Genomic DNA, 576,716 nt, shown 5'->3' with positions numbered 1-576,716 from the left:
GGGGGGAGGGGGGGGTGAAATAACAAGAGTCTTCAACCCAACACAGAACAGAGAGCAATGATGAGGAACAGTCCAACTGTGACCGAGTCTCCAGTAACTGAGGAGAGTTGAACAATGATGCACCCATTCGATATTGTACACAAGTCATTATACAAATTTATACAGACAGCGGTGTAATGTACAAGAACGAGAACGGACGAAATCTAAGGCATTATATGCTAGGGTTTTTAGCATTTCAAGGTTGCATCTTAGCTCTAAGAAATTGGCAGACAATACAAAAGGGCATTTAAAGTTCTTCAAAACCATAAGTTAAAGAGAAAAAATATTTCGTTTAGTGGGTCCAAAGCCTGGATATTTTTAAGGGGCAAAATCATTTCTTTGCACCTGTCCTCATTATAAATGCTAAAAAATGCATTGCTACCACATGGCTTTAAGTCTTCAAAATCTTGACAATCTTTGGAAATTTGCAAAGGGCTCTGAATCATTCTTTTAAAATGGCTCAAAAAAGGCTTGTTCTGCACGACTGTATTTTACAATCAAAACAGCATTTATCAAAGAAGAGTGATCTCCTGTAGGCCTACAGCAAAACAACTGCACCACATCTGCAGTGATGGCAACTGAAACAATAATGCAGACTTCCTTTGTCCCAAAGTTGACTTGCTACAGCTTCAAATTTCATTTAGAACAGATTTTTTTTTTTAAAGAAGCAACAATGGGCTACTTCCTCTGTAAATGCTGAGAAATGCATGGTGTAACTATGTTGACAGCAAACACCATCAGTCACATGCCTTTAATGACAATACATTCAGAATGATTCTTTTTCCTGTTTTATGCTGCAACATCTACATTAGACCCTGTTAAGTGACATCATCATAATATTTCTTGTTTTCTGTGGGCCTCAAAAGCGTGCTAACCAACAGCTCGCTTCTCACTAAGAAAATAAAAGCTGGTAGAATTCAGAAATCCAATTGAAAGGTGAGGATTATTTGGCTTTGCTCCAAGTCTGTCCTGGGTTAAATAGTTGCTATAAAAAGTTTTGTTTCTTTGAGGAAAATGTACTTTTGAGGTTAGAGAAGATGACTTGCTTTAGTTCTTGTCAAGGTCAAACCAAACCCCTACAGGGGCACAAGAATAGCATGTCATTACTGAACACTTTATAGTTGAACTAACTGCCTGAGGTCATAAAATATGGCTAAGTGTCTGTCAGAGCAGGTCTCATGAACCGTGCAGTCTTAACTCTGACCTCTGCTATAGAAGAATGGCTGGAGGCAGAGAGGGCATGTGTCAACAGGGGAGGTGGTGTCGGCGGGGGGGTGGTGGAGGGGGTCACAAACTACCTCCCTCTCCAGGCCTCAGCCAATGCTGCATAATCTAATAGGAACGCTGTGTGTGGATGTAGACTTTCTTGGTACAAACTGCAATAAAAAACTGTGTTTAATACTGCATCCAAACATGGAGCAAAAATGTGTCATTTATCTTCAGGAAACTGTACAAAAATTACAAAAACAAAAACACAAAAAACCCCCAAGAGATTCTCAAGTAATCGTTATTGCTTGTTTACATCACACCAGAACAGTTTGCACCTAGCAGCTTGTATGAAGCATTTTTCACTCCAGACAACATAGAAAGCACACTTCTGTTATTTTTTGAGTTATTGTATGGCTGTGTTCAATTTGTCCTGTTTTTTTTTTTTTTTTTTTTTCCATTTTTTGTGTTCTATGCTAAAGGCAGAGAAGCAAGCGATAATCTGTACACTGTATACACAGCACACCCCCTTCCCCTACTTCCCACCCCAACCCCTGTCTGCACCGTACCAGAACATCAGAACACGAAGGCTCCCGCTTCACTTCCCAAAAACAAAACAAAAAAAGAAAAAAAAAAAAGAAAAGAAAAACAAAAAACCTGCTCTGCTTCAAGAGGCAGTTGTGACCAGACAGGGGGAACCAAAACCATAAGGAATAAAATAAATAGGAAAGAAAATGTTTTACTTATTGGTATGTACAATCTCTGTAATTCATTTTAAACCATATTTGACTTTGACATCTTCTTCTGAAACTACAGGACCAAAGTATAATCCATTATTCAGGTTAATAGAAGAATCTTCTCAGAAAGAATACAACCATTACTGTTAAAATTATATATAAAAAAGTGCCTCTTTCACACTTTTAGAAATATTTTTTCTTGATGCTACCAGGATAAAGAATCATCTACAATAATTAAAATGAATCTATACAGAAAAATAAAACTTAATTTAATACACTATAGAAACCTCTTGACTAAAATTAGTCTAATCATACAAATCACCATTCCACTCAAACCATTCTTCTGCAGTGTTTTTCAAGATCATTTTTAACCATATCTTCAATCTACATCTTATTTCTCACAAGAAGAAAAAACCCTAAAATAAAATAATAATAATAATAAAATAAAGAACAGCAAAAAGGCAAAACCGGCTAAGTGTTTGAGCTCCATCCATAATTCTGAACATAACCTGGAGTCTTTGCTGCCATTTTGGAACTATGTGGAAATGTCACAAATATGTGAGAAAAGTAGGACATGAAAAAAAAATTAAAAAAATCAGTGTACGTCATTTTTGAGATGAGATTGTAAATGGCCGCTGTCCACTGAGAGGAATACATTCATCAGAACGAGGGATCCCACCCACTGCTGCCCCCTTAAGTCAGTGTCCCCCACCAGGAGGCCTACAGTAAGTCACACTACGGTGAATGCAGCTGGACAGGCAGACAGACTGGCTCATCATGAGGCTCTCCTCCAGGAGGGATAGGCATGTTGGACAGAGATCCACGATCCTTCCCCCAGCCCTCTTCACGCTTCCTGCGTCTGTTCGGGGTAAAGGAGGGAGGGAGGAGGGGGGATGCCGAAGAGGCCCAACTGGGGAAAGGCGGCGAATTTGGGTCAGGGGGGGGGTTCAGGACGTGGCCTGGCTGGTTCAAGGGGCCGTCGGTTGATTTACATGTTTGTACAATTTTTAAAGGGCCGACACGCTCCTTGCACCAGCTGATCACTGAGGTTCAGGTTAAGAACTCCATGAGGGTCAACAGTACTTCTGCAGAGAGATGACACATAATCAGAGCTGATAATAAATACACAACTCAACAGCACAGGTGATTGGTTAACTTGAACTTGCAGAACTTGAACTTGCAAATGACTATAAACAATTAGAAACCATCTTAGAACACCCCATCAACCCTAAAACAAGTCAGTAAATCACAAAAGCCTGCACTAATGGCCCAACGGTAAATAATTGAAATAATCTAAGTGCCAATATATTTCTATAATCCTGGAAGAGGGATAAATCAAGTGACAGATATACTGGTGTGTTACAACTGTCTGAAGTGCAGACAATCAAACTGCAGCACCGTGGTTAAATATTCATGGGCCTTTATTGGGCTTAAAAGCATCATGGACAACAACAGTGTATTCAACATACTGATGTAACAATACCAGGGAGACAAAGGAAGAAGGACTAACTTGGCTGACATTGAATGAATAATAATGACCAGAAATGGAGTGATGACAAAGAGGACATGTTTGTACAATTAGCCAAAGTATCAGTGAGTAACATCAGATGTCTGTGTGCAAATGAAAGTCTGATCCTCTCATCTTGCATTTTGCCATGCTTGTGTATGCATAGAGAGAGTATATGTTTGACAGCTGTAAGGAGTTAAGTTTTCCATGTGAAGTGAACCAGCTGATGAGTCCAGAGTCCAGACAGGCCAGCCCTTTGAACATCATATGGTAACATCTATATAGTCTAAATGGTCTGGCTCTAAAGTGCCTGCTGCTAATTACATCATTGTCCTCTAAGTTCAAGTCAAGTACCAGAACTCTGGCCGGAGGAGTTACGTAAACTACTGAGTAAATTATTCACTAGCATGGCTGTTCAATAAGTGTACCCAAACACTTAGGGTCTTACGATAAGACAAACACACACATAAGCAGCCTGGAGTGAAAAGAAAGAAAGATGAAGCTTTTAGTTTTTCTTGGTCCCCTGATCACTGTGTAAAACTGTAAGGGCTCCATTTTGTTAACCTCTACGGGTTAAAGTCTGAAAGTGTCTGAATTATATTACTACAAGGGGCTAATGTAAAGGGACACCCTCAGGATATAACTGGGCCATTTGAAAACCTCTAATTTGGTCTGGCCATACTGAGCCATGCCCAACTGAAAAACACATTTCTCTAAAACAAAATTTTGTGTGATTCTTCCTTTGTCCTGTTCTAAAAACGTCCTCATCTTTACCTCATTTTAAAGAATTTATGTGTCAGGACTGGTCTGGTGGTATTTACCTGTTCTTGCCCCATGGAGGGCAAACCGGGTGAGGGCCCTGAGGCCATGGACGTGACACTCATCTGTCCGGCCATCTGGCCCATGCTGCTCATGCTGCTGGTTGCCATGTTGGTGGCCATAGACACGTTGTTGAGGTTCATACCATTGCCATTGTACATGTTGCTGTTACTCTGCTGGGTGAACTGTGGTGATGCCTGCTGCTGTGAGAACATACTGGGGGAGAAGGTAGGTGTGTAAAAGAGGTGAGCTCAAACATTTATGTAGGAAAGAAGAAAAGGAATTTTAAGGCATATTTACCTGTTGCCACCTATGTTGCCCTGCGGCCAGCCATTCATGTCAGGGGAGCCCTGGAAAGTGGCGTTTCCTTGGCCCTGCTGCATCATCGGGGACTGCGTGTGGGCCATGCGGGGAGAAAGCAGGGGGCTCTGTGGTGTGCCGGGACCTCCAAAGCCTCCGTCTGCCTGTTGGCTCATACCTGTGGCAGATGCATTGAAGAAGGTCAACCAAACTGGACCCGCAGAGACTCAACTACAAATCAATGTACTGAGTGTAGCTAATGTTAGCATTCCGTGTAATTTACACAAACATGCCACATAAGGACAAACACAAATGCAGAGAATGAGCAAGTGTGATGATTAAGTGTCCATTCCGGTGTGCATTTGGGATTACTGACAGGCAGGTAATATGTCCTACATGCATGTAAGCAGGCAAGAAACTAGGAAGTAAAGGAATAAAGAGAAGGTTTAGGAGAGAAGGGAAAAAGAGAAGTAATGTCTAGCTGAATTTATTGATCTGTACGAACCCCCAGGACAGAGTCAGATTAAGGAGTGAAGGATAAATCAACCATGTCATTAGATAAATGAGTATTATACTAGATTACCAGATCAGACTGACAGGTACAGGCCTAATTATTGCTCTGCCTGGTCACAACCTCATGAGTCAGGTGGCAGTGTTTATGCAGAGTTCAGCTTTGATTATTGTGTCTTGCTGCCCTCTAGTGGTGAGAGAGAGTATAGCCAGGACACCATTTTGGACAGTGCACGGAATAAGTACAAGATAACACTTACTGATAAGTACTCATGTTATGAAATCGAAGAGTAAAATATGCAGCATGATTTGGATCACTCAATGGCAGCTGATTAATGCAGTCATCAGTGCATAACATTACAAATCAGATGATTTGCCCTATTATTAAAAAGCATGTGATGCTGTGCAACTGTAGTCACATCAACACACAGACACAATGGCGCATACACACACGCACGCACACACACAGGTTGTAGGGTAAGTCTGTGTGGTAGGCTGGGGTGTGGGAGCAGTACCTGAGTTGGGAAACTGAAAGGCACTGTGCTGCATTTGGGGGCTGAGTACGGCCCCGTACTGTCCGCCCATCATGTTTGTGTTTCCCATCATCATCTGTGAGGAGGAGGAGGAGGTGGAGGAAGAGGAGGAGGTGCCATGCAGGTGGAGCTGAGGGTTCGGGGGGAGAGAGGGCAGGCTGGGGGAGAGCGGGGAGGAGAAGGGGCTGGTAGGGGGAGGTGGCGAGGCCAGGCCTGTACTGGTACCGTAGCTGGGCGGGTAGGGGAACTGCTGGGGGTTGGCCTGGGGGATCCGGGGGTTACTCATGCCTCCAGCAGCGGCCATGTTGGGAGGCAGGTTGAGGCTCGGGCCCCTCATGGCCATGCTCCTTTGCTGCTGGACCTGCTGGGCCTGCTGGACCTGCTGCTGCTGCTGCCTCTGTCTCAGGTGATTACTCAGCATCTCCCGCTGACGCTGCGCCAACATCTGAGCATTGATGGTCCCCTGGAAGTGAGAGGAGAATGATGCAAGAATATCAGAACTGTATCAGATCTACATGAGGTGTATCTACCCTTAAATTTATACCAAGCAAACAACCAACCAGACATGACCTACTGTCATAGCGACATGTCTGTGCAGCAGCGACCTACCTGGTTTGGAGCATTGGCTCTAAGAGGTAGGTTCACATTTGACACACTACTCATCTGAGTCATCATTGGCTGACGGTTCTGCTGGGAGACAGAAGAAGTTAAAGGTTAAAGAGGCAGAATTTCACTGCAACGTGATGAATATTATTCCAGTAAATGCATCAAAAGACCAACAGGTGGAACCTAAATGCACCAACTATTTCCTGTGTGCATAGACAATCTGTCAAATTGTCAACTTCAAGGGTAATCACACAACTCCCACTGCTGTGTTTAATCATACGGCTGCTGACCAAACAGTGTGGTTACGTCATAAACAGTCAGTGGACAGTATGGCTTCCAGCAGTGTCAGAACAGTCTAGATGCAAGCACACCTGCTGTGACTGTAGCCGGTGCTGAAGCTGTAACCGTAGTGTGTTGGGTTGGTTGGGGACGACACCGGTGGGCCTGAGTCCGGGCCGTGCCTGCATCCTCATCATGGGGTAACCTGGCCGCGGACCCATCTGACCAGACATGGGGTGGAAGCCCGGCTCTTGCATGGGAGTGCCGGGGTAGCCCCTTTGGGCCATGTGGGATGGTGGGGGTCCGAATTGCTGGGTGTACATGGGGGGCTTCTGGTCTAACATCATGGAGGGGTCCTGGGGGAACTGGTCTGGCTCAATGGTTTGGTTCTGAAACAGGCAGGCAAAGAAACAGATCAAAAACATTGTAAAGCCATAAAAGATGATAAAGAAAAGCCACTTAAAACCAATAAAAATGTGTGTGACAGTGTTGACTGTGAAAGACTGATCTCACCTGTTCTACCAGAGCAGGGATCCCAAGGGCACGATCAATCTCCTCCAAACCATCAAAATCTTTTAGTGCTGTGTACAGTTGGGACATCAGAGCTCCCTCGTCTACTGCGCTGCCATCACCAGAGGCGAGCCCCGTGCTGCACAACAAGTCGTCCTGGGGAGCTGAGTGCACCGGCCTGGGCAGAGAGGAGATAGAGAAGGTACTAATTTACTCAATGAGAAAACTTTGGCCAGTATAAACCTACTAGACCAGCATACAAAATGACAATACTAAAAAAGGGAGGTTTGATGAGAATAGTAAGGTTTTGCTGCATTATTAATTAACGTGATGATAATTTACGAGTAAGTATCTTACCTGTTTACAAATGCTGTCTGGTCAATGGGCATCATGCTGTCTGGCCATGGGGCTGTTTGATTGGGTGGGGCTTGCTGCTGGGAGAAATGGTGGCTGACCATACCAATATCCATGTCAGGTTGGGCTAAACAGGAGGAAAAACAAAACTGATTAAGTTAAAATGGTAGACAGGCAACTCATTTAGGTTATTATGAGGAAAGGGAAAAAACAGGCAAGCTGCAAACATGTACTTTTTTTTTCCTAAAACCCAGGCAACAGATATTACTTTCATACATAAAGTGCTATACTATGGAGGGCCACAGGGTGGCACCCTATAAAATCTCAGGAGTTTGACTGTATACAGTATATGAGAGTACCACAGCACCACAGGTTTTAGATGTACAACAGCTGATCAGCTGAACTCATAAATTAACCTGGTTTCTACATTAACCTGCTTTAGAATCTGCTGTATTCTTAGGGTGACTGGCAATAATGTGTCTGGTCAACCTTAAACCTACTGTGTATTGTCACACTGTTCTCTAGTGTGATTTTCAAAACTAGCTAAGGTAACCTGTGTTTCTAGGCTAATCCTTGCTCTCACCATTGGCCATCATTGGGGACTGGAGCATCTGCCGGGGCCCTGGCTGGCTGTTGGGCCTCATGGGAGCACCGTTTGGCCCCATCCTGCCCTGCATGGCACCTTGCTGCCCAGGTCCAGATGCTCCCAGAGGAGGGGCAGAGGCTGAGCCCACCCAGCCCTCCTGCTGCTGCATGCCTGGCCGTGGACCACCTGGAGCCATGAGTCCTAGAGGAGCAAACATACACACACACACACACACACACAAGGACAGGAGGAACAGTGAGAAATGCCTCAGGTCAGAGCTTAGTGGATGTTCTCTGTCACCATGATACAATGGTAAAATATCATAGGAGAAGCCAACAATGTAGTGGTGGAGGATGTTTGAGGACTTCTAATATGTGGAAGTGACAGTGAGAGAAACTTTGTGCCAGTGTGGGTGACTATTTCCTGTCACAGGAAGTGAGTCACTGTGCCATTACAATGGCATATCACAGGCAGAGCGTGACATAGATTAAGGGAAAGAGGTCTTTCCTCAGAATCTGACAAACAGCTACATGTGTTAACAACAAATGATGTAATTGTTACAAAAATATTACGAACCGTCACTGTCACAACTGTCACACCTACCTGTGTTGACCATACCAGCCTGGTTAGCCATCATGCCATGATTTCCCACCATGCCTTGCTGCTGTTGCTGCTGCATAAGAGTGTATGGGCTTGTGGCCCTTATGGGGTACTGTAATGAGGCCTGCTGGGGGGACACATTCATGTCCAGAGACACGCTTCTCACAGGCAGACCCCTCCCTGGCTGGCCTGGTCGGACACCCCCGAAGTCTGAGGATAGGGATACATGAGTTTTTATCCATATGCATAACAATGGAGGAGTCAACAGTTTAATTTCACAGCTTTATATTTAGAACATTATGACAGGAGTATTTTCTACGGAGAGGGGGAAATCCCTGTGTGCACTTCCTTCCCGAGCAAGTATGAGACTCACTAGTTGGGCCCATGCCAGCGCTGATGCCCCTGTGCTGCTGCTGTGCCACTATGGCAGGATTTGTCTCGGACATCTGCAGGATATCATTGATGATGTTCTGTTTATCCATGGGACTGGGCAGCGAAACAGGCCGTGGCTCACAGAAAAGCTGTGGCTGAGCATTCTGCAGGTCATTCAGGATGTCATCCAGCTCTGATGACTGGAGAGAAACCAGAGAGAGAGAAAAAAAGGGGGGAGAAGGGTGAAAACAAGAAACAGATGAACCACTTAAACTTTCAATTTAGAGACCGATTGCTGCCTCACCTGCAGACACACAAACACAAATGTACATGTGACAGGCATAGACACTTACTGAGAGCAACAATGGTGTGTAAACACTACAATGCTTGCTGAGGAGTCTATCTGAGAGATGAGAACAGCAGGCTTGGCCTTGTTTATAATAACAGCAGTAACCCCGGGATAAAATGGACCTCTTTCCATCAAATCTAGGCCACACTTCACTTTAACTTAGCTTATCAGACTCACATACTCCTTACTTACCGGCTGGTGTTGTCAGACAAAAAACACAGCAACTGTTTCCCTTTTTATAGTCCACAATTTTTAAGCGAGTAATTAAGAATGCCATACTATTCTAAATATTATGTTTATACCCAGTAAGTTGAGGAAAGAGTAAAGATGGAAAACATGTGGCTACTGAAGCTGCTTTCTGCTGAGTAACATGGGAGAGCAGCATGAGGCAGCAGGCAGTTTGGCTGGTGCCAAAGTCTGAACTGCTCTCTGCCCCCCTACTGTAAACATCTGGACTGAGCCAGCCCAATACAGCCCAAGGCTGCATTCATATACAGCTGGGCTTTGGACTATCTGGACAGTTTTTGTTTAGTTTTTCACACAACTATCTTAAACAAAGACAAAGCCATGCTGGGATCTGGTTTCACTTGCTGAACTGAAGAATAGCTTGGACTATGAAAGATGAATCTCTTGGAAACAGATTTTGTTTTAGGACACTGGCAGCGTCTCTGTATTTCTCGTCCTTTCTATGACACAGAGTGCATGGACAAAATTACAGGAAGACCTAAAGAATGCTATCAAATACGTCACCCCAGCAATGTAAAGCCTCAAAAAAGTATCTTAGAATTGATAAATGTCACACAATTTCACGCACAGCAAAACCTAAAAGGCAACACAAACTGCAGCATTGTTGTATTGAATTTCATTTTACTGGCAGACGAAAAATGTAGGTTACAGTTGAACCTGAACTGCAACATCAACATAGGTGGTCAGTGCTTCCTAAAGGGGCCTGAGGGACTTTATGTAAATAAGTTGCACTGGCTGTAAGTGGCCACCAGAGTGCAGCACACTTGGAATCACTGACAACTCTGGATCGTGACATACAGTACTGTACAGCAGGAAAACAGCACACCAGCCACTGTCTCAGTGTTGTACTTCAATATTCTAAACAATGACATGTATCTTCAGTATGTAAATTCTACTGAAGATAATGAGGCTGACAAATATGCCTGACAGAACAGTTATCTGCTGTGGCCAAGGACTAGAGCCTTGGTCAAGCCTACACACACTTTTTATTGTTAGATATTTTGCTCCTCCAACCTTGGAAGATCCTGTTTAAAAAAACAAAAACAAAAAATGTCTCCATATACACAAAAGCAAACAAATGGCCACACAGTGCTGATCATTCTACACAGCAGACAAGCATATACAGGATATGTAGGAGAGCAAGAGAGAGTAGCAGAGTGAGGGGTGGGGGGTGGCAGTGGTGGGAGAGAGAAAAGCCCTAATGAGGTCAGGAATGATGTAATGCTCCTGTACGCTCTCTGTTTGCTCTCTTCCTCCTCCTCTCCATTCTCTCTCCTCCCACTTTCTGTTCTCTCGACTTCTCTAGTTGCTTTTACCCTTAATGGGTCCTATTTCTATCAATCCCTGTTACTCTCTGCTTTCAATGCATGTCCGTGCATGTAACACAATCCACATCCTTCTTTTCCTGCATCTCAGGCTGGGATACTGTATTTAATTAAAGCTACAAGGATTTTTAAGGCCAAATGACCATTATTAAATATTTAGTTTCAAGCCATGTCCCATTTACAGATCACAATTTAACATCTTGATGCCAGAACTCACTCTAGAAGAGAGTGAGAGTGTGAGGGCACATACATTACAAGATGCAGTCTGATGAAGGGTACACATGCATATTTAAAAATCCTGTATGTAATTTTTTCTTTTTTTCGCTTCAGTCGTGATCCGTTTATTTATCTCCATACCAAACACACAAATAGTCATTACTGCCTAGTTGAAAAACTGTGTGGTGATGAGGGAGAGAAACTGAAACTTAACATGTGGTTACTTGGTAAATTAAAAACATACAAAAAAACAAAAAACAGATAGAATCCTCAGCAACACTCAGGCAATAAGCAACTCAGATTTTACACACTTTTGACTCAGAAATGAACCATTCAGAGTAAAACTACTGACGACGTGTCATATATTTCAAGCGTGTTTGATACACAAGGCTCAGTTGCGTGCTTAGGAGCAGCAGAGGCCGGCCTTCTCTCAGCAGGGTGGCGATGAGGCCCTGCCAAATGTGTATTCTTAAAATTTGACTTGTGTCCCTCTGGGGCTCAACTTAAACCAGTGATGTCTGTAGACAAATTGCTCATAATCCAGCCATTTATTTCAAATCTGTCTATTTCATGTGCAGTATGTGCCCTAATGTCAACACAGAGCTCAGGGCAGTAGGACTTCTGTGTCTTTCTCCGTGTCATTTTATAGGAAAGGGAACTGAGAAACCGGGTGGGTAAAGCAGAAGTGCCACTGTCAAGTGATGAAAAAGGAAAAGTCAATTCACCCCAGAACTATGTTGGCTTTTTCGGAGTAAAAGAATTTAACAAAAACAACTTGCCAGAAATCTATTCACATTTTGAAAGAATTGGAATGGCAATAATTCAATTCACAAGGGCAGCAGCAACATTACTTGCAATCCTTATTTACTGTAATATTTGAAGGTTAACTCCCATGTTGGGAGTGTTACTCGTGAGTATTTTTTGTTCCCCCTTTTGCTGCTTGTATTTATTATAATAAATTACATAATTTGAATTATTTTGCAATAACTGATTTGGTTTCTGAGGGATTTGAACTAGAAAAAGCATCAGTAAAAAGGGAAGTTACTCAGCAAATCAACTTAAATCAACTGAAGTTGCAGTTCAATTGTAGTCTAATAACAATTTCTAGAAACCGGATTTTTGTATGTTCACATATTCACTAATCTATCCAGTATAACATGCTCTCAGTCATTTCTGATGGCAGTCTAATCTTCAAGTAATGACACAGGAGTAATTATTTGAATAATATTTGTGATAACTAGTGAAATACACCCTTCCATGTCCTTCAGGCTATTACTGGCTCAGCAGGTTTTGAAAACCCTTCTTGTATACTGTACAGAGACCCACATAATGTCCGGTACAGTGGGCATATTTTCCTGCGAGTGAGCACCTATAGAAATGACATGTCTTGGCATGTGGTTTGACATAATATTCTTTCTTATATCAAAAGAGGGAAGGAAAACTGAAGTACTAGGGCCAGCAGAAGCTACTGGAGGGCATAACACATAGTATCAGACTGTGTTGGCTCTTATGAATTCATTGATTTATTTATTTATTTTCTTTACCCACTCACTCATATGCAGGGTCAGCGAGGGGCTATGACTATTGTGACCTACATCTGTCATACTTTAAAAAAACAGTCAATACTGAGCTAAGCTGAAGTGATTTCAAATGCCATGGTGCCCAACTACATTAATTACATGGAAAATATGGATATCGCTGCAGTAGACAGTGTTTGCCACAGATAATCCCATCTCCCATAGGGCCATAGGACTAGAGAACCATACCTATAGTCTCTTCAGCCATCAGCTAAGCCACTACTACAGAGCTCCACTCTGATTTCTCATTTAGCCCTGCTCCAGCCATCAATAATTCAGCCCTCAAACAATCATGAGGAGGAGAGAGGCAGAGAGAGACACACAAGGCAAGAAAACAGTGGGTAGGTTAGTGGAGAGAAAAGATGAGTGGACGTTTTGACTAGTACAGTCAGCTTTCACACATGGCGAAGCAGTGTTTCACCAGTAAGGAAGAAAAACCCACTCACACACGTAATGGCTCTAATGAAGCCACAGCTTAGTTCACGTCAAACAAATGCCCTTCTCTACTTAGTAGAATCTGTCAGACTGGAATGAACCATCACCATCACTGAAGCTATGAACACTTTAATCACCATCTAAATGTGAAACCCAGAATTCACCAGTTTCATTTGTATTGTCAACACGAGAGAGAAATTAACAAATTCATGCTAATAAAACCCCCAAGCACCAAGACGTTCATATTAAACCTTTAATTCTCTCAGTTTCTATTTCCTTCTATTGTTTTTGCGTATGTTGCTTGCTCTACAAACACACCACTCCCTCTCCCCTCTATCTCCATGGTAGCAGAGAGGACATGCAAGAGCATATGGCTCATCATTTTCACTCTGCCTGCCGAGGCTGGGCTCTCCTGGGGGTATCTACACCTCTCTCATCTCTCTTTCTTTGTTCAGTTCAACAGCAGCTCTTATTATCCAACCAATCACCTTTTTCCTCTTCTTCGTATGTACCCAAGTGGCCAAGCACGTACTGTACATGCACTACCAGGTATAGCTAGTTGACATTCTGTACCACTACCCCTCTGTCTGACTGTAGTGTTTCTACAGAACGTGCCACAAAGAAGGAGGGAGACAATGAGACACAAATGTTTTTTTCCCCAATATCCTGATTAAACCTACACTGCTAAGAATTTCCAATAGGTCAATCAATACTTTGTGTATTCACACCTTTCTCCAGACCAGGATCAAGATGAGTTTGGGCACAGTTTTGCTGTTTAATAAAAACCTTAATTCAATGTTAGTGATTTAAATAGCATCTATGTAACCTAGATTACCTGACTAGTTGAAGAGGAGGAAGGTAATGCGGAAAATACAGACAGCAAAGAGTGGAAGGGGCATTGATGCAATTTTGTGTTATTCTATGTAATTCTGTGGTTTAGTGTGTGACAGAACTACATTCGCAGACTCGTGTCTTGGATGTGTGTTTAGTAGAGCGCGCCGTACACAGGTTTCCTGTATGAAAGGTTACCAGCCTCACCAAACACTGGTTTTCTTTCCTGCGTTAAAGAATCAGAAAGCTCAAACTCCTGCCTTCACAGAAATGTTGAGTTTTACCAGCGACACTCTCCCTGCTCGCTCCCTTTTTACTCTTTTCTCCTCTTCTCTCTTTCAGCGCCAGGTCTGACCTGAGCTCGATGCCAAACCTGAGGATTCTGGCCAAACGCAAACAGGATCAAATGGCTGGAGAACCACAGGGGCTCCTTCCAAATGTCACAGTTGTTTGAAGCTGGCGGATAGCTTCCCTCAGCTTGTGCTGCCAACACATAGGCAGTGAAAGGACCAGATGTGTTTATGTATGTGAATAAAAAACATGCATGCATGTCTTAAGCATGTATGACAAGACTACAACATCTGAATGTGACTATAGATAGGTCACTAATGCTGCCTGACCTCTACACAGCCAGACCATTTTTGTGTTTAGCTGTAACATCCTGTGTGGACATGGGACTTGGAGGAGCCAACATCTGCTACCTAACCCAGATTAACGCTCAGACAGAGAGAGGAGGCAAGTGGAGCAGTACAGGGCAAAAAGTTTTGGTTTTTGCGATGGGCTAAAGAGAAGGAGGTTACAAAATCACTTTTAGGGCAGCTGTAGAACCTTTCAGTAATACTAAATGTTTCTCAGTGAAGAGCAAAGTATGTTAAAAACTGACCTGCTCAGCCCGGTCGTATCCTGCGTCTTGTTTCTCTGCTTTAACATGGGTGCTTTTGCCCCCTTCGACCTTCACCTCCCCAGGCTCCAGCTTAGGGACCTTGTCCTTCAATACAGTGTCATCCTTATCCAGTAGGTAACGTAGCAGGGCATTGTCCTTCTTCTTGGGGCTCAAGGGCTCCTGCTTAGGAGTAATTTCTGCCCCAGGGGTTGTACTACCAGCACCCTGGGTTTGGTCTTGGCCCATCTCTTTGCCTGTGGCCTCTGCAGTGAGTTTGGCCAGGTCTACAGGAGACGTGCTGTTCTGTAGCAGTTGATGGAGGATCTTGTGTTTTTCTTTGAGGGATGTAGCATGTGTGTTTCCTCCTGTGTGGCCACCCCGGACCCCCGTACCGGCCTGGTCCTTGCCCTCACCTCCTGTGCCCGGGGACAGCGGTGTTTCTAAAGGCTCTGGCTTGGTGGTGAGCAGTTGCAGTAGCTTGGTGTGGCCCTTGTTGTCATGAAGACGACTGTGAGTGTCATGGCCATCAGGGGGCCCTTCTCTCTCCTCTTTGGGCTCAGACAGGTTGCTCTCTGTCTGGCCCTGGGTGTGCCCCTGGCCCACCTCCGTGTGAGGGCCAAATGAGTCTCCCGTACCACCAGCAGCACCACCCCCTCCACCAATTTTTGACATCAGGTGAGAGTTTACCCCTGACCCTGGTGTGACCCCAGCTGGGGAGCCTATCTTCCGGTCTGGGGACCCCAGTGTATGTGCATGAGGGGGCCCATGCCCGTGTCCTACACCATGGCACTCACTCAAGGCTTGTAGAGCTGACAGAGAACTGCTAGTGTAGCTGTTAGCATGGGCACTTGTCGTGCTACTACTGCCTGCTCCTCCAGGTCCTCCACCACACATCCCCACCGGAGATGGTGAATGCAGGCCTCCTGCTACGCGAGGGCTGCCTGCTCCCCCAGGACTACCACGGTGCCTGGGTGACAGCATAGAGTTCTGTTGGGGTGGATGGGGCCCTCCAGCCGGGCTGGGGCTAGCGCGAGAGGGGCTATTCATCCTCCAGTTTGGGCCCTGCTGTGGTGGCTGCATGCCCCCAGTGTGGTTGTGTGGAGGGGGACAGCCAAAACGGTAGCCCTGCATATGGCCCATGGCTGCTGGTTCTCTGGGGCCAGCAGGTCCTGGAGGGGAAAAAGGCGTACTGTTGCTGCTGATGGTAGTGTCTTGGCCCTGAGGCCCCGAACCTGGCAAACTGCCTGGGGTTGGAGGAGTCATGGAGGGAGTAGAGGAGTTCATTGGTTTTGGAGCCATCCCTGTAGCCTGATTGCCAGGACCCATATCCTGGCCCATTCCACATACTGTCTGCTCCCTAGAGTTAAAAACAAACACACAGATAACACAGCTGATTAATTCAAGGAGTTTGTTTTTTGCTTGTTTTTTTAAAAAGAATTTTCTGTACAAGAAAATAGAGAAAATTGGTCACTGCAAGGTCTTGGGGCTTATCTTGAGCAAGTGCAACATTGTTTTTGGAGAGGGACCTTGCTGCTGTTCTTTGAGAAATCTAGTTGTTTAAAATCTACATTGAATTAGTGGCAGAAGTTTCAAGTAGCAAATGGGCAAATACAGCCACAAATATCCGTATATACCACAAGGAAAAGGCAGGAAATAATGTTTTATTTTTCTTTTTTGGATAAACTTTCTCTCTGATTTCATTGAGACATTATCCTCTGAGACCCAGACCACAGACAAGCACGAATTTGCATGTTATCCCATCCACACACAACATATGAAGCCATCAGGTTGTGCTGCAGGGCACTGACAGGCTACAACTTGTCAGCATGTTCATGCTGCAGATTTGTCTCTCTGGTTCTGACACAGGTGTACATAGTGAGGCATACCTCTGTAGAATGTGCAGGGACATGTAGAGCTGGGGTTCGTTGGTGGCGGGCGAGCGCACCAGTTTGCTCTTGGTGTGGGCTGACACGATGGTCCCATCAGAGAGGGAGAACCTGTAGATGGGGCTGAACGCTTGGCCATGGCGGAGTACTGTGGACATATATGCACTTATTAGTAGATACACACACAAAATATTCTTATTTTGCTAATTAAGTTGTATAGTTGCAGGATAGCTGTTGCAGTGCACAGTATTACCTTCCTGCTGATGTCTCTTGGCAAAAGACATCTCTCCATCATTCTGTAGGTGAAACCTCTGAATGCAGCGCCTCACTAGATCCTCCCAGCCTGGTTTCATGGATGCCCGCAGCAGGCTGGTATCCAGGGACGTTATCTTACCTAAACACAGAGGACCAGATTTGGTAGGCCTTAGTCAGAAATGGTAGCAGGGATTTCTATACACATGCACAAACCCACACTGACAGAGCTGATGGGGATTTAATCTCTCTCTCAAACATAAATATGTAGAGCAGCTTGTTGACCAGAAGATGTTCTTCACTTGGCCACTCAGTAGCACAACAGCTTGCAATTTGGTTGAATACTAAGGATTTATTCTTTTTACATTTTAATCACAACTTGTCAAAGGCCCTAACTAGAAATGGTAGTGAGAAATTAAGTAAGATTGTCATTTACACACTTCATACAACAGGTAGAAGAATTGAGCCACATCAGGGCAGTTTAGGCTTAACTGTCTTTCAAAGTCGACAAATGCATTGTGTGTAAACACACATGCACACTCACTTGTAGCAGTGTGACAGTTCCTCACCGGATTGCAATTTAAATGGAGGCAGTGATGCGTTTAAAGGGCTGACAAGCAGACTGCTGCGTGAATGACAGCCAAGGGACTGAGTAAAGACTTGTCACACAAACAATCATAAGAAGCCTTTTATAGCGTTAAACTATATTCAGCACGCTCTCTCAGTCAAAAGACTGCAGAGGCAATATTGTTTTCCAAATAACTATGAGAGAAAAATTATACTCCCAATCTTGACCAAGAAAATTCTGATAACAATCTAGAATGGCATAAACAGACAGGCAAACAAACATAGGTATGCATACATGTACACCTACAGATGGGGTGTGGAGCTACAGTAAATTACTATATGTTAGTGAGTAACTATGTGTGTGCGTGTTGTGTCTGTGTGTATGCATGCCACACACGAAAAGTACAATCACATCAAAGAGCAGGTGAAACACAGACAACTGTCTGCATCTCTGCGCCACTGTTGAGACAGGTACTTTACCTCCCAGAGCGTAGACAGAGGTGGGAAATAGGTTCAGCTAAAAGACTCACTCCTAAGGACCTTTACCAAGGATATAATAATCTTTAAATACTTAGACTGTGGTGTCAGGTGATTTATGGGCTGGTGACATGGGATGAGGCGGTGCATGGGGCGGTGCCTTACTCTGAGCAATATATTATTTTTTGCAATGCTTTATTTAAACTACTGTGGGTGTGAAAATGATTGTAAACTGGTAGTAGGGAGGTCATAATCTTAAATGGTCACCATGATTGGCATAATCTATTAGCCCACTGGAGAAAGAAATCAGTTTGCTGTGTTTTTTTTCTTTAGATTAGTTTGCTCCTGGCTGTGTGACTGGTTTGTGTACCTTGCAGGTCCTGGCGCGTGGTGAAGCTCTCATGCGTGGGAAGCATGGGTCTTTCCTTCATGGGCACCCTGCGGGCCACACAGATCAGGCACGACTGAAAGTCTAAAAAAAAAAAAAAAGAAGAAAAACGGGAGAGAAAGAGATGGAGAACAGAGGAGCAGACAGAGGGAACATGTGGAGGAAAGAAATGATGTAGAGGATGTAACAAAAGGGACAGGACAGAGACATAAGGGATGACGGGGGATGGGAGAGGAGAGAGGAGGGGAGGATGGGGGCGTAAATGATAGAGACGGAGGGAGGGAAAGAAAATGAAATGCATGTTATTCCCAGGCAGCATAATTAATACAGTTATTAATGAGCATGGGGATCAGAGCTCCGCTCCTTTCATGAGGAGGAGCAGCTATTGCTGGCAAGGGAAATGATGAAGTGTGACCTTTGAAGGTGTGTGGGTATGTGTGTGTGAGTTCATGCGTGTGTATGTGCGCTCGCGTGCACGTGTCTCCGGCTGGTCTCACCTACAGTGCCATCTCACACTGATGACACCTCTCCTGGCCCAACATTAAAGATTGCCATCGCTCAATTATGACAGTTGCCTCTAATACACACATGGATGACAGTGCCAACACCAGGACTGGTGTGACCCCAAAAAGTCTGCCATCTAACTTTCCTGTGCCAGTAATACCCCACAATCCCACATGTTTCTGACTAAGAAATGCATGCCAGGGCTGACACACACACACACACACACACACACACACACACACACACACACACACACACACACACACACACACACACACACACAGATTCCTCATTTTGACTTGCAAACAGTGCCTCTTGGGTGGTCTAGCCGATAGATCTGTGAATCTCTCTCAATTCTCTTTCTCTCTCTCTCTCTCTATTCCTTCCGTGTCTCCATCTATGGCTGGACAAATTCCTGCAACTGTAACCACTGATCCTGCTTTACGACCCACACACATGCACACACACACAAACATTCACACACCTCTGGCCTGGGTCCTAGTTAGTCTATTTGCCAAAGTATGGCTGGCAAGCAGCTGGTGCACAAAGGAAGCCAGAGAGGGGAAAAGACAGGTTGAGACTAGACTTGGAGTGAAACATTTGCATTTTCCCTTATTGTTTTAATTAACCACAGAGTTGTAGTTTGGCAGGGGGGATTATGGTCTCTCATCAAAGCCAATGAGCAAATAGGATTTAGGTAGTTAAGATGCAGAATATCACATTTGTTTTGAGGGCATTACGCCTCTATGCTTTAGAGGGCTGGAAATATCTGGACAAAGGACAGTCACTTGTGATGGAAATTTACTCAAACTACAGGATCTCAAGTTCCTGTATAAAGCCATGAAAACCACTGGAAAAGCCCAGTGACCTCTCAGTGACTGAACCCTGAAAGGAGATCAGAGACAACATACAATTTAAATCATTTCCTAGGAAAGGCGAGCAGATGTTTATACTAGTTGCTACCAGAAATGCAGCTTCTTCTCTTCTCTACTTCCACATTCTCCTAAACATGCACAGAGTGTTCATATGCTGTTGTGTTGAAACCTATTTGAAGGGTTATCACAAGTCTGGTTCCCTGTTGCAATACACATGATTAAAACACATCCTTCCCTTGGAGTCATGAGCTCTGATTTGTGAGGAACGTATATGAATTATAGATGGGCTTTAATGACAGCTGCCCAGCCTCTCGTCTCCCTTGTGTCACTTAACTTTTCATGGATGTAAGCTGAGTGGCACCAGCACTACTCTTCATCAGTTGCTTATACCTCTTTTCACATACAATGCCAGTCATAAGGTTAAATCTCAATCTACTCATAACAGCTGTAACTTGAATTAATGTTTAAAACCATTCTCCATTCTGCAGCAGTCACGTCTTTCACCTCTTTACTCTCTTTTGTCTTAATCAAGGTTTAAGAATTCTTTCATTCCACCGCACACTGAAGGTGGCAACACTCAGTCTGATGTTACATGAGGGTAAAGACGCTTGTCTTCTGATTTTGTTGTTGATCTCGGTCTGCCAGACTACTTCAAGTTTTTCCTATTTTCTAGATGCCTTCTTATTATTATAATATACTTGAGTGTTCGATTATTTTAGGCTCTCTAAAGCAGCTTTTCATTCCTCAGTCATAATAGTTTGCCTTTTGTCTGTGTGTCTGCTGACTTTTGCCTCCCACAATGACTGCTGAGTGTTTTAGAAATTGTTCCATTGTATTTCAGGATATATTCATTTAGAGGGTCTGAGATCTTAATCGAACTCCAAAGTTTCTAACTTTTCTCAATTCACTTTTCATGATTCCATTCTTAAATTTCATTTGCAAAGGTATTGAGAACTCTCTGTATCAGGGATGGAGGCAATTCAGAGTTTCATCAGACCCCAAAACTAATCTTGTCTGAAGTTATTCTATAGGGTCACTACTTTAGTTCTCGATTCACTCTCTTTTCCCACGCTATCACCCCCTCTGCTTCCGTACCATCTCCTTCCTCCTTGATGGACTTGGGCTCCGAAACGGCAAAGCACTGCATGGTCTCATATTTCTGCTGCTGGGGCTCGTGCTCGTGTGGCTCGTCCTGGCTGTCGCTGTGGGGGTTGACCAGCATTCGGCAGTTGAACGTGTGGCTGTTCCTCCTCGGACCCTCGCTGGACCATGGGACGCCATTCACTGCAAGGAGAGCGAGAAGGGGATATTTTCAGTGTAGCCTCGTGGGGATTCGGTTTGACAGATTTTACTGGAGCTACAACAGAACAACAAAACATGGAAATCGGGAGCTGCGATGTAGCGAGCCAAGAGAGGCATAGCGAGAGCAAGATGGAGAGAATGGAGGTGGGGAAAGTGTAAAAAAGGAGAGAGCAGTTGCTGGGTAGAGATCAGTCATATTGAGCAGTCAGAACCCTGAGCCATCTATACACAGCTATGCCAGACTTCCATATGTATGTCCTCTAAAACATCACTGCCAATCTTTCTTCTTCTTTCCAACACTTTACTCAGGCGCAAGCAAACATGCATGTTCACACATGTACGAGCAAACGCACGCACACATACACAGAAAAAAGAAAAGAAAAAGAGACATGTACAGTCACACACACAACTCATTTCACTCTAGCAAACTCCATCACACTCCATCTGGTTTGTGATCTCATTCGGTGCATTGATAATCTCCCAGTATCTGGGACACAGCCCACTGATCGTTTCCAGGGTACTCGGCTCTGCGCTGCTCTCCCACCCAGATGGCTGGGCACTCAGACCTCAATCCGAAGCACCAGGAGAGAAGGGGAGAGGAAAGGGGAGAAGGGACTTAGAAAGAGCTCCTGATGGGGTACGCTGACATACATTACAGTCACCTGATGAGTGGAGGAGATGTGGAGGTAGGATGTTAAATGGGTGGGGGTATGAGAGAAGAAAAAGAAGATGGGGAGAAGGAGAGGGCAAAACTAAAAGACTTAAAGAAAAAGGAAATGTCTGTCATACAAAAATAAATGGCCTGTTTTCATGAAATGAGTAATGCTAGGATAAAGACAATGATTTTTGTGGGGGGTGTGTGTGTGTGTGTGTGTGTGTGTGTGTGTGTGTGTGTGTGTGTGTGTGTGTGTGTGTGTGTGTGTGTGTGTAAGAAATGGGAAAGTCAGAACATGAAAATGGGAACTCAGTGAGAGTGTGTGGCAGAGAAAGAGAATAACACACAACATGAAGAGAAGGGGGAAGGAAGGGCATGCAATGAGAATACAGGGAGAGATGCTGCTGACACGGGAGAGAAGCCAAAAAAGGAAGTTAATTAGGTGAAAAGAGAGGGAGGAAGAAGAGAAGAGGAATAGCAAATGTCTGGGTTGAGCATCAGCAAAAGAGGAAATGAAGAACCTATAGGTTTTATGCACCGTGCCAACCTTATGTAACACTTTGTTTTAGCCCGTTTTCCCACATCCTCTCCAAGGTTGTTTAACCATGAACGTTTTTAAGTGTTTTAATTAAACTGACACCACTATCAAATAGCCACCTACTAACAGGGCTTAATTTGTGCCAGATCCTGTTGGAGCAGGATCCAGCAACTCTTTTGTCACAATCAAAATCTGTAAATGTGTGAATACATTTTGTGTAATATTGAATGTTGGCTGTTTATTCTTTTATTTGCCATTGAAGTTACTGGTAAATCGCTTGTTTGCCTACTTTGGATGCATTTTAAATCTGACTAGGCAAAAAAAGAGAGAGATAGGAGCCTACTCAATCAGAGGAGAAGAGATCGATAGACAGACGCTCAGTTCGCTCAGTTTCTTAGCCTGCTTGCTTTTCGTGATTGTAACTGTAACTGAAGTACTGCAGATTTTCTGATGCGTTCTGGGCAAAATCAGAATGGCCATCAGGTAAACTGGGAGAAATTCTGGTGGGCTGTTGCATAGGTGGGCCAGTGGATAGTCAAAAAATCCATTAAGTTTTTACCAGCCCTGTTAGTCCCTCCCTGTGTGCCTGTTATTCAGCACGTATCCACCCCTGGGCCGGTCCGACTCTGTCATTTTTTCTTTCCCCTGACCCAGCAGAACAGCACCTTCTCTGTGTTCTGGGACCTCTTGATTTACAAATTAAGCACTGCCTACAACATACCTGCCTGAACAGGGAGAGGAAGAGAGGTGATTAAAAAAAAAAATTTTTTTTACAAGAGTTGAGCGCAGGGGTGTAAATGAGAGCAGAGGTAGGAATGATGCAACACAGAGGACATACATGCGGAATCAGGAAGAGAGAGAGATGCAGAACACAAATGACACAGCGAGACTGAAACTGACAGGTAGAAAAAGCTCGTGAGCAAAGCCAAACGCTGGCAGGGAAAATAAGCTCAAGGCTAACCGAGGGATTTGGGCAGCAGGTTCTTGATGAACTCGGCATGATCGCCGACGTGCAGCACGCTGTAGACACTGGTGTTCATCAGCTCCTCCTGGTTGTAGCGCAGGTACTGGGTCACATTCTCAGACACGAACACAATGTTACCCTCCATGTTCACTACAAAGAAGAAGCCGTCCAGGGCCTGGAAGGGAGAAAGAGAGTTCAGGAGTTTGTTTACGGAATTTTTCACCTTGATACAGAACAAATGTCTGAGAGTGAAATGGAAGCAGAAGTAGGAGAGTAAAATATGTTTGGGCACCTTTACCTCCTACTAGTACTCCCTCCTATTACAAATACTAATACTGCAGCTGAATAGGTAATTAAAAGCCTGGTCCTACCCTGATGTGCTTTTCCCTACTCTGTGCTGGTTTCAAAGTCTCATATTCAACACCGCCAGCTAAAATTCAGTTCACGAAAAGGATTTCCAGGGCTTTGTACGGAGCCAGAATAACAGTTACAGATGCAGAGGAAGCTGTAAGCTCTGCAGAGTTTTATGTGTATGTCTGTGGTCAACAGTAGCAAAAAAAAAAAAAAAAGTAGGACAAAACTATTCAAGCTGCACATCTGCATTGTGTCTGAAAAAGAGGTGATTAGTCCTCTTTGTGCTGGGTACATCCATCACCCCTGCAGATGCTCAACATCAGCGTGGCTGATATAAAGCAGGATAAAAGCATGTGCCTGCGGAGATTGGAGGATGTGAAGGAGGAGGAGCACTTAATTGAAAGAATACAGCCCCAGGTCAGCCATTACACACAAGATGGTGTCAATTAGGCCATCAAATCACCCAGAGCCCTTAAAAAGGAATTCTGGTGGTTGTAAAGCTGTAAAAGCTGGTGACAAGATAAGAGACAAGAGACTGCTGCCAAGGTGTCGTCTGCTCCTCACCTCTGCTTAAATAATCATTACCTACACACACGCCGCACGCACGCACACACATATATATATTTATAACAAATAATTTGCTGAGTCTGGTCTATAAAGCAATTAGCCTTATATATTTTGATAATACAAGGCATATTAACTGCATACTGACCTCTACTCAATTGCCTGTTTTTGTAACTGCATTACATACCTGGGATACATTTAGGGGTGAAGCAAACCCATGCACCCCAGGTTACACATAACCTCATGGGGTTATATGCTTTCCCCTGTACTGCATTAACACAGCATGAGCTGAAAATAAACTTAAGGAGATCTCATCTATCACTGCATGAAGTGGAATGGTTCCAAAATGCAACATGGTTGTGTAAGTCCACCCTGTGTGAAGGAAGGCCATGTACTGGACAAGTAGGGCAAACAGAAACAGAGCAAACACTCTCTAGTGCCAACTCTTGCCTTCTTCCAGACACTCTTGCATAATGCTGTTAGCCAATACCTTAATTTACAATGCCCTGATTAAAAATAAACTGTAGACATGACTAAAGCCTTTATAAATGAATATACTGTAAATAAATATACTCTGAGCCACCACACTCTCTGTGTACCTGTTCCATTTTGCGCCTGGCCCATTGTCTTGATATATGACTCTATTATGCTTATCCTCCCAGTATACAGCAGGTAGCGAACTGTTATAGTGAGAGGAGTAGGGGTCTGGCCAACTCCCCTCTCCTCCACAGGCGTTGCCATTATTTATGATGATTCTGTTGCTTTGCAAACCAGATCTCTCTTCACATACAGTCTTGCTAAACATGATATATTTTCAGCATGACAAAGCATTGCTATCCTGCTAGAAACAATTCAAACTGGTCTCTAGCAAAGCCCAGTATAGAAGCGTCTCACTTTTTTGGGACTGACCTAAAAGAAAAATCATGACCTTTGAAAGAAAAATCATACTTATCAAAAAAGGGATGATACTGGAATCTGTGAGGAAACTCTGTTATTATAGCTTTAAAAATTCAAAAGCCCTCCACTGATGTCGTCATAACACACAACAGCAACCATAAGGGGCGGTCTAACAGGAATGCAAACTATATGTCACAACAGTCATGTGACAGAACTAGACTTGTTCCCAGAAGGGTTAAAACAACATCACACTAATGTTTTTTTTTCCACGGCCTTCTTTGTCTCTCTGTGCTTGCATGAGTGTGGGCAGCGGAGAGCCTTGGAGGAGGGTCACGGGGCGCGTGGGTGCACTTCCTGCTGACAGCCATTCTCCTCAGAGCATCCTGTAATGAGCCCGGGCTGGCGGACGGGGTGGGGGTGGGGGGCATGGCTAGAGTGGAGCGGGTGTGAATGGCCGATCGCTGTGTTTTGGGGCTGCTGACAGATGGGAAAGCATGCAGGCTGCACTGGGCTATATTTAGCCGTGAGTTAGCATGTCGATTCAGTGACGCTGGACCAGGAGAGCTATAAATATTCCATGACAGGACAGATCTAGAGGCGAATGAAAAGAAGATGGGAGGGAGAGAGAGAAAAGAGAACTGAACAAGTAAGAGAGAGAGAGAAAGGGAGGGAGGAAGTGAGTGAGAGGACAGGCTCAATGGACTGATTCATTCGCCAGGCTGTTGCTTTCTTTCCCATTATACGTAAGCACTTCAGTGGCCCTCCGTGGGACAACGAGGCCATTGCTCTGTTCGGTGATTTACAGCCAATCCGGGGCAGATACAAGATGCTGGCAGCTTTTTACTCCACACAGCTACACTCACACACAACCACTACTGGCCCATTTGTGATTGTTCTCTGCGGATAGCACTCTTCATTATATACCAATCATGATTTAAAGAGGAGTGTATATCCTATGTGAGTGTTAGTATGAGTGTTTGGATGGGGTACTTCAGTTTGAGTGTTCGGTGTGTGGTATTTCATAACATTTCCTTCCCAGATATGACACTATGAATGAGCAAGAGAAGGCCCTCTACCCACCTCCAGCATCATTGGTCCCAAGGCATCTTTGTCAATCACACTTTGGCCTGTTGATGAGACATCAGCCTTCTGCACCTCCTCCTCATTTGCTGCGGCAGCTTTTTCTGTTGATGGAAAAGCCAGTGGCCAAGGTTTAGAGGCAAACAAACAATGAAAACAAATGGATTCAGCTGATTCAATATGGATATGATCTTTATGAATCTGATGTCAATGTCAGTTGCTGTAGTTCTAAGTTATTCTGTTATTATGGGAAACAAAACAGGACAGCAAAACATGACAGTCAGAAAGGAACTGAGAATTTTGCTTTCCCCATGTAATCAACCCACATACTTAAAAGAGGTCACTTTAACAAATATCTTTCTGGTTACAAAGCAAACACATTTTTTGCCTTTGTAAAAACATGTTGCCATGGCTCAAACTCAAGCACAGAGCAGCCAGCGCAGTGAAAGGTTATTGTAAATGAGTGTGTCAGGGCACGCAGCTGCCACGCTGGTGGCAGCCACTGGATGGATTGCATTGTTGTGAAAAAAAAAAAAAAAAGGCTATTATGGAAACACAGTGACAGTGTGTAAACAACTCTTGTTCCAAACAGAGTAGCATGTTGTTACTACACAGTCAAGCAGCAAGAGTAGAACTTTGTAGCTAAAAAAGTGACCATAAACATTTATCCCATTTTAATCAAGACAAATTATTAATTATCATTAATAATTCCAATTATTATCATTTGTTACAATAATCAGTCTTAATTTTGAGCTGTTCCTACAGAACCACCATTTTATATTTGGAAAGTACTTCAGTCTCCAGTCTCTTTTCATATGGACCGTCTTTCTCAAATAACTTTGCTACAGTGACGTCTTGTGAGCTCATATGCCGATTGGATTTCCAAGTATGGATGCAGACGCTATGACTTACATACTCAGATACACATACTTGTGATCTGTAATATTACCAAACTGGACCTGTGCATTACAAAAATCTAAATAATTTGACAGGTACATACTGATAATTAAAAATGATAAATGATTCCACAGCCTAATAAAATGCCATAAATCTTTAAATGTGAGGATTATGTGGTTGGTTGAATTAGAAGCGAAAATTTAGAGTATCCTTATCCATAGAGCTCCTGTACCTGCTCTGTGGCACTGTGCATTTGTCCATGTGAGTGACTGGGTTAATAACCATGCAGAGAAGCCTTATGTTCAGAGCGTAGGCTGCCCTACTTTTGGAGATGATGATGAGAGGCGGAATATGAGTGGGCTGTTGGGGGGACACATTTAACTGTCACACCACGCCAAGAAGAGGGCTGACCATATGGTGAGAAAATGTTGCGGTGAAAAGCAAACAAAAATCACGTCCTTCCTCTTTTTTTTGGACGTAGATGTGTGAAAGCTGACACAAATGCAGGTTTCCCCCTGCTCTGTGGGCCCACATTCATCTCTTTCAGCATTAATGATGTGTGCATCAGCAGGACCTCTCCAGGCCCAGCGGGGCCCAGTATACCAGCACAGCTGCCCTGGGTACAGACCCATCACTCAATGTCAGTGTGGCCCTCACTGGCTTTCTGCCTGTCTGCAGAACTGTGCCACAGATAGAGGGAGGAATTGATCACTTAGAAGGGTTGCATCTGGTAATAAATGTATTAATAACGGACAGCTGGGCTTTTACTTTGTTGGCAGGAGTGAGCACAGAGTGTAAAGAAAGCTGTAAAACTTGGCTATGCCATTATTTTATAGGCTCTATAAAGATATCATTATGCAACATATTGTCTGTTAATGTGAAACAAAATGGAAAAAAAATCATATGCTAGGCACACAACTCCACCATGATTTCAATAAAGAAAATGTAGGTAGACAGCAAGAGAGGAACAAACAGGGATAAAAGGTGGGAGGCCACTTTGCTGCACTTCTCTGCAGTGCTGTGACACCAATCAGTGAGTTATTATGTCACATTAGTGTAATTTATTCAGTAAAGTCACCATAAACTGAAGTTATCTTTTACACAGCAACAGTGCTGTCAGGCGGAAAATAATCTGAAACACATAGAAAAAGAGATGGACTACAAACAATCAAGTACAGGCCCAGAACATGACAATAAACAGATGAGAGAACAAATGGTGGTGGTAAAATCTACTTTGAGCATAAAGACATCTAAATGAGCTTTCAGCTCATTCCTGGTTCAACAGGAAGTACAAGAAGAAAAACGAATGGCTGCTGAAATTGCTGCCCCACTGGATCTCAGTAAGATGAGGTGCAGGAGCTTTCTATGTAAAGTATAAACATGTGTCTCTAGCTAGCCGGTAAGGTCTGGAGAACAAAGCAGAAAGGAAAGGACTGTTTAGCACTTCCCTTAGTGCTAGATGCACAAACACAATTATGGCTGGGGATGTCACTCTAGCCTAGTGTTAAAACACAAAAAAAGAGAGAGAGAGAGAGAGAAGAGGAAGGGTCGGGAACGAGGGAAGGGAGTACGGAATAAGACAGAAGAGTGGGGTGGGGGAGGGACGGACAGACGGTAGCCAGAGTTTGTGTGTGATTTTTGCATCACATTGTTCATCATTACATAACGTGTGGCTCTGTGAGTCACATAAAACAAGATGACATCATCAGCTGGTCTGATTCATGTATACCTCGAGTGAGCCACTCTTTGTCTACAAGTCACACTGCTGCTTTTCATGTACGTACGGACCCAGCTTATTCATAACCTAGTACTTGCTTTGAGTCTATCCTTTGGACCTGTAAGCGGGGGGGGGGGGGACTGGGACTTCATTGAGCTTGACCTGTTAAAACCAACATGAAAAAGTAAAAAGACAGACCTCAGGTAATTGCTACCGACTACTAAAAAGCAGAAGCTGGCAAATACAACCAAGCACACTGATCCATTTGCCTGATGTTCTGGATCAAAATGGAAGTGGGAAAGCGCTGCAGCCAACAAAAAACTGCTCTGGTTCATGCACATATGATAAAGTGATGGAGGGAACATTAAATCAATTGTGCTGCCCTTTAATAACAATATCAATTACTGAGTATGGACCAGATCCCAAACCATAATATTTATACCATCAAATCTGAGGTTTCTGCCAGCATAGTGCCACCTGTGTCACTTGTGGTTGTATTAAAACCACAAGAACTTAAAACCACAAGAACATCCAGAATATTTCTGATATTGCGACACCTTATTCACAGCATATATAAAAAGCCTGTGGATGAACAGATATTGTGAATTAAGCCAACCGAAGGGAAGCTCTTTTCATGCTGTAAAGAAAAAGTGTCGAAAATTTGCCACTTATACCTTGCTCCTTTATCTGTCTGATTTGTTTCACAGTTTCCTTCAGGATTGCACATTTGTCAGGCTTGACATTGAAGTTGTCGATGTCGTTGAAGTTGGCAAAGATCAGCTCGGCGAGCTCCTCGATGTATTTGTTCTCATGCTCGCGGTTACGCTTCTCGTTGCTCCGCTTGGGACTACAGAGACAAAGAGAACACTGGCTGTGAGGAAATGCAATAAAGACAGTAACAGCAGGGGAGATAAAGATGTATGATAAAGAGGTTCAAGTGTGCAGCAACTGCAATTCATTCACAATAAGAGAATAAATAGGTAGGAAGCACCCAGAGCAGGGAAGCAAAGAATATCACTCTAGAAAACTACACCAGTGTTGAGTGTTCATACACATCTCTGGACATGACTGAAGAGCCCTCTCATTTTCATAGTTGCCAAATGACAGTGCACAACATCTACTGCAGACCTTGGCATGGAGGAACGTCAGAAGAGGAATAAGGCTAGGGTCAATTATGCTCCATATGGCTTGAAATATAACTCTAGGCCTTTTCATTGTGCCAATATGGAACGCTACATCAATAAAGAAAACCTACATTCCTGGCCGCATGTCTGCAGATGAATTATGCAGATTTATTGTGCAGACTTCAACAGTGCTCCAGGCTTAGCTGCCACAATAGCATACTGCTATTGTTGGTAACTACTGGGTTGCTACTATACATACAATAGAAGTTGGAACTTGATTTTACAATCTTGCACTTGGTCAAAAGTGGTGCGGGAGGTTTTGAACCCGACATTTTGGCAAAGCAGTGGCCAGAGTTGCTGACATCTTACTTGTGGTGGAGTAGAAATGTCAAGACTACCTTATCCTTAAGAGGATGTTTCTGGGAATCTGTCCTTGTTTAGGTGTAAAAACCGTACCTGGGTCCTAGAAGTTCGGCAGAACATTCTTTGCGTTTTCGTGACTCTGCCCTTGCAGGGTCAGATGAGTTTTCACCGACTCCACTCATCCTCAATGCATATCAGCGTCTGGAAAACAAACACACAGAGGCAGAGACAGTGTTACATATGAAACAACGCATAGAGCATCTGATAGACTGATGTCAGCAACGAAAATATGTGAAACCCACACACACAGGTGTGTGGGCATGCCAGCACAGACATGTGCATATAACATATACACAATTCTGCGCTGGGGGCACAGGTTGATCCACTCAACCTGGAGAAATGAGTGAAAATGGAGCACAGAAAGAGATTCAATCATTTCTCTCTGATGGTGCGGCTCTCCCCAGAGAGCCTGAAATGAGAGCACGGCACTTTGCCCACAGCACCAGACTGCGCGCTCAGCCATGTACCAAGAAAAACCCATTCGTTACACGAAACCAAGCGAAGGCCAGCCTCACAGTAAGTTAGAGTGGCTTTACAATCACAACATGTGTCTGTGTTTACTGAGTGCCTCTAAGAATGATTTACCTGTATCAGCTTGTAGGGCTCACTTGAAATTTAAATGCGAGAATCGCATCTTGTCTGCTCTTTTTGAAGTCAAGCTACTGAGTGTAAGATCTCAGTGAGTAAGAATTGATGTTGTGACTGTTCTGTGCTATTCAAAGTGACAAGCTGGCTGAGGGCTGTTTCTGTTACTAACACCCCACATACTGCTATCTTTGGTTTCTCTGCAATTTAAGATAAAATACCATTAGGTTACGTCAAGATGCTTTGGAGGCTTGAGCTAGATTGCTCCTCTGCTAAGCATCCTCCACACCAACATATATCTTATTCTGCTCCTCTTCGTACCCTGCAAGTCAGCACAAGCTGAACTTCATGCCACTAAATGAAAGACAATCAATTATTGATCAAAGTAATGTCTTATTAATTACCACCATCATCTGCACCAAAATCTGATGGTGGCTAATGGACTTGGGATTTCAGGAGGATTTCTGCTGCACAGAAGATGTGAACACTTGCTGTCGTCCAAAACAAAAGGTGACATTTAAAAATATATGCATGATAATTATTTCCTCTTGGTTCATGCAAGATGGATGATCTGTAGCCCTTTGCTCTGGAAGAAAAGAAGAAGAAAGTCTGTCCCCAGAACGGTGCACAAGGTTGGGGCATGCTGTGTTGTGATACACTCTTAGCCACTCTAACCATGGAAACGGCTATGACACACACCGCTCAGTGCTCAGCCATTACATAAGGCTGATCAGAGTACAGCACGGTACAATGTAGAGCAGAGTGGAAGAGCATAGCTTAGCAGAAGCAGGGTAAACTAAAAAGGGAGCTAGTGACCATGCAAACTTGAGTCTGGCTCCCTCCTGGCCTGGAGTGACCTACTTTAAGCTAATGGTAGGGTCTGTGCTTAAATGGATGAAGTCAAAGCAGTGGTGACTGGCCGGAGAGGCAGAGGAGACTCTGAAGGGTAAAACACATTTCCACTGTTCTGTTGACAAGTGACTTGAGTACTACTGGCGGCCTGTACAGTGTATGGACAGATAATGATACACAAATGTCATCAGGCATGTGTCCTTGCATTATGCTCTTTTGACTGCCATTAGGGTGTCTTTATGCTGTGGCATTGTGCTGTCCACTGAAATTATAACAGTCTGTATAGCAGAGGTTATGTGCTTTTATTAATGACAACAGAAACAGGCCATTAAACTCTCATAGCTAAGTGGCACTCTCTGTTCCTATTGGTTGTGCCTGGGCTTTCCAGCGCAAGTTACCATGGGGATTCTAGACCTGATTGGTTGCGCCCGTCCCACTGGGCCAGATATGATTGGTTGCCTTCGTCTCCTTGACATGGCAGTAATGATGGGTCATTGTACGTTGAGACAAATAAGAGCGACTGGAAGTACCAGGCACGTTTCAATGACACCAACACAGACAGCCAGACAGTCCCGGCCCACAGGCTGGCAGGCCGTTTTTTGTTGCTGGGGGGTCCCAATTTCATATGGGCAGACTAGCGAGGGATTTCTAATCCTAGAGAATGCCCTGAATCCCTGAGCAGCTATAAACAGCTGGGCACTGGTGTTAGCACTTCCTGTACGGAGCTGTGTCACTCAGTTAATTATCAGTGCTGGCCGCTAGGAGAGAAAAGCAAGTGAATGGTGGCATGCTGCTTAATGTTTTTGTGTTTATGACATAAACTCTCATCTCAGTTCACAACCTGCTCTATAACACGTTTATTTAGCTATAATGTCCTATAAAACTGCAGATATGATGGGACAATAGACATTGTCTAATACACAAAAAAATCTGTACAGTACATTTCACTATGCAGCTGCTGATTACACATTCAAACACAACACACACAGAGGCATCAGTGATGTTCAGGATGATGATAATGGAGCTTTCCACAATAACACACACAATCATGTTTATGGCTCTGAATACAGGTAAGGCTATGAGCTTACTCCTTGATGATGCCTACTAATCTACTGTAAGTATAACACATACACATAAATTATTTACTCACACTTCAGTCAGTAAAGCATAACAATCAATTTCACCTCTATAAACTGCATAATTTATATGGAAATCAAAAGCAGCAAAATGCCAAATCTTAACACAACTAAGAAGCTGTGAAGACAACACAGCTTGTTGTCCTAAAAATGAAATAAAGGGTTAAATTATTTTAAACAAGTAGAGAAATTCTCAACTGATTTTCAGTATCTAAAGAGAATAACTGATATTTTATTGTAACATTAACTCAAGACTGAGCTAGCATTAGCTTTAGCTAACGTGGAAATGATGTAATGATCTCAAAGCAGTGATAACATGGCTGAGTATAGATTCATGCATGCATAAGAGACTGCCATCCATTGGTTCACCTGTGCTGTGTGCAGACATCATTGACCCAGTGCACAGTAGGGTAAGTGGGGGTGGGGTGAATAACCTCATTATGTATAGGACTGACTGGCATATTCTGGAGGGTGTCTACCAAGTTTACAGCTCACCAAGCTGTCAGCTCATTTAGTTCATTAGTAGTGTAATTTGAGACATATGGCCCATCAGTCACTGCAAGATGCCGTATGTTAGTTATAGACTGTATGAAATCAGTGTATGGTTAATTGGGGATCGTCAGGATTCACACACACAAGATGGATGAATTCAGCGCAGCATTCAAACAAATATTCTTCAGGACTGATAGCTTGGAAAGTGAAGGGTAGTCATATCATATTTCCATTATGGTGAGAAACAGCTAAAGGGAAAAAAGTGGCACCTGGTTTTACTTAGAACTCCCCCTGTATGAACACAGACAATGCATTCCTGTTAAATATCAAAATATCAAAGGAAGAGAAAAGATGACACCATTCTTCTGACAAACATTAGTCCAACAAGCTATGGAGGAAAAGGTCATCTGTAAATGGATGCCATACAGAAAAAAGGGAAGTGTTTTACACTTTAACTAGAAACTGCTATTTACAGTGAGTTTGGCCAACTGCTTGCTGTTGTTGGCAAAGCACTGGCATGCTGACGGTCACTAGGAAAGTATAAACTCAAGATCTGACTGGAAATGGTGCTGGGGTCATGAAGTTTATAGACGCACATACCCTTCCCATGCAGTTGTTTTGCTGCTTTGAAGGTGTAATGAACTTAGGTTTCCACTTACACAAGTGTAGTAAACACCTCTCCCCTCTTCCCATCTCTCTCACACAAAATGCACACCTATATGACAGCAAACATAATTGTATATTTGTGTGCTGACATTTCAGTCCTGCCAGTGTGAACTCGACACTTCTCACTTCATTACAGGTTTTCATATTCATCATGGTCTATCTGTGTGTCTGACTCACATGGCTAAATGAAGGGTTAGGTTACTAAACCACTGCAACTGCCACAACACTGCCTCAGCAACACAATGCTGATGATTTTCCAATATTCAAACATGCTTATTAAACTGATGCACCACAAATGGTTTTTATAATATCAGGACCACTGATATGCTAAGATATGTGATATATGAAATAATGTTTACTTTGAACTACATAAAGAAACACAGTAATGAAAGTTTTCTGACCAACAGGAAAAAGTTTTAAAAATCAATCGACTTTGAAAACACTACGTGCACTTCAGGGAGGTGATCATAGGTGAGTGTCATTGCTTATATCTTAGGTGTCACAAGAGCAGACTCTCTAGGACTGAGCTGGAGCCAACCAGTCTGGCCAGGGAAGAATGCAGAGACAACAAGGGGCTGCTGCTGCGGCTGCCGCTCAGAGACCTGGAGACAACAACATTTCCCCCTGTCAAACTCAGCTGGTACAACCTGTACATGACATGGTGTATCACACTACAGTGAACACCTCAAAAGCTCAACAAATTAAACCTTTAACTGCACCTGTGTGGCTGTCTGAATGACATGATGCATCTAACAGAGGACACACAGTGACAGGCAAATTTATGTTCCAACTGTTGAGTTGGGCTAAACAGGGCTGCTACACAGCACAGACTTAACATGGTGCTGTAGGCTGCACGATGGCTTAAAACCAGCCAGGATGGCAGTATGTTGCTTGTGTTCAAATATAGCAATTTCATGTCCAATGGTAGGACTGTGTTGCAATGTCATCTCCTGTTTGTCAGTTTTACGACATGCGAGGCAGAGACAAAAAAAATTTAGATCTTACTAGAATTTTGATTGTAAGAGAAAAACAGCTGCTGAGTGTGAAAGTTGTAATAGACTAGTTGTATAATCACTGATGCCAATAAATAAGCCAATTATATTTAACCTAAGTAATAAGTACTGAAAAAAAGAATATGTTGATATTTTGGGCTGCCTAGCAAAACTTCTTAGGTATCAATTAGTTAAATATTTGTGATATTTAATAATTTGACTGTATCATTTATTCATACCAAATTCATACCATAAAGATGCAATCATTTTTATCATTATGCAAATTTCTTTGGTCCAAATGAATGATTTCAAGTGGATTGTAATTAAAATCTAACTAAATCAGCTGCTCAAAATCAGCTATAGGTCGTTGTTAGTTGTTGTGTAATACTAAACTGCATTATATTGAAATAAAAAACATAACAAAAAACCTCTAGATAATGCAGTCCAGTTTGATAACACTGCAAACTATAAATTAATACCTCTTAGACAGTGTCAATCAAAACAGAACATTATTATCTTTCTGAAAGTAGAATCTATGGCTGAGCTGTTGTATTTAATTGCTTTTTAAAGGTCTACCTAATAAAGTACCCACTGAGTACTGGAGCTGAAAAATATATTCATTAATATTGTGCCACTGACTTTAGCTATAGCACCAAACCAAAGGCTATGAAAAAAATTCTTCAACATTAGATGCATCAAATTCTCAAAAACAAACACTATGACACAGCTTTCTAACAATCACATTTAACTACTACTACTTGACATTTTTCCTTTAATAACATTCAGCTGTCATAACCACACAAAGGGAGCCAGCCTGTAGCCATATCACCAGAGGGGGGGGCCTTCAAAAAACACTGAATCACCCATTGCAGTCATAGTATAATGGAGGGAAAAAACGGATGCAGGGAAAAAAAAAATCAGTGTCTGATTGCCAGGGGGAGAGGGCATGTGCCAGTGTGCCATTCCTGTAATCATGTGGGTTAGCAGGGCTTTGATTATAGAGACACACCCAGTGCTTCTGGAGCTCAGAGAGTGCTGGGCATGACTGTGCATTAAGCTGCATCAAAAGCTATTGGGGAAGTGTTTGAAGTCTCCTGCACTATAATAACGAGGGCCCTTCCGGAAAGTGCAAAACCACTGTGGGGCACTGAACAATGTCTCGCTAGTGTGTAATCTGTCCTCACATGGCTTCTTGGCACAACAGGCCCCGAGAGAGAAATGGAGAACAAGAGCACACCAATAAAGACTGCTTCTGGAGGGCTGCAACATGGGCCATTTATTTCCCCTCTGAACTGAAGAGGAAATCATGACAGGGGAGGGGCCCAGAGGACTCGTGTCTTCTCATTTTACGTCTCAATATTTGCAAGGGTGAGAAAAAGTGCTGATAGAGCCAAAACACACAGAAACACGTTGGAACCATGTCAGATGGTATTAAAGACTAAAATGTATTTAAAAACAATATCGATTTCAACAGAGCGCAACTTGGGTGGGGGTCTGTAGTGAACTTTAGCCTTGCTGACAGCTGCTGTTACCTTGAACCAGATGTTGTGATATTAGGTTTGGGTCAAGGGAGAGGCACAGGGAGATGGCAGGGAGGGAGAAATGTGATGATGGAGTGAAAGAGATAAAGAGCAGTTGGAATCATGAATCTTGGGTGAATTTAACAAGACTTGAGTGATAGGAATGTCACTCTGAACATACAAAGGAATCAGATCATTGACTGAAAGCTAGCTTGGGAGAAAATGAGAAAATTGAGTGCAGAGACAGGAAAGGAAGATGAGGAAACAAAGGGAGCAAAAATAGGTCACAGGCCTTTTTCACAGAGAAGGTTCACTGAGTATAGGAGGTGTGCCCAGTAGATCATGGGTGTCACTGTTCAGAAACTACAGTTCCATATAATAACATTTAAGTTAACATGCAGTTCTGGCCTCAAACTCAAATGCTGTCCAGTTTTCAGAGTCAGCTATATGACATTTAAAAAAAAAAAGCAAATCTACTTTATTCAAAATGATGTGTCCAAAAAAAATCTGACACAAACACACATAAACAGACCGGTGCTGTTAAGCAGACAGAGAGGTATGCACCATGCCTGCTACCAAGTCCCACTCAAGAGCTTGTCCACTCTTGAATCACTGCAAGGTAATGGCTCTAAAGCGCCAGAGTGCAACCAAGAGCCAGGCCCCCCCATTTACTGAAAGCTGATCACGCTCATGAATCTTTAACACAGGCAGTCACTTCAGGATGTCGCAGGATGGGAAGAGGAGGGCTTTCTGTATAATGAGCATGGATACAGAGTCCTGCATGGGGCCAATTTTGCACACCCGCACCCACAAAGCTATGGTATTGGAAACCATTCTGTTACCCACAATTATATCTAAATCAAATCCGGGCCAAGCTGTAACATTAATGAAACACAGACTACACAGTCGCTCACTTTAAAACTCATCCAGATTGTATTTAAGCAAGGAATGCAAGCTGGCTGGTCTGAGGTTATCTGCCGTTATGTATGATGTACTGTCCCATTCAGATGTGTAAAGCACTCCCTCTGTCAGCCCCCACTTGTTGTTGACATAATGCAAAGTGACAAAAAGATAACCAATTTTGCAGCAATCATCTGTCTGCATATCTAATGTGACTGCTCTGTTGCTATCAGCTGTCAGCTCCATCCTTGTGTAATGATGGGTGGTAATAATGATGAGAGGTTGAGTTGTAGGAATTCACAACAGATTTTAAAAAAATGGTGGCTAATTAGACTTGATAAAACTTTCTTTTTTTTAACTGTACTTTTATTTCATTTTGTTTTGTTTTTTCAAATGTTTATTTCTCCCACTGACACCCCACATTTAGTTCATTTAATAATATAATTATATTCTTATCCATTACACATAATTTTTGTGGGTTGCCAGTGCAGGAGTCTGGCACAGACTGCTGGGCTCTGGCTGTCAGAGAAACTCACTGAGAGGAGAGCTGGACTCAAGAGGGGGGAAGAGAGACAAAGACTCAAAGGATGGAAAAATTGATTAACTGGTATAAATAAGCACCTCTCCACAACAATCTAGTCAACAGTTCATCTGTGGCTGAGAGCACTGCCAGAGGGAAGATTCAGATGTCACTGTGGAAATCAGATTACTGTATAGGGTGAAATATAGGGACATCCTGAGCTGATCTCTCAGGGTTATTTGTTTTGATTGATCAGGATTGCAATATATCTATCTGTGACCCTTTGTTTATTGTAACCTATTGTGCTAACACCACGCTATACTCTGTTTAAACACTGGACACTATTCATAATTCACTGTGCCACTGTGGAGCGGCACAAACAACAAGCTAGCAGTTCCAATTAATGATACTGACATACTGACAGGGCATAGCTGCTTTAAGCAAAACTACATTTGCATTTTTCAGTTGCACTATTAAATGCTTCTGTTGGCATAAAAATGCATTTGAATGCCTGTATTTTGTTCATGACACTCACCTCTCATCAGATATTATATGAATCACTGCAGGACACTATAGGAAATTGAATTAGCTTTATCATTTTTACTGCAGGTCACCTTTAAACTACGCATGCACCGCATCAGCTGCTGTATATTACACAGGAAATGTAAACACTGGATTGAGACTCTGAACACAAACTATTAGATAGACTCATAGTGAGGGAAAGAAAATGTATTTTGTACTTGACCATGACAAAAGGTTCATACACAGTATTCTGATACACAACTAACTGCAACCAACCTCATGTCAGCCAATGCAAGCCATTATTTTGATGATAAATGTGCTGAATGTGGTGTTGTAAGAACTGCTGGCAAAACAGTAATCCTAAAAGACACATTCTAGCCAGCACTGTCTGAACTGTAACCTGTAAAGTAACACAACCTCACAGGAGGAATGACGGTTTCAAGAATCAAACTTTGTTCAAGCAAGATAGATGAATGCTGCAGACCAGCGGGACTATTGGGTGCAGCCCTCACTTTTACAAATCAGCTGGATCTGAAGACTACCAGGCGCAAAGAGAAAAGTCAAACAAGAACTGTGTGGATGTGGGGGGAGATAATTCACCAGGCTTCCATCTCACAGTATTATCTTTGCAAGTCAGGGAGATCCTTCAACTAAAACATGGTTAAAAACTAAATTCTGGTCTGTAAACAAAGTTCTAACTGTGTGGCTCATCTGATGGCGGAGGAAAAGTGCCTGGAGGTTTTCATATCAAAACCACCATCAATGGTCTTCTCTTATAACTACAGAAATCATCTGAAAAGCAGCTTGGAATATAAAGCATGTAGTGGGAGCATTCATCCCATTAAACAGCAAAGATGGGGATACAAGCCAACAAAACAAATGTTGCAGGAGGGGGAATGTGAGACTGTTTTCACTGACCCTCATAAGGTCAAGTCTCATCTTAAAAAGAAAAATAAACTTATAATAAAAACAAAGTTTTTTAGTTTAGATGTTTGCATCATCTGTGCAACTGGTCATTTTGTGTTTTGACAGGAGTACACAGTTGCCACACTACACAGTACAATTGCGTAAAAGGAGAGTTGGCTCTGGCTTTGCTTCTCACCTTGGTTTCAGTCCAGAGAGTCCCTCAGGCCATTGCTGCAAGACGGTAACGCTAGGAAACCTTTAAGCATCATCCACTTCTCCCTGCGGAAAGAAATGATAACAAAATTGGGATATACTGTGTATAGTGTGAATCAGCACAAACGTAGAACAGTGTATAGTGAGGGAATGCTCTAAGACTGTAGCTGCAATGAATTGTGCTATTTTTTACTGCAATAGTTACAATTGAGGATGTAATATCATTTTCATAATTGATTAACGTACTGATTATTTTCTCAATTTATCGATTCATTGTGTGAAATTTCTATGAAATTCCAATTTTAAAAAATGAAAAGATGTCTAATATAATTTCTTGAAGTGCAGAAAACACTCACAAGTAACAAGCTGGAACCTGATAATTTTTTACATGAAACATTACATTACTGATATGATTAATTGGTTACTGAAATAGTGGCAGATTACTTCTCTGTTCTCTGTTTCAACTGTAACTACTATTAAAGACAATATAGATGTTTTTTGTTCAGCCTTTTGTATAGCTTTTGTTCCCTGTTATGGCTTAACAATGCTTCGAAAGGTCTACATTTTGAAAACAATAACACCCCACAGTGATACTGCTCCTCACACTTCAACCTTCAACCCAGGACAGGGACAGCTCTTATTAAAATCTCATCAGAAAAACCAAGAGAAAACCTTGAAAGAACTACGCAGACAGGGATACAAGGGTGCTTGTGTGTTTTGTGGTGTCCTGATTGGGTAAAACAAGTCTGCCTCAAGTTCCACATTTAATCATGAATAAAAAACAACAAAATTACTGTCAGCTCCTACAGAGAAAGTTGCAAAAGATCTACACAGAAATGATAAAAACAAAGTAGTGCTATACTACAGCATGCATATGACAGATCACACTGCAAGCTCTCACAGCAAAGTAAGAGTGAGTAATGTTTACTGACTCATCAGTTTCAATACACAGCTGAAAAAGGGCTAACTGGAAAGAAAACTGGTATTTCAAAGCAAATGTTGTTGCTCTTTTGTGTTATGACTGTGCGTGTAATCCATCAGGGGGAATGCAAAGCCTGAGCACATAAGCCAAAATGTCAAACTCCTTCTCAACAAGCTAACTTTAGCAACTTTATTCGGTTAACTGTTAATGTGCTTCAAACTCACAACAAGTCTTCTTATCTAGTGCTAAGTGTTTGCATTAAGTTAGTATGGAGCTGCAAGTTAAGTGTCTACAGGGTCTTTTCACCTCCTTGGGGACCTCAAAGCCTATTACAGTGTGGAACACAGTGTGCTTTTTTAATCATGGCACACAATTAATTAGACAGGAGAAAAGTTTCAATTTTAAATCATATTCCCATTTGGATAATTAGAAAATGCAACTTTTAACTCAAAAAAGGACTATGTCAGGTTATTTGGCCGTGCTGAAAAGAAGCTCCCAGTGAAATGTTTCTGTGGCAGAGCTTGTCTTGTACTACATGTAGCCTGACGCAGGGAGAGCCACCCAGCCCCTCTTGGCCTGGGTGATTTCTTCCAAATACCTGCCAAGTGAGCCAGCTGAGGAATGCACTCACGTGATGTCATGTGCTGACATAACTAAGAGTAAACCGATTCCCCTTTTGAACCCTGCACAAGTCCATAGCTGGAAGCCATGTAGAAAGGTGATATTCAGTAATTCTCAACTGCTACACACACACACACACACACACACACACACACACACACACACACACACACACACACACACAAACAGCTGAAATCTGTGATGAGTCAAGGTTTAGAACAGAAGCTGACCAGATGTACAGTTTGTACACAAAGTCTTCTGCTTCTGTATACAACTAAACATCAAACACAGTAGAAACCATTAATAGCCTGATAGTCTTGAATGCTACAGTCAATCAAAACATTTTAACGTAATTTCAAAACCCCATATTTCTCAACTCCACCTTCCTCTTTTCCTTTTCCCTTTCCTGCATGGCTCTTAGTTCTCATCCCCTAGAGGAATTTCCTCTGGGCTTTAATGCTGTCACATGCTCAGTCTCAGTCCAGCCCTTGATCTGAGGACTGAGTGACAGAATAAGGCAGTGTGAAGGGGCTCTATTGAACTAGTTAAACAGTGATCATTTTTAAATGGCCAAACTGGATGAAAAAACTTGAGTGATTATTTTTCCAATGAGATGAGTCTGTTCTTTGTTTATAAAGACAATTGCTTAGAAGAGCTACATACTAATAGTGATTTCCTCTCAGATAACCAATTAGCAGCTACAATAGGAAGAAATTAATCAAGCAGAAAACTATTGTTCTACAAGCAATGCTGACATACTGGCATCCCAGGACACTAGTGCCTGTGCCATTGATTCACTTTTAAATCCTTTAATATCTGAGTTAAATGCCTCATGTTAGCCAGCATGGGTAATATTCACCGTCTAAGACTGTACCAAACCACCTCTCACATAGTAAGACCAGCTGAGCCATGCCAAATGCTTCCTGTGATATTAGGGGTGGGGACCCGCTGGTGCCATTAGTGGAGTGATCCAAGTCACACCAGAAATATGCATGCACAAATGCCTGCATGCAAGTGTGCAAATCATCTAGACACGCTGAAGCAGAGGATCTCATAAGGAGAGGGCCATGTTCCTCAGGGAGCTCTCTGTCCTCGAAGGGCTATTCTATTTGGCACAATAGCGCTGAATGACACATGGTGTAACCTAAACAAAACACACCACCCTGCCAAGCCTGTCACTGAGCTTTAGCAGCAACATTAATGGAGTTTCATGTTCCCCCTGAGTATTTGCATGACACAATCAGTAATGCCACGCAAGTTAAAAATGAGATCTGTTTTAAAAAAATAATAATAAAAAATTCAACACAAATATGCAAAGTCACAAACATTGATTAAGCCAAAGAAATATACATCAACACAGTAAAGCTCACACCTTCACCAAAAACTGATACTAGAGCATGGGAGTATCTCATTTGCCCAGTACACTCAGGGTCCAACCATCTGTTGGTATTTAAAGAGAGGTCAAAGCTCATCGGGTTAAAAGTTCAAGCTCCCCTTAAACAGACTGCAGCCAATTACACCATAACTGGTAATAGACGGTTTCATTACACTGTGCAAAACATATGTTGTGTGACAAAACAAAATGATACCAGTCAAATCAGAGTGAAACAACACCATTTGCAAACTGAAACTGAACAGAAAAAACCCCCCATAAACACTTAATAATTACAACAGATTTCATGTCCGAGTTCACACACTTTTGAGTTACTTCTCATCAAACAATATTTGTTTTGACACAGGCAGAATGAACATGGGAAGGGAACTGAAATGTCACCTAAAGCCTGACCTTAGGAGTAGTTGAAATCCTGTCTTTTTCTCAGAGTTGGCAACAGGCTCCTTCTGAGTGAAAGGCTTTGTCACCCAGGCTGGGCTAACAATGCTAATGACCCGGCTAATCAGGTTCAGATAGGACAAAGGGTAGATAGTTCATGTGCTAGAAATTGACCATGATGGCCAGGTCACAGAGGGGCTAAACACCAATGGAGCCCCTACTGGGTGCCTTCTGAATAGCCCACTGATGGCCCTCAATTCAATAAGAATCAAAGCTGATGGCTACCCTAATGAAAACACCTGCCCTTTTAGCTCTAGTCACACCAACCTTTGGTCAAAATCGCCCTCTTAACCAATAATCAATAGATTTTTGAAGGGGTGTTGGATTTAGGTGACATGTGTTAAATAACACAATTATTCAGCCAATTATGTAATCCTCATATGTAATCTGAAACAGGGTGACAAAAGCATATATGTTTCACTGCAAATGGAGCTTGTGACAGCTTAAAGGTTAAAAGGTGTTGTTTTACAAACACATAGCAGCAGGGTTTAAAAAATCTAAAACTTTAGCACCACAGTTATGTATTGGGATGCCCCCAAAACAAGGCACCTAACATTGTGGAGTTGTTCAATAGAAAACATTATGAGAATGTGATTGTGCTAGGTTCCTCTGGGGATATGTTTTACTGTACAGCTTGTATAACTGTAAAGGACAATGCATCTAGAAAGCACCAATAGGCAGGAAACCTGAATAGCTATTAAGAGTTAGACATGATCTAGTCATTATTTTTGTCAGACATTAAAACATAAACATCTCCTTGGCCTTGACACTTTCTTTCAACTGTAAAAGTACTGCTTAAGGGTTGCATTTTGTTGGACAGACAGCAAAATTAAGTACTGAACTCAGTCTACAAGATTTCTGTGTATAATAAGTTTTATAAATGGATTATTAAAAAGCACACATGAAGTATTTACACTTGGTTTTAGGGAATGTTTGATGCATGCCAAACCAATCATAAAAAATAAAGTAATGTCCAACCTAAACACAGTGCTCTTACTTGTGTTACTTATAGCATAATATGCACACATCCACAATTCACAATTTTAAAAGTACTCTTCCAAATACACTACTGAATAAAAAATAAAAAAAACCTAAAATTTCAGTTTTAATTTGAATGTCTTGGTGCAGCAAGAAGGATCAGCATATTCAGAGATCCTCACATAAAACATTACTATACAGTGTGTTACAATTTGGAGCCATGCCAGCAGATTTCAATGGGCCTCTTTGATGCAGATGTGTCTGTGCCAGGTGCCCTTACACCTGTTGCTCCAACAGCAACAGCCAGCTCCTTCAGCTGTGACCTCAGGGACAGTAAACACAAATGTGTAAGAACCATAATGAGACTGATAAGACGTGTTGTAAAAGGTGAGTCATAATGACAAGAGAAAGTAAATGTGTGTGTAGCTGAAACAGCCACATAAATGCAACATTAAGAGTGTGAGAAAGGGCGTGGGCAGAAAGAACAATTTGTATGCACAGCTGATTGTATCATGCTTTTGAGACAATCTGCAACTCATCTTGTGACTGGTCTGCATGTTAACTGCATATCTATTGTGCCTGTGTGTGTGTGTCCCCTCCATCTTTTATTGCCTGTCACAGTTTGTAAGGAATTAGTTCCCGTGGAGGCCTGAGGGTATACAGTGGAGGCAGGCTAAGGATAAGGAGGTGCCATGTTAGCTAGGAGGGGAGGGGAAGAGGAGATCAGCTGACACAACTATGTCACTTTATCAGCCAAAGACTGAGACTATGTGACAGGCCAGTCTCACAGAAAACACACACACACATACACACGAGTCTGACCAATCTGCAAGACACTCCCAAACAACAGTAGTTCAATTTAGGTTTAAATTAGGTAGAAGAAAGTAGATAGGACGCAGAAATAGGTTCTTAGCGTTTTTCTGCTCCACTGAACCAGAGTGTGAGCTGGGTAATAATCTGTGGAGCACGTTTAGGGGGATGACTTCAAACCCTGGCATTACCTGATTAAGAGCGCTGCTGCTCTGACAGTGGAACATGTAATTGGACCAGACAGAGCAAAGAGCAAAGTGAAGTAGCCTTCTCTCCCTGTCTCTCTCTCCTTATCATTCTCTCCATTTACACAGCCCCCTTCTGAAACACTTGGTGACAGCCAGGTCAGGTAGACCATACAACTAAGGTTATTTCAACTCTATTTAGCGAAGCAGGTCACTGACAGAGTCACTAATAGGAGGTAAAATGGTGCTTTGTTCAGGTGGAGGTTTCTGTGAAATAACTGATTATGTCACCACATGTTTGAATTAAATCTGATGGGATGTGGCTCTGATCTAAAATGTTGTATAAAATGACATAAATGTTCGTCACCTCCTTTATTTGCCAATGTAGTATATCATTTAAGAACTACACCCAAATCAGCCACTGTCCACTGATGAAACCCTGCCAAATCAATTAGGACTCAGGTCTTCATTTCAGGTGCAGGTGGACCATCTGGCTGAGTATCCTGCTTGCTATTAATACAAAAGTCAGATAACTTCAGAAAGCAATTTGTTATCTAAATATTTAGTTTTTTAAAGGACGACCACAGGAAGATGAAATACAGGGTCAAAGATCTCCAGCCCTACGATGTGTTCTCAAACTGTGATACTGTCAGTTGGCTCCTGTAGCAGGAGCATCGGTGTAACATCGCAGCTCTGCCTCTCCTATGTAATTCCCTCTCCAATGAGTGCCTTTGTTTTGTACTCCACAGCCAGATGAGATGGGAGGCGGTTTTGTTTTGACGGGCCACATCTTCAGGTGCCAAAACCACAAATCTCTGGAGTAAAAGGCACGAATAGAAGCACTTTAACATGCAAACAAACACATGCACGCTCACATAGTCCTTGAGGGACAAATATAGGCAATTTGGCAGTTCTGTAGAGGGGAAAAGTGTAATTAAATTATGTAGCATTTCAGTGCTTAGATATAAATTACAAACGCAATCGTTAAAAGTTTGAGATAGAATTAGTGGAATAAATATACAAACACAGAAATGAAAGAATTTTTTGAATGTCGCCCTTCTAAAAGCTCAGGAACTTAAGCACAGCAGGGATGCATTTTTCATCTTGTTATTAATGACAAAATGGCCTTTAGCTTACTAACATGGGGTGGGGGTTATACTCACAGCAACTTGATATCTAAAACATATGTAGTGCATGATCATTGCTAACTGTATACAGGAGAGATGGGGGGAGAGAATGCTTTCTTTCCTCTCTGCCGCACAATGAAAGGACATGACCTGCTTTATTTGATTTAATTACTATCCCATCAAATACTAACTCCAACAATAAGCTGAAAAAATATATGTATTTTTTCCCCCCAGTCATTTCTCTCAGCTTGCCAAAATACTGAGCACTGAAGCTGCATGTTTGCATTATGTGAGTGTCTTAAACATAAAATCTATAAAAATAAAACCTGGATTCTGTACAAATGGACCTGATGCCCCAGCAATCTAACTGTATCTCACACATTAATGAAGGAAAATTCTTGATGTGTGTATTTTGCTTGCAGGACCTTTACTTTACTTTGGTTCTGTTCAATGAGCATGTATGTATATTGCATGTTTGATAATGTTTTGACACTTGATTACCTCTCAGATTTTGCCTAGTCACCACCAAACCATAAGCCCTCTAGTGTGAATCTTTAATCACTACCTCTATTCCACACTCAATTTAAGAAAAGCATTCTATCAATTACAACAAAACTAAAAATTACGCCATTTATCATATGAAATTAGATCATTTGCTCATTATATCTTATCACATTAGGGAAATTAATTGTACACTCTGTTCTATTTTACTGTACCTTTTGTGTCAACCATCACGCAGAAGTAGTTTTATGATGTCACAGTGGTATTATAAAAACTTATTAATAAAAAAAAACCTGTTAGATACTGCTGCATGTCCATCAGGACTTAATGAAGAGCTAATTTACATGCACACCATGTTCACCTATTCACATTGCTTGTTTCAGTCACCATTTACAGTTCATTGTGGGAGTTAACGGGGCGTGATACAAAGCTCATGAACCTGTGCAACATTTTATGCTCTCTGTGATTAATAAAAGGAAAACAAGTACTTCAACTGATGGGTTTGTGCTTTATTTAGCCATAATATTAACCTACTATATACATCTCTGTGCAGTGTGGATCAGGTCAGCTAAGGAGATTCCCTTCCCCACTGAAAACAGTAAAGATAAAGCAAGCAAAACCATATTATAGGTCACTGAAGGAACACTGCTGAGTCAGCAGAGCAAGGGACAGAGAGAAAGCGAGATAGAGAGGGAAAGAGAAATCACGCTGGTCAGAATTTGACCCCCACAATGTGTACAGAAATGAAAAGCCTGAAACTGAATCTCCACATTCCTCTGGCTTTATGACAAGCGAGTGAGAAATGCTGCTGCTCTGTACGTCATTCCATACTACCTCAGCCCGCCCTGTGATGGAGACGAGCGGCTGCTGTTTACCTCCGCTCCCCCATTAAGGCTGCATACTAGATTTTCTCGGGACTGATTCACACTGCATATTTTTGGACCACCCACCCAACTCCAGCAGGCAGCTTGCTCAATCCAAGTTTTCTCTCCCTCCCTCTGTGCCAAGGATTCCACCCTGGGCAGTGGGAAAGGTGCCAACCACATGCTCGCACCCTCGCTAGCACCCGATGCCACAAACACATTGTAGCGGAGGGAAAAGCAATTCACCCACTCACACAAATTAAGAACTTCAAAGAACACTCCCTAAATGATATCTACAACTGCATCCTGTTGTGCATCAATTAGAGAATACAACCTCATATCTTTATGATGGACCTTTGTCATTTTTGAAGACTGCCTTTCCATAAAGCTGGATATCCCCAACATTCAGATATGTGCTATTTATATGGTTAGGTTTATTATCATTATGTTGCTTTGTGTTATTACACCTTTGATGACTGTGGAAAGAGCAAAGGAAGCTCAGCTCCTCTTAATGAAAATTAGCTACTTCCATGTTCAGAATAGTAACAGTTATTAGATGTACCATACTGTACAGCTAGGCAATACCAGGCACACAACGCAAGGGAAAACAGCTGCAGAAGCATCGTCACAAAGTCATGTGACCTCTGTTGTCTCCTCTGTTCAAGCCAAACAGGCTAAGGGCACCTTCTTAGCAATGAGCAGTAGACACCACAATATCATTTAGCTCGGGAGATCAATATGCACTTTGCTGTGGCTGACCTACATAAGTGGAGGAGTGTGGACTGTCGAAATCATTGGATTGCCTGCAAGCCTCAAGATCCTTGGAGCCCCGCTGGAGTCTCCATGGGAGTAGAGGATGAGGCAACCTATGGTGTGATGTTACAAATCTCAGTTTTAAAAACATTACCGATTCAAATAACTCTCAAATAACTAGGCATGTCATTCTCACACGAACTGACTGCCATAGGCGATTACCCCACCTGGAAAATGATCGCAGACAAGTCAAGGACACTTCAGCAGTGCATTTCTTTAGTGGCTCTTAAATGTCCTTACACATTTCTTTTGACAGGTGTACTCTACCATAGCCATTTTTCACATATTAGTCCTTTTAATGGCTAAACACTGGGCATATTTGGGCTCAATATCATCACCAAACAACCGTAATGTCACGAGAATCACTCCTCTTAATCCCAAGCAAACCCTGTAATTTAGCTGATACTTTTCTTCACTGATTAAATTATGTGCTGTACTTGGCTAATTTCTGTATAATGCACAGTATCAGTTAAACCAAAAAAGATCCTGTACAAGCTGCTGTTAACAAGACAGGATCTACTCAGCGCAGATAGATGGGATGGCTGATTTGAGGTCAGCTAAACAACACAACGACAACATGCCTCGAAGCAAAGAGGGAGTATATACTCCCTGCTCCTCCTCTTCCATGTCAAAGCCCTCTTGGCTTTCCATCAAACATCGCTGCCTCGCTTTAGACGTCTCTCCTCTGCCGTCCCCTCCACCCCCCTCGTCCTCCTCCTCGTCCTCCTCCTCCTCCTCTCTCCCTCTGCTGTAAAAACCTGGCCATTACCCCACAGCTCATCCCTCACGCCCACCCAGGACCTGTCACACTGCTGTTTCCATGACAACGCAAACGCAGAAACAGCAGGGTGAGATGCCCAGCGAGACAAGGCAAACAGATACCAGGGGGAGGGGTGCATCATGTCAAGAATACACTGTGGACCTCATACAGCATGTGATGGACAGATAATACAATGTTGGACGATTTGTTACAACTAAACTTGAGTGGAAGCCACATGGTTTCTTAGTCCAGTAATTAGTTTTTTGTACTTCAGCTCTATTACAACTTAAAATTTAATATAATTTTATGCATTGTAATTTAAGAAATTGTATGAGAAAATTTGAGAAAATTTGAGTCAAAAATGGTTTTGTCTGTCTTATCATGCAGCCAAAGTCTACTGCATCTTCCAGTTTGCACTAAAAAAAAAAAAAAAAATCAAAGATAGGGAAATAATTCCAAAGCCCTAGAAACTGTCTTTAAGTGGTCTGCCAGAGTAGACTTTGCCGAAAGCAAAGCAACAACTCCTTGAATGGAAGGTGAAGATTTGAGCGAGGACAGTAATACTTTGCAATATCCTTATGAAAACCCAGATTCCTAGTAGCCTCTCGGCACTGGATGTTGTCATTTGACACTGCTTTTAAAAATGGAGCCCGGGAGCACACATTAAAGAGCCCTGTGTGAGACTGAGGGGCATGGTGTTGTTCAGGAGCTGACCATACTAAGCGGTAGAGACAGGGATGTCATTTTCCAGCCTGGTTCAAATGAGTCAACTTAATGTTGTTAGCAAAGAAAAGTGTGTGGAAACAAGAGGAGCAGTGTAGTTCACTGGTAAAACGTGACATGTTTAAAAAGGGATTTATGTCATAATCTAAACAGAGGTGTCTCTTACATTGCTGAGGTGTAAGATTAAGCTGATACTGATTTTCTAAAAGTGAAGGGCCCTAACTTTGAGCCTTAATGTGAGTGTGTCCATTCTTCTAAATCTGATTATGATTTCAATGGGGCTTTGGTTGCAAGTACAGTTGTTTAAATAAACTCTGATGTCCTGTGAATTTGTGCTCAAAATGCAGTCAAATCTCAAGTATAACTTTAATTGAAGACTCAAAAAAAGAAGAAAAAGGAAAAAATGAGATGCCAATTCACAGAATTGAGATCACAGATGACCTCAGCAATTATTAATTATTTCAGGAATGTTAGGTATAGGGCCTAAACACTTAAAATGTCAGTTTACAATCACAGGTGAAGGTGGAACCAAAAAATTAAAATCATTAAAACCATTTTAGATTCAAATTTTCTCATACAATTTCTTGCATAAATTACAATGCATACAATTATATAAAATTTTAAGTTATAATAGAGCTGAAGTACAAAAAACTAATTACTGGACTAACATATTAGTCCACCAGTGACAGACAACAACCAAAGAACTGGCAGACCGTGCAGCAGAACAAGGGTCAGATGATTATAGTATCACTCAGGTGATGCAACAAAGCAACATATCACAGGGCAAAAGTCAGTGATTACAAGATGATAGGTTTGAGTCCAAGTGCACCGGAACGTACTGCTTTGTTTTATGGAATTATGAACATGATAGGCAGCCAAAAAGAGCTAACCAGCAATATAGAAAGATGGGGTTGTGTGAAGGAAACTACAGGGATTAGCGGAGCCCAGAGTGAGAGGAGGAGTTGGATGTAGAGGTTGTTTCCAAATGATGTGACAAGCTGGGCATTACTGTGTCACACACCTGTTGCTATAGCTGTAGTTGACAGTGTGTTCAGGCTGAGAACTACCTCTAGGTAATGCCCATTACACGAACTGTGTCAACTCAATGTGAGAAAACCACCAGCCAGTTATCCCTGTATAAACATCCACATACTTGCATACACGCTCTGATGGATTCCTGGACTTTCACATTCCCAACACAGTCATTCTTTTGCACTGTTATGGTGAAATAACATAAAACAAATTTCCAAGATGAGGAAAAGGTAACGGTCCTGTTATATGCTTTTTAATACTGTCAAGTATGTTTGTACCTTAAAAACAAACAACATATATACAAACATACAGCAAAGGCTTTGGCATCCAGCGGTCCTACATACTGTGAGAACACTTGCTTGCATCTGGACCAGACTGCATTCTTTGTAACTAGGAGACAGCTATCACAGGCTTCATCATATGCCTGCCCCATGTCCTCATCTAACACGCTCTCAAAATTTTAATCAGGTCAGTTTAGGAGGAATCCTTACTTTTTGACTTGTCCTTCATTCCAAGGACAAACAGTTTGATCTCTTACTATCCACAAAAAATACTTGTGGAGAGTGAGTTTTATTTCACTAATTACAAATTTAAAAAGTCAATAACTTCAGGCCCTATGCCTTGGAGATAAAACGCTTTTCAGGCTGGCAGGAACCGCGCTGTGGTTAACAGACAACACATGCACACATTTGAAAGGAATAAACATTTATCTTTAAACTCATCATTTTATATGCTCTGGGTTTTTTCAGTGTGTGGTTGATGAAAAAAATATTAACCACATGCCAATGTTGTTTCTTACAAACTTCTTGAGAGTTGACTTTGCATATGCCTACTGGCAGATCTGAGTGAAATCTATCACATCACATCTTCACAGAAGCCCTGAAATTGCAGCCAGAAGACAGCTGAACAACATATCATGTTAAATCCTATATCAGTGATGTGACATGAGTACCGTGCACCATCAGGTGGGCAGACTGATGCAACAGAAACTGCTCAACTGGTTCCACGGGATGCGTTCCTCTAGCATTACTGAGGGGAGCGTTGACAATCACTGAAATGGCACAAGCTGTCTGCCTGTATAAAGCAGTAGAGCCTTAAGAGGGAGTGCACTCTTAACACAGGCACAACAATGCAACACTCAAATCAACCCTCTAAGCTGCATTCCTCCATACTGCATTAGTGCCTTACATATTCACACAGCCTCTTCTGCATTCAATTAAGGGTCCTTCCTCTTCCTCTCCACAATGGAGTCTACGCGAGCCTCTATTAACTGTGTTGACACCTGATTATTTAAAGTTTTCTGACGTTTAAATAGAGCAATGCCACAGCAAGCTGCAAGCACCCTTCAGACTTTCCTCCTCCAGTCTTGAGCGTAGAGCCACAGTTTTTGGTTTCTGGTGTGTCGCTGACAACTTTCTGAATACTTTTAACAAACATATGAAACAAAGTGTCAAAGTGTTCGCGTTGTGGCTTGGCTGCTAACTAGCCTATTAGTAGAGCACCTCGACAATGCACAGTAACGCCAGTCAAACACAAGAGAAACATTAGTTCAGCAAAAAAATGAGAATGGTCCCTGCACCCTGAACAAATGCAGAAATTTCGTCAACTTACCTAACGTAGCAAGTAGCGAAGAGGCATGGTAAACACCACAGCAAACACGGTTTAGAGCCCGCTCAAACACATGGTGGTGAGAACTGTCCTGACTCACTCGTATATTCTGACAACGACGTCCAACCAGTCAGACTAGCCTGCAGCTAAACAGTTAGCATGCTAACTACGTTCCTGCTACACTGGCGAACTTCGCCCGGTGTTGTATGCACGGTCACTCGCTCACTCAGCACAAAAAACAATGACATATGAAAGTATTGTGCACGCTACATTTCAGTTTACATTAAACGTACACGTGACCGTGTCGCCGCCAAATAAAAAACGGCTCACAAACATTGCAATAACTCGCTTGAAACCTCGCTGTCGGAGCCGTCTAATTGAGTTTGCTGCAGAAAACACTATTGACACAGGCAGCGAGCTTAGCCAAGAAGCTAACGCTTGCTAATAAGCTAACGCCGAAGCGAGAGCCTGTGCCAGACAGACACACAACCGAGATTGAAGACCTCGCGCTGGATCATGGATTTCACAACCAAAACACCACGTCCCGTGTCTACTAGGAGCAACAACGCGTGTGGCTACTTACGATTTAATACTTTCGGCCGTGTCCTCGCTGTTAAATTCCGTTTATCAGAAGCAGCTCTGACCTTCGCGGTAGTGAAACAACATTTCTGCTGGCTAACTGTGCCGCCATGTTACTCCTGCTCTGCAAACCAATACTGAGTGTTTATCTGGCTGGTGCTATCCTCCCCCACACCAAACCACATCACGGGGCTCCAGCAGTATCAACTCAGTTACCGCCGGGGTTCGTAAGCAACCCCGCGGCGAATTACCTGTTGGGATGACAGTACCTGCAGATTGATTCAGCATTATCATATTTGTCGATATATAATTTGACAACCACTTTAAAACATCGCTGTATCACGAATGTCGGTAATGTTTTAAATGTGTGTTGTGGTTTAAAGTGTGGTTTAACTGTGACACCCCACCCCAACTATAGGTTTTGATCATAACAAATAAATAAATACAATAAAATAAAAACATATGAAGTGTTACACACGTTACACTAATTCATCCACACCAGTGTGAATACTGCTCACCGAGATGTGTGTAAATTTAAGGTCATAAAGATTTATGTCAGTCTATAAAATAATGGGTTGAAGCGTTGTGCCGCAAATAAAAAGGCTGGTAAAAAGAATGCAGTTAGGGTTTCCCTTTATCACACCACTAAAGTTCAGTTTCAGTCCAGTCTAGTTAATTTTAATATTACAGTTGCTATAACACTTGTCACTGGCAGTAACTAGTGTTGAGAAAAATGTGCAATGGGGGACAATATTTTTTAACAACAAACACGGTGTCAATTCGGTTTCTATTTTAAGAGGTGAAAAAGTATTAAAGCACGAACGGCAAGCAAACATTACAAGCTTAAACAAAAATACACATAACCGTGTCCCGCTTTTTCTGCTACCTTGATTTACTGTCTGGTCAAGTGCTGTATCTGTGGATCAAAACCTGATCAAAACGAGCAGCAAGCAGGCGTTTTCTCTACACCAAAACCTGTGCAACACCGCCACCATGCGGCGGAAAGCTGAACTAGCAGTACGATGGCGGTTTTGTGTGTTTTCATGTACCAGAGTAAAAAAAACAAAAAACACGTGAACTGTAAAGGAACCTCCATGTAGACACATTCAGCCACTCACCGCCGTCTGTGTAGGTTTTTCTCGCAGTTACTCCTGTTCTCTCACATATTTTCTCTTGTTTAATATTTGCCATGGTGGATTTAGCAGCCTGGGGGGAGGTTAAAATTCACATTAAAATTTACACAATGTGTGTATTCTAAAAGCTAATTTCTGTATTTTTAGATTCTATTTTATACCATATTTAAATTGGAGTGACCAGAGGAGAATGGATAAATAAAAAATAACATGAAAATATTTTCTTTCTTTTTTTTTCTTGTGAAAAAATTTCTGAGTGGCTGGGGGAACTAATGACTAAGTATTTCTAAAATCCTGAATATGGCTATGATGCATTTGAATTACATTTAATAATTTTCCCTTTTGGTTTTATTTTTAGCAATCCCCGTTTGAGAGCAACTGCACCGACAAGTCAAATCACCACCAGGCTTCCTCTTTCGTAACTTCTACAATTCTAAATGACCACACTTTTATTGTCCTTTATTTGTGGCATGTTTCTCAAGACAAAATATAAGCTGTGTAATGGACATATAACTACTAATACAGCCACATAATAAATCAGAAAACTCTTTTTTCAATAAAACATTTTATTCCTTTGAAGGATTGATGAACCCTTCGGACAGGCTGAGAAAACCACAACCACTTCTGATGTACTGCCAGAGGCAACCATGACTCAATGCTGTGTACCTAAAATAAGTAAATGGGTTTATTTTTTAGAATAAGCCAGTATTACTGTGGTGATTGATTCTTACAATACAGCTGTCTGCACTCTTTTGCTTTATCAATTCATTTTATGGCATGTAAGTAAGAAAGCATATTCCAACAGTCCAATCAGGCTCATTTGGCACAGTCAATTGTGGGTTAGGGTTAGAGCCAAACAAAATAGTTTTCTCATTCCCAGTCCATGCTTTTACAACAAATCATTCTCGTGGCATATTTTAAGGTAAGCAATAATATGCAAGTCCAAACAAATACTATAAACCCATTTCACTACAAATGAAGAGGGGCATACAGGGGTCAATCAAACAGACTAAAGGGATGTTTTGCCTGATTTTGTCCTTTCCATCTCTAACAAATGATCTTATATCACTCAAAACTAAAACATGTGCTGATATGCAGAACAGCAATAGATTCTGTTTCATTTCACAACAAGGAACTTGTTCTGTTGTGATTACAAAGCTGTTCTGAACTTTGATATTGAAATACTACATCTTTGTTGGAAAGCTTTGCACAATACTGAACTGTGAGTCTACTTGGAGTATTACAGGGTGATGTTTCCTGTTTTCCTAAATTGCTTTTATACACTCTCCCTTATTCTATCCATGAGTGCATGTTCGAAACTACTTCCATATTCTACCTTGCTTTCCATCTAAGGTGTGTTGGTGATTGACATGGTGAAAACAATGTCTTACTGGGTGGGTTTGAACAGTCTGTGGTGTGAACCCAGTCATATCTTAAAGATGGAGATTATAACAAGACTATGCAACCTCCAGTCATGGAGAAACAAGAGATATTACAAGGAAAACTCCATACAATGTTGGCAAAAAGAGGGACATGGTAGGGGGGAAGAAGAGCTGAGCTAGCAGTTATAAATACAAGAGGGAAAAAAAAAAAGAAAATAAAACACAAGCTGGAATACACGGTATTTAGGAAAAGCATGAAATGGCCTGACTTGGGAGAAACATTAAACACTGAAATCATCGTTCCTGAAATTTTAAAATTACACACCCTGTACAAAACAATCTGCATCAATAGGCACTTCTTAAATAAGGTCTTTTTTTTCATAGTTTATTTTTGAATTTGTTTTTTTCTTTTTTTTTCCATTCGAAATGGCACAGCAGAGCAATGATTCTCAAATCAAGGCGCGCTGGACGACTGGCGACAAAGCAAAAAAAAAAAAAAAAAAAAAAAAAAAAAGGCTAAATACGTTCTGGCCCTTGGGAAGTCCAGCTGGGAGGTCAGTCCTGTGTGGGAGCTGAAAAAACGCTTATCATGGTGGAGAAGTGAAGTGGAGGATCTGCTGGTAGGTTGGTTGGTCGGGCGCAGCCGCGGAGGCAGAGACGGTTCTTTGAGAAGGTAGGGCTGGGTGATAGGATGGGCTGATGGGAATGTGTTTATGAGGACTTCTCTTTTCTTGCTCTTGGTGAATCAGCTCCATGGGAGTTCACTCCATTTACTCCATTGGCTGAAAACAGAGAACTGAGTTAGTCCCTTGTAAAGCACGGATAGTATGCATTTAATGTGGTGACACATGAGAGGAAATGGAAGTATATAATGTATTTAGTTTCCTCCTTTTTTTAACTTCATGTTTGGCTTTTGTGTGTTACATGTGTGGTACTCTCCTCATAATAAGAAAGTAAACAAACTCCATCCTATGTCCTTGCTCCCTCACCTTTGTCTTTCTTTGATTTGCTCTTGGAAGGAACTTGTTTCTTTTTCAAGGTCTGAGCTTGGGCGTGCTCTCTCCACCGGCGCAGCTGAAAGTTGATAAATTTCCACATCATGAAGGCCTGAGTGAGGCAGATAGCAGCCAGGACAGTTATCCTAAATAGAAAGAGGAAACAGTCAGTAACTTAAAAAGCCATTAATAAATATGCGTGTTACACAATGATAAGTCCTGCTCTAAAATATTGCTCAAAATGGAGAACCATGCTCAAATACTCAATATGTTTCATTAAGTCCAGTGAAGCAGAAGCCTCAGTACGAACAACAGGGGGAGAATTCTCTCACTTGTCTTTGCGTCTGTTCTGTTTGCCACCAGATGCATTGTGGTCCGCATTTCATTCTAATTTACTGAAGCTGGTGCTTTTGAATAGCTCTCTTCCTCTTCTACAATGACTATTGAACCTCAAATACATGGTTACATGGTTACATGGATACATGGTGAGTTTAGAGAGTAGCGCTTGTTCCTTTATTCTGCTGTAAGTGGTTAATCTGATGTTGATGGATGATCTTCATAGTGGTGTGAAACACTCATTTAAGCTCTCAGTGTAATAATGCGATAAATATTTTGGAGCGGATGTTTTTTTTCGTGGGTCAGTGAACTATACATTCGAAAATGGTGGATGCTTGTAGATTTTCAGACAAGAACAAATTCATTTCAGTTCTATTAGTTGGTCCCATTTCTTTTCTCAGACACACTCACCGCACAAAAAGAATGTTAAAGTTTCCTGCAGTCAAATCAAAGCCTTGGTTCTCAGCTGTGGCGAGGCCAAAGCCCACGGTGAGGACAGACAAGGACAGGGTGAGCAGCCGTCCGAGGACGAACAGCACGGCCCATATGGTGAAACTGGAAGACAAGAGGATGAGCGCGGTGATGCATTTGATGCCTTTTACCATCAATAAAAAATGTGAGACTTATTTTACATGTGTACTAATGATTAGCACACCAGAAAAAAAAAAAAACTTTAAAGGAGGAAATGAGAACTCACCCCATCTGTCTGTTCTCATTGCTGAAGTAGACCAGGCGGGAGACGTGGAAGAGAAGCTCTACAAAGTAGTGCAACACAAGCAGGACCAGACACAGACGGTTCAGACTGAAAGATACAAGCAAGACACGATTCTCCTTTATTAAAACTGACAGGAACAACACAGAGGGACACCGCTAGAGAGCCTCCAGCTCCTGTTCCCCTGTTGCAAACAATGCTCCTTTGCTTGTTACTGTCTCCCGGGGAGAAATGTCACATGTTGAAGGCATAATTTCAGGCTCTCAGAAATAACAGCCCTTACTTCAGAATGTAGGCGCCTGCAATGTGGACCAGGTACAGGAAGATGTACACAAGCTGGCGTGGAATATCCTCCTAAACAGTAAACACAAAGGATGAGAGGTCAAAATATTTACAGCAGTGTGGCTCTGGATGTAGAATTAAGCAATAGGAGTAGGATTCTTTGAGACAATGCAGCATAACCAAGGAAGTCAAACAGGAAATTGCCTCAGTGTCCAATCAGAAGCTACAGCTCCAAAATGATGGGCCCACCACACACACACACACACATACACACTGACCTTCTTTGTCTTTTGGAAGTACAGCTCTGGGAGAGCATGTAACCAGTAGCCCAGCTGACAAATGAAGTAGAACTTCATCTGGAATCTGAATGAAAACAGTTACCAAATTAAGAGTCTTAAGTTACAGCCAAAATGCACATAACCTCCACACAACACTGCAGTTTACACAGAACATGTCTACTTACGGCATTAGTGTATGGGGATATCCCTCCCACAGGGAAACTGGATTGGATAGGAAATTTTCCTAAAAACAATGAAGCATGTAAATTACAATCACTGACGGGGTCTGGGGCTTATAACATTTGTGAACAAAAGAGCAATGCCAGCTTAGCTACGGTACGTACAGAGAGCAGGATGCTTGTGCCCCAGCCGAAGGAGAATAAGTAGAATGCACTGAGCTGGCCGGACTCGTTGAACTTGCTGTGCTTGGTTTTGGAGAAGTGCTTCTTCCTGTTGATTTTCTGCAAAGATGAACAACAATAAACAATGCAGAACTGTTCGCAGAGATTACAGAATGTGCAGTGAAGTGTTTCTCTGACTTACGTCCAGCACGTATTCCTGGATGATGGCGTGCATGATGATGGCCACCAGCATGTAGAAAAAGATAGTGGCCAGGTCCTTGATGCCGTGGTGGAAGTGGTTCACGGCCGTCTCCTCTGGGCCTTCTGCAGCGCGCGCACACACAAGGCATGCAGAGTCATTATGATGACCAGGATTTTTACAAAAACAGTTCATGCAAGTTTCTGATGCATAACATGAACTGTCATGCCATTTTAATTCAACCAAGCTAAGTGATTCACAGGTTTAATAACTTAAAGTCCTGAGGTGAGGTGTTTGGATTAGTCTGTCTCGACTGTGCAGTATTGCACCACAGTAAAAAACATGCCAGAGTCACAGACAGTATCAGCACAGTAACTGTCACATGCACAGCCTCTTCTGTCTTTCCAAAGTTGAAACACTGAATAATGCGATGAGTTGACAGACGACACACATGAACACAGTTCCCAGCAAACAGTTTGAGAAGGCATGTAGCTCATGGTTTATGCAACCACATAAAGAAATCTACCCAGTAGTTCAGTAAAGGTCAGCACAGATGAAGAAAAAAAACACATTATTCAATTTGTTTCACTGCAGAGAGATTCAGGTGCTGCATGTTGTTTGTTTTATTAGATACAGGCTGTAAATAAGTTACAGAGCCAGGTAAGTGCTGAGGTCTCTCAGATAAGAACAAGCTTGCAGCCTGCAAACCTCCAGCCTGCACAACAGAGTGTGAATGAGCTCTGAGGTTTTGCATTCTTTCAATGGTATCTAAAGTTGGCAAAGAAATTGTTAACCTTGAAATGAGAAGGACTTGAATTGAGAGGCCTATATTACACCTTAGCCCAAATTCGCCCGGCACAACCTTGCCACAAGAGAACTTTATAAATCAGGCAGACTAAATTTAGCTCCAAAGGGAGGAGAAAAAAAGGAGCTCTCAAATGGGTTTGTGTGAGGCCACGCAAGTACCGTTCTAGAATCCAAATGAGAGGCTTCCAGCAAGACAACTCTAAGAAAATGCTGCATTGTATGTTTAAGCCAAACCTTGCACTAACATTCACACATTATCTAAAAGCAACTATTCTCACCACACGTCTTATCCTCTCAATTTAATTCCATGACTTACCATTTGTTGATATGGTGACATTGTACTGGACCGTTATGAATAACACTGCAAACTTTGAGGTGACCTGTGGATGGAAAAACATACAAATCATAAGTGCATGCACATGTGCACATATGTGACACTTAAACAAGGATCGTACCTAATAGCATTTATCAACCTATAATGGAGTGACTGCAGCTGTGACTTACAGCAACATGTTGACTTTAAACTTTGAAGTCACAGACTATTTTTTGTTTGGAATATTATAGAGAAATTTTATGCTTTCAAATGTTGCATCTCTCGAAACTGAGAGGTTTTATGGTAATAATGCAATATTTTTGTAACAACAGAAAAGTTAAACATGATTAATCAGTGCCAACTCCTTTTTAAAGGCGTTTGTGGAATAGATTAATAGGAATCGAATGGAACAAATACAGGAATACATTACTTTTTTTTCTTAAAATACAGAGGTCATTTGATTGATATGTAATGGGTAATTAAATATGATCCGACCCAGTGAATGTATAGGCGGAGAGGGGGATATAGCTGCATCAGCACAGTCAAATGAGAGGTTAAAATGGGAAGTTGCACAGTCTTCCTTCAAAACAAAAGAGCTACGTGGGCAACAGGTTGACGTTAAATACTAATAACCGTCCACGGCAGCATTTAAAATTACTGAAACTAAGTTGCAACGTGAAATTCTGCCATTTTAAACTCCGCTATTGTGGCACTCCCCCACGTTGCAACAGCTGTTAGTAAACACGAATTTTACTTTGGAAAACAAAAACAGGAAGCAGTATTAATTGCGGCCAGCTCGACGCTAATGGCGCTGCTTTTCACTGAGGATGAAACACGCTTAAAATGAATAACAAATATGAGTGAAAGCAGACCAGCGCGCAGCACGGAGGTGGCCGGGCTGTGTGAGCGGGTCCCGGTCGTCAGGCCGCAGGGTCGAGTTGTTTTCGAGACGCTCTTTAGCTTCCAAGGATAACTTTCAGTTTTGGTGCAAGCGGGTCTCTGTGATGACAGCACTCTCAGTCGTTGTATGATTGCCACGTAACACATCTACGCATAAACTAAACCAAGTCCAGAGTATTGCACAATACGGTAACCAACAAGATCGATACAGGGTTGCAAACCTGCAACATACTGAGACACTCTGACTTAAACTGATGCACATAAGTAACTTTGTTTTTTATGATCAAACCGCGGGCCTGTGAACGAGTGCTTTGAAATATCGATTTCAACATGGGAAGCAGCCAGATGGAAAGTGGAAACTAGTTTCCACATCACTTCGATAAAAACAAAAATCTTAATGCCAGGCTACACGCAGGAGTTGATAATCTCGTAGATCTCGTAGGGAGGGGGAAGCAACAGCGAGGCCATCGCTCACAGAAAACTTTCGATCACGGGAGGAAGTAGTGTGAAGAATAGATCAGACAGCCATGTCAGTTTCCAGGAGAACAGATGGGGAGTAATCGGCGTCCTGTCTACCACAGGTCCGTCCGCTGTGCCGGCCGAGTACCCCCCCACACCCCGCAAGACCCGCGACTAAAACCCATTCAACATGTGGGTACGGTACTCACCTCAAACATCAGCCCGAGGAGGAACACCATAGCAACACAGGAAACAATATCTGCATGGTTCTGGATGACAAACTCATGGCTCAGCACCGGCGGATTCTTGTTGGTCTTTTTTCGGATCCCCATGTCGACGCGATCGGGCTCAACTTTTGCTTTACACGGCGCAGATGTAGTCGCTTTCTGTCTCTTAATATTTTTTATCTTTCTGTAACGAGAACGCTCCAAAGCTCCCTCCTGCTTCCGACAAGCACAGGGCCAGGCAGCAATTGAATGGCGTGTCACTCTTGTGTAGTGGGAGGGTCCACGGAGAGAGAGAGTCGCTGCGCCTGACCGACGAGAATCTTTAAGCACAGGAGAGAAACATCTGGGGCTCTCTATCGCCACCTAGAGGTTTGGAGTGTAAGGACTGTTGACTTTTTAAAATAAATAAAATAAAATACCTCATTATCTTGTGATACTAACTCATTTTTTTGAGATAGTTTCTTACTGTAATGATGATAATGTTTTTTCATCACATGAGCATAAATTGGCTTCCACTCAAAGATCTGGAGAGGCTTCTCTACACATAATACGCAAAATATTAGACTGGACAAAGCTGCATTGCATGGCAATGAAGTTATGGCAGTACTAAAGAACAATATAAACTCAAATAACAAACGTTTCCTGCATTATCACACATGTTCTGTCTATTATGGTTCCTGTAAAACCAAATTTAATACCTTTATTATTTTTTTTATTTTCAGCTGATACTTACCTGATACATGTTCACAAACAAATTTGAGTTTAAATGAATAATTTGACAATTTTGGAAACACTTATTTCTCATTATTTTTTAGCTGCATTAAGGGCCGCCTTGACTTATTTGAATACACATTAAAATATTAACCATGTATGAAAATTCAGAAGCCTATCTGTGTAACTTCTGCTGAACTGTGGTCAGACAGTTCAGTCACAGTTAAAGGATGGCGATGAGAAGAGTCAGTACTCATTGTCAGTTACAGCAATATCTAGATTAGCTGACATTAGGTACCATAAGCTACTGGTTTTACAAGACCACAGAAACCTGTAGCAGCTCCCTGAGAATGCTGAATTGAGTAATGATGGTTTTATTACTTATTGGTGAAACATACATAGTTTCACTTTAGACTTAATCACCAATGGTATGATATAAATATGTGTATTTATTTATTAGATTTTACAATGTTTGTCTTTTGAAAATAATAAAGTACACTACATGATTCCTGCTTTCAGATAAAACTGCTCCCATGCTTACTGGAAGTACTTCAATGGCAGGAAAACCACTGTGCAAGGTGTCACGTCACTCTCCCCACCCTGTGTTCACAGCAATTAAAAGATATACTTGTTATTCATTTGTAAAATGAATCAGTGTGTTCGGGGATACCCAGACATTTTATCACAGGCTGGCTGATGTTAAGTCATTCAAGAGAAAAAAAAAAGAATGCATCAGGAATGTGACAGGAAGTTTAAAATGTAAACTGTCACCTGGTCACACACACACACCTACATGCAGGCACAAGACCAATTGTGTACTTCCGGCTAAGTCACAGAGGTGGAGTTTGTCACGGGTTTCAAGGAAAGAGAAAGAGAACTGCCGTGTGCAGAGGTGTTCTGCTGTGACTGTATACAGCTGTCTGCCATGGGAAAAATATACTGGTAAGTTCCTTTGCTGTTTTTGAGTGTATGTGTGTATTTTACTGTAGCTGTGACCTTTGGTACACACTGACTTTGTGTGTAATTCAAGGCTGAATGTGATTATGATTTATATAGCATAATTACTTATAAAGAAACTTAATGAAAATAGAATAAATGAACACAACCATGGCCTAATTTATTGTAGTGAAGAGAATATGAATGTCATTTTGATAGTGTGATATCTTCAATCAGTTTGCCCTCAAATTTGCCTTCATCGCTAATCATTGTCATAAATGGCTTCTCATTAACCGTTTAAAGTTATGCTGAAGCTAAAGGATGTAAGGATACTTTATCTATAGTTATACTGTGATTCAGTAAGCTGGTCTTAGAATACCATTCTATAAGAGGTGTGAGGAAAAATACAGTATGGCTTATGTAAGAGTCCCGAATGCGCAAGACAAGATTTGATTTTATTATTCCTGCTGATAATCTCATTGATTTTTTATTGCTTATGTAAGTACGTCATTTATCAGGACAAGTGTTTATGACAGGGGTCAAAGGGCAGGAGAATATGACACAGCAGCTGACCACAGTCATGCTGCATTGCAAAACTTCAACTGTCTCATGCAAAGATTGATTTTACATTGTGGTAAATGTGCACAAGATGTTTGTGCATGACGCTTGTGGTTTTTGTCACATTGTATTTCTTTTATAGATCAACTACAATGGCACCTGTGCTGCTGGAGTCCGACGCCAAACCGTCCACAGAAGCTTTTCTCCAGGGACTTCAAAGCACAACAACTACAGTTCTACCTTCATCATAAAGTGAAGAAAAAATGCCTCAGTCAAACATTCAGTACACTAAACTGCGATGGCTACTAACCATCGCTGGACTCGTTTTGTATGTGGTGGACATTTGGACAGACATAGGACTGGCTCTGAAATATTTTCAAGAGAAACAATATGTCTGGACTGGGCTGACTCTAGTGTTTGTTTTGGCTGGACTGCTGGTGACCCAGATCTTCAGCTATGCCTGGTATCGGGACGACACGAATAATGTTGTGATGAACCCGGAGGGAAAAGAAACCATACTGGGCATGTCAAAAGGTGGACTTGTCACCCTGCACCTATTTGGTGTGGGTATCTTCACCAGGTATGGAATGAGTGATGATGACGCTGGAGGTTGACTGTGATGAGCTCTGTAGCTTAAAAAGCACAGACCCCTGCTATTATATCTGCAAAATAACACAGGCTGCTCCTGTAGCGTGCTGTGACTCAAAATGTGCGGAATGCTGATCATGCACAGTGGCACAGTATTATGGAATGCAAACTGGAATGGCCACATCTGTGCAGCAGGAAATAATGAATAAGTGGCAAAAACAATGTTAGGTGGCAACAACCTGTCTGACTTTGTTTTCCTTGTGTTTGACCTGTTGCTAGGTACTATCACCTGCTGAAAAAAGGCTTTAAAGTGGTTTGGACGACAACAAATTCTTATACACTGGAGCAGAGGAGGGAAGTGTACCACGATCTGTTTTGCCTGGCTACTGATCTGAGCATGCTCAAACTGTTTGAGGCTTTCCTGGAGAGTGTTCCCCAGCTACTTCTACAGCTATGCATAGTGCTGAGCCACAATGAGTGCTCAGTTCTGCAGTGTAAGTAAATGCAGAGTGAGATACAATATTCTGTATATTCATGAATTTACGGTAGTATTATTTATAGTATTTGTTCATGTCTTTCAGATTTTTCTATGGGTTTTTCCTTCTTTAATATTGCCTGGGCTCTGGTGGACTATCGCCGCTGCCTGCGCAGATCCCTCCCCCATGTCAGGGAGATGCCCTCTGGCCTCCCCACAACAATCTACCTCCTGTACAAACTCTGCACCATCACCAGCCGCATCCTCAGCTACAGCCTCCTCCTCATACTGAGCACTTACACCACAGTGGCCCTCACCGTCGTCTGGCTGCTGGCAACAACCTGGACACACTTGCTTAAAACCAACTTCTGCTCATCCAAAGGCCTCGAACTTATCTACCGGGCAGTCATAGGAGCCATCCTCACATTCACCTTTTTCAATGTCAAAGGACAGGACACAAAAGTAGCCATGAGCATCTATTACCTTTTACACAGTCTTATAAATATTATGGCTCCATTACTGCTAGCTTTGTTAAGGCCAGAGATGCAGACTGCCACATCTTTGCTGACCGTCAGCGGTTTAATCTTTGGAGGGTCAGTGCTGGGGCTGGTGAATCTCATGCTGTATTACCTCCTACTGCATCCCAAGGGGGGCAGGCGTGAGGCAGATGAGGTGGATGGCCTGGGATGGGAAACAGAGACCATGAGGAGAATGAGGAACTTTGTGCAACCTTTATGAAGCTGCTTTCATTCTGAGTCTCACAGAGGGATAAATACGTACTTGCTGTGAATTTGCACATAAGAAGTCTGTAAAGAGAGCAACCAGAATATCATCTACAACTTGTGCTCACTGGTCATTATATGTTCATGTTTCTGCAAGTTATCCCTATTCTGAGATGAAGTTTGATTTCTTATCATTGACATAAATAGCTAACTAAACATTCATGTGCAATATAGTTTATCGTTTCAATTAATATAGAAGCTTTATTTATTTGTGCTTTAATGAAAATTATTTGTAGATGACATATTTATTTTTTTATCATATCTAATAATGTAATTTATCCCATAATCCTACTGGATAGCCAAGTCATCTCCTTTCAGTGCTTGCAGTTATTATACAACATTGAGACATAAGCATGCAATTGATATTACATTGTAAGCAAATATAAAAATTTGTTCAACTTTTTGCACACTATCTCGTCAAGTCGTTGTATTTTCTGTCCTGCAAGTTGACAAAACTTTTACATCTCAGTCAAGTGTACTTGTGGTCCAGTAATTTCACCAGCTGAAAACTATTTTTTGGGGTATGGGCAGATATTTTCTCCAAGCCTGTAACACGCATAGTAAACACTGGGAGGCGTCATTGTCTAGGTTGACTTATCTAGGTAGCAGTGAGGTCCTATACTGCTCTTAGCCCACATTAACAAAACATAAGGAGTATACTTTTAGTCTGAAAACATGCAACAATAGTTCAGAGCCACAGCAAGCCTTTCTCATGTGTTGTCTCTTAATATTCCCAGTTGGATATAATCTCACAATAATTAAGCAGTTTTATTTTTAAATTCTAAACTGCAATAAGTTATGTTATTCCTTATTTCGATTTTTCAGTCTTTTGTTTGTTTCTATTTGTTTCTTACCCCAAGCAAGCATATTCTTGTTCTTTTTCTGCCTCCTTTCTCCCATTTTACCCCCTTGAATGTCTCTTTAATGATGATGAAAAATTAGAATAATCGTGATCCCTACAGATGAAAAGTGCAGTATCTTGTACACTTTAACAAGGATTCAAGCTCTTGCCTGCCAACATAGGCTTGAATGTATTATCTCCTCTTCAAAGTGGATGTCTTACTATGTCTTGAATTAAACTAGAAGTATCAGCTACTACAGCGATCTTTCTCGCCCTAATCCCTAGAAATCCTAGCGTTTCCCTCTCCTCAAAAATGATGAACACGGGGGCCACAGATGAGCTAACTAGAAATAACAAACCAGTGCTAATTTTGTTTTGACTACCAGCAAAATATTGTGTGAGTCAAGCCCAGAGAGCTGAGGACGCTATTTCTTCCTGGCTGGGACATTTGGGGTGGCGTGTGTGTGTGTGTTGGGAGGTGGGGGTGGGGGTGGGGGGTGACGGCCATGATCGACTGGCCCAGTGTGAGCTCACCTGGGAGGAACGCTGACAAACCGCAGGGTCCAGGGAGCACAATGTTTGTTGGCTCTCAAATAAACTCAAACCCCCTCCTTCTCTTCCTTTAATTCAGCCAAACTCAGAACTTTTTGACTTGTTTACTCCAAGGGGCCACTTTAACTTTCATCTGTCAGTTGTGCTCTGTCAGAGGCACTCCATAAAATGACAAATTTTAAGTGAGGAACTTGTGTTGGAGAGGAAATGAATCACTGCCAGGTAGTTACCACAGAGAATTCAGTTTTACTGTGGAGCTGCAGTGGACAGATTATGTGTATTCAGAGTAAGAAAAAGGTAGTTGCTCTATATAAATAGCTATAAATAGATGCACAATGTTAACGTAGGGTTTGACAGAATCCCAAAATGATCGCCTCCTGATAGCTTACCTTGGGAACCAAAACGAGGATATTGCACCTGTAGGTGGGACTCGTCATTAGGGATAAAATAAAATTACTTCATCCTGTGCATTTCATATGATGGATGCTCCCCTCTCTCCTCCACTCTATATTTCCTTGGGTTCAGTGGACTAATGCGATGTAAACCTGCCAAAGGGACTTTTATTGGGAGAAGATGCATGTGTCCTGGACTGGAGTCCTAAGCAGTGTCTCTCTTCTCTGTCTTCCTCCGCTTTTCTGTCGAGCTGTACATACTTTTGGCAGTGACTCACCACAGATAGAGCTGCCAGGGAGCAGTCACAAGCCATCGGGATGAAACGTGTTGAGTAAAGCATTACCTCGCTCTCTCTAAGAGAAAACAAGCAGAGAGAGAACTCTGGCGTTGACAAGCTCTCTGTAATTTCCACTTCTGGCACTGAGAGCTTAATACCCAGTAATCTCTCTCTCTGATCTCACTGTAATGCACCTCCAGAAGGGCTGGAGAGCATGGTGAGAATCTGAGAAACTAATAGTAAATCAAAGATGATGATATGTGACACTGCAAGATGAATCTCCTGTAAAAGTACAGGCCAAGGACAGAAAAGCTTGTGCTAAACGTTGTCCTCTGAGTGCATCACACACACAAGAGGACAAATGTGCAAACACAAAGCCGAGTAAACTCACACTGCCGTCACTGTCAGCAACTCAGTTTTGTCTGACTGAATGGCGCTCAGCGTCTACATAAACACTCTTGACCACTGACCTCTCCTTAACCAGCGCTAGACTTTTCACCAAATCTTATCTTTTTGTTTTCCATCACCACATCCTGTAACAGCCGGTCAGGAGGGGGGCAGTCCTGGCGTACGCCATCCCCACAATTTGTACAGACACAATAAACCCAGAGAGGCAGGCTGTTTTTCATTAGGGCTTCAAAGTCCATATAAACCATGATTAATGAAGCCCTGAGATGCTGTATGTCTTTAATTATTATGACTTGACTGCTGCACCAGCGCCTCAGATGCATTAGCAATGTTGGCGATCTGTACACGTCTGCCTGGCTCGTTCTGACATGGCAGCTTCGCCTCATTCTTGGAGAATTCCCCGAATGAGGAGGAAGGAGGGCGAGTGAGGAGGGAAGGGAGTGATAGAAGCCCCCCCCATTTTTTTCTTTGCAATGGCACAGAAGTTTCTTTAATCACTGTACATGCACACTTACAAATTAGTTTGGGCAGTGACAGATTGGAGAGCAGGCTGAGGATAATTACATGCAGTGGGCTGGTGTGTGTGATCAGAGCGTGGCATTGCGTTACCCAGAGGGTTCTGTAAATAAAGTCCTCATGCAATGAATGAGGATATTGTAAAGTGCATTATGCTGGGTACAATAGCCCGACCATTGTTATTATTTGGACTTCTGCTCCAGAGTTCGTTCTGGGTGTAGTATGACCAGAACTGAAACAGGGAAGTCAGTCTAGGCTACAGCAGAAAATACTGAGGATGAGGTCAGTTGTTACCATAAATCTGACATAAAGGCACCAATTACCTGCTGTAACTAGCCATAAACTATAGAGAATTAGCTTTAGGTGGACATTTTTAAAGTCTGAGTTAATTTAGAGCCCAAAGCACACAGGGGAAGTGATACTCTTGGATCATGGTCCAGTATTAGAGTGTCAGATTATTTTACCAATTCAATAAATACCTTTTGACAAAACATTACAAGGATTATTATTCTAATCTTTAATTACAGTATGCACGAATAGGCCTGAGCCACCATCAAATTAAATCTGGTTTTTCAAACAGGGATTTGTTACAATAATAACAAGAAGAGTCTACAGCAACACTAGCAGCTCTTTGAGGCGGAGATACAGTAGCACTTTCACCAAACTAAATGCTAATCATAGCATGCTAACATGCTTACAATGACAAGGCTAATATGCTGATATTTACCACACATTTACCACATTCACCACGTGAATGTGGTAAATGTGTCAGCATGCTAACGTTTACTAATTAACACAAAGTACAGCTGGGGCTGGTAGGAAAAACATTAATTTTACACGTATCAAACAGTGAGAATCACACCTTAAGTTATTTAGTTATTTATTTAAGTTACTGACAGATGATTTATCCTCTGGGAATAAAATGGATATCTGCAGTAAATTTCACAGCTATTCATTCAGTTGTTGATGAGACATTTCAGCTGGAAGCAGTGGACCTAGTGACCAATAGAGAAACTTGTATTGCCATCCACGGAGCCATTTAGAGTAGCTAAAAAGTGACAAATCCATAATTTACACACTGTGCTGTTGGATGAAAACATATATTGACTGGACCAGCCACTGCAGCAAAGATGCACCATATGTACACAGGTTTTTGTGATATGAATATTTATTACCTTTAAACTGAGTTAACTGAGAAATAACTTTCACACCTGTGAGCTGGCTGAAACAACCACAGTCTTATACTGCTGTCCTCTGAGCAGCTCCATTGGGGCAGTCAGTGTTTAGTGCTATTTGGGAATTTAATGATACTTGGAAAGTGTGGTAGTTAATCACCTCCTGCTTCCAGAAATTCCCAGCCAGGCCATGGATACAGCTTACCAGTCTATTTTTATAAGTGCATGATTGTTTGACACACTGTAAACGATTATTTTAGCAGCCAGATTAATTTGCAAACAGCTCTATATGGTTAAACTGGTATAAAATAAATGCTAAAAAAGAATGGCAAGTTGTAAGCCAGATGGGAGTTGCCTTAACAGGACTTCAAAGAATTGTGGGAGTAATGAAACAAAGTGTACACTCTACTTTGCATCTTGTCCAGAAACAAAGAGTATAAAGGAAGCTCATTTGTATAATCCTCATTTAGCGCAGGCGGTTTATGTTTCACAGTCATGGACAATCAGTGAGCACTAACATAATAGTGCTACCCATCCTAGCCCTCACACACGGTCTCTCTCTCTCACACAGATAGAAAACAGAAGCCATGTTTGTGTTGGGCACGCTCCCACGGCACACAGGATGATGGATTATAGAGTGTTCCTGTTTATTTATGCTGCGCTAGGTAGAGGAATATGGGCAAAGACCTCATGCATACGGCCTATGTATGGCAAATACAATCAGCCAGTAAAATAAGATTGCATATTATGAATGAGCAATGGGTTCACACATATACACACATACACAAAGTACTAGACTGCAATCAAACACACACACACACACACACACACACACACACACACACACACACACACACACACTCGTCTTTTTGCAGGGGAAGCTTGTCTTGATTAACCTGGCCGGGGGAACCCGACATGTTTTTCCTTTTACGTCATGGCCTGTTCCCTGAGTGGCTCAGTGGAAGCCATCAATTCTAGTTTGTCTGCAGTTTGTCTGTTTGAATTTTTAGCTAATCTGTATTATTCAATGATGTCCTGTTGGCCTTGTACAGGAAGTGCTGAGTGAAGACTGTTGCGGTATTTTTTTACTCAGACATCATACATCATGCTTTCTTTTTCTTTTACAAATAACTCAGCTGGACCACCTTCCTCTGCCCTCTGCCTTTAAGGATGGAAGTTTCTGGTATTTTGAAGTTATAGTTTTATTCTCTGCCGAACACTCTTTCCATAAGAGCTGGGGAAGGAGAGGATTATCAGCACGATCCATGAAAACAGCGGGGAGGTGCGCAAAGCATCTGTGACTGTGTGACTGTGGGGGACAAATGCTTTTCTCTCATACGGCCACTCTCTCAGCTACAGCTGATCACCCCCTTGACAATTTTCTGTTTCTCTCAGTATCAGAAGGCCCACAGATCTTGAGTGGAGGAAAAGATGCTATGCCTGATTATAACAAGAGGTCAGGTCTTTGATGCCGGTACGGTGAAATTTGTTATACGTTAAGCCAGTGCTAATGTGATTATGGACATTGATCCATTAAATCTACTGTAAAAACGCAGCCTGCACTAGTTTTGAACTCGATACTGAGGAGAAATGTGAGAGGTACTGTGAAACATTAAAGACGCTTTGATGTAATATTTAACCCATCTGCAGCGAACAGGGAGGTGGGGGTGAGGGGGGTGTCCATAAAACGTATTTCGGGCCCGAGTAAGAGGGACAGGCCGGTGTGAGAAATGGGATGTGTGATTTTCTCTCCGGTCTCTTGCAGTGCCGTTGGCAGCATGGGCATGAAAAGGGGCAACTGCCTGTCACGATTACCCTGGGGGACATTTTATCAGGGCAATAAAATTGAGCTCTGTGTGGCTAGAATACACTGTGGAACTCCCCCGCCCACATCAGCCTGTCACCTCACGCCTCCTCTGCCATGGACAATAAGGGTAAAGATTTATCCAAAGTTTGGCCTTCAAAAGCAAAGAGCAACAAAGCAGTGAAGCTGAGAAGAAAGTGTTTAAAGTTTTTAGGCTTGACAGACAAACTGCATGAAGGATAAACAGGGTACAATGGTTTTATTTATGCCTCTGCAATGGGGAAATGCATGTACACAGTAAACAGTTCACAGTGAAATGTAGCCTTGTAGCCTTGTTGTACATAATTGTAGCCTACACATGACAGCACAATGATTGTGCGCTAAGGTCATCACTTCATCTACTGAGGATGGAGAGTGTAACTGAGGACTTCAACTTCCATCTCTTCACCAGACCACGAGGAAATAACTTAATTCAATTGTGGGTTAGAAATAATTTCTAAGAGGGTACCCCACTTTTTTTCAAAGTGTGTCTTTCTCATTTTGTAATCGTAATTTGTCCAGTGCATCAGATCTGTTAACATATACTGCATGAGACCACCACAAATGTACTGTATGAGGTAGTCTTTAGTTTTATCTGATTATGCGAGTCTGCCATGAACAGTTAATGCTGCGTAACTGACTATAATGTTGCACTAACAATGCCATACTGTCTGTGATCAAGCATTTGATGATTTATTGAGAGTGAACCTGGTTTCAGATGTTTAACTAAGTCATCATCATTTTTTAAACTTATTTACTGGGATGTAAACTGATTATCATCCATCCTAGAAGACAGGAATACAACCATGGGCTCAGGTGAATGATGATGTCTGCCTATTTTTATTTGGGTGTCAAAAAGCCCGTCTCACTGAGACGTCCACAGTGCATGGCCTTTCATTCTGACCCATAATGCAACAAAGGTGTGGTGACTGAGTAATCTCCTTAAACAGGCTCCCTGGCAAAGCCACAGGTTCACTCCTGGACCCCCGAGTCTCTACCAGAAGGAACTAAACCCCCCTCAGATCCCAACTCAGATAAAGCACACTGATGACATCACCGTCTCCCCTATTAAAAAAAAAAAAAAAAAACACCCCAGTGGTCCTCCCTTATTAGCATGTGCAGTGTAGCGGGCAGCGGGAATAATAACGTGTTCTCCCTCTCACACCGACTGAACTATTTGGGGTTGAAACCACAAAGCCCCAGGCAGCAGCCAAGCTAAATAACAGTCAGGGGGAAGATGGTCAAAGCATCACAATTAGAGGCAGTTTATTTTGTATTCTGCCTATTGCCAGAGGGATCGCAGACTATAATTTGCGCCAAAGATGTTTGAGAGTTTATGTTGTTGGAGAAATCTGTGGAAAGTTTATGAAGGCTCGAGATAGAGGAGTGCGGTTGGAGGTGATGCTGGGTGAACGTCGACCAGTAAAGTGGAAATGATACAAGTGCTGTTTTATAGAAAAACCTTGACCGGAGTTGGACAAATTTCAAGTGAGTTTGTGTGAAGTTCAGGGAACATACAAAAGAGCAAAGAAGCAAGAATGAATAAGGTGCTTTGTTCTTAAAGGGGCAATGGGGAACTCAAACAAACACTCCCCTGCGTCCCAATATTAACAAATGATTCTGTGATAGGAGCTCTAACTTTGACTTATGATTATTATTGATCATTTTACGAACCATGTGAGGAAAAAGTATAGTTTATGCCACCCGAGGGTCCTGTCCAGGCAGCGCTCAACCATATATACCCAGAGAGGGCTCTGAGTTCAGGCAGGCACATGTGGGATTTCCCCACAACACACATACACAGTTTCAGCATTATTATAAAACTCTGTTTGGGATTTTTGTATAGTATGGCCCTTTGCTGCTCTCATGACCCACACAGGGTGAAGTGGGGCTGTCTGTGCAGATTACAAATGCAGAAGTAAAGGTCTAATTTCTAAGATTATGATCTGCCATATAGCTACAAATAGACCCCTCAGTGAAATTATCTACCAGTGTACCTGCTGTATTTTTTCCCTGGTTGAATCAGAAACAGAATACAGATTTTTTTAAGCACATTCTTCACACTGTTGTCTGATCAACTATTATATTAATAATTCATTTTCACTTCATTCCCTTACAGAAAAATACATATGTACAGTAAGCTAATATTTCTTTAGCATTTGGGAATATCTTAACCATTTTAACGTTCACATTTCAAAATTTGTGGCCAAAATGCTAGACTTGTACACATACATCTAACGTTGTGAGAGCACCTTAAAGTAGAATGCAGTCCAAACAGAAAAAATCTAAAACATTAAAACTTCTTTGCACAGTGTGTCGCAATGTGCATTTAAGTTTTTAAAAAGGGGCCTATTGTGTTCTGTTCTCACTGTGTACCAAAACAGTAGGAAAACTTCACTGTGTAAATGCGAAAAAAGCTTTGAGAGCCAGCGGTGCTGGCAACTGCAAGGTGAACACCTTGCCAGAAATAATACACTAGAAGTGTTTGTGGTAGTGACCACACACTCTGCCCATGAAAAGGGTATTTTATTTTGATAGGAGTGACTTTTTGCAACATGAGGTGCTTCATCAGGCCCATCATCATCAGAATTAATAAAAGATACTTCATATAATTTACACTTATTGTTTAAAACATGTCCACTATTGACACTTCTGAACATATTCCAAGGTACAGTACTGTATGTGTCTTTTTATAAAGTTAAGATACTGCTGTCAACTGCATATCACAGCCCGATATCTGCCCAGTAGATGGCGGTATATGTACACAGAAGTCCTCTCCATCCCCGGCGAGGCCCTTCGAGGGCTCCCAGTTGCTGGCTGCCCCTTGTCTGAGCAGAGGCCAGCGGTCAGAGAGAGACACCTGATCCAGCCTCATTACCCTCATCACCACTCTAATTAGCCGCACGGCCAACGCTTCACTTGGTCTCGAGCAAACTGTCCTTTGCCTAATTAAGTTTTTAATGAATACCTTTTAGTGCATGCACTGCTTTAAGACAATAAACCTCAAACTCATGTTACTGTGGATCGACAGCTATTCTTAAGCTTATTAGTATTCAGCTTTGTTTTACAGTGATGACGAGATTGGCAGAAAATTTGAATTAATTGCCTACAAATTACATTATATAATATTGTAAATAAAAACTGAAATCAAATTGGATCAAAATAGGTAGAGATAATAAGAATCAAAACTAAAACAAGAAATATAGAATTAATATTATTTATCATTACATCATTACTTGTCCTAGTTAAATTTATTAAATATAAAATAACACAATATAATTTTAATATATTCAATCAGCATCAGAATAATTCATACAATCTTATATTTACAAAATAACTGTAACTGTAACAGCATGCAACTGTATAATACAGACCTACAATTAAAGAGACTGTAAATTACACAAATTGCTATTCAGCATTTGTACTTACTAATTTAATTTACTAACTTATTTATTTCTGTTCCAATACTGTATGTGAATAATCAACTTTAGTTAATACACTACACACTGCTCTTACAATATTATTATTAGACTGTAAATTGGGTTACAGATCTAGATTATTCTTATTCTTATTATTTAAACATTACATTGTTGGCATGTCGAAGTGGTTGAATAATTTACCACAATATTATCTATTGATTGACTGTACAGAAAAGAAGTGATCCGCGCACAGCTCTCCGGTGTGCGGCAATATGGGCTACAGTAAATGTCTCACTCACAACAGCGAGTGATCAATAATCTCGGCCGTTTGGGGCAATGGGGGCGAGTCACATGACGGCAGATTCCATGAGAGAGGCAGCAGGACAGGGCCAACCTTGACACTAAAAGGACTATTGAGTTTCAAGACAGCGAGAAGTTCAAGTTTCATACCTAAAATGAAGTGGCCACAATTAATGAAACCGGAAAATCACAGTTGGTGGATGGATATCTAATCAAAGCTGGCCTATATAGGTTTTAAAATTGTAATTCATTTTTACAAGAGCTTTAAGTCTGCATTGTGGCATGTCTTGCATAGTATTTACATTAAAAATTAACCACTTTTTTGATGGTTAAAAAAAGGTAGTGCCTAAAAATTATGTTTAAATTCAAACCGAAAGCTCCACACGACTTAAAGCAAATAGAAAAACCATTAACGGCTGTAAATGACTTTTTCACTTTTGATTCAAGTCTGACACCAATACTGCCCTCCCTTCAATAATGTTCCCACCTGTCCTGGAAAGTGATAAAGCTCTTCATCTCGCTCACATGCTTTGCCAGGAAGTGACGGCCAAGTGCTCCTACTTAATGATTTCCACAGGATAGGCTGCGCATGACAGACGCCAGAGAATCAGCCCTCATCTCACACACACATACACACACGCGCACACACACACACCAACCAATACTATCTATCAGAGGGATACTACACTTGGTCCAGAGCGTCTCAGTCTTGCCTGTGTTTGTATAAGCTTGATTTTCACAACTGGAAAGTAATAGCCATCTGCCCAAGCAGGCTGCAGGGGTATCATGTGTGAGCAGGTAACCGATGGCTATTAAAATCACGCACACTTGGTCCCGGGTTCCTTCTCGCTCACCCTCTTCCTTTCTCTCTCTCGCACACTCACACTCACACACACACACACACACACAATTTCAAGTTGCTGCAAGAGACTAAAAGAGAAGGGGAGAGTGAGGAAGAGAGACAGATGAAATATAGTTCAGGCGCCGGTCTGTGAGAAACTCTAACACTGGCAGGACATACCAGGCAGGGGAACATGGCATTGATGATGATGATGATTTATAGGTGTAATATTTGATAAACCTACAGTACAAGAAGTTCCTTTCAGCTGCATTGAAGCAAACATCAAGGGGAAAAGCATATAGAAAGTACTTCAATATTCAATAAAGTGAAATATTTCATTTTTTAGAAATATATCACATTGCTGAGGTAGTTCTTTTTAGAGGCTGTAGTATTACACACTCGTGTGGATGGGGTAGAGCCAGCCAGACTGGCACACATAAATCCAGGACATGCTTACGTCCGGAGTGACAGGTGAGTGGAGTCAGTCAGCTCCAGGTTAGCTGCATTCCCAGGGCCTCGTCTCTCCAGGTAGTGTGGGAAGACGAACCCCCCCTCTCCTCCTCCTCCATTCCCTCGGCCCCTGCTCAAAGGGCGTGTGCGACCCCGTGATGACATATGACCTCTTCAGCGGCCCTCCCGAGCTGCATCTGTCATTTCCCACAATCCGGCTCCCATTTTCATTTCACAGTAAGCTGGAAATTACAGGAAAGAATGGTGGAAGCTTCCTCTTGCCACCAGACTATAACACAATCTGAGTCAAGTCATTCAGCACAGTGGATTTTTGATAGAAACAGCTATACCAGATTGTGAATATGCACTCTATTGGATATAAAGCAAACAAAAAATTAATTACATTTAATTTTTTGTTTTTTTTGTTTTTGGTGTAGTTTAGCACTTTATTCAGCATGTTGTCTATTTGTGTAATAATGTACTATAAGGGAACATTCCCAAATGCATTACTAATTCGAAAAAGTAGTTGCACATTTTAACATCTCATTTATTCAGAGGACATAGGGAGCGCTCATTTATTCCCTCGGCTATCTGTAATGGTCTAATTACCCTCTAAAAGCTTCTCCATTGGCGTCTGTGTAATGAGGCCCCTGTAGACTACAGGTTGACAGTAAGACTGCCTTCAGCTCAACCCCACTGCACCTTAACCCCCCCTTACTCTGCTCTTGCCCCACCTCCGCTAACCAGCCTGAAGGGCCCATATATCGGACGGGCCAGCAGTGGCCCATCTGCACAGGACAGGCCGAGCACAGACGGAAACCAGTGAGGTGGAACATACAGGAGAGGTCCTGACAAGATAAAGATATCAGGAGCAGACAAGGGCAAAGGAACATATTGATGGAGAGGGCCTCTCTCAGGGCACGCTGACACCAGATACCTGCTATTTAAAACAGTGGTTTCGCTTGCTCATGGATTTGTCCATGCTGCAGTGCCATAACCTAACTGGGAGGGCCACGAACTCTCCCTTTCTCTATTTCCCTTCCCCTCCTCCCCCTTTCATATCTTCATACTTTATGTCTTAACCCTCTTTTACACAGTGTCAAGCAGACAAACACAGTCACCCCTATAACTGCTAATGCTGCCGACATAAGGCTCCATCTTTGGCCCCCAATGAAATCGGAATATGTGTTATGGAGTTCTAAACTGGATCATATTAAAACGATCCTCCCCTCTCTCTCCCCCAGACTCTTCTTCACTCGCCCCAACTCAGAGTTAACCATTAGTGTTGCTCTAGTCTTTCAGTGCGACAGGGGCCCCAGCTCAGACTTGTCTGGCTGAGGGCCAATGCCCCTCTGAGGACGGATGCTGGGATCCAGTCTACCCATTGGCCATGCATTGTGTACGCGGAGCCAAGTGACAGTGAGTCTTGGGCAACAGCTGAAAGATGCTGGCAGTATGAGCCTATATGGGGGAAGGGTTCAGTCTGGTCTGGGCTCTGCCTAAATCTCACAAAAGTGGAAACAGTGTAACAGAAAAATGTAGCTGTTGTCTATAGCATAAGTAGGGTTTTTAGTTGCAGGAGCTGGGTATTTTGATGTTGGTTCCTTGTTGGCAAAATAATTCATTCATTAGGCCTCAAGTTCAGCAAATCTTCAGACAAATCTCTTATCCTCTCCCAGTTTTCTTAGCCAACAACAATGTATAAAAATCAAATAATTACTCTGCCTTATTTTTGCTCATCAAGGCTCTTGATCTTGATTAACTTTTGTTGGCTAAATTTGTTCAAGCAAAAACTATGTATACTCAATGGGAAATTCAAAAGGATTTGGATTTGAAAAGTGGATTTCATTCTGGAAGGAATGTCATTTTAATGATTCTTCAGTGATTTTTTGTATTACACACACACACACACACCACACCACACACACACACACACCTATTTCATTGTTTCATCTACCAACCAGACACCCCTCCCTCTCTCCCAGCCCATTAACCCTCTCCATCCCTCTACAGTACACTGGCCTTTCCTTTCCTCGTGCCCCTCCTGGCCCCTCCCATGTCCCAAAGCCCATTATAGCCCCTCAGTCCCTTTCCCCCCCATCACCAGTTCTAGTCTCCGCTCCTAACTCCCCCTTCTGTCACATACCCTTGCCCCTGCCTTGTCACATCCCTGCACTGATGGATGGTCGGGGTCAGTGGTTCAGCTGTGGAGTTCAAGCCTGCGGGCTCCATGGACTCCCCTCCTCCCTGCTCCAGTCCTTCTGCCTGTGCACCCCCACCCCTCCCCATCTCCACCACCTTTTACTTCTCCCTCCCTCTCGGATGAAAACAATGTCGGAAACCCAAAGCTGGGCGCTCAGCTGAGAAAACTCATAACTCTCCCCTCAGCGCCCACCTTCCCCAACACCCACTGTTAACACTTTCATTCCTCACTGGGCACTCAAATAGACCCGGCTAACTGGGGCCACATAAATCAATGGGAGGGTCAGACTGGGACTAGAGACAGGCCTCACCTCATGTTGAATGTGGAGAAGGGGGTCACTCACTGTCACTGCATGGTGAGTTATCTCTTTATAATGACGCCCTTTGGCTGTCTATGAATGTGTGTGTGTCTGCGAAAATGTGAATACACTCTCAATTTTTATTATTCATTTTTTTACAAGAACTCCTCAACTTTAATTTGGCCACTGAGTCAAATCATTACAACTGTTTCAGCTACTTTTGGCTGAGAGCTGCATTAGCTCACCATGTTCTTTATGGTGCTGTTTACTGTCTGATTGCTTGGTCTCACATCTGTGGAGCTCAGGCCATGTAGCGCCTGATCAACCCTGTCCTAACGACTCCACAACAGGGGTATCTGGAGAGTCTCAGATCCAAGACCTGAATCTGTACTGACACGCACTCTGCTCTTATGCTAATCACAATGTTTAGGAACATTGAACCGACAAGGGGGTCGGGACAGGGCCGGACAGAGTTGGGTGGGAGGCCCGACGAATTCCAGTAGTTTTGAAAGGTGGCAATTATCAGTATTAGCCTGCACTCCCGACCCAAACCACCAAAGTGAGCGGAAATGGCAGCAATCAGGCCCGATTTCCCTCAGAGACGCTGGATGGGCTGGACACACACATCCCAGAGACATGGGCCCTCAGTCAGGGAGGGAGAACAGTACCGGGGTCCTGCGAGCCCCTGACAGATGGGAGCTGAGTGGGGCAAGTCCTGGGGCTGACAGCAATGTTGCCAAAATTGCTCTTGGATTGACTAACAATTAAGATATCAAAAGAGATCACGGCAGCTCACTGACAGCTGCTTCAATTGTTTGCACCTGCTCCTCTGGTGTTCTGCACATGTCTGGCATGGATTAGGCCGACTCGTGCTGGCCACATTTCACCTTTCCACAAGTGATTTACTCCAGAATCATCCTCCCAACTCACTAGCTTGTTGAACGCACCCTGTAGCCAATCTCAAATTAGGAGGAGGGAGGGAAGGAAGGGAGGGCGGACGGGGTAATGGCACCATTATCATTCTCATTGTCATTAGCAGCGTTGTTATGTATCTCTCATCTCTTATTTTACTACCGTTTAACTGCTGCAGTGCTGCACATGCCTCTATGTATGTTCATTTTTAGCTTGAACTATACATAACACAAACATGAACTTGTACAACTTCTGTTTGCCAACTGTTTTTCTGTCTATTGTTTACCCATACAGTCTACCTCATATGTAACATATGTGCGAGGATGGTTTGTGAAATCCCAGGGGTGTTTTTTTCTTTGCACGAGTGGCTTTTCAGCACACTTGCAGAAGATCTTGATAAGCTTGTGAAAACCGAACTCTGGGTTTGAAGCCCTGTTGTGATAAAGAAAGTCTTTGTGTGGTGCACTCCTGCCTGACGGTACACTATCCCTCTGTTAGGGATGGATGGACAGATGGACGGATGAACAGACTGATGGGCAGATAGAAACAAATAAATCAATGCAGAACCTGCCCAGCTCACCAGACCTGTTTTTGTCTGATCAGCCCTTGCAAGTGAATAGAGCTTGGTGCACAAGTAGCACATATTTGGGTGGAGTTAGTTCATGTGCTGTTGTGATGATGTTGTGATGGTCAAGGACAGACATATGTTATACTGTCTCTTTCCCTGGTGAGCATTGCTGCCTTTTGTCCACACCTGTCTGTTTGTAGAGAGAGGCAGGTGAGGGATAAACAGTGAGGAGCACCTGGGAGGAATGGCACTGTCCTAAGAATACACACATACATCAATGGATGTACACACAGCTGTGCATTTGTATCTGTGTGCGTGTGGATATCTGATTATAATACACACAGTTCAAACATGGTAACTCTCTCCTATTATCTCTCCATCAGCTTTAGGCTCCATTAAAACTACGCTCCCCTCAGTGCACAATAATACCAGTATTCTCCTGTCTGTGTGCTGTCATTGTCCAGGCCCATAAGGCATGGGTGCCTTTTTTTTTTTTTACCTGACTAGCTTCCTCTGTATGTGCCTGCATATGTGTGTGCCACTGTATACCAACAGTACTGCTTATGGACTTGTAGACAAGCCAATTACCAAAGTATGCCCCCCCCAAAAAAAACAAGAACAGGAAGGAAGGATGTAGAGGTGGCAGCTGGTATAAACCCTCCCACAACCACCTTACACAACAGCACACACATACACCCACACACCCCACATCCCACTCCCACTCCCCTTGTCTGGCAGGGGGGAGATGAGGCCAGTTGTACCCAGTGCCAACCCCTCTGGAGCCAGGCCAGTCCCGCTGGACCCTCTGGATCGTATTCTGGTCTGGGCCGTTGTGGCTGGTTGGTCCCACTGTGTAACTCTAGCTTGGTCTCTGACACAGTACAGGTATGTCCCCTGTGGCCCAGATTACCAGGGGACTGTGTAAACAGCCCTGCTAATCTGAGGAAGTATCCTGTTGGCATATTTCTAAAGCCTGCCCCAGCGACAGGTTTGGTATTTCATTTGGAAAGCCACTGAGAGCATCATAAGACTGACAGTTGAGGAAGTATTCAACAAATACATTACATTTTTTTACTTCCCTGTTATAGTGTCACATGAGAACACTTGTGCTTTGTTGGACAAATGTCAATGTGTCATGTGCTAAAAATTCAATTCCACAAGATTTATCTCTTTGCATACGAACTTTCTACACTTAAAATTTGTCATAATTTCAGGTGAAATATAACTTTAACAGATAGAGATTAATAGCAACATTGTTTGTATTATTTGTTTTCTGTCGCTAAAACAACACACAACTCTTCAAACGACCTTAACAAAATCTCTGTATCACCCGCTTTACCTTTGTCATGGAGAATTCAGGTCCCTGCATCTCTAAGTCACTTTAATCTGCTAACAGCTTGGGCTTGGGCCATTCGGTCATTTCTTTGGCCCTCTTTCCATTGTCCTATATGTCATCTCCAGGCAGACACTGTTTAGATATTAATGGCTGCATGATGAGATGGCCTCCTTACAAGGCTGCCCTTACTGGATAATTGATCATGTAGTGAATGACATGATGTGGTTCAGGTTTAGGTCTAGCTGCTCCACCAAGGAGACATGATTAACTTTTTTTTCTTTACAGCACACCTTTTCTTTCAGGTAATAACTTTGTATTGTCAGATGGACAAATTAATGTCTATAAAACTTTATGTTGATATTACAAGATTTGATAAAAACTTATGGGAAATCTCATTCACACCCAATACACAAAACAGAGGAGGAGAGAACAGTCTTACCAAAAATGGAGAAAAAAAACAGAAGTTGCTGGAAAATCCTAAAAAACATAAATCACACATTTAAATAATAATTCTTACTGTGTAATACAAACAAGTTTAAAGAATCTCAGTGTGGTTTCTTTGATGACTTTTCTTTTGCAGTAACTAATCCCAGGACCAAATGAGAGAAGTAATGAGCATTCTTTTCTGACATGAGTGTGTTTATAAGAGCGCAACTCTAGCATGTAAAGAGAGATGCATGGAAGCACTTCTTTTCCTTGGAATAAAGTAATTAAGGATCTCTCTCCCCCATTTTTTTTCTTCCCGCTCTCAGCCAAAGAACGTAGCTTTCTGTATGTCAGTCGATCATCGCTGCAACTTGACATCCTGACCCGGACATTTAATTTATTGATCTTCATTTTATTCGGATGTAAGGACCCTTTGCTCTTTTAAATTAATCCAGGTTAATTTGGCCAGGCCCCCCTATCCCACCCAGCATGAATGGGCCCTCTGTTGGGCAGAGCTGGCCCTGGCCACCCAGTTTTATGGGAATCTGCAATGAATTAGAAAATCTGTCAATGCGAGAGGAGCTGTGCTGCGCGGATATGCCGTGTCACTCCACCTGTAAAAGAACTGCTCTTTGTCCATTATCTCCCAGGCTTACCTGAGGAGAGTTAACCTTGAGGTCAATAACATCTCCATGGTGTTTCATGACTGGCTGGGCCTGGGCCGGGGGTCTGAGGAGAGCCATTGTTAACACGGGGGCTGCAGACCCACACTTCCTCCCTCTTTGGCTCTCCCATCAAATACCTCTGGGAAACAGATCTGTAAAGAGCAGTGACGGGAGCCATAAAGATGTGATCACTTTCACAGGAAAGAGCAGCCACTGTACCGGTTTGTCTTCATTGTGGTTAATATAAACGGGTCATTTCTTTAAATGAAGTTACAGCATCGGGGCATATTCCCCCAGGATGTAATTTCTTGGCATCCTGTAGTACTTTTACCTGGCAACCATTTAAATTCAGCCTCATAATTACACATAATACACAACTCTACACTAATACTCCATCCATGAACCACTCTGTACCCCTGAAACCAAGGATGTGGAACTTTTGGCTGCATGCTCTGTTCCTCTTATTTCCCCCTTTCATATGATTCATGCTTCTCTGTAGCATGGTCTTTGTAGTTAAGCATGCTGGTATTCAAATCTAAGCATCCCAGATTGGACTATAATTTGCCTGTGCATATCTGTTGCTCTCCCCGTAATCATCCACATGGTAGAAATAATTGTAAGATTGTAGGAAAGTTTTAGGTAGTGTGCCAGACAAATAACAAGTATTTTGTCACAGCAGTGCAGCTTTATTTCTTTCAATCCCGCCCCTGTTGTGAGTAATAGGAAAGATATTTTTGTTTACAGCTGCCAGAAATAGATTTAAGATGATCAAGAAATGTCTTGTGTAAACTGTCTTGTGTATTAATTAAAAAACATATACATATATTGGCATTATAAACAATCAGAGATTGTTGTCTGCAGATCAATTAGATTATTTCAATTTTTGCATCTGTGGTGACTTTATACAAATTGACGCATAATCAAAAGTCAGTTGAGGGTGCCTGTTTTGAAATGCTCCTCTGTTTAGATGGAGACATTTGAATAGGATTTGACCTGCATGTAAATGGTGGGTTGGGAGAAGTTCACAGAAAGCAGGCAAACAGGTGCAGCGCACAGGGGAGTCCAGGTGTGCTGCTGCGGACAGTGACACAGATCCTCTGTGTTGCTGTTTGTCTTCCAACTAGAAACCAGAGGAATATATAATTTACTCTACTAGAAAACAACTTGGTTAAACTGAGTCTCATTTACCTTGCTTGTTGCAGTGATATTTTCAACTTTTTAGACTGTGCAACTCTCTGTTAGAGCACATGAGGAACAAAGGATTTGCCTAATTTGAGTGGATATTCTCAAGTCAGTCAAGCATTTGTCAACAAATGCCAACAAAGTGAGACAGACAGCTCCATGCTACACAAGCTGACAGCAAATTAAACAGTACTAGAGTGATTACATCTTGCTGTCCAGCATGGATTTATTTTATCAAACAAAAGCTGAGACAAATGTCTTTTATTGAGGTGCTCATGAGAAACATGTCCTTTTCCCATGTTAAACACAAGCATGCATGCCACAGTCCCGCGTCAGCTGTGATAATCAAGTATTGATCTGTCTTGTAGGATAGAGGGCCCTCTTTGCCTCTGCTCCTTTTCTTGGAAAACTATGTTGTCATTGCATTCACTAACAGCCCCAAGGGGGTGGTGTGGAGGCAAGGGAACATGTCAGGCCAAGTACATCACCTGTTCCTCAAACCAAAATAGGACACAACTTGAGATTCAATTTTAGCAGCCAGTGAAGCTAACCGACAGCAGCGACAGGGGTGTAACGACTGCTGATGACTGATGATCACAGGCCTTCACTCACAATCAGCAGTCCCCAGTGGCCTCATTTCACTATACCTGCCACTTACTGTGGCCTGTCATCAACTGTGGGCACTATTAATAACCCTGGATACTGGTTTTCTATTCAGGCCTTATTTGAAATTATTTACAGAACAGAGGAGACTATTTGTTTAGAAGAGGCGGTTTCTCTTTTATACCCCTTAAGTCTTTGAGAATCTAAAGAAGTTTGACCCATTTAAATCTGAGATTATCTAACTAGTAACAATGGAAATTAGACCGTAGCTGAAATGACAGAACAAGCTAAGTCAAGCAAACCCTTTGAGAAAGTCAAAAAAGGTCATGTTTCCTATGAAATCTGTATCTGAGTAACATGATCAAAAGATTAAAACTCAAATAATCAAACTGGGCAGTAATCAAAATCACAAATCTTCCTCAAAGGAAGATTAAGTCATGGGCTAGTCATGATTGTCAGAGAGACAGATCCTTCTCACTGATTTCAGCAGCTGCATCTTGCTTCTTCCTGCATTCAATTTGGGTCTCGTCTCGCTGCCATATTAAAACACAATAAACCACAAAACAAATATTTGTTTTTGTTTTCTCTCTGGAAGTAGAGGGCTTTGAAATCCAAACCAGCCGCCTCATAGCTCAAGCTGGTGCTGTGAAATCTAAAGTGACAAAGCATTTTTCTCTCTCCCTCCGAGCCTTAGCCCAGACTTTTTTAACCTGCTAAGAACTGCAGATGTTTCACTTTTTCATCATTTGGAAAATGTATACCTGCCTTTTTTCTGCTATTGTATATTTAATCCTTTGTGAAGGCTTGTGGTTATTTGCGGTCGTAATTAGGCTGTTTCCATTAAGGAATATTACTGCTAAATGGATCCATTACTCTGGACCCTACTTCGTCATAGGAAAATGCCCGACCACCACAGTGATTGGAAGGGGGCCCAGCCTGGATCTTGAAACAGAAAAGACTCACACCTGATAGAGACAGGGGCAAAACTAGAGTTTCATATTGTAGTCTGAATCCATCCTCTGATGCTTATCTGGGTCCAGGTTGAGGTGGCTATGGGGTAAACAAAGTAGCTGTAATGACATTTTTAATCCAACTCTTCATGGGAACCCTGAGATACTATCGGGCCAGTTTAGATATGCTGGTCCACCAGGGTATTTTTGCTTCGCTGGGAGGCATTTGAAGGCATTCTCATCAGATGCCTTGAACTATCTCTACTGCCTCCTTTCAATGCAAAGGATTAACAGTTAAGTCTAAGCTGCTGCCAGATATTAGAGTGGAGAGTGTCTAGTTTGGTGGTTTGGGGCAGCATCTCAGCTTTTTTTCACTGATGATGTAGTTCCGCTCACTTCATCTGGCCATAACCTCCCCTGTCAAGCATTGGGGTGGTTTGCAGCAGAGTGTGAAGCCCTTGGGGATGAGGGTCAGCACATCCAAGTCTGGACTTGCTCACAAGTGAGAGTAAGATCAATAGGCAGATTGGTGTGGGGTCCAGTGATGCAGTCATCGTTTCTGACTGTCATGGTGACAATGAAAGTGGGACTGAGGCTCTCAATTTACCAATCACTTTCCAACCCTCAAGGTCTCTGGATAGTGACCAAAAGAATTAGATCACGGATACATCATACCACTTTCAAGGACTAACAAAAAGCTTTAGATGTGCATTGAAAATACTGCTTTGTGCAAATTTGGTCCAAAAATAGTTTGGCCACTCTAACAATGCCCCTTCATAATATGTAAATGATGTTCTTCCCACAAAACAAAGCACTGGGAATAATGCAGTCGTCTCAACCATCATTTTAAAGGACAACCACATCCACAAACACATCCATTATCTGGTGAAAGAGGGCAACATTTAACTTAGTACAATAAGTGGGGCCTTATATAAGACGCATATTGTCTGCTTAAGGTCTGTGTTGAAAACTCTTTTCCTCCCTGTCAGAATCACGGCAGCATTGACAGAGCCCTACAGCCTGCAGCATTTTTTGTCACTGATACGGCTGAGCTGTCCCCTAAATGGGTGACACTGACGCTAGGATGTCACCTGGACTTTGTTTCTTAGCGTGCCTCCACCTCCCCACCCTCGCCCCTCAGGGTGATTCCCAGCCTCAGCTCCTCTCACTCCTCCCTTTGGTATTGAGACTCTAAACAATGCTTCCCCAAAGCCTCTAGGCTATTTTTACACCTCCTAGTTTTGTTGTCCTCAATCTTCTCGTGAAATGTACAAAATGACAGGGCCGATCAATTGCAAAAAAATATTTTGGGAACTTTGGAATAAATGCATGTGGCCCACAGGGATGTTCCACAAAAGACCGAAGGCCTTACTGTTGTTGTGTGCCATTATGGTGGCAGCCCATAGCGTGACAGCGCTTTGACAACAGTTCCTTTCAGATTTAATGCTGAGTGACGTATTGTTGATAATCATGAACAGATTGAGATCCTCCATGTTGCATGTATTAGTGAGTGCTGCAGTTGGCATACATTATATGGAAAAAACGTTGCTATTATGACTATCCTACAGTGTTTGATTTAGCTGATGGGAAGCACCCTCCTCAAAAATGAAGTATTACTGTCCATTTCAACCAGAATGAGCTTGTTTTTATAACTATGGTGGGAGCGGTTTTGGAAGGACTTTTACACTGTGTTGAGTTCAAATCAGTTTCCTAAAAAAACATACAACCGTGTCACAGTAAACCAAGAATCCTTTAGCTGATGAACTGTGTTTGACTATGGACCTCAAGTCATTAGAAAATAATGTACTTCCTTTAATTCTCCAGTGAATACAATAAATGCTACAGAAAAACATGCCAGTCCACAGTTTACTGGTTATGTGTCAGTGTATGAATTTGGCACTCGCTCTCTCTAACATTCTGCCCTGCCAGTGAAGCGTGCCCGTGGATCTTTTTCTTCATTGTTATTAAGTGCCTCGTATCCTTTCCCTAGTCTTAACCGTGATGACAATGCTTTCCAAATCCCAATCATTTAGAATTCTGTAAACAGACCACTGCTTTCATGTGAGCACAAACTACACAGTGAATACCCTCTAATAGCGCATATCAATTGCTATTAGGACCAGGGGAAAAAAGAGGAGGAAAAAAAGGAAAAAACAGGGGGGTCCGATTATCCCTGAGTCTCTAACAGGCCAAATAAATAGTACCATGTGAGTGATTTGGCCCAGATGGACACCCGAGTCCAGGGGAGTTAAGAGTTGTCCAAAAACCATCAGAGTTTAGGAGGGAAGTCAGGGTACCTGCCTTACCTCAGCATCCCTTCATCATTAAGGGCTTACTGTCCCAAATGGATTTTACAGTCACTGGTCTGGGACACACGCCGGCATGGAGGCTAGGAGCAGCTCTAGGCTGCGCAGCGCAATGAAAACCATTTGTGGAGTCAGTGGTTTTAACTTTTGAATGAAGGACAGTGATCACGGAGTATTATATCAATGCCATTTGAAAAAGTGGGCACTGCCACTTTGAAGGGTCAGTTCACTCAGAAAGCATATTTTCTCACTTACCCAAAAGAGTATCCAGCCATGAAGACAGTCTGGAATTTACTTGTGAAGGTTTTGAGATATCCGTCTTTGAGATCTCTGCTGCCCTCCTAATAGAGTAGGGTAACAATGCTGAACAAGACTTCGAGTCTACAGCCATGCTGGTTTTTCTGTGAAGCTGTACTATAAGTCATGGCAGTCACCATGTCACCATGCTAATTTGCTCACAATGGGAATGCTAACATACTGATGTTTAGCTGAAGATATTTACCATGTTCACATCAGCTTTGTGGGTTAGCATGCTAACTTGCTAAAACACAAAAACACAAAGTACAGCTGAGACTGATTGGAAAGTCATTCACTCAAATCCACAACCTCATGGTGGCGCCAGTCAGTGTGATTTTTCCTCTGGAGGTCATGGATATCTGTTCCAAATTTCATGGCAATCCAACTAATAGTTGTTGAGGTATTTAAGTCTGAACCAAAGTGGTGGACCAACTGACCGACATGCTGAAAGGCAGACCTTACTATTTCAAAAGTCACACCACTAGTATGGCCAAAAAATTTTAAATACAAAATGTCTTTCCAGTTTTCTTTGTAACTACTTTGGAAGAAATAGCCTCTATAAAGCTGTTGACAGTACAGTCTGTGGACTATCCTGAATAACAGGGAGGCTGTTTATGGAAGATTTTTCTCTGTCTGTTTGAGCTGCTTCTGGAAAAAGAGATTTTTTTCAAATAGAAATTTTCAGTTCTGTGAACACCACAAGTGAAATTCCATTTGAAATATCCACTGTATCGGGGTTGACACGAAAAATTGCAGGGGCAGATCATTCAAACTTTTCCAAATACATAAGAATAATGTCAGATCATCTCTTTTGCAAGTATTTAATAGGTGTATATAGTCAGATACTCCTAGTGGTAAGTGAGAAAAAAATTATTTTAAAATTTGAGTGATGTTCAGAAAAGACAGAGCATCCAACAGAATGACTGTCACACACAGATCCTGGCAATCTTCCCATCAGGCCAACGTCTGTTTCTACTGTCAGCCTCATTTGTGTGTGTAAATAAGCCTGAGCCTCGACTACACTGGCCTCTGGCTCAGACATCAGCAATGGAAATGAGCCACAGTGTGTCAACAGTCTCAGAGCAGTTTAGATCAACTTGCTCATCCTGCTTCATTTAGGATTTGCCGTGCCATGGTGACAATGTTGACTACATGACTTGATAGCTGCTTTTGTAACAAGTCTGTCAGCCTCTCTCTCTCTTAGATTGATGATTTCATTTTTGTTTATCTGTAACTTATTTTGCTTGCTTAAAACGTCTCTCGGAGAGACAGAATAAGGCAGTCGACATCTGTCTACCTGTCAGCCACAGTGACCTGCTGACATGAGATTTTGTAACTTAATATCACAGAGAAAATGTAGTGACATCATATAGCCACCAGCCTTCTGTCACAGTGTTGCGGGGGGTGTAGTGAAGCCAAGTGAGCCCAGGGAAACTGTGTCCTGCTTCCTAGTCATGGGCCCGTATGTCTAAATGCAGCAGCACATGGAAATGGTTGCAGTGTAGCTGACCCCGAGCTGCCCAGTCAGTCCTGTTTCTGAGAGATGGAGCCTGTCTTTTATCAGTCCCCATTAGAGGGGACAGGGGTCTAGTGTGAGTGTGTGCCTGTGTTTGTGTGTGTGTGTGTCTCTGTATGTGTGTCTTGCTTGAACGGCCACATTAATCTCCATGAGTGAGCACTAGCAGGTGTTAACCTATGTCAGTCCTAATCGCCATGGCAACAGAGTCATGGCACCTGGAGGTGTGAGGGTGTGTCATGTTTTCACCATCTCCCCCACCCCAATACATAATCTCTCTCTAACACACACACACACACACACACATATAGGTTCACTGTATATATTCTGTATATTCATATTGTACACAAGCATGATATGAAGAATATTGAAAAGAATAGTTTCACATTTTGGGAAATATGGTTACTCATATTTTTTCTGAGAGTTTTTTGAGATTATTCATATCAATCTCATGTGTGTATGGCAAATGTGAATCTACAGCCAGCAGCCTATTAGCTTAGTTTAGCAGGTAACAAAATCTGACTACAAGTATCTGTAAAGCACCAATTAACACATTAAACCTTACTGTATTGTATTGTATGTATTGTTGTTAACTAAAAAGTGTAAAAACAACTACTTTGGGTTTTACAGGCTGGACTATTTCTTAGCTAGGAGCAGTGACTTCCCTCTGTTTTTTTATGAAAGAAAGAAATAGGATCTAATGCTATAGCATGCTAATTAGTGAATTTCAGACGTGCTGATGTGTGGATTTTCATTAACTTTGGACAAAGCCAGGCTAGCTGTTCCCCCTGTGTCCAGTCTTTATGCTAAGCTAAGCTAACTGTCCCCAGGTTTCAGCTCTATGCTGAACAGACAGATGTTAGAGTAGCATCAGTCTTCTCGTCTAACTATATGCAAAAAAGCAAATGTGTATATTTTCCAAAATCTGAAAAGCTATTCCTTTAACATTTAACAGTGATTTGTTTCATTAGTCTATGTTTACTGATCATAAAGTAAGGAAGCTTTCTGAATGAATCAGACATCTCCTGAAATAATAAGCACCTAAATGCAAGAACAGCATCATTTTCTCCAAGGGCAGCATCAATTCATCCCCTATAGGCCTTTAAGCACATGATGAGACTATCTTTTGGGATCAACTTCAAAATATCTTCCTTACAGTGTAATCATTTCAGCTGAGGTCAAGTACTGATGGTTTTCGAGAGAGCTCTCTTAATGCACCCTTAAGTCCTCTGGCTCTTTGGCTACGTTCGTCTGGCAGACAGAAGTAAGCGATGGCTTGTGGAGGAAATGCTTGGGGAGGACTTCTGGCTGGAATGCGGCGCAGTGCGCTCCCAGAAGGCCGTGTCTGCAGAGGCCCCAGTGTGGCTGCCACACGCCGTGATTGCCAGGGGTCACTGCCCGAGCCCGGACCCTTCAGCTCCAGACTCGCTGCGAATGATTTGGGACTCACATGTCAGAATATTTCTCAGCTTGCTGACCAGCCCCCACATTGTTCTTCCACCCGTCATCCTTAGGGACCATAAAAAGTCGAGGGATGTGTGCAAGGGGGGAGGCCAAGTGTCAGATAAGCACACTCAGATCAGAGATAGAAAAAGAAAAATTAGGAAAGCAATAGAGTGTGACATAGCTAACAGTGAACTTGCAGAGAGCTAAGTTGCAGCAGTGTTGTTTATGCTCTGAAGAAGGTGATAGTGAAGCCAAATGCAGCCAGCTAATGCTGGGTGGCAGCTCTCTGAGGCCGGGCCCCCCCTGGGCTTTCTGTTGGCTGGGCCCAGCTGTCATCTTTCTAATGATTTCTTTATTTTGCAGGAAGAGCTTGTCGCCAGGGGAAACGCGCTACTTCCGGCATGGGGAAACCCGACGCTGGGCCAGGCTGATGCTGGGACCCGCTACGTCTGCAGCCACATCACAAGGGACCAACACACACTTTCATCCTGCTTGTGTTTCTTTGCTTTCTTTCTGCCTATATCCACACAGTCATCAGTATCACCCCTTCTTTTAGAGCTCCCACTTGTCCTCAGGGGGTTTAACTTTACTTCTCAGTAGTAATAGTTTTCTTTTGACTTCTAAATGATTATTTAGCATGCCATTTTCTAACACGCAACAGTTTCTCTGATTCTTTGATAGGATCTAATTACTCTCTAGTCTGTGTGCTATATAAGAGATGAACAGTAACTCTATTTTCCAGTATGCATGATGTCAGTCTCCTCCATAAATTTCTGACATTTGCTTTTTGAAAGTCAACACTAGAAAACTGATTAATAATAAACCTTTCTTTTTATTTTGCAGATGCAAAAGTTGAAAAGGAATATGTATGTCTCAACTCCAACCCATTATTAATCATGACTGAATTTTTTCCGCCCTTTTTGAAATGGTTGTTGTAACTTCATGGCGGATAAACATACCAATTTCTATCATAATCGGCCACAACAAAATGTTTTTTGACCACATTTGAACCTCGCAATTGATTCTGTAATGTATCTGAAATCCATTAGTGAGTTTGGCCCCGGCCAGTTGGAACGGGGTGAGCGGGGTTACAGGCCTGCAACGACTGATCTCACCCTGGTGAGGCTTCTCTCCGAGGGGCGAGCAGCTCGCGCATGTTCCCCAGAGCCCTTGCTTTTCTTCCAGCCCTCCATCAAAACTTTGAGAGGGCCTTGAAGAAAACTAACCCCCCCCGCTCCTTTCCTCCCTCCTCCTCTTTGCAGAGTCGAGCATAATCAGGCCCAGCCTCCCAATCATGAAACCCAAGTTGAGCGCAACTTACAGCCGTTCCCCGCATTTCTCTCCAGGCCCCTGCTGCTGATTGTTCCAGAAACAACAGATGGAAATTGTGAGCGTAAACATGTAAATATTGCAGGAGTCATGGATGAGAGCAGCGCGGAGCAGAGGTCCTCTCCGCCATCACGGGGAAGCTATTACGACATGAAACGGAGCAAAGCCTTCAGAAAACAACCACTTTGTGTCAGAAGTGATAGCTGTCAGGATCCAACACACAGAAGCACAAACACGCACATGCACACATAAACACATGCAGTCCAACCAAACTGACATAAAAGACGGACTGAAATCGAGCGCATGTGAATGATTCAGGCTGAGTCAGTTTTTGGTCAACATAATCTGATGAACAATGCTGCTAAGTAGATGATGATGCAACTTCGAAGTAAAACTATGGGATTAAATACTTCAAACAAGCAGAATGTAAAATTAAATTAAAATCATAATCAAGAGACAATTTTATGTTTAAAAAACTGCAGCATACAAACTCCATTATGCAGAGACACAAAGACAAAAGGTAACAAAGCGAATATGCTTGTGTGTGTGGTGTGTGTGTGTGTGTGTGTTCTGTATTTAAAATTGCTCGCGTTTTGATAGATCTTAATTGTGGTGAAGCAATCTATATAGGGGCACCTGAGAGTCAAAGCATGCAGCACAGTTGAAATGTAAACATTTTCAGAGACTGATTGGTATCTAAACCACAGGACCGTTACCTGTCAAGTCTGAGCAGCACTTACTAACTTGATGAGATGTGTGTGCATGAGTGTGTGCGTGTGTAAATCTGTGTGTATACGTACATGATTATGTATGATTGAAACCGAGGGCCTGCTTGAGACACTAAAAAAGCTCTGGTTAAAATCAGAGAGTCTGCTCCGCTCCAGACTGACAACGCCATCATGTAATCTAAATTCTGCTTCATTTGATTTCTGACAGCACAGGGGGGAGGAAAAAAAAAATATTTGCAGAGAAAATCAGCCTTGATGAACCAGACAAATGTTTTTTCAGGATGATATGATGGTCAAAACTTGGCAACTGACATTTGAAACAGATACAATAAATATATTCTAGCTGAACAAAAAGAAAAACGTGCATCGAAACATTCATGTACATGTTGATAAATCTCTTTTAAATAGATCTACATGTATGACTGATACAAAACCTATATGCATTTACAGTTCATACATTCCTAACCTCATTAACCACTAACACAAGGCAGCTGACAGAAAATAAATCAATAATTTTTTTAGTTATTGTTAAATTGGTTTTGAATTACATTTGTAAAATATAAAGATTTTCTGGTCTTCATTCCATAATTGAAGAAATAACTTTGATTTAGATTGTTGTAGACATTACTCATTATTTTTGACATTTTAAACTACAAACTGAATAAAAAGTTAGAATTAGAGATTCATTTGTAATTAAAATCACCACTGACACGATAAAAGTAGCCTTAAACATAACCTTTTTGTCTTTTGACTTCATATCTACATTTAGTCACCTATAAAATTAATTATGTGCAGAGGTTCAGAAAGATGTCTGTTATATAGTTAGCATTAAAGAGAGTACATCAATGAAATAATTCTAACCGTTATCAGAATTCAATTGAGGTTTTTATTTCAACTCCGCAGATTTAAATTCTTGAATTAATACTTGGGAGACTGCCAAAGGCCAGAGCCAAGCCAGAGGTTACAGTGTTATGCTGTGACTATATGTTGCTCACTACATAACATCGCATTGTGTTTGCATGTCTGTGAGCTCCACCATTAAAGCCCAGTGATTGACAACTGGGCCCGGCCTGGAAACTCTGCTGGGGGCTCAACACTACGGGGAGGCTGCCATTGATATCCGTTGTGTAATTTTCTATTGGCAGGTGGGTGATGGCTATGATTAAATCTGGGCTTTAGCCCCTGCCATCAGCATTATTGTGTCGGGATTCCCCAAGTCCCTGCTCTCCGGATCTTCTGTCACATTCTGTCATGCCAGCTTTTGGCCCTGCCAGCTGGCCCCGTGGCATGGCATAACACAGACTATGTTAGCCCCAAATGGGCCCCCGCCTATGCGATTCTCTCTCTCCCTCTAACACTCACATACACACACTCTCAGTCATGCCTTCTTGCTCTTTTGCCTCTTCTCCCCCTTTCCAACCGCCCTCCATCACCCACCATTTAAAGCCCCCTGCTGTCATCCAGCAGCACTGTTTTATTTATTTTAGTCCTCTGTCGTTCTTTCAAGCAATGCTTCTGTCCATCATGCTTTGCAGATCAGCTGGGCACAGCCACCGGTGGAGAGAGGGGGTCACACCGGGTTTACGATGTATTTTGTGCGGGGCAAGCTATGTGGGTGTTAGTGATTACTGCTAAACGTCTGGGACATGCAGGTCTGGTCTTGGTGGGCACAGCCTGGGACAGCGGCTAAAGGTCAGGCGTGCTAAAACAGAGACATTTCCTATTGATGTCTGACTGGTGTGTTTGTTTAAGAGCAAGGAGGCGAGGAGAGCCACGGCTGCTCTCATTGGCTTTGGCTGAGGCCACTTTACCTCACATGCATAATTGGGGAGGCTTCAGCATGAGTTTGAATCATCTCTGGGACGTCAACATCATAATTACCCCATTTACCCTCCAAACACTGACAAATTATTCTGAGGTAATCTGCCCTTCTCTGAAAGGACAAATACAGCAGATTCAGTGATGTTAAATTCTTACACTGACATAAAATAATAAATGCAAAATAGTATAGAAAAAAAAGATCTTGAATCCTTTAGTTAAGAACTATTATATGGTAGCAATCTCTCTAAATGAGTGTTTACATCTGCTAAGTGTATCAATTTAAAAATCAAAATATGAGAAAAATAATATTGTTGAATTTATTTTTTTTTTGGATGACAGCTTGCACCCCCCCTCCCCCCCAAAACAAACATGTGGTTTAGATGAAAATCTGTCAGCTGCAAATAAAGCATCTAATGTAATTTCTATTTTGTTCTCTTTTCCACTTTTCCACACAAAAACATGCCTTATCTCTAAAGTCAAATCTCAAATCTCATCTCAGACAGGATATGCAATATATAAAGTTGTGTTAAAACACACACACACACACACACACACACATCTAGTGCATGTTCAAATATGCCCCAAAAATATATTTATACATACTTTTTCTCAAGTATTTAATTATTATATGAATATGTTTAAAATACATATATTAACAAATGTATATGTTTCACTCATGCTTTTAATTGTTTAATAAAATTATACCGTATATTTCTAATATACACCAGTCTGCATGTTCATACTGTAAGTGTGTATGTGTGTGTTATCTCTTAAAGTTACATTAGAATATTGTATATCCGTAAGGCTCAGCTTTCCCTCGTTTTGTCTCATGACAGAAGTAGTTTGCCGATACAAAATTAGCCTGTGACATGTCAGGTGCGTACACTATATCATCAGCGCAGCGACCTCTTGAATAGCACACCTCATGCTGTGAATGTGTCAATATTATGAAGTGCTGTCATCTGATCTAATGGGGTCCATGTCAGTGGACAAGCTGTGACCTATGCCTGTACACACACACACACACACACACACACACACACACACACACACACACACACACACACACACATAGGGACAGAGCCTGTGTCACCGTGCCTATTCCTGGCCATTGTTTTAACAAAATGGTTTACCCACGTGCAATTTGTTCAATGTCGTATTTGTGACTGGAGATATATCTGATTACGTCTTTCCTGCCATAAGACCGCAGCTTACTTGGGCGCTCTCGCTCTGTTGACAGGAACATTTTCCTTCGTATTTGCAGATTTAGTGACAGCGTTCTTATTCTGTCAACTCAAAATCAAGCCCAGGCAGCAAAATGTATTACAGTCTATCCTTTGCCTGTCTTCTGAGCAACATGTAATGAAATGAGTGGTCTTGGAACACACCATCTCTAGACAAATTTGGGAATACTGGTCTAAAATCAAAATGTGTGTGTGTGTGTGCCTCCACAGCCTGTGTGACTATGTACGTTTTCATTTCTGTGTGCACATGTGTGGACACTGCTGTGATGCCTGTAAAAAGCAACAAATGCCAAAACACACAAGAGACATTGGATGTGTGCTCAAAGAGAGCCTGTCTACCTAATTTCAACATTTGCCGACACTTACAAAGACGTGGAAAAATAGATGTTGAAAATCATCAATATTACCGCATGTTTTCATTTCATCCGCAGCAGTACAGTATCTGCCATTGATGTTGCCTACTTTAAACTTTCTTTATTGTTTACCTTTAGTATCTATATCTGTTTACCTTGGGTGTGGGTGATTCCTCTGGGTGCTTAAAATGATTTAGCCGATGACCTCATCTAGTATACACACTTGTCAACTGAAGCGAACGTGGAATTGGTTCATACAGCACAAAAAGTGGATGTAAATGATATATTTTCTCACATAGTTGAATAGTCTGGGAGTCGGGAGGGTTGTCACAGAGGTAGCCAGCAGAGCTCAGCTGGCCCAGCCACTAGACATGCATACTGGCAGTGTGCTCATCACAGAAGGTAATACTGTCAAGTGGAAGGGTGTCTTAGTGCCACATGAGCATACCAAAGCTGTGACATACACGTGCACCCACAGACTTCTCTACAATTGACACCAATCCAAACACATGAGACAATCAGATTCACCATTACTGTGATGCATGAAATATTTCTGTATGATTCCTACAAACGCACACAGACTCACATACACCGGCTGTGTCTGAGTCCCAATGGTAAAAGCCACATTAAAGGTGAGTGTTGTTATTCTGCCTTCAGTCCTGCTAGACTCATCAGTTATCCTCTATGGCCTCCAGGATGTCTGCCATCCCCTCCCTCCCTCCCTCCCTCCTGTTTGTTTTAAGAAAAATCCCACTCTCAAAGTGGGAGTATGGAGTGGGTGCGTCTGACACAAAAGTAAAAACACATCTTTCATGTCTAAATAAATCTGACAAAGAAATGCTTTATGAACTGCCACCTGAAGGTAGTCCTAAAAGCCGCGGTGAGCAAAGTGGCCATAACGTTTAATCCAATTGGCTTCCTAGCTCCAAAACCGTCTTAGCAGATGGTAGGCTGTAATATGAAAGTTATTCACCCACTCACTACGGCAGTGCGTCTGTTATATCACCATGTCCTGTTATTCTTTATGGCTTCCATAGGCACTAAAGAGGAGAGAAGTTATTTTCTTTTCATTACTTCTCTCTCTTGGGGGACTGGGAGACTTGGTCCAGCTCTTCCCCTTCAGTCCAGAAATTCTTTTCAATTAAAGGCCTATCCTACCAGATGGTAGAGACATTAGGCCAGTGCTCTGTTGATGTGCTGCCCCTGCAACCGATGGACAGCCATTTCATTTACCAGGCAGTAAATCTTAAGGCACCTAATGCCCCGCGGCACAGGGCCCGCCAGCACCCGACAACACACACCAGCCCGGCCAAAGCGTCACGCTGAACTTTTTACCGTGCAATCCTCCGCGCTCTCTCAATCACACATGTATTGTCTTTGCCACGGATCAATTAAAAGGATGAGGTCTAAAAAAAGGGGCCATTTGTAAAATGGACGTCCTCTAAGAACCGAAACGGCAGCAGAGAGCATTGGAAGCGTGAATAATTTATCCCGAAACCCTATCACAGTGTTTGTATCAGTTTCCATCATAAAGCTTGGCCAGGGAGAAAGGAGGGGGGTGGTGGAGGCGAATACATCAGCCTGTGTGACAGGCTCTGCAGGGAGGGTACAGTAGAGGGTCTTCTGGGCAACCACATACACATAAATCCACTCACTGTCACAGGAGGAAGAGGCAGGGAGGAAATGGCACAGTGAGAGCGTGGCATAAGGACTTGTACTTTGAAAAAAATAACACTTTTAAGGAAAAATGTTGCTTTTTTATGGTGACAACAGTGGATCTTTGAAGCTGTAACACCCTTTGATGCACATGGTAAACATGGTTAACATTACAGACACCATTTGCAGCATGTGCAAGCACAAAAATGGCCATGTGATGCATATGATTTTAGCTTTTTAATGAAGTAGCTTTTTCACACAAATCATCTACTGCAGCTACTGCAAAAATATACAAGGTGAAATGAGAAGTCTCTGGAATCACAATTAATTTCTTCCTGTCTTAACCTAGACTTTGTTTAACAATGATTGGTATGCATCTGTGTCAAAACAGTTCATAGACACCACATACTTGTCTCAGTTTGGGGAACTGGGATGAACTTCTGAGTTGTGAGATACATGTAAGTGAGAACTAGGCCGTCTCTCATTGCGCTCCCTGTCCTCCTTTGTGTTTTCACTGACATGATGAAAAGATCACTTTGCGTTTGGGAGCCAATCTGCTCTCAAGTGATGTCTGATTCCATAATACAAATACCAGACACTGATTGCTTATCAAAGGAAATTGCCCCGCATGTTAAATTTTGCATATGTTTTTCTGTATTGTTTTAGCTTGGTTTGAAATATGAGCGTGTGATGAGAAGCAGAGGGCAAGGAGGCAGAGAGACAAGGAAGGCAAAATGCAGGAAAAAGATTAGGTTTGTTGTCTGATAACACACAAACACCGTTTCTTTCCTGACCTGCCAAATGCAGAACAAAAGGCAGACTAGAAACAGTTGTTGTGTGTAAAGAAAGGGAGAGATCTAGATGTAGATGTATACTGTTTCCTGCAGCCTGTACACCTGATTTTATGGTAATATGTGTGAAGGCCAGCTATTGTGTAAATACTGTCTCCACTGTTTCCAGAACATAAATGCAGATTTGGTATTTGATACCTGACAAATACAGGCAGCGTCTCTTATATGTTGATTTATACATCTTTATTATATGTCTGTTGTATATAGCTTGAAATTTAAGGATGGATATAATTATATGATATATTTAGCCTGGGAAAACAGAATTCTAATGTGGTGTGTTTTGATGAAGGACATCATAGCTCATTTGCTACTCATTTCCTGTCACGTTTGGAGGCTTGTAAAAACAGAGCTCCTGGTGAGTGAATGAAAAGCAGCGAGTCTGAGCTCACCTCGGCTCTGTCCTGGCCAGCAATCACAGCCCGTTAACTCCCACCGGTTCCCAGCTGCCAGGAGAAGAGGAGCTGGGGACTGACCGGCCCCCGCCGCTGCCAGCAAGGCTCGCCGCGATCCGCTTCTGAAGCCCCAGCCAAACCTCGCCTGTCCCAGCGGAAAGTGCCATTTTCTGCAAGAGTGAGTGAAAGCCTGGTTTCAGACGAGAAGGCAGCTTGTTAGGGCTGCTCTTTCTTTACCCACTCCTTGTTCAACGGGAGCGCTGGGATATTGGAGGAAATCCCACAGAGCTGAAAAGAGACTCAGTGAAAACAAAGGTTTCTGTACAGGCCAGAGCCCACAACCATTTTCACACATTGTTCTACCTGGTAAAGGTGTTTGCAGTCACTTTACTTATTACATATATGGGTGAAAAGGGAACTAAGTTAGTGTGATGTATTTTACATTGAAGGAAAAATTCCAGTTTAGTACAATGTGGGTCTTCCTTTGGTAGTTTTGGCCCATTGATTGACTGAACATTCTTATATCTAAGTATAAATCTACAGGAGGCTGAGCTTAGTTTAGCATTAAGACAGGAGGTGATTCATTTACTGCTTCCATGATGTACAGACATTTATAGCAATTCAAACTTTACCAGTGAAACATTCAAGGTAAAAAGACATCACACTACAAGGCCCATCTACAGAACTCACAAGAAATGTCACCAATATTGAAACAACACGTATGTTTTAGTTTCTACTTTTTTGTCCTCATAAAGAAATTTGACAGGATTGACTCTCTCTGTGGATATAGGGACGTCAGTGTTGTCACATCAGGCATGACTCCTGCTTGTCCATCTCTTGGCCTAATCTGTCCAGCATGTAACATATGAGAGTGGTCTCTGTCTTTTTTTTCCTTTCAGACAGAGGGGTTTGAGGGTGAAGTGTCATTTTACTCAGCATCCATAAATAGAACGTGCAAAGCATATCCCCCATGGAGGTGAATGCATATCATGTTAGCAGGGCTGAGTAGGTGCTAACCTGCTGCTGGCAACCTCCACACTAAACAATACTTGTTACAGAGAAACACAGAAATTGGATCACTGTTGTGTGAAAAGTGAACTAATGTTATGTGGAGTAAAACACAAGAAAGTGTAACACAATCTAAAGCTTATTGTTGACAAGTGCTGGTTCCCTTGACAGAATTACATTACAAGTAATTGAGTAACAACAAAGATGTCTTTAGGTTGTATAGTGAGATATGTCTGATTCAAAATTAGGTAAAATACTCAACCTGAATAAAGATAAAATCTAATTTAAAATGTTTTCCCACTCCAAATTAAAAAAAAAAAAATCAACTGAGCTAAGAGAATATTTTGAGCGCTTCCTGTTTTCATTTTCATCAGTGTTGGAGAGTTACCAAAGACATACGGTGAAGCTCAATTTCAGTTAGGGATGAAAACATGCAAATTCAACACACCATTCAAATTAGGTACAATTTGTGAGGCTGGCTTAGTTACAGTTATACAGGGAAATTCTGTTATTGGGCAACATTTTACACAGGAATGACTGTGACCTTAAAGGGAGACTATATAATTTATGCTGAACAATTGCCACTGCTAAATTGCTGCTGTTAACTATTGTTTTGTCAAATGCTGCTAATGCTGCTAAGGTAGATTAGCATTTTGTTAAGCATGTAGCTAAAATACTAAGCTACAATAACAGTAGGAGAAGTGAAGAGGAGTCATAAAATGAGTGAACCTCTCAGTGTAATGAATTGAGCAATAGTGTGTTTTCTTACTTATAATTCAACGTTTCAATTTTGTTTGACCATAGCTTTGTTTGAAATGAAAAGGTAAATGTCTCCCTGATACTATCTTAAAGTTTTACTAAAGTGTTGCCAAGGTTAAATCTGCAACAAATTATCTGATTCCATCTGTCCTTTACAGGCTTAATCATGCCAGCCCCTAAAATACAGGTTGGGCCTTGTGGTTAGGTGAGTAACAATGTGTAAAAATTACACACATTAAGACAGTGTCAATTACAGAAACCTCAACATTGCTATTAGCATAGAACAGACACGCCACCATTTTGAGCTTTGACACCATACACGCCCTGATATTTACCTGTGCTCATATTGGAAAGTCAGTCGCAAACCAAAAAATATCCCGGGGCATCGAACAAGCCGCCTGAGAAACCACTAACAAGCCTGCTTCCTTCCGAAACACCCTCCCCCGCCCAGTAAAAGTCTCCGAGCCATGCCAGCGAACATTAAGACATAAAGACGTGATAACTAATATAGTCTTGGCTACCTTAGTATGCCCTGCAGTCACAAGCCTATTGTTACCGTGCTCTTTTGAAGCCTGGGAAAAATATCAAAGTGTTGGAAGCTGACAGAGCTTTGAACAATTAGATTTTGGCTCAGTGACAGGAAAACCTTAGACAACAGGAGAAAAGAGATGGAGTGAAAAAGGTTGACAGATAGAGGGAGAACTGAATATGTGTGTGTGTGTGAGTGCATGTGATGTGATTTTAGCTTTCCCAATTTCTGAGTGATGGGGTGGGGGTGGGGGGGGGCTCAGATATTACTGGGCTGAAGCATGACAGCTTGACAAGGAAGCCTCCATTTGAAGCTTTACAGGAAGGAGCAGGTCGCTCACAAGCCCTGGCACATGAGTGAACTGCTGCAGATACATGCAAACATGCAATATGGACACACACCCACATGTCTATAGACATGCTCAGGAATGTGTGTCAGTCTGAAAAATTGTGTTACGAGATGGACCTACTGAACAGAAGAGGAGACAAGGCCGGGGTGGGTGCCAAAGACCTCCAATCATCCCATTTCAAATAGGAATGAGCCTGTCAAATTGTTATCCTCTATCTGACAGACATAGCAAGAGAGGAAGAGAAGGAATGGCAGAGGAAGAGAGCAAGAAAAGGAGAACGTCTGGTCTAGCTACAGCCTGTGCTGCTCCCCTGTTCCCAGCCAATGCAGGAAATGAAGAAATAGGATAACATTAAAATATGCAAGCCCTATCATCCTGAGCACACCTTTCCAAAGGCCACAGACAAGCCAACATAGGATTTAGGAGATTAACCTTTTGCCAGATGAAACAATTCTATGGAGTTTATTAAGAAATGTGTTTTAACAATGAGCAAAAATGTACTGAGGACTACAGTAAAATAAGCCAAACGTCTAGGGTAGTGAGTCTGCTACCTGCTGACCAATACAAAGGTCCCTAAAAAGAGATTTGTGAGGTGACAACTAAACAATCAAACAAAAAAAGAACAAGCACTTTCAGGTGAAAACACCAAATTATATCACTAGCTTATAGAACTATGAAAAAAATCAAAAACACACCAGCGAGCCATATCATCAGACAGAGTGACATGATTCTCCATTAAAATAAACTTAGGTGCTGTAGTTTCTTTAGAGTTGACATACACCCTTCTGCTGCAGAAAATACACCCTGTTGCATCAATTGTGTATTAATCCACAGTTGAAAATATTCCCCAGCTACTGCAAATATACTCCTATTTGAATAATGTTTACATAAAAATACAGTGCCAATGAGCCTTTATAAAAAAGAAGAAAAAAATTAAGTATATATTTGTGATCTCTTTTTATAAATTTATATCTTCAGTAGGAAAGAAAAGGGCTGGGACTGAGTGCCACAGACAGGGTAGAGAGAAAGAGTATGAGAGATGGTGGGTGGGCGGCTGAAGTGGGATGGTGCATGGCATAAATATATAACATAAGCAAAAGCTGTGAGAAGAGGAAGCTTGCATGCAATGGTTTTGGAGCAGGTGGGGCTGTTTCCCTCCTAGTGGGCAGTGATTACTGTTGGCTGAAGTCCACCCAGCCTGCAGCTAGCAAAACATTATCTATGGCTCAGTAAATTCCCTTTTATTTGATTTGATCTCTTTTTTTTTTTTCCAGGATGAGAGTTTCTGTGGATCCCGTGACAGAAGCCCATAACACATTCAGACTTTGAAGCCTGAAAGTTTAAAACATGCCTTCATAAATCCCACTTTAGTTTATAAGTTTGTGTGTATTGTATGATGTTAGGGAGGGGAAAGTACATTTGTGAAGTGTAAACATATGTGTCACAGTGTAGATCATCTGTGCTATAATCAGGGGAGCAAAACCCAGGCCCTTGATTAATTTACTGCTGGTTAACAAACACACACTGTTCACTGACTGAATATTATTGTGTGCAGACACACACACATGGAATATTTATCATGATTAATATGTGTTTTTTTTTTCTCACTGTAACATAAGCGTTAATTCTTAAGCAGCAATGTCCTAAATCTACTTTAATAGTACTTGTAAAAAAGATGAGTATTATTCTTTTTTATTACAGGCCTTTATAAACTGTGGATGTTTATGGGATACACTCTTAAAGGGTAAAAAGAAAAAAAACTCGCACATGGGTATCAGCTGGGTTTCATTCCTCTCTTTTTTCTCCTTTCCGTTACTCTCTTCATTGAGACATGGGGAGCTCATAAAGAGGCCGAGGGAGGGAGAGAGAGAGAGAGAGAGAGAGAGAGAGAGAGAGAGAGAGGATCCGGGTGATGTAATTTGCTCTTAGCGTCAGTGAGGAGCAGTCCGGTGATTTAGCAGGAGTGTGCTGAAGACATGACAGAGACTAATTGCTTTCATTAATCACGTTTTGTAGGGCCCATTCGGAGGTAAACTAATTGAAATCCTCTTACCTGTCAGGGCGCCAACCATTGTGCGCCTGGCAGGAGTCACGCAGAGAGGAGGGGCAGGAGGGGCGGGCGGGGGGGTGGGGGGTAAAGGTGCAGGGAGAGAGTGCAGGGGAAGGAACAGGCAGGAAATGAAGCTTTAACTACAAATAAACCATGTCTTTGTCTAGACAAATCTCTTTTCAAGCCGTAATGCTCTCTGAAATGTGTTAATGTCATGTAAAGTCTTTCAGGGGGCTGCGGAGCTGTGGAGAAGCCAAGCGCAAATGTGGCTTGGGAAGAAAGGCTCTTTTCCAGCATAAAATACCAAATCAAATTATTCCCCTGGCCCAGCTGCCAGTGGCGTCGGAGAGAGAAAGGCTTTAGGCCTTAATACCTTTGTGTGTGACAGGGGCCATTACTGAGGCCCCTTTATGGTGGAACACAACAGAGACATCAGAACAGCCTGGCCTCTGCAGACAGATGGAGGGAAAGACAGGCAGACAGGGCAGAGATAGAGGAGAGTGGATTCCCCACAAAGCATGTTAAGTATAAACTAGGAATCAATTACTTTACTATCATACATTGAGTACATGTACTCAAAACTGGAGTGGTGAAAAGGGAGGTAGCATGTTTGTAAAGCAGTGACTTTGTTGCAGGTGTTCATATTCAAAAATTATTAGGTATTTAGTGGAGGTTTGTAGATTTTGCACCAAAAAGTAACTCTCTTCTGTATTTTGTGCTAAATCTTGTTGGATAGTAGAAGACATACATGCCCTACATACAGTACATACAGGGAGGTCCTGTAAGTTTTGCTATGTAGCCAACATTAACATTAACAGCTGTTTACTTACCAGTGCAGAAGGAAATGTTGCAAGTTCAGCACCAAACTTTTCTCCTTTACTTGTCAAGAGTTGTCTCTTGCGGTGGAAAGAAATAACTCTTAACTCTTGTTTTGCTTCTAGTTCTGTCACTTCTTTTCCTCTACTGAGGTCAGCAAGCGAGCTAGCTAGCCTTGACCCGAAATTAGCATGCTAGCCAGCTAGCCCCGGCCCGTCTTAGTGACTAGATAGTGACTCGCCGTAGCGTCCAGACTCCCCGGAAGAAGTAGCGCCGCTCAGACGGCGTATTATAATCGTTTGTATTGTAAACGCAACAATGGTTGAGGCTTTCGGCAAGTCACCATCACCACCACCTGCCCAGACAACGTTGTGGCAGAGAAAACGTACATATAGCCTCATTAAATGTCTAATCACTTGACGAGTTAGGTGAATCACTGGCTCACCTTACTTTATGAATCGGAATGGGAAAACACACACTATGCTGCAATAATCAAATGAGCCATAGGTTTTCTAATAACAGTGCATTGTCTTTTTTTCAGAACATCAAAATCTAACCAGTCATGTCATAAGCCTACACATACCTGTCCCCCTCACATATATTTTACCTTGCTGCCAATCAACGAGGGAGGATTTAAAGAAGCGGTCACACCTGTATAAGCACACACACACACACCTTTTTGGCAGTGGTATTCTGGAGTTGCATAGAGGACAAATCCAAAAGTGATTGCCGTGTGAAAGGCCCTCCTCCTGCCTTGAGAGCACGTCTCCAGTTACGAGGTCACAGACAATTAGAGAGAGAGGATCAGACAGCCCCACTGTTGTCATGGTGCTGCAGAGTGACTCTCTCGCGCGCGCGAGCTCTTTACACACGCATACACCACACGCACACACACACTTTTACATACACACATGCACGCAAATAAATTCACAGATACCTTACATGAAACATGTACAGACATTCCCTCGCATGTTCTTCAATCACATACAAAACACTGACATTCATGTATGCAGTGCTGTAAACACTTGCACACACACACACACACACACATATATGTATATATATATACACACATTCACAAAGACAGTTTACTGCCTGGAACTGCTGTCAGCTAACACCTTGCACTTCCTCTTCCCTCCCCTCTCCCTCCGTCTCAGACAAACACTGCCTCAGGCTTTGAGAGCAGACATTTTTTTGAGAGGTGAAAATGTAATTTAAGGTTCAGGAATGAATTTATTTGCCAAAAAAATATTATCCGTTGATCTGCAGGGTGTTCACTGCTTCCTGAACACCTCTTGTCACCGCGCTGCCTTTCCCTGGTGGTGGTGTGGCGGTGAAGGGAGGAGGAGGAGGAGAAGGGCCTGCAGGGACACGGGCCGACTCCAGATCTTATCGCCGCTACCATCCCGTATTAGGTTACATCCATTTTTTAATTTAGCATACTGGGAGACAAGTCAGCATTCACAATGAAGCCTTTATGATCTGTGTCAACTCAGTGCCAGGGACGGGTATTTCTCTTCATCATAATGAACAGACAGCAGTCCAATTCCCTCATCTTTGACTAATGAGAACATTACAGTAGCCCTGCAAGAGACGCTATTTGAAGCTTATAATGTTACATTTAATGATGAGCATGCGTCAGTAGGGTGTTGATTTAACTGAGTGGTAATTTGCAAGGTTTTAGTTTGTGATCATGCTCATTATATAGAGCATTATATCTGTGTTTTCTGTAGAGAATTGGTGTTTATGTCAGATATTCACCTTTACTATCCAGTTCACCATACGCATAATCATACGTCAATCAAAAAAGTTACACACATTATTTATATATTTATTTATTTCCACACTGATCAGCCACAACATTAAAACTAGTTATTTGACTCCGTCCACCACTGATGAAGGTGAGAGTGGCTATTGCCAAGGTTCTGGTGATTCAATAAAGGACTCTGGGTTTCACAAATAGAACTGACTCTCCTAAAGTTTACAGACATCCAGGGTCAAGCATGCAGTAATAATCTTACATGTATGGATCATTATAAACTGCTTGCACAGACGACCTGTGGGCTGGTTTTCTACAGGAGGACAGTCATGGAGATATCTGAAGCTTGACAGACCTGCTGTGGTTAGCAACAGTTGCTACGATATGATCAGACAATCACTGCAATACTCCTCCAAACGCTCTCTCATTCTCCCACGCTAACCTTTACAGCGTAACAGTAATAGGCCTAGCAGCTTTTTGTCAGGAATAATATCCTTCTAGTACGCTAAGTGCTGAAGTGAATGTTCAGCTGTGTGCCTGACCAGTCCTGAACTAACTGAAACAATTAACATAGTGAACTCTGTCAATGCTCTAATTCTCTGGGCTGGAAGTTCAGAGAAAGAATCATGAATTATGGATGGAGGTTCACCCCCCCCCAATTTTATTTGGCCTATGGGATGCGGGCCTTTGGATTATGCATGGCAAGCTTTCATACCTGAGCTGAGTGACGACTGCTGTTGGCGGAGGCATACGTCAAATGTTCCCTTTGATTTGAAAGTGAGATCATACGGCCGCACAGTTGCAGAACTCAACCTCTGATATGGGGAGAAAGGCAGCAGGACAAGCCAATGTCCCCTTGTCAACCTTAGTAGCTCTGTTGTGTGTGTGTGTGTGTGTGTGTTTCAAATGGCATACTGTACAACATGCCTATTCAAGGTAGAGGTATGAGTGATCAGAGGGTAGAGAGTGAGCAGGAGGTGGCGTAGAATAGAGGGCATAGCGGGGGGTGAATGTTGGGTGTGTGTGTGTGTGTGTTGGGGGGGTGGGCAGCTGGGGGCACAGGGGAAGGGGGAACGGGTGAGGTGTGGGGATGGAGGGAAGGCGGAGGGGGTGAGCCTTGGTTTCCTGTTCCCCGAATTCCCAGCTCCTGTCTGCGGAGCAGGTACACAAAGCCTCCCTTGAAGGTTTTGGAGAGGGGCGGCAGGATGAAATGCAGCCACTGATGGTTAACAGATCTGTCCCCCTGGACACCCCCCCCTCCCTTCCCTTCCCTTCTTTCCCCCCTCCCGCGCTGCTAGCCAGCGCCGCGTTTGTTTACACTCTCCCAAGCCTTTTTAGCATTTTCTGGCCAGGCCAGGAGACTTGGCGGGGCTCCACGCTGCTGATTGCCATATTCCCAGACCAGAAATGTCACTTACCACTTTGCTCTCCTTCATCCGCCAGTTAAACCCTTTGTAATCCCCCCAGAAGAGCGGAGTCACCCAGGATATAGAATATTTTCTCCTGTACCAGTGGCTCCTTGCCCCGCGCTGCCCCTCCATCCCCTCTGTGTCCCCTGCCCAGATAGAGGCAGAGCTCAGAAAGCATTTCAGCCAACTGGAATGAGACATTAACATTCCTACTGGGGCAGTATGGGCTCAAGAGAGAGAGATTTAGACCAAAGAGAAGCTACCAAGAGAGGAGGAGAAATGCAGCATAAAACAACTCTCATGTGGCCCTTTTCCTTTTATAAGATCAGTGTCCCTCTTGTATCTTATATTTTACGAAAAGACATATTTTCTTGGTATCTAAGCATGCAAACAGTTTTGGTTTTAAGGTTTTGAGATATCCATCTCTGTCACTGTAAAACAATGGAGGTAAATGGCCTAATAGTCTGTATGATGCCTGTTGATACCGTGTCCTGTGGCTTATCCAGTTTTACAGGGACACTGCCTTTGGAAAGACATGATACTGTTGATTTTTTTTAAAATCTAACATTTTTAATGCTGTGAGCACCACTCGCCGGATTTTTATTCACTCCTGTCGAATTAGGGGTGGCAGCAAAAATCTCAAATGTACAACTGTGGGTTATGTGAGATCAGCATTGGGCAGGCTCACAGAAAAAGTAATGACATTACCTTACTAAGTAGGCATTTCGGTTTAACGAAAATATTACACGGGCAAAACCTCAGGCATCAGAGAACATCATACTTGCATTTGAAGAAAAGAGCACATCCCTGGTGGCAAGACATTTCACGGATTATGGACTTAAACTGAAGAGTGAGTCAGCGGGTGGTGACACTATTACTGAAAAGAGAAAACTACCAGATATATATCCTTAAAACTTTACACCCTAGTGGCCTGAAAAGGGAATACAATTCAGTTGTGTTTCTGTAAAAGATTTTGTTGCTTCTAATTCTCATATTGCATTTTGTTCTTTGAGTTTGGTTATAGATATGTAGGAAAAACTCTTCACTGTAGTGTTTCAGGACATAAAATGGGAACAGGACAGAGTTTCAGGGCTAAGGGAAAAGAATATTGAATGAGCAGGAACATGCGTACGAAACAGGGTTCACCTTTTCTTCATTTCTACTTAAAGAAAAAATATGAGAGGAGAAAGAAAACATCACCCGTGACTTATCGAGCAAAAACAAGCCAATGTGGGACTGCGAGGTATACCGGATGACATTGAGTTTATTAAACCGGCCGAGAGGCTCCTTCTCTTTGCCAGACGAGAGGGAGCTTGGCCCGGGTCCGACACCTAACTGGAGAGAGCTGGTCCAATTAACACCAGAGAGGGAGGTCCTTGCACACACACATATATGTGGATACACATTTCTGAACGCACACATACACGTAAACACCCGCGAGCATGCTCACGCAGAGCATACAGGGAGGTCTGAGGGGGCCTGCGGCAGCCAAATAAACCTTTGGGGACCTGGTAGCTCATAGCTTCAAGTTAGCTAAGAAGTCATGCACGTGCACTCACACTCACAGTTGTAGGGTGGCCTTAGCTTGCCATATAAATCTCTGCCACTCACCTTCAAATGGACTGGTGCAGCGGGCCCAGTAAATAGGGAGTGTGTATGTGTGTGTGTGTGTGTGTGTGTGTGTGACTGCAGATGCAGGTGGAGCTGCGGCGTGTGGTCGGGGCAGACGGTTGAACATCGTTCCAGCTCCTGGCCGGGCCCCTGGCAGCGCCACTCACACTACAGCCCTACAGTGGTTATGAGCCGTGGTGAGAGGTTATGTTGAAAGTGTGCTGAATTTGCTCAGTGAATGAACCTCAGTACCAACAACTGTTGTACAAGTAATTAAAAATATATATATATATTATTAGTTAGTGTTTCAACCTCTAAAGAAGAAGTTAGAAAGTAAAAAAAACAAAAAAACATTTGCAATCAGCACACAAAAAGACTAATACAGCAGCTAAATGAGTGGCAGAGTTCAGTTTCATCATGTTTCTGCTTTATGCTATTTAATCAAGAATGCATTGCAACTACTGCTGAGCTAGTGTAGGATAGATACACGATGAGAGACTCCTACAATGGCTTCCACTGTGTCTCAATGCTTTATTGAAACAGTATGGGCTTTGTCAAAACAACTATGTCTGGTTAGATTACACATAATTTGCAATTGTTGATTCCAGAAAACCCTAATACAATACATTACAAACACAATCAACCCTTTTCTCATCTTGTGGGTACCTGAGTGTGTATATGTAAGTGTATGTAGCTAACCCTCTCTGACCTCTACATGGCTCAACCTACTCTGCAAGACCAAACAGACTCAGTCCGCTCCACCAATGTGCATTAATAGCATTGTCACAGTCTAGACCCACTTGGGAATGCCTCCTCTGTGTGGGACAGGCATAGCTGTGGATGCTGTGTCCCCTTCGGAGTTGACACTCCTGGCCGGGATCCCTGGCATCTGCGAGCTTCCTGATTACCAGCTGTCCTCTGCCCCAGCTCTGCCTGTCAAATCCCAGTAACTGAGAAATAAACAAACAGTAAACAAAAGGGAGCCTAGTTTAGCACCGATGCCTGGCCACCGCATGACAACAGGTTTGTCACTCTCGCCGCCCTGCCAGGAGGGGGGCTGACCGGGCCTCTGCGCTCTCCTGCGGAGGGGAGTGAGGACCCTTTTTCTTCAACTTAAAACCACTGGAGGAGGAGCTGCAATCAGCGATGGCGGGTTTGTCTGTCCTCGCCTCAAGACAAACAGTATCAGCCAAACCAAGAGTAAAGGAACGCAGGCTGAAACGACCTAATGCCTTGTCATTCTGGTTCTTAGATTGAGCAGAAACTCCTTGCAGCTCAGCTAAAAATGGAGGCTTTGCGTCTAATACACCCCCTCACCCCCACACACACCCCTCAACCCACCCCCACACCACCACCCGTCTTTTTCTTATTGTCTCAATCTGTAGACATCTGCTCTGCTACAAAGACAAATTCCCCTAACTTGAGACACACTAGCCACCAAGAGGAGAACACAGGCCTATTAATAGGCTTCCTGCTCGTAAAAAGAGATGTGGCAGATCAGGTTTTTTGGGGGGGAGTTTGATATGCATGTAATACAATATTAGTTCAATTGTGATGCACCGTCAGAGGCCCCCCTCTATGGAAATCTGCATGAAATCACTGTCTGGGCAAAGTCGTAAATCACCAATGGCGTTGTTTATTATTGCAGTACCGTTTTATGGAGGGAGGGCGCTTTGCTGGGACGTCCCGGAGAGGAATACCCAACAGAGGACCTGCGAGGTAATGGACCCTTTATTTCCACGATGGGGGTTGATGGGAGTTCAGTGAAGATCAGGCCTCTTGAGAATAACACAGTCACCGTATAGCCTGATTAAAGCACAGGAACGCGTATATCGAACAAAAGCAAGCACAAGACAAGCAGCCACCGGAACTACAGCACAAAAAAGGACAATAAATCTCGCTAGGAATCAAAGTGCTAGTGGAGGATTGTGGGTCAGGTACATGACACAAGCCAAACAGACACAATCTAGCTCTTATTTTTATTCCCGTCTGTTTTGTGAGAACAGCCAGTGCAGCTGGCCCGACATGCAACCAACACCCACTTTTTCTTTCTCAAAACGTCTGGTCTGGTTGTGTCTGACTTTTTCTGCCAGGTCCCTGAGCATCGGGAAAACTTATCAAAGAGAACAGACCTTTATTCTGTGCTGCACATAGAGAGAGGAGAGGAGGAGAGGAGAGAGAGAGAGCAGTACTCCTCAGACGCTACTCAGTCTTTCAGCTGTTCGGAAGTGGGGGGAAAAAAAGAAAAATGTTGGGGTCATTGTTAGCTGGTGCATTCCCGTGGCAGCAGCCTGACCTGCTATGTCCAGTCTGGCAGACACACACCCACATACACCCACACACACACACAGTCTGGACATCACTCCCACTCCATATGAAAACATAATTGATCTGGATATTAAACAGCTCTAAATAAAATTCCGTGCATGCTTACTTCTCCGACGTGGTTTTGGAGGCCGGACACTTTCTTCCCTGTCCGGGCTAGTGTTACATGCTGGACTGTCTTAGCTGTGGCCACCTCATAAAATCAGCCTCATAAATATTTTTCATGTGTTATTCAAACTAACCCAGCTCTCTATGACTTGGAGTGGTTTGATATATGTAAATTATGCATGGAGGCTCCTGCAGACAATATGCTATAAGGCAAGAACTATTACAACTTCAGGAGCCTCAAGAATGTATGAGACGTTATACATTACTGTGGCTATAAAGAAGAACTAGCATTGCGTCATGGGAATTGAAAAAAAGCACAGAAATATAAAAAGCCATTACAAACAGAAGTCACAAAGTATGCCTGTAATTCAGATGTAGCCTTGATGTTAAAAAAGTATTTTACAGCAGCTATTGTGTGGATTTAACGGATGTGACAAGCATGTGGGTGTGTGATGTTGTTTGGTCTAGACTCACAGCAGCTCCAGTTTCTATTTGCTTCCTGGTAGGATTAGTGGCTGAGGCCTGCGACACCAGTGTCAGTCTTTGGACACTGGTGGCAGATAGTAATGTCATTCCAGTAATATTAATACACAATGGAGAGAAGTGGAATGGAAAAAATATGGTTCTTAATCATGCTTTAACACTGCTGTACATGGACAATAAGTCTTTTTAATACCTGTGTTATATTGTTATTTTTTAAATTATAGTTTTGAATTAGAAGAAAAAATGAGAGCGCAATATGGAACAGTTCACAAATCAGTTTTATTAATTTAAACACAATCAAATAATAATGTCAAAAACATCTGTACACATATTTTGCAGACACAACAATCTTTTGCGTTTCACAATGAGGCCCATGTAGTGTAAAGTATTTCCAGTTTGCATTTATGATTGCAACATAATAAAAAAAAGCGTGCTGTATGAATCTATAAAACATTTCCTCTATTTACCTACCATTACCTTGATCTAGCAGCAATATGTAGATACCCCAGAGCATGGGGAGGCTGGGGGAGTTGTTTTGAGTAGTGGGAGGAAGGGGGGAGGGGGTTGGGGGGGAAAGAGGGAATCCAAATTGAAATGTAAAAGTCCAGCAGTGATCATGTGCAAAGGAGGGAAAAAAAATTAGAAACGCAACGACTCGGTCTCTGTTTAAGAAATTCACAGTCAATAGCACATGTCCTGTGTGTTTCACGAACCCCTCGAAGTTAGTGGCTTTTCTCTAAATGTTAATTATGGTTTCCCCCATCCACAGATGTAGGAGCACTATGGAGAGAGCTCTGTGTAATTCAGCTACTTCAAAGAGGGACACAGAATGTATTTCCAACGTCGAAATAAAAACACTACATCATACAAAATTACGCTCGCTGTACAAGAGTTGTTATAGCGCTTGTATAAAAGATAATAAAACCTATCCAAGCCTGCTTCTTTTTAAATATCAGATTTATTCAAATTTGTTGTTAAAATGGCTCTCATGAAATCGCCATATGCCATATCCAAAACCCTCATCAGGTTAAGTTTGCTTCCAAATATATGGGGTCAGGGCTGCAAGCTGGTGAAATGCCGTAAGGACACAAGTTGTGAGCTACCTTTCTGAATAACGAAAAAAAAAAGAAAGAAAGAAAAAGTACCTCTTTCCCTTTGAAATGAGACTAAAAAGAACTTGCAGTAGAGGAGACCTGTTATGCTATATAAAGATGTGAATGGAGTTTCCTGTAAGGACGAGAAACATCACAGACTCAGATGAAAGGTCATTGACACTTGACATCCATGCTTTTGGTCTTGACAAAAAAAAACAAAAAAAAAAAAACAACAACAACAACGAAAAAAAAAAAACAATTGATTTTATCACAAAATCCCATTATCTACATATTTGTTTACTGAACAAAACTCGAACACATCAACACTTTCAGGCGTCGCACAAGCTTATATGCGATGGGATGCCTTTCTTTCTTTTTCTTTTTTTTTTTTTTACTTCAATGAAAAAGCATTGCCGCCTTTCGAGAGCACGTACCTAAATGAATATAGGAAGGAATAGTCCAGTGATTACAAACTTACACACACAAAAAAGATTTCCTCTGTACACGATTGTCTCAGCATTGTAAATAAAGTTTTTTGTTATTTTCTTAAATTATTAGAAAACCCCATTATTTTTTTGTTTCTTCCATAAACGTCTTCCTCTTGCTGCGGTGGAAATCAATAGTACTTTGTAAAAGGCACGAGTCTTTTGTCGTCGAGGTACCTTCTCAGTGGCACGGCAGCCACTCACAAAGTCTCCGTTCATAAATAAGAAGCACAGGACTCCCAGGCCGACGGTTAACAGAGGAGCAGTCGCTTTGTCTGTCTGTCCCATGAAGGGGTGGGGGGTGGGGGGGGGGGAGTAGACAGAAAAGGAACAGAAAGAAGACAGGTGAAGAGCAGAAGAGGGGGTGAGGTGTGGGGGGGGGCTATAGAGGAACAGAGAAATGTCACCACCAGTAGTTGTGGGCCTGTGGTTTTTTTACCATAGCTGAGTTCTGTGGCGAGGTGAGGTGAGGCAAGGCGAGGCGGGCGAGGCCATCAGTAGCTCTGCTCTCCTCACAGGTGTGAACCCTGACAAGAGTCCCGGCACAAACAGGGGAGGGCCGTAAAACATTTTGACAGCTTCAGAAAGCGGCCGATTCACAGTAACCAGGGCAAGCAGCTGCAGCGCCGTAAATTTCACCTCTCTCCTTCGCTTCCAGAAAAAAAAAAAAGTTTAGGGTTAAGACGAAGTGTGACCGTATGTCAGCACATTAACCGTGTGCTCAGCCTTCTTTGTTTCCACTCTCCTCTTCTCTTCTTCCTGTGAAGTGGAAGACAGACGCCAGGCAGCGCAGGGGGGCTTTTTTTTCTTATTTTTTTTCTCTGAGCTGCAGGGGTCTGTTGCGGCAAGCGTGGGACGAGGACGTGGGGCTCGAGGGGGCTGGAGGGCGAAGGTGAAAGGGTCGCAGGGTGTGCTGAGGTGGAGAGCAGGGTGTACCATGGTGGTGGTGGTAGTGCTACAAGTACTCCAGGTCTAGAGCGTGGTGGAGGGCCATGAGGTCTGAATGGCTGGAGATCCTCCAGAAGGGCATGTTGTGCTGTGGAGGGAACAAAAGCATCATAAAGTTTAATTTAAAACATTTAAAAAATTCAAAATTCCACATATTTTTAAGGCTGAAACAATTAGTCATTGAACTGATTGGTCAAAAGACAGAAAATTATGTGCTTTCCAAAAAAAAAATGCTAAGAAATCTCTAGGTGCAGCCTCATAACTGTGTGGACTTTTTTGGACGGTTGGTCAGAACTATGATGAGCATTTTTCACTGTTTCTCCAGCATCAAAAAGTAATAAAAAATAAAATCATTATTGAAAATATTGTTTATTTGCAGCCTTTCTGAACACTCCTGAGAATAATAGGACAATTTTAGGCTTTACACTCCAGCTAATACATTCAATGAGTAAAGCAAGACTGGTTCATTCACCAGGAAAAGCAATCATATCAATAACACACCCCGACTGCTCCTCTTGCTCCCTTGTGCATACGTCTGTGCGGCCAAATAGCACATCTGTACCTCTAACTAATTTCTCTGCTGCATCAACGTGTAGTTTTATACCACCAGACTAATCCAGTAGCTGTCTTCAGCCTGGACAGAAATGAACTCCCCACAGAGTCTTTTGAACGCGCCTCCTGCCTGCTGGTGTGTGTTTAGGACAGTGCAAATGAGCTGTTGTTCCCAAGCAGAGGACTGGGGGCGAAACCTGAGTCGCAGAGAATGAAAGGAGCTTGTCAGGTAGAGTCCTCAGCTCCTCAGTGTGTGGAGCCCATTACCCTCCCCTTATCAAAGGTATGGCCTCTCCCAGGCATATGTTCCGCTTAGGAGAGCCTGCACTGACCCTTAAAAAGCTCTTTGCTTTTTGTTTTGTAAATTGTCTTTGCTTTTAAGTTTAAAAGCTGGAGATGTTATCTCTGCCTCCTCTCTCTCCCAGGCAATGGTAATAACTGAAGGTGGAATTGTTTCAGGGATTTTTTTTTTTTTTTTTTGGGGGGGGGGGTTAGGTAGGTGAAGGAATGAGGGCCAAGAGAACTTTTCTACATTTGCTTTTGTAGTTCCATGCACTGTCACGTCTGATATGCGCCTCCTGACGGGTGAAACTGTTGTGTTATTTCACGTCCTCTCTGATGTTGACACAGAAACCTTTTACCGCATGGCGTGTCGTGGGACTCACACCACTCAGACGAGGGGAGGAGAAAAAAAGTCTTATCCTTCCATCAATGTCACAATCCAACAACTCAAGACTGAGTAAAAATATTTGCATCTTTTTCCACAATCATCCCTCAAGACCATATTCCCAGGGCGTGATCGCTTTTCATAATACAGAGCTATTGCTTTACACACTTATCCGGGGTAAAGGTTGCTACTTCTTCCTAATCACTGCCTAATCACTCTTCATCTGTCCTCACGCTCCTGCTCATTGTTTTCTGAGAAACAGGTGAAAAAGGAGCTGGAGGCTTTTCAAAGGGAAACTCCATGTCTTCGCCCTGACACCGCGGCTCACCGTAACTGTCAGTGAAATATGCTCCTGGGCCCGCTGATTAATTTGCTAATGAATGTGTCTTTTGCTGTGTGCGGCTTGTGTGTGGCGTTTGGTTTACATCCAAACTTGGCAGAAACGCTGAATACACAAACTGCAGAGCAAGAGCCAACAGGTAACGTGAAAAGGGCAAGTCGGATCCATCTGAACAGACACCCGTCGCGTTTCCTGAAAAGGGAACGCGGGCGATGTCGGCTTTGAGGCGTTTCTTGATCCCGTCTCGTGCTAACGTGCTTGTCGTTGCAGTAAATATTCTAATTTCATCAACAATGATTTAAGTCTCCTTTATGCGTGCTCTATTTACGACGTGTCTTCAACATGCCTGAAAGGGCCTGTCTAGCATTACACATACAGCATTCACGCTGCTCAGGGCACCGAGCAGGAATATATAATTATGCCATCTCTCCCCTCCCCTGCTCTGTAAACCTGAGATGGCGGAGGAAGAGCGCTGATTACACACTACAGACCTTCTCTCTTGTACTTGGATGCACTATAAGAGGATAAAGGCATAAGAAGTAAAGGAAGACGGAGAGCTGGAGTGCTGATTCCTTTCTTTGGGAAGGTATGGCAGGTATGTTTTGTGTTCTGTAGGCTTTCATAATGAACTCTCGACCTTTTCGGAAAGTAGTCCAAACATTATCTTTTCTCCTATCCTTTATGTTTGTCTGATACATTTTCAGCTGATGACACCATTGCTGTATGTGCTACTTGTTATTCCTTACCTTTTTTGAGCCTTGCTCCTCTTCCACACCATCTCCAACGACAATGTAAACAACTTTCCTCCCAAACCTCTGAATTACTCTCTCAAAGCAGCTCTCCTTCCCTGCGGAGGAGTCGACAGAAGGATGTTAGCGGTGCGTTGCGTGGATGCAAACAGATGCACAGTTATACACACACACACATGTGCAAGCACTTGCAAAGCCTCATTGCTGAAAACCATCAAGTTGATTCAGAGGCACAGGGTGACAAGAGCCCCCTTTAAAAACACCACACGTACAAAATAGGGCCGAGTGTAAACACTTTGAGCTCAGTGAGGAGATGTGATAAGATCGGCCTGCAGATAGAGACAGTCTGAAAAGCATTAACTCACTCACTCCTCCTCCTCAAACATGGGACAAATGGACTTAAATCAGCTAAAGCAGCAGAAAGCTGCAGACTCTGGTCAGGACGACCGGTGCTCTCTTAATGCTCTCTGAGCCGCACTCTGCTCTAACTCCGCACTGATGGGCCTGAAAATGGCGCGGGAGTGAAGCTTGATGTTTATTTTGCATTTGAAACAGTGAAGAAGGGGAAGGACTGGTGGAGAGGAAAGGGGGGTAGATGGGTGAAGGAGAGCGGGGAGAGGGGGGGGGTCTTGTTGCTGTGGAATGACATAAATGTGCAGAAGTGGTTTCATATGCAGAGACTGAGCAGGAGAGGCCTGGGGAGGCCCAGCGCAGGCCCAGCTCCAGGAAAATAATCCCAGGCTGATTAGGCTGATTCCTTCATAGAAGAACATCAACCCTCTCCGGTGACTGAATATCCCACCCTGTCCATGCCTTAGTCCTGTCACTTAGGTAGCATGTGTGTCTTAACTGTTTACACTCACTCAGCTAAAATAATAAGCATTCATGTCCTGAAGTGATAGATTGATCATAGAGGAGAGGGAAGAGAACTCAAATCACACACTTCATAATATTTACCTATTTTGGTTGCACTATAAATATTCTCAATAGGAAAGACTATTCCCAAGCCATAGAGCAAGACCTTAGCCAGGGCAGGGATGAGCTGCGTGGTGGTCACCAGGATATTCACACAGTTTGACCTGGATTAGAGAGACGGAGGAGGAGAGAGAAGGGATGACATCATTTTAAATCACTCTAAGGGAGGACAAAAGAAAAACACTGTGTGCTGAAAATAAAGACAAAGTAATGTATCAATTGTTTGAACATGTCCTCCAAAGAAGGATTGGATCTTGACTCCTTTTTCAAGTCGGATCTCTTAGCACACTTATTTTTCAAAATCCGAGGACAGAGCCTGTCTTGAAGACAAATTTGGAGCGTTGGTGTTTTCTTTAATAGCTTGGGAGTATGGCGTTGACTTATTTACACCACATGCGAGTTTATATATGTGCGGTATGGGACTGGGTACAATTTTCCTCACTGGAGTCCTACCTTGAGTGGATTAATGTTAGTGCTTTCAGTGCCAGTGTTAACCAGGAGTCCGTCAAGGCTTCAATTTCTGCTCGCAATTGCAACCAGGCTTCCCTTTTGGCTGGGCCCAGCAGACCTGAAACGCAGGGTAACATTGTTTGGGTTGGACTGGCCCTCCGAATACCACTGAAATTTTCAAAATTTACCCTGACCAAGTGGTGTGTGGCATGTGCGCTTTTAGAACACACGCATGGACACGCGCAGATACTCACACAAACACACACACACACAAAAAAAAAAAACGCCCACGCAACAAGGGCACGTACATCTGCAAACTCATTTCTACTTGACAGATCTGTGCAAAGCAGTGTTGCTTGTTGGGGATTACCTCCAACGTTATTTTTGTAGGTGGTGTAGATTTCTTTTACTCGTCTGTAGCGGAAGGCCAGCTTTCTCATCCAGTCCACGCCTCCTCGCACGCCTGTGGCCAGACATAGGTTGGCACTGGTCGCTGCTGCGTGGAAACCGTCAGCGCTGAAGTTATATGTACTGAGGTTAAGACAAAGAAAGAATTTGTTAGCACAAGCTGCTTCATCATTGATGTTAGCTTAGCATATGACACATTTTATGTTAAGTGCAGTAATGTTCTACCTTAGATCCTGGCCATTGTCATCAGAGGACACATCGTCAATATGCACCTGGTCACATTCCTGCAATACACAAATCACACTTTGAGTAATGTGGGATTTCACATACCCTTGCAGAAATAGAATTTAGAAAGGTTTCTTTCTTGGGAAAGGACACTCCCCACATGTTCCAGGTCACACAAAAAAATATATTTATTCAGGAATTTGTGCTTTGGCTGGACACCTCTGTCTTAATCCCATCTCGCCTTGACTTTCTTATTATATCCTTTTGGGTCAGCTCTCTACATTTTTCTTTCCCTGTGCCCTCACCAGCTCTGTCCAAACAAAAACTAACCTCATCATCAGTCTGAATGGACTGCTACCACTAGAGGGGTCTAAAGATATGCACACCCACAGACATAACCAATTAAGTCTCAATCCAGCAACTCTAAACACTCCCCAGTTTGGCATTTGAACAGCTATGTCTGAGCATATAGATATATATACATACAGTAAAAGGGTGCATGTAGGCTAGCTGAATATATAAAGAGCTTTGGCACTAATGGTCTGTGCATGTCTGTGTATGTGTGTGTGTGTGTGTGTGTGTGTGTGTGTGTGTGTGTGTGCATCTCCAAACATGTGTGCGCACTCCTCTTCCCCTTTGGGGGGTAGCCTGGCTCCTCTTGGAAAGGTAGAAGGATTCTGCAGCTCTGCACTGATTCTACCGGTACACAGTAACACAATCCAGACTTTCTGGTAAATGTAACCTACTAGAAAAATTGAACCTGATGCTAACCGCCAATGAAATTATGACCTCTGATTGCTGCTGCGCCACACACCAACACAGCCCCGGGGCTAGTCAGCCAGCCAGCCGGCAAAAGAGTGCAGGAGAAAGCAGACTAAAAATCTGTTATTAGTTTTCCATTTATAGGAACGCTCTGGTGCCTCCCCCTTCCTCCACTCTCCCTCTCTCTCTTCACCTCCCCCCCTGCAGCCAGCTTGAAATGTGAGGGAGCCCTGCCTTGGCATTCAGATCAACACATTTCACATGGTGCAGGAGCAGGGAGAGACAAGCTGAGTTGCTTTTTGCTAAAACCTGGGATGTCTAGCAATTTTGCCAACAGGAGATTGAGCAATAGCCTTGTTATGAGCAAAAGGCTTTGAAATGAATGTGACATCAACCTTTCAATTTGTTTCAGTCAGCTCTAATATAGAATGAATAACAGAGAGACTATTCGATATCTCTATGAAGTAACTTAAAGAATTTCTCTGGAAAGCTACAGGTTTTAAATTGGTTGCCAAAAAAGTTTGTCTCACCTGTTTAAAGTTATGTGAGAAATAATAATTGAAACTTGAGAGAGAGAATTCCTCCAGTCTCAAGTATGAAAAATCCCTCCCGATTTTGTAAGCTTTTTAATTAAGTTTCATCCGGCTGTTAAGACACCCAAACACAGAAAAGGACTTCCTTGTTTTAAGTCAATCTAACTGAGGCCAAATGCTGACGTTATTGCATTCCTCTCTAATGCTAGAGCAGGGTAAGGGTAAGGGCTTTGGACCGTAAACCTTTTTTATTTTACTGGTTCCCCTCTGAACAAATTTTTCATCTCCCTGGATTTGTGGGGAGAGGGAGGGGAGAGCGACGTGAGGAGAAACTCAAACCAGCTGTTCTTTAACAGAATTAAAATCTTGACCCCCCAACCCCAGCTCTAATGCAGCCATTCTCTCGCCAAGCCTCTCCCAGCAAGCCCCAAGATCCAAAGAGGAAAAGACTTTGACCCCGCGACCCCTCTCTCCCCTCCTCTCCGGGGCTCCGGCACCCCGATAAGGGGGCGGAGAGGTGGATGTGGAGGAGAGCAGCGGGTAAATGCTGGGGGAAGAGAGAGAGGGTCCAAAGTGACCTCACATGGAGCGAGCTCTGAGCCCCGCGTTCCAGAAGATGGACTGCCAATTGGAGATGGGGTGCAGGCGGGGGCTCTTAGCTCTGTTGGCCTAATCTGTTTCCAGACACTCACCAGCAGATCTTTAATAGTCGAAGAAAGCAGCAATTTGTCCCAGCTTGATGATCTGCTGCCAGCAAACTTGCGGATAATTTATGCTCACAAATTATCCCAAAATTTTTCTCAGAACAGAACTTGAGCCAGGAGTATTGATGTGCTTAATTCCTTAAGTAGTGTAGGCATGTCTGTTTGTTTAGGAAAACAAAAACAGCACCCTGGGTTAAGCACCACATAAAGCCTCCTTTTGAAGCCGTCCCATTCTGGTGCAAGTGACTGGAATGCTCCTATTATCCAGTAATTACCTGCTGATGAATCAGACACAATCAGCCAACTGCACAAGCTCCTGCCACCTCTTTTTCTTAGGTATCGGACCATTCAGTCCCACTCATTTGGTGTATGATTGCCTAATTGGATGCTGTCTCCTGGTACCTCACTCGATGACAATAGCTCCTCATATTTATTTTTCCTGTGTAATGTGTTTCTTTCAGAGTCTGACAGCCAGCATGGATCAAAACAGATATCTGAGAGCAATATTACTCAGCGTGTTAATTATGGGCCTAGTTTAGGTGCCAGAGCCGAAACTTCAACATGACCTGATATACATAAATATGTCTCAGTAATTAGGCCTAACTGTAGCCGTTATGACTGCGGCCTGATTATGAATGATTTTTCATGGACTTTTCCAAATCCTTAAAGCTAATAAACACGTCAGACCTCAACAACTGTAAAGTGTTAAAAATTTGAGAAGCCAAGAAAAACACAGCGGCTTGGGTTTTACAGTTTGAATGCCTGTGTCATTTTCATTTCATTGTTCCTGCATGTTTACATTGTGTTTTAATTCTGTAGATATTACAATGTGTAATAAACAGTGAACAAGGCTCGAAACCTACAGATAGAAGTTTGTCTCCGTGTGTGTGCTGTTAATAAAAAAGGGAGGGGGGCAGGGGGGTTGCTGGAAAAATGCGCAGACTCCAACAATTACTGTTCCCAGCTGGGGCTGGCATAAACCTCTGCACTGGCTCCCTGGGAGGACTGGGAAAGCTAATAGAGGAGGTGGCTGTGGGTAATGTTGTACAGTAACCCTTACACATACTCATTAGGAGCCACTTCTGAAGGTCTCGTAAACACCACAGAGCCATGGATGGTGCAGGTTCAAGTCAGTTAAGTACACAGTCGTATAGTCGAAGTGGTATGGAAAAAAACACTAACTAATAGAGTCACTGAAGGTCGTAACTGCAATCTAGCATTGTCAGATGGATAGATTGTGAAATGCCAAATAAATGGAGCACATCCAAAAAATGCATACTGAGCATACAGAATGCAAACGAGAGCAAATAATGGTGATGGCTGCCTGTCACTGACTCAGTGGAAGGCTTAAAATAACAGCCTGCTATTATTTTGCTTGTATTACACTGACAATAGAATGACAGGCCTTCAAGATGGTGCCACATTGAGGGGCAGTCTAAGAATTTCTTAGAACCTTTTGAACATCTCTTTTCAATCGAATCCCCCCGTTCTCCTCTCACCAAGCAAACAGTGGTCTCTCTAAAACCTACAATCACCACTAACTCACACCAGATGTTCCTACTGTACTCAGGAGTGAAGACCCTCCACCAGAAGCCATTGCAATTACCCCTTACGCAAACACTATGTCTTTCTGTTAAATTCATCAGCGACATTCTTTTTCTTTTATCTGGATTCATTCAGCTACTTTATCTGTTACAGGAGAAGACAAAAACCACCCAAAAAATTCTTCTGCTTCTATCTCAGGATGAGTTCATCGCTACATCATTCACTCTCTCTTCCTTTCGCTGTCTCGCCACTAGTCTGCTGACAACTTTTCACAGGGGAGGAAGTTATCAGAGCCCTCTTTGTTCCCTTGGCATCTGTCATTAGGCAATCAGCAATGATGGCCTGAGTCTTCCTGTAGCCCTGGAAAGAGCTCAGAGTGGTGACTGCAGCAGTCAGAGCCAGGCAGAAGAAAGAAACTCAGCAACGCGTGTTACCAAAACACAGGAAGGACCATGCTATCTAAACTTTAAACTGCTTTTCCCATAGAGGTCTAGGTCAATGCCATACAGGCAGTGTCCACTTTTTGGACACAAGCTGCCCCCAGCTGCCCCGTCTCTCTCATCTTCTCTCTCAGGTGAGCTGTTGGGGTGGGGGTGGGTGGTCAAAACCACAGTGTGAGCGATAACAGCCGTCATCACAGCATTCTTTGTGACCCTACAGGCTAATGCCATGTGAAAAAGGCTCATCCATGGTTCGCAGGTTCTCAATACTGCCACTCCACCGGCAAAGGCTGTCATCCCCACCCCCCCGTGGTCTGTGACCCCCAGCAACTTCCTTCTCTGTTCCCACCACAGGCACCCCTGTCTGAGAGGAGAGGAGGAGGGTGCAGAAGAGGTGGGGGGGTTGTGATTACCTGGGGGTCAAACACAGGATGTGGGTAACAAAGGAAGAGTTCTTCGAACCCACTTCATTCCAATCCACAATCTGTGCTTGAACAGTCACGGAATTCAAACAGCGGCGCCAAACAAAGCACAGGTATAGAGGAGTCTATGCTTGTTTTACAAAAATTCACATAAGTCAGGATCCAGAGGGAGCGCAAGAACACAGACACAGACTGAATTTTAACAGAATGGTCTGTGAAGTGCTGTTGTAATGACTGGAAATCTTGGAAAAGACAGGAACACCCCACAGGTAGGCAGTGAAAAGTATGAATTAGTTATGTGTGATGGATGAGCTGCGTCTCATTATTTCCTATTTTTGGCATTTTAAGTCCAAACCACACCTCAAAGGAGAGCAGCATTAAATGCAATATCAAATCTCAGTTATTTCAGCATTTTCCCCTTGCAACAAACGTAGCCACAGAGAAAGAGTTTATTCCTGCCAAGTGGACTGTTGTTTGGACAAATCTGAGCAAGTTTCTGTTCTCCTCCTCCATGGACCATACTGGGCAGGTGTTGTGCCTCCCTTTTTAATTCAAGACAAAAAATCTATTCTTAAATATCATCATTTGTCACCAGACAGCAATGTTATATTTTCCACGTACCCTCAACCCCTATTTGGTGCATGAATCTGCTATGTTAGGATAGTGGGTAGAGGGAGGGGGGTGAGGTGGAGCTCTGTGGAGCAAAGACTGACAGAGTGGCTTTGAAACCTCCACTTTCCCTCTGTAGTCTTTCCAAAACACATCAGTGGCCCCGCCTTGAGACTTGATGGAGGTCTGTCGAGGGGCAAGACAGAACTGCCGCATCAGTGGCCAGGCAAATGATGAAATACCCACATCAGTGTGTACAGACCTCACGAGGACCATCTGACAAAATATACCATGTATGAAAATGGCTTAGTTTACTGTTGCAGTTTGGTCTCAACAGCATATTTTATAGTAAAAAAGGAATATGAACTCTTAATCCCTGGTTTCTTATGGGTTGCTATTCTGCTATGATGGTGGTAGGCATTTGAAATATAAACACAAAAATCAGTGCCACAGAGCCACAGTGTTAATTGGTGGCCAATCAGCTGAATGACCTAATGCCATGATTCAATGAAAAGCATTATGTTCCTGCTTCTTGGGAATAACATCATGAAAAAAATCAACTATCAAGGAAAACACCATAAAGCTACCAATCATATGGAAGGGTGAGTACAGGATCTGACTCTCTACCGTGAGACATAAAACCAACAGAAATGCCTGCGCACTAAGAGGCTCTGGAGGGCCATTTCAGCCATAGGAAAAGGTAACTGTGCATTTCACAGCATCTCTCATTAACAGGCAGCCCCTGGGTGAGAGTGACAGAGGAGGTTTAAAACCTGTGAGTGCAGGGTGGGAGCTATAAAAGGCAGTCAGCTCACAGTGTCACAGGGTTGCTCTGCAGGTATGTGTGTGTGTTCGCACAGGATGTATGCGTTTGCCTGTATGCGTGTATATTAAGTCATTGCAGCACAACATGTTCAGAGGGCATGAGTGTGTGAGAGAGTGCTGCACACAGCATGGAGGCATCAGTGGACTAATTTAAAATGTTCCCACCTTTAGAGACCTCTCCCCCTCTCTCTCCCTGTGAGTGGTTTGCCCCCATGCCCTTTTTCCTCCAGACGGGGAGGGTTGTTTTCTCACCCAGTGAGGGAGGGGAGACGGCTGCCCCCGTACCCCACTGAGAAGGGAACGCAGGGGGCTTGGCCGGCGAGAGAGAGGCCCCTGGTTCCCACATACTGCTTGGTGTTAGCGTTTGGGCTGCAGCAGCGCACCTACAGTAAACTCACACCCTGAGTCACAGCAGAGCTGTCAGTCTTCCCCGAGAGCTCGGCCTCAGTGGGCTTCATTATACACATCACTTTAGACCATCAATTAACTCCATATTCAACCCCACACCACAGCACTAGCAAACAGCATTCAGTAAAGCAAATATAAGATACATAAACATCAAATTTTAATTTACTTCTAAGTATAATATTTTGAATTTATTTTTAAAAAAGATTATTATTTGCTTTGTCCTTGTAATTCTGAAAATAAAATAAAGTTAATGAATGAAATTACGGATTACCAGACCAATGTGATGTTGCTGTTAATTAACAAACTACAAAAATGAAAAGATTTTGTATCAGATTTTGTATCAGGTTTTGTATCAGATTAATCCAGAATATAACACTGATTATATGTTTATCTCTATAGCTATTGAAATACAACTTCTTCTACAAGGAAAATTAATACAGTGGAGATCACATCAATAGGGATCATATTGCCATGAATTACTTTCCGAATACTTCCTTCAGTGAGAGCATTTTTGATGATAAAAACAGATTGTGCTGTTCATACAATACTACACCCGTCCTTTAAAGGCCTGAGCAGCAAATGGTTTGTGCGGGACAATCGATAGATTTGTGTGTGTGTGTGTATGTGTGTGTGGGGAGGGGAAATCTTTTGGGGAGGTGCAGAATTCCTGGGACCCACTATCTAACAGTGAATGAAAAAAAAAGAGCGCTGATCCAGAAAAAGGTTAGAAGAGAGAGAGGGAGAGAGAAATTGAGAGAGAGACATAAGGGTGAAACTGATCCCTGTTGACCCCTTCGGCATGCCCTCTTTCTTTTTATGACTTTCCTCTGAATCGTCACTCACCAGCTCTATCAACGCGGCCCAGCCTCCATTCACACACACTCTCGCACACACACTTGAACGCACATAATACACAGGATTAGAGCTTTAGCTGCACCTGAGCACTATTATGCTTAATTTGGATGTTTATGGGGCTGTAAACAAGCCTTATGAGTTTCAAATGTTTAAAACTGATTAATGAATTACATTTTGAATGCAAGCAATTGTGAAGTTTTAAGGAAGCAGAGTCCATATTTAATGTTCCTGTGCAGAGGCTGGCTGGACAACAGTGTTAAGACTTAGATGGACCACTCACACACACCGTTAGGCCACTAACTCTGCACCTGTGTTTCTGCACAGCCTCTGGGGTCTCCCTTTATGGCTTAGACTAAATTAGATGGACCATATGCATTTCTGCACATGCTTAAATACATAACTGCTGCTGGCTGCGGTATTTATAGCTGGACTCTATTTAGCTCTATCTGAGATGGAGGACTGTAAATCAGCGTAGAGGAAACACAACTGGTTAGGCATTGCTGAGAACTGGCACTTAACACTCAGGCTGGCCCAGCTCAGTTTAAGAGGAGAAACCTATATGCCTTCAAGAGAATGTCACTCCTCCTCTGCTGTGATTGTTAATGACAATCAGTGTCTGCAGAGAAGTCTTTACACTGCACAATTTAAAAAGGCTTTCTTGCAGGAGACCACAGAAAGCTACTTGAGTCATGGTGGAAAAAAATCTGAAGCTTTTAAGTGTCATAACAAAATCTAATAATTTGGTTACTGAGATAGAGCAGAAGAAATAGATGCATTGCATTTTTAAATAATTTTATAAGCAGTCTGAGCTGCCAATTCATCTGTGAACAGTTTCATCACACATGAAAAGAAATCAAAACACAGGACAGATGTTGAGCAAAACCACATTTAAGCGTTGTCACAAACTGCCATTTTTTCAAATGATTGGGGCACATCTATTAAATAAAGTGCAGCTAGAATGGATTCTACGTGGCAAGGGCATAAGGAAATATTTAACCAGCCAATTGCAGCCAATTAACTTTGATCACGATGACTGCGTTTGGAATCTCAGTCACTCGTCTGTCTGGGGGAGTATGAACATTTTCTCTGTGTGTGTCTGTCTCTCCCTCTCTCTCTCTCTCCCCCAGTTTTTTCCTCTTTCTTGGGTTTGCTTCATGTAACAAAGCCGAACATGGTGGTGAGTAATGAGACTTGGCAGACTGGCCGCAGATCTCTTCACACTTAAGTATCAAACAAAACATTTCCTCTACTGTGAGGTCAACATAAAGCAGGACACTGAGGAAAAGCACTGAGTCGGTGGGATCGGATTCAATGGGAGAAAGAGGCTGAGAGGAAGAGGCAGGGACAAAAATCAAGGAAATAAAAACTCAGTAAAATCACAGAAAAGGATTTGGACAGAGCAACTGCCGAGGGAAATAACATGAAGATGTTTATTGCTAAAATGTGATGAGCACAGACAGTTAGCTGGGTTTGACATCTGGATCTGGACAGAGGGTAGTGGGTGCATTTCATGTCTGTCTGTGTATAAATAAATGTGGCTCACACTTTTCTGTACATACAATCTGAGCCTATAGGCATCCCTGACCGTATGGTATTTGCTTCACTGCTCCTCAGAGTGAAGCAGACACTCAGACACCCCACCACATGCACATACACACACACACCTCCCTACCCCTAATCCCTGTATTCCTGTGCCCCAGGGGCAGATTTTACACTAGCCGTACATGAATCAGGGGGGTAAAGAGGTGTGGGAGGGGAGATGGCGGGGGATTTCGTGCTGTGACAGAGGGGTCTGTGGTGTAGGTGGACAGCGACACCAAGTACACAGCATGACACACAGACAGACAGAGCGGCCGCAGAAACACTAGAGCCTGACAAATTGTGCTAGCCGCTATGGGAGGGGGAAGGAGGTGGGGGTGGGGGCAGGACTGGTGACCCAGGAACGACAGAGACTGACAGCACATGTAAAATTCATGGTATCCCTTGGGCTCTGAGGTAATACTTCACCACTGTGGGACTGATGACTTAGAAACAGGCTCCACTCTATGAAGCAGTTGTTGCTGATTTGCTAAAATCGTAATGGATTGTTCTTAAGCTCCTGTTGGAATATATGCACTCATCTGACTACTGGAATCACCACGAGGTGAACACAAGGCATTTGTTCAGAAAAGTAACATCGCAATGTAGCAAAGACAGCTTAAAGAAAGGAGTAAAAACACAAAAATACACCCACCTCTAAGTCGTTAAAGAATAAGTGTGTGTCGGCCAAGTTGAAGATCATTTCTTCCATCCTCAGGCCTAATGATACAGATGTCGGTGGGTCCTGAAAAATAGAAGGAAGAAATTAAATAAATATATATAAATGAAAATATTTTTTGTGAATATTGAAGTATTGTTTTATCTAATTATAAGTAGTTAATGTAATAGTAAATAACTCTGCTCGCTGTAAGTCACTCAATTAACATAGAATCCCTCTAAATTCCTCAGCGGACTATTCCCATAAAAGAAGACATTAGCTGCACTTGAAAGTTTCAGCCTCTGTTTACGATCCTCTGAAAGGGACCAGAATAGTCATCAGAAATGCCACAGACTTGAATGAATGCAGTAAAAGCATGTCTCTTCTCAGGAGGGGTGGTCGATTTAGAAGAGTTGGGGTCACAGCCTCATCGTAAATAGCCCATTCTCCACATACTTGTGCTGATGCATCATCTGATTACTCTCCAGGTGATATAAGACAATTTCCCCCTAAGTTTCCAAAGATTATCAACAACCACATTAACTGGTTTCTAAATATTAAAAATAATTCAACTGTAAAATAAATACTGATTGTGCACAACTGTAATTTTTCCTTAAATCTTGATCTCAGTCAGTAATGTGACACGTGCTGTAATGGTGATATGGTTGCACTGTCTGTAAGATAATACCTAGAGAGGAGTGAACTACACTGTAAATACTTGATGAGCTGGTGACAATGTGTGCGATTTTTCCCTTTAAAAAGATAATGAATAGGCAAAATGTCTTTGGTGCATTTTCACATAAATATTTATAAAGATATGAGCCTTGTGTAATTACTTTTCACACATTAACAAAATTGCTTAAACACATTTACTTGCTCTACTGTTAAGTTTTAGTTCAGGAATAAAACAACATACAAAAAATATCATAATTAATTAATTAACTGAGGACAAGTGCTTTATTTCTTTTTTCCTCCACAAATTGGTTTTCTTTTATTCTTGAATATCTAATCACCAAATTGTCTTCAGCAAAGGATGAAGACAAGACAATAGCAGGCTGTAGAGGAGGATTTTCTGCAGCTGCAGGAGACTACATTAAAGACAGGCCAGGCAGGACCAGGAGCAGGGATTACAGAGTTAAACCACCTCAAGACACACCTGAGCTTTCTACTGATTAGCTGTCACACCCCACAATGCTTATGTTTTCACTAAAATGACAGAGGACAAACCACACAAGTAGAGCTCAATCCCCACTTCTGGAGGCTTTCTCCGTCCTCTTAACCTCCCAGTTCGAATCAATCTTTCAGTCAGAATTCATCAAAAATAATTAGCCCTCCCACATCAGCAGGCTACCAGCTCCCCCACTCAAACCTCTGGCGCTGTTGGATGATTTAGCGTTACAGGGCTGCTTAGTGTGGGAAAAGGCAAGTCCTCTCTGGCCCAAGTGAATCCTTTCCAATTAAATCTAAACAATCAGTCAGTGAGGGAGTTAAGAATACAAGCAGGCCAGAAGGCCAAAGTGCTGCTGCTGTCATTGCTCCAGCACCACCTGTCCCGAGATGTCAGTGCCATCCACAGGGGCGCCAAGTACCCCCACCCCCTGCCCCCTACCAATAACACCCTCAACCCCACCATCCCCACCCACTTTAAGCTCCAGCTCTGGCCAGCCCAATAGCAGCACAGCTGGCCTTAGCCATCAGATTTATGGGGGTGAGCTGCCTTGATGCCAATTAAAAGAGCTGATAAGAACAGCAGTGTGTTTATGTGTGTATGAGGGAGAGAGAGAGGGAAAAAACAGAGTCGGGGAGAGAGAGAGAGGGTGGGAGGTCACAGTAAGAGAGAGAAAGTGTGGATGTACATTCACTCAGATACACATCTATTTATAGTAAGCTCAAAGCAGCTAAGAGGGAAAACTGTTTTGTAACTTTTTTGGTTTATGCCACTAAGATAGGGATGACATGAATGACAGACAGGAGGGAGGAGAAGGCAGAGAGATGGGGTGGTGGTTGTGGTGGATGGGCAGATGTGGGGGAAGCTGGTCTTTGCAGGTAGGTAGTTTACAGATCTGCATTTCTGATAGGCTTTAAGGTAGCATGCTCTGTGGTTTCTGTGTATAAGCAAGTCTGCCGCTTATAATGTTGCTTCTGTGATAATGTCAGTAGGTTGGAGCATGAGAGAAAGAAAAAAAAGGTAAAAAAAAAAGAGGTTGAAATGGGCAGCAGGGGAGAAAAACAGAGAACAAAAGAGAAAACAGAGTGAGAGTGACTCTAGCGGCTGTCACATCCTATAGCTGAGCTCTGATGGAATGGGCCCTTATGGAGTCAGGAGTGTTTCCTGTTTCAGAGGAGCACACTGGAGACTGTGTATGTGTGTGTGTCTGTTCATGTGTGTGTGTGTGTGTGTGTGTGTGTGGTTGAAGAGTCCCTCATCATGGAACCACAGCTCCCTAAGCCTTAGTTCTCTCTTTACCCAGCATGCAGGGCTGTGAATAAAGTAAATAAACAGTAAAGGGTCGTGGGGCAGACCCTCTTTCACCCCCAAAACAAAACAGTGCCCCCATCAAACACCCCCTCATACCAGAACAAAGGCACAGAGCATGGGCCGCAGACACTAAGCTCTGTGACATATGAGGAGCAATATGTCATTTTCAACTTCAAAACCAGACACTTCCATAGCCAAAACAACTGGTGATTAGAAATGCTGCACTTCAGCAAAATAAAACAAAATGTAGATTAATCTAAAGTCTTAAAAATCCTGGAGTTACGATGAATTGATGTTAATCATCTACGCCCATTTTATTCATGTGTACTATATCTAAATGGGAAAAGCAGAGAGGATGATGCACTTAGGAAGCTATATAGAACCAATGACCCCAACAAAACCATGAGAATAGGATTCTGCTGTATTTCCCAAATTGTTTGTTTTGAAAGTTTAAATTTAGAGAAGCAATTTACATGGAACAACAAATAGCAAAGTCTGGAGCAGCAAACACAGTGACATGGGATAGAAATGACCTTTCAGCATAATAATAATAATATATATTTGTTAAGATATATATATGTATATGTATTTATGTACACACACACACATACATATATATATATATATATATATATATATATATATATATATATACTTTTTTATTTTTTGAACATTAATTAAAACAGGTTTAAGGGAATCTTTGTGTCTAGTTTGAGTTTTGACTGAATTACATTTGGTGGACTATCTCTCCTGCCAGGGTCTCCAGGGAGATCCTTGCCTGAAAGGGATGGATTGAGAAGCACTTAATTAAACTAACAATGTGGCATTTCTGAAGGAGAAAGGAACACTTAAGATGTGTCAATAGACATCCAGAGTGCAACTGTTGTGAGCCCCTACAGCCGAGCCCCGACCAGCCATGCATAACTCCAACAGCTGCAAAGAGCAGTCAAATACTTGCCAAGCCTTATTGGACCTATTAAAAAAAGAAATAATTATCCGTACACTGAGTTCTGCCATATCTTCTCACTATGGACTTAAAGTACAGTGAAATCTATCCTCTGGTCAATGGCCATTTCCCTCCTCTGATCCCTTTTTTTCTCCTTTTAATATTTATGTGTTTTACTGATAAAGTGCACCGCTACTGCCACAGTCTGATGTCACTCACCCGTCCATATCTGTTGGCATAAGAACCCGTAAGCAAGGAATGGAAAACGATGATTGTTTCATCCAGGTCCCAGATGAAAACTCGCTGGAGAGATGGGGGAGGTGGGGGGGCAGAGGGGGAGGAAAGAAACAAAGAAAAACAGAGAGAAAAGAGGCAAAATCAATGGTGCACTCTGTAGGACTGCAAGGTGATCCTCCTGGTCAATAGGCCAGGAGCGTGTATTTGTGCGCCACAGGGACCGGGATCCATTTGCTTGGGTTGGTCACCGCAACACTCCTCCTATCACCCCACCACACGCTTTCCAGCCTTTGCCCTTTACATTAGAGTAATCAATAGTGACAAACTAATTAACTAGATATGTTAACATGCCATGATGTCAGAGCTATAATGGGTGCTATTAACATCGTTCAAATTCATATCATATTAATGAAGAGCCCTCTGAATTACCAGGAGTTTATTTTGACATATGGTCAGTATCAAAGTGTTTTATGCCTGGTGCAGTAGTGCCATTGTTAGTCACAGCCAGTGTCCAGTCTTTGATGACAAGAATACATATATATATATATATATATATATATATATATATATATATATATATATTATTCACTTCAGTCATGACTCACTTAATCACATGCACTTATTTATTTATAAGGTATACATGAGAACTTTATATAAGATATGTGTTCAGTGATGTCATATATTCCACAATACATTAATAATGCATTTATAGTTGAATAATCAAATCTTTAAGTATTAATGCCCATCAAGTGTTAAAGCTGGTGTGGCGGCCATATAGTAAGTGGATTAGTGTCCATGTGCCTCAGACAGGGCGAGGCTGTCTGTCGCCAAGGTAGCGGGCTCACCCTACCTCAAGGTCGGAGTCGGGCGGCGGTGATGGGTTGTTGTTCCTTCTTCCCCGGCCACGTGACTTTCCATCCGAGGCCCGGCGCAATCGATCCGAATCTGAATCTTTAATGGGGGTTGATGGACTGTGGATGGTACTGTACTCTCCTGAAAGGAAGGAAAGAAGGAAGAAGGAGAGTATAAAAAAGAGCGTATCAAAGATGAGCTATTATTTGCTTTTAGCAAAAATGTTTGCATGACAATTTGTCTTCATGCAGGACAGACAGCTTCCTGGGACATTATTTAGTGATTGCACAGCCTACAGGTAACAAACATTTCATAAATCAGTTGCAGAACATGCACTAAAAGCTATTGTGCTCCATACTGATTTAATAAACAAGAGGTAACAGAGTACATGTCAACTAGAAAAAGCAAAGATGTCATTTATTTAAATTGGATGAGTCTGTATGAAATTATTTTTAGTTAAAGCCTGATGTATTTGGTGTTGATTGATGACAATTTCAAATGCAAGATCCGATCAGTGCTCAAGTGCCAGATGATGCATTAATGTCACATGAAATTATGGGAAATTCTTCAGCTGCTTTCAGTCTATTTTTTTTCTTGCTTGCCACGTTGCAGTACACTAAATACGATGAAAACACTACTTCTTTTTGCATCTGAGTTCGGAAAAACAAAGATTTTTGGTGTTTAGCTTGAGTGCAACTTCAAGTCAATAAGGAGGAGGGAGTTTAGTGGGTTTCAAAAAGAAACATGGCTCTAACAGGGATCAAACTCCTGATATTCAGGTTACACAAGGAAACTCGGCTGCCTGCAGTTTGATTCCTACCTGCAGAGTTGTCTGTGAGAGCCTGGCTGGTGACGCCAGCGGGTGGCTCCTGGAGAGTGTAGGTGGTGGTGGTGGAGGGCGTGCTAGGGCTGGTGTTGTTACTTGTCATGTAAGGTGAAGTGTAGGGCGAGCTGTTGTAATACTGAGCATACTGGCCCTGGCCAAAAGCTGGATAACTGGGGTAGTCCTGTGGAGAGAGACAGACAGTGTTGGGAAATTGCGGGGGTGTTACATTTGTATAAAGATAAGGAAAGAGGAGAAAAAAAATCAGAGATAAAAAAAAGATAGGTACAGAGTGGTGTAGGCAGAGAGACAAAAGGTAGCAGAGTTGAGGAGAAGTAGGAGGTTTGGCAGAGTAACGTGAGATATGCCCTGCACCAGTGTTGCTACTTTACAGTGCAGATTCCAAAACATAAATGCAAACACATGTCTGTTCTGTCCTACATCTGGACAACGATCTGTCTTGTTTTTTTTCTTCTTCCTTTCCTCTGTGGCATAATACATATGTGTTGGAGGAGGTACAGTAGATAATCCTGCGTACAAAGCTTTTGACATCCTGAGTGATTTATGTCTGAATGTGTCACGGATGAAATGTAACACATTGAGTGTGCATGTTTCATAAAGATTTCCAGGCCGGGAAGAAGTCTGCAATTCAAACCTATAGAAACCGATAGCTCTTTATCTCTGATCTGGTATCAGTATGTAGCTAAGAGGAATAGGTGCACAGATACCTGTTGTGTGCTGTTGAAGCCAGTTGAATTTGTCAGGGAGTTGTTTCCTGCATACAATCCCGAAGTTGTTGTAAAAGTACCACCTTTGGGAACAAAAATAATAGAACTTTGAGTTATGTATACACCATATTATATTAAAAGACATTATGAAATCTGTGAAACTGCAAAGCAGTGCAGTGACAGAGATGAAATGGAACATTGTTGGGAAAAAAAAGATTAGTCTTTGGGAAACATGTATTTGAGGTGGTGAACAGAGGAAGGCCTGAGGGAGCTCCCAACAGTGACCTTATCTTTCTCCTCTTCCTTCCTTATCAGTGATTGGATCAGGCCTGATGAATGATTGGGGGGGGGGGGGGACCTCAACCTGCTTCCAAAGCTTGCACAATGTGAGGAACACAAGAGACTGTTGTGTGTGAGCTACCAAAGGGTGGTGTTGGGAAAGGGAGGGGGGTGGAAATGGTGGATGGTTTGGTGGGCTGGGGGGGTCTATGGGCAGAGAAACAGAGATGCATACGAGAAGGAGGGTTGAGGTCAGAGTGAGTTGCACTGGAGGGGTGGCTGCTGACATCCAATGAATATGTATGTTCCTCTTTTCACTTGCTCAAAGGATGGTCCTCCTGGGTAATTAAATCATTCAAAGGGGTTGATAGCATCTAATGGCTTAATAATATACACAGCATGAGTTATAGAGGAGAGGAGCAGTGGCAGGCCCCCAGGGGCATGACTTCTCACTTCAATAGCCTTCCACCTGTACTGTCATGTCAGAGCAGAGAACAGCAGGCAGAGCAGCTTACAGGGGATCACAGACTGGTACAAAGACAGTAGGATGATAGGGGAAGCATGCAGAAAACATTTTAATTTGACAAAAAAACCCTTTATCTTCACATCTTTATTTGTATATTACAGACATAAAAATATCTGGTATTGGTCAGAGAACTAAACTGTGATTAGGGAGCACTTGATTTGATGTGTAGAGTGACAGAAAAATTTTGGGGATTGTTGACTTTCTCTACCTAGAATAGTAACTTGAGTTTTCATTACAAATAATGTATTAAAAAAATATTTGTGTCATAGCAGCTCTATCAGCCTTTACAAATACGACCCCTGGGCTTTATTGCTTGGTTCTGTCAATGCACAAACATATTGCTACTCCATACACCCACCAGGGACGTTAATGAGCGCTACCACTGCATTCTTTAAACAGCTTCTTCACTTTTCACCACAGTCATCCTCCCATAGCTAAAAGCAATCCCGTCACTTCAGTGAAAACGGAGGGGGGAGATAAATTTACTGTTCCTAAATGGGGGCGTAATTACACCTTTGTTCCCAGAGACAAACGGAGTGAGTTCCTTTCATCCTCTGGTCATTGGCCCCATCAGGAGGGCCCTCCCACACCGTGACAAACGTGAAGCAGCTTTCAGAATGGGGGGTAGATCAGGGGGATGGTGGTGGTGGGGTGGGCATGAAGGGTACCGTATGGAAGAAAAGCACGAACAAAAGAAGACGTAGTGTGGTGTTTAACCTTGTCAGTTAGCTAAGTATAAAGCACTGTGGCTAAAAAAGAGGAACAAATTCTTCCTGAGCTCCCAAGATTACCAGGATCCATTAATTATTTGTGCAGTTTCTCACTCTCTGCTTCCAGCAATGACACACAGCAGATTTTCTCCATGTTTTCCAACCTGGCCTCAGAACTGTTCTCTCTCTTTGTTGTTTTGTTTGATATTTCAAGGCCTGCAGGGGGAATTTTTGAAACTTTTGTGTTCTCCACAGAAAGTTCAACATCAAGTGAAAGTCCAGCAGAACAAAAAGCCAGAGAAAGAGGAGGAGTAATGCTGCAAAGGACAACAAATTAGCCTAATGCACAGTTCAAACAGTCATAAAAGCTCTCACTGGCAGGGTTTGAGGGTTGCTCTGTGGAGAACAAGGAGCCACATAAAAGCCGAGGGGACCCCTGCTAGCCCAGTGAGAATGAGCCCGTGCTGTTGGGAGTGGTGGTGTTGGTTATAGTAAGGGGGGAGAAAGAAGGGGTCTTGTGGTTCCCCCGGGGGGGCATGTTTTCTCTCCCTCCCCCTGTCCTGCTCCAGTTAGTTCACTCACTCAAGACCAGACATCATCCCTCCCTCCTCTCCTCCTTCCCTCCTGCCTTCTGGCTCCACAATTGGAAGTCCATTTGCTTTGCTTGATCAGTCCCCTTGCCATGGGCTATGTCTATCATCAGTGCACAATATTTGTAGCAGAAGTTTGTATGCCCCACTTGGGAATAGGCTATCAAGTCCAGATGGGGCTCTCCTTTAAAGAGGCAACCAAGGCTTCAGCTTCTTCAGCTTGCACTGCCACTGGGGCAGAATGCTGGAATCCAATTATTCACCTAATTAGCATCTGCTCAGTTCAACCATCAGCACTATCTCTAAGTTTCTTTGCACACTGATCTTTTAGGCTTTTCCTGACAATCAGTGAGATGCACTACATAGACTGCTACAAGTTATCGCAAAACTGAGGGGCACAAAAACGCCTTTGTCCCCTTTATGTGTTGGTGCCACAACTTTAGCACCCACACAAAGCTCCATGGCATCGGACATGAAAGTAAGGAGCAAAAACATTAATCTAATCGTCCTTCGCCTTGACAGCTGGCCACAGGCTGGTGGCAGGGACACTGACAAGGAGGGGAGGGAGGGGTATCAGATGTAGAGAAAAGAGTCTTTGGTTGGGACACCCAGGCCTGAGGCACCTCGCCCAGGCAGATCAATAGGCCAGAGAGAGTAATGATGATGGTGTGGCAGAGGGCCAGAGCCACAGTTAGAGAACCCAGAGCCAGAATAGTGGTCAATCTGTCATCTAACATGGCTGTCAATTACTAACGCACTTAACGCTACGTGGGGCATCTGATAGCCAGAGATAGCAGGAGAGAGTGAGGGAGAGACAGAGGTAGACGGAGGGAAAGAGAAAGACAGAGTAAGAGCATAATACTTAGAAGATGAATGGGCACATAATACTGTCATCGTGAGTTAAACCACTAAGGGCAGGATAGCAGCTTGTGCATTCTGCCGCACATGCTCTGTCTCTTGTTGCCTTTCTCTCTCTCTCTCTCTCTGCCCTCTCCTTTTTCAGGCGCTCGGATGCTCGCTGCAAAACTCTGGCTGCGGCCGCCTGTATTTGGTTAAGAGGCGTGGAAAAGAGGCTTCCCCGCGCCACATCTGCTGCTGAGCTGGCGTTATTTATTGTGAGATGCTCTGGAGGCTTTTCAACAACATGTGGAGATGTTTCTACTCTCACACATTAGATATTACAGGAGGGAACACAAAGACAACGCTAGCTGTTAGCTAACTGTCCTTGCCTGGTGCAGGTGCTGCCGGGGAACAGAGTGTTTTCTCTGAACCAATACAAAGAGAATGATAGAAACGCTACATGGCAGGAGGCCTGATGTGCATTTAAACTGGCTGAAAGACTGGATAGAAAGAGCAAAGGAGGGGGAGTGCAGGCGCAACAACTCATTTTTATCGGTCTCAAGGCCATAAATCTCTATGGTCTCAGCTCTTAAACAAATACAAATATGATCACAGGGAGAGAAAAAACAAAGGCTGGGGAGTGGGGACATGGCTGGTGCCTCCTAAGTGCCTGCCATTTTTCCATCTGCGTTGATTCTTTTAAGAGGAGAGGAGAGGCAGGCAGCCGTTGTGGCTGCACATAACGACTGCTGGGATGCGACCATCTTCTGGGGTGAGGGCGAGGGCCTTGTTGTGAATCAGTCTGGCTCTGAATGCTATTAAATCAGGGACAGAAACCTATTCTCTCTAATCTTTTCTAAAGAGTAGAATAAACTTTTGGGTTAGCAGAGGGAACACATGGTAGACATAATGAAATTAGACATAGTAATAGGTAAGTAAGGGCAGAGTAGATGAGTAGTTTGACAATGAGGTTCAAAGGACAAAAATAGATATGCAGAGAGAGGCGGGTCTCAGTGAAAGAAAAAACACAAACAAAACAGGAAAAAACACAGTAGCAACCAGATTCCCACCAAAGCTATGTATTTTTAGATCCCTGCTGAATCAAAATCTGCTTTGTAGCATTGTAGACGAATCATGGTGCTAGCCTGGGGCATGCTGTCAAGTTTTATGAAATAGTGATGGCATCTCACGTCGCACTTTGACTGACTTGAGAGAATGCACAGAGCAGAAAAATGATAAAGGATTCACAAAGATGTCCTCACCCTGCATCTGGTAGCTGTAAGGGGCCTGTCCTGTCTGCGGCGTGGTGAAGCCAGAACCATAGCTTAGGAAGCCCGTCTGTCCCGGGGATTGGGACTGGCTCAGACCCCCCTCCGTCTTTATGCCTGCCCACAATGGACCTAAATCAGTTAGTGACACCAGATCGGTTTGATGCACAGACAACAGTCAACACACAGGTTTAAATTACACTGGACACTGCAAAAGAGACACAGTCCTCTGTCTGTTAGCATAACACACTGATCACAAAGGACAAACGCTGATTATCTGATTAAAGATTTTTACTATCATCAGTTGTTTAGAAATGTTATCATGCACTGGGTGCTGTCATGCTGCAAAGGAGCTGACTGTAAAATCAAAAAGTATGTTTGGACTATGATTGTTTGATTTTGTGTTATCATAATTATTATTATTATTATTGTCATGTAAGATAAGTCATCTGTGCAAAGATGCACAAGTAATTAAACATTTTGCTTGTGTTTGTGAATCAAACTGTCCACTGCTTATATTGAATCAGTCATGATGCAGTTTCTGTGCAACAGTAGGTTGCAGGGCTCCATTCAAATAAACAGTGTAAATTCCTCCACATATTGGAGAGTCTTTTGGGGTCAAAACACTCCGAAGACTTTGGACAAATAAAGCCTACAGTGAGCCATGTACTCCGTGTGCTTTCTCTTGCAGTGCCAGAGGAAACCAGTTTTTGTTTTCAGATTTATATCACTAATCTTTCAGATCTATCTGAACAGCTTGACAAGCAAATTCCATTTTATTGCAGTGCAGGAGAATATGCAGGCACTAAACAAGGACTCAGCATCTCTCCTGCCCTTGCTTTAGTGGAGGAATTATGGGAACATGGTTTGTCATGAGCAAGGCCTTGGTCCTGACCTTCAGGAAGGAAAAATATTTAGTAGTGAATTTCTCTTTGTATGCATGCATACTGACATTATTAGCAGGCATCTAAAGCAAGACAAGAGGAGGTTATGATTTGGGTTCTTACCATAAGCTGGGATGCCATACGGCTGGCCAGGCTGGGGGTAGCTAGCATAAGCTGCGGCCTGCTGCATTCCTGTGGTGTACTGCGTCTGCCCATACGCAGCCATATTTTGGGATGAAGGGGTAGGAAGAATATGTGGATATGTTCTGCTATTTGAGAAAAGAAACAAAAGACAAAAGTGAGAAAGGAAACACAAACTCTTCTAACTGACAAATTCCTTGTCATTGTGCTACTTCATTCTTAACACTGAGCCAAGCTGTAAGACAGATATTATCACGCAGCTCATATACATGGTGAAAGAACAATAAATGGCAAAGGAAATTTCTTAAAGATAATAATTACAACAGATTTCAGAGCGCACAAGCTGCAGACATCCCGGCAAACAAAGCCACTTGAGAACCCCTGATCTAGCAGAAGGATCTAATTAAAGATCCAAATGAAGTTGGATGCTGCTTATTTTTTAAAGAAAAATAAAAGAAGCCTTACTTGGAAGGATAAATCTGTGGAGAGAACTGGTGAGTTTGTCTTGGGCTGAAGCCACTGGTTCCAATAGCTGAGGAGAGTTAAAAAGAAAAGAGGCAAGCACATATTTAAACATTAAGAAATAAGGTAAATATTATCTTTTGCCAACAGAACTTCTGGAATCCAAGGAAACAGTAATTACATTGCATTACTCTATTTATTTCGGTAACCTTATTTAAGGTTGAAAAACCAGAGAGCAATAATGAAGTAAAATAATCAGGTAAGAACATCAGGTTTTCCTGCTGACCCACGTATCTCTGAGATACTTCTGGGCTGCTATGACGACCGCCGGTGTAAACACACACAGGATGGTCTGAATCAGTCTCAGGCCTGTGGCTTTAGTTGCCTTGGGCTTCTCAAGCCACAACCACATTGAAAGTGACATCACTGATTGCAGGTAATGAGTGCTACTGCATAATCATTCCTTCATTAAATGTACGACTGTGTGGTTCCATGGTGCTGTTGACTTGTGAAAGTTCAGCCACAAATAACTCACAGTAGTACACTTGCTTTGAATCATAGCATAGCAGTAAAGGTCATGTAACAAACACAAAGGGCATTTTCAAACATAATTTTTTTGGTAATAAAAGTAAAATCTCAAATTAAGTCTTATTAATAAGAAAATGTAAATTTATATCAGTGTTATCTGCAGGCTCAGTTCCAAAATTTGAAGTAAGAATTTTGGAAAATAGTCAAATAAATAAAATCTAAACAAAAGAGATCCAGCCTGCAAGACCTCAGCAACCAACCTGACGCTTGTATCTAAAAAGTACTATTATGGATTTTCATTTAATGAATCCTTTTGAAAGACTGCGCACAATTTAATTCAAATAATGTCTAAATGTGCCATAAAACATAACCAACATAAGCCTAAATGTGAATGTTTTATGTTTGATAAGACATCTAGATTTTATCAAGAAAATTCACATTTAATTATAAACCAGAACAATTCAGACAGGCAACAATCAGTTCTTGCATTTAACTGCATGGCACAGTTCTGAAACATCTGTCTAATTGGGCATGACATGTAAAATATGGGATTTGGTTGCGGGGGAGCGCTAACTGTATGTAACTGTACGCTGTAACCCCTCACACACGTTATTAATATTGAACACTTTTCCCACATCAGCAGCACCTGCCACTGGACAAAACCTGCTCTTCTGAGCAGAGCTTTGGGTTTCCCCGTGGAGGATGTGGGGTATAAGATTACTAAATTTCATTAATACTGTCACAGACAAAAGTCATACCAGTGATTTATGCACTTCTAGTGTTAAAGTATCAAGTACTTAGTTAAACAGTTAAGAAAAAACAGGAAAATTAGCAGCAAGATAATACCATGCACAGTTGGTTGCAATGCTATTAATAAAGGTTTATAGAAAACCTAACATAGAGCTGCAGGTTGACATAGATATCACTCAGGGTGGAAAAAAGAAATAAGCAAAAAAATTATCACATTAGTGATTATTTCTTTTACAATTCTTACAATGCTCATTATACTCAGAGGGCACAGTTTTATTTAATGGCAGTGCCAGTGTGTGTGTTTATGTGTGTGTGTGTGTGTGTGTGTGTATCTGTCTGATGTTCCCGTGCTGAGAGGAGGGTGTGAAAACCCTGGCTCTGACAGGGTGATAGGGTAACAGCCCGTGGAGAGCGAGGGCCACTGGGACGCCATGTCACTCCACTGGACAGACAGGCTCAGTGCATTACAGGTCATAATTCAGTCCTCACTGGCATGGGAACCAGCAGCATTAACACACACACACGTGCAAGCAAGCACAGCATATATATGTGCTGACAAAGGTAAGGTAGAGTCTCTTGTTCTTAAACACACACACAGACACACACACACTATACTGGCGTTTTCGCTGCAGGGACACTTCCTGAGGCCCGGCTTATCAGTCACCCATCTCTAGGCTCATCTCTCACTAATCAGTTCTGCAGCTGTATGTGTGTGGGTGTGGGTGTGTGTGTGTGTGTGTGTGTGTGTGTATGTGTGTGAGAGAGAGAAGCAACACACACACACACACATATATGCACACAAAAAGCAGTCCTCCCCACTCACCTGATCCTGAGAAGCTGTCTAGAGAGGTGTCTGCTACCGAGGAGGCGATTTCGCTGCTGCTCATTGGCTCGGTTTTAACTGCAAACAAAGAAGCCACAGTGTCACCAAATGCACCAAATCAATGTCTGGAAAAAAAAGGAAAAGAAATATATAAAAAGATCAGATTAATGTTTAACTATATCAGTCTTTTGGATTTTCACATCCACAAAATTAAGTTTTGAAAACAAATCAAAAACTTACTCTGTCTCAAATAAAAAGAAAAATGCACCAGTGGAAGGACGTAGTCGGACAACTTTTCAACAATAAATTTATATGCATAATATTATATATTACATTTGTATTAGTTCCAATGGCTTCTATATATTTCCTTTTTTTATTATCTTTCTTTATCTGATGGTTCAAGAGACTACACTTTATCACTGATCCTTATCTGTCAGCCTGGAGACATTTTCCCATTTAAGCTTAGTTATTTACTATAAAGATGCATTTTAACTATTTTGCAAACTAGAGCTTAATTTGACAGTGCATTCTAATCAAAAAAACTACTGGTTTTACACTATCTTTTTATTTACTGATGAATTACGGGCATACTAGCACTTTAATGCAGCATGAAATAAAAAATTGTAACTGTAGATGTTAAGAGTCGATGATAAAAAATCCAAGTACAATTGAAATGTCAAAGAAATGTATGGCGTATAAAATCTTTTCAAGAGTGTAGCGAACGCTGTTTGACCTTGACTCCATTATACAGCTCAGCGATAGATCTGCAAAGACGATTTCACAGCTATCTGACAGCTCAGGAATCTTTGAAATCAATCCATTTCACTTCAGGCGGGCTGGAGGGTTTTTTTTTTCTTCCTTTTTTTCTTTTTTTGGCAAAACAAACTGACAATGTGGGCAAGGGAGTCATGCTCAGTGGAATCCCTCATGGAAGAAGAAGCCATTTGCTGTCATGTTTTACATGTTTCCGCTATGCTCGTTCAGTGCAGAAACATATGTTGACGAGGGGGGCAATTCTTTTGAACAACACGCTGATGAAAAAATAGCGGTAAGGTGCATGCATAAACTAGCACACACTCAGGTTCACAGAGCACACAATAACCACTGTATTCAGGAGACAGCATGGAACGCTCAAATGAAAACAAAATGCACAGTATGCAAGTTCACAATCTGAACATTCATTAACAATGGACTCAAAATCCAGTCGTGTCAAACCATGCTTGGAACAGAATACCACAACAATTACAGCAAATACCAAAGAGTTTCTGAATGAAAGGCACAATAGTTGAGGCGACTTTAGAATTTTGCAGCTGATAAATAGTGTATTTTTAGGACTTTAGGAAAAAAATTTAAAATTTCTTCATGAGAGAGGTAGGTGGTTCAAAAATGTGAACTACAAAGACCTCCTTTCATTCTTGCTCTAAGTAGAGTTGGGGAAAACACCAAGTATTGTCCTTTCATTGTGTCACCAAGAGTAGACAAACCTGCAGCGGACTGTGAGTTAGAACCTAACAACCAGTCTGCAGTGGTAAGCATTGTGATGTTATCACCTATGGGAAAGAAAGAATGGCAGAGGGACACATGACAGTCTGCACCACGTCTACGGGCCCTGTGTCATAAATATACAAATAAATGAACCCTGAGCTGGGAGCACAGACTAACCTGGAGATTACGTGACAGTGGGGGATGTTTTTAATAACTTGTTGGTTTGTGACATGGGCACGACTGCTTCACTAAACAAAGGCTCAGATTTAAAGCACAGGTGAATCACCTGAGTAAATAACTATGTACAGTACAAACCTCATGCAAAACGCCATCATTTCCATGCTGTAGGCTTTGAATAATTACATGGTTGCTTAAATAAACAGCTAATAGTCACTGGAAAAACAACTAACAGAGGCACTGAAATGTTTAAGCTAAAAATGCTGGGGCAGCAAATTGTCTGTAAACTTAAATAAGCTACACTCCGATCTAGCAAATACTAAGTGCACTCTCTCCATTGTTTTACTGTATTAAAGCAAAAAAGTATTAGTAATTCACTCTAAAAAAAAATCACTTAAAATTTTGATGCAACAACACTGTATCACAGCTTTACTGACTTTATTAAAAAATCAGTTTTACATTGAATGTTTCAACTTAGTTTCTATCACCATTCTCAGCTTTTTTTTATATTTATAGTAGTACACAAAACACAGAGAACAACTAAAGTGTAACAGCACCACACACATACCTTCAGTGCCATTGGGTGTCATGGAATTGTTATTGATGTGCGAGTTGTCGAGGTTGGGACCATTAGGAGATTCACTGCTTCCACTTACTCGGCTGTGAGGACTGGCTAGATCCTGCATTTCCATAGACCTGACGAGACACACACACATACACACACACATGCACACACCAAATCAAATTACACACATCGCTCTGGTTTCAGGGAAGCACACAGCTCTGATACGCAACGCTGTGCACGATACACTGCTTATAATACAGCAGTCAAGATTTAGATGAATAAAATGGTGATGATATTACAGAGTAAAAAACACCTCAAGTGTCACAGAGGAGTTGCGGGGTAAAAATATTCTATTACAGCTGCATTCAAAATATAAAATTCAATGCAATTTTACAAATGCTATCTTTGTGATATCTTCAGTTCAATTTTTAAAATTTTACCTGATGCCAAATGATACAGAAAAAAATGTACTTGTGAAAATGAAAAATTGTTTACATGGCATGTGACACACACTCACGAATGCACAAAAAAAACCTGTGGGATCCCAAACTATGAAATGAATAGTAAACATTTTTGACAAGATAGTTTTTGATCTGTCTTATTACAGCAATCTCACAACAAGTTACTGTTTTACATGATGTGAACACAAAGTGTTTACCACCAATTTACTCTGGTGTATCTTGAAGCAGAAATGGCCTTAAGTGTATATCATTTTGTGTGGCATCGAAGACTGTTAACAGATGTTTGCTGGTTTGAGGCAATGGTTAATGTGCCTGTTAAAAGTGCAGCACTCTGCTTGATTATAAGAGCCCATGCCTCAGTGATGGGCAGATGAGAAGCTCATGAGGCATGTGTTTGCTCTGGCAAGCTCCTTAATTGTTTCTGTGTTTATACAAAAGACCACGCCACTGAAAACATTATTCTATCTTCTCATTTGTGCGCTCAAAGGATTTGATCGAATGTAGACAATGGAGTAGGAAGAAGGCACGAGTGATTTGAAAAGTACAGCCACAAACTCTAGACCCCCATTTGTCTCTGCCACCGTTCCCATTGCAGCAGTGAGTTAATGAAATTAGGACAAAATGTTTTGTACATTATACTGCCATTTCCAATTATATTCCAGGGTTCTGGGTATCTCTGCTATCGATAAACATTGGCCTTTTACACAAGGCCACAAAGATAAATGCTCAAGTAACTGTAAGTAGTCTGAGTGCTATCAGATGGCACAAAAGAAACCAGAATTATGAGATAAAAAGATTAAATTATGATATGCATTTACTGTATTTAAGATTATATTATAATGTTATGATATTATGATACTTTGCAGCATAGTTTGGCAAATACAGTCCTTTCTTGCGGTTCAAGTGCAATTTAATTATTAATGGAAAATATATATTTTTCAGCATTAAATTGCAAACAAAAAAGACAAAGATAGTAAGTAGCAAAGTATGTTATATATATTTAAAAAAAACAATAATGCAAAAGGTCAATTCAATCCTCTTCACACATACTCTAATAATGGAAGCTGCATTATCCCTTTCCCAAAGGTATATTAATTTACTTCTCCCCTAAAAATATCACACCCTCCAAGCATACAACAACACAGAGGTGCAAATATAAGCACTTAAGGACCATCCAGAATAAACTAACCTCATTTCTACATCTCACACTCACGACTTAATCCTGTTTTCTCCTCCTTGCCCAAACTTTTTTCTCATTAGCTGACGCCTAAAAAGCCTTCACTATCTCCAATCAGACAACACAGTAGACTGAGAGAAGTTGACAGTTGTTTAGCAGAGTGCGATGCCACGCACAGAGCTACATGTCTCTGATGCTGCTGGCACTGGCTCAACTGCGCTCTTACCTGGACCTAGATGGCTTTGAGTCCTCTCAAACCACACTCTCTTTCTTTATCCTGCCTCCACCTGCCCCCGGCAGAAACAATGTCACTCCTTGTTATTGCAGCTCGATGTCACAGTCCAGAGCCATCCATGACACAAAAAGGCTTGTCTGAGAAAACATTATTGTTATTCTGGAGCAGAATGGGAAGAGAGGGCTAGCGGGGGGAACAGAGGCGCACATTGTCTCTCTCCGAGCCGCAGCCCTGCTCCACTGTTGTTTCCTCCTCCAGGTCCTCCCTCCTCCCTCCTCCCTGAGCAAGGGGAGCACGGCCAAATGACGGAAAGGTGATTCATCATTGGTCTACGACAGCTGCAAACTGGATTAGCCCTCCCCCAATCAACATGCAAAGCTGCTTAGCCAAGGTAAGCAGGAAGGGTGGGGTGGGGGTGGGGGTGGGGGGTTGTGGGGGTGAAGGTAGGCAGAGGGGTGAGGGGTTGGGGATAGCAGGGGGCTGAGGGGCGGCAGAGGGTGGGAGAGCCTGCCCGCTTTCCTGCTTGAGGTAGTCTGCTGCTGGAAGGGAGATGGGACTTGTTGAGGAGAGACAAGTCAAGCGTGACACCCCTAGCATCTTCAGCAGATCTTTCATCTGCAATTGACACTATCTGAAATTTATCAGCACTCCCCATCCCAGCATACTGACAGGTCCTAATGACCGTCAGGGCTGCTTTTCCGTGGGCCTGCCCCAGCCTGGGGCCATGGCACAGCAAAGAAATACACAACTTCCTACTTCACAGTCTATTCACAATGGACAGAAAAGCCAAAAGAGAGTAATACACAATCTCACACAGACATTATATAAATCTTTACTTTCTCTGTGGCAACACGAAAAATTCATACTTATGTCTTTTTCTTTAGCACACAGAGACACATAACTCATGCCTGTATGTCTGCATGTGTACACACACTCATGCACAGGGCACTTCAGAGGCCCCCACATCAGTGGTGCAAACGCATACACACACACACACACATGCAGGGCACTTTAGAGGCCCCCAGATCAGTGGTGCATCTCAGACAATGAAGGAGACTGGAAACAAGAACACGGAGAGCATATGGAGCCACATATGTTTCCTATGACGCTACGAATGCCTCTATTACTCTCCTTTAGCTGACAGTTACATTTTGCTGTCCACTCCCGCTCTGCTCGTCTCTCTCCAAACATCAAGCAGAGCAATATACTTGCACGACTATAACACTATATTAGACCTGACTCAAGCCCACCATGGGAATACAGGGTCCAAAAAGGGTCAAAGGTATTCAACTGGTCAGGAGAAAGGAAAAAGACATATAAAGTCTTTTTTCAAAAATCCTGGCATGATTTTTTAATGGCTGACTGTTTACATGAGCCAGGGTAACCTGAGCTACATGCATGGTCTTAAGTCTTTTTTTTCCTTCTTTTTTTCAGCAGGCTTTGCTCTTCACACCAAGGCAAAGCCTTCATGAATACCATTCCAGCTTTACAATTTGCCTTCTCTCCCACTGCTTATGGTACAGCCATCTTTGCAAAAATAACCATTATATCTCATTCTCACTTTAGAGGCCACAGATAACAGCAGTGCCTCCTCCTGGAATTTCCCAAAATTGAAATATGCAAAGGGGATGTAAAAAATACAAAAATATCAATGGAAAAGAAAGTCCACAGAGGTAAAAGCCATAAAGACGAAAGAGAAACACATTTTGCCACAGCACATTAACAGCGATCACAGAGTTGGGGGAAGTTGTAGCGAGAGTGCTGTGGTGGGTTGATGTGGTGTGTGTGTGTGTGTGTGTGTGTGTATGGTGGTTGGTTTCTCTGTTCAGCAGTGCAGGCCAGTGAAGCCATTACCACGCTGGTGTCTCAGCCATTGCCAGCAGGTGAAACCAGCCAGGTGAAGAGGGAGAGAAGGGGGGGGCAAGGAAGACGGGAGAAAGGAGAAGAGCAGGAGCGGGGGGATCAGGGATTTAAAAGCAAAAACAAGCCTTTCTTCTGCCATGCTAAATATTCATTGTTTAAAAAAAAGGGCTGAATTTGGCATCTTTGATGTGCTTCTTAGTTCAACCTGAACTGCCAGGTCTTTGAAGCTAACGAGAACAAAGCCCAGCTAGATGAAGCGCTGGAAGTGTCATCAAGAGAAAGAAAAAAAGAAGAAGTAGTGCCACAACATGCTTCGCTCATGGTTGTTTGCAGGCCCTTTTGTTTCGCTTTCCTTATTTCATGACCTGCGTTTCCAAAGGTAAACACAGCAGCCAAGCTTTTAGCATAGATCATCTCAGCATGCAGGCTGTCTGACCTGGCACAAATCATTTTCTTCTCCTTTGCTGCATGTACCTGTGTCACTATACAGGCAAGGGTTACCTGTTCATATGGAAGGTGTTACATCAACTGCAAAATTTAATGTTTGCTTTGAAACTATTTTCACATATTAAACAACAATTATCAAACAGAAGATTTAACTGAAAAATAAATGTGAATATGCGTTGTTTATTTCCACTGTCCACTCCCTGTATCATCTTTAACAGATATTAATTTTATAGGGCAAAGTCCATAGTCCTTTGAATTTTAAAGACTATGTAAGCCATGTGTTGTGAGTTACAACTTTTGAAAAACAATGCTTTAATCAAAATCTAACTTTAAAACAACTAATCCCCACTTAAGCTGGTCAGCTGAATCCACATGGTGGCCCAGGAAAAATAAATCCACTCGCAAAGAATGTAGATGCAGACAACAATTGGACACAGATGTGAGTGGAATTAGGCACAGTTTACAAAATGCTACACTTCACTTGTGTCTCTATACGTGGCTGAAAAAATGAGGGTTGCCAACAAATGCAAGATTAAACAGCTTGGTGTGTTTCCCACCCCAAAAGTGAAGTATTTTAGATAGATGACTGCTCTACATTTGAAAAAAAAAAAAATGATGTGAAATTACATGCTGGTGTAACTCTGAACAATGGCAGCACTTTTCTGAACACTGGCTTCTGAGGGAAAAATTATATGTTTGCTTAAATTTATTGTCACTTTAGTGCTAAAACACTTACAATAACTTTAAATAAAAACATAAAACATTGCTTTTGATTTTTTATACCCCATGTACTGCATATTTATTTGTACTGATATACTGTTGTGGGATATTCAACACTTTTAAGCGCAGCAAACAAATGAGACTGACGGCGACAAATTATAAAAGCACCCAGTGCTTCACACGCAATTTAAAATTTTGTACTTGTCCATAATTAAAAAGCATAATTATTAACAGATGCGTTGTGTGTTGATGTGCAATTTGTCTCTCTCATTTGGTTCAATCTGACACGGTGCTCCGGCAATTCACTCAATAGCTACATTAAATCTGTTAATACTGTGCTCTTCAACCTCCAAAATTATTTCCAGAAGGCCAGCTCGCCTTTGAGGGGCCATCAAACAAGATTTAAGGTGCACGTTTTATCACAACCTGCCTACCACCGTGACCACCACAGAATGATAGAGGCTTTACAGCACAAAGATGAAAGAGAGTCCAGTGAGAAATCTTAACGACGAGATCACTTTAATACTTGTTATTCTAATTCTCTCAAATCTGAGACAGTGATCTGTTACATGAATGAAGCTATTATCGCTGTAGGACAGGGAGCAAAGCAAATTCTAAAATTGCTTAGTTTATATTAACACTGCAGAAGGTAGTAAAATAGATGCATTTTAAAAAGTAAAAATGTATATGATCTGTGTAGAGGGACGCTGTACTACAGGCACATTTGCAATACAATGCAGTCTATTTGAAAACAATTGCTGTTTAGACTAATAACTGAGCAATTTCCTTATTATCCTGCACTACGTAAACATTTTGCCATTTACAAACAAACACACAAGTGGGTATTAGTGATTGAGGGCCTGTAATGACAATCAACAAAAATCTTTAAAGCTCATTTCCTGCTCTTTCAGCCCCATATTCCAGAACCAAGCAGTGGTGTGTTAACAAAATAACACCCCACAGTATTTAGTAAACAACCCTTAATTGCCCAGTATGGGCTACTTAATAGGAGGTCCCCTATTTCCTTCTTCTTTCTCTCGCGCTCTTTCTCCCCCTCTCTCCCCGTATTCCTCACTAATAGCCGAGTGAGGCAGGATCAATTAGCCCTCTATGTCTTTCACCGTTTTCAATCTCCTCTCTGAGAGAAGAGAGGGGTTTGGCCGGCTAGACATCCATACGGAAGGCATCAGGCCTTGGGCAAACAATGCCACCGTCACTGCCGATCACTCTTGTCTTGTACACACTGCTGCTACACATGCATGAAGCTCCGCAGCCAGGCAGAGAGACCCTGATCTCTCCCTGTGTAAAGCAAATACACAGTGTAAACAGCCCCAAATCAGCCTGCTCATTATCTGTTAATTGGATAAATAAGGTTATTGTGTGAGTGAATGGTTGCAGCAGGCGGTCACACACACTGTCATGTTTGTCTACACGGAGCGGAGGCCACTCTGCAAGCAGTCTGGCTCACAAGCCTATCCTCCTAACCTCTCTATTTCCTCTCTTTTCATCTACTAACACACACCTTTCCAAACACCGAACAGGGCAGGCGTTTTGAAAATGACAGGAACTAGAAGATGAAAAAGGACAGAGGGAAAATATCACAATTTCAGAGAGATGAAGTGCCCTTCAAACACACACACACCACACAATAATTCCCTGACTTGTGATGTAAGCCTGTGATCATGCACACAACATTAAACCCAGAACATCCTTCAATTAGAGAGGCTAGTGATTACAGCAGCTGAGTCATCTTCACTACACGTGAAACACTGGCGAGCAGAGACGCAGCACGGCCGGGGAGCCGAGGCCTGTTGTCTTGGTCAGAGACGCTCGAGAGCCTCTCAGGTCTCCTCGCGGCATTCCTGGCCTCAGCAGATGGCATTGGATGTCAACTGCTTTAACTGTGTTTGGTTTTGTTTGTTCTGCCAGTCGAGGGGAGACTCCTGCAGGGACCAGCATGTTTTCCTTTGCTTGATCAAAAATGTAAACTGGGCCGAACAGAAGAGGATCCCATAAATTTTTTGCACTGATGATATTATTTTCAATGCTAATCAAGATGACTTTTCGGCAGTTTAAAAATGTATTTTTAATTACAAGTGGGAGAAATTCTGAGGTCATTATTTTAAAAATGCAAATTCCAAATAGTAGGATTTTTTTTGCAATTACAAATGAATATTTTGTAGGCAAACTGTACTGTAAATTTATGAACTGCTTGCATTATAAAAATAGAGCTTATTGTATAATTTTTAGTAAATATCAAACATAAAGCTCTTGATTGTTATTTAAATGACATCATATTACATTTTTAAATTTACTTCTTTATCAGGATGTGGGTTATATTTACTTTGACTTAAATTAAAACCAAACATTCACCCAGAGCAATTGTTTTTTCAGCTATTTATCTATCACCATCAATGACTTAAAACTGCCATGTGAGGATTAAACCCTTCCTGTTTTTGTTGATATTATTTCCTTTATTATAAATTTGTGTGTAGCTCTACAGTATTACATTTCTTGCAAAAATAAAGATGTAGTACTGTTTTCAATCCCTAACAATTGATGACAATATTAGTCAAGAAAATAATCTGTTACTCCAAACTGCTTTGTTGGCATTACAGCTGTAATTTGGAATTATATCTTGAATTAATTGTAGATGCAAATCTATGAAATGAAATATTTACACACACATACTCACACACACAAACACACTGACATACTCACAATTTAGATAAATTAAGACAAGACAACCAACAGATCACACATAACATAGAAATTTAAATTATACTCACTACAATTATGGTTGAATCCCTGTGTGTTTATCCCTTCTTACGTCTTCTTTTTAAAAAAATCTTCTACAAACAGATCGTTCAGTCCAGCAGCAACGGACAGCAAACTTTCTGAAAACAGTTCTTCAGGCGTTGGTAGAATCTGTAGCACAGTGAATGTACACTACAAGACTACTTTTTCTTTTTCATTTTAGGTGTTGGAACCCATGGAGCCCCGCGCGGTATCTCAGGAGACCCAGTCCTGGTGAGAAAGAGAGTTGTCCGATTACTGCTTCAGGCAGTGACTAGTGAGTGTCTGAGGAAGAGGGAAAAAAAGAGAGAGAGTGAGAGAGCGGCCGGAGAGGGAGGGAGGGAGGGAAGAAGGCAGTGAATGAGGGGAGGGAGAGGGAGGCTGCTGCTGTTTGAAAAAGCAGAAAAGTTGCTCCGTGCTCTCTCACAGGAAGACTTTGGGGCTGGAGGAGGCACGCGGGAGTTGTGCCTCACACCAGCTCCCCATATGTCATTCACTCACAGCTTTAAGCAATAGAGCCCTCTCCAGATCATATCAGTGGAGACTAAGACAATGAAATGCCAGATCTCTCCCCCGGCCTGCCTGTCCACTGGAACACCAGGCTCTGCTCACACACCCCGAGGGCCCACGCTTTTCTTCTCCCCCCCTTTCTCTCTTGTTTTTGTTATGCTCCTTTTTTTCACCACAAACCACTTTTTTTTGCTCTCTCTTGCGAGTCTTAGGTCGCTGCTGGATTTCTCTCTGTCACAGAGGGACTTGAGAGGGTAAACAAGGGTGCGGGTCATTAGCTTTAGGTGATGGGGAGCCGGAGGTTTAGCAGCGGCCGAGTGTCTCAGCTCTATCCGTCTCCACACAGCAGTCTAGTGGAAGTCCTCCGTCAACACATAGACGCCGCGTCTGTGTGCAAGGTAATGACTGCCTTCTGTCTGCTCCAGGTTATTATTTCAACTGCGCGAAGCTGCTACACACAAGGCCGTGCTGCTACTGATGAGCTCAAACTGGTGATTTATTTAAGCTGGTGATGAGGCTTGTACAACTCTTGCTTTAACATGTCATGCCTTTTTTTTTTCAAGAATATCAATTCTGCGTAATGAATTGCTGCAAGGGCAATGGACCATTTAAAAATTGTTTAAATTTCACATAATAAAACTGAGGGTTAAATACCAACTGTAATACTGAAAAATGATTTTCAAGGAAGAGGAAACCATACATTTACTATAGTAAAGAGGTGCTGAGAGAAAAAGAACACCCACGGCTAAAGAATAGTATACTGTGTTAGTGGCTGGCCTCTGTACGCACTGCTTGTATGTCTCTGTTACTTCCTTTTCAGTGAGTGATGATAAGAAATACAAATTTGTCATGTGTGTCACTAAAAGAGCACAATCAAACCTGTTTTTTTTTTTTTAAAGAAAAGGAACTGATAAATTAGCCAGTTTCTACTTGATCAGCTGTAAAGTTCACAACCCATACTGAAAGCAGGTCAACACCAACCAACCTCTGTATAGCAGTAGTCAACAAGGAGCTGACAGAAATAGATCAGAGCTGCAGTGTTCCTGATTTAAATACACTGCAGTAATGATGGGGACGTGCTGGAAATGCAAGTGCTACCTCCTTTTCCAAACCATCTACCCACAGGTAAATGCACAGGCTTACATTTCAATATCAGAGCATGAAGTATATTGCGCATTCAACAGGTTTTTGATAACTTAATTGACTAATAGATGCTTGGGGACTCTTAAGTAACTATTTCTAATAGTGACGGGGGTACACATGCCAATTGAGTTACTGCATTTACTCTGTTGCTCTCTATTTCAATAAGCAGCTGTATAAAATTAGCTCGAGATGTAATTTTGCAAGTGAGTTATTTTCAAATTGCACAGTATCATTATCCAGAGTTGTTTATGTCTCAACGACTAAACTCAGATTTTCCTCGTACTCTGCTGCATGTAGTGCTGTATGGTATGTTTTGAATCAAGGCTCCAATCAACCTGGCAGCTTTACTGGGGATGATTACTTTACTATTTTCATGTTAGACAGTATTAAATGCCAGGCAGGTTAAACAATCTTATGTAGATAGTTTAATTTTTTGTTAACTCCTGATGAAAAATATTCACATAGATATAAAATATTTCAGTTTAAGAGGCACTAAGACATATTCAATAAAAGAAAACCTCATTAGAGGCATAAATTAGAACAATAAAATAATCTTTTCTACAACTGTAAAAACTTAGAGCCCTCTACATGTGCCAAATGGAGGCTTAACAAAAGATGCACTGATACTGTCCAACTGACATCAGCACTAAAACACCACTTGCCAAAAACTATATCAAGTAAGAAATTTGAGAAGTGAGCTAAGATTAAATGTGAAGCCGTTCTTTATTAAGGATTATCTTGATGGGACTCAATGGTCTTCATGTGGGGTTGCAAGGATGCCTGCCTGCAATTTAGAGTGAAGAGAGATCTGCACTGTCCTCCACTGCCAACAGGTTATCCACTCAGCTTCTCACACACATGAAAATAGACTCACTTCCAAATGGCTGATGCCGTTTTTGAGATAAAGGACGGAGGGTTAATGTACATCTACCTGGAATCCTAGAACTTGGAAAGTTGTGGTGATTTTTTTCCTCCCCTGTTGTTCCACAAAAGGAGGACATCTCGGTAAAGTGAGTTTACTTATCTTGACAAAGACTATATAAACAGTGTGAAAGGAGCAGGAACGGCGTGACAAGGAATCAAATGGCACGGATGAAACAAAATGCTAACACCCCGGTGACACAGTTGCAATATTTTCATATGCATATGCTGCAAATTTGTTTGGGTAGAGCTACTACAGTGTTTATACAATGTCACACACTGGGGGGATCAAGTTCCTTTTTTGACATAAGTCTCAGCAGAGCATTATACTCAAAACCTTCCTCCAAGAAGGGAAATCTGAACTTGGGATAACTTTGGATAAAATAACAGTTTTTATATATTTATTCAGGCATTACCAGGTGAAGTGTTCACCTATTGACTAAGGAGGGAAAAAAGTTCTTAACAACACAAACCTCCCACCCTCCAGCCTTGCCCCTGACACAAGTGGGACATTAAGTTTGCTGCGTGGCAATTTGTCAAAGAGCACTGTAAGTGCTAGGTACTGGATATTCCTGAGTTATTCAATGTGCATAGTTTCCTGTTGAAAATAACCGAGTGCCACAGAGTGACATACGGTTGGTAAAGCAAAACAGCACTGATGAACAAGGGAAATACAAGATCATTTTCAATACTATTCCATTCCTCTTCCATTCCAACTGCTTGTGTTTTCATGTGAACTCTGACTAAAAAGCAACCTGCATATCAACAATGACAGCTACAATGATGAAAGCAAAAACAAAAAGCAACCAACGTCATTTTAAAGCCCCAAAAAACATGTTACTTTAAATTTTAGATGTCTTTCTGTATGCAGTATTCAAGTTTATACAATTTAACATTAACCCATCTATCTACCAGGCTTTCATTAAACTCTAAAGAAAATCTTTGATGATGACAAGTTGTCGCCACAAAAAAGATCTTGACAGTGTAGACAGATAATTTCGAGGTCCCTCAAGGTAAATTAGTAGCAAGTCAAGTGCTTTCATGTGGTGAATGAAAGTTCCAAGTGAAGCCTGAATTCCTTATAAACAAACATCAGGTTGGCCCGCCTCGCCAAGGAACAGTGATAAAAGTAAACACGGCATACCTCGACATGAAAATACATCGGAGCTTTCCTCTGCAGAGAGCGAGGAACAAAGGAAATGGTTAACCTCAGTGGACGTCACAAACTTAAATGAACAGAGTGACCTTACTGTTGCAGCCATGTTGGTTCCAAACAAAACAAGAAGAACATGTTTTGAGTTAAGTGAAATATCCATTCGTCTTATGAATTATATAAAATATACCGAGCAAACTTTAGCGCAGACACTCTCTTACAAAGAATTTACAAAAGTTATCTCTAAATGTTGTATTTGTCGAGTTAAAAATCACAGTACATGCTGACTGGTATTTAGTTACAGAATACTCAGTAGACACATTTATCCATGAATATACCATGAGAGACAAGTTGTACTTTATGACCAGGGAGGCACACCTGGGGAAAGCCTATGAGGACCCCAAAAATCCTCAGACAGACACTTTATTGCTCTCCAATGGCCCCAAAAAAACCAAACAAGCACACTTTAGAGACCTATTACTCAGAATGAGACATCACTATGACTGGAAGTACCACTGCGGGCGTTATGCTTAGAATATATAGGTTGTTAAAAGATAAAGAGAATAAGAGGAGTAAATTTGGATTAATAAGTCACATAAATATGTTTTGTTATATATGTTGAGATTCATATCTTCCTTAGAATCTGACTTTAGTTATCAATGTGATTTTTCACACACTTTCCTTGTTAAACTAGGCTCAATATGCATGTGTGTGAGGTAGACATCATTTTTAAGTAGATGGATGACAGCTTCTTCTTACACATGAGTGAAGGAGCACATCACTTGCTGTCACTGATTTTTGCTTGCAACTTGGCAAACTGAAGAAACATTGGAATGTAAGGTTTGGAAGGTTTTAAAAATGACTATATTCATGTACACTATCTACTATTTACACTAACTGTCACTTAAACACCTAGTGATTCTCACTAGGTAAAGGTGAAATTTGAGCTTGCATGGCTTTATGAGGAAATTGTTTACATTTTTTAAATTCTCTATGAAGGCCATATTTGAGCTAAACTAAATTTCATCACCATCGTTATACTAACAGCACACTTAAATATGGACAAATGAATTTGGCTTGTTTTAAAATTTGCTACAAGGCAGTGATCTCAGACTAAATATCTATGATTAAATTGTGGGGGTTTTTTGTGTTTAGATTTTAAACAATGTTTAGATTTGTTCCATTATTATTATGAATAGATACATTTTTCCCATTCTTCTTGAAGTTGTTCCTCATTTTAAAAATTTGGAAACAAGCACAAAACATTTGCAATTAATTCCTGTAAACTGAAGCAAGCCTTCCCTAAGTTCAAAGCTGCAAAATTAAAGTTTACTTTGATTGTAAATACATCTGTTGAGAATTCTGATATTGTGACTTTGTAGGCCGAGCAGATATCACTAATTCTTACCAAAGAAAGTGGCGTAGGGGCAGTAAATAGATGGAATGTAGAAGTTCTCTATTTAGGTTTAAAGACACAACCTCAACCAGCAATGCCACTAAATCTGAATTAGCTGCGCCCTAAAATACCAATATGTTTGGTAATAAATTTTCAGCACCCCTCTAATGGCAGCATTTGTCAGGACTGCCCCAACTGTCTGGGGCTGGCTTCTGACTTGCGCAACCCAGGCGGCCAGAAATGTGGCACTCCCCGTCTCCTCCACAGCTGCCTGCCCAGTTGGGCCCAGGTCAGCAGAGCGCTGGGGGCCATGCTGCTGATCACCAGGCTTGCAGTGGGTCTGGCCCGTGGGGGTGTGTTGAGGTGGTGGGGGGTGGTCATCACAGGATGGGGAACTTATGTTCACCACTCCAATTCCCAGTGGGTTAGAGCACAAAATGCAGAGGTTATAGACATAACTGCTGCCTCGCAACCCCACCCCCTCAGGCTGACTCCCTGTTCCTGAACCCCCTCCACCTCCCAACCCCCTGAGTCACTAACCAAACCCCCACTAGTCCAGCCACTGTGACATTTGTGAAGCCAGGAGTCCACATAACAAAAACACATTAGGCAAATGTCTGGGGTCAAACGTCTGTTTGAATTGGACAGATGAAAGCCACTTAGATTGGGTCTGTGCCATTCTGCTTAGTGACTAAATACAGTTACAAAAGAGGCAGTCCTGTGCGAGCCAGTGGTTTGTCTCACTGACAGAATATGCTTCCACATTCAAGTTATGGCACTGCATTTGCCAAGGGACGATACAAGAGCACAGACAAAGCTATTTAAGCCTGGGGTATTACCAATCAGCTATCTATCCTACATAAATAAAACAGAAATACTACAGACCGGAAAATAACTTATATTTAACCTACATCCACAGTTGTTAAGAAGCAAGTGTAGGCAAACACAGCAGGGGTATTTGCAGTGATGAATGGGCACTGCCATTGGACACCAGTTTTCAGTAATTTTTAACTCCTGGACAGACTTAACAGCTGGGCTTATCTGTCCACCCAGCTTCCTTACGCGTGTGAACCTAAAAAAGCTGAAGCTCGGATTATCTCAGCACCAAATGTCACTCATTTTATAGAACAGCAGGAAACATGCTGAGCTACACAATTTTTCACAGCCTTGAGGACAGTGTGAACTATTAGCGGCTTGCCAAGCTAGTAGGTCCCTCCAATCATTCTGGTGTCAGAGGGACATAAGGCCTGACAAGAGGTTCCAAAATAACCAATGGGATAATCGTGGTTTAAGACTATGCAAGAAGCACGCTGATGTATATGCAAATACCTTAACGCAAAGTACCTCATGGTGACTTCTGTGCATGTGTCTGGTACTTGTCGCTGCAGTCATCATGACTAAGGGAGACAGCCTTTCATTTATTGTTTTTACTAGAGCACTACTGCTGCGCTATCAATATCCAGTGAACAGGAAGAGCTGTCCAAGTTACTTTACATATGAAAAAAGAAAGGCATCAACGCATCATCCAAGTGAGGAGACCACTAAGAGTGGGTAGTAACAGTAACAGTAATTCATTAGAAGTAAACATCAATTTTCTCTGTCCAGTCCAGTCGCTATAATGCTTGTCCACTTTCTTGAGATCTCAGACTTTCTAATGCAGTTCTTTTAGGACAAACATATCATTGTGAAAGACATCAATAGAACCGACTGGACTCAATGATATGCCAACTTTCCATGTTTGTTTCCTCTTGATGTGTTCGGAACAGCAGTGGCCCTGTTAAAAGGTGACTTCCTCTATGAGGAAATGGAATTTGCAATGCACTCCTTACAGCACACTCTCCCTTTGTGCTGTGTGAAAATATGTTCTATCTCATCTAGCTAGGACTGCTTACAGTCTCATATTTTGCTGTTTTCTCTCTCTTTATTCTCTATATTGGTACAGTGTACTTCTTAGTTTCACTGTCTATTACTTTATGCCATGGTTAACACTATACTTTTATAATGACAGATTAATCATGGTGTTCAATGCAGCGTAAGTACAAGAAAAATGCTTCCCTGGGTTGTTTTCATAAATTAGTTCACTACTACAAGTTTTTCCTGTAAACTTCTACATTTTTACTATTGTAGAATTGAATTTGTTGTAAAGCAGCCTTACTGGAATCCAACAGTGATCACAAGGAAGACCATACAGTAAAAGTTGCATTTCAAGGGGGAAGTAACAAACGGACTATGGCAGACGAGTAACCACAACAATGGTGTTAAGAGTGGGCATGAAGCTGAAAATGTATTGACAGGTTAAATCTATGTGCATTAAAATGCTTTAAAGACAGAAATGATTTATTGTTAGTTAAGTTAATGTATCTAGTCCATAAACTAAATGGATTCCTATTGATATCTCACCTCTTTTAAAAGTCCATCTCATTCCATCTGTTGTGTAGCCTCTTTAAATTGTATTTGAGGACTCAAACCTTTCTTACTGTATCTTTATTGGTTATCAAGAGGCAGTAATGCTTTACTTTTTTAATTTGGGAATACTTTCAGGTCTAAAACTGAGCTTTGAAAAAATGTAGGAACAACATTAAACAATTACAGCAACAGGTAAAAAGCTATCAACTGTGGAACAGACAGTGAATAGAACTAAAAGTTAGAGACAGATTTTGAAACTGGAGTTAAGTTGGCTGCAGCTGCCAACTGCCTTAAGGGAGATCTCTTCATGAACTCTGTAATTGACACCTTTGATAATTAATACACCTTTTCAACCCTGTGAATCAGAGATAAATTATCACTTTAATATAGAGGGTTCTCTGATTAACCTTTTGATAGCGGTGCACACAGTGAGGGGAGATGTGATGAACTGCCAGGGACCTCTGATGATGAACATATGATTCATCAATACCAGCAGCTCTGGACGTCTTTGCTAAAAACACAAACGAAAACCACAACAAAGAAATTCCGGTCATCCGGGGCATTGCCTCTGACTCCAAAATAAACATTACGTTTTGTTACAAGGATCCGCTTCAGCGTTGAGGGGGGAAAAGCAGACAGTGGGAAAAGAGGGGTGGGGGGGTGTGAAGCTTTCTTCCTCTTGACTTTGTGACTCAATTGCTGAAGACCCAGGTGTTTTTTGTTCTCAAAACATCCAGTCAACTCTCTGGTCGACTCTCAGTCTATCAAAAGCACCAGAGATTTTCTTTCTTTTAAATAAATGAATAAAATTGTTAGCAATGCTTTCTGTGCCTACTAGTACCAGCTAGATAGACCTATAAATAGCTCACCAGCCTGCCATGGAAACAAACAACCGCCTAGCCTCGGATCAGTTACAGAAGTAGCAACTTTTTATAGGTCACAAAAACTTCCAGTTGCCTAGGAAACAATGTGGAAGAATAGTGCACTTTTGGAACAGGTAATACTGGTCAGGGCAATTAGAGGGCCCATTTTGTTGAATGGGAGTTATCAGAGAGCTGGCCTGGGGTAATTGAGGGGTTTGCTCATTCACTGGCCACAGACTGTTCTGCTAATGCTGCACCTGGGCCAAGGAACCCTGAACAACTCACAATGGAAAGAAATGCCTGTTTGTTTTCTGTAAGCCAGGGGAAGTTATCTGTCAAAGGACGGGACTGGTGGTGTAACAAAAAGCCACTATCTGAATATTGATTTCCATTTTGACTTGGGTAATATTGTTCATTCTGTAGCCAAGCTAAAGTGGAGAGCAATGTATCTGTTCTAGCTTCAACTGTATCCAGAGAACTAAGCTCGAAACACGTTGCCTTTCTGTATGTTATATAATGGCAGTTTACCGTATGTCCATCTCTTGTTCTTTGTCTGCTTCAGATTATTTACATGAATCAGAATATTTTGTTCTTTGGCGAGCAAGGTGCTTCCAACTGTCCTTACTGTACATTGTTTCTCTCCAAGCTTTACTGGAACCCTTTGTTCCTGTGCTCCATTTGTTGTGGATACGGGAAGACAATGCTTCCACAACTGGATTAAACTCTTGCTCTACCTGTTCCCATAGGCCAACCTACATTCACAGCTGTGACTCTCAGAGAGGCCTGGCCCATCCTTTGCATGATGACTATGCAATTTACAAAATTACAAGCTAGCTGAAACCCTGCCCCAAAGAAGCCCCAGACTCTGCCTGAATTATTAATCGACTATTGATGAGAGCTTGATAAATGCACTCAGCTCACCATCCCAATGACATTCTTGTCTCCTGCCCTGAGCCACTTCTTCTGCTCTGCCTGCCTGTATATGTTTCTGTCAACTGACAGAACAACTGACAAAAGTTACAAAGACATGAAATGTGCTCATATAAATCACAAAAGGTAATTGTTTTCAACAATGTATCAGCTTACAGATCTCAACTGTACCACTATCTTTCCTGCCTGGGAACTCAAATAAGCACACTTCCATGCCAGCTAATTACAGTTTCACACTGTGTGACAGTCGACAATCTTCCTCTATTCTGTTGGCCAGCCACCAAAGTCTTCTAATGTGCTCACACAAGGGGAATCAACATGCCAACCTGATGGAGGTGTACAAACATCAGCAGAGAATTACAGGCATAATTTTGATTACTTCTCTGCCTTTAGGTATTAATCTAAAATCCATCACATTCTGTGGATGAATCTTCTAAAAAAAAAAGAAGCATGAATTCATTTATATGAACACACCAAGGGAGTGCATACGACCACATATGGGTATGTTAATTTATCAATATCAAATGACATACACGCGCTTCAGTACCTCTTCTGACTGACCTCTGGGCCTGGTCGTCCATATCTCCACCACTATCACCTCTAGCAGCTGCAGAGCACTTAATAAATTGCACCTTTAACAAAAGGAAAAGGTGATGAATTGAAAAATGTTTAGCCAGTTCATGCATTATTAATGCAGTCTCTCCCTCAAATGGCCGCTGATAAATAATTAAAATTAATCTCATTATGGGAGTTTTCATTATAGGATAATTTAATTAAATGGAATCCCAAGGACCTCTGAAGGCCTGGAGTCACTGGGGCCCCATGCCCTACTCCTCTAATGGGTCAGGACAGGAGAGTGCACTGGTAATGCACAGGAGCCCATACATTATTTAATGGATCCCACTAAGTAAGGACAGATCAATGATAACTTGTCATCTCATCAATGTGTTGAAAGCATTCCAGAGCCCACTGCAAGACAAATCCCAAAACTGGCACAGAAAAATATCTGCACGCACACACTGACAACCCACACGCACGCAAGCGCACACACATTTACTGTACACTGAGCAATGTCACTAACTGTCATTTGAGGATGCAGCTATGAATATTCTTTGTTTGTGCATATTGAAATGCAACACCAAACAGAGGATGCCTGTGCATTCTACTGATGGGAAAGCAGCAGAGGTTGGAGGATGAAGGGAAAAGACTTGACGCCTGTTGCCTACATTACACTTCAGGTCAGATGTGCTTCAGTGTAAACGGTGAAGGGTACAAAGTGTACATCTGATACCAAACAATAAATGATATCAGAGTCAAATGGGAGCCATTAAAGACCTTCTTGGTGAATGAGATGAGGGGCTGAAGAGGAAGAGGGTATCTGAGTTTGTCTTGTCTCCAAGAGCACTTAAGCACCACTCTAATTATCACACCACAGTGAAGGTGCACACATCTAGCTCACATTGAGATGACTTAAGCTGCTTTCCCGCCACACATGGATAGAGTTCTCGGCTATTCACACAAGCACCAAAATAAATAGCGGCTTAAAGTTTTGATGACAATAATAACTAAAATGTATTGGGTGAAAAAATGTCATAAATTCTCAAAAGCTATTTGTTTAGTTCATCCTTCTCAATATTTAGAATATTGTACATTGGGTGTGTAATGAGCTAAGACTTTGTTGCAGTAAAGTTCTAATGGCATCAATGGAACATAAATGTCCATACAGTTCAAAGGCCAGCTATTATGTTCAACCAAGTGCCCATTATTTCAACATCCTTTATGCTGGTTTACAGATACTGTTCCAAATTATTTATACCATTAGGCCTGGCCACAGTCAAAACCACCATCTCTTTTCCTGATAGAAAACATGATGTCACTTTTAAAATTACACAAAAGAATGATGGAGAACAAAAATGTGGATTTTAAAGAAGTATGCCTTTATCTTACCCTTTTTGTCAAAGCCAGACTAATATGTCTTCTTAACAAAGAGACCGAAATCTTTTTTGATCAAATAATATTGATGAATTTTATGTATATTTGAATTAAAAGGATAATGGTCAATTTGTTTTGATCTTGTTTCAACCGCATAATTGGTCCATTGTATGGGCTATTGAATAGTTTTGTGCATACCACAAACTGAGGCTCATTTTGGTTTCCACAGTTACCATAGGACCTCTCCCTAAAGTAGATTTTCAAAATAAGCAAAAGGACCAAATAATTTTGATCAAGACCCAAATTTGACCCAAAGGCCAGGTTTGACGAATCATATTATAATTCTTCAAAGTCTATCTGCCACACTATGTGTTCTTGCTCAGACTTTATTGTTATTGCCAGACCTCTACAAATTAAATGAATGCAATTACTATGCTTAAAACATAGTGGGAAGTGTGCGATAATGAATAACATATGTGACAGACTACATTAAAATGTACGAAATTTCACATTATGTATATGCACATCAGGCCTGCATTTCAAAGAGGAAATCTTTAACATAAACATTAGCATTTTGTGAAAACAACTGAGTAATTAGTTTAGGGCATAATAAGCTGGGGTAGGCACACAATGAAAGAAAGCATTCTGGCTTTAAAATGAATAAAAATTGATTGTGTCCCAATAAAAAACGAATTGGCGGAGTGTTAACTGGATTCCACATAAACGTCTGTAGCAGTCCCTGGCCGCTTTATTGTGTGCTAATGCAATAGAGAACACTTAGCAATAAATGCTCCTCTCTGATGAGCTCACAGAGGCTTTCCAAGATGGCCTGATGAAATTGTAAAAATTAGATTTGAGCTAGCTGCTAATGACTCCTAAAACAAAGGAAAATCTCTAAATAGAATTAGCCTGCCCTCTTCTTCTCTAAATACATCATATGTAAATTACTGTCATTTGGAGAAATATGCTTGCCTGGAAGGTAAAGCCTTCATTAGAGATCTCAGTAGGTTTGGGACTCGAACAAGAACTCCTCCAGGACATTTAAAAAGTTTGAGCACTGAGAGAAGGTAAAGGTATTGTTCACTCATGGTAGTAGATCAGAGATAAGACTAAGAAATCTATTTCTGATTATTTTAGTTGAACCAGATGGATTTTGTTCCAAAGCTGCTATGAGAACAAATACTGTGTGTGTATTTTAATCCATATTTGTATTTAATTTGAAATGAAGTTGTGCTCAATATGCTTCAGCCAAGTCAATGTACAATATCTCTAAAAATAGCATACTCACTTATAATGTCTTCAGTAACTCAGTTCATAAATGCAGCACCGCAGACACCAATATAGTGTCTCTGTGAAAGTTATTCAATACAGTTAATTAAATGAATGAAAGTCTGATACATTACAGCGGTCACTTTGAGCATTAAGTGCATACAATTTTTATTTTAAGCTTTTAACATGTTCCGTCATTACTAACATGTGACAACTGAACCTACAGAATACTGAGAGTTTGATTAGTGCTGACCAACAGCATTCAATTCAGCTTTTACAAACCAAGAATTATTAACTTAGTGCTATTAGTGCCAGTTATTTCTCAAATTTCTCCAATTTCTCCAAAGACTGTGTCACTATATACTATATCTATTGCAAAGTAAATCACAGTTTTTGAGGTAATGAACCTGAAAAGATTTTTTTTTTCATCAATTGAAGTTTTAAACAAGGCTTAACTAACTTGAGGCTAAAATAAAACATGAGATTTTAATTTATAAGTGTTTTTACAACCCAACTGAAGAGAGTTTGCATTTGTTTTCAGTGTTATATTAGCTAACCAAATTGCATTCAAGTTGTGCAAGATAATTTTCTTATCCATAATACGCTTAATGTCTAATCTAATTATAATATGTTTATTGACTCATTAGGTGGTCTTAATTTGCCAGGATATCAATCTTCAAATAAAATAAAATAGTCTTGTTAAACGGGTACCTTGTTGTTGCCGTGTAGGTGGGTGCGTTCATCAGGAGCTGTTTTTACAACCAGTGAGCCATTAGTGAAACACTGGTCAAGTTGACCACCAAATTAGTTTGCTGACTTGGAGCAAATAGGCTGGCTAAGTACAATTTTACAATTCAAACATCATCAATATCAGACAGGACTAGAATAAATAACTGTCTTGATATACCAGTGTAACACAGTCACTGAGATGAACAATACAACTTTGTCAACTAAGGGTTCAGATGTGTTTACACAAGTCCTGCCAACAATTATTTGCCTCCACTTAACCACTCAATGGCCATTCACACTACCCTCTACTGTTTGTATAGGCCAGGAAAAACAAGACATATATGACAACTTTGCAGGAATTATGCACCAATTAAACGGGATAAGTTGTGTTTGCAGGAGCTGTTCAACTGTTTCCTAATACAAACAGGGGGCCTGGCAGTTGCCTAGCTTCAGGACACAGCCCTTGTGTGTTCCTACCAGGTAGGTAATTCACTTATCTGGGCATTGTTCTCAGTTCATCCCTGTTGAATCACATGGCTTTGCCATTAGATTTACCCAGCTTTAGATAAAACCTCCACCAAATATAAGCACAGACCTCACAGGGTTTCCCAAATAAAACCACACAGAATATTTAGTGTTACCAGGAAAGTTACATGTGATCCTACATGCCAATAATAATTTGAACTGTTTAAAAAGAAAGGCATTGTCTGCACCATGACTTTCATTCCACAACTGCATGGCAAGCAGGAATGGGTTGTCAAGAATGTTTTATACTAATCTAATTGTGAGAAAAGGCAGAACATGTGTAGATTCATTGTGAACCCAGTATGTTTGTAGGACACATGTCTGCATGGCTGCAATTGAGACTAAGTCTGAATGGTAGTGAAGTTTGAGTGTTTTCTGAGGGTCTGACATGAGGATCACATATGGAGCAACAGCCAGACTGCAGCTGTGGGGTATTTCCACTGTCCATAAGCACCTACCTATTAACAGGCTTAAAGAAACTCATAATAACTCAAATCTGTCTGTTACAGTTACTGCACTGTTATTGACTCTTAGGTGCAACAATTTCTTAAGAAATCAAAGGCAGGCTAATATTCTACATGTTATTTCCTTTTTCCTTGCTTTCCTATACAGTATGTGCTTTGGGTGAGGATCTCAAGCCAAGAGTAATTTCTTAATCATTTTTAATATATTTCCAAAGTAAAACCCTTGTTGGACACTTTATAGATACAAACAAAAATATACTATTTTTATGTCAAAAATAAAGTCATGTCCATTTATGATATGTACTGTAAGTGTCACATCAGATGTATCCGAATAGTGAATCAGCCCTGATGTTCTTGAAGGAGTCAAACAGCGGATTACAGTAATTGAAAGCCCATACTGCGACAGAAATAACTGTTCTCACACAGGGGCTAGACCCACTGGTGCCTTTTGCTGTCTGTTGGCGAGAACTAAATATATTTTCTGCATTCTGAATGGCATTCCACTCTAACGCATACGTGCCAGTAGTTAACAGTGTATGAGAATAAATAGCTTTCTCAGCCAAGCCTTGAGACATGTCAAAGATGGGCGCACATGTGTGTGATTTGTTTGTTTGTAGACACATTTTCTAAGTGTATAAACAGCTGTAAATAAGTGTTCATGTCACTATCTTAATTTTGTCTTTCCATTTTTATCAGTTTACATTAGTAACAAGTCAGATAAATTCATGCTTATACATATTGACAGAGTAATAACCCTTCTGGCAGAGCAATAGGGCCTAATTTCTAAGGATCTTAACCATGAGCCAGAATTATGTCACTCTGACCACCTGTTCCTCTGAAAAACGTCATTGGCCTTAAGTAGTTCCGGCACGCATCCAAAATGTGAACTTCTGAACCGGAGTGCTTACTTTCTCATTTGTGTAGAAGCAGGAGGCGGCGGTGTGTAGCAACAGCCACTCTAATTTCGTGGTGGTAGAGGAAGGGTTTACATAAGGGATGTGCTGTCCTGTGCCTGTCACTCAATCTGCCTCTGATTGGCAAATGCAGGATTGAGGCTGATGCTGTTTCATGTCACCTAAAGGCTAATGACAGATTAAACATCAGTAGCAGAAATACTAAATATTGTTCCAGTAGTCGCACAAGCAGTTAACACTTGCATCTGTGGAAATAACCTAGGGAACATTTTCTTATTATTCAAGCATTTTCTTTATTGTGTTATAAAAGCTTCTAGTCAAATTAAAAAGAAACAATGATGCATGTGATAACTGCGCATGTGATAAGTGATGTTCGCTTACATTGTCAAAAATAGAAAATACAATCATCTCAGATAGAAAGTCAGGCTTTATATATTAATGCTTGCTCATATATTAGTTTTGACACAGCGTCAGAAATAATAGCTGTGCTCAACAAAAGTAATCCTTTCTCTGTCAAGGGAAAAAGCTAAATGTCCTGCTGCTTACTCTGTCTGTCTTCAAGACCCAAGTTGCATTGCAGGTGTAGCACAAATACACAGTATATGTCTTTTAAGATGGGAGCTCTAAAATAGCTGCGCAAGCACCAGCAGACCACACACAGCTGTTAGTAGTGTGGTGCTGCTTACATCATTGGAGTTTATGCCAATTAGCTTTTCTCCCTATTTGCAGGGTGTTTGTCATGGATGGAAATAGAAGGACGTGCCTCCACAGCCATGCAGTGCTGAGCTTGCTCTGACTGGTAATAAAAGCATAAACATTACAGTATATGTTTAAAAGATGATATAATAATGATAGACTAGCAATTTATTTCGGATTTACATTTTTTTCAAAGCAAAACAACTTAAAATTTTGCGTTTCTGTGTCTGACCAAGAGGTCAAGTCAAACACCTATCAGGAGCTCCACAGGAAGACACTGCATTGGCTGCACAAGACATGTTCCTGTTAAATCAAACAGGCTTGCTGAGGAAACCAGCCCAGCAGTGGTCCGTCACAGGGAGCGAGGGGCAACCACCGACTGTACTGTGGTGGCCTTGATGAAATCAGCTCCCACTAAGACCAATGTGCTGACAGTGGGGATCAAGGCAGTCAGAGTTATTCCAGAGGTCCTGCCACTCTGCAACCCAAAGGCTGACCTGTACAAGGGGCTGATAAGCCACAGGCACAGGGTGCCAGTCTCCACACCGTAAACTACAGCAAAACCTACAGTAATGTTTCAATCTGTGGGCAAGCAGACAGACAGACAGGCAGGCAGAAGAGGGCAGTGTTTTTCTTCAGTGTTACAAACAGTACAGCACAATGATAAATGTCTTATCTAATAAACCTTATTGAAATGCCTTTAGAAAGCATCAAAAGTTGTGTTACAATATAGTCTAAAAAGAGATGATGCTCTAGTATATTATTTCAAGGTGAATCCTCTGATTACCAAAAACAAGACAAATTAACATTTCAGAATAATCTAATCTATTCAGTTAAATATGTGCATTCAAGGGTGATAATGGACTTAATGTAAGAATGTGTGCACTTCTTATCAAGGCAGCCAGTCTGCTACAGTAAAGAGAAGTAGCCACATACCCCACTCCATTTGCTCCATGTGTTAAGGTGTCTATCATGTGTGAAACAAGCTATTTTTCTTCAGCCGTGCCTTTTTGACTCTGATGACATAATGCTAGAGAGAGGAGCGGGTGCTGGGGGGTGGAGGGAACTTTCCCCACTCTTACTTTTATACACCTATTTAAGAACAGCAGCCTTTCACACCAAGTTCAGCAGGAAGACGTAGTAAAATGAAATGGGCAAGACCTACAGTATTTCATAATTAATAGGTAGCAGCGAGAGGAGAGTGCTGCACACTGACGTAAAAAGATCAACAACGTATAAAAGTGATCATTCATTCTGCAGAAAATTACGGATAAAAAAAAACCCAGTGCCATATGTTATTCCTTTCACAAAAACAAAATCATAACAAATCTGAAATATGTGTCAAGCTTTTTATAAACTTTGATTGGTTTGCTTTATTTGGAAGTCCTATAGAGCTGCTACTCTGCTCGCCTATACGATCTAATTTGTTACTGAGGTGGTCCCCAGCTCATACCAGGTCACCACCTGCAAGCAGTACTGTAAATTACTTGGTGGGCCTAATTGCCCATGTCCGCTGTATTACTATAAAGCCACTAGTGCTGTGCTAACTCTATTGTCAGGTACTTAATCAAGGCCACCAGATTTATTTCCTTGCACTAACTCTGGGGACAACCACAAGCAGAGGCCTGAGTAATTGGATCTTTTTTGCATCTAAAATTAACCACCTATTCTTAGTGAGAGCTGGGGTTTGGAAATGATAACAATAATGATATCAAGCAATACCATATGAGGCCTTGCCTTTCACACTGGGAGTTGCATAATGCATGATAGGCCCAGATGTTGCTCGGAATGACCTTACCTGGGGGGGTACGGTGCCATTATGCCAATCAAACACTGTAACACTTGATCAGTCACAGGCCTAGAGCAGACTGAAGAAACTCAATTATTCAGTCTCTTACCTCACACATACACAGGAGAAGCAACAGGCATTAAGGTCGGCCCAGTCCCTCCCGCATGGATCTAATGCAGGAAACGACAGAAAGTGAAATTAATAAATTCAACTTAGGACAGTTCCAACAAAAAACATACTGTGTTCACAGCTATTTTCACATCTACATTATTTTTACATTTTACAAACTACTAACAAAGAAGTAAGAAAGAGAGAGTGATAAATTAATTCTGTAAAAGAATCATTTTTCATATAAAAACTGTATGCAGAGAGAGTTAGGGTCATTTGTCAGTTAAGTAATTTATCACATCACATTTGGAGGAGTTGCAAAATGAGATAACACCTATTTGAAAAACAAACATTTTTCCCCAACACTTTGTTTCTTGGCAAAATACACCTAAGCAACAAAATTATACCAAATATGAATTTAATATGTAATAATTCCATATTAACACATTTTCCATTTCATTCCCTTTCATTAAATGACTACATATACAGTAGTACTTTGTAATATAATTCCTTTTTGTCGGTGCGGTGGGTGAAGCAGTGCGGAGTGAGAGGAGAGTGAGCACTGAGCATGCAGAGGGGATGTGGTCTGTGTAGGGATGTCAGAAGCATAATGGCCAGCTGAGTCATAGGTTATAAAAAGCTGTCATTAGGGATTTCTGTCCTCAGCAGCTCATCACACAGGACCTGTGAATTATTTATTACGCTGGAAACTCAAGTGGCCCCGTTACTCAAGACCGCCTGGTTTCCTGCACTTCCCTTTCCTTAGTCTTGTTTAATAAAAGCACAGCATTTAGCTGTTGTAATAAAAGTCTTTGAAGAGGATCCAATGTATAAATAGAAATTAATTTTATTAATGTAACTACTTCTGCTGATTTTTTCATTGTGGATATAATGAATTATACACCAACAGTGTGCACCTAATGAGGGCATTTATACAATGAAAGTGTATAATCAACGTGTTTGCACTATTAGAATAGACCTTGTATTTGCTTTGCCCACAGTCCAAATGACCACCTAATTAGAACTCCAACTATATTAATGAAGGGATTTTTATTATATGGCTGGATTAAAATAAAGATAAACCAAAGACAAATCCTCATAACGATGATTTGGAAAGTCTTCAGAAATCTCAGCATGTGTGGCATTGTGACATCAACATAGTTAGTTTTTTAGAGTAGACTGCTGATTTTTTAAGCAGATAGGGATTATATGTCATGACCAACATATTCCACAAATCAGCAAAAAAAGAAAACTTCAGCTCCCCTAAATCAGTTTCACTTCATTTTTCCCCCCTTCAGTTTTTGATAGCAAAGTCGATGCAAATCAGCTCAGGCATTTTCCTCACTTTGTTTTGTTCTCAGTATATGAAAATGGTTAAAAATCCCATGGGTCAGTGAAAATGATCCTTCCACTCCAGTCGCCTGCTCTAAGTCAGCCAAAACATTCCAGACTTCAAAAGGCAGCTTTGCCTACCAGGGCCATTTCAGTGTCCCAACCTCCATGGCCCAGGAGGACTTGGTTATTTGGATAAATTAATTTCTGGAGTCTGCCTGAGTTGCAAAAACAACCTCCTGCCTGACAGCAAATTAGTCTAACTGAAAAAGCTAGAAAACGCATGAGGTTAAAGAAAACACCTCCTTTTTTTAACACAAAATTGATTATCTGTTTATTGGCTGCTCAGCTGTGTTTCAGATTTTATATATTTTTGGTAAGTTTAATATGAGAATAGAAAATATTGTGGAATACGTCTATAAACCTATCAGCTGGCAGGTGATGTGTTTCAATAGGCAACTTCAGCGCACAGGCTGTAAAACACACAGACTGTGTACAGTACACAGCTGACAGGCTGTATACCATAAAACAGGGCAGATGTAAAATTTTTAACAGCCGTCGGTGGTATTGAAAAATGATATAAAACTGAAATCTCTTGAAGACTCAAGCATTTATAAAAGAGAAAAAAATAAATAAACCTGAGAGCATGGACTGTGAAAATGGGGGAGGAAAATGGTTACGGAGGGAAAATTATGCAAACAGATGAAGACAATCCAGAATTAATGGTCCGCAACATTTTCAGGCACTCCAAGAGCTGTCCAAGGACACCATAGGGGAGACTGCATGGCCCCAGTAATTGGAGGAGCATGTAACTTCAAAAGTAAGGAGAACAGACTGGAGAACTTTCCTCTGAAGTCGAGTCTTAAAGAAAACGTGAAGCACATGTACGGTACAGTAGGGAATCTGGTACATGTGTGAATGAAAATTGTCCTTTTCATTGCTGTAGACATGATACACTGCAGTATTCCTGCTGCGCTACCACACTTTTAAAAAGTGAATGAATTCGCTTCTCGAATCTTTAGGTCACAGCTGTTCCATCTCAGGTCAACGACTGGAAATACAGAATGCAGCGAAAATGAAAAGTGGGTCAAAACAAAACAAGAGTATTCCACAATGTCAATAAAGACATCCATAAAATATATCATTCAGAGGATGTGAGATCACCTTAAGAGAAAGAAAAGCTTTAAAATGTAATGACCATAAGTCACAGTAAATGTGTCATTTACGATGTTGAGGATTTTGACTATGTTCCCTATCTTCAATAAAATGGATGATATTTCTGCAAGCCAGTCCATGAACAGGATCATGAAACTATTGCCTTGTCAGATGATGATTCAATCACAATATGTGAGGCGTATTACAATATTAGCAGCAGTGGTTTAAGTCATTTTTCAAGCAAAATGCCAAACATTCCCTTGGTACAGTCTTTTAAAATGTGAGGATTTGCTGTTTTTCTTTGTCTTATGTGACCATAAACTGAATATCTTTGACTTCTGGATTGTTGGTAAGTTAAAACAAGGAATGTGAGGATGCCACCATGGACCAGCAAATGATTAATCGAGAAAATAATCGACATTGAAAATAACAGCCCTAAATATTTTACAAAAAACATTAATACCAAGTGGAGATAAGACCAACTTTGTAGATAACCCTGTCCTCTGATCATGCATGTTGCATGTCTGTACACCAAAGGCTAAAATGTAATACACAATATACAATACACCTAACAGGCTGGTAGTACGCCTCGACCAATATTTGAGATAAGATTTTAAAAAATGGAGACAGGATGAGACAAATATCATCTCTGTACTCTGTTCTACTTTTCTACCACTGTAACTGCAGCACCACACTTGTGCACTTCCAGTATGACCTCTAGTCAGAAACGAGCCAATACTCAGCAGTAACCTCATCATAACATTTGACCAGGTGCATAAATATGTGGCTTCTTGAGCTGACACTTAGACCCTGAAGGACTACTGATATTTGACAATTTTGTTCTGCAAGACAAAGAAAAACATCCAATCAGGGAACCACCATCTTTACACAGCTGATTCAGTGAGACTCTTATGCAGTACTGCTGGACTAGCAGAAGGCCTGCTTCTGCAACCTAGACTGTTATCGTGATGGCATAACTTTGACATAACCTACACTTCTGTCTTGATGATGTGCCTCAGCTATATATCATGAAAATGAGTCCAAGTCAGGAGAAAATGAAGACAAACTGTATCACGTTGGAATGGGAAAAGCAGAGGGGAACACAATCTTTCCAAGGTCCTTTGGTCTGAGGGAAGAACACCATGCATGCTTGAGTCAATCCAACATACACTAACTGAGGAGAAAATGTCCATTTTTAACCTGTTATCCATCACTGTCAAATGTGGTGCACAGTAAAAAAGGAAATAATTAGACAGAAAAATGACTGCAGCCTGGGGCAGAATGAATGAGAGTAAAACCTGGGTACAACTGCTGTTAACTTAAGGCAAATAATATTTTGATAAATGTTCTGCATGCAGCTTGTACTACCTGCATTGCCCTATTTCTGCATGGAGTGGAAGCATGTTATTCTTACAATACAGTATATACCACTGAGGGAAAATGTGAGACAATACATGTAACATAATACAAAGCAACTGCACTCATAGGTCTACTGTATGATACACACAGAGACTTGTTTTAACAGGAACTGCATTACAACAGTACAAAAATCAATGAAACAGTGATTACTTTTTGAGACTAAGGTAATGCACACACACTTAAAACTAAAATAAGTATTTTCTAAATTAATTACAGTTATTAGTTAATATATATATTAAAACAAAAAAAATAACTGAAATAAATAAATTGAGTTACTGTTGCTGTATAAAAGCCTCAGTTTACCGTGCTTTCATTTATTACTGCGCACTAGTCTTTCTGCCTCAGCTAATACTACAGCTCTGATTCATTGAGCTGTAGCTGTTCTTCCCAAAGTAACTGCTGCTGCTGTCTCCGCCCATATTGGAAATAGCTCAATAACACGCTGTCAATTCACCACACAAGTCAAACAAATAGGTAACTCTTGGTAGCTGCGAAGACATGGCTGACAGTAAAGTAACAGAGAAGTAGAGTTACTGCAAATGGAGTCGTGTCAAAGATACCTAGCTTACCGTGCGTCTACCACCGCTGTCACCACATGCAACAAGTCTCACTATCGATAAACATGAATTTTACGTCTTCGGACCCGTCAGCGACAAACTTCTTTCACCGCTGTCTTGGAAAATGTGTCCGTAACAAGTGAATGCGTGAGGGTGAAAACCCCACACAAAACGCGTATCGTTGCCCGACGTGTGTAAAAGCTAAAACTTTTCACCGCGGTGGAGTCGGACGGTTCCAGTGAATTGACATGATAAGTCCGCAGGCGTCTCCGCGCGCGCTGCCCACTGGTATCAAATGTAGCACGAGGGAATGTAGGCATGAGGAAAACATAATACACAGTGTTACAGTTCACTTTTGTCGCTAACAGCAGGATATTTTTGCTTGTCAGTGCTGTATAATTTTCTAATATTCTTTGACTATAATAATATGGGTAAGTATGGACAAAGCTGTAATTTATACTTGCAAATTTGAAGATATACTGTAGTTTTATTATGTATTTGAATAAAATTCCACTTATAAGTCTTTGATAATCGCCACATAATAAAAGTGGACTTTGCTGTGGTAAACCATATTATGATGGTCTATACAGGACATCTCCATCTCTCTCTGGATATGAACTAGAGCGCCACCCATAGGTCTCTATGCAGCCATCAAGACTGTTTAATTCTTTTCACTGAGTCCAGTCCTCCCCTCTGAGTATCTAGTCCAGCAGGAATCTATCAAAATATCAGAGATGTGATGCTTTAATTTAGTGGTTTCCACCTGGTCAGGATCCTATTGGGGCCATGAAGTAATTTCCTAGGTAGGAAATAATAAAAAAAAAATAAAAAATCAAATGCACAAATTCTGTTTATTTCACAGACTTTTATCCAGTTTTTGCTTACTTCTTGTGAGATAATGCAGTTTTTCCTTTCCAAAAATTCAAATGAAGCATTCCATGAGAGGAAAACTGACTTTGAATTGCTCACAACTTATACGCATGATACCTATGATGAGGAGTCACACATAAAAATAGTTGGGAACTGCTGAGTTAATTATTATATAAACTAACCATTGGAGTAGGGGTTTCTGGCACAACTTCACCATCTTTCAGGGTGCACGGAGAGGGGGAATAATCTAAAGAGGTCAAAACTCCACTGACACAGTAACATCAATAAAATTAATCTTTATTCTATGAGTGTTTCTGGAGTTTTGACCCTTTTAAAATCCTCTATTATGCAGAGTAGACACCAAAGCCCACCACAGGATACACCTACAAAATTAAGTATTTTCAACATTGTAAAACAGTTTCTGTGTAGCTTTTAGAATAAATCACAGTTGAATGAATGCAACATTCATGCTTATGTGAATAGCTTCCATATAGTAAGGCAATCTACTCCTTCATCAACTCATTGGACTAGATGGTTGAATGGACAGTCCTTTAACAGCCTTCAGCAATACATCACAAGACAATTCAGATAATTTGTTGCATCAATTGACTGTTCACATAATCACATTTGGGTTTGAAAATGCACTCATCCAAAGGTTCCAGTCCAAGCCTTCATTTCAGCACAGCAGCCCACACACCTTCAGATAAAGGGATGCGAGTGGATGGAGAGTGCCACATATCCTTGAGAGCATTTTTTAATTTCTTGGTGCTCCATCTGTTGAAATGATAAAGTGCAGCCATAATGGAGTGCAACAAGATTAAATTAATCAGGTTTGTCCATTATACCGCCGCAGGCTCTTCACAGATGATTGCAATTTTCTCTGTCAGGCCCATTATTGTAAGATCTGTTTAGCGGGTTGATGCAATTAAAATGGACTTAATGTAAATTTAACAATACAAATAACACTTCTGTCTGTGTATGTTTAAGAGGGGTGCGGCTGGAGGGTCCTGAAGTGCAACGGTAAACACCCACTGTAACCATTTTTAACTTCAAACAAACCAGGGTGCTATTTGATTAGTGTGGACTCTGTGATCAATAACTATGTTTCATGTTTTCATGTTCTCTGTGATGTCAAAGGATCCGGTTGCACAGACCACCCTTGTCTGGACGTTCGCTGTAAGGAACACAACACCTTCCACAAGCGTATCATGATGCCCATAGATCATTTGAACCTGGAGAAGGGGGGAGTTTAATGGAGTCGCTCTGATGAAAGCATATAAAGTGCACGCCTTCACTCTTGTGTATGAAGCTCATGGTTCAGTACAGTAGGTGATGCAGACTTGAGAGAATTTTATTAATTTTTTCCCGGAGCTGATCTAATATCTCTCTCATTGGTTGCTTCCTCCTGCTGGATCAGGTCACTGCCAGGGGACAAAGCCTACAGGATGTGCGCTTAACAGGAGGAGATCTCGGCCTAGCGCCACAAAGCTCCCACCACCACTTAAACGCGGGAACGGCGGAACTGTCACGCTAAAAATGTCAGGCGATTTTGTATTCTCACCACCTCTATAATTCTTGATTTATGCTATACAGTAAAATATAACAATGCACCAATGCTTTTCTCTGCATGAAGATACTCCTATGCACTTGAGGATCCGATTTGGTGGTACCGCTGCCGTGAGACACATTTTTCATAGATATATCTGGAACCTCAGACCCACATCTGTTTTAAGTGATTTTACTGGATTTGAGGCAGCTGAGCTTAAGGTTATTGTGGCTAAATGAAGAATTACCATAACCAATCAGACAATACAGTTTATTACATTATATGCTACATTTCATTTTGAGGTCAGGTGTTTTGTATTAGTGTCCTATCACATTACGAGCAAAGTGAAATAACCCACACCTGGGGAAGAAGTACATATTTTCTTTGATATATAAATAGGGAGGAGGCAATGTTTTTATTCAAATGTTGTTGTTTTTTTCTTCTTCTTTGCCCTTTTTCTTAAATCACGCAATGAGATTTATAATACCTGGTGTGCAGTCCACACAGGTAACCCGAGGAGGTATGCACCAGTATGTTTGTTGGAGGCAAATTTCACACGAGGCACATTCCAGTGGTCATGGCAGGCCAACAACAAGTCAATCAATCACATTCTGTACACCAGTAATTTAGTAGGTGTCATCCTATCTCTTTTGTCAGCCACAGGACAGCGGCATGAGTCAGAGAAGGAAGCAAGACAACAAAATGCTTTCCAAACAGCTGAGGACAGATAAAAAGCAACCCTCTCACCACCACCCCTCCCCATCCTCCAGAAAATAGATGATTATGCATTTATATGAATCACTGATGCACTACTTAATTCAATCACACTGAGTTTAAGAGAGTAACATATCTTTTATGCATTGCAACTAAAAACAGGAATTTGATCCATCTTTTCTATGATTACAATGTGATAATTTTTTGAACACTGTAGAAAAACTTTAATAAAGTTTTGTGTACCATATTCAAGAAGTTAAAGCTATAAAGTGGCTGATTGTTCATCCTGGTGAATAATCAGATGGCTTTATGCTAGTTATAGCAACATGAAGCACCTTGAAGGTCAGTCTGTCAATTAAAGGTCCAATTTGTAATTCAGAGTTTTAAAATTCTAAAAATAAATAAATAAGATATGGGCTGTTTCACTTTTTTATGTTATGGGTTTAAAATGAGTGTTTGTGTATGAGTGAATTTTGGTGGGGCAGTACCCTTTGGTTTACATTTGGATACCAACCATTTGAACATTTAACATTTCACAACCCTGAAAAACTACTCCTCAGTGATACCGTGGAAAAGAAACAACATATACAGTATGTTATATATAAGAAATCTAAAATGTATGTAAAAGTATATTTGCAGTGTAGATCTTGTTATGAGGATTTAATAAACTTCAAAAAATATTTATTTACTTAATATCATACAATACACCCTGGTGTGTCCTTTGGTAATTAATTGCCATTGGTGGGCATTTATATGTTTAACTTGCAAGACATCCAAACATGCATCTACAGTAACAATCAAAATACTTTGATTCATTGCCCCGGTGGTATATGGCCTTGAGGTGAAAGCTGTCCACTTGCCAAATCAAATACCCCTGCAGGTATGTGAAACCATGAAAAATGCAGCCCAATCTGTCCTCTATCAGCGGTTATATTGGAGAGGAAGTATGGCCAATGTTTGAGAGCGGAGCGCAAAATAATGAGCCGCCCAGTTCCAAAAAATGTTTAATACAAACATACAAGCACCGGCATCAAATGCCAAAATCTCCCACAAAAAGAGCTTATGAAGCCTCGGTCCAGTGGGATAGCATAAAGTATGGGAAATTTGTAGTGGGGAGAAGTCCTCCAAAACTGCTCAGTACAATTACTTGGTATGTGTGGATTCTTTTTAATATGTCATGAAGAAAGCTGGCACTGAACGCAAGACCTCCTCTTCCCCTTTTACTCAGTCATGATGGTTTTATGGGACATCAGTTTTTGAATAAAACAGGCATTTTCTAAAACTTTGCCAAAGTTGGCTCCATTTTTATCATATGTAGCCTTTTTCTACTTCAGGCAGATATGTTACATTTTAAAATTATCACCAGAATCTTTTTGGCTCCTGAAAGCAAATCACTTTTGGAGGAAATAAAGTGTGCGAAGGTAAAAATGTCCAACAGAATACCAGAGACGGATTACCTTATTGACTCTTTTTGGATATGATTCCACTTGATGTGCCATCTGCACCCTAATTCTTAAATCTCACTCCTTTCTCTCATACTTGCTCTATTTTCTACCACATTATATGTCTGTGGTTTTATATAATAATACAATAACTAGTAGATATTCAAGCTAAGAGAACTTCCTAATAAAAATGTTATATATTTAAAAATGGTGCCAGCAGACTTGCTTTAAAAGCATTTATATGCACATTGTCACTTACAGGTGCTGCCATGGCAATTTCTATCAGACAGTTATATTTCATGATGATGTTATAATTCTAAAAGACTTATTAGATTTGTAAAGCACCCACCCCACTGTTTTATAATGCCATAAAAACAGGCCACAACCCATATGCTGTAACTGACTTAATCATAACGCATACATGTATACCTTCACTAGGACTTGAATGTACTGAAGATATCAATATCCCTAAAGCGAGAAACATGCATTGAATGAAAATGTTTTTGCCTCAAAGCAATAGGTCAGCAATAGGTGTGGTTGAGTCTGCAGACGGATAGTGATCATGTGGATTAAACTGCATTTAGCCACACTTGTCTCATGGGATTTTCCTTGGCTACATGCGAGCAGACACTGAGCCAAAGCCCAGCTCAGTATTTTGACAGCAGAGCCAGAAAAAACAAAAGTGTTTTGCTTTTCCGTTAAAAAAAAAAAAAAAAAAGCGAGAGAGAAAGAAATGAAGATGTAGTGGAGAGAAACGGTAGTCCCTCAGCCACTGCCTTACTCAATCCATATGCGAGGCTTAGAGGCAGGAAATACCCACAATTCAGTGTAATCAGGGTAGAGGCCGCCTACCCCATTGGAACGGACCTGGTGGAACTGATTGGGCACCATTAGGGCAAAGCAAGAGCTAAATATGCAGCACACTCAAAATGTTACATTTTCATACGGCCCGAGACACAGTCAGAGTAATGGAAGGGAACAAGTTCTATCTCCCATGAAAATTTAAGTAGAAATGGATTTGTGCAGTATTTACTGCATGATTTTTAGGTTCACCTCTGACCTAACAGCTTCAGTCTGCTGCCAAATTTATGCGAGCCCTATCGGCCCACACTTCCCTTAGTTTAAAATGACACGTTTCTAAGTTACAAATGTTTGATCACAACGAGAGCACATTATGTAGAAATCTCCCAGACCCTCACTGCTGCATATTCTCAGATCACTTTGAATCACAAAGGAGCGTTTGTATTTTGGTTCAGTTGCATTGCTAATTCACAAACTGACTCTTTTCTGCGGTACCAACACTCGACCACAAGTAAGACTTCAACAGAGCAAATGACAATGTGCTTCCCTAAGAAGGCAACAGTTGTTTGACAGGCTGGTGGGTTTGTTTCATGATGAGGGAGAACTGCTGGCATGTTAAACCATAATAACACCCCACCACCACCTCCCCACCTCCCAAACTAGCGTGCTAGCTGTAGCCCTGCTTCAAGAACCAGAGAGGGGTTTCCCAGATATACAAACAGAGGCTGGCTGGCTTGTTGTCTGTGCAGCTTGACGTTTATGGAATTTGAGGAGTCTGCATGTTTACTGATAGTTGGTTTTGGTTTGTCCCTTTTTGAGAAATAATTGGGGAGGCTGGAGGAAACAAGGGGAGCGACAGCTGATGTGGTTTGGTCAAAGGGAATGAACATCTGCCTTTGATTTAATGTGTGGCCCAATAAAGACCCATGGCACTGGTGCAATATCTGTCTGTCTCTCTGTCTCCGTCTATTGCGAGATCTGTCTGTCTCTCACATTGTCTCTCACACAATTCAAAATGGATCATCCTCACCGCACAGCTCTGTACTGTGAGATTGCTTTCTTCTTTTCTTCTCTAAATTGCAGCAAGCAATTTGCGCGCCCATCAAACACTATAGGCTACATTTTGAGTAGGAGAGAAGGCTGGAGTAGTTAAATCCTTGATTTGTACCTCTCGAAACTCTCACAAGTCCCCCGTGCCCCTCCACCCCCGCTCTCCACCTCCCACACAATTCCCAGGTCAACAGAGCTCTCAATATGAGGCACGTCTGGTCTACTGTGACAGCATATGGTTATCCACTCAAGGTGTCCAGAGACACTCGTTCCTCATACATTTCCAATAAACAATAGAGCAAGGAGCTTATTCAATCAAAGTGGGTACTACTTTGAAGAGGCAAAGAACTTGCCTGCCTTAGCAAAATGCAAAAAATCTCATCGATAATATGACATTTTAAAAGTTATATTTCCTCAATACTCAAATGCTAAACTAATATAGTAAATTGGATTTCAACGATTTCAGTCTCTCCCTCTGTCTCTCTATTTTTTTCTCTTTCTGCAATCAAAGTATCTGCTTTTTTTCAGTTAAACGTCTGGCAGAAAGCAGAAAGCAGCCGTACTGTACGCGAGCTAAGAGTAAACACACTAAATTAGACTCTGATTACATCATATTTTGGATTGGGGGTGGGATGAGGGGGCTAGAATGGCATCACATGAAGTTTTATGAGCACTGTCAGTTACCTTTTAAATAATACACTCACCATGGAGATGATGTTTACTTTAAGAAAACAAGTGTACGTTTTGCCTGTTAGAGGCACAATTCCTTAAGTGCTCGGCAGCTCCATGCAGCTGTTTGTACTGTAAACATATAGTGAATATTAGAATGATGTAAACCCAGAGGGTCTGCAGCCTATTACCACCTCTACTACTTTGCCTCTCTTTATTTATAATGTTCAAGATTAGCAATAAAGCTAATTTTATTCTATCATAATGTGTCCTCTCCCTCTCCAATAGACTTGACTTGTATATAGTGTGATTGGATGATAGACAGATGCTGCCTGTCTTAGAGTTTGTGTGTTCCAGTTGCATGGCAACAGTTTGGCAGGCATGATGGAGACGTGTGCTCGGATTGATAGCATCTCTGAAAGGCAGCTCCCCCTGGGTTAATGAGGGAGTTATCCTATTAGAGCCCCTCCTCTGCTCCACTCCTCCTGTTTCTACAGGAGAGCACCCATCACTGCCTGGGCTCTCCCTGCAAAGGGGAAGAGGCTAATGGCCTCAGCTGCACACAGTGCAGTCCTCTCCTCCTTTTCTGTATCAGTCCTCTGCCCAGACTGGCCTCCTCGTCCCACTCTTTGTATGCACTCTCCACCGCTTTGTCCTGATTTCCAGGATCGATAATTGAAGTCTCCCTCGCCCCTTCCCTCTCAACATGTTGGGGCCATAAATCACTGCCCCCATTCGCAGGGCAGGAAGGATGCCTCAGCTAGAAAACATCTCAAGCAAGCGCAGGTCAGGCGGAAAGGTGAGGACAGCTTAACGGACTGTCCCCAATAGCGTGACCTCCTCTATTGCTTCTACAAAAGGGTTTTTTTTTTTTCTTTCGTCCTGACTCAAGAGATGGGTGGGGAAATAAATTAGGAAGGCACATTAAGCTGTCACCCAGGACTTTGAACAACACAAACTGGCTTTTCACATGTGATCATGTTTTTCAGAAACCACACACAGCAACCGCTCCAGCTTGAAGCCATATTCATAAATAAAAAGCATTAAGTCAAAAAAATAACGGAAGCACTGAATTTTTAAGACTGTTTACTAATCCTGAGGTTTTTTCCTGTTTTTTTAAGGATGTGGAAGTTCATTCATTTTCAACTGAATAACAGCCACAGCCTGAGAAAATGTTTGACTTTAATGTGATGTTTTTGTCATTGCCCAATTACATATTGTTCTGCTCAAATCAACCGCAGCCACTGGAGAGACTGCACCACAGGAAACAACAAAACCACCCTCTTTTAACATCACCACCGGCTTATTCCAAGAAAACTTCGCCGCTTTGTAAATCACACTGTCTCCAAGTCTTCCTTGCAGATATGACCATCATATAAAGCATTCTTATAGCACATATGTTTGATAGTGAAAGTCAGAGGGAGAGATCTTTGAAGATTTTGGGAGAGTGCGCCTGGGGTCCTCGCAGACTGTTCACTCCTTCCACACGAGCTGCCGGTTATTTCCCCTACGGCTCCTGAAGGCAACACAAAGACGTTGACCTAGGCCTCTGTAATGGCCCCTCGGCGGCTATCCTGTCCATCTTCAGCGTAGTTGAGCTCTGAGGTGCGTGACATTTTTACACCATAACATATGCAACCACATCGGCCAGGGTGCACTTGCAAGATGTTACCAAAACGGAAGTGAGGAGAACGCCATAAAAAACATTGGGGGGATTAAAACAATCTTATAGATCACAGTCAACTGAGGCCTGCATGCGGCTGTGCTATCCACACAGTAATTACAAATTGTGCTCCGGGAGCTTCAGGACATCAAAGGTGGTATGGGTGAGGTGACTCACCCTCAGCAGGGGAAGGCTGATATATGGTATGAGGAGGGAGATGCTATGAGGCTTGTCGAGGGGCTCGTGAGAAAACCTCTTGGACAAAACTCTAACTGCACCGCATTTGCTCTTGTGATCCATGTTCCTGACAGCATTTAGTCAGGACCGGAGAAATATTATTGCTCTGTCTATACAGAGTCCTCAGACGCTATAGTCAGAACAATACAGTCAGGCAAAGGCAGTGGGCTTACTGTAAGCATGAGGGATAGAAAACATTAGAGAGAATCATATTCATCTTTCAGTTTTCCACTGTTTCAACCACATATTTAAAAAGTTATCATTTTCAATGAGGCGTGCTCTTCTTGGGTCTCAAATCAACTCCTCTGCTCTTTTATTTCTTCAGGATATGAACAGTGGCACAGTGGAGAGAAAAACACACAAACAGTTTCGAAGAGTGGGATGAGGTTTTTCGGCTAAAAATTTACGATTCTGAGTCAAAGGTATTTCCAGAGGAGGCCAGTGTTTTTCCCACTAGACTATAATTATGCTGATTTACACCAAGAAACACTTAATATCACCTCCTCGCTTCAGCATTAAACTTTGTCCTTTACTGCAGCACAGACAGACCATTATATCTCTGCATTACGATAAAGAATACACAGATAAGTGGAGACTGGTACCAGACAATGGCTTTTCTATTGCAAGTGTGGGTAATCGTCTCATGGAGGGAGTCACTGTGTTTTGGCAAATTGTGCCAGATTCATCTGGCTATAGGCATCCTCTTTCCTGCTCTCTCCTCAGGTTTCCTCCGCCCCATCACAGCAGCGGGGGCCTTATCTCGCTGCTGCCCGCTCTCTCAATAGGCAGGGCCCCGACGCTAAGATTTCAGATGCTGGCCAACCTCTCTGAGGGGGAACAGGTGTCCCCTCTGTCTGCCTGCGGTCGAGGTCCCGCGGTGGAAGCATGGGAAAGGGCAGCCACCGCAGAGGTTCTACCCCAGCGGACAGGTAACAGTGCGCCTTTCAACTCGGCCTGAATTCAGCTAAATTGGCATGCTTTTAGGAACCACGGGAAGCAGTTGGAAGTGGAAAATAAAGAGCGGAAATTCGCCCAATGATTCCCTGTTGGCTTGAGGAGTATGGTGTTCTCACAATGGGAAAGGAGAGAAACTATTTTGATGTGTAAATGAGATAAGAAAAAGGGGCTCTGGCCTGGATAGAACAGACCTGACTACAGTATAGCAATAATGTAGTCAGTGCATTTAAATAAATTAATAATTCATTTTTTCCCTTGTTGTGTTATGAGTTTCTGAGTGTCATCTCCTGAGGACAAACTTCTTTTCTTTTTTTTTTCCAAACTGACATGAGACAAGAGGGATTTGGGGGGGCTTGTGGTGAGCAGGGTCATCTTGAGATCAAAAGATCAGTGGTGTCAGCCCTGAAGCACCCAGCCCATCAGTGAGGCCTGTGATCAATGGCACAGGTGTGGAGCAGGTAAATATCTCAGAGGCTAACACCTTTAACTCCTCATTAGGCACAAATTTGCACAAACTTTGACACATGGGAGTATCATAAACTTCCCTTAAAACCTGAATGTGGAGTCCAGAGAAGGGTTTAGGTCAGGAAAACGCTGATTAATGTTGAAGTAATGAAAGGTAATTAATATTTTTAGAGCTGCAACAGTTATTAATGTTAACTCTCACTGAGGATACACCTCCCTGTGATCTCCCCCATTCATAAATGTAGCCCAACATAAACAGTTAAATCATCAAAGTCAACCATAGCCTGGAGGAGGCTCTGGGGTTGAAGGAACAAAGACATTTGCAAATGTCATGTGTGACCTCTACACTCGAATCCAGCGGAGTGATAATATATCGATGGGAATGCCATTAAAAACAGTTTCAAGCTCCTCCTGGATTCATTTGCGCTGACCCAGAATGCAGTATTTTCTTAACACAAGCAGCAGGCCGCTTTGATGTTATCTCCCTATCCAAACAGTGGAGGGCCGGCTGCCCCTGCCCCCGCCTGTGGCCGCGGAGGACGGCGTCGATTAATCACCAGTGAAGCCTGCGAGAGCGCGCCCATAAATCGCCTCGCCGCTCCTTAAACAGGAGAGTCCCAGGGCGCAGCGCCGTCATTTATCAACACTCTCTCCCTCTCCCTCCCCCCTCTTCCTCCTCCTCCGGATGAGGAGTAAATAAAACTCTGAATATGTATCGGAGGGGAGCGGAGAGGGCGGTGTCCAGGGATGGTGAGCATATCCAGTGGTGTAATGGTAAATAAAGACGTGCCTGAACTCTGACCTCCAAGCAGTCATCAATTTAGTTTATTTATTCACTAAATATTTAGTGAATCACACACGTGTCTGAATACTTCATATCAGCTTGGTGTTATTACACAAAATTATGTCACATCAAAACTAAACTTAGTTGAACAATGGCCTCATTTAAAGAGCAACAGACAAACATTTGACTGTGTCACTTTTAATCATCTTACTGGGGCGTATTTTGAATGCATTTTTCCATAGGCTCATACAACAGTCTCTGTATGTCATATTTTGTCCAATATGAACTAAATTAAAGCTCTATTAAGGAAATATAGAGCAGATTTTTTTAAACTTTATTTTTTACTTTTTGATCCATATCACTGGGCAGAAAAGTCATTAGCATGTATTTTAACAAATAATTCATGGTTTAAGTAATTTTTCAAGCCAGAATGGCAAACATTACTATCTCAGAATTCTAAATTAAGATTAAAGACATTTTGCTTTCTTTGTCTTATGTGATTATTTTTGGCTTCAGCTGCTGCTCAGAATGAACTTCTTCGAAAAATTATTTACAAGTATGGGATTTTTTAAATCCTGCAACAGTGTTTTCTCATTAGACGTCTTTACTCCAAGCTGTGTCATGGGAAGACAAATAGGTGCTGTATCTGCATAATGTTTCCCTCAAGTGGAGATTAAGAAAAATGCATTAGTCTCAAGCATTAGCTCTTCGTGAGTAACTATATATGCACTAGATGGGACAGTATGCTATTATATTAGACAAAAGAAGTTAGCATAGAGCATGTCAGCAGACCAAGTTGTAGTGATTTCTATTAGATAAGGAATGAGGAACAAAATTGAGTGAACTCATTAAACTGTGTCTGTGTGACAGATTATTACAACAGTTTGAACTACGACAGTTTATTAGTCCAGCTTAATGCTTCATGAAGTTTTTATTTTGTAGAGAAAACACAAAAAGGTCATATATATCATACAGTACAGATGCTCCCACACATACATACATGTGGGGGTCACACAAGGGCCACATGTCTATGGACTCCGGATTCCAACTGTGGATTGTGGTGTGGATTGTCCCACTTTAGTGACATAACCATCATATGATGATTCAACACCATGACTAAGGGATAACATATGACAACATAATGTAGATAATCATTTAACTTTTCAACAAGACATACTTGTGAATCCATCCCAAAACACAACATCAGCCGCAGAAGTAAAAAGTTAAAATGAAAACAACCAGGCATGAAGACCAGTAAAAGATTCTCCCAGGATTTCTCTTTGGGACTGGTCGGGGATGTAAACATTGCTCCTTGTGTCCGGCAACACTGGAGTCCTGTGAGAGTCTGGGAGAAGCAGCAGCAGAAAGCACTATCTCCATCATCGGTGCTCACCAGGCCTGTCCTCACACTGGCAACCCCACAAAGCCTGCCCGGAGACAGATGACAGCGCCACAAAGACAACACAGGTGGCTGGCTGCAGACCACCTGGAGCAGAAAAGCTTGGTCACACTAAGACCTCTGGGAGACACCACAGAGGAGAGTTTGGAAATGGAGGGAAGAGAGGGAGAAAATTATGAAGGGGGTGAGGGATTTAGACAGGGCTTAAGAGTCAGAGGAGGAAACAGATAAACAAACAAAAGGAATTATGGTACTGAATGAGGGAAAACTTTTAGGAAACTTCTTGGCTATTCTTAGCTAGTTACTTCAAAGCTTTAAGGAAATGGTAAGACATTTTGGTAAATGCACTTACTTTGCATTTTTGCCAGATGAAATGATTGGTACTACTGTCATATCTTTACAGTAAATATGAAGGTACAGCTAGTCTAGCGACCACTTAGCTTAGCTTAGCACAAAGACTAGAAACAGGGCTACCACTAGCCTGGCTCTGTCTAAAGATAACAAAATCTACTTAACAGCACCTGTAAAGCTCACCAATTACAATTACAATAACATTATATTTTGTTTGTTTTATCTGTACAAAATCCAAACTATAAAAATGAGAATTTTTGATTTTACGGAGGTTTATGTGCAGGACTATTTCTTGGCCAGGTGCCGTGACTTCCAGCTGGTGTTTTTACACTTCAGTGTTTGCATGGATTAAAAGACAAGCATCTTTTAAAATGCTGACAGGCAGCTGTTTTTTTTTTAACTTCCAAATAAAGCTAGGCTAGCTGTCTCTCCCACTTTCCAGTCTGTGTGCTAAGCTAACCAGCTGCTGGCTGTTACTCAAAAGAGTGGTATTATTCTTCTCATCTAGCTCTGCAAGACACTATAGCTTTAAGAAACATTTTTCCATTTTTTTCCATGCAAATCCAGAGTTTTAACAGATGACTCACACATTCCTAGATAATGACACATGCAAAAAAGTTTTAATTATATTAAAGTTGGATTATTTTTAATTTTCTTTTTACAGTAGTTTACATTTTACAGCAGAGTAGAGCAAATCACTGGTCACACATGTATATAATATAAGTAATGTCAGCATAAATTATATAAAATACTTTTCCCCATGTACCAAATGACATGTACTTCCATGGTATAATTTATAGTGATGAATAAGCTCATCAAAGCTAACCCTATATCTATGACCAGCATCAGAGAAGGACTCATCTCAAATGTCACAATAAGGCAGCTTACATCAGATTTGACCTCTCTCTCCAATTTCCTTTAACAATACCATTTAATAACGATATGGTTCGTCACGCTCTATAGTGCGATTACATGCCCTACTTTCAAGAGGTTTTCTGTCCTGACCAAGATGAATCTCTCCTCAAGACTCACATTCATGCCCACCTTTGAACTGAGGGAGATGCTTTAGTGCCGTGACCTCGATCAATTCCCCCTTTACAGAGCCCAGTGAACTTTTATCCAGACAGCACAATCCCCTGGATCAAATTCTTCAGCGTGATGGAGAATTTCTGGAGCCAGTGGGTCTTTAAAGCAAAAAAAAAAAAAAAAAAATGGACTTCCAGCAAGGTAGAGTGGACTTCATAACCTTTTTAGACCTCGGATCGGGTTTTCCTGTGCTGGACATGACCAGCGGTTAGTCTTTGCAGAGATGTGGAAGAAGGTGAAAGACACAGAGAGAATAAAAATAAGTCAGACAGAGCACTGGAGCAGAACTGATTAGAAATACAGGAGAGGCCCATACTCCCAGCGGTTGCCAGGTTCAATTTTTGACCTCCTGCTATTGTCGGTGCTTTTACATGGCTGTAATAGCAGATATGACCTTACCTGCTGCTGGAGGAGCAGCGTTGGAACATCATCAAGGCAGATTGATAAGCCTCCATTCTGTCACTGTGTTGAAAGCCACCCACAAGAGGTTTCCTTGAAAAAATACAGAGTCAAGGGTCTGTTATTCTTCCATAATCTATGCTAGCTTTGGAAAATAACCATTCTCCTTCCATTCTGCCTAACTCTTCCCTTGCAATGCAACCCTTTTTTTCCTTTTCAGTATCTTCGTCTCCTTCTGTCCTTGTTGTCATCAGTGTGTTTTTTTCCTCCCTCCCTTGTCAGCATCACTTCTCCATCTCACGCACTTCTTTTTTCAGCCTCTTTATCCCAATATTTTCCCCCTTCTTTATGCCCCGATCTCACCTCATCAGTAGCGCTTCCCTACTCGCGCTGCAGTCTCCCGTGTATCTGCATGTCTTCCATCTGGGTCCAGGACCCGCTTTGGTGGGAGGCCTTCACCCCCAGCGCAAGGCCTGCCTGTCTGCGAGCCACCTCAACAGCTGTCATGAAAACCAAACAGACACTCTTAATTGGTGTTCCAGACTCAAGGAAACTGGACTAAAATATTTGCATAATTTCACAGAGGACGGAGGAAATTGTAAAAACATGTGAGCCCGGGCCCCGGCTGATGTAACCCTACCCGCCGGGCCGAGTGGCTCTTGGGTGCCACCCAGCGCCAACGGTGCCAGGAGGGAATGGGTGTGGGGTGGTGGTGGTGGTGGGGAGTTGACAAGGGTGAGGGGAGGGCAGTCGAGGAGAGAGAGGCGAGGAGTGAAAAGGTCATTCTGGCTGATCCTATCGGAGTGTCTCACCTTCTCATACTGCTCAGAGCCAGAGAAGACCTGACACAGGCAGAGCCCAGCCTGTAGTATCATATGAACACAGCATTGGGTGGTTCTTGTTAAGGAAAACATTTTTTTTCCTGAAATATCTCCTGTTACTCTTACATGTATATGCATAGGTGTTTGTATGTACCAAATTTGAAACAGAAATCGTGATTTTTAGCAAATAAAGCAGTAAATCACAGCATTAGGTTGCCAGTCTTTTAGTTGCTTTTTCTGTATTGCTGTGTGTGTGGTCACATCAGAGTTGCACAAAACAGAATCAGTGGTTCCTAATCTATGGCTCAAGACCCACTACAGGGGTCACAAAATAAATCTTAGGGGTCACCAGATGATTAACAAGTTAGGATAGAAGAAATAAAACATTTGTATTGCTTTATAAAATGGTTTCCTTTCAGGATTTTTATCTTTGCTCTTCTCTTTTGCAAAATACTGGGTAGTTTTACCTTTTCAGGGCCCCCAAAGTTTTCGAATTAAGCAATCTGAGCACTGCAGATCAATGAACCTGTATATATGATGTATTCCAGATAACAATTCATAATTCAGTGCCTGATCCAAAGATTTCCATTCTTCTCAGTGTTGAGTTTTGGAGGAAATTGGGAATGTAGCTATTGGTTTGTAGGTGATGTTACAGATGTGTTACTACAAAAACATAGAACATAACACAAAAGTTATGACATTATGTAAATATTTGTATCCATGTGCGCCTATGATTATGCATATGTATCTTTATGTATATGTGTGTGTACTATATATGGAAGAAGGTGTGTGTCTATGTATGCAAGACAAGAAAAAAGTTGTTTCGTGTGTAAAACTGCCTCTTATTTAAAACCAGGCAGGTGACCTCCACATTGCATGTATGAATGGAGATACGTGTATATGTTTATTTAAAATAAAATAGAATAGAACACGCCATTACTCTTAATTTTGTATCTCTGTTCTTTTAACATTAAACGTATTACTACTAACATATTACATATCCTAATTTCAACATATTAGTATCATGCAGTATTGCTGTAGACCTTGTCCTCCTCCGTCCTGGTTCCCACATAGCGAACCAGAGTGGTGGGCGTTCACAGTCACAGCTGAGGCAGGGCAGGGTAATTAAACTAGTCTGGGCCATGTGGAAAAGACATAGAGATTTAAATGCCCTCACTGGAGATAACATGAGCGCCATGCAGATAGATCACATGGGAGCCCCCCGTTTACTGGGGATGCCAGCTGCACTGAGACACTGCGGCGAGCTTTGTCACCTTGTAAACGAAAGAGGAGAGACAGAGAAGTGTGGGGAAGTCAATGAGCGGTGCTACAGTATGTCTTTTTGCTGCACACCAGAGGCAGAGGGAGCAGAGAGGGGGGGAACAGAGGGGCTGAAATTGCACGGTGCTTAATAAAAACGCGGGGGAGGCTGGTGTGAGACGCATGAAGTAGCTCAAACAAGCATCAGGTGTCTCTGGGATTTCAAAGGAAATTTCATGTTGCAAAAGTATATTTTATGGTCCTCAGCTAAGAGGGACTGTGAAATACAAGCCCATGATTGTTGACATTAGATATTATTTAGTTTTCTTTTTTTGCAATATAGATGCAAATTAGCCATCACAATTCCTACACTTGAGTGTAGAGGAAGGAGCTACAAGTAATTATAAAATAAATAAATAAATAAATATGCTGTATTACAGAGGAGTGATTAGATCTAATCAAGTGGAGATAAAGTGCATAAACAGATCATTAAACATCAGCTCCTTTTGAATACAACATAATTATTAAGTGATTACGGTGATTACACACCCACCAGGGTTTGTGGCGTATCTTCATTATCGTACAGATTAATCAATGCCACAGGGTCAGGCAGCAGGAGGTTGGAATATTCACAGAGCAAGAAAGATGCATTGTGAGATTAAAAAATGCTAACATGATCATAGATTAATAAATAACTATTAAGAAAATGAACAGCTTATATCAGTTAATACCCAACTCACATCTTTAATGCTCCAAGGATACAGTGTACTATATTTATTACAGATAATTTGCTTTTCAGTGTCTGACTATTGTACTCAAAACCTAAAAAAATACACAAATTTGAATTAAATGTATAGATTATTTGGTAAAGTTAACTTGCAAATCACTTTTAGGGAAATTATAATTGTGCTGTTAGACTACGTTTAGTTTTAATCAGAGAGTTAGAATATGAGATATGAGAGAGTTAATGTATTCTTTATGTCTTTTAATGCTTTTCCACTGCATCACAATGTATAAACAACTGCAGAAGAGTTTTCCCTGGTATTACTTCAGTCTCCATTAAACAGCACAAATTAATCAGTGTCAGAGGCCCAGACAGCGGGAGAAGGATGATGGATGAAAAATGTCTGCATGGCAACCATGTGACACAAAAAGAGGAAGAGAGAAAGGCACTGAAAGAGACTAAGTGTGTGTGTGTGAGCATCTGTGATGTAGCGATAGAGGAGGAGAGAGAGTGTGTGTCTCTGTGATGCAGAGAGGGAGGAAGAGCCAGTGAGAGAAACACAGTGTGTGTGTCTTTTCAAGTGAGTGTTTGAGTATGTCTTTCTGTGATGACAGAACAAACGACCTCCTCTGTCATGCATGGCCTTGAGAAACCTCCACGGATTTAGGCCTCCATCAGCCCCGCAGGGGCTCACCGGCCCGTCCTTGGAGCTGCCTGTTTGTCTCTTTCCACACCGCCGACTAGCCAAACAGCAGGGTCCTCCGCCTCTCCCACGGGTCAGGTCCCTCTCAACCCCCGGCAAGCTTTGATCTGACGGACAGAAGAAGGGGGTCTGAGAGGGCTTTGGGAACTCTAAGCTCTGTGTGTGTGTGTGTAAGATGAGGTAGCAGACAGAAAGGCATGGGGGGGGGTGGTCCGGGTCAGGTGGGGTCAAAGGCCGGTGTCCATCTTGACTGTCCTCCTGTTTGTTGGCTACAGAAGAACTACTACTGCACACTCATGCAAACACACACACTTTGACAAACACACACTTCAACACATATGAAGATACACAAGGACACAGAGAGTTTAAAGCTGCTATAACTGACATTTTAAAGCAGTAGTCGATTATTTTACAATTTTACAAAAACAATTCATCTAATTACTATGTCCAATGTTAAAGGTGTTGCATATAGTGAAGAACCCTCAGGGAGTTGTCAGCTGACTGAAGCTTCCACTGTACATTACATACCCAGTATCAAACAGCAAACAGACAAAATTAGCAGCTAGCTGGTGAACACAGTGTTGGTGTGGAGATCAAAGCAGAGCTAAAAGGAGAGTGAATATTGGACTACTGAAAAATTACTCCAAATATATAACGTATGTTGGATGTGTTCACCAGATCAACTTAAAATAATAATATGTTAATGCGGGGTTTATAGATTGTTTCTGCCGCCCCCAAGTGGTTAGAAACATTAGATATTTGTTCATTAAGTACAATGATACTTTAAATTTATTTAAATCTTGACTGAACTTAATTTTTTTATTATATGCTGATTGTGCCACTAATAGCCTATGCCATATCCTAACAGAAATAATGTATAGAAAAATATACAGGGAAAGAGTGGCAATTTTTTTTTTATGATGATCTGATTGCTCACCTGTGTGATTGGTTGCATATCTGTGTGATCTCTGTGTATGCATAGAGCTCCACATGTGCCCCCTCTCATCTCTATGCCTTTTCCCCACGGGCAGCCTCTCTGACCACCACACAGCCATCAGCCCTCTGCTCACTTCTACCCAGGACAGCCCCCTTTTGAAGGCTGAGTAATTAACGTGCCATCTGATACACCATCCAGCCATAGAGGCTCTCCAGGGTGACACGCACGCGCACACATGGACACACATACATCACACACACACACACACACAAACCTGCGTGCACACTTGCACGCTTATACCCACAGGTGATCCATCAAACAGCGTTAACTGGCCGAGTGTCGCTGTCAGCTGTGTCTTGGTGTATGATGGTGACCCCTGAGGTTAGCCCAAAGAGACCATCATGTGCCATAATGACAATCCCCACTTCAGCAATTTGGAATTGGATGCACCATAAAACTAAGATATAATGTCTGATTGAAGATCTCTGACAATTACCCTAAAGGGATGGTTTGGTTTGGGAGAATTTTTTCATAGTTTTACTACTTACCCAGAGCCAGGTAAAAACGTGGACACCTTGTTTTACTCCATTGTGTGTAGTTAGAAGATATGTTAAGCTTAGCCTAATTTTGCTGGACGTCTGTCTACATGCTCCACGGTTAAGGGAGGGTCATGTTCATTTTTTGTGGAAATGTGAATCCATGTTAACATGAGGGAGATTTATTTATATAATTCAACTTTTGCGTTAACAATTAAAACATCAGTGAAGCTAAAAAAAAGACTTCTATCACCCACAAACAAAGCATCACACTGAGTGAGTAGAAATAAAGGAAAAAAAGTGATATATTGGGCAGAAACATCCTCTAAATTGATTTAATGGTGATTTAATACAGTATGTGGATGTTTGTGGATGCTGTGTATGAGATGTGTGTATCCTGACAATTCAGCGTTTGAGTAGTGTTGTTAAGTTATTCATACTGCTTTGTAAATCAGACATGAAGGGTCACCTGTGTTACAAAACTCCACTTTAAATCTCACACAAAAGTCCAGTGACATTAAAATGAGTAATGGAGGGGTGAGTAAGTTTTTACTGTCATGTAAGAAGTTTGATACAGGGAGGCAGAAATATTATGAAGACAAAGTCTTTGTAAAGCAATTAATTACAAGCAACAATCAGTATCTACATTAACAGAAAATTCAGTTATTTATGTATCACTTCTTTTTTAAAAGACCCACATTTGTTGTTGCACCTGTGCAGACTATACCGTCTTCAGAGGCAATAAACAAGAAAAGTGACCACATCTCAATAAATTTCTCCCTTCCACTGAAATTTTTTAGGACATCACGTTCTACATGATAACCATGAAATCACTTTGATTTCTGATGTGGTCATGCAAAGTTCAAGCCTCTTAGAGAAATGGTTGGATTTGGGATTTAGTTGCTCGGATGTAGCCATCAGAGAAACCTTGACAGAATATTTTCTCCACAAGGTTAAAGGTGATGCAGGAGGTTGTCAAAATAAGACTGATGCCTAGAAAAACTAGCCCTCCTGACATTTATTTGGACTTGTAAAAACATTCAATAGGAGTAATTGATTTTTTTCAACATTTCAGAATAAAAGTACCCTGAATAAAAATATCTTTTGTCCTAGATAATCATCTGCACACCTACCAAATCGCCACAATGAAAAGACAATTAAAAAAAAGTCCATCATTGCTCTGGGTGTTGCCCAGCAAAGCCTGTTTTTGTCTGAAAAACCACTTTTGATGTGGCCAACACTGCCATGGGCAATGTGTCAGAAAAGAAAGAGAAAAAGACAAGAGAGAAGAAAAAGAGGGTAAAAAAAAAGTTCTAATCCATAGTCACAGGTGTGTTACACTTTTGTTGCCCCAGCAGAAGTTCACAACAGAGTTGATGACAAAGGGCCGGGCCCCATGCAAGCCTATTGTGGCCTGGAGAACAATATGGAGGCTGTGAATGGCTAATCCCTCTGGACCGCTGACAGGTTGGGCCTTCAAGCAACCTAGGGGACTCATTTCTCCACTGGGCTGGGCCGCTGTCTGACAGGGATGGGAAAACCCGGGCTACTTACAGCAACTGAGCCTTTGCCCAGAGCAGAGACTGGGAGCCATTGTGAAGAGAAAATATTATCTCCATTGTGAGGTTGTAGCTGTCTTTGTAATGTCAGAAGATGAACTTGGGGGAGAATGTGTCACCGGAGGGGGACTGGAACAGCACTGGAACCAGTTCAGGCTGTGTGAACGCTATTCATCCAGGTTAAGAGGTTTTATAGTCTGAAACCTTGTCTCAGAACAAATTCTTCTGACCTCATTAGGGTTACACATAAAAACCAGTGTCCAAATGTATTGATTTGTATTGATATTATCATTGATTTTATTGGTATTCCTTTGTGTGTATACATAAGGTATGTGTTCGCATACCTGTAATTGCAGACCTTTCATATCCAGAAATTCAGAGACAAAAGGGAAATATGCAGTCAGTGTGTATGTAAAACAAACCCAATGAAAGTACCTGGTGGTGTAAATGTCTTTGTGAGAGAGACAGAAAGGCGAGAACAAGATAATAGGCCAGGGGGCACCGCCCAGTCCTCGTAAACAGGGCCGGGATAGCTCCACATGCCCCGAGAGCAAACACAAATATCTGTTTCTCCTGAGCTCCCCTTGGCAGCAATAATTGGAACTGGAACCAGGACCAGTTAGGGAGACAAAGGAGGATGAGGCTGAGAGAAGGCCAGGAGGGTTGTGTTGATGTTGTTTTGTCAACCCCCCCCTCCAGCGCCCTCCTTAACCGTCCACGCCAATTTATGCATCTTCCCTCCCGTCTTCTCCTCTTCTGCTCCCTGTCTCTGTTTGGCTCGACCTTCCCTTTCAGAGTGTCCAGTTCATCCTGCCACAAAGAGCCTCCATTCTCTCCCGAGAGGAGGCTGCCAGTCCCGCACTGTAACCCAATCACCTATCTAACAGAAGAGTGTGTCATCTCCACAGAGTAACAGGAAGTCTTGCGCGCAAGACAGATCTCCGTCTCTCTGCCTCCGTCTTTCTCTCATTCACACTTATGCGCCAGAGGGCATAAATCCCACTTTGAAACATAAATGACCAATATCATGGACAAAACAGCATGACATTATCATTATGGGGTCTTTTTTATACTTGACTTGGAGGTTTCCATTGTAATGATTGTGCTTTTTAAAGGACACTTGTGATAATATTCAATATTTTTCTTATTTGTCAGACCAAAAAAACAAAAAAATAATAGCTTATTCCCCTGTGCCATAGGCCTCTACTGTTGTACCAAATCTATTACAAGAATGTTCCTTCATTACAATAAATATGGGCACTGTGGTTTATTTTGAATCAGTCCCACATACACAGTCCTGCTGCTGGAAATACTAGGGCACCAGTTCTCAAACTGAAAATTGCTCTGATCAAACACACTATTTACTCCTGTCTGATTAATGTTCATCAAAAACTACATTGCCCGCCTATTTTTGGAAGTCATTAAAAATATATATTTTTTAATGAATGTTTATTTATAAGATGTATATGCCTATGAGGATGATTGGGCTTTGGGCTGAGTGCCACAGACTGGCTTGGGAAGTCAAAAAGTACTGAGAGACGCACGCACAAACTGCTAGTTTTGGTAATTTCATCTGGCTTGTTGATAATAGAAAACATTCTTTTCCTCTAAATCTGCTTAAGTCACATAATTTAGTATATAGTATCAGTGAGATGCCAATGGAGGAAAAACATTTTTCTTATCCAGTTACAGCAAAAGTTCAAATATTCATATCTCAGTAAATGTAACATTTACAGATTCTCTGTGCTTGAAACAAAGTGAAAGAAAAATGTGTATAAATGCTTACACAGATGCACTTGCATACACACACACACACAAATGTGTGAGTATCATTCAGTGACCTTCAGCAAGACAAAACATTTTCTCCCACTGCTTCTGCCAATCCAAGCCCAGATTTGGATCTCTTACAAGGATCCTGAAACTGAGTTCATGGGTACATTCCTGGAGATGTTCCATTTCAGCAACACTGAGTTCACAAAGTAAGTGCGATTAGGGCTGGTTATCAAAAAACAACATCCACATCCGTGTTGCACTACTATCCCATTGCAATAATCATAATAACAGCAATTTTTAGAAAAGAAATAGCCCGACTGTTACCTTAAATTTCGGTTTTAGGATGACAGCTCGAGGTTCAAGGGTCAACATTTTCATACCTGGAAAGAATGTATATTCTAAACAAAGCCTGGACACAGGAGGGGAACTAATCTCCCCATGAGGAAGTGTATACATTAGGCGAACGTGATTGAAATAGTTTGGGATTTACATATCCCTTTTCTCATTAGTGGTATTGAGTGACTGGATATTGAATAACAAACATGCTGAAAGTGGGTTTGGGAAGCTCAAAGCGTCCAAGCTAGATTTTTGCAGGCTGTAAGGCCTAAAGTCAGTGCTTTTGGGTCAGCTACAAAGGCAGTCTCGCTGAACCCCCCAATGTTGGCTTTGGACCTATAGTTCCTTCCTGTTCATGGAAATTCTTCCACAAATTAATGAAAAATGTTTCAGTTGTGCAGGAAAAAAAACTTGGATTGTGCTGAGCTTTGATGGCTGACGATGCAATTTTATATCAAAGCAATGTGTTCAGCCGGAATTAATTTCATATCTGAAAACATTGGTTCCAAAAGGCGATGAAAAAGGAATAATGATAATTTAAAAAGACAATATTTCTGTGAGAAAAGCACACAGGGAGCAAAAGGGCAGATATACTGATGTTGGATTATCATATAAACACTGGTGTATTTGTTAGAAAAGGGTTTGTGGAACAAGTGACGTTTGGTGACCATGTATAGAGGAAAAAATGAAGGAGAAGGGATTTAATGCTGAGGTTTCCCAAATCCAAATAAACCTTATAATGCCTGGGAAGCAATGAGTGCCTCACGTTGTTATGACCATGTTGACCATTGTCCATTGTGAACATATGGTGACCTCTGGTGGACACGAGGGTACATGGTTCTTGAAAATCAAGATGAAGGATATTAGAGGCCATGAATTGTGATCCTGTGTCCTTCAGTAGACTTGTGTTTTCTGTCCCTTCTATTTCTCCAACTCCTGCTTGTTTGAAATTTTCTAAACCTACAAATAAATCTTCATATTGTCCTCATCCAGTGGCAGGCCTCAGCACTTTGTAACTCAAAAAATGTAAAAAACTAAATCCACAGACCCTTTCCACAGTGGCAATTCTGACTTGTAACAGTCAGAAGTTGTATGTGATACTACAAGAAATTATAATCATAATAATCCAGGAGCCTAAAACTGAAACAGCTTCATTCAGCCATCATTATAATATTTTTTGGACCTGTGCTTTTCCTACTGTGACACATCAAAATGTCCTCCGATTTCTCAACCTATAGTATCTCATTCTACCGGTCATGCTGTTCCATTAAAGCAAAAAGTCTAATTTCTCTCAAAACAAGTGCAAATTCTGCCCTTTGTGTGAGATCATACCAGAGCTGCCAATGTAGTTTGTAGACTGCTGTGTTAGTATCAAGAAAATGCAACTTAGAGAGGAACCTTAATGAAAACACTGTCATTTCAATAAATGTGCATACTTTTAAAAACTTGTTTAAGGCAAAATTATAATAAAAATTATCATTACAATAACTCTAGGGCCTTTACTTTGTGTTTCATTGGCTTCACTGAGTATCATAAACAATGATACTGATTTGCTTATATACAGGAGGTACTGCACAGACAGGGCTGTAGGTGTAACTCAGTAAGAAAGGTAAGTGGATTTTCACCACAAGATTCAAATTATCTTTAATTTAATCTTTAATTTCTCCATAAAATGATTGTACTCGTTACCCACCCAGCAAAGTGGGACACAAAGCGATATATATATAATGTTAAGGTCTTTGCTCTGCTCAGCTAAATGTGAAGCATACCATGGGTTTGCTGCCCTTCCTTCACCACTAGATGCCACTCATGTAACATTACCAACTGCACGAGCTGAAACAACTTGCTCCACCAGCACTGTGTGATCTTTAGCTGTAGTGTCTTTGTTGCTCCACCCAGCTTTGCCACACAGTGGCACAAACTTTGCTGTTTCATTTGTGAATCACAAAAGTTTCCCTCCCAGAGAACTGAGATGAGCTCACTGTGGGAAAACCAGTCCCAAACATCATCATTTTGTTGACATGCCACATCTTTAATTAATGGCTCCTCATTTTCAGAGCAGTCAAGATGCACATCGGACATTTGCGAGCAGCTTTCCCTATGGGTGAAACATTTGAAGTGTATAACACAAGAAAGGAGGTAGGCCGAGTGTGAGAAGGCAGCTCATTAGCTGTCCGGGTCCAGCAGAGTGGCTGCCTTGTCCCAGGAGAGCAGTTCAGAGTTCTGGGAAACTCAGCAATGCGCCAACAGCTGCAGCTCAACATGGACCTGATGAAAACTCTTCCTCTCCTCTCTTTGTCTGTTTCTTCATCTAAAGTACTTTGTTAGTCCGTCCCATCAGGCTGCCCAGGCGTGGACCTCCATCCATCTGTACTCACATCATTTTTTGGGGTTTAACTCAATGAAAGGACTGCTAGATCAAGAGATCACTGTCAGCCAGTCAGCCTGTGTCTCTGTGGAAATGTTTATGAGTGTTTGATTGCGCAAGTTTGTGTGTGTGATAAGTGGGACGGGCTGTAAGTGAACTTCACTTTATCCCAGAGGTTTTGAGATTTGTGTGGAGATCTCCAGACTCTTGCTGGTGTATAAGAATGTGTAATGATTTAGTACAACTCTAAATGTAGATTTTCACTGGTTGTTTTTACAACCTATGAAGATCTCTGTATCTCATTAAATTAATCAATTTTCCTTCACAATTGAATATCATGATGGTGTGCGAGGTGGGTATAGTAGCTGTCCACTGAATGAGCTTTATAGCAAACATACAGTAGCATCTGCGTTGTATCAGAGTTAATGTTTCAGCAAAGAAAGATCGATATAAGATGTTCAGTGTGGAATAAGAGGAATAAAACAGAGATCTGACGCCTTCAAAATGCACACATGGAGTTGGGTTACATGCACTAATGACACAAATCAGATCTTTTTATTGGCTTTTTAGCAGCATATGAATGCTGCGGCTGCTGGCCACATCTATTTTAAACCATCCAGGTTCATGGAGCTGCTTACAGCACATTTTATATCACACGACAACCTGGGTTCTGCAACTTAGACTTAGCCTGATTTATGAATGAAGTTAACACATAATGACATGCTGCTAAATCAATGTAATAGTAATGATTTTAAATTTAACACCAGGAAACAAAGATAAATGTTACCAAATTTTTATATGAAATGCAAACATTTTCAAGCACAAACATACCACAAACACAATAAATAGATCTATATTATAGAGTATTCCTGCTGCACATGTGGCGCCTTATGATGCTCTGATATATTCAAGTTTAAGTAGTAAAACAGATCACACTTAACTGCACTCTAATACCTGTCAAAAGTACCTGAATACACACAGATAATAATACTATACAGACTGTTACTGTAGATTAGACAAAGGCTTGAGCTCACAAAACCAAATTGTACATCAATAAGATTGAAGAAGTTTGCAAAAACCCAAATTCATAATTGTAAAATCAAATATAAACGAGGACAAGAGGTTACACTCAGTGTAAACATGCCATCATATTGTCTTCAGCAAACATGCACACACAACAAAATATAGTTAGGAGTTCAAAAGTCATTGTCTAGGACACAGGGGCCACAGGGTTTCTGTGCCATCTTCTCTCATTGTCTTCAGGTTCCAGTAGAGGAACTGGAGCTGCTGTGTTCCTATGCTGTGGCTCCACAAAGTCTTACAGTGGTTGAGATGTCTTGGTCCTCTGATCGGCCTGTCATCATGAAGGGCCAGGTCTGTTAAAGCAGGAGACAACAGGTTCATCAGCACAGACACACATCCAACACACACAGTAGTCTAAATGTCCATTTTTGTGAATGGTACTGCAGGAATATTACTTGTTTTCTTTAAAACATGTTAGAATGTTTGCATGCATCCTTCCTGTGTTGAGAATTCTAAATAAGTAAACTAAGTAAACAAAAGTAGACAAAGTTCTTCATACCAGACTGACTGGGTGCGCAAAGCTGTTCTCGAATCGGTCATCCTGCAAAAGCTGTCTCAGGTGAGATATGTAGCTCGAGGCGAGTCGAAGCGTGTCCAGTTTGGACAGCTTGGTGTCCGCCGGCACCCAGGGCAGGCTCGTTTTAAGTCTGGAGAAAGCCTTGCTCAGCACTCTCATCCGCGCCCTCTCCCTGGCGTTGGCCGCGTTCCTCTGCTGACTGCCGCGCTTCCTTCTGGTGCGCCCTGGGGAGTCTGCGCTCGTGCTTGACCCTCTCGTCCTCGGGCTCCTCGTCCGAGTACGGGTTAGGGTTGTAGCAGGTGGTTTTCTGCGCTGTCCTCTCCAGAGGGTTTGCAGTCCTTCTGTAGCACGTCTCGTAGTCCTCGGCGTCGCTTGCTGCGGAGCCGGTGGACATGGCTGCTCCACCTGTGCCTCGGAGGCGGACAGGAGTGGCACTTTTTGTTGGGGAGGGGGCGTGAGGTGGGGTGGGGTGGGGTGGGGGGCACAGCTGTGACTGAAAAACGAGGTTCTCAGCTTGATTTTAGTAAACTGCAAAAGCTTTGATTCCAGCAAAATATTCCCATTTGGTAAACCAACAACTTATTTCAGCCTGAAGCCCTAAAATGTCACCACTTGACAGGAGTACAATACCAACTGCATGAGGTCAAGCCTGAAAATTGCAGCTCTCTCTAAAACTCAAACATGCCTCCTTGCTTAGCTACCCCTCTAATTTAAGTGTCCTGGACTTGGCATCTGTACAGAGTTTTTTTGGAAACATTTCTCCTCCCCTTTTTTCTCCAAGCCACCATGACCTCAGTAAGACCACAACTCTGTCTCCCTGTGTAAACTGTTAAAGACTTAACCTGCTCATCTGCAGTCTGATAATGACATTAAGCCCTGTAAATAAATGTCTTATTATTGGTGAATCTATCTGGGGGGGGCAGTGGAATTGCACAGTGACTTTAAGGATGTGCGAGGACTGATTATACCAAACTGGGATAAACCCTCTAATGTTGCACTACAGGGGGCCATAACTTCCCTTCCCATAATAATACACACAAGCCACTGCAATATTTTAGAAATGCACAAAAAGAGTAAACATTTCCCAGGTTTGTCGGCCCCACAGATGTGTTTTGGTAATAGAAATGTCTTGAGGACCTTATCAAAAGTGTCTAATCCTTCGCTGGTTTCACAGAGGGATTGGGTTTCTGCAGATGGAGCAGCCTTTCACACGCAGCCCGGGCGCACCAGCCCCAGCTGTTATCGGTTCCCATGACATCTGGAGAGATGGCATGACAAGGGTGTGGCAGGGGCGAGGAGGCACCATCTTCATTTCCCATAGTTTTGCAGTATCTGTTTTTCACTGCTCTCATCTCCTGCATTTGTTTTGTGTCCTCCAAACTTTTCTGGGACCTATAGCGATGAGACAGGGTGGCATATTTTACTGTGGATTGAGATCAAGAGCTTAAAGAGTGGAGGAGAGAAGAGGCTGAGATTGCCTAAGGCCTCAGAATTGCAAAATGTGTTTGCAGAGAAATACCGTGCTGTGGTTTCAGAGAAGGAAATACTGCATTCTCTGCTCCAAACTCTTCCCCTTCTGACAGAATATCTGCTGTAGTCTGTCAGATCTGTAAACATCACAGAGTAAAATACAGCATACCACACTCAACAACGCAAGTTGAGCTGTGGGGAGAGGCAGAATGAGTGTGGAGGTTTGGGTGCACAGTTCCTTAGAATGAATGTAAAGTTCTGTGTGTCCATACAGCCCCTTACAGGAACTCCTCCTCTACTTTCTCAAGATATTCCCAGAAAATCCCAGGTCCCTGTTAGCTATTACTCCATATAATATGTGTGAAATTTAGATTTTTTTTATGACAATAGCAAGACTCTGCCAAGGATTACCTAACTGCAGCTGAGATGCATGCTTGATTTTTTGGTAGCCGGCCATGCCAGGGTCACTAGAGGGAGGAATTACTGTACTCAGCACTGGACTGAATGCTGTACTGTACTCCAAAAGTTCCCAGGGTGGTGTGTAATTTAAAGCAGCACACTAGCTTGAATCTCTATTAAGCTGCTAGTGTGTTCAGTCTTTAAACACTTGTTTATCACTGCTTTATAATAAAGTTCCAGTTCTGTTTTTCAGCTCTCTGTGGTTTTTCTGTCCAGTGTTCCCTCGCTCCCAGACCAGGAATGCTCCTTAATCCAAGGACGCATTCCCCATGCTTCCCACAATCCGTGCAGTCTTCACAAAACCCCAACATCAGCTGGACCGCCGAGGGATTCCTGCTCCCGACTTAGCCTCGGATGTGTCACGGAGTTGAGCTGTTGAGTTCCACTCGCGCAGGTAAGATAGTCAGGAGCTTCAGGCAGGCTGCCATCTCATCTCCTGTCACCGCATCAGTCAGCGAGGTGAACGGCCTGACTGACACGCTTGAAGGTGCAAGCTAAGGGATTCTGCTGTCGGATTTACCCCTCCATTGATAAACTGTCGGTTTTTTTTTTTTTTAACATAACATGAAAAGGTATTGGCTACGTGACACATATTTCAACCTGCTGCTTCATTCACTGTCAACAAGAAGCAGGTCGACATAAAACACTCTGCTCATTAGTCATTCTATGGATATAGCTCCTCAAGTAAAAGCAAAAAATATTGTCCAAAACGTCAGTGTAATTGATGGTTACATGGTTATTGTATTTGCCCTGGGAATAATTAAATTCAGGGCCAACAGTCATAAATATCACTTGAAACTTGACTTGAAGGGAGAGCTAGCGTTTGTCCATCAGCAAAGACTTTCAGGGGGTCATGACCTCTACTGGGGCCCTATGATAGAGAAGCAGAGGGACAGGTGCAGGCTCATGATGTCAGAAGCCTTTCTCTGTTTCTCTCCCAGCTTCTTATGATTCCCATGATCGCCAGTGCAATACGCAACAATAAGCTGGTGTGTGACGCTGGTGAGGAACACAGTGTAATACAGTATATCTGAAAAACTGAATTTCAAGTTCAGACATTTATTGAGAAAGTGCATGTATACATGTAGATGTCATATACACTCGGTAACATCATAAGTTTCTTAGTTGTAAATAACATGCCACATAAACTCATCGATACATGGGAGATTTCCTTTAAGCTCTTAATGCAGCTATAAATTCCATCTGTATCCCAAGCATGTCTCAACTAACAAACTGAAATTTAATAAAAACTGATACACAGCCTCAGTTTTATGTGTATAAATGTAAAACCACACATTACTTGCTCACATTTAAACATATGTTTAATGATAAGGTGGAGGGGTCACATGTCATATTTGATAGATACAACACTGTATACGCACACAGACATTTATTTATCAGTGGGTCACAGGTGCCATACTGGACAAGAAATGTTACAGTTTCAGCCAAATATTAAACATTTTACAGTAATACCACTAATACTATAAGGTTAAATCTGAATGCCACAGTATACAGTCTTCAAAACTACACAAAAGCTACATAAATAACTGCACTTATAATTGAAGTAAACTACTTAAATATATATGTAAATAGTAGATACATTTAAGCATTACCCATTAGAAAGACAAACCAACCTCTTTCTTTAATGAATTGCATTGTGCTTCAGTCATATGATAATGCTATTAGTACATTTGCTTGTGTAATACGGAGATAGTTCACTTTGTAAAATCACATAATTGTTGCTACGTGTTGTTCATCTCATCCTCCTCATTTGCGTTTGGACTCGATGGCCTTCATCAGCGGGACCCACCGAGACGCACTGTGTCCTCTTGGCTTAATCTGACTCGGGCGCGGCCAATTAATGCCTTTGAGGTTCACGGGGCCGTCGTACTCGTCGGCCTCGGAGGTGATTTCCATCTTCTGGATGATGAGCTTCAGAAGACCGTGCTGCTTCTCCAGCATGTTTGACATTTCTTTCATCCTGGAGAGGAAAACATCAGCTCAGTGGCAGACCTTCATTTGAGAAGACTTATAATCAAGCTTTGTGAGGGTAATGCTAGATGATTCTATTAAATTATTACAGAGAGAGATACAGTGAGTCATATCTTTCTTTGACCTGGTTATGGTCATGGTTTCACTCTATCCACTAGGGGCTGCTCATGCATCAAAAACAACTATCAAATTGTTCTTCACCTCTGACTTTCCTCACTGTTTAGTGTGCACTATGCATGAAATCATAGAGCATTTTTGTTGCATACCTCATGATAATTGATTGTATTTATTGTTTATAATCTCAAAGGTAATTCTGCTGTCTTTTACACGTTAGAAAACAGACTCTCACCATGTATACCATTGTGTGCTTTACCTGCTCTTCTGCTTGATTAGTTCGTTCTCTACCAGAGTGCAGCTCTGTGATTTGGCCTGCACACGACTCCAGACTTCATTTATTTCATCATCGCCTGTGAATAAATTCCTTATATACTGCTGTAAAAAAGATTATAGGCTTAATTAAGGGCAAATATCTTACTGACAGAAGTTACAAAGACAGATCAATATAGTGTACAATATCAGTTTTAGCAAGTATTGAGCATACCGTGGAACACTTGCGATTGGGGTAGACAGTTATGGAGGGCTTGTCGACTCGTTTCATAAACCAGTAAGGCAGCTTATCTTCCAGAGCGGTGTGGAGGTCAATCTGGGGTCAATAAGTGAGATTTTCAGTCATGTTATGATTGGATCTCATTAGACTGTCTGTGCATCAAGTCTATCTGTTGTGTTTTAGACTCTTCATTCATTTTCCACAGCAGACCAAGCGAGTGCAGAGAAAGCAGGATAAAAGCTGTAATGTCATCTATGTTTTGCAAAGGCAACATATATTATACTTAAGGCACCTATATACTGGTTACATACATACCTGCATGGCTATTCTTTTTAGGGCAGCATTTCTTTGTACTTCAGCAATGTCTCCAACTGCTAAACCAATCTACAACACAACCAAACATAAGAGCCATCTCATGAACAGATCTAAGATATAAAATAGTGGCATTTACATGACAAGTAGATGACCAGGAGCTGATGAAAATGAACTCAAAGAGCTGAGACTGATTTCCCTAATACCTTCTAGAGATGATACAAACAAACATACCAGGCTACATTAATTACTGTGAAATGTAAGTGGGGATTCTCAGGGCATGCTTACCATCAGGTTCACCAGCAGTATTGGCATGAGCAGCACAAAGTTCACAAAAATGAGGTAAGTCAGGAGGCCAAAAGGAAGCTTGTTTTTCAGATAAGCATCCAGGAAGTTATTCTGGTAGTTCAGTTCCCCAACCATCATCACAAAGGTCTGCATTACTGAGAGTGGCACACTGTCAAACTCATCCTATGGGTGAGAAAGAATATCAAATTTATCGATCCTAGTTAAATGCTGTAACACTTTTTCAACAGAGGTATATGGCATTTGCATTGGCTTAATACTTATGACTTATGACCAATATTTGTTATTAGTAATTCCAAGGAGGAGAATTTCTATGAATTATTTCCTTCCACTTCTTTTTACTCTATTATTGCTTTCTTCTCATACCTGGTTGAGCATCAAAGCATGGAACGCCAATCCGAACGCTAACATCAGGTAAATAAACAGCATTACAATACGGACCAGGGTCCTCATGATCTCTCCAAACATCACAACATAGATGCCAACACCCTCAAACCTGAAGAAAGAGGAGATCACACCAGTTACTGTCTTTTGCATCATTAAAACACATGGCATTGAAACAGGTGTCAGAGTAAACACTACCTCTGGAGATAGAGGAGAAATCCAACCCAGGAGTTTAAAACTGCTATTGCCCCTGCTTGCCAATGTAAAGAACCGTCTACATTGAGCATGATAGGGATGATGAATAGGAGAGAGGTGATGGCTGAAAACCAGTCAATTTGGTTGGAATAATCCTTGAAGTAATTCCAGCGCTTCCAGCCAGGAAAATAAAAATCAGCAAAAATACAAAATAATTAGACATTAGACATTTTTTAGACATCTGACAGAATTTTTCACCCAAATATTCCTTGACCTGAGTAGTCACTGCAGTATTTCATTTAAACAATTTAACATTTCCGCTGTATATTACTGAACATGTAACGTGATGTGGCAGTGTTTCTTACAGCTCTAATCAAAATGACTAATGTAAAGTGTGGAGGTGACATTCTGACTGTGGTCATCCTACAAATCTAAATCAGAGCGAGCTCATCCGTCACACCTGATCGCTAATGTGTCCACGCAGGCCTGGTACCGGCCAGATTTATGAGCACATGCGTCATGTGAGGTAATGACACTTGTGTAACAGTACCTGTTGTGATATCTGCACCATCTCCTTCGCTATGCAATAGACGTTCATGACCAAAACCATCACCATGCAGAAGGACAAGGACAGACTTTGCTGTAAAATGACAAAATTGAGATTATCTGAGAAGACTGCATCACAATCTCACATGTTTACTGTAGTGAATCTTGGGCATTCCACTATATAGACACATTAATTTATCCTAGACATAACTTCCACATATGCTAAGGCAGAGCTTTTTTTTCAATGCCGCTGATCACCACTGTCAGAAGTACCTCTCTGAAAGATATGGGCACCATGGTGATAGTGTGCTCGCCTGTGTCAGTGTTGTTCATCGTGGGCCTGAGTTCCATTATCAGGTGAGTCAGGGGCAGCAGGCCTAACAGGTACAAAAACATGTTGAGCACATGAGCCTTGCTCCCATATGCAACCCTGCAAATTGAAACAAAGATGATATTAGAAGACTGATATTCAAAGTAAATAATGCATTTTGTGGTCACATCATATCAGAATAAAAAGTACCACTCTCAGGTGTTAAATCACACTGAATACACACCACTTCATTGCCAGATACTTTTTGCAGACAGGGTGGTTGAGGAGCTCAATGCGGTTGTACTGCACCATCGCCTGCAAAAGGAAGAACAGAAAAATAGCCCACTGTTAATAGCACATTTTCTACAAGCAGGAAAGAACAGCCTGACAGCTAAAGCCTATTAGGTTTGAAAGTATGTCCATGTTATTGATCTCCACAGGAATAATGTGGGATTACGTCAGCAGGCAGAAACATGCAATCAAGTGTTTCTAACAATGGGTGGAAATGAGATTGTTTATATCTAATGTGTCAAATAATACAGGGCAACTCTTTAGTCACTCAGCAAAGGATTTGCATGCAGATTGATCCCAGTTTTGTGGAATAAGAATTTACTGTCTCATATGAATTTACATCTGAATGAGTTAATTTTGAAATGTTGGTGGGCTCATTAAGTGATAACTTTGCTTACATCTTTGCCCTCTGAGCTGCCACTTTCCAACTGCAACAATGGCCAAAAACAAAATTGCCTGTCACACACGGCGATTAGTAAATGATGAGTTGACATTGCAGCCGTGCCTCCTCTTCCCATGAACTGTCCCCTGATGTATCCACTGCTGACAACAGCAGCGTATGTTAAGAGGTGCTGACTGAGGTGACAAACCGCAATGGGAGAACTCAGAACAGCTTGTCTATAAACATGTATAGACATAGTGATGAGCAGCAGCTTGAACTCACAGCTTATTCCCACCTGGTCCCATGCTGTGGTCAGAGAGGCCAGATAGAAGCACTGACCCATGGTCTGCACCAAGCAGTGGGCTTTCCTTTTTGTCAAGTTCACTCAAAGCATCCTAAGCAAATATGTTTATATATCTGCCTCTAAACTATACAGCAAGTTTGGCTGCCAACATTAACTGCTCCACTTTCCACGCTTGATATTGCTAACCTGCTGTTACTTCTGTAACCTAGTCATAACTTTTAAAGACAGCTAGGAAGGAATAGGATTCTGAGGATACACTGAAGTCAGATTTAGCTTTGACAAAGTCATATTTGTCATCAGCTGTCAGCAGGTGTAACACAGGGGCAGGACTTGGGAGAGCCACACCATTACACCTCACGAACCAGTGCAGGGAAAGCAAAATCACATGACAAAGCCATAAGCTTTGGCTACAAAGTTATCACTGTCACAACAGAAAAGTACACAGGGCAAAGTGTCACCACTACTCCTGTGCAAAATCTGAGCCCATGGTTACATGAAGGTGAGTAGTTAAGTCTGCAGAGCCTCATTAGAGAGCAATACGTGACTACAATGATACTTTTCTACTTATCAGTCACAGAGGAGCAGATTATTTGCATTTTGCTGCGCCAAAATTATACTCTAGAAAAAAAAGTTGCTTACATTCAGTGCAGCAAGTGGCTGATACCTCATGGTGTTGTTAGCTGACTTCTTTGCTGTGAGGGGAGCTTGGAGCCATTTGAAATTGTATTCAATCTACAACACATAAAGACACAAAATATACATTTTTGCCTGATAGATACAGTACATTATATAATATGTATATACTGTAGATGTGTTATAGATTGTTGTGATGCAAGCTGAATTACATGATAGTCAGGACTGTTGAGGTCATGATCAGATTCCCTAACACAACGGTCCAATAGGTGCTATTGAAGAAAATAGATAAACAGTGAGAGACATTGTGTATTGTATAAAGTGTAAACAACAGTATAGTAAAGAAAGAGATGAGTTACGATGACTACAGTGCAGATTTATGATATGAATGGTTTTTTTTTCTATGTTAGCGGCAAACCTTGTAGGTCTCAGGCAGAAACTCAATCATGTCGAGTATTGGACATCGCTGGCCTGAGTCAGGTATGAACAGTCCCAAGGCCTCAACACATCTGGATGAAGAAATACACAAAAGAATCTTAAAACCCTACCAATACATGTAGAAATTTGAACCTATGGAAAACTACTACTCCCAGAATCTGAATGACAGTATGGTCACATTAAACCTCCAGACACAGTGGATTGAAAAGCTGTTCATGTCCAGTGAAAACCATGTAACTTCAAATTTGGTGATTTTGATTTGACAACTGAGGGATTATGCGTTCTTTTATGGGTTAAGAAACTTGTACCACTTCATACACTGAATAAACAATTTAAAAGCAGATTATTTGGGGAAAAAATTGCATTGATGTTTATGAGATACATGACATGCTGGATAAATACATTGTTTACAAATGCAGCAAATAAAAACATAGCCTAAAAGTTGGTATAGGCTCAGACTTTTACTGCTCTACAGAACAGACACCTGTATTAACAACATACCTGTCACTATCAATTATAGCATTGACCACATCTTTTTTCCCGTTTTGCAGAGCTTCATGGAGGAACGATGTGTCATTCTTATTTAAGACGAGATCTGCCCCCCGAGCCAGAATGAGCTTGACTGCAGCCACATGTCCCTCTCTTGCTGCGATGTGGAGTGCAGTGTTCTGATACACCAATACATAACAAGATTCAGTGCTGTGCATTTAATATTAACACTGATGTCTGTATTATTCAATGCTACTTGTACTTATTAGTGCCCTGGTGGTTTCCCCACCCCCATATTCATGAACTGCAAAAAAACACCGCAGTCTCAACATGGTCATCACAAATAGGTGTAAAATTAATTATGGGTTTGGACAAAGCAGAACTTTCTGAAATAGTAGAAATTCATACCCCATCCTCATCTGTTTTATCCAGTAACTTTGGATTGGCTGACAGGAGAATGTCCATAGTTTGTGTGTAGCCTTCAGATGCTGCATGGTGCAGACAACTCCAGCCCCTATAATCACTGTATGCAAGACAGATCCAAATGTACACAAACTGCATTGCATGTATAGTATATGTGTTTTTTTTTTTGTTTGTGCATGCATATATTTTCTGTGTCTGGATTTACCTGTGAAAGAGAGCTCCTTTGCGCAGCAGCAGCTGTACCACCTTGGTGTGCCCTCCTCTTGAAGCCAAATGAAGTGGCGTAAGGCCTCGCTCATCGCCTTCGTTTAGCAAACGAGAGTCTGTGATGCTCTCAAGTAATCGGTGACATGTGTTGATTCGCCCATACCTTCGAGAGAAGACAGACAAGGTTGTAAATGAATAGCAAAGCCAGAGATTGGACAGCAGTTATGGTACAGTTCCTCTTGGTGACTTAGTATCTCACTTAAACATACACCTAAGATTGCTGTTACAGGGCTTGAACCTGTAGGTAAAATATTGGTAAAAAGTTTTGGGAGTGTTAGTGACTAATGGTGCTGCAAGCTACGAGAAGACAGCAGTGACATACTAGCTTGCACTATGATCCTTCTTCGTCTCCCATCCTTTTAAGAAGGTCAGCAGCACTGTGTCAGTGCGGTGAGACAGGTGGAGAGCAGGGAATGAGGTGTCTACAAGAGTTAAAGTATGATATCATAGTGTGGCCTTCATTTGCCCCCTAGCTCTAATGAAATGGGTGTACATGATAGAAAAATCAATAACAATAATGTAGAACGTTCACTCATCTGAAACTATTAGTAACATTTCTTCACATGTGCCTGGCTAATTGAATTCTATTCTTGTCGCAATTCCTTTAGGTCACCGTATAATAGGTATGTCATGGTGATTAATCTTTGAAAAGAGGGGGAGAACTTTTGAGTACAGAAATTTCTCACTGGATTAAAACAACTGAGCAGTGAGGTAACAGTTTCAAATGCAGTTACAATGCACATTTTTCATCTGACCACTGTTGTTCGATTACAGAGATATACCCTGGCTGAAGGAAGATCGTATGTCCTGTCAGGAGCCATTTTTGATAAATGTTTTATACTCTTGTGATATCATTGATCAATACACAACATTTGTCACAGAGTAATGTCAAAATGTGATCTTAATCTGCAGAAGAAATGCTAATGTTAAAGGATCCAGTAATAGAACGCAACAGAAACAATTTAAAGGAACAGTATATGTATCCCAAACTGGTCAGTGGCAACAGCAGTGACATTGCTGGTAATTCTTTGATCAAATTTACAAAGTTTAAGCAACTTTGAGGAAAAATCAGGTCAAATCAGTATTCTTTAGTTCAGTGGTATTTAAAGCTGTGCCCTTGGGGACCAATCGAACTCACTGAGCAGCAAAGTGCAAGGCAGACTTCTTGTCCTTGGACTTGCATGCGAGGCCGACTTGCCCCGAGAGGCCCAGCATGTTCTTCACTGAGTCATGGATACCCAGCCTGCAAGCATAGTGGAGTGGGGTGCAGCCCTCATTATCCTCGCAGCTCAGCAGCGCCTTCACATTGTTATCCTGAAATTAAACACATTATAGACACATTGTAGTGACGCAATATAATGTCCATTGTGTAGTATTAAACAATGCACAAATGCAAAGGCTTGACTACTTTGCAGCAGCCATGCAGCATAAATGTCACATATTATATAACTTATACCAAGGCTACAGTACACAAACACACACACATATAATGTACTGACATTAATAATGCTTGACAATAATCATGCATTGTAATAATACACTAGAGTTATAGAGAGATCCCTTTCACACACTGTCTGTAAACAACTATTAAATGTAAATATATCAGCCCTCCTCTGTGGCTCAGTTTGAAAGCTATGACATAATTGTAGCTTAAGGTAAAGCTTACACTGTTTTATGGGACTATCATCTGGCTTAGTGAGAGTGTAATGAACCTCATCAGCTGGCCTTGAATACATGCAGCCAAGGCTCTGGGCAAATTGATCAAGGACAGCACAGCAATTAGATTCCAATTTCTTGATTGTCTAAGCAGCATCCAGTGAATTTGATAAGCTACAAACAGGCTACGCTGATTGACAGTTACCTGCAGTACTTCCTGTGGGAGATTCTTCAGACCCTTGGGCTGCAGAATGGCCAGGTGGAGGAAGTTACAACCGCATCTGTCTTTCACGTTTATATTTGCCCCTAAAACAATGTAAACGTACGCATGAAAGTGCACAGCCTGCATTATTAGGTTTTCTTACAGATTGAATGAGCTTCGCTTGTGGTGGATTACAATACTGTAACTCACCCTTTGACAGTAGCAGAGACACAGTTCTCCATGCTCCACAGCTCGTAGCCAGCAGCAAGGGTGAGTTTCCTTTGCAATCAATGCTGTTAAGGTCTGCACCCTGAGTAGAGAACATACTAAATCCTTAACATTACCTCATTAATTTTAACACACACAGCTGTAAGTATTGTAGACAAATGATACCATGGTAAAATGGGTAAAATGAAAAATTACCGTATTACCACTGCATAATGTTAGAAGTGTAATGTACTGATAATGAAGTGAAATGGACTTAAGATACATTTTGATTTTGAAGATTTTTTCAAGAAGGTAATGGTGCCGACGGACCTAAACCCCTCCCCTAAAGAGAACTTGTCCAAACATAGCTTGTTCTTGGCATACCTAAGATACCAGGACAATAGAATGGTGCAGGAATGGGTCCTAAAACGCGGAAGTAAGACTTTACAATGTTAATGTCAAGTCAATGGGGTTTTTTTTGAGTCGGTGTTTGGTTTAATGTCTTAAATAAGGTCTGTGGTTAGCACAGGCTCAAGACATTTTCACATTTTATTCTACGACATAAAATACGTCAGAAATTAGCTCACGTGTGATTTTTATTGCTTTTACGTTTCTTTAAAAAGGTGGTGGCTAACAAGTGGCTAAGTAAGACTACAGAGGTTGTCGACGTCATAAAACCACATACGAAAACCGATCAGTCCGCATTTACAGCCTCGTTGTGTTTATACAGATACTCTTACAAACTATTACTAACTTTATAAGAAGAAAGGCTTTTTGTGGAAGAGGTGAGAGCTAAATAAAATTAAAGTTAGAAGCTTAGTGGTGGTGACGTTGACATTATGTGACCGTGTTGTAGTTCGTTTGTAGCCTAACGTTACCTTTTTACTTCTGGCAATTAGGTTTAAACATTAAAGTGATGTTCGTTTGTTAAGATTATGTTGCTGAACAAAACGTATCATACACTTTTGTAGATTACGGAGGTTACTTTCTGTAATAATCCATACACCAATGGAAAAAATCCCATTGGCTTTTTATCGATCGTGCTAACTTCCGGGTTGGCTCACTAAAATACGTTATCTCTGCACCACTCTGTTGGCAGAAACGCGCAATCAATTCACTGCTAGCAGCTAACTTGTCCCTTTGCGTGTTGTATTTATGACAAGTGAACATGGTGGATAGCTGTTGTGCCCCGGGATGTCAGTATAGTCGCTGACAAGCAATGGGGAGAGGATTTTATCGGATTTCCAAAGATCCTGAAAGACGACGGAACTGGATTACTGCCATAAAACGTGCTAGTGGCGAGCGGAAGAAAAAGGAGCGATGGAAACACAGGCGCCACGGATTCCGCTTAATTGGTGATCACCTTATATCAGGTACAGAATCCAACGCTCCCTAACTATAATATAATGTTTATTTTACGTGCTTTATTGTGTTCTATTTTCATAAAAGGCATTTTAGACCTATGCAGCAAATAAGCAGTGAACGGCTTGTTTCCTGTTGCAGTGTTTGCTAACAGAATGAGTTGATAGGAGATAAACTTGGACCCCAGTTTTTTTCTTAGCAACACAGTCCTGTTTAAATGGTTTGTAGAATGCAACAGGTGGTGACAGATGGTCTGAAAGCAATGGGCTGCACTATTACTAATAGGTGGCCTTGAAATTGCAAATATTGTTTAGTGGTGGCAATGAGAACACACATAGTAAAGTTTAATGAAATACAAGGATCAGTGAGGACAGTCCTCAGCTCTGAAGCAAAAGTTGTTGGCTTTCCAGTGATTTGAAGAATGCAGTCCTGTCTTTGATGCAATTTCTTTCACTTAAGGGGAACGATTAATAACACAGACCCCCATATTATTGTTGGGAATGTTCTGTGCTTAACAGCTGTAGGGTGTGTTTGTGTGTATTTGTGTGTGTGTGTGTGTGTGTGTGTGCCTTATTTACCAAAGAAATTAGGTACTCTGCCAGCTCTGCATGGTCAAATATGGTAGCCCTGGAAAGGTAAACACAGTTGTTGTAAACCAGCCACACAACACATGACTTTGTGAGTCAAGGTCTTAGTAATGCTATCAGATGTCAGATAAGGACAATCTAATTCTAATTCTGCCACGTCAAAGCATGATATAACAACCAGATTTCCCTTTGTGGTTACGTCTTTTATCTCTAGGATAGTAATGGCTCACTTCAATGACGCACTTTAATAACTAGTTCCTGGTATTATGGTGACATTCTGCATCAAGAGAGAGACTTAAGTAGAGGAAAGATGATTTCCACAACAGACCATTCAGACATCTGAATAATGCTGTTTTGTTTTAGACTTCCTCGACATAATACCAGCCATTAGTCCGTTTGGTATGAGTATTCAGAGCACATTATAGCAATGATATCTGAAAAAACACAGGATAAAGACTTTTGTTTCCAGATCTGAAAAACAGGGAAAACATCATTATGCTCACAATGATCTGTCCCCTTGTCCTTATCAGGTCTTACTCAGCTGCTGCCTGTGCCAACACAAATCGCTTTTAGATAAAATCATTGTGGGAAGCGTATGTTTATTATGTATTCATATCATTATTAATGTCCCCAATTAAAGCTCATTATTGTGCTAGCCATACCCAAGGTTTTTTTTTTTTAAATTAAATCTGTGTTCCTCTTGTATGTCACAGTGTCTTAGTGCTGATATTATGTAGATGGTTTGATCTTTACATAACATGAGCAAGCAGTTGAGACAGCAACCATCAATATTATACATCTACATGGAGTAAATGCAGTGGTGTACATTTTAAAGGGGTTAGAATCGGTGCTCACCAAACAGTAGTTTAGTAATTGTACTTGATGTTAGCAGAAAGACTGGAAACAAGGGGAATCAGCTAGCCTGGCTCTGTCCAAAGGTAACAAGATGTGACCTGGAGCACCTCCAAAGCTCACTAATTAACAAGTTATATGGCTTTGTTTAATCCATGCCATAAGCATGATCCATTAACTACTCGCAGTATCAGGGTGGAGGGACAGGTTAAGCCCACCTGTGCAGAGGGGTCTGACATGCCCCATCAGTTAGGTTGATGATGTCTTCCACTTGTTCAAAGGAGGAGAGCATCAGTTTGACTACCTCCGTAGCCCCCTGCGTGCAGGCCAAATGGAGCGGTGTGGACTTGTCATTCTGGGCAGCAACAAAAACGGACCATTATGAGTAATGAATTACAGAGACATGGTGACCTCCTGACATAGTCAGAGCAGAACACACAGGAATTAGTATGCACAACAGACTCTCACATGTACTCTTCCCCAGTGTAACATTAGCAAAGTATCTCCCAGACTTGCTGGCTGAACACTCAGGGCTGTAACACAAGCCTTTAATGAGATAACCAGGACTGGCAGGAGGAGGCCAGTGATCGCTTCACTCAGCTCCACAGTGTAAATGGAGGTAATTTGTATCAATTTAGCCAACCGAAGCTATTACTGTACTCACTATTCCTGCTGTAGCTCTGGCCACTGGCCCAGGGCTGGACATAACCATCATTCCCAGATGGGCATGATAAGACTGACGTGCTCTAACAGTACAAAGACTGAGACCCCTTTGCCAGGGAAATGATCTACAGGTGTAGGCAAATGAGCTCTAGATTGCAAAACAATGCAAATCTGACACAGCATGGAATGGACAGACGAAAGGTGAAGAGCAGCAGCTGTAATCTGTAGCTTGCAGGTGTTATGTTTATGAATATATGATGCCGAGCAGTATGAAAAACAGCCAGCACTTTGATAACCAAATTAATGTCTGCCTCTCTTGACAGCCAGATAGTAGGTTTATGAGAAAGCGCAGATTCATGCAAGTGTAAACCAACATAGATTTACATTTGTTGTGTGCTGTCAGTACCTGTTGCTGGTCAACTTTGGCCCCAGTGGCAACGCAGAGGCGGATGGCTTCGATATTCCCGCCACGGACAGCCAGATGGAGGGGACTGCTCCTGGACTTATCTATATAATTGATGTGGTTTACAGCCGAGTGGCCTAACTCCTCTCCTGCAGAGAATAAATAAACTGTTTCTTAGTTGGATAAATATGCTGAATTCATGTAAGGCTCATAATGAAGATTCTTAGTTAATGCTTGTTGTTATAAGCTTATTTGTTTTTACTGCTGACAAGCTTTCAGTGGAATTTCAGTTGCTGGGCCTCCATTTTATACCTTCCTTATTTGACTTTAATATGTAGTTTCTTTGTTTTTTTTAGTGAAAGGAAGTAATGAGTAATTGTGTCCAGTCATGGTGGGCTGTCTGTGTAAATCTCCGAACAGCACAAGAAGCCATTAATTTCCGTGCTGAGCAATCACAAATATATCATAAATATTTTGTGCTCTGACTAAACCTTTTTCCAACAACACAAGATTTACTAAGCAGACCTCCCACTGTGGATAAACACGCTGTCAGTCTGTGGCATCTGGCCTGTGGACAAAGTGGCACGAGCATTTTTCTGCAAAATGTCCCTGGAGGGGGGTGGGGGCTGAGATGAACTCCCTTGTTATCTATCAGCTTAATGTGCTGTTTGGCCTTGTAAAAACTTTTCTATTATTGTCAGCACTTTCAATTTTTGATGATAGATCATTCCTGTTCGGCATACCGGTCTTCAGGATCACTTCCATGGCTTTGTTGGCACCTGCGAAGGCAGCTGCGTGGATGGGGAAATGGCCGAGCTTGTTCTGTTTGCAGAACCGTGCTCCATGCTTCAACTTTGACAGATTGGAGAATGGATGGAGAGGAAGACAAACAAAGACGATTTGTTGTCAGAGACGAGGCTGCAGTGGGCTGTCAGTTTAAAGCAAAGCTACATAATCTGTCCTATATGGATGGACAGGTATCCTTTACAGGCCTGTGCAGGTACACACTATGACTTAATATATACATCAGTCTGAAAGCTTTGTACATACCAATATGCTGAGAGCCTCACAGTTATTGATAGAGCATGCCAGTATCACTGGGCTGTTCCCAAGGTCTCCCTCCAGATCACAGTCTGTGGCACTGTAAGACAGCAGCAGCTGTAGAGGGCAGAGATAAAAACTTAACAGTGAGCTCCAGCCTGTCCTCACTGTCCTCAAGTCTGCTACCTATACGCCTGCGTCCTTTACCTTCCACCATACTTCCACTTTGTCAGTTTGTGGACGACAGCCAAACACTATAGAGATGACAAAAGAAGGTCTTTCCAAGTGGACCGTTGAGTCAGGTTTTGTCAGACACTGTATGTAAACAGTTGTCAGGTGACTTTAGAATGAAGTGGCTGCTCACAGTGGTGTAAAAGATATTAAGCCTACCATATTTCTCCTAGTGAATTGAGTTTGGGGGGAGTCTAACACTACATTGAGCTGCCTTTTGGCATAATGGGTCTATCAGAACTGCTGATAGAGAAAGTAATTCAATGAAAAAAATATTCAAATCCATAACATTAGCAATATCACAATGTAAATTGACAGTTGAAAATTATATTTTCATTACATTCCTCTTATGTTTTCTTTGGACCCTCTCATTCTCTTAAAAAATCCTAAAAGCTTAAAATAAAACATTGATGGTGAACATGAAATGACAAAAAACACTATTCGATCTGTTTTTATATAATAAATCCCACTAATATTAAATATTAATATATGAAATATAATAGAAATGTGGGGTAAGGACAAAATAAAACATGCTCCCCTGCTCTCCTAGAAAAAGTTAGACCAGACTAAATCTAGCAGCTCTGCAGTGCCCTTGTCCCCACTGAGAAAACCCAAGAATACAGGAGGAAACACACTTCACATAAATTGTTATTTTCAGCTGGGCACTTTCAGCCTCCTGCTCACCTCCACCAGGTCGTTGTGTCCACGGTTGACAGCCAGGTGCAGAGGGGACAGGAGGGCTGTGTTGAGGATGTTGGGGTTTGCCCCCAGGTCCATAAGAGCCCTGCAGCTCTCCGCCTTGTTCCTCTCTACTGCCCAGTGCAGGGGCACGTTGCCCTGCTCATCACAGCTGTTCAGCTCTGTGAGAGGGCATGAGAACAGATGCAAATACACACACACAAATCTAAATACAGAAAAATGCATGTATTGCCACCTCTTATGTGTGCCATACAATATATAAAAATCAAAATACATGCTGTTCCATACAGTAACTAAAAGACAGAATTATGGTGATTTACAGTACACATATTTTACCTGTGCTGGAGTGCATCTTATGATCGATGACTGAGGCGTGCTTACCCTGTGAGTCTATGACAGTGGTGATGTATTGGATGAGGGTGACGTGCCCCCCTGCGGCGGCGTGATGAAGGGGACCAGCTCCACATTCATCTCTCTCACTCAGGACCTCTGGGCTTTTCCTCACCAGGTTCTCCAGGAGAGCCAGGTCACCCTTCTCGGTCAACTATAGACAGCAACATAGAATATAACAGGGGAGAGAAGAGGAGACGTCGATGTCATGTCCATCTAGACTGCAGTTTTTTTAAATGTCTGATTTCATCACAGATTATGTGATGGGGAGAACAACACTTGGAATGCTGCCAATCATCTTTGAGTGGTTTCTGATGTAATGCCTGAAATATGATATAACACATCTTTGTCAATTTTTTAGGCTGCTGGTCATTATAATCCAAATTGCAATTTGAATTAAATACCGCAACACACGTAACATTATTATACAATACGTGAGCTGTCGTCAGGTCTCTGTTCTGCTCTTCACAATGACTTTCTTTGATATTACACAGGCTCTGGATTAGTGATGGGGTGTTACATAAACACTCCTCATATTGTAAATACTTGTAGAGGAAAGAAATCATGTCTTAAAATACCTTTTATAGACATCTGTGGTAAAAACACATCTTTGTCCTATGGAACTTTGTTTGTTTTTCATACAGTTCAGTGTCAGCTTCACCTCGAATACATTTAGGCTTGCCAGGGCTGGATCTTCATCTTCTATCACGTATGTATAACAGCTGGTCTGTCGGGCCACCTCCCTGCTGAAGTTCATCACTTAACAGTGGAGACGAGCGCTCATGAAGAGCGACGGCAATGACACGTCTAGATATGGATGAAACATGGATGAACACATATGTATGACAGCAACAGAGAGGTGCTAAAACAGAAAACAAATCTACCATAGATTCAATCAAGTGATGTAACTGAGCATGTAAAGCCTGCTTTGCAAGCTGGAAAAACATAGAGTGTTCTGTGGTGGAGAGAGGGCAGATATCGCCTTAAGCCATAGGCTCCTCTTGCCATGAGGGGATATGGGCACAGATGACTTTGTCTTTACCCAGAAGGGCATTCAGATCTGCCAAGCATTTGGGGGTTGAAGCCCTTCTGTTGAAGAAAGCAATTATGTTCTTCACAGCTGGGGGGGCAGCTTGTCTGAATCTTGTCCCAGGTGTCCTTGAATGATCCAGGGTGAGCAAGATTTAGAAAGACCTTGTAATTGTATTGCGCGAAGGCCTCTCAGTCACATCAAAAGGCCAAACAACAAATGACATTTTTTTTGGTGGGCAAATTACTATGGAGAATTCTCCATGGAAATCCCCTCGACCTTATGCAGTAGTATTCCTTTGGTGTAAACTGTGACTGATTGAAGTTGTTTCTCAGGTCAAATCACTCGGTCAAATTTTTACCTTGTGTGGATGGGAGTCATTTTGTTGCTCGCTTTATTTACAGTGCATTTCTGCACAGCTGCGCTTAAACATTTAACTGATATCGCACGAGTCAGTTCACCTGGATGGAGGTTCTAAATGCGACTCCACTGGCTCCTTTAAGGTGAGCAGAATGACTCTCTCCAGATGAGAGATCAATAATTAAAACTAACCCCTGTGAACTGTGGTTGCCATGGCAATCAATTTAATTCACTTCTCTTAAGGCAGCTCTGCAGATTAGTAATGGATTGTTCTGGCCAGTAAATGAAGAAAAAGAACTGTAAAGTAAAAGCGTAGCTCTTACCAGAGCATGTGGTGTTCAGATGACTTTATAAGGATTTACCTTGTTTGCAACAGTTGTGTGGTAGGTACACAGGTACAGTATTCCTGCTGAAGAAGACCCAATAATGCAATACAACATACAGTGGTTCACCAGAACACATGATCATAATTCCATTATGATCCATCCACATTTTAGTACTTATACTTGGATTGTGACCACAATGTAACATATACTATGACTCACAAAGCCTCTTCTCCACCAGTTGTCTGTCCATTATTTTACATCCTTTGTGGTCCAGATAGAGCTACACATTAAGATACAAAGTGAACAGTGTTACTTCATTTTCTTATAATTTGGTGGCTTTGATAATAACCCACACTGTATGTCATCCTCCCCATCATTTCCGAGCATTGGCTGTAAATTGGCTGTAAATAAGCGTTATTGGGTTTTTTGGATTTGGTGTCTGGCACTGATTTGTTTGCTGAAGCCAAGTGTGCAGGAAATGCACTAATGGGCAGTGACAAATACATTTCCCAAACAGCTGAAAAACAAGTAGAAGATAAAATTGCATTCATCCTTGCATGCAGGGGATTTGATTTCATATTTTATACATGCTTTAGCTTTACATCATTCACATCAAGTATCAGTATACAGTAGTGTTACTCATACACATGGGATACATGTTTGCTGCAGTGATTTGACTGAAAACCTTAATTACCTCAGAATACTCACAATGAGTCAGACAATGAGTCTGGCTGTCTGTCAGAGTTTAATAATAGATGAATTCTTAAATAAGGAAAGATTTTTGCAGCAAAATAACTATCTAACTAAAATCTAATTTAAGTGGCACAGCTGACTGTGAGATTCTAATCATATTTATGATCATGGAACATAAAAATTAAAGTGATTATAAACCTTGATGTAAAAACTGATGAAAAAATAATAAACTTGAATAAAGAACATAATTAATGAGGAAGTTTGTTGCTCAGTGCTCAGTGTGCACACTTGTTGGATGTCACTCACACTCTGTATCAAATATATTTAGTTAAATTAGCACCAGCTAAAACTTTAAACTGAAAAATATTTTTTCCACAATGAAAACATTTGTCAGCATCCACAATATCCCTAATATTTCCATCTAGCCTTTTTGCTTTTGATAAATAAGCAGCAAAGTAGAAACATTAAAGACATGGCGTACTTACTGTATTTGTGTGATGCTTCTGTTGGGCTGAGCAAACTGGATCTTCTCCACCGTAATAGGGCTTTAAATAGTGTGGTGAGCGAGCTATTTCCCAGTCTGTCTCCCAATGCAGGCAAGACGCTGCCCCCTGTGACCAAACGACTCTCATGATGTTTCACAGGGAAGAAGGCGAGTCCATGTTGAAATGTGATAGGTAATTTGGCTGGCAGCAATACATTAAGCAGCAAATACTGCTCACTGCTGTCTCCCTGGCAATAAGTTAATGTGCCTGGGTGCTTGATATGGTATTTAGGGGTAATGCAGTTTTTAATCTTTTATACAATAATGACGTTAAAGTGTTTTTTTTTTCATCATTTTGTGCTTAAGAACTTGTCTGTTTAAAGCAGGGGTTCATGTCCAAAACAGCTTTCTCCATCATTTCAAGTTTCCAGACAGGCCAGGCTTCCTGACTTTTTCAACAAACCATAGAAGCAACTTGACCACCCAGCTGCATAAAACACACATGTAATTTATCAAACTGTTACTCTCTGTCTGTTTGCTTTATCACCTGTGTTTGTGACAAGGCCTGACCTGCTGCATGTGCTCGTAAAGTGAGTGACTCTTGACAAGACAGAATGAAGACAACCTCTAAGACCTCCTTGTTGATCGTGGGGATTAAGGAATATTCCTCAGGGAATCTTTATCAGGCAGGATTATCAGATAAGGTATATCATTAACTAAGGATTACACTGGCATTTCTACCAGCCTTATCATCAAGGGAATGAGTATCGTCTGAGACATAAAATGTATATTCTTGCTGCCTTGCTGGTAGTACTTCATTTTAAATCCTAATTTTTAAGAGTGAGTTAAAATCATGTATATATTGTACGCGCCACAGTAACAGTGGATCTGGGGATAGTAATGTTGGCTTGTCTGGTGCTTGGACCACCCACTTTGGTCCAGACTGAAATGTATCATCAGCTACTGAATGAATAATGGTGGAACTGTATAGTACAGTTTTTAGCTATTTGTCCTTTATTTGAGTATTTCTACTTCATGCTGCTTCATGAGTCTGCTCCACTGCACCTCAAAGGCAAATATTTATACTTTTTACTCCTCTACATTTATCTGAAATCTTAAGTTACAAGTATGATTTTAAAAACAAAACATATGATTAAATCCTAACATATGATACATTGTTATAGATTAAACTACCCAGCTGTATATAAAGTAGATAGTACCTTCATCATATGGAGGTAAATATGTTAACTTTTACACTTGATGTGAGAACTTGTAAAGCAAAAATTTCTGTTGAGCTAATCAGAAATGAGAAGACAAGGTGCTCTTTCACTCTGCTGTCCTCCATGTTTGTGAAGTTAGACCCACCATGGCACCCCAAGATCTAGTGAGTTTCTTCCAAAAGTTTTGTCTTGGTAAATGAGCACTGTGATTAGAGAGTAAATAAACACACCAAAACCTCATGTTCCTCATAACGTGTAGTAGGAAAATGAGAATAAATGCGCATGTTGGCTGTTGTTTACTAAACTTTAGAAACGTCACAAAACTATAGAATATTCATATTCTATCATATATTTTCTGGTTGACAACATACCTGACTTAACCTCTGAAATGAAATGCTGAAAATTAATTGCAGCCATGACATGAGAACACCGATTTATATCAGCTTTGTTGTAATTAATTAACCAATAACTCCACTAACAAACAATTTTCAGTTTTTATTAAAGATCTTTAAGCTCTAATTTGCTGCCGAACAACAAAGTACAAAACTATCCATCACAATAAATGTCGCCTGTTAGTTAATTCAGAATCAGCGTCTAGATCTGCCACATGTCTAATGGCTCAAAACTAATATTTGCCCGGTTATTGTTCTCACAGCTTATCTTTGAGATGTGTTTTTGTCCAAGCAATATTTGCGAAAAAGTCGCACATGCTGCAGGGGCGAAGCACAAAGCGAGTATTATCTCTCCAGCTGAGCTTGATGAATTGCCCAGATCAGGCTCCATTACATAAATAAACATGAGTAATACCTGCAGAACAATATGGTTATGTTTGTCTTGGAAATTTGCAGTGGGGACTAATTTAATGCATGAGGTGGAGATGGAAGTGAAGCTAAGGAAGGTCAAGTGACGAGCATGCATGTGTTTTGACTGAATTGGTTTCAGGGACTGACTCTAAGTGTGACTATATGATTTGTATATTCTGTCATTTAGACAGAGGAAATGTTTATTTAGCAAGTGCACTGATGCCTGTGTCAGGATGCTCTGCTTCATATGTCCTGATGTAAATGTTCTGTTGCTAGAGGTGCTACTGGGGATTAAATTATACATTCCTACCATTATGCAGAGGGCTTACTGCACACTGTAAAAATCACCACTGCACAGAAAATGCAATTTCTTACATTCCCCATATGCTCACCCATGCATTTGATACCACTATTAGTAATACATGTAAAAACTTCTGTGATTTGCATATTGAGCATTCTGTTGGCAACAGTACATCCTCAGGCCACATAGGGGAATATTTGTGAGCCATGTCATCCCCAAAAGAGCGATTTAAAGTGCCTTGCTTGCAGTAGGAAAGCCTATTATTGGTTTACAGCGTGTAAAAAGGACAGGTTAACTTGTTGCCGCACACAAAAGTGGCTGAGAGCAGCGATATGCAGAGTGCATTAACTGCTGAGCTGTCAATCAGAAGTTCACAACAACCTAAGTGGTGTTATGTGTGTGTGGGGTAACATGTGGCACTGCGTTGGTGTTCCATCACTTATAAATGAGGTTACCTCTTAAGAGCGGTGGTGTCCTTGGGGACCATGCGGCAGCAGGGCCAGCTGCCAGACTCCCTTTTTTTTGACACTTTATTTGTCCCCCTGCTGAAAAGGCACCCAGCGTGCTTGACTTTTTACATGTACCATCACTGAATTCTAATCAAACCAATGTCACTTCCCCATCAATCGAACCAACACGAACCAGCGAAAACTTTTGTAATGGCAACGCTCGTCGTGCTGATTCTCCTGCCTGACAGTGACAAGCCTCTGAGACAGTGTAAAATCACTTGGAAAGGGGGATGCAAATTTCAATATAACTATGTTTGCACAGGGAATCTCTTTAGTCATACGGGATTAGATTCTTTCTAAGCATGTAATTAAGAGCTCAAAGGCATGCTTTTCAGGCTTTACTGAGATATGGAGTTATGCCAGAGAGACATATTTGAATGCCTTCGTCTCATGAAAGGAAAAAAATGTGTGATGCTTGTATTTCTCCGTGTACTTCCTCAGGGCTATTAAGACATTCTCAAATCTTATAACAATAACAATAGTAATAACAATAGTGCAAATGTAGGATTATTGTTCTTCAGACTATTCCCTCATGACACTGAATGAATTCGGAATGTCTGTGATTTAAATGTGACGCCGTGGGTGTCCAAAAAAGGCAGTACACAGCAGGGATTGTTTAGTATGCGTTTTACATTTTTGCTTCGGTGTAAGTAAACACCATGAAAAATAACTTATTCTTAACAAATTCTCCTCTTTTGCTCCGCTGGGTTTTTGGATTTGCAGGTTGAGAGTGTCAGTACTGAGCTCTGCTTTACACACAGATTTTTATTCCAGGCAAATTTTGTATTCAGTGTAAAGCAGCACTTTTTCAGGGGCCTGTTATTATTACTTTTTGCTTGCTGCAAAGTTATGAAAAGTTTATAAGAACCCTTTCTCCTTTACTGACAGGTGATGAAAGGTGACAAGGTAAAAAAAAATAATAAAAAAATAAATAAATTAAAGCAGAGGAGGGAAAAGAGAAAATCATTCATTCTGTACTGTAAATTTTACATAACACATATATAACAATATTACGTATGTGCTATATTATAGTTCCATATTTATTTGCTGATTCATTTCAGTTATTAATTACTTAATTATTTATCTCTTTTTGTCTTGTTTTGGCCTTTCTGGATGACAATTATGGTTAAAGGCAAGAAAACAACAATTCAACAGTGGTAGGTGAGTTTGACTGCAAACAAGGGCCTTTAACAGGACACTATGTTACTGTTTGGGAGAAGGTTTCATAGTTTGGTTTTAAACTTTGATCCTTGTTTCCTGTTAAGAAAGAAAATTTGTTTCATTTTTGAGCCTAGCCTTTTGAAATGTTTCCCCCTGTGAGGCAAAAATGTGGTTTTGACGGTGCCACAGAATAATGTTAAAATTTGTGACAATGGTCCCCATCTCCAGGAGACATTAAAGTGCTGTACTGTAGCTTCTGTTTATATCACTCTCTCTTTCTCTCTCTCCCCTCTTTCTCTCCTCCTCTCAGGCCCTTTGTTGTTTTCTGTCTCTCCAAGCCCCAGCTGGTCTGAGCTAAGCTGAGGTGAGCTCGACTGCATTGTCTTGAGACTACAGTGAGCATTACAACTGCTGGAACCCCCCCCTGAGGTCTAAATCCTTGATCCCGGTGCCTGTGATTATCTGCGTGGATTCGCACCGGTCAAATTGGAAAAACAATCATGAGCTACACAGGCTGCTGCTGCTGCTGCTGCTGCTCGTCAGGTCAGAGATGGTATCATTTCTATCCCATCCCAGCTACACCATCTGCTCAGTTTGTAAGGTCGCGGCATACACTTGTTAGTGGAGCACTGTATTTGTCAGTATTACAGTTTTTTCTCAGATTCTTTAAAGTTGTGGATATTTATTGTACTTGATTACCTGTGGTATGGCTCCAGCAGATTGCATTCATATAATTACGTATCACACATTCTGCAGTTGTTTGTGTGTTTCTTTTTGATCTTTTAAAGCTAAGTCAATGATTTGTTTTTAACTGATGACACCAGAGTAACTCTCTGTCCTTCACCAAATCATACTGATCAGCAATAATTCCCCACCAGGTCTGAGGAAGAGAGGGGTGTGTGTTGCAGCTGCTTCAAGAGAGAACGATCGATGCACGTCATGTGCCTCTCTCTGCTCCGTCCCCTCCTGTACCAGGAGGACCACCTCCCCCGAGCCAACCTTTAATCCTCTTTGAAAGTATTCTTCCATCTGTCAATGCTGTGCCCTGTGCCGATCATTAGCACCACATTTACACTTCAGCGACCAGCCTGTGGGAATCTTCTCATCCACATGATGTCAGCAACAGCAGTAAGTTTCAATTCTGAGATTACCAGTATTACAAGCAAACCTAAGTGTGAAACAGAGGGGTGCCCTGGATTGTGTTCATTTATTTAGTGTGTTCGAAGTGCAACAACAAACGTACAACAATAAAACATTTTTTGGTAGCATCTGTACTCCCAAGGTCCTATTTTTCCCCAGTTCAGTATTCTGGTAACACACATTAATCCTCCTGTTGTGTTTGGGTCAAATTTGACCCATTTAAAGTTTGAAAATTTCACAAATATTATTCTTTTTTTTAAATTGGAACAAGATTTCAAAGCAGATATAGAAACACAACAACCCTTATCCTAACCCATTTGATAAGTTCCTTTAAGTGTAGGCGTATTGTACTGAGAGCCATCAGCCACTCTGCTGGGGAACAAAAAACACTTTTGATGAGTTCCCACAATAGTCCATGTCATATTAAGCAGATACAGATCTGGGGAAAGTCTTTTTCAGGTCCCCATTATGTGCTATATAGAGCTGTGGAACATGGGACACTTTGTCATGTTCCCGTTATATGTCTTCTAAATCTGGGGAACATAGGACATTAGGAGCGTTAGATGCTAGGAACATAGGTCCCTGGGAACAGGAATGACTCTGTATAGTTGCTAGGAAACCTTTGGAGCACCATACAATCAAAAGCAATTAACTATGTAAATAGGAAGTCAGTGTACAATCACAAGCTGTAACATAACTACCAAAAGTAGCACTTCTATGGGACCTAGCATCTAAAAACTGATTATCCTTTGTAAAAGTGTAGATATTACTTAACTTCTTAACATCTATATAGGCTATACCTGCATATACATATATGAAGAAATATGTATGGCTTGGTGTAAGTAGTACTCATGCAGTTCAGAGTGGGTGGATAATGTCCTTTTATGCCAACCTAACAGATGCTCTTTACATTATTAGCATGTTTTAAAATTTGCTGTATATTGTGTTATTTTTGTGGAATGTAATTTAAAATGTTATATTTTTGTAGCATCTTAAAGTGAAAGTTGGTCTTAGTTTCTAAAGTTCAGACAAAGTTTATATGGTCACATACATGTGTTCAGTGCTCCTATTCTTGGACACTACGAATGCTGGTTGTGGATCAGTAAGCCGATCATGAGTCATGGTTAGTTCCACTTGCTTGGCCCAGACAAAGCTCATTAACCCTGACACCGAGGGGGTTATGCCCGGGTGATGTCTCCCACCACCAGGCGACTTGTCACTAGAGGCAGAAAAGCGGTTTACATATAATTGTATTGTGTAATCACAGTAGAGAATTCCAGGTTCAGAATATCAATAAGTGATTGATTTCTGATTTTGAAAAGAAGCGGTATGTGTAGAGAAACAGAGCAAGGTAGAGTTTAGCTGATGATAGAGAGTGAGGTTGAAATGCAGGGACAGAAGAAGAGATTAGGTTGGAAAGCTCAGTGGATAGAAAAAAGGACACTGAGGAGATAGAGATGAGAGTCACCACTCCAGGATGCCCTGTTTACTTGCCCTTATTTATAGATTGAGGATGTATGAGCTAGTGGACTGACAGGCATTGCGGGTAATGAACTGTCTCCACTGTAGTGCAACCATTATTTTGAAGGTCAATAGACGGGTCAAGACAGCCAGCTCTACGGACTGATACCTTCCAAACTGTGGTAATGAGTGGTTGGCTTCACTGTCTCACTTCAGTGAACTGCTCTCAGTTTTATACAGTCACACTTGGCACTTTACACAGGATAACAAAGGTCCACAGACTGTTTTAACTGACTGTAATGGCTGTAACAATAAAAAAGGACATGGACATTTATTCAAATCCTTTTCCTCTGATACACCAGAGTTAATTGCAGGTCTGCTTTACTCTATTTTACACTATTTCTTTCAGCTAGTGATGTAGATGTGGGAAAGAGAGAGGTAGTATCAGCCACTCAACTAAGAGAGCGATGGGCTGTGAAAATGAGCTGCAACATTCAGCTAATGAGCATGACACCACCTTGTGGAGACAATACAGACTTCTGACTGGAACACCCATGCTGAGGGACTTAGAGACGAACTGTTAGAACTCTTTCAGTATTTCAGACACACCACTCGGGAACATCATACTGTACTTAGACAGGCAAGCTGTTCAATTTTTAATTAGAGAGGAAATGCTTATCAGACAAATGCACTGTGGAGTGCAGTACCATCCTGAAAACTCAGGCACCTCTTATTAATCTTTTTTTTTACCTTGTGGCCACAGTCTATCCTACTTCTTTCCCCAGAAATGCTGTATCAAGGACATTAGTTGTGAAATGTGCTCCACTTCATTGTTTAAGAGGTAACACCAAATCAAATGAATCCAACCCCCCACCCCCACCTGCCCCCCAAAATCCAATCAAGGCTGATGAATTTGAAATTGATGGCAAATCTTTATGAGTGTAGGCACTTATGGGTGTGATGAGGGCAACTGAAAAAATGTGAAATGAGAGGAAGAAGAGGTGGAGGGAGCGACAGTGAGGTGGAGACAGCTCGGCAGAGAGAGAGGAAGAGGAAAGGAGAGGAGTGAGGATACACTGGGAGATTTATGACTTCTTGTTTAGAGCATACTGCTGAAACAGACTCATAAATGTTTTTGATGGTCCACAAATAAATAACTCCCAGCATGTCTGCTCAGCACACAATAAATAATCCTAAAAAGTTTAATCATTCTCAACACCCCCCCCACCCCTACCCCCCCGATTCATTTTGGGGATATTTATGTGAGCCTATATATACTGTAAAGTACATACAGCCAAGGCATAGGTTTTACACTATCTTTCTGTCTTACCCTATGTGTCACCTTCAAATCCGTTAGATTTTAGTGAAGTTGTATATTAAAGAAAAATGTTGTGCCAGCAAGATTGTGAGAAAGCAGCGCTGGAAAAGGATTTTGTTGCTGCATCTAAAATTCTATTGGCTGTCTCCTCTGTGCAGTAATTTCAGTGTATTTGCTGAGAGCCGTGTTCACCCTTGAACCTCCTCCTCTCCCACAGCAAACAGCTTCCCACATGCACAGGTCAAGAGACTCACTGTAAAGGTGCCCTTTGTATAACTCAGTATTCATTATAACACATTGGGCTCAGAGAAAGGACTGCATGTGTGCGTGCTTCTGCGCAAATGTCTCTGTTCTTTATAGCTGCATGGAGCATGCATGTGCAAAATTGTACAGTATGTGCTGCAAGTGCATGAGCATGCGCTCATAAGATGCACTTCTGTGTAGGAAGACATTTCCAGCGATGCCTGTGTTGGTGGGGTGCCTGTGATTGACCGGTGTGTGGGACTGCATTTGTGTGTGTGTGTGCGTTTGTGTGTGTTTGTGTGTGAGCTCATATGTGTTGGCGGAGGTTTCCCTGGAGAAGCCGAGCAACAGAGCTGACCTTGCAGTAAAAAAAAGACAATAATTTATTCATTGGCATTGCACAAATTTCTCTCTATCTTCTATTAGGTGTTCAGCTGTTATCTCAGCTGTTTTAAAGTGTCTCTTCCTGCACTCTGCGTAGTATTGATTTCTCCAAATACTCTGTCTTTAGTTTAGGACATAAAGATTGAGATCATAATTTATGATCTAATCAGCGTGCTTTCAGTAGCTTCTCCTTCATAGTTTGGAATCGGTTTTATACCGTTTCCGTTTTTAAAGGTCCACACTTACCAACCTCACTGCATTGTGTATTTTCAAACCCTGAAGCTTAACCTCGCTGTAAAAATGTCTCTTATCGGACAGGGTCCAGCTGGCAATGTCAAACAGATGGCTTTATACCCTCTAGGGTTTCCATTCAGAATAAATTAGATCAATAAAATACCAAGAGGGCACTTAGAGAGCAGACAATTAAACACCTTGCATAGAACGCAGTCCAGCTGTATTTCAAATAACTGAAAGCTTATACTGATGAATGCAGTCATTAAAAAAGACAGCATTCAATACCATCTCAACAATGGAAAGTAAACACAGCGCCAAACTTAAAGCAGAATAGGCCAGAATGAAGATAGGTTCAGAAATCACTGTTCTAATGTATATATGTGTATTTGTATTATTACTTAACACAGATGGAGAAATGGTGGTGTTTACTTTCGATTTAAATCAATCATCCTTTGACATGTTGAAAGCTCTCAATTTGTGTATAATGCATGACTGAAAAATGTGTCACCAGTATCCTTGACATCATAGTCACTGTGCTGTATAAACACTCTAATTCAGCACAGTAATGGGACCCATCTATCGTCAGCATGAAAGATGATGGCTTTTAAATTGCTTGGTTCAACTCAAATAGCTGCAGTTCTTTTTTAAGCTTAATTCAAAGATTTTGTAAAGCAGGCATAATAACCATCACAAAAACGCTACTTTAATGATTTTCATAGTGAGTGAAGAAAGACAATATATTTTCCAGATGAATTATCAAACAGATTACCCGGCTCCTCTCAAGTGACTTTTCTCTATACACATTAAATGGCCAAGTGGCTATGGGAGTGTCCATTACAGGAACCATGTCCAAACAACCATCCAGTGATACTAGTTGGTGGCATGACTATCTCACACTGCATTGCGCTGCCAGGAGCCACAGATAACAATGAAACATTCATCGAATTCTACTCAGCATAATTAAACTGTATTAACTTAATTACCTCTGCTTCTGTCACGGTAATCAAATGGATAGAGTTCAGCTGTGCGCTAACCTTTCCCTCAGGTGTGAGTTACAGCGCACCCGAGGGATAATATTACCACCGCTGCCAAGGGCCTGCCTGTCGTTTCTTTTGAGGGCTTCATTCATTTTTTTGTCTATCTGCCAGGCCCGGAAGGATTTTCTGCCACAGGAGCTCCTGAACGTGGGTCTCTTATCAGTGCCTTCCAAAAACCAAAAAAAGTATTCTTAGAACAATGACCCAACTGCCTTGTGAAAGTAAGCTTGCGTCTGATCCCTTCACAGGAAGGTTAATGTGGGTGCAATGATCCAAGGACCGCCATGTGTCCTCAGGGGTTCTGCTTTATGGTGACAGCAATAACTCATTTTGCTACTTCTCATCATGACTTCGCTTTTGGACAAGGGCTTGGACCCGTGTGTTGGGTAGAGGGCGTGTTGAGCCGCGCAGGGTTGCCAGGCGCACGGCATGATGGATGAGGGGAAACAAGCCGTAGTCCTGACAGGATACATTCAGCCTGCCTCGTCATTGGGGGATTTGGAAGTGCAGGACTCGTGTCAGATTTTTCAAGTGCAGTAAAAATCAATCTGGAAACTGCTCAGCCACAAAACTGTCTTAAAGGCAAGGTAATTTTGGCCCATACATGTACTTTTCTCAATGGGACTGAGATCACCTCTACCTTTTTAGATGTTGCTGAGAAACTGGGCCCAGTTCTTCACCCAACTGATACATACATGGCTCTTACCTCTTCATAGGAACAGAAAAGATTAATGTGCCTTTTATACTTCTAGAGTAATCCATCCAACACGGTCTTCCCATGACTCAACAGGGGTTTCCGGTGGTACAGGCACGATATGTCATGAGAGAAGGTGTGGCTTACTTTAGTTGCATTAAAAGATTTGCACACAGCAAATTTGCCCTTTTCTCCAACTGGACTTGTGCAGTCAAAGGAAAAAAAAGTAGGAGAGGAAACGCTTAAGTGGCCTGTCTCAGATTTACAGTGATAAGGAAAACCCTATTGATTTCCTCTGATGGCTAAGTGTATTGAAGTAAAAGGCCATAAAGAACCGTATGTAAAACTCATGACGTGTACCACACAAGCAGACCAAGTGATAAAGTACCCTAAAAGACAAATGCACATGTCAGCCTCACAGCACATGTACTGAATTACATAGCAAAAAGGCGTGTGTATCAGCATTGTGTGTTTGCAGACATAAGTCTGGTTGTCTGATCTATTTTTACATGAGTATTATGAAGATGACTTCATCAGATCAGTATTTTGAACTTCTGCTAGTGAGAGAACTGGATGTCAGGGAAATGAACTGCCTGGGAAAAACAAATGACACCTTTCCTTTCCAAAGCAGTTTTACTGTGTATGACCCTAAGGTGCTGATCCTCCAATGGTATGGAGCTGAACATTAAACTGCCAGAAGCCTGCGGTCATATTGGACTTTGAAGGCACGAGAATGTGTAAAAAAACAAATCCTTATCTCCCTGGGACTCATCCCATTACTGTGGAAAAAAATGTTTGGTAAGACTACATGGCAGCTTAATAAGTGTAAAAAGTTAATACAGCCTTTTCTTCCTCTATAAAGAAATAAAATCTTAGCCCTGTTCATACCTGGAATTAACATGTGTCTCGGGTGATCCAAACACAAGTGGACAGCTCTAAGTATGTCAGTTCACACCTGGCATTGCGTGCGTCTCGAGTGACCACATGTGATCTGATCTCAGTTCCCTGCTCTATATGCTAAAAAACATGCATAGATAGATCACATCTATTTGCAAAGACCAATCTGCTGGAAATTAAAAGAAGACTAGGTCTATTCCTTGGCATGTTTGGGAATATATGAAAGAGCACATGTAGGGTAATTCTGAATAATGTCTCGGATGGCCCCTCATAAGTACATACTTCTATGTATGCAGAGAATGTCAGTTGAGTAGGCGGTCCCTCAATGTCGCAGAGGACACGTTCATGTACACACTGCTAAAACGATGTGTCCACATGCAGCCCAGACCACCTGAATGTAGTTTGAGCGATCAAATCTCAAAGTGTCTTGGATGCATTTACATCTGTAATGAGAGCTGTCCACTTGTGATTGGATCACCCAAGACACATGTCAGTGCCAGGTATGAACAGGGCCCTTGCTCTAATGTCAGCTCCTTAAATATATTCAGGCTAACTTACTGACTACTTCTTCTGCCCTCCTAGTCTGAGTCCCAACAGTGGTATTCAGAAATAATAGAGGGTGAATATATGCACCATGATCCAACAGCCTGAACTTGAAAGAATCTTTGTGTGTGTTTGTTTGCAGTGTTTTGTGTGTAGCGAGTTAGACAGAGAAAGAGGAGGGCAGAGAAAGAAACACAGAGAGGACAGGCGCAATTTATCTATTTCAAAGAAGAAAGCAAAGGGATTCCCTAGACTGTGCCATTTGGAGTAAGAGAGTACTTGTGCAGACGGTACAAAGTGTACAAAAAAAGGTGAAGGGGAGGAAACTGACAATGGCAGAATCAGTTGATGCAACTGAAGTAATGGCTTTTAGAATAACTGTTCATCGGGGACAATGCCCAAAGTGATGGTTTTCCTTTTTAAGGAGTTTTATCATAGCGCCCCAAGGCAAAAATAAACCCTTGCTCCCCTGACTTTCTGTGCAATGGGTACAGTTTTCTATAAACACTGGAATACTGCCTAACTTTAATTTTTTGTAAGAAATCTTGGGATTATGCAACATAAAAACAAAACCCCCTAGATTTTCCCAATAAATTTTCAATTAAATTGAGGCCCCTGGGTTTTCCAGGTTGGTTAATCCATGCATGGTTGCCAGTCCCACATGTTCCATCTTCCTATACCATGACACTAGTCTAGGTCAATCACTGGGACCCACTCAAGGGATCACCTACAGTCAAGGACAGGAATTGAGATCAGTACCAGTGACCTCTTCTATAGACGGATTTAAATTGGAAGGTACTTCCAGCATGTACCAGGGTCCATCAAGAGCCTTGACATCTCCAGCAGTTAGCATTATCTTTAAAGTCCAATATGTGTAACCTTGAGGGACATGAGTGAGATGAAATGATTATCATAGCACCACTGGATTCTGATAGTGATGAAACATATCAATTGTGTTTATTGGATTGCTGCACATCTAGTGACTTGAGCAATTGGTTAATGCAAATATCCGAGGTTATTGCTCACTCATGCACACACACACACACACACACACACACACACACAAACACATACACACAAGTCCAGTTGGCTGAGGGGACAGGGGGATTGGATGTCAGTGCAATACCATCTCCCATACTTAAGGCCTAGAAACGGCTCACTGTTGCCCAATCTCCTCAACGTGACCGCGGTCTCACGTCAGCAGGTAAACAACAGCCTGGGATGAGGAAACAAGATCACCTGCTCCAGGTTGACCTCGACACATAGACAATGTATGTCAGCACACACTTATATTTAGCCCCATTTGTAAACATTTGTCACCTGGACACAAAATGCTGACATGAATACACAAATCAAGTAAATTAGGCATTGATCAAGCATGAGCAAAATAAATTAATGCAGGCAAGAAAAAGTTCCACAAAAACTCCCATGAGATTTTAATGTTGTTAATGCTGCTTTGCTCGGCAGGGAGATAAAGTCTTGTAACTTTGCTCTTTGTCATTAAACTAAACCTCAAAATGAGCACACAATATATTAAATGTTGTTTTCTGCAAGCCAAAGCAATTTAAGACAGTGTACTCCCTCACAAGAGTAGCTAATTGGACTTGCAACACATTAGTACTTAAGTACAGTATCAATATTACAGGGGGCTGTAACACCTCTCTCCGATACTTGGCTAGTGTCTTAACAAGCTGCTGTTCCTTTTCCCATTATTGCTTTTATGTTGGAAAATACCAAATTTTACTGTGATTTGGATTTTAAATTTCCCTAATAAAATTCAATCTCTCTGCCAGTTTTAAAGATGAGATAATTTGTTTTTTTTAAAAATAGATACAAATACCATCAGCATTACCCATGCATTTAAATAGACCTCCTTCCTCTTTCTTCTGTGTTCATTTGTGAGAGGAAAAAAAGAATTTCCCCATCACAATATCCCTCCCAGGAGTGGGCAAGTTTTGGTTTCCTGTCCAAATGATTAATCTTTCACATTATTTCTCAGAGGGACTCATAACACCATAGCACTACCTGTGGACCCAATTACACAACTGACAACAGTATCAATGCAACTCTCTGACTTATGGCAGCATAAACACTGAAACCTTTGTGCTACATCAGCATAAGTGATTTACAGCAATGATCTGCAAAGATTTACAGCCTGGGATGGATGCACAAGGATATATTTTGGTAATGTTAGCTTTTCCTGTTAGAGATGCAGTATAGACAAACAAAGTATATGCTCTCTGTTGTCAAACCTATTGTCTAAAATCTCTTTAACATCACAGATAGAGTGGTGTGTATTGGAAAAATTGAACATTAAATGGCACAATCAGGTGCACAAGTCAGGTGCAGACTGCACATACTAAATGGTTCACCTCAAGCTCAGCTAATCTGCCAGCTTCACCACAAGTGACTTCATTGCTATTCATACCATGGTCTGTCCTTCCTGTCTTTCACTCCAGTGTACAACACAGAGTGATCACTGGAACATGCTCCAGGTTCCACACCTGCCCTGATTACATAAATGCTTACTCTTATAATACGACTCTTGACAGTAGTATCGGGTCAAATTGCCAGCCTTGGTGTTTTCACAGCAATTAGACCAAGTGCATTATATTCACATTATCATGCTGCCACAAGCACTTTGGGTTTAGGTGCAGCACTGAGCGTCTTGTCTACCCTGCAAGGCAGGATTATTCACGCTGACGAATGCTGATGAGTATGGCGCAAACTCCTGAAATTTGGAGGTTACACAGAAGCTGTGCTGCAAAGGATGTGGCATTCTCTACTTAGTAAACAGTGATGCTGAAGTGTAGAGTCAAAGCAGAGTAAAGCATCTCTGCATGTGTTTCTTTCTGTCTGCCTGTGTGCAGTGTGCATGCTTTGTCATGCTGGACAACACGATTGTGAGAGAAATTGACCAACAGTTGCAGCAGAGATCCCAATAAAAATATTAAATAAACTCACCACCCATTCAGTTAGTGATCCATGGCCCTGGATGTATTATGCAAACATAACCAGCAGGATGGAGTAGTAATCAATCATGTTTGTTTGTCCCCTGCTAACAGCAGCATTAGTCAGAATACTGTAGCCACAGCAGCGCCATGGACAAACACATTTAAAAAAAAAGTATATTTTCTAAAAAGATTGTTTTTAGGTCATTGTTGCCTCACTTTGATTGATGACAGAAGGGAGTGACAATAAACATGAGGTGATAGAGAGGGAGATGCCGTATTGCAAAGTACTTGGGTGAATTTGAACCAGGATTTAATAGTTGGGATACATGTCCCAGGGACTTATCCGTCTCTGGGACACTCCACGTACTACAGTTCTATTCTACGCAACCAAATACCAAAGCATGTTCATTGTGTTGTGTGTATTTTTGACACTGATAGGTGTTGTTGGCAGCATCAGAGGTGAACAGGTGTGTTTTGCGGGATGAATGAAAAGATGACATAGATTAATGACTCTGGTCTGCGGCAGACCATTATATTGAAGGCCACTGCTGCCCACTGTGGGTGGGTGGTTGTGTGGACCTTGACATGGCCAACAGCTAAAAATAGCCAAAGAGAATAAACAGGCTGCTGCTATGGCGTGTTTCCTCCCTCTTATTGACAAAGAGACACACACACAGGCGCACACAAATGCAGCCACACACACACACACACACATTTGTACATACTGTACTGGTATCACAGCGCACTTACAAAATCTTCAGCAGGTGGCCACACATCGAGCCAGTCGTGGACCTTCCATAACTTTGAATTTCACAGAATAATAAATAACACCTTTGAAAATTACATTATACCCAAGCCCTCAGAATATCATGCACCGGGAGCAGGCAGCAGAGAAATAAAGTGCGAGAGAAAGCATGGATCCATTTTTTAACCTTGTCCACCCATGCAGTCTTTTTTTTTCTTTACAAGTATTCAAATCTGCTGCAGCTTTCTATTAATAGAAAGGTGTCACACATTGATTGAATGTTTATTATTGTAATTTAACTGACTGCGACTTTTGCTCTCTCCCTCCTGCAGAAGAGTGCAGTAAATTACAGCCATCTGCATTTCCTTTTTTCTCTCTCTATCTCTTCCACTGCACACAGGCCCATTTTACATGCAAGGCAACATGGCCTGTTAGTTTAAATCAGCCTTTGCTGAAGAAGAACATGTTTAGGAGTGTCTTTATCATGCACTCCAGTACTTTAAGAGCCTAATACAGCAGAATATTCTTTCTCTTAGCAAATACATTCAGCTGCTTATAGGGAAGCTCAGGATGTTCTGTACATTGCTCCTTAGTGTGTCTCTCTAATGAGTGTGTTATGAGCAGATGATGATGTGTCTGTCTCTTATGTGCTGACAGCGTCAGAAGCAGGAGCTGTGGGGTGCAAGTGTGTCCACGGTGTTGTTTGGATGATGGAGTGGACACATTTTATGACAAATTGGAAAGGGAAAATACAGCAGGCAGTGACGGCTCAGGGATGAGGCAGTCGGAGCAGTCAGTCAACTCTTTTTGGTCTGGAGATTGATGAGAATATACGCGTACAAAAGGAGAACCTGGAGGTGGATGCCATACCAAACAGCAGTGGGCTCCTCACCTTTGAGTTCTTCCTCATAACTTACTTTCCGTTTTCTTCATGTTGATAATATACTGGAAAAAAAACCTCTGCATAGCATTCAGTCTCCATTACCACATCACATTATCACTGTCAGAATGTGTAATATATTCAGATAAATACAGACACCAAAGGTTAATTGCGCAAACAGCTGATTCAATCACTGTCACAAAGAGCAGCCACGCTAGCTCGCAAGTCTATCTGGCTCCGAGTGTTTCTTCAGCATGATGCTACAATTTGGGTTGCTATGGCAACAGCCCACACAAGCACAAATGCCCACATTGTACACAGGAATTAAAAAAAAAAACACATGCACAACCTCATCTCTACTAAGAGGAAAAAAAACCTTTGTAGTCTTTATAACCTGCAGTGCATCGACACATCTCTATGTGATAAGTTAGTGATTACAGATATCAAGCTGGTAACTAGAGTCATTCCGCCCACATGGTGGGACGAGGGCCGGCTCCAACTCCCCGGAGTACCCATGCATGCAGGTGGTGTTAGTATAGAGCTGGAAGCATCTTTTGCACAAAGTGTTACATTACTCCACACGGCGCATTCGCTTGCTGTGGAGGAGCTGTGGCTCACAATCCTGCTGTGCTGATTATTTTGTATCAACATCACTGCTACCTCATACACATCTCTGATTTGCAGGGATAGCTGATTGGCTGCCAGTTTGATAATAATTAATGAAAGGGGACACAGTCAATTGCCCTTAATCATTTCTCTGTACCCCTAAGTAATTAACAATTGCGGCATCAGCAGTTTTGTTGTCCTCAAGAGAATAATTTACGTCAGTCAATTTGGGGTCAGGGGCATGCTTCACGGCTCTAGACCTGAGTTCTGCCAGGTTAATGTCATCACAGTGTCAAGGTTTCAAGGAAAAAAAAATCTGCAAACCATGTCTTTATCTCAGTGGTAAAGACTGTATTGTTGGGGGAAACTTGTCGGGGAAAGACACAGAGGCAGCCAGAGAGCTGAGGTCACATTCAAATAATGAATTAGATTGGCATGAACATGCTGTGGGAATGTACATAATCTATTTGTCTTGATCTACATGTGTCATCTAGACATCACCAAAGCCTTTGACCTTCAAACAAACTGTGTCCACGCAGTGAAGACACAGTACAGTCGCACACAAAGCCCCCCCCCCCCCGTTTAGTCAATGCAGCACTATTGATCACTTGCCACTGGAAGGAAGGAACATGGCAGGGAAATCAATTACACATATGCAGTGTATAATCAAATTTCTGGAAAAGCGCTTGGCTAAGGGGAAATGTTCAACTGACACATAAGCTCTAAGGGAGAGATATCATTGCTGTATTGAACACCATTCATATGAACTGAGTGAGGGTGAGGGATAGGGAGAGGAAAGGTGGGGAGGAGAGCGAGAGAACACTCAAGCAGTGTGGGTAACGATCTGAGGGATAATAAGGGATACATAATTTAATATCTCTATTTATTCATTAGACAGGAGTAGAGAGATCATTATATATTGATAGCTAATAGGGAAGATGGGTTTTGATTACTTGGAGGTGTATCGGCCCGGGTTTATCACCGACTCACTGCTGACTGCTCTCTCAAGTGGTCACATAAAAAGGGTCAGGCCATCTTCTTGCTTTGGGCGGATCAGGTTGCTTACTTGTGGGTCAAATGGAGCATCTCAAATGTTTGGTTAGTTGTTGTTACCTTTGAGGTATTGGCTGTTTTGGGTGTGTGTGTGTGTGTGTGAGGAGGCAATTTGTTGTGCTTATGCTCTAAAAAGAAGCGTATTTTCAGTCAGTTTTAGAGGGGAATCTTTGCAGAGCTGAGGCATGTACTGTCATGGCAGCACAACACTTCACGGTCATTTCACTAAAAGTCGCCTGTGGCAAAAGTGTGCACCTAATATCATTTCCTTCAACACTTTAAACCAGCCTTTCAGGCGCAATTGACACTGAACTCTCCCCTGATTTCATTTCTAAGATATTACATGAAGGTTATGATCTGTGTGTGACTTCCGTCTATACTATAATGCCTGAAGGAATAATAAGAAATCTAAAATCAACTCTCTTTGCTCCTACAGTTCCCAGCCACAAGGCTCGGAAGTAAACGAGCTGCTTTCCTCTCAGAAATAGCCTCTAATGTGCTGCCCAGTTGCATTTAGGTTTCCACCTCTAGGATGTGGTGCAGCCCGAGTGCCCCTCTGCTCCGCTCCTCCTTATGTAGTGTAGAGCGGGACACTCCGCAGTTCGCTTTATCCCGTTCCTTCCCCCCCTTCTTGCCTTTTTACGCGCACGACGTCTGCAGCCACAGTGATTCAGTGAGCCGGCCGCGTCTTCTCCGCACGCTTCAAGCTTCTCTGTGTGTGTATATATATATATATATTTTTTTCTTTTTTGGATGAAGGCAGGACTCTTTTCCCAATGTTCCGATGGCGAAACAGCGCTGGTTTCTCTCCCGCTGAACATTATTAGAGGAAGATATTCACGCTTTTTCTCCTTTTTTTCTCTTTTTTCCCCCTCGACTCATTTTCAACACACACGCACAAAAAAAAAGAAAGAAAATGTGGGACGCGCGTTCTCTGCGCAGCGTCCGCGGAGTGCTCTATCCAGTTGTGGCCGCTTGACTAAAGGGGGATCCCGGCTCCCTTTTCATCCTCTGCTCCCTTAGGAACAAGAGGAGTTTGCATGCAAAAGGTGGTTTATCTCGGCAAGGTGAGACCTGACTATTTTTCTGCGATATTACACCGCTCATTTTAACACTACTTTGGACTGAGTAGAGAACAGAATCTGTGCGTTGCCAGCACAGATTGTATAGACTGATTTATATTGGATGTGCGGGAATATGAAGGCTTCAAAACCTAAGTGAGCTCACAAATACGTTGTAGCGTAACAGGTACGAATTTATTGAACTGCAGAGCAAGTGCAGACCTATAGATTATCAGTGTGATGCCCCTTTACATCCCTTCCTACACACATCTACTCATGTTATTCCATTTACAATAATAAAATGACTAATTTGTGGTCAAAGTAATCGGGCAGTGCTGAATGTAAATTTAAACTGTTGCATTCAGGAACAGTCTCTTATCTCGCTTCTCTACACGGAAATTAGAGCTTTGTTCCTAATTAAAATGATTAAAGATTCTAATATTTGCAACTTTCTTGTATTTTTTTTAGGACTTATCAAAGTGTAAAGAGCACTTCAGTGTCTGTGTTAAATTATAACTTCTGTGCAGTGGCTGCTTTCATGTGCAGGGATTTAAATTTGTCAGAAAATGTGACTGTGATGATTAAATCCTGCATGTGACAAGGTATTTTGGTAATGAGGAGTTAAATAAGACTCCAGAAATTGCTGTCACACACGCCTCCTCCATCCAGAATAGCAATAACACATGAATGAATTTTCAAGGCTCCTCTCAGTTCATTTGTTTCCTGACCCACCGCTGAGTCCCATTTTGACCGATGAGGGCTGCATAGAAAGTAGTGCTCCAGCAGGAGTTCATTGCCTCACTACAGCCATAATAGTGCTGGCGTGGAGAGCAAAGCAAAGCAGCCATATTGACTGTTGAAACAAAGTCATTGATTCTGCCTAACACTTTCTTAGAAATGTGATGAAAGGATCAATAACGCTGTGCAGCTGTTACTATTTTTGACTGACAATATGGAGTAACAGGTGACTGCTCTCTGCTGCTTGAAGAGAGCTGATTAATGGTTCAATTTTGGAAATGTGCAGATGCATAATATTCTAATATATATCCTTTTTGATGCTGAAATTGATTCAACTGATGTGTTGTCAGTCATTCAGTCATCTAACAAACTGTCTCTTTTTGTTTTCTCAGCCATGGAGGGACTTGCCTAAAGAGGATCCGACATAATTCTCGATTTTTAGAGTTTTTTTTTTCCATTTTCTTTTTTTTTGTGTCATCGCAACATCTTCCCAGTGAGTCTCCTTCTCCATCACCATGGCAGAGAAGCTTGGACCAGCGGGGCTCAAGCCCGCCACCCCTAGAACTGCTGCTCCCTCGCTGCCCCCTGAGCCCATCGACATCATCCGCACCAAAGCCCGCTCCCGCAGGGTCCGCCTTAACGTCGGCGGTCTGAACCATGAGGTCCTGTGGCGGACCCTGGATCGGCTCCCCAGGACCCGGCTGGGCAAGCTTCGAGACTGCAACACCCACGAGTCCCTGATGGAAGTCTGTGACGACTACAGCCTGAACGAAAACGAGTACTTCTTTGACCGGCACCCGGGGGCCTTCACCTCTATTCTGAACTTTTACCGCACGGGCAAGTTGCACATGATGGAGGAGATGTGCGCCCTCTCGTTCGGTCAGGAGTTGGACTACTGGGGGATTGACGAGATCTACCTGGAGTCCTGCTGCCAGGCTCGTTACCACCAGAAGAAAGAGCAAATGAATGAGGAGCTGCGGCGCGAGGCAGAGACGTTGAGGGAGAGGGAAGGAGAGGGAGAGTTTGATAACACCTGCTGCCCAGACAAAAGGAAGAAGCTGTGGGATCTCCTGGAGAAGCCCAGCTCTTCAGTGGCTGCCAAGGTAGGGAGCCGAAACTGGAAGTGTGATTACACCACCCCCATCTCACATTTCCTGTTCGCATTCAAACACTCTTCCTGGATCATAACACATTACAGGCACACTTATTAGAGACCTACTCCCACCTGTAAAAGATAATCACGAGTTCATCAATTTGAGTCTTAAACAGCCGTGTACTGTACTCTCATCAGGTGCTTTCTTGCACCATCTGTCTGTTTTCCATCCCGGTAAGTAGGAACAGTTGTTAGGGATGAATTAAATATAGAGAAAGCTGCAGTCTTTGGGTAGCAATGTGTGTGGATGTGGTTGAAGAATAGAGGCAGAAAACGAGGAGTGGAAGTAGATGTGTGACATGCATGCAAACATAATGGCAAAGTCAAATTTAGAGTTCTACTAGTGGAATCACTGCAGGAGCTAGATTTACACTCTATTTGCTTTGACAAAGTAATTGGTAGGTGCATCAGCTTTCTTTGCTGGGATAAAGTATGTCAGCGTAGACCGGATCTGTCAGTGGCTTGTGACATGGTGCATCTCTTGGAGGCAGAGGTGCAAGTCTTTTTTTCTCATGCAGCGCTATTATGTATCAGTCTTTGTCGCTGATTGGATGCTTCTTTCTGGACGTGACCGTGAGTCAGCGAAATGACAGGATGATGTCAAAAGTTTGTAGCAGGTGTGCCCATGAATACAATTTCTTAAGCTGTTTACTATATTTATATTTGATCGCATTTATTCTGTGTTATTAAAGGCTGAGGTAGTCATGAGTGTTTTTCCCTTCCCACGCACCACATGTTTCGAAGACTGCTGCATCAGTCACATACAGTACAGTTATCATTTGTACATGATAAATCAGATGACAGCGTGGCAGTGTCAAGGCTGTCCCCTCTGACATCTCTCCCCCCACTCCTCCCCCACCACCTTCTCACCCCATCCCCACACTCTGACTCAGTCCTCAATTAGGTAGGTCAACCTTGGTGAAATCCAATCACTGGTAATTTACGTTGGGTCTCCAGTATCCTGATCTCATCATAGGGCAGTGCAGGGCAGGGCCAGGCTGGGATTATATTCCATGTCAGGGGATCATAAACACAGGGTCTTGCGTGTGTGTGTGTGTGTGTGTGTGTTTGTGACCAAAGCAACATCATCCCCCTCTGTGTGTAAGGAAAGTAGCTCCTGGTGCGCTGGTTGCTGCACGGTGCATTGTCGTGAGGTCTGTCCCCTTGAAGCTAAGGATGTTTCCCTTTGGCTGAGACGGTTTTGAAATCACGCTAGATTTAATTTCAGACGCCTGGTGCCTTGCGCTAAATTTATAGTGCAGTATTAAGATTTAAAAATGGTAAAAATATTGGGATGAAACTGAATATGTAGATCCTTTTATAGGGCTACTATTCATGTTTGTACTCCCTGTACTATTCCTGCGCGACTTGTTTTCCCAGAATCAACTAGTGATGTGTGATTGACAAGCATTACGTCTCAGCTTGATAACTGTGTTCAGCCTCTGCAGAGAAGCTGTATATCACATGAATCAATTATAAGGAGGCTGCCAATATCTAATCTAAGGCAAACTCAGGTGACGGCAGCGGGTTAATTTGATACGGTGTGTGATATTTAAAGTGATTTACCTCCTCTGCACGGTCCCTCAGTCTCCAGACACATCTCTGTTTTGCTGACCTGTTCACTATCGTAGTGGGGGGAAGCCTGCGAAACCTTAAAGGGGAAATCCCACCCTAATTCAAATTGCATTGACATTCCGCTGGAGTGCTCTAGGAGGAGAACTTGAATGTGACTCTAATGGCTCAGCCTTGTGATAGTAGCTAAGGTAATCCACCGCTTGAAAGTACATTTGGAAATAGACTGCTGGGGCTGCTCGGCTGTCAGATGGCGGCTCCCCGAGGTCAGGGAAGCCTTTTTACAGGATGTGCACCAAGCAGTGAGAACCCTTGAAAGCCCTTGACCATGGAATTGCCATTACTAGGCTGGTACATAACCGTGAGCTTTTATACAAAGCAACCTGAGCCCTTTGTCAAATGCAATCACAGTTTCCCCTGGCATACATATATTCTCTCTCCCTCTTTATGTCTCTTTTTCTCTCACCCCCTTTCTTTTTCTCTTTTGCAGCCTTAATCAGATATTAGAGCCCAGTGAGCTGCTTTATGGCACCTATGGCCCTCTCTGCCCTTAAATAAAGGTGAAGCATGAGAGGACTGACCTTTTCAGCAGGGTCAATCAAGCTAGGATTACATTCATCAGCAATAACAGCGGTACAGGTTTTTGGAGCCCTTTGCAAGAGTGGGAAATATGGAAATGAAGCAGACAGTGGAGCAAAAATCAGTTTGCAGAAAGAGCAGAGAGGTGTTCAGAGAGCGCCAGTGAAGGAAGAGAGGTGGCGGAAAAGGTAGAAGAAAGTCCTGAGAGAGAGAGAGTGTTGTAAGAGGCGTGGTCATGTAAGTTGTGCCTCAGGATGCTGAGCTGGATCTTTGCAAACCTTTCCCTATGAATAATGAATGAAATGGTCAAAACAAAGAGGACACGGGCTAATGCAGTGGCCTCTCCGTGTTACTGCGTGACTTTTGGTTTGAGTGCCGTGTCGAGAGAGCGAGTGAGCGAGTGAGGGAGGAGGAGGACGACGAGCGGAGAACTTCTGTATTTTGTGTCCAGCTCTGCCTGCTGCTCGGCTTGTCACAAGTGAACGTCCATGGGGGAAAAGTGAGATGTTCATGTCAAAATAAGATTTTACACTGTACACTATTATTTATTGAATTTCCATCATGCACAGATTTGGGATTTTTTTTATTGAAACTTGAATTATGAAAATTGCAGACATTTATCATCAAAAAAGATTAAAGTCATATTGAAATCATAAAGTGCTGCATCTATATTCTGTGTGAGTATCTGCACAGCTTGCAGCCACTGCTAAAAGACTGTAATGTGCTAGTAAATTATATAAGAACTGAGTGGCAGTCATGTTTAGAAAAAATATCGGATGGAGGTTTCCATTGTTTCCTCACTGTAGGCTATAATTTCTATTAATCCAGTAGAACGTGTCATCCTTGATATTGAGCCAGAAAGATTTGTGCTGCCCTGACCCTCTTTTGTTTACAATGAGTCACGGGTGTAGTCGTACAGCCAATGCACTTAGCACAAGCTCATACAAGGAAGCAATATCCAAATTACTGGAGTGCTTTAAGGAGTCTAAATTACGATGACTTTTGCTTTTGTGTTTCCCTGTGTAAATGTATTACTATTGCCGATCATCATTCCTGCGAAGGCTAATCTTGGCACATGTAACTTGTAAATGTAGTTTATAACCTGCCTATGTATTTCACTGGAAATGTTTTTCGTCAGTGTGCAGGGAAATGTGATTAGAAGCCTCAGATGTATCCCTTTCTGTGTTCACATAAACAGAACAGTATGCAGAAAGTGTGTAATAAATATCAGACCTCACCAAATGTTGCTACACAACAGTGATTTAGTGAGAGCTTCAACATTAACATATGAGTCAGGCTGCGTTCTTGGAATTATATATTAATGCTATTAGCTGTTCCATGGATGCCCACAGTGCTCGGTTTTAATATACACTGTGTATAGTATAGTTTGCAGGAGCAGCATCTTTTTCTTTTGATTTGTGTTTATGCAGAGCTCATAGATAAGCTTTTCAGAATATTAGCAGTGTAATATGAAATATCAAAGCTGTAATACATCAATCACCCCAGGACAGAAATTCCCCTTTCCCCTGTTTAGGTTTTCTTCACTTTAGAGTCCATTCAGTCTGTGCAGCTGCAGAAAATAATGGCCGAGGATTCAGAGCATTTTAAAGAGATCAATGTTTCTACTGGCCAGACATTTCAAGTTGGGTTTTCTATCCCCCTCCCCCTTCCCTGCATCAGCCATGTCCAGCCCCATGCTCTCTCTTAATGTGGATGTGCACCATTACTCTCTCCTTTATCTAATAAGCTAGTCTAGCTAGTGGGGAATGCTAAGCAATGGGCCTGCATGGGCGCAGACTTGTGCTGTTTGGTCCTCCCACGCTCGGAAGCAGCCAAAGTCAGTCCACCACAGACACTGCTGTCGATGATGATGATGATGACATAATGTGAGGAAGCTGTAGCATAATAAGATTCTGTAGCAGAGACCTCAAATGCCAGTCTTTTGCAAATGTCAGTGTTGTCACAATCATCTGTCTTAATGCAGTGAAGCAGCAAATGCACAATAAACACTGTTGATTTTGGGATCAGGGATATGTGAGACAGCAAAAATGCATGGCTTTAAATGTGACAGGAGCAAATTCAGTCAGCACCCTGTTGTGCTGTAACTCATGTAGCTCTTGGAGCTGCCTGTTGTTTCAGATCACTGCAAGGAGAGTCAGAGATGAAGAGGTGGGGATAGGAAAATGGGTGAGAGGCCTTTAGTCAGCATTAAGTCAAAAGTTCTGCACAGTGTGTTCCTCTGAGTGAAATTCAAGCAGTAGGTCCTCTACCTTGTGTTTCATTATCATCCTTTCTTCTCTGCATGAATTGTGGTCAGTCTCAGGGAGGTTAAATCGATGGACATTGGCATTTTGTGGAAGAAATGTTTTCAGCTTGTTGGGCAAATGGATTGTAGTTACTTTGTGCTGTGTAATTTGTGCTTATTTCACTGTTTTTCTAGTCGGTTATTCCTCGGCTAGTCCTCTGTGCATGAGGCACCGCATCAAGAGTGGCTTCAACCTGTAGGAGTTACTACATTATCTTATTTGGCCTTTAGGAAGTTATCAGGATGTGTTACAGGAGTAGAGTTTATCATTTAGGTAGAGCACACCTTCTCCCCTCCTGTAGTCTCCTAGTTACATAAGCCTTCCACCAGGCCTCTAATCAGTACAGCCTAGCATTTAGGCGCCAGCACCTAAATCCTCTTTACCCTGCAATCATAATCAGATAAGAGAGAACCTCCTAGATTATAGGTGGCATGAGTTCTTATAGTGCCTGCATGGGCAGAGACAGCAGCATTTATCATCTGGACATTCCCAGTCACACTAGTCCCCCTGTCCACCACTGTCTTCCTTTTCTCTCTATAAGTCACCTGTGATGTAAGGATTATCTTGAGTTTAAATCAGTTTTATAATGATTTGTTTCAGATCAGAAAGACATTGGGCTTGAAAGGATAATGAAAGCTTTGTAAGGGACTTACAAGCAGCACTTCTCCTGAACTAATTTTCACTCCTTCAAAATACACTCTGGCATCAGTTTCATCTACAGACAGCAGTGATAACCTGCTGTCACCACTTATACTCCAGCTTTTTCATTTGCTTAAAAAATGTATACCCATGCTTTCTGTTGTTTTCATGAAAAGTGGCTGATTCGTTGTATACACTGTGAATACTCACCAGTTTGTTCTGCTATTTACTCACTCTAAACATGAATTTCCACATATGGACAGCAAACTGCGCTAGTGTTGTAAGCAGTGGATAGAGCACTTTCCACTCTCCACGGTTTTGTTAGTGTTGTTGGAATTTATAGTTATGTTACTAAGCAGCAAATATCAACTTTCATAACAGTAGCAATGCACATTTATCAGGAGTAGGACAGTGGTCGGCAGGGTGATTTTACATGACTGTGAAATACTAAAATCAATTTAAAAGCTTTGAAATTATGTAGCTCAAGATGAAGCATTAGATCTGTTTACAATGTGAGTTTACACTCATGCTGCAGAGGCATTTGATTTCTGCTGATAATGGTGATGGACTGCTGTATGTACAAATAATAGAAATGTATGTTGCAAACAATACACAAGGGGAACATTAAATCAAGAGTTCATCTCACAAAAGCTATTTTTAATTTTAAATGCTCTGAAAATTGCACATGTGAGATTATCTCCGCTCTTAAGAGGCTGGCTGGATTTCATTTAGGTTTTACAGCAGAGGTATATAGGGTCACATTTAAAATGAGGAGGAAGTTAGGCCACTGCAGCCCTTTATTAATCTGAGTATCTGAGTTTCACCTGCAGGGTTGAAAGGGAACATTTGAAGTGAGGCAGAGGAAGCTGTTGAAGACAAAGCAAGCGAAAGCTCTCGATGCTGCTGACCTGTGAAATTGATCTGTTGAAATCACGCTGTTGTACATTTTTAATTATTACAGAAATACTCATTGATCAGTGTGTGGCATAATTGCAAAGCACACATCCATCCTTTTCTCTCTTTTTGCTTTGCTTTGCACAAATAACCCACTGCTGCTTTATTCCATTTTCATGATTACCAGTGGGAACTCGCATGCAGAGGAATTACAGTCTGGATGCAGCTCAGTGGTGGCGGTGTCCCAAAAGAGACCACTGGCTTGTCTAAGGGCTTATTGCACTTGACCATGCACACAGTGATTCATGAATGAAGACATCATTAAGTGAAACTCGTGAAGCACAACTAAGCACAACAGCACAACACTGTGTTATCTGCAGTTTAAGTAATAGAGAAGGCAGAGAACAACAGCAAATTTGGAACTTCATTGGAACAAGAAAAACTCACTTTTAACACAAGTCTAGTATAAACAACATGGCCAGTACAAGCCATAGCTAATGAGTGGCCAGATGGTGTGAGAGGCCTGATGGCTGAAGTCTCATTAGTAATTCTACTGTCATCCCCAGAATACACCCTCACAGTTTCTGTCTGAACAAACCTGTTATGACTATGGTTGAGAAGACAGGATTGTTTAAACATTGATTAATCCATCGATGACTTCAAATCATTTGACTTGAATCATTTAGGGTGTAAGAGGTTGGAAAATGGAAACTGGTAACAGCTGCTCGCAATTAGAAGAATTAGAACCCAAGATGATGTCCTCAGATTGCTTGTTTGGTCCAACCTACAGTTCAAACTGCAGATATTCAATTTACAACAAAATAGAATAGAGAAATTCAAATTTTCAAAATTGGGGAATGTTTGGCATTTTTTCACACCTTAAATGATTATGCCAATTGTTTCCTGTCACTCAACTAATAAATATACATATATGAAAGCTAAAGTTGACCTATCTGTAGCTTATATATCAACCAACCTGTAATTCCTATCATTTTTGCCTTTTGGAGGCAGTGGAAACAAGCTGTGAACATTCATATATTATCACATTATCACAAGCTGATATAGAGAAACATTAGCATTTCTTTGGAATTGTGTTTGTGTCCAGCTGATTATTTTATGTTTTATATATTCAGTATCTCCTTTTTTGGCTCTGCTTTGCTCCCCAATGCAATGAGGGAGTTATTTTCTATCTATTTTCTAAATGCTTCACTATGATTGTTCGCTAGCTGTTAACCTGACTGTCTGCCTTTTGGTGCTGGACAGGCAGCGTGCAGGAGGTTTTTAGAGCTTTTATTCTGAAAACAACTGCCTGCTGGGGCCAGAAATATTGCTATGAGAACAGTGAGATGGAACCAAAACAGTAAAGTTGTGTGGTGGCCAACTAAAACAGTGAGTAAAAAGATGCCAGAAGCTCAGTGGAGCTGAGCAAAAAAGCAGAGTCCCATAAAAGTTGTCCTGTGATCCATAGTTCATATTGAAATACGGACTGTAGCTGCTTTAAGTAACGATTATCAATTTTTTTGCCTGCAATTTCTTCTTCACACTTTCTATTGGTTGCACACATCATGCCTGTTCAGTCTGCAAAAAGTCCAGGAGATGTAAGCTGGCAAAAAGCCCCAGGTCTGAGTACCATCAAAGCGAGACATAAATCCCACTGAAGGATGGGAGTGGCTGTGGACCAGTAGCGAGCAGCAGCGCTGGCTGGCACTGCCAGCTTGAGTGACACTCTGGGTAAGAGGCTAATGTGCTCCTTCCTCCTCCTGCTTCCCTCATCCCCTCCCTGCCTCGGCCGCTGCCTCTTGTGAGGTTTGCTCCCCCTGTCTTTTGCTGTTTTTCTCGTCCCAGAAGGCATCAGAAACTAGGGCGAGATGGTGAGAGGACAGGGGCTGGAAGAGAGTCATCATTCTAAGTGCTACGAACACCAGGTCTCTATTACGTGCTTCAGTGATCCCCCTACACACACAAACACACACACTACGTACTCTCAGCTCACAGCCAGTCTTCCACACCTCTGCACATACATACAATAATACACACATTATGCCTTCAGTAGGTACGACACACAAGCAGGCGTACTCATAATGCAACACACACATTTACACACACCTCTTTAGCTGAAAACCTTCAAATACTGCTGAGCCAGCGTTCTGTGGGTGCCACAACACAGTCAGTGCCACGCTGTTGTCTCCCTTACTCTCTCCATGCCATCTCTTTTTCAATATCCTTCATCTCCTCCTTTCCTATTCCACCCCAGCTACTTTCACAGCCTCCGTGCACATTTTCTTTTTTATCACCATCATCCCACAATCCTCCATTTCCTCTTATAATTCCTACTTCCTGCACCCTTTCATCTCTCTGCTCTGTTTTCCCTGTCCCCTCCACATTTCTGTCTTTATTTCCTGGCGGGGGTGAAAGCTGAATTGTGATCCCACTCACCGTTCCATCTTGGAAATGGTGACATGCAAGTGCATTGGTATTCATTGTGGTGTTTTTTACATTTGACTCTATATTAATCATTTTTGTGATTTAGCATCAGTGGTCAGGAAACTACTTCTTCAGGTGTCTCCACTCCCTATGTGCTTCCAGAGCTGCAGCTCAGAGGTGCTCTGCTGCTTCTTGATACAACAGAAATGCGAGTGGATTTGTGTGCGAGTGGATTTTCATGCTATAAATACACAAACAATCCAGACACTGTGAAAAATGACTAGTGGAGAGACAAAACCCAAGCAATGCATACTGAGAATCCTCACAAACATGAAGGGATATCCTTCGGAGTCCTGACAGTCTTCTCAGACTAAGAAAAACCCTCCAAGGAGCTCTTGAAAGGGAAAAAAAAGAAATGTGTAATCAACTTCATTTTACTTGTTTCCTCTGAAATGCTGTGTTTGAGTAGTTTCCATGGTGACCATGGTGTGCCATGGTGACTTATTGACACCCAGGGAGCAATTCATCTCTATACAGGCTGTGTGAGAGGCAGAGCAGCTGGTACCTCAGCCCCCACAACCAAACCCTAATGCAAATGCTTGCCCTCACATTGCATGCATCTTCACCGGGATGCTTTTTGTCCTCCCTGATGATGTGTCTCTGGTAATTTTCTGTTTGTGTCATTTCTACCAAATCCTTTAATAGTTATCACTGACTGGGTGTTGTAAAATGACTTCACACAATCACATTCAGTGCAGTAGCTGCTGTGATATGATGAGCATAAAATGTTTTTAACTGTAATTGCACCAAACTGTAATAATCGGTTTTCCTCTGTTAGGAAATGTTGGAAGAAGAGCGCAGCAGGCAAAGTTGGGTTCATGTTTATATGGAAGAAAGAAGAAGAATAGAGTATCTGTCTTTCTTGTGGCCCTGCTCTCTGGGCCAATCACAGTGTCTCCAGAGCATCAGTAGCAGTACAGGGACTTGGATTTTGAAGGATAGAAGATATTAATTAAAACCTCTGCTCTATGAAGGAACCTCTGAGGACATATAAGAGAAAACTGAGACCGATAGTGCAGATCAGTGGTAGACTGAAAGGGGTTGAAGCCACTTGTTAGCCATTGCCTCATGGATACTGGGTGACGACGTAGAAGCTATTGTGATTGGGCGAACGCGTTTCATCACCACCACCGCCTCCTTGTTCTCCTCCTCCCTCGTCTTTAGCTTTTCCTGTCTTTTTCCTATTTTAGGCTCCTCCGTTGGAAAGCCTCCATTTTCATACGCCGTCTTCCCCTCTTTCTCGCTTTGCTTTTCTCTGGTGTCATCATGCCGTTGGCGTCACTGTGGGCTGTGCTGCCAGCTGTTTGCTGTCTCCCAGCACCCCAGGAAGTGACAGAAAAAATTATTATATCTCCTGCTCTTTGTTGTGTGTGTGTGTGTGTGTGGGCCTCCCGCGTCCTGCTGAGCCACAGGAGTTCCTCACTGCTGACCACAGTAACTCTGCCATGCTACAAAGGCTTTAATGCACTTTAATTTTAGTTTCCTTTATCTGACGTTCATTCTGCAATAAGTTCTCATATTCTTATATTCAGTAAAAAAGTTTAACCACAATATTTTAACAATTTTTTAGCACTGGCAGGAGATATTTCTGCTTATTTCAAGAGTTAGAGTTTTTTTTATTTGAATTTTCTTGAGATATGTCCCAGCCTTGGTTGGTCCACCAGACTAAAATATCTCAACAACTACAAATGCTGAGAGGATGAACTGTATTAACACTGGTGAGCGCCACCAGTGGGTCAGAATTTCATTTATCCAGATGCTTGTGAAACTAATGACATTCCCATCAGCCTCGGCTGTGCTTTGCACTAAGTGCTTTTTAGTAAAAATTAGTAGGCTAACACACCAAACTAAGCTGAGAACATAATTAGCATGTTAGCATGCTGACATTAGTGTTCAGCCCAAAACACCAGTCTGCTGAGGAACAGCTTCACAGAGCTGCTAGTGTAGTTGTGACCTCTTAGTCTTGTTGAGAAAAGAAGCTAAATATGCCTTAACTAAGTATTAACAAAATAATATTCATTTCAAGAAAGTTTTCAGTTATTCTCTTGCTAAAACAAGTGAAAACAACCATATTGCTTCACACCAAATTGTTGATTTTACTTATAAATACACTTATTTACAATGGCTCCTAAAACATCTCTGTAACCCAAAGGTCATAGCTTTAACCCACAAAACAGATAATGTGAGAGATAAAAAATGAATCGCTTTGTATGTTTTATTCATCCCAGTCTTCTCATGTCACTCAGTTTCCAAAGCCATTCATGAAATTAGTCAGTCAAACACATCACTAAATGTCCCCGCAGCCGGAACTGTCCATCTGTGTGTCTAGTCAGGCGAGGTGACAAGAGGCATTGATACAGTCCTTTAGCTCCCTAGTATGATTGTAATCAGCTTACTGCCAATTGGAGGCAAGGACCCAGCCAGCCTGAGGGCACACAGGGACTGAAGCACACAGTCCCAACCATGTGACCTGTGTCAGTGTCAGGAAGCCAAGCTGTGGGCCAAAAGAGCAGCGTCTGACACACCTGAAAGGTCACACTGACTTCCAGTTCTCTCTGGTGTATGTGTGCAGATGTAGATCTGGTCAACTGTGTGCAGCCAAACATTTAAAATAAGTGTGAGTGTACGTGATTTGAGAGTTTAAGAAACTACGGTAACTCTGGAAATCTTTTGAAGTGTTGTCACACACTTCACAGCACAAAATTTCTTTGTGGTTTTATGGGGTACTGCCAGCTCAAGAAAGATCAGTCCTCCATCACCGCAGGATCAGGGATGATTTGGGTCTGTTGGGTGTTGACATTTTGTTGAGGCCTTGCCAATCGATAGGATGACTCTCAGGTATTGACCAGTGTGCTGAAAGGCCCACCTGTCTCATTCTATTGCACGGTACAAGTTGTGCTGTATGTACAGTGCAAGTGTCAAACATCAGTGACTGTGCACGCTGTGGCTGTGCTGGTGCTTTTACACTCTTGCATGTTTCTGATATTTGCTGTTTCACTCCCTCGGCTGCAGCACATATTGCGTATTTATGTCTGGGTTCTTTTATTTATTTTCCTGACTTTGGTGCTACTTTTACAGCCCCTTAGCTCTTTTCTTTATGTTTGTTTGTGACTCACCTCCAGTGACTCACTGTTAAGTTGATTCTCTTTATACCCATCTTTGATTATCCACATCTCTTTTGTGAAATCTGCTTGTTCGCCTCTTCTTCTCTGCCCTTCGTTTTACCTTAGTGTCCTCCAACTAATCACCCTTGCTCCCAAATCACTTGTTTCCTCTTCAGTGTCCTCTCGTCCTCCTTTCCTTATACTCTCTCATACAAAACTAGTATTCATTTATAGGATTTCTCCAACAATTTTGTGTATGCAGCTGTAAGGATCCACCTGCCAAACCTACTGTAAGTGCGAGTCCTGCCCTGAATCTGGATTTACCAGCGCTGCCGTTTCTGGCAAAAACCCAGCTAAAGATTTTTAAAGTATACTTGTTTTGCAATAAATCCCCCTTAAGTAGCGTGACAGTATCTAAGGCCACCTAGCACTCTTAAGCATCCCTAGTTTTCGCCTCCCGTTCCAACATAATGAATAAGGTGTCTGAAAGCGAAATAACAATACTAATGTTGATGGATGACTGTTGATACAAGGCAAAGTAGCACCGGCCTTTGCCACATTTCCAGTTTTGCTATTCTCGCCTTTTTGAGTGGTTGCTTTCCCCCGCCTTATTGAAAGTGGTCCCGCTCTAATACCACTCTAAAACTGCATTAATGTTGCTATAAAAGTCATCTTATAGATAGACATCATAAAGCTTAGTATTTAAAATACCTAAGTCTTGCAGCACTTAGGGGCAGATGTGAAGGAGAGCTCACCTCTAAAAATACCCACAAGGCGGCTGCTGCCACCACATCACAACACATTAAGAGAGAGTAAACAACGATATGTAATCATGCCCACAATAAAACATGGAAATCTAGATTTTCTCTTCTCTGGTGAGTCTTGGGGAATACGGAGAGAGATTAAGAGGTCTCATTAAACATAAAGCTGCATTGTGAATGGGTAAAGGCTAATGCGGATTATAATGTGAAGCATTAAATCGGTTAAGGCAGTGATTCATCCAACCTTGAATGCATGATTCATCTCCTCTGTTATTACTTCAATATGTATTTATTCCCTTTCGTCACATGTTGCAGCTGATGAAACCGTGGCCTTTAATCTTTGTTAAATTCAGCCAGGACAACATGGAATTTATAAAGTGACCTTTTTGCCTCAGTATGCCTCTGTATGTATGGCCATTTATGTCTCAGAAGACGTATTAATTGAATTTTTAAGTCGTCCCAAGCATATACAGGAGTGCATATACACACAGACACCGACTGAAGATTAGTCAAAAAAGATAACATGGCGTCAGTTTCATTGCCATTCCACAGACAACAGTTTTGTTTGACTTGAAAGATCACCTCACACTCGGGCAGCTGAAGAATAATACGGGGAAGTATTCATCAAAAGATTAACATTTATCTGTATTTTGTTTGACGTGGCAATTTATTTGACACATAAACTTATTTATTTATTGTTTTAGTCTCATTTGTCCACTTGAGAGTCACTCCTTCACTTTCCTCTTATATCTGAGTTTACCCTCAGATTTACAGGTTTACACAGCTGATGGATCTCCTCAGAGGAATGTGTCTGGAGAAACAGCACACACTTTGGCAGTGGAAAGTTGTGGCAGAGGAATGCTGTTTATGTTTAATAGTTTAAAAGTTTAATAAATATTAATTTTAAAATGTTTACCATTTTGGCATGTTTAAGAGGTGCGCCGATTTAATCACAGCAGTGTAATTTGTCTTGCTGAACACGAAAAAATTCCACAAATTACTCATTCCTAATTGAAAGCCCAAGTCTGTCTTCTTGCGAGGATTAACGCTGGTGTAGAGATGTATAAATCCAGCCTCCTGTCTGACTGACTGACAGGCAGACACACCCCCAACCTGATGTGCTGTTCCCCTAATCCCCTCTGACGACACTACAGAGTCTAAGGACAGAAAGTAACAGCCTTGTTACATAGTGTCAACTGCGACTTCCTGCCTGCCCGCCTGCCTCACGCGCCCATGATGATGGTGAATCAATTAGCATTGCTGGCATATATCAGATTAAGGCTAAACAGGGCCAAAGGCGGGCTCATTAAGACAGTTGTCTGTTTGGCTTGTCTAATAGAATGGCAGGCAGAGGCTTAATGGGGGAAGGGTTGGTGTTACTAAAGGACACTGTGGATTGCCGGGGTTCACAGCCTAATCTGTGTGTTTGACAGTGTTTGACTTCTCTTCTGACCAGTCAGGGAAGGGGAGGGGGCACAGGTAGAGGCGGACATAAAAAAGAAATGCTTTTGTTTAAGTTTAAAGCTGCTCCAATCAATGTTTATGTATTACCAAAATCACTGTGTATAACATGAAAGGCATCACTCGCAGTGAAAAACCCACAGAGAATTATCAGCTCTGTAGTTTCTCTCAACTCCACTGTTTTGGTTCTTTGGCTCACAGCAGTTGTTTTGGTTCACTCTCACAGCTTCCATCAGCACTGTTTTTCCGCAGGACTCAGCTGTTTCAGTGAAAAGGCTCTAAAACCCACTATACCTTACCTGCCCAGTGCAAAAAAGCAGAGAGCAGTTGGCGGAGACCAAAAACAGAGCCAAGACAGTGAATACTGAACTTCATCTAAAACATGACTTCCAGGTACAGCAGTGCTAAATTTCATCTCTACATGCTAGATGTGTAAATAGACAATTATTTGATAACACATTAGCCATATTAGCTGTCATCCTGGGGAGCAGTAAGTTTGCATCCCATCACAATGTTTTTCCCCCAAACATAACCATCTGTCCTTAAGGTTAAGCAAGTGTTTGAGTGCATCATGCTTAACCATCATCTTAAACATACCTCATTTACCATGACCACAATCTCTCCCCTACCATATTGTATTTGCCATGCAAGAATATTTCAGAAATCTATCAGACATCAAATACACACGTTTGAGATGTGTGCATAAATGTATGCCCATTTATATTTGAGTATGTGTGTGTCTATGTGATAACGTGTTCGTTAACATGCATGTGTGCCCCCATCTCTGCCTGGTTTCAGGTAGGATACCTTGCATGCCTGCAGAAACCCACAATGTATGCCTTCCCATTGGTCCCCACAGGGTCCTGTACTGAAGGACGCAGTGCACACAGCCTGCAGATTACATTAGTGCACACTGCATACATGTGTGTATAGCACGTGTATATTTGTGCATGTATATGTAGGAGTGCAAATGCAGCACACTGTGGCCAGCCATGTAGAACACTGCATAGACAGCATCATGCAAAAGCAATTCAAGTGCACTGCAGTAAGCGTGGCGTTCCATTCATAAGAATATATTAAATACAGTCTCAATAATAAATGTCAAACAAATTTCCCTTCGGTTCTTTGTGCTTTGGATTAAACACGAGCTCTGGATGAGCTAACATTTTGCTGAGATGGTTTTTTTCTCTGAACCTGAATAGTACGATAATGAAATCTCCAATCTTATCAGCTGCAGATATCTGCTCTGTTCTCTGACAAAGCACTCATTCATATCTGGTAGCGCCAGTGAAGTGCTATTCTAAAGGAGGAGCTAGTAAGGAGATGTACTTTGATATGAAATATTGATAGCCTGGACATTTACTTGAATTGCAACAAAGTGCTTGCAGACAGAAACAGGGAGTTTTGGCTAAAAAGAAAAAAAAAGAAAGATAGAGCAAGGACAGGGAAATACCATAGGCAGAGTGTGAGAGGTGAGGTACAGTGTGTCAGAGTAATAGACTGCAGCAGTTGGAGGGATAAAAACCTATTATGTAGAAGTGCGGTAGACACAGATTCACAGGGATGGCGCTTTGGTTAAGGTTGTGACTCTGTGACCATAACAGAGAGGTGGCTCCTATCCACAAGATTTTACCGATAGCTCCAGGGCTTGTCTCCTCTCCTCTCCTCCTGCTTGCAACTGCAGCCAGGCTGCCTCTGAGAGTGTTTGTTGCTAGGCCACATAGAAGACTGAACATGGAAGAAAAACACGCCACTGAAGTCCAATCAATAGTTCCTAAATAATTTCCTAGCTCTATGTATTTGATGTTTGGTTCCAAGAGTTTCATCAATATTGCTGTCAAATGAGTAATGTTGGTGATGTTAGCTGGCGACTCCCCCCTCTTTCTTTGGTGGCTGCAGATTGAGGTAAATGTTTAATGACCATGTGCATACCGTGAAGTGTACCTCTCTTTGCATTGCACATGTTCCACTATGCAATAGAAAGCCTGCTGCTTTCCCCAGCCATGAGTGACTGTACTGTAATCTCCCATCATATGCATCTCCCCTTCTTTACCTTAGGTTCAAACCTTAGGTTGTACTTCATAGATCTGTTATATGAAAATATAGATATGTCATTTAGCTGACTAGGCAGAAAGTGTGACAGGACGGTAACAGATCCACAAAGCTAAGTCAAGGTGTTGGGTTCAGTTTTGGGACTGGGACACTGAAGGGAATATGTAATCTGGAGTGTGGGGCAGTGATTTACTGTACCTGCACCTGAACTATCACTTTATTGATGCCATAAAACTACAAAACATTGATTGTTTACATCCCCTTTTTATTCCCCTCATTCACGTTCTTCGTTTCCTTCCAGCCTGATACTTTTTCTTTCTTTCTCTTCTTTTTCTGCCCTTGGTGCCAATCCCTTTTTCTGGCCTCTATTTGCTTCCACCCACATGCCCACCTACCATCCTCTGCTCCCCTATCCAGCAGAGAAAACCACCCTGCGTTTTACTTCTCCCCTGTGAAGGACACTGCACGTAACATTTCATCATCTCGAATAATGTCTTTCGTACTTAATTAATATTTCATGAAATTGTATCCCAACCATTTTTCTCAACGATTTCAGGAACCTGTATTTGTTGTTCTTTTAAAAATGTGACCCTGTTTGTGTGTGTGTGTGTGTGTGGTGTGTGTGTGGTGTGTGTGTGTGTGTGTGTGTGAGTGCATCCTCTGCCCCTGAGTGAACTCTAAATAGGCCCGTGCATTAAGAGTGCAAGTCATCACACCACCTAATCTGACAGTACTGCGTAAGACAACTTAGGCAAATTAGCAAGTGAGCCGTGCATGTGCCGGTACTAATCTGGCATAAACATAGAGAGGGCTATTTAAAGTTCAGTTTCCACTGCGACAAGTCAAATTTAGCACAGCTACAGAAGTGTATGGATATCACTTTATCATCCTGATAACTTAATCCCTTCGTTGTGTAGTCATGCAAGAGGCAGAGATGGAGGGGATGGAGTTGGAGGTTGGATGGGTGTGGGCGTGTATTAATAAGCTCATGGAACTCAAGTCGGAGCAGGGCGAAAGGAAAATGCCTGCGTTCTTCTGGAGATACAAGAAGGTGACGGAGGGGGAATGACCGAAAATGAGCTTTGATAGTGATGGACGGCAACTTGTGTTTATGCTTCTGGTTAAAACAGAAGAGTTTTTCAAAAAATGTTCAGAGAGAATGTGAAACTTGTCTGGGGTTAAAGTTGAAGCAGCTTCAAAGGAGGCAGCGGGAGTGCTCGCCTCAGATAGTGGGGTGTTTAAACACACGCACTCCCACACAACTGCTTCCAAGAAACTGAACAACCCAGTGAAAGTGATGTTTACTTTACTCTCTCAGGCTACGGGGGATATGTGTATGAGTTTATGTCTGTGTGTGAGTGCGTGTGTACTCATTTCTAAGCCCTATCAGTACTCCCAGTGCCAGTGATTAGCATTTAATCAAGACTTCTTTGCTGCAGTTTTCATTTGACTTAAATATAATTATGTTTATATCCTCATGCAGGGCCACATCATTGACGAGTGGAGCGTATTTATCGTAGTAAAGAAAAGGTGGCGTGGTGGGATATGGGAAAAACTGATGAACTGTAGCACAGAAAACAAAATGTAAATGTGGGGATGTAAGATAGAACTGAAGAGAGGCGTAGAAAGAGAGAGAGAGAGATATCAGAGAAAGCAGCAGGAAGTGAAAGAGATGAGAGAAGGAAACGAGAGATGGTGGGATGGGGGGGTGGTGGGGGGGACTAATGTGTCCTTCATGGGGTGAGGCTGGACAGAAATGGCTCAGCGTGGAGCTAAATTGACTCCATTACAGGAGCAGCTGCACCGGAAAGCATCAGTGACATCACCCGCCCATCCCAGACAGGCAGTTACAACTCTCAGAGGGAATGGATGGGGATGGGAGCAGCCTATCTGCAGGATGCAGCAGCCGCTGTGGTTTAGGCGTGTTTACTGCTGCTTTGCATGCTTTACACGTGAGACTGGGGGAGGACAACATGTAATGTGGTTTGCTGCATGCTTGCGAGCCAACAGACACAAGTATCTCAACAACAAATATAAGTGGTGACTATGGAGGAGCGCACCCATGAGTGTAATTTCACCTGTGTGCATGCAGGTGTAGTTTCACTTGGAGTGAAAAATGCAGGAACATGTGGATATTTTATGTTTCAGATGCAAGTAGTGTATGTGTACGGCACTACATGACCACAGTAGACTTTGTGCACTTGTATGTGTGTGCGCTCAGATTGAAAATCTTGAAAAGGAAATACCTTTGGTGGGTCATAGCTATTTGCAAATATTCAAATTCAGTAAATCAGTGTGACATCAGTATGTGTGCTGGGTTGTATATCAATTATTCAGTTATTCAAAGTCATTTAACAACTTTCTTTGTAGTATTTCTGATGATTTTGAGGCCGCAACTAACAATTATTTTCTCGATCAATCAAATATTTTTCACCGACAAACCAAAAACCAAAAATATCCAGTTTATACACATAGAAAATACCAATTAATTAAAGAATCAATCAATCAATAAAGTGACTGATTGTTGCAGCTCTAAGATGATATGATCATGTCATGTTATTTTTATACCAAATTAAAGGTACCAGGAAAATTGTAATTGAAAGCGAAGTTGTTTTTTCTGGTATAGTGACACAGTTTGCGTGATTTGACATAAATTGCCTCTATAAAATATAATAAGTCTTAATATTGGATAAATAATCGCACTTGTATTGTAATACGGACTTGAACCACATCTATAAGCCTGTAAGATGGACTACCTCGTGCGCAACTGTGTCTTCGTGTCACCTTGTCACCTCATCTGAACTAACATGCAGTATATACTGTAGCTGCTGAACCCTTCTGTATGTTTCAGAGAAAACAGGTGCTAGTTTCTGTTCAACACATTCAACCATCAACACCTACACTAAAAGCAGAGGGACTAAATACAAAATGCAGTTAAAATTCTGAGCTAAATCCTACCTGCCAGCTCGGATCAACAGCAACACACTGGAATCCGTATCGGCTCCGTTCCAGTGTCAGGATTGCTCATGCACTGGCTTAAGAGAAGGTCATGCTACCACAAGTATGGGAATCACATGCCATTGTGTCATGTTGCTTTGTGTATTTGCGCGCCAATACACTATTTGTTTATGTTCATTAAATAAGCCTCATTATTGATACGGTGACAGATTGTATGGTTTAAATTAATCTCTCCTGTCCCACCTCGCCTCCTAAACTGGATCAATACAGTTTACAAGATGATGTTCATCATACCTGGTTTCATATTTTACATTCTGCCATTCATTTTTGCTACATGATGCTTCCCACTGTGTTCCAACTGTTGACTCATACCAACGGGGGCTTCCTCTGAGTTCAGACCCCTCCGTGTTATTTATAGAGGCAGAAAAGACAAGAAGGAAGATGTAACCAAGACAACAGTGGATACTTTCACACTTTGCACTGGATTGGGCTGAATGGAAAAGAAAGCATACAATTATGTCTCTTCCCTTACTGTGATACAGCTGCCTGATTATAGAGACACAGTCAGCTGGTGAACACATCCAAACAGAAGCGACTGTGGAACAGAGTGTGCAGCATGTAAACACCTTTCAGACAATAACATCTCGTAAAATAATTCCACTGGCGTTTGTCTCGGACTCAAAACTGCTCGTGTATCGACTTTGTGCCAAACTCGTCTGAGGCAGCGTAGCCACTGGCTTTGGCCCGCGCTCTCCATGTCCAAAACAGCTGACGCTGAGTGGTCTGTTGGTTTTGCATTAGGAGGAGCAACAGTCAGGTAATGAACAATGAACAAGGGTAGAAAAATATGGTATGCACCAGCGAGCGACTGATTAGGGGAGGTTAGAGGAGTAATTATGCGGCTGTATGGAGTAGTTAATTAAAAAGAGCACTTGGCAGATCAAGCGTGTTAGACACACAGAACATAAGATGGAGGCGCCTTGCCGCATCCTTGGCCAGGACAGTGGGAATTGTGCAGCTGCATCCTTTCTGGCCAGTGGCCCAGGCCTTCGTTAGTGCCCGTGGCCTCTCCTCCATCCACCCCACCCACCCCGGCTCTTCTACGAAGCCAGAGCACCTGCTGTCCGTTCCAAACCGGATTGATTTCCATCTGTTCTTTTTTTTTTTGAATTTCCTATGAAAAGTAAGCTGGGGAAGACAAAGAAGGGAGACCCTCTCATGGTTAATGCAACAGAACTACGTTGTCTACTCGTCTCATCTCTCTGGCCCTTTCCATTATTGATGGCTTTTTCCAGAGGAATTGCACGGCTACTGACTTCAGCCAGCTGGTCTTGATCCATGAGTGACAGTCATAGATCATAGGTCTCCTTTAGAGGGAAAGCTTTGCACAAGAGGTCCAACTATCCTTGACAGCAGAAGGCAGTGCATGTCCTGTATATCATATTTCAAATTTCATCCAGCCGACAGTGAAATATTCCCTTGTATCTTTTGTTTCTGCATGACATTTGATATCTCTAAACAGATCCCAATCCTCATGTTTTGTGTCGCTGTCTTGTTTTGTGTTGGAGAGAGCAATGACAATTGACTTTATGATATGCTTTTGTGTTTGTTATGGTGAGCCATAATTAGTGCATTGGAAGAATACAAGGGGACGTTCTGGTCTTTACAATTCACTTAACCCCTATTATCTTCACTGATTTGATCTGGTCCCCCCTTACTCTCATTAGCAGGGTAATTATCAAACAGAGCCCCAAGACACAGAAGTGGAGCACAACATTTGCTAGAGCAGGATAGCTCTGTTATCATACCTCTATTAATTAGACACATCCTGACTCAGCATTTGTTATCCGCTCTGATGTTCTCCATCTCTCATGTGGGATCAGAAACGTCTCACACCTGCAGCGCCGACTCTCTGTTCCCTGCGCCATCAGTGCCCCTGCATCTCCTCATTTGCTAATAACATAGTGACCCCGCTGCAAGAGTGATTCCTGTGGCCCCTATCATCACAGGACGGCACTCCATCACCACAATTAAAGCTTTATGTTTCAGGTCGCTAGGTCTCCCGCTCTGGAGGAGGTGAAATGAAAGACACTGCATGTTGAAGGGGGCTCATGGGAAAGTGGGCAGTGAGGGTGAAATGGAGGGAGGGTGGTGCTTTGAAAGGGTAGGGGGATTATCTGTCCTTGCATTTATGCTAATAAAGAAGTTTCCTACTTCACAGTATTTGACAGAGAGGGGAAGGGGTTATATTTCACCAGTGGTGAAAAAAAAAACTGGCTGATGAAGGGAAAAGGGAATAGAGGGAGAGAAGTTATGTCTCAGACAATAGAAAGTTAGGGAGGGAAGAAAGGAGAAAGAGTGGCAATGAAAGGCAAAGGAAAGGACAGAGGCCTTTTGATGTAGAGTTGGTCTGGCTCTGATGAGAGGCCCACCTTTATTGTTCAGGTGCACTTTGCCCAGATCTGAAACGGGCTGACTCGGACGGCTCTTTGGAGTTCTCCGGGGCTTATTTCCTTATCAAAGAGTGCTACCTCTTAGAAACCATGACTGCAGGGCTGGCTTACTGTCAGTTTATTTAAATGAATCCAGCTTTTATGCAAGCTAGTCAGAGAACAGGGCAGGCATTTCATACATTTCCATTTCTGTCTTAGCAATGGAGGAGTGCCTTGCTCTGCTCTGGGTGATTTGTTGATATGCCTGGCACTGAGGCTTTTTTTTTTCTTTGTTTGCATTCAGAATTCACTTACCTAGCTAAACACCCTTTTTAAAGTTACAGTAGACTCTAAGACTTTCATGAAATCAGATATGGTTTGAAATATCATTTTTGGTCATCATTTCTCAGTAATAGCCTTTAAATATAATTTCATTCATTAATTATCTCTCTGTGTACAAGTTTTCATGGTTAGAGGTGGAGTCCACCATGTCTGTGTTTCAAATCTAGCATCCTGTTTTTAATTTTATCTCACTGATATCATCTTTACTGTTCATTCTCTACAGCCGTATAATAGCTGTATTAAGTTACTGCTAATGTACACCCAACATTTCCTTCTGCTGCTAGTTCACATTTAAAGCATTTGACTTGTGAAACACTGAAATGTAATATATTTGTCACCGTAGTTGGCAACGACAGGAATTGTTAATCAAAAATGTGACTGCAAAACAAGATGATAGGCACTTTATGCATTTTTTGATCAGTGTTAAATATTGCAGGAAGTTTTAAATATGGCATATATGGACAATAATAATAAAATAAAATAATAGGACAATAAAGAGTAGTCATAGTGAGCTGTGAAGAGATGCAGGCCAGCAATTGAGCGTGCTGTCAAATCAATCAAGGCTCAAATCTGAAGGATGATATTTAAGATATGGATTTTATAAAAAGCTGAGGTCTCTCACCTTATTGATGTCTATCCCTACTCTGTATTCAGTGCCTGAATACTTCATTAAGCTAATTATAAGATTGCATTTTTGTCCAGAGCATTTTGTCTTGTGTTTGTTTGGTCAACCATTCATAGTTTAAAGCAGAAATATAAGGAGAAAAATGAAAAAGCCTGTTTGGTCTAAATATATCCAGTTGGAGGTTAAGTGTATTCTAAGGTGGAAACAGACAAGGCTGTCCCAGTGGGCGCTCTGTCCCAGGCTTTATTTTTATGTCTCGACAGCAGGGCTGACTTTCCTGTGCTCTACCTGTCCTATGAATGTGGCAGACTCCCCCTCATCCTTCTGTGATCCCGCCCACACAACAGCAAGCCGACATGGCCGTTGGCAAAGTTAGCGTTTCCGCATCCATAAGAGAATGTACACATGCACAAAAAAAAAGGCAGGGAGAGAAGGAGAGCGAGACAATGTAGCGAAAATGAACGACATGAACCATAACCTGCAAGATTAATAAAAGAGAAAGACAAAAGAAAGAAAGCATGAAGGCAAAAGGAAAGAAGCTAAGTGGTTGAACAAATATACGGGAGAGAGAAGAAAGAAAGTAAAGAAAGGAAGGAAGAGATGAGATGATAGAATACAGTAGAGACAGCTGAGTCACTTAGCTTCTGTCTGAATAATCAGATGTTGTTATTCATGTGGAGCAAGCTGCTCCACACTGCCACGGGCCATGTGCAAAAGCTGAATGACTGTAAAGAAAGCGAATGACAAGCTAATGGACTTCTGTGGGAGTGCGAGGAAGCACTCTGAGGGAAGCTGTGTAGATGTGCACACTGTTTACTTGGTGACATTTGCAACATCATCGTAGCTCATTATTGGGTTGTTTTCCTTTTCTTTTCTCTTCTTTTCTTTTTTTTTGCATGCAGATCAGTGAGCCTGTCCAAATAACACAGAAACAATGACAGAGAAAAAGAAACGGGACCCTATGTTTTTCTTATATACTCTGCCTGGCTGGGGGTATTAATGTGTTTTCACTGAGATGGTGTTTGCCGTTTGAAAAGCAATCTCTCTTAGATTATTCCCCTCTCTGGTATTTACTTCACAGAGAACAATAACTCTGTATTACATGACCAGACCAAAGCTGGGGCACACATACACACAATAACACACACAGACCCACACAGAGATCTACACATATATACACCCACACTTCATGTAGAAACACATGAAAGCTCCCACAATATGCTCCGCAGAGAATCATAGATATATTTAAGTAGATCATATAAGTGTACTCTATGCATAGTATGCACATGCCCCTATTACCTTTAGTCTTTTTCTTTTATGTTCATATACCAAGGCAAACACACACACACACACACACACACATATGTCCTCACCTCATCAAACCTCATAATATCCTGACATTTTATCTAAAACCCCCATGAAGGGCAGAACCAGGTGCTGTGAACTGTGTGTATGTGAAGCTACAGTAATATCTCTCACTTTCTCATCCAATACAAAGTCCAGCCTGTGCACTGTCTCTCTCTCTCTCTCTCCTCTCCTCTCTCTCTCTCCTCTCACCCACCACCTCTCCGTGATGTTAGCTCATGTAATGTACCACTCCAAACACAATGAATGCTCCATCCTCATGTTTTAACCAAACAATGAGACGGTATTGTATGCTCCACTTCAAGTCCCCCAATGCCGCAGACCATCAATTATGAACAAAGGCAGGGGTTTGATGTGGTGCTAAACAGCTGGATATGATACGAGGAGAGGAGTGTTGGCAAATTTGTTATTCTTTTTGTAGTGTGAATGAATGGCTTCTCCCCAGTCCCCTCTGAATTTCTTGCGTCACGTCGTGCAGGTAGACGAGGGCCAAATAATAGACTTTGTCTGTAAGAGTGCACTCACTCATGATATACACTTTATACATATAAAGAATAAAAAATGGATAGTTAAATTGCTTTTCTTTCTCATCCCAGCTCAGTTGAAGGGACTTTCAGACAAATCCAGATTCTCCATACCCACACATATTTAAAATTTAACATATGTAGAAATAGAAAATGAGGATAGCTGTAGGCTAGCTGCTTGTTAAAAATGACAGTTTTGCAAGCAGCTAATCTACAGTTTAAAAGTATTTACATTAACTCTATTAGCTTGTACTCCAGGGGTCCTGTCCTCACAGTTAAGCTGCCTGGTTCACACAACCTCCAACTCTGAACAAAACCAGGTAATTCTGAAGGTGTGCTTATGTGTCAAATGTTGGCTGGGCACCTAAGAATACACAGTATGTAAATAAAACAAGTTTGGAGTTGGTGGGTGCATGTCTCATTAGTGGGAGTTTTGTTTTTCCTCTTAATTTGCTAGAAGCTAAGTGCTTCAGCCCCTGCACCAAGCTAACAGGAACAGGACTCTTCAAAGAGACCAAATTCATATCAACCCTCCATCAAACTCTTGGTAAGATAGTAAACAAGCCAACCAGCATGTTGTTGAAGTAAGTGAGTGTTGCTGGAATTAATGATTGTAATCTTATATAATGTAAAATCACAGACACAGCAACATGTTGCTAAGTAGGCTAATACATTACTGCCTCTATTCATACTGGTGTGGTCACATGTGGCTTGGCCCAAATGTAATTTCAGATGGTTGAAGTGTAAAGGAGATATTATGCTGGATTACATAGAAACATCTTTTTGAAAAATAAAAGACAATTTTTTTTAAACATTAATATTTTTCACCGTTCCCTCAAAGGCAAAAGTTCAGAGGAAGAGCAAGTTATCAGCTGGCTGATCTGGTCTTGTTGGGTTTTAGACTTCCAGTATTTAAAAGCAGCCCTTACTTTTGTGTGGATTTTTTTTGTTTGTTTCTTGCCTAAGGGCATAACATCATTAACGCTGAGATCCAACGTGTATCTCCTGAGACTTCTCCCAACTCAGTGAATAGCAATGAAATGAAGTACAACCTGCCTCTTTGCTGTAATAGTTTTACGTCACAGGCTTCTCTGTAAAAGCCAGGTGCATGTGATAAGTGATTTGTTATCATCATTACACTCAACAATTTACTCTGTGTCTGGGGAGCAAACACAGTCATCAGTGAAGGCTGAAAATTGCAGGAGAAGATTGGCAAATAAGTTTGTATAAATTCTGCCACACATGTGATGCCGTTGTCTGATCCATTAAGAAGGACCCATGTGGCAGAGGGTTGTGCAGACTCCAAGTAGACTCCTATAGCTGGTTTTAATTTGATATCTGGGTATGAAAGAAGGGTGGTTGAAAGTCGTTACAGTATGAGGGGGCTGTGCTATCCCATATTTTCCTCCTCACAGAAACCATTATTCTGTTTCATTTGTCACATGAGGCGTGCAGGACGGCCCTGTGATTAATGGGCGCTTTATGTGGGTGTGCACATCTCCTTCTCTTCCCCCTTATGTCCCCGTCTTCATTTCATCCCTCCGCTCTCCCCCATTTCCATACCTCCTCACACTCTGCTTGTTCTGTGTGACAGAGACAGCAGAGCATTTGGTGAATGATGTGTCTTTCCCTCTTTTTTGAAATGACACGTAATAGACATAATGCTTGAAAAATTTGTGATTGATACGAGTCAAGAGTGGGTGTTAGCAGATGGCTGTCAGTCACCTTGAGAAACATAGATAGATAGATAAATAGATAGATAAGTTCAAAGCTGTCTGATATATTGTGCATGATGTACAGATGGGCAAATAAATTATGTGCTATTCCCCCTTTTGGACCTATCAGTGTAATTTATCAGTGTAATTCGACATATTGGGAACGTTGTAGTGCCCAAGGTTTGGCAAAATCCTAATGCAATATATTACAGTTGTCAGTTGTCAGGCTGATCCATAGTCTGCCCTCCAATTTCACTCCGTGGGATGATGAAAAGAGTCAGTTTGCCTTCTCTAAAACTCTTCGGCCTTTAACTTTGTTGTTTTACAGAAGAACCTCCTCTTGAGAGATAACATTGACTGCCTTTACTGACTGGCCCTGACCCTCCCACCCCACCCCCTCTCGTGGCCTCACATCTCTGGGGGATGAGAGCATGGGTGATAGTAATTAGCCACCCTGTTGAGATCGGGGTGACATTAGCCTTGGTCTAATTTAACGCGAGCTGATTATATGACACGGTGACACACCTGAAGGGTTTCATCACCAGATAAAAGCAGACGTGAGTGGAATTTGCGGGATCTGCCCATGGCTTGGTTCTAATGAAAGCATTGACTCTTTTATGGCAAATACCCGTAAACAGTTTCCGAGGTCCAGTGCCATTAGCAATCTTGTCAGTGGATGAAAGGTGGGGAGATTTAATGACATTCAATGTGGAGCCTGATATATCCAATGCATTACAGAGCCTTCCCCAAACCCTCATCCCATCAAACTGTTGGCTGTTAAGAGAGGTAACATCCTCTATGTGGTTGTTTCTCAATGATGGGAGTTAAATGTGTGAGATGTGTGTTTGGCAGGCTTACTAATGGTCAAGAGGCCCCGCTGTGATCTCCTATTACTATTGAATGTTGTAATTTGCTGTACTCTACATGAAAGCCGTCATTAACGTGAGGAGCTGAATGATGCTTTGTTGCTGATTGCAGGAAGCAGTGAGGGATCTGTTGTATTGCATCACAGTTGGGATGCTTTTTATAGATTCACATGCAATTACATAAAGCATGTTCATTAGGTTATTATCATACAGGATTATCACATTACACAGACAGACACATGGTCAGAACCACACATACAAAGACGCAGATTGCGAGGATAATGTGCGAGTACATAATGAGGCCCATCCCTGTCCCAGCAGTGTGTCCCAGGAAATATTGACTTTATTACTGCACCACTGACGGCTCCGCCCACTGATAACCATCAGCTGCATCAGCCGCTGGTCTCAAGCACGTCTCACTTCATTAACAAGGCCATTATCACTGACGAGGCTTATCAGGATGGGACGGACACTGAGCATGGATGTGTGCGTGAAGGTCTATAGGGAAAATTATTTTTGCAGCTGTCAAGGACTTGATGACTTTCCTCTTATCCAGTTCTGAGGGGTCTAACATGCGTGCGTGTGTGTGGGTTTTTTTTTTTTTTTTTGTTTTGTGTGTGTGTGTGTGTGTGTGTGTGTGTGTGTGTGTGTGTGCACAGTCCTGTCGTGGTCTGACATATAGGATGCGCCAGCCCATTCAGCACACGGCGCAGCAGGTGTGACATTGCACGAAAGGATCTGTTAACTGAGACAGAGGGTTTGTCTGTGTCCTATGATGAAACCCATTTTCAGGAAGTTAGAGAAGCAAGCCATCTTCATAACGCCACACCATTGTCCATCTCCGCTGCAATTTGCAGATCCAGTCTGGTAGCCAGCACCAGCGCGTGACTCAGTGCAAGCCAATTGTGATTTATCCGTGGCTTTTGCCATGTGAAAATGATTCATGGCTCTTCTTTATCCAAACCCATGCAGCGTGCAGTCTGGCACACTTGCCGTAACTGCCTGCATTTATAAATCATGTTCTGAATATGTATTGATTTGCCTTTATGGTGGAACTTCACATTGTTTGAACATCACACAATATAGTGTAGCATGTGCACCACCATATACCAGGAGTGATACAGATTTTTTGTGGCATATCATATTGGTAAGTATTTATGTACTTACAGAATTTATGTTTGGGTTTGTGTCAAGACATAATGCCATGTTAGGGCATGTAACGTAAAAACGTGCATTAGCATCAAGTTATACACAGTGGCCAGCCAAAAATGTTTTTGTGGACATTAATGATACACTCTGGTATCATTGCGAGGAAGCTGCTAATTGTCAATGTTAGATACCAGAGCTCCCTAAAGTGTGTTCTGGGAAATGGAGATCGTAAAAGCTCTTAGAAATCACTGCAATCACAGGGGAAAACTTTCCTGTCACATGCAGCCCTCTTCACTAGCCCGTATGACTCCACAGTGTGTTCTTCTGTCAAAGAGCTAAATACATTTGCTGGAAGATATGCACAGAGGACAACAGAGTAGTGTTTGGAAGGAATTCATTTAGAGAACATGTGATAAGACTAAATTCTGAATTAAAACTTATGTCCATTATTGTTTGATTGATACATAATAATTTTAAAAGGAAAAAAAATGGTAAAAAAATGTTTCCAGAGCGCAGAGATAATGTAGAAAAGATAATGGAAGTATCGATGCAATGACCAGCAGAGGTGGACAAGGCTGTTTCCCTGTTTTTATTTAATTATAAAAATTTAAACCTAATATTAATGAGATTCTCATATTCTCAAGATGTTACCTGGTTAGTATGCTGTTATTTCTGTGCTGTTATACAAAGCACTGCCAAGCCCTTGGTCTATGAGCTCATCTGTTAATCGACTGATTGTTTCAGAAACACTTTAGAGGTTACGTTTTTCCTCTTTCAGCAATGCTTTTTACAGTTTATAGAAGAAAATGTGATGACGTACTTTCTTTTTTTTTACGGGCGCACAAGACCCTCAGACTCAACAGTTGAGGCAGGGGCAGTGAAGCGTGCTGTCTCCAAGTTCATCATGTCTTTTATGTGTACTGTCAGAGTGCCCTCCTGGAAAAGACAACAATGACATTTAATAAGAGGATGGCTGTTGGCATCCGGCCTCCCTGTCACTTTCCTGGGGCTTGATGTAAACATACGAACACAGCGTGACAAAGTCATCCAGCCGCGTACTGTATAGTATTTAACTCACTAACATTTATACAAGTACGCAAAAAAAACATTCAAGTATGCACATATATACTGTACAGATGTGCACATAGGCATGTGTCAAATAAAATGTCTAATATGTAAACTTACTGAAGAAAGCTTTGCCACTATTGGTCTGAGATATGACACATCAGTTGGCACTGCGCTGCCTTTTCCACCTTCACTACAGACAATGGCGCAGAACATCCATAATTCATAACATCATTACACATGTACAGAGGGATACTCACTTTGATTTCTCTCTCCACATGTGTGTGTGTCTGGTGTGTGTCTGTGTATACAAGAGGGCGAGTTGGGTCATGTTTAACAGGCAGCATGGTCAGAGTTGCTGCACAGCCTGTCTGAGTCAGTGTTGCATGTTCACTAAGCATTTGAGTGAGGTTAATCTAGTTAAAGGGGATTGCACCACGCAGTGTGTACTGTGTATGTGTATGTTTTGCTTATGGCGGTGTTTGTTGCATCACTGCTTGGTAGAAAAGTTCTCAAAGAAATTAGGGGATAGTGAGAGACTGGCAAATGTGTTTGACAGGCAGTGGGCAATTTGAGGGGGAATAGGGAGGGTGCCAGCTCCTTGTTAGCAAAATGAACAAAATGCACCCCCCTTGTTAACCTGCCATCCCCCATGGAAATGCACACTCATGGCCATAGGTCACTGAGGTTTGGACTGGGGTCATTTTTCTGAGGTGTATATAATATAAAATGTGATATAATTGTTTAAAATAATTTTATTTTGGTGCTGCAAAGATATTGTACATGACTTTGTCACCAGTGAACTATCTTGTCGTCAGTACAAAATTTTTACTCAACATGGCAGTTCTCTGAACTGATAACATGCAGTGTACAGTGTAGGCCTGATTACCATAGAGATATATGGTAATTACAGTGGAACCTACAGACTCATTTTAATAATATTATTGAAATATAAATTACTGTATAAAACACATTTTGGTCAAACAGTGGTTTTTGTTGGTTTCTGGAGCCAACATATGAATGACAAGTGTGTAATTGGGTGCTCTCACACTTTCTAACACTCATTAAATGGAACCTCCCTGGTTTAGCAGCTTCATCCATTAAAAAGGTCTGCTTCTCCCTCCTTCTGTGGAAAAACACCTCAGATGAGACTGTCTCCAATTATAGAAGCCAAACATCACTGAGGGGGATTGAGCTCAGGTGTCTCTCAGACCTCGCCAGCAGCAGCAGCTATGCTTTGTCGGTAAGCGGCAAAGCGCTTCTTGGCGCAGACTTTGATACCTAACCGCTTCTTCTAGATTTGCAGAATGCTTCAGCTCACTGAGCTGGAAGTGTCATTGCCGCTATGACATTCTGCCACCTAATAAACCTTCTCGTATGACAACCAAGTATGACCTGTGAACTATGAACTATAACGAGCAAACAAGTCCGACCTCTGCGACAACCACCTCTGTTTCACACTCAGCACTCCTCACTAGTCACTCTATGATTCTCCATTACAAACAGCTTTTTGTGGGAGTTAGAGGTGGGTTACATTTAACTCTTGTGAACATGCAGTTAACCCTAACCCTAACTATAAATGGAAATTAACAGTAAATCATTATAGATAGTTCCATAAATCAAAACATAGGCCTGAAAAGTGAAGCTCTTCTGAAGAGCAAAAGCAGGAGCAAAAAAGCAAAAGAGAGAGGAGGATCATTATGACCTTTATGAGTGCAAAGAAAAAAAAATAAAAATAAAAAAAGGCTTCTGCTTCCTCTTAAACTTGGAGCTTTTTCTCACTGTCTGCCTGTCTCTCTCCTTCTCTTCCCATGCCTTGGAGCTCTTACACAACACAACCCTAATCTTGTGTTCCGATGGGGATTAGCCCAAAATTCAGACTGTTCTTAAACCTTGGCATTGCTGTCTTGCCTCAGCAGGCGGCACCACGCACATTATGTTTCAAGATTAAGATGTGACCTATATGCTTTATTCTTACAGCCGTCTAAGCCCAAAACCCAATTCAATTAAAGAACAATTGCAACCCTAATTGCATTCTAATTGCCATTGCATCACTTGCTTGTTGGCAGAGTTACTAAGATGTCTTGTTGTGTTTTCCGGAAAGCTGCCCACCCGCATAACAAGGAGAAATTGTACCGGAAGTTTTGAGTGGATAGAGAAAGACCCACTCGGATTGAATTACTTCGCCATTACTGACCACTTAACAGTGGAGGCTTTGTCCCCCCACCCCACACCCAAACACACACACACACAGTAGCATCTACATTATGAAAATCTAGATGGTAGGCACTCTATTTCATCCACTTCCCAGAGACAGAGGTTGGAGACAGAAAACTAAGAAATACACATCAAGCTGCCAATGTCTACTGTTGGGACTTGAAACTCTCTAATGTAACATAAAAGTCAGAACTGCGGGAAACATTGCATTGGAAACTATTGAGGTTTGATTCATATTCAGACTTAATTGCACTTGAAAGCGGCATTAGGAGGCAGCAGAGCTGTGGCTTGTGGTTGATGAATGGTTAAAGGAAAGTGATGGGTGTCATTATGTGATATCTGTCTGTCAGTTCAACCTTAATGTCTTGATGGCTATAACCCACAAATCAAGAAAGAACAATATATCTGCTAATCGAGAACAGTTGCTGCAGTGTGCAGCATGTCCACATCAAAGTACGCCCATTAAAGTGCTTGTTTTTGCCACAGACAGGCTTAGATTGTTATCATAAGTGGACTACAGTAGTAGATTTTTTTTAGAGTAAGATGTGTAAGAGTAAGAACCTTTTTGTTTAAACCTTTTTGCGACCAGACTCCACTGACAAAAACAGTAATTTCACCTCTTAGAACACGGGAGTTGCTGGGTTGATTAGTTTGTTTGTGTCACTGTGTGATACTGTGTTTGAATACCTTCTCCACCACTGAAAGTTATTATCAGTTATTCTTTAATCACCTTGCCAGTGATGCCATAAAACTCATCATTTTCTGCTCTAGCAATGACTGATTTGTGCTAAGGAGAGTGTAATTTACTTTATCAAGACCAAATATAATACCCCTTTCAATGAGCTAGTGATTTTTCATCAGCAGGAGTGATTTGCAGAGAAAAGTGTCTGCAGGTTACATGTTGGCGTGTCTGGCCAGCGTTTGCGCCCTGAATGAGTGTTTTTCTGCTGAGATGACAATGCCGTACAGGTCGTATCCTTGAGAACAACTGAGGTCAATTGATAAATAACAAAGATGTTCAGTGGTGTCCGCTGATAAGACTAGTTACCATGGCAACCAAATGTAATGGCCCCTGAGTTGTAAAGAGCTGAATACTTGATGAGTCCCACCATTGTTGTACTGACTGGGATGGTGATAAGATTAAATCTGTTGCAGCGCTATATTGTTAAACGGACAAGGCTGGAAAATATACTTTTTGATATTTTAAAAGCACCATCTAGTAAGCACTGAGTTCTGGATTTGGAGGTCAAACAGGGTCTAGATATCTATGTTAAAAACAGGCTCAGTTTGAAAAGTAATCACCCTCTATCTGACAAAAAGCCAATTTGGTTTTGAAATGTGCTTCTAATGTGATTTTTAAAAAAAGAAAGAGGGGAGAAGAAAAGAAGAGAAGTTTTAAAGGGGGCAGATAAAAGTGTCCTTTGGGAGGTGGGATTGAAAGTTTGAAAAATGCTAATTAAAAAAAAAAAAACTTTAAGATTATTTGTAACCATTTTAAAGAATGGTGAGGACTTGCTGTACATTGAAATATAGTCTTTAAAAAACTTTTGAAATACTGATTGTAGAGCGTCCTAGTGGTCAAAAAATGCTCCCAAAAATACCACAAAAAGACATATTGGTTAAATGTAACCTAGATGCCTAAAAAACAAAATTTGGCCTGGTTTATAAGATACCCTGCAGAGTTTTTGACCACTAATGGCAAAGATGTTTAGACCTTAAATATGCATGCAATGACTTTTGGTGAACAACACTACTATTAACTTTTTGAGAAAGAAATGGTCTGTAACAGAGCACACATACACCTCACCTGTAAGAAGAAAACAACTCTCTCTTCCCTTTATCCTTTTCATTTATTTAGAGCTGTTTTACTCTCATTACCAAAGCAAATAAAGGCAACCTGGGCGTCGCTGTGTTTGCCCATTTCTCGCTTTCATGAACTGAGCCTCCCACTTTTTTCTCTGCAGTGATTTATTCATTAATTAGCTGCAACAGAGCACTCGAGAGGCAAGAATATCATCTATTCTGAGTGGGCCAGTGCTGCTGACCCTTTGCTTGCTGTACAGATGATTGTTTGCTCTTCTCTTGGTGTAACACATTGTTCTGTTCAGTCAGGTCAGCACGGAGACACACTTGTTGTATTGGTTATATAAGTGCTGGTTTTGGAGAATGAATATTTGATTGGGGCCCTTAATGCAGAGTGAGCGTTCAGATGAGGAGGCGGTCAGTAGGCGGAGAGCAGCGAGCTGCATCTCTGTCCAGGGGCTGGCAGTATGCCAACATGGAGAGCTTTTACTGTACCCACTCTTCTACTCTTCTCTCTACTCTCCAGTGTTCTTTGCCACTTCTCTCTTCCTCTCCTCTCCTTTCCTTTCCTCTCTTCCTTTCCTTTCCTCTCCTCTCCTTTCCTTTCATTTCTTTGCCCATTATCTTTCTTTGCGCTTTAGCTGCCAGGTTTCACTCCTCTTTGCCTTTAGATTTCTCTTTATTGCTGATTTGTGTCTTCGTTACCTGCTCTCAAGCCAGAGCGCATTTGACTGTTTTCCAAAACAATGAGGAGGGAAAAAAAAGAGAGAGAGAGGGTGTGAAATCTGTGCGGTGGGCTGTGGGATGTGTGTACGGGTATGACTGCACATGGCTAGGCAAGTGCTCATGTTTATGTATTTGACTACATGTGCATCACAGCTCAAGAAAGATGAGGGGGAGTTCAGTCACATGTACAACTAGTGAGGGTTTACACATTTAAGGTTGTCCATAATAAGCTGAAGCTTGGTTACAGTGACTTAATATACCTGTACCTGGGCAGCTAACAAGCTAATATCAGAAATCCACCAATACTAAAGTAATAAAACTGAGGAGAATTAAGATTAACAGCAGAAGGAAATCCCTGTAGACCAGAGCCTCCTCTGAGAAAATAACAGCAAAGGGGTGACAAAGGAAACCTTTCTCCTGTAATTATCTTTTGATGCTGTTCAAATCCTGCCCAAATAATAGAGGGGTGAGCCATGCGGAGAAGGAAAATGAGCCTCAGGGCCACATTCAGTTGTAGAATAGTAAGTAACTTCCTGCCTGGTCCTGACAAAAAGCCTTGCACTTTCAGGTACCCACTATATTGTCAGAGATTCGAGCTGAACCTGCACTATCATGGTCACAGTGCTGAAACAATCAGGTGATTAATAGCTAAAGCAGTGAAGTTTAGTTTCAAGACAAATATTTGCTGGTTTCAGCTTCTCAAATGGGATCATATCATTTTTAATTGAATATCTTTTGGTTCTTGACAGCTGCTTGTGATCAGACAAAGCAAACAATGTGAAGGTGTCACCTTGGGCTCAGGAACACTGAGATGGCTCTCATCAGAGTAAATGATCAAAAAATAATCACAGCAGCAGTTTAATAATGAAAGCAGAAACTTATTTGGATTAAATCAAGTTAGTAGTGGGGGACAAATATTTAAATTTCCTATTGGAATTATCTAAAGCCCACCAGTTTATATCAGTTTATGTTGCTGCATCTGTCAAGTGCAGCCTCCCAGCATGCACCGGGGTAACTGGCTCATGGACATAAGTCTTGTGTATGTGTGTGCCTGCATTGTTACTTTTTACTACATTGTGCTCTACAGAGTTTCCACATTTCTATTGTTGTTATACAGTTAGTTATTACTGTAAAACTGAATGTGGTTAGAGTGACGAGTGGCTGATGATTGGTTACGTGCTGTCTTATCTGGATGCACATGGTAGAGTGAGGTTTAAAACTAGTTGGTGACAAAAACCCTAGCTCTTCCTGTTCTCCTACTACTCTTGATGAGCAGATGAACTTAAGAGGCACAGATAAATGAAGCTACAATACAATACTGCACTCTTTATGTGTGGTTACATATTAAGAGGAAATGACCTATTACAGTTTTTATAAGTAGTTTGCAGAGCTCTGGTAAAATGGATTGCCTGGACCATTGGCCTTGATGGTTTGCCAGTGAAATGAATGGAAGTTATGTTGAAGTTTAATGCATTTAGTGTGAATAGTTACTTCTTTTTTTCATTTTACAAAGTAATGTAAATGATTCAGTAGTAAGCTAGAGTAAAGAAGGAGGGCTCACATAAGGATTTTCAATTCATTTTCATCTTGTATGGTTTTGTTTTTCTGTCAGTTTATGGCTTAGCTAAAACCAGAATGCTTGAGAGTAAGGATATAAACAGCATGGACTGTTTATAAAAAGCACAGTCAGCCAGGTTAGGCTGTGGTCAGGTTTTCTGTGGTGGTGTATACTCACAGAGAAGCGAGGTCAGATAGTCTGGGGCTTCTGTGAATTATTTCACCCGCTTGTCATACCTTCTCACCTTCCACTCCGGATACGCTTGGACAACTGGACAGTGTCACGCAGCAAACTCTCTCCCTCTCTCTTTCCAGCCAACTTCTCCTCTCTGTTCAACCTGGGTGTTCTTTAGAGGTTACAGCCTTTGAGGAAGGGGTGCAGCTGTGCGCTGGCAATTTTTCAGCTCTCCTCTCGCCACTCTCTCCTGGCTCAACCCGCCTTCCCCACGGGGGAGGTCATGGAGAGAGAGGTGGTTTGGCTCACCAGCCTAATGCCTCCCTAATTGTTGCTCCCAGGTGGGTGAACGAAAGATAGGGAGGCGGAGAGGAGGGTGGGATATGATTGGGGGACAGAGGGATACAAGGGTCAGTTCTCACACAAAGGCACTGGCTAATGATAGAAGCATGGACGCACAAGGAGAGCCAGGTACACGGCTGGGTGCCCACCTGGTCTGCTCATGCCTGGATGAGAGATGGGGCGGGTCCAAAAGCACCAGCCACGGTCGCATGGACCTTCACTGAGCATCCCACTGAGCAGACAGCAACCGGCCATATGGGGAGACAATGTAACAATGGATAAACACACATGAAAAAGAAAGATGTAGGAACAGAGAGGGCAGAAGAGAAAGAGAAATTGACAGATGGTGAAAAGCATCAATGCTTACATGGATTTATGGCTTTCATAACGCAGCCGTTTACAATATGTGTTATTGTTTTGTCCTGAATATTCAATATTACTTCAAAGATGGTTTCTCCAACATTTGCATTACTTTCCCATGGCTTCAAATTGGAGTTAGACTCACCCAGCACCTGTCTTTGTCACATGATGAAGCCTTCCAAATCGATTTCCTCCAATTTGTTAAAGACAGCTAAAAAGAACACTGGTGTTTGTTTTATTCCTCTGGAGATATGAGGTACTTTATTTGAATATTCTTTTGACATTTAGTTGGATTTGTGGTGTGAGTTCCCAGTGGGTAAAATGTGCTCCACTTGTGCTGTGGCATTTAGCCGTTGCCATGGTCGTGTACCATATTTACCGACTGCAGGCCACAGTGAGTTCTTGACAGCTGTGTGTGTGTGTGTGTGTGTGTGTGTGTGTGTGTGTCTGTGTCTGTCTGTGTAATATACAGTAAGTCCAGGGTTGGGATTGCTTACGTACACCCTCATGTTCAGCATTGAACTTCTCACAAACAATTTAAGATGTGTGTGGAATCAAGTTGTCAGAGTGTTGTGATGACTTTGATCCATAAATGAAGCTTTCCTTTTGCCCTTTACACTCTGTGCAACCGGCCCACCTCCTTCAAAAATCAGAATTTTTACATAAAGTTAAGGAGTCAAATTACTTTCTGATATCGTAATTAGGTGTGATTGATTCTCTGCATTATTGTTATTAATTTTGTTGTAAAGGGATCATTATGCAAATTGAGAGGACTGCATTTCATTAAAATTAACTGTCAGCATGAGAGCAGAGACTCATTAACTGGAACTGCAGAGGTTTCTTGTGAATGATTTTTCTCTAGCCCTTGCTCCAAAATCGAGTTATTCTTAGCTTTGGTAGCTCCAGGCAACTGTTGCCATGCATACATATCCATAGATACGCTTGGTGGCGCAGGCTTCTCTCTTTTTTTTTCCTTTCCTTTTTTTCAGCAGTGGGGAGACGCAGTGGTAAGGACGGCGAAAAGAAGGTGATTGGTGGAATGAACCCAGGGGATCATTGATTTCCGAAGAGTGGAAGATATAGCAGTTTGTTTCCACAGTATAGGCTATGGAGCCATGAAACGTCCATTGTTTAACAGTAATGCTTGGGTTGTCGCTTGGTCGATGGAAGGGGTCCCTGGTGGGGCGTGAAGCCATGAAATAAAGTTGGAAATAAAAATAGCAAACACGGCAAAAGATTTACAATAGTGGTTGTAGATGGCGCAAGCGGTGCATTTGTGCATGAGTGTGTACCTGCACTTGTGTTAGTGCTCATCCGTGCGCATGTGTGCACTCACATGTGAGTACATCAAGCAGCGGCTTAATTGTTCCTCCTGGCCTGGTGTGGGCAGATGTTTGTGGAAAGCTTCCCAGAAAAGAAAGCTCTCTCATGTAAACATTTCAACAATACCTTAAGCTTCTTATAGACTTATATGTCATAGCTGTGTTTGACCCGCATGGCTTTAATTTACTTTTATTCATCTGCTATTCGAAACTTGCATCATCTCAGTAGTGGTCTTTCACATTTCATCAATGGGGAAACGCACACACAGGATGAGATTTGTGTGTGAAACAAATTCCTCCCTGCGTTTACATTTCCTGTGTGTTAGATTTCGTAGTCCGTATCCTTTTCGATCTGAAACTGACCTCGGAAATGAAACTGAACGCTTGACAGGTATCATTTCTCGTCATCAAGTTTCAGGAACCCAGTTTGAATAAATTTTTTTTCTTTAGGGTTAGTGGACAACCGGAGAAACCCTGTGACTACATGATCCACCTCTGTATTCCAAACTTCCTCAGCTGACTGTATTCTTGCAAGTGAAAATCGATGTTGGACTTGTTGACTTCTGACAACATGGGACTTACATAAGACCTCACTATTCAGCTGACCTTGAGTGTGCTTCACCCTCTTGAAACTATAATACTATTATTACTATTAGAGAGATGATGTAGAGTAGTGTTTCCAGTGTAAGCCAGTACGTTTTAGGCACTTTTTTGGTCAGTCGTTCTCCCTCAATAATCAGAGTGAACTTGATGGATGGAAGCTGTATTGGCTAAACCCTCCAGTGTCCGATGGACAGTGATCACAAATGAAAAGGGGAGGAGAGGAAAGCCTGTGGGTTAGCCTTGGCGGCAAAGGTTAGGACAACAGATTGAATTTCCTCAGCTTTGCTTCATCTATACATGGATTTATTCCAAGCGAGCCTTAAGCTGGCATTCTTACCTCATTAATTCTGGTCTGGAAGTTGTGTGTGTGTGTGTGCGCGCCAGCGCTTGCTGTGGACATGACGCTCACATTGCTTCTTAACGTCAAAGCACAGGAGCAGAGTCTGATAGGACATGACAGTGTGGGAAGCAAAGATAACTTGTCTCTGCCAACTTTCAAACTCATTGATTGGCTCTTCATCAATGTAATTATTTATCTTTCAATTTCATGGGGTGTGAGCTAAGAGAAGACACAAGGCTGTCTGCTTTAGGAAGTTAGGAGGAAGGTGTCATTTCCTTTCCTTACATGTGTTGCTGGTTATGCATTGCACCACTGGAAAAGCACTGAGAAATAAACCAAACTATTTTCAAATTTTGAAGAAACAAATGAGTAAATGTGTTGTAATGTTTGTTTTTTACTTAATTTCTGTATGCACCGAGAGGAGACAGCTGTTTGATCAGAGTCTCATGGGATGCCGCTTGGAAGTTCAGCGAGCACAAAGCAGGAGTGACAGTAGCTGCATTCGACTGTTAATTGAATCACATACATGAGAGGCTGTAATGTGACCGCGTAAAAGCTGTGTTGTGGCGGAAGGAATGTGCTGGGTGTCACAGCAGATTACAGTTCATTTTTGTCAGGTGCTTTCTGGTTGTGCATTTTGCAGTTTATGGAGTTTAGACAAAATAGAGAGGCAGAGATGATGCACTGCAACATTAAATTAACATTTGTCAAAAGGAGATTCAGACTTAAGGCCTTTAAGTCTGAATCCTATGTGCGTGTACAGCCTATATTAGCAAGCTTCTGATGCCAGGGAGCACTCTTCCCTCATCAATAACTCTTTATTGAATGAAATCATGTACAGTTCTCAGAACATAGTGCCAAGGGGAGTAAGGGACCCAACACAGAGAAAATAAAAACAAGCTCGGGGTGCTCACCAGCTACAGATGAATTTTGCTCTGACTTTTTATCAGAAAGAAACTTTTTGAGGAGAAATACACTCATTCTGTTCCATATTTTTCTCCACATTCTTACTGGACTAAAACATTCATTTCCTCCTGGTAATTCACCTTGGGTACAGAAGCTACCATAATTTTTCATTAACCATACCTCTTCCCACTTTGTCCCAAGATATTCACCTTTACTCTTCACCTCCACACTGTTCTCACCTAAACACTCCCAACTTGCACAGTTCAATTCATCCTTATCCTTCTCTCATTTCCATATTGCTGACTGTATCTCTTTAATCACTACCCTGCGGTCATGTCCCTGACAATCTGACCCGCCTCGACCTCCTATCTTGTCATGTAGTCTTTGGCCTGAGGGCAGATATCACCTCTGAGTTACTCTACTACCATCTGCCTTCCTGTAGTCTCCTTTTTTTCTGAACCTGTAACTGACTTCCACATGCGGTGGCTACATCTTTCTGATCATTTTTTTCAGTGAACACCAATAAACTGTACACAACACAAACTGCAGTTTGTTCCAAAGACAGGCAAGGCACCAGCAGGCTTTTCTTTTTCTTTGTATTCAACACCCACAACCTGGAGAGAAAAAAGAAATGCCTCTTCTGCTTATTTCCATGCAACTTCAACATTATGTTTTGAACTAGAGTTGTGTTTTCCTCAGAACTAATGTTAATCTTCTTTTCATGTTTCAAGCTGCTTTTGACAAGCTTATCGTCATAAAACAAGACAGTTTTATGCAGCATTTTATGCAAATCAAGCTGGCATGAAGAGTCATAGCTGTGTCTACTCATTCTATTTATATTACTGGTTGGGTTCGTAATATTTATAACCTATCACTTTTGATTTAAACTGAAACAACACAGTGACAAATGGAGAGATACAATGTTATGTAAAGCATGAAGACCTCTCAGCATAAACAGCAAGACCACTTTGAGTGCTTTGTTTTGCTGCATGGTGCCTCATGAGTTAAACACTGATCCAGATATAAGCAGGTGATAAAAGCACTATCTGGGGAAGTAACTAACTGTGATGCTACAAATCTGTATTTATGGCTGTTATCATTACAGTATAATATTATGATCTTCTGGTGCTGAGGTTTGAGGGTTGAGTTGTGTTTGTCCAGTCTGTCCATCTGCTCTAATATTAACAAAACCTGGAAGGATGATGTATCTTGGCAATGTGCTGTGATATTTAAAGCTGCAGTAAGCTATATTTCTGAATCAACATTGAATCAAATGACTCCCTGTAAAAATCAACAAACCAAGTCAATGCCAGTTCCTATAAAGCTCAGGGCAGCAGCTCATATAAACTGGTTGAACATCACCTAAGCTGATGGAGTGTATAAGGGTTATACCTCGGAGTTTGTGTAATCTTTATGACCATAGTTATTAAAAAATTGCTTGATACAGCTTTAAAATTTATACTTGACAGAGTCATGATGACATCATTGTTATTTCAGAAAACTCGAATCTGGCTTTTACCAAAACTGATGAGAGTAATACTGCAAGATCAAATTTGCAAAATTTAAAAGGCCATTACTTAGGACTGGACAGTAATACAACACTACCAGTTATTGTATTTTAGTAGAATTGTATCATGATGATATGATCATATCTTGTTGCCATTTTACAAAAATGTGTTGTCTAATTTAATGGCACCAAGGAAACTGATTAAAGGGCCACTCAAGCAATCTAGTATTGAACTTACATAAAATTTGGAGACTGAAACTGATTTTAATAAAGAATAATCAAACCTCAAACTCAACATCAATAATAACAATAATGATAATCAGAGCTTTAATTGGTCCTTGAGTCAGGATTGTTTCTGCTCCAGAACGATTTTGATTTCTAGAATACATATTGCATGTTACATTTTATGTTCCATATTACGTATTATCCTATTTCCTATCAACATTAGAATGTAGGACAAAGGATGTGATGTCACCTTCTTCTGGACTAAAGTTAGGTTTGATATGTGTGGTGAATAAAGCTCAATGGGCCAAGCAGAATGGAGGGCTGCCACACCCTGAGCTAGTAACCACTCCAGTAATCCAGTGAGTGGATCACCCTGCTCAGCCAGAAGACACCTCAAACTAGAGTTGACATATTTTACTTTTACTCCGTTGTGTTGAATTGAAAAGAGGTAAGAGCACGTGGGAGGAAAGCACCCAACCTTTCAGCCTGATATTAGAGTAGATTACCTCATAGTCACAGATACCGTGCCAGCAGCATGATATAGGAAAAGGCAATAGAAGGTTGGCCATATAAAGAAATATGACTGTCACAGCCCATATTCTAGATACTTGGTCATTGTTATAGGCTGTAATGCCAGACCATAGCCACCAGTTCATGAGGTACAATAGATTGTACTGCTCTACTATGGACACCTTATCCATCCTCTCACACTGCGGACTGGAGGAAACCGTAACCATGGTCACCTCATTAAAGGAGCAGAGGAAGAGAAAAGAAAATCATAGAGACAGCCTTATAGCTCCACAAAATACCACACACACTTGCACATACTCACATGTACACACCTACACAATCACAAGCACTCAGAGTTCATAAATGGCTGCCACACTATTAAATGTGAGTTATTTTAAGTAAGTAGTTACAGGTATTGAAAGTGGTGATGTCAGCGCTGTGTAACGTTGTGAGACTTCAGGTCAGGGATATATCCTCTGTTAATTGAATGCCTTTGAACAGATATATTAGATCTGCAACAGGTGCAGTTTGCCATTATTAGAAACGAGCTTACAGGAGCAGTCGTGTCTCTCTGAAGCTTTTCTCTTTTAAAGGCATATCAAAGGAAAGGCTTGTTGGAATGTTCCTGGGAAACACTTTGGTTTTTTCTCCAATAGTATCAACTGTCTCGGACCAAAATGTGGAAAATTCAATACACCCACTTTGTCATTGTTCCTGGAATAGCTGTGGCAGTATCGATCATGGTATTCTTCAGTTTTTGGCAAGGAGTACTGGCCTCTTACTCTGGAGGACAGGGCACTCAAAAAGTGTTCCCCCAAAATATACCATCCTTCAGCCTTCACCCTCTCAACTGGACTGCAGTCAAATGATTCAAATCATTCCACTTTGGGGGTTTTGATATTAGTAATGGATGGAAACCTTATTATCTGAATCATATTAGCACTGTGTTGTTTAGGTAATTGTTCAATTTGTCGTGATAGGTTAACTTCTCTTGTGATGTTTCTTTGCATCACCTGAGAGCTTCAAAAGTAACTAAGGTTACTGATGTATGTTAATGAAAACATGCTTTATATAAGTCCAACATTTTATGCTTCACAGATACTCTTCAAACGATGAATAATTGAAAGGGTCTGGAAAATCAAGATGGATGAAAGTTGAAGGAATGCCTATATTTCCCACCGCTGTTAGATCCAATTAAAGTTTAATTAACCCCTCAGGGGAAAGTAGGAAATGGAAAACTTGTAACTTTTCTGCAAAATTTGTTAAAAAAAAAAAAAAAATCCTAATGAATTGGGAACTAAGTGGTGAAGACTTTTATATAATGTATCTGCAATACATTCTAACCATGTTATAAATATATAACAGCTGTATCATTTACTTTTACAAGGTCTTCAATACCTAAAGTACTCCAGTGGCACTGCAGTTTGCACATGTATAGTTATTATGTAGTATATTGTCACTGCCCAGTAAAACCATGAATCTCTAATATCCATATCTCTATTGTGGAACGGTTAAGGCTTGGTTATGTTAAGGCAGAAAAACTACATGAACACACCCTTAAAAGCCTATAAGAGGCACTGACCCTTTTTCTTAGTTGCTGAGAAGTTGAACAATAATGTGGAGTTGCATTAACCTTGATGTCTTTGGGATTTTACAGAAGAACAAAATTTTATTCATAGGTTGAAGACAAAAGGATTCAGCAGTTCCCCTCAAACACAAAACACACAATGTATATTATATATGTATATACATTATATACAGTATTAGCATAGTACAATCTCTAAAATCTCTCAAAGCTCCCACTGGCAGCACATGTACTTTATCACTTCAGACCCCTGACAAAATGTTGTCTCCCGATGACCCCTCAGATCTTTCCTATCCTCAGGAAGGATTACAAAGCGACGCAGATCTAAACCCCTGTCAGAGCATAGGTCATGGAGAGAGAGATACCTCTTTTCCCCATATTTCCTTTCATCTGGAAATGGGCTGTGTCAGTCAGAAGAGATGCTTGGATAAATACCACAAGTGAGATTATATTTATTTCTATCTGTGATTCGGTTTTTCCTGCTTCTCTGGTACCTGACATTGAATTTATTTGAGGTGACATGCACAGCAACAATTTGAATGAAAGGCCGCTGGTTGAATAAGTGGAAACATCTTGTTCCACACTGATTCTGTACCTCACAGTGTGGGAGAGGAACAAGATTGCTTTGCAGGAGTGATAAATTCAAAATGTATGCATAAGCCATATGGTCATTTGGAAGTACAAGGGAGGAGGGTGCAAAGCAAAAATGCGGAGCCTTCCTGCAGTAGCACGCTAATGATACTACATTATGCTGTTTGTTGTACAAGGATGTTATATGGACAAACTGTTCAGCCCAGGCTGTGCATGATGTTAGGGCAGGCACGGCGCTGTGTTGGGATGATGCTGAATGTTCAAACAGCATGTGTATAGTATTTCTGTGCGTGTAATGACTGCTGGATGCTTGCAGCATGCAGCTTCAGACCTGTTGTTAGTATTTTTAACACACACAGCCATAATTTATGATCTCCCATGCACACCTGTTGTAACTGCTGGTATAAAAGGAATAGTTTGACATTTTGGGATATACACTTGCTAGCTTTATTGTTGAGAGTTATGAGAAAATAGTGTCTAAATGTCGAACTACGGCCAGCTTAGCTTAGCATAAAGACTGGGAGCATAAATATTTCTTGGCTGGGAACAGTGACTTCTTAGAGTCTTGCCCTTACCGTGAGGTTGCCAGGCAACCAGCAGCGACATTAGGATGGTAAACTTTGGTGTCTGTGTGGATAAAATAAAACCAGACATAACTTTTGAAATAGTGAAATTTAGGAGCACTTGTATGGACAATATCCTCCTGCCTTCAGTCTTTATGCTAAGCTAAGTTCATAGTCTCCTGGCTTTAGCTTCTAATGTAGCCTACAAAACACACATGTACAGTAGTTTGCAGTATGCAGTTTTATAGTATTTTCTCTGTGTTACACCTGCTCAACCTTTTTTAAGTCCTAGTTAAATGCTTGTGACATACGTGTGCATGCACACAGAGAAATCCTGGAACACACACTTATCTCTCCACCCATACAACTAATTGTAGCAGGCTGGACATTGAGGCAGTAAAGTGAAGGTCACCTTGTGTTTGGCCCCAGCTGATAAGCTGTTATATTGTCTTTTATGTGATGCCACGCTCTCCAAGGACCCTCTGCGGCTTACACTGCCTGATCAATACACTAAATCAGACAGTCTCATTATGGTACCCATGGGCATGTGTGTGTACATTCATGTGTGAGTCTATACATGTGCCCAATGCAGGATTTCATTTTGTATAGGATGTACTTTACTGTATATGTATAAGAGCATTTTGCGTTGTATTACTTGAGGTTTGTGCATTTTTGTGTGTCTATGATTGTACATGCATGCTGATATCTCACTTTGGTTATTCAATTATTTGCTCAGTCATTAGCTCAAATAGAACATATCAAATTAAGGCAGTTTAAGGTTGCTGAGTCAGATTTGTCTCAGTTGACATTTCAAGATATACACTGCTGTTAATATGGTATGAAATTAGGATTTTCAGGCAAAATGTCATTTTTATAAGCCATAACATTTGACATTTTTTGAGACCATTCTTCAGTTCATCAGAAATTTTTAGTCTAAGCCCCTCTAATGTTGAATGAATGACAATCAATTGCCTCAGAAACGGTAGCAAGCAAAATGACCTTTTCATGGAAAGTGGAAAGTTTGTGCGTTTGTGAGATTTTGTTTTTGTGTGTATGTGTCTACATGTGCGTGCACGTGTGTAGTCTACGTGCACTTGTGTTTGTGTGTGTGTGTTTTATATGTGTGTGAACATGCAGTATTACGTGTGAGCTGGAAGAATAGAGTTCAGCCAAGTGCCCAGAGCCAGTAATAGCTACCTTGAAGGTTCACCTTCAAAACTCCAGATTACAAGTTGTACCTACCTCTTCCCTCTCCTATGATTTCCTCAGCTCTCTTTATTCCCCTGTTCCCCAGTTTTTCCATCTACCTCTGTTGTAATTCATGCATGTCCTCAAAACCCATCACCTTGCTGTCTGGGAATATCACAGCAATAAAAGCAGGAAATGCTCCCTAAGAATTGCGTCCTTCAGTCTCACTGCACATTGTGTACGTGTGAAATACTGGAGATATAGATGTAGATAGATATGAATGGTGTCATTGTTTTGCAATCTCAATATCACTGCTCTGTAACAGAATCAGTGATGCTATTGTATAAAATCTCATTGGCACATTAGCAATGTAAGAAACTAGCATTTCATTGCACTGTGGGGACATAAGGATTGATCATAAGTTTATGTCCCTGATGACTGATATTTTTTATTTAGCTCATTGTGTCCTCATCTCACACACCCAGACACACAGGCCTGTAATTTTTCCTGCCAGCTTGTTTTTATCTCCTCTATAAACGATAAACATAATTCTCCACTCCTAGCACGAGGCAGAGGAGGGCTTCCAAATCTGCAGCGGGATATGTTGCTATAAACAATCCTCTGACAGTATTTTTGGGTTTTTCTTCATCTCAGTCTGAGCAGTGATACGTGTAGCTGGAGGAGGTGGAGGGGGCCGTGTGAGAAAAGGTCGAGCGATTGTGAGCAGGGTGGGGTGGGAGAAAGTCTTGGAGTTAGCCAAGCTAAATGAAGAGAAATCCAAATCTTTCAATTAATCTGCTTTAGCTCCCCTGTGGGCAGATGTTAGAGAGACTGCAGCAGGGCACAGGTCAGAGAAATAAATAGACAAGGGGAATAAAGAGTGAAAAAAAGAAATCAGAACTTCATTGCTACCCCAGAGTTGTTACATACCCACTACATAATCTTCTTTGCCCTTCCAGCCACCTTGTCAAAATCTTTTCTTCTATTTCTTTTTTTTTCTATCCACACCAACCATCTGGGTTCTGGGGGGCACAAATAACTCACTAGTGATGCCAGCAATGCTCAGAGTCTGTCTCAGTGTCCTAGAAAATTACTCATCCTTGACTGCTCATAGTCTGTTGACCAGTGATCACTGGATGTGCCAAATAATTGTGTAACATAACTTACTATACTATCCCATGGAGCTGAGCAATACATCACTACACTAAAATTATTATTACATAAGACTCAGTGTCATTTTTATCTGGTTGTTTTTGTCATTTTGATCTGTTGATTTTTTTTTCTGGAGTTAAAGTCTCACAGTTTTCATTCAGACTCACTCTATTTCTGATTTTCTGAACCTGTTCTAGCACAGTTTAATCACAAGTGAATCATTTTTCATGTTTTTTGTTTCCTAAGGCAATAATTTTGTTATACTCTATATCACAGTATTTTATATAAAGTATCACAATATTTGAGTTTCTGTATCATCTAGGTAGATTTGTAGCCCTGTCTCCTAAAATTACATTTTATATTGCTAATTTGAAACTGAAAATACTCATACATACTCAAACACTAAATACATTTTGAGAGAAACCTGATGGATGAGTTCAACTGTTGAATTTTACAGTACCTGCAGCAAATAAAAAGGAAAAAGGTCCTTCCTTTCTTCCTCCTTCTCTGTAACCAAGAGATCCCGAGGCGTACTCAGCCTTCCAATTAACCAAAGAGCACAGACAAAGAAGCAGAGCCCATTTCCTCACCTAGCAGAGATCATGTCAGACTATAATCAGCAATAGGAAACTAAAAGTGGACATGTAATGATGAATACCAGATGATTAGCTGCGCTGCGTGTCGAAGTGGGAAACTCCTATCCTCATTATTCTCCAATGCGCAGTGTAATTTAACAAACAGCAGTAGTCTCTCATATTTCTAGGAACCCCCTTCTTCTCAGGCAGGGGGTATGGCCATAATCTACAGCTCAATTTGTGTTCCTGAAGAATAGAGATTGTTCAGCAGAGCTTTAATCAACACTGACACACTCTCCACTATCTGATAAACTGGCGAACTTTATTTCAGGTGGACAGTGTTGACAGGGATATCAGATAGAGAGGGAGGGAGGACAGGAAGGAGAAGTGGGTGGGATGAAGGGTGGCAAGAAGAATAGACAATCAAAGCTTATATTCAGAGAGCATATAGACTGTGAGAACACAGAGGAATTGCATGAATACCCTTTTTTTTTTTTTTTTTTACTTTAATGGGACTTGTGAATTATAGTAATTGAGTTATTTCAACCAATAAGCTGAGTTTTGTTTTAACGAATTGCTCTATACATCCCAGTTAAGATTCCCCTTTGTGAATTTTGCTCATCTCCCTAATAACAAGGTGAATTGAGCTGCACAAACATTGTTGCTTTTGCTCAATCGAGCACACAGGAGCTTTCCTAATACCTCAGTCTACAGTAAAGGATTTTAGTTCTTTTTTCATAAGCAATAAAATTGTGATAGGTGTATGAAATGGCTTTTCCTAAGGCATATATCTGCTGAGAGCTCACCGTATATGGATTATCTCTTTCTGAATACACTGAAGTAATACCCCTTTGATAACGTGCCTCTGTGAGGCGGCCTAGGTGTGACATTGGGATTGCTTCTGCTGGAAATGCTCATAGATCTGTTTTCATGGTGAACAAACTATACTGAGGGTGTAGAAAGAGTAGAAAGAGCTTACAACTCTAAAGAGAGATAGATTAAACCTGTATTTTTCTCCTCATTGCAAACAGAAATGATTGATCTTGGCTATTATATCTTATTGAAAATAAAATTATGTTTTTTCTTCTCCAGACTTTGGAAAATTCTCCTGTTAGGGTTCCCATTAACATTGTCTGGTTTCATCCGGCCTGTGTGCTGCATTCTCATTAAGGATCATTGTATGGATTAGAGAAAATCTCAGCATGCATAAATCTTTTTATCAAGGCTTTCCTTTCTGTGTCACTATATAATCTTAATTCAAGTATGTCAACCATATACATACTTCATCCGCATATCACTATTATTATTTCCTATTCTGACTTGCTTTTTATGTGAAATCCCAGTGGGGTATCCAATATATCACACTAGTTTTTTTTTTTGCCACATTTGCATGAAAGACTCATCCTTTATCACTGATTCAATTCTGGCTACATCAGCACCACATGCTTGTTATGATAAGACCTTTGTAAACCCACTGTGACTAGTAGAGGCTGCTGCAGATTTAGCGTCTTGCCATGTGAGAAAGAAGGCGTTCTCATAACAAGAACAAGAGTCTGCAGCTATGCTAGCTGTTTTGTGAGGCTGTACTTAGTAGTGCTCTGAGCTAAATGTTCATGTCAGCATGATTATATCCCCAGAATGACAATGATAACATGCTAACATACAAATGTCGTGGCGACCCATCCAGTAGTTGTTGAGATATTTCAGTCTACGCCACTAGCAAGGCTAAAAACTGCATGGCACCTCCTCAAATCCTAGCCTCCCAGCCTACCTATCTATCAGCCAGCAGCAGCTACATCTGGTCCCTCCACTCTGTGTGTAGCCATGTTGTGCTTGCTAGCACCACAGCTTGCAGCCTTATTAGCACCAACAAATTTGTTCTTGACACTAATTACAGCTTCACAGTAAGCTGTGCAGTGGGCTAGACAAATGAAAGGCAGCAATCTCCCCATCACCGAGACCTTTTTGTAAGCACGAACAGTGACAGGTGTGGGGGAAGAGGGAGGAAAACAATGGATCCTCTTCTCGTTGCTGGGTTAAAGGTGGCCTCTTCAAAGGAAGGGGAAGGAGGAGTAGGGGATGGGAGGGTAACAGTGGCGAGGTCATTCAGAGGGGATTTCTTTTTGTCTTTATTGAGGGATGAGGGAAGTTAAGAGGAGGTTCCCTGGGCTTTGCTGCTCCATGCATCACTGGAGAGGCAATATGTCTATGTCTGGATCTCTCCTCCTCCAGCTGCAGCACTATATAGGTTCTCCCTTTCATTTCATGTTTTCCATCTAACAGGCTTTTATAACTCACAGCAACAAGAGCTCACCATCTCCGGATGGTTTTCATTGCTGTTGTGTGAGAACAGTCTGCATTTCCCGTTACAGTTTTCAGTTCCAATCTATATAGGTGTATCCCCATGTGAAATGATAGTTCACTCAGTACATCCCGAGGAGCAGCAATGGCCTGTGACTATGCAAGTATCTAAAAATGGAACAGTTCCCCTGATGTCAAGTTACTCTCAACCCTCCAAACATCCACTGTGAAGGCTTACGGTGGCAAAATGTTGGCATCGGTAATGGGCTCACTCACAGGACTTACTACTTTAGAGGAGTCAGGATGCAACTGATGATGAGGAAGGTGTGTAGGCGGCCCCACCAACGCTGCTGCAGATCAGTGGAGAGAGCAGCAGGCAGAAGGAGCTGCAGTATACACACACACACACACGCACAAATACAGATACTAACTTGTGCTCCTACACTCAGCTATTGCTCTGAAGAAAAAAAAAACAGTGAGAGAGACAGTGTGTGTCTTAGGGAGTGTAGATCATAAAGTAGATACCAGGGATTGAATTTGTTTCTGGTCAGGGATCATAAGACGGACTACAGTACGTCTGGAGCATACTTAAAGCAGCTGGGAGGACTTTGGCTCTCTCAGGGGGCCAGCACACTGGCCTCTTATTTACTGCTGAAGGTGGTTTAATGTCACACAAGGGTTGTTATGGTTTGTTTGAGCTGACTTTGTTGTATTTTAGGTGCCAAATGGGCTGGATGTCTCAGATAGGCACCCAGCACCAGTCTGAGTTGCAGAAAGTGTAGGCAATCCCTGGAAAGTATTTCAAATCTGGCACACATCAGGCACATCAAAATAGTGCTGATACCGTAAATGCCAACCTTCGGGGCAGTCCAAGCAGAGTAAAACAAACACTAGAAATTATTTGGAAAGGCTTTTTATCCAAGGTCCACTGGATGTACACACTGTACTTTGAAACTTGGCTTGACTGACAGCGATTACTCTGAAGCACCAAATATGGCGTGGATGCGGCACAGACTCTTGGGGAGATTCCGTGGTCCTCCCACATGTACTCCCATCTGCAGTATTTTGCTGTAATGTGTGACTCCCCACTCCTCCAAACCGGCACACACACACAATTGTGTACGTGAGTGCATGCACATATGCCAGCAGCACAGCACAGTGTAAAGCATCCAAACTTTCACGCCTTGTAATATTTGGTCATGTAGATGGACTCCCTGGAATTTACAAAGGAAATGAATCTGAAATGAGAGACTGGGCATATTTGCTTAAAAAGTAGTGCCTATTTTTGTCAATGTATATGTGCGTGTGGTGTGTGTGTGTGCTCGCAGCTTATAAGTCATGAAAAAAGGAGTTGCCAAGGATATTTTTACTCATTTCCTCAGACAGTCATACACGTGACCTCTACTCTGCTCTTTTCTCCCCTTCTCTTTTCTCACATCTTTCTTTGATTCACTCTCTTGATACTCTACTTCCCATTCTTTTCCACCCTTATCTGTCTTTCCCTCTTCATCGTTCTATCTTATTCACAGAAGCACTCAAGAGGTTAGAAATGATTTACTCGCTTTGAGCAAATCATTTCGTTCTTCATTCATAAATCAATGCACTGTCACTCATAAACTGAATAAAAAGATGAAATGCAAACTCATCTAAATGTATCCCGCCTTTAAAATATATCTCCATTGTGGTTTTTCGGTAAACGGCTAATGGTCAGTTTGTGTGTTAGTCCCCCCACCATCCACCAGATCCACCATCCACCTTTCACAGCCTCCCTTTGGGACCCGTGACAAGTCTTTGAACATTTACACTCCCGTAAATAGCCCACCTGCTCAAAGTGCTGACCCAGAACAGGCAGCTCCAAATAAAGATAAAGCCAGTGGAGGGTATTTCTAACATTTCCTTACAGAGGGATCAGCATTATATGTCTGTGTATCCATTAAGGCCAAAGTAATGGCACACTTGGGATGCAAAAAGAGAAAGCTGCATCTGTTTCTTCTCAAATTAATAATTGAGAGAGATTGATTATTGAGTTCAGTGTTGAGTTCACCAATCTGTGTCATACAATCTATTTTAATTGGTCATTTGTCTTTGATAAGCAGTGTCTGGTCCTCTAAAGGTCCTAAGGGTTAACTTCCAATCATTATATGTAAGATGGAATAGAGTAAATTAGCTATTAGATAGAACTCAGCAGTAGAAATGAATGTTTCAGCACATTTATGGTGTTACTGTGTCTTGCGTGTGTTCATGCTTGCATGTGTGTTCTTGCACCCGCATGCAGTATATAGGCATTCAAGTGCCTAAAATGCGGCAGCCCTGTGTGCCCCAAAGGCATCCACATGTTCTGTGTTCTCTGGCTTGCCTCATTTCCCAGCGTAGCCTCGCACATCATCACACAGACATGAAAAAAGAGTATTGCTTGTTTATCCAGCAGCCCACAGTGAAGCCACATGCTCAGGCGCAATGCAGCATATGAGCGATGCCACTTACTATCATCAATATCTGCCTTGTTTGTGTTAACAAACTTTGACTGTGCCACACAGAACCATTAGGGGGGTTTGCTTGTCAGGCAGGATTACTCTCAATCCTCCTGCAGATGGCTTCAGCCACCCGTCTCTTTTCTTGTCCTGAGCAGAGACGTCAGAGAAAACAAAGACTGTATCACACTGTGTTGATTCCTCATCAGTCAGTCAGTCAGTCAGTCACAAGTGATGATGTGTTAGTTGGATGCAAGACAGCGCTGTCAGGAGTTGGACTGAAATGAGGACATGAATCGGGAGGAAAAGTGGGAGGAGAGGAATCAGAGGAAAAGATGGCAATGATCAGAATTAATAGGGGAATGCCTATTACGTGATATCCAAAGCATAACTATATTAAGCTTATTATAGTTATGCTTTAGGCATCTTCACTGATCACACCAAGTTGGATCAAGTCTGTTCCAGTCTGTGCCAGTTGGTGTTGATAGGAGATAAAATGTGAGTCTTATTTGCTTTTCTGATAGTGTTGCTGCCAGTTGTCCTTAGTAAGATTATTTAAAATATGCTTTATTTTTACAACTGGAACAGCCTGAGAGTGGGAGACATTATTATTTAACTGAAACTGTCCAAAATAATAATGTTTTAATGCGATCCACAGCTCAACTAAAGTTCACCTCACTCTTAAGAAGTTGATGTACAGACCGACATCTCTCTGTATGTAGCCCCGTGTCCCAGAAATTACATCCATATTTAATCATTCTGCATCTCATAATTTACGCTGTGGTAGATGGACATGTTGCCCTTTCAGGCACGCATTCTGTCTCAGACCCAACTTCAAAATTAACATCTGCTTTTTCCCTTTTCCAAAAACTGTAGTTGCCATGTGCAGATATTATAAAAAAAAACAAATTACCAAGAGATGTTGGCATTAGGATTAAGGCAAAGTGTTTTGATGGAAATCAAAACAGGATTTCAAGGGGTCATCTAGCACTGCAAATTTAATCATAGTCTACCTCTTGTCCAATGCATTGCTCTGTCTTTGCTCAGTCACCACATATTTGTGATCCTTTCTGACTGACCATCAGTTATATGATTTAAACAGTTTTCTATGGCTTCATGGTTTGACTAAGTCAAAAAAATGCACACAGATGAGCCACAACATTAAAACAAGTAACTGGCTTTAATGTTGTGGTTGATCTGTGTATTTGCCTAGGATTTCCTAGAAAGCAGTACTAATACAGAGTGGAATATCCTGGTGGGGAAAAAAGGCCTGTTACCAGCTTGTGTTAAGACACAAAAAGACATAGGGTAGATTAAGTAGAGTTTCTCACAAAGGTTGTGACATGAGAGCTGAATGAGACAGGGAAAGCGAGGGGATAGTTTGCAGAGAATGCAGTGATGGAATGCAATGTAATCTGGGTGCCAAGGTTAAAGCCACTGTTGTCCATGTGGCAACTGTTCTTTAGACCCCTAGTGACATCAGAGTGTGGTCTGCTGTCCCCAGGCCTAATTTAGCCACAGGGCCTGGCAGCCCTGGGATCCACTGTTCCTGTTTGTCAAGCAGGAACCACTGATGCCAGCAATGACATCATCATTCAGCTGCACAGGAAAGCTTTTAAACCAAAGACATGCACACCCGCACATATACACTAGTACACAGGCATTCAGGATCCCTACAGGAATATCATCTTTACAAGTGCAGTCGATGTTATTTGTGTTACACTGGTGTCATGTCACAGTCCAGTCTGTGTTTCTTCTTCAGTGGAGGGAAAGGCAGTGTAGACATAAACTGAGGGAAACAAAGAGATCATTAATTTGCTTTGCAAGAAAGTCATTCTAACGAGGGATTAAACTGTGTTTGTGGAATGAAAAGAAATCTAACCAGTAATCCCTGTAGTACACCTGAGCTTTCATTCCACTGTTCCAAATCCATCATTACAAACATACACCTCGCAGTTTACCCGGCCACATTCCTCTACAAACCAATCCCCATTAATTGTGCTGAAAATTTCAAATGGGATTTTTAGTGTAAAAGCTGCACGCTGGGAGGGCTTGTGACTGGACTTAATGAAAAAGAATCAATGTTTGACATTGATTGTGGGATTTTCTGAAAGTATGGTGCGCCTCGATGGGCTGTTATAGTAGCATACATTTAGTATTTTGAAGCTGAGCAGCCAGCGGAGGTCAACCCAGGAAGTAAGAGGCTACTAATGTTGCTCATTGGTACTGATTGTTAATGGGCCGATCGCTAAGAGCTCTGTGATTTACAGCAGGGTTTTCACTGTCATTCACACACATTCCCTAACACAATTCTATATACACTTATATAATGTTGGTCCAGTTGATGTAGCTCAGCTCTAACTGATGTACTTGAAATGTTGTACAATGAAGTCAGATTCAAAGAGCATCACATCCTATAACAAATATCCTGTAACAATATTTGTTACGTTACCATGACTGCAATAATTTGGGAGTTCTTTCACTGTGCTGTTTCTCATAATGAAATGTGAATGTATTCAACCTTGTAAGCCAGGGGCAGAGGTTTACTCTCATTATATTGTACATTACTCAGATTTTGTGTGTGTTTGTGTCTACGAGAGAGAGAGTGCCTTCTGTTTCCTAAGACTTGCCCCAAGCATATCAATCGTGTTAAGCTAAGTGTTGTGGAGAGTGGTTATGTTTGTTTGCTCAGCGAAGAATCACTTTGTGGGGTGTTAGCTCGTTGTGCATCACTAGCAGGGCGAGACAGAGGGGACTTGTTCTTGTATCCTGGCTTAAATTATGAAGACGAAGAGCTCCCCTGCTGTTAGGTGGGCCACCATAATAAATTGTTTACCTGCTGTTACATAGCCGGGGCAACATAGCGGAAAAAAAGGAAAGGATCAGTGACACCAGAAGAGACATGGCCAATTATTTTGACCTTGAGTTTCTTCAGCCAAGGCAGCATCACAGTGTGAAGTGTTCAACTGTTTTCCAGATTTGCAGAGCTGGGGCAAATAAGTAAAAAGTAGAAGTTCAAAAAGCAGGCCAATTACTGCAAGCCAGAAAGTTTGAAAACTCCTGCTAATAATTCTCAACTTTTTCACATGCTCAGGAAGAACTGAAACCACAGTTATAAATTATACATACCGAGCTTAACCATTAAACTTTTCATGAGAGCACAAAGATTTCTGCCTTTTAAAAGAATGACTAACTCGGGTTTCACAGTGCCCTTGCCTTTGTCATTACAGTTTAATATGGTAAATATATTTATTTTTGCTGGTAGCTGTTTGTTACATCAGAAACAAACCGTACAAAGACGTCATTGGTTTATGACGCGAGTTAGGAGCAAGGTCTGAAATATCAAAATGCTTGCTACTATTTGGAATAACTTATATGGCTGTTTGAGATGGACTGTTTTCAAAGTTGCTTACAGATTTAAAAGGGAAGATTAGGTTGCCAGAGAGGGTCTTTATTTTACAACCTTTATGCAAGCCAGAGAAGAACTGCTCTCTGCTCCTTCTTAATCAAGATATAATTTACCCCTGATTCCACATTAGCCTGTTTTATGGTGTTTTCTCTCCGTTAGTACATAGGAATTATTAGACTTTTAAAAATGTAATAGTTCCCTACAAGGTGGCAGTGTTTGGTTTTTATTAGTCTCTGTAATAAAAATGATTAATAGACACTTAAAACGCTGGCAGTGCATTGTAACATCAACAAAATCTATTATCATTGGGCAGTGATAAAAGATTTGTGCTTGCTTATCATGATACCACAAGCCTTTAAACTCTTTAAAAAAAGGCATGTTAGCAGATCTCTGACTCTTTGCTGACATGTTTTGATGAACAAAAAAGGAGCGATACAGACTTGAAAGAACTGCTGATTCACAGAATGTTAAGAAGATTTTAAGAGTTTTGACAAGAAGATCTCCTCTGTAACCATGACGATCTGAAAGTAGCAGACAGCCTGGTACTGCCATCCTTCAAGGCCATTTGGGGTCAGTACCAGGGTCATACTGATTCCTGATACCATTAGGTTCTCAGGAGCTGCCTGGCAGCATTAGAAGTAGCTTCAGTAGAGTTGGCTGCTTTTATTTTCTCAACATGAGCTATAGGCCATATTGTCTCTTCTCTGTCTCTGTCCTAACTCTTAAGCATGATCTTGAGTCACTGACAGAACTGTGCAACAGATGTTATTTCGAATGTTAATATCACCTTTGTCTCACCGCTGACCCACTTCACAGTACACTAATGTGGCACAGCAGTTCTCCCAGTAATAGGATTACACATCCAGGAATATCAGTGTGTAAAGGTTTAATTGTTTGTTCACTCTTCATTGGATGTAGGTGTGAGCACAAATTGCCACCCATCCTCCTCCTGTGTCATCCCAGCAGCATAAGCAATCATCATTATTTATTCTGTTTCTACATTATTTTGTGCTAAACAGTTTTTATCCTGCATTCTGCTCTGCAGTGTCTTGTAATCAGTAAATAAAATACCTGTGGTGCTGCAGTGGGAAAGAAATCCATTACTGTAGAAGGGCTGCAACTAACAAGTGGTTTCATTATTGATTCTGCTTTTTTAAATCTGATTAGATCTGATCAGTTTACAAAATGTCAGCAAATAGTGAAATATTTCAGTTCTTCTTTCTTCCAATAAACAGTTCAAACATTTTTCAAAAAGAAACTGATAGAAAATTGAAAAAAATATGATTAATTGATGGTCCACATTATTTCTGTCAATCAACTAATTGATTAATGGGCTTTGGACATTTAGTGTACATGTGTAAGTTAGTGCTTTCATCTGCTGAGTTTAGGGCTCGGTTGGGGATTTCCTGTTGATTTATTACTCCACAGCGTAAGAGAGACACAAGAGATACTATTAGTACTAATACCAGTACTTCCCTCCACAGGGAGTGCAGAGAAGTGCAACGAGGTCGTGGTCAACCACAGAGTTTGTTGGAATGTGGTGTCTTGCATATTCAGCAGCACAGGTGCTTGTCAATGTGTGGGCTTAATATGGCTCTTCTCCATGGAGGGCAGTATCTCTTCTCACCAAACCACTTCATACCCCCACATGTGAATTTTTTATGTGTTCTGATTCACGCATCTGCAAGCGAATCAGCCCCAGGGCATGATGACTATATTATTATCAGCAAACGTTCAGCTGTAATTTTTGTCTTGCTGTGTCTGCTCATGTATGTTCAACCCTGCAATTCTCTCATCTATCACCCTCAGCCCACACACTCGGCTGTAATAACAGTGCAGCAGTGTACTTAACCCATGTTGAGCAAAGGAAACATCTCAAGTGCTGAGATGTGTGTTGGTGCAACACCAGAGCGTCTCCTTTCCCTCCTCCTCGACCTCTGGCAGGGACCTGCGGTTTTCGGGTCTTGAATCTGTAGGGGCAATCATACCATTCAATCTGAGGGTGATTCAGGATAATTATAATAGGATTTGAAGTCTATCTTTAGTAAGGATATGACGAGAGTTGTAACCAGTTACTCACTCTTTCCCTCACATGAGGGGTAATAGATAAATAATCTGATAGCTCACCTAGCCTTTCATTTTAAGCTGCATGCCCCCCACCTGCATGGAAACACGCTTGGTGTTTGTGGAAATGTTGTGGGAGCTTATCGTCTTATACACACAGATTTGTTAATCCTATACCTGCTCTGATGCAGCTGTGCTGATTACCTGATCTGACTGGGCCATAAGCTGGATGGCCACACTGACACACATCTCACTGAAATGTTTGCCAGGACAAGTGACACAAGCCAGCACACAAATATACAAACAGAATAAGTCATTTTAAAATGAGAAATTCATTCAGTACTATTAAAGTGATAAATCTGATGGGGGAAAGTGAAAGATATTTTTCTTCATGAGACACCATGTTTTTGACATGTTTTGAAGGACAGCTTGTTTAGTCATGCTAGCTGCAACTGTTGGTTGGGTTGCCATGACATTTCAGACAGATGTTCATGGTTCCCAGAGGATGTATCCTAACAATTTTGGTGATCCCTGACTTTTCCTGTAGCTCTGTCAACTAAAGAAATTATTTGTCCAATGCTTCAGTTTGTGACTTAATATCTGTAAAATTACTGTCATTCCTATCGACCTCGGCTGTGCATTATGTTCTGTTCATCTAAGCATGCTTAACCCTCCCGTTGCCCTTCGTATTCCGTATACTTTTTTCTTCTTACTATTATTCAAAAACAAAAGATAACTGCTTCAGAATCACAAATGTCATGCACAACAACAAATCCTACTACACACACACACACACACGCACACACACAAAGGCACATTGTCGGCCACCGGGTCACTTTGACCCAGAGGACGACACGATGGTTAAGATGGTAGAGGTGTTAAATATTACGTACTAAACACCAGCATGTTAGTCATTGGGAGTAGCATGCTGATTTTAGCATTTAACTCAAAGCACATGTACAGTCTCATAGAGCTGCTAGGATGGCTGTAAAGTCTATAAAATCCGTTCTCACAGTCCTACACTTTCATCCTCTCCCTCACTACTGTGGTGATGATTGCTTGCAGTCATCTTTGTGTGTGTGTGTGTGTGTGTGTGTGTGTGTGTGTGTGTGTGTGTGTTTTTGTGTGTGTGCCTGTGTGAATTGCAAGTGTGTCCTCATTTGGATTAATTAAAGGAAATCTCCCGTGAAGAGTGGGGGCGTCCCAATCTGGCCTTCTCAAGGACAGACAACCTATCGATAATACCCCAGCCTCCACCCCAACCTACACACACTGCCACCACCCACTCAGATGTACACATCCAGACACACACACACACACACACACACACACAGGCATCACCTCATTCGAACGCCATGGAAACAGTCACCCAGCGCCGCTCCCAAGCCTGGTGATCATCACTCTCATTTGCTGTTGAACAAAGGCTGTGAAATTCGGTCTGTTATTACAGCTCCCTTATCAGCCTTCCCTGCTTGCCTCTGCCATGAAGCAGCACTCAGCTCAATTGCTCAGTCATTCATACAGCTTCTTTTTTTTTCAAAGTCACATTTCTATTGTGGTGTGTTGGCTGTTCTTTTGTTGCTGACGACCACTGAGTATGATCCAGCATGAGTCATTACTAAAGTAAACATCATGGCACATTGCGAGGGAGAGAGCAGCATGTGTTGCCTCTGCGTAAGGGGTTGCCCCCGCTAAGATAATTGGAGAAATCACTCAGCTGATGCATGGCTTTATTAAAACTCCTAGGTGCAGTGTGTGATTGTGTGTGCATATGCATGATTTTAAGAGTATATTATAAGCTTTTAGCAGCAAAATAACAGCATAGGCACAAAATCTCTTCTAATGCAGTTTTTCCTGTGATGACGGCTGCCTTTCAGACATGAAAACCGGGGGATTCCATTCAAGTTTCTATGGTTACGGAGGCAAGCGTCAATATGTTGTTGACACCATGGTCGCTAAGCTTCTCTCTTTCCCCAGCAGCAGACACCAATGTCAAGGTGTTGTTTGGTAATTGGGATCAAGGCAACCAAACAAATTGTTAGAAAGTAGAACTGAGATGGTGTATTGGGAAAGTTAGAGACGGGAAGCAACTGCAGTCATGTAGAGGCTTTGAATTACCACATGTAGCAGGATGACATAGTTTCATCAAAAGATGAGGTTTTGTGTCTTTTTGTATTTCCTAATTAGTTTCTTTATTGGCTTACTTTTTTATTTGTTGGTCTTGCTTGTCTGTTGTTTGGCTCTTGTGCCTGTCTTGTTTCTCCTCCTGCGTCGGTCTCACTCATGAATATATTCATGCAAAAATCATCAGGGTGAATCTCATTAGAGAGCCAACCATGTTGTCAGTTGGGTGTGTTTTCTCCTGGTAAACAGAGTTCGGTTCATATGCACCCCAGTTCCCCAGAAGGAGAGGCAGAAAAAAATATTCCAAAAAATCAGGGAGTACGAAAAAAGTATGAGCATGTGTGTGTATGAGTTTGTGACTTTGTGTTTGCATGGTATTTGTGTGTGTGAAGAGTTAAAGACAGGCAGTGATTGAGGCACAGGTCTGTCCTTGAAGTGAAGCAGAATAACAATAAATCAGCCAAGCCACGATTGAGCCACGTTTTGCACTGCCAGCACATAACTTGAAAGAGACTTTGTGAGAGGTACAATTGAGATTGACACAATGTGCACATTTGAAGCCAATAGTCACATACTCCACATTTTGGAGTGTTGGTGTTGGGGTGGACGCTGGATGCTGATGTCGCGGGGAATATAAATGAGAAGTGCCACTCGGGGACTCAGGGATGTGCTTTCTTCTTTATTCTTTATACTTGATTAGGATTAGCTGCTCCTTGGTGACCACTAGTCCTCCTGCAGTCCCAACAGAGAGACAGTGAAGGAGACAGTGAGGGAGAACAGAGTTTTTCATTCTCTGCATGAAGGATAGAGGGAATAGTCAAGGGATTATCTCAACCCTTCCTTTGCGCCTCAAAGCTTAGCTTGAAACTTCAACCAAAGGAAAAAGGAATGACAAATTCACAAAAATACTTTTGCACTAGTTGAATTCAGCTTCAGGGGGAGGAGGAGCTCCCTCTTGTGGGCACAGGCACTCTTGAGTCATTTCTCACTGAAGTACTCCCCCCCCTCAATGTATCTGAGGTCATTTACAGCACAGTGACTGACCACTGGAGTACTGCTGGGCTTCTCTTCGGCTTGTGACATCCTAAAATGTTCCTACTTGTAAGCACTGTAAGCCACTTCAAACAAAAGTTTCCTCTAAATGGCAAATGTTACCTCATATTGTTGGAATTCATGGTAGCATTCGTTGAGGCTGACAGTTTTTGCTTTGAATTCCAATGCGCCGAGTAACCTCTCTTTACCCTGAAATCTGCCTCCGTCATCCCGCCGCTCAAAGGGCTTCTGCGGATCGCTCGGCTAAACGGTAAAGGCTCTGCATCACAGGAAAAAACAATGTTTAAGTCACAAAGCTGCTCTCTGCTCAACTTGCGTTAGTAGTGCTGGGAGACATCTCCATGGTTACACAGTTTGACTCAGACAGCAAGGTGACGCGTAGTCATTGAGGATAACAGATAGAGGTACGAGAGGAGAGGGGAGGGGGAGAGAGCGGGAGGGTGGGTGAGGGGGCATGGGGATTCTCTTTTTCATGTGAGGGTGTCGTGCCAAGATGCCAAGAGCTATAGGAGCCTGCTGAGTGTAGCTGAATGTGACTGTGTGTGTTTTGGAAAGAGAAGCGAGGGGGGGTGTTTGTGTGTGTGTGTGCATATGTGTGTGGGAGGTGAAGGGAAGAGTTGACTTTTTCCTGGGAGGTTTTCCTGGTCTTATCTGTGAAGGGAAAGCGCCCAGGAGAGGTGACAGGAGGGTAATTCTTATTCTGAGTACATTTCTAGAAAGCACTGAACACACATACACGCACGCACACATGCGCATCTTCACCACTTCTACCCCACCTTCCCATGATCCCTCAGGCTCCGAGCTGAGATGGATGATGTTATCAGGAGACTCAGGAGTAGAGGGGAGCGGGGAGCTTGTAAGAGATCCTTCCCGAGTTGTTATCTGCATACGTACAGGGGAGCTGTGGAGCAGCCAAGCGCCCTGCGAGTTATTTGCAGCACTCAGCACGTCATGAATATTAACTGTTACATGGTCCACGGGTGCGTGTTTGTTTCTCCTTCCTCCCTCTGGTCTGTGGCTTGAGGAAGTGTTGATTATGGTGCCTTGGCCGGGTGATTAACACAGTGATCGCTACTCAGGCGCAGGGGCTAGCACACTTAGCAGTAATTACACTTAGCCCTGTTGACTGTTCTCTGCGGCACTTTCTCTGTCACACATGAAGACACACACTCCTGTGGGAACACAGAGCTGCACAGCTGAAATTTACTCAAAACATGAGCAAGTTATCTACTGCAGTTATGTAGTTTTACGTCAGTATTGGAGCTTTTGTTCCTTTTTAAAAGATTAATCTTTTGCACATGCAGATAAAGTACAGTATAAGAAGCACGTGTCGATGTATAATATGCACATATATTCTCATACTGGAAAAGCCCTCGTGTGTGTGCATGTGCCTCAGTGTGTGAGTGATTTGGAGGGTACTGGCTGTATCCCTGCTCTGCCTGCTGTTCTCTTCTCTCAGGGGGGTGATGTCAGAGGCATATAGGTTAATAATGTTGTCACGCCATAAGGGCCGAAGGCTTGCTCTCCCCAGAAACGCACACACGAATACAGAAACACATCCACACACGCCATACGCACAGAAACATGCGCATGCACACAGGCTTTTTCCATGTTCACCACCATTTGTTCTGCCTGTGCAAGGACATGGAAGAAGGACATTGCTTCTAATGTAAATATATATATATAAATATATCTGGAGCATCATCAGAGAGATTTATTGTCACGTAACACACCAACAAAGTAATGTTAACAGGAGACAAAGGCATAGAAACAAGCAAACCTTCAGCTCTGGCTGTCTCATTGCTCATGGCAAGTTCTTACATATTTTACCAGTACAGGAATTAGTTTTATTGGATTTTCTTCCTCTAGGAGTAGTGTCTTTTGTTTATTACTGCAGGTTTTAAACTTATAAATTAGTTTTATTCCAGAAATGAATTTTGCTCCTGTATCTTTGGAATTTTAAAGTACAGTCCTGTGTCAGTACAACCTGCTCTCCTCTGCACCACCAGGTCTGCCCGTAATCCCCTCTCTCTCTTTGTTTTTCCCTGACATTTGAGTTGTGAAAGTCACAAGTCCTGATTGGCTGCAAGGTGGTTACGAGGGCAATAGTGATGGACAGATTACAGAGGAAGGACAGAGAGGACCAGATAAAGAGCGCAACAAAGATTCATGTGATTAGAAGTTTGCCAAAAGTTAGAGGTTTAAGTGTTGATCTCGCTAAGACTAAACAAGACCTTGTCTTAAATCTCAGTTTGGTCTTTGCATTAAACGCTTTGTGGCGCAGTGTGCATGACTTTCCTCACTGCCCTTCCTGTGGAAGGAGGCTTGGTCTCAGCGGGAAACCACTTTTACATCCAACGCTTAATTCACAAAAGTGCTGAGTCGTGCACAGAAATAGCATCACCACACTGTGGGATATCTATTTTTTAATACACTGATGAAGTATTGTTGAGCTGCAATCGTATCTGTCCTGAAGACTATACTGGGTGTAGAAATCTGATAACAGACACAGAGGCCCTATTACAGGATATACAGTTGGATGGACCAAGCATTAGGTATCTATTTCAGTCAGCGGATGGCTCAAGGATCCTATCAGAGCTTTAAATAAATTCATCAATACACTTGATTGAGAAGAAGAGTTGCTGAATTCCTCTCAAGGTTGAGTCCAGAAATGTCCTTGCTATAGCTCGTGATGTAGAGTTTAGCATTTAAAGCATTGCCATTGTGATTGGGACTGAATTTATTGTCTGTCAGCTTGCTCATAAATGCTTAAGTTTACCTGAGTGCTGCTGTGCTGTGCTGCATTGTAGCTTTAAAAAGCTACACCAGTCAGCATTGCTGGATGTCGGTCAGACGTGGTCTGGTCTTCCTGTTTACTTATTTTGATAAGATTCACATCTCTTGACCCTAACTCCTGTTATCAGTAGTATTCAACTGGGCATTCTCAGTATTTTTACATTTATTAAAAATGTATAGATTTACTGTATATTTTAAATGAAATTAATAAAGTAGTAAGGGATATGCTTAAGGGTTTGAAGGATCGTGTTTTTATCCTTATAGTCATCAGCTAGAAATGAGAAGCCTTCTTTTCTTTGCTTCTTTGTAAAACTGAAGATCAACTGTTTTAGAAATAGCTGTAAATTCCATCATCTCCCTCTCTTGTCCAGAAAATGAAAATCGTTGCTGCAGCTGGACTGTTCAGCATTCAGCTGGTGTTTACCTGACAGGATAGAAAAAAAGGATGGACAAACAGTGCATTGTATTGATTTTGCTGAACTTTACAACCTCTGCTTTGTATTTCATTTAGTCCCATGTGACTCCAGTTTAAATAAAACTTTGGATAATTCATCTTTTTTCTCCAAGTTGCAAGTTTGCACTGTCTACCAGTATCATTCTCCTTGAAAACATCATATTTTGGGCATTCTGTCTGCTCTGTGTCACCACAATGAAGCTCTAGCATCACAAATGAAGTCAGACTTCTTTATGCTCGTTGAAAATTCTCAGAGCTCATACACTGGCGTACAGTGTGTCAGCTATAATACATTATTTTCTATGTATGATATTTCAATCTGCTAATCATACCCAGACTCCTCTGACCTGTAATGAATTGTGCCACATGCTGACAAACACACACGCTGTGTTGCCTGTTCTGTGCAGGCGTGTTTGTGCCACTGCTGGTCCGACGGATGAACACACTCTATAAATATTTCATATTAGCCCACTTTCCTCCCTGGTTCTACAAAAAAAAGAAGAAAGTAACACACAAACAAATATCACTCCAGAATAAATCAAGCCTGGAATGGAGTGAAAGGGCTTTGAGGGGGAGGGTGAAAAGCACATGAACAATGTGTTTACAAGAATGGGAAGGAAGAGGAACACAGTGAAGTTTGGTGAAGAGTACAGTGGGGAATAGACTCTAGTAGCAGAGGAAGAATGTGGGGATGGTGAAGGGATATTCCTTAATAAAATAGAGCTTCATTTAACTTTTTATTTTTGATTTATTTATCGGTTCTTCAATTTCATCCCCTTAAATATTGTGGCTAAAAATGAACTGCAAGCAAATGAGAATTGGTTATTTATTAAGGCTTCTCTCGTACGCTGTCAGCCCACTCAACCAGTTTTTGTGCTGCTGGGCGAACCTCACACCCTCAGCTTACAGTATAACATTGGCTGAAACCCTAAGGACCCCTGCTGTTGCATGCCTCCAGCAAGGATGATATGAAAGTGATAGAGAGAGAGAGAGTTCTGCCTCTCTTGTGAAAAAAAAAATATTCGACAAGAAAAATAATTTATATGCAGAGTTTGTCTCTCACACTGATTGTAAAGGCACCTCACTGAGATTGACCCTGAAATTGTGACTTTAATCACATCATGCCAATACTCCTGAAAAAGGCTGCCAAGCACAGAGGGACACATAATATAGTCTGCACTGACTGATGACAAATTAAATTGTAAGTGACACAGTATGGCGATGCCGCGTTATGCCAAGACAAATGGGTTATATCCACTGCAATTATTGACTGCACTGAGAGCTGTCAAAGGTGTATGAACAGCTCAATAGTTTTTCTTGAAATAATAAGCCTTCATTATTATGCACTAAACTCCCACTGGAGTTGCCAGAGATAGTTAACCAGATGGACACTGGAGTGATTTTCTTTTATCTGATTTTGTTGCAAAGTTGTAAAAAAAAAAAAAAAAAAAAAAGGTTTGGGACATATTTCAATTCGGATACATATTGTACCAGTTTCAAGGGATTCAACTGAATCAGTTTTGTCTCCGGTGCTTTGTGAACTCATTTATCTTGTCCAAGGACTAATGGCTTTAGAATAGAGGCCCACATCATAATGACTGTGGCATTCCTCCAAACTTTTCTGAACCTCGGAGGAGCTGCAGGACAAAACAGTGGACGGCCACCAAATATCACAATCCTTCTCCGTGTTTCTCGTTCTCTCGCTGTGAAGCGTTTGGACACCGGCCATAGAAAAGGCACTCGACCAGCAGAATCTTGACAAAGTGGGAGGGAAGACGTCTCTCTCCCTTTGTTGATTAATATTGAGTCTCTCTAAGGGTGCATGTATCCAAGTCATACCCTAACTATCCATGCTGTATAAATCTCTCTTAAAGTATCTGAGCCAGGTTCCTTAATAATGCCATATTTGCTTGGTGCCATCATTAATTGCTGGTAATGGCTCACTAACAGGATTTGAGCACATTTAGGAGTCAAACCTTGCTATTTGGGTCTTCCTAAACCCGCTTCCAGCATATGGAGCCATTGGGCTGAATAATGAACACTTAGTACAGTCATTCATTAAATTAACAAATTACACTTTGTTCTAATACTTGCACAAAGCAGTTTAACCATGTGACACCCAACACTCGTGCACGCTTTGACGGGGTCGTCGCGCTAAAGAGATACAGTCCCAGAAGATGAAACACCACACAAGTGCTGGGATCAATCCACATTACCATAGCCATAATCGCCTGGATTGATTCCACAGCAAAAAATTATCATACCTGAGGAATGGCTCAATTTGTCCAGCACACAAATTGATGACACAAGTGGGGGAGGGGTAGAGGGTCAGCGGGGACCTCTGAGGTGGATCATGGTCCATAAGAGCTCCGAGCAGGGAGATCAATAGAGGCTCGCTGGTCCTGGCTCAGTGTCCATAACGTGATGTGTACACAATCAATAGCCTCCCCCAAGGCGGCAGATGGGCCACTGGTGTGATACAGGGTTATTTTTCTTCCCCCAGCAGCATCTCTCCTCCCTCAACGTAAGGAATGATGGGAGACGATGCAAGAAGTGGGGTTTAACTGTGCAACCACAGGCCTGTCACTGATGACAGAACATTTAGAAAGGAGTTAGTGCCCCTATTGACTGCTTCCTGTGGGAACTAAAAGAGGACAGGGGAAAAGGCCGGTCTCACAATTTGAAGAGCAGCAGTTGAGATGACAGGCGGTTGAAGATGGCAAATCAAGAGAGGCTCAAGAGAGCTCTTAACTCAGTGGCTGCCACGTCTTCTCTCCTCTGGATCAACTCCACACTTCCTGCTCGGGTCTCCCAGAGGATCTAATGCTACCCTTAAAGAGCTGTGAAATGAAATTGTGAGGGATGGGAGTTTGTAGCTAGAGCACACTCGCTCCCTTGATAGACAAGAGATATTCACCTGAACTGCTGCCTAAACCATCGCTGGCACTGCTTTTTAAGCTCTCCCTTGAGGAAGTAAGCCAGCTGGTTTTTGTTTTTGTGAGGACATTTGTCAAGTGATTTATTTTTTCATAATGTGTTTTATAATGTGCTCAGGAGTTAGTGCAAAGTATTAAAGGGAATCCTCAGAGTATTGTATAAAAATAAAAGTCATGTGACATTCAATAACTCTCTCTCTCTTTCCATCTGTCTGTCAGCTGATTTTAAATCTCAAAGTGAGGCAGCTCCATAGTGTTTCTGTGGCAGAGTTTGTGCAGGGACAGTGAAAGAGCCAGAATAGCCACAGACAACTAAGGCATGCCACACATTGCCTAATCATCGGAAGACATTACCCCTCTTGTCTGAGCCAATCAGATCTCACGGCTTGGACTGTCCGTGACCTGACTGTGGCATCCTGAGGTCAGAACCTTTACAGCAACAGGGACACGGAGAGGGAGAGGTGAGAGAAAGTGGTTATATACAGCAAAACTTTTAAACAACTTTTAAATACATACCAAAGAAATCACAGTTGATTGTTGCTTGCTAGCTTAGGTAATGTATGTATGTAGGCAGCTTGGTCCGCGTATAGTATTGATTAGTTCAGTAAATTGATCAGGGTACTAGTGACACTTTAATCACATTCATCTAACTCTTTGAACTCCTCTTCAAAAAAGAAATATTCACTTCCTTTCTCTGCTAGCTTTCTTTCACTGGGTCACTTCCAGGTCAGCTGGTGTGGCTGTACTCGTTTCCGTTTTCTAATCCGCCACTCACAGCATTTGATGCTATACTTAATGCCGCCACACATGCAAATCAGGGGCAAAGAAGACTGAGTCCAAGTAATTGAGCTTCTTAACTACTCCCACTCAATTACAGTAGGTTAATGCAAGCCACCCCAGAATTGCTCATCCTCGCGCTCAAATGCCATTCGCTGGTGTCCGTGAGCAAAGGGTGCATGGGTGTGTAGGAAGGTGAGATCGCATGGGTGTGGATCAGCGAAAACATTAATCACTTTCTCTCTCTGTCTGTGTGTGTGTGAGTGTGTTTGTATGCGTGCCCACACGTCCATTCAATCAGCTGTTCATAGTGTAGTTTTAAAGGGCTCTCTTGCTCCAAAGTGCAGAACAGTAGAAGATTAACTGTCTCCTCTGAGGCAGTTAATGTGAATCTAAATAAAGAATAGTTGACCTCCAAAGAATGAGTTACCTTTTGGCTGTATTTCTACTGTATCTATCATAGTTATTCTTGTAGTGCAGCTGCAAAATCAGCTGCATAAGCTACACATTTCACTGCCAGTAAGCCTATAAACTGAGCAAAATCATTATCTCATGTTCTAATCTGCTCTTCTACCTTTGGAGCTGACTCTGTGCCAAGGTGTTCAGCAACAGGGACACAAGCAAAGGTCCTCTGATCGAGTAACTTGGCACCAGAGGGTGAGCCTCAAATGAGCTTGCCAAAAAGTTCAGCGGTATGGAAGCAATCTGCGTCCTTAACTGTGACTCCACAGTCTTTCAGCTCAGTGCCAGGCCTGCCCAGGTTGCCTCACTTAGCTGCTAATAGGTTTAACCTAATCAGCACCAGCATTCATTTAGTGATAACACTTCCTCTGCTGAGCCATGACACCCCTCCCCTTGTCTCTATTTCGCTCTCTATCTCCCTTTTCCCCCCTCACTTAATAGCAGGAATTTCCTTTCTTCAAAAGCATTTTTCACAACCACATTTATGTTTTTCTGTTTCAGGTAATGTCACTAGCCTGTTAGCCACTTTTTTTTCTCAGAGCTATTTACAGGCTAATGGATAAACCATAGAAATGACTGACCCCTGAACACTGCAAAATCCCTGAACTCCATCTCTACATGATAAAATGTGATATTTGCTAAATTAATGAAGTCACAGAGGAGATACAGTGAGTGTCTCAGGAGTGCACTGTGTAAATTTGCGTGAGATAATCAGTGTGTCTGCACTTAGTGTGGTTTGTGATTAGTATTCTGTGTGCCTTGTTTTCCTATCTTGACTGAGACTCTTCAGTCTTTGCTCATTAGATTTTAATAGGTTTTATATTGGTCAGGTCATAGAGGACTTCACACAAAAGAATGCTTTTTTTTCCCTCTGCGCTAGATTTCAGTCGGTTGTTGAGGTTATGCTGCAGCACTGTAGAGTGTGGGACAGAGACTTTTCACCTGTGTGGGTTGAGACACAGAGTTGAGCAGTGGAAAAAAGGACATCAACTAATCCCAGCAGCATTGTAAGGAGTTGTATATGTAGTTCTGGTGCAAGCCAGAGGCAGAGATAAAATATTGAGAGGTACTATCGAGGGAAGAGTAAAAGGGCGAATGACGAGTGAGCCAGATAATACTTCTCCCTCTGGATCAGCAACACACACATATTCAACGCATAACATGATGTGACATTCAAACATACTCTTCCCCTCAGCATATATTGCTCATACACTTTCATTTTTATAAATGCCAAAGCTCTGTCAGGACATCTAAGGGCAGATTTAATCTACTGAGGTCAATCAATCCTGGTCAAGGAAAAGAGCTACAGTTGAAACGCAGCCTCATGCTGTGCTGACCTCATAGGATTATGCAGGATGTTCTTACCCATCCCTTTACTGAACAGAAGGCACAGGAAACAGTATCAAAGCATTTTATTTCCATTGTAAATTTCACAAGAGTAAATAATTGTTTTCAAAAACTTTAGTGCCGTAACTTTTTCCCTGTATACTGACAGCAATAAATTATTAATTGAAGAGAGGGAGAGGAAATTTTAGACTTTTGCCAACAGGTGGAGCCAAAATCCTTTTATCTATTGTAGAGGAGATCACTCACAAACACACGCCTCTACAGTATTTCCAAAATAGATGTCTGGCCTAGTTATTTTTCCCTTTTTTATATTTCCTTCTTATTTAATAATCTCTCCCCAACACTACATTAATTTAAAGATTGAATTACTCATTTCAGTTTGAAACCCTGTTTTTTGGTCACGTTGCATTACCATGCTACCACCCTTTGTACAGTAAATAATACTGTGACCTGTTTCTTATTCCTAAAATGCAAAATTCCTGAAATTTTCATTCATGAACACTCCCATAGATCATTTTAAGCAAAGGCAGACATCTTACTCTACACCTTTTAGCCTTTACTTATGAATCTTTTTCTATCCCTAACTCAAATCAGACACGATTATTCAGAGTGTATTCAGTATCTGCCGCAAACAACTGAGACACAATGTTGACTGAGAGAGACAAAGTGATAGATGACTGAGCCTTACTGTATGTCTTGAATCAATGTTTTATTGCTTATGCATTTATACAGTATTTATCCTCTTTTTCAGTGTATATATTGTGACAGTAAAAGGTTTTCATGTGTGCAATGATACATTTTTTGGTACCCTGCTAAAATGTCATTCCTTTCTGTGCTCTCTTTTCAGATCCTAGCCATCATATCAATCCTCTTCATCGTCCTCTCCACCATTGCCCTGTCCCTCAACACCTTACCAGAGCTCCAGGTCACAGACGAGTATGGCCAGGCCAGCGACAACCCCCAGTTGGCCCACGTGGAAGCTGTGTGCATTGCCTGGTTCACCATGGAGTATCTCCTTCGCTTCCTCTCCTCTCCTAATAAGTGGAAGTTCTTTAAAGGCCCGCTGAATGTCATTGACTTGCTGGCCATCCTGCCCTACTATGTCACCATCTTCCTAACGGAGTCCAATAAGAGCGTGCTCCAGTTCCAAAATGTGCGCCGCGTGGTGCAGATATTCAGGATCATGAGAATACTGAGGATCCTGAAGTTAGCCAGGCACTCCACAGGGCTCCAGTCTCTAGGGTTTACTCTGAGAAGGAGCTACAATGAACTGGGCCTGCTTATTCTATTTCTTGCCATGGGCATCATGATATTTTCCAGCTTGGTGTTCTTTGCTGAGAAAGATGAAGATGCCACCAAATTCACCAGTATCCCTGCCTCATTCTGGTGGGCAACTATTACAATGACCACAGTGGGCTATGGTGACATTTACCCGCAGACTTTGCTTGGGAAGATTGTGGGTGGGCTCTGCTGCATTGCAGGAGTGCTGGTAATTGCCCTACCCATTCCTATTATTGTCAACAACTTCTCTGAGTTCTATAAGGAACAGAAGAGGCAGGAGAAGGCTATCAAGAGGAGGGAGGCACTGGAGAGAGCCAAGAGGAATGGCAGCATTGTGTCAATGAACCTAAAAGATGCCTTTGCCCGAAGTATGGAACTGATGGATGTGGTGGTGGAGAAAGGAGAGGACAAAACCTCCCTTGACAACCACCTTTCACCTAGCCGCTGGGGTGGCTCAACCAGGCACGCCTCCTCTGAAATCAACCTGAAGTCACCCGATAAAAGAAACTCAGACTCTCTGCCGCAGAGCTCCCCTCACCGTATAACCATCACCACCACTGGAAGTCCGCAGCAGACAAACAGGACCCCGCAACACCTTAACGTTCAGAAACTGGAGGAGATGTACAACCAGATGACCAAGTCGCAGTCCTTCACTAACCTCAACACTACAAGCTCCATGAGCACCCTGAGCACAACAATGACTGCCCCCGTCTCACCGAAGAAATCTCACAGCCCTGAATTTACATTAAAAGAGGAGGTGGAGCTGGAGATGAAGGAAGTCCCACCCTCCTCGACAGATAACTTTGCCAGCTGCTCAGCGGACCTTAGAAAACAGGGCTCCAACTCAGGTGAGGAAGATGCTGGGCCGTGTCAAATCCGACACCCCAGGGCGCCACCGTCTCTTGATCTTAGTCACATTAGGGCCATCGATGACGATAGCTCTCCCGGTACCATACTCTACGAATCCGTCAACCCAGCCGACGGATCAGAGCTCCACATAGAGGAAGGGGAGAGTTTTAACAGTGCTGTGGAGAATATCCAGAGCTCTCCAAGAGGGAATAACCCTCTGAAAATAAAAGGGTTAAAGGTCAACTTTACCAAAACCTCTGCTGAAGGCCCGCTAACACCGCCCAGCACTACCTCTCCTGGAGACATCAGCTCCAGCATTCTGGAAGACGAGTCCCCAGAGGGAGAGACGTCACCACTCATCCCCAGTTCAGAAGAGCTGCTCCCCATTACAGAGGAGGAGACCTGCCCCTTGTCCCCAAAGAGGCTGGTGGTAGACACCCCGCCCGGTGATGAAGACCAGTCCACAGAGAACCACGAGGAGAAGCATCTGATGGAGGTGGCGGGCGCTGCGGTGGCGCCCTTGTCACCCAAGACGGCAGCACAAAATTGCACCCAAGGCGTGGTAGGGGCAGGTGAGGAGGTCAAGGCTGACAGCAACCAAAGTGGACACAAAGTAGAGAACCACATGTTTACATCCGATATCCACCTGATACCTGGGGATGGCAGCCTTTCTCCAACCTGTGAAACCAGCATGTGACTGTAAGGGAAGCATTTAGGGGACAATAGACCCACTGCAACCTCAGGATGGTGTGCGGGAGGGAGAGCAGCAAGAAAAGACAAGGGTGCAGTTGTAGTGAAAGATATTTTTGCATGGCATGACAAGTCCCTTTTACTTGTGTTGTTATGTATTGCTGAAAAAGAAACTGCAGTATTTTGTGCAGATCTGAGAATGACTTTGGGACTAACAGTGGGCTCAAAGAGGAGGCTCTTTAAAAACAGAGGGAATTCGTCAACTAATGTTAGACATTATGGTCCTCCCAATGTACATAATGACAGTCTCCTTTTTCTAGCAAAAGAAGGAAATGCACAGAGGGACTTATCTGTAAAAAGCATGCATTTAAAAAAGACAGATATTTTACGGTGCTTAGTTTGCTGAAAGCGCTCCACTGTAAATACTAGGACATATAAGGCAATGACAATGCACAGGATGGCAAAGGAAAACTGTCACTGAAGGTACAAATATTTGTAATGTGAAAAGGGGAAGGGAGGAGGGGTTGATTCGAGAGCCCTCAGACCGGTGTTGCATCGTAGCGACCTATAAAAAAAAAAACATATCATTACCTTTTGTGGAAATACAAAGTGTTCCCATGACGACCCTGTAATGTTTTTTCGTGTGACAAATGGTGTACGAAACTGTAACGTTGACATTGTTGCTTTTGGTTTTCATAATGACTGTTGAACTTTCAGTTTGAGCATCTGCTATTCGTGGGCGAGAAGGACAAAAAAAACACCTTGATTCCTCTTAAGCGCATACACCTGTAGTTGCCAAATACCTATCTATGTAACCAGTAAGGACAGGAACTATCAGATACTACTGCAATTGAAAATATTTATTATGCGGTTTCAGAAGTTAGGACAAGGTTTACTACTTGTTTAGCCTTTTGATTCCATCCAAATCACAGAAATAAATCTTATTTACTCACTCTGACATCAGATATATACATCTAAATGTAGTTTTAAGAATAAAATATGAATTAAGTAGGTCTAGATTGGTTGTAGAAAAAATTCTACAGTAGGTAAGTGAGATTCCATAAAACAGAGTTAAGACTATTTATTAATTCAGCACAGTAGACCTGGTCATTAATACACATATATGCTTTACACTATAATTATCTATTTTGGCAATTCAAAAGGGATAGACTATCACAAAAAATGACAATATTCCTTCCTTGTGATATCAATGGACCAAATCAAGCACACTGACAAGCTTTCATCTATCTCAGCTGCATAATAACATATATGGTAATAACATGTATTATGAAAGTAGTTATGTTTTTTTGTTTTCCTTATGGTTTGTTTACCTGCATTGTGTTCATTTTCCTATATCCTCAGCGCCCTGATGTCGTTGTTGACACTTGTTCATACTACTGCAAGTTTATCTGATCCTGCTGACAAGTTTAAGGCATCTTTTGTTTTTCTTTTTTGTATATCCGTAGTGTCTTTGACTATAATTTATTGTGTTTTATTGTGAACAAAACTATTTTCAGTCAAACTTAAACCCAAAGGAGTTTGTTTTGTTTTTTTCTCTCGTCTTCTTTTCTCGCTTTTGTTTTACACTGACTGAAAATATCTGTTGTATGTTGCCTTTGATTCCAATTTTATTGCTGGAATATTTGTTTCTTGTTTCAGCATGACACTTGGCTGAGTGTGTTAGTAGTGTGTTTGCGAAAGCCACACAAACCAGAATGGTACTGACAGGAAGTACGTGGGTGAATTTCTTTGTTGTTTGTTTTACTGTTTTCTTTCTTTCTTTTTCTTCTTCGTATTATTATCATGTTTTTTGGTTCTTACAGAGAGGTGTGGAATGTGCAATACCGCATACTGCAATCTATGCAGGCCAAGAATTGTGGCACTTTATTTTCTGTCTATGGGAATTTGTAAGTGTACAGGCAGAAATTACTTGTATTTTTCAAATGTTATATCTTTAATATGAGGCAAAACAGTATTACAACTACCAGAATCTCACTAACAATGCAAATGAGAATTTGACTTTTACTTTTTCATATTATATGGCTGGCATAATGCTGTAAAGCACCTTAATGTCAGGTATCAATGGACCTCAAATTTGATTATCTGTGGGAAGAGGGATCTAAATTGACCACTTTGGGCCTTTTATATTGCTGTTAGATTTACGCATAAATCTAACAAGTGTCTGTGGGAGATATTAAGATAATCTAATTTCAATGGCCACACACAAAGGATTTTATGTTTTTTGTGAATTAACGTTGAGAATGATTCTATTTTTTCTAAACCAAAATGGAGCACGACCACAATTTCCTGCCATACGGTGGTTGAAATGATGCGTGCCTTTTCATAACACTGCTGTTTATGAGAAGGTAGCAAGTCATTTTGCTTTGTTCATATAGCACTGTACAGAAAATTCTAATTTTATAGGAGAAATCAGGTCTTTATGTAATAGATACAAGTAATGTTATTGAGTTCTCAGGTTTTCTATAACTCTCTGATGTTCCGATTGGATAGATTCTCTGTTTTTTCTTTAACAGCTAATGTCAACTAGTTACTTCTGTACTTTTTGAAAAGGTGATGTTGTCAAATCCACATTAATGTCTTGGCTCCCGGAGTAAGGAGCGGCAATATTTCTCCCTCCTCCTGGGTAATCTGTGCACCACATTCAGTATCCACCCCCATCAGTCTTCAGTGAGGCAGGAAGGAGCACAAACAGAGGGACAGAAGCTGGACCGTTAAGAGCTTAAGAGCTGAGAAATAGACAGAAGGAGAGTCTAACTAACCACAGTCAGGCAGGAAGAGATCCCTACTGTCACTGAGCTGATCCATCTGATTATTTCCCATGCTGACACCACTGAATGCACTAGTCCCCAACAGCTTCAGAGGCTCTAACCCCATGGCATGCCCTCAGGAACAGTGATCAATGGGTGACAGGAAAGCTAGGATAAGGGAATACTGTGAGAGCTAAGAGTAGAGAAGAAAACGTGTCCTCCCAAATGGTTACATCGCATCAGTTGTGGTCCATATTTCCTTTTGTCTGCGTTCATACTGTTTGCCCAGACCAACATAATTTGACTCAATCAAGAGATTCATGTAAGAGTTATCTTTGTGAAATGACCGATCCCTTGTTGGAAACTCATATTCTTTGGTACTCTCCAAAGTAAAATGCAGAGTCAGTGGTGGTTGTGGTTGTTTGGGGTTTTCATTTGTCTTTTTTTCCTTATGAAAGAAGGTTAGATGATAACCCTATTGTTAAAGTTCTTTTTTTTCTGTACCTGTATGTTCTTTTTTTTCCCCATCCATTGTTTGTAGTAATCATGTCTCCGTGTTAGCCTCAAGTAATCCTTCATTTTGACAGGTAGGGTAGAAAAACAAGGGATTTGGATTGATCAGCTATATCCCCTTGGGATGATGTTTGTGTGGATACTGAAATTAATTCTGTGAGCTGACAGCAAAAGGACCGTGCTCTGTCTTACTGTCTCACAATGGCATTATCATCTGTGATACTGTACAGAGTGGAAAGGTTGTGTCTTTATTTTCTCTGAGAGAATGGGTATTGTCTGTGTCATTCATGCGTGCTTACCAAACCTTGCTCCCTAAAATCCATAAAGCTATAATGTTTCTTCTTATGTCTCTGTGTATTCTGCCTCTTACATTTTTTGTTTTGGTTTTTTTTTCTCTGTTCAGCTTTGGAGAACATTATCATTAGACACATTCTGAGCTACAGACTGTTTCTGTACAAAGCAACATCTTTGTATGCATGTAGTAGTCCGAACAATTATGTGACCACAGAACACTTTGTTATGGTACATGTATGTCAACATTTCTGTAGAGCATTGTTCCCCATTACGTCTATTAGCATATGCAGAATAACAATAAATGTGTATATAACTCGTGTGTGTGTTTGAGTGAGTGTGTGGTGTTCTCTGCTCTACAAATAAGATGATGTTTATAGGCCACATCTGCATTTTCTGGATTTGTATTTAGCATATTAAGGATCATTACATAATATAATACAGATATATGAGTTTATAAATCATCTCTACATAGCATTAATTAAACTTGATATTGCATTTGCTGCAAGAAGGTATGCAAAGTTGTTTTTCATATCTAAAAGTGCAGACTACTCAGCAATCTGGCGTGACATGCTGATAAATGATTTATCACTGGAGGGAAATGTATTCCATTCCATTAGATGCAATTAATGGATCTCCACTTTTCTGTTGTGAACTGCTGCCAAACAGTGATACTGAACATAAACAGCTCTCCCAAACCTCAGAACCAGAAGATCTGGTATGTAATGTCTTTAATATGAAAAAACTGAAGGAACCTATGCACTCTAAGAGAAAGGAAAGAGGTTAATAATGCATTATACTAATGTATTTCACTTGGGGACTATAATGACAGTATCTATTACATCCATTGTGTCAGAGGATTATAATTACAGTGTCTATTGCATAATAAATTTCAGTACAATAGTTGTGCTAGGATGTCTGCATTCTGTTTCTGTAATGTGCAAAATGTGTCTCAAGTGTAAACTTTTAGCTCAATATAAGACTAAACCCATACTAGGCAAAAACAGTTGGGTTTTGAGCCCACACACCCCACATAATTTAGATTTAAGTGAAATGAGCTCGTGTCATTAACATGTAATCACATTTTTAAAAAAAAACTTTAATTAAGTTTATTACTTAATTGCTTAATTAATTAAGTAATTGGGGTTGCATTCCAGTATTAGGAGACAGTGACATGTCTGTCGCTGTAATGCAGTTCAATAAAACAATACGACTCTATGAGTCATTTTTGCAAGTTAACTCTGTTCACAACGACGTTTCTGAAGACACTTCAACATATTACGATAATTAAGTGGGACGCAGCTAGAAACATGAAGTTACTCTGTACATGATGATGCCATAAAGGATGCGATCAATCGCTATCACAGGAACACAGGCTAACAAAATACCCGTGCTTTGCGGCGTTCACGGAGTACCAAAAGTTGTTATTAAGGAGGAAGCCACTTCGTGAAAGGTAACGTAAATTATGTGGCTACGTTGCTAGCTGTTTCGTTAAGCTATTAATTTACTGTAGCGGTGTTGGAGTGTGTACCCTTAGCAACGATACGCTTATCTTAACGCTTAGCAACTTACGGGGTGCAACTTTGTCACTTGAAGCCATGTTTTCTCCTTAATAATTGATTTATTTACATTGTTTGTGTTGCACCTCCTTACTGTTTGAGGGAACTCTAAGAACATACTTGATGGTGCAGAGGCCATGCTGGATCTCCATGAGATGTTACACAATCGAAAAGGTAAATCAACTGTATTAGTGTAGCCACTAGCTAGTGTGTGAGATTATAGTTAGATAAGGTAGACGTGATTCTGACAGCAAATAATTTGATTTGTGAGATAAAGTATTTTACATTTAATTATAATTATGCTATGTTTGATGTTTGACATATAAATTCATAATTCCACTTTAATGTAAAGACAGAAAACATTTAAACTACGGAAAAATATTGGCGTAAATATTTGTTTACATGATTAGTTCACTGACGTCTTTAAGAGGTGTTTTTTTTTTTACCTGTTCCAACTACCAAGTGTACAGTCTTCATCAGAAATGTTGCTGAAGCTTCCTGTCAGCTGTGTATTGTAATGGAGTATTTTTATATGATTGTATTGCTATTTGCTATTTAACAAATACAATTCAATTACCTTGTTGAGTGTGTACATCTCTGGCTGGAGTGTCTGTGAGTCTTTGTTGATCGTCTCTGGACTGGACTGGAGTCTCGTAGACGTGTTTCTTTAACTGCTGCATCACTCTTCTCAGTTTCCTCTGTGAAGAAAATAAATACAGGGTCAGTTGTTATTTAGACATCTGGAGATGATTCTGACCTATAAACGGTGTGACAATATAGTTCACAAGCAATGTGATCTGAGGCCTGCACTACGAAGGGAGTATCTCTCAGATGAAGAGCGCACGTTAATTCTGTCGGTTTACGATGAATTCAAAGAGACTCAATGGACACAATGTAAAACCACGTATGTCAACAAAGACAGGGAGACTTGTCACGTGTTCTGTGGGTTCTTAATCTGTAATATTAATATATATATGTTATATTATTACTGCATGTTTAGGCCTGTAGTCTACAATTACAACAGCCTGTCGCATTATATTGTCTTTCGCGACAATAACGCAGCCCACCCCCATTTATGGGATTATTGAAATCGATAATATGCAACACCAATGATGCTAAAGTCTACTGCTTGACTGAGAAAAAATTACAAATTAAAATAACTGAAACTGAAAATAGAAAATGCGGAGCATTAAAAAGAGCATTTAAGGGCGCCCTCATAGCCGAATGGTTAGGGCGCGTACCATGTGGGCCCTAGTGGTCTGAGCAGGCGGACTCTCGATCCGGCCGGACATTTACTGCATGTCATTCCCCCACTCTCTCCCTGTTTCCTGTCTCTCTCTCACTGTACTATGAATAAAGGCAAAAAAGCTCCAAAAAATACTTTTAAAAAAGACCATTTATTGGTCCACATACCTCTACCATCCAATACATTTTTTTGTTGTTTTTTTTTTTTGGGGGTTGGGGTCGGGGGTGGGGGGGGACTGACGGTCTTTAGACAACCCCCGTCCTACGGAGTCAGCCTCTCTCAGTCTCTCAGGAAGTTACACCTGACATCACCAAGTTACTCCTGAAGTTACTCTGATAAGCCAGTAACCTCGCTTCGTACAGTAGTACAGGCCTCTGGTGTTGCATAATATCTTTGCTGCACCAAAGAGTTGTCAGAAAAAAGAACGTGTAAACAATCGACGTTTAAACTGCAGTCATCACACATGTTGCTGAAGCTTCCTGCCTGCTGACAGTTGCTGAGAGCTTCAGAGCAGAACTAAACTTCTCAAACAGCTAAATGTTCAAATGATCTATGCAAGACTAACGTGTAATGCTATTTTAATGCTGAGTGTAGCTACTTATTTAACAAATACAATTCAGTTACCTTGTCCATTGCATGTCTGGACCCTGTCACTGTCACACAAAAGTAACAAATCGGTATAAACTCTATTTATTATTATTATTATTATATTAATAATAATAATAATAATAATAATAATAATAATAATATGGCGATCAATGCGCACATTAACACAATATATCCGTACAATCCTGCTTCAATATGATATTTTGGAACACACAGTGTAACTGCATTAGTTACACATTTTAATGAATCAGCTGTTCGTCCCGACAGTGACTACATCTATCATCATTCCAGGTAAAACTCCGCGAGAGTATCCTCGCGATATTTTGTATTCTCGGAGAACATCCACTTGTTATGAACTGGACTTGTTACTTTTGTTGCTTTAGACTTGTTACTTCCCTCCCGCGTTAGTTTCAACCCGGTTCTCCCCTTCAAGGTCCAATACAACGAAATACAAAGAAAAAACAGTAACCTAACAAAATAGCCAAAGGAAACAGTTAGCAGTCTTAGCTACATAAACGTTACCTTTATGGAAGTCGGTCACTACACAAACGCAGCATCAGGCCTATCCGACTCCGTTCCTCCCAGCTACGGAAAAAATGAAAAAAAAATATATATATAAAAATATAAGCCATTCACTGTGAACTCGATAAAAGTTTCCCATGAATTCTCCGCTTGATCGATTTGAATAACTGGAAACAACGCAAACCGGTAGTACCTGGTAGTACTTCCCAGGTAAATAATCACTTCCTGTTCACGAACTCACCCATGTTATTATATTTTGTGAAATGTGAAATGTTTTAGTGTTTCCTTGAAAGTTGTATTGAGATTTTGTTTGTTTTATTGTTCTAATTTTTACTTTAATAAGTAATTAAACACTATGATGATACTGATGACTACTGATGACTACTTATATAATAGACAACAACATTAGTCCACTACAAGACTACTATAATATTAGACTAGATTACTACTACAATTAACAATATCAGGTGAGATGAAACTGCTTGAGATGGACCTGTGCACAATCTGTGTGTCTCTGTGATTTGTCTCTGGACCTCTTCATAGACACAATGCATCATGGCTCATCTCTCAACTGTAGGTCAGAGAACAAACCATAATTAATAATAATAATTAACCATAACACTTTTAGCAATATGGTTGTGTTGCACCCACAGATCAGCATCTTCTCTTTCTTAAAATCTGTTCATCCTGAATGAACAGATGTTTTCACATATTTGCAGTGTAGCAGTAAAATAAATAAGGTAACAATAATCATAGTATCTATAATCATAGTTGTTCGTCAATGGCTGATTAAAAAGTCGCAGAACTTCTTCAGCCAGATTTTTCCCCTCATTATTAACATCAGCTTGTGATAGGTTTGGTCGATTTGAGCAACCTTAAACAACGAGCCTGTGTTACTGTGAGAGGTCATAATACATCCATGGTCTCAGGAGAGCAGGAGAAACTGTCGCATTTCGCTGACGTCAAGAAGTGTTGTCCCACTCTCTCCGTAACATGAAATGTTTTGAGAAATGTTGCTGTTGCTATGTTTTCCAAAATGTTTCAGTATTTAGTGAAATGTTGATGTAAATGTTGACATATTGTTTCCTTAAATGTTTAGTGTCGTGAAATGTTGTGATTTGACAATCAGGGCCAAAAAGCTTTATTTGTAGTTACTCCTAAACGGCAGAGGGCGCTGCAGTTTTTTCAAGTGACACCACACCAGCACAAAGTACTAAAGCGCGCGGAAATCAAACTAATTCCACACCAGAAGAAGAAGAGCGGAAACTGCAAACATAAACATGGAGCACAAGATTAACAATAAAACTGCTACAGAGGCAAATTATATCGATGAAAGTGCCAGTTTCCCTCATGTTACAGCTGTTGCTACAGGGTGGATGCTGGACTTCCTGTTTGTAAGTCTGTGTCGTCGTTTCAAGGAAGGCAAGCTTGATGAATTCAACGAAACGCTTTCGGCTTTCGAGGGTAAGTTACTCACTGCTAACAAAACATTAGCTAGTCACCAACAATTCAGTGTCCTTGTTAACTACTCGAACAACTACCCATCAGTACCACCGAGGAAGGAAAACACTTTAGTTACATGAATATAAAGAGCCACTTTGTTCACGCCTTAGTAAAGTTTCTGGTTCTAAAGTCCTAGTGGCTAACACGATTTTTGTGATTTTATTCCAGCCATTTCTCAGAGTCCATGGCTTAAAGAAGACCTCTATAGTGAGAAAACGATGATATGTGCATTCCTTGCAAGAGTCATGCATGGAAAGCAGTTGGGTAAGTTGTTGCAGTCAGCTGACTTCCTCTTTGTTTCTTTCAACATCTTTACAAGTTGTCTGTCAAAGTTATTTTGAATTGCTGCTTATGAGTGAAAGTTAGCGTTATAGTCAGAACTTCTAGCAACAAGGCGCTGTAAAAATGCATACATATAAAAGTCATTGTGTCAATTTTCTGATGACCTGTTTTGTTACAAAAAGCCAGACAATTTCAAGCAGAATTTGTGGTTTTAAAATATCCGTTCTCTGCATATACACATAATTACAAATGTACATACTCTCACCTCGCCTGTTTTTAGTATGTAATACTCTTGTTTTTCTCCAGATGTCCAGTTTGAGGAGGACGACCATGTGATGCCCCTGATGTCTGCTGCCGAAATATGGTCAAAACTAAAAGACACAGTGGAGGATGAAAGCATGTTCAAAAACATCGAGATTCTTTTGCTTGTCCAGGTAATCCAACAGTAAATAAAGGGTGTGTGTTATTTTTCTACTGTACTCTGACAAACTGGATTATAACACCAGCAAGATCTGGTTTGAGAATATCCAGACATGGTTCTTAATGTGTCCTGGTGTTATTGAATGATTTAAATGTAATTCTGGTGAAAGCTACAGTCCACTGGCTATAATGGATAGCTATCAACAGTTGAGGGAATAAGCATGGTTAAAGTCCTGCTATTACTCAGAGATGCTTTGTCCTCATTCTGAGTGTTAAGTGTCTTAATGCATTTGTCCTGTTCCTAGACTGTAGCTGTGTGTCTGGAGAAAGGCAAAAGATCTTCTGCCTCCTCTGCCCTTCAAGTGGCTGGAGAATAACCATGACTTCCCACAGGTCTGTGTCCATTATTGTTTCTTATCAAAAGCACGAAATGAGTATTTGGTGGCCACATTATAAAATTGATTTTAATGCTTTACAACTATCATTTTTTTTCAACAGAACCTGGGAGTCAAGCTGAAAACAATAGTGACACAGAGGGAAACTTACCACCCATTCCTCATGAGCTTCAGCTTTAGCCGCCTGCAGGAGACCATCCAGTCCTACTTGGATGCTTACCTGGAGAAGAATCCCTCTGACTATCTTCTAAAGGTACACAACCTTACCCAGGTCTTTATAGGCCTCTGTCAGAATCACACAAGGTCACACCTTCCACGCTCACCACTGCCTGGAGCTAGAAAATGTAGTATTAAAGGGCTTTTCATTTTAATTTAGTGAACACTACAGAAACCCTATTTAAATAATAAGGTTCTTCAAAAGTAGTCAAAAAGATACGATTGGTTGTAATTGTATGTTAGGTTCATTGGAGTGCAGAAGATTTCTGGTGCAGAAAGGTAAAGCACAAGTTCCTACACTGTTACTTAAAAAAAAATATACAGCTGGTCCTGCAGGACTAATCCTAGTGTAAAATTAAAGATCAAGCTTTGTATGGCTTAAAAATATAAGGACAAGGAAAGAATAATTTTGTCTTTTGTCTTTGTGCAAGACATCAACCAAGTGGATTAGCCCCTCCTCGCTTGCAAACAATGCAGTGTTGTATTTGATGCTTGAAAACTCACCTGATCAGAATTCACACCAACACATCACAAATTAATCTGAACTTATAACAGCTGAGGTGTGAAAAGAACTGCAAGGTTTTTGCTGCTCAGCTGTTTGTGAGGTGGAGATTTTACACATGATTTAACTGGCAAATACATAAGATGTCCAATGTCTTGCTTCAGCTAACAGTAAGGATTAACAAATACATTTTTAGCAGCCAATAAATTTTCTAGATCTTGGGTCCAGACTTGATCAGCTCCAGCTCGTGATCTGAGTAATGGCGCCCTGACCGGCTGAAGGTTCCAATGTGACTTATCAGTCACAGTTAATTGACAATTTGTCATCAAATTAGTTGGAAGGACAAACTGCAAAATTCAGCAGAGCCCTCCTCAGGGTCTAATACTTACTTATTCATGAAGGTTTCAGGAATGATTTACATAGAGGCCACTGACCAAGGTCAAACTTAGAAGGGTATTATAATGACAGGCCTCATTAGTTTTACAGTAGTGCAATACCTCCATCCAAAAATTAATTATTTTTAGAAGATTATGAAAAAGTAACATTATTTATAGAAATATAATTTAGAGTCTATGTGTTTATGTCTACCTCTCCATCTATCAGGCAGCCACTAAGAAGGTCCTGTCATCTCAGAACACTGAGGGTTTGGAGGATGTGGTGACACATGACAACTCTCACTCAGAGACAGCCAACAAACCTGAAGCCAACGAAGCAAAGAAGCATCAAAAGTAGGAAATAACCTTCTACACCTGCTATATTTAATGAAACTTGCGTATGATCCACTTCTGTTCTGTACTGAATAATATACATTTATGTCCTTCCAGTAAAAAGGAGGGTACTGCAGGTTTGAGGTCAGTAGACAAGAGTGTTTAAATGTGCCTTTCCATAAGAAATAGATTTTTTGGCTTTTGCAAAGGTAGAAATTCAGTAAGCTGCTCTAACACTAAATAAAAGGAATTATGGGGGATAGCAGATAATCGAGTCACACTTTATTGCACTTCCACAGGAGAAAACGGAAGAAACTACTCTTAACTAAAATTACTGATGTATGGAAACCTGATTCATGCAAGAAGCCCTGTGTCTCTGTCAGAAGACTTTCCCCAAATGGTAAGGGTTTTTTTCCCCCGTGCCTTTGATTTTCTGTCAAAAACAAAGTGTATCTCTCTTTTATCTGGTGTTACAATATTTTCATTCTCTATAACATATTGTAGTATTTATGTATTTCATTCATATTTCTGAGAATGAACAAAAGCTAAAGCAAATGTTAAACCACCCACCATCAGAGATATCTCCGATAACGTCTGAGGAGCCAAAGGACAACAGAAACACCCAAAAAAGAAGAAAACCACCTGAGGTAAGTTGAACCGCACTGCTCATTCAGCACTGTCCAGTTAATCCCAAATCATGTAATTCTAAGCAAGCATCACTCAAACGCTGCCATTTGTTTGGGGAAAATTACTGAAATTCCCAAAACTATGTTTTACTTTGTTTAGAAATGGACACCACAACTGGACAAATACCTCAAGGACGGTGTTAAACGTCACGGCATCGGGAAATGGTCTCTCATATTGATGGATTATGACTTTCAAGGACGCACTGGAACCATGCTCAAAGACCGCTGGAGAGTTTTAGTGAGGGGATATCAAGTCGGCTAAAGACAGAGAAGTCCCTCCCCCCACCCCACCTCACCTCAACTTGTACAATGTAGCAATTTTCCCTGTAAATAAAATAATTTGTTTATCTGTCCCACTTTAATTACTGAAAATGTTCCCTTATGTCAGTGGCATGTTATACTATGCTGCTGCTATTTGCACAAATAAAATGTACCACTAGAGGGCACTCAACACAGAACAGTAAACTGGGCTATTTGCATTGCTTTCTGTGCAAAATCTGTAACCGCCTCTTTAACTTGTTTAAAACATGGGATTACATAGTTCACTCAATTTAATATTTTCAGCTGATTGTGTGATATATTTTACTGCTGCTTTGTTTTAGAAAATAATAATAAGAATGCACTGTTGTGTCCTCTATGATGGGGAAAATTTCATGCTATTTTTTCCCTTTTTTAAATAAATGCATCATTAAGTCACAATGTAACATTTTTTTCTTATTTTAAGTTAAATAGTTTTGTCAAAATTGTAACAAAAATGATTACAACAGTGGCTTATTACAATAAAAATGAACAAAATCAACTGATTGGTGATTAATGTGTACAAGAAAAAGGTGAAATACTGTACTACAGTGTCTTTACACAGTATGCTACAAAATTATACAGAACAATGAAAGGTGCATGGTGATTTGAAAATGCTTTTATATCAATGTGTGGCATCTTTATTCGAGACATACCGGTAATTGCGTTGGACCACCATCAAGTGTTAAGTCTCTTCTTAGTATTGGAAGCCTGCAGTATCCAGGCATCTGATGTGAATGATCTGATGAGAGGGAGCTTGGCTGTGAAATGTTTTTGCGGACATCAGATCAGAGTGCCGTTCTGGTTCCGGTGCTTGGTTTGGATCAGATGAAGACGAAGCTGTGCTGTGGTGGACAGTCGCACTGCTGTGTTCTCTGGATCTTCTTCCACGTCCCACGGCACTGAGGGTTCCCCACCGCCTGCCAGTGGAGCAAAGCTTCTCTGCAACACAACACCAGACATTCACAGTTTTCACTTCACAATCTGCACACATTGTGTGACAATATTTTACTGATTTGGCACCTTTTTAAGAGCACAAGTGTAGTTGTAGGTGGTGGGAACTTATCCTGCTCAGATTCATCTTCAGAGTCACATATTTTCTACATGTATTCAAAAAAACCTCTTGAGTAAAGGTTCATAACTTCATACTTGTCTGACTCCTGGCCGTCTCCTTGGCAGCTGCCGCTATTGTTTCGCATGGCAGGAGGTTCACACGCCACACACACTTTAAAGCCTTCTGTTATGTAGCGCATCCAGTGTGTGTGTGGCCGGTTCTCCACAGTACAGTGGGGCGTCCGGGACTCCAGTGAAAATTCCATGCAGAACCTGAGGGGAGCAGGGGCAGGGTCATTTGAGGGGGTCACACAGTCATTCCTTTGATATTAGGAGGATGAGGATGGAGGACTAAAGTAAACACTTGATTCGGCGTAACATGGACACACATTTTATGGAATGAAATAACAATTCAGCCTATACTCTGAGCTGCTCACAATGCCTCACCTTCTGTCATCCAAACCTTTTGTGCATGTGCTTTTCATGCGATAGTCCTCATAAAAGTCTGAGTATTTAATATCAAAGGGTTTTGGGCAGTCCCTCAGCACTGCCATATTTAATAGTCTGTGGACAGATGGACAGGTGAGCAAACACCTACTGCTGGCTGCTGCAGATGGAGAAAAAGTTGGCCTGTTATCTTTTTTTTTTTTTTTTCAAAATGGTTACTGTTACACAGCATTAACACTAAAATGTGATTAACCTCTGGCAGCATTAGTGAACTTTTCAACTCTTGAATTTAGAGATACCTGAGGTCATGTGCGGTTTCACAGTACTTAGGGAGCCTTTGTGGGAGCATGATATGAAACCTACCCAGGGGCTAGGGGGTTTCCATAGCTGTCATGCTTGGGCCTTCCCTTGCCAAACTCCATGCTGGTGATGAATGCAGGGCCTGAGGAGAAACAAATTCAGTGTTTCAATTTAGCTCAAGTTTAGCCTTTGAAGAGGACTTTTACAAATGAAAAATGCATATAAAATCAAATAAAAACAACAAACTGCAACTGTGGATGTAGTAAATCTTTGGAATGTCTGTGTGTATTTGTACACCTGAGTTGAGTCCACAGTGGTTGCCCTGGTGGTCTCTGTACTCCCTGCATCCGGCTCGTTGCTCCAGGCTGGGACAGGGCTCTCCGCCGTTGCTGGGCTGCCTCTCTATGTGCCGGACGCGGACCCGCACAGAGGGCTGGCAGGGTTTGGCACAGCCGCTCCAAAAACTCCAGTCTCCCACAGCGCAGTCCTGAGCTAGGTGTTACCACCCGTATTTTGGGGAGAGGGGGGCATTATTACAGGATATCCTCTGTAGTGGCAAACAATCAAACAGCTGTGAAAGTCAGAGATGTTGGGCCTAACATTAACTGACTCCTTCAGATTAAAGTGGGCACAGAGGTGATTGTTGCCCAACAGTAAAAGCTTGCAGCAGTCTTGCAGGCTGCATAATTCTAATTTTCCTGTGTAACACTGTAACTGAGCTAAGTATCCAGGAAATAACTTTAGATCGACGAAGCATTGATTGTGGCTTGTAGAATTAGTGTTTCCTGCTCTAATACAAGTGGTTTGAGAGCATGCCAAGTGAGCAACCCATTCAATCACCAAATCCTGTGATTTTTCTTTTCAGTTACTCGCTCTCTTTCTCTTGATCATCAAGCTTTGATATATTAAGCATGCAGATTTACTTACTACCGACCTATAACACATATTAGGTACGCTCGGCTTGTTTGACCGGAACTGTAATTGCTTCAACTGATTGACAGAATCACATTCTTGAAATATTTGGACTAATTCTGTTATGTGGGCCAGTCCACTGAAATGAGGTTAGACACAAAGCTGCCTGGGTTATTTGGTGTGCTGATTGTTTTTGTGATGCAGCAACCATTGCATTAGGATCACTACACAAGTTAGAGGACAGAGAACACAGAACAGCCATGAAGATAAATATGCACAAATAATCTCACATGTATAGAAAACTTTGGAACGTATACACCCTGCCTTCTGTCTGATAAAAACATTCAGAGGATAATCTATCTTTAGCCAGAGTTCAGGTTATCTCACACTGGTGTCATAAAGTTAAGGCGTGTGCAAAAAAAAAAAAAAAAAAAAAAAAAAAAAAAAACACAGTATCTCCTCTTGTGATTCATTCACACCCACAGCGGCCCCTTCATTCATCCCCTCACCTGGGCACTCTGTGAAGTAGTCAAAGCAGCAGTCCTTGGTCCTGATGCAGCCCATGTCGCAGTAGCACGTCCCATACACCCGGTCCATCCTCCAGTCAGTGGTCAAACAGCTCAAGTCTCTGCTCCGGCAGCATTTGCCCGCACAGCCACCAGACGCCAAGTGGTTCCTTCCCAGTGTAGAAACCATCAGCAACAAACAGGCAAACTCCACAGAGGATCCCATCATGATGGCGGCGGGGGTGGGGGGGCGACCCCTGACTCAAAACACTAGCTTCCTGGTTTCAACCACACTGCTCTCCTCTTCTAAATATGTTTATTCTCACTCTGGTTCCTACACTACCCCTGTCATGCTCATGACTGTGAGAGCGAGAGGTTGGAATACCAGCCCAGCCCAACTCAGCCAAGACTGTGCTGTGCCACAGGAACCCTTGTGACCTGGAATTCCTGTGTCGGTCTCCTGTGTCCAGCCCCTCTTGTTTCTCCTCCAGAAACAGGTCTGCAGAGCAACCTACAGAACAGAACACCCCATTCCAGCTCTGATCAGAGTCCAGTGTCTCTCATGTTGTGTGTGTATATGAGTGTGTGCGTCCTCTCCCTCAGAGCTCCCTCTCCCTGTTCCCAGCTGAACACCTCCCTCTCAGTCGATCACACACACGGGAGGAGACAATGAGGGCAAGGGAGGGGTAAAAGCTGGTGGGTTTGGTGAGTGTTTTCCCTCCTGCTCCTGTCCTCTCCCTTTTCCTTACCTCTTTCTCACCTGTCGCATTCTTGTTTACCTTTTTCTTTCTTACCATGTCCGCGTAGAGTTGCCGTGACCCCGGCATCGGCCTTGCCCAGCCGCTCTCGGCCACACCAGACCTCCAGTCCCAAAAAGAAAGGGAGGAATGTGAGCAGCTGGCAGGTCTCCAGTCAATTGTGCCAGGGGGCCCGCTGAGCGTTGTAAAGCCACCCTTTGGTTCTCACCTCTCTCCCTTCTTCTCTTTCTCTTTCAGGTTACTGTAATCCAGCAGAGATCGCAACACTTCAGGCATGAATTTAGCTGCTATACAGTATATTTTTTCAAATATGAATTTATCAAATATTTTCCTAGTTTAAAGGAAAAGTTCAACATTTCGGGGAATACACCTATTTGCTATTTTTGCACATAGTTGGATGAGAATATCAATACCACTCTTAAATAGAACCTGCACTCTGGCACTGTTTTCACCTCCATGCTACACTCCTGCACCACTTTAACACCGAGCCTTACTCACAGTTCATCTACTAGAAGCAAAATATGAATAAATTTGTGCCAAAACTTTTTATCCAAAATTCAACCAGCTCTGCTTTCACCCAGTGTTTGTTGGACACATCGCTTTGGCCAAATTTATTATAGATTATTTCAGTCTGTGTTCAGGAGCTGGATGGCTTGTACCACTGTTTGTGGTGTTGTGTCGCTTTGCGGCGCAGACACGAGTCTTTGCATACTAATTGTTCTTGCTTAACATCACTCGCCCTAAATCCCCAATGACTTACAAACAAAGGATGATGATTTCAGCCAGCTCTTCACCTTCTGCTCCAAACATTTGACTTTTGTTTGGCCCACCTGCTCTCAGCTGTCACTCCTTCACTCTGAACTGCTGCTGCCAGGTGCGCGCGCAGCCGCAGTAAGTGGCTTTTAGTTTAAAGGAGCGCTTGATTTGATATGCAGCGGAGTTTTCTGTGAGCGGAGTCCGCATTTTTATTTCGCAAATGATCGTGTTTATTTAACTGTGGGAAGCCGAAATTGCGATCAATATTCGATTAATTGTGCTTTCCCAGCTCAAAGGTGACAGAATCGACCTTATAACACCTCTGAAACTATTTGTGTCTTGTTTGGTATAAAAACAGTTGCAAATTGCTGCCTCACAATCTCATGGTGACAACAAACCTCAGGATGTCACTTCACCCAGCCAGGAAATAGTCTGGCACATACTTAATTTCATTAGGATGGGCCTAGTCTCTGACACTTGATTGATTGAAATCAATTGATTGATTGAAATTACGACTTGCCAAAGGGAGTGAGTAGTTTGGTCAAGATTTAACATACAAAGGCTGATAGCATCACATGTTACTTTTTTAAAACTCTTAATTGCCTGTGGTGCAAAAAGAAATGGTCCAGATCACTGCAAAACCTAATGTTCAGATGAAAGCTTTCCAGTAACTGATGAATAGTCATGCATAAGAATTACAGGAAAAATTAGACACATAATTTTGCAAGGCACTGGCAAAAAGCATTTTTCACTGTAATGTGTTTGCTCAAGGAGCCTGAATGTCTGAAGATGCTGTGAACTCCAAAGAGGGTCAGCTTTTATTTGAGCAGTTCCTCCTCCATCTCATGGGAAACAAATGAGGCCTCTGCAGGGAGCAATATTGCAGAATGAGGCCTCCCTATGTCTACTGCTATAGGAGGAACAGATATTTGTAATAATCTGGATACTTCTGCCTCCACTGTCTCGAAAAACAAGCTGGCGGAGAGCAGAGGGGGGTCTCTTTGGGTCCTTTGATTATTCTTCTTGCAATGGAGCAGGTCGGTCAAGCGACAGTAATAGCCTTCATCTTCACCAGCAGCGGCATCACTGAGGAGCATGTGTCTGAATCAGTGTATATTAAAGTTTGAGGAGGTTGAACCCAGACTGACCTGAGGAGTAAAGCCACTGCACTGTGCTTTAGTAATGTTCATCAACAAATATTCAATATGACATATATTTAAATGATAAATAATCCTGCCTATGAAATATTATTTTACCACATACTGTCCCTTAAAAAATTAAACATAACCCAGATGTCTGAGTCCCAAGTGGTGGATATCTCATTTTGTAAGTCTAAGTCTAGTAATATTTTGTGTAAAACAAAGGGGATGCCCCTGAAATGTCACTCAGGCTAACACACACACATTTAGTGCATTTTCAGTGCTGATTTGATCTGTCCACTGATGCGAGACGTACAGCTGCATCAGTTTGCTATGGCTTCAGCACGTTGGAAGTGCACATCAAAGCATGTGTGTTTTACATCTGACAGGCCCCCAACCCTGGACCTCCTGCCCTCACCGCGCACTTGTCAAAGACAATCAGCCTTCCTGCAGAAACACACCCTGCTCAGAGTTTTCTTAGCGTGCGTGAGCAGAGAGGAAAGGGGATTAAGCCAATGTTAAAGTCTTAAGACAGTGTTTATGGTCTTCAAACTCTGTCACAAGCTGCCATGTCAAAGACTGAATTCATGACAATCACATGCACACACGCTGACACTACTTAGTTTATTTGACAAACACAAGAGCAGAGATAACAGGATATGCAAAGAGAGAATGATTGGATTTAGTCAGGAATGAGAGCATACGTGCCTCTGCCCCTTATGCTGGTTGTTAAGGAGACAGGCAGGGTGAATCCTAGCTGCATCTCACCTATATGGGGAATGCAAACTGCGGCTGTCCCCATGGTAACACCTGACCTGGGTTGCTATAGTTTCAAAACCTCTGTTGACAAATGCTCGAATCCGTCTTTTCATCTCGCCATGTGTTGTAAAGGTACGCTGATGATGTCACCTCTGACCAGGACAACGCCCTCTCTGTATCACCTACACACACAGGCATTTCTGCCTCGTGGGGATTTACACAGAATAGTGTCTTGAAAAACCTGAATGCACAGTAAGCCTCTATAGTGTGACGTTAACTAATGGCAATGCAAATATATGGTACGTGGTTGAGTCCACTTTAACTCTCAGTAATAAAATCTGCTCAAAATCCCCATCAAGAAAGCATAAAATCCTAAATGAGACATCAGCACAAAATAACAGAACCCTGAAAATATTTAACCTTAACCAAATATTTTCTTAAAGAGTGAGTCAGACTAATTAAGCTTATTTGTTTCCTCCTGATGAGAACACTCAGTTTCTGTCTCATGAATGGAAGCCTTTGTCCACTACCCTTTTAATTTATAGCTCAGCTGTCTCCAACTTCCTCCCTCCACGTGTACATTTGTACACTTGGGACATGTGTGTGTGTGTGTGTGTGTGTGTGTGTGTGTGTCTGTGCGGGAGTGTTCATACATTATCTGTTTATCAGTAAATGAGTTTCAGTACAGTTCCGTTCAGTCTGAGAGTCTTTTATCTTATTTCTTGTGAACGATGTACCCAGCTAGGACAAGCACAGTGAGTTGAGAAGGTGGATGTTTGACTTGGCCTGTGTTGTGAAATCACAGTAGTCGGGGGGTGGGGGTGGGGGGGTCAAGCTGGAAAAAAAAGTACGTTTGGCTTAACAGGTGAGCCCAGGTGAAAAATACAGAGATTTTCCTTAAAGAAAAACAGAACTAAAAACATCTATGTGGCAGTGGACTTACATCGCGGCTCTGAATGAGTCGCTTGCTCCTCACATCACACTTACATGAGTGTCTATTATGATGAGCCATCTAGTACATCCCACTAATGATGCTACATTCATTACAGGTCATTACTGTTTGATAGTTTATGGATGATAAGACTCTTCTCTGGGACCATGGCAGCAGAGAGGAGTGATGATACTCTGGTGATAGCTTTGCAAGCTGGCTGGCCTTGGAGCAGTGCCAATGTAATGACAACAAAGACAGTGATATTGATGAAAGTTTCTCTCTCGCCCGAACCTGACATCATCACTGATAATTGTCCCCTCATCAGTCACCTATCTTGGCATATAGTTCCATATGTATGTAAATCAATGCGGGCATTAGAAGCAGTGGTGGGCAGATGAGGCAAGATATGTGGGAGGGGAGTGGGACTGACCCCTGCCTCTGAGAGAGATGAAACTTCAAGTAATGATAATGACTGAGGGAGAGGGTACATCTATCATGGTGGATTTCATAAATCAGGTTGTGAAATGTCAGGGAGCAGTGGAAAGGTTAAGCCCCTAGACTTGTGAGTATGTATGTGTGTGTGTTGCTCTGCCAAGGGCAAAGTGTATAAATATCATAAAACGAAAAAGCTATACATCAAGGACTGGCACTGAAAATCATTTAGGAGAATTTCTCAGTCATGCTTTGACTTGTGTGTTGTTGGCAAACATGTCAAATTGCACTCATAGCTGGAAATAACAGACAGTTTTGAGGTTAGGAATTTAGAATAGTGGAAAAAAAACTCTACACCTGGCAGCTGTAAAACTTGTATGCAAACACTGTTACATGATAAAAAATAATCTTGGTTTTTTATTATCATGAGTTTCTAGACAAAGAGCAGAAGAAACAAGTGGATTTTTGCGGCACAGTAAGCTCTGTTGCCATAGATCTGACATAGTTTTGGGCTCTTCTCTGTTTATATGATGGCAAAGACAAAGATTTGACCTCTGAGTGCCCCAGTTGAATACACAGACACACAGATTGTTGTTGCTTGTTTGCTCTATCATTTGTTTTTGATCACTGTGTAACTATCTTTAGATCTTTTAACAAGCTTTTTTAGAGCCTCGACTGGTTTCACAACAGAGGAGGCAGAATGTATCAGTTGGAGAGTTATGGCTTTGATAAAGAAAGAATTTTTATTGGCTTTTATGTTAATTTCCCTGCAAATATGGGAATCTGATTCTTTGGATATGTTTTGAAACATCACCTGATAAACAATAGCAATGCTATGTCAATCAGTGTTAAAAGAATAGTTTTGAAAAGATTAATACCACTCCCATATCTGTCTGATACATAAAGGACTACAACTCACAGCCGGTCGACCTAGCTTTAGATAAACAGCTAGCTTGGCTTTGTCAGTGTGAAAAAATCCACATACCAGCAACAAAATCCAGTAACTCTAATACTCACTAAGGATTAGTGTAAAACAAAAGCGATATAATGTGTTTATTAGTTAGCTGTAACAGTGCTAGTGGGCACAGCCAAGCAAGCTACGCATCCCCCCTGTTTTCAGTGTTTGTGCTAAGCTAAGCCAACTAGCAGCTGATGATATGCAGATGTACTTTCGACTGAAGCAAAGCAATGCTCACGGTCTTCAGTCTACTGATATATCGCCAATTCTCTGCAGTCTCTGTCCTCAAATCTCAGTTTACATGCCAGACATCTTGGTGTTATCTCTGACTCAGCATTTAAATTTGACAAACAGATTCTGTCATCAGGAGTAGCCTTTTCCACATAAGGTCAATAGCAAAAATAAAACTTTTTCTTACTTTTATAGACCTGGAGACAGACTTACATGTTTTATTACCTCACATCTCGACTACTGTAACTTCCTTTATGTAGGAGTCAGTCAGTGTTTCCTGTCTTGTCTGCAGGTGTTTCAAAATGCAGCAGTGAGACGATAAAATATAATACTGATTCTTTATCTCAGACCATCAGCTGGCTCTTTTCCTCTCATACTGACCCAAACATATTTAGGGCATTTTTGATTTCAAGTGTTGGCAAAGTTATAATTTGGCAGACAGGCTACATTCCCTGATCCCTGCTGATGGAGTCAACTGGCACAATATCAAGTCAGGTGAAACAGTAACACAATCTGGCTATTCTTCACCATCGCACTGGTTAAGCAAATACTCTTCCTTCTCCTGCTGCCTTTTATAGAAAATCCTACATTTATAACGCAAGAGAAGTGGATGTTGATAGTGAAAATCACATGTACCTTGGAGGAATGATGAAATAAGTTTGCATTTTGCATCACTAGCTCAATATTCTGTTGAAATCGGCTGATTAAAACAAGTACTATACTCTCTCCCGGTTAACAGTTCTGTGGCCTTACAGTGAAACGATAAACCACTTGTTGGCAGGCCCCAGTACAGCTCTTATTAAAGACCTCATTGTTGACTGTTTGTTCCAGGTCATTTTGTTTCAGTACACTTGAAAAGGACAGTAAAAACCCTGCAAGAAGAGGGAGACCCGGCCTCCGTTTGAGCGTGAATACAGCCCCTTCACTTAGCATGAATAAGGGGACGGCTCTGTGTTTCTAGGTCACTGTGTGTCCCTGAAATGCACACCTCACAATTCACAGAGAGGGGAGGGAGGGATGCAAACACTGCCTGAAGTTTGACAACATCACATGTGTATTTAATAGGGAGCTCAGTGATACACTCCCTGAAATTAAACACAGTTGACAGCTCAGATTCAAAGTGGCACAGTGGCCAAAATCCAAAAATGATCTTGTGTGAATCCTGATGACTGTTTCTACTCTTTGTTGACTATCCTCAGTCTTTCCTATCTCCACTTTGTGTAATCAATTAGAAATGTCAGAAAAAATAATGAAACAAAAACCTTGATCTTTCACTTGAAAGCCTTTCAGATTATCAAGAAGCCTTGATGTGTCATTTTGAGGCCCATCAGCCCCCACTCTGAACGACCTCACTAACACACTGCAGGATACTATCATCCTTCAAATGACACTGATGTGGCCATCTTGGCTCTGTTTCTCCATGCCATACTGATTAGGACTGTGTAAAGCTGTGGATGACTGTGGTGGGAAGATAACACACAGCAGAGATAGGTGAAACAGCTGAAACAACTTCATTTTGGACATAATGAATTATCCTTTTTCTGTCTTTAATCTACTTTAAGGACTTGAAAATATTGGAGCAGCATAAAGGTCAAAGTTTGGAGGGGTGCAAGATTCTATCTTATCCTTTCAAATAAACAAACTTTTAACACTTAAGTCACACATAATGATTATTTTTGTGTAGTTTTCTTAATTTTTTTAAAGTGAAAATCTCATCCTCTCTTTCCCCTGGTGTTTGTGCAGTATTCCAGTTGGAGGATCCACTGCCTCAGGGAATGTCTGTGGCTGTGCTTGCTGCAGCTGTGGCATCTAGCTTCATACTTTGTGCCAATTATGATCTGTAATACACACTCACATGGCAGCAGGTGAATTTTTGCTCATTTGAGGTTTGTTTTATATCTGCAGTTATCTGCATGAATGACAGCTTAACTCATATACTGTAATCACGAATCTGACCTTTAGTCAGCTTAAGTTATTCAGGCTGTGGTTACAGGGATACGGTTCCCTTTTGTGCACAGTGAGTGTTTTTGGAGTTTCTGTTGTTTTAGAGAAGGGACAAGTTAAAAGAGTCAATGTAAGTCACTATCCAAATGATCAGAAATTGTAAAAAGAGCATAAATGATGACCCCAGCTCCTACATCTTCAGATAGTAGTGAATAATGAAGTCATCATTTCTCACTACACAAAAAGACAATTGCTCTGACTGGTGTCTTTGTCAAATACAATGAACAAGACTATTCAGAGACATGAGCTGCCCTCTATACAGCGGCAAAACAATGTGTTATGTGGGAAAGTACCACATTCTGGGATCTGGGGGCACAGTTTTGTGTCTGTTTTGTAGATATGGAATGCAGATAATATTTCACTGCAGTTCGTTTTCGCATTCTGATTACTGTACTGGTCGATATGTAGCGCATGTGCCAGAGAGAGGGCGAAGCTCCATTCAGTGGCCTGTATTCACTACAAAAATATGACTCACAAAATAGAAAAAGTTCTCGAGATATGAAAAATAAATTTGTTTAATTTCAGGAAGACGTTTTACAAGGCACAATAATAGTTTAACTAAACTATTTGATATGTACATAGATGTTCCACTTGCTGAACAAAGCCTGATTAGTATATAACGGCAATGTTTGAAACACTGTTGTAATGAGATCCAAGCCGGACAGCATCTGCAACATATTGATGATACAGCAAAAAAATATGGCAGTAATACATAACAGCCATTGCAAGCCATTAAAAAGGTAAAATAAATATGCAGATGTGCTATAATAGAAAATGTGTACTTTATTCAATATTCATCATTAGCATTTATTGTTGAGCAAATGCTGCAAGTTACCACAGTAAATTCTACATGTGGTCACTAAGAGAGAAGCTGCAGGTCAGGAATCCCAAAATGTGAAGACCAGCCATGTTAAGCAGCAAACTAATATCACTGAGGATAAACAAGCAGTCAGAACAAGCCACTGAAATGAACTTGGTGCCCTAAATGTTTTATTCCGTTCAGATGTCATTGGCACAGACTCGAAAGTTTTAATCCTCGACCAGTGTGACTGGGAAGAAGGTGATTGTCAGGATGGAGGTTTTTTAGGTTTCCGCATTTTCTTGAGCCTTTCTTGCCTCACTGTCTCGGCCTCCAAAGAGGACAGCTCAGATATCCTGTGGATAAAAGAGCGAGAGGCTCCGACCACTGGGTCTGGATAGGACTGGCCTGTATGGCAAGAGGCAAGGAAAAGAAAGAGAAAGGAACAGTCAGGGAAGAAAGCATGGAAGAGAGAGAGGATAACAGATGCCAGGATGAGATCTCTAATAAAATATAATATATAATACATTTTCACAATGGTGGTTAGCTCTGTTTGCACAATGCACAAACCATCTCTATGTATCGATTAAATAAGGAATATCAATCAGTGATAAAGTCTTGGATACTTTGTTCCGCCTCATCACAGTGTGCTTCATGTGCTTTCAGTGTAATAGAGTAAATCTGAAAGGAAATGTAGCACCAGTGAGGTGGTTAAAATAAAAGAGAAAGTGCTTCAAATACTAATACTGTTAGGACACTCCCTTTCTCCGTGTGACCCCTCGTCCCACTTTGTTATTGAACCACAACCAACAAGGTATCCTGAACAGACAATAATGAGGCCCGGGGATCTCTGCTTTTTGTTTGAAGAAGGAAAATCCATTAAAATGACATGTTTGCTGCCAGTAAATCAATGTCATTAACACCTGTACAGGTTGAAGGTTGGACTCTCCTTTTTCACTTGCAACACAGACAGGGTATTCTGACCTGACATGTTAAGACCATAACAAATACCTGAGTATGGAAAAACCATATACTTAAGTCTCACGGTCAAAGCGATGGATTAACTCACTCTTCTGATTGTCTTTAACAGTCAGTAGGTTGTAGGTTGGATAATTCACCTTAGGCCTGCAGAACAGGAGGACAACAGAAGATTCATAAGTCTGAGAAAATAATTGAGACAACTATTGATTGGTTTGGTCTGATTTAGTTGATAAGGCCAAAAGTACCTGCTGAGCTTGCAGTTTTCAACTGAGAAGGTGTTTCTGCCATTGAGGACTAAAGCGGAGGGAAAGAGGATGGCTGGACTTGTGTTCAGTTCATATCTCTCAGGGTAGCTGGAAGACGGAATTGAGGACATATTACAAAAATATGAAACAAAGTGCTGCACATATGGCTGCTGGGATAAATCCTTTGTATTTAATGCGTTTCAGCTTGGGTCTTAGTCCAATTTTATTTATATTTAGGCTTAACAAGACGCACCCACTTCATGTGAGAACACAAGGATAGGTACGTTCAGCAATATTTTATTAACTAGGTTGTGTACTATGTGAAAGCAAAGGCAGCTTTTTGTCAAGTGTCATCAAACTGAACAGTTCCCACAAATGTGTGACTAATAGTGATAAAAAATTGTGATCTCATGAGTTTGCCAAAAAAACTTAGCTTTAATCATGCACCCAATGTCACCGGAATATTAAATCACAAAAGCAATCAGCTTGAAATCCTCTGTTTGTGACAGACAAATTATGCGTGTCAAAACGTTAATTGCGTCTGTCTGCTGTTTTCTTTGTTCATATTCTTGTAATTTGTCATAAATGGAACAGTGGCTCAGTATAATTGGTGTAATCTGCGCAGCTGTCTCCAGAAATATGCAATGAAGAGTACAGCTACAACTAGGGGACTGAGTGACATTAATCTACTGGTTACCCCAGGGTGAAGGGCCGCCCTGCATGGCTGTGGGAAAGCTCCTTGGAGAGGCTGAAGGGATGCAGGTTGCCAGGTCTGTGCACATGGTAGTCTCTTGGCAGTGGAGGAATCACAGTTCTGGTCCTCTCTAAACTTGCACCTAAAAATAAGCACATTTATCCGTTCAGAGGACAATCATTTTCAAAAGGGATATTTAAATAGATATTGAAACAAAAAGAAATCAAGCAAATGTTTTGCTTTCATAAATACTGTTCTGACTGTAAGTTGTAATATCCAGAAGTTGCTCTTAGTATCTAATGTTACACTTGTGGTCAATGAAATAGGACCTGTGCTCATCATATATGATTACAACTCCACCTACTGGCTGTCAGGCTACAATCCACAAGCCTGCAACTCAATGCTATCTACTTTAAAAACCAATTCAGTTTTAGGTCAAAATTGATGAGTATATTTCTGAGTGAGAAAATATGAAGAATCCTCCAAATGTTCTCTCAGCTGTAACAATGAAGGAGCAACTCCTATTCTGCAATTCTTACATCTTTTATCAAAGAGAAAGTGCCTCCCACTGATGTCCTTCTCTGAGGCTTTATTCTCCAATTCCAGCTTGTCATCTTTGGCCAAGGTAGGTGACCTACACATGGATTGAAAAAAAGAGAAATAACTCATCAGCCATACCACCCAGAATACTGACACATAAAGTAAACAGTTTCTGTAGGTTACTATTCTTGGATCTTTTCAAGTGCAATACCATTAGGATATCATAAAAATAACTGAGTATTATGTGTATAATCACTCAACTACTTAATGCCATATCTTTTGCACAGTCTACTGTTGTGAGCAACCCATACTATATCTAGAAGCTAGCTGTAACAGCACTCTGGCACATCAAGCTTGGCCTCAGGAAACAAGCATTCAGGGAAATACAGAACAGGATAGATGGATATTTTTCTCCCAGATAGGGGAGTACTGGTAACGCAAAATCAGAGGCAATGCTGCCCACCAACTACCAAGTGTAGTGATGAAAACATTTACTGAATATAGTACAGCATTATTCTAGCTCTTGATAAAATGTTGACAGCTTACCCTCTGATTATGAAGCTGCTAACCAGGGCTTTCCCATCCCTGGACTCTGCAAGAGATGGACGGTGTTCAGCATTCATTAAACATATCGTTAAGCTAGCAGCATCTGAATGAATTTAGCACACATGTAGAGCACGCTTACTCACTGCTCAAGGGCTGTATAACAGGAAATTTTCTCCTTATATGATTATTTTGCCTGAAAGCTGTCCGTCCTCCTCCTGCTCCCATCCCGAAGTTCCTGTATGTTGGATATCCAGCCGCATCAGGGCCGCGCTGGCTGTAATTCGAGCTCCCCTCTGATATTAAAGCCTTTGCGGTAGGCAGAGATGCGTTGACCTGGAAAGTCATCATGTTGGAGCTGCCACAAAAACATCTATTTTAAACATAACCTCGTTATTAAGCGGAACTGCGGCACCTGGTAGATTTGTTCGAACCAGTCATCCCTGAGCAGCAACGGTAGGCTGCGGCTCCAGGTGGTAAACGCTACCGAGTCACCGCGTAACCATGGAAACAGGGTTCATAAAACAGCGGACTCAGAACCGTTATCTTAGCCGTTACTCCATCCAGGTCATTGTTTATATATCATATATAATATATACCATATTTGTGTTTTGTTATACGTTACGGAACATGAAGCAATTCTTTGGTCAACACAAAATCCTTGTCCCACTTGTTCGTTTGTCAAACAGGCTACAGCTAATAGCTAGTTTTAAGATAACACACATAGTCTATAATTAAACTGAAAACCAGGGGTTTTACTGCATTTAACGGATTATAAAACTAATTTTAACCCAATACAAGATGTCTGCCTACTCTGTCTTATGGGCTACAGTTGAAGGCAACTGGACTTTTGGCTTCAACTCTAGCACTTGAGACTACCATGACCTAGATGACTGAGTACCTACAGACATTTATTCTGAATTTCAGAAATATGCATTACAAATAACACCCTTTCAATTTGTCCTTTTATATATTTACATGCAATGCTGAACCAAAGCTTTATATGCATCTATATGGAAATTTTTATGTTGTTGCACCCCTATGAGTTTTATACTGTGGAGGATGATGAAAGGAACAGATATCACTGCTAAATGATAAATTCAAGTTGAGGAGGGGAAAGGATAACTAAATACCAAATTAAACATGCATGAAATGGCACAGTCACACATTAATGGTAAGACCAAGACAGGTTTTTTTTCCAAGTTTATTGTACACTTTGAGTCCTTTGAAAACCTGAAAAAAGAAAGAAAGAAAGAAAGAAAAAAAAAACAGTTATAGGACTATTTTGGAGAAACATGACTGATTTGTTACCAGACCCTTTTATTCGCTTTTATTAAGTCTTTTGGGATGAAATCACCACCACATTACTTAAAAGGGATCTAAGCTTTTGAGATTGTTTGAACCAAATTAGACTTGACCTTGCATTGCTTCATCCCTGTGCACAGAATAAACCATCTGCTGCTTAACTGGGTGATCTGACACTTAATGGCTAAGATGTGGTTTCAGACATTGTTGGCTTAATTTCAGCTGGTTTTCACCATAGTCGATAAGATGGGGAAAAAAGAATATGCATCATTAACCACATCTCATGACATATACCTATTTTAAAGACCTCATGTTCCTGCAACTCACCACAACTTTAGTTCATCCTCCTGATCAGTCTGTTGATCTGATCCTCCCTGTTGCCAGCGTCTCCTCCCTCCACAAAGTGTGTGGTCTTCTTGTTCATTCCACCACGGGGTGACGACAGCTTGAAGGGCCACAGGAAGTTGTTGGCGGGCTTGAAGTTCTTTCCAACTGTGTAAATCTCATGGATGAGGTCCTCAACACAGATGATGCCATATTTGCCTGCAGATGAAAAAGCAGTGTTTATACGTTTAGCTGCAAAACAGATTTTACACTCCTCTACATCTACTAGTGTATGTAGGGTACGAGAAGGGAAAGTTGACACAATACGTGAAGTCCCTAACTGTACATTTTGGCATGCAACATTTCATCTTGTGACACAAAGGTCCAATGAAGTTGAACTAAACAAGTCTGGTCAGCAATGATAAAAGTTAGAAAACTTAAAATATTCAATACATCCTAATAGTAAAGTCAGACTGGCTTGTGGTTTCAGACACAACTGGCTTAGTTTCAGTTCTCTCACCAAAGTCGATAAGACGGGGAAAAAAGTGTGCATCATTAACCACATGTAGCACTGCCTGATCTTTGTAGCAGAAATTACTAACACTAAATAATGTAACAATGTCCTGATCAGGACCATGTCTCATCTAAGATTAATAATACTCTAGTTAATTAAATTACATCAGATTTTCTTCACCTCATTTGTGCTCCTCAGCACTGAGATATATGTAGAACAATTTTTATTTAAAGTAAATCCTAAAATAATATCATACCAAGAGCCTTCTCCACCAGAGCGTTGTCTGTGAGGGCAATGCGCTGTTTCCTCATCCTGCCATGGCCACGTTTGTAGATGAGCTCACGCACAGACTTCAGGTTGGGGTATCTGGGGGAACAGTGGGTCACAAATGTATAATAAATAAAAAAAAAATTTAAATCAAGTCTGAGCAATGTAGCTCACAACAACATAAGATCAGCATATAGGTAATATGCTTCCACATTTATTAGAGAATTTATACTTTTATCTCTCATCTCCTCAAATTATATCATTTACTCCAGATTGAAACCACAGCTGTTCAGCAACTACAGACAATAGAGCACCTAGTATTGTATCTATGTGTTTCACTTAATACAAAAAGTAATTGAACGGTGATGTAAAATGAACATAGATATTTAATTTATGAAGTTACATGGTATTGGCATCCTCATACAGATGCAGACAGATGGGGAACGTATCCAACCAACTGCACTTTAGTGCTCATCACACTCAGAGATTGGAAATAATGATGTAAATCAGAGATAAAAGGCTTACAGTTAAACAAAAGTGAGGCACTTACTACGGCCATCTTGTACAATGTAATGTGCACAACTGCAGCACTATCAAGCTTTGTTTCTTCAGTAGAAGTCTGGTAATTTTATCTTTTACAGCACAACTGAGCAGAGTCTAATATCCAGATCAGAAACATTCACATTTAGCTTTTACTCCTAACGAGACATTAAACTCTACCTTTGTGTAGCCATGCTTTCAACAAGCATTTCATTTTATACATACCAGGTTGTAATATTCTCTAGAGGTTTGAAATAAGACATTTTTAACGCAGATAACATAAGGTGCCATCATTTTGAATTTATAAAACTAACGCTGCAGTCCTAATAAAAGCAGTTTTCTCCTAATCAAGGAATTCACACCACTAGATGCTTTCATGTATGAACCATAATCAACATCAGAGACTTAATACACATGTGTACATGCTGCAAACTGTCAAGTACTTATGTCATGGAATGTGGTTTCAGACAAAACTGGCTTAGTTTCAGTCAGTATTCACCATGGTCGATATGATGGGGAAAAAAGTTCAGCATCATTAACCACATTCCAGACAAGCATCAATTTAGATGTATAACTTAATGGTAATATCAGTGCACCTTAACCCAATTTGCTGTTTATGAACTCAAAATGTTCATCATGGACCAAAATGAAAATAAGAGCTACAAAAAATAACAGCCTTACCCCCAAGCGATGTAAGGCTCAGCAATCCTGAGCATGTTGATTGAGGCCTTGTTCAGCTTGACGAACACACCATTGAAGATCTGGCGCAGACGGAGCAGCTGCAGAACTTTGCGGACCTTGGGGCTAACACCGTTGATACTGGAAAAGAAATGAGGATTATGATTAGCATACAGTTTAACATCAGGGTCGAGCCTTTTTTCCCAAATTGCTGCATTATTTGTGGTTTCAGAATATAATTGGCTTAGTTTCACATCTGTTTCACCATAGTCGATAAGTCGGGGAAAGAGTGTGCATCATTAACCACGCAGCTAACAGAACATTTACAGGCCAAGGAAATTCAATGAAGCACAACATTTACATGGATTTCAGAGTTGCTTTATAAACACTCCCCAAAATTACCTGAATTTATAACACTATTAAATGCATTTTACACACAGTATCTAAGTTGCTATCAATTGATGCTGAACAATTCAAGTACTCATGTGCCAGTAAATACAGAGCAGTTTCAAATAGCCTTTACAATCCAGCATACACACAGTAGCAACAGAACTTTCACATAAATTTCACTTAGGATTGAACACTAAATTAAACCTGACTTAACATGGGGAGAAGTTTTCAATCTGTAACCAGGCAACACACGAGTAGGAACATGAGGAGCTGGCTCAGCAATCCATAAAGAACTTGATCATGTCTTACTGCAAATCTTGCAATCCATGTAAATGTTACTGACAATGTTGTGTCTGACAAGAGAGACAGTTCTTTTGATAATTAATGATCTCAACTCACCCTCTGATCCTGATGACAAAGGCCAGTTTGGGCTCAGCTGGCACATAGTAGTTTCCCACTTTGCGAGCAGTACGGGCCAGGCGGATTTCACGCCTGTACATCTGCCTGTACTCTTTGTGGTACTTCTCAGCCCTCTTGTAGATCAGTTTCCTGGTCACTTTGCGGGCCTGAGAACACAACAGGAATACATCATTAGTCAAGGCAACATCTCAAGATGACCAACTATGTTTAGTGTTACGCTGATAAACAACCACGAGTCAAACTTAAGCTCTATGAACGGGTCACTGCACAAGTTTGCAACTTACCTTTTTCTCAGCCAGCATCTTCTTGACGCGCATGGCCTTCATGGTGGCGAAGGCCTTTCGCCTTTTCAAAAGGCTCTCAGGGACAGCCGGAACCTTTTTTCTGTTGAAAAGATACAAAACTTAATTTAGCTTTGGTATGCTCACAGACAGTAGCGCTTAATCTCACAGTCAATTTTCTTAACTGAAACGTCTCATAATCGCCGGTGATGGTAGCCGTTAGCTAGCTAACCTGTCATTACCCGGCTTCCTAACAAGTTCCCTTACTCCTAAGAGTGTTCCCCTGCATGTCTAAGAAGCACCGACAGCAGCATTCAAGTGGACAACGTTTAAATTCCTAACTTTGTTCACATTATTAACACAGAAAAGGGCCACTTCTAGAGTGCATGGGCGCTAGAGAGACAGCCATGTTGTACTCTACTGTCTGGCGACACATAGTCGGCATTAAGTAGTCATAATAAGAATAATAATTACAATCCTTCACAATACTACTAGGTTTATGATGTACGCAAACTAAACAATCCATTCTAGACGTAAAATTAACAAAGACAGTTAGTATAACACTGGATGCGCTTAGATTTTATTACAGCGGCAAACACTCACTCTGCGTCCGCCATTGCGTCCACCGAGAAAGAGAAATTTTCTTGTGCGCATGTCCGCGTTAAAGGATTTAGGACCTCCATGGACTGCCCTTCCAGATGCCTGACTTGTCAGTGTCTCTAACATCAGTCCTAACCGTAATCAGCCAAGCCCAATTGCTATTATAAAGTGGAATGTTATCGTATTTTTACTAAAATAGCTGCTATAATGCTCTTCTCTATTGCCGTTGGTTAGATTGCTCGTAAAATTAGTGTCATATCTTAATAATTTTTAAGTTGTTTGATTTGTATATTTTTAGCCCATTGCGAATTCAACAACAATTAACGCCACGATACGTTTAAAATATTCATTCATTAGCATATTTTCCGCATAGATTTGGTATTATCGAATAAATAAAATAGGTTATTACACATTTGATACGTAAAGCTTTACAGTTTCGATGCCACAAGTGATGGTTATGCACTCGCTGACCCAGCAGAGGGAGCAAACGCCTCATTTTGCAGGTCAGGATCAAAGTTTTCTTTGCTGACCTCTCCGCTGAATCAAGTGGATCTCAGTTGAAAAAAGAACATCTTAACTAGGCTACTTTATGTTGTAAAACGCAGGCACTGTGATGCACAGCAAGGTAATAAAATGAATGTAGACTGTCTATAAAGGATATATTCAGTTTAAAGGCCATATACCTGTTTAAGATGCACATTTATTTTGAGTGAGGATCAAGGACAGATTTGCCATTCTTTTACTTTACTCGTGCATTTCTGCTTTTAGAGCTTACTTTTCTCTTCTTTTAACATTTTTGTGCAAATAGTTGTACATGCAAAAATCTAATATTTTGCATGTAAAGCATGAGCGTTTATAAATCTAAACAGAACTACACCACTCAGCTGGAGAACCATCAGTGATTGAATACTCTGAGGGAATTTTAGAATAAGTGGATATACTTTTGTTTTTAACATAGTTGTTGCTGTTAATACATTTGCATTTGAGGCAATATTTGAATACAATACTTTGACTGGGTGCAATATTCACATTTTGATATCAGTCTACATTGGTAAAGGATCTGAAAATTCCTCCAGCAGTGCTTTGCTCCCCTAGACACGCACTCCAAACATGGGGAAACACATGTCAAGGGCTGCTGCGAGACGCTGCGCAATTCACGCATTAATAAAAAAAACAAAACAAAAAAAAAAACCGGTGCAAACCGGTGAAAAATGCACTTCAGGTGCGTCACGTGTTCTTGTAGGAGTTTAAGTATTATAGTTACTTTCATTTAAGCAGAAAATCATTGTAGTCTGTTTGCACATATAGGTTACTATTGCGTCTGTGTGCGCGCGCAGCCAGCCTTTATCGCTCCACTTTAACCTTATGCAATATAAATAGCTGTAATATATCTTAGACTATAAAATCAGTAGATATGATAGAAAACGGTTTAACTGACAAAGCGAGATAATCTATATGGAAAAACTACGGTTTTGCTTGTTCCCTGTGTGGACGGACAATGACCTGGACTTAAAAGATGTGCCCTGATCTGTGGCTGTTTGAAACCTGCACTTCGTGTTTAAAAACCTTGGTATCAGTGTAATCGTCTAATTATTTTAAATGTTCCTGAAATCCTAGTCCCAATCCTAAAATAAGGATTAAGACACAATCAGTCATGAGATAAATAAATAAAATAAATAAAAAGAAATAGGATCTTTAATCTGACATTCTTCTTTATATATTTTCCTATTACAAATAACTTCGTTTTGAAAAGATGAAAAGCTAACACACAAAGAGGCAGCTGTCTTTAAAAGCTATGGAAGTCTAACCTTGGAGAAAAAAATCCCAACAGATTAGTGTTAGGTAAAATCTTTCAGGTTACATCACCTCTGAGTGTAGTGTATGGACCCGGCGCTTTATTCTAACAGGCGCTCAAGTCTCAGTCCTATTGGGTCCAGCGCTGATGGGTGGACTGAATAAATAGCGAGTGAGATGCGGCGGAGGATGAGATGTGTGGAGGAGCTGCAGAGGAAGTGGGAGGCACAGTTCATAGTAGCGGCTCATAACTCAACTGCAGTCGTGCGTTGTAGTGGCAACTGGACTCTGACTGAGCAGCATCTGAACTCACTCTTGAGTTGTGGTCCGTCCTCTTTGCGTTTTTTTTTCGCTTTTTTTTTTTTTACTTTTGTGCATGAGCGTTGTTAGCGTCTCCAGCCTGCACTGAGATCCAAGTTTCTCGGTTTAACTTCTCTGCTGCAAACAGGTTGCAAGAGGAGGAGGGGGAGATTCCCTGCGCGTCTTCTGCTTCTTTTTTAAAATCTCGGGTCAAGATGATGATAATAATCGCGGAGTTCTTCGTGGTGATTCTGAAAGTGCTCTGGGCTTTTGTCACCGCCGGGGCTAAGTGGGTTGTGCGGCCTAAGGAGAAGAGCGTGGCGGGACAGGTGTGCGTGATCACCGGGGCTGGAAGCGGCCTCGGGCGGCTCTTCGCCAAGGAGTTCGCCCGGAGACGAGCAGTACTGGTGTTATGGGACATAAACAGCCAAAGCAACGAGGAAACGGCGGAGATGGTGCGGCAGATTTACCACGAACTGGACACTCCCATAGCCAAAGACGGTAAGCCTGTTTTTATTTGCAGAAATTAGGATGTCACCAGGTTTTACGCATGGCCAGGGAGATCGTTTGTCTTTGGTCTCATAATTAAAAAGACACAGGCAAACAGTCTTATTCTGGGTCAATAAACATACTATGAATTTACCATGTGAAATATTTCACAACGCCTTAAATGCATCTTTGCACACTATCTCCCTGTTTCCAGTCTAAGTTCTTGTCTTCTTTATTATTTTCCAAAAACGTGCATTTCCCTTTAAAGAGCTTGAATAATTTATGTTACCAATATCTTAAAATATCCATCTAATTTTATTAATAATAATAATTCAGATGTATCACTTTCAATAACTTGCTTCTCATTGATCTTTCCCTCCCGTGCAGGGCCTGTTGGAGGGGTGGAGGAGGTCCCACCTTTTCAGCCGCAGGTCTACACCTACGTGTGTGACGTTGGGAAACGGGAGAGTGTGTATTCCACAGCTGAGAAGGTGCGCCGTGAGGTGGGAGAAGTGGACATACTGATCAACAACGCCGGCGTCGTCTCCGGCCATCACCTCCTGGAGTGCCCCGATGAGCTGATCGAGCGCACCATGGTGGTCAACTGCCACGCGCACTTCTGGGTGAGTCCACGCACGAGCCATTGAGCATATGCCAATTTAGCTGTGGGGAGTTTGAGTTGCATATGGATATTGGATATTAGGGGCTTACAGTGTGATGGTTTGATATGTCTGCCTGTGTTTCCATGAGCACAGTGTTATCAGATGTGTTTGCCAGGTTCACAGGAATGTTTCCAGTCTGACTTGCATGCCTATTCATAATCTGTCCTTCTGTGTGCCAAACTCAAGAATCAAAGGTGTGTGTATGTGTGCCTGTGTTCCCCCCCAAGGATGGAGAAAATATGACCATAAATAGTTGCCTTGCCTGTTCAGATTTCAGCTCCGCTTAGTTTAATTCTGCCAGGGGAAAGTCACGGGTCTGGTTTGCTTTCTAAGGCTTGCCTTCGCTGCTCTTTGGCAGCCAACAATCAGTGATGATCCCAATGGTATGTCAGCCCCTTCCTTCTCCTCTCTCTCTTTTGCCGCACAGATCTGCAGCAAATCTGACTTCCGTGATGGAAGCGGGGAGCTCTGTACGTGGGTTGGATCTGTCTTGGATCAGCTCGCCACATTTCATTGGCAGGAGGGGGGTGGGGTGGGGTGGGGTGATTTGTTGTGTATCAGATTTTTACTCTGGCTCTGTTCCCTGGGCCTCTTGGCGTGAATACTTATCTGAGAGGCTACGTGGACTTGATGGAGTGAATATGTTGCATTTTAGATAAGCATACGCTGCACTGTTAAACCAGGCCAGGTGCTATCACAGCTTTGTGTGTGTGTGTGTGTGTGTTAGGGGTGTGTGGGAAGACAATGGTTGCAGCCTGCCACAGCAATTAGAAATCTATTGAGGAGAGCAACCTCTCTGGTGGGATTGGGAGTTGGGTGTTTAGCATTTAGTCCACTCTTTTCCAATCTCAAATAAATCAGTAATGAGAATTGATTGCATTGGTTGGCTACGGCCACCCGTTTGGGACAATTGCAGTGATTGCACAAATTGGTTTAGAGGCCTGCTGTGGAGTAAATTGCAGGGATAGGGAATGTGTCCTTTGCCTAGCTGCACGGCTCTGAATTGACCATTTCATCTTTGATTGTGTTTGTCACGATATATTAAGCAACGTGTCAAGCGAAGCGGATGATGCTCATTTTGAGACTTTGGCCGCAGGCTTCTCTTTTTACAGGGGACTGCATTCTCTATGATACCATGAAACCACAGTGATTTAAAGCTCACTAATTGAGCATGAAAATCTCTTGTGTTGTCAGTCAGACAGGTTGTGTATTTCCTCCTTAATGGATGCTCCATTCAACTATTCATGTGCCTCTCTGCTGGCTATCTCCACGTTCTTTTACATCCAGGACTTGGAGTCAGGATCCAGTGTTTGGGTGGCAGATTTGGGATTCTTAATAGAGGTCTGAGTGTTTGTGTTCTCCAATATTCTGTGGAGGGGGTGGTTTCTTTAGGAGTGGAAGAGGAGGGGGTGGGGGGGGGGTCAGATGAAAGAGGTACTTAATGAATGGCGACAGCCAGTATGGAGGATGTGGTTCATTAAAGACACAAGCTAGATGAATAGAGCTTAGACTAACAGGGACCTGTCCACTCTCCTCTCTTACACAAACACACTACAGTTACCCACCACATGCAGGTGGTGTGCTACACAACAACAGGTCTGCAACAACAGGTCTTTAAATTGACTTCATGGTGGTTTATGACTCAACAAATACCCACAGTATTTGAAGTGGAATTTAAACCCTGTTTAGTGAATCTGATGCTTTCAAGGCTTCTTACAGAATGCTGACAGTAAAGGGATAGAGATTAAACTGGAGACTTACTCGGATCTTGTCATTTCAATTTACAGAATGAGGTCTGCAAGTTTGCTTGCTTCACTATTCTTCTTGCTGCTGTGAGGCTTTTCACTGCATGCTTCAGCAGTGGACATAAATAGCTTGGGATGCATTCTTTTTGGTGTGCTCATCTTTTTCAGCTTGTCCAGCATCACTATTTGGCAAAGCACTGTAATGATTCTGGCCATTCAGGGAGACATCAGAGAAGCACTGTCAACCCACAGAACCTCTCAGCCTCCTCGCCTTAATCCCAGCCAGTTATTGAGTTTTCCCAAACAACCACTTTCTCAAGAGCAACATGACGGCGAGTTCAAAGCTTCCGGCATTTAAAATGCACCACTGAGTTTTAAATAAGCGGAGGGAAAGCCAGAGTCCAGATGAGGAACGGGAAAAGGGTTTTTATGTTGTACGTTTTCATCTGTTGGACAGTGTAGTGGGAATAGGGCAGGGATGGAGACATGAGCAGGAAATGAATGGTAATCGAAGTGTGTGTGTGTGTGTGTGTGTGTGTGTGGCTGCCAGACCAGCCCAGCTCAGACCCCACACTTCTTCTGTCCTCCCTCCACAGGCCCCTCTGACTCCTCCCAACCTGATTTGGAGGCAGTGGGTGCAGCTGCATTGGAGTCATGGAGGCCAGCTCTGTTCATCCGGCTCTGCCACACACACAGACACACACACACACACACACACACACACACACACACACACAGACTAACAGCTATGATTCAGTCCCTCGCTCCCTTTAGGTTTTTATGAGGCAGGGGGTCATCACATTGAATTTGTCTGATGATGCTTTGATTAGTCCAGCTGGCAATTTGTGATGTTTGAGGCTCAGTTTTTAGTCACGCTGGGATGGGGAATGTGCGGTCATTTACACTAAGTGTCACCAGAGTTTGTGTTTGAGGATTGGTGTGTGTCTAGTGGAATGACATGAAAGGAAATCATCCTCAGCATCTTGAGCTGGTTATCCAACAGGTGGTTTATGAACACTGAGCAGTAGTCCCCCACCCCCCCTTTCTCTCGCGGAAATCCAACCTCTCTTGTGCGACGACATGAAAGCGCAGAGCGCTCGACAGTGACATGGCGGGAAAAGAGCAGAGGAAAGAAAAGAGGAAGGAAGGCAGTGCCGTCCCATCCACAGGCGAGGCGAGAGGGTAATGGTAAGCTGCTGCTGACCCACTTTATCTGACAATTGGTTTCTTGTCTGTGGATCAGCTTGACAAGATGCCAGGCGACAGGAGCCAAGTTCCGCAGGCCGCATTCCTGCTGTAGCCAGAGAAAGGAGGCAGCCAGGCAGAAGGGTCCTACTTGACTGGTTTTATATGGGCCCCTCCTCAGGCCTGGTGCACCTGTACCACTCAGCGGAGCTGGACAGGACTACTCCCATGTTGGGTCGCTTCCTCAACACATACCTGTTATAACTCAAGAGATGGGATTAGGGTGGCACCTACTTACATCATTATTATAATACAGTGAAACAGGCCCATTATCATTTTGCAGAACCCAAGTTGCTGTCTTATAAATGTCTTGTTTTATCTGACCAGCTGTTCAAAACCAACCATTCCATTTGAGGAATTGTTTCAACTCAGAATGGGACAGAAAATTTTAAAATTCATATGAAAATGGAGTCTTAAGTGACTAAAAACAAAGCTGCAGGTGTTAGCTGGTGTAATCTTTTCAGGTAAAACATTCACAAGCCTCAGTGACCAAGGTCTGATTGTGTGAGGACTTTAATCTGTGAGGCTTTTTTCAAAGCAAGTGGTCTGTAAAAAAAAAAAAAAAATATTGAGAGCTTGGTGAGCCATTTAGTTTTGACGACCATATTGGATCTTGGGACTTCTGGTATTTATAGTACAATGACACCACTTGCTCTGAGGTCTGTTGATGTTGCTTTCTAGGTAAATTGGATTCAAGTTGTATAACCAGTGGTCATTCCCTCTGACCACTAAACCAAACTCACTCAAACTCCATGATCTGTTGTAGGATCAGACGAGCTCTTGAGCTCCGGCGTTTTTTTTCTCTCTCCTTCATTCTCTTCTGTTGGGAGAAGTCAGCCCAATTAAATGGCCATCTGGTCCTACGCAAAGGCCAATATTTTGTTCATATTCCTGTTGGTCAGATTCTAGCACTAATACAGCCTGACACCCCAGCTGCAAGAAGCTTTGTGTGGCTTAAATGCTCCTGGGGGCACACACCAATTAGGGGGTGCAGCGGGCAGGGCACCCCCACATAGGCCAAGGCCCGGCTGTGTCAGCGGGTAATTTAGCGGAACAAGGGAGCGTTGAGACCCAATTACGGCGGCTCTGATGTAAGACACGAGCCCCTGGTTGCCTTCACACATTTTGTGTCTGAGAGGTCAGCAGGGGTCATAACCACATGCCAGAGCTGCCATGAGAAGCAGGACATCGCCAGAGGGTGGGAGAGAGACGGGACGGTTGGTCACGTTTAGCCCCGTCCTCCAGCGGAGGGAATCAGCCTTTTCCTCCATCGGTTCCAGTTATTTTTTAAACCACTCAGCAAAATTGTCTGGTTGTATCTGAGTGCTGGCTTTAGTCGTCGAGTGTTGTGCCAGATCAAGTCTTTCCCTTCTTTCTGAAAGTTGCTGTGGGAGTGGGAAACTTTGGCTCAAGTCAGGTAGGGGCATATCTTAAGTTAATGCTTCATTTGCACGCAACTCCCTCCCTCATCCCGCTGCCATTCTGGCTCACAGAAGCATCGTGTTCTTTCGCTCCCTCTCTTTGGGCCCCATCATTCGATGAGTTGAATATTGCTGCAACTTCAAAATTTATGTCCTGGAATAGAGCAGATGTTTGGAGCTGAGTCAGATCAGTTATACTGTACCTGACTATGGAATAAACTCCCAAAACGATGAAGTCATCTTCCTTGAACCAGCCTCTCTCTGCGTAGATTTGACTTACTTACTTCCACTTTTATTTATCTCACAAAACAAGGAGAAAGATGTAAAGCCTACCAGAGGTTGTGCTAGAAGTCAGTAGGCCTGATGCAGTTAATCTCTGGGTGCAGTTTTAATGAGGCTTTTCCTCCCCTGCCAGTGGTTTCATGGCTGTACTACCTGGTACCATGCTCTCTCTGGCTCTCTGCTCCCCTCGAGCAAATGTTTACAAAGGAGGCTGAATCATTTCTCTGGCTAGGTTTACACACTGTGCCAACCAATGAAACTGTTACCTTTCATTTATATAACACAAAATGATTGGAAACTAGGAGAGAAAGTGTCAAGAAATGCTAACCCCAATTTTCCAAAGCCCAAAGTGATGCCTTAAAGTTGCAGGGTACCACATTTTACATCAGTTAAAATTTGACATTGATGAATTCTCTGCCTACATACGATCATCAGTTTATCAACTAATACTTTCAGCACTGTTGGGAATCTCAGTGTATTGTAACCTCTGACATTTAAAGAGTGTTGCAGGCTGTATGTATTGTCCTTCACTATGGCAGCACACATCTGACTTGAATAGATGTAGCTCTGCTGCTAACAAAAGGCCTGCCGGTTGTTTGTAGACCTCCTGGTGGGAGAGTGATTGGTCAGTTCCTGTCATTGCCGTCACATGTCACACCTGCTGATTGGCTCATGCTGTGTCCAGGGGCAGCTCCAAAGCTCCAAGCAGACGGGCAGAATGAGGAATGGATCCATAGGTTAATCAACTGTAACCGCTAAGTCTAAGTCTTTCTCTCTGAATCTCCTCCCCGGTGTTGCTCTTCTCACCACCTCACTAACTCTCATTGGACAGGCCGGTGGAACCACTCAGGCTCTCACGTGGCACTCCGGTGAAACTCCTTTCATCTCACGGCTCATCTCAGGGCAGACTGTTCCGCTGACTGCCGGCCGGGCAGGAGCGCGAGGATGCGCGGGTTAGACGATAGGCTGAATTGTATTGTTGGAAGTGTTGAGTGAACGGAAGCCTGTGATTGGTGTTGTCACCAGCTCTTTAGAGCCTGGCCCAACGACGGGTACCAGATCTGTGTGGGAAAAGAACAGATTGTACAGCAGCGCACACACCACATACCTGCTTGTTCAGTGACTACCTGTACAGGGGGAAACCCGCATCCCTCTCTTTCCTCTTTTATTCACACCTGCCACAAAGAAAGGAAAAAAACTTAAATTGCTTTTATACATTTAAATGCTGCACCTCCAGTGTTCAGTCTTTTTTTTCCTTCTTTTTTTTGCTGCCTGTTATGAATTCTCATTCAGACGCCTCTCTCTGCATCACCATGGAGAAGAGGGAGAAACAGATAGAGAGGGGGAACGAGAGGGAGGCAGAGAGGATCAAAGGGCTTTGGCACAGACAAACTGCACAAGTGAACTAACCTTCCTCTTCTTTTTTTCTCTTTGCCCTTCTGTCTCTTCTGTCCTTCCCCCAGACCACCAAGGCGTTTCTCCCCAAGATGCTGGAGCTGAATCATGGTCACATTGTGACGGTTGCCAGCTCTCTGGGTTTATTCAGCACAGCTGGAGTGGAGGTTAGTATCATACACAACAACACATACACATCCCATCGTTCCCACCATCCGAAACCAGTGCTTTTCTCCAAGGCCGTCAGCATGCCAGCTAGCACACTGAGCTGGGGGAGGTTAGGCCCCCATTCTCTAGTTGTCCCTCCACCCGTTAAATTAAGGGACACAGATGAGCGTTGGGGAGCCTCTTATAGATTCCTCTATCTGCAGCAGTGGGGGTGTGGGGCCCCTATTGGGCTCTGGCCCCAGGGCCAGAATGAGCTGACAGCTCCCCAAGGGACAGAGACATCTTCATCACTGCTTTGTGAACAACTTGGTGCTCACTCAGTATTCAGCTCACAGCAGCTTTCATTGGATAAAGTTTTGGTTTTCTTTCCTATAGGTTTTTTTTTTTTTTTTAAATCTTCTATAGATTCTTTTAATGCATGTTAAAATATTTTGTGGGGTCATGTATCTCCATAACTGCAGAGGGAGTAAACTGGTAGCCCTCCTGGAAGGTTTTTATTTTGATATTTTCGAGAACAGAGTTCTCATTTAGCTCCTTAGCTGAGAACGGTGTCATTTTCAGAAAGTCTGTGGGGACTACTATTCCATTTGCCTTTGTTTTTATAGCTACACGTTTGCTTTTGTTGTAAAAGTATTCATCCATAATGATTAAGTTCCCCTTCAAAGGGACTGAAGTGTAGTCAGTTTTTGTTAACCTATTATACTTCCTGGAAATGCCTTGAATGGGATTTCAGACGTGAACATTAATTTCAGGGAACCAAAGACCTCGCTTGTCATGTGGGCACAGTCAAATCTCTTTATCCTGCCTGTGTTTATCGACATGCATCTGTGTTTGCTCAGGCCCTTTTTTTTCTTTCTTTTTTTTTTTTTTAAAAAAGATTATTTCCACAGCGAACCACATCAAAACCTTCCAACCAAGCCGAGCAGTCTCCTGATGCACAGGAGAAGAATGCTAATGAAACCGTAGAACAGCGGACAGGCTCGCTCAGGGTTTTTTTTCTTTTTTTTTTGTGGCTGTATCATTAACAGCAAGGAGGGACCTCTGCGCCCATGGGGCATGTTTGATAATGTTCCTGGGCGCGGGCAGGGGCAGAGTTTTACAGGACTAACCTGTTCTCTCTTTATTCCCTCAGGATTACTGCGCCAGTAAGTTTGGTGCCATTGGGTTCCACGAGTCACTGAGCCATGAGCTGAAGGCCTCGGAGAAGGATGGCATCAACATGACTCTGGTGTGCCCTTACCTGGTCGACACGGGAATGTTCAAAGGCTGCAGGATAAGGTTAGCCTCAATACACACGGCCCACTGTAATTGTGTGCCGTGTGCATGGTTCTCTTTTTAAAAGCCATCTTGCACCTGGGACGAGTTTGTCATCTGTAATTTTCACCATATAAAATTGCCTCACAAACACCTTTTGAACTTCAAAGCAGCAGCTGATGGTTTGTGTTTTGTTACCCGCATATTATCAAGTCACTTGTATTGCACTGGTCAGCGCTCTGCTTTAACAAAGAGGGCGACTTTCCCAGGGGAAAACCTCACCAACAGGTGCACCTGGGCTAAAATCCTATCCACACCCCCACCACCACCACCCTGGCTTCTCTAATAGTCCTCACTTTGTCTGACGGTTACGGTCAGCAGGTGGCATGTCCTTTGGCTTGACTGTCCCAGCACTTTGGAGCAATCATTTTTACTGCACACAAGAACTGCTCATGACCTTTTTAACCAGTATCACTGTATTCATAACTGACTAAAGCTAAATGTTATTCTCACTCTCTAAAATGTATTCCAGTGTCTTCAAATGAAATGCTCTTTAAATAGATTAACAAACTTTATAAATGAAAAATCTGTTTCAGTAAGTTTTAAGTTCTAAGTTCTGTTGTACTTTTCTCTCCAATCAGGAAGGAGATTGAGCCTTTTCTGCCTCCCTTGAAGCCAGAATTCTGTGTTAAACAGGCCATGAGGGCTATCCTCACTGATCAGCCCATGATCTGTACACCTCGCATTGTCTATATGGTCAACTTCATGAAAAGGTGAGCTTACTCTAGCATTCTCATGTCTTCTAATACATCCCCAGATTTCCGTTTTTTCTCTCTCCAGTCTCTCCATCAGCTTTCAGCAAAGTGCACAGGAGTATCTTGTGTCACTAATCTTATCTCTGCCCTGTCTCCGCAGCATCCTGCCGTTTGAGGCCATTGTGTGCATGTACCGGTTCCTAGGCGCCGACAAGTGCATGTACCCCTTCTTAGCTCAAAGAAAGGAGGCCATGAACAACAATGAGGCAAAGAATGGAATCTAGGGGGCGCTGTTTGCAACACAAACAGGGGGCACATGAGCGTGCAAGCATGAGGAAACAACCACTGAGGATGAAAATGGGGAAGAAGGAAGGAAGGAAGAAAAGACTGACTCTAGACTGGTGCACTTGCATTGAGCAAATGCAAAGGTTTACCATATTGTTCCGCTGGAACAAAGAAAGCTGTGTACTACACAAAGGATTTATTTGACTTTGTTTTGTCTTTTTTAAAAAAGTTTGTTTAAAGAAACCAACATCTATATACTATGTCACTAGTTTTGAAATCATACAGAAAAGATATCCAATAATTAACTATTTACGTAATGTAGTCACCAGCCTTATCTAGTGTCATTGTGGAAATATACAGTATGTTACTGTACAAACAGTAAAAATCTTTTTTTTTTTCACTTTTTATTTTATTTTTGTAGACATGCACTGTAATTTCTGATTTTTCTCTACACTGCCAGCATTCTCTGTGTAGGAAGGTTCAACACAGCAAGTCAAACTACCCAGCATCTCCCCACACAGAGGCTCTTTTTCAGTCCGTCAGGAAATTGGTCTGCAGCGTACACAGCTCTGAATATAGCTTGTGCCATTTAGATGAAATACATTTTTATTTCTCTAATTTGTCTTTATTTTCAAGATCTGTGGTGTTTATATTGTAAATTTATCTGTTACCAATATTATTTGTTTAAAAAAAAATAACCCGACAAAGGCTGTAACTCCAGGCGAACCGCTGTCCCAACACTGATGTGTGGTTGAGGGAAATGTATTAAGACACTAGCTTTCCATTATTCTTTCCAAAGTAACACTTTAACTCTCCTGTTCATTGTCCATCTTGTACAGTTAAAGTGAAATGTAAATGTTTAAATGTTGTGAATACCCCAGTATCCCAAAATGACTGTCTCTACCATATTTGATTTATGAATATTTTATATACATTTGGGACAAGAGTTTTTGATTTTCAAACACATTCCAATAGGCCTCATTCCTTCAGTCACAGTGATGAGCCTAAATTCTCTACCTCTTAATTTTTGCCATTTTTTTTTTTGACAGTATGACATAAGCCTCTTTTTTTGTAATTTTCTGAAGACTGCTCCATAGCAGAGCAAATGTGGTTCCAATGTTTAGTGTCTCTACCTAACTTAAATTAATAAAGTGATTTAGATTATTAAATGGTGTGTTGTTATTAATTGCTGTTTTCACACCTACACACACACACAAATTCTGATCACCCAAGCCTCAAAATGAAAGTTAGTTACCATTAGTCTGCAATTTCTAAACTCTAAACTGAAATGAAACAATTACGCAGCAGAAACACCTCTGTATTTGCTAAACTAAATTCTGTGAGTCACCACAATGAGTGACAGGAAAGAGGATCTGCTACAGTGCTGATGAATTTCTTGGACACAGCTTTCATTGTTACATTGACACCCGCCCAGCCCGCTCTCTGTACGACTACTCTTGTGACTAGTATCAGTATCACTGTCCTCCCACATTGTGCCACACCTGAGTCAGACAGCCTTTAGATATGGGTGTTGGCTAAAGAGGGCAAGAGCCATTTGCCTTTGCAAGTAAACATCATAGTGTATGTACACACAAGCAGACATGTGACATTTAAAAGAAAGCCTTGTCAAAGAGTCCAAAAATAATCATACAAGTTCTTTGAAAGTCGTACTGTATACCACTAAAAAGGAGAGAGGATACAAAAAGTTGTAATGTTGTGAGTTACAGAAAGGTTAGGGTCACACATAAAATAATAATTAGTGAAAATAATTGATTAAAATAAATGTCTTGCATTGTTGAGACGTCCACAACAACAAAATTCCTACAGTTTCTACTTCTGTAGCTAACCCTGACCTTTTACTTCCCCATAGAAATGAGAGAAAAAGTCAAAATGTCCTAATTGCTGTCAGCAATGTATCACATTAAGATGTCATGAGCTAGATTTGGACTCACATGCTCAGACTGCTGAGTTGTTTGTGCTTTGTGCAGGGCTGAAGCTGCCTTTGAGGTCACGTCCTTGCTATTTGTCAGTAGATTTGGGGATTTTAGTGACCTAAATTGCTGTTTATATTCTAAAATTAAAGGTCACGCTTGGGGTTGGGGGAAAAAAAAGAAATCTGGATAAAGTTGTTTTAAGCTTAATGAAAATTCATTTTTGACGCATTTCAGTAGGTTTTCTCAACCCACAGGGGAGCATGAAATCCTGGTGGTTTTAAAGTATTTGGTGTCCTTAACAGTACATACATCATGCTCAGTGACGGTCAAACAGGGAGTGACCAATAAGTAAAACACATTTTTGAGTAAAGGGGGCCTTTAAATTAGATTATTTTTATACCAAGATAATTAAAAAACAATAAAAAAAGATTCATATTTCTTCTCCAGAAATGTTACACTACTGCCTTTAAATGAATTATAGCATTCATTAAAAATATAATTAAATGAAAGAATTAAATGTGAAAAAACAGACAGTTTTCAGTTTTCAAGATCATGAGCCCAAGCCTGATGGTTTGAATCTGACCCTGATTCAAAGATCCCAAGAGAGACGTTTTTAATGACGTCTGAGACCTTTCCTCATCACTGCATTTTCTCCAACAGTCAGCTACCAGGTGATCAGTTCTAGATGAGTCATGAAAATGAACTCAGCTCACTGATAAAGCAATGTGATAATGGCTTAAAGGTTTTAAATGCAGTTCAGGTATGTGTCTTAACACCAAAAACAGCTGAAGCTGAAGCCCTACACTGAAAATATATCTGCCATTAAAAATGTCAGTATGGTTTAAAAACCAGGTCAAGAACAAAGTAGATTTCTTCATCTATCTAAAAATATTTAAGCTGTTGACTCCAAAACAGAGAACAGACTAGTCAGGGAGCTAAAGTGATCCTCCACACATCTGTCAGTGTGATAGCAGACACTCATCTTTCCACAGAACAGCCTGACCACTTAACTAGCAATGGAGAATACAAGCATCCTCCAGACACTCGCCGCGAGTTCCTCTCCAACCTCCTCGGCACGTTACACGGGAAGCGTGGGGATGTCAGAGCTTCAGCCCTCAGCACGCAGTGCTCCTCTGCCGTGACTAATCAGGGCTGGATAAAGTTGCTCAGCGGCAGATTAGTTCTAATATGAGGGAGAGTTGTACTGACAGTTTCGATCCCTCTGTGTACAGAAACAATCAGCACCAAGTGCAGCCACTTTCAGCTACTGTTAGGACTCCATGTAGCTCAAATAGGAGCTATTAAACAGGCCCTTTTTGTAGTCTGGTAAAGTACACACAAAAATCCCCTTTACTCATCCAAGAAAGAAGACTATTAGGATTTTGGCTTGAGTCGTTGCTTGGACATTGATCAACATCTATAGGATTCCTCTCGCTCTTTTATCCTCCTGTTAATACAGCTCTAATTTAGAGGACTTCAAGGGGGTTGATTGCACATAATTCAGATGGAAAAATCAATGACTCTGGCATTTGCTTTTGCATGGCACGGACAAAGCTCCACAGCCCCATTGATTTTGTTCTATTTTGGGCAGCAAGGTTCACTTCCCATATTGGCTGGTCAGAGCAAGGCAATTCATCTTGGGTCTAACATGGCCTCAAGCTGGTCTGCCACTACCTGAACAAGCTTCTGGAATAGAGATCTGCTGCTAATGTGTGTGAACAGCCTTGGCGCTCCTCAATGGCTAGCAGATGATGTAGCTGCCAGCTGAGTCCATTAGTCAGTGAAGTTGAATTAGACCGCCGCTGTCCCGTTTGCTCATTCATCTCGCTAATGAGAGAGAGAGGGAGGGAGGGAGGGGGAGAGAGAGAGAGAGAGAGAGAGCAGAGTGGGTTTGGTGATGCAGAGGCGGTCGGCGTGCTAAAGGACAGGCACAGGTGGTGGAGTCGCATGTAGGAAGTCAGTAAAGGTGATGGAATGATGCAACAGAAGAATGTCATAGATCAGGAGCGCACTATCTCTCCCTGTGCTATCAGCCCTGTTGAAAGTTAAAGATTAAGTATCTCTTATTTGGAAAACACAAGCAGCATTTTTCTTTTACTAGGTGACGACAACCATTGCAGTTTGTCTCCAGTATAAATTAACAGAATGTCATGACATTAGAAATGTTTTCATTCGTTGAGCTAGATCTTCAAACAGCACAGGTGAAGGACAACATGAAACATGCGTCTTTGTCCTGTGAAAGTGTTGGTGAACTAGCAGCTTGTCCTGAAAATGCAGGGAGACTTTTAAAGGATAAACTCAGTGATTTTCTGTTATATATTTACTGTCAACAAATCCCATGAAAACCAACAATTGTGTAGCCAAAGCCAGATGTAGTATATTCCTCTGCACCACAGGCTTCCATTGTTGTCAAAAAATTATTAAAACATACATCAATACGTCATGCCATTGCCATACCACTGGATGACATGTTCCTTCATAACCATACATGTGGGCACAAGTCAAATCACATTAGCCATCCTGCTGTCATAAATAGTCGCTAGCTGGTGTTAATCCACGGCTAAAAATAGTCCCCAACAAATGCAAGATTTGCTCTTGGTTGCTCAACATTTGAAAAGAAAGTCAAGTCACGTCAGTTTTATTTATATGCTACCAAATCACAACAGAAAGCAGGTTTAGACCATCCTCTTTATAATATTATTTATGGAGACCCAACAATTCCCACCATGAGCAAGCACCACTGGTGGCAGTGGCGAGGAAACCTTCCATTTAAGAAGTAGAAACCTCGAGCAGAACCAGGCTCAGGGTGGGTGGCCATCTGCTTTGACCGGTTGAGTTGGGTTGGGTTGAGAGAGAGAGAGAGAGAGAGAGAGAGGAAAGGGAACCTAGCACAATGCAAGTTCCACATAGAGATGTAAGGTAATTGTGAAAACAATAATACAAATAGCAGTGTGTGTTGAGCAGGATCATGGGGGCAGTAGGTCACTTGCGATCACAGATCCAGACTCTACAGTTCTGGAGGCAGACACACCTGCAGAGAGCAACAGGAGGAGAGGGACGAGAGAGCACAAAACTATGGGACATTATGTGAGAACTACTTTATGGTTCTTCCAAAGTTTCTGTGACTTCTCAGTAAAATCTCAAAGTTAAAAGCGAAGGCAGTGCAAAAAAATTTTTTTACCAGCATGAAAGCTCATTCCTGACCTCGGGAACAAGAGCTTACAAGCTTTTTCTGAAGCTTCCAAACACAAAGTTCTGTATTAATGTCATTTGTGGTGAAGTGAGAAAACTTGATGCAGAGCGTTCGATGTGGTTGAAATTACTGGATTAACCTAGTAAATGGACCTTAATTAGAGTCTATTTTATGTTGTGCAGATGGTGTTGTGAACACCCCATCAGCGTTGAACACCATATGCTACAGCTACTGTCATCAATGTCTCTCATTTTCACTTAAATCCAATTTACATTCCAGCTTTTGCCTTTAGAAGATAAACAAGAAGATTTAATTATGACAAGATAAAACTGTAAATTGCCACTGGGCAGAGTGAGATGTTCTGTTTACACCTGCTTTTAGGAGAAATAAAGACAAAAACCAGATTTTTTTTCCACATGAACTGAGGTGTTTTTACTGCATTTCAGTAACAGAAAACAGCCTTATTACACATTGCACTCACAGCGAAGACACATCCTCAGTGTCAGTGAACAAAGTGATTCAAAGTGGCCTTTAGGGGACGGGAGGTCTGCGTTGTTCGGACGCAGGCTCTCCCTCCCACTCGAAAGATGCACTCCAGAATGCAGGCATTAAAAGCACCCAGTTGATGCCTTGGCGGGTCAATACAACACACACAATGGGTGTAGATGTGATCGACAAAACTGTGGGGGGTGGGGGGAAGGGAAGGTGGTGGGGACGATCCACTGACACAAAATCACTGGAATGGAGAGGACTTTTCATTCACTGGAGGACATGCAGCCCCGTACAAAACTCTCTGGAGTTTGGACTCGACGTTAAAAGTTTTACTGGCATTAGAGAATGTGCGCAGGAAGAAAAAAAAAAAGCCACTGTCAATGCAACTGGCCTCTTTTTTTTCTGGTTAAAAAGTACAACGGTGGTGGCCCCTTTGCCTCCGCTCTTGGTCAGGTGATGCTCCAGTGATGCTATGCCAGTGTGGGGTTATGTTAAAAAGGGATAGGTAGACCCTTCAGGAACTAAAGGTTGGTCCACCTTCACTCCTGGGGGGAGGGGAGGGTCAGCACTTCTATAGATTACTGCTAACACCAGTTTTGTCCTTTTTGTCCACATGAAAAAAACTTTTCTTTGTTATTTTTCGGAATATGATACTCTTGCAAGTCATACACATCCATATAGATAGATGAACTCTTTTTTTTTATGTCAGCATACAAGGTAAGCTGGGTGACTATATATGAAGACAACAACTACAACTTTCACAGCACTGGCATTGGTTAATTTTAAATACAGTACTCAAGCATTGTTAGAATAATAAAATAACAAAAGAAAAAAAAAAAAAACAGAAACATAATACCCCCGAAAAAATAAGCTACTGTACGCAAGTTGGTTTCTCCCCTAAAATGTTTCTTTTGTGTTTCAATGGCATGATGTACATATTTGTTTTAACCATACCAACAGACATTTATCCAAAGGGAAAATTGTCTATCACTTTGGATTTCCCTTGATTTCATACAGTACCATGCATTTTATCTCATTAGTTTATATTTCATTTATTTATTCATTTGTTTTTTTGTCTCTAAATTTTGACTGAAATCATCAATAAACGTGTTAAGATAGCGTTGTCTTCACATAGACTCAGGTAATGGTGTTTTAGTCGGTCATTTCTCGGTGCACATCCACCCTATTGCATGTTGACAGGTTTTGCAGGATACAGTGGCAATCGTGGGGGGGTGGTGGTAGGGGTGGAGTGGAGGGGTAGAGAGGGTCGGGAGGCGGGGGGTCATGGGTACTGTATAGGTGGTTGTTGTAAGGTTATGGGAGATCAGGGTGAAGGGGTGGGGAGGGTTTGTAAGGTTTGTGTATGCCGAAAGGAGAGGGAGGGGGGCCGGAGGGGGGAGGTTTGGGGGTTGGGGGGGTTGTCAGCTCCTAGACGACAGCCTTTGAATCCTTGCAGACCTGAGTGGTGGTGCCTGAGTTAGTCTGTTTAATGTCCGTCCTCCCTCCCACATGGTTCACTGGTCTGAAAAGACAAATGAAACTCTGTTAGGGCGGATTTTTGTCCAAGGACTGAGTTGGAGCAATGTTGCGAATAATCAGTCCGGCTCTGGGTAATTTGTTCCAGCTCTTTCAAAACAAGATAGGTGATTCTTGTAAAGGAGGACTTCCAGAGAAAATGAAAGTGCTGCAACTGTGACTCCAGACACTTAACAAGTCCTTGACCTCGCTCTGTTTCACACTGATCAACTGATCAGCTGTTACTCCTGTGCTGCGGTTTTTATCAGAAGGGACTTGCAAAGACAGAGATTCATGTGTGGGGGGTGCTGCAAACAGAAAAGCAGCTGATGTGGAAGAAAAAAAGGGTATTTTCATGCTGATAACTGTAATCACCTGAGGCAGAATGTGCTAACAGTAAAGTATGGGTGAAATAATGGTTTTCAGAGACCAAGAGGGGAAAGACCGAAGTGAGAAATGAGTGATTAACTGCTCAGGTGAAAGTGTAATTGCTGCCAGATTTGCCCCTCTCCTCTGATGGTGACGTAAATGAAGCTGTTATAATGCTGCAGTTGACTTTCCTCTCTTTGTTCATTTCCTCTTTCGCTCTGAAGAAGGAGACACAGGGCTGCAAGAAAACAGCCCTGCCTGAACTTTTTTCCCAGGGCACACCTACTATGAAAATACTCTAGCAATGCTTGACAGTGATTTCCTGGTTTTCCAAAAAACAGCATTCCTACTTTCCTACTTGATTCTCCACTGTTGTCCTTCCTTCCTTTCCTCCCTTCCTTGTAGCAGAGAAGACAGGGAACAAGGGGAACGGAGGGGAGATACGTTGGAGAAAGCCCTCTCTTTCTGTCATGACTGAGCCTTGGTGGTGATAGCCATCATGCAAAGTATCGAGCACTGACAGGAGTGCAGTGCATGTAAATATATACGCCTACTGTCGCTTTTCCTATGGAAGAAAAATGTCGAGCGGAAATGTTGCGGACGTGTGTGTGGGTGGGGAGGGAGCTGATGATGGGCCACCCTGGAGCACTGAGGATTTGCAATAAGCCAGATTGGCACACACACCCAGACATACACACACACATCTGGCTCTTCACATCCACCCTGATTGGCTGATTGGTAAAGCTTCCGACGCTGAGTGAGCGTGGAGCGACTGTCTGTGAGCTTGGCGCGACCCGTGTCCTACCGTACCTTGATGGGGCCATCCACTGGGTCCAGTCCCTGCTCCGACAGCTGTTTCAAGGCACTTAGAGCAGCCTGAGAAGAGAGAGAACAACAGATGGTCGAGTGAGAGAGGGAGGGAGGGAAAGAGGGGAGACTGGGTGGGAGGAGAGTGAGTGTCACCCTTCAGCTGCTTTTCAAATAACACTTACTCTGGGAAACCTGATGCCAGCAGGACACTTTCCCTTCGCTCTCTGTTGTCTTTGGCTCCTCTCCTCTGACTGTTTATCTAGTGTTATTGGGTTAACATTTCCACTTTATGTTTTGGCTGCTCTGCATTTTCCTAAGTCAATCTGAGTGACATCTGTATTCTCTGTGACCACACCTAAAAAAAATAACGGCAGGTCTGAAATTCCTATAAATCATAAAGGCTTAGAAACACCACACACATTATCATCTTATCTGTGTAGCTCCAAACCCCACACTAACTAACTGTAAGTGAGGATATACAAGCGTGCATGTACGTTTTATTCTTAATTGTATAATGACTTCATTATGCTCAACTTGTGGTTGAGAAAGGAAGCTTTTGAGTGGAAAATGACACTTCTCAGGCTCACGCTTTCAACAGCTTTAAATTGACTGTCTCCACCACATTTAGCTCACGATCACAACCGCCCATCTTTAACAATGTAAAACCATATCATTAAGAAACTATCCTATCTATATTTCCATTAATTCAGACTATGCGACTTCCATATTTCACTGGTTCCTCTTGCCAAGCTTGAATCAAAAATGCCATGATGTCATTTCCTTCCTGCTCATCGCCCGCCTGTCTGTGCCAGCAAGAGGGGCTGCTGGTGATGTGAGGAGGGTCCGTCCTACTATCATAATAAACGCAACGTGTGGGAGTCGGGAGGTGTAGTGTAGACTGGCACATAGAGACTGAAGAATAATAACAGACACAAATTGAGTGGCAGAAGTGTTTTAGTAACAATTTCTTGACATTTGTGTTATGTCACCTATGGACTGTATATTCAGAGCACTGATCCACACAATTAATGTCACAACCAGAAACCACTTGTGAGCCACTTCTAGAAAAGAGTACCTTAAGTGTGCCAAGATGAGCTGTCCAGCCTGATCTTAACCAGGCTGTAGGTCCGATCTTGACAAGGATCCTTCTTCCATCCTAACAATTGGCTCCAGATGTGTTTGCCCTCTCTTCCTTTCTCTCTGTTTGTGTCTCTCATTGGGGGCTGACTTGGAGCAGAGGGCGTAGCTGGGGAATATATCTCCCAACAGAGCTGACACCAGTGGGTCTGACAGAGCAGAACCCTTCCTTTCATACCAATCATCATGACTAACCACTGTTCAAATATTGTATCTAAAAGTACACATACAGTCTCGGCCTGAGGGAGAAATCTGTTCTCTTACAGTGCATATCTCATTCAATATCTGAGCGCCATCTGTTAATGTGTTATCATGTTGTCTAACAAGATTTAATTACCCTTTAGAAGCACTATCAAACTGTTTTGTTAATGTGAGTATCATCATTTTTAAATGGTGGATAATTTACAATAGAAACATTCCCTATGTCATATAAATAATGATTATTCTACCATAAAAAGTATGTTTTTTCAAACACAGCAAAGTATGATTAAGTGTGGATGAAGTGTGATGAATTGGTTTATTATCTACTGTAATGCAGGGGCATGGCTTGTTAGGACATTTCACATCACAGATATTTGTTAGTTTGTAATGTTTACAACGAACTTGTAAATACAATCCATCATCACTGCAGTTGTGTCAGATTTAATAGTAGTTTAATTTAATAAATAAACTGGAACATGGGCTGAAACATGAGTTTCCGATGCTGAATCCTCAAACAATATTTCTCAAACATACTGTATAGTCTGGAAGTACAGACAATATTAACATATCCAACAGCTCCACTTTATTATTCTATAGACATCTGGTACTACAGCGGTCAAAATTAGCCCGGATCCGTTACACTCCATCACTGCTTAATCAGGATCAAGATAAGGCATAATTGGTTCTGCTCAGTAGATGAGTGAGATGTGACGACCGCTGAGTTCACCTCATCACAAAGTCCACCAATGTCTCCCTGTACTTTATTCTTATTAGTTATATGAACTATGTGGTGCTGACAAATCAGCCATCCTCCTCATAAGAACATCTAACTGGGACACATTTTCCTGATACTCTCAGGCACACAGGCAAGAGATGTCTCCATGTGAATAACAGTCTGTATTTAATCTTATAAGCGCTGAGAGGAAACATTTATCACACTTTAATCCTGAGAAAATATAAATCCCACTGCATGGCGTATCAATGTGTCTCTATGGAATGCAATATACAGAGCAGGATGTTAAAAACTATTATCTGTGTGCTTTCGTCCAAAATCATTTTCAAAGTGTTTAACTTCAGATTATGAGAAACATAAACCAGGAATCATAATTCATGACTGACAGGTGCAAGGGTCAAAATCTGGTTTATATCCATCAAAATGAAAAGAGAAAATCCGTGATGCTTCACAGGTAGTAAAAAAACTGCAACAATAATAATAGGTCTGGTTTGAAAAATTGATACTGTCGAGTTATTACTTAAGGCCTTTCTCCAGAGACTCAGAAATCAACTGAAGCCCCTCTAAGTCTGTAACAGACAATTTATGGTGCAATGTGTTTTTTTCTCTGTGAACATCTGACAGCCACTGAGATTTAGAGCTTATACTTGCAGAGATTTAAGGTGACAGCCCTGTAGAACATGACAGCGGAAGGAATGTTTTCACAATTACACTGTTAATAAACATAAATCCTATCAGGGGACTCTTGATATAACAGTTAGGTGCTTTTTTTATACATATGCAGTACCATCATGTCACCTCACAATGACCAGAACTGTCCACACATACTGAGGCGGAAAAAGTAATTAAGATAAGAATGAAACCTAATGCAGCCAGATTAATCTAAGACACATGATCAGTGTCGCACCTGATAAAAAACCGGGACAGATCAATCTCCCATTTTCTCTTGTGACCAATAAATTGTAATCACAACCAACTTCCCCATGATTAACTCTTGTTTGTTGTATTTATTCAATCGGTTTGGGACCTTTCTCTCCCTGAGTAAATAGCCAGAGCCCATCTGTTGAGGAGAAGGAGGGGTGGGGGGGTGACTGGAGATAAACAGCCATAAATCAGGGGCTTGACGGTGGCAGCGTTGCTGATATACGACAGGCAGGCATAAAGGCTGAAGCAGCCAATCCCTGGGCCCAGCAGCTCAGCGAAGGACGCACAGCCTAAGACAAATACTGGGCCTATCTGTGGGAATAGCAGGCAGTGAAATCATTATTTTTATAATGAGATAAGTTGGCCATCGTTAGAGGCGGCTGCTACACTGATGCATCAACACCAGGAGAGTATGTTTAGTCTGAGGCTGTGACGTGCAAGGTGGAGGTGTTCCATCTTTGTCATGGAACAAAGAGAGAGTAAGAAGTGGGCTAGACACTGTGAAGAGAGGATGCTGTACACTGAGTCATTAACACATGGGAGAGGAGAGGAGTGGCAGTTTTAAACAGAGAGAAAATGGCTAATTGGTGACTGAGAGCTTAACCACCTCAAAAGGAGCAAAGGAAAAACTTTGTTTGATGTGTTGTTCAATCACTTCTGAGGGAAAAAGTGTTTAAAACTGTTCTGAATGGCCACACTCAGTGGCAGAGTGACAGGGCAGCAGTTTACATATGGGGGCAGCAGTGCACACAGTCACTTCTGAAAAGCATTCTTAGTGTTGCACTCATATACACCAAAAGTGAGAGAATGAAAATCACAAAAACATAGCTTCATCCACTTCAATGAGATCACTGTGTCGGCACAGCAGGGGTGCTGAAACAGGGTGCTCGAACAACAAAACGCAGGATTGTTCAGCAAAAAATGCAATGCATCGTCATCTGGCAATACAAACATATACAAACAGACAGTCTTGGTAGAATACCTTGTAATGAGAAAAACTGTCCCCAGTTATAAAATCTTGCTTCACAGTTTTCTAGATCATTGTGTGGTGTTTTTGTATCTCTCAAGCTGGATTTCTTTGATCGTATTTCATTTTAGCACCAGTACCTATGGCAACATGCCCACACCAGCAGCTTGAATTTACTACGGGACAAGTACTCAAGTCACCTTCATCACTCTCTCCTCACCTATCATCTTTCCTCACCCCCAACTTTAGATAACAACTCAGCACTCACCATCAATCCAAGACTGTGAGCCAATCTGCAGCGCCCCACAGCCACTTCACACATGGGCCCATTCATCTATCTATCTAGTTGTCCCTAGTTCAAAGGCTTGGACAAACAGTGGTTGAAGGTGACGGCGTCTGAGGAGGATCTGCGACCGTGGCCAAGCTCCTGATGTGGAGTGACAGGAGCGGCTCATTTTTCTGGGCCTGCTGCGCTCTTAATGGCTTCCCCAACAGAGGCTTCGCTTCCATCAGCAGCTTAGCCAAACAAAGGCCTGGTCCCCCAGGAGTCCACGGCACCGGCCTGATGGATCTGATGGATCGTTGGATCACATTGACCCTGACAAATCAGACCCCTGCGTCAGCTCTCGCTGCTGGACTGCTTGGTTCTAGGGGAAGCACTGAAGACATTTTTGGGAACGGCAGGCTGAGGAGAAAAGGTGGGGAAAAAAAGGACGAGGGGGAAGAGACATGAGAGGGTAAGGCTAGAAAAGGAAAGAAAAGAATTGTTTGGTGGGAGAGGAACCACAGGGAGGAGGGGACAGGAGCCTTCAATCCTTCGATCTCCATCACTTCACCCTCTGGCCCTTAGCAGTCATCAAAGACATCAGGGAGGTCCTAATGAGGTGAAGACCACCAGCACATCATTCAATCTCACATACTTGCATCTCTTTCTCTCCTCCTACTCTGAATCTTCCTAGTAGAAGAAAGAGAAAACATTACCCTAGTTTGCCTGCTCTCTTGACTTTATCAGATCAGCTCCTGCTTCTGCTCTGCTCTGCTGGAGGCCAGATGAAAGTGCAGACACCAGTTTAAGGTTTAACCCAATGACCCAGTCTCAAGAATACAATGTGGTATTTCTCTTTTTACCAGGGCAGATCCAGATTCCCAGGGCTTTCTCTGGCTCTGTATAGTCCAGCTGGGCTAATCAAACCCTTGCCTAATCTTAAGTCCAGGCCAAGAGCATCAGTGGCAGCCTCCCATCTTTGCTTTGATCTTGCGTCATTATCTAAATCATCTGTTTGGACGTCCACATCATCCAAGGGAGCAAGAGGCAGGAGAGAGGGAATGCTTGGTTTCTTCTTCAGACAGATTCTTCTTGTGATTTTTGGTGGGCCTTGATACAATCCCTGAAGTCTCTGCAGGTGCACCAAAATGGATCCATGTGGGCATGTGTACACAAAAAACTATTTTATTGGCTCAGTGCTGTGGTATCATGGTGTCATGCAACCTACTCGACCTGCATAGTCATTAGACACTGTTGTTGGACAGACATAAACATGGAAATGCCTTCTTTCATGAGCTGCTGCGGACATGTAATAGTTTCTGTGTAACATTAGTCTTTATTATGGTCAGAATGGAGCATTGCATCATTTACAGGAACAATATTTGGCTGGATGCACTTCCCCACTTCTACCAAGTACCACTTCACCACAGATTTACACAAACCACAGAAACATTTCACAACCACGTCCAGTTTCTTCTTAGAACTCGAGACGACGCTGGGGTGGATGAACCGTAAACCCACACCACTTGCTTTTGTTTGCTCAACTATACAGTGGACATTCATCCTCTTATTCTGCCATAACATGCTTGCTGTCAGACCTCAACAACGCTAGAGAGAGGGCGATTAATGGTGGATGGCTGGTTCTGAGCTGCTGCGAGGCGGGGACACTCAGAACATGAAGGGGATGCCGGATGGCTCATGAGGATGATCTAAGGGATGTCCAATAGACTAAACAATGACAAGAGTGGATTTCAAACAGGGTGTTTTACATGCAGTACCTGGGAAGATGGAAAAATGAGTGCACTGTTGTCAGAGAAGTTCTGAAGCTGGATATATTGTTCTGGAGAGGGCTTGTTCTGTTTTCAAAAGGCCACATAAAACCTTGACAGTGCTCCCTCTTTTTGCGCTCACTCCCCAATGCACAAAGAAATATGAGATACCAGGGAAGAGAGAATCCCAGCCATCTTTTTGTCCTGTATTAACCCTCCTGTCACTATCATGCAATCACGTCACACCTTCCTCTGATGTTTATTAAATTCTTTTAAACATTATCTATTGCATATTTTCTCTTCTCCTTTTTTTCCTTCTGTCATCTACTCTCAAGCTTCTTCTCACCCCTTGGCTTTCGTTTTCTCTAAATTCTTTTCTTCTCCTTCAACCCACATCAAAACCCTGGACAGGGATCGCCGGAACATTCCCGGATAGCTCGTGGAGAACACCTGTGTGTGCATGAGTGCAAGCAGTGTACGCGTCTATCTGTTAATGCGGTGTGATGTGTACATGGATTCTTGAGTGACTACAGAGAAAATGTATTCAGATCCTCTCACCAAATCTCTTCTTCACTCTCACTCCAGATTTCACATCCTCTTCCACATCAGAGGCACTGATAAAAGAGGCAGTGTGTGCTGGCAGTGGCCTAGCTGTAGCCTGACATGACGTTAATTCCTCTGAAGTAGCACTTCACATCTGCCGCTTCACCTCTTGTGCAACAGTGTAGCAACTGTGAATGTTGTACAGCTAAATAAACTTCTCTGTGAGGAAATCTATTTGATTTCTGCATACTTCTCAGTCATGTGTGCATGCTGCCACATTATGGTGCCCAGAATTCCTATAGTGGATAGTGTGTATGTTCTTTTGTGTGTCTCCCAAGGCCTGTGATGAGCGCTGAAGGCTGGCTGAGCTAAGTTAGCGGGTAACGGCTGTGGGGCTCCCCAGGGGAGCAAGCCTTCGCTGACATGGGAAGCCATAAATAAGGGCCCGGGGCGCAGCGCCATGTCATGCGTCATTTGGGCCAGAGAGGCCTGCTTTATCCCCTCCCATCTCCGAGCTGCTGAGCATGGCACCTCCTAGGGCGTAATACAAAACATATGAGCAGAGGGCGAGGGGCAGAAGCACCTCAGCATACCATACTCCTGCCTTGTCAGCAAAGCATCTCAGAGGAAAAGCAGATACAGCCAAAGACAGCCTCTATGATAACACTGTGCTAGTATGCCACAATCAAACTTGTCAAGAAACGGTAACTTAATCACTGAGCTTCATTAAGCTTCATTACCATTGATGTGATATTCTTAAAGGATAACAGAAATATAACATGGAGCAAGTTTAATTGGTAAAACCAATTGGTAATACTATTTAGCATTTCTAAAGAGTATCTAAGCAATGAATAAATGGTTTAAAAGCACCCTAGTCCACACTATAATGTAGCTTTAAGCAGTATGTCTTAAGCGTTTATTAGTGCTATTTTGTGAACATTTGAATGTGTATAATCAGCTGATAAACACACACACACACACACACACACACACACACACACACACACACACACACACACAATATTATAAGCCAATAAATCAGTGAATATTCATAAATTTTGAAAAAGACTTAAACCTACTTAAGGACAATATAAACAAAGAGGGTAAGAGTAAGAGTGACTCAACACTGGCAATATGAAACATTATTTAACCAAGAAGTGAAAGTGTGACACTTTTCATCAAGAATTGAGACAACAATACATTTCCAGTGAGAAAGGAGCCTACCACCCACAGGAAGTTACACAAGGGAACCTATGTTTTGCCTATCCTCAATATTTCTAAATTATTCCAAGGTTGCTGATGAATCAGTGACTAAATACAGCATGAGATGAGATATGGGGCATGAAGAATGCATTAGTGATGGAACTACTGTCTGTGAAGATACTGTGTAAGAAGAGAAAAACAGCCTTAGGACCAATGACTCACCAACATGACCACTGACTAAGCTGAAGTGCCTCCCAAAAAGAAGGGCCTTTAAATTTTCATGGGTAAACACCCACCACCATTCGCAGATGCAACCTGGGTGATTAGACACAGTCTGGGTGGACTATTCCTTTATGACTCATCCAATGAACCAATATTATTTCATTAACAGTTTATGCTTCACTTGCACAGATGACATACCCAGAAAATAATGTTGCTTCATCAACATAACTCTACATGTAAGTCATCCACAGGATTAAAGAAGCTTCAGAAATATAGGGAAGTTGAGAAGATCATCAAATGTCACCTTGAATTTTCACTTCCTGGGCTAATAGTGAAGAAATACACCCCTCACTGTTTTCTATGGTTAATGTCTGCTTCTATTGAGTTTCCCCAGACACTCCATAGATGTGTTAGATCATCTCATCTTCACCTGCAGAGATCTACTTTTCTATGCCGCAGGGACAGGCTTCTATAATCCTGAGCAATTGGACTCAAATTGCCCTGGGGGAGGTACGAAAAGCTGCGGGAAGAAAAGCCAGCCTTCAGGCACTCGCTCTCTTATCAGTGGAGAGATAGTGATCGGTCCCAAGGGGCGTCCCATTTCTCCCTTTTCTGCTCTTTTCTGCCTTCTAATCCCCGTTTTCCTTTCCACTTTTCTTTGTGTCAAAGATGGACCACATGATCCTTTTTAACTGCTCTATTCCTGCCAATTTTCATTGTCCTGAATTTAAAATGACAAACTCCCACTGTTTGCTTGGTGATGAATTCCACAGCTTAGTTGAAGTAGGCAGTGGTACAAGCAGTGGTTGGGTGGAGATGCAAATGTGATGGCTGTGGTTGTTGCCTGGCTGCTACACAACCAGAGGAAAAGACCTTTTCTATCCACAGCATGGAAGCATGGGCAGCTCACACCAGGGGTAGGATCCAAGGTCTTAATCACTTCCCTCCATTTGCATAGATAACAAACTTAGTAAAGATACTGGAGTGGGCTGCATCGGTCGCTAGTGAGGATATCAGTCTGGATGTCAAAGAGCATTGCTGGCTGTTATCAGCCCTTCCGTTAAAATTGGAATCCAATTATTTCTTCATCATTGGGTTAGTAATAGAAGCTAAAATACTAGTTGCATTAAAAATGGTCTGAATAATGAGGAGATGGCTCAGATGAGTCATTGAAGCACCAACTTCACATCACTGAGTTATTAAAATCTCCTATTCCAACACAATGGCAACAGCTGCTGTCTTCAGCTTAGATCTTCAGAATGAGTTAAGGCCCAGTGCATGCCTGAAAATAGCAGTATGCACAATGTGTCAAAAGAACACGTTGGAAGGCAAAAGTGTTGATGTCTGTTCAGCATGGCCACACTCAAAGGTGGGACAAAAAGAAGGCAGTTATAGAGAGGGGCATGAAGTGGTAATAGTTCAAACTGAGACAACGGCGCACACTTTCAGACAGCCTTGACTCAATGGCTCCTAATGTGCTGCATTTATTCAAACAGGGAAAATTAGTTGGTTGTATTAGGAATGAAAAAGAGAGAGCTGAGGTTCACACCCTGCCTTCTTGCTCAATTCAGCTCACCTTGTCACACTGAAGGTTTCAGAAAGTCTCAAAAATTGTAGGACATAGTTGGGTAGGTATGGGGGAAGAAGGGTTCAGACACTCCTAATCACTTCATTTGGAGCATAGAGTCCGCTTTAGACCAACAAGACAAGATTCACAGAAGAGACTTACAGGTGTGGAAAGGCAAAAAAGAGGAACTTGGGAATGTAGTATATGAAAGGGTTAAGATAAAGGGTGAGTGGGGAGAGAGTATCTTACTGTGACAGCCGGCAGCTGCATGCAATAATCCCCAACTCCCCATCACGAGCCCTTTATATTTTCTGGTCAGAAACAGCAGTGAGTAAGAGAGTGGATGTCTGGTGGAAAAGTCATCGGGTAACAAGAGAGGATGTGCAGTCAGACAGCGTTTTACACCTTTTTCCTCTCGTCTCTTCAGGCCAATTCATGGTTTCCGCTTGCCCTGCGACGGAAGTGGTGCTTCTATTCATGCTAAATTCGGATGTATACGTATGCAGACTTGTTCCTCACATGCCCAGAAGAAAATACGATGGCTGTCTGACAAAAACATGAAAAAAATCAAAAAAGAAAATTGTACATGCTGTCCACTTAACAAGAACAGGACCAAGGATGGGAAATAAACAGTGTATACACAGACCAAGTGTTGACTTTACTTGTCAAAAGCATGTGACCCTCATGGACTTGGACAAATTATGAAATTTACACCATGCAAACCAATGCTGATCCTTGCAGAGGTGGAAAGCATGAATTGGCCTTTCCTAAATGCAGTTCCCCCAACTCCTTTCTGCAATGACTTTTAATCACCTCATATACACAAGGGACATGTCTGTAAAACGTGTTGCAGTGTTTTATAATTCGCTATGGATCCCTGCAAGGCTTGTGACTGTTTCTCATTAACCAGCATGCTTGCTGAGCCAATAAGATACGGATGGACGTTTTGTCTTTTACTTAAATCCTAAGAAATACTGAGTGGGCCTGCATCTAACTGTGTGACAGGACCGATTGAGACCCATCAGGCTTCAGAGAGCCCCTGAAGTGTTATGAAAACCCTACTATGTTTCTATGGCAACTGGCAGTGCGTACTGCCTAAACAGATTATATATAAGGCATGTTTACTGAAAACAATAAATTCCAGCATGCTTATATCAAGACGCAGGCCTTACTGGGTAGGGCTCCTCCAACCAGGCTGGTTTTCTGATTAACAGGTCCACACTGACTAGCCAAATACGATGGGGAAAAATGTAATGTAATGCATAGTGAAAACATATGTCTTTTTAAAATGTTAGCATAATGCCATTACCATGTTAGTTCAAAGCCGGCGGGCCTGTCACAGTGTTCATAAACAACAGGAACCAACCGCAACAGGAACAACGGCATGTTATGGATTCAGCCTGCAAACACTGACGTGAGCCAAGGCCAGATACAGAGTGGCTAATGTGATGAGCAAACATAAATTCACATAGGCACGGTGGGCCTCACATGTACAATAAAAACAGCATGACATGATTGTCTCCAAAGCTGGAGAGCAAAGGAAATTAAATAAGCCATGTGTGCCACAATTTTGACTAGACAGGATATCTTTTTAATATCAGATTTCTCTAAAATGTCATGGACAAGGGCAAATATGAAATCTGATAGGATTAAAATAAAATGATTGGAATTGAACAAGCAACTTTCCCTCAAGTGTCTAAATCAACCATTCAAAAGCAAGTACATCAGTGCTACAGTTTTTCTGCAGTAGCACAAAACAGAGGATATAACCCATTATTTGTCAGTGATGCTGTGATTTTACCCACAAAAGAGCAATGAGTATTTAATCCTCTGTGGGCAAGTTTTACGAGCCACCTCACACATTTTTACAGCATGGCAAACAGACAGTAAACACCAGGAAGGCGCTGAGCTTTAACACATGATTAAGACACAGCTAATTAGATTGCGGACAGTAAAACTGTGAGGGGAATCGTAAAATAGGGAGCAGGGGCAGGACTGAGCGAGGGATCAGGTACGACCAGCAGACGTTTAAGTCACGACACCGCAGGCTGCTGACAAATGATCGAGGTAGGGTGTCTCATTTCTGCTGCCTTCTCTGTGGTGAAAATGTAAATCGCAGACTTTCTAAGGTAAAAAAAAACCCTCACACACACAAGCCCCCCATGTCCACCATCCATCCATCCCTCCATTCTTCTCCTCCCTCTTCTCCTATGCAGTGGTTAGTCCCATGAAACTGGGGTCAGGGTACTAATGGAGGACCTTGTGGCCTTGTGTGCCTTTGGAAACAACCCCTCCCCACCCGCCCCACTCCCTGCTCTCTTATAAATCAAGCAGGCTTCATTGAGAGTGGCAGAGTCCTCTGATGTCCCAGCCATGTCTCATTTCAAAGTCCTTCTGAAGGCTCACACGGTTCCACATTTACTCACCGGGCACAAGGGAGATATGTGTGTGTGTGGTGGTGTGTGTGTGTGTGTGTGTGTGTGTGGGGGGGGGGGGTGTAAGATTCAAAGAGAGAAAGACAGACGGAGAAACAGAGTGAGAAAGAAAGACAGAGTTTGGGTCAAAAGAGAAGTTGAGGGAAATTAGGAATAGAAAAGATGTCCCGAAGGAAAAGCAGGCCACTAAAACAAATGTTTATTTAGTAACTAAGCTGCATTAGACCTCTCACTTGAGAGCATGTACAATAAATCATAGCATTTTGGGAATCACTTTCTGAGTGTATGTGTGTGCATATGGGCATTTGTGAAGGTAGTGTAGATAAAATGCCTTCCTCTATTGCACAAAGTGTATATAGAAGTGCAATCAAAACATAATTTCCCTGCCTTCATGGTAAATTGAGGTGTGCGTTCTGTAGAAGGATAAGTGATTGTTGAGATAATGACATTCTGTGGTTTGCTTTAGACTGTGCATTCATAACAAAGCCAGATTAGTTACATATGGATTCAAAATGAATGTTTTCCTGACTATAGTTTTTTTTTTTTGTTCCATATACAGCCTTCCTACACATCATCTGAATGACGCTAAGTGCACCTAATCTAAACCAGCAACACATAAAGACACTCTAGAGGCATATAAAGGGAAAGGAAAACAATAACATTTCTTTGCAATCAAAACTATCTTGAAAAAAGAGAAGGGGTTGTGCAGAGAATATCAGGGACCCTAAACTGGAACCCTGAGGAACACTAGAAATAAATTGTATTTATTAATGTTAAACCAATAGTTCAGCAATTTGGGAAATATAACTATTCTCTATCTTGAAGGTTAAATGACAAGATTGATACCACACTCACATCTGTATGGTAAATACAGTATGTAGCTGGAGACAGCAGCTGGTTAGCTTGTGAAAACAGCTAGCCTGGCTATCAGCTCCTCTTAAGCACAATAATTAAGAAATTACATCTTTTTTTGGTTTAATCAAAATGAAACCCAAACTATAAAAATGACAATTCACTGTCTTATGGGGTGCTTATGTGCTGAGACGACAGGAAGTTTGTATGAATTAAAACAAACAAAATAGAAAATGTTAATTTGTGAGCTGTAGAGGTGCTGGTAGGTGGATTTTGTTACCTTTGGACACAGCCAGGCTAACCAGCTGCTGATAAGTTAAGCTAACCAGCTGCTGGTGGTAGCTTCATATTTAGTGTAAAGTCATAAGAGTGGTGTCATTTTTCGTATTCAACACTTTGCAAATAAAGAAAAAACGAACTTTCCCAAAAACTATTCCTTTAAAGGATCTAATTAACAATTAAAACACATTAAAACATAAACTTACATTGTATACCTCAGAGTGAAATATAGTCTAATTTGTCACATCACTAGATCATATTCAGGATAAATGCTTGCTAAATCATTGCAAGACTCTATGCCTGTGATAGCTGTCATATTCAACAGGAGAGTGCAGGCCTGAATGTTGATCAGCTTGCTAAGACATGCAAAATGAGAGCTGATCCCTGTTTTAAAAAAAATGCCATGCATCTCCTCTTTCACTTGCCTGCTGCGATTTCTTCCCCTCACATTTTAGGTAGTGACAGTGTGGTTTGCTTAATCTTTCCTTATCTCCTTTAAATGCAAAGGGTTGGGCTGAATTTGCATGTAAAACAGAACACAAGCTGTCACTTGTGACTTTATTTACAGAGGAGATTTGGAAGATCACGAAGATACTGTTATGAGGTGGGCAGGCGCACACACACGCGTGTGCACACACACACACACACACACACACACACACACACACACACACACACACACACACACACACAGTGTTTACTTAAACCACAGGAGTATGCGACACCTTAGTCGTAACTGGTGTTAACCCCCGATGTGGCTGTTGTTTTGAGTGTTTCAAAATGTCTGCTGTTTGAGGCCTGAGAATGTGTTAACATCAAGATGAGAGAACGGTGGTGGCGATGGGGGGCAGAGAAGGAGGGGGGCGCAGACAGACAGAAAAACATTCCCCAGTCGCTACGCTCATCTCCATAACTCAGTACGCTGCCACAGAGCACTGATACTGACGCGGGACATTAACGGCCAGACTCCCACCACTGGAAGCGTCGTTACCTGCCACTGAACAGTTAGGGTCATTTAGGGCCCAATTCGTGACTGCCACCACAGAAAGGCACATCTTTTTGCCTCTTGGTTGCAGTTAGGGTTAAATAAATCACTTGTAGTAATTCTGTATTGGGCGAGAGGAGCCTCGTCTTGCATGGCTATGGACCTGTCAGCGAAATCTGAGTGATAGCTTGTAATTTCTGAAAAAAAACATGCCATCATCACACTGTGTACGATGGAAATCAAAAACAACTTTTACAAACAAATAGCATCTAAGCATCTGGGAGATCAGATTTCATTAAGTCAGGAAAGCAACAAAAGAGTATAATTACAACCAACAATACAGGTCATTGTGAGGAGTGTGTGTGTGTTTGTCTATGTAGATGTGTGGTTGTTTTTGCCTGTGTGGTAAACTTGTATGCCTGCAATTACTGTCAGAGTGTGATTTGCTTTTGGAGCGCTCCTATGATGATTAATTCTCAGAAGTTCTTAACCATAAGATGTGTGTCACATATCAAGTTAAATGGCTTTTATAAATCCAGAGCTTTTCCTTGCAGAGTTGCACAATGGAGGTTCAATGTGTTGTGCAACTCTCCAAGAGTGGGACTGACAATGCCAATGTAGAGTTTGTGGTCCTCTACTTTATCTGTTCTCTAAGATGTTGGGGAGCGGGGTATCAGGAGATATGGCAGCTGTACACACATCACAATATTAACTGTGTGTGAAATTGAGTATTTCCAAAGGGCTCAAACAGAGGAATATTCATTACTACGTCAACAACAGAGAGCAGAACAATTTGCATAATGCTGGTTATGAAACAAGGGAGAAATGTTAACCTTTGCAGAGTGAAAACCAGTGTTAAAAAAGGTGTTTTCACCACAGGTGACATAACTCACACCTTGTCACTGGGGAGATGGCAAAGCAGAGGAAAAAGATTAAATAGCTGGCCCTTATCTTGGGGACCTTTTCAGCAAGGCGAACTATCACTCAGTATCAAATGACATTAAGTTAATGAGCCAAAGACGCTACAAAAGAGCGGCAGGTAGCGAATTAGCAGCCTGGTTTGCTCATGCCTCCCACAGGGGTGATGAGTGAAAAGAGGTGTGATTGGTTTAGAGACCTTTAATCAAGCCAAATTTGTGTGTGTGGGAAATCACACACATAGCCTTAACAGCAGTAGAGGGTGCAAGGCCACTGCCAAAACATCTTGCTCCTCTTAGCATAGAGGTGATAATGAATGTAACACCTTTGGTTGCCTTAAAGCAATCACACTAGTCTGACAGGTATGAAACCAACTGGGAGGGAGAACAATTAATAAGTATACACATAAACATATAAATTACACCTAAAAACAACACTTCCTGTCATCCCCTCTATTCACTATTCACCTCAACAAAACGAAAAAAAAAAGCTATATTTGCACAAAAACAATATCTGATTACAGTAACAATACTGCTACTAATACAAATAAAATCACATTTACCATCAGTTGTGGGCATGGCGTCAATGTTTTCAGCTCTCTTAATGTATCACATGTCATCAATTCAGCTTTCAGAGACACTCCAGGTTATGGAATTTAATCTAAACTGGCAGGTAGGGTAACACTATCTGTCATACCCACCATATATTTGAGTGTCTGACAATTTTACACATCTCTGACAACTAAAAAGTGTCATGTTACTTTCTAGCACATACTTTACCAAGGCCAAAAGCCTGGAGCGCAGATACTGAAGATTTCACTTTTGTTTTCTTAAGTATGGAACAGAAGTTATCATCTGGTTAGCCAGTGCTTGTGGATAAATATTGTTTCTTGTGAGAGAAGCCTGTAGTTTTTTTTCTTTGTAAATGCATCATTGCTAAGGTGGGAGTGTTGATGCATTAGTAAGCAGCATTCTTGCAGGCCTAAAGAATCCACTAAGGATCTATGCAGTAACTTGACATGAGTAATCTGCACACCAGTGGTAACCCTCCTGAATTGTGGTCTGCACAAGAGCTGTATGTCAACATTAATTCACTGCTGCTCATGAAACATGACACAAGGTCAACAGCTTTGTTACATGGTGTTAAAGGGTCAGTTCACCCAAATCACAAATATACTGTATCTGGCTAGAGATAGGCTCTGGCCTACGATGATCAATATTTTCATGAATATGATATTATATTACTCAAAAGCAGAAATAATCATTAGCTGCAGCCCTAACATTGAGGAAAAACTGACGTATGACAATGCAGTGCAAAACAATGCCTGCTACACATTTCATTTTGAAGTTTTTATTTTCCACTTGAAGTTATACCCAGTGCAAACCAGTTTTTTGTTTAACATATTGTGTCTAAAAGTAAATCAAGCACAGTCCAACCCAAGCATCCATGTGTGTGTTTAGTTCCACGCCATGTCATCCCTTAATAGACATGCTAATGCTCCAAGGGGCCACTTGGAACTATCAGCATGTCCCCTAAAGGGCAAGTTCATGTTTATTCTCTCTCCACTGGTCACTGCTTCCTTTAGTGCGCAAAGCACAAAGAATCACTTCTGTCTCTTATTTTCTCATTCCTTATCCTCATCAATCTCTCGTAATCCCACTCAATCAATTTCTCTCCAGATCCTCTTCTCCAATACTCCCCCCTCCCTCTTTCTCTCATTGCCTCTGAATCGTTTACCCCCTCTCCCTCCTCCTCCTCCATCATTCTTTCACTGCTCCTCTCCTCTCCCGTCACACTCTAATCTCCTGGTCTGAAAGGTGTTTCCTGAGGAGGGCATGTGGGAAGACAGGCGGGAGTGATGGATCGCTCTGTGGATGCTTCACTGTGTCCCCTCTCCCGGGCGGGAACAGGGTGGAGTAAGGGTAAGGGGAGCAGCAGGGGTTGGGTAGGTCTGACAGTGGGAGTGCTGGGTGAGGTGGTGTCAGGGAGGTAGGCAAGGTATGCGCTCCTTTGAAAGGTGTTGTTAGAGGGGGAGCAAGGGAAGTCTGTGACTGCCCCCCCTCTGGTTCTGTATGATGTGGACTAATTATAGTGAAGAATGAGAGCTGTGCAAACATGTGCCTCCTGCTGCAAATCGCAATCATAACATCCATTTATATATTTGTAATTCACTTCAATTAGAACCTCTGTAGTTAAATTAATCAAAGCCACTGCCAGTCACACATCAATGTCAAATAGTAAAAATATTTTACTGTTATTCAGAGATCAGACCACTTCCCAAAAACCATAAAAAAACTATTTGCAAGATTCTGGCAAACCAATTACGCCTCATAACACTTCAATTTCTCTTAATGGAGGAGAGCGTGTGAGTAAAAATGTTCAGCTCAAACAGGGATTAATGTTTAACTTTCTCAACTTCAACCCACAACACAAAGGCGCCTCAGCTTGGTTTAATAATATACACTTTGTTTTTACATTTGGAACAACTGCGTCACTCGCAAAGCATGGTTAAAATCTTAAATCTCTTCATAAAGCAGCATCTCTGAGAAGTTCTACACCATTCAAAAGTGTATCACTTTACCCGGTAGATATTATTTTACTCAGGTCAGACAAGCAAACCATATTGTTAATGCTGTTACCTTCAGTAGCTGATTCAGGCAAACTTTACACTTACAGCAACAGGTATCTATAGTCATCATCTCGCAATATGTCTCAGACTCATTCAGTGAGCACACACTTGCATCACATTTCCATGTAAAACTAGTAAGACAATTTTACTCAATAGGTCAAAATGGCTTTAAAAGTCATGTAAAAAGAGAATTATGAAATATCTACACTGAAGTCTCCTGTGATGTGGCTGTAGCTTGTGACATTATCCAGGGTGAGTAATTTCATAAAAGCTAGTCTATTACGATATTCATTGTCAATTTGACTTGATTAAATGTCCTACCATTGCAGCTACTATGAATGCCAAAGCTCCAGTCAAGATTTAATTATATAATACTAATTAGGATCATGCTTGATATTCCGAAGTAGTGACTCCATTCCAAGGATCCAATAAAGAAATCAGGTTAACAAAAGTGACTCCTGAGTGTACAGAATGTCACAAAACCCAAAATGGAGTCTTTATGACCAACAAGCTGCCCCACATGCTGGTCTCCAGTGCCTAGTTTTCTTAGCTACATTTGCTCTCCAGATGGAATTTATACTTTCACAATGAGAGTGGTCTCAAATGTTCATAATCTGGGCTGCAACACTACTTGCATTCCCACTTAAGACTTTCCATGTCGCTGAGGAGTTGTTGGACTGGCTCAGCTCATAGAAGCAACAGATGAATGCTCCCCCAGGCCAAAGTTTTGGATCATTACACTCAGCTGTGACTTGATATTAGCCAAATATTTATCGTGTCTTTTCAAGCTTTTGGCATGTTATGTTTTGACCCAAATTCTCCTTCAGATACACACATAGCATGTCATGAAGTTAAGTGGAAAATGGCGACAAAAACACCTCAAATTATGATAGAATGTGTCATGAGATTTTTCAACTACTGTATACACATACAGCTGTCAGTCAACTCATTCATTCACAGATATCTACAAGATTCAGTTTACAAAAGTTGTCTTTATAAAACTGGTGTCCTCATTTAGTTGACTTATGTTTCCTTGAAATACCGACAAATCAGTACGTCTAAACAACACTGGCAGAGTGTCATCACTTTAGTCAGACCTAGAAATGTCTGCTCCACATTCATTCAGAACTTAGAGCCCATGTAAGTGCAGATTAAGTCTCACTCCCCTGTTTTCTCCACATACAGTGATTTAGGATACGTCCAGGTGCTGAGTTTGGTTACACAACATGGGCACATAAAGAGGAGACAGACAAGACAGATAAGCAGGGAGGAGAGGCTGTCCAACAGCTGCCTGCCTGGTTGGGTAACACTCCAGCGGGACCCCCCGTGAGGAGCCCAGCCTGGGGTAACGTCTGCGCTCCAGTCGGGAAGGAAGACTTCAAACACAAGGCCTACGCAACCTCCACCCCTTTGCAGCTCCCTTCTCCTGCTGTTCTCCTGAGCCCTGCGGGGGATCTCTAAAAACCATCCCAGCAGTCACCATGCCATGAATCACACCGGTCTATCCTCTCGCTGCCACTGCACTCTCCCACTGTCACTCTTTCCTCTCTCACTTGTATGCGTTTTCGACACTTTTCCATCCAAATGAATCAAGGCAGAAATGTGTGCAACAATTAAATAAATGTGCTCCTCACCGCTGGCCCTCGTTTATCATCTCCCTGCAGCCCTGTCCCTTCATTCATTGCTTCAACATTGCAACTCTGCTGGCAACAAAAATCCACATACCAGGGACAGGGTCAGACGTCCAATTAATTTTAGCAGAACTGTCCAATGATTTGTTTCTGTAGGGTGGATTGGGTAACCTGGTGGCATGGTTATCTGTATGTGTTTGTGGATCTGGCATAAGATAACACAAACAGTCAAGAGAGCAAGCATGTGACCAAATGGTGTTTTGGTAAGGTAATGTCGGCCTTGTGAAAGGCTTTTTTCACAAGAGGAAGCATAGTATTATCTTAGTACATAAAGTGTTCAAAGGCATGCTATAGAAAATGTTGTATCACAGCTAGGTGACAAATTACAGAGAGAAGAGAGAAAAATAACATTTTCAGTAACACCAGACACCTGGAAAACCTGGTAGTGTTCACACGAAATAAATCCAAAACAGTGGGCCTCATTACCTGAGGGCACTTCTACAACACATTTTAATCCTGATGCACTATGTCCAGTGTGTCATATCAAATCAGCCAAAATGTGCTCTTGCTGCAGGAAACCCATGCAGCCACAGCTGACAATCTGAGAGACAGGGCCCCTGGGACCCAGGTTGGCTCAGCTGAGGACATTACTGCACGCAAAGCAACCTCACACACACACACAAATACACACAGAGTCTGGTGGCAGACAACAGTCACCCTGTCATCTTCGATTGCGGGCCGCTCATGTTGGACCAGCGACACCTCACACACAGCTCAGTGGGCCTTGGCCCCCCTGGTGTCCCACTGCCGCCACAGAGGGACTGCCAGAGAGTTACTTCAGCTCTGCAGAACAAACACAGAAATCAGCCTGTCTAAAAAGCATGTGGAGAAAAACGTCTAAATATATCCCAGTGCCATGGCCTGTGATTTGGCCTTGTAACAGACAGATATCAATTGAGTGAGTGCAGAGTTAACTCAGCAAAACTGGTCAAACCTTGAGTGTTTGAGCAGACGAGCAAGGCTGGAAGTTTGTGGTCACGGAATAACTCATGGTTGTAAGCTTGAGAGCGCTTCCAACAAGAGATCACCTAAAAATAAACCTGCAGCTGAATATGTGAGCTGTCTCTGTTTAGTTAAAAAAAAAAAAGCTGCCAGACGCTGTAGTTTCCCTTCTTGTCTATATGGTTTAAAATATTAACTAAGCATACTGTAACCTACGGCTGAAACTATCAACAAAAATCATTTAGAGCCAAAAAGGAGGACATATTAACAAACATCTTTGGCTCCAGGCAACTTTCAGCCAATGTAGAAGCCTATGGGCTCACATGTGTTTGGCAGATGGCACCGAATAGATGGCACATAAGGTCAGAAAGAGCACTCAGCTGTATATCTCTCACACATACAAGCCCTCCAGGAATGTCTGCACAAGGCCAAGGATTATGGCACCTAAGCACTGTGGTGTGTGTTTATGTGTAAGTGCTTCTGTGTGAGTATGTGTGTGTATGTTTGCACTTGTTGATAAAGAGCAGACTGTTGTAAAAATTATACTGACAACACCTCTGCTCTCAATCATTGATGTTTACTGTGCGACAGAAGGCTACACAAATGATTTACTCTCAGATTACCAACCTTTGTACCTTTTACAGGTAATTCATTCTATTATTCATACTATTAGTAACTATTCACATATGTAGTACAGTGTAGTACAGACGCAGTCTTCCACTTATGTCAAAAGACACTGGTAATGCAATTTTAAAATATGTACACAAAACAGCACCTGAAAATGTTAACTGGGAACATGGTGGAATCACGCAAATTACTTCTTGTAATTGTTGTGCAAGTTGTTCGGAAACATTCACACATGCAAACTGCCAGGTGGAACTGCTGTGTAGCTAACTGAACCAAGAGACAAAACTAACATTAGCTTGCTAATATGTGACCCACTAAAAGTGAAGAGTAAAAGATGTAATATTAAATATGGTTGAAATATCTGACACCCGATCAAAATACTATTCAATAATGATGTAAATGACAAAAATAACATACCTCACCTCAAATTGTCAAAAATTAGGCTAGCAGCAATAAAATAACTTACTAGGTTAATCACATATTTCCAAACTTATTCTAAACTCTTAAACATTTACGTCTCTTTGTCTGCAAATGTAAATTTAAAAAACAATACATACATAATTAACAAAAAATTGGCAGTTGAATCTAACAAACGGCTTTCCCTCCTTATTTCTGCAAGTTATGTTGCAGCTTGTGATGCTACACTTAATTTTTGTTTACATAGTTATTTGGTTTTGAATGCTACGTATGGTTTCTAGCAACCAATTTGACATTACTTAAGTTTTCACAAACTAAGCACTTCTTTATTTATTAAGTTTTAATGGTTCAACCCAATTTAGTAACTCAGTAGTTACCACAACTAGTTAGTATTCATTAAGAAATTAGGAAGGACTTAACAAACAAACACAGAAATAGGAAAATTAAATTAGACAAAGTAATAAAATTTATGAATAACTGGTGCAACCCAGTCCTAGGGCAGAAAAAGAGACACATGTTATGAACCAAAACAACAAGGTTTTGGACATAAACAGGCATTATTTATAGTAAGCCTGTTCACTACAATTTCTATTGCCACTGTTTTACAGTTAGCTGTTTAACTGATCAGATTACATCTTTTCTTTGATATTTACATGACAGTAAAATGTTTTGGGACCATGTGTGCTCTTTCTTCAAGTCATTGTTTTACTGCCATTTGACAGGGGCTAATTAAATGTGATAATCAAAAGCTGCCATCTCTATTTTTTGATGACATGATAACAAATGTTTTCACAAAAACAAAGACTCAGAACAGTTCTGACACTTCTATAGCAGCTCCTGACATCTGACTTATGGCTATCCACTCTCAACTTTGGTCAAGACTTGATAAAATCAAGCCTGAAATGCAAGAATACACTATTAAATTCTTTGAATAATTTGAAACACATTTTCTAAACAACAGACGTCAGTGGAGGCATGAGTGATACTAATTTCTATTCTATTTTGTGTTTGCAAACAACAAAGAGTAACACAACTATAAATCAGACAGAAAGAAAAAAGTTTCTAACTGTATCAAATTAATCCAGATCTTGCTCACTTTTCATCAAGTGTTGTTTTGCATGTAGAGACCAACAGTAATTTCCTCTGCCATTCATCCACAACTGCACTCCATATCCTACACATCTTTCCTCCATACATCATGGGCAGAGCTGTGTGGAGAGGATTTCCTTTGGCCGTTGATCTTTATCTGTCGCTCTGGTCTACCTGACATAAATCTCCATGAGAGCGCAGATAACACAGCAGGAAATTCCCAGAGAGACGCATAATGAAACGGGCTGGAGTCACCGCACGTTACTGTGTTAGCCGTGTGTGTGTGTGTACAGCAACAGAGACAGGCTCCAGGAAAGGTTTATCACTTCTTAGCTGAGAGATCCTCTGTTCCAGGATCAGATTTACAATGTCTAATTACACAGATAAAAGTGCGAGGTCTGTGTTTGTGTGTATCGGTGCCAAGGCCAACATGTGGCAGAGGAAACACGTGAATCTCCCCTCAACTATTAATTGGCAGCTCAGAGCCCAGATGGATCGATCTGAATGTGTACAACAGGATGCCTGAGATCCACCACCACATGAGGGAACCTTTTATATTGACTAACAGGTAGAGCCGAGGGCCTTGTTAGTACGTCAACAAATACTCCATCCTCACAACAGCCTGCATCATCATCATCATGGTAAAGCTGAGCAAATATGTGACGCCCTCAGGCCTACTTTGTTCAACAAGTGTTGGGGTTTGGGGGCTTGCTGAGGGTGACCCCTTATTGTTAGGTGCTCCCTTTGTGGTCGTACTCCTCACTGTACTGAGATGAGGAAAAGAAAGGCCTTCTCTAACAGTCGGTCATGCCCCAGTGCTCCTGGCAACAACAGGTCCCGAGGACGCAGACCTGCCTGGCCTATATTGGCTTGGCTCTCAGTTAGCGGTGGCGGCACTAGCCCCCTGTCAGCTGTCCCATTCAGGGCCGGGCCGGCCCTTTATTAAAGCTTTGAAGATTGCTGAACAAAGGGGCGTCCTATGTTTAGATGATAGAATGTAAGCAACTGGTTTTCTGCTTGGGCAACACAAGACAAAGAGCCTCCTTCTGAATATGGGGAGTACGCGAGAGAGAATGAGTGAGAAAACTGAAGAGGGAGGGAGAGAGAATGAGCGTTACGCCACAAGTTGGGGAGATACTCCGTCAGATTTCAGGATGGGGATTATTTTGATAGACTGAAAATCAGGGAGAACCGGCGACTGTGAGTGGGAGGAACAGAGGCTCGTCAGAGACAAAACGCAAAGAGCGATTATTATCACAGGTGGTTCTGATGCTCTAGTGATTAATAATAAAGCTGCAGAGCCAAGACTTCACTGTTAATTAAAGTATGGAGGAGCGCTACCTCCTCACAATATGACCTATATACTACACTATATACACTATATGCTACACTTCACTGAACCAGGATAAGCTGATCCTAAAGAACAGAGCCTAGCTGATATTAGCAGCCATTACTGGTCATCAGTGTGTACAGTATGTTGGCAAAAACAAATCGCAGAGCAGTAAACTACAGCTATAAAAACTTTTCTTGGCAGAATTTTGATGTATGTTTGACATTTATGTTTTAGTTTTATGTGTGTGTTATGTGTTTTTATTTAGTGTTATTACTCGAGCTAATTTAACATGCATTCATGCCATCTGTGATGATCAAGTTTATTGTTCAACTGCAAAATATCTTAACTTAGACTTATTTTTGTTATAAAATGTTTATGTAAGGAAAACATTAACATCAGCCAGGTCAGATTTTTATCATTCTCAAGTATGCACCTCAAAAATCCAGTTTTGGTCAGACTCTGCTAAAATGACAAGTTTAGTTTGTTCCTAACATGATTTAAGACACAATACAACTGTGTTTAGTGTAACATTCTTACTTACAAAGTTCCCCTGTTATAAGAGTCTAAAGGTTGTTGACATGTGGAAATGTTTTCATGCAACTTGTTGCAGGTTGTTTTCCAGCAGCTGTATTTCATTTGAGTTGCACTGTCACCCACCTTCAATTAAGTGAAAACCCATGTGCATCTTGGATCCATAAACCTGAAACTGACCTGTTCATGCAAGAGCCAATTAGATTGCTGATATATCATGATATTAATATTATTTCAGAATGGTACTGCCTAGTTTGCTATTTTAGTTATTACTACACTTTTTGAAGCACACTTTGATCTACAATGTTTGATTTTGCTGCTTGGCACAGGTGTGACACTCACTCTCCTGTTAACTTACATACACAAACACATACCTGGTCATGGCTGGCTTGGAGGGTGCTCCCGGTGCCGTGGAAAGTCATTTGCACAGGGGAGAGGGTCAGATAGGTCACAAAATCCTTACCACTCTGCGCATCACTGTACTGCACCTGGAAGAGAGGGCAAGGGTAGATAAATTCAGTTACCTCCAAAAGTAAATACAGGAAAACATCAGTCAGTGCACAAATGACATAGAACTGAAGCTTTCAGCGGGATACAGTCTTGTGTTTTTGGAAGTGGTTGGCTTGAGAGTAAATCTTGCATGTCTAATTGCCACCAGAGCATTTGTAGACAATTACCCCCACACCATACAGAGATGGCAGAGGGGTGGGGGTGGGGGGTGAATGGAAGGGTGTGTATGTGCGCCTGTGAGGGGGCATCCGAGGGGGTAGTGATGACATCACTGGCGACCTCTCATCATTGAGAGGTTAACTCTGCAGGCATTCCTAAATGCTGTGCAATTAGGGCTGTTATGACATGATGCTCCTCTGGGACAGTCTGCTCCTGAGATCCAAGGGCTTTTGGTAATACTGCCTGCTTATCTGCCCTACTTCTCACTGGCTCTCGCTCTGTTCATGTGTGTGCATATGTCTGTTTACGTGCATATGTGTTTGCCTGGCCTACTTATGCCCAGGACAGCTGCAGGCATCTTAATAAATATGGCACAAATAGCTATGAGAACTGGAAGAAGAGAAATATCTGGCTGATGCAGAGACACAAAGGACAGAAGGAATGAGAGAGGACATTATGGAGTCAAAATGGCTTTACACTTCAATGAGCAAATGAAAAAGTAAGCTAGCAGGTATGAAAGGATGCAGCTTTGAAAATAACAGAGCTTCAAGCAGTATACTTTTGTACAAATGGACTGGATCAGAATAAAAAAGGGCTATTTCAAGATTTTCTGAGCAGTGATGAATGGAATTTGTTTAAGCCAAAATAAATGAAATGTAATAACAGCTAATATTGTACAGACATCTGTGGTGAAAACATGTTGATGTCAGTATGTGCTGAGATTATATACAATGTGTGTGTTGGTTTGTCTCTGTATATTTATTTTGGCTGAAAGGTTCTAAGTTATTACTTTCTTTTAATCAGGGGAAAATATATGTCCTAAATGTGTGTGTGTGTCTGTGTGAGATTGTGTATTTCCCTTTGTGTTATCTTCACATGATCAAAGTTCCATCTTATCTCAGCTACAGTCTGTAAGCCATACATGCGGAACTGGTGTGTACCCGCACGCACGCATGCACAGACATACATGTGCATGCAGAGATATGAATGATCAGGTGATGCCGCTTGTGAGAAGTCACACACATGCATGTGAACACACACCTGTGGACGAGGAGATGGGCCCACAGTGATAAATTGTGGAATGCTATCTGTTATGTGTATGAATGATGAATGTGGTAAAGTGAGCCGTGGAAAAAGCCTCCTCTGACAAGTTAATCTCTAATAAATTCTCCAGACTTCAACATTAAGGGGAGAGAGGAAGAAAGAGAGTTGTGAAAAAACAGAGGGGCACTTTTTGGGGGTAAGAATATAATTATCTGGTAACAAGAATCCTATGTCAGAAAGTTTGGAAATATATGAAAGTGCTAAGCCTCCTCTAAAATCTTGGGAATTCAACCTGTGTGTGAGGAAGAACAGAACTATGGGTGTGAACTCAAAGATATGGATCTGTATGTGTGTGTGTGTGTGTGTGTGTACATGTACAAATGTCCAGTATGCTGGTTCATTTAGGCAGCATAAAGGCCTGTGGTTGGGAGCCTGTGATATATGGTGTAATCATGCTGTCTGATCAGCGGGCACTTGGCTCGGTCCATCTATTGCAAGCTGTCAGGCCTCCAGCCGAGGGTGAGGCCCTTCGATGGTGCTGGAGGAAACAGGCGCTCTCTTTCAGCCTCTCATTGTAAAGAGATATATGCTTGGATATATCAAATTTCAAATAATTCCCAGCTACTCCCATTGTATGTGAGGGTATATACACGTCTGCGTATGTTCAGTTAATGGAAACTACCAATTACAAAGTATGTTTGACCATGAGAGGCCAAAGATCTGGAGGTGGTTAAATAAATCAAGTTATTAAATTAAAATCCTCAACCTTTTCTAGACCAAACATAAGGAACTCTGCACAATGTCTGTTCTGTGTCACTGTTTAACTGGCAGCATTTAGTAAAAGTTAAATAAAAATAAAGAAACTAGCAAGGAGAAACTAGCTGACCTATATAATGACCTTACCCCTGGTTAATTCAATTCAATTCAATTCAATTTTATTTATATAGTGCCGTATCACAACAAAAGTCATCTCAGGGCACTTTTCATATAGAGCAGGTCTAGACCATACTCTTTAAAATAGGTATTTGCAGAGAGAGACCCAACAAATCCCACCATGAGCAAGCACTAGGCGACAGTGGCAAGGAAAAACTTCCTAATGATCCCATTGTTGTATTTTGAATATCTGCTCTAGCATATTTTATAATAATCTCAACAGTTTTTAAATAGATTGCCATGAAATTTTATACAGATGCTCGTGTACCTCACAGGATGAACTGTCACCACCTCATCCCTTAACTATCCTTCTAGCACCACCATCAGGTTAAAACTTTAGTTTGTCCAGGTTATGACCAAATTCCTGCAAAACTCAGGAGGTTTACATTGGTCTCAGCTATACTTTGTGGCTAGTCGTTATTGACAAATATTAGCATGCTAAGAAGCTCACCGAAAATCATTTATCTATTTATTTACCAGGGACAGTGCACATATCAACACTGCAGTCACACTTATGTGCTTAAGATTTTTGGTTTCTTTTTCCTCGTCTTCTTAGAGATTTTGAGTTGGGTCTGGAAACTTTGCTGTTGCGTACCTGTAATGCCCATTGACACACTGTATGTGATTTTGTACTACATAAATAAACTTGATTGGTTAAAACAGTCAGTTTGGCAGGTCACCAATCATCACCTGGAGGTCCTTCTTTCTCGGTGGCTTGTTGATGAAATAGTGCCTGATTCCTTTGATTTACCAGCGACTCTGACCCGCAGGCAGGAAAGAAAGTTGCCTGATCCGCGAGCATCAAAGAACATTATGGCATCATCTCATTTGCCATGATTTTGCGGAAACTAAAATAACGAGCGTCTTAAAAACAAACCGTCTATTCTCCCATCCAGCCCGTCTGTTGTGAGTGCATGTTTGTATGCATCTGTGAGTGCATGCATTCTAAACAGGCCTAACTAATCATCCCAGGTCCCAACTCTGAAAACAGCCTCTAATCCACTTCCTTTAGAGACAAAGAAGGAGAAGAGTTACGCAAGGCCTGCGATTGATCGGCGGCACTAATGTGGAACGACCTCTGACATCTGGCTTCTAAAGCTGGATGGCTCCTCTTCAAATGCTCCTCTTTATTCGAACAAACACGAACATGCACAAACTAAAAAGCAATTACAGTCATAGCGCTCTTGCAGCCATGCTTGAATTTATGTTAAGTGCAGAAATTATGCACATGCTCACCCACAAATAGATTTGTATATAGAAATGAGAGGTTGCACAAAAATTCAGGCAAAGCACATGCACAAATACACAAACGATATAGATGCAAATGTCCATGCTGTCAAGGTAACTGCAAAAACAAATACACATTAGGTGTGTTGTCATGTTACTCCAGTTAAAATCACAAAAACAAGTACTGCAGGCCTAAGAACTAGGCAGAGTGCAGGCAGTGGAGAGTCAAAGAGCACGGAAATAACTTGGACTTTACTATAATAAACAAGCCCTCTCAGCCAAAGAAACACTTTCATTGTTGGTGAGAAGCAATTAGAGGTCCACGTCGAGCCACTTCAGTGGGGACCTCAGGGGTCAAGAGTGTTTGAAGCACACTGTTAATACACTTTTCACTTGTACTAATGGCTCTCAGTGTACTTCGCCCAAATCACAGAGAGAGGTCTTCAGACAATGAGACAAAGCGAGTTCCAAGTTTAATTGAAGCCAGTTGACTATTGAGAACTTGCATTCACAAAAACGATTTTCTCATGAAATATGGGTTAAAATGAAATACCCTGGTGTGGCCAGAAAAACAGAAACCACAGAAACCCTAACACAATCCAAAAAGTCATGTAATACATGTAACTATCAGTTTCAGCTGCTGACAGTCAGAAAGCTGCAATGATTCTCTATTGTAGTTTTAGGCGGACAACCAAGGATGCACAAATCAGGTTAAAATTATAAATCAAGAAGTAACTAGTCATAATAATATAGTAAATATGGCAGGACTGCTACTTAGTCTTACTTATGTCAAATTTGTCATATTTCAGGAAAGATCCCAGCATGTTATACAAATGTAATGTAGATACCTCCACCATCACTGTCATTCTCCACTTGTTTCTGCAATGGCTGGAAAAAGATGAGTATATGTTTTATGGATAAGAAAAGGTTTTTGCTTCTTTGACCTCTTGATTCGCTTGCTGCTCCAACTGGCGTTTTCTCCTCTAATTCTTATTGGAATGGTTTTCCAGACAAAAGAGACTCACTCTATTAAAATGACTTTTATAGATACTATTAGCAATTAGCTTGACATTCTGGGAGGAACGCTTATTGAGATTTAGATGAAAAGATTGAGACCACTCTCATTTCTGAACGCTAAAAATACAGCCAGCATAGCTTAGCATTAAGACAGGAAGCAGGGGCTTGAACACAAAATGAGTTTTTCAGCGTTTATGAGCTGCACTATTTCTTTGCTAGGTGCAGTAACTTGTGAGTCTTGTCATTACTGTGATACTGCCAAACTCTGTGTTGTTGTGTTTTCTTTCTTTCGTTCTTTCTTTTTTTTTTTTTTACCTGTGGATGGTTAGCTCTGTCCCTGTATTTCTTTAAGCTAAGCTAAGGCAACCAGCTACAGGTTGTGGCTTTATATTAGACACACATTTTAACTGCTCACACATGATTTTACAGTACTAGAAAAAACTACTTTTGGTGGAATGCTTTGTTTTACTAGAAAAAAATAACATTTGAGACATTACTATCATAACTTTGTATTGTTTTCTGACCACTTTGGTTTATCCAGAGAGATTTGGACACAGAAAATGGCACAAAAGGGCTTTTTTATGATGTTATTATCCATCATTAAATTGTCATCAAAACACTTGGGACTCTAGTTTGCAGTTTGTGAAAGAGCTCGCTCAGTACAGGAGTTTAAACTGGTGGAAAAATGCTGGCCAGAGTATTTCTGAGAACAGTAACTGGTGTGCAGATAATGAAGAGAACTGTTTGGATTCCAAACAAAGTGCCAGGTTAACACACCCTCCATCTCCCCATGCTGGGACTGTGCTGGCACACCACTGCTATTGCTGCCTAGTGTTGAGAATTACATGAAATATGATCAATACTATCAATAATACAAAGAACAAAGGCAAGTCAAAAAAGATTATGCTGCATATTCAAATTTGCAATATGCTGTGCTGGCATTTGAGGGTATTTGATTTAAAGGTTTGCAAATGGGCTTGATTGTGGTGTAAAAACATCATCACTCAGTTTTGCCAAACACACACAGACGCAGGCATACGCACCAACATGCACACAGAGGGCCACCATGTAAGCAGAGAGACTGTGCGCCGAGCCAGCACAGCATTAACGGTCTGATTTATACCACCGACAAAACTTGTTTTCGAAGATCGCTCTTCACACAAATATGCCGCAGAGCGCAGCTGGAAGCCATCACCCCGCCGCAGAAATCAAACGTGGTGGGATTAGCCATCCCAAAATGTATTTTCTAACGCAAATCCCAGAGTAAACACAGGGTAGAGGAATGAGACGATGACAAGGAGGTTGGAAACAAACTGTTAGAGTCTTTGAACGTTTGTACCAGATCAGGCGTTTGATGTTGATACAGAGAGATGAGAGTCAGCAATGGAGATCAGGAAGGGAAGAGAAAGAGTAGGAGGGGTGGGGGGCAAAAACGAGGGTACAAACTGCCAGGGCAGGGTACAAGGTGTAGTCGGCACCATTTGAAGTGGTTCTTCTATACAGCCAAAGAAGGAAGCGGAGAGAGGGAGAAGAACAAACAGTGTGTAAGTGTGAGAAATCCTGGGAACTGAAGTGAATGGATATCAACACCCGCCACCCGCCAAGGATAGTGTTTTCATTAACATGGGATTTCCAACATAGAAGTTCTGATTCCAGCACAGAAACGAATACGGCCCTCCCTTCTCTCTAAATCCATCTCCCCAGTTCAGCCTGTCATGGCTAGATAACATAACTCAGCTGATTGCTATCTCTGCTGTTATTGCTTTTGGACTTAGCAGGTGGACAGAACTAATAGATGCAGTAGATAACATTCAGCTCTTCCAGACACAACCTGGAATGTTATAGTACAGTATGCTGAAGAGAATATTGACAATTTCTAACAGGTGGCGATATCCTGTGTCATTAAGGAGTTTAAATCTGACCCATATGAACGTGTAAATGACCCTACACTCATGATTTGAGACGTCGAACCCTACACGCTTCATGCTCACTCAATCAAACTGGTTCATCTGTCAGGTTATGCTTTATGCTGGTTGTCAAAACTCTGCAGGCTGGTTAAAATCTCTGCTACAATACACAAAGTGGTTCTGTCATATTTTCCATTTGCGCAACCAGAGCACAACCTCAGGAGAGATGTAATTTCTAATTCTTGCTGTAAAGGTGCTACATTCACTGTACCTGCCAGTTACTTAGGAATATGGCTTATGGTATTACAGTATGCAAGACAGAAAATAATGAGATGCCTGCTTACTGTTCAGTGTCTCATTGTTTTTATGCACCTGGGGCAAAACAAATCTAACCTGATCATTATACATTGTGAGCAAGAGACAGGATACCAGAATGCAATTTGGAATTCAAATCAATAAAACTAGGGAGCGTGACTTTTTTGAAACACAGTAGACACAATTTAAAGAGACATCACATTCTTCCTCTTATAAGTAAGTAAAGTAGAATTTAAAAGTAATGGAACACACTTTTGCAGGGCTTGTTACTGCCACTTACTTATATTATCAATAGCTTATGGTGGCTAATGTTAGCTAACATTAGCAAAGTTCAGATAGAGATTGCTTCTATATTGCACATTACTAAGTCAGTTTGTTGACTTTATGACTCTCCTCCTACTATGGTTTAGCAAATAGGTAGCATTTGTATTCCCAACTATTGTGTATGGCGTTAGATTAAAGCATGATTTATGGTTCAAATGATATACATGTGTAAACACATTAGGACCACAGATCCTAAAAATAAATCTGATTAAAAAATGTGGTGCACACATTGTAGAACAAAAATCTTTCCTGAATAAAAAAAAAGTTTCTATTCATCCTTAAAATCAGGAGAAAAATTAATCCATGTTTAACACATGGCTGTCCACTGGCTGCTTGTGTAATTCGGAGTCGTATAACTTGTCATCAATGCCTGAGGAATCATTCTCAGTATTGGTCCATAAATAATAGCAGCATGTGATGACACACACACACACACACACTGGTCTTTCGTCCACACTTCCTCTCTCGCTCTGCCCATTTCACTCCCCTCTTCTTCATTAATTCGCTCAACCGCTAAATCACTCTAACTCTGCCAGTAAGCTAGTGTGAGGCCATGTGAGAGAATAAATCAGCAATGAGGCAGTGCATTTGTCTCAGTCCAGGTGTGGATCATGGCTCCATTTTAAAGTGAAGGAGAAAAAAAATCATTAGATTTCCATCAATCATTGATCCTCTATATAAAAATCTCCTGCTCACTTTAAAAATGGGTAAAAGTTAATAATCTGAAGTAGCGGTAGTCTGTGATGTCTATTAAGTAATGTGATGGCAGAGTAAATGGGCAGCTGGTGACTGCAATGCTGAGGGCAAACCATTCAACATCTATAAACTACACAAACGGCAAGAGAAATGAGAGAGTTAAAGAGGTAAATTTGTGGAAGCAATAAGAACAGAGGAAGCAATTATGATGGAGGTGCAGGAAAGAGCAAAACGTAACAATAATAAACTAGAGAGAAAAGAGAGAGAGAGAGATACAGGGACAAAGAGAAAGGGAGAATCTGTTACGTGGCTCTTACTCAGTACTTCATCCTTGGTCCATGTGTTGTCTATTACCTCCTGCTTCTTTGTTTCTGCCCTACTTCTAGCACACATACCCACAGTGCCAACAACACGCCAGCCAAATTAATAGGAAATACACACACACACACACACACACACACTCACACACAAACACACAAACATACTGGAGTAAGTGCCAGCATCCTTGCTCCAAGCTGGCGTGAGTACAACACACTGTTGCTTATCCAGTCAGAGCTTCCACCAGAGGCTATTTTCCAATCAAATCAAAAGAAGGGCTTAGCAGGTAGGTCCGGCCCTTTGTCTGTGGAGCTGGATGGATGAAACAGACACTATGAGAATGTCCCCGGTGCTTGCTTAGTTGCTTTAATCCAGTGTTGGGCAGTCATTGTAATCCGCTCACTTGGATAACATAATTACATTACAAAAACAAAGTTACTAATCAGACCAGGAGATTATTATCAAATTACTGAAAAAATCTTATGGTGGATCTGAGCCCTTGTTTGTTGTTGAGTGTGGTCGCGAGAAAGCCGGCCCCCAGCACAAAGCGGCACATTACGTGTCCAGTGGAAAAGCAGACAAGTGCAGTTTTTGGCAAAAACATTTGAAATCTGTGGTGGTTTATCCCACAAAAACACATAAGAATACATAAGCCTTAAAAAGTCTGCCTAACATCGCTGTGTAGGCAACCAGAGGTTCTCATTACAAACCCACATGATATGAAACATCCCCTCAATGGAACACATATTGTCTGCATGTCTCAATTACAGCCTGAATTCTTCGCTTAAGAAACACACACACACACTCACACACACTGAAAAATGCGAGAGCACTGATGCTTCTGTGTGTATTTACTCACAGAAGCCCATGTAACAGTGCACAGATGAAAATATATTTATAAACATGTAAAACAGGTTATGGTTTGTACAGTATGAGAACGACAAGGACTTAAACTTCACACACAGGCTCAGCCCAACTCTTCCATTTCCACTAAACAGAACCTGCTGTGTGTGTGTATGTGTGTGTGCATATGTACAAGTGTGTTTGGGCTTGGCCTGGCAGCAGAGCTCTCTCAGGTTACACACACACAGGAAGGCTCAGAGCAATAACAAAGGCCTTTCAAAGGAACCCTCAGCAGGTTAAGATAAAATGTTTTCGCTCAAACTGATAAAAAGCATCTGCAGCTTAAGTGAACAGGCGCTGGTATCAGTGGCGTGGTATGCGCCACAGATCGGCCGGCGCAGATTAAAACGGAACCTGGGTTGTCTTCTTATTAGACACAAAGAGAGCGAGTGTATGTGTCTGCTGTGTGTGTGTGTGTGTGTGTGTGTGTGTGTGTGTGTGTGTGTGTGTGTGTCCAGTCTGGTAATGACAGAAGCACCTGTGAGGTTTAGTTCCAGCTCTAAATCCACAGCCTGCCAATAATGTCCACAGTGAGAAACAGAAAACAAATAGTGTGTCATTGAGCAGTCCTGCACTCATGAGTCTACTTGTCTTGTTGCAGCATCATTGTCATTACACTCTTCTTGTTCTCAGATAGGCATTTCTAAGCAGTTTTGTCTACACACACACAAACATATGCAGCAGTTACAGGTGATTCGAGGTAGAGGTCATGCACAACATGCTGTATACATGTGCTCTGAAATGAAAGCCTGCATCTCTTAAATGGAGATGTTTCAAGTGGTGTGTGTGTGGCTGTGTTTGTTTCTTCTGTACAACCACAGAGGTTGACCAAGACCACATTCTTATTTATAGGGATGGCCCAGAAGGAGAAGACTCAGGCCAAGGGGGTGTGTGCGTGCATATGCCTGTATGTGTGTGGGGGGTCATATTTATGCATGGTCACGCTAACATCTGTGCTGTCACTTTAGCATGTGTGTATACTGTATGACTGTACCACAATGTGTCTGCAGCTCCTACCAAGTTTAAATTATGACTTTCATGACCTAATTGATGCCAGTTAAAATGAAATACGAGCCTACATTCCACAAGTGAAATAAATGTGAAATTGGAAACAATTGGGCCTCTGTGGTGGGGCTTTTACCCAGAAAGAGTACCAACATAGTGCAAAACTGTACTACTTTAAAGCAAAATTTCTGTGTATTACAACTAAGGTTTCAAATTTGAATCAGTAAAGTTTGTCTAACCTGGACTTTGTTGAAGCTATGTTGCTGTGTGACTGCCAAACAACAGAGGTAAGACTTTTTCTGGCTCTACAGACACCCTTGTGGCAGCAGGTCCACCTTGTTGCATCTCACCTGGAAGCCCTGGATGCGAGCCAGGTAGTCCAGCTGCTGTGCAGGCTGCACTGAGACGCCACAGGCCAGGGTCGGGTTCTTCCCCTTTATGGGCAGGGAGGCGTCGGCAGTGGGCGACTGACCGTTGAGCAGCAGCTCCCTGGCCATGGTAGCCGTTGGGCTGGGTGAGGAGGCTGTGCTGCTGTAGTATGGAGGGTGTCCGGGGGGCAGTGGGGCAGAGCAGGGCCCCATGTCTTTGGATGTTATGTAGTTGACGGAACCACCGCCGCTGCCGCCACCGGGGCCCGAAGCACTGCCCCCCTGCTTCCTGCTGGCCTCCATCTCCTGGTAGACGTCGGGGCTGAGGTGAAGAAGACCTTTCTGGGCTGGGAGGGGGGTCAAGGGTCAAGGAAGAGGAGAGGGAGGATGGATGGAATAGAGAGTGAGATGATAGAGATGGAATGAGGGGAGGACAAAAGGAACAAAATAAGGGATGGATAAATGGATGAATAGACAGAAATGAGAAGGTGGAAGAGTGTTAGGTAGAAAATGATACAGTAGAAATGGTGTTTATAAAGGAGCAGAAAGGGACAAAAGTGGGTGATCGAGGGAGAAAGAGGAGAGAAAAAGTGTTATTATTGCTCTCATTATTAAGCATCAAAATTTTTTGCACACACACACTCCTCTGCCACTCACTACCAATGACTTGGGGTGTTTGTTTGGGGCCATTCATCTGCTCGGGTACTAGACATGAGATCCCAGACCTGTGGCAGTAAAACAAGACCCAACCCAACCTGACCCCATTAGACTGAGCAGAACTGAAACCCGATTCAGGTCTGGGGTCAGGTCTCCATTCCTGAAGACAGACCTGTGAAAAGCTCTAGTTTCTGCATGTGTGTGTGCCTAACGTGTGTGTTTATGTGTGTGTGTTGGCTCCCCTAAACTGGCATTCCATCACCGAACATAAATGACAGTTTCATGTGATTTGGCAGTTCCGAGCACTATCAAAAGTGTCTGCTGGGAAACACACAAAGCCTCTTTCTCCCTCACTCTCAAACACAAACACACAGAGACACAAACGGAGCATCTACCAATATCAACAGAGCGGCTATGACATCATTGATGGGAAACAGCATCGTCAGCGAACTGGCACCCTGCTTCACTTATAGCGTCTCTTCAAAAGCAGGCACGTCACAAGCAGGTTGGGTCTCAGATCAAGGTTCTTGTGAGAATATTTCAGTGGCTTGAGGAAACATCCCGAGCGATTTGGATCCAAGAGGCGGAGGCACCTTTGTTGTCTGACCGGCTTTTCTTTAACAGGATGCAGCTCGATCCAGACATGCTGTGGTTCGAGCCAGCTGAGCGCAACAGCGCTCCAAGCCTATGTTTCGATCCAGACCATTTGGATAAATCTCATTCATTTATGTTGGCTTCCTGCGCTCTGACATCACTGTCCTGAAATGGTCATGACAGGTGGAAGGAGGAAAACACCAACGGGGCTGATGTTCGGTGCTTTCGTCACTTTTGCGGCTGCAGCGGAGGCGAGAGGAAGGGATGTGAGACGTGAAAGGAGAAGTGGACGACGACATGTGAAGGGAAGAGAAAAGATAAAAAAAGAATGATGAGCTGGGAGCCAGTTCAGATGGAAGAGGAGGTGGGGATGAGTGGATGTGAAAACCATGCGGAGCCTCCGAAGCCCAGCCAAGGTCACCAGAGACAGGAAGACCAGCTGTGTATGTGTCTGTGCATACGTCTGTGGGCTTGTTTGTGTGTGCGCACCGACCAACAGCTGGGAGAAAGCGCTGGAGTGAGCGCATGACTGACAGGCCACTTCCTGTTTGAGTTAACATTACCATCACTCTCACACACACACACACACACACACACACACACACACAGACAGAGGGCTTTAGCTTACTCTAGTCTAGAGTTTCTGGGAACCTGCAGACAGTATTTCCCATTATGAACAATGAAGTTTGCGTTCCTTTCCAGAGGACCAGAAAAACTGAAGGAAACAGCAATGAAATCCAGGACTTATTACTCATACTACAACAAACTGCCCTACGCCAGCAATGACACAACTGCTAGGATTTTTTCCCCCCTCCCAATCATGATGACAACTTTAATTTGAATTTACACAAGTAAAACTTGCAGGCCTGTGCATTCTGAATGTAGCGTCATAAAAAATGAAAGGTGTTAGCCAACATGACATCAGCAGTGGACAAAGAGTATTGAAGGGGGGTGAGGGGGGTAAGCGGTGAACATAATCCATGTGAGTGTGTGTGATTGTCTGCTTAAGGGTGCGTGGGCGTGCATGTGAGGATGTTTGCATGTGATTGAGTGCTTGAAGCTGGTTTCAGATGGCAAGCGAGAGCGTGAGAGCAAGAAAGAGCGAGAGTGAGACAAAGGAGGAGAGACAGTGAGAGTGAATTAGTAAGAGTGACGGAGTGTGTTTGTGCGTGAGGATGTCGGACAGCGATTGTGAAATTGTGTACATGAAGTGGGAGCGAGTCAGAGAAAGGGGAGTGCGGGGGGGGGGCAGAGTGAGGCTGAGAAGTGGGGGGGGGGGCGAAAGAGTGAGGGAGAGTATTTGTGGTGCTGGATCCAGGCAGTTTCGGAGGGGTCCCACCCAGGCTCGGCGTCCAGTGGGCCAGGGGAGCGCTGGAGGGAAGCCAGAGCCAAGCATGAGACTGATCGAAAACAGATAGGGCCGAAGCCCGCCGCTATAAATCACCACGGTAGGAGCAAGACCTTCACATAGTTCACACATGCACACAACGAGCAGATACGAGTGCACACGCATGCATGCACGCACACGCACACACACACACACACACACATATGCACAGCAGGAAATGAAATGTGGCAACTCGAGTGAAAAGCCCTGCTGCAATACCCATGGGAATAAAAGGGAGAAAAATCACTCTCTTCTTACTTCTTTTTCTTCTTTTCTTTTTGCGCTCCCTTCCTGTCTCTAAGCCACCCTGTTTGTTGTAGCACTACATCCCACAGCTCACCAGGGCAAAGGACACTAATACACACACTCTCTCTCTCTCTCTCACACACACATGCACACACACTTATACACACACAGGGAGTTCTTGTGGGTGCCTGAGGTGTATGTGTGTGTTTTGTGTGGAAGAAGAACGGAAGTACAGAGCAATAAATGGACAGCCTCTGACACATGTACCCAGTTTCTCCCAGTTTGCCTTACATAATGCTGCAATGCTCTTTATGTGGAGTGATAGCTGGTCAGTGCCACCATTACAGGAATGTGGACAACAATTTGTATGCTATCTTGGGCTGACAAACTCAACCAATTTTTGATGCTGTTTATCGCCAGCATTTTTTCAGCCACTGCCATTCAATGCATTTGTGTCCTGTAACTCCTCTGCCTGTGTATATAGCGGTTTTACAGTTACTGGAAAAATTGCCCTTTCTGGCGTGGGACTAAAATTACTTAGGCACACTCAGACAACAATGTTCAAGTAATGGCTACATTGTCAAATGGAACTCTGGGGCCTGTATTATTAAAACAGACTTGCAGTACCCACCAGCAGCCACTGGTGTGAAAGGGCCTGATGAAGTCTTCTTGTAGATGAATTTTTTTGGTTCATATGCATATTCTCACCAAAACTCATTATTTGTGTATATTGAGACAAAATTCTTTCTCATAACAACATTTGCAAAGCCACATTTTTAAAATATTATTGTGCAATGTTTACATCCATGTTTCCTTGCCAACAGTCTTCTTCCCCGCTGCCTTTGTTGGCGCATTGCTACAATAGTTGGATCGTAACCGCCATCGACTGTCAATCAGTGGAATATTGTAAAACCAACAGCAGGATGTGAATTACGCCACAAGCGTGCTTGCACATGTACGTCAGCCCGATACAAACAAACTGATACAAACAAAATGGGGACCGACGCGTAAAACATTTCTCTATAGTGCCTCTTAATAGTAGGAAGGAGCATAGCTATGAAAACAGCTTCTTTAATTTAAACACATGTAAAAATCTATCAAGAAGTGGATGTGGAAATATCGACAAGATAAACAACTAAGTTTTGATCACACGGAAACAATTCAAGACAACATATTCTCTGCTCTTTGTGTGTGTTTTTTTTCAAGGGTTTTCTCTATAAACACACTTGAGCACAAACTAAAATTTAGCACTGTTTATCACATTATAAAAATGCTACAATCATGCTGATGCCAGAGCTTATTTTTATTGAGTATGCTGCAATTTCTGCAAACTGATTCAGTTATTCCCGTTTCTATTCAATAAACAGCAAAGTCAATCAAAACAACAGACAAACCAGAAACATCTTCCATTCAGCAATCATAGTCACACACACAGAAAACTGAGACCAGCTGTATCTGTTTGAATGAGTTGTAAATGGTGTTTATGCAATAAACATTATTCAGACATTAGCGTCGTGTGAGTGTTGTGCGGTTTGGGCAACTTTAAAGAGGTAATTAGCAGACAGTTAGGCCTCACGCTGAGTGCGAGATAAACTATGAGCGGGAATGGCACTGGACCAAAGACACTCCAAGCCAGCAAAAGGAATAAGCACAGAATAAGGAAGACTTCGTTTCCCAGGGGGCTCCGCACTGGAGGTATTGGGAAATGCCTGGAGCTTGGGCTACCATAGAAACCACAACCACCAAAATAGTTTATCCAAGAGAACAATCATTTATCTCTAAACACAATTTAGATGATGTATCTTTCCAAAAATTGAACTAAATCACAGATATGAGTGGTATATGAGTTGTGGCAGGGGCTCCATCCTCATCTGGATTCTGTATATCGAGTCTGGACCGGCAATGAGCAAATACAATGAGTCTGAATGATTAGTCTTACCGGTCTGCTTTGTACTTTTCAACATGAGAAAGCTGAAACATCACATCCATTCTCCTCTCCAGACTCAGGCTGGATACCCCGTGCTGGCAGCACTGCCAAAAGCCTCCATTAGACCCGAGTGACGACAGCACATTCAAATCTAATAAGGCTATCTGTTTGTTTTCCACTCTGCTGCTCCACATCTCACAGACTCTTCATTTGTCCCCTAAACTGCTCTTTCTCAAGCTGCTGGCATTTACTTTGCTGGCATTTGGAGTGAAAGTGTTTGCAGTGTGTCGTTTTACAATGACCGTAAATCTGCTTGAGCAACACCATGACTATGAATTCTTTGCATAACATTGCTGTCAGGCACACACCATGTATCTCCATATTTTCTCCATCATTTTCTTCCCATACATCAATGCCACTGCTCACCTTTTACATCTGTCTGTATTAGCAAGTATTAACTGCTATTATTAAGAGCTTGTGACTAAATCTTGCAATGTTCAACATTCTAAAAACACAGGTTTTTTTTTTCATCAGTGCTTTTGGACGTGCAAGGTTTCCACCCAACAGCAATCATAACTTATTTCACCTGCAATAAATATGAACTTCCTTAACTCTTACACCATGTGGAATAAATGACAAAGTAACAGTGCTGCCAGACAACGAAGACCAGGGAAACAACTGAAAATAGAGTATGAAGTCTTGAAATAGCATTTTGACTTTGGTGAGAGGAAGGCTTTTTCATTGTTTTTATTTTGATTACAGTAAAGACGGCCAACTTAACAACAGACACAGCTGATAGAGACCAGCTGTTTCCTACAACACTACATCCTCACACTTTTCAGTGAAGGGTGCTTTGAGTCCTTTACCCTCTATAAATGATATGTCCCTTAAGGCCATCACATTCCAATGAAGCTCTCTTGTATTTGTCTACAGTTTAAAATGTCCATTTTTCCAAAAGAAGGGAAGACTATCTTTTCCATATCTTGGCATTTGTTTCATATCTGGTTCCATTTTTGAAAGCGACAGATGGACACAGGCATAGCTGCATGTTTACATGCGGTTAAGTCAGCTGGGTATATATTAGCTTTTTGCAGTAAAGGATATCCGATAATGCAGAGGGAAACTAAACAAGACTTACCCCTTGAACAAGAAGATTCCACACGTGCATAATAATCTCCTAGGAGCTATTCTTTCTTCTTTCCTCCATCTTATTTATTTATTTTCTTTTACTTATCTACAATTTACAGTTGTGGTCAACTGTGGTTGTCTGTGTGTTGGTTTTTGTTTTTGGGCAGAGGGATGTCCTGTGGCACGGTGAGTGCCATTCAGAAAAACAAAATTCCTTTCCCGGTACAGTTACTGTTTTATTCATCACTGACAATCAATAAGAAGACCTTTCAAAGAAGAAAACATGATAGCGACCTCCTGACAGCAAGGAAGAAGAGACACTTTGTTGTATTTGGCTGAACAAAAAGAAAAAGTCAATAAAAGAAGACAGTGTGTGCAACATTTAAACAAGAACAGGACCAAGGACGTGGAATAGAGTATGTGTACATGGCGCATGAGGCACCAAATTTACTTCCATTTGCACAAGGGCAGATGGAAATTTACTAAATTTACATCATGCTGATCCTCAGGGTCAAGGGGACACCAAGACCATGAATTGGCCTTAGGAGATGCAACTATGGTAGCAGCAATATGAGGCTGTTAACATGCTGATGAAGCAGGTATGATGTTAACTTTACACTTGTTTATCTGTTATGAATGCTAGTGTATAACATGCTGCATGATGAACTGCAGGACTATATATGAGACTGCTTAAATGTGAACTCAACGATGTATATACACAACTGTAGTTATATCCTATATGTATATGTTACCAGACTTCTTAATGAGTTACATGCACTTCCTTTGCAGCAGTGTTTGTAATGACGATTAAGTTACTTCAAAGTTCCAGTACTTTTATGTTAGTTTGCCTACAGCTGGCATGTGTTACAGCTAGGTGAGATGTATCTTGCTTCATATAAATCCTCATATCATATCATGACATATCCTGCCTCATGATGCGCTTTGTGTCTCTGTGTGTGTAGGATTAAGGCAATGTGTGTGTGCATCTGCGCTCCTGTGTGCTTGTGCGTTAATCCTGAGTGAAAGGCTACGTTTTTTGCACAGGAAGGCAATGGGGGGCTCCCCGGAGGGCCTCAGTGTGCCGGCCCTGTAAGCCTGTGTGAAAGAGCCTGAATTCGCAGGCTCCCCACGAGGACGCACGGCCGATTAAGCTGACAGTCAGAGGCCCATTGACCAGTCACAGAGATTAAACGCCGGGCCATCTTGCCGGCTAAAACCACCTGCGGAATGGAGGAACGATGCAGGGCCAGAGAGGAGGAGGAGAAGGAAATGGAGAGAGACAGGGAGACGTGCGGATACTCACTGTTACTTGTTGCTTCGGTAAAAGACGCCTTTTGTCCATTCCAGCCTTTGTTGTCCATCTGTAGTGATGCAGAGAGCAGGAGAGAAAGGGGAGGTAAGAGAGATGTAGATTCTTGAACAGACAGCTTCTTCACGCATGTCAGACAAGTTCCTTCCTACTGTTTGGGCCACAAAGAGACGAGCGCTCACAGGAGGGGATGCTTAAGGAGCCTAGTGTCTGTCTGGGCCAGCTACTTAATTAAGGGGGTTGTCAGTGTTTAGTGACTAAAAAAAGGATCCTATTCAATGTGTTACTTCTGCTGTGGTATGCATGTGTGTCTGCACAAACACACACAGCCACAAACACACGTGTGTGAAACGGAAAAACAAATCATTTCTGATGTGTGTGACAGCTGAGGAGATGACATGGTTGTAAACAAATGCACCCCTCCTCCCCCTTTGAACTCATCCCCCACCCACCCCCACCCCAAGTCTCTTCACACTTTTGCACAGATCACCCACAGTCCCACGGTGGGAATGTAGTGCAACGGAGCTGCCAACAAAAGGGGAGGTAGGGAAGGACGGAGCGAGACAGAGAGAGAGAGATCTAAAGAAAGACAACCTATCCTACAAAACAGGATCTTGTTTAATTATTCCACAGAGCTCGGGGTTGTCTAAGGATCTAAACAGAAGTAGGGCGTCCAACTAATTCTTATAGAGATGTTTTCAGAGTTGTCAAGCCAATGCGCAGCCATGTATCAGCTGGTAACTCCATTCTGTCTAAATATTCTGCCGTGAGTGTAACCAGAAAGGCCTCACTGCTTATTTCCAGTACAGCAGACTCTCATTTATCTGTAACCTTAGACATCAAAACACAGTGGTTTATAGAGCTAACAAATAAAACATGCAATGATGCGAACAGAAATTCAATAACTTGTGTGCAACATTTGACATTTCCTTGTCGTCACATGCAACCAGAGCTTATTCACTGTGCAGGGGGGTTCTGGACTTTCAAAGATGTGGTATGCTCAAGCCTGAGAAATTTTTCAGGGATAATTACAAGACAAAACTGAACATTTGACTGTTTAGCATGAGGTTTAAGGCAAACTGGGTTGTGGTTTCTTTAGAGGATACGACTTAGCTTCACAGTCATTCTGATAAGAGCAATGTGTCATCCTTTAGCTGTATGGTATGGCTGTCTGAATATGATATATGCAGCAGCACATATCTAACTAATGAGCTGTCTGGGGAATGCTGAAGAGTCCTGGTTCGCAATTCCTGGTTATGTAACATCATCTCTATCTGAATCTGCTCCCTTGAGCTTTAAAAACCAACGAGGTGAATAAAGATGATGGTGATCAATGGTTGCTTGCAAAACACATTCGGTTCAGAGGAGCTGAACAGGTTACATAATAGGTCAGCAGCGCTGGGACTCGTGATAAATCTGAGAATCGACTGAGTATCAGTATAGTATTCTTGAATTCTGCACACGGCTGTAGAGATGAGATAGTGTATAGACAAAATAAGGGCAGTGCAAAGAATTTATTTTATGTAATCTGTCAGCACACAGCTGCACTGGTACCCACCGACCAACATCACCATCCAAAACAAGCAAACAAAACAAGCAACCTGATCACAAGATAACTGTGATGGAAACTGTGATGACATTTTACAGAGCAGTCATTGGACTGTCATTGGAAATCAGTGTGCTGACTTCCAAAAGGCTTGCACCTGTGTGTGATGTGCATAAAACTACACTCCTCCTTGAAGGATAATGAAAATCTGAAGCTGCAGTTCCTTTTCTTCAGTTAAGCACTGACAGGATACTGTACATACAAACTGTCTGAAATTTATAATAAACTATGCTTAAAGTGATAAGGCCCTAAAACAAATAAACAGTTATACACCCTAACAGAGTGGGAGACATTGTATATAAACTGTCTGTTAAAGTTATTGTAAGTAACAGCAGCAGAGTTTGTACCTCGGTGGGGTTCTGAGAGACTGTGGAGGCCTTGTATCCCAGCTGCAGCAACATCGCCTCGGCTGCGTTCCGCTTGGCTACCTTCTTGTTGGGTCCTGTTCCTGTGGCAACCTCGTTATTCACCTTCACCTGCACGTGCATGGATGCAAACACATGCATGGGAACAGACACACATCCATGTCAAAAATACATAGATATGAAATGAACATATGCATTTAAATGGCAGTATTATCAGATTCACATTTGAATATCAAGGCTGTACAGACACACCTGACTCCTGCCCAGGTGACAGTGGCTCACATGATGTCTTAAAATGCACTTTTTCCATGACTTTGCTCTAGTTTTCACACTTCCAGTCCATAATGCTTTGCTTTGCTTTCTGAGTAGAGTCAGCCGTGCAACTTACATCGCACAAAAAAGGCTCCATGTGAAGTGTTTGTTTTTCAGTGATCCCAAAACATTAAATCTGTCTACACAGAATGTAAGCAGATATTTCCAAGAGAATATCAGACGTCGTTATGTTATGCAAACAGACAATTACACTGTACAAATAACATTCTGGGAGCCAAAGCCTGTGAACAGCCAGGCCTCAGTGCACTTACTCAAAGTGGTCTGACATGCTCACTAAGTGCTCGCCTGAAAGCATCAAGTAGGCCACAACATACAATGAGAAGGAAAACCTCAATAAATTACCAAATTAGTTAAATAAACACATTCAATTCTTTTATTAAATTTTAAAAGATGATCACCCCCACAAAGGCTTCTGCCACAAAATGGAGCCTTTTTCAGTAACTAGTGATGGGTTCAGACAAAAGATGTGAAAACAGAGACAGAGACTCATTTGAGCCCTGCTGCTTACCGAGGGAAACAATGTGGAAATTTTAGAAGAGTGAGTGGACTCCACAAAAGGAACACACACACTCACAGGGACTTAATGTGTGTATCAAAGAGGCATGGAGAATAGGTTTGAGGCTGAATTACTGCCCGACGCTAAGAGAAGCTCTGTTCTTCATATGAAAGAAAAGATTTACGGAAAAAGAGACAAAGAGAGAGAGTTTGACTGGCAAAGAAAGAGAAAACTGCAGTTAAAAATGTTGCACATAAATTAAAACGGACTGGGTTTTGCCAGCTTTTGCTGGTTGTTTGTCTTTGTAGCAACAGCAATAATAAGGACTTCAATTTGTCTTCAACTCATTATTTTCCCTTGCAAATCTAAATGTTCACTCTTAACAGAATATAATAGCTGTTTGATATAAATGTCTTTCATGACTGCAGTCCTTCCAGTTTTGGCCAGTTTTTATATTTTCTATTCTACCAAAAGAGAGAGAGACTGAAAAGCAGTTTTCAATACTTCTCTCATCCACAAACACTCACACACATGATATCTACATGTGGACTATAACCTGGTGACTGTGAGCAACTATTGCATTTACATGATTCACAGTTTAAAGAGACGCCTGACTTTACACAATGTGCTCAATTATCAGGTTCAGCATCAGAGGACATGTCTGGCTTATGGTTCACAGTTCATTACAGCATGACTGAAAAACAAAATTACTACTTTTTTGAATTAATGTTTGATTTTTTCAGAATATTGCTTTAATCTTGCTACAACTGAATTATTAGCATGCATGTGCTAAGAGAGACTGGCAGAAATGAGAGTAAACGTTAATAAGATAGCTTTAACTTTCAAGCCTGTAAAAGTAATGGGGATAAAATAGAGACAGACTATGCCAATTCCAATCAAAAACTAGGCAGATTTGAGTTAAGGCTGAGAGTAATGTAATGTAATGTAATCACTGCCAAGTCTAAACTGCACCATGAACTAACTGACAGGTTTGCAATAACTTGCAGAAACAGCAAACTGTTTTCCTGTTATCTAGTAATGATGTGGCTTTTTTATGTATGATCTCTAATAGTTCATGCAACTCTGAAAAAGGTAACTGTGGTATCTGATGAGATTCCTTCCCCATACAAAGTCCCTGCTCCGTTTACTGGATTAGTGATAAACAGCAAATCATCCATAACTTTGTTAAAGGTTAAAGGTCACTCCTCAGCAGGACCATGAAATTTTATTCTGTTAATGAATACTGGCTCCTTACTACACAACCACAGGCCAATATGTTTCTGAAGCACAGAAGACAGTCTGTGTGCTTTCTTTACTAGCAACAACAGCTTGAAATGGCAATTTAACAGTATAAAAGAGTTGGCTGCTCCACTGAGGAAAACAGGGCTGTAAAGATGGATGTTCATCTATTCCGAGCTTTAACCGCATGCAATAAAAATAATGAATATTAAACAGAACTTTTCAGGGGGGAATGGGGAGGATGAGAGACAGAGGGGGTGAGAGAAGAGCAGTGAGAGAGGTCCAAGATCGTAACAGTGTACAGAACAGAATTTATAATTAAATTATAAACCATTTTCCACATACAAAATGGTACCAGAGCTAAAATTGACTTGTCTGCTTTTTATATGTGGTGAAAAGCAGGACACAGCTGTACTACCAGCTTTGGTAGGTTTACATTCCAAAATAACCTAACTTGAAACACATTCTCTTCAATCTTTAAATTCGTTACGGTATGTGAGCATTAAGAAATAACACAGCACTACATTTTCACCATCTTTTAATGCAGTTATAAGTCTCAGAAGCTGTTAATAAATTTTGCAGCTGACAACAGGTAAAGTGACAAAAAATGTTTTTTTCTTGCAAAGCAAGTTAGTGGTCTAGAATTGGAAGAGCTCTGATTTTGAATGCCAGGCAGTTGTGGCACCATATGCAAGTTCAAACTTAGCTTATTTTGAACATAGTGGAGGAGCCACCATACAGGTTTACTGACAACTTAAGATAGAACTTAAAATTTACGCCTCCACCAAGCAGGTGCAAGTATTTCCTTATTAACAGCTGTCGAGGAGGAATGTGTGAAAAGTTGGGTGACATTAATGACATTCAGCCACAGAAAAATATGATACATACTTGAGGATTGCAGTAGAGGCTTGTAAAACTGTGGATGTTTTTGTTGATGTTTTTATTATTTCTGACTGCATTCATGTGTGATACAGCCATCCTCAAAAACATCAAAGTTAGTAGCATCTTTGTCCATTTTAACTGAATGATGCACAAGGTGAAATGTCAAACTGCAATAACGTTTTGATTACAGTAGATAGTGTAGGTACAGGTAGTGCACCTGACAAAAGTGGAGAAACTAACTAGTAACAAAACTTTGAACTTTGTGTCGACTTTACACTCAAACATAGGATCAGCTGGCACAACAGGCTACAGAAATGAGAAGCAGAGCATTTATGTTGTTAACCCTATTTGCCTCAGGTCTTGTCCTACAACATGAAGTACATTGGTTTGTATGGGATTGGGCTGGGAGTGCACACATGGCAGAAATAGGAAACCAGATTATAGTCCCCAGAGGAAACTAAGAAACTTGTGTTCTTGTGTAAAGAGGTTATATAATGCTGCTGGCTTCCTTTGGCCAGACAGAGAGGGTTTATTCTTGTTCTTGCCATTGGCTTGTTCCCCCTTTTGAACCTAGTCCAAACAAGGTAATAAAGTACCTCCCCAACCATATTCTTCATCCATCAACTGATACTCTGCTCCTTTGATTCATCCATTAGAGTAAAATTCAGCAGATGATCGTTAAACTTCTTGACTTCCTGGGCACTGATAATTCACATCCTTCTCTATCTCAGTCCTACTTCATTTAGTAACAGGAAATCTGATGATTGTGAGTAACTGAAAAGATTATTGAAGAAATCCATTGTTTACCTGCATGATAAACTCCCGGCGTCTGGGCATTCCCCTCTCAGAGAGCAGCAGGTACTCGGGCTCCTTCTCCTTTCTTGGCCTGTTGGATCTGGGCCAGACGGCTGATCGGGTTCATGCCCTGGCCATAGTCTGGTCCCGTCTGGGCAGGAAAAGAGGAGAGACGTGATGATCAATTCCAATTGTCAAATTCATTTACTGTATTACCTAAACTCTTGCTTTCCCCTGCTCAGCTGCAGCACCTTGAGGATGGTCTTGGTACGTTTCTTGTAGTGCGTCTTGGGTTTCTCCACGGCGGGGATGAAGGGCAGCTTCTTCAGGTCCTGCAGGATGGACAGAGCGGCACGCTTCTTGGACAGTTTCTTGCTGTTGCCCTCGCCCTCAGCAGAGAACTCCCCGACGGTGACGCGGGTCAGGAAGCTTTTCATGTGCGGGGGGCCACTCTCCTTCAACACCTGGTGACACAAGATGGAAATGAAAAAACACCCAGTAGAGTTTGTCTCATACCAAGTTGGTCACAATTTTTTTTTACAGAAAAGAGAGCAAAAAGTAGAAAAGAAAGAGAAAACGAATCTGGACATGTGTGAGTGTTTTTTCGTGTATGGTATGTGTGAGGGAGTGTGTACAGCATGCTCTGCAAAGCAGCTACACCAGGTGGTCCAAAACATCTGCTCTCGATGGTCGCAGTGCTACCCACCCATATGCGTGTGTGTTATTCATATACAAAACACATTCACACACACATTGATGCACAAACACACATATGAAGAGTAACATGTTCCTAGATGACAGTCTCTAGCGATGAAGGCTCGGTTTCCTTCCTCTAGCCTCCGGTCACCTGGGAGACCTAAAACAAACACCGGCTGGCGTTAGGTCATGCTTCTGCAATCACATCCACTTCCTGTGAAGTCCGAGAACAGTTCGCGAGTGTGTGTGTGTGTGTAGCAGGTGGGGTTCTCCCCAACCTTATTTAGAAAAACACACTGGCGGAAGAATTAGGTTTCACACACTTACTGAGTCCAACAGTACATTTGCAGCGAATCTGGATGCCTTTTCAATTCATAGCGTGCTGACTTTCTCCCTCGCTCTCCCTCTAGCTGTAGCTGCTGTATCTTTCAGACTTTCTTAAAACGCCCCCTCCTCTCCTGCTCTCCTTTATTTGAGCTCAATTTGTGGTGCAGACAGCATAAATTGTAGCAATCAGATGCAATCTAGAAACAGTTAATTTGAACCCAGTGACCGATAAAACTGATTAAAATGATAAGCGGTACCTTGAGCATTCCTTGAATACTTCACACATCAACACAGACTAATACCAGACTTTGAAGAGAACAAAGGGTAATGTGTGTACACCCCTCCTTTCCTGCTACATAACAATACCCACACAAACTAGTGTTTTGTTCAATTAACAGGCTAATATGACGAAGCAAGTTTGGTATGTGAAAAGCAAGCAAAAAAAGGTCAAGCACAATTAAATGATTACATTTACCCAGAAATGGATAAAAATACAGAACTATGTGCATAACTCCTACTACAGAGACAAAACACTCTTTGTTACTGGATTAATGTACAATGAAGAAGTTAAAATTATTATTTCCTGTGACATTGCTTTTCAACTTCATTAAAAGCAGCTAAAAGAGGAGTTTCTTCATCTTAACTATTCTAAGTGGTAACTGCAGGACATTCTTGTTAACACTACTGCCACTGAGGCCTGTGTTTGCTGTCAATGTACCTGTTAGCCTGTCGGCATTCCTGCACAGTGAGTTATACAGAATGTAAGGATATGTGTTGCAGAGAAGACTTGGAGCGTTAGCTGTCCAAGCTGAGAGCCAAACTCTCTCCCACCCAGGGGATCTGCTCTGGTCTTGCTCATCACCAGAAAAAGGAAACGCAACATGGCAGCTTCTTGTACAACACAACATTCAGTGGGACTGGATGCATCCCATTTCCAAATTGTTTTAACTTTTGTTGACGGTGCTGATAATGACTCTGCACATCACTGCCTGAGATTATGTCACTTTAGAGAAAATAAATTTGACCTACTAACAGAACGTCGATGTGGTTGGTTATGGACTAATGGACATGAGTCTCTGATGATGAGTCTTCTTCGGCTGTCCTAAACTCTGTAGCCGCACTCACTTAATGACTCACTCAAGCTTTCTCTCCCTGCTTGTCCATCACAAGCTCCTTTAAACATGTGCAACTGTTCAGCTTATGTGGTTGAGCAAGATGGTAGGGTAACCAAGGCATAAACACTATTGTGCCAGAGAACAGATTTGCACCAAGGCTTGTTTTCCACACACAAACACTAGCAAATACAAAGATAAACAATTTCTTATGGGAAAATGGGGCGATCTGATAGGTGAGCGGCTAAGACCACATACCATGTGACCCACACATTCCTGGTTTCAGCCTGGAACTGTTGTTAGATGTCACTGTTTGTTTGTCAGGCAACCAGCAGAGACTCCAGAAAGCTGCTGGTCCTGGCCAAGAAATAGTCTGGCACATAACCCCCCTGTAAAACAGCCAACTGTTGATTTTACACTTTGATTTCTGTTCAGATTTAAAAAAAACAAAAACAAAAACAAGATAGAACATGTTAATTAGTGAGCTTATGAAGTGCTGGTAGACGGGCTTTGCCGCTTTCCCTTGTTTCTTGTCTTTATGCTAAGCTTCATCTAAGCAGCATCTTTGCTGAAACATTTGCTTTTTTGGTTCAGAAATAGTGGCAATTTTCACACATAGACAAACTGTGAATAAGGTCTGTTTCTGAGTCAGCGCTCTTTGGTGTCCTTTGATGTTTGCTTTCCTTTTCTGCACATCAAACACTCCATTCACAGTGACACACTGGGAACCTGCACAAATACCACAGAATAAGTGACGGACAAGTGCTGTGGTGGTAAGACTCACTTATGCTGTCTAAAGTGAAAACGTGCAATTACCAACAAAAAGCGAGAAATCAAATGTGGCCTGTTTAGGTATATGGTATAGTCAACAAAGAGCATGAGACACAAAGTGTGTATCTGTGCACACGTCACACACACTTGGCCCAGGATGGCGGCAGACGAGCTGCAGTCAGTCTCCTGGCAGACGACACGGGATCTGCGCCACGCCGATGGGATTTCAGCACTTTCATTCATTTACACGCACACCCACCCACACACACACACACACACACACACATACAGTGGCACGCAAACAAACACACAAACACACCTGTCTCGCACCTAATAAGAAGGATCAGGTTGTGCACAGGAAACACTTGGTAATTCAAGGTTGATTTTTTTTTTTTCAGTCGCCTTCTCTTCTTGTCTCTTCATCTCTTCTTTTTCAAACATGGGAGGCCTTCTCTTCAGCTTCTCATAGAGACATTAATACCCTTAGCAGTCTGAGGATATGTGCATGCGAGACCTCAGGTACTCTGGAAGAGGAGGCTATGGGAGCAGGGCAGGACAATAGTGGGGAGAGGGAAGAAAGGCTCTTTTGTGATGAGTGGTGGATGGACAAGCCCTAAGGGAAACTGCCTCTTGTAAGATGGGTGGTTCTTGGCCCGGACCCTCTTTTCTTGTGTCCTCTTTGGAAAAAGGAGCCTCCGATCCAACACACAAGCTGTGATTTATAGATTGGTTCCTCTTTGATGCTGACATCTGTTTGATATTGCCTGACGGGCTGGATTAAATGAGCCAACTGCCTCTCAGGGTGGCGGCGACCCTCATCGTTGCGGAGGGATGGGAAAGCAGACACTCGCTAGCAGTGACTCACGAGTAATTTCATGCCCCAGTGAGGACACGGATGAGATGATGTGAAAAAACATGGCTGCCGCGAACGCGAGTTCACATGAGAGATGACCATTATAGTTTTGTATATGTTCCACGAATGCGTAACTGTGCGTGTATGTGTGTGGGTTGAAGAGTTTGACTGGGGGGTGTGGAAGTGGACCATTTCTTCTCAGGGCATCAAAGAAGACACGGTAAAGAGGATGTGACACGAGAGGAAAAGAGATGAGGCCAAAGTATGTCTAATGAGTTATAATGTAATGGACCCAATGGGCAAAAAGAGACCCATAGAGACGTGTAATTCATACTTGGTCTCCAGCCACAGCGTAGTGGCAGTGTGAGAGCATATTGCATGCAACACGCTGATTGAGGATGAAAATGAATCTGCTGGAGAGCCATCAGGAGTACGAGGGGGGGAGAGAAAGGTACACTGTGCCAGGAGAGGGAGATGATGATTGCATTCAGACAGCTGAGTTTGACATGGCACAGGAAAACAAATGTGGTGTGACTGATACGCAGAGATGGAGAACACAACTAATCAACATCTTCATGCGCAAGGTTCGTAGCGTAAAGAAAAGGAAAAGACAGCACTTACAGAAACAAAACTGTTTCCACTTTCTTTCTCTACTTTAAATCATGAAATCTATTTGCAGCACAGAGAAGGCTGAACAAACCAAGAAAAACACTGCTGTCACACAGGGCACACAAATCATAACTTGTGAAATAGGCAAAGAATATTAGCTGTTGACGGAGATATAGATAGATGGTGAAAGAAAGACAAAGTGGGAGAGAAAGTACAGGGAGAGAAGTTGCTGATTTACTGCTCATCAGACTGCAATAATGAACAGCCGGTCTCCAGACTGACAGCGCGCAGAAGAGAGACTGATTGAAGGAATGCGGCTGTGGTCTGCTTTTAAAAACCGCCACTCTCGGCTTCCAATTTGGAAGGACTGAAAATGAAAGCGGAGTAATTGCTGACAGTGACAAAGACATGACAGATAATGAATCACATCAATCCAGATTTAGCTGGCTGAAATTATTAATAGCAGTTCCAGGAAGGATAGCCATGTCATGCTCTGATGAGCAAATGTGTTTTTGAACAAAGAAAGGGGGGGGGGGGTTATAAAAGGGAGGACTGGACTGCTTTCCAGATAATTTTTCCAATGTTGTGTAAACTCATATTAGCAAGAAAAGTCAACACAGTGAGAAGAGTCTCCCTCCCTTCCTTCCATCCCAGTCTCCATTTCCTCTCACCCCCATCCGCCTATCCCCCTAGCCTCAACACGCTACCGCCCTGTGTGTGATTTTTGGGAGTGATGGTAGGAGAGAGGTGGAAGGGAGGGATTCTGTGGAGGAAGGGAGGGGGCACGCAGAGTAAACTGAGCCTCCCTTGTTTTTGGCACCTTGCAGAGTGCAGAAGAAGAAGAGGGAGCGATGAGGGAGAGAGTATTGGATGAGTCAGCGAAGATATGGTGAAAGCCAAGGAGAATGGACCCAGCAGGTCATGTAAGGACACACTACAGTTCTTTGTGGATTTAGAAAAGTTGGGGGGGGGCAGTGGTTCTAATGGTTAAAAAAGCAGTGGTAGGATTCCATGTAACATCCAGGGGAGTTTTGCTAAGCCTCAATAAAACCTTGAGCAAGGCAGCATTTATTCAGTGGAACTTGCCAGTGGGGGATAGTAGCAGCTCTGGGCAGTTCCCAGCAGAATTTGTCAAGGTCGCCAACCCACTGCCAAAAGCTTTTCCCAGACACAGCTGTGAATAAGAATATTCTTATCAAACACACACCACCATGGCTTAACAAGCCAGCCAACACAGAGATGGTTTAAGATTCATTTCCTCTGATGGTCACTGAATGCGGGGTGTTAAACTGACTGAGAATGTACTGACGTGATAAGGAAAATCCCATGTAAGTTTTTTTTCTCAATATTACCATAATACATGCTCTAGGGTTTCGCCACATCCATTCATGGAAAAGGTGGGCTGCCTCCAGTAAACTGATGACTGTTTTTACTCAGGTAGAAATGAAAAAACTTCCAAAATGAATCCTTAATATTCAGCAAAGAACTGTCATTTCTTTTTGTTTCACGTCACATCTTTGCCGCAAAAAACTGAAAACCTCTCCCTGTCAGGAAACACTGGAGGGATGCAGCTCCATCACAGTCAGCTGCAGGTGTGTGACAAATAACTCAACGCACATGTGAGACAAGTACAAGCATAGCTTCTGGTCAAGCACTGAACTGAAGTTAGTTTAGTCTGATCATCTCCAGCTGGAAGCACTTACACGTAATACATTGAAATTAAGGTAATTTGATGCTTGATATTCAGCAGCTGTACTTGTATTTTATATAAACTTTATTTAATCAGGTATTTTCATTGAGATGCAAAAGAGACTTGAGTAAGGAAAAACCTCAGTAGAGATGCTGTAAAACACTCAGTGCCTCAGTGAGTCTCATCAGAAGTTGTTTGAGAGGAGCACAGGGCCAAAGCTCTGCCTCTCTGTCTGCTCCTCAACAATGTCCTGTGGTTGCAAACTACAGTGGATCACACGGCTGAACTTACCAAATGTCTACATGAAATTGAACACACATGTTTAAAATACAGATTTTGAATTTTGACTCTTTTTAATAGATTAAATCTTACTGTAACTCTGGACAGTGCAGGGTAGAGTATGAAGCCTTTTTGCCTTTTTGCCTTTTTTGGGGGGTGTGAAAAAGCAAAAGGTAATGTTATAGATGGTTCTTCTTTTATTTTTTCTTCATAATACCTTTATACCTTTATTGGGTCCAACATTACAAACTCATGTTGGTGGTGATGTGCTGAATTACAGAGAAATATGTGCAGAATAACACACAGATTTTTGATTTTATGTAGCTCTGAAGCCATTCAAAAACAATGCCTTAGATGTGGATATTGAGTGCACATGCAATATAACTTTAGTGGAACCTTAGGTAACTTTATAACTCTCTGTTGTTATTGAAACTTTGTCAGAGAACTTGCTTGCTGTATAGAACTGCATCATACTGTACAGCTATACCTAATAATCTAATAATATATGTGTGATGTTTCCAAAAAACTGCAGAAATGAAGGTTGTCAAACTGTTCAGCTAAATAAGGGACAGATTAAGTGGAATATTGGTTCAAGTTGTTAAAGACAGGTTTTGAACAAATGTTAAATCTTGATAAATACAAGCAGATTTCATTTTGTATCGCAGGAATTTACAGAAGGCTGACCACAAAAGGGATTAATGTTATAGTAACAGATGATCCACATGAATAAACTTATCCTTATCAGCTGAGTCACCAGCAAAACTGACTATGCCAGCAGAACTCATACTAATTTCCTACATCAGTCCGGGAACTTTGAACAACATGAGAATTTCCACAAGCCTTAAAAGACAAGGCTTGTGGAAATCCATCTCAGAATTCCTGTTCTCATATTATCTTAAACAACATTTCAGACGAGAGATCTTACAGTGTGACGCCCTCAGTTCCCTCTTATCTTTTTGTGAAGCTAATGGGTTGTTTAGTTTTTGTAATAGTTACTGTACAGTGGCATTTCACAAATCCAGGAAATACTTCAGGACTACTCACACATTCTCTCACTGCACGGCCTTATCCTCATTTCCCATTCATTCATTCATGTGATAGCTTCAAGGAAACATGACTTACAGTAGTAGTACTAATGATAACAGTGTCACATGGCCATAATGTTTGCGAGTGTTTGTGGATACAATGTTATGACTATGTCATATCCTTCTCACCTCAAAGTTGACGGACAAGTTCCTCTTGAGGGCGATTTCATAGACCAGGCTGATCTCTGATTTGCTGGCATCAGTGCCTTCCTCAGTTTCCCCTTTCTCTTCTGGGTTCTGGAAAATAATATCACAAAAAATAAATAAATAAATAAGCCAGAGGTCAAAATGGTAAAAGAAGACGTAATGATTGTTACTGCTCAAACTACTGTCACTTCTAGGTTATGGGTGTCCAAACAGTCTGCTGTTATTCTCACTATTAGTTTTTCCCTTGAATCACAATTTTGAAATCTTGGTGCTTCTTTCCCTCTGACCTACATGCAAGCAAACACGCATACATTCACACACACAGAGGGAGGGCGGTAGGGGTGTAAAGGTATATCTATAATTCATAATCTGTGAAGTAGTATAATTAAAAGTATAATTACAGCTAAAACTCAAAAGTGAAACATCCATCAAGAAAGTTTGTCAGCTGTTGTTGGGTAGATAAACTTTTTTTTAGGTTAGCCTCGTATAAGCAGCATCCCTAGTATGGTGAATGCAAATGAGAGCTGGAAGAGTCAGACATCGTTTAGATTCCTCTTGGAAAGTATTATTCTTTACTAAATGAGAAACACAGAAAAAGCAGTCATGAATTAGACCATAAATACTTGTGGAAACTGTTCAACCTATTATATGTCTTTTTATTATGTCTGTGGAAATACATACACAGCTACATTAAAGATGCTAACTCTTTTGCAATGGCACAATGAAAGTGTGTCTATTGGGGTTAAACAAAGCGAGGTGCGAGGTGTTCTCCCCATGGCATTCCAGACAAAAGCAATAACAAATCCCACAAGAGTGCCGCTGATATGCAACCATATTCAGTCACAGAGAACACAAAGTGCTTGAGGCCTACTATAATGTTCTTTCATGTGTGGATATTTTTGAGCAATACTGAGACATTGAGTTTTTTTTGTTTGTTTGTTTTTAATTTTTTAAGCAAGTATTATGGTAAATGAGCTAATATTTAATGTTGGAGTTTTTGTAAAATAAATGGCAAGAAAATGTATCCTTTGTTTTCTCCAACTGCATAAAAAACACAGCAGACCTTGACCCCAAAATAGTGGTACAAGACTTTTTGGAGTCACACACCTAGAGGGTGGACGTCCGCCAAGCTGCTGCAACAAGAAGCCTGTCTGTTTTCTGTCTAAGATTCTTATCTGCTATGGGATTGAGAACTCAGTATTCCAGGACATGACTGGTGGTCCTCTGTCTGTACAGGAAGGTCTCTTAAAGGTGTAGTCCATTAAATTTGAGAATTATTATATATAAACTCTCTGTTCTAGATAGTCAAATTATTATTTGTGAACATCAAGAACTGTTTCTCCCTCAGAGCAGAAAAAGGAGAACGAGGACTCAAAAGAAAAGGATTGTTAAGGACAGTGGGAAAGCACCCACAGATTTTATTGGGATAACCACATATTTGTTGGATCCAGATAGACCTAACAACATTGCTATGTTAAATAGAATTTTTTTTTTCAATCCACAAAATTTGCCGCCCATGAATCTATGAAGTAATTCTGGACTTAATACCAGATGACTCTGGTCTGAGCTTTCAGTCACTTTAATAGTTTCTGAATTACTAAGTTAGCTGTTTAAATGAGCATCAGAGAGATTAAATCTATAAGCATAATTTCCAGGAATTCTTAAATAGATAACTATTTGTCTATGAATTAAAGAACTGCTATTTGTCCCCTGTACTAATAACAAAACAAATTGCTAGTTCAAGCCATAGAGATCATATCATCAGCCATACAACAAGGGGCTTTTTGGTGCCTGTTGTCTATGGGAGTGCTGTCTCGATCTTTATCTTCTCATGTCCAGCTCTTTGTCTGATTACGTCTGAATGGCTGTGGTCTTTCCCTTTGGGCTCCTCTCCCTTCTCCTTCTTCTCATTGTGTGACCTGATCCGTCGCATGATTCATACTGTGAGTTCTCTTGGATTTCACAGGAAACGCATCACGTGGTTCGATGTACCTACCGCACTAGGACGAAAAAGACTCAACGCCGGTGAGAGGTTTGCTTTGTTTTGTGCGCGCCGATACGCACGGTATCTGCCTCTCATATTGTATGTATGTATTTGGACATGAGAGAAACCTGAGAGTGAGTCAGTGGAAAGAGCCTCAGTCCTTTTTTCCAGCGTGCTTCCATTCATGTATTCATGGATTTCATGGTTACATTGTCCTCTGCTTTTGTTTAGAGCGTTCTTGTTATATATGATTAATAGTGTGAATCCCCTCTCAAGGCTGTGTTACCAAGCTGCCAGGTGGAAGTGTCTGCATGTTTCTGTGGGCGAATATTCGTGTTCAAACTGGATTGACCAAGCAGATCAGCAGCCTTCCTGTGACAAAGACAAATGGAAGGCTAAATCTGACTTTGGTACTGCTTCTACTTATGGATGTACTGGAAAGAAAGTTCTGGGTAAAGTACAAGGAAGTGAAAACCCCATGTAGTGCTCTGAGACATTAACACTCACCCTGAAGGAGCAGTTTGAATGAACAGTGACTGTGGGCGAACAGAATGCTTCACATTCACATCTATGCTCAGGGGAAACTGATTTCATAATAGAGGGAGAGCATTCTGGATCAAAGGATAGGAAGAAGGGGTTCCCATGAGTAAGAACAACATCATTCTTAGAAAAGGAACTAATTAGACAGGGTACAGTATCACAGGTCTAAATATATCTTCCCTCACACTAACCATGTCATGACCATGCAACCTTTCTCCTACAAACTGATGATGCAGATTTTCTCTCCCAAATACCAAGTCAAAGCATTTAATATGAGATAAACAACCTGTTTTTCTCAAGACAGGAAGTGCACTTGTTTAACATCATATGTCATAATTCTAACAGTATCACCAGCCTCTACACCCACCAGCACTGGTTTTACAAGTTAGTCAGCAGTTTCATTACTTAATCTATATTGCCTGAAGCCCTGTGAAGTTAGAGGTGTTTCTTTTGTGTTTCCTAGGGTTACATACTGTTGCTCCACCTGTGTATAAACACTCTAATTAAAGCGTCACTGATATTTACCTGTGGTCTTCCTCAAAATAAAGGTTTGACAGCCCATGGTGAAAAGGAACACTTCTAGCCCGAGGGTGTCCACACATTTACACATGTAGGAACACACACACTCACGTGGAGACAGAATGACAGACATATACTGTAGACACAATATGCCTCAATTTGTAAAGCAAGACTCAGAAGCAGCGGCAAACAAAGAGCTCATTTATGGAGGCCGACGCCACAAGACAGCGAGTCAGGCAAGTGAGAGGAGCCAAAGCGTTTTGAATAACCATCAGCGATGCCAGGCGTTGAGGATATGGGGTAATTTGATTTCCGGTGGGAGATGATAACAACAGTTAACAGCTATGCCTGAGGGGAAACTCTGGAAAGGTGCAGTGACATTGGGAGTAGGCTGAAAGAAAAAGGATTAGGGGGAAAAAAACCTGAAACAAGGGACAGATAATACACCTCTGCCAGGTGCAAAGTAAAACTATGGAAATTGCAAGGCTTAAATTATACATTAGAGTAATTAGGGATGAGGTGGATTTGGATTCAATCTGATGAAAGCAGGTTATGCATTCATCTTAGTAACTGCGAAAAACACTGCGTAACACTCTTTAGAGCCTCCTGGGGACGAGAGTCGCTACAGATCAGCAGCGCAAATCCTGACTTCTCATTAAGGGAAGCGTTTTCAAGTTGAACAGGGTCAAGTGGAGCAGCAGTCATCTGAGGTGAAAGCAGTCACAAAGTGGTAAACATGCTGAAGGGCTGAGGTTGCAGTGATTGGTGGACAATTTGAGTGGAGAGTGGAATGACCTTTGACAAAGCCAATGAATGACAAACCATCAGGCTGGAATGTAATAGCTCTGTGTACATTAATAGATGTTTTATGTCAGTGTATTAGCTACACAGTCAATCTAAACTGAATAGGCGATCATTCAATAGACCAGAAAATGAATCTTGGCTGATAACTGTAACCACATAACTTTTTAGCAATAGTTGCTTAGATAAGTGATGCTTGCTGCAGTATAATCATTTGACATGACCAAATGTTGAGTACAAGTGAAGACACATCCACTCAGCGCTTGGTAATACATAGCACCATGCATGATGTGAGTGGCTAATTGTAGAACAAGAATTATGTTCAAAGGTAGTGGGATACTGAAAGTGAAAGTTGCTTGCCCTTAAAGGATATGTCAGTAAATCCCATTAAAAGACCAAAACCACACTGAATCCATCCTATTAACAAATATCTATATATGACAGATGGAAGCAAATTGAAGGAAAAATTACTTCACTTTTATATATAAACCATTCAGTGACCCCTCATGCCCTGTGGATGCCCTTGAACGCACCATTCCCATCAGGACAGAAATGTTTCATCATAGGATAACAACTTTGTATTGACCTGGAGTAACCCTTCCCTCTGTGGGGACAAGTGGACGCCAAACTGTAATAGCAAAATGCCCCTTGTAACAGAGCCACCTCACTGCAGAGGTCAAGAATTCAGGCCTGTACCATTCTCCTGATATATGCCACACATTGTTTGTTTGTTACTTGTCATGGAGATCTGTTGTCAAAAATCCATTAAAAACAGACAGAGGAGGCACTATGATGCAACCATTACCTTCAAGCAGACCTAACAGTCATTAGGTAAATAGTAAATGAAGATTTATTGTCATGGCATAGTATGAAAATATTATTGCAGCTGTCTTTGCAGTACAATTAGAACAATTTACAGTAATAAAACAATAATTATTTAGCAAAACAGTTATGTCTGGGAGCTAGAAAAGTAAGGAATAAACAATATTTTACTTTCATAAGCAAGACAGAAGTCCATTTTAAGTTTTTATACTCATAGAACAGTACTCAAGGCAGCAGTGGGGATTCCCAGAGAAGAAGTCAAGAAGTGCATGATAAACAAATACTGGTATGCAGTGCTAGCGTAAGCCTCTCTGTTTATGTGGGTTTGTGTGTGTGTGTTTACCTGTGGTGGCCGTTCTGGGATAGGTTCATTGCGCAGGGCTTGCAGGGCCTTCATGGCAGCGTTGTGTCTTGCTGCTTGGCGGGTGCGTCCCTCGCCAATAAACTCATGACTCCCCACAGACAGCTGCACATAGAAGATCTTAGGAACAGGATAATGGTACCTGGAATAAGCACAGCAACAGAAGGAAGGAGGGAATATTTATAATAAAACCGTTTACCACAACATGTACCAGCAGCAGTAAAAGGATATAGGAGGATGAATTTGTTCACAACCATAAGATGAAACATATAAAACATGTCTATCTGACATAAAAACAGATGAAAAGCAAAGGGAGGGAGGCTCAAACATTATGAGCCAAGTTATCAATTCACACCATTTACAGCGTTCCCAAATTAAAGGCCCATCACTTCATCAGGGTCAATTACTACACAATGGCCTGATGGCCAACCACTTGAGTAATGTCTTGCTATTGAATCTCAGCTTAGGGATGCCTAACAAAGCACAGGGACATATATATCCCCTCCTCTTTCTTCTGGCTCTAGACATAGATTTTCCTCTCTTTCTTTGGGTCCTGACAGAGCGGGACTGAGCTGTCACCGAGGAGATTTAGAGGTCTGCAAGTCCGCGTGTGTGATACCCCCTCCTGGGTCAGGGTGAGAATGGCTGAGAATGTCTGCCGGATCGCGGACAAGGAAAGAGAAATAGTGGGAACGCTAACAAGAGGAGAGAGGAATCCAAAGTTTTTCATATCCATCTCCCTGTCCTCTTTCTTCTCTGCCTGTATACACTTATATTCACAAGGACATATAGCCACCATATGTGGTAGACACAAATGGATAGCAGCAGCTAAGATTTATGGAGTCTGGTGCCAAAAGGAATTCAATATTTTCATGTGTGGTCAAGGCATTGAGCTTTTAACAAAAGAATGAAAATCAGTAGTAAGTGAACACGGTGGAGTTTATTTTCACAACGTGAAAAGAAAATGAACACAAGAAAATTGAAGAAAATTAAAACAAGCTTTACAGAAATGCATCTATCCCTTCTCCTTGTGTATACGTATCTATTCATTTTCAGCTATACCACAACATCCTACTTGGCACTGCAGCAGCCGTGAGATGTGAGATTCAATACTTGATTGAGTGCGTGTGGGAATTTGGGGAACCTGAGAAGCTCAAAAATGTAGGGCAGGAAAAGCTGTGTACACTCAAAACTTTTGCTCAGTTTCTCTCACACAGCAGCATATTCAACAGCAGCACTTCATGATCAGTCTGAAAACTATAAACACTCTCTATATTTAATGACTGAGATTATATGAGTGTACTATCTTAGTTTAGCATAATCGCAGGCTAACATTTTCTAGTCAGCACACACAATTAAAATTCTGACCTGATGACGGCACAAGGAGAGAAGTTATCATCATCCCGAGGAGGACGTCAATGTGTGTACTAAACAGAAGTCTATCCAAAGGTTGTTGAGACATTTTACTCAAAACCACAAATGCGAACCTCATGGTGGAGGAAAAGTCACAGGATTACCAAAGTCTTTAGTATTCATTGACTCAGAACCACCAGTGTCTGTGCAATCCGTCTAGGAGTTGCCAATCCCTCTAGGAAACGCTGAGATATTTCACCAAATAAGCAAAACCTGCTGATGAGAATATATTAAAAAAACATGGGATTGCTTTAAAGATGAACCCAGTGTTCATCTTAAAGCACGATATTCCTCTGATGGATGTTAAGACATTTCTCAAAAACAAAACAAAACCAAAAAAAGTCAACATTATATATATATATATATATATATATATATATATATATATTTCAGTCTGGATCACAGAAGCTGATCGATTGACTCACAGACCAAACACAGCTCACATGGCTAACTTAACTTTCTTTAACATTTCAACATCTTCACAGTAAATGTGTTTTTAAATGAAGATTTTGCTTGGACATCACTGTGAAGCTACCTTAGGAAGTGTTGACAGCACTCGCAAGGTTGGCCAGTGTTACCAAAATTTACAGTGTAGTTTTGGGCATCATCCCTATTGGCAATAATAACACTGTTTGTACCAGTTCAATGGCTGAGATCTGGAAATGTTGAAGCATTGCACAGATGGGTCAAGATAATATGACATAAGTCCTGGCTTTGAGTTTATTGCCTTGTCATACTTCACTGTAGCAATGGTGCCATGTTCCCCGATGACAGCATTTACTTTGGTGAATATAATTAGCAGAACTGACAGAAACTGTGGCCTATACATGGTAAATAGGACCCAAGTTGAAGTAAACTGGGGTTTACCAGAAATACTGCCTCATTTCTTACAGTGACTCTAACAAGACAACTCTTTACAACCCGACATTCCTGTGAATATCTCCTCCTGTCTTCCCACTCTCATCATCTTTTTCCCTAGTCTCCTGCCCGACAGGCCGAACAATGACTCAGCATTTTACTCTCAGAATTCCAGCAGGTCTTTCTCCAACCCACAGCCCTCCTCTCATCCGTCTGCTCTCAGCTCCTCCTGGCCACGGGAGCCTTCCTTGGGCGGGGGCCCGCCTGGCCCTCGCACGTCAAGTGTGGCCCCAGGGTCTCAGAGGACATGCCAAGTGCAACATGGGCTCCGGCCAAAAGCGCTGAGCTGAGATGGGAGCAGCTGGAGCTGGAGCACTGAGTACAGGTGCAGAGAGCAAGAGAGAGAGAGAGAGAGAGAGAGAGAGAGAGAGAGAGAGAGAGAGAGAGAGAGAGAGAGAGGAGGAGACTGAAGGGGAGAGACAGAGGGACGGAAAGAAAGAGAGAGGAGAGAGAGGGACATGGGGGGAGGCCTGTGGGAGACCCTACTCCACAACGTGGGAAAGTAGTGGCTTACACACAGGCGAGTCAGCCAAGAACACAGGCGAGCACACGCACACACATCAAAATCATGCAGACAAAAAAGGCAGGAAAATCACGTCAGCGCACTGTGGCCAGTACAAAAATCAGCACATGCTGGCTGGATCTGCCTGTTCTGTGTTATCAATTATTATTTTTGTTATTATTATTACTACAGAGAGGGAACCGGACCAGGACACCTGTAGGGTGGGTGTAGACACTGAAGGAAGGGAAAGAAAATAATGAAAGAAATAAAAAACACCACCGTGTCTCGGTGATGACGTGAGAGTGTGTATGTGTATCTTGTATGACTCAGGGATGAGTGACTGGGCGAGGGAAAGAGCAAACCACCTGATGCCACAACTCAATCAAATGATAACTCATCAGCATTTAGCAATGTGTAATGAATTTGACTTTGAAGGCATACGCTTCCCTGCAGCTCTCTTTAATGTGGGATACGTTAGTTAAAGGTTACTATTTCATCACAATCATTCAAAGACTCCCGCGTGAACACACACAGAGATAGACACATTCATCCAGACGTTTTTGAGCCCACACACAGTCCTACTGGGAAACTGAAGATATGGTGTTGCAATTATTACTATAAATGACAGGGTGACATTTCAGCTGGAAACTATTTTCTCTTGTGGCATAGAAAACTATTTCCTTTTGAAACGCCTGTATAGAAAAGAATGCATGTGTCACACTTATTCCTAAACTGAACATTGCTTATTTACATTCACATCACCTAAATACAGCCTTGAGTTGTCATAGTCCACGAGTCATATATATTACACTAAATGACATCAGGTAGATTATGTCAATATTCAGATAAATACAGTACAACAGTCACATAGCAATACCTCATTTTTTGTGCTTTATCCTTTATGTTAGGTGTGACATTTTAGGAAATCCTGCATTATTTTCAGTAGTTATAGAGATGTACAATTTGGCTGGTAGAATAGGTGTTCAAAATTAAATTACACATATTCACCCAAACTTATGCTGAACATGAGGAGCAGTCCAGCAATTTATTAGTGAACATGCTAGATGGAGAAGCTTTCATGCCACAGATTAAATAGTAAAAATAAGAAGACACAAAGTGATACTAGCGATTGCATACATCATATTGGAAGTAAATGAAAAATATGTGGCCTGTAATTTAACACATGACATTGTTGACCAGTTGCAGATGGCAGTGTACAGGGAGCCATGAAAATTTGCAACTGCTTTGGCTGGCAGACCAGTGCAGACCGCAGCAATCAAAACCAAATGCAGAACTTCCTTTTAGTCGTAAACCTGCCATTTTGCCCATGAGAACACATCAAACTCAGTTTGGTTTAGAATATAATGCCACCCTTAATCAGCCCAGTCAACTGCGGTCGTTGTTGGAAACCCCAGTGGCGATCACCTATACTACCCATTAATCATTTAACATTAAATAGGATACTCATTAAGCTATGCAAGACTGTTGATACTGGCAGCGGTTCATGTATTAAGATGCCTACACAAGTTCACTGCCTGTCACTCTGTGCAAAATGGGTCTAATAAAGCCTTGCAAACAATCAGTGTCAGACTATATATTAATTTTGAGGCATGTCAGATGGTACGAAGGATGCCTGGTGGATCATAGCGCTGCCATGCAAACAAAAAACATATTCAAGCAGAAACATGTCATCGGCTCGCATTATTCACTTGCACCTTAGTGATATGAAAATGAAGCACATGATTTAATGTGTGAGTGCTCTTTGCCCTCTTGCATTTGTTGTTGATTTTTGCTAGTTGCTCAACGACTCTGCCTTGGACTGGTGATGTGATAATGGACTACAACATTGGTTGTGAGAGACAATAAACAATCTTTGGCTGAAACTGAGAGGAGGAGGAAAAAGAGTGTGTGAACCAGGGGAATGCAAATTTCGCAAAGTGAGTCTAGGGTATGGATGAATTTTTATCAGTAGCATTGTACTTGGATTCAGACATCGGTGTATTTCTACATGTGTAGTAATCAGTGAGAAACACTGATAACCCATTCACCCTTAAGAATTAAGCAAGTCAGCAAGGAAGTAATTCATTTAGTTCTACTTAATAAGAAAGCTGTCTCCTAAATAAATATAGTGCTGCATTCAATGCAGTACAGACCTGGCAAAACAGCACTGTTTTACCCCATGCTACTGGTAGTAGTTTAAAGTAATTGAAGCATACTTGTGGCTTACTGTTATCTATAGGTTGAAAACATATGTATTCTACCACACAAAAGCAGCAGAAAGAAAAGTGGGCTAACCAAACACAGACAAATAACAAGACATGAATGAGGGAGTGAACTGGTTCCACTTTGTGTTCCAACATCGCTGAGCTTGACCACCAAGACATCTATTGACCACACATGCAACAACACAAATGGCTGTATGCATTAAACCACAATTACACACACATAAACACACACAAGCACATACACACAACTGACTCAGAGCCTTGTAAAGGGGACGCGGCTGTGCTGGGAGCAAAAGGGTGACAGAGATTTGGAGGGGGAAAAAAAAAACGCAGAAACTTGGACAGACTCACTCCTCCACCAGCTGCACTTTCTTCCAATCTCCTGCCAGACCTTTACTTGTTTTCTCTCCCTCCCAACTTCCATACTTCATTCCCTGTGTCCATCATTGATTGCTTTCCTTCCCTTCTGCCTCACGCAATTGCTAATGTAGAAAATTCATTGTGGTGTGAGAAAACAATCCATGTAGTCAAGTAAACAAAGTACTCAAAACACCAACTGTCATAGGTGTTGGGGGGTGTATTCGAAGTTCTTTGGACAATGTCTATGGTTACAAACCACTAATCCACAAGGGACAAGCAGATCCAATGTGATGGTAGCGCAGCGGTTTTCAAATGAAATTACTTCTTTGGCCGTAATTGCTCGTTAAGTAATATTTTTCTTGCCTCTGTACATGGCAGAGAAAATGCAAAATAAGTTTGTTTTAACCCACAAATGTCCATTTCAGAGTCTCTGTTTTAATTAAATGAAAAAGTGACACTTTCCAGAATTTATTTTTCCCTATTTGCTTTGGTTTTGTCCATTTGTGTGTTTACTGTGTACTGAGCTCTCTGTGTATACAGTATGATTGAAAGAGCAAAACACTGTTCTTGACATGATGATAATGCTGAAAGGACCGTCACCAACTACTTTGATTTTTGATGATGTATCCAGGACATTTTCTGTTTAATCATTTGACAACGATGTCAACAGATTGTAATCAATTTTGTGACTATATATGTATGTACTTGTGCTCTGTTACGTTGGCTATCAGCCTGATGAGATCTGGCAGTATGAAAATGCTGCCTTTCTTTCAGGCTAACAAAGTTCTGGGAGCCTTAATCCAGTGTGCTGATTCTCTCGATTTTTTTCCCAGCTATGTAAGTGGGTCATAGACACACCAAGAGCCTTTATAGTGTCAAGTGAAATGACAACCAGTGGTGCACACACTCAGACAAAAATGTGAAACATGAGTGTGTAACAATTCATAAACTATAAAAAAAACCATATATGCTTTTGGTTTAAAGGCCAGTGCCATGCCATCAGATGATTATGGTTTTCAACTGTTTACAAAAGTGACACAAAGTGTAAAGAGGTGTTTGAGAGTGAAAACAGACAGGTTTAAGGTGATAATGGGAAACTGTGTGTGGGAGACCTGTAGCAGCCTCAGAGAAGCCACAACCAGCGTTATTCAATCAGATGTCCCCTAAGGCGACTCTGACTCTGACTGAGATAGTCTACACTGTGAAGGTGGAGAGTTCAAATGGTTTATATGAAGTGAAACCATCATTGGGAGTATTAGAATGTGAATCTTGCAATGCAATAAGTGATGTGTGAAGTCAGTCGTACAGTATGTAGGCTCTCCATCCAAGACTTTCGACCTGTCACTAATAGCACTCATTCTACAGTTTAATATCACCCAACCTCACATTCTATAGGTTTTCAATAAAGTCTGTCATGGGGACAATCTGTTTACTCCCTCATATCCCTTCAGTGTAATGTAATATGCTGCTGTGTCTGCAGACAGCTGGTGTCTCATATGGACTACTCATATCACTACCTTTACTGACAACAGCTATTTATCAAGAATGGCCAAGAGCCATAGTGCATAAAACAGGGGTTTCATAACCTATTTTAATTAAATTGACAAACTGTTTGTTGTGGTTTCGGAATAGGAGATTAAAGCTCTCTTTGTGCAAGCTCTGTAATCAGTGCGCTGTGTCTGTGCCCTCCTTCAGTGCCTGGCTCACGAGAAGTCAAGCCCCGTGTAAACCTACCCAAGCCCTCCTGTCACACTTTATTGCTGGATCACAGTGGTACATCAAGTATTGTTTCCAAACATGATAGATTTACAGCACTGTAAGTGACAGGTAGCACGCTAAAGAAAAAAATAAAAAAATAAAAAACCCAAATAGGCTTACTAGGGGAAAAAAAAACAAAGGCTGATTTTATTGCACTAGTAATAAAAGCAACCACTGGAAAATAGTCTATTCTTTAATCATCTGACTGAAAACAGGCATTGCGTGAATAATTCAGACTGTTTAAGCACAAAAAAAATCAGTGAGTAATGATGGACTTGCCAATGTGTGTAAAACAATTACACCATGAGAGCATTTATGTGACAGAGAAAAAAAAACTTCTTAACCTGGTGCCCCTCTAGTGCCAACTGTTAAGACTTGGCTGGCTGTGAGGAATGGCTGGCTGGGGATCAGTCTAAAATCAGAGCCTGCTGTCCTCATTAAGAATATTACATCGAGACCTGCTGTTTTATGTTCACTGTCATTAAGGGGGGAAAACTAATTGCTTAAAAAATACACTCCAAATGCTCCTGTGCCATTTGCTGAAGAGAAATAATATGAATTTGTTATGGCCAAATTGTTCTGACTTGGTTTCGATGCGAGCCATTCTGCATGCAAATGATTTTCCCTCACAAACATCTCCAGGACAACACACAATGTATTTTACTGACTGATAAATGGATCTTCTTAATTGTCTGTTATCCTTTAATTAATTGCTTGCATTCCGTCCCCCTGAAAATTAATGTAGCAACATGAATGAGCATCGCAGATTGAGTGTGGGTCAGAGATGAATGCATGTGATCTGAATAATTTTACACTATATTGTTTGAAAGCATGCATGGGTACAGTAATAAATATAGCTAATTATGTGACCTTCTAATCACCTAATTGGTTAATTTATCAAAGAAGCACACATTTTAGCTAATTAGATTTGTTTCACTTTATCCCTTTGGATGCATTCAGACAGGTGAGAACAATGCAGTTCAAACTAAGATGTGCGACCACAATGACATCTGCTAAAATATGGATTTTTGAGCTAAAGTGCGGTTTGCTTGTGCTGGGAGAGCAACACAGGACCAATTGCAGGATGTAAAACACAGATTCGTTGCTCAGATTCCACCATTTCCTCAACTGGTGGGACCACCAAAGAGCTGCAGCATCACTTAACAGAACAAACTTTGTTTTGACACTGCAAAGTATTATAATGACGCAAGATGACAGGTTCTCTAAGGGTTATATGGCAGTGTGACCATAAAAGACACATCTAATCTGATACCGTGTCTGCTGCTGGTGTGATTCAAACTAAAGAAAACCAAGTAAAAATTTGTGGTAGATTTTTCATATTTCTGTATTCACTTCTTCCAGTGAAGGATCCAACCACAGGAAAGTGATCAGTGATTGTGATGTGGTTAACACTTAAGAATCAGTTTCCTCAGAAAAAGGAACCGGTCCTCTTCATCAGAATTACAAGGAACATAGACGGGAAAAGAAGACACATACAAACATGTAAGTATGCCACTAAACTAGTGGAAAAGGCCAGTTCTGGCTGTTCTACATAAAAGCCTTTATTGTGAAGCAGGATGCTTCCTATAGTTTATATTTGTGTTGTGTTTTATGCATCTGTGTCCTGAAGGTACATTAACTCAAATACTGTACTTCATTTACAATTTTGAGGTTCTTGTATTTCACCTGAGGGAAATATTGTACTTTTTTCCCACTATATTTACATATTGACCATTGTGGTTACTTGCTAATTTTCAAATTAAGATTTTATGTTGAAACCTATAACTAGCTCAAGTTTGTTATTAAGATTTAGCTTAAGCTTAAGCTACAATACAAAAATACTTCCCTCTAAACTCTTCAAGGCCTGAAGGGATATAAGAATCTGAGTATCATTTGTAAGTAGTACATGATAGAGGTGTGGGATTTACTGATAGAGGGGGTGAAAATAATAAAACTACTGCTTTTCTGCAAAGTTAATACACAACAACACTGGGAAACAGTGTCCTGATGAGTTCATGTGCATCAACCTATGATAGCACATGCCAACAATGGGTGCAGATGATTTCATGGGTGTCATACAGAGCTGTCAACCCAAGAAACCTCTCAACAAAACAGTCCACCCTTTCTCTTGACGGCCATTTACTGCTCAGCTACCCAAGACGAAACACAAATCACTTTGAGTGCTACAAAAAACAAAGCATCCAGTTTTCTGGGAAAAGATACAAGTAAGGTAAAGGTACAAGTGGTGTGTATTAGTACAAACACACAGATGTGAGTTCTTGTGAAGAAGCGCACTTAGGTGTCTACCGCGCCCTGCCAAACTCGCTGAAAGGCAGCATTACGAAAGGTGGTTCTACTGATGTAACCTGCTTTGTGCACAGTGGTCTCAGGTTCGTTTTCACATTCAATACATCAAGGCAAAAGAGGAGAGGAGGACACACAGGGATACACAAACATGAAACTCCACTTAGAGGAGAGGAGATGAAAGGAGAGACCAGACTTCTGTGTCACTGAGTCTGTTGAGTACAAATCATTCCAAGCATTTGTTTATGTTGGACATGTATTCCACTCCTCCGCCCCCAGTCTCCTTGATAAAACACTGCTTTATGAGTTTACACCCATTTGTACAATTTGGACAGATTATCCTTTGTTCTGGCATGTCGCCCATGGAAATTTACGTACTATCTGAGTGAACGCATCTGATTTACTGATCTATTCAGATATTTGGTGATTTAAAAAAAAAAATGGAATGTAATAAAAAGTTATTCCTCTGAAGTCCCTACCTTGTGGGCTTTGGCAGGCTCTTTTTGTTTTAGGGCAGCAGTGATGATGGGAGGGATAAGAGAAACCATATCTGTGGAACGCTTGAGCAGACCAAAGAGCACACAGTGTCCTGATTAGGCTACATGAGATTCTAAAGCCCAACAGGCCAGTGAGCTATATAAAAAACATAATCTTGAGCGCGAGACAGTGAGGAGAAAAAGGAGACTGCGTGTGTGAAGAGGACCTCAGAGGATATCTGATACCTCCACATAGGAAGAGATGAGAGGAAATGTTGAATATAGAAAAGCGCTCATGGGCAGATTTGCCTTTTCAGTGAGCCAGGTTGGCTCAATTAGAGATGTGGCTGACAACGTACACCTGTCTATGTGTGTCTGTGTGTGTGCTCTTTGCTCTCTGATATTATTCTGATGTTTTTCAGGCATTTTTCAAGGATGAGCATCTTTCTGTAGCAACTGTTTCTTTATATTTCTTACAGGTGCATGCACATGCACCTACATGTGCGCACACACAGACACACAGCATCACTAAGGTTGTCATTGATTTTACAAGGACACTGCCATATAGCCATAAGGCAAGTCAAGAATACAGCGATAATGCATTTTACCCTTCATGCGCCTCAATCAAAAGCCGAGAAATCTCTCAGGTATTTAATGTTCCTGAAATCTCTTATTTTTTGGCTAGAAGTCAGTGTGCAAGCTTTAAACAGCCTCTCACAATGTTCATATAATTGTTCAGTTTCATTGATTGTCACATAGATTTTATGTCACTGTGGATCCAAGAGTCATTGGGTTTCCTGCTACAGGAAAACATTGTGGGTGTAGTCAATAATATGCTCCTGCTAAGAGTTTTTCAGATGTAAAATCTTAATTTTCTAATTTTAAGTGTATAATCAGATTTTTGCTTATTCTTAATATTCAAAACCATAGCCCTAACAGGTGATTCATTCACAGATTTCTTTTTATTGAACCTGTAGTCAATGGTTTTTGGGCCACACTGTAACTGTAAACACAACACTGGCATTTAATCCCCTTAGCAAAAAAAAAAAAAAAAAAAACACCTGATAAGTTAAACATTCACTCTACTTTTTACTTTGGTTTGGTCTCCACCAGCTCCTAAGGGATATATCTATTTCTTAAGCAGCTAAATGCTATCACACTACATTCACAAGCTAGCTGCTAAGTTTGTCTGTTTGCCCTTTGATGATGAACAGGTAGTGTACAGTGATCTCAGCAGTAGCATGCTTGGTTGAGTTTGATAGAACAATGTCACTGAAACAAAACTGTTAAGTTGTGGGCTGAAACATAAAAAACTGGTTGTAAGATGCAAAAAGTGCCATATAAAACTGAAGGGAAGTGCAAAGTCAGGTGATAATTCCATGATGGTTTCTCATTACAAGCGACATCTTACACTTACAGTAATTTCTTCCACTGCTAATATAAAATATATTGAGTGAATTTAAAAACTATATAACAGAGGCCCTGTTGGTGTAAAATTGTAGACTGACCAATGCAGCATTTCTGCAGGTAGTGAATTCACTGCAGTGCAGGTGACCCTGCCTCCCTCTCAGTTTCCTACAGAGAAAGCAGCAATGGCCAGCTCAGTATCTGAACACCATCACAGGAGGAAATGTCACAGAGCAAAGCACCCCCAGTCATTCAGCCCACTGTTCTTCCAGCTGACATAATGCTAGTGTCATAACCAAATGAGGGCTGGGAGAAGGTGGGCGGCTTCTGACCGCTCTGCTTTGCTCTAACAGGGCAAGTCCTATCCAAAATTCCAACTCTGACAGAATGCAGGATGCAGGCGCCCCCGCTCCCCTGGGATCTGAGCAACAGGAGGAAAGCTGGGAGCGCCACGGACGTCTACACTGGAGGAGCCCAGTATGACTCATTGGAATCAGGTGTTCCAATGATAACACAGCAATCGGGGATTGTCCATGAAGCAAACGTTGATGTAACTACATTTCTTGATAACACAAATATCTCCCTGATTCAGTGACCATATCTGTGAATCATTTGGGCTGGATTCCCATATAATGTTTCATAGCATCTAAGTGACTAATTGAATCAGCTGCAAAACACGTATAATTCTGGGTATGTTCAGTATTTGAGCATGAACAATGACTGGGTATGACTACACCATAACAGAGATGAATTAATGATTTAAATGTAGACTTGGATGGAAAGGAATTATGCACAGGCCCTTCGCCATAAATAAGATTCATTAAGACGCTGATAAATGCACATTTCATATTATCGCCGTATCTTCTCATCAGGGCACTTTCTGAATGAATCAATACTGGTCTTGGTGGTGATTAGAGAGCTGATGGATCAGAGCCAAGCTGCCCTTTTAATGGTAAGATTTTCCATCAACATGACTCTGGATCACTCTTATTCATCATAATAGGTAAGGACATGGGCATATGGAAACCTTCGTTTCCCTGCAGCATCATTAAGGTGACTGATTGTGGATATGGCCTGTCACTCCACCACATAGTCAGTCATCGGAAGAAGAGAATTCATATTCAGGAGGTCTTGCTTTCATTAATCCAGGGCGCAACTACGCTGAAAAAAAGAGACCCCATGAAAACATAAGTGACCTTGGAATAATATATACTCTTATGTCTTTTCTGTGTTTCAGGGACACACATCCTCTCACTCTCCCCCCTCATCTGCGCTCACAAAGTGGCATAAGAAAACAAAACAGACCATGAGGAACGGATACTGCCCGTCTCTTAGAAACTCATCACTGTGACATATGACATTGACAGACATGCTGGAAAACAGATTTTCCCCTCTACCCCATAGACATTTGTCTTTCACCCCCTGTTTGTTCCTGCATGGATCAAATAGTAGAAGATGTGAGCCAGATGCTAGACTGTCTGCTGACTAGACTCAGTTACCCAACACTGCAACTGAATCGCGGACAATTTCTGGCAGCATATCCGCATTTTAAAATTAAATCCCACACATTTGGCATCAGAATACCTTACCATAGGAATTTAAGGAGCCAAAGTTGATGTAAAAAATAAAACAGATATATATGCTTCTCTGTTACATTTCTGAGTTTAATAGTGATAACTTTGCATTAGATTACCCAGCAGATGTCCATGCATATAAAAACCTATACAAATTCACCACATTCCTAACTTATATGTTACAAAATGGGTGCTCTATCACCTTACAAAAGCAGTGATGTGGGATTTTTAAAATGAGGAAACACTGCCATCTGGAGGGAGCTCCAATGACTCCTGAAACTTGATGCATATCAAACCAACTTGGATAAATGCAGATTTGTCATGTTCTCAGGACCAGTGTGCTCTCTGGAGCCATGTAGCTCAGTTTCTGTAAATTGTATGCATAAGTTATGTCACCTTCCCTCTGCATTTAAAAATATCATAATATTTAGAAAACCATAAAATACTATTTCTGACATTTCTATAAAATTATGGCAAAGGATAAGACTGTGGAATAAATCAACTTTAAGTATGTTGAAAACAGACAAAATATTTAAAGCATCTATCCTCCTTAGTTTGTCATTTTCGTGTTATTGTCAATTCCTAAATAAGCTTCAATATGGTATTCTGTCCTTTCCTCTCTGAGAGTACCACAGTGTACCTGGATTTCATGGCAGGCGACCAAACCCTAAATAACATTCCTTCACTGAGGGAGAGGAGATCATTAATCGCACCTCTGTGGCATTTTTATGGAGTTTTGAAAATGGCTGGATGGTTCCAGTAAAGCAGAAAAAAGCTACGGGAAGAAAGAAAGCTGACAGAGACTGAGTGCAAAGGGACCCCGTGAGGGCACCACGTTCATGAGTTTAGAAAACATATGGAGTGGACAACCATGTCTGACACACATCTGAGGCAGTGGGATTAAAGAAACAATGCTGTTTGAAGTCACTCAAAATATATCAAGACCATGTTCCCACTAAGTTGGATAAATCCCAAAGCTCTTTTTTTAGCCACCTATGCATTCCACACCAAGCCAGCATTTCAAGCACCCTAAACAAATCTTTTCCAGAGTGAATAAATTAAAAAAACACCAGATTTTCTTTTTAATGTGAATGAGGAAAACAAAGCTGTTGCAAAAGAGCAATGCTTGTATGTGGTATGTAGCAGTGATGTTACCGAGACAATTTAACTCTCCCTTTTTGGTCCACAAGGGTCAGCATGGAGCCTGCACACATGCAGCCCAAAAATTAGGACAATATGAACAGAACATACACACCAACAAATGTGTGAACACAAAGATGTATCCCACATAGGTGACCACACAGTGTAGGTGTGGTCATTATCTATTTAAGCATGTGACGAATTTGCAGCAGCATGAACAAATGATGGTATAATGCAAAAATGTGTTATTGTCAAGTTTGAGTGTGGACAGAGGTGTTTTCCAAAAATGAATTTAAAATGACTTTAAAATGGAAATAATTAAGAGTTCAGGCAGCTAGCTAAGTTTAGGGGGCTCACCTTTGGTTGAACATCCCTCTGAAGTTGTAGTTAGCTCTATAGTTGGGCATGGGCTTAGGATCCAAAGGCCTGTATATAGCTGGCTCGCCTCTCTTCATGGCCAGACCATTCAGCTCCACTGTTGGTGTTATACTGCCTGTGTGAGCAAGTATGAGAAAGAAAAAAATTTGATATAAAAGATTAAAACCAGAGTATCTGAAATAAACATAAAGCACCCAGAGTGGTCAAAATGATACATAATGTATGAAAATAAAATAGTAATGTTAGAAAACAAATTACAGTTATAACACAGGTGCACCAATTGACTTCACAAGTTGAACAATGCAACCTAATAACATTTTAACTGAAAATATCAGGGTGTCTGTATTCTGCTTAAAACTGCAGAACCTTTCTACCTGTCTGATTTTGTATGATGCATGCACTGCTAATCCCACAGCTCACCACTGATGTTGCATAACCTATCACAGGGCTTTCTTAATCCCATTAAAAACTGGCTACAATGTCTTTCACTACAACAATGCCACAGAGGGCAGGGGAGATGAGATGGGGCTAGTGGTAATAATTTGGCCAGAGATAAAACATAAGCCTGCACTTGGGCTTCAGTAAGAGGGTCTGTGCTGGCTTTGTTCTGAACATGGATTATTTAAGTATATCCAGTGGTTTGTGAGCTATGCCTGGAAGTCAACTTTCTCAGGGTGAACATCTAAGAAAATACTGAAATTTTCCATTATTAATGGAGTAGAGAGGCATTGCAAAGTACCATTATGGCACAAATGTTTTGGCAGGTTTCTTCCCCTTAGCACTTAACTTTATGACCATACCTGAGAAACAGTGATGTCCCAGTGCAAAACTTTGCTCTGTGAAGTGACTTTTGAGCTGTCCCCATCTCCCTCCCTCTACAGTATTTCAACCCCAAAGCTCTGCTTCAGAAATAAATGAACCAGCAGAGGGCGCTAATGCAAAGAGATAGTTCCAAATTTTTGGAATAAAGCCATGCAAGTTACTGCAAGTTACTCACTCAAAGTCTAATGCATGAACTCTGGCTCAAGCTATGAGCCCTGTGGATGGGTATATGCCAGGCAGAGAGTGTTACAGCAGTTATTTTGACTTGTCATGGTAGGAAAGGCACAGGTATTACTAATAACAATAAAGATAACGTTGTTAGTGTCCCAGTAAGTCATGATAGAACACACAACACCAGAACCCTAAAACTGAAGCAGCTAAATGGAGGTTGCTTTGCAGATGTTTTCCAATAGGATCTGCCTCAATAAAAAACCTCTCTGTAACTGTTTAATATCTAATCCAGATTAATCACATTAGTAGCAACTGGGTTTAAAGGTAATCATTCACACATACATTCTTTGTTAATAGTAAAATGAGACGTGGTTGCAATACCTGGGTTGCTGTTGACGTCCACTTTAGGGGAGCGGGGTGCTGGCCTGGGAAGGACGCTCTCGGCCAGTGCTTTGGCGGCTGTGGAGTGCTGGGCCTTTTTAATGCTGGTGCCTTCCGCCTCCCACACCTGCTCCCCAAGAGTCAGCTGCACTGTGAAGATCTGGAACAGTGACACCCAGAGGGAGAGACATTACCCAATGGCAACGACATTTTTACCAACATCCCTTTGGAGCCCATATGGTAGGAGCTGGATGTATGCTGCATGACCAATATTCATTTATGAAAGGTACTGTAACATATACTCCATCAAATATATAACACTTTTCGCACATGTATTTGGCCCAGACAAGCTTAACATTGAAAAAAAAAAAAAAAACTTAAAAAAAAGAGGATTTTCCTGCACCAATTTAGACTACTGTAAGTCACAACTACTCACCTTAGCGTGTGCAGGGCCTCTCTCATTGAGGAGCTTGTACTGTGGTTGGATCCTATTGAAACGGGCTAACTCATTCACCAAACACATTGGAGTTTTCTCTTTAGGGTTTGCCATGTTCTCCTGGGGCGGGCCTAAAAAAGAACACTTGATACACTCACCAATATTGTTTTAGTATCAGAGACAAAACTATATGCATGAATAATTATAAGGTAGTGATATAATGACTGGCATGGGATATTCATACATTGTAGCAAGCATCTTATGCAGGTATTTATATGTCAGATATGCTATATAATACAAATGCTGCATGTAATTATCATGTCCTATGCACAACAAAGAAAATCAGTGAACAAACCATAACAACCACAACAAATGAACCAATCTGTCAGAGAGACATTGTTCCAGATATTTTCCCTCTTTAGCAGATGTGCAAGGGCTCAGGTGTGTTTTGATTTGTCTGAAGGCTCCATCATCTTACAGACTAGTGATGATCATTAAAGATTATGGCCTACAGTGCAGTTTAATGGTAATAAATATAACCAGTAATTCAGTTACTAATAGGTTCACATTATCATGTGCCAAGGACTGGAATGCAGGCAGTGTTAAACATTATACATTCAGATTATGTTATCTGATCAATACCATCAGATTCTAACAGTTTGCAATGGAGAGAGCAGGAGCTCCAGGTCTGTCCCAAGTCAACCCCTAACAGTTACACATGCAGACTGTAACTGTTAACTTGAGATAGGTTGTCTCTTGCATCCTGAAGCTGGTTAAAAGCTCAGGGGAAAAGATTTATCAGCCTTTCTACTGCATTCTGACTATGCACCGTTATAGCTGGAATCAATATCAGATCATTTCATCTCTCTTACAGTGTTGGCTTCCGATGCCAAATAAAAGATGCTGATAAAAATAATGCAGTCTGTAATTTGTTGGAAATCACAGATACTAATTATCATAAGTAATAATCACATGGCATGCATGCAAAATGACAATAAACTACTCCCAAAGGAAACCATTCACTTCAGTTGTCAGTCTACCTGGCGGTATGGCAGACACAGGGGCGTCCCCATATCCGACTGCAGGAGCAGGGCAGGCGGGTGTGGGGGCCGGGCCTGTGCCGTTGACGGAGGGCTGCAGACCCAGGGATCCTGGGCTGGCCATGGCCGTTGGGGGAACTCCGGGGGAGAGGCCAGGACCAGCCAGGGGTGCTGAGGTCTGTACTTTCACTTGAGCCATGCTCTATTCCTGAAAACCAGACAACAATTAACAACTTAAAGGTTTGTTTTAAATACTTTAAATAAATAAATTTGAAAAAGATCAAATGTCTAATATTTTATGTTACTAGTGAAGTACACAGCATACTGCGCATCATTAGACATAAAGCATTTGTCTACATAAACATGCAAGCACACATAAATCAATTCCAGTGTTTGCTCAGTTTAAAGTTGTTCACTGTCATTTGACAGATTTCTGTGGGCTGAGCCTGGAGAACAGACTTCAAACTGAGCAGCCCTAGGCCTATCTCACATTCTGATCCACTGGCAGCTAATACACCCAGACAATGAACCTTTATTTGAAGGAGCTTTGCTCATGTTACTGCTGCTAAGCTCCCCGGAAAAAGAAGGGAATCCTGTGATAGCAGCCTGAACAAGACAATGGACATTCAATGGCATTTTATTTGAGACTAAAAAGAGGTATGAAGGCCTACATTGGGTAGATATAGATTAATATGAACAGCAGAGAGGGCCCAACAATTTGGTAAAAGTCAACAAATACACATTAACTTCTTCATCTTTTTATGCATGCATGCATGCAATATTTTGTTGAATGCAATTATACACAGGTCATGGCCTGCAGCAACATTACCAAAATAATATGCTACCATGTGATTTTCATCAATGAAATATGATGATTGAGTAGGTATATTCTTCATATGAAAACGCAATCAAAAAGGTACAAACTGTATCACAACATCTTGTCAAAACGGCTCTGCTACTGGTTCACATTAATATGTGGCAGGCACTGAAGGGAAATGGAGGGAAATTCTTTTCATGTCCCTACCGAGGTCAGAGCAAAGGGTCAGACAGAGAACTGAACTCCTGGAGTGTGAAGATATTCAGTGTCTTGCACTTGGACACTATGAAACAGCAGCTTTGAACATGGCCCCCTCAGGTATTGGACATTATCATTAATCACCATATTATCCTGAAGTAAACTGTAGGATCAATAAATTGTGTATGTAAACACATACAAAGATATTCTTTAACTAACAGATGAAATGACATAGTTGAGATAATACATAGGTCAATGGAGACAGTTTTCAGACTCTGTTTTCACAGACTTCATCCTGAAATTACAATTGTTTGCACTGTTTACAGTTGAGAGACATGGCTGGACTGGAGTAAACAACAGAGCGGTGGCATGTCCTTGAAACAGCTGATATCTACTAAACAAAATGCTTTTTTTTTTTTTTACTACGGCCCGTGACCTTGATTAATTGCATGCAGTCAAATTGTTCTGTTTATTTCCTCGGTGCATCCCGCGTGCCCCTGAGGTTCTCGGGGTCACAGTCTTTATTGCTTTACTTTAACTCTCTCGCAGTAACGTGCACACATACAATGCTAGACAGCAACCTAAATGCATGGTCGTCTTAGACAGTAACTTGAATGTGGAGGTGGTGTTACGTTTGGGTTGACTGACAGAGCTACAGAGCTGTCTGCAACCCCTGAACCTACATTACAGTTTCGACTGTGTCCAGCTTAGCAGGAAGCTAACGTTACTAACGAGAAAACGCTATTTCCCGCAAATGTCAGCTCCTAAAAACACACCAACGGAGTGGACAAGCATGCATGCTGGCGTGAACATGTCACTGTGATTTCTCCTGGTGAATACACACTATCTAGCAACCTCCAGTTACGCTAGTTTAGCCGGTTAAAGCTCATCATGGCTGATCGGCCGAGCACCCCTCTTGCTAGCATCTCCCTGCCGCCCCATCCTCCACTAAAGTCTGGGGGATTTCTGTCCACCGCAACATCATACACGGACTGGCGACAGCGTGACAATAACCCCGAGACTATCTGACAACAAAGGGACAAATATTTTAGGGTAATTTTTACCTTTGTCCAGGGCCAGACCCCAGTTACACCTCCAACATTGGCAAACACTAAAGAGAACTGGATAGAAGAGGGAACAGACCACGTAATTTGTCTGGGTAAAAAATGGAAACATGTCCCATTAGAGGCAAATGGCTGATTAATTTGATATTTTATGGTTAAAGTTTATGTTTTGTTTATATTATAGGTGTTAAATGTTTCAAACTGCCAACTTACCATCATTAGAGTTTGGGGCAAATCTTGAATGAATCAGCCACCCCCGCGGCTATAAGAATGGTACATTCCTGGTGTGCTTCCTCAGAGCATACAGTGTAACTTTGATTCAGAACCAAAATGAATGTTTTCAGACTTGTTTTCTGCACTCGGCTTTTATGTTGCCCATTAATATATGATTAATATTATTTCATGGGATGAATTTTACAAGCACACCGACACCTTGACATAAAGCTTCGAATTTACAACTTGGAAAAAATAAGATCACTTGGCCTATTTCTTCACAAGGAGGCTTCATCATTGATTGAGCTTCATCATAAAGTTAATTATTTTAAAGTTGCATTGTTTTGGTCAGAGAAAGAGAACAAATGAACACACACAGAGCAGAGCTCCCTGCTGCTGATAGGATTTAATGCATTTATTTTGCTCAAGGGCACTTTGGCAGGGCAGGTGTTCACCTTAGACACCTGCAGTTGAAGACCTGTCTCTAGGCCAGAGTCTTGATTTTGTTTGGTGAAACACTAATGGAAGACAAACTACATCCAGACAGTGATATTCCTCATGGGTAAAAATGGGTGGAAATTATTCTGAGGTTCCACATCTGGAGGGAGCTGGCATAAATTCCAGTAGGGACTTTTTATTACAAGGGGTAAGGTAAGAGTTTTATTTTTATTTTTAGCTATACAACCGTAAGTCAAAAGAATGTGAATTGTGGATCGTTACAGGTAGGTCTGATAAGAGTACTATTGTAAAGTGACCAATAGATGGTGCCACTAAACCACATTTTCTTCACTTATTGTAGTAAGCCTTGTGTCATTCAGAAACCAGTGTTCTCTCCTTTAAAAATAAGATATAGTACATGGTGTTAAACACTGGGTTCTTGCTCTGTCTTTGACCTCTCACACACATGTAAAGTGACATAAGATTTTTCTTTCATGCAGTAAGAGCTGCAGCTGACTGTATTGCACAAAACTTAAAGTCAAGAAAGATTAACTTTGTGTTCACACTCACACTCTTAAAACTGCTGTGCAGGTGTTGCAATGCAGAGATTGATCATTGATCATTTGACCATTTTCAAAACACATTGACTCCCAGTTTGAAGATGAGTTTTTTGTTTCTGTTACACTGTGAAGTGTGCCTTCTTTTTGTGACTCACATGTCTTCAAACATATTTGCAGACAGAAAACGATTCAGTGTCTGTGTCCTTCACTATTTATAGACAGATTTGATTTGGAATCTTTTAAGATATTGAGTAAAACCCAAGTTTACCCAATGGTACATTATCAGGCATACACTTTCTTTCTGAATTTGGTAGTCATGTCCTACACTCCCTTTAGAGAGGGACTATTTAGTTCTAATGTATGCCAGCATAAAAATTCACAAAGGCTTCCACAGGCTGAGAGGGAAAAAAAGAGACATTTCATGTTCAAACATAGTGCAAACCAAGGTTGAATAAAAGTGAATCTTTGCTTTTATTATTGATTATGAAAATGAACAGGCACCTATTACATGGAGCTTGCACATCCCAGAACAAATTTTCAAATATAAATAATGCACCCTCATTAGTGTTGATCACTCACAACAACCTGCAAGCTAAGAGTTCAAACCACATTGAAATGGGAAAAAAAAAAAATAAAAATCATGTCACATCCAAACCCTTGTAACATATTCACTCGCAAGTTTTTCAAATCTCTACTGATCTACTGCCAACTGGGTAAAGGCTTTTTTGTCCCCGCACGAATGCCGTTGTGACTGCATTTACACAATCATTTCAGTCCTATCGTCTTTTTCCTCACAGCATGGTGACAGCAGACAAGACCATTTACAATGAAGCTAATAATTTAAAAAATCATTGGTTAAATAGATGACTTTAAGTTATCAATATAGTTTTTGAGATAGCGCTGTGCTGTGGTAATCTCCTCTACAGTATAGAGTATCATCACATTCACTCAAGTTCATTCAAGAAAAGTAAGCTAGACCCTGGAAAAAGCAAATGCAATACAAACAACCCAAGATGGAAAATTCAAGTATCTCTGACTGGATGGCGATAAACATTTTGTTTGGAATGGAGTGATTACAGTCTGAAATGACAAAGAGCCTCTGGAGGTGAGGTTCGTAATATCCATCCCATAAACCATTACCTAAGTTATGGAAAGACTAAAAGTCACAATGTCTGATGCCAATAAGAAAAAGTAGGGTTTAAAATTGCATGCACCCCCACTGTAAAACTACTAAACTTTTTTTTAACCAACAGTAGTGTCTGTTGCTGACTGTACACATCCTAATTAGCAAAAGATGCAGACTAGCGTCCAATGAAATAAAGCACTCCTATTATCATTCTGCTATAAAGTAAATGCATCCTCTGCTAATTTCTTTCACATCATCCAACAATTTAAAGACTTATATACAATAGTTTCAGACATGTTATAAGTTTACAACATAACAGTCTCTTTTGGTGAAAATATAGTTAAATTCAAAATATCTGATAGGTATCTTTTTAGAGGTGATCTCTTTATTGAAAAAAGTACCTGAGCCAAAACTCTGACCAGGGGGAATCACAAAAGCCTCGTCTTTACAACTTGTAGAAAGACTCTCCTTTTCATCGTTCACTAATGTTCTGCAGATGAAACGAAGATTTAAATTAAATAACAAATACAAAAAAGAAAAAAAAGATAAATCAAAAAACATACTGACCCATCAAAACAACCCCCCTTTTCAAAGTATCAGCTAGTTGAAAAACAGTACAAAAAAAAGAACTCAAGACATTTAAAATGAAACATTTTAGAAGATTAAAGCATGAGATTAAAAAAAAAGTATCTTACAAATAAAAACGGATCATGCGACAATGTTCTCTTATAGACATTCTTTAAATGGAAGAGAGGCCGCTGCACATCTTCGAGTCTGGACTTGTGAACGCTACACAAGTTCAGCCCAACTTTAACGAGGAGATGCACACTGAGGTCGTCAGCCGACTTAAGCGATCTATCGTCGTATCTCTTTTATTCCTGTACCGACATTCTGTCCAACAGCGGGAAGAACTGCAACAAGGTCTTGAGTTGGAAGATGAAGAAAACTGCGTGTACTCTTGATACAGTGGTTATAAACTAAAACCCTTTAACCTGATAAACAAGTGGAGGACTGCTTACAGTGCAACTGCAAGTTGAGAGCAATGTACTAATAGTGCCTTTTTAAACTAGATACTTTCACAGTGCATATAATAATAATTTAAAATAAAATTTAAAAAAAGATGAAGCATTTTCTTGGGGTTATGATGGTCCAATCCCTTCCAGAAAACGATTAGATTTGGATTTCTCTTTGTAGGCCCAAGCATGCATCCATCGGTTATTATTGCACAACACAAGGACCTTAAAATGCACCCACACACAAACAAAAAAGTAACAATAATAATCTTAAAACAGGAACTGAATTATCTCACTACAAATCCACCTTGCTTGCTTGCTCGCTTGCTGCATTACTACCTTTTTTTAATGTTGTTGTTGCCAAAAACGATCCTTCGTGGGTGCATCTAAACGTTCAATTATTTTCATTCTCTATTTTACAACCGACTAAAACATGCATCCATATGCCCATGGGGGAAAATGCAGTCAGGAGCCTCCAGCGCATGGTGTCCATTGTTCCAGTCAAAGGTCAGAGTTCAAAGACTGAATGATTAAAAAGTGCTTTATGTAGGTCAGTAGGACTTCTTTCTTTTACGATTATTACAAAGTTTGTACATTAGCATGTATCATCTGTGAAGGCAAACAAAGATAATTTAATGACAGCATATTTAGAATAACAGGCAACTGCTTTTAGTTGTGTCCCTGAACCAAAAAAGGAAAAATATGTTGGAGGAAAACACTCACCATGATACCACCATTTTGTCTTCTTTGGATTTTTGTTACACGTTCTTACATAAAAGGAATTATCAGGCGGTCGTCTCTGTGGGAAAAGAAACAGACATTTAGATTTAACATTTCACAAACATATAATTTAAATGAATCACTCTTTTTATCCTGCCAGGCTTCATTGCAGGTTCCCTACCTTTTCTTTGCAGCTGGACAACATGCTGATAATGCTAAGACAAACTGATTGCACTGAGAGGGCTGGCGACCAATCTTCCGTTAGAATAGATAGACAGATGTGACCGTTGCTATACACGTGAGGGTGGACAGGTATATTCTCTCCTGTGAACATTACCTACAACAGTGGAGCAAAGAAAAACAAATCTCAATATAGTTCAATGAATATGTCAAAATAACAAGCCTATAAAGGTGGGGATGCTCAATCTATTAAATTTTTGGGCATCAAAGGTACGACTTGGAAGAATGCTGGTCAGGAAAAAGTTGAGATTTTTTCATTAATGACAGAAAATAATGAGACTTGCTGTATAAGCTCAGGCTTAGCTCTCTACAGAGACATGAGGCTCTGGGATTAAAAGAGAGGGGCTGGGACGGGGTGACAGAGGGGAAGAGAGAACGAGAGACTAAGCGAGGAGACATGCTTAATGAAAAGGATCAGGGGATATTAGCCATTAAAAGGGTAGAAGACTCAGGGTTAGCCAGGGAGATACAGTATGTGTGATGAGAGGAGGAGAATGCAAGATTGTAGTGCTAAAGTAGAGAGAAGGGGAAGTGGGTAAAGAGGGTAATGAAGGGTAACAATGGGTTGAGGCAGTCTGGCACCAGACATGGCCTCACAGGAGAGTGCAGGCTTCACTTCACAGGGCTGGAGGGAGGGGAGGGGGTGACAAGAGGAGTGTTACAGATAGGAGCAGAGAGCAAAGCTGGCACTGCACTCAAAACATCAAGACAACTGAGAACCTCTTGCTTGCACAAAGTTAAAATATTTACTGAAATGTCTAATAAGCTCAGTGATATGAGCACCAGCTTGAGAGCAGAGAGGCAAAGTAGATAATGTACATGTTGCTTTCCTATCTCAATGTTATTTTACAGTTATTCTCATGTTTATATTCCATATCTGTGATTTTATTGATTTGTATGCAACTTTACTTGTGAGGATTTTCTGCTAATCTGTGTTTTATATCACTCTGAACTCTGCTTTTTGCTTTTACTTTTTCTGACAATTTAATCAACTGAAGTGAGAAAATGATCATCAGATTAAATGATATTGAATATAGTCATTAATTGTAGTCCTAAACATTCATAAAGGAGAAATGACAGCTTTGCAATCAAAACGCTGCATATGGCAATAGACAGAAACATACTCAAAACAAAATCAAGTCAGGACATTTGCTGGGAAAAGAAACATAGTCCTGAAAGACAACCTTAAAAACTGCGACACTGTTGAAAATTGGCAGACAACAGTGTGTTGTAAGTTGCTGGAAGAGGCCGTGACAATTTCCACAATTTCAACTGGTCAGCCTACGCAGAGTGTGGTTAAAAAAACGTGGCATGTTTCAGTAGCAAAATCTGTAGTTTTTTTCTTTTAACATTTAACACAAGTATGTAGGGCTCCAAAGAAATGAAGACCACAAGCTCTTAACACCATAGTTATTAACTGAGACTGAGCAGGTCAATTTTTTTCATGACAATAAGAGTATTTGCTATGGGGGCGGGTGTCTTCCAAAAACGAAACATTTGTCCAATACAGAATTACCTCTGATGCTCCTCACACGACCAATAATGCACTACCGCAGTCAACATCAAATTTCCCTTGGGGGCCCCAAGAGGAGTCCAACAGAGGACCACTCTGACAGCCTGTCCTTCCCATTTGAGAGGACTGAAGCTAAGTGGCTATGTTTATCTAATTTTGTCTACACTGCCTCATTCTCTATTTTTAGGTAGGAGGGCTCCTGATGAGGGAAACAAGATTGTTGAGTTAAACTAATCCCTTCAAACATGGCTTCAGTGGCAGCTCTGTACTGGTGCCTCTCTCAGTGATTGCTGGCTCCAGTGTTTCCAAGCAAGAGATTCATTCCACTAACAACTGCAGAGCCAGTGTGTTTTATGTGATTACTGCAGGAATCCAGACAGTAGCTACAAAGGATTGTTCACACAGATAGTCAGTTTTTGATTTTGTTTGGAAAATGGAACCACTGTACACTGTACCATCAAACCAGCAGCATATGAATTTTCTTTGGTACTCTAGTCTCTGATCAAACTGTCACTGAGAATGGATGCTGGACATTAAAGGCTATGTAACTTTTGTGAGCATGTATAAACATTCTTCCACTTACAGATGAAAATTTTTAATTCTTAAGAAACAAAACACACCTTTACTCACTAACTAGCATTTAAATAGACACTAAAATGTAGTGTAGAAATGTAGCATTATCCACAGTTGTCATTTAAATCTGCAGTGGCCTCTGCTCAGCAAACGTGTCATAGTCTCACTTAAAGTATGGAAAGCCAACAGCATTGTCAAAACTGAATCTGACTGCAGTTCTGTTTACGCCCAGAGAAGCAGCTTGAGTTGTGATCAAAGCGAACAATACTTTCTGAGTCCTGGAGACAAAGTGGTAAATGAACAGCTCTTACAATGTGCTTCTCAACATCAGAACAGGAAAAAGCTTTTCACAGTGTTTCACTTTTAGCCACATATGCACACACACATACACACACAGAGGGCTGCAAAGTAACTTCTGCTTACCTGAGGTGAATCGAAAGGATATCGACTACTAAATTTGAAAAGCAGCTGAAATTTCTCTCCTTCATACAGCGTGCCAGGTGCTCCTTCCATGTCTACAATCCACCTAGAAAAGAGGGCACAACATAAAAATGTAAAACATCTAACTTTAACTAAACCAATCATCCAACACTTAACCAAAACATGGGCGATGTCCAAAAACTTTGTTTTTAAGAGGTTTTCAGTTAAAAATGCTGTTTTCAGTACACTCAGTTTTCTCCCAGAAACATAAAATTACCAAAGCACCAAGAAGTATGAGTATACCAACTGAAAGATGGATCATTTGTTTTTTTTTAGTTGTATTATTTATTTCTACATCCTGAGACAACTTTAAGGCTGATATGTTGCAAAACGTTCTTTAAGATAACGGATCTAACAACAACAGAGTTACTAAATTCCTCCTGTCAAGTCAAGATATCAGGTACAACTTCCTCAACAACAAACCCTTAGTGTTCTTCAGAAGGAGGCAGCTTTATGCAATACACAGTTACTTGTTTCTTTTTTAAGCCATGCTAGCAACATGGCTCTGGGGATGTCAATGTCAGTCTGTCTGAAATATCTCTGCAACAATTGGATGGAATGCCATGAAATTTGGTACAGACTTTCATCCCCCAGAGGAAGATGTCTACTCATACTGGTGATAGCCTGACTTTTCCTCTAGCATCACCAGTAAGTTGACATTTTTTATTATTTAGTGATATATCAATACAAGTTTTTACAGCCCCAGCTGCACTTTGTGTTACATACTAATAATAGATTAACAAGAATGGTTAATGACATAATAAGGTTGATTAATAACATGCTCCTTCTATTTAATCACTCTGGAGTAGATTAGCTAGGAACATGAGCAGAAAGACTTGGATCACATCTCATTATCATTAAAAAAGAATCATACAAAACATGAGCTGCCAATGCTGCAGTAAGTGTGTAATCAAAAGCTTTTAGTCTGACTCATTCCAGTGACATTCAATACTCTAGCTGGGTTATGACAGTGGTTTAGTAATAATGTGATACCCTATTGATCCAGTGAACAAAATCTATTTTCACTTCTGTAGCCTGGCTACAGAACTGTGCTGACTGAGCTGCGAGGGATTCAATGTCTTGCTCAGAATGGCAGATGATTGCAAACACAGGGACTTGATTCTATGTCTTGGGATGAAGGACGGTCCACTTTCTCAATGTGGCCACAACCCAGGGGCTAGATGTAGTTTTGGTGGCAAACAAGCCAAATATTTAAGTCCAGAGCAGAACATTTATGGGGATTGCCTGCTCATAGCAGAAACCTCAGAGGAGAAGAAAAAGGAACAGTGATGGCAGCATCACAATCTCTGACCTAATTTCTTCCAGGCAAGCAGTGCAGATAGGACACTAAAGAGACTTGTGGCTGTTGTTCGGGTTTATAGCCTTGTGTCTCTTTCAAATCTAGCCTGGGGCACATAATCAGTCAGGCCTACATACGAGGTCAGTCATCTTTAAAACTTCACCCTAAGAAAGTCCGATGGTCAGAGTGTCTGAAAGGAGCTCCTTTTTTCCAGGAAGCAAAGCTTAGAGGGAGGCAGTATCACTGTACATGATGCTGAGTTACACCTGATGCAACCCACGCTGAATGCAGGCAAGGACTCCAAGGACACTGTGCTCGACTTGCTCAGATTCCCCATAGCCTAGTGATTATATGATCCAGTCAACAAAAATAACACAGAGCCATTTAGTGAAAGTAGGGGAACATAACAAACTGAATATACATATGGGAGACTCTACAGTGCTTTTAAAAAAAACAGTTTCCTTGTTCCTCCGCTGACTAATTCCACCATGAAGCTGAACAATTCTGCACTACACACAGTCAACTAAAAGACTCTAATTGAATATGGTCACCATGGTCACCATATCACTGTCACACACATACTATTGTCACCAGTGAGTTTTTTTTCCCCCAAGTCTAGATAAGATTAGCTTGAATGTTAAGCAGGAACAGACCATTTATATCTCCCTAAATTAAAACTTATGACACAGAAAGCACAAATCCCCAGTAGTGTAAATCATTATGACAGGACAGAGAGCCGCCCCAAGCTGAAGAAGTCTTTCGACATCCAAGCTGAGACAAAAAGGCACACCCACATACCATCACCAACTTGGGATGCAGAAGCCAGCAGAACCGGTTGGAAGACTTGTCAGTCAGGCAAAACACACACAACAATCATTACCCTGTGATTGTTACCTAACAGGAAAGATGCCAACGTAATGGATATTTCATAGTTACAAGATTGTCTTAAACTACCCACAGCCACTGAAATGTGTAGTGCCTCTTTCAGGAGCATAGCAACGATGCTAGAAGACATTCTGACCAGAACGACAAAGTAGTAACTTTCAAAGTCAATGCTGCGCGCCTGCAGCTGAAAGACATTTGAATGTCTGCCAGAAATCTCAAATCTATTTACAGGATGCCAACTCCTCATCCTTACTGCTTATCAGACACAATTTGACTCACACTGCAACAGTACTCAAAGGCATTTAAGGGAACACCAAGATACCCAGACAGAAAGGTCAGCTAAGCAGTCTCTGTTCCTTGCTACCCTAGCCCAACTCCTGCATGCCAACCGTTAAATATTTTATAAGGATGAATAGTGACACTGTGCATTAGAGACACTCTACTGAGGGGCCAGAGCTGCCAGTCACTGGAATGACCCCGATTCCTCCTCACCAATCCCTGCTGAAGCTACAAGAGCTCTGAGACTTACTATCTCCAACCACTGCTATGGCAACAGTTACCTTTATGCTCACCACACTGTCCTCTCATAGTGATGAAACAGGTCATTTTACAAAGCCACATGGGATTTGAGTTTATTCATAGATGCAAACCTTCTCTACTGTAGGTGTAGGTGATAGCATCCTTATGTTTACTGTGATAGACAATGCTATCAAACTGGAACAAATAAAATTTTAGAAAACAAAGACACTTACTGTGTGATGGTGTTCTGTACACTTTTTTCGTTGAGCGTCATTCCTGGGGGTGGATCATTTTGCAGGGCTAATAATTCCTTTTGTAGCCTTTTCTGTAGGAGAGAATGTGTTTGGGTTTCTGCCACACTTATAACATGTTGAAATATAGCATCATGCTAATATATAAACCATAATAAAAACAGGGCAGCGGAAAATCAAATGAAAACAAATTAGCAAATAAAACATTTTGGTCATACGTTCAGTCATTTTAGAAATACATTCATAACCAAGCCACCTCAAAATATATATAATCTTTGTGCATATCATTTAATGACGGCGCGATTATAGCTATCGTCCTGTAGTAAAAGCAAAACTCCACCCTGACTGATTTAACTCGTTTACTTTTGCATATAAAACACACGATTTGTGACAGATGAAACCATAAGTTTTAGACACAAGCAGCAAATCCAGTTCATCGTTCATAAAGCAGACTTTGTGGGTTTTCCGATAAGGCAAATCTCACTCGATTCGACACAGCAATACCATGAAACCGATGCACCTGTTCAGCTCAAAAGGAAACTGCAACTGCTCAATCTGCGCACTGTCTCGTTAGCTAGCTAACGTTAACGTCAGCCAAATAGCAGCCACAACACCGTAAAAGAAAAATAATGAATTTCATCTCATAACATCGCATTCTTTGCGTTATCTCCCATGTGCTGCTGCGGGATTAAAATACACAACACATAAATATGTACACTTCATCATGTGTCTTCAGGAAGCTGGTTTCTATGCTAGCGATGACTTAGTGCTGTTGATGATGATGGGCTAGTTGTGTTGCTAGCAGAGACCGAGCGCTAAACCTGAACAGTTTAGGGCAAATGTCATCGCTTTTACTTTAATGTCATCACTACTTCGAACAAATATATGTACGTTAATGAAGTGGTTAATAAACTACCAGAAAAGACGAGAGTGAAGGTCGGGTAATTTATAAATATGCGATCGCTGTCAATTGTATTCTTACCTGCATCGACGCCATGATGGAAACCCCCCCCTGCATCAGCGCGGAGTGGAGGACAGTACGTCAGGGAGTCACGTGACGGGCGAAGTTGTTTTTGACAGAAGAAAACAATCCACTGACGTGCACCATCAGAAGCAAGACCTCTGTCACCCCTCGGTCATTTTAGGTCGTTAACGGACTATTTACCATTTCTACAACTGAATTTCATTAAAGAAAAAGAGAGAAAATCCACTGACATTACAAAGGATGTTAGGGAGGGTCAATAACCTCTGCTCAAGGAGGGATGACCTGCCCACCATCCCGATCCAGAGTTATATCAAATAGTCCTTTTTCGTTTTTGTCCTTAAGTAATTTAGATATTATCACATTAGCAACATTATTACTGCGATGAATAATATTCGAAACACTTTCGTTAACCATTAATCTGAATTACAATATAAATCCATTATGTATTTCATTATTACATAATTTGTGATATTTGTGTAGTAAAATGTTTTCTTGGTTCAATCTGTCATCTGCAGCTCAGTTTTGTAAAAGCATAGCGAAGGTCCCAGCTGTAATCTCCAAAGCCCATAAATGTATCACGTTTAAAAAACCTGATACCTTTTCATTCTCTTTGCAGGCAAAAAAGGTATATCTATTTATCTGTGTCAGCAAAGTTTTGAACATTTTATTCATCTGAATAGGTCATTTGACTAAGCCTCCTCAGGTTTCCTTGAAAAAATAAACCCTCACTCTGTAGCCACTGTTAACTGAGATATGATTTGAGCTCCCACCTGATATGGTTGACACATTAACCAGGTAACAGCTCATAACAGGCTCTTCACATTGACTATAAAACATCAGCATTATTGTATGTCACAGACACACACAAAATGTTCAAAGCAACAGCATTTGATGTGGACATGTAACATAAACATTAACTACTTAAATGCTGTTGGGAGTCAGTGTACCCACTTTGCCTTCTTGAAAAAGCAGAAATATAATTTGCTAGTTGACTCACGGGTGGTTCACTGGAGCTGTGCAACCACAAAAAATAAATAAATAAAAAATCCTCCCACTCCTGTGTTCTGTGTGTGACCTTATAAGTCCATGTAAATTAGATTATTGTCATTGCCACTTTCCACAGTTGGCATTCACTTTGAACAACACAAGGACCTGCACTAATTAGAATATCAATGCAGTGTTATTGCCTCTCACAATGAAAATATCAACCAGTGTGTTTTTCCTATTGTAAAATGCTGCAGGATCTATAGGAAAAACATGATTAAATCTGTTTAGCTAAAAAAAAAACATGACTTTTAATTATTGTTACATCCCAACAGAGAATTTAACACATCTAGCACTATTTACCCACCTCTGAAATATACCTATCAGATAAGAGCAGCATTTGTTATATCTAATCACTACTGTTCTTGTGGTCTCTCAAACATTCTGTAATGTTTTACTTGAGCTAGGTCAAAATACAAAAAAGTATGTACTTCATATAACTGCATCATTCTTTATTTGATACTACAAATAAAGTATGAAGCAGTTTTTTTGTGGAAGTAGTATTTAAAGCCATACAACATATGTCATATGCAACAAGGCAGTTACTGGCAACAAAAGTGCTCACCAAACAAGTCTTTATTAAGATGGAGGTGAAGAAAGATTTCTGTGGCAGGGGGTTCATTTATCACATTCATGGGATAAGAAAGGGATGCAGCCTGCCATATTTATTTATTATATTAAAATGAAATCCTTTAATACTATTAAAATTAGGACAGAAAGCCAGGTGCAAAAACAAACGAACAAAAAATGCACTGTGTTTTATATGGTTTACATGGGAAAACAAGCTAATTCAAAAAAAAAAAATTAAAATGTTTTATACTTCAACATTATCTTTGTAACTTTAACTTTAGCAATCCAAAAAGTTTGCAGCCATGAGCAGTTCCAGCGCAATCTCCGGAGCGATGGGAAATTCAGGTATTTCTGTGGAGCTGTTGGTGTAACGGACCTTGTACGTAAAATACATGCAGACTTTGGACAAGACGTGAGATGGAATCTCCCTGAAGTTCACTTCATTGGTTTCATTCTCAGCAAACTGACCTGCAGATAGAGGGTTACAGTAGGTGTCATGAGTAGAAATAATGAAACACAGACATACAATTTACAATATTATACAATCTATGAAATACCCCTTTGAGTAACCTTTCCTGGAAGTTCCAAGATGCCACTGACTAACATAAAAAGGCATAGGACCATGGTAGATATCAATGAAAGATCAGATTATAGAAGAAGTTCTATAATCCATGTTTAATGCGAGGTATCAAAACCATTGTATGGAAGGAGCATAGTGCCACCAACTGGACATTAAACATCAATACCAATAATTCTTATCTTGAACAACAGCAGACTCACTCGCTTGCCAGTAAATCTCAATCAAGTAAGCAAGCAAAGCATCATGACTATACACATTTTCTACACAACCTTACACATTGTTTAGTGGGATGCAGACCAGTGTAGCTGCTGTTAACACAAAGGACATTGGGGTGAGCAGTTTTACTGGGAACCTAGTATGTGATAAATGTTGAAAAATGTTTTCATCAAAATAAAACCCTTTTCATACATTATATTAACAAGGGGAGACAAAGCAGTAAGTATTAACAGAAGATCACTCGGATAATAATCGGGTCCACAGAAGACAGCAGTTTCTGCAGATATTAATGTTAACTATACAGTTTACAGAAAAGTCACATCTAAGCTGCACAAATCATATAAAACCATTATGCTCTGACACTCTGTCCTAATTCCTCCAAGTCTAGGAAGGAAGTCTTGGAAGAGCAACCCTGCAAAGCTGCTTCTCCCAAGAAATATCAAGCTTTGAAATGATACAGTTCCCTGTCTAAAGAAAAAAAGTCTTTCAGGCATATTCAACCTTTTTGTTGCTGAGGGGTGTCTTGTAGTTTACATTCTGTGTGCGCACTTCCCAAAAAATCATCAAAACTATGTAAAGAATGGGAGCAATCCAGCAGTCTGGAGAGAAAATACCATGAGCTAATCCACCCTATTAACAGCGGCCACAAAAAGTTACATATTGTTGTTGCACTGGATGTACCAAAGAACGACTGGATGTGCTGAAAACTATTCCATTTTCTGGGGATTACCAATATTTCATAATATTCAGACATGATAGATTCCTCATAGATTATGATTAAAAGACTTATTCCAGTTAACATAGACTTGAAAAACCTTTACAAACCATATGCATTTTTTTTAAAAAAGGAAAAGAAAAGTGTTTTTTATATTTCATTTGCCTGAATCCTCACCTGGCCCACTCAACATGGCTTTGATAGTGCCAGATGTCAAGGCATGTTCTCTTTTCACAATGAATTCATGGCCATCTGAAGAGATCAACTTCACATACATGGCATCTGGCCCTTCACAGCCACCATAGGTTCTTTCTTCACCATCTGTGAAACAATAGAAACTGACAGTCTCAAACAGGTGTGAGCTAAACGTCTCAGTAGCACACACACATTTGGCCAACTGTCATAAAGGTAGTGACTTTGGAGAATAGCGAGAGATTTTGTTATTGAGGAATCACCTTAACAAATGAGTGTGAATAAGCCAATGAGTGCAACCAGCCACTGTGATGTGAACACATTTTATGAGTTGACAAACATAATGAATTTCTGGGGAGGATAATATGTAGGACATTTAATCACTCACCCATCTTGTTCCGGAGTTTCTGTTAATCCTGGAAGAAAACAAAGAAAGATGACTGACAATCTGATAAACAACATAAAGTCGCCAAGGCTGGACACTAGCTTCACATTAAGCAATCACGCCTACGTTAAAGTTACCGTTAGTTAGGGCCCTTAATTTTCTAATATTTGACTCCTCCGTGTAACGTTCACGCTACATTTAATCACACAAATAGCTAACAAAAATATTCCACAATATAACTATCGTTGAAATAAATGTAAGTAACTAATTACATCACTTCTTATCACTTCTCTGCTCTGATCCAACTTACATTAAACAGCGATTGATGTCATTTCATTCACGGACCAAGCTGTTTTTAAGTGAATTCGCAGCCGTCAGCGTTAGCTTGCGTCGGCTAACGAGCTAACGCCTTGGCTAAACAAACTATAGAATTTCTTTAATTGGATGTTCGATGTTCAGAGCTCATAACAATTAAACAATCCGCGACACGCTAACACACAACAGCATGTAATAGAAACATAACACCGTTTCTTACCACTCAGCAGAAGAATGAGGAGAGGAGATTGCCTTCCAGCTAACGTTAGCCACCAGACTGTTGATACCCGGAACCAGTTTGCATGAACACCTGTCCGCAATTAATTTCTTCCGTAGAATTTCACTGGAAGAGAGAAATTGTCCTGTTCCTCGTCACTGCACTGATTGTTGCAGAAAAAAAAAACACGCACAACACAAAAACAAACAAACAAAAAAAACCTTTACAAAAAATCTAATTGCATCTGTTCAATCACAAAATGTCGAAGGAAAAAAAAATGCACAGAGTAGATGCAATCTCTGGATAACGAATATTACCCCTCCGGTGTCCAACATTAGCGTCACTATATATTATGTTTTAATGAGAGGGAGTGGAGGGGGTGTTAGTTTTTAATTTTAATAAAGAGCTGAGATGACTTGTCAAATTTACCCTGGTTTACAGGCCATGTTTTTTTTTTTTTAGAGATGATATTGTTCTGTTATCCCTGTAGAGGGCGCCTGTGTTCCAGGTTAACCTCCCCGACTGTCTCCACTGGCTGTGATGAGCAAGAGCAGGTGCTGATTGGACATGACAGAGACATTTTGCAGACCCATAAATCTGAATTCAAGAAAGAATGAGAGACAGAGAAGGCATGCACTCTGCACCATCTTACATTTTCCAAACTCTATGTGAGTATTCACAGTTGAGAAATTGGCACTCACTGTAGTCACGGTCAGGTTCAGAGTGTGACTTTGCCCTGATCCTGCCTGGTCTTCTTTCATGTAGGAAAAGTGATGACTGTTGAAATCTGAGGCCAAGAAATGGACGCAGAGTTATCTGAGCTGTGACACTAGGAGCAGATTACTGAACATGCCTGTAAATTGTGCTGTTTGACTAATAGGTGCTTTCTGAAGGAGTGTAATGCTCCTCATGGAAGACAGTAAGAGAAAATTCTTTTCTTTCTTTTTATTATTTATTTATCTTATTTTTTTTATTTTTTCCCCTTTATGCTATCTTCACACAGATGTCAGGGATCCACAGCTGACTCACTGGTGGGACAAAGGAGACATTTTTTCCTTTTGGCTAGTACTCTTTAAGTGGCTGTGCTCATTGTTACCTCAGATGACAGTGGTGACTTGTGCAGAGGTGACACTTGACCTGGTATTTTCTTTACAGTAATACCAGGTTTAGAAATGCTGTCAGTGTGTGTTCCAGAAAGTTCTAGTAGCCTCCTCCCTCTTGACTGTCTGTGTTGACTCTCACACATACACACTTGTGCCCGCTCACACACACAACCAAAAACAATCACTGACCTTCCAGTCCCCCATTACACCATTAGTGCTTATGATCAGAGCGGGCGGGTGGCGGCAGCCTCTTTGATGTCTCTCTGATACGCACCCATCCCGCTGCAGCTGCTCACGGCTCTATTTTGGGGAGGCTGCTGTGGGCCCTTAGAACAGGGCTTCCTTAACACACACATGTACATACAATATATGCAAACACTGTTGTCATGCCAAGTGATATCATCTAGCCCTTTGACACATCAACTGAATGGTATACTCTCTCAGATCACACTTTGTTGCACACAAACACAGGCCACAATGGAAATGGTGGGATGCTGTTAACTTGCTAGAAAAGGAACATGTCCATCTTTATGCTTGTTAGAGTAGCTAAATGTTTGTGTTTGCTTGACATCTTAAACATTCAAATGTTCACTTAGTTCATAAATGATTTAAACATTTTTCTCTTTTTGCTAATCATTAAAGACAAAATGTTGTGTTAAGGTGCATATGGAATGGCAGGTTAAGTAAACTGTGCCTCATATTAACTTGTCCAGCATCTCAATACCACCAGTTTCAATACCACAGAGTGGGTCAAATGTCAACACACGGGATCATTAATGAACAGTACAATGGCTTTGTTAGAGGAGCCCTGAATGTAACCAGGTCAGAATTTTAGTCATGATAGGGAAAGATGGGGGAGGAATGTCTTTGGGCATTTCTTCTCTGAAAAGAGGGTAAGGCTTGTCACAATGAATTTGAGGGTACTGTCCCTTTTGCCTGAGGCGAGTCGCAGCGCCCTGCAATTCTTACGTTGGTCCTATAATCTCATGAACCTCTGCTGGAGAGGAGCATCAGCAACTACATGACATGTCACAAACAATTCTGGCTCATTGGATGAAAGGTAAAATAATTAGGTGTAATGTAATTTATGATACATACAGTATTTATTTCTAGTAATATTAAAATACACCAACAAAATAATAACATGCTCAACAACAAAATTAGTGATAGCTTCAATGTGTCATAATTTCAAGGCCAGACATGCTGAACCTTATCAGCTCTCTTTGCTACCACAAGAACAACAACACGTACAGTAAAATCACTTGGTGATAGTTTGAACATTGACTCACATGGCACACACATCTGTCGTGTGATTCTTGGATGGACACAATGTCTGGCTAATTGTTAATTCATTAAGTTCTTTAGTAATCTTATTACAAGCTGATGGCTGACATTGGCATTGCAAATGTGCTTGCACAATGTCAACTTACAAAAAAGTTTGGTCATCATGTAATGTGATATTCTTATATATGCCAACACCGTGGTGGAGTCTCTTAATCAGGTGTTTCTTGGATAAATACATACACAAGTGGCAGAACTGTTTATTAAACAGATGTGTCATAGAAAAATAGGGACGGACTTTTATTTATTTCATGAAAATGTTTTGGAAAATGTCTGTTGTGAAAGCAGTAACACAATGCACTCTGAGTCACTGAAGCAACATTATTCTGATCCAGTCATTAACAGTAAATCCTGCAATACAATGATGATTCAAAGCCACCAACTTCTGTAACAAAGTGGTTTGCTCAGTGACAAGCACAGAAAAGAGAATACCATCCAAATCATCTGAAAAGCCCTTTATAGGATGTTCTAGCTTGTTTCTACGAAACACTGTTAGTTTATTGCCCTTATTCTGCACATGATAAAAACTTCAAATGGCATAACAGGCAGATAAATGGATGTGACAACCATTTACTTTCAATAGCTTAAGGCTAATGCACTATGTTGAGGCCTTGCTTGTCTGAACTATGACTCACCCTCACAGACTGCTACGATAAAACCTTCATCATAATTCACATGTCACTACATAAACAGAACATGAAAAGTCTTGTGCTGAAATGGTACAGTGAATTGTGTTTACTTTTTAGTTGTCCACATGCCCACAAAAAAAAAAAAAACAGCTTGTAGGAACATTAGCATATGATGAAAAAAAGAGTGCTGTGTGTTTAAATGATGAGACACAGATAATAGTTTGCTTGACAGAGTGGTTTATGGTTTTATAACTGAGATTTGTTTGTGCAAATATAACAGATGAAGTGATGCTAAGCTAAGCTAGCTATGCAAGGCATGGAAAGGGGATCTGCTTAATACTGATGTCTTAGCAACAGTTTTGAAAAACGCTGGCCACTGATATCCCCTCACTGCTTACTAGCCTTAATCCAATTTTAGAAGCACAACCAAGCTGCATTTTAGACAGAAGGTGGAGGCTTGGTCTCAGAGAGAGAAGTTAAATATACACTTGAAAAACTCTTGCTTTCATCTTAGTGGATATTTGCCAGAGTTAAGATGCCTTCACTGTCCAACCCAATCCTCACGTACACACAGAGATTTAAGTCATTATACCGAAGATCTTAGGTGATTTATTCTTAATCAAAACAATCTGCAACAAAGGTACATGTGTTAGGCAGTAAGTTAAGTATTTTAATGCCACCTACTAAATTTTGAGTATTCAAAAGCAATATATGTACATTCAGTGCTTTATATCCCACTATAAAAGTAAGGACATTTTTAAAGTGTCTCAAATGTACTAAACAATTGTAACTTCTCTCATGATGTATTCATAACTGATGGATAATAGTGTATAATTTAGTTGTAATCATATATAATGATATGTGACACGTAGTAACAAAACATTGTTAAAAAAGTATTAACGTATAAAAAGTATAAAGCATTAAACGGGTTTAAAACTTCGGAAGACAATTCATTATATATGTATAATTACAACTACGTCATGTTTTGAAGCATTTGTCACTTGTTTACATACCAATTATAGACGTGCCATAGGAGGAAATATAAAGGACCAGATATAGTTGTGACAAATACATTATAATCATGGGGGACCAGAAGTGCCATGGAAATGATTATTAACCATTCCATTAATTGGTATTGGAAATAATCAAAGATTTTACAAGTGAATTAATCAAACCATAAATAAAAAGACTAAATCACTATGCATTTCATTAACTGATATTTAAATGGGGAATAAAAAGAAGAATTTACAAATGAATATATGATCCATTAATAAATAGGGTAAATTATAAAGGGGTTTATAAAAAACAACAAATAATGGGAATTTAAAATAAGTAAGCATACAGGTTTTAATTAGGTGTGGGAGAGGTCAGCTCAGTTTCTCATTTGCATTTCCATTTTCCTTCTTGTTTTTATTTCCCATTTAAATATCAGTTAATGAAAACGTAGTAATACAGTCTCTTTATTTATTAATTCATTTAGAACCGAATTAATGTAATACTTAATAACCAGTTCCATGCCATCCGTGGTCCTCCATACAAATCACTTTCAGTTGCTGTAGAAACTTCAATATCAAGTGACTGCTAAGTTCATCAGATGGCAAGTGAGAACCTTTTAACAGGTCAAAATTAAATACATGTCAATTATACACAGGTTTTGCTGTTGTGTTAGTCCTCCTGAAGTGACTTCATATGGACTCTATTCCCTGTATAGTAAATGGTACAACCATCTGTGCTGAATATTAACAAGAATATTGTTGATTCTTGACCCTGGTCAAAATTATAACTGTCACTGGAATTTGTTAAATGGCCTCTAAGAGGGTAGGATATGCTTATAAGGTTTTGGTTTATATTTGTCCAGGAGTGCCTGTGCAACCAAATCTTGTCCAGCATGCTGTGCTACATCAGAATAGTAACAGAGATATTCTATACTATTACTGACAAGTTCGGCTTCACATAGGGGTTTTAAATGCCAGGATTATACAGTATCCAGAATATTCCTTTCCAATACCAATAATGGCATCTGATAATTTTAAACCTGCAAGAGAAACATATTAAATGTGGATTGACATGTTTTTATAATAAATAAACGTATGTATGAATATGTAACTGCTAGTCTAATTTTGCAGACTTTTCCAAAACTGGTGCTACAAAACAGAGTGAGATGAGAAAACTCCCTGCTGGTTTTGCAGTGTCTGCTGGCATCAGGGCAGAGGGCACAGCAAGTGCACGACATGGCGTTGCTGATTCCAGGCAGGTGCCGCTGCTGGTGTAACACTACACTAATCCGGGGCTGATCAGCAGTGGAAACAGTACAAACCGACCCAAGACTAACTGGGGCACCTGCCCTGCGCCCGCACCGCTAATGTGAGACCCCGACGAAGATACTTTGATTTCATGCCTGGTCTTTTCCCCCCGGATCTCATTATGAGAAGGTCACTGTGAGGCCATCATTGCTAGGAGGCTAAGCACAGATGAGACGACGAACCTCGGAGATACATAGAAGTGAACATGAGACTGGAATTTAAAACATTCTTATAAGACAAGTGCAAATCCTTGCATCCATCAATTCAAATCCATCTGTGGAGTTTATGCCAGTGTAACAGTATATGTTCAATTAATGAGAGGCTTTGTGGAATAATGTTTGTTGTGTAGCATATGCTGTGGTGTATTATTTGTATAATGTTTTGTCATACATCGTGTATGTTCACACTGCAACCTTTAAGTGAGTCATTTAAATGATTTCTTTAAAAAAAACAAAACAAAACAAAACACCAAAACATGACTCCTGGTGGTGACGTTTCTGGTGTAAAACTATAAAAATACCAGAAATAAACAAAATCTAGTTTAACAAGGCATAACATCTTTATTGTTATACACATAACTTCATCTCCAAAGACTTTGCACAAATCAGTGGGGTAACATGAACCTTGAGATATCAAAAGTCTCCCGCAGTTCCTCGTTATTTCCTAAAATACTCAAACAAGTACAACTGCCTTTCACATCCCCAAATGGTACATACAGTACAACCAATTAGAAATAAAGTATTTTTTTTCCACTGTCAAACATTATCATATGTGCATTACATTACCAATTACAAACAAGTTATATTCATTGTCAAAATACAGGTGTGCAAATTGTTAGAAAAATACCAACTCATACCAGATTCTGGATTGTGCTCTGTAAAAATCCTTACAAATAGTATATAATAATCTATATATAAATGTCTCCAACATGCATTGTTGCATTTCAAAAAAATATCCCATAAACAGGCTGTTCTGTTAAACCCTGTGAAACTCCGGTCTTCACCATGCTCATGTGAAGACAGGGAAAACAGGGCAGGGTGAAGATTTTTTACGTTGTTCATTAATTTATTTTCTTGGTCTGCTTTTATTGTATAGATCTCAGTAGTTAGTTTTCCAGTGGTTATATGGACAGTTTGCAAAACATCTAACTGGCTGAAGCATTCTCCAAATGTAATGTGCTGCTTGATTTGTAACAGAAAATCTACTGTAGTCAAGTTAAACTTCAAAATTGAACTGCAGCAAAGAAACCCATAGCCATATTAAAGCCCTTTTTATGATGACCAATGTTCACAAACACATCAATTGTACAATGAATAAATAATTCATCTTCATAGTGATGACAGTAAATGTCAACAATATAAATAACCACTTTTAAAATCAAAGAAACTCATGCCATACCTGCAACAAAGACTACAAACAGCTACGATGAGGCAAGTTAAAAGCATGATTCAGGTGATGACAACAGTCAAGAGTACCCCCCCCACAAAGTTAAGACAAGGATGGCATCTCTTTCCCTCCCCCACCCCTTTCCTCATCTTTTTTTTCTGAGGTAAACAGTAGTACTGTTAAAGACTTTTAAAGGCATCTCTCCTTCTCCCTGGTGCCACATTCCCCATGGCCTCAACCTGAATAAATTCAACCTCCACCATCCACAAGACTGCCCTGATCCAGTCTCATAAGCATGCAAACACTGCCGGGCCTACAGAAGCAGCTGTGTGAACTGCTTCTTTGCATCTCAGTGGTATATTAAAACAATGAAAGAAGAATAGAATGAAGGAATTCAAGCAAAATGGTCTAGGCATGAAATGATTTTCCTTCTGATTTAATAAATAACATAAGACATTTGCTATTTCACTCTCAACCTCCTTTCTAAACACAATGCCAGTATTAGGTAATCAACACTCTCCTCAGTCAAGCATATTCAAATTGTGAGAGTTTTACTAAATAAATGGAAAATAGGATTTTTATAATAGTACAACCCTGTTTTTTGGCAAAATATACTATAAGCTTTCCTTTGAAAAAATAAAACATATTGCACTTTCAGTAACATGAATGTGTAATGTCAAATTACAACTCAGTTGTTAGAAATGAGTAAAATTTCAAAATAAAAGGGAAAACAAATTTATTTACTCATTCTGAGATGAGAATTTTCTTTTTCAACTACAAGCATATGACTGCAGGTAACCAACATTCAGAGAACAACAATGAACAAAAAAAGCTACAATAGAACAGAAAACAAACAAAAACAAAATGTTAAAACTGTACCATGCACGGGGAGTGTTTCAAAGCAGTGTATCCTGGGTAACAACGGACGGGGCTCGAGAGAGCTGCGGTGGTGATTGGGTTAACCGAGTAAGACTGGCTAGTGACCGTGCTAGCACTGACTGCTGGCAACGGCCGTGCCCAGTTTCCTGTTGCAAAGAGTGGTGTGAGGCCCAGAAAACGCTCCGAACACCCGAGCACGCTCCCGCTGCAACTGTCCTCCTTTCCCCTCCCCTGGCCGCCAGGCTCACATCTCCCCATCAAAACGTCAGATGGCAAAATAGAAAGGCAGCTGTTTGCTCCCGTCATCTAAAAGTGCATCTCCACACTCTTCCAGCAAAGTCCGTCAGCCCACCGCTCTCTCTGCCAAGGCAGTGGGAGTGGGCTACAGAGACCAGTGCTTGGATCAGCACACGTGTGGGTTTCAATTACTTCTTTTTTCAGACTGTGTATGTTTGGTTGCATTTATTCAAACTTTTTTTTTTTAAATTTTAAATCTCACTAGACACAACATTTCACCTCAGCTTTTAGAAAAGCCAAAGGAGTGCTAATTCACAGGGCTGGCCATAAAGAAGGCCCATGACAGGTTGGTGTTAGTGATGCCTTCCTCCTGATTCTCTTCGGTGTCACGCTGATTCCCAAACACCTACGGCCACCCCCCGTGTCTCACTGGCGCCATATTCATTTTTCAAGGCCGGCGATGCAACTGTACCGGTTGCCATGGTTTCACTGCAACATAAAACAGTTTGTTTGGATTTAATTGGCTGCTTGTCACATTTCAGACACACATTGTGGCACAGGACACATAAGACAGGGCAGATCCATCTTAAGAGACAAATTAATGTGTCTGCTCCTCATTCATTTGTGTACAAGTGTCTGGGAAAAATAAAGGAACTTACCTGAGAAACAGCATCATCATGTCAGAAAATGGACAAATATAATTGCAAGGCCAATATTCAACAGCATTACCATAGCAACAAGGATCGAATTAGGACCCTGCAAAAAATAAGATTACGGTAAAGATCAGATATCACATCAAAAGGTCCGTACTAATAATGGTCATCACGAACCATTTGAACACAAAGAGCTGGGCACCATTGAAGGAATATGTCAACAGTTTCAGTAATACACTATCTTGACTGAAGAGGAGACTAATACCAGCCCTTTGTCTGCATGGTACATGTGACACTGGAGCTAACAACTGTAGCTTAGGTTAGGTAAGCTTAGCACAAAGATTGGGAAAAGGGGTGGCTAGCCTGGCTCTGTCAAAAGGTAACAAAACCCAAGAAATACAGAACAGAATAGTGCAAATAAATAAAACTTAACTTCACATCAAATGACAAATTATGTTTTACACATTTGGATTTTTAAATCTTTTTTCCAGTTATTTTTTCCAATTAAGCAGGCACCACATCTGTTGATTATGTGAGAGTGGTATCCAGCCCCTTGTTGGCAAGAAAGCGAAAAAGTGTATTTCCTTTAAAAAACACTTTTCCTGTTCTATCGCTGTTACTTACTGTTTCTGCTGTACTTTCCGCAATCTCCATACTGGCTTTCTTTGTGTCTGCGAGGCTCTTTGGCTTTAGGGAATCCTGCTTCCTGAGTTTCGGGTCGCTCTTGCTCTCCCGTATGGAGGCTGGCTTAGGAGTGGGGGTACTAAAGGACTTAGGGGGTTGTGGGGGCATACGTGCCAGGGCCAGGGCACTAGGCTCTTCCTCTGGATCCTCCTCAGGGTCTGGGGGCGGACGGACCCTTGTAGGGGCCTTGACATAGTAACTGTGGTACTCGGTGTGGAGCTCGCCGTTGACTGGAATTGCAGGAGGCTGTGGGGGAGGAGCAGGCGCTGGGGCAGGCTGCTGAACTTTAGTGGGTTTAGGTGGAGCCTCGATGTGCATGTGAGAACTTTTGGGGCCATCAGTGTCAGACAGCCTCTCCTCTTTACTCAGCTTTCTACTAGACCGCTCATCCTTGCTGGTCTTGTGAGTCGTCTTCTCTTCCTTACTTATCTTGCGGGAAGGTTTTTCCTCTTTGCTGGTTTTGCGGCTCGTGCTGTTGGCGAGCTGACCTTTCTTCTTGCTGGAGTGAGGTGAGGGGGGAGGTGAGGCTCCAGGACTGGTCACAGGGGAGTGGGGAGGAGTTGTACCTTTGCGGTAAAAGTGGGGAGAATCTCTCGGGGAGTTGTCTTTCTTTTCAACAGGTACCTCTTTAATCTCCATGGGCTCCTTTAACTGTTGTTTTACATAGTCAGGTCCTGCAGATGTGAGAGAGGTGACACACATTAACATATTAGTTAATCCACAGATACACCTGCATCACCCCAGTTTGTTATTAAGTGTGTTATCACTTCATTCAAGTTAGAGAGAGGATATATGTAATTCCCTGTTTACTGATTTGGTTGCAAATTGGGAAACAGTTTAAAAACATTTTCACTGATGTAATATTTAATAATAATAATAATAATAATAATAATAATAATAATAATAATAATAATAATAATAATAGACATTTTTGGAAATACTTTTATTTTATTCAATACCACTTCCACATCTGTAAAGTGAATGCAGCTAGCAGCTAGTTAGCTTAGCTTAGACCAGAAACGGAGGAATTATCTAGCCTGGCTCTTCTAGCCAAACGTAACAAAATCTTCCTACCAACAATTCTAAAGCTCAGTAATTAAAATATTGTAATTGTAAAAACAACAAATTGTGGTTTTAGAAGCCAGTTTAGAAGAACAGAGCACTTTTATTTTCTATCCATCCTGCCTGGCCAGATAGTGGCACCATGAGCTAGATTTAAACTAAAGCTGGCCCTAAATAGTTACTTTCCAATAAAATATTCATGAATCAATGTTATATATGCAATCATTCTGCAAAGACTAAAGAGGGGAGGGAGAGAGGGACACAGAGAGAAATAGGCTGATTAATGCAGGGTCACAAACACCATTTCACAAAGGAAGCCTTCTCTGTGGGCTCATCTTTATCATCAGTCATTCTCTTTTATTAGTATGTTGTGTTCCTCATCAGGCCCTTGTCACATCAATTCTCTGCATCCAACTGACATGGCTGTATAGATAAAGAGACAACCCAAGGAGCAAATACTGCCGGCGACTTTCTTTCTTTCTCTGCATCAGGCATTTACACACTGAGGTCCAGTCTGTGTTTTGGATTTTTCATCATGAACATTAGGTCCTCGAATGTGTGAACAATAAAGCCTGAATCTGAATGTAAATGTAAATGCTTTTTTGCATGTGAGAAAAATGACACTTTATCTGTCCCTTTGTTTCGTACAGAATTAATATTTATTGGAGACATCAGGCTCTTTGTTTGGCTGTTTTTTTTTTTCACTTCGCCTAAATTAGACGGTGTCAGAGTGACTAAGACAGGGACAATGCTGCTTTGTTTGCTGTACATCAGATGGTAGGAAAGGATCCTCCGCATTTCGTATAGCCAATATGAAATAGGGAGTAAGAAATTTAGAAATTATGGAGACAAATGATTCCATATGTATATGTAGATGCAGTTTATTGAGCTTTAATGCTTAAATGTTTTGCTTGGTTTTCACTCCAGTTTATCCATATTAAATACAGAAAACTCAGTCAGTGTAAAGCAATCTGATTCTCATGTATTCACATTGGTGCATTCAGCACTGATTGAGTTACTGGTTTTGAAAAAGGGCTCATCTAGGAGATCAGTCCAAAGGATTTATGAGATGTCTCTAACAGTACATGTATTCCACCCATTAAGTTTGTTCACTCTAATTCAAAGAAAAAGAATTAATATTGATTTAGATTTCACACTTATCACTTCTAAGAATAATTATGCAAACATCAAATCCCGAGGGGAACAAGTGTATCCAATCCTGCATCAGCGAAAATGGCCTTACTGCGTAATCTTTTGGGCCTCAGTACGCGTAAGCCCAAAGTATTTTTCAGCCGCATGGCATTCCTAATTTGTTTCATAACTGCCACAACCAATGAGACCCACTACAAAGAGATGGGGGGACATTTGAACATCTGCGGGGCTTAATATATCTGCCGAGCTTAATTTCACACCATAACTCAATAAGAGTTAGGACTTCGTGGGCGGGCCTGAGCAGTTTCACTCTGTTTGGGGACAGATTCCTGCGAGGGGTTCCAGGCATTTTCTGAATGGTTCTCGGCACTAAAACGACCCCCAGCCTCACACTCACACAAGACTTCTATGCTATACTTACAACCACAAATCCAAAGAATTCATGCAGTCAAATTAAAGTGCTTCATTTTCTGTAGCATATTAATAGGAAGCTGCAAAACACCTATTCTGAAATTTGAATGCTCCATATCATTTGAACTCTTGTGTGGTTGTTTTGTAGATATTTGAGCATGTGTAGATCCTCTTGCGACGAGTGAGTGAAGATTTATTAGATGTACTCTGCCGAGGAATCCTGTCAGGTCAGCTGTACTGGGACTCAATTACCCAAATGGCCATGGTGTTTCTTTCATCTGAACATTGATCAACTGGGCTGAGTCTGCAGCCTTCCAAAGAGGGTCGCTAAAATAGGCCATGGGTGGTATTAGTCATGACCAAGACAAAAATACTCAACACAAACCCAAATAGACACAAATAAATATCTGAACTTCAGCATTTATGTTATGTGTATATATCAAGATTGTCATTCTAATCAAGACAAGTTCAGCTGTATTATATACTGTGTCTGTGTTCTTCTTAACTCATTATTGTCTCTTCAGGGGTTATTAGAATACAAGCTTTTGTTTAAGCTGCAGGTTGCCAGTTCTGTTCATGTTAATCCACAGCACATTTTCTGCTCTGGTGCACTTTTAGCAAAACACACACACACACACACACACACACACACACACACACACACACACACACACGCTCACACAAAACACAACAGATCGCCTGTTTAAGACCCAGCCTAACCCCAACTGACCTTAATATGAGATAAACAGCAGTAACGAGAGGGGAGCTTCAATGAGACCTGAGTATGTGTGTGCATGCGTGGATGTGTGTGTGTGTGTGTGTGTGTGTTTAGGGGGGCAGGAGTACAGTATGTGTGGTTATCACATCTGTCACCACAGTGCATCAGACTGGATTCAGCTGAAGATTCATAAGGGACAGTAGCTTATAATCTAATTCTCTGAACCCCAAAGTTCAAAGGGCATCCGCCATCTTTGGCTATGTAAAAGATTTTTTTTTCACCATCTGACTCCTGTTTTTCATGAAGTGCTGTCAAACACTGGCCCAAGGCTGGTTTTGCTATGTGAATGATGACAGGTCTTGGCTGCTGCCTTGTCTTTACATCCTTGTCAGATCCACAGAGAAATCACCAGGGACAGAAATACACATTTCCTACGGCAATGTGTTTGCTAAAGTGTTTCAGTGTGTCTATATGTCAAAGATGATAAATAACACATCTTCCAACTGATAGTGAAAAGCATCTGCTTGTTAATTGTTTGTTGTCTTTGGTTATGATGTATTTGGTTATGCTTTATTTGATCCACATTCTGTATTCATATATTATATCATAAATGTATTCATTATTGTTCTTGGTGGGTTGTGGTCTCGGCATGTTCTCTATGCTTTTATATTTAAGATTCATGACTCAATTTGTAGCTTTTTAGATTTTCTCTTTCTTCCTCCAACTCACACTGGCAGATGGGCAGGGGGGGAGCTGTCATTGTTCGCCCAGATTACATCTATTACTGTAGCACGCACATAAACTCAGTTGTCACTTTATTAGGAACACTAAGCTAAAACTAATGCAGTCTAACACAACAGTAATGCAATAAAGCCTCCTCCAAGAAGGTTATAATGCTTGGTTTTTGAGGAAACTGTGTTAAAGAAGTGTTAACACAACTGTATGATCATTTTAGAGGCTGCCTTTTGGGGTGCTGTATTAAATTGAATACAAAGAGGTGTGTCTGTCTGTCCTACCCTCATTGATTTGAGTAGGGTTGACATAATAATAGGAACACCAGTCGACATATCATACAACATACAGTTCAACCACACCACAGACTACATCCTACATAATGATGATACAGTTAAATCAACACCTCTCAAACAGTTTAATCAAAAACAGAAAATTGTCTTCCTGTGCTTTGTTTGTAAGTGGCTACTGCAAAGATGAACACGGAAGGCCTTGCATGAATGAACATTTAATATAAGTATGTAAATTGCCTGAGAGGAAACAGCAGCAAATGTAACACAATCAGTACCCACACAGGTGAGGCTCTGACAGGGACAGATAAAGAAATCAGTTTGGAAAAGGATCTGATTATCAGTTTCTTAACTTGCATTCTGTATCCTTGAAAGTAATAAGAAGTTCCAGAATAACTTTCCACTCAAGTTGAACTACTGTTTTGAAACATACTCCTCGACACCTGCTGCTATGAATATAAAGCAGCACCTGCTCATGTCTGGTTTTCAGCTTTGACAGGTCCAGGTTTTTATGGTTCCACCTGGTCTGAGTGTACCTTGACTGGGTCAAATGGGGCGGAGCGGGATCCCTGCGCACCCCCTCCCCTCACCCACCCTCCCTCCAAAACCCCCACTCCCTCTCCAGTCCCCGGCTGAAGGAAGGGACAGCTGCTTCTCATCAGTCCCGGCGAGGGGGCGAGCGTGGGGCAGAGCTCCTCTCAGTGTGTAAGGATTCCAGCTATGTCTCCATTAGACCCCAGTGAGCACACATCGGCACCAAATATAGCCCAATTAACGTCACGGCCCCTGGGCCACGCCCAGATAACCCTCGCTGCTCCCCCTCCAGGGTGCCGTGTGTGAACCAATCATAAAGGTCAGGCTCCTGTTCCCTGTGACCCTCTCTTCCCTTTTGAAGTGTATACTCCCAATCTGGGTGATAATCTGCTATGACTCTGAAATGCCAATTACAAACAACAAGGGGTTTAAAACTCTGGTTGTTACCCTAGAGGACTTATTAGAAGCTGAGGGAAGAGGGTAAGTGCGAATATTTCCACTGTAGAGGTAGACATTCAGGAAGCAATGCAGATTAGTCTGGGAAAGTCACACAAATTCCTTTTAATGTAGGGTACTTGGATTTGACGACTTTGTCCAACTGTAACATTGGGACAGATAAGGTGATCAACGAAGAAAAAACTTGACTCTGTGCTGACTTAATACAACTTTTCCACAGTACATGGTGCATTTTTTTCTCCGCCAGTGGTGATTTTGCCATGAAGCTGCAAATAAGGGAAACTGTTTACACTCAAACATGATACAACCTGCCACAAACTGTGAACCAGCAATAAACACAGAAGTAGGCCATTCTGGATTCTTCAAACTGCTCTTACTGTATATTCTGGGAAAATCTAATTCACTTTATACAAAACTAAGACTTACATAAAATAAAAATAAAAAATAATTTATGGAATATATCATGGAAAATGGATTTGCTTTATTACAGGTTACTGTCTGGCTTACCTAGGCTTACCAGACATACACGTACGTAACTGAACTTTTAAACACTATGTCTCAGATGTCACCGTGCCCTGCACATTATTATGACATCATCCACTCTCTCATTCATGATCTGACTTATAAGGCAAGAACACTCTCTGCACAGACTTGTGAACCCGGAGATCACCCTAGCCTGCCAAGCATGACCACTGGTTTCCACAACACAAACAAGCCGCAGGATGTCTCTGGCCCGGGCTGGCCATTTCTGCAGCTTAGTGAAGGGACATGCTTGAATGGGTCCCATTGTCAATCTATTTGTCACCCACTATTTTGTGGTGGCCTTTGGCAAGGGCCCAAGGTCGGCTAGCTCATAGCCCTAAATATATTACACGCATTGGAAGACACAAGACTAGCATACATCTTAACACTGCAAATAAAAATAAACAAAAAATGGTATGCCTCGCAATTCCACAAGCATTTTTGAGCAATATTAATAGAGCCTATCCTTCCAAATAGCAACTGCAACACAGTTTGAAATGAATTCAAACCTACAACTAAATACTGTATAATCTGATTAGTGGATGAAAGTTTGACTGAGGCCTTTTTGTCAGGACACATTTCTCCGAAAGTCACATGTAAAAATGATGAAGAAAGCAATGAAATGAAATGAAACATGGTTTAATTCTGTAAATCGCAGAATATACAACCAGAATCAATCCAGAATGCAAAAAATGAGTTAATGAGTTAACAATAAAAAACAAAATTTCCTGTTCCTGGTTCCTGGTCTGATATTGCTCTCTCTGTGTGCTTGTGTTTCACCTCTGACCTCACCTGGAGTGCTGCCCTTTAACCAAGAAGGCTCTCACTATTTATGTAGCATTGTGTGTCCAGTGTTGCCTTGTAAAACTTAACTTACCTTGTAAATGAACTAAACAGAGTTGAGTTGACACCCTACGCTGTGAGCTGCTGTATAGTATGGCAGAGTGCCTGTTAAACCTTCAGGCAGAGGAAAGATGAGAACTGCTTGGTATTAGGAGCAGGAGAAGGAGCCCATGGTAGGTTTTCTTCACCACTATTCATATACCTGTAAGCCATTTCCACACTCCACTTAAGCACAAGTTTGATATGATCTGAAAAAACCACCATTAAAAAAACAGAAACCTTTTGCTTTCACGCTTTTTTTTTGGCAAGAGTTTACGGCTGAAAATTTTAGCAAGTATTTCAGAGCTGTTACAACAGGCCTTTGAGAGCAAAGACAAGGCTTCTATCCAGAATACAGTAGTCTGCTTCAAGCGGGCTCTGCTTTGTCTCAGCACAAACACAGTCCTCCATTGTGGTGTTAGAAATAATCCTCAATACCTCTAGTCTTCGATTACAGTCCTGGAACAGCAAAACCCTACGCTTTTGTACACCCAGACCAAGCTCATTACAGACTCAGATGCAGCCTGTGTAAACAACTCTATAACTGTGCAAACATCATTATTCATACAAAGTACCCAACCTCTTACCGGTTACCCAATTCCCAACAACATGGTTTGAATGGACAAATTGGTTGCTTGAGGATGCTGTAGCTAAAAAAAGGGATTGTGGAGGTGAGGGGGGGATGATAGAATAGCTTGGCTGGATAAATGTAGCACTGTTGGGGGTGAACCATTCATGTGTTAAAGGCCCCCTCAAGGCCCTTGCAACAAGCGATGACTGCAACTTCATCCCTGGGTCAGGCACGTCTCTAATGTCTGAAAACCTTGTCTAAAACCATGCTTGCATGCATAGCTAGTCAAACATTGATGCAAATTTAGCCACTTATGGTCAAAGCATTGTATTTCCCCAAGTGCAGTGAACACATCTGTCTTCCTCAAGCCTTCAGTGCACCTGCAGTGTAATTTATTGGGACAGTGGGAAAGTATCAGGAGAGACTAACATTTCAGTTACTTTGGTGAGAACACACTCTCGCTAAGGCTGCGTGATGTCCACACAAGGAACATGCTTTACAAAATACAGATGTGTGTTACAGTGGTTTGTCTTTAAAGGTTACCTGGTTGGTAGAAGTTGGGGGAGAGCTCTCTAGCAACTGCCCTGGCAATTTCAGAGTCGTGCACAGCAGAGATAGCAGCCTGGTCTGCAGCTTCACTTTTTGTCCTGGCATGGGCTGTTCTGTAGAAACACAAAGAGACAATATTAAAGTTATATTGAAGTAAAAACATAGAGAGGATGGAAACCGCTTTGGCTAAAGGAGGTGTGGTAGATGACTGCACAGAAACATACACAAACACATATTTTACATTTTTCATTTGTAACTCAGCATGAAGGTCCTTCGTCTGTGATTGAAGGTGCTACTATGTCATGACACAACAGTTTCCTTTTACTTTCTCTCTCTTTCTCTTTCTTGCTCCTCATCATCTTTGAGCTGTATCACTTGGCCTGTTCCTCTTGGGGATAACGTAACACCTCCCCTTGTGCCTCTATCTCAAATCCAAATCCTGATTTTCCAAATGGAGCGCAGCCACATCCAAGCAAGACCTTAATCCAGTCTGGAGCACTGCACTGCTGCAAAGGCATGCACGCACACACCCACCCACCCCCACACACACCCCTACCTACACACACACACACACACACACACACACACACACACACGTGAACACACATATGATATGATACATCATATCATATCATATCATACGTAATAAACAGCAGGTGGTGTAGTGAAGGCCAGCAGCAAAAAAAAAAAAAAAAAAAAAAAAAAAAAAAAAAAAAATCAAAACAAAATAAACAAACAAACAAACAAAAAAATTTAGATGGCTAGGTGGCCAGATGGCTGATACTGTATAAGCCAAAATAATTTGTATAACAATTCCAAAGATCTTTCAAGGCTTGTGAGAACTCCATGTGCTCACTTCAATCCTATTCAATGACCATCCATCTAGAGTGAGCACAAAATAAAACCCAGCCATGCTCAAATACAACCATGAGAAATGCTTGCATCCACATCTGCTGAATGATGCTGATGCTCAAAAACTAAAAGAGTAATGTGTTTTGGGATCAATGTGAGCTTAGCATTAGCACTGAGAGGTATTATGGGTGTGCACCATGGTGAGACAGACAGAGGCTGGGGGGTGACCTGCTTAACAAATCCCTTGAAAACTCCACCAAGAGATAGCGTACATGTGCGCATGCCTGTACACATGCAAAGACACAAATACTGAAGATCTATGACTGTACTATGACGTACTATGAGGACATGTATGCACTGGGAAGGAACGATGGTGCTGCTGCTACCACCAGACTCCCTTCAAAAAAGACCTAATTATGCAACAATATGACATGAATCAGTTAAAGCCAGTGGATTAGTCACCTATGTATGAACAGATAGTGAGTGAAGCCCTGACAGCAAATGTTCAAACAATACATGACAGTGCAACGTGGAATGTAAGGAGCCACATGGGTTGTTCAAGTATCACCGTAAGTATAGACAGCTGTTCTTCATGCCCTGCTTAACCCCACTCATCCATCTTCCTCTCCCTCTTTCTTTCACCATTCCTTCTCTCTTTCAATCAATGCTCCTGCTTTTTGCGATCCTTCATCTGTCTATTGACACTGCGTCCCCTCATCCCCCGCCTGCATCCCCTCCCTCTGTCTTTCTGTCAGAGTGACCCCAGCGGACAGATGTCTCTATTTCAGACTACTTCTCTGCCCTTGGACTCTGGGCTGTCCTGTTTTTGATGGGCTGGGACAGTGAGATATTAAAATGCATGAGGAGCCATATGCTGGCGGGAGAGATGGACCGTTTCCTCTCCTGAAATAAGTCCCTGAATCACCAGCAGACAATGGACACACTCAGGCTGTGTTTATGAGCAGCACGGCCTCTGGAAACTACTGTCCAGCTGCAGAGATAAGAATTTAAAAAGAGTAACAAACAGTATAACATACAATGCTTTGCTTCTTACCATGAAGTATTACAAACATGTAGACATTTCACTGGGGTGGCTAAAAGCGGGTATAGCTTCATGGTCTTACTTAAAAGCGCTTCACTGTTAAAAACATTAAAGCATTCCAGTTACATCACACCACTGACATGTATAGTTCAGACATCCACTTGCCACACATGCTAACACAAGGACATACATGTCTATTTCTGAAATGTGTGAAATGTGCTGCCTAGTGAAAGGAGGCATGAATGCGTCATAAATATATACAGCATGCCCATGACATATTTTAAGGATCTTCACAGTTCCCGTTAGGTAGAGTGGGAATGAAGTCACGGGCAGACTCAGGAAGCGATGTAGACTGTTCCCAGACAGGATGTCTGGTGGTGGGAGGTGACAGGCAGAGAATGATGGGAGTAGAGGTGTGACAGAGCAGTGGGACAAGAGGAGAGTGAAATGGAAGGCGAGAAAACATGGGCATGTGGAGCGGAGAGACGAAATGGTTGGTTAGTTTTCTTCCTGGAATCAGTAAATTTTATCTTACAGGAGTTTTTAATACAGCTAGTGTCCAACACACTTCTCTGATTAATATTCACCTTCCTTTTAGCTCTCTCTTAGCCTATCAAGTTCTGAGAGAAATTTCTGGCTCTTTAGCTGCTAAATGCTAAACTATGTTCACTAGCTACCTGCTAACTTTGTCTGGTGTTTGGCAGAGAACATACCACAGCTGGCTGCTTTGGCTAAAAACAAAGCTGAGGGTAAATGAAACAGTGGCAGCTATAAAACCAAAATAATGGGCTGAAAGAAGCTGAAATGTTTTGTATAGCTAAGGGAAATCACAGAGTCAGATGATAATTTTCTGCAGGTTTGTCACTATGAGCCATCCCATCACATTACAAGTAGTAATTTAATCTATTGATCATATAAAAGATTTGGGTTGTAGAAGCTCTAAATTAGATTGGCCCAATATGTAGCTACAGTGTCACACTGCTAATTTGTGGAACACAATGTCCTCCAACAAAAAAACACATTTTCAGGTCTAATTATATGTTGAGTTGTCTTGTTGATAACAGATTCAAGGCAAAAAGTCTTGGTAAACAACAATATGCAAGCTCATGATTGACCTTTGGGAAAGTTTTAAGTTCTATAACTTGTCAGACAGTCTGCAGCCTCCCTGCTTGAGGCCGATCTGCCTTTGAATATAAAGCAACACCTGTTCACGTCTAGTTTTGGGCTCTGCAGGCGCACAAGACCGCTCGAGTGCTGGGGATAGGTCCAAGCAAACCAAGGTATTTGAATCCATAAACACACCTGCTGGCACAAATGCAAATATCACACAAACACACACACGCACACACAAAACAGTTTATAGAAATTTGGACAAAGTCCAGAAGAGAGCAACAACTTTGATGATGCTTTTGGACTGAATCTCCATTTGAGAGATGAGATTGATAAAGGGCTGGTGAGATCCATGGCTGTTTCATTACTGTGACAAATGAATTGTGCAAAAAGTGTTGAGTCAGTTTGGCAGCCAGTGTGGCGGATGCTCTTTCTCTCTGAGGAATGTGTGTCCATGTATGTGTGTTAGAGACAGAGGATGCTGGTGAGACAAACAAAGAGGGAAAAGGTATGGAAATGGAAAGAAGAGCAAGACAGAACTGGAGAGAGAGACAGGGAGTGAGACAGATTGCCCCTGGACTCCTGGATATTTAGAACTGCTGAGGTATGCATCTCAGCCTCTCTAATTTTACTGTAGGGTTAAATTTCAAACCCTAGCTCCCATGCAGCACAGTGCATCCTCCTTTAAGGTTTGTCATACCTCAGTCTCCCACAGGATACTCTATGTGTGTATCTATATTATGTGCCTGTTGTGTGTGATTGTGTGTCAGGTGTGTGTGCAAATTCCCCTGAGTGAAGCCTCAGTCCATCACTCCCCAGGCTATGGCCTATTTGAGGAATCTCCCCTCACATATGCTGACACAGTTCTGCACCCCCCCTACCCCTTTTTGCTTCTTCCAATACTTGCCCCCTCCCCTTTCTCTTTTCCTTAATCTTCCTTCTCTCCATCACACTGACCCATTCCTCCTCCCCCTCGGTCCAGGCTTGGTAACTGGAATGCTGACTGGCACAGTATATAATAAGATAGAAGATGAATCTTGACCTTGTCTGTGATAAACATCAGCACCCAACAATTTAGATTTAAACTCCATCACTCTCTTTCATCGCCTACGACCAAGAGAAAGCTACTACTGTACAGCAAGAGTCGTATTTCAGGAATTTGGGCAGCGATGCTCCTGCTCTGAGTGCACAGATCTGCTTTGTGAAAGGATATTATCCATCAACAGAAATTACTGGCCTTTATCTTGCCCAGACAGTCCCCCGGGTCCAAAGTAGCACCACAAAATATCACAGAAAGTCTGCACAAATTAGCACTTAGCTTGCCCTGCACATATCTCTGATATCCGTGCAGGCCTGCTATTGAATTCCTGGCTGGTGCTAATTCAGGATTACTCAAGCATGACTAACACCATTAGTGGTTAGCTAAAACCGACTCTGAAATTATTCAGAAATTATTCCTGGGCTGAGGTCTGGGCTCACATTACCAAGGGCTGCAGTGGTGGGGGACAATGGCTACAGCAAATGAAGCTTTAAATGGGGGGACAGAGTGGCTGTTATTATGAGATAAGCTAACTTTATCCTGAAGAGAGAGCTATGGTACTGTATAATGAGAATATAAGGCATGGTCATGTTAAACATATAGCATATAGTGTACTCAAAAGCATTTTACATCTCAGAACATTGAGGTGGTTTGGCACGCCGGGGCTCTGGGTTCATTCCACTTTTTCTTTGTTTCTATCCAGTTACTCTTTTCAGTAAAAGTAGAGATACGCATGATAAAAATAGTAAAGCAGCGCCTAAGATCAATTAGGCTTATTGAATTTTCTCTAGTCTTATGACTAGCCCGGCAAAATAACATGCTCTCTGAATGAGAAATCTGATGTTTTTCTTCACATTTCACCTAATATATGCAGGGTTTGTTCACTGTACAAACAACTTAACTTAGCACAGCAGGCAAATTAAAATACACAGAGCACTGCAGCAGCATAAAATGAAAATGAAAAACACTTGGTGAAAGCACAAGGCAGCATGTGGGGAAATGGGACGAGCAGGAAGAAAAAATAATTGTGTGTAGTAATGAATAGAGCTGTCAGATTACAGAAGAAAAGGACATTAGAGAAATGATGGGGACACACTAATCATTACATCTAGAGAATCCCTGGAGGAACACAATCAGCTGAACTGAGTGCGTGGAACTGTATGACAATGCCTAAAGGAAGACTTTGACTTTTGGGGAAATATGCTAAGACAGAGATCACTCTCATGTTTCCACACTAAATATGAAGTTAGAGAAAGCAGAAAACTAGCTTAGCTTAGCTTAGCATAAAAAAAGGAAGCACAGAGAAAAAGCTAGCTTGTCTCTCACAAGAGGTAATAAAATCAGACAAGCTGGGGTGTTACAGTGAGTTTCATGGTGGAACTAACTGGCAAGCTTCCAGTCTTTGACTAAGATACGCTAATCCCCTGTTGAGTCTAGTTTCATATTTAGCGTATAGAAAAAATTGAGAACTCTCAAGTTTGTGAAAAGCAGACTATGATAATTGCAGCCTTGCAATATTTGATGTGTACCTTCATGACTTAGAGGTGGTATATGTAAGTTTTTGCTCTCTCTACATAGCCAATGTTAGCATTAACAGTTGTTTACTTACCAAGAGCTTCAGCTATGTTTATGTTTACAAGACAAGAGGTCAGTATACTCCCTCTGGGCAGTGCTACTTCTTTGTCCTCTCATGGTGTACTGAGGGCAGACTAGATGCTACAGTAACTACTGTGGGAAGCACTTGTTAATGCTAACACTGGCTATGTAGTAATAGCAAAACATACAGCACCTTTAAAGATTCCATTTTGAAATAATGCATTTGTCATGTCATTTTTTGATACAAAGGTTGTAGGGACAGATTGAAAACCTGCTCCCAAACACAGACTTCATTTCTGCAAAGAAGAATGAATAGAATCGTTTTTGATTAAACAGGAAAAAAATCCCCAAACTCTACTGACATTTCTGGCTTTGGATTACAAACAGACCTAATCTCCCACTGGTGTTCTCTACTCAGGAGCTCTGTAGTGAACCCTCCTCTGAGACTTCACCTGGCCTTCATCCAAAAACACATGGTTGCAGGTATGTGTTTTGTGTGTATGTCCCTGCAGAAAGTTTTTAGTGTGTGAATGTGTATAAGTGCTTGTTACAAACTACTGTGAATATGCATGTGCTGAATTACTGCATTACAATAAACACTGTACATGACTATGTTTTGTAGTACATGTTTCAAGCTCTGTTATGGTGAATGTCTGAAACGCTCTTCTCTGAGTGCTGATATGAGTCCTCATGGGCACGCTGAGAGAGTGACATACAATCCCTTGCTGAGATGATCCCTCTGGTTTTGGTGAAGGGCAATGGCAGGGATTCAGACCTCAGCTCTGTGCTCCTTGTGTCAACACTGCTAGTGAAACATGGCCACAGCTGATACAGCTAATGACACAAAATGGGAGGGGCCCGATGGTAGCTAAACCATACACTGATGTTTTGAGGGCTTGGATTTGATTTTACTATTGCCTCAATGCTTGTTAGTTAGTGTTGAACAACACTATTAAACTATTAAAGCCACCTGTCAGTCAAGCCAACATGGCTTAAAATATAGCCCTTTTTAAAGCCTTAATATTATCTTAACAAAAATAAAATTTTAATTCTCCACATAAAAAAACACATAGAAGACATGAATGAAGACATGAATTGATCCCTTCTTAGTTTTCATGCTTAAGGCACTCAGTCCACCTTGTATGCTCCTGTGTTTTTATTAGATTAGAACAGCATATTAGGGATTTAACTGCATACATCTGACATAAGAAGTGAATGAAGTCCATAGCTCAGTACAGTGCAGTGTAAAGAGAAAAAAATGCATCCCTATAAAATTTCGCACATTTTCCTAGAGCCCAAAGGTATTCAATTTAAAATGATAACAAGCAGAAAGGAATACTTAACATTTCTGCTTGACTTAAATATTAATCAGATACATATTGTAAATTCTTGTTAATTTAATTTGTTGGTGGACTAAGTAACAAACTATCTGTTTCAGCACTAAAATAAAATTAGGGAAAATATTAACTTGAATGTTCTGAACTCAAGATGAACTTGTGCTGCAGTAAGAGCAGCTGTTACCCAAGGAGCCAAAGTGTTAACAATTTCAGTGACTTAAACTGGTGTTGTACTACATCCCACTTGCACGCAAACTGTTTCCACAAACACAGACACACACAGGGCTCGGATGTAAATCAAGATATGTTCTCACATTACTATGCAAACATTATACAACATATATACATGCAAACACACATACATGCAAAAACTTTTGACCCATGCCTTAGAAAAATGAGCTACCTCTCATGCAAATGACCGTTAAGGTAGGTGTTATCTGTCCACACATACACAGAAACACAATCAACAAGTTGAAAAGGACCATTACTGAGCCGTGCCATAATGAGGCCTACTGGGAATCAGTGTCGATGAAACACATCCATTCACTGTGTTTGCATTATTACATTAAGGGGTATCCATAGTTGTATCTCTATAATAACAGTCCATGCATGCATTGTAAATCTCCAGTTGGAACCAGACACGTTACACAAGCCTTCAAGGATGAATAAACACAATGTTAAACTAACAGCGCCTCTTCACTCTGCTACTTTATAAAGAAAATCAACAAATGGCTGACACGATGATGACGGCTGTGAGGCAGTAACCATGGTAACCACCAGAGACACTTGAGCAAGCTGTCCAACCAGGCATCTGGCCTGTATTAATGAATTTGCAAATGAACAAACCCACACTACAGCCTACTGTATGGGTGTAATCTCGCATACACGCACAAGCACATACACTCTCATGGACACTTATGGACACACATACACAATAAAACTCTCTTCAAATTAAATTAATGTAAATGTACTTTGGCAAAATGATCTAGTGTAAGGGTTTACAACTTGGCAGAAAACAAGGCAGCACAGACACAGAGAAACACACACACACAAACAGCCGCTCCATAGTGTGTCTCATTTAACTACGAGGCTCAACATCCGAAGCTGAACCTGTGTGAGTAAAGGTCACATTGCCTGGCAACCACTTGAGCTTAAGGAATAGTTTTAATTATGGTCTGTGCTCTCTCTCCTCCAATCTCCTGCCACCATTCACCCTAGTGTCTGCACACACACACACACACACACACACACACATGCACGCACACTCTCTTGCACACAATCATATACACACAACCATCAATTTCCTCTTCAGTGCAAAGCCAAAAGAAGCATTAGTATTAGGTTACATCTGCCCACAGCTGAAAAACTGTGATGCAATCTTCACACACTTGATCTTTTATGTCTATTTTATGGACTAACTAGAAAACATACAAAAAGAAAACACTAAAAGTAGCATAAAAAGTCAAGTATGATGAAAAATGTTTATTCAATAATGCCTCATAATCAACAACTGCAACTTCTAAGGATGTGTTGGTTATGTTCTGCATCACTGTAATAATAGAATCCAACAAAAGGTGACAGTGATGGATGAAATATCCTCACTGCACAACCATGTTCACAGTTAAACAGATTCCCCTCCACTAAATCCTAAAGAAAATTCATCATGAACACGGCCACACACACTGTATCATCTAGGCATGTGACTACAAGAGTAGTTGCATGCTTCACGGAGGGATTCGATGTGGAATAGCAATACTCTGAATCAACAAGAGAAGTGATAATTCCATAATCCAATCCGTGAACATCTGGAGTGAAAGCAGCCTAGCTAGCCAATCAGAGTGGCTGAACAGATTTAGTGGGGCACATTAGTATCCAGAGGTTAAAGACACACTGCTGTGGTAGCAGGTACAAAAAACAAAAAACAAAAAAAAAAAAACTAAAAACCAGCAGATTTTAAGAGTCACCTCAGGCAGCTCAAACTGAGGCTGAGACTTACTGTTCTTTGTGTCTGAATAAGCAGATGCCTACTATTATGGTAACTCTGGTGTTCGTACCATTCTTTATGTGTGCATAACAGACATAACAGGTATTAATTATTTTATGTCTTTTCAGTGTGGAATATTACATGTTTGTAATGTTTTGTATGAATAAGGCTGGATGATATATCGGCCATACCAGTCATTCCTAGCTGTCCATTTTTTAGGTCGTTGCTGCATTCTGCATAAATAAAACATCCCCATTTGTCAATGTATCTATACGAACTCCTTGTCACCTTGTATAGTGGGCAACTATTTTACTCAAACTAATCAAAAAAAGGTACGTCTACATAATATCTTGGAAGGCCACCAAAATACAAAACAGACAGTTAAGTGGTTGATTTTAGGGTGAAAAGTATGCTCTGCCTCCTCAGTGCATATTTATAGACACTGCCACAGTCACAGTCTACATGCTGTGGACACTATTTTGAGGACTTAACAGGTTTATTTCCTACCAGTGATGATGCCTCTGGAGCAGGTCAAGTATTTTATTATGGGCTGTAAATTAGTGCACAGAACACAAGATGACAAATAACTAAGGATGTCTTCCTAATATCGAGCTGTTGCACTCAGCTTAATTACCATATCATTGTTATAGACTTAGGATCAATGGTGCTGAAGTCTGCTGGTGAGGTGACTAAAGACATAAGTAAGTTGCATGTGTGTTTGAGTATTGATGTACAGTATATGCCAATATGAAATGATGTAAACTGCTGTTAAACAGGTGCAAAGAATTATACACCATTACACATTGTCATTGGGGATTTTTATGTAATATCTTGTCACGTCACAGGGAAATTCTCAGGAGTATAGCACACACACATGAGCACACACAGAGAAGGAAATCCTGAGAGAGCTCACTTGCTTACTGAACAGAATCACTGTTTGCTTGCACTCTCTCTGCATCTCAAATCACAGTGTGTAAAATGCAATATTTATCCCACTACACTGTGTCTGACTCTTATTAACCTATGCAATTAACTCATGATGATACACAAGAAAGAGGTAGTGCATCACATTTGCGGTTTAATAATGAAAGGAATTCAGTGTTGTAGGGAAATTCTTCATAAACAAAGTAAAGGAAAGATTTTAGGAGATGGAGGAGTGGGTAAAACCCAACTGTAGAAGGAGCACTTCTAAATTTTTAATGATTGCAGGTGAACCACTACATGAGTTAACCTCTTTATAACAGCCTTGGACTCCACATGACTCTCCCTTCTGCCTGCTTGCCCGCCTGCCTGGCTGACTCATCCCAGTCTTTCTTGAGAGGCTGTAAAAATATGTGCCATTCTCAGAGAGATTACAAGCCACAGCACCACAATGTAATGGCATGTCAGTGAAACCCAATCCTATCGCCACTGCTGTCGACACAGCCCAGCAGTTCACTTACACACAGCCCATTTCCCACAGGCCTCTGTTCCCTCCAGAACAAAGCTTTAGTACAGTGTACCTTTAAGTCAGCAAATTTAGTCTACATCTACACATACAGCATATTCTTCATCCTCCTCTTTTTTAAAAAAAGCTCTCCATGGTGCCAAGATAAAGTGCAAACTCCTGTTTCTGGACCTGCAGGCAGAGGATGGATTTTTGCCAGAACTTTCCTTCCTCCTCTCACCTTCCTACCATCTCCCACCAGGGAGAAATATTAAGAAGGAAATAGAAAGAAATATGGCTTTTAATTTTCACCTTGAAAACACAGCTATTCTTTTGTTTATATAAGGTCTTTCTACATCATTCCTGCTCACTGAGATATGGCATTATGACGTGTATCAACAGCATCTGACCTCCTGCTTCAGTCATTTATTGTCATGATCTAGTGTCTTGTCTGTACAAGAATTTTGGCAATGTGGAATCAACTTTTATTGAGCTACTTACGTGGAGCATTTACTTATGTGTTGTATATGCTCTGATAAATTGTTACACCTACTCTTGATCATTTATATCACTGCAGTTTCAGCACTGAGTAAAGATTCACTAAAACATAATTTATCAGCTATTGGCACAATCACGTCCTGATGATGAATCTAATCATGTAGTGCTACTAATTTAGAAGACCTTATATATAGACATGTCAGCAGCTGGTTGTACCTAAGCTAGGTGGTACTTGCTAAATGCTAACATGATCATGCTAACAGACTCACAATCACAATGTTAACATGCTGATGTTTAGCATAATATTTACCATGTTCACCATGTTGCTAATTAGTTCTTAACAGTACATCTGAGGCTGATGAGAGTGTCAGTGGTTTTGCAAGTACTGAGCAAAACAAACTTTTGACCTGAGGCAATAGAGGGAAACCTAGACCCTGAATGTGGCAAAATCCTGTATGAATCAGTCCACTAGATTTTGAGATATCTGAGTCTGGACCAAAGTGGTGGACTAAATCAGACCATCTCTAGACCTGCTAGCATGGCTATAAACTAACAAAGTTAGATGTAGTTTTATGCACATGAAGAATCTGGTTTCATGTAATGCATACAATAGTGGAACACTGTTACTTAATCTTCCTCCATGGTCTCATCCATTGATGTCTTTCAGGCTGCTTACTATGACTTTATGTAATGATAATGTGGTGAAGTACAGAATAAAATCACATTACACACACTGTAATTTGATTGTATTGTGGTTCATTTAAAACTGCTTGACTAACTCGTGATGCATTTGCCATTGCAACAGCTACATTATTTATAGCTCTTTCATACTGTATGTACTAGCTGGCAATGACTCGGGTCATTAATGTCACTGATATAGATAATATGAGGCACATGTGGTGGGTTATTTTATATGTGTGTGTGTGCATGAGCATTTGATTCTGTCAGCGATAAATGTTGGGTTACCTTATGCCATCACATTGCCATAAATATGAGACATGTTGGGGGGATAAATATACTGTATGATACGGCTTGCTTTACTCTGACTCGTGATTCAGACGTCTGGCAGTCCTTGCCACAGTTACGGTAACTGTACGCTTCGTGCCTCATTGCTACTGTACATTTTGTCACTTCATAAAGGGAGAAATTTGGCATACTTAAGAAAGGTGTGTGGCGCCACTTCATAAAACCTCCACCAAGATCAAACACACACATGCACAGACTGAGAAAAAATTAACCCAATTGCACCTCTGCTCCTATTTCAAGCAGAAGAAGTCATCGCCATCGAGGGACAGCCAAGATGGAACCTTACATGATGTACTGAGTGTTTGTGGGATTATTTTGTTCACATGTTGAAACACAGGCTGATCTATAACTCTCTCCAAAAAGGGCAGGTGGTGAGTGGCTGAGGTCATCCCACAGCAGGTGATAAACAAACACCCCTGGAAACAAATACACAACACACGCTACACACGCTTTCTTTGTTCTCTTGCCAAATGATAGCAACCTTATCTCATCACTCACATCCAAACACACACACACACACACAGGTTCTTCTATTCTCTTTAAATCTTTTCCTCCCATTTATATGAACACACACATGCACACACACATTTGGGAGATATGATACTGTGAGTGAGATGGCGGGCTGCTATATCAGTGGTGGGACGAGTATATATTCCTGGCTGGTGCTGATAAGCCAACTGATGCCTTGCCTTATTTAGTCAGTACTCACTGCTGACACACTACCAGAGCAGCAGACACTGCATGCACTCTGACTGTATGTGTTTGTCTAAGAGAGTGTGTACGTGTTAGTGTATGTGCGTGAGGTGTTCCTGTGTGGATAGACGTGGGTTCTGATTAGGCAAAGACATATAGACAGAAGAATGTGTGTGTGTGTGTGTGTGTGTGTAAGAGAGAGAGAGAGAGAGAGAGAGAGAGAGAGAGAGAGAGAGAGCGAGCGACAGTACATGCATACCAGTGCACATGTGCTCCTAATGTTTTTCTGTTCTCTATGTACAGTTGCCAGCTTCTTGCTTCGAGTACAGAAGTTAATAAAACTTCCATTTGAGAAAAGGTATTGGGAAATCGCTTAATGTGTTATGAGACTGACACAGCAATTTCATTCATTCATTCAAAATATACTCCACTTATAGCCAAATTGTTCAATAACAGCAATAATGTCAAATAATACCAGACATTCCAAACTTAACAATATGGTAAGAAGGAATTTGGAGCAAAACTAATAAAGCTGAGAAATTCTCCAACTCCAACATCCAAACACATCCTATCACATGTAATTTACATTAAATAAAATGTGTGATCCTGAAACATATCTTAAGAACCATGTCTCAAGCTAAAGTGGTTTCATGATTATGCCTAAAAATATAATTGAAAATGATAATCACCCAATATATCGCTCTTGACATTAAAATAATGATAATCAACAGCAGTAACAGTGAACGCTTGCTGTTGTCAGCCAGAGTTTTGAAGAAAACTACAACTGTTGTGAGCATTTGGCTGTCTCATGCACATGTCAAATTAAGTTTAGCTGTACAGAAGGTCCACTTTCACTTATATAATACCAGAGATTGCAGGTTTGGATCACCAGCAAAATCTATCAAATTTCTTGGCCTTTTATCTGTAAAGCAACATATATGGTGGAGGGAAAAAAGTGCTGGTAAACATGTGAAACATTCCTGGATATCACTTGTCTCAGTTTTTTGCTGATTGAGAGGAGGAAAAAAATAAACCCCATATAAATATCTTGTCTGTTCCAGAGGACCTGCGTATTAGGTGTTGGTTAACTTTCACCAGAGCCTATCTGTGCTATCAAATGGAAAAACACACTTGGCTTCCATTCCACTGATGTTTGGGCATTTTTATCATTCTTAGCTGTATTGGGAACGTGTGCTTTATCAACTTAAGCTAAGAAAAGGAAAGTGAGATAAAGCACCACATAATACATTAGAAATGAGCTGAAATATTCAGAAAAGTAAACAAATATGCAGATGTTCTGTACTTTGTAATTGTTGTAGGTTAATACTAACACCTCACACACACTGTATTTTAACATTTCTGTTTTCATGAGACAATATAGGGAGTGACAGGAAAGTTTAGGTAAAACAAAAGTCATTGTAGATTATACAGCATACACAATGCTGATGCTACCAGGACACCTGAACTGCTCATCTGTGATAAAGAGGCTTTATGGGAGAAGCATCATGATGTAGTAAACTTTTCAATGGCACTAACAGTCACTTATCTCAGTTCACAGGCTTCCAACAGAACCACACACACGTACACTCCTGCACACACACATGGTGACAGCACAGTGAAAGCCATGAGTATGAAGTCAATTTTACATAGATAAGAGTGACAAAATAACTGAATGAGGGACCCAAGCCTCCACTCCACTCCAACGCATTACACTAGATCTCTATTGATTGGCTGATCACAAGCATGAGGTCATCAGATCCACCCCAGAGGCTGATGGGATTGCTCCTCTGTACAGTAATTCACAGAAGAGGGGGCGGGTGTGTCCCCTCTGTGCCCTTTTTATTCAGCTCCTCTTTCATATCTGTCCACTCCAGACTCCTCAGAAAGCTCTTGCTCAACAAATTTGCTGCATCTCCCAAATTATTCAATCAACATTTATCCCCTTGCTCTCTCCCTTTGTCCATTTTTGCTTTGTAGTCTTTTCTGCTAGCTCTGTCTCTCTCCCCTCATTCCCTGTTCATCTACTGGGAACGCTCCACATTCAAAGATAGAGAGTCATGTGACCAGAACTGGATCGATGGGAGTGCATCTTTTGCCATGCACTGTATAATGAGACTTACATAACATGCTTACAACCGTCACAGTCTGCCATCCTGGCTATAACAGTAAAATACACTAAAATCTTGATTTCAGTCAGGAGAACAGAGCTTGTTTTGAGATCTCCAGCAGCACATGATGAAGCAACACGTACCAGCCAGTAATTTGATCACTTACTACAGTACAGGGGACCTTGTTTGCTGCCATAAACACTTTGTATCAGCTTGAATGCTTTTACTGTTGTTGCTTTTGCGCTATGCATTAGGTCATGTGTTTACTTCTGCTGTAAATTGTTCCTCTAATGCATGGCAGAAGAGATCAGATGGCTCTTTCTTTCAACACATTATCCATTTTTTCTTTTTTCCCCGTAGGTTTATTTCAACTCCACGCGCCCTTGCTGACACAGACTTATAATGCCATGGGTCTTATCTGTGGAACAAACATACAGGAGTTTTAATATTAAGCATGTTAAATCCACCTTATGTAATCTGTGTCATATATCCTTAAAAACTGCAGAATAGAGCATTTTCTCTTCCACTCACCGGAGAGGAATTATTATATTATAAAAGAAAGTCTAGATGTTAGAATAATATTCATATTGTCTGCTAAAACTGTAATGCTGTGTATGCCTGGGCTCAGCTCAGAGTCACAATATGCTTATTCAATGTCTCAAGTGTTTTGTATATAGAGTGTGTGTATTTTATTGTAGATGTATCAGTTATCAGTTAAAGTAGACTTTCGATTGATGATTTAGCCTACAACATGATGAAATGACACCTAAAGCACAAAATGGTTATTTGTTATTGCTTAGTGGCTCTGAAGAGCAACCAAAAAAAGAAAAAAAGTCTTCTAAATATTCCAACTCAATGACATTTCCTCTAGCATCACCAAGAGGTTGACATTTGTGTTTTTGAGTGCACTGTCTTGACAACTACTGAATGGATTGCCATGGAATTTGGTGCAGACTCATGCTCCTAATGTAATAACTTTCATCTGGTGCCATCATCAGGTCAAAATTTCAGTTTGTCCAATGCTTTGATGACCATATACCTGCAAAACATTCCCATCAGCCTGTGTTAGCATCATGCTAACACGCTAAGCTAAGATGCTGAACATAGTAAATGTTATACAATACCTGCTATGCATCAGCATGTTAGCACTATTACTGTCAACATGTTAGCATGCTGATGTTAGCATTTAGCTCAAAGCACTGCTGTGTCTAAGTACATTCTCTCTAGACATTCCATATAAAACATAGAGAGAAAAAATTCGGAGCCTTATGTATCCTTGTTGATTTGTTTTCAGACATGCAAATTCATGTATGCCTATAAAAGAGAGAGAGAGAGACAGAGAGAGAGAAAGAGAGAGAGAGAAAATCAAAACACACATGATTGCATAGAGACCTTTTCACAGCTTGTACACATCCTCACAGTCTTCACTCTAATAATTCCCTGATGCAATGAAACCAGAGGATGTCAAAGCGATGCTGCGTACCCTGAACTGTGTCCCAGTAGGAGGGAGGCTTTAAATGAAAAGGTCACATCTCATCCACCTGTTAAAGAGCAGATGCCACATCAGAGCAATACTTGGCAGGGGGGAGCAGGTATCGTTATTGGGCACACGAGACGCACTTGGCATGAGTGCAGGTATGGCTATACTGCTCACGCACATGAATTCACAGATGCACAAATCCCCTCCCCCCACATACTCACAAACCAACACACACACACAAGATGCCTGAGCCCTCTCCCTCAGAATGAAAGATATGGGCAGAGAATAGAAACAGAACCTTTTCCAGGGATGATCACACAAGCTACACAAAAGCCTTGACTGTTGGTGATGAATAAAGGTCGGGAGCTGTTGTGATGGGACTTCACTTAAACAAGACTCAGCCTTCAATCAGACCAGGAGATATTTGTCAAACAGGCCACTGCTCTGACTCTTCAGTGGTGAAAATAAACACCTGAGGATGTTCAGTTTGTCTTTTTGTTATGTTTACACAGTATACACCCACATGCACATACAGAAGCGTGAATGAACACACATAAACACTTCAACACTGTACCTGGAAGCTGCTATTTCCACTTTACTCCTGGCAATGGCTGCAGCTCTCTGTGCCCCCTCCACAGCCCGATCCACCTTCTCTTTGGTTTTGGGGTTCTTAAGAGGAATCAACTGCTTCCTTATTCCACGCACCAGCACGTTATTTTTGTACTTCCCTTCTTCTTTAGTGCCATCTGGGAAAACGGTGCAACCGTAACCATGGCGCTTGTTGTTAAGCCATTCTCCCTCGTACTTCATCCCATTGGATCTCTCTGAAACACCAAATCCATTGCGTTTGTCGTTCTTCCATTCGCCCATGTAACTCTCAGTCGTGGTGGCATCCACATGGTCCTCCTGAGGTAGGTCCTCATCTGGCAGCTCGCCGTCACCAATGGATATGGTAGAATTGGCGTCGCTGGAGCTGATGCGGCTCATGGTGGCGTCGCTTCTCGCAGAGCTGCGCTTGCTGGAGATTGAGGTCCGAGAGTCAGACTTGCGCAACTGCCTGAGGCTGCCGAAGAGCGAGCCCCGGCGGAACAGGCCCTTCTTCTTGCCAGTGACGACCTCACTGTCTGAGTGGAAGTTAAGGACGAAGCCCCCGCGGCTGCCTGTTGGCGTGTCTGCAGGGGAGGAGAGGTCCTGGAGCACGGTGCCGTTGCTCTGCTCAGAGCGCAGCGAGGCCAGAGATGTACGGAGAGGAGATTTGATAACGGTGGCCATGCCATAGGGAACACTCTGACGCACACCATAGCCATGCCGCATCCCACCCATCCACTGGCCTTGATAGGTACCTAAGGGAACAGGTGACATGGATCAGTGAGTCATAGTAGTCATGATAACTGTATATTTTCAATCCTATAAAACTACCGTTCCCAACATCCCAAAAGAAGTCTAAGATACGTTGCATATATAGGTAATGTTTTGCTGTATAGTCTTTCCTATCCTGTAAATTCTCTTGAGACCCCTCAGGTTTATCTTGGGACCTACTGGAGGAGTCCTGAGCCTTAGGTTGGGAACCACTGTTACACAGCTTGAAACAATGCAACGCACTGATGCCTGGAAAAAGTCGTAAAAATGCAAAAATGAATATTTGATATATCTGTGCATGGTTTTTAAATATGGGAATATAAGGTGGCAACTGTTTCACATAAAAGTTGCAACACAATGCTTTTACAAAGGCAATATGTTTTGAAAGTCCTGCTTGTGTATGTGTGTTTGTTTGTGTGTACAGTCAGTTTGTCTCACTGGGCCCACTTCCAAAAAAGGCTAGTCTTTTATCTAAATCAAATGAAATAGTATATAAGCCTAGAAAATGTCTGCAGTCTGGAACTTCTGAGAAAGACTGAGAAATGACTGAGTCTTTAAGGGGGGTGTGCTTATTTGAAGATGTGTATGTCTGAATAGCTTAACCTGTCTGAAAAGCTTTTAAGTCATACCAGTGTAATATTTTCCTTCTTAGTCACAGTGAGCTCGTACTTATTTTGGTACTTAATGGTCACAAGAAGGTTCATCTGTTTCCTGTTGGGCATTTTGTTGGCCAGATATTCTCTGTATCAGCTATTACATATGGGAACACAGAGGAGTCTTGCTGTAGGGGTGCAGAGTATGTCGACTAATGAAATGTTTTCTCTCCTTCCACTCAGATCTGGGACTGTGAGCATAACTAACTCAATCACAGAAATATGATTAAGGTACTGATACTGAGGATCACTTGGGATGAATGTGAATCACTCAGCTAGGAGCCTATTTTCAGGCGGCCACTAACTCCCCCACTGACAGTAGGCACATTCACCACCATCCATTTGTCTCTAACGACAGGGAATTGCTATGAGTCACATAATGAGAGAAATACTTCATTAATCCTATTTGGTGCTGCTGAGCCCAATGAGCAAGTGCTGGCCTACTGTAGCTTCTTCAGAGCATCATATTACAATACTGATCCTAATAATAAGAAAGGCTTGTTAATCCTGCACTCGTATCTCATTGACCAATGCAATGAAATATGCCATAATGGTCGGATTCTAACGGAAAACGATATACTTTCTCGGGCAGGAATTTAGATGGATAAACAGTGCGAGATTAACAGGCTGGCTCTGTGCTGCAGTTCAATTCGGTGACCCTGCAGATCAAGTTATCAGGATGTTGCAGGGTCAGACGGCCAGATGTTCTGTAGATCCTCTAGGATCAGCTGATTTCCCAAGCCTGGCCCTCCGTAACCATCATATGCGAGGCATTTATTCTGCACCATAAGGCCTCTGTTAGTGGCAATGCTCCTCACAAATCACCCAATGACAAGCTGTAATACACAACAGAGCTACAGAATTGCGTGTTTTGTGTGTGTTTTGAGGCCATTTGGGATCCTGTCTCCTTGATCAGACACAGGTCTCTAGACAAAACACAAACTATGATTAGTGAGATCAAAGCTCTGGGATGGGGCCTTTCACTGACCTCTCACTTTCTGCTAGTCCAAGAATGTGTCCTGCACGTGACTTAACATGGCTGAATAGACATATATGAGTCCAAAGTGTGATTATGATCACTGAGAAAATGTTTATCTTGAGTTAAAAGTTCTGTTATTTTGACATTGAAAATTGCATCCAATTGGATTAATATTTTCCTGTTTACACTGCACCTGCTTTGTGAATATTCTAAAAACAAGAATTTGTGTGTTGGCACTTACACAATGTAACACTTTCTTAAGAAAATGTATGAGACAAGTTAGTTTTAATTGGAAACGATACGTGACTCTTTATGAAAGGTGTTTTTGCAGTGCAGGTTCAAATGTGAAAATGACAGAGAAGTAGGTGATAGTCTGGCTATAATTGGCTCCAAACAGATAGATTTGCTCTGATTTCCAAACTCCTTCTAGACGGGGCATGGTGCCACTGAGCTGGCAACAGGAGTCACTCTCCTCCCACTGTCATATGAGGAGCAACCGGTAGTTGCCAAATGAGATGAGCTTTGGAATTAGAGAACAACCATTATCTTAAACGGTATCCAACAAGTTAACATCACTAGGGGTATAAGTCATAGATTTTTGTAGAGGGATGATGTTGGTGTTCTTGGCCACGATACGCAGTGCGCAATCTCAGCTTCAACTCAGATCACATCAAGATGGAAATTCATGCACTGATGTACTTCCATTAACCTCCCTCAGTTTGAGTCTGAGCATCCTCACTCACAGGCTACAGAGCACATCATCGGTCACAGCCGTTAAAGCGACACACACGTTAAACAAACACTGGGCCACATTTACAAGACAGGGTTCCTTACCGCCATCACCATAAGTTTCGATCCCATATCCATCTTGTAGCCCGTTGCTCCAGGTGCCGTCGTATCTAGCAGGTGTGTTGTGGCTCTGCCGGACGCCGTACCGACCCTTAAAACCATGACTCCACTCTCCGCGGTAGATCCATTTTCCTTTATTCTCCACGCCGAGACCATGCCGCTTCCCCTGGGACCAGTAACCCTTGTAGGTATTCCCACTGGGCCAGGTGTACACCCCCACTATCTCAAAACCGTGCGACCAGGACCCGGCGTACTCGCCCTGGCCCTTGGGTCCGGTGCAGATGCCGTGTCCGTGGGCTTTGCCATCCTCCCACCCCCCGCAGTAAGTGCCGCCGTCGTCGAAGTCAAACCTTCCGCCCGTCATTCAGATATAGGCTGGAAATAAAGCAGATTGTGCGCTGCTGCAGACTCAGGCGTCTCCAGGACCGAGGTTAGGGGATCCAGGACCGGTGGTGTGATGAAGGATGAGCCAACAAGATGATGACTAGAGGGATAAAAAAAAAAAAAAAAAAAAAAAATAGGTGGGTGAGGACAGCGGACTGGTACTTCCAGACACTGACATGTAATACAAAAGGCATGCACTGTGTGTAAAGGTATGAATGGTGGGCGTCATTTACCGGAGGCGCACGCCGGGTTCTCCGTTGTGTGTTGCTCGTCTCCCCCCTCTCACCCACTGATCACAGAGGGAGAGAGAGAGCGAGGCGTCGAGTCAGTGTTGAAGAAAGACACTGGGCCAATCGCAACGTCATGCCACAGGGACCTCCCACTCCCTCCCCACCCCACACCCCCCTCAGTGAAGAGCCTGGACGCCTCAACCCCCTCAAAATAAGGCATCTCTATAGTTATGCCAAACCCGGCTATACATTTGAAAGACGCGCCTCACTTCACACAGATATATATTCCATTACAATTCCATTACAATTTACCACAATGGCCACAGAATAAGTGCTTGTGATTATCGACTGAGTTTAGAATGACTTGTTATATTTTGTTTATCTTATTGCACATAGTTACCCAATAATATTTCTATGGCCTTAAATTATAGTGAATACTAGCTCTATTAAGTCTCAGGGATCAGAAATATCTTTTCAGATGTCTTATCGGATGCCTCACGCTTCTGTTGTATTCAGTGGGTATCTATTGTTTGACTGAATGTTGAAAGAGTTTTGATGAAAGTTTTTGTTCACAGTGAGTGCGTGAAAAAAGTACTAGGTAATGACTTGCATTTTTTGTCAGCACTTAAGTCAGTAACAATTTAGTCAACACATCAGTTTGGTCATTCACCATCAAAACTCTACAGTAAATAAAAAAGTAAAAAAATAAATTTAAAAAAAAGAAGAAGAGGAAGAATAAAAAAAAAATCTCCTTCAGTTTCAACTAGTTAGCATTAGTATCAATGAGTAAGTGACAATGGTGTTTTTTAAATCGTCACTTTTTCTATCAGGACCAATGGCTGTGCACCAACAACAGCCTACTCTTCCAATTAGTACCTAATAGCGACCTCTGCTGTACAAATATATTTATTGCATAGCTAGGGGATGGTGTTCCCTCAAGTGTAAAAGTGCAGTCATTGTAGACACCCATTTGTTGTCTTTTACCTCACAATAATCTATGTACTTGAAGGTAATCTGAATTTGAACGAACTATGGGTAGAATATAGGTTTAGAACAGCTAGCCTACTTTGCTGTAGTTACCAACAACATTAGCAACGACGACGACGAGAAAGAAGAAAGAGCAAAGGAAGAAAAAAAAACGAGATGTAGGTTTAAACTATGTCACTTACCAAAAATACAAATGATAACCTTTGACTGTGCAATATGTTGCAAAATAAATGTTTGCTTTCTCAATACTGTCAAAATGAAAAAAAAAAAGTAGATTTACATTACACTCCGAGCCTCTAGGCGGAGTAATCTGTCGACTGTTAGGTGCTGCGCTGCCCTCACTTGTCCCCTAAAATACTAACAGATAAAATGGCGTCCGAAAACAGCACTGAATCCCAAGATGAGAAAACTGCTCTCACAGAAGCGGACTCGCAAGATGTACAACAGCAAAGTGGTACAGTTGCGAAACAAAGCGAGTCTAAATTAACGCTGTATCACTGGACTCAGTCTTTCAATTCTCAGAAGGTGAGTGTCATTAGGATTCAGCACCACTGTTCAGTGGACAGCTCCTCCTCAGAGGTTTAATTAGAAATATGGTAAAATGGGTGTGTTGTTGTGGATGGTTATGGCTTCATGAAACACACAGCACACCCTCTTTCTTAATTAATAATACTGACATACATTATTTACTATAGTATTCATCAAGGAAATACCGGTGGTTTGTTTACCTAGCAATTTTCCTATAAAGGGTAAAATTTCAGCATCGCAGTTCCTCATTAGAGTAATAGATAAATCGTACTGATGTTATATTTCTTATCAGGGCAACAGTAGATAGTATAGATCATACTTACTTGTGGACATCTGTTGTCTTTTGTAATTTCCCTCTTGGATAATCTATCTGGTTTCAACTGGATGAATAATTGGAGATTTCCCTGTAAATATTTGATTACTAACTAACTTGCTAAGTGCTTCTTAGGATCATTCATCAGTATTATTCAATTGAGTTAAAATGAGTCAGTAGTTACATTTTCATTTAACCTTACATAACTAATCTTTCCTTTGTATGCAATGAACACTCAGTGGAAATAGATTCTTTGGCAGAAGTATGTGAGACACAATTTTCTGGATTGTGAGTCCTTGACACAAAATATTTATTTCATCTTAAGCCTTTTAAAGGGGCTTGTAAACAATTGGATGTGAGCTTCATATTTAAGATTTTAGATTGTTTGTAAATGCTTTCTAATGATTTATTTGAACATTGTTCCCTTGAAACATGTGCCAGAATTGATATTAGTTAGTCCAGTATAGTTCCATAGGTATAATTATTAAGATGTTTATGCTTCTATCACAGTCACACAGTCTCATCACAGTTGTTTTGTAGGTGCGTCTGGCTATAGCAGAGAAAGGTCTGCACTGTCAAGAGTATGATGTGAGCCTGCCACTCAGTGAACACAATGAGCCCTGGTTCATGCGTCTGAATCCGACTGGTGAAGTGCCGGTCCTAGTCCACAATGACAACGTCATCTGTGACCCGACACAGATCATGGACTACCTGGAGAACAACTTCAATGATGGTGAGACTAAATTAAGACATCACTCTGTTTTAATACGCTGTAGCAGGACTGGCTAGGGTAGAAGTTGGGCTCCATTCAGAGTTTTCTACTTTTTTTTCTACACTTTTCGTTTTCCTTTTTGTTGAACTTTTGGTTTTAAAATAAATGTATGTTTTTTCATTTGTTTTAAGCTATGTATCATGCATTTGTTGATTTTTCATTCATTCATTAATTTTCTCTTAGTTTGCACTGATCCATGATAGCTTTGCTCTAAGGGTCTCATCCAGTCACCATAAAAGGAGTGAAAATCTGGTAAGCATGGAACCGTTTAAGCTAATGAAAAATGACACTATTAAATACCCCCCTTTTTTTACATTAAAAAACGTAACTTTTCCTTTTCCTAACCCTAATTTATCATCCCCTAGGGAGGTGTCTGTATCAAACATTTATTGTTTTGCCAGGATTCTCTGTTGTCTGTGTTAAAAATCACTTTGATTCCCTACTGTTTTAAAAGAAACAAAGTCACAATTCACACCTTGCTTTTTATGACTTGCTTATTTTCAGAGGGCACTCCCAAGCTGGTCCCTGAAGAGGGCAGTACATACTATCACAGAGTGCAGCACTACAGAGAGCTGCTGGATTCACTACAGATGGATGCCTACACCCATGGCTGCATCCTCCACCCTGAGATCACAGTGGACTCCCACATACCAGCATATGCTGCCACATGCATACGAAGTAAGACACACAGAGATGCACTGCAGTAGTAATATACAATCTTATGTATATATCTATCCATGGCTCGACTTTGTTAGTTGTTTCCTGTATTGGATAGGACACCTTTTTGCCTACACAACAGCCAGACATTTTTTAGGCACGGATTCAACGAAGTGTTGGAAACGTTCCACAAGGATCTCACTTCATGCCAAGGTAGCATCGTGGAGGCTGTGCACATTTTTCTGTGGTGCACTGATATTACACACATCCTATTCTACCGAATCTAAAATCTTATTCTACCTTCTTAATTTTTTTTATAGAAATCAGGCAAAGGGAGAACACTATAGTTATTTTCATGGCTGTGGAACTACACTGAGATGAATAAAGTGGCCCTTTCTATAATTCAGATGGAAACCTCTGATTCTTGTCCACATGCCCTATACTTACTAATGTAATCTGTTTAGAGGAGGAAGCTGTTTGCATGAAAGGAGAGGCTTCTATATGAAATTACTGATTTCCACTAAAGAATGTCATACTTAAAACCCTCATGTGTCTCATTGTGTCTAATATTATCCCCTGTTTTTGTGTGACAGCACAGATTGGAAACACACAGTCTGAGCTAAAAAAACTGGCAGAGCAGAACCCGGAGCTGAAAGATGCTTATATAGCAAAACAAAGGCGCTTAAAAGTAAGTTACTCAAATTAGCAGAGTGCCAAGTATGAGAAACTGTTGGGTTGATTTATGATTTACAGTTCACAGAGGTTTGTGCCCTCTAAGACCCATGCTGCCTGACAAAACCAAAACACTTTCTCAGCTTCACTGCTTCTGTTGTTGTTGCTCTGCATAGGATGGGTAGCATGACTCACCTTCAGTGTTTAGTACAGGTAAATGTGCTGTGAAGCAATGTATTTATACAGAAAAAATGTTTCTGCAGTCTAAGTTATTTGACCATGATAACATGAAGTACCTGAAGAAGCTTCTGGATGAACTGGACAGTGTGATGGACCAGGTAGAGACAGAGCTTCAGAGGAGGGTGGAAGAAACACCAGGTAACCACAACATCTTGTCGCTTGGTAACCACTGTAACTAATAACAAATACACAGTAATGGATATAATTATGTCAATCTGACAGTAATAATATGAAAACATTATTGCCAGTCAACTTAAAAGGTGCCACTGCTGACTCTTATTCATTGCTGCGCATTAAAATTATAATGACAGTAGAATTTACATCCTTCTGCTCTCTGTCACTTGTAGAAGAAGGCAGTCAGTCCTGGCTGTGTGGTGAGTTCTTCAGCATGGCTGACGTCTCTCTGGCAGTAACCTTACACCGCCTCAAGTTCCTCGGCCTCTCCCGCCGCTACTGGGGCAACGGTAACCGTGTCAACCTGGAAACGTACTATGAGCGTGTGGTGGAACGCCCGGCCTTCAGGAGGGTCCTGGGCCATGTCAACAACATCCTGATATCTGCCGTCCTGCCTGTGGCATTTCGCGTGGCCAGGAAGAATGCGCCAGTTATTGTCGGTACCACTCTGTTGATAGGCATTCTAGGAGGAGCTACATACTTCGCTTTTCTTTACATGAAGAAGAGGCTTACTGCCTTTAGCTGAGGGATGTTGAGGTGCTTTGGGACTGAACTGATGTGGGGATGAGTAGTAAAGAAAGAGATGAAATAAGAGAAATGTTGCGTATATCAAAAAACAAGTTTAAATTGTCTTAAGTTAAAATACATAGAAGAATATAATTAATTAATTAAGACATATCAGTAATATGTAATTGTAACACACCTTGATTGTTTTCTGTGTTGCTGGTTGCACAAAATGCACTTTTAGTCATCGTCATTATGTGACTGCTGCATTACACACCAAAGGACTGACTTGAAGAACCATACTAGTGTTTTTGCATGTTTTGTTGCATTGATTATAAATTACATTTACCATATCTGGAGTGTTTTTTTAGCTCTACAAATTGAGTGTCAGTTTCTGAACAGCATTATAATCACAAGTAATGCTTTAGTAGCAAGTATGATAAGCACAGATGGTCTAGGAAACAGTCTGGCCATCTTCCAGGTGAGGAGTTTGTTTTTTCAGCTTTCAGCTTTTCAGCTTGGATTTCGCTTTAAAGTTGTAAGACACACATCATGTATAGCAAATAGGCTAAAACATGCGAAAAACACAAGTATGGTCTCCTGTATGTGTACTTATTAATAGCCTAATATGTTTATCATTTGATGTTTGCATGATAGAATTTTTAAAAAGTAAACTAGAAGCCTGCAACCTGCTTTCTGTGACCAAGTCTGCCCAACAGTTGTCATACCGTATGTAAAAACATGTTTCTGCATTTGACCACAGCTCTGTAGGAACTCCACGTTATCAGACCTGCACTCATGTTTTACCATATGATTGATGGATAATTGCTTTAAATATTCTCTGTGTAACAATAGCTGATTGAATTGCTTTTCCTATCTTGTTTACATCTTCTCCAGACCATCATATGCCACATCTGTCTGAGATTAAACTGCTTCCAAACAGTCTCCCAGGTTTCCTGTCCACCAAGTATAATTGAGAATGGCATTAAAAATTCACAGCTCAGCATCATTTAATAAGCTATCATATATCATACAGGTTTTAAACATTTTAAAATTCCACATCTAAACATGTAAAGGCTGCTAATCACATTCCCCAGAGTCTGGATGCAAGTCAACATCCACAGTAATTTGTTTGCCCAGTCAAAACCTCCATGGTTGACGCTGACATTTAACATGTGCTCAGCTTTGATTTAAACGCCTCCTCACGTGAGCTCCGCCTCACATAAAACAGACACACGCTAGACCTTTCAACGAAGTCTGGCCTTTGTTTTCAATGTCCAGAGGGCTGGGTAATGTAGCTGTCAAAGAAATGCCTCACACGTGTTAAAGCCACATGTGAGTGCAGCAGTCAAAAGCACCATAAGCTCATACTTGTGTGTTAGCTCTGGAAAATCATACCCTTGCAAATGGCAACCTACATGACATCATTTTTACGACAGGGTTATATCACACAGGTGTAATCTTGAGATAGAAGGGTCAAAGTCATAAATGCATGGAAATGCATGAATATCAATGTATACCAAAGACAAACATTAATGATCTACATCCTTTATTAGGAGCACCTGTGTACCTGCTTTTTCTTGCAATTATCCAATCAGCCAATCATGGCAGCTGTACAAAGCATAAAACCATGCAGATACAGGTCAGACATCAAACATCAGAAAGGAGAAAAAAATTGATCCTAGTGACTTGACAGTGGCATGAAGAGCAGGTTTGAATATTTCTCAAACTGCTGATCTCCTGGGATTTTCACTCACAATGGTCACTAACAAAAAACGTCCAGTGAGTGGCAGTTCTGCAGACAGGAAGACTTTGTTGATGAGAGAGGTCAGAGGAGAAAAGTCAGACTGGTTGGAGCTGACAGAAAATTGAGGTAACTCAGATAACCATTCTTTACAACTGTGGTGAGCAGAAAAGCATCTCAGAATGAACAACATGAGGCAGATGGGCTTTAAGAACACAGGGCCATGTTGGGTCCCACTCATGTCAGCCAAGAACAGAAATCTCAGGCAGTGGTGGGCTCAGACTCACCAAATCCTGACAGTTGAAGAATGGAAAAACATTGCCTGCTCTGATGAACCTTAATTTCTGCTGAGGCACACAGATGGTAGAGTCAGAATTTGGCATCAAGTGCATGAATCCATGAACCAATCTGCCTTGTGTCAACAGCCCAGGCTGGTGATGGTAGTGTAATGTTGTGGGTAACATTTTGTTGGCACACTTTTGGCCCCTTAATACCAGTCAATCATTGCTTGAATGCCAAAGCCTATCCGAGTATTGTTGCTGACCATGTGCCTCCCTTTATGGCCACACTTTGCCCATCCAAACAAAAGTCATCTCAAACAGGTCTCATGAATATGGCAATGATGCCATTGTACTTAAGTGACCTCCCCAATCAGCAGACCTGAATCCAATGTGGGAAGTAATAGAACAGGTGACTGGCAGCGTAAATGTGCAGCTGACAAATCTGAACAAATTATGTCATGCAATAATGTCAACATGGACCTGAATCTTCATTTTGTGGAAGCCATACCATGATGAAAGGAGGTTGTTGTGTTGAGAGCAAAGGGAGGCCCTGCCAAGTATTAGTACAGAGCTAAAGTGCTTGGTGAATGTAGTGTATCATTACAGAAAGGGTGATGAATTTAATTCAGCCCCTGCCATTCATTTAAAACTAGAAATTGTCTTTTTCTGTGATGAATATTGATGTAAAGAAGTAAACATGCACATATATTCCCACTAGAGGGCAGCATTTCCTTAAAGAACACTCATCTCTGTGAATTATAGGGAAAACAACATTCATCCCATAATTCATATGGAAGGGGGCATGCTCCTTGAGCTTCTGTATTTTCAAAACTACTTGTATTTTAAGAAAACTACTAATCCTTAAAACATGCAGGTTAGTATGCATACCATTCAAGCTGTGCAGGAGTATAATTTTCTTGTGTGGACTGCTAAATATTAGAGAGACATTTGCAGCCAAAAATCAATTCAGCCAGCTGACAAAATAACCTCCTTTTGGAGCTGGACATGGTCAGGAATTGTTCAAATGATTGGTCCTGACATCTCGCTATTCGCTTGTTTAAAATCCAACAGGTGGTTCACAATAATTGGACTAAGTTCTCCTCTCTGAGATTGCAAAAACAATGGTGACTTCTTCTCTTTGTTGCAGAGTCAGTATCATGTAATATTAGAAGGAGCTGTCAGCATATTACTGTATCATTAAACAGTCCTCAACACCTTGGACGAACAAATACAACAAAATATTTGAATTGCTCTACACACGAGGTCAAGTGTTTATATGAGCTGCTGACAGATTTGATAAATTAGCAGAGACATTTAAAGGACATCTTTCCAATATTTATGATAAATGCTCGCTGCCTTGACTTTTATTAATATGTGGATCACAGACCTTACCAATTCAACCAAATCCATAACTATGAGACAATTTGGAGAGACATTTCAGTTTCCTCGTTGAACCTGATCTATCGATCATTTTAATTCACCTGCCAACAGAAGGTTTATGAATGTTGGAAATGTGACATCCACAACTTGCAATGTGCAGAACTTAGATCAGTTAGGGACTTGGCACCTTTGTCAAATAATTGTAGTGCCAGATTACTAAAATGATATGACTCCGGAGCAATTCAAGCAGTATTAGTAAACACTATATTATGTTATGTTGTTACAATTAATTAGGCTTGAATCTGTGATGAGGAGTACACACCAAAAATGACAGACGTTGCTGTATAAAGAATGATTAAAAAAATATCTAGTCAATCAAAAATAAAGTTACAGGAGTGATCAAACACAGACCCGTCATTTCAAACAGGCACGTTGTTTGAAGCATGATGATGCCTTAAATGGTCTTATATGATGAGGGGCTGAATTGGGTGAAGGATGGGCTTGGATTGCAAAATTTAGTGTTTAGCAGCTTCCAGGTGCACATTCAGTAGCTCCAACAGACCCCCAAAAGTTGACTGTTTGTACCCATGTAAGGTTTACCCAGCCAGGTCTAAGCAGTGTCAAAGATTCTGCAGTGAATATCACTGTGTGAACAGTGAGACACCATACACGGCCTTGATGATGTGGCATTAGAGTTAAGTCACCTCTGTATCAAAGCTCCTGTTGTACTATAATACATAGTCCAACCGGTGGATTATTTGTATTCCCATTTGGAGTGTCTTTAAACCCCCCTGGTGTATGTTAGAGATGGTGACTGGCATCAGGTCAGACCACTAACAGAACTGTATGCAGTCTCTTTGCTGCCGTTCAAATAAACAAAATCAACTGCGTCTCAAGGCATCACTGACTCCCACTATTTCTTTCTCTCTCCCTTTAACTACCTCTCCTGTGAACACAGTCCTTCTCTTTTGCTTTTCCCAGTAGGGAGCGTCTACGTCAGAGGAGATGACTGGGGTGGTGCAGGTGTCTCTTTTGGAAGTGCATGGAAACCCCCAGCAGACATGCACGCCCACAGACAAACAAACAAAAAGTGTGGAGAGAGATGGAGGTGGTAGAGTGTGCATGGATGGCTGGGAGTGATGGATGGAAATATGCCTGGTGATACAACTGAGAGGGGAGTGCTCAAGGATGAAACTGACCTAAAAGAGACTGAGTTGAAATGATTTGGATAGAATAGACTGCTGCAATGTGAGTGAAACATCGCAGGGTGGGGCTACTACAATCCTAAATTTATGAAGAATCAGAAAATGGCTAGAAAGAACATTACAACCTCTACATGCTAAAGATAGCTAACAATCATTACTATGCAATACAGTTTCTTTCTAGCTAAAGTAACAATCATTGTGTCAGAGCAGGGATTTCTTGCTGGACTGAAACTGTTTGCAGTGAGTGAGGCAGGTGGACAGTGGGGCGGTGATGTGTGAGCTGTGCTGGATGCCTACAGACAGGCAGGCTGGGTAAACAGAAACCCACACAGTGGTAGCTGACAGCTAAGCCCACTTCATGTGGCTCTTGCCTCGGCGACTGAGTGAGTGGGAGCATGGAAACTTCCACAGATGCTTCTTGCAATCAGAGGCTGCATGGGTAGTGGCGGATTTGGGGGAAAGATGGGATACTGTAGGGAATGTCGAGAGCAGAGGGGAAACTGTGATATAAACCAGAGGAAGAAAGCAATGAAGCAATCAGGAAAAGAGGAACAATGTTTTAGTGATGCATCATCTAATATTCTCCATCACAGCTGCGAAACCAATAGCAGGCAATTCTTCTTGCCCTCTGACTGGTCAAGACAAATGGAACAGATGTTGGATAGGATGATGAGCTTCATTTGTTCCTTGTGACTACAGTGACATTACATAATGACACTGTAGACAAAGGAATGAAATGGCAAGATGAACTACCTCGGTGAATGGAGAAGCAGCTGTTTCGCTCTTTGTACAGCAGCAGCTCTGTCACTATTATCCAATCAGGATGGTTGCATCAGACCTCAGTCCTTCTCTCTCGTATCTCCCTCTGTTATTTCTCCCCTTGTGTTTACTTTGGACTCACTACTCATAGTCAGAAAGGGAAGATGTCCAAAGCCTGTTGGCACCATCAAAAGTGTTCTGAGAAAACCACTGTGCCTTTCCAGAAAGCAGCCGTCACTGCCTTTCAGAGTGTCTGCAATATACTGTTTGCTGAGTCGACAGAGGTGGGATCTCATGATGTTGACACTACTGTTAAAATGACCCCCCACTGACTCGCCCTTCGCAGCTTTATGATGAAATCCTGTGCCACCATTCATCCCCACATGTGCTCCTCAAATATTTAAACTCGGCCCACATAAACACTGCAGCGCAGGAGAGATGATACCCAATGCCCTTTGGAGCGGACCTGCCGCATTATAAATCTCTGTTCAATTGGCCAGATGTGGCCAAGTCAAACACACACTGGGTTTTTATTGTGTTAATGAATTTTCTGTGTATGATGGGTTTGCCATTTTCATACAAATTAACCACAGTGATCTCAGCAGGGCTCTGAGGTGATGGAGGGAATTAGTTTTCCAACTTTTTAAGTTCTCCTGTTTCTGCATGGAAAGTGTACAGATTTGACAGGTGGAGTTAAATTTTGGTTCATTAAGGAGATACTGCACAATTTCAGGATGACAGAGCCACCTGAGACCAGAGCAACTGCAGTTTGAAAGTAGAATTCATTTAAAAAATACTAAGAAAGAAGAGTGTAGACAAAAGAGAGACCACAAGTATGGAAGAAAGTGTGTGTCTGAGCATGCGCAGTCTTGCATCCATATGTCAGTTTGACACAGATTAATGTCACTGTTGCTCTAATGTATCGTCTGGCTTGTCCAGAGGTTAGTGAAGGTCACTCTACGTGCTGTGTATGTTAAAGCAAACAAACCCTGTGAGGGGGTTGGACACTGCCAAGGGCATATAGACGGATATCCTAACATAAATACTGAGCCCACCACTCCCTTTGAGAACACTTCCTCTCCCATGACGCCCTTTGGCAATAAGGCCTGACCTTCTACGCAGGGAATCAAAGATGTTGTATAACACCTGTCATCTGCTAAAACAACTTGATATTTTTTAATCATTTAAGGCACAAATGTGTGCCGATCAGCACTGGGAAGTTATGTAATCAATGTGTTCAATTACTAATTACATATTATGCATTAAAAAGTAATTTACTTAACAGTAAAAGGAAACTAGAGAGTCACATTCCTCTTCTTTTGGTAAAGGTGCCTCCAGGTCTTGCACCAAGCCAACAAATCCGTGACTCCACTGAGACCAAAATGATATCAAATCTCAATCAAACTTAGCAAACAAGACAATACCCAAATAAGCAAATTAATCGGACATTACAAGGAATTACTACTGAATTTGCATTACTGCCTTACACTGGTGCAGATCTAGGCTACTACTACTGATTCATATTTAGCACCACATCTTAATTTGATGAACTGATTAAAGATTGCTATCATTGTCTTGCTGGTCTGTATCAGCTGCAAGCCCTCTGTGAAAAAATGTCATTATGTCTGTTACACTGTTGATCTGCTCAATTTTAACATTTATTATAAAATTCAGATTTTAATTACAGTTCCATCCAAATGATCCATTAAAGTCAGGACACTGACTTATGCAAAAAGTTAAGTTCAAACAAATTCAAACTAACATGTAATTCATTTCAATTCAAACAGCCTATGCGTGCATGTGCATGTATGGGGCTGAGATACAGTAGGCTGTGACATAAGCATAAGCATGTGTGGCCAGCAAAGTCAATCTGTTTTATATTCTCCTAAGTGGTGTCACTATGTGTCAAGTAGGCAGTGAGACGAGGCTGTTCCGTTGACACTGCTCCACTCGTTTCTGGTGCCTCAGCTGACACTTGTGTGGCAAGCTAGCTGGTGAGTCATCAGATTTGTTGTTACTGTAGAGTAAGCAGCACAGCTCTGCTCACTAGTATCCTCCTCCAGTTATCTTTACTTCCCAGGTTACTCATAGGTCAAAAGCGAATCTAACAGGTCAAGCTGATTACAAAGGTCACTACTTGAAATGGTCTGTTGTGCTTATAGACTGTTATAGTTTTGAACTCAAACAGGTTATTACAGATAGAATATTCAATTTTTCCCCATGTTTGGACAAAAGTTGGATTTTCAAATAAAAAGTGACAGACTTACTGACTGGCTTCCCTGATTGGAGGGGATTAGGGGAAAACACTTTGCCACCATTACAGAGACCTGGATTTAATCAATCACCTGCTGCGTAAAGTGGGTGAGGGATCAAATTCTTGCCTTGTCACTACTTGTTGATTGAGGCCCCAGTGCAGAGTGGTAGTACCGAAACTCCAGGCACATCATGCTGTCCGTGTAAAGCACCTTGCTGGCAAGTGAAAAGAAGCAACTTGTTTCTCTAATGAATTGGAGGATACAGGGTCTACACGTGGGAGGAGAGCAAGCAGTAACAGCCCTTCAAAATGTCTGCAGAGCTTTCTGACTTTCTCATATATTTAGATCTAATTTATAGGTCCACTCTGTCCTCTCCAGTTAGTGTAGCTATTAGATACTTGGCCCTCACCAAGGAACATCCTGAAAGAGCATTTCAAAGTGAATCAAACAGGAAGGACGAGAGACTTAATGGTTCTGTAGTGGCTTTATGGTGATATCAAGTACAACTATATAGCTTGTCCCTCTGTTTTGGCACAGGTTCAGTAGTAGGGTAGATACATAAAGCAGAGCAGAAATGATTAACCCAGGTATTTTTTTGGATTGTCAGCAGACAGAGGAAACATCAGCAATATGGTCCAACTTCCTATGAGATATGCAGGACACTGAACTGTCAGTGAAAGGTCTTTCTAAAAGAGTATGTGTGAGTTACATGCAGAGACATATACTGCCAACTGTAGGTGATCTAAATGAAAGCATGGCTAGTTCCTAAAATTCAAAAATTTCACACTAACTATGAACATAAGTTTGTACATGCCCTCTTATAATCATATGATAACATTTTCGTGCTCAGAGCTTTAGTTCCAAAATAGCGCTCATTATGGTTTGAAAAATGTCAGACATCTGCAGTAATCAGTGTCAGTGAAGTTACTGCTGACAGTTCATTTCTGGTGAAACCACACAGTGTTTTGGTTTTCATTTCTTAGAAAGAGGCTGTATCGCCATTCAGTGGAGGAAAAACATGAGATCTGGACTAGTCTAATTGTAAGTGGTGTATACTTGCTTAAATCCAGTGAGGCCAATCTGATACACCAGTGCTGAATATGCAAGATGCACACAAACATAGTTAAAAATGACTGGTTGATTTGTTGCTGATTTTTGTTCTGTTGTAAAAAGCAATTCTCCTCAGTCACCAAATCAGTGAGTTAGAGCAATCATGACATCTGCACATGCAAGTGCGTGCATACAAACTCACACTGCTCTGTTCCCCATTATTTTGCTTGAATGCTCTGTTGCTTTTTGTCATAACGATAACAATGAATTATATTCTCTATTAGAATGTGATCGATATTGTTCCCTAAAACATTGTGCAAATTTAACAATTCAACATCAGGGCAGCACAGAACTCAGATGAAGAACTTCAATTGATTAAAATCAGCTGAATCATCCAGTTCGTGCTCCACTGAACAGCTTGTCCTCTATGACCTTTTGAAGGCAATGACAGAGCACAACAATACAATCTGACTATTGTTACTTGCAAAAATGTTTTCCTGAGGGGCAATTTTCTGTGACAATGTGAAGATTCATAAACAAATCCTCTCTGAGGAGGGTAGTACAGTGTGCGTGTGTGTGTATGTGTGTGTGATGGTCTGACTCTCCCTGTGACTGATCTCTATGTAGCATGCGCAAGTGGATACCATTGAGATTTTGGGTCATTTTTTAGTGTGCAACCTTTGAACTGGTGGTATAGTTCTTTAAATGTCCACTTATCTTCAAAAAGACATTCCATTTACAGAGATGGGTCAAAGCTGGAATACTCTCATCAGTGTGTCACAAATTCCACAAATTCCACATCCAGCCAGAAAAAAACAAACAAACAAACAAACAAATAAAAAAAAAACCCCCAACAAAAACCAAAAAAAAAAAAAAAACAAATGCTGCAGTGGGAACAGAGCATTTAAAGGGGTGAATAAATTTCAAATCCTACTGCTGCAGTTATTACTGTTGTGCAGAGCAAATGGAGCTTTTATGGCTCTTTAAAATCATAAAATGTGATTACTAGACTAAATTTGATGCTCCACTCATTGATCTCATTATTGTTAATTAGGTCTTTTTCAGCATTTCAGCATTCCACTTGATGTTTTATGCATGGCTCTGCTTGCTAGTGCAATGTCAGGTCAGACAGTACCGAAAAGTTCTACCAACAAATCATTGAGGTCACTGAAGACAAACCAAGACGCTCAGAGGATTATGCTCTGAATCTGAACATAAAAAAGAATGCTTTGAAATCGGCAATGAAATGAAATTAACTATACATGCACGGACTACTTTGTTTCACAGGATATCAGCCATAACATACTTCTAAAAGACATGGAAACATGCTGACTGTGTGGATTATCTCTGAGAATTGAGCAGGATAACAGGTGAAACTATATATGGTATTCTAAGCAGGCATTGGAAAGCAGATTTTGCATTGGCAGGATTTTTGTGGTCTCCTTGCCAAGCACAATACTCGACATAATGAGAAACACTTGTTTCAAAATGAACAATCCACCAAGCCGCACAGCATTCAAAAGCAACCAAGGGAGCTAATATTTTACTGTATATCATTAACATTGATTATGTTTGGTGGCTTTGGCTCAGGGCCATTGCAATATTCCCAGACAACATCTCCCATAAAGATTTAAGGTCTGGTTACTTTATAGATGCCTGAGAGGTGTAGATCATAAAGGAGAACAGGAGGTGTGTGGTACAGTATTTTGAGGAGAAAACAAAGCATTGCAAAGGAAATGAAACAAGAGACCGCAATACAAGTCACATTCATAACTGCCTCCCAGGAAACCTGCCTTTCTCTTCACTGCTGTCTTATTGTGAACACTTTCTCCTCTGGATCCTACTGTTGTCAACAGACATTCCCAAAATGACATACTGTTGTGGAAAGAACAAATGAATAAACAATAAGTTTCTGTATGACCGAATGTCATCCAAGAACGAATAAAACATAAATCAATAGAAATAACAAAATCATAACTACATCTCCCTCAGCCTAATGTCCTCTGCATGTTGAAGATGGAGGCGAAATGATAAATGGAAGAAATGGCATAAACACAATCACTCTATCAATGGGTTTGTGTGGTGCCAAGGGTCAATTCTATGCCTACCATTTCTAAAACAGCTCTGTAATTGCAACACTGGGCTTTCAAAGTTAATGCATCTGTGGGAAAGAGATGAGGAAAATTGCATGGTAATATCCCTTCGACCAGAAACAAAGAGATCCATACACAGCCCTTCTGTGTTTGTTTATTTGATGCCAATTTCAATTCTGTTGACTTGTTAAAAAAAAAAGTTAGAATTGCTGCCTCGACTCAAAATAAAAATGGGCTTTTAAAGTTTCTCATCTGGCTGTGTATCTCAGCAGTATTTCACTGTTACAAAGAGAGGTATTAAATGGCAGAGGGTTTTATTGACACGGCTGTATCCATGGAGGATTAGAGAGGTCTGTTTTCTCTGAGTAGCCTGAACCCATTAACACCAGCCAAGTGGAGAGAGACATTTTTTTCCACTGCTTGGAGTTCTCAATCTTGAGACCACAGCCAGGGGAATGAAGTGCTAAGTACGACCATACGAGGGCAAGGGAAGTGATAGTAATGATTTTGCAGTGAAATTCTTCCTGTGAGGTGTTTTGCTGCATTTTACTGCTGCTCTTTGGTTTATGGACAACACATGGATGCTATGAGTCTCCTTATTAATTTGATTTGAGAGAAAACACAAGTGTTAGCAAGAAGTCACATAACACTGCCAGGTTGTAGTTTGTGGTAGTAACTGTTGTAGTTATTGGCCAAACTCTAGATTGAGAGTGTAGGAGCCAAATTACATGGTGGTTTGGTCTGGACTGCAGCCTGCTGATTCTGACTTCAGCCTCAGAAACTGACTTGTATTTATTTATGGTTGCTAGTAGATCACTTTAGATTAGAGCCACCTCAAGAGAGCATGCATCTTTGAGCTGACAAGTTGACATCATCACATTCTCATTCATAGTAAAGAAGTGACGTGCTCACAAACATCACACTTCTCTTCGCCTCTTATTTTGCACATCCCTGGGCCCAAAAGGCAGGGAGTGGTAACTGAGAATTTTGAACTTTGGTGAGTCAGTGAACTCCACACACCGAGCTCAAGCTATTGCTTTACACCAGAGGATTTTACAGGCTTGATAAGGTGATATAATGTTGGTACGCTTCCTGCAGGGAGCAACTGCTTCTGTGTAGAAACAGATCTAAGCCAAATCACGTGTGGTAGAAAACTGCAGCTGTACTGCCCTCAGTTGGCTGAAACTTGTAAGCATGTTGCACTTTGGTCACACTGCAGGTGATGATGACACAGACTCACAGCAGGTGTTTTCCATTAGTCGTCAAAGTCAAAGCATACACAGTGACATGCAGTGTCATGTTTAAACTGATTAAACTCAATGTGATGAAATAATCTCAACTCAAGGTCCACTTACATGCTTTTCAACTACACACCATAGTCTGGGTTGTAACCTATTTTGTTTCAGGACTCCTGGCCTGGCCTGGACCCCTTTCCAATTCCTGTTTGGCCTTCAGAGACGGCTAATGTTGTCCACTTTCTGAGGTATACATTGCCCCCAGTGAGGCATGGTTGAGAGCTCTGAAAAAGATAGATGTATGTAATCTCAACTCAAGGGGAGAAAGAATAAACTTCCATGCTGACATGATACGTTTCAAACACCAATTTTGATTGGTAAGTCCACACACTTGGTCAAAAGTGTCAATATACGTTAAATGCACATATCCAGAACTAAGCATAACTTTACACCAGCTGAAAATCCTGTTTTTGCTTTGTTTTACCTCCCCACCTTGCTGCAGTGATGCACAAGTGTACTCAAGGGTGTGTCAGTACACCGTGACATCACTGCTGGGTGTGTTCACAGGTGCAACAGAGCACACTTCTGAGCACAACATATGGTAATAAACCACACATATCGCTATTGCTGGTTGTAGTCTGAGAGATGATACACTTGAAACTTCCAACCAGTGGGAGCACTGCATTTCAGACAGGTTTTAAGTTACTGCTTAATTTTCTTTTCCATGTATTTTATGATGGACAAAAATAGAGAGAAAAAGGAATGGCTGGAAGACAGAAAAGAAAATGATGTGTGATATATGTCTCACAGGTGTCATGGTCACATGAGACACACCTTATCCAGCAGAGCCAGCTGCACAGTAGTCCCACAAAGTACTTTTATCATCATCCCATTCATCATTTATTTGACACTGTGAAACACAACACTCTCAAAACATTAAATTCTTTATAGATCTTCCATTCTGTATTAATCTCCTTTGTATTCTTCCAGAGAAATGGAGCTGAGCTGTGTCTCATTTTCCACTCTTATCTGACAGAGTTAAGCATGGGATACCAGAAGCTGTACACAGACTTAAAGCATATGGAAAGGATGATTGGGTGATGGGAAGACTGTGTAAGGGGCACGGACAGGCATGGGTCACATGACTTTTAAACTAATAGAATACAGTAATGATCAGATATCAATTACAGGTTTAACTGCAGCCCTGGAAAGAACAGGAGCTGCAGCATTTCCAGTAATACTTCTCTCAAGAGCTCAGGCCTCAGAATGAACAGAAGTAGATTAAAAAGTTAAAATGATAGTTTAATGTCTCACAGAAATCAGTGGCATATGGTTCATCCTGCTGAGAATTAGCTTTGTTTTCCCCTGTTTTATTACCATGGCATTAAAGGTGTGAAATAGGAGGCTGCATCGGGGACTTTATGGTCTTGGAGGTTTGGTGTGAGTGCTCCATTTCTGGATGGCAGTACTGTACTAACAAACATTTGCACTGATATGGAATTGCACTCAAACCAACAAAATGTAAATAGTGTGTTTCAGTCCTCTGAGTCAGACCTCTCTGAAAATGATACAAGGCTGCCATGTCATTCCCCCACACTGTTGTACTATTCTGTGTCCATTTGGCCAGATCAAATGGACCTAAACAATGATGGAAATTGAAACTCGCTCTGAGATGTTATTTAGAAAATGGAATGTGCTGGGATTTCTGTGGTTAATCAACCAGAGCACAGCTGTTAAAAGTAAATGGGAGAGGGGCAATTTGTATTGTCCTTCAGCAACACACGTTTGAGCATACGTAATACTGCAATGTGTGTGTTCAAGTAGGAATGTATGAGGCCATGTTGCCCAGCTTTCAGGAGTAACAGGATTAAGGTCAGATGGGACTAAACACAAACACTCTGTCATTCTTCTCATCCATCATTCCTCTCTCTACACACACACCTTGGGTCAGAGGAAAAGAGGAAAAGGCAAAGAAATGAGAAGGACTAAAAGGAGAGGTGAAGAGGGGACAGGGAAATATCGGAGACAGTGATCATGGACACTAGAGTGAACAAATCATCTAAGCAGCAAAATATACACTAACTAACTAACTAATGTGAACCACTGTCCTCTCCTTCACCAAGAGCAGAGCCCATCTGTGATTGTGTATGATTGTAAAAGGACTGGGTGATGCCTTCGGATATGACTAATTTCTTAAATAGCTGCTCCAATGTTCAGACCAAAATTTCAGCTGGCGTACACTGTTGTTTGAGTCAAATGCTTTTCTACACAATGTACAAGTATCAATAACTTGGTCACCACACAAATAAATCCTTGCTATAAACAAGTTACTTCATTTGCCTAAACTCGACTCTAATCTTGACCTCAGTTAAAGCTAAAGCTAAGCTAAAGTTGCATCAACTGGTTAACCTAACTGTTTTTGTGTCATAAATGCTATTTTCACATCTAAATCATGATGAAAGAGGATATAAGGACTGCTGACACTTTTGAATGGAATAGTATTTATGGAAAAGACATTTCAGTGAATCAAGGCAGATGTTCAAGGGAGGAGCAAAGGAATAGGAACAATGCTACTCTCACCCACACCTCCTTTTCTAAGTTCTTCTAAGTTCAGTCATGCAGACGGATTCAGTGTTTCACCACTGCTTGTCCTAGCCCTGCCCTGCTCTGTCCATCCCAGACCAATCCAATCCAGACTAGACTCGGCCCAGCATGGGCTGTGACCGCTGCGCCCCAGCCAGACACCGCAGGTCCCATGCCCTGCAGCTCACCTAGACTGCAGTGACAGCCTAACCAGCAGCAGAAGTTGTGCCCATAGCAGTGGGCCAGGGCGCAAGCCAAAGCAAAATAAATCCCATCATGAACTGAATGGGGTGAAACTCCAATCCTCCATATAAACAAAAGGAAACACCTACACAGTTGGACAGTATTTCTGTCTAAGAGGGGGAATCCGCATCGTTTTGAGGAAAGTAAAAGTGAACATCCAAGGGGTAAAATGAGGTAAGGGAGGGATTGTATATCAAGCAATTAAATTTGTATTTGGCTTTATTTGGCCTAAAATGTGGGTAACCATTATTTGGATTTTGGGTTGGATGATGTATTGTGCTGGGTAATTTTATTTCCATTCCACTCAAGCGTACTGGCTTAGTGAATGGATTATTACTGTACAAATATAACCATGTCCTCAGCAACAACCTGCTTCCTGAGTTTGATTTTCATTCAAGGAAGGGATCATATTATCATTACAAAGGTCGCCAGGGTCACACTGTGTGAAAAGGCTTCCAAATTACCTAAAGTCATTATGGGTTTCAGTTAAACGTTTGTGACACATGACTCAATTGACCAAATCCAAACATTTCTTCTACATTAAATTACATAATGTGAATACTTTCATTTCTGGATTGCATGACCTCCAAAATTCATAAATAAGCAATAAATTGGTTTAAAATAACTTTAGTTTATACACTGACAAGACTTTTAAACAATTAATTTATTATCCTGCCAATTAGGTGAGCTGATGCCACAGAAGCGCTCCAAATAATGAGTAATGTGACAAAGTGTATGCAAAAAAATTATGGGATTGTGATCTCACAAATAATCACATTCATCTAATTCATTTTGTAAAATGTATTTTCAGCTGTAAAAGAGAATTATTTCAAAAGATTAATGTTAAATTTTACAGCATGAGCATGTCTGATTAATTTAGGGTTCATATTGTTGGCAAGCAAGTGAGCAAATTTTACTTATAGAGCACAAGTTACAAAGTGTTTTACAGGAAGAAGAAAAGGGAAGGATGGAGACAATTAGAGCAAAACCATTACTGATTCATTACTTAGACTTTGTTATACCAGCACAGTGGTCTGCACAAGGACACACAAATATGGGCATTTTCACACACGCATACACCTATCCATCTGACTTGTAATTCACTTTTTGACTCTCCTTCTGCTTGAGGGAGTTGTGCCAACTATCCCCACAGGCCTATTTAACAAACTCTCTTTCTCACTGTACATAATGTGCCCTGGTGTGTGGGTGAACTCCCCTGTGAATTGCATGTACTCTACTACAGCAGCCTTTGTGCCAGGCTGCGTCATCTCTTTAATGGCTCTTTGCAACAACACTGGCAGAGTTACGTCAGTTACATCCATGGGGAATTGCAGAGATTCAGGAACTAAAATCAGTCATGGACACAGTTGGGTTCAACAAAAGCCAACTCACTTGACATAGTGAATCAGTTGTTATAATTCAAATTCATGCACAAAAATATATCAGTTTTCAAAAATATTTTTCTCATGGGAAAATGATGAAAACTAAATGATAGGATTATGTGCAGCATTTGTCTTGTTGACCAGAAAGTGATGCAGTATACTGGAAAGAAACGTGACAGTGAGACGAGGTGAGCACAGTCTCACACCCGTGACATCCATCCTGTTTAGTTTCCCTGAACCATTTCCCTGAAGCAGCTGCAGAACCATGAGAGCAGCCAACACATCTAACACTGAGAAAACTGAACAAAAAGGATACAAATCTTGTGCACTAATATTCCTCACATGGTAACTAACCCAAACACGCGTAAACCTTCTTTTATTGCCATTTGAAGGTACTTGCACATATTTTATGCTTAAAATGCCTGCTGATATGTCCAACCTGTGAGGCTGGGATGAGAGGGAAAGCAGAGAAGAAGGGAATGTTGTTTTGGGGGTCTTAATAGTATGTTCTTTGAGCATGTTTTACGTCACTACCACCCACTGCTTTTCCTCCACATATGGTTGAGTTCCAGGAATGTGTTTCCTTAGCCTGGTCTTGATGACATGGGTCACCTCACTGACACTGCACATGCTGGTGAGAGATGGACCGACAACTCATGGCTGAAGAACTTGAAGGATGTATATTGTTTCCAGTGTTGCTGGGTCATAACCTTGAATTTCACTTTTTTTTTCCTGCCAAGAGCTAGATAAGACAATTGATACAAATCTCATGTCTATCTGTTAAATGATGGACTGAAGCCAGCGGACTGGTTAGCTTAGTTTAGCTTAGCATAAAGACTGGAAACAAGGGGAAACAGCTAGCCTGGCTCTGACCAAACATAACATAATCAGTCCAGTGCTCACTAATGAACACGTTACACAAGTGCACAAGAGCAAGTTGTGGTATGAAGTCTTTTTGTCATAGTTGTCAGGCAACCAGCATAGAGTTATGAAAGTCACTGCTCCTGCCCAAGAAATAGTCAAGCACACAATAAAAGCCCAACATGTTTTTTACAAATCAAACACATCAGATATAAAGGTGTTAGAAAGTGAGGATACTAGTTGACGAATTTTGTTACCTTCAAACAGAGCCAGACTAACTGTTTGCCTTGTTTCCACTCTTTATGCGAAGCCAAGCTAACCATATCTGGGTTCCAGCCTCATATTTACCACACAGATGTAATAATTCTTTCATCTAACTCTCTTTTTAAGAAAACTAATAAGCCTATTTTGCTACATGTAAAACTATTTGTCTGAGCTCTTAATTTAAGTTGGGGGGGAAAAAAAGGAACAGCTATATTGTTTTTCATCTCAGGACAGTGATGTGAGAGTAGCAGTCTAGTAGTTCCTGGGTTGAAACAAGATTTACCATTTCAGTTTTTTTCCATGACAGTTCAATAAAAGCGAGTGATGGAAGAAGACCAGGCCAGGTCCCTCTTCTGCTGGCAGGATGACTGACTTTACTTTTGTTGGCTAGATGTCTCATTTTTCTTCACTCCATATGATGAATATGTTACACTCACTAAAAATCACTGAAAGTGCCAGAATGAGCAACACTAACACAATAAAACTCACAAATTTCAGTGGTCTGGAAATCCCCAATTTAGTGTACTTTAAACCAAATCCAGACAATTCATTAGACATCTGACTCTCTCCTATACTATAGTATTGTCCCTGATCCTGAAAAGATCTGAATAGAGAGCATATGCAAAGTAAAGAAATCTTTATTAAATAATCCATTTCACACCCAGCGATGCTTGGTGTAAAGGCTGCCTCTGTATCCAGCTGGAGAGGATTTGAGACAAATCTGGAGCTCAAAGTCTTCCAGTTAAAACAAGATGCAGCAGCTTGTGGATTCCCACTTAGATGGCACTTGGATGCAGCTGAATGCTAAACTGAGATATTTATGTACAGTTGGTCTGTGTTTACATTCTGTGGTGTCTGCAAGTTCCAGATTTTACACCACATTTGTAGGATCAACTAATATGAGGAGTAAGAGTTCAAAAAATAACTTTTTACTGGTACCAATGGAAAATGCATTTACACCGATATAAAACTGTATCATCTAACTGTAGAGAACGAGGCACACTGTGAGCCATAAAGTAATTATACTGTGATTTAAGGTAGTTTTAAGGAATTTGATTCAAAAAATAAGATCAGTATAACAAAGTTTTCCAAACTGTGGGCCAGTGTTTCTCTGTTCATTAGTTTCCATTTTCACTCACGCTAGTGGCGTAACTGTAAGGATGATAATGTTGCACAGACAGTCTGTTGAGCTGTCTGGCTGGATGGTTGGTCCGCCATCCTCTCTCCAGACTGAAATATCTTGGGATGGATTGGTGTGAACTAAAAAAAACAAAAAAAACAATTTATAGTCCCCAGAGAATAACACAGTCACTTTGGTGATCCCTTGATGAGATTCACACTGGCTGCAAAATAAGAAAATTGGATAATTAAGAAAAAGAAAGCAACAAAATCCCCACACTAAGACCTCCAAAGCGCTCTAATTAACATGTTCATTTTTCTAATCCATATATAAAGCCAAATATAGAACTTACATGTTATGACTTTACAGGCAAAGCTATGCTAACTGGCTGTAACTTTGAATGTACCATACAGACGTAACTGTACTGAATTTTTGAACACTTTGCAAGAAAGAGAATAAGCATTTACTGTATAACTATTCCTACTATTCTTCAAAATATATACCAAATCTAGGCAGCTCAGCCCGCCCAGAAGCGTGGCGTAATGCAGCTGGTGTCTTATTCATGGAAATACTGGTGACTCAGAGTCTTACCATGCAATAAGAAAAGTCACTTAAATTAAAAAAAAGGATATTTTGCCAGCTGATCTCATAATAGAATTTTAAGAGTAGGTAGTATTACATAATTTGGTGAGCATATGCATCCTCACAGCAGTTGGCACCTCCTGGTTCCATGTCTGAGAAAAATAACCTTTTCCTAGTGATTTCACACACACACACACACACACACACACACACACACACACACACACACACACACACAAAATAAGAGAGAGAAAGAGGAGGTGACTGCTCCAGACTGAATGATCACCGTTGAGACAGTTTGGTTTTTACAATGACTAAAGCCTTTTTGGAAATGTTTCTTCCTCCCAGAGGTCACAAGGGTTGGGGCCACCTCTTTCTCCTACCGTCCACAATCATAGCAGCTGAAATGTATCCCGACATGTGAATGGAGTGCATCGCAGAGAGCACCTGTTTTTCTTATTGATGGGCTTGTTTGTACCATTAGCGTATTCACACTTGTTGGACTGGATTTTAAGGAAAGTTCACAGACTGCGTTATTGGCGCAGGGGAAATGTTACTGGGTGAGAAGTCATTTGATAGTGTGGACTCGCTACCCTTCTGTCCTCAGTACACACTCTATTGCACTTTGACTGGAATGACTTTCACAGAAGCTAAAGCTTTGAGAGAGAAAAATAAAAATCAGCCCTTTTACATTTAACACCTGGTTCTGTTTCAGGAAATGGACTTGACTGTAAGGCTGCATGCTGTTAAAGGCATGTTGGGGCATAACACTGAAAAACATTATTCATATTCGTCACTTGTACAATCACTGGTTTGACTGGGATCTTGGAATTTGGTCAATCTTGGAAATTGTGGTGATGACGCTCGAACAGCGATGCCTTTCCTACCACAGACTCCCTCCATCTGGAATCACTCTGCTACTGTGTGTCTGGGGATTAAGCTCTGTGGGTCAGAGGGCAGAGAAAGGTTTGTCATTACAACAGTGCTGAGAAATACCTCGGCAGGACACTGCTACTCTGCTGAACCATGGTCTGTCCAATAATAACAATAGACATAGAGGAAGAGGTGTAATGCTAGCTGATGGGAATGGCAGTCATTTGTGAACAATGTGCTAAAATAAAAACATGGCTGCAGTTAACAAAAAAAGTGAGAGAAAGTTTTCCCACCACCAGAGAATTATGTGAAGATGATAAAAACAGGTAAAAATATTGAGATTTATTAAGATTTCTACTGTGAGTGGTTTAATATTTAGTTTTTCTTATTGAACCATGACCAAAACCTTATCTTGACCTTAATTTAGTTAGCTCTATTCACCTTAGTTGAACTTAATTCAGTAAGTCCTCTAAATTACAGCAAATATGTTTATTCATTTTAGTGTGTTCTCATGTTAAGTCTAATGTTTGCAACTCATCCATCACCTTGACTTCTTCTTACGATGCTGTCATTCTTCTTGGGAGGACAGTCTGTAATTCTAACATTTACCAAACTACATTGCCCAAATTTGACTGTCATTGGCATTACAGAGGAATACAGTGTTCATTCATGTCTACATTCCATCTGAATTTCAAGTCAAGTCTAGCCCAACATTGCATACAGTGTCTCAATGGGCTTTACAGGCCTAGAACACTGGCAGTTCCCAACCAAGTCAAGGACTGGTTAAAAAGTCATGGAAAAAATCTTTAACATTCAAGCTCATGAGGAAAACCCATACAGCAGTGTTGCTACTGACATCAGTACTAACATCAAGAAAAAAACTGATGTTATTGACACTGGTTGCTTTAAATGTCATCACCACAAGAAACTGTGGGAGTGCATCATCTCCTTTCCTTTCCTAAAGGATGGTTCAGTGTACACTGTGCTAAAGGAGATAGAGAGGAAGCACTGAACGCCTCTTCTAAGCAAAAAAAGGTGACCTCAGACCTCATGCTATGGCTAAACATCACACATATACTTTATGACAGGTGCCATCGTAAGGCAATATCTACTGTGTCCCAATAAGATAAGAAACTGTCCATATAAACAATGATTTTAGTCAAACACTACATTGTTATAGGGACTTTAACTGTTGGATCCTCTGCCCAATTCAGGCATGCTCAGGCACAGTACAAGGTAACTGGGCCTAGTGTGAGTACACCCTAAATGGAAGTACTGCATCTGACTAGGCCTGAATTACAACCTAACTAAGCCTGAACTAAGTCTAAACCTCACTTGTGTGGAGAGCACGATTTCCTCAGGATTTTTTGGGGCTGATGGGAAAGACCATCTCCTGAGATCTTCTGAGATTTAGAAGTTCTGAGATTTATCATATATGATATCATAATTTAATATTTTACATTTTCATATGGACAATTAGTTTGTGTTATTCTGTGTGTGTGTGTGTCTGGGAGGGTGGGGCAGAGGAAGTCATAGCAACTGACTCCATGATGATCTGTGAGGACAGTTGTGGATATTTTGGCCTGAACTAAAGGAAATCACTGTTTCACATCTGTCAACTAAATCACCATAAGTTTTTTTCTTCTTTTTTTTTTTTTTGCCAATTTTGGACAAATATCAGCTTATAAAATGACAGACACGGTTTGATTTAGTGCAGTGAAAAATGAGCATGGCTTTAAATTCTCAGCTCTTTCATATTTCATTGAATCCTACCACTGCGAATTAGCTCTCATTGAACTGACAGCTGTAGGTTTTTCAATACATTCACGGTGCTGTTCCAAAGACTACAGATTCTTTGGTTTCCTTTGCCAGCAATCCCAGAAAGCAAAGTATCTGCAGTTTAGGTTTGCTCCATTTTCATTCCTCTTGTGGCCTCAATTTCAGTCTTATCTTCTGAGATGATGCTCATCTGTTTAAAGGCAATAAAAACAGACAATAAGACGAGAAAAGACCTAGCACTAATTGTAACCATGTGCAGCTCGTGGGAACACTGACCACTTGTGTAGCAGCAGTGTCTCCTGATGAGTCTCTATAGCATTTTGACACTCAACAGGAAACAGGGACAGGAAATGTGCATTGGCTTGGGGATGCTGAGATACATTGTACACACTCACTGCTGTACAAACCAGAGCAAAAATCCAGCAGCTGCTTGGATTTGTTTTGGCCCAGGGCTGACCAATCCTGGGCCTAGCAAGACCCAGACAAATTTCCTGGTTGATAACAAGCAATTTCTGTCACAACAAGCAGCACAGCTTTGGGGAGACAGACTATAAGCACTCCTCAGCCTTTCAAAATGGTGTATAAAAGAAATGTCACCCTTTAACACTCATCAATAACAATGTTACAAAAAGCTATGGACATGACCATTTCTAACTGTTGCTGGAAAACATGCTGATGTGTAACGTTGACCTTGTAATGCTGATCTTAAATCTACATATGGATCAAATGTGTTATGTGAAAGGAGTTGTGATAAACATTCAACTATCACCCAACTCTGCATTTGCTCGGAACGTTTTTATGTCTTTCAATGCATTATTTCAGTTTTATCGCTGGCAACAGTTGCTCACATCAAGGGTGTTTACAGCAGCTCAAGGTGGCTCTTAAATAAGCTCTAAAAATCCACTGTACTCTACCTGTCCAGCCCCAGAGTTAGTGATTAGCTGGTGAATAGCATGAATGGCATTTAGCAGCTTCAAACATTTCCCTTGGAAATCAAAACAGAGCTAAAAGGAGAGTGAATTTGGACTCACATATGTCAGATATGTACAATGACTCCAGAAGAATTCTTGTGTTGCTCCATATCTAGTGGATGTGGAAATTGGCTAACCAGATTTGCACCAACGTTATAAGTGGATTTTATAGCACACTGTGTTTGCAGCAAAGCTCAAATTTTGCAAGTATAAGTTACTGTAGAAAACATAAGCATGTTCACTTGTTTGCCAATGTGGAAGGTAAAATTAAATATCCAGACCACGTAATCACTGAAATGAAATGTCATAGTGAATTCTGAGAGATGTATGTAGCCAATAACTATAGAAGACAAGGCAGATTAAAGAGAAGTCGCTAGAACATAAATGCTAAATTATACCACTTGTTCACAAAATAACACCTGGAATACATTGAGCATCACGTACTGAGGACATATAATAGTGTAAGGCTTGTGTGGGACTTTCCTGCAACAGTGATAAAATGTTACAAGGTTAAAACTGTTGCCAAGCACATCAAAGGCAAAACTGATAAATTAAGCAGAACTGAACACGTTGTTCAGGTCAGCTACAGGGCTAAATTATAGGAGCGGTTTTCAGTTATACAACAATGATGTGAAAAATAAGGATGACCTTTGGATGGTCCTCATAGTAACCTGGCTTGGTTTTCTTCTCATTTGACATGACGGACTTTGGATGTTCAGTCTTACTGCAGATAAACATGACTATCTGCCGCCTGTCTAATAGATGGGTCAAAAACTGGGAAGGCTTTATAGGGAGAGAAATAATAACCTGTTGTTTTGAGTCTGAGATCATTTGCATACAGCACGGTCAATCATCTGCTAATCTATACATGTGCGTGCATAGGATGATTTGAAATTGGCCCACTGTTTTCCATGAATTCAATTTCACTCTTTAGTGTGTGAAACTATTTGGCAGATGAGATTACCGTGAGACCCTCTGCCAGTAGACAGAAACAAATGGGAAAGTTATCAAGCTGCAAAGAAGAGTCAAAACACTTGCTGATGCAAAGCAGGTTAAAAACCACCACAACAATCCACAACAGCCAGACACGCACCCGCATATTTACGTCACATGGGTCAAAGGTTTATGGAAACAAAGAGGAAGTTTACTATGTGGAGAGATTCAAAAGGATAGAATTACAAAACATTCCTTGTATGATGTAAGGTTTTGAATGAAAGTTTGACAGAGCTCATTAATATTAGAAATCTTAACCTGGGTTTGAGAACATGTTGATTATATTCTGCTCTAGTTCAGATTCATGTAAACAGCAGAAATGGGAAGAGGGAAAGAACCTATCCACAAAAACATGACAAATGAAGGGGATGATTGATTTTTTTATGAATAAGGGAAAATGCAATACTCTATGAACTCTCATCACTCTGCTGTAGACTTACAAGCTGTCAACATTCCCAGCTCTCTCTTCAAAGGACAAGCTTATTTCTCTGTGCCATGGACCTCCACTGTTGTCCAAAAACTGTTGAGAACATATAAATGAACCACATTGTTGGACTGGGTGACATGTTGCTTCATTATGATAAACATGGTCACTGTAGTTTATTTTCAGTCAATACCACATACGCCACCCTGGAGTGGTAAATATTCATTAGAGCATGAAATGTGTATTCATCCCCAGCTGAAACTAGTCCATAAAAAAAGAACTATTAATTCCTGCTTGAGTATCAGTTGTTAAAAACTACAGTTCTCGGCTACTTGGGGGAATTATCTAGCCTTTTTCAAAATTGCAATAACACTGTACAAGAATAAATTTGTGACCTACTTTTAAAGATTTATGTCTTCAGTAGCAATCAAACTACTGCATTGCTGGCTTAACCCAATCCTAAAATAACAACAACTATATTTGGAGAAAATATTTTAATGGCCATCCCTTACCCTCCAAAAGCCTGATTTAATCCGCATGGAAGAAATGCAAATGTTAAAATCTCCAGATCTGAGAGCTGTCAGTGTGATTTCTATTTCACACAGTTAATCCATAAATCAAAGTCAAGGCGTATTTTACTGCACACGAGGCTGGATTAAGTGTCAGCACCCATGCACCTGGTGTTGTGAGGCTGCTCTTTGGGGTTTTGAGCCACAGTGCTAATGTCAGCATGCTAACATATTCAAATCAACATTTACCACTTAGGGCTAAACACAAAGTTCAGCTGAAGGTGATGGGAATGTAATTAGTTTTATAGACATTTGGTCATAAACCAAAGTATTGGAGAGATTGAAATTTTGACTTAATGATGGCGTAAGATGGAAATTTAAGGAACCCCCAAAGTTACTACAATTTGTGTTTTGGATTGGGGGTGCATCCAATGGTTGTCCGGACATTTCTCTCTCAAAACCACAAATTCCAACCTCATGGTGGCACTAGAGGGAAAGTCAGGGGGTCAGGAAAGTTCAAAGGGTCAATCAAGAAAATTACAAATTATGAAAAAGCCTCATAATTTGATTGAGTTGAAGTGCTGCAGCACTTATGGACAAATATGTGTATAGACATGATTGTTTTTCATGATGTCAATGAGTTAAAATGCAGGGAAAACTGTAGTTTAGAATTTTTAAAACATCTCACAGGCACTACAGGATCAATGAAGCCATTTTCTCTGTCATGGTACAATCAAACTGCAGAGACCGTGACCTCTCGGTATTTGCTCCATAAAACTTGGTTTGTTTGCACTGAACCAGAAGAACCGAGCTGTAAATTCTTACGAGGGATGCCACCTGCCGCAGCGGGTTCAAAGCCTCACAAAAAGGGGGTGCAGTGCAAAACATCTGAGTTAACCTTGTTTGGGCCAAAACAGGCAGAGTGCAAGAAAGACCAAGAGTGATTATCCAGGCTCAAGTCACAACTAAAACCATCAAACTTTTATTTTCAATCACACATCAAATAAACACAAAAAATTATGTCAGCAATACTCCTGCCTTAACCCCAAACAACAAATGTTTTCTGGCCCAATATTTGGGAAATATTCAATAAAGTATGAAACACTGACCAGTCCCATCAACTGCTCTTGGGAGAACCTGGGAAAACCTAGAAACTGCACAACAGAGATGACGAAGACAAGAGGCCAAGAGAGGGGACTCCCAGAAATCCACTGAGAGTTTGCTTCATCTTAACTTAAAATCCATCACTTCCATGGAACACAGATCACAAGAAAGTTCAAGCTTTTTCTGATAGGCTAAATCCAACACAAACACTGATGTCATCACAAATATGGCCTGGGCTAGAGCCTGCTAATGACTGATTGATGATTATTCGTTCGACGTCATTGACCCATACTCAAATGAGATAAATACGCAGGCTGATTTGACACAGGACATCTTAACCATCTTTTATGGTATCATATTACTCACAAATCAAATGTGAGAAGCTGAGAGACTGTTTGAATTCCAGCATTAAAGCTCTTTTAGTATGCAGCCCTCTGAATTCTCCTTGGACTTTATGACTTGATTTCCAGATTTCTGTCATCCTCAAGGCCAAGAGAGCAAACAACAACTATGGGAGAATGGTAGAATGGAGAAAATAATCAGAGTAAAACAAAAGTTTTACTCAGGTTTTACGCAGGTCTAATTGTTTGTGGCCTGTGGCTGTTTCTGAGCTAATACAGATTAGCACAAAGCATCACACCCAGTAATACTGTATATTGGAGGAAACATATTTACTTCACTAACTCTCAATATTTTGAACACTGGAGTTGGTCCCAGCTTGGTTTGGCACGTTCAATCAACTTACAACATACTTAACAAAATAAAGTCTAAGCTTAAGTAACACCTTGTCGAATCTATTACACCAAATCCATAGCACAGAAATCCACTTTTAAAACTAACTACTGCAACATGAAGGTTTTCTCTAACAAAAGTGTCTACTTAGATCATGAAAGGAACAACCGAGAGTGTAACAATGGTATTGCTTGTGTTATTGTACTTTGTTGCATGGTTTTCTGGCAGGTAGCTGCTTGAACAGGCCCTAATAGGATCAAGGAAGAAAAGCTGACATAAAAAATAATCCACCATAACAATTTGCATATTCTTTAACGATGAATGGTACAGTTCACCAGATGTCACCGCTGCACTCTGGACACAAATTCTGTGAATTGCAGCGCTCGGCTGTGCTTCCCAGCCACACAAAAGCTCTTACCAGGTGCCAAGTAAGCAAGGATCAAGCCTTAAGCCACCCACGAAGGGATCGGGACTCAAGCTTTTTCTCCACTTTGTGATAATGAACACTTCTTCAGGGGTAGTGGTGAAAAATTCAGTCAAATCATAAATCCTCAGTAACATTATGATTATAGGGAAAACAGATTTTGCAAGGGTTGAAAAGGTTTGGTTATAAAAGTGGACTTTAGCAAGCTAGGCAACAGCGAGTTTATGATCTCTTTTCAGATTTCTCTACATCAATTAGATTCATGTATTGTATTCACAAAAGCTAGATTGTCTTGACCCCAGGATAGGCCAGTGCATGTATTATTTTTGTGAGGGATAGGTCCCAGAGGCCCTGCCCTGCCCAAGAAAGTCTCAGCCACAGGCCCTGTGTGCGAGGGCTCAGCTCATTGCTCATCTGCTGTCTAGACTGCCTCCAGCCCTATCTAGCCACAGCCTGAACCAGCCAGCCGAACGGCCACTCAGAATGCGTCTCTTTTGCTCTCAACTGGCCACAGCACGTCACGATCTACCTTCATCAGAATAATCTAAATCCAATCTACTTCCAGAAAGCAGATTTTACTGGTTTCATGAGTGCTGAACTTGTGCCTGCACTTGGCAAGAGCAGATTGCAGGACAATTTAAAGGGATACGTTTACATTTTGGGACATGTACTTTTCTGCCTTCCTGCAAAATAGACTGTTATATCTGTATAGTTGTGTTAACTGTTGCTGGTTGACATGAGCACTGGCATAAACCAAGAGGAGTTCAGTGAGCATTCTGTACCTTTTAGAGTTGGTTTACCACTATTAGTACTGCATTCAGAGGAGAAAATTTGTTTTAGCTTTTGGAAGCATTTGCTGACTTGTCATGACAAATACTGGGGGAAGACAGATTTCCATTTTTCATACATTGGGGTGGGGTGATTATAGTTGGACAGCATGTCATAAGAACTAGTTCTGAGAGACCATAAACTGGACTTAAATCTCAGTAATTGCACATTTCTCAAAAAGTCAAACTATTCCTTTAAGTATTCATACATAAAGTATATTATAAAAAACATGACGGCTAGAACAGCTCTATCATGGTAGAGTGGAGGTTGTGTGACTGGTCCTATCTGTTGATGGCACCTGGAAGTCCTCCCAGATCATACTCTTCATTAATGTTTACAGCTATAGTGTCATTGTCCATTTTTTCGCATTAATAATTTAGGCCATTTTTTAGCCACCTTTAATTTAGGATTTGTTATATTGCTCTAAACATTTGACTTGGAATTTTTGAACATAACATAAAATGGGCTGTTTGCTTTAAAAATGTTACATTTCTTATGTATATATCTGAATGCAGATGCATTCAGATATATACATATAGAGCTTTCCAGAAAACTCTGTATAGGTTGTTTTGGTTTTGGCAGCTCACTCCTGAGTCCCAGGTGATAGTTTTTGTTACCTGCTGTCATGAAGATACATCATAAAACATCTCAGCTCTAACTTTAGATCCTGCTGGGTTTTTCATGTTTGCCTGTCCCTCTCAGCTGACATCTGAACCTCTTGAGAAATGTCTGTGTGTGACCACAGCCTGTCTCTGTCCAGTCTTACAAGGCCTAAGCATCAAAGATGGTTGTAAATGTCTTATAGATGGGTGAGAATATCTGGGAGCAAAGGAATGTAACATGTCAAAAATAGATACACAAGCTGAGTGACTTATTCCTGAAGAAAAGTCCCCCCTCTAGTAATCCCTCAGGTTTTTCCCACACTCTAAATAGTGTTACGGGAAAAGGGGGGTTTAATTGTGTATGTTCTACCTACATAATGTTTGTTAAGATTGTTTGAAGCACTTTACAGGCTCTTGCATAAAGCTGATGGTGCAGCAACTGGCTAGTTTTTCTATTGTCTTTGTCTGTAACCTTTTGTCATCTACTTCTAAGAATTACCCACCTCATCTGCAAGTAAATTGTTCTTCGAATTCTGCTGAACGTGAACCTCAATGGCTCTCACTGTTATTTACTGTTTACTCTCTATATAGTCTTTTTCCTTCCTGTGACAGAGGTTGGGGACACAGTCACCTTAGATTCCTCTGAGCTGCCAAACAACAGCCAGAGTTGTATCTAGACAACAACAGGGGGAAAACATCCAGTCTGGAATAGATCCTCTACAGTCATGTTTGTGGAGGTCACTATTCAGTAAATACGAGACTTTGTGGCTTAGAGTTATATTGGGTGATCTTTCAGCAATAAGTATTGTAGTTACAGTACCAGCTGGCATTGTTGCTAGCCTCAGCTGGATTCTGTGAAAAAAGTTACTTTATCAGTGATGTTATATTAGCACCTTGGTGTATATACAGTCTAAACACAGCAGGAATTTAATTTTGAATTAAATTGAAGCTCAGCGAGGGCACTCTTTGATCAGAAGACTCAAATATTTATTGACTTAATTACTGTGCTTGTTACTCTTTTGAGAAGGGAGGAGTAATAATCCTCTCCTGAACTTCTGACAGGGACACAGGGTTGAAGCTTTCTCACCCACAGGTTTTTTCACTGTCAACAAGTCTTCACCCTGTTGTAAGTTAGCAGACTGTGTGAAACGTACAGTATTTGCTATGTAACTGTATATTCCACTGATACAATGTTTAACAGCTGCGTGTGGAAGAAAGCAGCCTGGACAGCTTGAAGTTAGAGACTGGGCTTCTTACCAATGTAAACCACTCTTGAAATGTCACTATTTCTTTTTGCCCCCCTGGCCAACATAAACCAACTCATGACATCACAACTTCCCAGCCCCAAAACTGGCCCAATAAAACTGCCTTTCCAAAAAAAAAAAAAAAGTAAGAAAGAAAGAAAATACAATACATATTCTAAAACATATTTTTGTATTACTAAGTACTCTCTTTTGTACTCTCTGTATATTTACGTTATTTAAACTCGCCATGGCAGAATAGTTTTACAGTTTACAGTAAAGTAGATGTGCTTCATGTCAAGAGTGAGAAGGTTGATACTAAAATGAAGTCTGTCCGGTAAATATGAAGCTACTGCCAGCAGTTGGTTAGTTTAGCATGAAGACTGGAAATGTGGAAAGATATGGCGAAACTCTGTCCAAACGTATCAAAATCTGCCAGCTCCAACCAGTTCTTTAATTAACACGTTAGATGTAATTTGTTATTCTGAACAAAAACTGACGAGTGAAAACAACATTTTGTGATTTTATAGGGGTTATGTGCTGGTGTTATTCCAGGTGTTGTATTGTCACCGTGGGGTTGCCAGGCAAACAGAGGAGACTCCAGAAAGAAGCTGCCCCTGGCCAAGAGTAGTCCAGCACAACCAGGGATGTTAAAATGGGGAGAACTTTGACATGACTGAGCCAGAAAAACCAGGCTAGCAGTTTCTCCCAGTTTCTGGTAAGCTAAACTAAGTTAACCGGATGCTGGCAGCCTACCTTCATATTTACTATACTGATCGCTCATATCTGCACTCACAATATGAGGCTACAGCCAGGAAACAGTCATCTGGAGGTCCAGAGGAAACACCTAGCTTAGCTCAAAAAGTTAGCCCCTTTTTTTCCGTTGACAAGCTTCATGTTTATTGTACAAACATGAGAGTGACATCAGTCTCATATTACGTTTAGCAAGAAGGGGAAGGAGTATATTTCCCAAACTCTCAACCTGTTCCTTTAAATCTAATTTATAGAATTACAGAATGAACACCTATCCAAATACAAACCACAGCAGCCGTGTGAGCAACATGAACCACAGCTTACTATCTCATCTTTCAAACCGCTCCTAAAAGTTTGGGTTTTTCAAGTCATATTAGACCTCTTTTTCATCCATCCAATCACATGCTGCCGATCTCTTAGTGACTTTCCCATGCACAGTGGAGTCTGCCAGCGCAGTAACAATAGCCTTGGGTGGAGTGCACAGCTGAGTTGGAGTCTACAGCATGTGCTTTGATTGCTGGAATAGCAGACAGAGCGAGGAGCCATCCATAGGAGCTTTTGTTACTTAGTGAATTGTCCAGGTCAGAACTCTGTGCTCCAGACCTGGGTCAAAAACTGTCCAAAAACACTTATTTACTGAAATGGAAAAGGGGTTGTTTTGGACATTCATTGCATAACTGTACATGATATTCAATACCTGTCAAAACCATGTAAATTCTATTTACTCAAAATCTTTCTGCTTTGAATTTTGAATTTGTCTGCCATCTAGAAACATAAGCAATGCAACACTTGTTGAGTCTGTCTATGGTCTGTCCGCTATTGCTCTTTCTTACTTTCCCTTTTGCTCACTACTGCACCTCTTTCTCTCTGCTGTACTGGCATCAACACTGGGCTTTGAGAGGCCTCCGGAGAGGGGGGAAGCATGGGGGAAACTTGGAACAATATATTGTAGGTAAATAAATGCTCTGTCTGAAAAAGAATGCCTTTCCAAAACAGACCCAAGGCCCCTCCGAGCAGCTTGTGCCCCAAATAATGCCCTAATTACTCCTCTGATAATATGATAATAATGCTTCGACCTCTTTCGAAGTCACTGGGTTCACTTCGCAAACAAGGACCAGCACTCTGAGACTGAGGGAATATCATCTGGGGCCTTGAGGAGACTGCACGTGAAGAAACTGTGTGTGTGTTTGTGTGTGTGGGAGAGAGAGAGAGAGGGAGAGAAAGAGAGGAAGACAGACATACTGTAGAAGTACAGTATTCTATTCAACTCTGGTTCCAGCTTTTCCACAATGAAACTAGACATCTGACTGCTTTGTTTAGTCTTGGATCAGACGCCTACAGCCAAATAAACATGAAGATAGTGTGAAATGGTGTGAAACAGGTGTATATTAAGATAATCTGATGATATGGATTATAATATGGGTATAAACCCAGGGATAAGATCTCAGCGCTGTGTCGATCAGAATCCTTGGCTGGCGGGCCCAGCTGGCTGGAGAGTGGCCTGGCTATTGATACCAGATGAGAGGATGAGTCAAAATATTGAGCAGATGTGTTGGTGCACAGTCATAACAGGGAAAAAAGGAAACAAAATCACATCAGAGCTCTAAAGATATTGAATGGGTTAAATGAATATATCAATCATTGGGTACAATACTGAGAAAATGGCTTTAAACATTTGCATAAAAAGGATCGCTAAGAGTAGCTATACTTGACTCTTACATTTGCCTACAAGTTATCAGAGTTCACTAAAAGGTAGCCAAAGGTCAACACGAGCTGACATTTTGCCCTAATATGCTATTTCTGCAGAGATAAATACTGTGAAGCCAACATAACTCTGACCTTCTGTAGAGCAGTACCCCTAAGTTTCCTGTTAAATACAAAAATCAACAGGAAAAAGACATTTCTGCTCTGTGTCCTGGCATTTGCAAAGTATTGGATCATGTCTAGGAAGTAGAAATATTCTACTAATCTGTCATGATATATCTACTAACTGACAACTTTCCATCCTAGTGAGTTCCTCAGTATGCTATGTAAAGACAGGAGTGGAGAGTAGGAGTGTATGTATGGACGGACTGAAACGGAGAACAAAATCTTCTGTGCACCACTTTTGAGTGATATATCCCCTCCACCAGTTCCAGCACCTGAAAAGTCCATCACTTCCAAGAAGATTTTTGGGAAAGCACCAGTTGTCGGCAACAGGAGAGGAGGAGAGAAAGAGAGGGAGAGAGAAGAAAAAAGGAGGAGGAAAATTGTTCCTGCGTCACGTTGCTTTAATTTGTTCACCAGCTGCCAATGAAAATTATGACCTGCAGAAGGTTTTTTTTCCCTCTCCTTTGGCTCTATGTCTGCCCTGGCAAATCACACAGCTGGAGCCACACACTGAACAAGTGTAATCTTTACAGTATAATGAATACGACAAAGAAGACTGATAGGACACATGGGCTCTTAACAGGCTGGCTGGCTTTCCTCCCACCCTTCAGTTTATATGGATGTCCTGACCACTGGAGTATATGAGAAGCATCAATTTTATCACCTGTATAGAACTAACTGAAGGTTAAGATCTATTAAACACTCCAATCAAGTTAATTCAACTCAGTTTAGGATAGTTTATTTCAGAAGAGTGTTTATTTCATGTTTGAAAATGTAAAATGACAAATATCATAACTCACATTGATATAAGATTTGATAATATCACACCAACACCGTACATGATAAAGAGTTGGATCATAATAATCTCTTGCTTTTGAGATGGCAGAAAAAAGCCATTAACAGTCATTTAATATGACTCCTCCTTGGTGTATTTATTAATCAATTGTTGTCCTTTCACGTCCTGCAGCTGCACAAACCTAAAACAGATGTCTTGATGAAATCAGGCAAGATCTGCCGGGAACGGGTTAGGAGAAACCAAACACAGCGTTTTCCAAATGATGCTGTGTTTCAGGTGACAAGGAGGGGCTGCGCGCCTACCTCCGAGGCAGGCGCACTTCCTGCATCGTCCTCTGCAATATATAAACCCGAAAAGACGGGACTTCTCCTGAAGCCCTCACTAAAGTTTTCAAAGCGCAAAAACCCTCCTCACTCGCAGCCAGGCAGCCCTCCCTCTCTCCAATCCATTACCGAAGCTTATAGAGGTGATACAGCCTTGGCAACGCAGGCACAAGGCACCGCTGCGCAAGAAAAGGTAAGACCGGACTGTGAAAAGGAATGTCACTAGTATTTCTGTCCTGTATTGTAAAGGGAGGTTTGCCGCTTGGTTTAACTATGTCTGAACTTATTTGCGCGCATCTCACCACTACAATACTTTTACTCTGTCTTCTTGGTTTCTTTTCAGAGCAATCCAGGACGCGGGATATTCTGTCTGCAGCCTCCTAAAACCAAAAATGAAACCTCAGTTATTTGTTCTAGATCTGATATTTCTGTGCATATCTTGCGGAGCAAGTGCATTGGCAACGACTATTCCTACTGTGTCCACGTCCTCGCCAGCAGCCACCAATTTCACCAATCTTGGTGCAGCGCACAGCTATGGAACAGACTCCACGACTATTTCTAAAACCAGGAGGAAGCGTTATATTAGTCAGAATGACATGCTTGCCATTCTTGATTACCATAATAAAGTGAGAGGGAAAGTGTTCCCCCCAGCATCCAATATGGAATACATGGTAAGTGAGAGCTTTCATTCATTTTTATCAAAATACATGTATTTCCAATCAATGCATGGTTTTACTGCAGCCATATACTCTATACTATGTTTTCTACTGGTGTTATCATGAATAACCAAACTGCATGAATCAAGTAAAAGATATATAAAATATTTTTCATAGGAATTAATAGAAACTACTTCTCTTATTTGTAGTTTTGCATGAGAGTAAAGTGACAAATGTCTTGAAGTGTTACTTGGCACCTTCAGCTGCTCAGCAGATTGCAATGCAGTGGACCACCTAAGTAGTCACTTCCAGAGGGAGAGGGGTCATGTATGGCACCAGGAGCCTGCTGGCATTGTAGTTTGGAGACTTGTTAGACATGATGTCAAACATTTAAATGGCTGCAAGTCTCAAAGCTGCTAAATCAGACTCTTAATTTCACATTATTTGACATATGTAGTGATATAGTGCTCATTTAAGTACTTAGATTTTCAGCTGACAATGTGACAACTAAGGCTAACACATTTCCATTTAACACTGGCAGCTTCCATTCTTTGCTGCTGTGTTAACAATAAAATGCATTGGGGATGTCTCTCCCCCTGATGGGAGGGCACAGCCATTGAGTGTGACTGTTGACATGTTTGGATGTCCACTATGTTCTGAAGCTATTCAACCCTCTTTCATCTCAGAAAAGATATATTAGGTGAAAGAGTACACGGGACACTCTAGGCAACTAACTTTCTCTTCTTATGTAACTGATATGATGGATGACTTTTTGCTTGCGTCTTGCCATGGTAACACCTGTGTCGGCGCTATGAACTCAAAGTGCCGACTCTTATCTCACATCTCGCTGCTAAATGAAGATCTAGTCTTGATATTTTCCATCAGTTATGTAATGGCTTTCCCTGTTCCCACCATGTCTCTCTGTGTCTTTTAGGTGTGGGATGACACTCTAGCTAAGACGGCTGAGGACTGGGCTCATGCCTGCCTGTGGGAGCATGGGCCACCTCACCTCCTCAGGTTCCTGGGTCAAAACCTCTCTGTCAGGACAGGACGGTGAGTGACCTTTGACTCCGCTCCCCCCTCCCTGACATCTGCTGCCTCTCTCAGGGGTGACTCTCCCTCAGCAGTCATGGTCGTTGCTTTGCAGCCCCCTTCTTTCTCCCAAAACTTTTTGCACTGTGACCCAGTGACTGCGTGAGGAATGCTCCTGTGACCCTTCAAATAAACAAAAGCTGTGTTCTCAGCCATGACCCATGAGGACAAAGGCGCATCCCTTTAGTGGGTCTTGACTTTCCATTTGGAAACACAGAGCACCTTCATGTCTTCCTCCACTTATAGATTTTATTGAGGAACAACATGAGACTCAAGGGAGTAGAGCTTATTCTGACTGTCCTTTTGACTTGCCACAAGAGTGCTACAGTAAAGATATTTTACTAGACCTAAGTAGTAAAACCATTCTGTCCACTTGTGCAGAAAATAATCCAAAAAAACACATTTATTTAATAAGAAACTGTTTATCTAGTTTAGTATGAGGTTTCACTTGCCACATAAAATGAATATGTACACAGATGGATGCAGATTTTTCAGAATGCCTGTGCCATGATACAATCTAAAGGCTCAAATGGCCTTTGACCAATAAGACTAAGCAGGTGCAGGTGCAGGTACAGAGCATGCAGGGATAGCTTACAAAAAATAACTAAACATAGTGCTGGAGGATTTTCAAGTATTAAAATTGTTGCTGTTTGGCAACAAACTCTGACATCTTCAGAATTACCCTGTTGACGTTTCAAAACGTGGCCATGTTGACGGTAAACATTCTATTGCAGAGGCTCAGATTGTTTTATTGTCATTGTGGTCAGACAAGCTTGAAAAATGTAGCAGATGTTCTTAACACCGGAACAAAAACCACTGATGGTAACAGAGTCTTTGATGGCCAAGTCCACACTGTGACTAAATTTTGGAAAAGATTTAGTCTGTTCTCCACACCTGAACAGCATGTCCAAGAAATGACTTGTCCAAGAGGGAACTCAAAAAGCCAATTAAAATCCATAAATAATATGAAAAAAATGATGGGAAGGAAAGTGAAGCACCTGGGGGGAATGCACACACATCTGGAAAAAACAGAGGCCAGATTCAAATTCAGGAATTTCTTACTGCACAGCTTTCATTTTCCTTTTGCCAGAATTGCTGAGGCAAGTCAGTGTCTTCAAGGTTTTGGTGTTCCATCACGTCTGAATACACCTGCACAGCACCTAAATTGACATCTTAGTCATTTTCCCTCATGACCATTTCTTAATGACTACTGATTGATTAGGAGTCTGGTGACAAGGTCAGTCTCAATTAGAGAGCATTATGTTAGATGTTGTGATATATACAGTGTCACTCATTAAATATGTCTTTTGTTCACAGCTATCGATCCATTCTTCAGCTGGTGAAGCCATGGTATGATGAGGTCAAAGACTACTCTTTTCCATATCCCCGTGACTGCAACCCTCGATGCCCTCTCAGATGCTATGGACCCATGTGTACCCATTATACACAGGTACACAGACAACAGTCTGTATTAAATGTAATACTGCTGAATTGGTGTAACAGCAACACTAAGTGATAAGTGATGTTTTCTTTTTTGCAGATGGTGTGGGCCACATCCAATAAAGTTGGCTGTGCTGTTCACACATGCCACAATATGAATGTATGGGGTGCAGTATGGAAGCGGGCAACATATTTAGTTTGCAACTATTCACCTAAGTAAGTATACTTCAGTCAATCGCATATAGCGTTAATTACATGCAGGAAGGAGACCTGTTAATGCTGGTGAACTTGTTAACCTGACAATGGGTGAAGACAAGCCTAATCCCACCACAGTTCACTCTGTTCTGTGCTGAGCTGTGAAATGCCACCCATGTTGCTGAGAGATTCAGATAACCCCAATACAAGCCTGTGAACCGGTACTGCATTACCAAAGCTAAAGCAGAAGACCAATTCTTAAAAAAAAAAAAAAAAAATCCAGGCATCAAAGCCCATTTGGACTTGTGACTGACTTGTGACCTAGGTTCTTTAATCCTACCAGTTTGAGACATATGTAAGAGTAAGAGGCTCTGGACACTGATGACCTATTTTAGCTTGCTAATTGAAAATAGGGCCTCCAAGGACACCTGGGCAAACTTTTTCTACTGATGATGATCATGTGATATGATCAAAAGCTCCAGAACAGCTACTAAATGGACACTGAGATGAGACTGTTTGGCCAACTGCTGTTTGGTCAAGTTCTACTGTTAACTGACACTATGTGTTTCTGTCTTTCAGGGGTAACTGGATCGGAGAGGCGCCCTACAAAGTAGGCGTGCCCTGCTCTGCCTGCCCCCCCAGCTACGGGGGCTCCTGCAGCAACAACATGTGCTTCCCCGCTCTCAAGACGAACTACCTGCACTGGTTCAAATAAACACAGGTTTCCTCCTGACATAAGCTGACAACCTACAGTACCACAGAGACATTACTTTAATCCCGTAAGGATTTGCACAACAGTCGTGGACCACACTATTTTGTATATATGGGCTTATTTAAAGACACAAACACACATTTGAAGGCAGCAGACAATTAAGCGTTGATGACTTGTAAATAAACTGTAAATTAATTTGTTACTATTTTAATTGATGAAATATAATTTATATGTAAAATGGGTCCTTAAACACAGTTCATACTGTATGTGATGCTGCATACACTTTTGTTTTTACTATGTTTGTTTACCATTGACAATGTGGTAATTAAGGACATAACACCATCATAGCTGCTCATACCTGCTCACATTGGTGCTACAGGCATCACACCCTCATGTTGTGTGCTCTGCCTTCACAGGAATGTTGTGATATACAGATCAAAGCTTTTGACCTCAGAGGGAGAACCTACACTGGCGGTGTCAGCTTCGTAGCTGCTGTTGACCCCGCAGTAGGTTACAAACGTTGTACTCGAGTCTATTGCAGTTTCCATTTCTATCTTACAACAAATTGGCAAAAAGTTTGTTGACAAAAGTGCACTTACTGTAATCCAAAAGCATGTAATAGCTATATACAAAATGAATATACATCAATGAGACAGGGACGTCTTCATTTCACACACCTCTGTTGTCAAAAGTTTGTTTCTTCATTCACACAGTGCATTTGCAGTTTTAATCTGCACTGATGAGGTTGTGTTTAATTTCATCCTTTGGGGTATTTCACAGGCTTCATTCACACTTCTAACTCACTCTTAATATTTATGCTAGAGAGAGCACATACAATAAATATGACCCACATATCTGTTCTATAATCGTATTCGCTATAGTGTATATTGGTACATGTGTATACCAGTATATATAAATGTCATGGGATATTGGACAAATGCAGTGTTTGTATGTTGAAATGATCTTTTCACTGATGTTGTAGCTAGGTTTTGGAGTTAGGCACTCAAGTGCACCTTAATTGATTGTAAATTTCCAAAATAGCAGGAAATTATTATTTTTTTGTACATGTAGATAATCATTACACCTTGACTATCCTTAAACTTCAAGTATTCTATAAGTTATTCATTTTTATATGGGAAAATATTTAATTGATATTAATTTTTTGTATTGTTTTGTAAAAGGATTGTACATATATGTATACAATTTAAAGGTACTGAATAATGGTTCATTTGCATGTCAACATTTATAATGGTGAAGGAAATTTACCACAATGTAAATGAACTGGGTAGAATTATATGAATTAAGCACTAGCGCAATATTGGTAAGTAAATGCTTCAACTCTTTTGACTTGGCAAGTGGATCAAAATTCCCTTTTAAATCGGGACAGTTTCTCAATACTATCCAACACTGAGAAGTACTTAAGCACATATCTGCAGTGTAATGAAAACATATTCAAGAAGACACACAAAGTTGACTTTTAGTGGGAAATAATCCATTACAAGACTAAATATAACATTTTCCGCACTGACTGTATTTAAATCAACATCAACAACAAGCTATTTATGCAGTGAACTGCGTTTTTCTTGTTGTGTTTTGTATTTGTAATAAAATTGTCTATTTTGAATGTGTTTTGTTTGTTTTTTTTTCCCAACCCATGTTTGCCTCTGGCCAAAACAGTATCATTGTCCATTGTCTGTGCTGTGTCATCTGAGATGTCAGAGCTCTTCCTTGTGCCTGATATTGATTAGAGGTTTTCATTTTCAATTAGTGCCACTGCAAGGTCCCACATCCTGCGTATCAAAGGCTGAGAGGGAGGAGAAAAAACATGCCAGGGCTACGACTGAATCCTAATGCGTGAAGGTTGACTTTGGCCCAGTCCGTCCATGTCTACACAAATGAACAGACAACTGATAGGGTTTCAGGGGACCTTCTTGTTTGAGTTTGTCCAATGAAACCATTGACCTCACTGAGAGAGGGAGAGACAGGGAGCAGAGTGGAATGCTGGAAGCAGACAGAGGGAGAATGTATGTTGTTTCCTGTCTTATAGGGAAAATTAAAGCCTTGGAGTAAGACAGTCTAAAAAAAATACAATTTCCAACTATATAACTCTTAACATTTTGTGATGATGGAGAAAGTAGCAGAAAGTTAATAAGGAGTTGAGACAAACAGAGAGGTGGAACTTGGGATGCAAAGCCATAAATGCTCTGATGTGCTGAGCAGATGCTGCAGTTTTTGTACTTTTTTCCAGCGGGGATTACAGCATATGGGTCCAGGCCAGTGTGCACCAAAGTTAGATGCATGAGATCAACAGACTATGGGGCAAACAAATTGATAAACAAACAAGACTATACTACTAACAGATTTTATTTGTTAGATAAACATCTGTGTTGGTTCACGTGCAAACTGGGCTACAGAAAACATCTTTCCAGACTGAAACGCTTGCTGCACTGCAATGCACTTTGGCAGGCTGGAGTTCAATAGCTCATATTTTCATGCTAAACTTTGCATAGCGTGAGGGTTTCAAATCACTTCCTGCACTTTTTTAAAGTAGCTTCATCTATGCAGCCAACCCTAACAGACCAGCACACTCCCTGGAACCAACAAGAAGAGAGTTTTCGAGGAACACATTAGTATGCATGAGAAAAATCCTTCTGTCTGAGCAAATGCCGGACTCAAAGCCAAACAAATGATTGGTGGTTGTTTAAAAGGCACATCAGCGGGACGAGAAGCAGGATGCAATGATGAGTTAGACAACCTGCTGTCGACATTTACCTGGCTTATCCATCAGTGGTAGAGGCAGTGTAAAGGTTAAGAATATTGATTTGGTTTAGGATGAAAGCAGCCTCTCATGCTTCAAGGATAAAGACAGAAAAACACCTGCAAATGGCGTATAATTGAAAAAGAATAACATTACACATCAGACTATCAGCCATGCACTCTCATATTCTTGTGTTCAAACTTTCAACATCATGTCCATCTTTGGGACTTTTCAACTTCTCTTAAACCTCTGACTCATTCATACTTTGACCCAGAAACATCATTCAAAATTTAAACCAGTCCCCATTCTTTGGACTTAAGCATATTAGTTAAACTAGGTTAGGTTTTATGCTCTTTTCAGAACTTGTAAGATTTTTTAAATTGGTGTGTATCACACAGAATGTTCAGACCCAGAGTGGGTGACATTGTCACAGTCACTTTGGGATTAGCTCCTCAGCCTCACAGGAGATTTATCTGTCTCAGCAACTTACACATTAAATGACTCAGAGGCAAACCACTTAATGTGGAGCACCTCTCCACGTTAAGATATGTTTTGAGCATATTTTGACAAGAAATATTAGGGAAAAAAGCAGCTTTAAATAACATTTAAACTGGCATCATCATGCTTTCATTACACTGTCTGTGACACTGTGACATTTACTTTCACCTGCCAGCTTACACTTTTGTATTCTTCAACTGACACTTATGCTACTTTCAGATATTACACTTCACCTAAATTTCAACTCTTTACATTCCACTCTAACTGCTTTATCTCACACAACTTCCATTGCTCACACACACAATTTACTTCAACTGCTTTCAATGGACATATTCAGACTGTCCTCAACATTTCAACTGAAATTTTATTCGACTGCTTTTACTATTTTCTAGTCAAACAACATTTCAAAAGGTTACAGCGTGTCTCCACAGAAAGTGGTTTAGTCTTTTTCCGTCGTTACATGCGTCTGATGTCTTCACCTGACATTTCAAGTCACTTTCAAATACTTACACATTGACTAACAATTCAAACCCTTTCAGATCTCAGGCCCTCATCTTTAGACAACAACAAAAAACATTTCCACCTCACCTGACATTTCAACTACTTCTGTGACTTATGAGCCAGCTGATAATGAATGGCAGCTGCTTTCAGTACTTCTACATTAAATAAATAATAGATAAATAACACTTCAACACCTTCAGTCTCTTACTCTTAAGGTGATAATTTAACTGCTTTCACCTATATGTCAACTGACATTTTGACAGCATTCGTCTGTCTTCAACTGAATCTTCCAGTTCAATTTACCATCTATCCTTTAATTAACATTTCAGTTCCTTTCAGCGCTTGAACTTCAACTGACTTGACAGCAATTTATTCACACTTGTCTTAATTTTGCTTTGTTTGATGTGAGCCTATCATTTTTTTATTTGAATTCCTCACCCAAACTAGTTAAGCAAGAAGAATTAAATCTCACTTGAGGACCAAGAGGAGTGAGGGAGAGATGAAAGATGGAGAGAAGAAACAGACAGATTTTCAGTTTCCAGTTGCTGTAGCAATAAATCCAATTTAACTGGTTCTTGCTATCAGCCTGTGCCAACACCTACTGAGGCCACGATGACGCATCTGTAAGCTCATCTAAAGGTACACCGCTTTTCCTAATGACACGTGTGAATTACTGACCTGTCAGATAAAATGTTATTGCAAAAACATTTTGGTCTCTCTGAAGTGTGAAGGTGGTGAAACATTCATTTGGAAAGAAGATAAAGGCTTCATAGGGACCATGGCAGGGTGATAGATTATTAACAGGTAGTGGGTGAGATTGAGGGAGTTTCTAAATGTGCAAGCAGCCTTCCAACTTCAATAATGGTGTGAGGTATGAGAAAGTGTGAGAAAGTTTGAGTGAGTACAATACTGAAGAAAAGGGATAAATCTTTTGTGGAGGGAGCTTGGTAATGGTTTAGACGTTTGTTGTTGCTTGTTGTGCAGCTACATAGAAATTCTCTCTTCTCCTTTCCTTCCTTTATGTTCTCCGTACTCTTCAACCTCTCTGCCCTCTCTGACTTTGAGCACTGAGGGGTTGAAAACTTGGCTCCTCTGTGTCTCGAGGAGGCTTCTTTTTTATTCATTGTATTTTTTCCTTTTTCTTCTGACCCCCTTGGAAGCACAACAACTATGTTTACTTTGCTCCCCTTGTAGCTCTACCATCAGAATGCAGCCTGTACCTGATCCAAGCCTCACTCTATCCTCAAACCTTTCTCAAAATCCAGCACTGACACAGCAACTTGATGACATCTGAATGGAGCTGGAGTTAAGGCTCAATTTAGGAAAACTATACTGTAGACTTCAGACGACATCAATATTCATCCTGTGATTCAAGCGTTAAGAGTTTGCCTGACCATGACTATTGTCTTACTTGGACATAGGTCATGTGGGAACCTGTTGACATATGTGTTTCCCAGAGACTGATGTCAGCTACTTGAAGCATGTTTTGGGATCTCCTCAAATCTTGGCATGTACATGTTAAAACCCTTTTGCTACCATAAATCTCTCAGGGCAGTGGAGTTAACTGCAGGGCACGTTTTTGCAGTCTTTCTTCTTTTGAGTTGGAGTTGCCCTTACTTCAAACAAGGAGTAAAAAATAAAGGTTTTCAGGTACACAAATCATGTGTGGTGTCTCAAGTGCCTATTTCAGTCTTTAATGCTGTTTATTTAGGACAGTGTCGCCATAACATGTGGGAAAATGTTTCATTCCACCCAGGTTTTCATGGTTGAATTTACATGTGCTCCTTACGCTAGCAAGCAAGTGCTGATGTTTCATGCAATCAACCAGAATGAAATAAGACACCATTTCACATTGAGCTGAATGGCTTATGTTATGGTCACTTTTCTCGTCTAGTGACTGTTCCCTGACAAAGTAAGCTCCTCGCATGGTCTAGTTAAATATAAATAAAGCATATCTGGCATACCTCAATATAGACATTCCATCTTATGACAAGGGACATAGGCTGGTGCCATGTCATGAAACTGTATAGTCTATATTCACCTCATATGTGACATTAAAAGTAATCACATGTTGTCGACCCAATATGTCAAACCCTGGCACTTTTAAACTCCACCTCAGTGGCTATAAGAATAAATCTACTTTATGTCCAGCGTTGAGACAGACTAGACTTGACCCTTTTGGTTCAGTCTAAAAACACAAACTGGTGCAAAGGTGGCCCGTGTTCTGTGTTTGCTCTTCATATCCTACTGTAGTCTTTGTTTTGGACGGGGCCACATTAGCCTCCTTGCGGGGCCTAGCAGGGACTTCAGACGAGCGACATCCTGCAGCAGCAAGACGTGGGCCAAAATCAATGTCTTCTCAGAAGCACTGCGCTGGGAAAGTGCTGCATAATCAGATGGGCTTTCCTCCTTCACTCCCAACTCTCTTTTATACCCGTTGTCAAAAAGCTCACTGAGGCTTTGATGCTGATACTGGCTTCTACTACACTGACCTCTTTGCTCTCATGATGTATTGTAGAATTACGCAATTCCTTCTAATGGGACATTTTGTACAACACAAGAAATTCACCAAAAAAAAGAGTCTTCTCTTATTACCTCAGCTCATAAAAACACGTCTTTTCAAAGTTCATTTTTCATATTTATGACTAGGTCAAAGAGACAGTGTCTTCACATCCAACGTGGCGAACCAACCCACATATCAAATCCCACAAAATGCATGATTACTGCATTCTAGCCAGAAGATGATATTCAGTGACATTAGACCAGACTGTGTTTGGCATTATTGTGAAATTTCTTGGTTTCAACTGGTTTGCACCACAAGCAGCAATTCATTCAACTTTCAGCACAAGGGAGAAAACACACAATTTGACATAAAACAAGGGGATTTTGGGTACCCACAATTCCCCCAGCTTCCAGTGCCTCTACATGATCAGTTTACAGAAACTTTAGCCTTTTTGTTTGCTCAAGATTGTGCTGTAATACACTGGGAGAGGGATAAAGTGCCTCACTGTTGCAAAAAATGTGCCCAGATTTCCCTTTGTGGCTGAAAAGTGGGGGAACCGAAACATTTTAGTTTGTCATCATGAGCTAATTTTTACCCCCCCAATCTTAACTCAAGTTCACTAAAAGATGCATTCTGTCTGAAAGCTACATCATGCTGTTTCTATGTGTGAGAACACTGACACCTGGTGGTTATATGAAGAGCATGCTATTTTCCCTGCATTCTCTCACATGTCCAGACATCTCCTGACAACATTCTTTGAAAGCTTTGTGTTAAAGCAATATCATGAAGAATCTATTAAAGCTAAATTCACCACTAGTCAAGAGGAAAAAAATAAGTGTAATTCAATTAATGAAGAATACTATCTGTGTATTGATACCTATCCACGCCTATTTAGGCTGTTGTATATTATTACCTATTCCATTTATATGCAAGACTAATGCCTTATGTTTTGGTATCCATAAACCACAGGGAGTAACATATGGAAGATGTCAAGGAAGTTTTCTTCAAATTTCTGACAGACACTGCTGTGGAAAACACATGTAGATAGAAACACACACCCAAATATAAATATATAAATATACATACAGTACGTCTGAGAACTTATCCGTAAATGGGAGAGGTTCACTTATAAATTAGGACTGAATCAGAATTCACATGTGAAGGATAACACAACAAAAGAAAGAAACTATGATTTCCAACAATGATATATCAAAATCTTAATGGATGAAACTGCTGGCTCTGGTGTGTTTGACTGTGGTAAGTGCTTTCTTTCCTGTGTTTCATGTGGAATCATCCATAAAAAAGCCATTAAAACCCCACATACTTAAAGCAACACCTGTGAATCAAACATTGAGGGACTTAAACCACAGTATTGTGTTCATTGCTCACAGGTGCGCTGGCAGCTATTCACCACAAGGGGGTAGAGGCAGACAAACTAAGCACCCAAACTGACCTGAAGTGGATATCTGAGGCCGCCTTCTGCTGAACACTGCTGATAATGTCACAAAAGCAATGATGTAGAACTTCTGCCAAATGACCTTGATGCTCTTTACTCCCATTTTCACCCCAATGCTGTTCCAACGCTCTGACCTCAATTCAGCTCAACCAGAACCATTAGGGAGCAACATGCCAGATAACATGGGCCAACAAAAAGTGTTTTTCGAGAGTGTTTGCGTGATTTGCTGTTGTGTCCAGAGGCTACTGTTGTGTGGATGCGGGGCCTGGCACGGCTCGTGCATTCTGCTGGGTTCATGGGGTTTTCTCGCAAGACCACATGCTGAATGGAGGAGGTACCGAATAGAGCATCTGGACCCGTGGCTTAACAATGACTGTGTGGGTGAGATAGAGAGTGTAAGGGAAGGGGGGACACGGCAACAGAGGGAGAGGACAAGCAGAGGAATGGAAAGAGAATGTTTGTGTGTGAGAGACACAACAAGGGAAAGAGTGTGTGTGTGTGTGTGTGTGTGTGTGTGTGTGTGTGTGTGTGTATGTGTGTGTGTGTAGAAACACACAAGTAGGGAGTGGGTCAAGTAGTAACAGGAAGAAAAAATAAGAAAAATTAAGACCGACAGCGCAGTGGGAAGTAGTAGAAAAAACAGATGCAATAAAAAAGAAGGGATGATAGAGAGAAATCTCATGAAAGGCTGCTAATACCAGAAGCCCAAGCATGAAATCATTTATATTACTCTACCACAGGCGCAAATAGTGTATATTTACTGGCAGGCATTGTAATAAACATTAATCAGAGACTGTCTCGTCTGTTACAGATGGCCTGACCTAAATTACCACACTGTAAATCATAGAAATCCCTGAGCAGTTGGTAAATATTTCTTTTATCCACACAATTTCATTTTCCTACTCAGGGCCAGAGACATGCTCTTACAGTCACTCTTTGTATATTTCAGCTGTAACCTTAATGTAATATAAGTCATTTCATATCCCATAAAACTTATTTTGAGTGTTTAAAATAATTACATGTTTTATGTATTGACTCATATATTTATATTATGAAGGCATGTGTACCAACACACACACTCAGTACTCACTCTTCCTGTCAAATCCACACACATGCACCCTGTCGTTACTTTGCTGCCTCACCTCTCACTCTCTTACTGTCAAACAGACACACACACACACAAACACACATACACTCCCTTCCTCCCTGTCACATTCACATACACACACACACATCTAAATGTAGAGCAGCATTAATTCTATAGCAGATGAATGAGTGTTTTCGGTGGTGCTTCCCTCGTGGGAGTTGGGAGCAAAGCGAGAGCGTTGCTATTTCAGCTGCAGTGGGAAAGAAGGGGGAAAACCTGCCGGGTCTGACCGCAGAGAGAGGGCCACTGCTGGGGCTGTGGCCGAGGCCCCTGCTACTGACCCAGGGAGCGGACAGTAAACCCTGGGTTTATGGGAGTTCAGAATGCGGTGGGTCCCTAATGTGAGAGCCCTTGTATCACATTTACAGAAGTAGGTTAGACAGCAGGGGCACCCTGAAATGAGAGGATTTTATATATGTGTATAATGTCCGGGACACACACCAAATTTATTAATTTCCATTTTATGCTACTACTTCATCTTTTCACTCCAACACATTCATCTGACAGCTACGGTTACCAGCTACTTTTTGATCAACACTGATCAAAAAACAAAACAAAGCAAAAAAAACAAAAAAACAACACAGTTCTGATATTGAGAGTTGTGGTCCCACAAAAGAACAACTTCTCCTCTAAACTCTAAACAACAGATTGTATAATTAAAATAACTCTTTGAAGTCCAAATAGGTAAACTTCTTCATTATTTCACAAAAAAGCATATATATATATATATATATATATATATATATATATATATATATATATATATATAGCATGTATCTCACTGACTGGGGAAGTCAGTGAGATACATGCTCTTAAAATGCAGTAGCTGTAATGGCAGGCTCTATCCTGTCACCCCACCATCAACTTATCTATGTCATCCCCAGCTTCCAGTGATCATACCGAATCATAAATCTTACTAATGTTATCGATAGTCAAACACATCCACACAGAAGATAGAGAGAAAGAGAGAGGGAGAGTTCTCTATTTTGTCCCAGACTCACCTGATGAGTAAGGGCTGAGGGCCAAAAAACAAAACCAAACAAAAAAAAAAAACAAACAAAAAAAAAACATCAGGGTGTCATGGAAACAAGAGGATTTACCCAAAAGACAGAGAAAAATCACTGCCGGCCTGGCCAGTGTTTAGTTTATTATGTTTGTCAGGTAAAACACAAGAAGATTGTGTCTCCCCCTGTGGAAATTAATTCTGTACAGGGGGCTGAGGGCCTGGTGATTAGCTACTGTTTCCACATGTGCCACAGCTACCAGTGAAAATGACCAGATGACAAAAGACAAAACTTGCCTGTTTCCATTATGGAATTTGCTCTGTGCTGGGAGGGGAAACTGTGATGACAGGTACGGGGGTTCAGAATGAACAGAGAGTTGGTTTGTGTTTTAATCCCCCCAAAGAGTCACCTGTGAACAGTTACGACTCGGGAGAATGGGGCCACTTTTGCTGTAAGGCCCCACAGAAGAGGCAGATCTGGTTGAAGTTAATGTGTTTTTGACCAAAGTCAGTTACCAGATAAGAAAAACAGTGAAACAACAACCTGCTGGTGCATATTACTTTTGTGAGGCTGAACCATTATCAGATAAATAATGGCAATAAGATAAATATCACAGTAAAATAAGTAAATGTTAGAATATTTAAGATCCTTGTTTAAAGCATGAGAGGGATTTTTAAGAGGCACACTGAAGATCTAGTAACATAACCAAGGCCAATATAAACTTACTATTGGGTACAGTAAATAATAAAAGTCTCTGCAGGGATATTATTGGATTGTCTGTTTTTGCTGGGGAATAGAGACTTTCTGTGCATTTGTGTGTCAAAAGGTCTCAAGTTTAAGTTGCTGAGCACAACACTGAAGAGAGAGAGAGAGAGAGAGAGAGAGAGAGACACAGAGAGAGATTCTGCTTATATTATTTTACTGTATACACGCGCACGACCCCGGTCGCGCACAAAGGTCTTGGCATGAGCGAATGTGGGCCGTTTCCATCTTTGGAGAGGCGTGGTCAGGGGCGGAACACTCGAAGCGCAGCCAAGTTGAGGATAAAATGTGGATAAGTGATGCTTTAGCAGCTTTGGTGCAAGAATCCCGAAAGAAGAAAGACACAACTTTCTCTTTCAAACTGATGAAAACGGAGCGAAGCGAACCCATCACATCTTTGATTTATATCATATGGCAGCCAACGACAGTCATCACCGCTCCACCTGAGCTCTGCAACTCACTTTGAAGGCGGATTTCCCCCCTCCCTCTCTTCTTCTCCTTGCTGCAGAAGTTTTCTCACAGCCAGATCCCTGTCAGGTTCTGAAGGAGCGGGCTTAATTCCAATTCATTAAAGGTAAATTATTTCCAAAGTCTACATTAAATCACACCACTCTATTTCTATTTCAATATGCATTACTCTTCACATTTTTCCATTAGGTATTGGCTCGTTATATCAGCCTCTGTCAGCACTGCAGCATGCATACCAAAAAGTTCAGCTGAAAGTATACATACATACAATACTGTGAATACATTAGCTACATTATGAATCATTCTGTGCACTTAACTGTGTTTATTACAGCTGTACTTCTAACTGTGATCTGAAATTCAGCATTTCTTTTTAACAGCTCCCAAGCTGTTCCTTCTCTGGTTCTTGATTTAGGAAAAAAGTTGTAAAATATTCAAGGAAGTTCAGCACTGGTAGGGATTTCTTTCTTTCACTCTTGAGCTAGTCATCCTCAGCCTGCCAGCTTACCCTCAGTGAACCCCATGAGGTTACCAGTGGCACAGCACCAGACCAAGTGTCTGCAAGCCAATGCACCAAGTTCAATATTGACCCAAGTTATTCAGCAAATTTGATACAGAGCACCGATTCCAGTCCGTCCATTAATCCTGTTTTGCTCTTTCCTCTCAGCTCCTTTGCCAGCTCACATTGTAGACGGAGAAGTGTCTGTCTGTGCTGGCACGCAACTTTTTCCACCCCATCCCACTTGAGTTGGAGAGGATCACCGTCTTCACTGTCACCAGCGTTTCCGAGGATGAGGCGTGTATCCCTGCACTGGCTGAGGGGTGTGTCCCTGCTCCTGCTGCTCCAGGCAGCCACTTCCATGGTGATGCTTCCTAACTCCACGGGCTGGCAGCAGATTCTGGACAAGTACATGGATGAACACGGGGAGTGGTGGGAAGCCAAGCAGAGGGGGAAGAGGGCCATTACTGACAGTGACGCGCAGCTCATCCTGGACCTTCACAACAAGCTCAGAGGCCAGGTCTACCCCCCTGCTTCCAACATGGAGTACATGGTAGGTGGATAGAGGATGCAGAGATGCCTGTGCATCTTAAAATTCATTCCCATGAAGTAGTACATTAATACTTTGTAGAGTTTATATATGTTAAAATGCTTTGACCCCACTCTGAACTTACTAAGAGTTTTGCACATTTGTGGGCCATATAGCTTAGTGAACTGACCCAGTCACCAGACCAGCTGGCACTTGTCCCACTTGGCTCACTTGCAAGCAGCATGCCAGCATTTAAGCGCCTTCACACATGAACCCAAACACACGCACACAAGTCTGTACCCATGTGACTTTAGTTGTTTTGCCAGAGGAGAAGAATTCCACTAACTTGCCAATGATCACATTACTACTAGGTTTTTTTTTAAACTCATGCTAACAGATTTGTTTGACTTTATCCTCTGGCCATCACGTGTGTGTACAGTGCCAGATCACTTTTCACAGTGCAATTAGAATCAGAGCACGGCACCAGGGCTTGTTTTACCAGCTGTCTCACCCCCCACTAAACACACACATACGCACACAGGCACGCCACACCTTCTAAAAGTTAGTGCTCCCACAGATCTGGAAGTTTTCCAAATGCGCTACATGTGTAGGCGCTGCTTGACCGCCACAGTGCATTGCCACTAAGAGTACTTAGGAGGTTAAAAATCAATACAGTGTGCAGAGGATAATGAGGTTTTATCATCCTTTCATCTTCACTTAAAGAGCTGCAGAACAAAAGGCAATATTATTCCATGGTAAAGGAAAATAAACAGTTCGTGCTGGGGGCAATTGCTGGACTGTGTAATTGTATAATTGAGAGGTTGGACTTGAGGACCCTGTGTGTGTGTGTGTGTGTGTGTGTGTGTGTGTGTGTGTGTGTGTGTGTGTACATGTATGTGTGTGTGCGCGTGAAGGGCTGCCTGGCAGGCTTCTGGTTGAGGCACACTCTAGTGGGGAAATGCTGAGCCAGCAGTGTACAGCTCCTTTCTACTGTCTCCTGTTACAGTTGGCTGGTTTTTTTAGCTGCAGGGGCACCCAGGGGTGAAATATGGAGAGGCATGCAACAAGAGGACGTGAGGTGAGAGTAAGAGAGTGAGAGTTAGTGAGGAATACAGTAGGTAAATGAAAATAGAAAAATAGAGGTGTGAAGATGATGAAGGAGATTTGCAAATAGAAAGGAGAGGCAATGAAAAACAGATGGAGGCAGAGAGAATAGCAAAACAGGTGTCAAAATAATTGAAAAGAAGATGAGGCTGAAGAAAAGTGAGGCAAGAGGAAGTGAGAAAAAGGCGACATTTTGAAGGAGACAGTGACTTGTGTGAAAGAGTGCTGAAATCTTATTTGCAGTTCTGTTGGTGTCAATATCTTTCAGGTGCAAAACTGTTCAGGTCACATGTAAAGTGGATTTTCAGTGATTTTCTGCACTTTATTTTGAAAGGGGCTCCACCTTTCTCAGATTTTCCCTCTGCCTCTGTTGAACTGCTGTCACCTTTCAGAAACCTCAGAGCTTCACTGTACTGGAAGACTTCATAGACATGCTCCTCTGCTTTCCCTACACACTCATGCATGCAAATGCACACACACACATGCTCACCTCACACACACATTCTGATGCACATGCATAGCCATTTGGCCATCAGTTCTGTTATTGTCTGCCATTGTGTGAAACCATAACCTGGGTGACCCTCTGTGGCAATCATCACAGAGACTCAGAGATAACATCAATTCAAATCCCCCCTCTTTCTTCCCCCTTCATCTGTTTCCTTTTCTTGCCCTCTCTTTCTGCCTCCCTCTCTCTGCTTATCCCTGTGGCTCCGTTCCCATTCTGTCATTATCCAACACAGAGGCCCCCAAAAATTCCCCAGATAAGCATTCACACTCCGTAGTGATCCACAAAGCTTCAGTACAGCTTCAGTAGGGGGACAGCAGTTCTGCCTCTCACTCAAATGTTGACCCACAGGTATAAACACAGAAGTGTCAGTGTTTGAAGTGCGGTAAGACAAACAGATGGCATCTTGGGAGAAAGGGCCCCACCTGCTTTGACGTTTAACTTGGCTTTGCTAGGCTTGACATTTTTCTGCTCAGGATGATTCAAAGTTGTGCTGCAAGTGTCAGTCATTTAAATTTATTGCTGGATAATGTGGCTGTTGTGATTCACAACCTGTGAAGTCCAGTGAGACAAAAATTAATGTCTAGACTAATAAAATTGTCTTGAATTAACTTTATCTATGATGTTTAATTATGGCCCTGTGGACAAGCATCTGAAACAGTGTTTAGGCAGCTTCAATGTTAGGGAAAAACTGGTTTAGATTAACAAAATTGCCAAATACATTAATTTGAAGTCATTATCAGACTTCTCATGATTAAGCTGAGCAGTCTTCTACCCTAGCAACTTTGGTCAGCTTCTTCTGCAGGATCCCTCAGTGCTCACAGGCCAAATGGAAGATGGATTCTCTCCAGTGTGTCTTGGGTCTGCCTTAGGGTCTCCACTCAGCTGGTTGTGTCTGGAAAACCTCTAAGGGGAGATGCCCAGTGGGATCTGACGCACGTCCGCTGGCTTCTCTATATGTATCTGTAGCTCATAAGAGTGCTGCAGTCCTCATTCAAGGTCACGTGAAACCAAAAGGTCAACATTATCCCAAATAGCGAAGATGCCACCCTAATGTCACCAAACTGGACAGTCTCCAGCCCTCTCTAGCACTGGCTGCACCATAACCATGAATATTACAGACAGGAGAGACAACAAGGCATGTCCCAGTGGGAGTCCAAAGCCCACGTTGAACCTGCTTAATGTAATGCCAAGAATGTAAACATAGGTCTTGTGCCAAATGCACGTACAATGACTGGCTCGTAATAGCACCTTCCCTGAATACTTCGGGGAACATGGTCATAAACCTTTGCAGGGGCGCAAAACACATGGAGATCAAATTAGCAAATTCCAGTGATCCCTCAGATACTTGATCTGAGAACCGTCATGCTCAAAGCCTACATTTCCTCAACTTGAGGCCTGACACATTTCCTAATGTCTTCTTTACTCATCCTTGACATGCCTTCACTCCTTCAACACCCCCTGGTTCCTCTTCTTGACCAGTTCCCCATATGGCCATAGGACATGTCAGAATATTACAGTTCTACATCCTGTCCAGATGTAAATGTCTGTTGAGTAAGTCTTGTCCTCCATTCCTGACTCACCTACTTTCTCTAAAACCTCTGTGGGAGCACTGATTTTGGATCTACATGTGTGAACAAGGCTGGGAAAGGCCTTCTTTGCCAGCTTCTCACTGTTAATGTCCTGCACCAGGTTCTTGGATTGCAATGAGAAGAACCGACCACCGTTATTCATCAATGAAAAGGGAAAAGGAAATGTGAAAAAACAGACTGCTTTTGTGCAGCTGTACTCTAGAGGTAGTTCTATTTACTTAGCTGGTAGACAGATCTTTGGCAACAATGTTATTATTTTTATTATTATTATTATTTCCAAGATATAATAAAGAGATATATATAACATAATAAATACCATTTATTTGTCTGACTCACTTATGATGCCACTAAGTGAGATTTGGAGGTGAGGTAGGTTGGAATGCACTACATGAAAAATGACAGCAATTATGCAAACACTCTAAAAGTGTTCTCTATATCATTGGTGGAAATGATAGCAATAGTCTAGCAAAGGCCATACACAGTTTTCCTTAATGTCATGTAGTCTTTTTTTTTTTTAACTATAACTGTTCCTTCCTTGAGTTTTTTATTAAATCACCCCTTTGCCTCCTTGTCTTCTCTCTCACACCATCCTATCACCTCCTCTCCTCTATCGTGTCAGATTTCTGCTTTTTTCTATCAGCTTTCTCCAATTCCCACATCTTTCACCTTCTTTTTAGTACTTCGCTGCATGCCCCGTTGATTATGAACAGGAAACTCAAACTTGCAAAGGAAGTACCCCTCTCTACCCTTTGGAATGCAACCATATGACCAAGGAAGAGGAAAAAAAGAATGCCCACAAATGAAGTGTTAAGCGAAATAAACAATGCAGTGTGCACAGTGCTGAAAGACTTTAGCGAGGGAGGTGTTTTTCTTTACGGGCCCCAGCAGAAGTGCGGTTGGGGTGGTGGTGGGGTCTTGGTTGCGAGGCCTCCCCTGCTGCGCTAACTGTACAAACAGCAGCTTGACAAGCCAGCTGCACTCTGTACCAGACTCTACAGCTGAAACATATGTGAAGCGGTCAACACTTTCTGAGCCTGCCTTCTCTGCAACTTTGAGGGCGATGGAATGAGGTCTTTAACTGGGAAGGTGCTATTTGTATTTTTATAATTTAAAACTTACTTCAGAGACATCACAAATCATGTCTTTGTGATGAGAGCCCATAATCAGTAACATTCCCCAACAAGATGCCGTTGCCAGAATTTTGGTGATTTCTGCCGGGAAACTTACTTAAATTGTGGTCACAGATAAATGTTTTCAGATCCATAACCATTCATTAATGGTCAAAAGCATTGTGTTGACCCCGCTCAAGCACAGAGCATCCTATGTGCTGTGGTTAGCAGATTGTTTGGCAGTTACCGCAACTCAATGCAATGTGTTTCAGTCTGCTTATCAGTGTAAACATTGATTATTTTTTTTAGGCCAAGGAGGTCACTTGTCGAGAAAATGGTAGGGGAAAATTACTTGGATAGAAATCAAGGTTCTCTCAGCAAGTCTTTGATGATGACCAGGCTGAAATCTCTTCAGTGTTTCTGTTTCAGCATCATTAGCTATTGTAGTGGCAAAAAGAGATAACCAGATATTAGAAAATAGGTATGACAATACTGACATACTGATGCTGCTTTGGAGCACACTGCCAACAGAGGTAATTTCTAAGCAGAGACAGAGTTTCAGATAAACAAATTCTCATTCCTCTCTTAGCCCTGGCTCTGTCAGTCATTGTTTATCATCACTGTGCAAGACAGACCACAGGGTTAGGTCTCTTTGCAGGTGTAGAGATGAGTGAAAAATATACTCCACACCTTCAGCTGTTTATTTGTTCAGTTTGCCAGTTATGTAACATTTCTACAAGGCTATGTCCTGAAATCTGACATCCCAACCAATATTGCCTTGGTGCTGTTGATTTAAACAAATACATCCACTCAACAACCAACAGGGAGAGAGAAAGAAACTGCTCAGAGTTAAGAGTTAATTCACAGCCCTGCCAGACATCCTGTTGTTAGGTAGGTGTGTGTTGTGGGTGTAATGCAGAGAACAGCAGTTGTTCCAAGAGGGACTGACGGTGGGTGATGGAGGATGGAGGAAGAGGCGGAGGTGGTGGTGGTAGTGAGGGAGTTATTTTAGTGTCTATTATTGGATGAGATTTCCAAGAAGGTTAGCTATGACTTCCAGGGCCCAATGTGTGAAGTGTGAAAAACCTCTGACACCTGCATTAGTGTACAAGTGCATGTGCTCACACATTTATGCGCACACGTGCAACCTAATTAACTTTCTCATAGAAACCTGCTGCATTCGACTCCAAAAAGGTGAAAGTGAAGGTGTGCAATTAAAGGAACATACAGTGTCCTTCAGAGGGATTACAGCTGGTGTTATTCTAACATTTTTTTTTATAGTAGAATGTAGGTCAGCAGAGAGGAAGGACACTCTTTACATTCCCAGAAAACCCCAGAATGGGAATATGATCCCTTAGTATCCAACTAGAGCTGAACTTGACTGAGAGAGTGCAATTCAGAGAGAGGTAAAGTGAAACAAAAGCTCGCACCCAGGCATCTCACCAGAGACATATGGAAGGTATTACTTAAGGAAAAACAGCTTTGCATTTTTGAATAACACCCAATCTTATGGGAAACCCATCCGGGGAAGTAAGAAAGTCAGAAAGCTCTTTATACAGCCTCAGTAAAAGGTCAACATATTGTAGTTCTGCATTTACTTTAGAAATCAGTGCAGTTACTTAGCCACATCAGCTCCTAGTCTTAACTTAATGGTGCATGATGAGTAATACTCATTCAGTGTGTGTTCAGATAACACCTTACATCACGTTATTGAGAACTGAGCAAACCCTGTGCAGCAGTGAAGATCTCCAGCTCTCTACAAGACACTGCCGTTATCTTACAGCTAGCAGCAATGTAAACACAGCTGTATTGCACTGTTTATTTTAATTTATATCCTCCACTCTTCACATATAATCCAAAAAGTACCTCATTTTGTTTGACTTACCTTATGTGCAGGTGTGGGACACGGAGTTGGAGCGTACAGCGGAAGAGTGGGCTGAGACCTGTTTGTGGGAGCATGGTCCTGCTGGATTACTGCCACAGATAGGACAGAACCTGGGAGCGCACTGGGGAAGGTAAATAATAAATCAGAATTCATAGTCTTTGCATATATACACTTTTTGTTAATCAAAGGTTAAGCATAAAAAACATTTATGGACTTTCAAATCAGCACCTGTGTGCAGGCAATTTGATGACAGACATCAATCCAGCTCTTGACTCTGTTGTGTTGTGTGGAGGACTGACTGATGAACCACATGCATCTTATTCTGTGCTGTCTTTTATCATATGGGCAGGAACAGAATACACTTGCATGAAAATACAAACCTGAATAGGAGCACAAGAAATATACCACTTAGTCATACAGTCAGCTTTTCATTGTTGGCTCAAATCATTATTTTAAATAGTTTAAAATTGTAACTTCTTTTAGCTATTTTAGAAGTTATTTTAGAAACATTTAGTTTAGCACAACTGCTAGTTAGCTTGTTTGGCAAGTGTACAGTTTTACTTTATTTGACCAATTAAGAGCCATTAAATGAATTTCCCTTATTTATTTTACTTTAAAGAACCAATGTAGCACTGTATAATGAATTAAGTCCACTTGTTACATTTTGTAGGAGCATTTCAGTAAGTTATATAACCAACATATTCATATAGAGGACAAATTACTTTGGATTTGCAACATTTATACACAGTGCTGACTTATATTACCTACCTAGAGCATGTCTCTCATGAGCCAACAAATTAAGGCAACTCAGATTCAACGGCCCCTGTAAATTAGTGGCTGTATTGAAGCAAAATCACACACTATACAGAAATTGTTTACTCTGGCCCCCACAGAGCATCTGGAAACAGCACTGCTTCACACAAAAGACTCTTGTTCCACATCTAATCATATCTCTCCACAGTCAAGATGGCCACTTGATTCTAATCAGATTAACTAGCAACACCTGGTGCCAAATCAGTGTCAGTCCTTGGTCACTGCAATTTATTTAAAGAGCACTAATGCTTGACTGCTAGCTGAATAGCAGTCTTAACAGATGTGTTTACATTGAATTGCTACCAATGGACGTTAACTGCAGATGGCAACTACAAATATTTGTTGTTGTGTTTTGTTGTAGTGCAGGATTACTTAATCTTTTCATACATATTGTGTATCAAATAAATGATTGCTTTCTTGGTTCAGTAGCCCTGTAATATGAAGGATGATGTGTCCCCCTAGGGTCTCAAGTTACCCTGTTATCCCCATATTTTGAAGTTAGAACTCAAAACACATTTTTATAGACTTTGTGGTTTTGGAAAGGATATGTGTGAATGCTAATTTGCCATTTATATTTACAAGAGTTGTTTTGTTTTGTGCTACCAATCATTTGAATATAAGCCAACACATAAAGGTCACCTACTGTATGAGTATCATTTTTATGCATATAAGTTGCAGTAAGAGGACTTGCAGTAAGCAGGAAACAGCTTTGATGATTAATACCAACTCCCACACCGACAGAGACGCAAGACAATAGAAATGTTATTTTGAACATTGTCGCCATAAGTTACTCATCTCTCCAGGTATCGTCCACCCACGTTCCATGTGCAGGCCTGGTATGATGAAGTGAAGGACTACTCATTCCCTTACCCACAGGAGTGTAATCCCTACTGCCCCTTCAGATGCTCTGGCCCAGTTTGTACTCATTACACACAGGTAGCCACTATAGTTCTGGAGACCTAAGTGATTTAAGGATGTACAATCAGTCAGATTTGTATTTCATTGCCTGTCTTGTCATTCTTTTTGTAGCTGGTCTGGGCAACCAGCAGCCGGATTGGCTGTGCCATCAACTTGTGTTACAACATGAATGTGTGGGGACAGATTTGGGCCAAAGCTGTCTATCTTGTCTGCAACTACTCACCAAAGTAAGCGCATTTGTTTTGATGTACTTTCACAGATACGAAACTGAGATACAGGCTGTAAGAGAACAAGAATATTTAGTTGTCCTTGTGTCATTTTGATAGGACAGTATCATTTGGTGCTGAATTTTGAACATTTTCCACTGTTCAAAATGATTGCACACAAAGAAGCTGGAAATCTGTATGGATTATCAGTTTTGTAAGTAGCATCTGTTCTGTTTAATGTGACCTGAACAGAGGAAACTGGTGGGGCCATGCTCCTTACAAACATGGCACCCCATGCTCTGCCTGCCCCCCCAGCTATGGAGGTGGCTGCAAGGACAACCTCTGCTACAAAGGTATGTGTGGGGAAAAGTGGAGAAAGACAGAGTAAGAAAAGCTGTGGAAAAATGTCCTTACTATACCTTGATTTTGTGACTGTACTTGAAGATGACAGTTCCTATCCACCACAAGAAGAAACGGAAGAAAACAACTTCATCGAGCCAGAGGCCCCCCGTACTCCGCAGAAGCCCCGGCCTCGGGCCCCCAAACCTGAGCCTCCCAGCCTCCCTGCCCCAGCTCCCACCAAGCCCCCCACAGAGGACCTGCAGAAGAATGAAGTGGTCAACACACAGCAGATGTGTAAGCTGCCATTTAACTGTTTATTCTGGATCTAGTTACACAAAATAGGGGGGTGTAGGATCTGGTTTTAGGGATGGGAGGTACACAGAGTGGCAAGAATTACAGGACAATATCCACTGTAAAAGAAAATAAAAAACAAGGAAAACTGCTTTTCAAAATTGGGTCAGAACCTAACAATTTGTGAATAGCTGCTTGCTCAGTGTTGAGTAAGCAATAATGGATAACAAGTGCAAAAAAATAGGCCTTGACCGGAATATTTTTCTTGCAATTTATCTTAAATTGCCTTGATTTTCTGTACTTTTTATCTGTCATCTCCCTGATTAACTTTGACAGTTTCTGAAGTGTACTTAATATTGCAAGTCACTCTTTAGAGCAGGGAGGGGAGGTCTATTTTAGCATGATCCCCTGAGTGTGTGTTTGCTTTTGGCTGGCTGAGAGGGGTTGAGGGGTGAGAGGGGCTCGCTGTGGTTTTTAAATGGCTTCCTCTCCGCAGTGCAAGGGGGGCCTGTGCTTGTAAGCTGAGACACTTCCTCCAGTATTGCTGACCACCCTGAACCTTGGCTGCAGGAATTCTTTCTGGTTCTGAAAGCATCACAACAATAGTTTTTGCTGAGTTTCACTCAGCTCGGGCTTTTAGATGTTAGTCTTCCGCATCGGAGCAGCCGGTTCATGCGTGTTGTTTCCTGTACAAGCACTCAAAGGCCTTTATGTTTGTGTGTTTCAGCTCAGCTTGTGACTTGTGACACTAAACTTCGAGATCAGTGTAAAGGAACACCGTGTAACAGGTACAGTTAAGATGAGCTACAGTAAAATCAGCAACAACTCAAAATGGAGTATACAGTACATTTCACATCATTTTTTGTATCTACAGATATGAGTGTCCTGCTGGGTGCCTAGATGCTACAGGAAAAGTAGTTGGGACAGTATACTATGAAATGGTGAGTACACAAGTAGACACATGTCCAAAATTGCGTTATCTGATAGGGTGGGTTCAGTATTATGCCAATTAAAAGTGCTATATTTAAGTTTTTGCCATCACTACCCAGCCAACATTAGCATTAACAGCTGTTTACTTGCCGAAAGTTTCAGCCATCATTACATTTACAGTAGGTTAGTATATATCCTCTGGTTGATGCTGAAATCATAATATTTCTTTTAGACTGGTAAGTATAGCTTAACAGTTGAATAAACTAACTGCTTAAGTATCTTAATGCTGATGTTGGCTATGTAGTGATAGCAAAAACATACATATAGCACTTTAAACAACTGTGTATTCAGTCAACGTATGACAACAGAGAGCCACTTGCTTACTAGTGTGTCAGCAAAGGAACTGCAAAGCAAATGTCAAAAATGTTCTTTTTTGCAGCAATCCAGTGTGTGCAGAGCTGGTCTACATGCTGGTGTCATAGATAATGATGGAGGATGGATGGATGTAACAAGACAAGGCAGAAAGGAGTTTTTCATCAAATCCAATAAGAATGGAGTCCAGTCTTTAGGGTGAGACCATTATGTTATAATTAAATATATAACTAGAATTCATACTGATGAGATTTAATAGCAAGATTTGTAAAATATGCTGACACTAACTAAAAATAATGAAGTCTCATGTCAATGTTGTGTGTTTCCTCTTGACAGAAAATATCAAAGTGCTAACTCCTTCACAGTTTCCAGAGTGACAGGTTAGTCTGACAATAATGTGACACTGTAATCGCAGATATGTTACATTCTATATTAAAATGGCTCATTAAAGCTGTGCTGCAGCTGTGTTTGTTGGCACTGACTGAATATCTTCCCCACAGTCAAAGCCATCACATGTGAGGCCACGGTTGCACAGCTGTGTCCTTACCAAAAGCCCGCAAAACACTGTCCAAGGTATGAATCTGACTGTGCCTCTGCCTGCATGTCATTCTCTTTCACGAGGTCCCCACCTTTGTGTAAACTCTACTCATTACTCATGTCCAACTGTTGTCTTTGTAGGTTATACTGCCCTAGAAGCTGTTTAGAGGAGAACCCTCACATATCCAGAGTCATTGGCACCAGAGTATACTCTGATGTAAGTCCCTCTTTTTGTGGTAAAAAAAAAAACAAAAAACTCCTCATGTGTTTAATGAATATAGAGACAAATGAATCAACATCTCTCATGTCACCTTTCCTTTGTAGAAGTCTAGTATATGCCGGGCAGCAGTCCATGCTGGAGTCATCAGGAACAATGTGGGTGGTTACATTGATGTGATGCCAGTGGACAAGCGGAAACACTACATTGCCTCATACCAAAATGGCATTTTCTCAGAGAGGTATGTGATGACTCATGACTAATCTGCAATTACTGTTTAGTGTGTGTCAGGCTGGAATGTAGCACACACCAAGTTCCAGTGCCATTTGCAGTTCAGGGTTAATCACAGGTATTATTTTAAAGTCTTAACTATCAATTCAATATGATGTAAAAACATTTAACATTAGAGGGTGTCTGGTATACCTTTGTAGAATTAATTATTAACTAATACAATGTCAGCATTCTTTCTCAGATCTTGGGAAAGGAGTTAAGGGGTTAATTTGCTGAGGCTCAGAGAGGAGGAATGAGAAATCAATGGCTCTCAGGTAGAGAGAAATTTATCCACTCTGCCCTCCCTTGTGGTCCTAATCTTTTCAAGATGCAGGCAGTTCATTACATTTCTTATGCAGTGCACATGGGAGGGTGATTAGCATGCTTCAAGTTTAAAATAATGAATAGCTTGGCAATTAGACTAGAGAAGATGAGTGGATTTCCATGTTGTTCTGAGAGGGGTTAGGTTTTTTTTTTTGTTTTTTTTTTTTTTACCAGTGAGACAAAAAGGGCAGCAGATGGGCAAAGGTCTAGAGTTTAACACAGTGGCTAAGATAAAGACAAAACATATGCATTGAGAATACAGGATCTCATAAGGGATCAATGTTGAGTCAGACTTCAGACAGGATTAGCCTAGTCCCAATGATATGGTGGATGAACTTAAACCAGATGAGGTTACAAAGGGAATGGACCTTTTCCTATTCTTTTTGTGAAAACACATTTTCAAAATCAGCCTCCAAATGCCGTCTCTCCCAACACACAGGAGAAGATCATGGCAGTGCAAATCAGTTTATGTTGAATAGAAACCTATTTTGCACAGACACTAGGAACTGAATCACTGAAGCCATAGTGACCATGTAGGCAATGTACACTAAGATGCATTGTCCACATAATCTGTGAAAAACCTCCACAAAGCACCAAACATATTCCCAGGATCAAGCACCTCAAGTAGAAAATAACAGCTTTGCAAAGAGAGCACTGCATTGTCGGTGTAGAGGAATATTTTTGCTTACACCACCCCACCACTTTTTCTTGTCTACTCCAAAGAGGAGGGGTGAGAGTAGACAACCTTAGCTGGTGCCACGTGCTGACACAGAGTAGGAAACAAGAGACATCACTGGTTTGTAAGGAGGCTATTGGAATGTTAAGAGGCTTAACCGTGGCAATAAAGTACTCACGATCTATGCAGTGTAAAATGTTCTATTCCTGGTACAGTCATATAGCTCACTGCATCTAGAGGAGTGAGTAGCTCTGACCTTTTATATCAGGAGATGAATTAATAAGTTTGGTCAGTTTGGATTCTGTGAAAAGACTTTGCTGAGGCTAATACAGTGAGAGCATGTGTTGAATCCATGCTAGTTTACAACAGCATTAAGGTTACAGGTCTGTACCAGCCTCTGTTTAAAGCTAAAAGTGACCAACATACTATATGGTGTGTTCCTTTTTTCTTTAGAGATATTAAATTACACCAACTTTAGATTGTTCTGTGGTCTGCAAAATGCCTAGTGTTAACATGATCTGTGTAGAGGACACACACACACACACACAGAGTCTCAGTTATTCTGTGGCCTTCACTCTCTCGCTTTACTCTCCCCCTCTTCCCTTGTCTCTCTCCACCACATTTATCTCTGTCACTCTGGTGAGATGCCAAACGTCTGTCATTATCTGCCCATCATTTATCTGTCTCCTTCAACTCCACAACATGTCTGTCTTTGTTGGATTAACACATGAAGTCCCCTGTGTTTGTGTATAAATGGGTGGTTAATCTGTTTTCTCAGGGAGCCTCAGCCTCTATCTGTTTGTGTCCAATCTGTCATCAGAGTGTCAGACGACACACTGACGTTTCTGCGTAAAAACCTGAAGTCTATCTGTTTGTGTGTGTCTGTCATCTACGTCTCTCTGCAAAAAAGGCTGGGACGTGCTCTGTATCTGACACATGCCGCACCCAGGCTGACTCTACCCTCTTGTTTCTCTCTTCCCCTCAGCCTTCAAAACCCTCCCGGAGGGAAGGCGTTCCGGGTGTTCGCTGTGATTTGAGTGCCCCAGAGAGCAGCTTCACCAAACAGAAAGTGCACTTGGGTTGGTGAATAGGTGGTAATCAAGCCCTGTTGTCAAAACTCAATGAGTGAAATGTTTCTGGCTTTGCTACACTCCAGGGGTTAGGGGTCGTCTCCATGACAGTATAAACCCAGCAACAAAAACTTGACACGTACACAATAAGAACCTGTTTCAACTCCCTTGCATGGAGTTCTATTTCTGTCATCCCTAGCAGGAAATGTTGTCAATTGTAAATATCTCTGAATGGTTTGCTACCGTAATATTTTGTTGTACATATTTGTTAATAGTATTACATTTTTTGTCTTTGTGCCATTTTCTTGCCTTTTTAACAAATAGCTCTGTATGAATATTGATTATACAAATCCTATGATATAACATTACAATGGCACTTAAGGATGAATATCATTTTATTGTCTGGCACATTTTTACTGGTGCTTTGGAGAGGTGTCTTGTCATATTTTGTACTTTTTTAATGACTGGAGAACAGATTGTTATACATTTATTTTTATATGATTATGCTTTACATCAATATGATTTATAAAGGATGCTGCTATATGTTCTTATCTTTTCGTGTATTGTAATTGCCGGAACAGGTTTTTTTTTTTTTTTTCACAGCTAAAGTGCTTTAGTTAAAACTCCCTGCAGGTCAGGAAGTACACTCATCCCTCAGAGTTGTCATTTCTCCAAACAAAACCTATGTGTACCTGACTTCATCATAAATTGTATTTTACTGGATGCCGCTGCCCCAAAGTTGTTTTCAGGTCATATCTATTCATCTCCTTTTGACACTCATACACAGAAACAATATTATGCAACAGTTGTATTTCATGCAATGTGTTGGGGAGTGGTGATTGTAAATCTACACATATACCTGCTCATATATATATATATATATATATTTTTTACCAGCTCTCAGCTTTCTTTCAAGCTGCATTCTCTATAATGGGCAATTAATTGTATTGCTGTCTGTTTCTTTGTGCATTATATATATTTTCCTACCTCAGGTTGTTAGGAAAAGTTCATTTTGCAATAAAATATTACAACCTCCACAATTCTTTTACACTTTTCTTCAAATGCACTGGTGAATGGCATTTTGCATTATACATTTATAATAATATACTGTACTGACTGATGATACTCTCATTAGGTTTTATCATCATAGTCAGTACCCACAATATATTGCCTTTCAAATATGAACCACCCAGGTACAGTGGATGGCACATGCTTCAAGCATCTGCTTTTAGCCACTGCCCAAAAAACTGTAATTCCATGAAATGTATTTTAGAAATTGACAAATGTCTCTTTCAGACTAATGTTAGTATTGGTTTTCTTGCTGTAAATCTGTGGCGGCTGTGGGGGTGGCGGGTGGTGCTGCATATTTATTCCTATTCTTGAAGATTTCTTGTAAGTAACATGAACATAACTCAGAGGCGTGTTTACTTGTACTGATTTATCTCAGCCTCACACACCACACTGCCTCTGATTCATTTCTAAGCATAGTCAAAGATAAATCTTGCAATAAATGCGATCTCTTGAAAACTAAGAGGTAAATAATATTTTGTAGCTGCAGACTTTGACAGGAAATCCTCTTTTAATTGTCCACAAAGGCTACACACAACATATCTAAAACTGGCTGAATATTGGCACCACACAGAAGGCTGTGAGTGGTCTTGAACAGTTCATCTGATCTGGGTTAATATGGGTCATAATACCTCCATATTAAAACTGACAACCTGCGCTTAAACCTCAATGGCAATGAGTCATTTCACATTTGCTCTAACCCAGTGCATAAGCATGCACAGCCAAAACACCAAAGATCAAAGTACCTCAGGGAGTCACTGAAGTGGTAGGTTTCGTGTAGCTGGCTGAAGACTGAACCCAATCCCCCAGACTTCCAGATCCATAGCTCCATTTGAAGGAGAGGCTGGTGTTACTGATGTTAAAGCCTTTCAGGATGTGACACCCCCTCCTCCACCTCCCCAATAACCACACTGGTTATTCATCCAAACCTTGGGGAGCGGAAGCATTTGATTTTAAATGTCCCGGCTTTCCTCCTCTGCTCCGTCACCGGGGAGCGGAGTCGTCACTCCTCATTTGCTTCTGAGCGGTGGTGGAGTGAAATGACCAATCTATAATGGGTTCCACCATATCGATGTCGGACAGTGTTATGATGTCTGGAGGGCTGCAATGGGTTGTGACTCAAGCTGCCAGTCTTTGTCATTCCCTAGACAAGTGCTACTAAATCCTGATGGGCTGAATGTACAGCCACTGGCCTGGTGACACTAATGTGACACAGTATAAATGCAGTCTTGTTAAATTAATTTTCTATGTGGGTTTACAGGTGTGGGAATAGTAATTACAAATCTATTTGCATTAGGAAATGTCATTGCACACCTGGGAAAGGACATGCTACATTCACGCTGACCCTCACAACATCTGGAAAACAAGTTATTAGTGATGAACCATGGGAAAAGGGAGATACAGTGTGTGTGTGGTGTGTGTGTCTGGGAGGCTGACATCCTCTATTACTTCATTTTGTCCATACCGTTGCCCAAAAACACACACTCTGCATGAAAAACAACATCAAGTTCGAAAACGTGTGCTTGCTCACACTCATTTTCGCTCTGACATATCGTGTTTGGATTCAAACAGCTCACTCACGATTGGCTTAGCTCTGCTGGAGAAGGGGGGTTGGAGGGGCTGACGAGTGATTGATATGCCGTCTGTGCATGCCCGGGTCCTGCAAGAGAGAGAGAGAGAGAAAAGAGAGGCATACATCAGACAGGTGTCAAAATTCACAGCAGGGTGCGGTGATAGGTGGCATTCAGAGGCTCTGAAGAATGAAAGGCAAGAGGACGTGGAGGAGAGTGAAAGGGAGAGAACACGGGACGGAGTAAAGGGCAGAGAGATAACCTGAAGGCTAGAGAAAACAGCGTGAAGTTTTGATTCTCCGACACCGTCATGAGCATGACACCAAGTTTTCCTAACTTTTAGAGTTCATGAAACCCATATAAAAGCTTCACAACATAAAGTTTTTCGGGGCCAGTTTTGAAACATTCTTGGATATCAGTTAAAACAAAATGCTGCTGACTTAAAATAATTAAGGAAGAGGTCCAACATATCAGTTGATGGTGATAGATTATTGTGTGCCTTCATATGTAACCCACCTAGACAGACGAGGGTGCATTAGGAGTAAACTGACAGAGCGACAGCCACCGGCCCATTAGGACCAAGGAGACTGAGTGCCGTGAAGACAGATGGGATGAAAGACAAGCTTGCAGCTAGCAGGGTCTGCATGGTGCCACCAGTGTTTTCACACTGTCGTTTAAAATAAGGAAGGCCATTAATAACCTCCTCACTGTGCTCTGCTCTGTTGCAGTCTGGCGCTTCTTGCAGAGCTAAATGTGGCGCTGCATGGCAGCAGACTGGCAGACTGTGTCAAAGAAAACCATATATACCTGAGGAGAGGGGAAAGACGGAGAGGAGGCAGACAGAGTTTGTGTGTGCTCCTGCATTTGTTTGCGCCATATGTGCTGTATATTTGGGTTTAATTGTATTTTTTCACTTACTCACCTGTTTGTTTATGTGCTTGTGTGTGTCTGTGCCGCCTGTCCCACCATGGTTGGATGTGAATCAGATAGCAGTGATGCAGTCAGGGAAGCCGTCAGCACCGAGGTGAAAAGTTATGGTTGCCAGTGGTAATGACTGTGTTCCTTCTTGTCAAACCTTTACTTTGGCAGATGAACAAAACATAAAATTTGACAGGGAGTGGGTTTTTTCCCCTCACGATCCAAAAATATTACATGTACATAGCCACACTGTGAATGTGTTTTTGCAAAGATGGAGTGGGTACTTTGGTGGAGAAAAAAATAAGCTTTTCCTGAGTGGCAAGGTGACTCATATAATTATTGAGTTATTTTAGGCCTCCATGCTTTTAAAACAAACCTCTGACAAATCTTAGACATTTGATTTATAATAACCATTCATTACCAGCTGGCTCTGCTGTGACTAACCCACCCAGCTACTGGAGTGAAATTGAAAATCTTTAAGCATGCATTAGAATTGTGGCATCGGTCCATTAAGTTAGTGAATTTTACCAGATATTCAATTTTTTTTACTTTAAATGTGTCAATCAGGGGCCAAAAGAGGAATGGTTTAAGATGTGTTAAATGTTTTTGTTCTTGCCTGTGCTCATGTGAAAAATGGTTCCTCCCTGAAAGGATCATTATTCCACATTGAAACCCAGAAAAAAGATTGTCTTCAAACAGCATTTCTATCCAGAATTCTCAAAAGGCAAAGAAATATGTGACGTGGTTCCCTTATTGGATTATTTTACTGAGGTGTGAGCAGTGTGACCTAATACTGTCAAACCAGTGTCTCTCTCCATGTGAATAGATATGGTATGCTGCTATAATCTAATGTGAGCATTAGTGGTTGAATATTGAACCCTAGAAGAAAACAGTGCCATTTGTCGGTGCTGAGGTTACAGCACCTACACGATGTCAACAGCTCAGACTTGGCCAATGTGTTGTACCAGGTTAATTGCAGGAGGCAGGAGGATCAAATAGTCCCTGTGTTTGTCAGTCCAACACCAATAAAGGAGGCTTTCCAAGACAAAAGCTTCCTTTGTTTGATAGAAAAGTAAGACATTTGCTGCTGCAAGATTACTTTGTTTATGTATACTCAGGTGAATAAATCCAATTAAGAACATCTGGCAAAGGTACTCCTTACAGATTATGCTAAGCACAGTATTGTACATCTACATATTTACATGCTGTGCTGTCTCTCGCTGTCTCCCTCCCTCTTGTGCACATGTATCTTTGTATGCACACAGTGTTACATACTCATCTTACTTCTGTCATGACAGTCAGGGTTTCAGCCATAATTTAAATGCTTTATTACCAAGTAAACATCAGATGATTTATTGTCAACAATTTGCACACAAAAAGACGCTAACTGACATTTGTTCCTGTATAAATGGGTGTCAGTGAAGCAGTTTTATGCTTTGGATGCAGATGTGGGCCACATGTAAAAGCCTTTCCTAAAACAAGCACTGTGGAATAGGGAAAGTTGTGCTTAGAGTACCTCTCCAGGAGGGACTGGCTGCCTCCCAGACTGCTCTGCTGTTAGATCTGCCCCTCAGAATAAATAATGACAAGTCTGAATCCAATCTGGGCATTTAAAGAAACAAATTCAGATCTTGCCTTCGGAGGAGTCTCAGGCCAATTTTTAAGCCTCCTGGTTGTCTCCAGATACTTCAGAGGATCAATGTTTTATAGCAGCCTTATTTTTTTATAGAAGGACATATCAATAAGTCAGCTGTCTAACTGGGCAAAGGGTTCCTGTTTATCCTCAAGACATGGGTCAGCTAAGATTACATTAATGATAACAATGATAACAAAACTGTAGCTGAGGAATGTGGCATCAGTCTTCACACACAATAATAATAGAGGAAATACTGAGTTTCAACATAGACAGAGTTTGCCTATCCGAGGCACAATCAGACGACCTGCCTGTAAAACAAACACCTGTTTGCAAAGGAAAGGAAAATAAATGTTGAGGAAGGACTGGAACAGAGTATAAAATACCTGGCAAGACAACAAGGAACAGTCTGAAGAAGCTACATACAGTAGAATCATGGATGAACAACAGAGCCATGCATGGCAGACAGGCACACACACTCCTTTGCAGTCAGTCATAATACAAGAAAGAGGAAGTGGGAGATTCTTGGGCCAAGGCCCAGAGGGCCCAAGGGTAGCTGAAGAGGAGCACAGCATGAAAAAATGGAAAAATGAAAAAAACTCATGAAAAACTACAGGTCATAGTACACTACCTCAAAAGGAATCCCAAAATAAGTTTGTTTTCATATTTTTGTGCAAGTCCGCAAAAATGATTCCTTTTGTAGCTGCCTGCAACACAGTGGTACAGTAGACAGACTTATGAGCAGTGGGTGATATACCAAACAAGTCTATGACAGAAGTTTACTACTGCATTTACATTGGGATTATGGTCAGGGTGCACAGAGTGCAAAATATAAAGAGGTGCAACGAATCAGGCGCCGATGATGGGCCGCAAAATCACGGAGGAGGCCGTCCCCGGACTCTGACGTCATAACTGACCTTTCGTGTATTTACAGAGGAGGTTTGATTTCCACTCTTTTTCCATGCTCACACATGAGCCGTTGTGAAGCGGGCCCTGGAGGTAAAAGAGTAGCTTTGTCCTGACCTGGATGGTGAGCACTGGAGTCATGTGCTTCTGCCAATTCCAGTGAAGGGCCCACAAGCCATGACCATTGAGGAAAGCACAAGCATCACCTGTTTTATATTAAATCAGTCGGATTAAATAAGGAAGCCAATAACCTGCAGCTCTAAAGGTGCAGTTTTAGCCAAATTTGGCCCCCAGCTACTCTGATCATGCTTGTTAAAACTGTTTTCAAACTGAGTGGAGGGTCAAAGAAATTCATGAATGTGCACCTGACCATTTGATGCATGTCATATATAGTGATAAAGATGTTCCCCTCAGTATTTCAGGACCTAGCAACAACAATCTACGGAGCATCTTAATTTCTATTTTGCTGCGTAGATTTAAAATAAACATGACAAAGCACTTGCTCTGTAGCAGAGTGCTTTTATGTAGCAATATAAACCATCTGATTCAAAGCTTGTATGCTCCTCATTCATCACCTTATGAAGTTTCTGAACAAGTATCTCATTATCATACAGTAGAGACATGAAGACATTAAACAACCCCTTCAAAATACTCCCCCTTACGCTGCAGACAATATTGCCCTCTACAGGGCGTACATATTAGTCACGCTTGTCTGTCGCCACTCTTTTTTGGAGTGCAGGCTGTGATGAGTTAAAGGGACATAGCACCACATGTCGATGAATGTATAATTACAGTGTTTAGAGAGGTGGAGGGTCATGGGCTGCAGAGAGGCAGAGAGAAGGGTGAGGCTGCCCTGCAATCTTAAAGACCCTGGTTCACAACCTAGAGGCTCTATCATCTGTCCTGCTTTACTATTAATACCTACTCAGTTTAACATGTGGTGCTCTCTTATGACACAAAATTAATGTGTTGACAACAAAAAAAGTTGAATAATGTGAAATTGAATTTAAAACATGATTAAGAAGACTGATCAGAATAATAACTCCACAAGACCTGATATGAATTAATCCCAGGAACATGGGCACTAATTTATCAAGTGTCTCTGAGCATGAAAGACAAATTAAAATGAATGAGATGGTCGCACGAAGGACCTGGTCAGTGATCCAAGACCAGCCACTCCTTCACTTAGAAAGTTGATGAACTCAGCTCCTGGTTCACAAATTAGCTGTTTTGCAAAAAATAAGAAATAGAAGACAAAACAGGCC

The 576,716-nt window shown here is 41.4% G+C and overlaps 19 protein-coding genes, 2 long non-coding RNA genes and 3 other non-coding genes across 41 annotated transcripts in view; 7 read left to right on the top strand and 17 right to left on the bottom strand.

Moving 5' to 3' along the window:
• Window positions 1-53,127, bottom strand: part of ncoa2 (nuclear receptor coactivator 2) — a 53,427-nt gene extending 300 nt beyond the window's left edge. Inside the window, exons 1-22 of one of the 5 annotated variants that reach the window (XM_018673977.2) lie at window positions 52,946-53,127; window positions 39,572-39,654; window positions 30,318-30,425; window positions 29,412-29,584; window positions 26,124-26,227; window positions 23,226-23,403; window positions 20,865-21,053; window positions 18,373-18,474; window positions 16,960-17,100; window positions 16,707-16,854; window positions 14,821-16,177; window positions 8,960-9,158; window positions 8,590-8,796; window positions 7,984-8,187; window positions 7,404-7,527; window positions 7,050-7,224; window positions 6,629-6,925; window positions 6,261-6,341; window positions 5,634-6,114; window positions 4,609-4,786; window positions 4,311-4,524; window positions 1-3,067 (exon numbers count right to left, since the gene is read on the bottom strand). The exon at window positions 1-3,067 is cut by the window's left edge and continues 300 nt beyond it. In XM_018673977.2, the coding sequence (XP_018529493.1) occupies window positions 3,056-3,067; window positions 4,311-4,524; window positions 4,609-4,786; window positions 5,634-6,114; window positions 6,261-6,341; window positions 6,629-6,925; window positions 7,050-7,224; window positions 7,404-7,527; window positions 7,984-8,187; window positions 8,590-8,796; window positions 8,960-9,158; window positions 14,821-16,177; window positions 16,707-16,854; window positions 16,960-17,100; window positions 18,373-18,474; window positions 20,865-21,053; window positions 23,226-23,403; window positions 26,124-26,227; window positions 29,412-29,584; window positions 30,318-30,406 (4,653 nt within the window). In that variant the 5' untranslated portion in view covers window positions 30,407-30,425; window positions 39,572-39,654; window positions 52,946-53,127 and the 3' untranslated portion in view covers window positions 1-3,055. Of the gene's footprint in view, window positions 3,068-4,310; window positions 4,525-4,608; window positions 4,787-5,633; window positions 6,115-6,260; window positions 6,342-6,628; window positions 6,926-7,049; window positions 7,225-7,403; window positions 7,528-7,983; window positions 8,188-8,589; window positions 8,797-8,959; window positions 9,159-14,820; window positions 16,178-16,706; window positions 16,855-16,959; window positions 17,101-18,372; window positions 18,475-20,864; window positions 21,054-23,225; window positions 23,404-26,123; window positions 26,228-29,411; window positions 29,585-30,317; window positions 30,426-39,571; window positions 39,655-52,365; window positions 52,893-52,945 lie in introns of those variants that run through there. The other 4 variants (XM_018673978.2, XM_018673976.2, XM_018673979.2 and 1 more) reach the window with 4 other exon arrangements.
• Window positions 53,128-54,737: 1,610 nt separating this feature from the next.
• On the bottom strand, window positions 54,738-61,591 carry tram1 (translocation associated membrane protein 1). 2 transcript variants are annotated; one of them, XM_018673980.2, is made up of 11 exons: window positions 61,288-61,591; window positions 59,723-59,786; window positions 58,603-58,724; window positions 58,404-58,520; window positions 58,245-58,303; window positions 58,060-58,144; window positions 57,783-57,853; window positions 57,485-57,589; window positions 57,199-57,342; window positions 56,446-56,597; window positions 54,738-56,238 (listed from the first exon to the last, which is right to left on the bottom strand). In XM_018673980.2, the coding sequence occupies exons 1-11, from the start codon at window positions 61,408-61,410 to the stop codon at window positions 56,168-56,170; spliced, it is 1,113 nt and encodes a 370-aa protein (XP_018529496.1). In that variant the 5' UTR covers window positions 61,411-61,591; the 3' UTR covers window positions 54,738-56,167. The 2 variants fall into 2 exon arrangements, with proteins under 2 accessions (XP_018529496.1, XP_050922834.1); XM_051066877.1 differs by lacking the exon at window positions 61,288-61,591 and adding an exon at window positions 60,592-60,611.
• A 1,245-nt stretch (window positions 61,592-62,836) lies between these two features.
• Window positions 62,837-65,418, top strand: xkr9 (XK, Kell blood group complex subunit-related family, member 9). Its single transcript, XM_018673981.2, has 4 exons — window positions 62,837-62,958; window positions 63,653-64,090; window positions 64,378-64,592; window positions 64,680-65,418. The coding sequence occupies exons 2-4, from the start codon at window positions 63,774-63,776 to the stop codon at window positions 65,309-65,311; spliced, it is 1,164 nt and encodes a 387-aa protein (XP_018529497.1). The 5' UTR covers window positions 62,837-62,958; window positions 63,653-63,773; the 3' UTR covers window positions 65,312-65,418.
• Window positions 65,419-82,773: 17,355 nt separating this feature from the next.
• LOC108881809 (uncharacterized) lies at window positions 82,774-105,769 on the bottom strand. The gene is made up of 3 exons (XR_001960677.2): window positions 105,639-105,769; window positions 99,450-99,622; window positions 82,774-82,930 (listed from the first exon to the last, which is right to left on the bottom strand). It is a non-coding gene; the product is annotated as an uncharacterized LOC108881809 (long non-coding RNA).
• Window positions 105,770-113,826: 8,057 nt separating this feature from the next.
• eya1 (EYA transcriptional coactivator and phosphatase 1) lies at window positions 113,827-175,123 on the bottom strand. Of its 11 annotated transcripts, XM_051066867.1 has the most exons (21): window positions 174,906-175,123; window positions 170,432-170,492; window positions 152,676-152,967; window positions 151,409-151,453; window positions 144,987-145,114; window positions 144,241-144,306; window positions 142,757-142,834; window positions 140,659-140,725; window positions 140,176-140,321; window positions 139,163-139,300; window positions 134,956-135,038; window positions 134,225-134,411; window positions 133,403-133,545; window positions 132,535-132,618; window positions 128,888-128,977; window positions 119,552-119,610; window positions 119,289-119,449; window positions 118,922-119,036; window positions 118,451-118,572; window positions 117,491-117,591; window positions 113,827-115,273 (listed from the first exon to the last, which is right to left on the bottom strand). In XM_051066867.1, the coding sequence occupies exons 5-21, from the start codon at window positions 145,108-145,110 to the stop codon at window positions 115,193-115,195; spliced, it is 1,845 nt and encodes a 614-aa protein (XP_050922824.1). In that variant the 5' UTR covers window positions 145,111-145,114; window positions 151,409-151,453; window positions 152,676-152,967; window positions 170,432-170,492; window positions 174,906-175,123; the 3' UTR covers window positions 113,827-115,192. The 11 variants fall into 11 exon arrangements, with proteins under 11 accessions (XP_050922824.1, XP_050922823.1, XP_050922825.1 ...); XM_051066866.1 differs by lacking the exon at window positions 151,409-151,453; XM_051066868.1 differs by lacking the exon at window positions 151,409-151,453 and having other exon boundaries at window positions 152,676-152,913.
• A 26,796-nt stretch (window positions 175,124-201,919) lies between these two features.
• On the bottom strand, window positions 201,920-202,623 carry LOC108881606 (musculin). The gene is given in 2 exon segments (XM_018673658.2): window positions 201,920-202,138; window positions 202,140-202,623. Coding segments are annotated over 2 exon segments (417 nt in total). The 5' UTR covers window positions 202,338-202,623.
• Window positions 202,624-205,242: 2,619 nt separating this feature from the next.
• On the bottom strand, window positions 205,243-222,979 carry trpa1b (transient receptor potential cation channel, subfamily A, member 1b). Its single transcript, XM_018673983.2, has 28 exons — window positions 222,939-222,979; window positions 220,706-220,851; window positions 220,036-220,198; window positions 219,640-219,815; window positions 218,734-218,841; window positions 218,427-218,535; window positions 217,687-217,832; window positions 216,836-216,972; window positions 215,757-215,805; window positions 213,820-213,919; window positions 213,613-213,713; window positions 212,890-213,065; window positions 211,690-211,854; window positions 211,470-211,584; window positions 211,074-211,240; window positions 210,553-210,643; window positions 210,347-210,406; window positions 210,141-210,233; window positions 208,769-208,839; window positions 208,488-208,644; window positions 208,219-208,308; window positions 207,672-207,841; window positions 207,456-207,585; window positions 207,072-207,254; window positions 206,787-206,855; window positions 206,466-206,567; window positions 206,238-206,356; window positions 205,243-205,853 (listed from the first exon to the last, which is right to left on the bottom strand). The coding sequence occupies exons 2-28, from the start codon at window positions 220,799-220,801 to the stop codon at window positions 205,640-205,642; spliced, it is 3,357 nt and encodes a 1,118-aa protein (XP_018529499.1). The 5' UTR covers window positions 220,802-220,851; window positions 222,939-222,979; the 3' UTR covers window positions 205,243-205,639.
• Window positions 222,980-241,607: 18,628 nt separating this feature from the next.
• kcnb2b (potassium voltage-gated channel subfamily B member 2b) lies at window positions 241,608-320,118 on the top strand. The gene is made up of 3 exons (XM_018673984.2): window positions 241,608-242,187; window positions 243,312-244,022; window positions 314,254-320,118. The coding sequence occupies exons 2-3, from the start codon at window positions 243,435-243,437 to the stop codon at window positions 316,231-316,233; spliced, it is 2,568 nt and encodes an 855-aa protein (XP_018529500.1). The 5' UTR covers window positions 241,608-242,187; window positions 243,312-243,434; the 3' UTR covers window positions 316,234-320,118.
• Window positions 316,645-323,915, bottom strand: LOC108881815 (uncharacterized). The gene is made up of 3 exons (XR_001960681.2): window positions 323,732-323,915; window positions 321,935-322,055; window positions 316,645-316,791 (listed from the first exon to the last, which is right to left on the bottom strand). It is a non-coding gene; the product is annotated as an uncharacterized LOC108881815 (long non-coding RNA).
• Window positions 323,916-324,955: 1,040 nt separating this feature from the next.
• On the top strand, window positions 324,956-329,241 carry terf1 (telomeric repeat binding factor (NIMA-interacting) 1). The gene is given in 11 exon segments (XM_018673985.2): window positions 324,956-325,195; window positions 325,403-325,498; window positions 325,823-325,950; window positions 326,242-326,295; window positions 326,297-326,329; window positions 326,435-326,584; window positions 327,653-327,777; window positions 327,874-327,900; window positions 328,056-328,156; window positions 328,333-328,403; window positions 328,543-329,241. Coding segments are annotated over 11 exon segments (1,131 nt in total). The 5' UTR covers window positions 324,956-325,011; the 3' UTR covers window positions 328,705-329,241.
• A 102-nt stretch (window positions 329,242-329,343) lies between these two features.
• On the bottom strand, window positions 329,344-333,604 carry LOC108881814 (somatomedin-B and thrombospondin type-1 domain-containing protein). 2 transcript variants are annotated; one of them, XM_051066608.1, is made up of 7 exons: window positions 333,476-333,604; window positions 332,752-332,956; window positions 331,961-332,468; window positions 330,837-331,031; window positions 330,603-330,681; window positions 329,889-330,065; window positions 329,344-329,681 (listed from the first exon to the last, which is right to left on the bottom strand). In XM_051066608.1, exons 3-7 carry the CDS (start codon window positions 332,184-332,186, stop codon window positions 329,564-329,566), a joined length of 795 nt encoding a protein of 264 aa, XP_050922565.1. In that variant the 5' UTR covers window positions 332,187-332,468; window positions 332,752-332,956; window positions 333,476-333,604; the 3' UTR covers window positions 329,344-329,563. The 2 variants fall into 2 exon arrangements, with proteins under 2 accessions (XP_050922565.1, XP_050922564.1); XM_051066607.1 differs by having other exon boundaries at window positions 331,961-332,818; window positions 332,924-332,956.
• A 6,817-nt stretch (window positions 333,605-340,421) lies between these two features.
• Window positions 340,422-344,769, bottom strand: si:ch211-171b20.3 (uncharacterized). The gene is made up of 7 exons (XM_018673990.2): window positions 343,874-344,769; window positions 343,731-343,776; window positions 343,184-343,278; window positions 342,648-342,786; window positions 341,951-342,058; window positions 341,794-341,849; window positions 340,422-341,132 (listed from the first exon to the last, which is right to left on the bottom strand). Exons 1-7 carry the CDS (start codon window positions 344,076-344,078, stop codon window positions 340,993-340,995), a joined length of 789 nt encoding a protein of 262 aa, XP_018529506.1. The 5' UTR covers window positions 344,079-344,769; the 3' UTR covers window positions 340,422-340,992.
• Window positions 344,770-344,913: 144 nt separating this feature from the next.
• Window positions 344,914-349,154, bottom strand: rpl7 (ribosomal protein L7). Of its 2 annotated transcripts, none has more exons than XM_051066606.1 (7): window positions 349,050-349,154; window positions 348,450-348,549; window positions 348,145-348,311; window positions 347,359-347,496; window positions 346,127-346,236; window positions 345,360-345,575; window positions 344,914-345,254 (listed from the first exon to the last, which is right to left on the bottom strand). In XM_051066606.1, the coding sequence occupies exons 1-6, from the start codon at window positions 349,127-349,129 to the stop codon at window positions 345,367-345,369; spliced, it is 804 nt and encodes a 267-aa protein (XP_050922563.1). In that variant the 5' UTR covers window positions 349,130-349,154; the 3' UTR covers window positions 344,914-345,254; window positions 345,360-345,366. The 2 variants fall into 2 exon arrangements, with proteins under 2 accessions (XP_050922563.1, XP_018529505.1); XM_018673989.2 differs by having other exon boundaries at window positions 344,914-344,960; window positions 349,050-349,153.
• On the bottom strand, window positions 345,221-345,313 carry LOC127139271 (small nucleolar SNORD12/SNORD106). The gene has a single exon (XR_007809443.1). It is a non-coding gene; the product is annotated as a small nucleolar SNORD12/SNORD106 (small nucleolar RNA).
• LOC127139272 (small nucleolar SNORD12/SNORD106) lies at window positions 345,834-345,922 on the bottom strand. The gene has a single exon (XR_007809444.1). It is a non-coding gene; the product is annotated as a small nucleolar SNORD12/SNORD106 (small nucleolar RNA).
• On the bottom strand, window positions 347,132-347,223 carry LOC127139270 (small nucleolar SNORD12/SNORD106). Its single transcript, XR_007809442.1, has one exon. It is a non-coding gene; the product is annotated as a small nucleolar SNORD12/SNORD106 (small nucleolar RNA).
• Window positions 349,155-351,012: 1,858 nt separating the features above from the next.
• Window positions 351,013-362,010, top strand: rdh10a (retinol dehydrogenase 10a). The gene is made up of 6 exons (XM_018673988.2): window positions 351,013-351,641; window positions 352,017-352,252; window positions 358,448-358,546; window positions 359,680-359,825; window positions 360,443-360,574; window positions 360,717-362,010. The coding sequence occupies exons 1-6, from the start codon at window positions 351,356-351,358 to the stop codon at window positions 360,838-360,840; spliced, it is 1,023 nt and encodes a 340-aa protein (XP_018529504.1). The 5' UTR covers window positions 351,013-351,355; the 3' UTR covers window positions 360,841-362,010.
• A 4,362-nt stretch (window positions 362,011-366,372) lies between these two features.
• stau2 (staufen double-stranded RNA binding protein 2) lies at window positions 366,373-449,162 on the bottom strand. Its single transcript, XM_018673991.2, is given in 16 exon segments — window positions 366,373-367,982; window positions 369,155-369,220; window positions 393,788-393,901; window positions 404,122-404,486; window positions 411,382-411,439; window positions 413,341-413,469; window positions 417,116-417,187; window positions 417,189-417,254; window positions 417,355-417,567; window positions 424,655-424,762; window positions 429,682-429,841; window positions 444,134-444,269; window positions 445,529-445,688; window positions 445,965-446,095; window positions 447,005-447,212; window positions 449,084-449,162. Coding segments are annotated over 15 exon segments (2,013 nt in total). The 5' UTR covers window positions 447,204-447,212; window positions 449,084-449,162; the 3' UTR covers window positions 366,373-367,946.
• A 1,579-nt stretch (window positions 449,163-450,741) lies between these two features.
• On the bottom strand, window positions 450,742-459,977 carry ube2wb (ubiquitin conjugating enzyme E2 Wb). Its single transcript, XM_018673992.2, has 6 exons — window positions 459,897-459,977; window positions 458,897-458,988; window positions 455,903-456,005; window positions 453,335-453,490; window positions 453,157-453,232; window positions 450,742-453,042 (listed from the first exon to the last, which is right to left on the bottom strand). The coding sequence occupies exons 1-6, from the start codon at window positions 459,930-459,932 to the stop codon at window positions 453,029-453,031; spliced, it is 477 nt and encodes a 158-aa protein (XP_018529508.1). The 5' UTR covers window positions 459,933-459,977; the 3' UTR covers window positions 450,742-453,028.
• Window positions 459,978-461,501: 1,524 nt separating this feature from the next.
• On the bottom strand, window positions 461,502-464,257 carry eloca (elongin C paralog a). The gene is made up of 4 exons (XM_018673993.2): window positions 464,137-464,257; window positions 463,605-463,632; window positions 463,202-463,345; window positions 461,502-461,981 (listed from the first exon to the last, which is right to left on the bottom strand). Exons 2-4 carry the CDS (start codon window positions 463,606-463,608, stop codon window positions 461,791-461,793), a joined length of 339 nt encoding a protein of 112 aa, XP_018529509.1. The 5' UTR covers window positions 463,609-463,632; window positions 464,137-464,257; the 3' UTR covers window positions 461,502-461,790.
• A 5,787-nt stretch (window positions 464,258-470,044) lies between these two features.
• Window positions 470,045-502,039, bottom strand: jph1a (junctophilin 1a). Its single transcript, XM_018673994.2, has 7 exons — window positions 501,876-502,039; window positions 501,244-501,742; window positions 497,993-498,761; window positions 481,222-481,340; window positions 473,289-474,022; window positions 472,671-472,767; window positions 470,045-472,500 (listed from the first exon to the last, which is right to left on the bottom strand). Exons 2-6 carry the CDS (start codon window positions 501,620-501,622, stop codon window positions 472,687-472,689), a joined length of 2,082 nt encoding a protein of 693 aa, XP_018529510.1. The 5' UTR covers window positions 501,623-501,742; window positions 501,876-502,039; the 3' UTR covers window positions 470,045-472,500; window positions 472,671-472,686.
• A 1,143-nt stretch (window positions 502,040-503,182) lies between these two features.
• On the top strand, window positions 503,183-506,878 carry gdap1 (ganglioside induced differentiation associated protein 1). The gene is made up of 6 exons (XM_018673996.2): window positions 503,183-503,384; window positions 504,241-504,433; window positions 504,977-505,150; window positions 505,723-505,817; window positions 506,065-506,179; window positions 506,389-506,878. Exons 1-6 carry the CDS (start codon window positions 503,229-503,231, stop codon window positions 506,739-506,741), a joined length of 1,086 nt encoding a protein of 361 aa, XP_018529512.1. The 5' UTR covers window positions 503,183-503,228; the 3' UTR covers window positions 506,742-506,878.
• Window positions 506,879-540,006: 33,128 nt separating this feature from the next.
• Window positions 540,007-545,696, top strand: pi15a (peptidase inhibitor 15a). Its single transcript, XM_018673997.2, has 6 exons — window positions 540,007-540,170; window positions 540,321-540,648; window positions 541,568-541,686; window positions 543,043-543,175; window positions 543,266-543,381; window positions 543,940-545,696. Exons 2-6 carry the CDS (start codon window positions 540,370-540,372, stop codon window positions 544,073-544,075), a joined length of 783 nt encoding a protein of 260 aa, XP_018529513.1. The 5' UTR covers window positions 540,007-540,170; window positions 540,321-540,369; the 3' UTR covers window positions 544,076-545,696.
• A 9,308-nt stretch (window positions 545,697-555,004) lies between these two features.
• crispld1a (cysteine-rich secretory protein LCCL domain containing 1a) lies at window positions 555,005-570,385 on the top strand. Its single transcript, XM_018673998.2, has 15 exons — window positions 555,005-555,275; window positions 555,834-556,218; window positions 562,401-562,519; window positions 564,006-564,138; window positions 564,232-564,347; window positions 564,579-564,679; window positions 564,771-564,962; window positions 565,687-565,747; window positions 565,834-565,900; window positions 566,329-566,459; window positions 566,598-566,641; window positions 566,762-566,834; window positions 566,940-567,015; window positions 567,123-567,256; window positions 569,271-570,385. Exons 2-15 carry the CDS (start codon window positions 555,958-555,960, stop codon window positions 569,320-569,322), a joined length of 1,560 nt encoding a protein of 519 aa, XP_018529514.1. The 5' UTR covers window positions 555,005-555,275; window positions 555,834-555,957; the 3' UTR covers window positions 569,323-570,385.
• The last annotated feature ends 6,331 nt before the right edge of the window (window positions 570,386-576,716 follow it).

This window comes from Lates calcarifer, linkage group LG24, assembly GCF_001640805.2.
Source record: "Lates calcarifer isolate ASB-BC8 linkage group LG24, TLL_Latcal_v3, whole genome shotgun sequence".
Taxonomy (NCBI): domain Eukaryota; kingdom Metazoa; phylum Chordata; class Actinopteri; family Centropomidae; genus Lates; species Lates calcarifer.
This window is presented reverse-complemented; position numbering and strand designations above follow the sequence as displayed.

What these genes read in the sequence shown, in the direction of transcription:
- tram1 (XM_018673980.2), bottom strand. Translation starts at nt 61,410, where the DNA reads ATGGGGATCCGAAAAAAGACCAACAAGAATCCGCCGGTGCTGAGCCAT. An exon ending in TGTCACCATATCAACAAATG is followed by an intron (nt 58,725 to 59,722) that starts GTAAGTCATGGA and finishes CGCGCGCTGCAG; the next exon opens with AAGGCCCAGAGGAGACGGCC. An exon ending in TCCAGGAATACGTGCTGGAC is followed by an intron (nt 58,521 to 58,602) that starts GTAAGTCAGAGA and finishes TCATCTTTGCAG; the next exon opens with AAAATCAACAGGAAGAAGCA.
- xkr9 (XM_018673981.2), top strand. Translation starts at nt 63,774, where the DNA reads ATGCCTCAGTCAAACATTCAGTACACTAAACTGCGATGGCTACTAACC. An exon ending in GGTGTGGGTATCTTCACCAG is followed by an intron (nt 64,091 to 64,377) that starts GTATGGAATGAG and finishes ACCTGTTGCTAG; the next exon opens with GTACTATCACCTGCTGAAAA. An exon ending in TGAGTGCTCAGTTCTGCAGT is followed by an intron (nt 64,593 to 64,679) that starts GTAAGTAAATGC and finishes CATGTCTTTCAG; the next exon opens with ATTTTTCTATGGGTTTTTCC.
- eya1 (XM_051066867.1), bottom strand. Translation starts at nt 145,110, where the DNA reads ATGGAAATGCAGGATCTAGCCAGTCCTCACAGCCGAGTAAGTGGAAGC. An exon ending in CTAACATTAATCCACTCAAG is followed by an intron (nt 118,573 to 118,921) that starts GTAGGACTCCAG and finishes TCTCTAATCCAG; the next exon opens with GTCAAACTGTGTGAATATCC. An exon ending in TTATAGTGCAACCAAAATAG is followed by an intron (nt 117,592 to 118,450) that starts GTAAATATTATG and finishes ACTCCTCCGCAG; the next exon opens with GGAAGGAGAGCTGCTTTGAG.
- trpa1b (XM_018673983.2), bottom strand. Translation starts at nt 220,801, where the DNA reads ATGAACTTCAGCAGGGAGGTGGCCCGACAGACCAGCTGTTATACATAC. An exon ending in TGTCAGACCCCTCTGCACAG is followed by an intron (nt 215,806 to 216,835) that starts GTGGGCTTAACC and finishes TTACCTTTCCAG; the next exon opens with GGCTACCATATTTGACCATG. An exon ending in TCAACAGTCCTGACTATCAT is followed by an intron (nt 210,234 to 210,346) that starts GTAATTCAGCTT and finishes TATGTGTTGTAG; the next exon opens with ATTGAATACAATTTCAAATG.
- kcnb2b (XM_018673984.2), top strand. Translation starts at nt 243,435, where the DNA reads ATGGCAGAGAAGCTTGGACCAGCGGGGCTCAAGCCCGCCACCCCTAGA. An exon ending in GCTCTTCAGTGGCTGCCAAG is followed by an intron (nt 244,023 to 314,253) that starts GTAGGGAGCCGA and finishes CTCTCTTTTCAG; the next exon opens with ATCCTAGCCATCATATCAAT.
- LOC108881814 (XM_051066608.1), bottom strand. Translation starts at nt 332,186, where the DNA reads ATGATGGGATCCTCTGTGGAGTTTGCCTGTTTGTTGCTGATGGTTTCT. An exon ending in CTACTTCACAGAGTGCCCAG is followed by an intron (nt 331,032 to 331,960) that starts GTGAGGGGATGA and finishes GGTAACACCTAG; the next exon opens with CTCAGGACTGCGCTGTGGGA. An exon ending in GGAAACCCCCTAGCCCCTGG is followed by an intron (nt 330,066 to 330,602) that starts GTAGGTTTCATA and finishes TGCTCCCCTCAG; the next exon opens with GTTCTGCATGGAATTTTCAC.
- si:ch211-171b20.3 (XM_018673990.2), bottom strand. Translation starts at nt 344,078, where the DNA reads ATGATGACTTTCCAGGTCAACGCATCTCTGCCTACCGCAAAGGCTTTA. An exon ending in AGCAGCTTCATAATCAGAGG is followed by an intron (nt 343,279 to 343,730) that starts GTAAGCTGTCAA and finishes ATCCATGTGTAG; the next exon opens with GTCACCTACCTTGGCCAAAG. An exon ending in GAAAACTGCAAGCTCAGCAG is followed by an intron (nt 341,850 to 341,950) that starts GTACTTTTGGCC and finishes CCTGTTCTGCAG; the next exon opens with GCCTAAGGTGAATTATCCAA.
- rpl7 (XM_051066606.1), bottom strand. Translation starts at nt 349,129, where the DNA reads ATGGAGGTCCTAAATCCTTTAACGCGGACATGCGCACAAGAAAATTTC. An exon ending in GACGCAATGGCGGACGCAGA is followed by an intron (nt 348,550 to 349,049) that starts GTGAGTGTTTGC and finishes TCTTTTCAACAG; the next exon opens with AAAAAAGGTTCCGGCTGTCC. An exon ending in GAGCCTTACATCGCTTGGGG is followed by an intron (nt 346,237 to 347,358) that starts GTAAGGCTGTTA and finishes CTGTTCCCCCAG; the next exon opens with ATACCCCAACCTGAAGTCTG.
- rdh10a (XM_018673988.2), top strand. Translation starts at nt 351,356, where the DNA reads ATGATGATAATAATCGCGGAGTTCTTCGTGGTGATTCTGAAAGTGCTC. An exon ending in CACTCCCATAGCCAAAGACG is followed by an intron (nt 351,642 to 352,016) that starts GTAAGCCTGTTT and finishes CCTCCCGTGCAG; the next exon opens with GGCCTGTTGGAGGGGTGGAG. An exon ending in ACTGCCACGCGCACTTCTGG is followed by an intron (nt 352,253 to 358,447) that starts GTGAGTCCACGC and finishes TCCTTCCCCCAG; the next exon opens with ACCACCAAGGCGTTTCTCCC.
- ube2wb (XM_018673992.2), bottom strand. Translation starts at nt 459,932, where the DNA reads ATGCAGGGGGGGGTTTCCATCATGGCGTCGATGCAG. An exon ending in CCATCATGGCGTCGATGCAG is followed by an intron (nt 458,989 to 459,896) that starts GTAAGAATACAA and finishes TCTCTCCTACAG; the next exon opens with AAAAGGCTACAAAAGGAATT. An exon ending in GTACAGAACACCATCACACA is followed by an intron (nt 456,006 to 458,896) that starts GTAAGTGTCTTT and finishes CCTCTTTTCTAG; the next exon opens with GTGGATTGTAGACATGGAAG.
- eloca (XM_018673993.2), bottom strand. An exon ending in AGCCATGTTGAGTGGGCCAG is followed by an intron (nt 461,982 to 463,201) that starts GTGAGGATTCAG and finishes CTCTATCTGCAG; the next exon opens with GTCAGTTTGCTGAGAATGAA.
- jph1a (XM_018673994.2), bottom strand. Translation starts at nt 501,622, where the DNA reads ATGACGGGCGGAAGGTTTGACTTCGACGACGGCGGCACTTACTGCGGG. An exon ending in CGAAACTTATGGTGATGGCG is followed by an intron (nt 498,762 to 501,243) that starts GTAAGGAACCCT and finishes CTGTTCCCTTAG; the next exon opens with GTACCTATCAAGGCCAGTGG. An exon ending in CGGAAAGTACAGCAGAAACA is followed by an intron (nt 472,768 to 473,288) that starts GTAAGTAACAGC and finishes TATTTTTTGCAG; the next exon opens with GGTCCTAATTCGATCCTTGT.
- gdap1 (XM_018673996.2), top strand. Translation starts at nt 503,229, where the DNA reads ATGGCGTCCGAAAACAGCACTGAATCCCAAGATGAGAAAACTGCTCTC. An exon ending in TGCTGCCACATGCATACGAA is followed by an intron (nt 505,151 to 505,722) that starts GTAAGACACACA and finishes TTTGTGTGACAG; the next exon opens with CACAGATTGGAAACACACAG. An exon ending in CAAAACAAAGGCGCTTAAAA is followed by an intron (nt 505,818 to 506,064) that starts GTAAGTTACTCA and finishes ATGTTTCTGCAG; the next exon opens with TCTAAGTTATTTGACCATGA.
- pi15a (XM_018673997.2), top strand. Translation starts at nt 540,370, where the DNA reads ATGAAACCTCAGTTATTTGTTCTAGATCTGATATTTCTGTGCATATCT. An exon ending in CATCCAATATGGAATACATG is followed by an intron (nt 540,649 to 541,567) that starts GTAAGTGAGAGC and finishes TGTGTCTTTTAG; the next exon opens with GTGTGGGATGACACTCTAGC. An exon ending in CTCTCTGTCAGGACAGGACG is followed by an intron (nt 541,687 to 543,042) that starts GTGAGTGACCTT and finishes TTTTGTTCACAG; the next exon opens with CTATCGATCCATTCTTCAGC.
- crispld1a (XM_018673998.2), top strand. Translation starts at nt 555,958, where the DNA reads ATGAGGCGTGTATCCCTGCACTGGCTGAGGGGTGTGTCCCTGCTCCTG. An exon ending in CACAGTTTCCAGAGTGACAG is followed by an intron (nt 566,642 to 566,761) that starts GTTAGTCTGACA and finishes TCTTCCCCACAG; the next exon opens with TCAAAGCCATCACATGTGAG. An exon ending in GCACCAGAGTATACTCTGAT is followed by an intron (nt 567,016 to 567,122) that starts GTAAGTCCCTCT and finishes TTTCCTTTGTAG; the next exon opens with AAGTCTAGTATATGCCGGGC.